At 44.8% G+C, this 563438-nt stretch overlaps 16 protein-coding genes and 3 long non-coding RNA genes across 51 annotated transcripts; 6 read left to right on the forward strand and 13 right to left on the reverse strand.

Moving 5' to 3' along the window:
• Positions 1-15484: 15484 nt before the first annotated feature.
• Positions 15485-180219, reverse strand: RBFOX2 (RNA binding fox-1 homolog 2). Of its 18 annotated transcripts, XR_008842284.1 has the most exons (15): positions 179735-180219; positions 143788-143838; positions 69874-70098; positions 59652-59798; positions 46720-46773; positions 37462-37554; positions 34647-34707; positions 32244-32297; positions 32017-32109; positions 30785-30917; positions 27181-27238; positions 25440-25479; positions 23073-23196; positions 22820-22862; positions 17872-17888 (listed from the first exon to the last, which is right to left on the reverse strand). XR_008842284.1 is itself a non-coding variant. In XM_056510452.1 (14 exons), exons 1-14 carry the CDS (start codon positions 179933-179935, stop codon positions 15682-15684), a joined length of 1362 nt encoding a protein of 453 aa, XP_056366427.1. In that variant the 5' UTR covers positions 179936-180219; the 3' UTR covers positions 15485-15681. The 18 variants fall into 18 exon arrangements, 15 of the variants coding, with proteins under 15 accessions (XP_056366427.1, XP_056366428.1, XP_056366430.1 ...); XM_056510452.1 differs by lacking the exons at positions 23073-23196; positions 25440-25479; positions 27181-27238 and adding exons at positions 15485-15726; positions 16830-16902 and having other exon boundaries at positions 17800-17888; XM_056510453.1 differs by lacking the exons at positions 22820-22862; positions 23073-23196; positions 27181-27238 and adding exons at positions 15485-15726; positions 16830-16902 and having other exon boundaries at positions 17800-17888.
• A 728-nt stretch (positions 180220-180947) lies between these two features.
• LOC130267042 (uncharacterized) lies at positions 180948-183522 on the reverse strand. The gene is made up of 3 exons (XR_008843057.1): positions 183142-183522; positions 182829-182981; positions 180948-181194 (listed from the first exon to the last, which is right to left on the reverse strand). It is a non-coding gene; the product is annotated as an uncharacterized LOC130267042 (long non-coding RNA).
• An 11265-nt stretch (positions 183523-194787) lies between these two features.
• On the reverse strand, positions 194788-264490 carry MYH9 (myosin heavy chain 9). Its single transcript, XM_056507967.1, has 41 exons — positions 264333-264490; positions 248717-249069; positions 243712-243868; positions 233687-233714; positions 232858-232951; positions 227852-227944; positions 227099-227162; positions 226461-226559; positions 225449-225592; positions 222434-222529; positions 221222-221340; positions 219983-220135; positions 218645-218818; positions 217698-217871; positions 217025-217139; positions 214475-214668; positions 214018-214139; positions 213587-213656; positions 212471-212631; positions 211649-211757; positions 210560-210691; positions 209718-209924; positions 209119-209256; positions 208493-208616; positions 207565-207736; positions 206780-206992; positions 206200-206344; positions 205513-205719; positions 204465-204569; positions 203056-203208; positions 202444-202692; positions 201738-201950; positions 200857-201069; positions 200341-200502; positions 199530-199658; positions 199097-199185; positions 198767-198890; positions 197477-197685; positions 196963-197071; positions 196494-196666; positions 194788-196348 (listed from the first exon to the last, which is right to left on the reverse strand). Exons 2-41 carry the CDS (start codon positions 249047-249049, stop codon positions 196228-196230), a joined length of 5886 nt encoding a protein of 1961 aa, XP_056363942.1. The 5' UTR covers positions 249050-249069; positions 264333-264490; the 3' UTR covers positions 194788-196227.
• A 22603-nt stretch (positions 264491-287093) lies between these two features.
• Positions 287094-294465, reverse strand: TXN2 (thioredoxin 2). Of its 3 annotated transcripts, none has more exons than XM_056514167.1 (4): positions 294399-294465; positions 293709-293893; positions 292594-292717; positions 287094-287851 (listed from the first exon to the last, which is right to left on the reverse strand). In XM_056514167.1, the coding sequence occupies exons 2-4, from the start codon at positions 293891-293893 to the stop codon at positions 287735-287737; spliced, it is 426 nt and encodes a 141-aa protein (XP_056370142.1). In that variant the 5' UTR covers positions 294399-294465; the 3' UTR covers positions 287094-287734. The 3 variants fall into 3 exon arrangements, with proteins under 3 accessions (XP_056370142.1, XP_056370151.1, XP_056370160.1); XM_056514176.1 differs by having other exon boundaries at positions 294227-294407; XM_056514185.1 differs by having other exon boundaries at positions 294197-294404.
• Positions 294466-295402: 937 nt separating this feature from the next.
• Positions 295403-304142, reverse strand: FOXRED2 (FAD dependent oxidoreductase domain containing 2). Its single transcript, XM_056482161.1, has 9 exons — positions 303974-304142; positions 302981-303526; positions 301320-301571; positions 300586-300855; positions 299723-299889; positions 298927-299092; positions 298180-298421; positions 297192-297362; positions 295403-296466 (listed from the first exon to the last, which is right to left on the reverse strand). Exons 2-9 carry the CDS (start codon positions 303502-303504, stop codon positions 296201-296203), a joined length of 2058 nt encoding a protein of 685 aa, XP_056338136.1. The 5' UTR covers positions 303505-303526; positions 303974-304142; the 3' UTR covers positions 295403-296200.
• A 159-nt stretch (positions 304143-304301) lies between these two features.
• Positions 304302-311647, reverse strand: EIF3D (eukaryotic translation initiation factor 3 subunit D). 2 transcript variants are annotated; one of them, XM_056508405.1, is made up of 15 exons: positions 311458-311647; positions 311025-311158; positions 310741-310786; positions 310221-310357; positions 310037-310122; positions 309492-309564; positions 309233-309345; positions 308989-309121; positions 308282-308429; positions 307927-308057; positions 307393-307478; positions 307036-307165; positions 306435-306577; positions 305417-305697; positions 304302-304459 (listed from the first exon to the last, which is right to left on the reverse strand). In XM_056508405.1, the coding sequence occupies exons 2-15, from the start codon at positions 311145-311147 to the stop codon at positions 304446-304448; spliced, it is 1644 nt and encodes a 547-aa protein (XP_056364380.1). In that variant the 5' UTR covers positions 311148-311158; positions 311458-311647; the 3' UTR covers positions 304302-304445. The 2 variants fall into 2 exon arrangements, with proteins under 2 accessions (XP_056364380.1, XP_056364371.1); XM_056508396.1 differs by having other exon boundaries at positions 309233-309348.
• An 11782-nt stretch (positions 311648-323429) lies between these two features.
• Positions 323430-377547, reverse strand: CACNG2 (calcium voltage-gated channel auxiliary subunit gamma 2). 2 transcript variants are annotated; one of them, XM_056514950.1, is made up of 5 exons: positions 377143-377547; positions 376459-376604; positions 330870-330953; positions 327066-327206; positions 323430-326633 (listed from the first exon to the last, which is right to left on the reverse strand). In XM_056514950.1, the coding sequence occupies exons 2-5, from the start codon at positions 376598-376600 to the stop codon at positions 326098-326100; spliced, it is 903 nt and encodes a 300-aa protein (XP_056370925.1). In that variant the 5' UTR covers positions 376601-376604; positions 377143-377547; the 3' UTR covers positions 323430-326097. The 2 variants fall into 2 exon arrangements, with proteins under 2 accessions (XP_056370925.1, XP_056370914.1); XM_056514939.1 differs by having other exon boundaries at positions 376459-377547.
• A 15873-nt stretch (positions 377548-393420) lies between these two features.
• On the reverse strand, positions 393421-402776 carry IFT27 (intraflagellar transport 27). The gene is made up of 8 exons (XM_056515046.1): positions 401583-402776; positions 397934-398013; positions 396821-396880; positions 396091-396150; positions 395028-395145; positions 394612-394721; positions 394304-394405; positions 393421-393693 (listed from the first exon to the last, which is right to left on the reverse strand). Exons 1-7 carry the CDS (start codon positions 401614-401616, stop codon positions 394307-394309), a joined length of 561 nt encoding a protein of 186 aa, XP_056371021.1. The 5' UTR covers positions 401617-402776; the 3' UTR covers positions 393421-393693; positions 394304-394306.
• A 17-nt stretch (positions 402777-402793) lies between these two features.
• On the forward strand, positions 402794-412109 carry LOC130265772 (uncharacterized). Its single transcript, XR_008842672.1, has 3 exons — positions 402794-404455; positions 409896-409984; positions 410377-412109. It is a non-coding gene; the product is annotated as an uncharacterized LOC130265772 (long non-coding RNA).
• Positions 412110-412697: 588 nt separating this feature from the next.
• PVALB (parvalbumin) lies at positions 412698-424385 on the reverse strand. 2 transcript variants are annotated; one of them, XM_056515069.1, is made up of 5 exons: positions 424279-424385; positions 420709-420776; positions 418651-418783; positions 418093-418202; positions 412698-412915 (listed from the first exon to the last, which is right to left on the reverse strand). In XM_056515069.1, the coding sequence occupies exons 2-5, from the start codon at positions 420767-420769 to the stop codon at positions 412887-412889; spliced, it is 333 nt and encodes a 110-aa protein (XP_056371044.1). In that variant the 5' UTR covers positions 420770-420776; positions 424279-424385; the 3' UTR covers positions 412698-412886. The 2 variants fall into 2 exon arrangements, with proteins under 2 accessions (XP_056371044.1, XP_056371033.1); XM_056515058.1 differs by lacking the exon at positions 424279-424385 and having other exon boundaries at positions 420709-420794.
• Positions 424386-432422: 8037 nt separating this feature from the next.
• Positions 432423-437614, forward strand: LOC130265468 (uncharacterized). Its single transcript, XR_008842611.1, has 3 exons — positions 432423-432627; positions 437048-437192; positions 437512-437614. It is a non-coding gene; the product is annotated as an uncharacterized LOC130265468 (long non-coding RNA).
• Positions 437615-445188: 7574 nt separating this feature from the next.
• On the forward strand, positions 445189-455963 carry NCF4 (neutrophil cytosolic factor 4). Its single transcript, XM_056514560.1, has 11 exons — positions 445189-445488; positions 447357-447441; positions 448596-448749; positions 449005-449075; positions 450366-450493; positions 451462-451519; positions 453081-453179; positions 453920-454050; positions 454144-454209; positions 454982-455197; positions 455553-455963. The coding sequence occupies exons 1-11, from the start codon at positions 445457-445459 to the stop codon at positions 455560-455562; spliced, it is 1050 nt and encodes a 349-aa protein (XP_056370535.1). The 5' UTR covers positions 445189-445456; the 3' UTR covers positions 455563-455963.
• A 1412-nt stretch (positions 455964-457375) lies between these two features.
• CSF2RB (colony stimulating factor 2 receptor subunit beta) lies at positions 457376-471077 on the forward strand. Of its 3 annotated transcripts, none has more exons than XM_056482079.1 (14): positions 457376-457614; positions 458316-458601; positions 460697-460826; positions 462772-462956; positions 463276-463424; positions 464247-464418; positions 464500-464632; positions 464732-464892; positions 465740-465885; positions 465986-466160; positions 467173-467263; positions 467403-467472; positions 468274-468377; positions 468680-471077. In XM_056482079.1, exons 2-14 carry the CDS (start codon positions 458532-458534, stop codon positions 469881-469883), a joined length of 2790 nt encoding a protein of 929 aa, XP_056338054.1. In that variant the 5' UTR covers positions 457376-457614; positions 458316-458531; the 3' UTR covers positions 469884-471077. The 3 variants fall into 3 exon arrangements, with proteins under 3 accessions (XP_056338054.1, XP_056338053.1, XP_056338055.1); XM_056482078.1 differs by having other exon boundaries at positions 458319-458601; XM_056482080.1 differs by having other exon boundaries at positions 458442-458601.
• Positions 471078-488506: 17429 nt separating this feature from the next.
• Positions 488507-492565, reverse strand: CIMIP4 (ciliary microtubule inner protein 4). The gene is made up of 4 exons (XM_056482528.1): positions 491841-492565; positions 490153-490300; positions 488879-488989; positions 488507-488669 (listed from the first exon to the last, which is right to left on the reverse strand). The coding sequence occupies exons 1-4, from the start codon at positions 492012-492014 to the stop codon at positions 488581-488583; spliced, it is 522 nt and encodes a 173-aa protein (XP_056338503.1). The 5' UTR covers positions 492015-492565; the 3' UTR covers positions 488507-488580.
• A 90-nt stretch (positions 492566-492655) lies between these two features.
• On the reverse strand, positions 492656-501392 carry TST (thiosulfate sulfurtransferase). Its single transcript, XM_056482527.1, has 2 exons — positions 500681-501392; positions 492656-493087 (listed from the first exon to the last, which is right to left on the reverse strand). The coding sequence occupies exons 1-2, from the start codon at positions 501264-501266 to the stop codon at positions 492789-492791; spliced, it is 885 nt and encodes a 294-aa protein (XP_056338502.1). The 5' UTR covers positions 501267-501392; the 3' UTR covers positions 492656-492788.
• LOC130248634 (3-mercaptopyruvate sulfurtransferase-like) lies at positions 499630-504076 on the forward strand. 3 transcript variants are annotated; one of them, XM_056482521.1, is made up of 5 exons: positions 499630-499718; positions 499988-500066; positions 500473-500546; positions 501854-502506; positions 503070-504076. In XM_056482521.1, the coding sequence occupies exons 3-5, from the start codon at positions 500506-500508 to the stop codon at positions 503366-503368; spliced, it is 993 nt and encodes a 330-aa protein (XP_056338496.1). In that variant the 5' UTR covers positions 499630-499718; positions 499988-500066; positions 500473-500505; the 3' UTR covers positions 503369-504076. The 3 variants fall into 3 exon arrangements, with proteins under 3 accessions (XP_056338496.1, XP_056338495.1, XP_056338494.1); XM_056482520.1 differs by having other exon boundaries at positions 499658-499873; XM_056482519.1 differs by having other exon boundaries at positions 499665-500066.
• A 772-nt stretch (positions 504077-504848) lies between these two features.
• KCTD17 (potassium channel tetramerization domain containing 17) lies at positions 504849-517306 on the forward strand. 4 transcript variants are annotated; one of them, XM_056482525.1, is made up of 8 exons: positions 504849-510307; positions 510910-511018; positions 512758-512849; positions 513750-513845; positions 514207-514332; positions 515040-515115; positions 515359-515575; positions 516566-517306. In XM_056482525.1, the coding sequence occupies exons 1-8, from the start codon at positions 510101-510103 to the stop codon at positions 516585-516587; spliced, it is 945 nt and encodes a 314-aa protein (XP_056338500.1). In that variant the 5' UTR covers positions 504849-510100; the 3' UTR covers positions 516588-517306. The 4 variants fall into 4 exon arrangements, with proteins under 4 accessions (XP_056338500.1, XP_056338498.1, XP_056338501.1 ...); XM_056482523.1 differs by having other exon boundaries at positions 513726-513845; positions 515359-517306; XM_056482526.1 differs by lacking the exon at positions 515359-515575 and having other exon boundaries at positions 515040-515181.
• Positions 517307-517705: 399 nt separating this feature from the next.
• Positions 517706-537294, reverse strand: TMPRSS6 (transmembrane serine protease 6). Of its 4 annotated transcripts, none has more exons than XM_056481986.1 (18): positions 536666-537294; positions 534917-535072; positions 534600-534742; positions 532867-532934; positions 531490-531674; positions 528796-528837; positions 527806-528010; positions 527377-527513; positions 527059-527171; positions 526468-526577; positions 525250-525395; positions 524272-524370; positions 522275-522388; positions 521873-521989; positions 520973-521141; positions 520327-520598; positions 519503-519639; positions 517706-518794 (listed from the first exon to the last, which is right to left on the reverse strand). In XM_056481986.1, exons 2-18 carry the CDS (start codon positions 535062-535064, stop codon positions 518636-518638), a joined length of 2364 nt encoding a protein of 787 aa, XP_056337961.1. In that variant the 5' UTR covers positions 535065-535072; positions 536666-537294; the 3' UTR covers positions 517706-518635. The 4 variants fall into 4 exon arrangements, with proteins under 4 accessions (XP_056337961.1, XP_056337962.1, XP_056337960.1 ...); XM_056481987.1 differs by having other exon boundaries at positions 537219-537290; XM_056481985.1 differs by lacking the exon at positions 536666-537294 and adding an exon at positions 536577-536660.
• A 1648-nt stretch (positions 537295-538942) lies between these two features.
• Positions 538943-553870, reverse strand: IL2RB (interleukin 2 receptor subunit beta). The gene is made up of 10 exons (XM_056482190.1): positions 553611-553870; positions 552283-552380; positions 551839-551965; positions 550640-550754; positions 549362-549473; positions 548674-548822; positions 548064-548241; positions 546303-546399; positions 544425-544509; positions 538943-543096 (listed from the first exon to the last, which is right to left on the reverse strand). The coding sequence occupies exons 2-10, from the start codon at positions 552362-552364 to the stop codon at positions 542260-542262; spliced, it is 1782 nt and encodes a 593-aa protein (XP_056338165.1). The 5' UTR covers positions 552365-552380; positions 553611-553870; the 3' UTR covers positions 538943-542259.
• Between the last annotated feature and the right edge of the window lie 9568 nt (positions 553871-563438).

Genomic DNA, 563438 nt, shown 5'->3' on the forward strand with positions numbered 1-563438 from the left:
TGCCCTGGTGCAGGGGAGCAGGATCCTGTGCTGCCCTCATGCAGGAGTTCAGAGGTAAACTAGGGATAGGAAGGAGATCTGCCTTGGCAATGGACCTTGGGAATGTTATGTTTTCATCTGAAAGCAAAATCAAACCATGTAGACCCCGATGCAACACAATGCCAGGGTGTCAGGAGGCTTTTGGCTTGCCAGGAACCTTAAAGAAATATTTTCAGTCTAAGTGAAGTTGACGTAAGTATTTTCTTTTTTTTTTTTTTTTTTCCTTCCCTCTGAACTCACAGGTGAACCAGAAGCCACGGGTTTGAGCATCTTGGAAATAAATTTACAACATCAGCAAATGCTTTTCAAGTGCCCCAGTGAAGTAAGAAATTAGCTCCTTCCTTTCTGTCTTCACCCACCTGTGACTGCATGAGCCCTCTGTCTCTGCCAGAGCACGACTTTTACTACTCTGGCAGCAGGAAAACATGAAACCACATTTGCCTCAGTTCTCCATCATTTTTCATCCCTGCACAGCACACACAGGGTGTGCCTTGGATGGAAGGCTGTGTCAGAGATGCCCCCAGCACTGCCACATCCCAACAACTGAGTTGCACCCACACTGGGAGGACCAAGACAGCATCCTGGGGGCATTGATGGCTCCAGGGATGAGAGCCCAGCTAGGGGCACCATCGAGGGGCACCAAGTGGGGACAGCACAGGCTGAAGACTTTTCCCTCACCTCCACACACACAGCTGCAGTATCCCCAGCATGTTCTGGCACAGAAACCAATAGAGCAGATTTTCCCAGTGAGGAACATGGGAGAAAAGAGAAACAGAGGGACATTTTGTGAAGGCTAAACACCCACACCAGCTTTGCAGAGGAGTTTTGCTTTCCACCTCCTTATTCCCATCCAGTTAGGCGACTTAATACTGACTTTTCATTCATACTTTTTTTAATAAAAGCATTTGAAACAAAACTATCTAATTACAGAGTAAATATTTAGCTTGAAATGAGCAGACGGATATTCAAAGCCATTTTCTGACATGACAGATGATCTGAAAGGAGCTGCGCTGCAGGCATTGTTTGCTGATCAAACCCAATTTAAAAATACAAGGCATAGAAGCAAAAATAGACATGACCCTAAGCACAAACATCCCCACACAGGCAAATGTCTCCTGTAAAATGCCACGGGTGATTTCATGGCAGCTGAGCCTGGCGGCACTGGAAGAGCATCCCCCACCTCTGAGAGTACTGCCATGGTAAACCTGTGTGAACAGCATTGAAGCAACACACACACATTGCCCTGGCAAGGCTTATCCAGTTTTGGGTCCCCAGCATGGGCCCATACATTTCCTGAAGACCTAAGGGAAATTCCTGTCCCCTTATGCACATGACCTAACTTCCAGTTCTTGGTATGCTGGGTGGAACCTAAATGACTCTTGCTACCTTTGCCACACCTAAATTATTGGGACATTCAGACAGGTGGGAGCCAGGTAATGTGGGAAAAATGACCTTTTCACCCTTCAATGCTGAGGAGCTCACAGCCAAGCCTTCAAACCCCAGATATGCTGAGGAGCAGAGAGATGCAGGAGGAGCTGCACCTGCTTAGCACCTCCAACTCCAAGCCCACAGAGCATGCTTGGAGATCAACCTTTTCCCAAAGCTTTGGCTCAAACCCTGATGCTCTTGAAGCAGCCCTGAGCTTGCAGCAGAAGTGGACAGAGACATAAGTCCAACTTTGGTAAGCAGGATTGGGAAACAGGAACTCTAGAGCCACACACCACCTGTACAATGGAAAAATCATCTCTGAATGGCAGAGCCTGTGCTGGGTCCCTACAGGAGTGAAGGGAGACGACCAGATGTGGGTATGGCTCCACATGGGAAATGCAGCTACAGGCAGGACTTGGGGCAGCCTAGAGAGGAAAGGTATGAGAGACCTCACTACCCACACTTCACATGCAGAAAACCAGCAGGGCATTTATGGGATTAGATGCAGAATGAAAATCCTCAAGGTAGTAGCTCTGGGACAGGAAAACATAAGTGAGGAAATTACACAGTATCTCTGTGTCACTGTGCCCACATCCTGGGGAATGCATTAGCTAAGGAAGGCAGGATCTCCACCAGGTCATCCTGATGTCTAATGACTCAGATGTTTTGAAATCAGAAACACAAGCAGCTGCAGCAATGGCAATGAAAACATGGACATCATGTGGCTCCTGGCAGAATTGTTCTCTAGCACACAAATACTAATGAAGACAGCTTCAAGTCTGGTTCTTCAAACTGAGGGCTGAGCAGAAGTCACCAAGTGGTCCTGTGGGCAGAAGGAGGTGATGCCCCTGCCCAGAGGACACAGCTCATCAGTCCTTCCACACCAGGCTCCAGCCTCTTCCCCTCAGCTGCCACTAAGGCAAACAGCCATCCCTGCTATCCTGTGCCTGAGGTTTGGGATGAAACTTCACAGAACCCTTTCCTCCTGTTCCCTCCAGGAAGCCCCAGTGCCAGGGCCACCCCATCACCCTTGCTAGGCTGTTGTAGTCCCTTCACCTTTTGGTCAACCCTTTGACCCAATTTTTAGCATTAGCACCATGCTGACAATCCTTTGGTCCTCCAGATTTCCCACCTAGGGGCTTGGCTTTTTTGCAGGAAGCAGCTGTAAAATCAGACCACTAGCAGGCCAGTTCTGAGACTGGGTTTTGTGTTTGCTGCTCTTCACCAGTCAGTGACACCTCTAAAGTAAAGAGAAGAGGCCAGTCCTGTTCCTGGTGTGGCCACAGACCCTCAGCACTGCAGCACAGCTCTGGCTCTGGAAATGGCCTTCCTGCACATGGAGAACAGGAGATAGCTGGGATATCACAGACCCAGGCACCTCAATGTGGCTTTGAGAGGTGAGGGCTGGTAACTCCCAAGCTCTGAAGCCTCTCCAGGTTGTTTGCAGAAACTACTGAAAGGAAAGAGGTATTAAAAAATTAATTGCAAAATGGAGTGGAATAATAACTGTCCTGGGTAGAGGAATCTCAGAAATGTCATGTTCTTGACTGCCCTGGAGGGTGAGACAGCTCTGGGTGTTCACAGCCCTGCAGTGTCCTACAATGAGTCCTGGGAAGCCAGCTAGACCTGGCTTTATTGGTCCTGGTTCTCCTTTTAATTTTATCCAGATGACCAGGCTACTAAAGTACCATTCACAATGTGCCTTTCTGCTTTTTCTGCCTTGCATCATCCTTTGTGCTCAAGCCCTGTTCTTCCCCTGGGTCATTCCTTTGGGCACATTCATGGCTCTTGGTTTCTCTGACTTAGACAATGAGATGGCAGCTTTTAAAAGCATTCGTATTTTCCTCAATGCCTGGAGTGAAACTGAGGCCAGAAATATTTCTAGGCATGAAACATGTCTCTGAGCATGTTAAGATTTTGTTCCATGTGGACTTCTTGGCTGCCAAAGGGCAGAAGCAAAGGATTTGGAAAAAGATAACTTCTGTTCTGCAGCACTCCCCGAGCAGCCACCTACCACCAAGCCAATCAGTCAGGGCAGCAGAGCAGAGCTCAAAGCTTGGGACCTGATTGTTTGCAAAGCAGAAAAGATGAGATTCATCAACTGCCTCTTCTCTCCTCCTGGCAACTCTCATTGTATTTTGGGCACAGATGCTCAGACTCAGTGCTGGTAACTGTTCTAGAAACATGTGGCCTCAGGAGACCAACAGAGCTGCAGCAGCAGGGAGGGAATGACGTGGATACACGTGGTGAGCAAAATCTCCAGGGGTCACATCAGAGATGTACTGTACCCAGACCCAGCTCTTTTTCAGGACACACTTCCTGCACATGCAGGATTGCTGAGATCTCAGCCTTGGCAGTGCCCCTAAGGATGCTCCCGTTCCTCTAGAGCCTCTCAGCTGTGAGGATCCCCTGCAAGGGGACAGGAAGTCATAAAAAGGCACAGGATGATCAATATTTCACATTTTCCCAAAGGAAACCAGAGTTAAAATCCACCTGCATCTGTGCAGCTCCAAGTAGAGCTGGACACTGCTACACCACAGGGACAAAGTGGCTCCTGGCTCTGCACCATGACCACACAGTACATGTCCCTGGTGCCATCAGTCACCAGCAGGGAGAGGGATGCTCAGCCAAGGTGTTTCTCAAAGGACCCCTTTGTTTTTGTCAAGATGTTTTATTTCTAGTGGAGGCCTTGGGGAAAGGCAGCTGCCAGGGACTTGCAAACTGGATGAGGGCATGCCAGAGACAGGCAAGACTCCAGAGTATTTCGTTTTTCTAAATGCACAGAACTCCCCAGTTCCCCCTGCTGTCCCAGGTCACACCTGGCCTGCAAATCACGGTGGGTTTGTGCAGCTGCTGGGATGTCCCTCCTGAGACACTCCCAGGGTGCTGTCATGGCTCTGAGAACCCCAGGCCATTGATGGGAGCTACTGGTGGTCACTGCTCCCACAACTGGAGCAGCTCTGGCCAGGCACAATTGTGTTCAGCCCCTGAAGGGAAATTTGGCTTCAGTTTCATTTTCTTGATTTGAGGGCACCATACCTCGGTGGAATGCAACATACTTGAGAGCTTCAAAGCTCCAGGATCAGCCAGAGGAAAATCAGGAGGTTGGGCATACCATCCCTGGGGTAGTTTATGACCCTTCTTGCTGCTAGGGATGCCTTATAGCTGCTGCCTGCATGCTGATCTTTGAGATGACAACCTCAAGATCCCTTGGCTCTGCTCAAGGAGTTTTTGCCCTGTTTTGGTGTGAGGAGGCCTTTCATGGTCCCCCACAGCTCATGGATAACGCTAGGAGCCAGTGACTTGCCAGCACAGGCCCCAGTACTTTCTCATGCTGCTGTTGACAGGTGACAAATCCATAGTGCAAGAGGTATTTGATGTAACTAATGAGCCTGGGGGAATGGGGTTTTCCCTCAACCCTGCAGTAACTCCAGGTATTTGCTCTTTTCAAGTCAAAGCTATCTGAGAGCCCAGGGCTGAAGAGATGTTTTGCAGAGCTGCTCAGTGACCTGAGTTGCTGAGCTGGGCCCTGCCTGGCCTCCCCTCCAGAGCTAATGGCCCTCTCAACCACGGCAGGACCTGGATCTCGACCAGGCTCCACCACAGCTGTCATCTCCAATGCTTCAAGGCTGTCTCACCCAGTCTGACCCCTTGAAGTGTGTCAGACTCACCTCTCCAGACCTCTGGATGCAGCTGCTCTCAGCTCAGTGCTGGTTACATCACACTGGTAGTGGGGAGCAAAGGGTCATTTCTGTTCCTTTACCACAAACCCCAGTGTGGGTGCCCCGAGAAGAAATAGTGTAATTCCTGTGTCACAGCTCTGCAGCCAGCTCAGCCCTCTCCCTCAAGGCCACTGTGCATGTTCAATACACACCAGCTTTTCCCCAACTCTGATTTTTTTCATTTTCTCCCCAAACTTTTTTATCAACCCTCCACAACCCAGAAGCTTTCCACCACCTGTGCAAAATTTGCAGAGATTCTCCCTTTTCCTTTCTCACCTTCCAGCCCTGTAGCCGGGTGGGACCAGCAGAGCAGGCAGCTCACCCACATTTGGGGTGAGCCCAAATCCCTCCCCAGCCCCTTGTGCTGTGGCCCGGGCATCTGCAGCCGCCGTGCGCTGGGCGGGAGCGTGGGCACCGCCGGCGGCACCGCGCCCGTGGAGCGAGCAGCTATTTCTGGAAGCAGCGGCAGGGCGCGGGAGCACTGACCGGAAAAGAAAAGCCCTGGTGTTTCGAAGGGGAGCGAGGTTTCCCAGCCTCCCGCCGGGAAGGACGGGCGACATCCTTGCACAAATAAGAGAGGACTGCAGCGCTCAGTGGCAGCAGGGCTCCAGAGGAGCTCAAAGGCTACTTCAGCAGGACCGTAAACACGCCAGATCTGCTGTTGTAGCAGAGCTCCGTGAAATCGGCGATGTCTGAGCGGAGTTCAGCTGGAGAGCGCTGGTGCTATAAAAAACAAAGTGACTTTGGGCTTTGACGCTTCCTCCTGACACACAAAAAGGTGATTTGTGATTCGAAAGACAGGGAATTTATCATCAAACGGAGCTGGGACAGAGCTCAGTGTTTACACTTGGAAGAACAAGACAGGCACCAAGAGCAGATATATTTATACTCATCCATTAATAAAAGAAGCCAAGTCAACCATACCTTTGTGCTAAAGTTAGAGCACAGCACTCTGCATGTCCTTAAAAAGGCAAGAAAGTTTCCACAAACTGGGACAGCTGCTCCCAGTGCCGGCTCTGTGCATCTCCTCCTTGGCACTCCGGCTGCGGTGCGCTGCAGCAGGAAAGGGGCCAAACACGGCAAGGCTTCTCCGAGTGGGAAGGCTGACTCCTAGAGTCTGGCCACAGGCTGGTGGCCACTGCATCTCAGGAGCCAAACAGTGCCTGCTGCACCATCAGAGACCTGCAGGACATGACTGCCTCTTGCCAGAAACAAAAATTCTCCAGTTTCAGCTGCAGTATTCTCATTCCTTCACACAAGGCAGGACCTTTCTCCTCTGCTGCAGGTGACATGGGGAATGCTGGGCTTGGCACTCTCGGGCTGGCCCTGTGGGCAAGGACCTGATTTGTGGGGCTGCCTCCACCAACCAGCAAAGGGAAGAGGAGCAGCACCCAAAGGTTCCAGGTCTGGGCTGAAGGGTCAGTGCAAGCCCAAAGTGAACAGAGAGCACCCAGGACGAGGATGGTCCATCTGCAGTGAGGGCTGGAGGGTGCAAATCACTGGAAGCTCCTGGATTAGTAGTTGGCACTCAGAAGTACTTTAGAAATCACTAATTGCAGCAAGTTCCTTAACCCACAGCTATGGCTGGAGTTGCCTGGCCTCACCTGCTGTGTGCTGGGGAACGTTATGCCAATTGGCAGGAAAGACAGGGAAAAGTCAGCTCTGTTCCTTGGGAGGTGCTTCTAGAAAGCAATCAATTATCCTTCCTGACAAATAACTGATGAGCTCTCACTGTTGTTTTCCTGTTTCCCTTCTCTTCCCCCTCCCAGTTCCAGCCCTCAAACCATGCTGGAAGCATCAGGAGCCAGCACTGGACATGCTATGCCAGAAATTATTGCTTTTCAGGCAAACTGAGAGCAATCACAAAAAATACATCTTGTCTAAATCAAAGTTAAGCACATGGCAGTTTTTCTTCTCCACACCTCAGTCAGTGAAACAGCTGCAAGCAACAACCAAGCCCAGCTGCACAGAGAAGGAAACAGCTGAGGGCACACAGCGGAGCAGGGGTCACCTCTCACCTCCCAGGACACGCTGAAGTTGTTGGCACTGCAGAATGCATTTCCCCTCTGAGCTCATGCTGAAGATGCTACAGTTCCATGAACTTGACTGACCTTTGAGCACTAGATGGCCTCCACACATCTCTTCCAACCCAAATTATTCAACAACTTTGCACTTTCTGCATAAAGACAGAAAGAGGGCATGCAAATAACTCTTCCTCCCACACCAGCTGCTAAGCTAAATTGTCCTTTCAAAGGGATGCTCAGGCTGCCATCTCTGAGCAGTACAGTCAATAGAAGTCCAGCAGCACAATCCTGACAAGAAGTCAGCTTTGCTACTGGCACAGGGATCAGGACTTCCTCCTGAGCTTTTGGGTCAAGTCTCCTGATGCAGCTTGTCAGTGCCAGCCTAAGATGCAGCCTTAGCAGTCACAAAAACCTCACCCTTGAGCTCTCCTGCAAACTCAGCTTGCATTCATAAATCATTTCAATGTGATCCAAATGCTTTCCAACAACCATTACCATTTGACTCCATCCCACCCTGCACAGGCAGGCACAGCCATGTGCACCAAGATTCTTGCTCAGCAGCCACTCTGGTGGACCCTGGGCTGACACCAGAGCCTGTGGCACGGAGCCCATGCCCAGGTTATTGCCAAACCCTCTCCCCAGGGCCCTCCTGATGACAGTGGCACTGTCACTCTCAGGTGATGCTATGCACACACATAGAAACAAGCACCATGGCTCGTGATCAGCTGTGACTAGTGTGATTTGTCTATTACTTATTGCAATTATTTACAGCTTATAGAAAGGGGGGATGTATTAAATCAGCCATGTGCTTCCTCAGCCAGCTTGCAGTGCATTCAGAGAACCTCTGCTTCCTTTGGGGGGCTCTACTTTGGATAAAGCACACTGAGCAATGCTGAGTAGTACAACACTTTTACTGACTAATTAGTGAATTCCAGGATGAGCCGTTTTACTGCTTTGCCTTGAAACGAGGGTAGGCTGGAAGACCTAGAGCTCCTTTGCTGTGCCCCTGGAGCTGCCTCTGCAATACCTTTCTCCCAGCACAGCAGAGCTTCTTTTCAAGACCTTTCGCAGTTCCACTGATGCAGAATCCCTTAACCAGCTTTTCTTCCACAATTATTCAGCCCTGATTTCCAAGCATCTAATTTTAGCAGTCACTGTTGAACATCCTCTTGAGTTATTGTTAGAATGAAATGAGGATCATCTGACAGGAACATATCCTTGGTAAATACTGGGAAGGAATGCTTAAGGAGCTAGCACACCTTCCTGCATCATAATCCACAATCCTACTGCCCAGGGACACAGCTTATCCCACCCTTTTTGTTCCTGGTACCTTGCCTTTCCAAAAGCAATTAAAGCATCAGCCTCAACTGTACTAGGCATATTTGGCTGTATCACTTTGCTCAGTTATTGTTTCAATAATCACTTCCAATTAGCCACAGGGATTTATTATTTGCTATTTTTAGGATCTGTTCTGTTTAAAAGGCACCTGATTACACAGATCTATATTTGCATGATATCTTTCACTGGAGGATTTGTAAGTACTACATAGAATGTGAATGAATTTCTGCCTGTCTGCAGCAATACTCCCTTTACAGGCAGGACAACAGGGGCAGTGATTAAAAGATGTGTCCAGTCTCCCAGAGGAAATTTACACTGACACAGGAACCTCAGCTTCCAGTTGTGTGTGTTAACTATTAAACCTGTGCTAACACAGATGGAGCAAGGGTGGCCACACAGGCACTAAAGGAAATGCTGATATGTAATTTCAAATGGTTGTCTCCTTCTACACTAACAGGCTCAAACACCAACAAGGCTTGGAGAGAAAAGAAAAAAAAAAAAAAACCAAAAAAAAAAAACCCCAAAAGGCTTCTTACCAATACCAAACAATTGGCCCTTTTCTGCTAATAAGCAGCAATGGGAAAGAAAGGCAGGAAAAGGTGTGGATTTTCTGAGAGGATGGTATAGGAACAGATGGGGCTGGGATTTTGTCAGCATGACTTGCCAAGGCTTCACCCTCTATCACTGTAAAGAAGATCCAATCTCCCAGCTCGTTCTTCACACCAGCTTCCTTTCTTTGTGTTTTACCTGCCAGGGTGATGCACCAGCGAAATTCATCCAGATGTGCTGAAAAACAGACAACACAGGGGAGCCAGCAGACTGGTGTTTCTCTCTTTTATTTAAAAACAGTGCTTCATTACCATTTGCAAAGGGTTAGGAAGGGTTTCCCCCCTTGCTTAGAGTTTATAAAAGCCAGCAACATGATCAATAATTTATACACATGGATAGTAATACAAAAAAAAGGAATAAAAGCTAAAGATCTAACTACTCCAACCTTCACAATTCCAGCTACTTGATAATAATAGGAATAACCCAATGAATACTGTATGGTCTGAAAGCTACTATACAATATGATACTTAACGAGGGAGGGCGGGAAGTTAAAGGCTGTCACAAAGCCCTGGGATGCAGATACTGCTTCTCCAGAGTCAGCAGGGAAATGGGACCCTGGGCAAGCGGCTCGGGCGTCCTAGGAAATGCTCCAGGGGAGGGGAGCGCGTCCCGCTCCCCGCGGTACCTGGCAACGGGAGGTGCTGGGGAGGCTGCGAGAAGGGGCAAGTCACTGCTGCCACTGGAGGTGCTGCGGCATCTCAGCCTCGCACTGGGAATCTCCAAGTCTCAGAATTTCGAGATCAGCCTGTGAGGTCAGTAAAATACTCCACCAGCTCCGTATCGCTCTACAGCCCTGGTTCTCGTTTGCTATCAGCCCCAGGTTTTAGCTCCAGCTATTTACAAGCAGGATTTATCATATTAAAAAAAAAAAAAACAAAAAACAAATCAAAAACCAAACAAAGCCTAACAAAACCCCCAAACAAGCAAAAAAAAATACCCAAGGAAAGAAAATAAAACCAAATCATATCCCCTGGGGTAAAAGAGGATGATTTCGTCACTTGATAATGCAGCCAAATTGAGCTGCCAAAACTACAACACTCGCACACACAAAATACTGTGAACAGAAAAAAAATAGAAAAGCATGACCAGAACTGAGACTACTAAAGTGGGAGGCCTGATTTCTGTAAGGAATTTACTTCTCAGGGAAGCAACAAGCCCCTCCACCAGCAGAGAACTGTGAATCTGGCAAGAGATTTATTGACCCACTTCAGAACATCAACAAAAATTTAAAAAGAAAAAACATTCTAAAATTAACGGGCATTTTGCTGACTCTGACTGCCAGCCAAATGACTCTCAGTGGACGGCTTTAGACACCAGCAATCTCCTGGTGAAATCAGGCAAGGTTTCTGGCTGATGCATTCCTGCTCTACCATGAGTTGAGAGGCAGCATGGTCTCCTGCACAAGCCTGGGCCAGCTGCAGCCTATGGCCCCAAGAGGACAAGCACAGGCAGCACTGGCAGCCCCAGCAAGAAGCTGTCTCCCAGGGTCAGCAGTGGCAACAGAGGTGGGACTTGGCCATCCCGAGTCCCGTTCAGGCTGCCATGGATGCAGGCACTGCAGAGGGACAGGGGCTCTCCTGACAACTCCTGGCTGGAGCGAAGCACACCAGGCAGAAACCCCACAGCCTCCTTGCAAAGGGCCCCATTTCACACTCTGGCTATCAGACTCCTGCTTGCCTTGTTGACTGGAGTTTTCATTGTAGAAGAGAAGTTTACTGGGGTTGGAGGGCAGAGAGGGCAATCAGTAAGGTGGGGATGGAGGGAATGGGCTTTTCAGACATTAACATCACCAAAAATAGTGTTTTATGCAACAAAGAATCAAGTCTCACTGGTGTATACTACAAAATGTTTGACATTATCCAAGAGCATGTCAAAATTAAAAACACAAAGAAGTTTACATTGGATGTTCATCTTGTTCACTAGGTTGGTTTCCCCCCCCTCCTATTTTAAAACAGTGCAAACAGGTAAAACACTTTAAAAATTACCCCTCTACACCAAGGACAGCATTCCCCCACCCTGCCAGGCTGGAGGGTCACAAGCAGCAGGCCCTCTGCCAGGCTGCCTGTGTGCTTTCCCTTTGGAGCTAGACTCAGCAAAAGCATCCCCCAGAGCTGTTGCTTGGGTTTCCCTTTATTAAATTCCTAAGTGCTCCCCAAACCTGTTTTCCACTTGCCTCCATCTTCGTGGCTAGGATGGGAAGATACAAACAGGGATGGGCTGGGGAAAAACATGGGTAGAACTGGGAGGCTCTGCTTTGTATTCCCCACTGATGGAGCTCTGCGTGCTGAAATTGAAAGCCCAGCAGCCAGTGTCTCTTTTCAGGCAGGGAAAAGGCTTCATTAACCATTCCACAACCAGCACCTGGGCCAGCTACTCAGAAAACCCTCCTCAGCTCTTGCTGTACACTTCACATCCATGGATCTCAAAACAGGTAAGAACAGGGGATAAACTTCAACTTCACTTTAGGGACGGGGAAGCGAAGTCTAAAGTAGCGACACGACTGCCCCAGAGGGACCCTTGAGGGGTCACTGACAGAGCCCTGTCTGAAACACAGGTCTCAGACTGCAGAGCCAGTGCTCCTCGCTGGGCAGGTCTGCTCCCTCTCAGGCACTGGAACAGCCAAGCCACAGCTATCTTTAAACATGGCTTTGTCTATCGGAACTCGTGACACAGGATCCACCTAACTGCTTAACCTGGGAAAAGCTGGCTACAGTAGGCTCATACCGAGCTCCCCATTGCCTCCAGGTCCTGTCATGGCTTTTCTTAGAAAAGCTAACCCACCTACAACAGTGCAGCCTCCCACTCATGGGGACCAGGACGACAGTTTGCTAACGTGCTGGGCATCAATACAACTTATTCCCAGTAGAGAATATGCCATACCAGCAAAAGTTACTTTATACCAGCACAACTGTAATTGCAAGGAAATACAGACCAGCACATTAAATAAACCAACTCTTCAAACCAAAATTTCATCAGTACATCATCATGTGCTGGGTGGACCTATTGCAAGACAGTACAAACAGCTACACTTAAAGATACATTTTTTTCTCTGCATCAAGAGGAATCCCAGATGCCACCAGACCAGAAGGTGACAAACAGCAAGCTATTTGCCAGGCTGCCTGTGCAGTTTCCCTCAGAAAGCCAAACCCTGCTTTGCAAGGGACCTGTGGCTGCAGACCCATCACACGGACAAGCACTAGCTGCCATCATTCTAATAAGCCAGGGCCCAGTTCAATTTATTAAACGTAATTAATTTTGCATAGGGAGATATAGGCTTTGTCCTCACTTCTTCAGAAGATGGATATAGCCACACCTTGGCTACTCTGAAAGCATCTCTAGCCAGTTCATAACACATCAGAGTGAAACTGGAGCTGTTGTTCGCCAACAGGGAAGAAAGGCTGAAGAGCTCTCCTGTCACGGCACAACACTCACTCAAGAAACCTTGCCATGCAAGTTTTTGGGAGGTCTGGCGCTTTGGACACCTGGAACCAGTGAGCTACCTCTGGTCCCCAGCCATGCAAGTGTCCTGGTGTCCCCTCTGCAGCTCAATGCTGGGAGCAGGCAGGCGGGCTATCAGCTCCCTCAGGGGATCTTGCAGCATCAGCTGTGGAGTCACAGGGACCCCGGCTGCTTAGTGCACCAGAGGAGCCCAGCAGGGAGGGACCAGAGCAGGCCAGGCTCGCATACAGGAGGAATCAGGCTGGTCTGAACAGGTATTACTCGGAGATGGGGGGACCACGGCCCCCCAAAGGTCGGGTGCTTCTGCACTAAACCCCTCACATTCCTAATATACTTGGGCGGGCTGAAGCTGCCATGCATAGACTCTGCCAGGAGGCAGAAGGGGGTTGGCCTCTCTGGGAGCAGGGAGGCCAAGTGGCAGGGAGGGGTTGCAGGTGGCACTGCCAGGGCAGGGGAGGGCACTCGGGGAGGGAGAACCTGGCTTTGGGGAGCTGCAGTCAGAACCAGCTGAACTGAATGTGGGAGAGGGGCAGGGGGGGAGCAGCTGCCCCAGCAGGGCTCTGCAGATGCTCCTGGGCTCACAGCCTGAGGAACTGCCTGTGGGAAGGGAAGGGACCACCTCGCTCAGGCCCTCCATCCACAGCAGGGAGAACAAGCCCACTAGAGGCTTTTGCTGCATCCCAGCTCCACAAGTCCCCTGGCTGCTCTGCAATGGAAACAACTCCCCTTGAACATAGGACTATCTCTACCACAAGTCCTCCCTCTTCTACCCCAACTCAGGCAGTAAAAGCCCCCAAACACCCCGGGTCTCCCTCATTTCCTAGATTTTGTGAAAGCCCCAACATCCTGTTCTCCCCCTCCTTATTTTCAAGCTAAAATATTTATATACAAACAACAAAAAAATTGTCATAACAGCAACAAACCAAACTTTGGCTTGGAAAAAAAAAAAAGAAAGTAAAAAAAAAACCAACAATAAAACCAGAAAAAAAAAGGTGGCCAACAGGCTGGCAGTTTGGTGTCCCCTTTATCTATCTATTCCTCCAGAAAATCAATAGCTTCAGGGTATCTAGCTTAACTAATGGTGTCCCCATTCTTTCCATTTGAGGTGCCTCCACTCTGCTGTGCACAGAGGCTCCATGTATCACTGGGGAAGAGCAAAAAATGTGTGGTTGTGTGTGGCTGGACCAGACACCTCCCCAGGAGCGGGACCTCTGCTTGCTGACGTTGCTTAGTGTTAAATGCAGGAATTTTCGTATTTGGTGCCAGCTGTGGATGGAAAAGCAGGTGTTCAACAGGAGATGGAGAGGCTCTGCCAACAAATCCATACTCTAAGCTGCCCTTCTGAGGGCAGTGGCTCACCCCAGCACCAATCCATGGAGTTGAGGCAGCCTGGTACAATTACACTTCTGCATCTCTCCAGCGTGTGGTTAGAGCCTGCCTCTGACCACTGGGATTACTGGGAGCACTCTAGGAGCCAGCAGCTGAACAGGGAGGTCTGGAGAGCAGCAACTCTGCATCACATCACAGCTCACAGTCTTTTAAGTGTGCTGTCTTTGAAACACAGCAAATTCTCTGTCTGTGAGAGCAGAAGAGAGATGGTTGTGGGAGTTGTGGAGCCCTCGGCTAAATAGTTTCTATCCTTCCAAGTCTTCTAATATGTAGTGTCTATATGGATTCAGCAGACCAGGTGCACAACTTTTTGTGAGAAGCTGGGTAAAGCAAACCCAGAGGCTCCAATGCAGCTATGGAAGGGCCTGAAATAGCTTGTGGAAGGAAGGTTCCTATGAATTCAGAGCTTGCACGAACTGCTTCTGCCAGATACAAAACTACTTCAGGATCACATTTAGATATAAAAGATCCTCTTCCCCCACACAAACCCACATGCTTGTCCCTCACCTCGAGCAGCTCATGCATGACTGGTTTTTCCTCACTGATGTTATTTGAAATAGATTACTTGCAGAAGAACCTAAGCAGCCCAGGATGAACAGGGGCAGAGCCCGTGCACGCTGCGCCTCAGAGCGTGTGCCATGCTCGACTCTTCTGCTCGCTTTCTTCCCCTGCAAGGCTGCAGGTGCTTCACCTCCTCAAGTTTAATCACTTGCTGTCCACAACTGAGGTACTCTGCATGATCCTGCTCTGCATCTGCACTCCTCGAGGAACGAAGGGGAGGAAAGGGACAGCAAGAGAGAAAGATCTTCAAAAGGAGGAATGAAAACTATGCCAATTACAGCCACCTGCAGCAGACAAAAATCAGCGAGTGAAAGTTCTGTGTGTGAGGAAAAAGATCCTCCTCATCCAAAACTCCTTTCAAAGTCTTGTCCCCTATAGAGCAGGTAGCAGCTGAAGTCTTTGGGCAGGTTGAGGGACTCCTCTCTTGCGAAGTCTAAAGTTCTGACACTGCAGAAACTGTCACAAACCTGTGCGTGTCAGATGGTGATAGAAACAAGGAGAGTCTCTGCATTTCCCCCATTTCCAAAGGTAAATGACTATTTCCCACCAGCATTCAGGTCCCAGCTACAGCCAAAGAGTGCTTCCTTCTGCCGACCAGAAACACGGCAGGTGGAGACTTCTCCCTCACGTCCTCCTGCCTCACAGGCACCAAGCACCAGACCCAGGGAAGTAACTCTGTCTGCGTGTTCCTGATTAATTGCATGATATCAGTTTCTAACAGCTTTCCTTATCACTAATCGCCTTTTCCGTGATTGGTAGGATAAGCTATGCACCAACATACAGACACGGAAATGCATTATTTTTACCACAGTTAAAAAAACCCCAAAAATAAAATCCAAAAAACAAACAAACAACAAAAAAAAAAGAAAAAAAAAAAAAAAAAAAAAAAAAGCACAATCTTTGGAACAAAAGAATTAAAGGCAGAAATTTAAAGGAAAAAAAATACATATTCAAAGAACATAGTGAGGTATAAAAAAGTATTTTCTCTTTTGTTTTTTTTTTTTGTTTTTCCTCCTCGACTTGCTATAGAGTTCCTCTACTAGTAAATATTGCAATAGCCAGGCCTCATGAACTGGGGGGGCTGTCCCACTTGCAGGGGGCTCACGTCACTTCAGTAGGGGGCAAATCGGCTGTAGCCACCTCGGTATAAACTCGCCTGTAGAAATGAAATGGGAGAAGAAAAGGTTGTTAGGAGGAGAACTGTGAAGAGATACCCAGGACAGCACCCAAATGCTTTCTGGAAGGACCTGTCCTGGCACTGACCCACCACCATCAGCACCTCTAAGAAGCAAGAGAGAACTCTGCCTGCAAAACCAAAGATGTGGCTCAGGAGGGCATGCTCATGGCCAGCCAGCTGGAGGTGAAGTTTGGCAAGTCTTGGTGGAAGGGAATTCAGTACCAGAGAGGGGACTCACCAGTCCTAATCTCAAGCCAGTTGTCCAGGCTGCCTTTATAGACTGCGGAGACCAGGACCTCTAGGATGCTCTTCACCTCACCTCAAGGTAAAGGTCTAAAATAGATATGATGACTGGGTATCCTAGAATTACCTGTTTTTCCCTCATTGACCCTAAAGAGAATCCACATAATGAGCTGAGGCTGAAATGGAGGTGCTACACTGCAGATATCTATTTTTAGGTGTCTTTTTCTCTGAGCACATTTGTATTCCAGCCTTTGCAACAACACAGATACTGAGCTGGCTAGCAGATGGGCAAGCATGTGTTTTCAGCAAGCTGCTCCACTCCCCTCTGATGCCAGCATACCTCATCCTGCCCTTGTGTAACTACTGCTGGCAAGCAGGACACCGCATCCTTCCACTAGTGCAGGAGGGAACCCAGTGAAGCAGCTTTGATGCAAGATGGCACAAGAACAACTTATTCCCTTGCTTCCTAGAACTGAAAATGGCAAAAAAGGGTACCCTGAATCTCTAACTATTGCTGATTTTTGCTCTATGTATCACTTCAATACAGTTCTACTGATTCAACAACAGTGTTCTGGCTCCTGGGAGTTCTGTTTGCTTTTCATTTTTCATTGTACTAGATGATGTGCAAGACCAAGTAATAACTGGTCTCCTACAGCCTGGTTCCTTTCTTAGTGCATACATAGATATGAATGGGGAACAACTGGGAACCCAGCACTGTGGCTAAAGACCTCCTCCCTCAACAAAGACATTTTTCTGGGTGAGGTTTCATTGCATGATACCCAGTGGCTGTTCCCCTTGCTGGAAATGAGAAACAGCACAAGAAAGAAAATCCCACTTACCACAGCGCCAACTCCGTAGCTAGCGGCAGGGGCAAGGGCATGGTAAGGATCTGCTGTGTACACCCTGCCATAACTAAAGAGAGGGAGAAAAGATATAAAAAGAAAAAAAAAAAAGAGTCACTTGAGTGGGGCAGAGAAACAGCTGTCTGACCACAGGTAATGGAAGCAGCAGCATGCCCTTGCACACACATGTATGCATCCATGCACACCAGGCAGCTCCTCTGCAGAGAGATCCTATGGGCATGCTGCCATGCATTGTATGAGATGGGCTAGAGAACGGCGTGCCAGGAGGAATGTGGCACAGACCATGAGCCTGACCTGCAGGGAAGAGGTCAGCATCTTTGAAATGTCAGCTAGTGCATCCCTTACCTTTGGGTGATTGCGTGATGCAATTAGGGCAGAGAGTGACTGCTGGCACTAGTGCTACTGGCACAGTAACAGCTGCTAAATGGAAAGCAGTGAGGGATTCTCCACTATGAGATGAGTATAAACTTTAATGTGCTAGGATTAAAACATGGCCTCATTGCACAGGCAATGAAAAATCTTAAGGCAAGCACTCCAATGGAAACAATCCTTTCTATCTATTCAGATGCATGTTAAGGCATCCTAGAGCACTGCATGAGCTGAGTCATTTTTACTTTACGATGGGGAAACAAACACACCCAGTGAGTAAGTAACCTGCCCAAAGCCAGATCTCTGACTCTGAGGCAGTAACCACGCTGCCTGCTTGGTGCAGAGGAGAATCACAAGGCTAGGGAAGAGGCCAGGATTTGTGCCAGCTCACACACTGAGGGCAATACCGTCCAGGAGCAGAGACAAACCGTGCATTCTTGCGTGTTGGGCGGTGCATGCACGCGCATGCGAGTGCGGGTAAGACAAAGAAAGAAGCAGAAGTTCTGTGATGGACCAATGCTCCTTGAATCCCTGGGCACAGCAAGCTAGCCCCCATGGACACCTCTCCCTTACATACCCATCGCTGTAAGCTGCTGCAGCGGCTGCAGCGGCCGTGGCTGCTGTTGCAGTAGCAGGCTGTGCATATCTGTAGGCTGCATATCCACCCTGCAGGAGAGAAGAGAACTGACTTTACAGATACCTGTCCACCCATGCAGAGCATAAAAAAAAAAAAAAAATTTAAAAAAGTCACACACATCACAAGGAGAGGAAGTGTTTCAAACTGCATCAGCTCCCATGTCATGTCTATTGCAACCATCACCCATTAAGTCATGTCCCTTTCCTTAGAGGGACCAGGGAGGCCCTTCATTACCCTCTTTAGCAAAAGGATTGCACTAAAGGAAGACTGAGTATTGTTACAACCCTACAGAAGATGCAATTTGGCATGGATGAAATGGAAACCATGAAAGACCTGGAATCTTTCATGTAAGGAAATTTTTATGGCACCTTCCTCTTAAAGAGGGGAATCAGAGGTGGACACTTTCTATGAAGTATTTTAGAAAGGGGACAATTCAGAGAAATTCCTACTTTTTTTTTTTTTTTTTTTTTAACCCTATCTCTTCTACAGCCAGGAAAACCCAAAGGGCTAGAATTTAATTGGATCCACAAGTGCAGAAGTATCAATAGCCAGAGAAAGTGAAAAGCAATCAGGAAAAGATTATCAGAGAAGACAGTCCCTGGTGGTTTCAGGGCTGTCAACAAGCAAACCAATATTGAGGCCAACCAGACTGTTCTCCCCTCCTCTCCATATGAGGAAACAGGTCAAGGGAAAGTATGCCAGAACAGTCTGTTCTGCTGCTGTATTTCTGCCCATGCTACACACCTGTAGCAAAGGTGATCAGAGGTAGTTACTAAAAATGTACTTAACAGCTGTGTTGTCAAAAAGTGAATTCTGACTCAGAGAAGACCTGTGAGCCTCCTCCTGGAACTCCCACAAGGAGCTCTTGGGGCAGAGCAAGGCCTGCAGTACTGGAAGACCAAGGCCAGGGACAAAGGTGGCACAGCAGGCAGCAAAGAGGGCTCTGAAGTCCTGGTTAGATCTTTATTGTATTTCTTAACACAATCTTTTTAAAAAGGGGGTGAAGGCTTGGTAAAGGAACCATAGTTTTGACTTTCTAGAAACACAATGAGCCATAAAAAAAATCAGAAAATTCCAGATTGCTTCTGGATTTTTAAATTTTTTTCCTTTTTCTTCCAATTGACATTTCAGGGTTTGAAGGACCAGAAGGCAGAGTTAGGCTCTTCACCTCCAGAATCAGTTCAACATACCTCTATCACTTCTTCCCTATTTATCTTTTGCATACGTGTAACTGAGAGTATAAGATCAGCTCCACTACAGAACTGTGTCTTTGCTCAACAGTGCTCAATCTGGACCTGGGTAGTTTTTAAATTCGAAGTAATAATTTTAAATTAATATTGGTTTCTTTTGTGTGGCCTGCATTAACCCTGTGAAGGCTAATGTGCTATCCAAAACATATTTGCAGACCCTTTCCTACTCCAGAGAAAAGAGTCCTGCAGCCTCTTCAATATTTTAGTTAACAGGAGAAAAAGCAACACAGATCTACATCTGTGAAAACATCACGACAGGGCCTGGAAATGTTACAGTTTAGCCCTTTTAACTTCACCTAGCTGTTTCAAATCCTGCATTTTGGACTGATGGTTTGGGGATGTTTAGCTTGGTTTTGCCATGCTATTATTGCACCATCGTGTAAAACATGACACAGGCAAGAGGAACGAGGTGCAGCCTTAATCCAAATCAAACCCTCATTAACCTCACCAAATCAAGATAAAACTTTGTATCAATGTGATTGCAGTATTCCCCTTGGGCTGTGAGCTTCCCAAACCCTTGGTCTGACACATGGGCACAGTGTAGGAGGCTTTTCTCCAGGCACTACCCTCCACAGGGATGGCCTCAGGATGCACTCTTGATTCCCACACTTCCACACTTGCCAGTCACATTTCAGACCAGAAGTTGCTTCAAACATGCCTGGCACATACTCTGAACATGACAGCAAGATGCAGTTTGAAACCAAAAATGCTTATCATATAATTCTCTTTTAACTCATGTCTCTCATAAAGGAAAACGAAACAGAACCAAAACAAACCAAAACAAACAAAAAAAAAAAAAAAAAAAAAAAAAAAGAAGAAGAAAAGAAGGGTTGGAATCAGGTGAGGGAGGGGGAATGGAGTAACATTTATTAATCAAAATTAAAAACTAAGCATGCTGACATCTGGAGCTAGAACAACCAGCAAAGTCACCACGTTCAGACTCATATTGGCTAGTTCTATCTATCCCAGCATTCTCTTGGGACAGCAGTTCGCCCTAGGCTCTACCACAAGCTCAGTGAAGTACACAGCCTCAAGTACTAGAGCGTGCAGCCACAACAACCTGCTATTACGGAAACAGTCAGTCACCACTGGAGTTAACATTCCAACCTTAACGAGTCCCGCAGCACCCGCCCTCGCCCCCCGGAATGGCTCCCACCCTAGCCCTGTCCCACACCACAATGTTAATAATTATAACAAGCAATAACCCATCTGTTATATCAGAGAAGGGAACAGAGACTCCACTGAGAGATTTAGAGCGGGATGTTAACATTTCTTCAGTCAACTGCACAACAAACAAAAAAAAACAAAACAAAACAAAACAAAAAAACAGGAGAAATAATTCATTGGAGAAATGAAGTTAAGAAATAGCTGACGTGTATTGCTTTTTAACCATGCACTGATGCAAAATTGAAGCTACTGGTTATTTTAAAAAGGAAAATTAAAAAATTAAAAATAAAATAAAAATCTCAGGGTAGAGGTACACACGTACAGGCAGACCTGCTCATTTCAAAGCAATCTGCAAAGCTTACTTATGTGTACTTCAAATAAAACCAAAAATGGGTATCATAATGGTCATGGTGCATTCCTGTCATAGGAGCAATGAGCGTGGACAGCTGGGAGATTTCTGAGACAGGGATGTATTTAGCATGACCAGCAGGTCCAAATACACCAAAACAGGGTGAAGGAAAGAAGAAGAACTGTTGCAGATACTTTGTTTTTTCATAAATCCTTTCACCAAGCTCTGGGATCATACAGAGCAGACACTGTATAGGTTGCCTTACCCAGCTGATGCTCCTGTTCTCCATAACCCAGGATCCACCTATATAATTCAATAAATGCATCTAAAGCCTGTTCAGTTTGTCCAATGCACCAGATATTTTCTCCTGATATTCCTGTTCACACAAAACTTTTAAGTGATATGCAGAGCTCATCCACAAGTTCAGTTGCAGGGTCCCTAGTGACTTCTGGTACCACCCACTTCAGGTAGTCCAGGAAATATAAATTATAACACCATAGAGCATCTGCAACCACAGCAACAAAGAGAAAAAAATGTGTTTCCAAATGAAGGAAATAATTTATTTAAAAAAAAAAAAAAAAAAAGAAAAAAGAAAAGAAAAAAAAAAAAAAGGCCCTGACCAGCTTCAACACATTCCTTCAGTGCCACAGCCAAACTGCAACAGAAGAAACCACTGAGTGGCATAGTGCCTGAAACTCAGGACAGCCATGCAAACTCCCACTCCACCTATTTGATTCCACAGGGACAGGTTACCCATACAGGTTCAGTTTTTTAAAATCTTTAGTCTCATTTCAAAAGAAGTAAATGTGGCTGAGCATCTTGCAAAGATGTTATGTCAGAGAGGTTTCTATCAATGGGGCAATTTAATTGCTGCCTCCATAAGGAAATGGGAACTAGTGAGAAGGTTTATGCATTTTTACTGGGCATTAAAAACAACCAAAAGAACTGTGTAAATCAAGATTAGGCATTTTTGGTACAGGCTTTTGAATTGTCTGGGGAGCACGTGAGAGAAATGAACACCAGCCTAAATGCTGCTTATCTTTCTTTTCTGTCTATCAGCCTTCCAGTCTTCCTGAGGCTATGCTGGATCCCTTTCCCCAGGTACTGCTTGAGCCTACAGACCTGAGCTGTCAAACAGCTGTATTGCTTGGGTTTGAACAAAAGCCCAAATTTAAAATTACTCTTCCGTGATGTTACTGTCCTTGGCTCATCAACAAAGCAATATTTTCTTTTAAATTCCTTCTTTAACATTAGATGACAGCTTTTTCAGTACTGTCTTATATTTTCTGAAATAAGACAAACATGGAAAAACAACACATACAGGAAGCCGCAATCCCTACTAAAGCAGCATTCCAATTACTGAGTGTGTTAATGAAAATAGATTAGCATTTTATAAAGTTCAGCTCAAGTACATCTTCGCCTCCATTCTTCAAGTCCATATCAGGTGGTCAATCCAACGAGCAAGAGTAAATCCAAAACTACAGCTTACTATGCCAGTGTGGTATAAACCTCCCTTTTCTTTTTCCCTTCCTGCCTTAGAAGGGCACACAAAGTATGTCACTGCCCTCTTTGCTCCAAAGAGCCTTTCTGCCCCTAGGACACAAGCGCGTCCAAAACCCCAGAAAAATGTGTAACTCATGGTACCAGTTAGGTACATTTTATTGCTTGCCAGGTTTAGGCAGCAAGCCCAATTTTAGGATCTTTTATTTGTTATCTCTCAGATGTGTCTTCTCCATCCCTATACTTCCATAAAACAGAAGTTAAGAAGCAGAAAGGGCTAGACCCGCTTCTGGTATTTCTGTATTAGAAGGGTGGCATATGTGCACCAGGAATGAGCATGAATGAATTAGAAAAGGTGACAGGACAACGGTGTCCATTGCAGCAGGTGCTTCTACATGGTAATGGGACAAGCATGACCTTGTTAACCCTTCCACTGAATTCAAGTTTTGTTGGTTTTTAGTTTTTTGTTGGTTTTTGTTTGGTTTTTTTATTTTGAGTGAAACGCCACTTGGTATGAAATCTGGACACACGCCACCCTGCTACAGCAGGGGCTTGGCTCACATGTGAGTCTGCGCTGCTCTAAAAAAGCCTCTGTTCCCATCTCTAATGTGGTGCTGGAATGGTTAGTATAATTCAGTTTTTTCCACTGCAATCCACAATCTGATTGGTTGGCAGGTCACACTGGCACTCCTACCTGAGGTATTTTAGCGCTAATGATTGGTTCCTGTAAGACTATTCTATAACAGAACACAGGAAGAGCAGTTCAAAAAAACACAGCTGTGGAAAGAAACAATCATACAAACAGCCCACAGCGGGGCTCACCAGCCTTTTCTTTCCAGTGGATGCAAGCACGCTTTTCACAGGCAGGAGCAGTCTTCGCACGGGTGGGTTTGTTTGGGTTTCCCCCCCCGCCACCCAGATTGACCCCATTGTAGAAGAAAGATAACCTTTCTTATGATCCGAAATGAAGCCCTCTGCATCCTGGGGCAGGTTGTTTTATCAATTCAGGTGTCTTGCCAGAGTGGGACGCATCCAACAACAGATGGAATGCCTTCTTCACAGAAGAAATGGCTAGCAGGATGGTTGCCCCAGGAAAGAAAAAAGGAGTGAGGAAAAGGAGGAGGAGGAAAATGAGAAATCGGTGCATAGCATATATGCAGAAAAAGCAGCCCAAACTTGGGACACTTCCCTTTCATCTCGCCTACCATTAACCACTCCCTGCCAGCTCAGCTCCTCTCCACAATCCTACAGACTCAGAAGTCTTAAGAGAACCTTGATTTAACTTCCCCCAGTCCTAACTGAAGTATCCTCTGCCATACCTTCCAGAATCTCGGTAAACCTATCACAGCAACCACAGGGATGGAAGCACTGCAGTGAAAAGCACAACAAATCACTGAGACACAGGGACACTAAAGTCATTCCACCCGTGCCAAGAAAATTATTTGGAAGGGCAACTTCAAGTTTGGATAATGGTAACCTTTTCCTGAGCTCCACTGGAAGGCTCTGGCCAGCAATAACATAGGAAAAAGCACCACCATCTACTTTGATGCAGTCCTCTCTTCTATCATCCTGCTTTCTGACAGTGACAGCGCTGCCACCAACAGCAAAGTCATCAGAAATCCACCTAAATGGCTCTAACCTGACCTGGGGGCTTGGCTTTGTGGGTACCGCTCTGCAGCACCAAGCAGTTACAGGTATCTTCAGTGCTGCAGTTTCTGTCCTTACTTGTTAAATAAGCCTCTCCTCCCCAACAAAAGCTCTGAAGGAGCTTTCTCAAAAAGAAATAGGGAGTAACCCTGGCCAGTCATCCCTTTCAACATGGCAGACTTTTATGTGCCACACTCTGTGGGAAGAGGCACTAAGCACCATTCATTTTCTTGATTACTTGCCACAGCCAAGTCAGCGTCTGCAAAGGTAATGTTTTAGGAGTTAGGCAGGAAAACCCTGAACCTTCTGTAGTCCTTGACACAGCTTTATAAAGAAACACTTGACTAGGCAGATCAATCTTTAAGGGACTGCACGCACGATAGTACATGGAAGAGTGGAAAAATGCATGCAGTTCTCTCTGTCTCAGAGAGCACATCTTCCAACTGCTGTACCTGGGCTGGAAAAAGCACCTGTCCAGAACTTGATCCTCCATAAAAGCCAACAAAATCCAAAAGCTAGTCCATCCATTATCCTGAGTCTAACCCCAGGGTCCTCTTTATAAATGTCAGGAATAGCACCTTCAAAGGAGCAGGAATGTGAAATTCATGCTGACAATTGTGCCACTACCCAAACTATACAAACCTTCCCAGCTCCAGAGAGCTATGACCTACAATACCACAACTGGCAACTCTGATAAAGCCAGGCAGGCCATGAGCTGCAGTGGCAGTTGTGGCCCTGAACATTTTTGCTTTGAAAGGCAAGTTCCTGCTCTGCAACAGCTCTCCCTTGGAGACGAGAGCACTTTTCTCGCTGGGCAGTTCAAATACCTCCATCCACAACCCACCTATGTAGACACAGACACCCTGGAGATTTGCAATACAGACTGACTGGGTAGGACAAAGACAATGACAGGACAAAGTCTCCCGTGGTATCACAGCTAATTCCCAAACAGGAGGAGGCTGCTGACTCTTCTAACCGAACATCTCCAAATATTTGTACTTTACAATTCCCTGAAGAGGGGAGAGAATCTAGCCTATTTAGGTGCCATTCCTACCAGCAAAATGAGATGTCAGATTTCACTCTAGCATCTCAGCCTCCATTTTTAATCAGTCCCAGTGTCTTCCCCAAAGGGATAATCTCCACATCCCAGTGGCACATGAACATTTTTAAACATACAACTTGTTCACTGTCGTGTGGGCTGCACAAATCAAACCTGAAAGGGCCCCAAGAGGGAAGAGAAAGGGGAGGGAAGAGGGGGAGAAGGAAAGGGAAGGTCTGAGGCTAAACCAGTCCTGTTATTTTTATATCCAAATTATGCAAATGAGAGAAGTGTTGAGAGAAATTTTAATTTGCTAATCATCTCTCAGGTTGATTAGTACCAGTGTGCATGTGGGGGACAGGACACCCAATAAACTGACCCTGGCAATGATCAGGAAACCCAAAGGCTTAGGTCTTGCACCCAGGGGCAAGCGCAGTGACAGAGAAGCATGCTTGCATTCCTAAATATATAAATATATATATCCACAAGGAAGAAGAAAATTAAAGTAAATGATATTTTAAAAACCAAACCAAACCAAACGAACAAACCAAAAGAAAAAGAAAAAAAAACAAAAAAAGGCTGGCTTGTCAGGGGTTGGGGACAAGAAGGCTCCGGTGTGTGTACTTACATAGAGGTCAGCACCGTAAAATCCGTCCTGGTAAACCACACTGCAGAAAATCCACACAAAAACAAAACAAAAAAACAAAACAAAAAAAAAAACAAACAAAAAACAAAAGAACAGAAAACACATTCCGGTTATTGAGGACGGCAGCATGCACATGCGTTTTACACAGGCAGGTGATGTATGAATCCACAACCTGGGCTTTTGGCAGGAGCAAATCAGCAAGAGAATGTGTGTGCGCACGCACGGCTCCAAGTCATCTTCCATGGCATGCAAAGGGGGAAGGGGTGGGCACAGGGGGAGACAGTATGCGAAGGAGAGAGGGAGGGGAGCCACCATCTTGTACAGTAAATATTGACTCAAAAAGATCTGACGTCCTGAAGAGAGACACAAGGGTTTAGAAACCTCCACTCTGGTTATTCTCCTGGAATGATTTTAGTTACCCCCTAAAACATATGGAAACATTGGCTTCATGATGTGGGCTTGTGAAATTGAGGAGCCCCTCACAGAAGGCATCCCAGGGGAGCTGGAGTCACCTTTGTCAGGAAGTGTGGTTCAGAGACTTGTGCCTGATTACATTTTTCAGGCTTTCCAGGGCTGCATGACTTTTGTTTCTGACATCCATACATCACCTGCTTTTACCCTGCACATTAGACATGCGATAAGATTTGGCTGATCACACAAGCATGCAAAGTATTATTATTCAGCATCTTAAAGAACCGATGCAACACCTCAGGAAAACAAGTCAATCAATTCTGATCAAAGTAAACACAGAGAAATGTAATTGAAAAGAAAAAACCAAAAATACCCACAATGCATTGCTTTCACAAGCAGAGATAATGAGCTAAAAAGGTTAGGTGACTGATCCAAGATCTGAAAATTGAAAGGTGCAGTGGGAGTCCCTGGTAGTAATGACATATTCCATAGCAGAGAGGAGCAACTGGAAGGGTTTCCATGGGATGGTGCTTTTTCTGCTTTGAGCCATAGTTTTGTTTCTCTCAGAACTTCAAGCACAGAAACTGTTAAACAGAGCCTGGGGTTCCCAAATAGCTGCTCTTACCAGAGTATTCACTAGTGTAAGACTACACAGCTCACTCTGGGGACAGGGATTGGGGAAGGATGAGGAAGGAAGAGAGGGGATGCCCCCCCACCCATTTGAGTTCAGCGTGTGCTTCACATACTGAGGAATTTCCTCCAGCTTTGTCCTCTGAAGAGCTCCACACAAACTTGCTCAAGGCTTTAACCCCACCATCTGTGACATTCATGGATCTGATGTGCATGACTTACCCATAGCATTAAGGAAAAAGAAGGTATGGAACACTAGCTATTCTTTTGACTATCATTTTTTACTCATCAGATGGAACGTAAAATGCTGCCAAGAGCCTGCCACCCTCAGACACCCACCTATTGTAAGGCACACACACACAAAAAAAGCCCAGCAGATCTTGCCAAAATTCTGCATGCTATTACTAAAAAAATAAAACAACAAAAAAAATCTTGCAGTGTTAGCTACTGCTTGGATAATTTAGTCTTGCTGCCTTCCCCAGGAAAAGTACACTCCATTCCCAATGGACAAAGTTACTGTAGTCTCCAAGAGCGCTGGGAGCAGGTATGAAGATAGAGACCCTTGTTAGAGGAAGAGGGGAGCCACTTCAGCAGGGAGAAGCAGGCCATAAGATCATGTTTGTTGAAGCTAAATTTTTACAACCACATAACAAAGAGTTTGGCTCCTGGGGCAGTGACTTACATTGCTGGGTTCTCTATCTAGGACCAGGAGTGTTTTAGCAGTGATACTCCACCTGCTCCTGCAGGAAAGGCAAATGCACGACAGAGGAAGTGACTTGGTTTATGAACAGGTTAGCAGTTTTAACAGTTATTCCAAACACAATCAGTTGGATGAACATAAGCATTACCACATTGGATCAGGCCACTATTTCTGTCAGCAAGAGATGCTAGCATCAGCTCTCCAGAGAAAACTGCAAGGAACACTAACAACAGATAAGAGTAAGACTTCCTGGATCCAAACACCCAAACACACGTGAATCCTGCATCTCTTCTTTAGTTATGATTTGACTGACATTAACTTCCAGGGCTGAAACTTAGCAAGGTTTATTTCTATGGTAGAATATCCATATTTGGGATTCTTAATGCTAGCAAAAGCTGAGAAAATTCCTTCATCTGAAAACCACATTCTGGTTATGTAGCTTGACCAGAAGTATAAAACAGTCTGGTAGCCAGTCAAATCTTGGTGCAATCTGTAAAAAGTCTACTAGCCAAGCTAAAACACATCCAAGGGAAAAAGAAATAGGCTTGTTTTGTAAAGTAGCCAGCATATCATTTAGGTGTACCAACAGCTGACTGTTGTAAAAGGAACAAAAAAATACTTCAAACCCTCAAAGCTCTCTGCTGCCCTGTATCTAGTCTATCTACTTTGGCTTCAAATCAGTGAATCTCATATATATTTACACTCCTAGATGAAATTATTCTTTACTATGGCAAGCCTATTCCTCACATTAAACCCTATTTAATGACCATGCACAAGTCAATGACTAACCTACAGTTTGAGAAATAAAATTTATCAAGCTTATTTTGCTTTGAGAGTTTTACAGTAGGTGAGTTTTTTTCAGACTGTCTAGATTTTTACAGCTTTTGGTCTGAAGTGTTATTTGTTACCACTTTCATTTAAAAGCTTGGCTGCTACAAATCAGGGCAATATTCCAGAACAGTTTTTACCCGTGCTATGTATCAGAGGTTATAATGTCTCCTTATTTCCACCAAGTGGCACCTCTGCTAAAACTGAAGGTTGCACTGTGTTCAATGTCAGGTTTAGGTGACTTATCTAACATAACCTCCAATAGTCTAATAGTTGCTTTCCAAGTTAACAAAAACCTTCTCTGGATAAATAACCATGGCCATACATAAGTATGGGCATTCCACATATGCATTAGCAAATCTTGAGTTCTTAAATAAGTATTAAAATTATTAAGAACTATGATTTCTTGCACCTTCCTCTGGTTTAGCACTTGACACTGTCAAAACTTATTCTAACCTGGATGGTGCTCAGGTCTGATCCAGTATGGCAATACCAATGAGCTTTTATTAATCTACATTCTGTATTTTTAAAATTCTGCTAAGCTCTCAAATGCAGTGATACCATTAAGTTTTGTAACTTAAAACTTAAACACGACTGAAGTTTGTGAAAACCAATTCCTTCTATCAGGTTTGAGTTAACCTGCAGCTTACTTTACTGTCTTCTTCCACATTACTCACTATGTCTTGGTCATTCATGTTGCTGACTGATCTTATGATGTCATCTTTCCACTGGCCAGGAAGAAAGTAACAGATGGAGGGGAAGGTGTCAGGAAGGTGTGCCTGTCCCTGATACCATGGAGATCAACAGTGCTCACATGGAGTGGCAGCTGTCCTAGAGGTTACTGCAACAGGAATTGAATAGCACATTTTGTATTATTCTACTAGGAATCAAATTTGTTCTACTAAGTATCTTGCAGAGACTCAGACTATGATGACAAAAAAACACCAGTAGCAGTTAATTACATCCCAGTGCTTGGGACTAGGGACAGTTCTGGGCCTCTGTGAATCTGCCTTGCTTACTGGTGCCCTCTAAATGTTTACTAGCTAGAATGCTGCCCATGAAGACATGGGATCAGTCAGCAGGGTCAGAAAAATTCAGTGTAATACCAGTAAACAGACATGAGATGGTATTTGGAAGGGCTGATCATTGGAGCCTGGCCCATATTTCAAATGAAAAGAAACCTTTTAGATGGGACTCAGGCTGGATTTAGATCAAAGACAAGGCCCTCCCAGTGCCCCACTTGTGACAGCCTCTGGTGAGGAATGCTGTTACTCCCAGGGATGAAAAGCACATTCCCCCTCCCTGGTGCAAATACTTAATGTTCTGCTAGACGGCAGCACTTAGCTCAGCTTTGCTGCCTTGTTTCACTGTGAGCACTCCCCAGTAAAACTGGACTGGGCCATTTTTAGAGCAATAGACAGACAAGTTGCAGGTCAGAGGCTATGGTTAGAGGATAGAGAATGTAAACTAGGAGTGGTGGCAAAAAACTGGATTTGGAAACCCAGAAGAAACACCCTGTTCGGAAGACCAGTGTTTAGACAAGAGGTTTCATTTAAAATCTTCTGGCGAATTAAATACAAACATTGCCAAAATTGCCAAAGAGCAAATCTGGACAGATACATGACCACTGCAACTTGCTTCCTGCAGCTCCACTTTAAATATCAGACTAGACTTTAAAAGGGTCACAGTAGTTCTCATCACTTAATCTGCTACAGAAGGTATTCTGAGCTTATCCAGCATACATCAGGCTAGCTCCCTGCACTGATATGTATGGATTCCACTTTCCTTTTCAATAAAAGATTCATGATTTTTTCTTCCCCTTTGGGCCTAGTGTAATGGAAAAGGGTCAGTCCACATCTCTGTGTTGGAGGATTCGTTTTTACTCCTGCTCTGAGAACACTGCCTGGAAAATATGGCAAGTAGAACTCCAGAGATAATACGATTAAAGCATCCTCAAAATCAAAAACGAAACAAAAAAAAGAAGACAGTTTGGAAGGGACTTGCTGATTTATCTGTCATTCCATCACATTTAAAGAAACCAACAAAAATCCAAAACAAAACTCAAATACAGACCTAGTTCCTTCTACTTTTAAACAGAGGAATACTCCTTTGTAACAGCATTTTTTGCACTGCATTACTAGTGAAAATCTGAGGGCAAAGAATGCTAAGGCCACACATTTGCCATTGCTTCATTGCATTATCATTCTCTCTACATCCCAAACTCTCCCAGCTTTAAATTAATGGACTTGATTAATCTTTGTTTTAAACCTTTTTAAACCGTCTCCAACAAAGAAAGCAAATCCATTGTGGGTAACTGGCTCTTCTGTGTCCTACTGCCAGATGGTGAGGCATGAAGGTAATGGATAATATTCCTCATTCCTGAATATGGAAACACAAATGGAGTACAAAGAGCAGAACCTTTTCAGGAATTTTAGATCTTCTCTTTGTGTCCTTCTCAGTAGCACTATAACATATTGGGTCAATGGATGACACATACCATATATAGACAAATTGAGAAATTATGAGAAGGAGCCCATCAGCACTTTAAGCTGTTGTGAGTAATGAAAATTATTTCAGTCAAGAACTTAACACAGAAAAATTTAGATTTGCCCCCACTGGATGCCATCACGTGCAGAATGCTCTGGCACTAGCACGATCTTGACTCTCACCATCCAGACAATTTTAGGGTTTTTTTGTTAACCGATTAGCTATTTGACACGGTTGTGCAGAGCACTGTGCTCCTGTGACCAGTGCTTACCCTGGGTAGGCAGGGATGGCCGTGGGAGGTACTGCCCGCACTGCCCCATACACCGTCCTTCCTCGGCCCCTCAGATGGGCGCCCCGAAATGCGGCGGCTGTGGTGGCTGCAGTTGGATAGGGGAAGCCTGGAACTATAAAGATAGATAAGGTGGAAGGTGAAAAGGATACAAGCTCCGACCCAGAGAACAGCCACCTGCTTCAAACAAAGTGACACAACAGCTCCACAGCGGTGGGACATTCGGCATCAATCCTGCAGAGGGACATGCTTATAACCCAGCAAGCATCCCATACATACTTCCTGCTACACCATGGCCTTTGGGGGAAGATAGGTTGCAGAGAGGTTTGGCATGCAAGAGGTTAATGTTTTGGCATGCCTTACCCACCCAAACAGGGCTCAAATCCCCCCACCTTTGGACACTGCCATGCAGTCCGGTTAGAGTCTGAGAAGCGCGGGGAGTTACTATCAATACAGCACGCAGTTCTTCCAAAACTGCAGAGGCTCTTTAAAATAATTTGTCAAGAGGCCCTTAAAGTCAACCAACTTACATCAGTCTCTTCCCTCCTTTCCCCTCCCACTCTTTGCCACCCAATCCTCTGTATGTTCATTTTAAAGCCTGAAAGACAAGATAGCCCATATAACAGCAGCAGCAATTTCCCATAAAGTGCCAGAGCCCACCTTCATTTAACAAGTGTGACCAACAACTGGCACCATATATAGGATGCCTCTATAATTACGCTTTAAACTGAAGTAAACTGGCTTGTGATCAAACTTTGTAAAACCTCAGAGGCATCTGTCACAAACAGACACTGAGCAGGAAGGAGTCCCAGGGCACAAACCCAACCCAGCATGCATCCAGGTGCATGCCACTAGGGGCCCTGCAGACCCGTGGTTTAGCAGCTTGTATAATATGTACTTTAGGGATTTGTCCATTTGGTTTCTTCAATTTCAGAACAGGGAGGGGGGCAAGGGAATGGCCTATTCCTCACACACACCCTCCCCTTGTTCTGTAGCCTCCTTGTCATTCAGAAAGACCCATTCAGCAGTACAGCAAGACACTGCAGATGAACAAGTTACAGCAGTTGCCCACTATACTTTAGCTCAAGGCAAACTCATTCCCAGCAAGACCCATCCTTTCAAGTATATATTATACAGACTGGAGAGAAGAAGTGTAACAGGTCATCATTAACTCAAGCACAGTGACAATACAGGGGCCATTTGGGGCTACTTACTGATTAAAGGAATGTAAGTGTTAATACCCCCCCTTCCTGACAGGGGCACTGCGGCGTCATTGCCCAGCGAGACATCTGCTTGAAAGCTGGATGCTAATTTAATTTTAAAAAGAATAAAAAACAAAAACAAAACCATAAAAAGGTTATAAAGAAACAGCAGATTAAGATCATAAACAAACACCACTGCAGTTAAATGGCAGAAGTGGAAGTGTCTACTTAAGCTCTACCTGCATATAACTCAGGGCCGTACACCGCTCCAACCACAGGACTCAACTTCCAACCTGAAACAACAAAGACTGCAGTGAATGCCAAAATCTACACCAAGAGAAGGAACGGGCAGCGTGGGTAGGGGGAATGGTCTCTTGCATGCGCCCCAGCTTCACATGCACAGCTCCTTCCAATTTCTGCTTTGCCTCAATCCCCCTTGGTGTAGATGGAGGCCAACTGCCTTTTCCTAATGTCAAGCTCTAGGTGCAGGTCGTTGTGTCAGAAGGAACAGAGGGAACAGCAAAACATCAGCTGATCCACAGCAGGCAGAGGCACTGCTGTGGGAATGCCAACTACCTTATATGCATATTTGCCATGAGCACCATGCAACCTGGCATTCCCTGCAGGAGCCTAGCTGCCAGCTCCTCCCTACTTTCACTGGGAACACTGCAGATCCAAGCCCTATCTAAAGCCACGGCCCAAACTGTCATCTCAGGCAAGTCCATCTACAGCCTTGAATTCTCAAAACACTCTTCTGTCTTGTCTGCTAGAGATCTGCTAAAAAGAAACAGTGTCTGCATTTTCTCATTAACTGCTCATAAAACCAAATCATTCTATTCATCTTACACTTTCTCTACCCTGTTATTTGAGTAATTCTTGTCTTCTTTATGCTGCTTTTCAGGTGAAAGCCTTCATAGAGAAATGATTTCAATATAATCTGGATAACTGGCAAAAACTGCAAATCATCAAGATAAAACCTAAAAGAGAATAGGGCTTAAAGAAGTATGAGTTGGTACATATATTCCCAGTCACATCTAGAAACCTATCTGTCTTTTCCCCCTCCATCTCTCTAATGGGGAAAAAAAGAGATATAAAGCTAACAATGTGATCTGGGTTGGCTTCCACAACGCATTCCTTTCAGGAAAGATCCCAGTTGTTCATCAGCTAGTAATCACAGAGGCATTTTTATTTAAATAAATCTATACGCTTCCTCTGTCTGGGAGCCCTGGTGCACTTGCTGAACTTTTAACACCTCTAACTACTCCAGAAGCCTTATCAACAACTATGTGAATTGCAGCCCATCAACACTATCCCTTCACCTGCTGACAGAGCAGGCTTCCTCTGCAAGTAGGCACACTGCTGCTGCACTGCTCACCTTGATGGCAAAACACTCCAGTGGTGGCAACGAGAGGTCTATCAACTCTCAAATTTAATAAAAGTCGTACAAACTTACTTGCCAGTATGCTTTAAGCCTGGTCTAATATTAAATTCTTTTGCATAGCTTTAAAACTGGCTTTAAACTGCTGGCTGCAAAACCAAAATATTGCTGTACATTATCACTTTCACAAGTAAGCTGAGTTTTGTTACCAGTCATATGCATGACATTTTATGCCCTTGTTTTCAGGACAATATACCATCAAAAACTCCTCGTTCTTTCCAGGTATTGTGACCCAGAATTCCTTTTGCTTTTTGCTTGGCTCTGTTTTGTCTGGCCTTTTGCTTGGCCCAGTTTCCCCAGTTCTGTACCCAAAGTAAGATTTACTTGCAGGGGGCCACTCAGTAAGTCAGCAGCAGAGCAACACAAAATATTTTTATCTTCTGAGTTTGGAGTCTTACTTTGTAATCAAAACAGATTCTCACACCAGAAACTCCCTGTATGCAGCTTTCTGCCATGATGAAACTGTTTGGGAACATTTTCACACCAAAAGGAACTTTGCTGTCTGTTTCAGGACAAGGACTTAGATTCAAAATCTTTATCAAAGCAGCATTCAGTTCTGCTGGGAGAATGACTTTTAATACTATATATGAAGTAAAATGACTGCACAGAGAATCACCAAGATATCCCAATGAAACAGGATTCTTCATTACCCAAACAACTTGGTCTTTCTCTGTTTAGGTTCACATGGAAAATTATTGAACACAGGCACAGTCTGAAACAAAAAGCAAGCAAACAAGCGGCGCAAAGGCTCTGCTTTGCTGGTTGCTTGGGGACAGCTGTACTTTTACAGAAAGAAGCTAAACAGAGCTATCTTAAGTTATTAAGATAATTATGCATCTTAAGTTATGTTTCTGCATTCATATTTAGGTATCTACCTAAATGGTGATGGCAGTGGGACACAGGCTTACTGCACATCCCACCATATAGAATCAGATTGCAGTAGGAGGCAGGCAACCCACTGGTCCTTGGCACCTTTACCCATTTTGGCTACACTGGCCATGTCCCTACTTCTCTCTGTCCACACTTCTTCATCTGGAAAATGGTATTTCCTCCACAAGAACTTTAGGGTTATACGGATGGTACAATGATACAAATTAGTTTGTGGGGTTTTATTGGTTTCTTTTGGTCCTGAGGAGAGGTCATGACTTTTCCCTTTTGTCTTTTTGCAAACGTTTCAGGTCATCATTAGTACAGTGTCTCTTACCATTTGCATAAGGTGTGACCATCTTCTTATTGGTCATCACTCTCGCAGTGGCATTGTTAACCTAAAAGCAAGAAAGGGGAGGGGGAGGAGAGGGAAGGAAGCACAGAAAGTTAGGGAAAATGGTGAAAAACTGTCAGATACCACACACACACACATACACACTATACTTCTCTGAGCAAAAAAAAAAAAATTAAACAGCTAATTTTACATGAATGCAATCTTTAAATTACTTTTAACAGTTGCCATTTAATTTAAAAAGTTACAGCTAAATGTGGCATTTTAAATTTATGCATTAAACAAAAGGCCAACGAGAGTAAAGTGCAGATTCTCCACCACCCTGCCATCCCTAGGCACAGGATTATTTACAGTCCAGTGATTGAAAGGGCAAAACCCTAGATGCTTTGCCAGGTTCTCTTTGAGAGGCAGGAATAATTTCTGCAGCCCAGGACAGGAGAGTTGAATCAGGTGATGCACAAGCTGACTTGTTTCTCAAGCTTACCACCGGAATTGGGGCCCAGCAGTTCACTGGCAGAACACCTGGGTAGAGAAAGGTAGCCTGGAGTCCCTCAGCATTAAACTTGAACTCCCAAGGCTTGAGGAAATCTCTGGAACATCACCAACTGTTTAGATGATCTACATTCACTGATTTACACCCACCATTTTCAGATCTTTTTCCAGGTTATTTTTTTCCTTGTCACAATTCTCATGGGACAAAAATAATATGTAGCATCAGACCTGGATTATTTTTGGGTTTACTGTGCCCTCCACCCTCTTTACAGAGCTCTGCATAGTTCCAAGTGGTTTGACTGCTCAAGCAAGTGGGGTGTTACTGCAGAGATGGTGCTGATAAAGAAAAGATGGGCCAGTCTGGAAGCCAAGTTACTGCAGCCCCGTGTCAGCCTCAAAGCTCTTGCAAGGAGTGTGAAGTCTTTATGTATCATCAATAATTTATCAAAACCCATGCCAAATGGGAATGGAGGCCGGGGTGAAGAAGAAAAAGAACGGATACAAAAATAGAAGCTGCCTGGGGTCCTTAAGATGTATGGATGGTGGGTGTACACAGGGTGGGGAGTCCAGAGCTACATTTTACTCTTGTTTCAGACCCAAAACAATAGAAATATTACACATTTAAAAAAGAAAGAATGGAAAACAACAATGATGAGACTGAGAGCATGCAGTTAAACACACACAGATAATAAAAAGAAAGAAAAAAAAACACACCACAATTGATTCAGAGGGTGGGGAGGGGAGGAGTGAGGGGATAGGGTCTCACAGACAATCATTAGATGGAGCGAGTGCCTGAAATCAGCTGCTACAGCAAAGTGCAACACAAGCACTTAAAGGAAAAATTGCCAGAACCAATCAGAAACCACCAATCAGCAAAGAGACCAACAGCTGCATTTAACTTAGTAAAGAAATAAACTGGGGAGGGGGCAGAAAGAAAAAGATAGAAAATAAACAGTAACAGCTACAAACAGGTCTCAGATAGAAAGAGCAGCAGAAAGAAGGGGCAGGAGAGAGAGAAGAGGAAATGGGTGCATTAATAAAAACCAGCCAAACTGGAGTTCAGTAACTCTGAGTAAGATGTGCAAGGGGAAATCACCATGAAGTCAGTAATCAAACAGCTCAGACTGCTACAAAACAATATGTACATCCAAAGTCCAGGCGGCATTACTCAACAGCATTGAAAATAAAAGGGGGAGAAGGGGAAGGAGGTGGGTGGGGACAACAAGTCAAATCACATTTCGTAGTGTTAATGTGAGATGGCAGATGGATTTTTTCTTTCTTAATTTTTTGTAATTTTAAGAAAAATTTAAAAAAAAAAAGAAAAAGAAAAAGCTTCTTCTCTAGCACTTTTGTTTCACTTACCGCCAACTCGTACCATCGCCAGCATTGTGTATAGTTACCATGGAAAGAGTGAGTCAAGTGAAGGGCCCTAAACGCTAAACCATCAGAAAGGGAAATAAAAAAAAACAAAACAAAACAGAAAAAAAAAAAAAAAAAAGGCAAAATATGCAGACATCTTACTCAAAAACGGCGGCTTTTTTGTTTCAATATTTGTACTTTTTGGTTTGTGTTTGTTTTTGTTTTTTTTTAAAGAAAGAAGGAGAGAGGGATGATGCCAGTTAGCCTTCAACACAGTGGAACACCAAAGTGGTCAACACCAGGCATGCCCAACATACGGCCATGATGGCCAGCCAACATTAACCCTTCCCTCCCCGGCGGCGAGAGCTAGCAAGCTTTTAGGATTAGCTTTCACCAAACCTATTCTTGACCATGGGAAGATCAAGAAACCAGCAGTGTGCATAGCACAGCCCACTCGGGGCTGCTGCCCCACGTGCCCCCACCCCTCCCACAGGCATCATCTCACACTTGCATGGAGGAGAACTGGCCTCAGAGGAAAGAGAGGATACTGGCTGGCCCCCTGCTTTCTTTTTTGGACACAGAGTTAGAAGTTGGAAAGTACTCTTTCAGTTAGTTTTGTTCAGGCCTGGTAACAGGAAATCGGAGCCTCTCAAACTGAAGCAAAGGAAAAATCAAGACAGCAGAAGGGCAAAAATTTGGAGTGGGTGGGAATAAAACTTAATAAAAGAAGAAAGAAAAGGAAAGAAAAAAATACCCAAAATAACAATAAAAATATTCTGTAAAGGGTGTAAACTTCTGTACATTTCAGTGCAGGGAGGTGAAGGACACAGACACAAACACACACGCACACACGAGACTGGGATCCAAATGTGAAATAAGTGAGGCAAGACACAAAAAGAAATCAAAAGAATAAATATAAAGAAGAAATTGAATTACTGAAGACATGCACCTCGATTTTACGGCCCTCTACCACGGTGCCGTGTAATTTCTCCCTGGCCCTGTCTGCATCAGCACTATTCTCGAAAGTTACGAACCCGAATCCCTGCATGCAGCGGGAGAAGGGGGGAAAACATGCACATCGTTATATATTGAAATACTGATCTCTAGGTAAATAGAGAAAAAATATCACAGTATGAAATCGACATCAGCACAACTCAGCAATAACCTCCTAGAGTCACATTGTTGGTTCATGCATGTTTCATAAATGAAAGAAATTAAAATCGATAAAAAAGGAACTGTAATCATAATAAGAATAATAAGAGTAATTAAAAAAAAAAGAAAACATAAAAGCAATTGAGGCCAGACCAAAAAAGAAGTACAAAGTTACTCGAGACAATTTTTCATTTCGTTTTGGTTTGATTTTTTGTTTAAAAACACTAAACCCTGCTCTGACATAGGCAAGCTGGGCAAGCCCAAGTTGAGCTTCTCTCCCCTCCTAATGAATACACAAATTTTGCAGGACCCCTGCCAACCCCAGACACAGTACAGGACATCAAAACTGAGCAGCACTTTGTTCTCTTGAGAAACTGCTATGAGAGTGAGCAGCAATCTGAGTTCATGCCTGGCACCAGGAATTCTGCAAAGCTTTGGGCAAATCAAATACTGAACCTTGCTTTTTCACCTGTAGAATGGAGACAATAATTACCTACCTTAGAACAGTGTTGAGAGGAAGGGCTCTTTGTAAAGCATCCCTTGTAAGCTCTTCAGGGCACAGATCATGTCTACTCCTAAGCCTGTAACTTCCCCAATGATACATGGGGCCCTGAAAGTAAGCAGGGCTTCTAGGTGGCACCATAAAATAAGCATAATTAATGTGAAGATTTAGAGTATCACATACTGTAGCTCCAAAATATTCTTATCTCTGAGTACTGTGATGGACTTGACTGTAAATCTGAACACCTAAATACTGATTCATTGGTCAAGGCAGGTTTTGTATGACACTACTGACCCTCTGCTACCTCGCCCTCCCACCCTGCTACCCACCTTTGTTCTGAGATGGCAACCTCTGTGCTGTGGATGGCAACACATCTCTGCCTAATTAGACCATGAAATTTCTAGAAAAATTTACATGCCTTGCTTGGAGCAACCACAAAAGCTCAAGGACTACCAAAACATCACTTTAGTTAGCCAAATTCAGGTTTAGCACTCCCACGAAGGAACAAGCAACACACGCCTGTCCTACACATGCTCATGTTGCTGCCAGCTCATGCAGTAGTGCAATGGGGCAGGGTAGGAGAGCATGCTTCCTTCCACAGAGATGAGTGCACTGACATTAAGAGAAAGCCAACATGACAAAGTGAATTAGGATTTTAACTAGAAGCAAATGGCATCTTAATACAGGCAACTGTGATGCGATACTGTTCATGCCATTAGAGAGAGCGGACCCAAACAGAAAGCATTGTTGCATTCTGCTTTCAGGATATCTTAACAACAGCAATAACTGGCTCCTGTGGCTTGGTATAAAGCAAATACTGCTTTAATGTACAGAGAGTAATCTCCACTGGCTCCAGTACCCCCAGGAGCAGAGCAACAAAGCTTACATTTGGTGCAGTGGGAACTCCCTCCTGATGTTAATGGAAGAGTGAGGTGATGAGAGTGATGTACAGCTATGGCCATTAGGGAAGGGGCATCTAGCCAGCAGCCTCCTTCATGCACCTTGGGGTCAGTATGTGCTTGGACTGGACAGCCCAAGAAACAGCACCTTGACTTCTAAGCATTGTTAGCAATGAGACACAAGCAAGCCATTATTCTTCAAATGCTTTTTAAAGGTCTTTACAATACTAATCTCAAACAGCCCAAGCTGTTTAAGTGACAAGCTGGCCTTTACCATCCACAGCTAGGTTTCCAGCACAAAACTGCTACAAATTTGTAAAACGCAGGGTGGTGGTTGTTGAGGGGGGAAAAGGTTTACTTGTTTTTTCTCCCCCCTGCCACACAGCAATAATAAAGGATCTTAGCCAAGCACTGCAGTGCTGAGATCAACGAAAGCACTCCTTTGGGCTCCAACCCAATAATGTAAAGCTTCAGATAATTTCATTTCTCCAGCTATAAATAAAGAGCTATATAAATAACTAACGGTTGCCTTTTTCAGGACTGCATAGAAGTTCCCTGTTTAAATGAATTAAAATCAGAGCTACAAGACATTGGGGCTAATAAAACAGCCCAACTGCATATAACTGTCAAATATGTTTCAGAGAACTGAGGGGGGTGCAGGGGGTGTAATAGCAAAGCTGACTATGAAGGAATAGGGTATTGTGTCTGCATCAAAGAGCCACTACAGAGAAAGGTAAGCCTGAGAAATACAGCAACACCCTTCCCTCTGGTTCTGTATAATGGGGAAAAAACATCCTTTAAAGGTTGGGGGAGGAGGGGAGGTAAGGACTACAACAAGAATCTCTATTTCCCTCTTCTCTTTTTGCATTAAAATTTGTTTGTTCTAGACAAGCCTGTGGTGACCAAATGAAATTTATGTCTTCAGTGATGATGTGAACTGAAAGCTGGAGTGCAGATGGAAAGTAATTTTTTAGACATTAATCTGTGCAGGCTAGAACCAAACTAAGACTATTTTAATTCACATCTGTTTGCAATTAGTAAAGTCTGTATGGGATTTGAAAAAACTACATTACCATTAAATATCCTTAAATTGAGTAGGAATTTTCAGTATTTTTATTAAGTTAACTCAGGGCAGCATACAATCCACATGCAGACTATATGAATATAATTAACAATGTGAATTAAACCAGAATTAATCTGATTCAGAACAACATAACTAATTAACCATATTTTATTGACAGATCAGCCCTCAGCTTGTGCAGCTTTAGTTGAGCACCATTTAACATCAATGCTGAATTAATGCTTTACATAGTTGACTATGGCAGTTAGTATTTGTGTCCTCCTGGTTTGTCATATTAATGCATCTCTTCGACATTCAAATTTTCATCAGGAAAAACAGGTGAGCCACACTTGACATTTTTGCTACTTCTAAGTTTAAAAACTAGTAATTAGATATATATTTACACACATTTTTAAGTGGGAAAGAAAAAAGAACATACATATATTTTTTATTCCTTCTCACAGATGACCTGTAAAGAATAGGGATTAATTTGTACCTAAATACATATGCAACAAACAGTTCTCAGTTTTCCCTCAGTAAGGTTGTCTTGACCTTGAAAGAAAAAAAAGAAACAAAGCAAGAAAAAAAAAAAAAAAAAAGCAAGATGGGGCAGGTATCCAATATTTACTAGCTTAGCTTTACAGCAGGTACTGGATTGCTCCATCATAATAGGTATGGAGCCAGAGGAAGGGAAGATCCTGGATGAAAAAAATACTTAGGTTTTCTAAAATTTAGATTATACACATAATTTGAGTTTAATAATGCTGTTATAATAACAAAGCTGAAATTTTCAACAATTCCTCCCCACCAGCAACTGTCATGAACTTCTCCCATGCAGAAAATAAGTTTAACCCAGCGAATAGTTAATCCCAACAAGCACTTTTAGGACTGGTGAGTAATTTGCAGTACCAGACTAACCCCTTTTTACCCAAAGGTTTATTGAAAGGGCCTGAAGAGACCGAGTAACTGTCACCCTTTTAGTCTGGCCTCAGATTCTGCAATAAATAACAAGCAACATGATGAGCAGTGAAAAAAAAATAATAAATGTATATATATATATAGTATTTGAACGTTTCCATCTCTGAAGAATGAGAAAGAAAATTTACCATGTAACCGTAAAGGGAGAAATCAAAACCAGACGGTTCTCCTGGGTGTGGCCAGAACACAGAAATTAAACAAAAAACAACAACAAAAATAAAATAAAGTAAAATAAAAAAAAAAATAAAACCAAAGAAAACTAAACAGAGCCCCTTGAAATCCATGCATTGTTAACCCTTTGTTGGTCATGGAGTTTAGACCAGTCACCTCAGCAGCGTCTTTGCCTTGTACCACTGGAGCACACAGCCAGCAACCAGCCTTGCTGTAATCTGCTGCTGTGCTTGTTTCTAACCAAGTTTTTTCTTTTTTTTCCCTTATTTCCATAATAAACTTTTAGAAGCCTGAAAAAATTGGCCCAGAGGCAGCATTTTAGGCCACCTGTTTCCAAGACATTTGGAAAGAGTAGGAGGGTTTCAGCTACAATCCACCTGAGATGAGCAGGACTGAATGCACCGACAGCAACACAGCACAGAACCCAGAAACAAGTTATTGGTCACACACACAAATGCACCATTCAGGTTGGTGAAAGTATCTGTATAAACCAAGCTGCCACCATTTCAGCAGCTCTCCCAGCTCCTCCCAGCCCTGTGCTGCGCTTTGCACTAAGGCACATAAACGTATAGAATCTGTCTGCGTGCCTGCGCAATCTCGGGAGTCAGATGTAGGAATTAACCTGACTAAAAAAAGTAAATGTAGGAGTATCTTCCAAAAAACCTGCAGGGCTATTTCTAAACTCTATCATTTCTCATATCTATCTAAGCTCTATCCACAATCCAGCCTGAGCTGCTCCACTGCCAATGCCTGCTGTGAAACAGCAGAGGGGGCAGAGGCCAGCAGTGAGGAGCAGGAGCCCAGCCTGCACTGCTGGGCTGTGAGAGCCTGGGGCTTCAGAGCAACTCCAGCCAGATCAGGACAGGGGCTTCATGGCCCCAGTCATCCCCAGGTGTGTGCTGCTCCTCCTCCCTTCTACTGATCCTGGATCTCACTGTGTGGTCTGTGAGTTCAACAGGCCAAAGTGGCTGAAGAAAAGCTCATTTCTCTCCCTGCTGCATCAGTACCTTACTAATTCAGCACCTAGATAGTGAAATGAGCAGTGCTGGAAAAGCACTCCCAAAGGAGCAGTAGAGGAGCTTATACTATGAAACCATAAGCCTCAGCCTGAAATTCAAGTTTAAATACATCAGTTCAGTGTACAGACTAATTGATCTCTTTAGCTCAGTACTGCAGATTTCAAGGCCTGAAACCACTGAACCAGGATAAAGCGACTGGCTATGTTTCCTTCAATGCCACTAGCATCCTAAAGAGATTTGTGTCCTGAGAAAGTGACACTGGTCACCAGTACTTAATTTGTTTTTAAACTTCATTATATTAATCACACTTTGTATTTCTGGCTTAACTGATGAAATCTGAACAAAAATTATAAAAATAGAATTTAAATAAAAACAAGATTTCTAATTCATTTTATGCAATAAGGCGCTTTCCACTTAGGGTGGAAACTAGGTCCAGAACAAGACTGGCTCAACTCACAGCACCTAATCCATTTTAAAAAGAAATAAAGGCACATGCAAACTTACAGTCTTTAAGGCATCATTATCAAAAACTATATTCACATTCTTATCTTAACCTACAGTTAACTGCAAACTTAAGAATCCACACAGCTTCCACACAAGTTTTTAGTTAGCATAGGTTTACTTACATAAATCCAAACACCAACAGATGCAATTTCTCTTGCAACCCACTATACAACCAATTTTTAAAATAAAGTACTTTTAGGCACTATAGACTTATACAAGAACTTGGAGATCTGAGTCTCCCAAGTGGAAATCAGTGAGAGACACAAACTTACAGTATCCTGAAATCATGAGCTCCTCTGCACTAATATGAACTCTTACCATTTGAAAAGCTACCCACAGAAACCCCTAAAAAACCGCTCCCTATTCAGCCAAGACTTTGCTGTGTGCTTACGTACTCCTGGTCTCTGAATGTCATTGAGGACACATCTTGGAATGGCACATGGTACACAGCTGGTGAGCAAAGAGCTTGGATTCCCTTCCCCTGCAGTTTTACAAATGCCACAGGGTACTCATTACACAGGCAGACTGCATTAATTCTGCAAATATGTCCACTTGTTCAAATCAGCACAATAGTGGCAAAATACGCATCTAGAGGATGCATCTCCACTAACAAAAGGAGCAGGAATCCTCTCGACTTCCTCTGGAGGTGTTTTATTCACGGTTCAGTGAAGTACATGGTAAACTGCAACCATGGGCAGAATGCTATTTAAAGGCACTTACACCAGTCAGAGCTAGAAATGTAATGGTAAACAGGATAAATGAAACAAACAGCTAGTTTCCTGGAAGCGAGCAAAAAAAGCTAAACACATCAAGGGAAGACTGACATAATTCTATTAAACAAGAAGAAAACAAAATGCAATTCAAGGCATGTTTAAAGTTTATCTTCTTTCTCACACACAGTAAAGCAGTATCAGTGTGAGGTCTACCAGGGCCAATATATTCCTACTAAATAGACTAAATCTGGGAAGAAAGCGAGTTATAAAACAGGAAGTTGCACTGCTTTGAGAGAAGAACAAGCAAAACTCATTAACTGCCTCCTACACTGCTGTGATAGAGAAAGTCAACAAATACCCTTTCTGAAAGAACCTGAGGTGAGAGGTGGCTGTGATGGACACACCCAGCTCTCTCTTTGGTCACCGAACTTCGTAAGCACACAGAGATCCTGAAGATGCAGCCTGTTTGATAGAGCTTCCCAAGGCTGTCGAAGAAAACTGCCTGGTCATCTCAGGTGGATTCAAAATGAAGAATGCTACCTGAATGCTCCCTCCAGTCCCTCCTACTGACCAGCCCTGGAGCGATCCCAGTAGAGTTCTGCCACCACAGCTCGGCAGGGACAAAGCGCTGCTCAACCCCGTCATACACTGGGTGGGGGCAAACCCAGGGCAGTTAGGGATTTACCACTGTACCTTTGAAATATTTACAAAACATATACACAAAACACTACAACCCTTAGGAACCCAGGGAAGGGAAGGGAGCATTGAGAACACAGCACAAGGCAGGCAGCAGGAGCATCTGCTTTCGGATTCCCAAGAGAGAGGAGGAGGAGAAGAAGAGAGAGAGGTTTCATATCATTAGATTAGAATGGAAACCACAGGGCAGGAAAATGCATTCAGATTTTTTCCTAAGGTGGAGGAAGAACCCAAGAGTGAGTGAGTGGCCTCCAGAAAGATCCATTTCCTTTGCTTCACCATCAGATCACCAAACTGTTGTTTTTCCATTATTATGTGAATACCAGGTGCTTCGTGCAGCTACGCCCCACTCAAACACTGGGGCCTCCCATTTTCATGCTAAGCAGGAAGAATCTTGCATTCCTTTTAGAACAGGAATTATTTTGGGTGAGAAGGATGCAAAGATACCATGAAACAACTCTTTGGCTGTTTTTTCATTCTGTTCAGATTCTGGACATCCCTCAGTAGAGTCTACCAGTTTTGTAACTGCTTTTTGCTACAAGATGGCAAAAAAAGCAGTAGAAAACTGCATGGTTAATAAAGACTAGAAGAACATCTCTGGTTTTTGGTTTTTTCAAATGTTTATTAAGGGTTCAGGGTAACATTCATCAAGGAACTCTTCAGCAATAATTTTTGTTTTAACTGAAAACCAGAAACCTTGGACTTTAGCAACAGCACAAGAAGGTACTTTTCACAGTCATAAATCTAGTCTTTACAGAAAAGCCTTCAATGCCAATGTTGCCTAGAAGGGAAAGGGCAGCCGTGGGCGTTTAATACACAGGGCTGTATGGATGGGAGAGAGAGAGTGAAGTTCATGTGTGAAGAGGAAAACACTGCTCTGGAAAGCACAGGCAGTGAGATATGAAGAACATTTTGCCAGGCCAGTTATTTTTGTTCTTTCTTTTGCAATTATATCTGAACAAGTAGGGATTTGATAGAGGCCAGAGGCTATTCTCAAAACCAAACAATAAGGACTAAAAATCAAGAGTAATTCACAGGTAGCTTTGGCCTATAAATATCAAAAGAACAGCAGAAAGCAGAATAAATATTTACAAATTCAGGACAGCTGATTGTTTTGGTAAAGCATATAGATTTTTAACCATGCAGGAAAGTAAAACTCTAACTAAACCATATTAGATATTTACATGTTCAGACAGTCTTGTTAAAAAACAAAACAAAAATAAAGTCATGGTATTAAGCAGAAACAGAGGATGAGGGGAAAGGGCTAAAATTCATATCTTTTGTATACAGATCAATGGCTTTCTGGTTTCCAGATAATACAAGACTGAAGAATTTCAGAATGCATCTTGGGCAACATGGGTGGAAATTTGCAGAGGGCTCTGAGCATGAACATATCCCAGAATATGTGTTGAAGCAAAGAGGCCACTGTAAAAACTGTGGACCTCAAATCCAAGCAAAAGGCATAGACTGTAAACCAAAACTGCTTAGCTGAATTGCAACTTCAAAACCTTTTGTGTGCATGCACACATGTGCACACACGTGTGTGTGAGGAGGAGGGAAATCTTGTTTTAATTGAAAATGGGAATCTTAGCATTGATTAAGTCAAGCAGAGTATAGACATGCACTGTGCAAGCTTCCCCCATAGAGCTTTGGCAATGCACCTCGCTCCTGACCTGCAAAACTCCCTGCTATTCCAGTGCTGAACCTCCTGGGCAGAGAGAGAATCACAGCAATTTGTCATTGTGGTGATACTGGTTACGTGATGAGAACCAATTGCCAATTAGGACAGAGATCACTGAATCTCTCTGCAGCTGACCTGAGTAACATTTGAAATCTCATCTCCAGAGATAGAAATTACCATAAACCCTGAACAAAACATGCCTCTTAATATATCTGTAGTAAGAACATAGGAGTGTGAATGCAAATTCTGCGGGGGAGGTCCACATGGGGCAGAGCAAGTGGAATGAGGATGCTTCTATTAAAGCATCAAATATCTCAAACATGAAAGGTCAGTATCTCAGCAGTGCCAAGTAAGTCTGCAACACAGTAAATAAAATCCTTTCACATATGAGATATGACAGTTTTTTTACTGAAGTATTTTAATGCAATGAAAATGGCAGGGATGGGGTGAGTTTAGCTTTTGTTCTTACAGTCTCCCATCACGCAAAGCTGTTTTACCTTAATCTGCCTTCCTCACAGGGCAGCCATTGCCAAAGCAATGGGAATGGGTTGGTGTGAAGGCTCAGCTGACTGAGTCCCTGTTTGTTCAAAAGGCTGGGGAACCTGATCCCACCGACAGACAGGAGTGTCTCTGAACATTTTTACATGCTGCCCAGAAATGACCAAGCTCAGAGTCTTGAGTCACAGGGAACAGGAGACAGTCCCCAAAATAGCTTTCCCTTCCCCCATCACACTAATTCCTGCTGATCTCTACAGAATATGTTCTCTAGGCAATGAACTGCCTTTTACTCTGCAATCAAAACAAGAGAAGCGAGTACAGAAACAGGACTTACCTTCGAGCCACGCTCATTAAAGATTATCTCTACATCAAGGATTTTGCCGAATTGCTGCAGAGACAAGGGAAAAGAAAAAAAAAGATTTATTTTTGGCAGTCCATTTTTCCTACCTTCTGCAGGAGCTGGCTTAGTGCAATGAGAAGGTGAGGATATTTCCATTTCTAGCATACAGGCAAAGGCATAAAATGCCAGTGATGTGACCCAATTCCCCTAGGTTAAGACATGCAGATCGTCTTGGTCACAAACTCCAGGTTTTCTCACAAAACTCCAAAGGAAGAAAAACAATCTCCAGGAGAGTTTTAGGGATTTGAGGAAGCTCATCTTTCCCCTGTTAATCTAAACAATTCTTCCTTCCCTCATTCTACTATTTCATCTAAGACATGGTTCTATGATTTCATCCCAGATAGTCAACAACATTTCTCACATACAGTTCAGCATTTCAGCTTCCTCCTGAAGTGGTTATCACAAAGAGAAACTTAACAGTGATGTTTCCCTGGAAGGGATAGTAACATAAGACTCCTAGCCTCAAGGATTTCAAACATTAAAGCTTCTCTCCTTCCCTTTATTTTCCAAAACTCCAAGCCTTCAAAAGAACTGATGGCAGATTGAGAAACCATGAAAATGGAAAATTCCCAACAGTTTGTTTTTCAGAAAAATATCATTCAACTTCAACCTGTGATATAGTAAGTGGTCAACAACCTATGCAAGCTTATTACATGTAATAGAATTCTGACATCTGCCTCAGCCTGGAGACCCCAAGCAGAGCTCTGCACTGAAGGTACTCCAAAGAGCTCTCTATTTACCACAGAAGGAGAGTTACCACCTCTGTGGAACCATGTATGGGTTACATCTTTCCCTGATAGAAACATATTAAAATATTTTACTGAAGCAGCCAGACTCAAAACAGTAGCCTAGAGGTAAAAGAATCACCACTTCAATGGAGGCCCACAGTTCTCTGTCCTCCAGAAGACAGTGCTCCATTTCCAAATTGGAGGTATGATCTCTAGAAAGACAGGTCCAGATGTTGTTTTTAGGAGTGTATATATGGGGCAGTCTTCATTCTAGAGACGTATACTCGTGTACTGCACTCAGACAAATGCCACATCAGTTTTTCCTACACCATTATTTAGGAAAGCTTCCATCAACACGGTTTTGATATAAGTTTGATAGCAAATGAAGGAAGGACCAACAAGAAAATAATGAATGGTTTCACAGTTAAAAAATATGATGAACACAGGGTCCAGGCACTGGGACACTCTCCCCTTTGCCCAGCGTTCTTAATATAGTATTTGCCTTTTTTTTTTATTTAACAGTTGCATTCAAAGTCAAATGGGTATAATACTCATGTTGTGGGTGCCCTTCTCGAGAGGCTTGTGGCCAGATTTGAAAACCTGGAACATTTACAGCAGACAGCCAGGATGGCTGAGGAGAGGTTCCAAATATGTTAAGCAATAAAAAGTTGCCGAGTCCCTTGAACAAATATTCCACAACTGTCTGCAAGCAAACAAAACACTTTCAACAATTTTAGCTATAGTTTCTGTCTGCTTGCCTTCTCCATTCTTAAAAAGGAGATCTTGGTTCACAGATGTTTTTACTGTTCTATTGTTCAAGGACAATACTTGATACTCTATTCATCCCAAGAACAATTGAATTCACAACATCCTACGTTACACAAGTTTGCATAATGCTAATGTAAACATGCATCTTCCTTGAAACCTCACATCTCAACAGCTTAGGCTTGATCCATGCTGGATCCTCTTTTGACCACTTCTCTACCAATCACAGCTAAAACACGTTTTCTATTTCTATCCCACACTTGGTGTGGGCTTGTCAATAAAGGAGATTAACCGTTGATTGCCTTTTGTTGTCTTTGTTGGATGCAGCTTTGGTACTGCCATGAAAGGAATCAGTCATGATTGTCATGATTGCTTTCTTGGTAGACTATCTCAGCATCATTACATGACTGGGGCTGAACCAATTTAGCAGCTTGCTGCTGCTGAAGGGCTGTCCCTGCTCCTTTGTCCTTCCTTGTCTGGTCTAACCAGCCTTCCAGAGGCGGCCTCAGTTTTCATTCTCACCTGCAGATAAACTGATACAGCTCAGCAATCCTGCAAACACCCAGCCCAAGAAAAGGAATACACACAAATATTCTGACAACGTACTGATCTGAAGTGGCTTGAAGGGTCAGTGAGCATTATGGCTTGAAGAAGCAAAAAGGAACAGAAAGCAGCACACCCTGCCTGAGAGCAGGATCTGTCCCCTGCCAGATCAGCTCAGCTGCCTAGCCCTGCCACAGTCCCTGAAACAGCCAGGCTCTCAATAAATGCAAAGGCCAAAATTATTTTCAGAATCTTCAAAGCCATCAGAAATCACTATTTTTTACCTCATCAGAATCACCTTGAAAGAGAACAAACCGCGCAGTTTCTGGCGCACATGACGCGGTGCCATCCTGCCCTTTCTGCACACGGCTGGGAATGGATCCTCAGGCATTGCTGCCGGTGCTGCCTGCCAGCCCACTGGGCTCAGCTCCCCGTGCAGGGCTTCCACACCAACAGGAAACCCTGTCCTGTGCGTTCAGCTTCTCGCGGCTGACAGGACGCTGGCAGTGACACAGTGCGAGAGGTCTGCCCTAGCTCTACGAGAGGCAGCATGGCTCTCCCTGCTAGGAGATGATGGAGGCACATTGCTTCCCAGATGACAGAATTAACAGCCTGTGGTCACAGCAAACACAGGCTTGGCATCTACTGCAATGGGCTACAGCCACCCAGGCAAACTGCCCCAATCTCTTCTCTGCCCAGGACTTGTGGGTGTTTGAAGAAGCAAGAGGGAAGGACCTCCTTGGGAGAGAAGAGCAGAGACAACAGGGGCTGCTGTTGAATGGAGGTTTGCTGGGGCGGGGTTTCCTGCTCCATGAAATTCCCTGAAAGAAAGCAGGGCTGTGAGGCAGAAGGATGTGTGCTGGGCTCCTCAAGGCTCTGCTGCAGCCATTATCACAGTTCCTAACGTGATGTCTCTTGTTGCCATTGCTGCAATGGTTACACAGCAGGTCCCAGCACTGGAAGGCACTTTTTTGGTAGCATGTCAGAATTTTCCTGAAGAATGAAAGCAGGAAAAAAAGAACTAGTTCATTTTAACAGTTTATAACTCCTTCAAAGCTGAATCTAATCTAGCGGAACCATAAAAAGGCACTTTGTTCTCCGATGGTCCTTCGCCTACCAAATGTCAACAGTCTACAGCAAACATTCGAAGTTTTAAGAGCTCCTTAGAGAAAGGTCACCATTTTTGTATGAGAAATGCTAGGCCATCTAAATACAAGGGTCAACACCAAGTGCCCTCATAATAATTTTTTTAAATCATGTATATACAGGCATGTTTGTATTTTTCAAGACATGCCAAACAAAACAAGCCCCATGTTTAAGTCAGCCATGAGGACTAACCCTCCAATCTCTAACCTTGAAGACACGAATCACTGTGCTCACAGACTCAATTGGCTCACTCAATAATTACCAAGAACTCCTATTAAGAACTCTGCACAACCTCTGGAGAAGGTATTGCAGGACTACCCATCTCCAATGTTCCCCACCATGATTTAGAAAGCTTACTGTGTGACCAAGAGGCCAGCAATACCTACCATGTCAGGTTGTGCAAGATGCCACCTCCATGAACTGCTCACACACATGCCATGTGATAGGAAAATACACACACACATGCTATTCCTGTCATGCCACGGCAAGGAGCTATAGAATCTTGTTTTATCTTAATGGTCTCTTCCCTGGAGTAAACTTGACAAGCTTTCAGGTATTTTTAGTACAGCAGGTAAATGAGAATCAGACCCTCTACAATGGTAGCAGGGAGTGTTGGAAATAAAGTTTTTAAGAGGCACAAAGATATGAACAGACAGGAGTTACAACCAGAAACTAATCTTGCTTGAACACAATCTACCTTATCATAGATTCAAGGGCATTGTGCAAGGAATGATATGCATGCTGTGTGTTTCTTTTCACACAGATGTCATGAAGGCAACAGATTTTTCCAGCTGAGCCCATAGCTACATTAAGCATAATAAATTTGAGAGATCTGGCACCAGAAAGCTTTTGTCTTCCAAGGCACTGACAATTTGGTAGGGCTCCTCCTATATGCTCTGTTCCAGCTGGCCCTGACTCCTGTCCCTGTCTAGAGCTTTCAAAATCAGCTCCAAAATGTGCCATACAAATAACTTAATCCTAAAGAATCAAACAACAGGGAGTACAAGGCAAATTCTCTAGAAATCATGGAACAACAAAGATAATAGGAGAAATCAAGTGACATCATCATCCCTACAAGAGAACTCCGTATGTCCAAGCAGTTTTGTTAGCCCTATAAAGTTCACTTACAGATGAGTCCAATGAGCTATCTAAACTTCAAAGGTGTCAAACAGTTCATTCTTATAGATGGTCAACATTCAAAACAGCCAAGAAACCGACATCATGAGGTATGTGAGCAAGAGCATTTTATAAGCAGGATAGATTCATGCTACAGAGAAAGTCCTTTCCCTAGGTCCCAGCTCCATGGGATATACTTTCAGCTGAGCACAACTGGCTCCATCATAGTGTGTATTAGTCAGTGCTTAGTTATGGCAGCATGGGGTCTGCCAGAACTACACTATCAGCACAGCAACTTCTTCACCCAAAGCTGAGTCACATCTCTCCAAGCAATGGGGCCAACCCTGGTCAGCCGAGCTACACTGCTATGCTTTGCTGACAGGAAGATGGAAGCACCAAGGATTTATAAACCAAAGCACTACCACAGTTTACCAAGTGAACAGATAATGAACAAGCACCAAGCAGCCCTTACTAGGGTTGAGCTGTTGCCCAACAAAACACACATTTTCTGAGAAACCAGACTGTAACAGGAAGCCACACACAGATTTCTAAAAGGATTTACAAACCACAGCCATCATTAAAAAAAAAAAAAACACCAAAAAACCAAAAAACAACAAAACATGATGACAAACATAGTTTCTCAGTCATTTGTTGTTCTCTAAATCCCAAATAAAAGATTTTCACATGAAACAGTGAGATGGAGATGAACATTACTGCAGGGCACCATCCTGAGAGACAGATCTTAACACCAGTCTAGCTTCCAGATCTACACTTCCAGCTCCTTGTTCCTGCTTTGTGCCGTTCCCCAGAGGCATGACTGCAGTGTAACCTGGTACTGATGCTGCAGGAAAGGTACTTGGACCCATGCCCACAAAAGCAGCATATATTCCAAAATCAATTTGAGAGTACTTAGCATGCAGACTGAATCCATATGAAACTGGGTCAATAAAAGACAACTCCATGTAATTTTACCCAGGCCTTTTATCCAATTAAAACCAGCTACAGCACAGCACTGTTTACTAAATAACATTCAGCACAGTCTTGCTGCAGACGCTCCTAGTAACTAAAAAAAAAAATCTAAAAAAGTCTTAGATAAATGCATGATCCAGTCATTGCTGCCTTCCAGCAGAGGGTCAGTACAGAAGTTGATAGCAGAGAGCTTCCTCAGAGCAAGACAGACAGTACAAGAGAAGCCGGCAGCTGCAGGGGCATAAGCACCCCCGCACACCATGGCCATGCAGAAAAAATACAATGTTCAAGCAGCACTGAGCACACAAGTCCTTTTGGAAAGGTGGTTTCAGAAAACGCCCAGGTTAAACACATCAATATAATCAGCAGAACCTCTTAAAACTCTAACCAACACCAGCAAGAACAAAGTCCCATCCTGTGACAAAGCTGGGGCTCACAATCATCAGAGGGAGAGCTCGGAAACAAGAAAAGCCGCAAAGCCACTTTGTGTCAGAATATTTGTTCTCCAATACTGGCACTATGCACATGTTACATGCAACTGGTGGCCAGTAGTACCAGCAGATGAAAAACCTAAAATACATCTTGATATCCAGAAGACAGAACCCCCTTCTTCAGGTGTCCAATCCACTCAGAAAGCAGAGTACCTTTAAGCAAGTGTGTTATTGCTCTACTTTGGGCCCAAATGCATCAACACCTGCAGGCCAGAGCTTCTTGTTCTATCGTATTATTACCTATATACCTTAACACTTAAAGATGTACTTCTTCCATTGCCAATACTTGTGGATTGCTAATTATTTCTGTGGTTAAGTTGCCAGTAAATTACTGGCAAATACAGACTTAAAATTCCACCAAATTCTTGCTGACAAAGAGCTGTAGTCTAATTTGTGTTTGCTTTAGCCTCAAACTATGGGCTTATGGAGGTGTTTTGCACTCTTGACACAAGAGTGAAGTTGGATGAGAAATTATATTCATCAGGATATTTTAGGAAGTGCAAAGTGACAAAATGTTTCCTCAGAGGCCAAGATTTGAAGGCTGCAAGAGCTTCCAAAACTATCTGAGTTTGCAAAACTCTGTTGTTTGGGTCTTACAAAGCAGTGGTCATCATAAAGAACCTTGCAGTAAAGATATGAATTATGCTTAGAGAAGGAAAAGGATAGCATTACCTGCCTTAATGTCAACCTTTTCCAATGTAAAAAAAAAAAAAAGAAAAAAAGCTACCATTCTGTCACCTGTAAAAAATGATACTATTAATAACTTCATTAACTGAAATTAATTAAATGGGACATAATAGTCATCTTTATAGAAAACACCTAGGGGTTTTTATTGTTGTAGCTGATAACATATAAAACCCCTTTATCAATTGAGCTGATTATGCTCCCCAGCAGAAAGAGCTAACAGTCTACAAGTAGTAGCTATGGATTGAGCAAGTTTTAAAAAAAAGCAGGGTCTCCATCTGAAGCCAGAGCCTGAAAAAATTCACAGCCTCTATCGTGCTAACTCACCTTCATCTGCAAACATCATCAACATAGTCCTTATTTTAATCTTACCTTTAACCAAATAGCATTTCATCACAGTAAATTCTGAGAAACATCAATTCTGACTCCTCATATTGTTGCTCTCACAACAGGTAAGAAAGATTTTGTGCAAGGACATCCATATGAACTATTAAAACAATCCCCTTTGCTTGTTTTTGTTGAGACAATTCAAAATTCAGCTTGGGAACAGAAGAATCTTCCTCTTTCAGGCTGTCCCACCCTGCCTCTATCTTCACCAGGAGACTCCAAAGTCCATCAGCCCAAATCCAGAAATGACCAGACTATCCCAGTAGATTTTATACTAGGAGGAGGACTGCTTCTTGAAGCACGAGAGGGAAGGGCTGAAGCTACCAACCATGAGGTGCAAGCACAGACACAATCACAGCACAAAGCTGAAAAGGACTAGAAATATGTTGAGGGGAAATATCAACTTTTCTTCTGCACAGACAGTTCAGTAAGGAAGGGAACATCCTACCACCATTGTACAACATGACTACCATCACATCAGAGTCCTTGCATACAATAGCCAAAGAAGGTCCCTCAGAAAATGGACAGTAAGATTTTGAAAAAAGAGTTGTTAATTTCTTTTTAACACTAATGGCAACTCTTCTTCTCCCTGGTAAGCTGTTCCATTGTTCAAATAAGCCTCAATGACTATGATTTTTTTTTTCTTATTTGAAGGGTAATTGTGTTAAATCTCAGCTTTCAACTGGAAAATCTTTTGACTATAAACAAGAGCTACACCCCTTTTTAGTAGGTATCACCCATATATAAGCATTTTTATAGAAATTACTTATCATCTCCTAATATCTCTTTCTAAAAAGCTGAGTAAATAATGTCCCGAATACCTTACCAAGTTAAAAAAAAAAAAATCACTCACCCTCCAAGTCCTAGTTTATTTCTTTTGCTCTTAAAATGATCTCAGAACTGAATTAAATAATGTAGTCACGGTCTTTTCAATTTGGAACATGAGCAAGATCACATCCCTCATTCAACCTGATACCTCTTTGAATTATTGAAGCAACTATCTTCAACAATCACTAGTATTCCCCCAAATCAGTGTTTTCCAAAGAAATCTTTCCATCTTAAGAGCACAGACCAGCTCCCACATACTTAGTACTCCGCAGTGAGCTGCATCAAACACGTTTTTGTTGGATTTATCATCAGTCAACCAGGCATTTCTACTCATTCTCTAACAGCAACCTTATCTGTCTCTTTCCTGCACCAAATAGTTTTTTAACTGCAAACCTTACTGGCAGGTTTTAATAGTACCATCTCCATGGGCTGATACTGATACCGAACAGGACAGCAGTGGAAACAGATCCCTGGGGAACCTGACAATAGAAACAGTCTTGATCACAGCTATCTCTCAAGTAGCTACTACTTTTTATTATCTATCATTAAAGAGGTTTTTAATCCCTCTAATGTGAGTTGTGCTTGAGATAAGTATTATTTTTCTTAAAAATTGGTCACTTGGACAAATTCAATTGGTTGAGCAATGTTTCACTGTATCAGTATTGCTTTGTACAACCTGTCAAAACAGACAAGAGAGCATTTGTCTGCAAAGGTGTATATTACAAAGTTCTGCTAAATAGATACTAACATATTTTTATCAGATTCTAATCGGCGTCTTTAAAATGTTCCAAATTTATTTTTATCTTGGATCAACATATAGGTTCTTAGCTCTTTGGTTCACCCCTTTGATGCTTTTTCAATACTGAATCTTGGTGGGCAGCATTCCACTCTTCTGCAACTCCTGTAGCTTACACGAATTGGCTAAAATTTACTACTAATGAATAATGGAGTTCTTTGCTTTGGCTGTTATCACTGGACAAATCTTATCTAGATCTACTGGGTTTTAAATATTAGTGAGCACTGTCTCATCCTCCTCTGTTATTAATTATGTAGAAAACCAGATGAGGTAAAAATACCCCCTCTTAAATTCTAAACAATCAGTTGGGGGATTGCTTTTTCCCTGTTTGATTTTTTGGTTTGCTATTGTCTGTGGGGTTTTTCCCCAAAAATACACAACTACCTCCAGTTTTTATACTGTACCCATACACAGACCTTTTATCTTTGCATGTAAAAAAAAAACTGATGGGCTCTCTACACTTGGGCCACCAGTATCTCCATGACCAGCATATCTTTTTCACTTGCTTCTTTGCTTAAGTTTGCACCTGTATTCACTGCTATTTACTTCCTCCTCCTTGCCTAAAGTGTGGAATACTTTGAGTTTTATTACCGTAGCTCCAGCGACTGCTGAATCATGCCTTCTTGGCCATCAGTATGATGCCATGGAATACTTTATGGCTTCCATTAATACTTCCCTTTTAAAGGTACCTTCCTGGGCAGTTATCTTCCCAATTGTTTAAACTCCAAGAAACAGACTCTTCCAAAGCTCCTTATAGTGCTGTCTGATGCCATATTCTGTTTGCACAAAGCAAATACAGACAAATAACAATCACCGGTACCTAGGCAACAGTGGGATTTCAGGTCAGCTATTAACTCTTCTTTATCTGCAAGAACAAGGTCAACTATTGATTTATTCCCCAGTGGGTGCATTAAAAAACAACCTACTCCTTCTAGAAGCTTTCTCGAAGTCTTTTCATTGGCCTCATGAAATGTAAAGTAAATATCACCTGTTTTAAGCAGGCCATATTATTTGCCTCTCTGTAAGATGCATATACACAAGGAAATTCTTGGTCTATTCCTGAGGATCTCTCAAGGACCTGTTAGAAACCCATTATAGCTGAGACATGGTCGGAACCCAAATAATTCAAATTTGTTAAGAAATCCTTATGTTTGCAGCTCTGCCAAATGGTGCAGGTTTAGGAAGCATTATGTAATATGTATTTAATCACACATGGGACAACATGTCTCAAGTCCACCTCTACTCAAGTCTGGACAAAAGCATTAGATATTTTCTGTGCCCCAGGACTGGGCTGACCTCTCGCATGCTGTTCCATCCTTAAGGGGAATTCTTTACTCCTCCCTACCATCACATTTATTTCTTCCTCCACGGCTCCACTGTCTACCCAATTTCTCTCTTTGTACAGTAGCCTGGGAAAATCACTCCAGGCTAGGATTTTGAGTCTCTCAGATATGACGCTGAGGAGATGTGACCTGACACACAGAAGGGAGAGGGAGAAGATGGGGGTTACAGGCTAGTCACAGCTGAAGACTCAGACAACCATGAGGCCCCTTTAGGAGAAAGGCTAGGTTTCAGTGAGTCACCCAAAGGAAAGCATCCTGATCCTGAAAAAGAAATAGAAACAAGCAGGATTCAGAGAGCATGCTCTCCTGCTTGAGGCTATGAGCATGCTGAGAGAAGCAACACTGAAATAGGAAGGAAGATGTGCGAGAATCATTCATTATTTCCTTGGCAAAGTATCAAAGTTCTCTATTACAGAAGAATGGCACATGGGGTGTTTCGTGTCCCAGAAGATGAACCCTCTTCTGGCAGGCATAACTCTCAGCAACCACAGAGCCAGGTGAACTACCAAAAGATTTTACAAGGAATATATTATTCACCCAGTTAAAAATCACATCAGTGTGCTGGGACTTGAGATTATGTTTAGAGGAAAAAAAAAACCAGAGGAACACCAGAAACCAATTCATATAGCATTATTCCCCGCCCCTAGCATTATTCCCGCCCCTCCTATGCACAAAAAGGGCACCATATAGGCCCAAAAATGGACAGGAAACCTTAAAGCAAGTAATTAGGGTATATTTTCATCAAGTCATTTCTTAGGACAGCAGCTCATTTAAACTGCCTGGGTGTCCCAACCTGCAAAGCATAGGTAAGAGTGACCAGGACAGGGATGTCCTTGTCATTTCCATGTCATCCATGTCTCCCACCCCAGGAGCACATGGCAGAAAAGCATCGAGGTGAGCAAGTGTGAAAAAGGCTAGTTGTCAACTAAGCACCAGTCCCAGGAGAAGGGACAGCAATGGGGATGACAATTTATGCAAGCGATGGAGCTCCCAGGAGAGGGGAACAGCTGTAGCACAGAGCAGAATGTGATAAATACAGATTGTAACAGGTGGTCCAAGAACTGGCTGTGATTTCAGCAACTATTTGTCCAAACTGGACAGAATTGCCTACTGCACAGCCCTGCAATAGCAAAAAAGCAAGCAAGGAAAAAGATCACAAAAGCAGAGCAGAAGATTTAGCAATCACAGATTGCCAGGAGATGAGTTTAATTCTGAAAACATTCCACAGACATCAAAAGTGTAACAATAATCTAAGATATGAACAACAGAATCACAGATTCATAGTTTTGGCTGGCAATTGACTCCAGAGGTCATTTAGTGCATCCCCTGCTCACAGCAGGTATAATGAGATCTTTTTGGCCAGGCTGTGTCCAGTCAAGACAGATACCTTCAAGGACGGAGGTTCCACAAACCATCTGGGCAACATGTTCCACTATTTAAGCATCATCACAAAAACCCTAAAATTTTCCAGGTATCTAATTGATAAATCAAAGGCAGAGAGGCCCTGTGAAGAGACCTAGAGAAATTAGAGGGCTGAGTAATCACCAACCATACGAAGTTTAACAAAGACAAGTGCCAGATTCTGCACCTGGAACCCTGGATGTATGGACAGATTGGAGAATGACATGCTGGAGAACAGTGCTGCAGAAAGGGACTGAGGGGCCTGGTTGACAGCAACTTGACTATGATGAAAGGCCTGAAATGCACTTTTATTGAGTATATTAACATTTCCCTAAGCTCATTTCTTCAGCCTGGCCAGGTACCTCTGAATAGCAGCCTTGCCTTTCTGCCTTTTAACCATTGTTTCTTTCCTTTTGTACTGTCCAAGCTACAGACAGATAAGCCAAATTCTTCTCTCATTTACAGTGTTCAAGTCCATGAATCAGACACATTTACAGTACTGCAACACTACTCTGCATGTGAGTGTATGCCTTTGTGTATGCATATACACCCACACAGATGGCTCAGGTAATGCAATAACTGAAATAGAAATACTGCAGAATTTGGAGGAGCAGCTGCTATAAGTGGGGACCAAGATATATATACTTCAGGCCTAAGGTAACAAGAGTTTTGGGCTTTCCTGACTTTGATTCTTTAAACTGCACCTTTTAAAGGCAGCAGCTGTTAACTTCATAAATAATAAGTATTTCTGAAGACTTTAAAACATGTCATCAACCAAGGATTATATCAACAAGTCAAATATTCCTGATGATGATGAGATGACATATAGATAACTTCACCTCAAGGTCAGGTCATGAGACATCTAGCTTGTTTATCTGTGTTCACATGGAATGAGACATCACATGTACTCAGAAACAAACTCTTCCTCAAAGACCTTATAAATCAAGAATCATGAATCCACGGATTAGGGAAGACAAACTATGTGGTCAAAAGAAACAGAAGGTATATCATATACAATGTAAAATACCATCTGACTTGCATTAGCTTTTCCACATGCAATCACTGGTTGGCAAATTGTTTGCAGCCATCTTTCATCACAGAAATGGATCACGAGGAAAAAAATACTTCAACATGTTTCTATGCAACTGAAAAACAGTGCTTTGCAAGAGATACATTAAGTCAGCGTTTAATCCTGGCCTTTACTCAGAAGTAAGGTGAGGTTTCATTTTGCTTTGGTTTTTTTCCCAAACCAATTGTTAGATTACACTGAATACTGTTGCTCAGAGAAGTTGTGGGTTGCCCAGAGCAGTTGTGTGTGCCCCATCTCTGGAGGTGTTCATAGCCAGGCTGGATTGAGTTCTAAGCAGACCTAGTGAAAGATGTACCAGCCCAGGGGTGCTTGAACTGGATGGTCTTTAAGGTCCCTTCCAAACCAAACTATTTTATGATTCTGTGAACATCTTAATAGGAAGAACACTGTTATAGTTCTCCTGTCTATTTACCAGCTAAGTTAAACACTACCAATTGTCCTAATCCTGCAAATATATTACAGTGTGCTGACTAAACTGAGTGAGGGGGGAGCTTTTCATTCACACAAATACACAGCAACAGGTATCCCACCTGTGGAGAAAGAGAAGCTGCCATGCCTGAAAAGGTGCTCATAACTTACCCCAAACATCTGCCGAAGGTCAGGATCTCGAAAGCGGAAGGGAATGTTAGACACATGAAGTCGTTTTGGAGTGGATTTGCTCTCAGTATTCTCACTGCTCTGTGTCTGTGATTGCTGTCCATCTGTCTGTGCCCCTCCTTCTGTCTGCTGAAATCAGAAAAGACAAAAGTGTGCGCATGAGTAGAAATCACACAAATTCCTTTCACGTGCCTTGTCTACTCCTTAGGTATTAGCACTGCACTTGCAATGGAGCTATCTAGCACTTGACAATTATTTTGATAAAGCCAGCAGCACTTAACAATTGATCTGTTGTTCTTCCCCTCCCTTTTCATGAGTAAACACTAATGAGAACTCAGTCTCCCTCCCCTCCTATCAACTTCCAGCTTACTAGATTTGTCTTTGGTTTTCTTAAATTGCTTCTCTCTTTTAGCCCATTCTTCCTCACTTCAGCTGCCACCATATGAAAGCTCTAATGAAGAGATGGATCTTTTATATCCTGGAGCTGGGAGGTAGTACTGCCACTCTAATCTCATGTGGCAGGATGTTCATGCAATCATCAAAATCCCACAGCTGAAGTGGCAGCTCTTCACCGGGCCAATACCAGAAGTGCATCCTGAGGCAAAATGGCATCTGCTCTGTCAAGCTCCCTTCAGAGAAATGCTACCCCAAAAGAAGATCTATAATTAAATGGTAAAATCCATATAGAAACAGCTTATGGATGTCTCTGATTAACTTTTCGCATACATTTAAGTGAGCCCAGGAACAGGAAACACTCATCACCACTGCAGGATTTATAAAAACTCCAAGTGCTGCTTTTTGCTACCAATTCCACAGCTAAGAAAGGCAATTTGTTCCACTGTTCTCAAGCGCTCACTGGCATCGCAAAGAGAGGTCAAGGGGTACACCAGGGGTATTTTTCACAGAAAAAGTACAAGAGGCAGGCAGAGGAATAAGGGAGATCTGTGTGCCAGATGAGAGTCCTAATGCCTGCACAGAGATTACTGGCAGAAGAAAAGTAAGGAATAGAACCTCAGCCGCTTGTGTGAGCTTAGACTGAAAAGTGCTAAAATTTGAGCACAGCACTAAATATAAAGGCAAGGCCCCTTTGCAAAATGGCTTGATGAGAAAATAGCATTTCTCGCACTTTAGTCAGAACGATGACCTCAAAACCTCAGAGCCACAGAACAAAGCAGACTACAATTTGGAAGGTTTTATTGCTCTTGTCCCTTTCCAAGTGCATTAACTGACAGGCCAAGGTATTCAAAGAGCACCCACCCACTCACTCTGTCTCCACTCACTCTTGCTTCAGACTGCCAGGAGTCAAGCTTTGACTACCCGTATGATGCACTTTTAAGTGTCATTTCAACTCTTTAGATGCCAACCTGAGTTCCTCCTTAATCCATCAAGTAAAAAGAAGTCCTATAAGAAGGCAAGGACTGCAACTACTAAGAGTCAGTCTTTTTAAGGCACTGTCAAGAAAATATGCAAACCTTAAAGATGTAAGAGTAGGGGTGAGGTTTTTGCTGGCTTGGGTTCTTTTTTTCTTCCTGTTTTAAATATACAATTTGTGTACCAAAGATGAAAGAAATCTGAGGGGAGTTGCCCACACCAATTCCCAACCACCGACTGGACTTGCTAAGCTGCTGTGCACATCATTTAATATAGAACACTTCACAAATATCTGGAAACATCTCTTCACAGATACTTTCTTGGTGTTGCCAATTGAGTTTATCTTCTGCCCAGAACTACCACTTAAAGATATGACCTTGAACTTGCGTATTGGTTACAAAGCAAGTGTATATACAAAGACAAGAGCAAGCAAGCAGTAAGCACTGGGGTCTTGCCATGCTGAGCAGAGCAATGGCAGCTTTCCATTTCATTTCAGTAGAGCTGGGCATGCAGAACAAAACATGTTTGATCTGGTTAACATAAATTATCTGTGATAGGAAGAGTGACAATACTGCCCTGGCAAGTATGTCTACTTCCCATAGCTGTGCAAGTCTCAGGAGAAGCTTAGTAGAATGAAGTATTTTTATTTGTCTAAGACCCATTCATCCCTCAAACACCAAATTTTTGAGGAAAAATTTCAGAAACTTTCTTTTGATATTATCCAAAAGCCGTCCCCTATATGTCCCCTCTCTTCTCCTTCCCTCACCTCTATGACAAAAAGGCTCTCCAAACTTAGAGAGTACACCCTACGGGAAGAATCAATGCAGCTGGCTTGCAATTAAATCACACCATGCTACTTAGTAGTTTTATTTTTATGCCTCCATCAGTGTCCTCTGCTCCTCAGGGCAAGTCTGTCCAAGAAGGACAAAACACAGGAGCAGCTTATCTATCACCACTGCATACAACACCTGCAAGTGAGTACTCCAAAGTAACTCCCAAAAATCACCAACATTCCTGCTAAAAGGGACAGCTACATTAAAATATAGGTTGCCCAAGACTAAATCTGCTGATTCCACAGGGGAGGAAGCCAGAATGTTGCTTGCACTCCTCTCCCATCCACGTGTTCCCAGGCAGAGGGCAGAACTCCTTTCTTACCAAGGGTGCAATGTATCATGTATAGTGGCCTGCTCAAAAGCACTCACAGCTGTTCCTGCATATGGCAGAGAGCTGCTGCCACACAGGAGTCATGCTGCAGCACGTGAGACAAATGCAAAAAGAGTAGAAAGGATAGAAGGAAAAAGGGATCTTCGCCTACTCTTACTTTCTTAACTGCACTGAGAGACTCTAGATGCTTTTCATGCTTTCACATAGCCTGATTTTTCAGTAGTAGTTTAACATTAAATACCTTCTTCTGCATGCTGTAGCTCCCTCATCTCTATCATCCATGGCCCTAAGGTAATATTTGAACTTTCCACCACTGTAACATTAGTTCAATACATTTGTCCACTGCCACACATTCAGCTACAACATAAATGAAAAAAACAGTCAGTCTCTTCAGATCTTTTCTTTTTCTCCCTTTTACAGTTATTCCTTGGCTCAATTCATTAGAAAGGAGATGAAAGGAAGGGCCTGAAGCCTGTTCTCAGGCAGCACATAACAGATCCTGGCAGCAGTGCTACCCTGACCAAGCCAGATGATGAAAGCCCTCATTTTACCAAGTGCCCACTCCCACCTTGACTCCTTCCCTACAAGGCATTCAAGCTCCTTCTGGCCTCGTGTCAGCACTTCCCAGTGAAGAGAGAGACCTCTCCCTTCTCCAGAGAATCAGCTAGGAAGGGCACTAACACACATTCCCTAGGTCCCAAGGCCTGTCATCAGGCAACACAGACATGCTGCAGCAAAGGTCTCACATTTAGGAACAGTACTGGATTCACTGCACCTCCTCAGCACAGCCTGTGTAACATACACTGATGCAGGTGATAATGCCATTCATGCCTGCACATGCAAGCTTTGAGCTCTGCTCAAGGTCACTGAGAGACACATCAGAGCCCGGGACAGCAAAGCATGTGCTTCACTTTTAACTCCTTGCTGCCTGTGCCCCCAGGTCAGCTCCTCCCTTACACGTGGCAGCAGCAAGGAAACCCTAAGAAAGAAGAGGCAGTTGCAAAGAGAAGCACAGATTATGCATGTACACATACACATGTAAAAGGGGAGGACACCCAGATACACAAGGGTGTTCCAAAAGGTTTGGGGGCAGCTCTACAACCACCTTCCCACCAGCTGAGTGATGCAGGTGATGAACAACCAATTACTGAGGATTTCCCCTCAGCAGTAGGGAGGCAGGGCTCCAGCACCACCTGAGTTCTGAGCAATCTCCATCTGAACGGTGAAACAGAGGGATGCCTCCCCAGTGAGCCAGACAAGCACCAGTGCAACAGACCGACACAGAGATTATTAATACCCAGCACATTCTGTTTCCATCTCCTACTTGCTTCTAGAACTGGAACTGCTTCAGATCCAAGTTCCAGACAAACAAAAAACAACCCCCCATTCTCTCCCCCAGGAAGCAGGCAGTCCAAAATGTTGTGAATCATACTGAGGAGGTTAAGAGCCATAAATCACTGCAAAGAAAATATTTACAAAATACGAACTGTAACCAATAACTATATTTAAAAGGGGATTTGGGTGGCTTACAAAATCTAGGAGACAGACTGTGCTCACTCCACTGCTCCTTGATCAGTCTTGAACCCAAAAAAAGCCAAGACCAAACACTCAACCTTGTTTGGATCAAGAGCTTGAAGAACTGTGGAGACAAGGACCAAAAGCTACAAATGAGAGAAGGCAATCTTCCCACCATGAAGCAGAGCACAGATAACGTGGAAAAATCTCTACAACTTCTAGTGAACAACCTGTGTCAAAACAACCAGTCACCCACCAACGAACAGATACCCACTGAGGAGGTTTCATGGAAAAACAAGTGAGTAATTAGGTCCTAGACACAAAATTCATCTCTTTCCCCACCACACTCCACTAAAGTAGGTTTGAGTCCCACACATCCAATAGCAAATGCCATGGGAACTTCAGCTGCTCAAACACTTGTTCAGCAGGCAGAAGACCTTAGGTTTAATTACCACTTTTCAACAGCAGTAAATATAATTTACAATTATATCCACATACTTGGTTTTTCAGAGATGCTAGCAGTGTTATATTAAAAAAAATGGGGGCTACTTACAGGCACAATTAACTATTATCCAAAATATTATTTCTGCTAAAAGAACAGACCGAAAAATTCTAAGAACATACCAATTAACTTCTACAAGACTTTTTACTATTTTCCATACAGTCAGGGTAATTTAGTGTATATTTTTTCTGATATAATTTTTTGTTAGCTACCTATTTTCAGACATACCCAAGCTTAAGTAATTTTATTCATTTTCCTCATTAAAGACATACCTCACAGAGCACAAATCTAACACAGGAAAGCACATAGGGAACTTTGCTACCTGTGCTGCACAGCACCTCTGATGTGTCCAGTACATTTTCAACCCAAATATGGGTATTTCTAACAGTATTCTTTAGTGCTTTTTTCTTTTTCTTTTCCCTCTCAATGAAGTGGTGAAATGGAGCCCCCTGAAAAGCCTGCTATGCTGGTCAGATTGTCAAACCTTTTGTGAGCAGTTCCAGCCTGTTCCTCACAAAACAGGGATGCCCTGACAAGGTGAAGGAGACAGCAAAATTTCCCAAGTTAGTGGTCACCCCCAGACCACTCTATTGACAGTGGCAGAACTGCCACACATTGATAGACTTAAGATCCATCCAGCCCATTATCTTCTTTCTAACAGTAGCCAAATATGTGGCATCTGTGGAAGGATGCAACAAGGCAAATTTTCTCCAGCAAACTAAGCCAGCTGATGCCTCAACTTGCAAAGCATCCCATGGACAAGAGCTGCAATGCTAATTTCTTCATTATATGGAAAAAATAAGTAGTAAACCCTGCCCTTTTGCTCATACATGGCACCCAATTATTTCTCACGTGCATCCTTGTAACTGAAAATGGGAAAGCTCCATATTTTAGTTGCCTTACCATCCAATCTTCTATGTACTTGTCATATACCTTTATTCCTGACAGCTCTTTCTGCAAGTGAAGATTTCAGTCCTTCCCATAAAGAACTGCTACATCCCTTTCATCATCACTTTTATCCTTCCCTGTACTTCTGCTAGATCTGCTACAACCTTCAAGAGATATGCAGAAGTACCACAGCTATATACTCCAATGTAATGACACTTGCTGACTTATTTCCCATTTCTCATTTTTAAATCTGCCTCACTAGACACAAGTCTGCTGGCAATCTGCTCATTTTCAAAGCAAACTCTTGATGTTACATGTCAGGGTTTGCAACCTCAGGACAGCAATTTCTAAGCCAAGGTGGCCAAACAATCAGCAGCAAACTATTTATTTGAAGCTAGTTCTTCCTCATGTCTACCTGCTCAGCAGTATCAGAAAATAACTGACGATATTCATTAAACATATTCTTCACCTGAAATACCTCACATGAGCAATTGCTTTAATTACTAAAGGGATGAAAAGTAATTACAGAGGAAAATTCTGCAAATTCAGTCTAGGCAAGAAATACCCAAGGGGAAGCCATCATTATAACACCGTCCATGTGTTGCAAAAGTCAATTGAGGAATCTTTGGTGTCATTGGCTCTCCTCTTTCTAAGCCCTTGCTAGACGTACAAGGCACAGCCAGGTGACCAAGCACCTTCCCTGTCTTGCTTCTGAACATGGCATAGATGGGCCCCCCACCATGAATGTGTCATCTTTGAGAATCTGAAAGTTAATATCCCTTTATGGCAGAGCGGATGAGTTAAATACGTTTCAGCACATCAAGAAGCAGAGACACGATGCTCTGTAATTAAATAAAGCTTTATACCAGTTCATGACAACGTAACACCAAGGTGACAGCACCTGCCATTTTCATGTGAAGTGATTTACATAAACTTACTCCTCTTCTTCTATACCTCCAGCTGCATTCCATAATTTATACAGACATACAAATTCTTCCCTCTGACATTAACAAGAGAAACAAGTTGAATAATCAGCTTCCAGTATTAAGTGCATTGCATTTACTACCAAGCAAGCTTTTTTAGTTCAGCAGATGATTAATCTTCCCTCTGCGGGTAGAGTACCAGGAGATGCAAAGAACTGACAATTGCTCTCGGCTTCTGGCCATGCTCTCCACATGCTTACCTTGCAACAACAGCATTTGCTGGATCCCTCCAAGAGCTGCTCTAATTCATTAACCCAGCAAAAGAACTGGACAGCTTTCTGCCAGGTCAGTGAATTAAAGTGGCTCGCATAAGGAATGCCAGAGACAGTAAATAGGAGTGGGAGTTTGCACTTGGAGCCAGATCTCTCCTTTCTGACAGCAGTGAATCTCTTAGATCAGCTCAGCCGCCAGAGGTACTGCAGCCTAATTAGCATCTCCCCTTGCAGCTAACTGTGCTGGGTGTTTCCATTAGGGATAAGAGCACTAAGGTAAACCAAGAAGGGGGATGGGGGAAGAAACAAGGCAACCCAGCACTCTTAGTGAAATGCTGAGTGTCAACTGTTTTAAGAGAAGGGCTGCAACAGGCAGACCAAGTAGCCCAAATATGGTCCTGTACCTCAGCCTATTTTTAATCCAGGTCTTTCAGCTGTGCTTTGGGACAGGATCAAGAGAAAGGACAGATGCTTGGACATGAAGACAGAGGTCTTCCTGTCACATGCCAGGCAAGAAACAAAGCCCCACAGATGAGACTTGATCCTAAAATAGAGATTCCAAAATATGAAGCTGTTTGTATTACACCAACTACTGTGCCAATTTCTTTTCCATGCCCCAATCCTGAGATCTCCAAATGCTTTCCACTACATTCAGACCTCCATAACCAAGTTCATCCTCAGCTCATGACACCAACCAGTCATTCCTCTTTGATCAGGGTTTTAGACTGCGTAGAAAGGCATGGACTTTGACTCTCAAAGTTTATTTTACGTAAGTTCATTCCTGATCTTTGACCTAAGGCTCCCAGACCACTGTCTATTAACTCAGACACCACTACTAATCTCAAGTCATTCTAGCTAACTAGCCAAGTTTCTATGAAAAGGTGCTCCCAGGTCTTAAGGACCCTGTTACAGACCACATTACATTGCTATCTAACATCCCACCACCAAGATTAAGCCCCCTTTCTGTGAGTGACCTTTAAGCTACCCCCATGTTCTTTGTTACTTTTGCAATTATCCCAAAGGCTATCAGCCTCAAAAGCAGGAAAGCCACGCCATCTGACCACACCTTTTGCTATCTCTTCTGTCCTGCCAACACAACCAATCACAAGCCTTGTTCTTAAAAGCAAGCAGGGAACTTATCTGACCGGCTGAAGGAATTTCTGAGTCATCCCATGGGAGCACAGGCTTAAGTCAGCAGCTAAAAAATCCACTGGCTGTTGAGTCTGGGGTATCACCTTCCCATACGTGACAGCAGCTGTGCTTGTCAGTCACACTAATGGAAGGATCATACCTCACCCATGATGGCTTTTTGCTCTATTAAAGTTAGCACTGCTGTTTCAGCAAAATGGTAAAATGGTTAAGGAGAAGATGCCTTAAAGCATAACAGTCTACATGGACTGAACATGTGTGTCAAACAAGTAATAGCCAGCACACAGGATGGACAAAAAGCTTAACATCAGTTGTAGACGTTTAAGATGAAAAACCAACCTGTTCTGCTGTATTTTAACAGCCTTTTTTAACTTGAGTAACTACTGAGCCTTCTTGTTTCCCCTAGGTCCTACATCATTAATCAGCATACTGAGAAGAAAAGTTACAAGGAATTACAACCTAAGGCAGCCCACAGAATCAAAATAACTTCTTAGAGGAGTCCTAGACAGAAATATAAAGAGACTTGGAAGATCCAGGATGCAGTGGATGTGAAAGTCTAGCATACAAAAAGCCTCTGGTTGAGGTACTTGTACCTCCCCACAGGTTTCTTCATGTGCCACCATCTGGGATCCTCTGGGTTTGATCAGTCCCAGCCATAGCAGCCACAGCAACGCCCTTGTGTGTGCCCTTACCCTTTCCCAGCCAGCTATGGCCGCAGAGCCTGACTCTGCATGCTCGGCTTGCACGTCTTTAACCACATCAAACGGTAACTCCAGACGTGCACACCTGCTTCCAACAGCCAGTACAAGTGCTGTGTGCTATTCAGCCTGTTTCTTGGATAACCCCCTGCCAGTCAGGCTCTCTCCACAGACTCCTGGCAACACCACTGCCTGCCAGCAGTCTCCCAGCAACACTCCCTCCCGCACAGATGGGCTCCCAGTCCCTCCTTACAGGCTAGCCACAGGCTGTGGGCTCCTTGGAGCCAGCATTAGTTGATGAAACACAGAGCTTGGCCCTGCAGAGCCACAGAGATGGCTCCTAATATGGAAGAGGAGCAGGAAGGCTGGCAAGAGCTTACATCCAAGGTCAAGGCTCACAGCATTTCCATTAAAAAGAAATGCTCTTAAGCTCTGGATGAGGATGGGAACAGCAAAAGCACACGGGGAAAGCCACTGCCCTGTTTTTTACTCCCTGTTTCCAGCTTCCTCATCCAACAGGCAGTGCCTGAGATAGTCATTTGCTGAAGATGGGCAACCCAAACCTTACACGTTGGAATGGTATTGGACAATCTGGTGCTGAAACAATGACTTGCATTTCTGCACACTGCATCAGCTCTAAGTTTTATCTCCTGCCTGCTCTTTCCTTATCTACTTTTTTTTTGCCAAGCAAGGCACCCTAAAAGTTCCTTTCACACACTACCAATGTGCCTCACAGAGTTTGTATTCTTTTACTCCTTTAAGATGCCAAAGCTGCAGCACTCCCAGGAAGAAATCAAAGATATCTTATCGAAGTCATGACCGGTGGCACCAGCCATGCAGCCACTGCCCACTGTGGAAGGAGCAGAAGCACATATCAGGAACCATGAACACTTGAGCTGGCACTATCAGTTCTCCCAACTATTGGCACTGAATTCATTCACTACTTACCAGGGGGAAAAAAAAATCCCTACAAGCCAAACACCAACTACAAGTAAAACTGAAAGCATTAACAGATTAAATCCGCCCCTGAGCGCTGAAGGCTCTCACCATAAGGCTCTTTATTAGGAAGTTAAGTCTTAACAAGTGGCTTAAGGGGTGGATAAAGCTTTTCCTGGGATAATCTGCCAGCATGTTGCCCAGTGCCAGTTCTAGGCCATGGAAAGAAGAAGAAAATACGTAAGATGATGAAAATCTTGGTTTGGCAAATGGACGACCAGTAGCTGAGAGCTCATCTCCTAACCTTGCTCCCTGAAGCTCCCTGCTGTCTTCAGAAAGTCAAAGAAAAGTAATTTTCTACTCTGTTAGCTTCCTGAAAACAAAACCACATTGGGATTACACCTAAAATGCATGTGCTCACCCTAATTCTTTGTACTGTCAACGCTCCAGAATCTGCCTCTACCACATCTATTTGAACCATTCATCAATTAACACAAAGTAATTAACACTTTTGTAAGAGACTGTCTTTGGTGACAACCCCACCATGGTAAAACCACCATGATCATGATTTCAAGTACCACTGCTCTCTGCAGGCACCAGTTTACAAGGGGAACATGCAAAAAGGGAAATCCAGTAATGGAAGGTCAGAAGCCACGTTTTGTTTGTAATTCTCTCCTTTCAAGTCTACTGCTGGTTTGCTGCACGCTTGAGAAACAGCAATCTAATCAGTGGCTGCTTTTCCCCACAGCATTGTGCTGTTCTGGCTGGGCACCCTCGTGCACTTACTGCAAGAGATCCGTTCTGCGTGCTGGCCGTGTTCGTGCTCTGCTCTCCGTGAGGCTGCGTGCTGCCGTAGAGTGTCAGATTGTGCTCGCTGGTCTGGCCTGCATAGTCCTGAGTGTGTGGCACCCCATACTCTGTGGGAATCCCATTCTGTGGGGGTGGCGGAAATGGGATTGTGGTGAATGGCTGCACCATTGCATCAGGAGTTGCTGACGGCTCCTGGTTACCCTTAAGAAAGGAAAAAGGAGAAAACAGCTTTATACTACAGAAGATAGCTCAAAACCTCAGCCTGAGAAACAACACACACGTTCACGTGAATATCCCACCCACCGTCACCATAGTATTCCACAGTCTTCTATTATCTCTCCTATCAAAAAGCACATGCCTTGCTCCTCTGAGCCATGACACTGCTTTCTTAATCTTTTCAGGGCAATTTTCTTGCTACTGGGTGGCATATAGCGAACAAATTACAGGGTTTGCAGATTGCATACCCCTGTGATCTCACACAAAGCTTTACACACAGTAAGGTGTTATTTCAGAGAGGGAAGACACACTCACACATTGGAACAGAGAAGGAAATACAGAAGAACAGGGTTTCTCAACATCCCTAGAAGTGCCATAACTGAGTCCATCTCCTCCAGCCCGACCCTCACTACTTACAAGCAAGCCCACAAGCAAGCACATTGTGTGGCTCAGAGAACACCTCTCTGCTATGTTACAGTGATAAAAAGTACAGTTTTTAAAACCCATCTGTGCAGAAGCCCCCTCCTTTGCCCTGGCAGCACTGCATACAGAGCACAGGATCTGTTGCTGGAATATCCCATTTGCTTCTTGCTGGCCATGCAGGAGACACCAGAGAGCTGTAGAGAAACAAGCTGAGATTGCAAGCCAGCCACACAGTCACTCTCTCCCAATCCTGAGCATCCCTACAATCACACAAGGCATTAATTACACACTCCTCCCTCAGCTTAGGGTATCCCACAGAGACTTCTTGCATAGTGGACTTTTTAGAAGCTTTTAGCACTGCTTTAGATGTAGCTAACACCAATCGGATGACTCAGAAACAAAGAATTCACCATGCAAAAGATATCCCCAGAAGACAATGAAAATGCTACCCCATCATATCAGAAAACCACAAGAAGGAAACAAAAAAGCATGCAGCCCTGCAGCCTCTGCACGGATCTCACCAAGGGGGGAGCTGCATTCAGGCACCCGGGGTGAAGGAGAACAGCCTTGACATTGAAGCCCAACCCTGGGAAGCCCAGGCTGCTGCACCGCTCCTACTGCTTTCACCGCCGCAGCAGAAAAAAAATCCACAGAAAAGATTTATGATAGGAGAGCTGTTTGATTTATGTGCATGTCAACAGACTAATCCTGATTTTAAATTTTGGCCGCTGTTCCAGCCCTGGGTTCTCCCCCACAAAGCCTGGAGGTGCTCGAGGCTATTCTGACACCAGCATGCTTAAATCAATGGAGTAAAAGCAAAAAAGACCTTATCCCGTGGATAGGAAAGGCAGAGTGGGAATTACCAAGCAGCCTTTCAGCAGAGAGCATGCAGGGGCTGACGGACCTCCAAAGAAGCCGGACAAACCTTTCAGCCCCTTTATCAGCCTACCTGCAGCTTTCCCTTCCAGGCGGAGGAAGCAATGATAAACGCAGTGCACCTCCAGCCAGCACCGGGTCATTCAGACACTGGCTGAATCCCAAATTTGCTCTGACATTAGTCTATCTGGTCTGCCTCCCCTGGGGGCCACGTGGCCACACGCTCCTGCAGCTGGGGAGAAGGAGAGGGAAGGGCATTCAATACCACTTAGCAGAGCCGAGCTGCAGCCTTGGCCCGTGCTGAAGAACGGACGGTTTCAAGTCCAGCCTTGCTGCCTGCAGGAAAGCAAACTCTGCAGCCTTATCTGAGAAAGAGAAATTCAGGAGAGCCTGCCAGCCGTGGCCAGTGCTCAGCTCCTGGCACGCACTCGCCCAAGCAGTTGCAGCCCTGCGTCGCGTGCTCGCAGCTCTGCAGAGGTTTTTTTCACGCACCGAGCACATTTTCAGAAAGCAGGACGGGATTTTTGTTTCCCCCTCAAAAAAGGAGGGCAGCTCCACCAGCCCTCCAGTTCTGCTCATTCCTTTGCTATTCACAGCCTCAAAGCAAGCCACTTCTGACTCGACCTAACCCATCATCAAGATCTGCAGAGCGAGTTCTAAAGCAGGAGGCAGGACAGGCAGAATGATGGCCATCCCACTGCAAACCAGGTATCAGTAATCCTACTGCTCACACTGCTTATCCCCTGACATGACAGCTCCATTCTGTCCACACACTGTCTCCTTTCCAAGCTCTTTTGTTTACAGTATTTTATTGTATTTGATTGTCTGTGTACTTCCGTACAACCCACATTGTCTGCCCCCCTTTCTTACGTTTCAAATAGGAAACTGACTTTTTCTTTTCAATGAAAAATTTTTCCACAGGAAAAAAGAGGAGCAGAAACTATTTCCAGTCTTCTCATAGCAAGCTAGATTTCCAAGCCAGCAGCATCCCAGGTCAGAGGAAGAGAATGCTGATTAGCCCCAAACAAAACCTATTCTGCCATCCTGTCAACAGTGCAGGGCTGCTCCCCAAAGGACATAGTCCAGCATTCGCTTCAACCTCACTCTCAGACTGTTTAAAATGCCAGCCCATGAACCTTATATAATCTTACTTTCAATGTTTTTACCCCTTAGTTAATACTATTTCTTCCAGTTTAAGTGCATTTTAACCTTATAATTGAAGAAGGGAGAGAAAATATTTATCTAGAAATGTTTAAAAGATGAAAAATGCTTATTCCCTCTCCTATGTTGCTTGTGGCATTCTGATAATACATATTTATTTTGAGTTTAATCACACCTCTCAAGCCAAAATATCTGGTAACGTTTTTTTATTACTTCTCTCTGACCTTACTAAGGTTTTTCAAAGAAGGAGGTCTGGTGCAGAATAAAATGTTTTTAATACCATTGTCACTCCCCCACTCCTCAAATCACACTAACATACAAAAATCATATCTTTTATTACAAATGCATCCTTCATTTAATGTCTCAGGTTATCTGGAGATCTATCATTATTATATTTGTCCAAGTTTCATCATCCCATGGAGTATCTCTATCTGAAATTATTTTTCTCTTGATATGATTACAGACATATTTCCCATCTGAATTTTTTTGTAATTTTAATTTCCTTTGATGCTTTAGAATTACTTTTTTCTGTTTCCACTAGCGTCAACAGAAAAGGACTCCTGATGAGATCTCTGCAGGTTTCACAGCATACTGATATCCTCCAAACCCAGAGAAGATTCTACCTCTTCTGTTATTCTACCAAATTTCAACATTTACACAACACTTCATATTTTCAAGAGCTAACACAGAACACACACAAAAAAGTTCCCATTAATCTTCAAACATAGAACCTGAATCTATTTCCCTACTTCTTAACCATCACATAAAATTCTGCAGTCAGGGGTGCTGCTTCTCATACTTCTAAGGAGGTACAGAGAGCATGGAGAAACCCTCAAATATCTGGGTAAAGGGAAGTATTTTGTCCATCCAATCTTGACATAACTCACTGCATTGCCAGTCCTTCCTGTTTTAGCTCACGAAGATGTCTTAAAAATTTACTGAAATGCAACAAGAAACCCAGATAGGCAGGTCCAAGAGCAGTCACCATCCCCAAGCTTGCACAAGGATGCCACCACAGGACCAGGAAAACCTGGGTGCAGCTCCCCACAAAAACTACTACCACCTTAAACTTCTGTGATGGTTTGAAGAAAATTCTAAACAATGTTCAGGAGCAAAGAGACACCTCTCTTGGCCACAGTGCATGAGGCTGGCAGTCTCCAGGAGGTCAATGTGAGGGACATTTGGTTGCAGGAATAATTTTGGCGGTTCCAGATTAACTGATTAGCTCTGCCAGTTTGTGCTGCCGTGCACCAACCATGATAGCTGCCATCCCATGCTCAAACTGGGAAAGGCTGTTCAGTGCAAGTGAAACAAGTGAAACAGTGTAATTAACACATACTCCTTAAAAAACAAAACAAAAACACTTTAGCATGATACATGTTAACCTATAGTTCAAAGAAAAGCAATAATTCCTCTGTTTTCTATTACTTCTGTTGCTCTGTTCCCACAGAAATAATTCATTCACATCAGGTAGGAATTCAATGCAGCTGCCCCCTTGCAAAATGTTGGTGTCTGATTCACAAGCACCCAAGCCCCATCTGGGCTCAGCTTTCAGACCACTATTCTGAGCCCTACAAAGGTTCAGGCACATCCTCACAGGTACCAACTTTCTTCCTTAAGTCAGGGGTTTGCCTACGCAGATCAGTACAAGCCTCTCCCACATTTTGTTTAAAAAACAAATTAGCCAAAGCAGTGAAAAATCCCTAATGGGGACGCATTTCTAAGAGCTTATGCAGCTTTAAGTTAATTAATGAACTTTGCAGCTCCAAGCTAGGCAGAGGAACGATGAGTAACCGATGAGTAACCGCACGTGGTGCTACCTTGCAGAAGGGTGGGAGCTGGGGACGACAACTCAACAAGGAGCAACATGGTTCAGCAAATGTGACACAGGATGAATTCTTTCAGCAGACAGCAGGTGGTGATCCAAGATCACGGCACTGGAGCGCCAAGAGCGAACACCAGAAATGCACACAAAGGCCTCCTGCTTCCATAAAACTGTCAAAGATCAGCCTGTTCTGTGAAGGAGGAGTTTTGTTTTCCTCATTAGAGAAATGGGTGTAAGTAGAGGATATGAAAGGAGCCTTATAACAATGCAGCTCCAGATCTCTTCTGTATTGCTATGCCATAATATGCAGAGATAGTAAAGCCTAACAAGACAAATAAAAATTATACTCCTGGTAAAGCAAAATTGGTACAATTTCTGTATAGATGTGGCAAACTGCCACAAGGTAACTGGTCTGTGCTATCCATAACCCTGCTGTGAGTCATCAGCATCTCAGAAAGGTTCAGGGAAATGGTACGGCATATAAGCATCAAACAATCTCTTAAAAATGCCTTTGAACTCTTCTAACCCCCAAATCACTGGGATAGATGTGAGTATAAGCCTATTAGTGGAATGGGGTTTCTAATACGTATGTCTTCACTGAACTAATTTTATGAATCCTTGAAGCAACTGACTTGCAGCTAACAGAGGCAATTAACCTGTTTGTGAAGACCAGAGTTCCAGGCTACAACTGTTTGCTCTCTGCACTAACCTAATCCCTTCTGTAAACAGCAAAAATGTTTGGAGCTGGGATATGAAGAGCCTGGCAGTAACCTGGAGCTGCTGCCCACCCTCAGCTCTCTGTAAGAAAGGGATCCTTCTGAGTGAGAGGAATGAGGGGACCGTGCTGTCCCTCCCTGAACCCAGGTCACAGGCTCCTGTCAGGGATGCAAACATCACACATGCAAAGCAAGCACTGCTCCCTGGCTGTACACAGACAAGAGAGAAAGGGCTTACCATACAAGGCTGCTGCTTAGGAGCATGAGAATAATTAATTAATAATGGGCAGTGTTTCCCCCCTTCTCACAGATCAACAAAAAAGCTGCTGTAGCAGGGTCTCTTTCCCAGCCCCTTCCAGCACAGCCTCCATTCCCAGTTCTCAGCTGCAGCTTCAGAGGGATCCTGGATGGAGCTGCCACCATCCCACTCCAGCTGTGCACTCCTGCCCTCTCTCCCCTGCCAGCCTGCCCACCACTGAGCCCTTTCAGCACATATCCCAGAGGGAAAAAAAAAAATTACTCACTTTTTATTGCCAGGTTAGTTTTGTTCCCACTTAAGAGCACTGAAACAGCTTGGCAAGGAGCTGGAGGAGAACCAGAGCCAGAAAGGACAGGGGGTGGAGAAGCTTGGGAGGGAAGGGCCATGGGCACCAGCACTTGGATGAGCTCAGGCTGCCAGGGAGCCGCAGTCTCCAGCATGCATTAACCCTCTCCACAGGCAATCCCACAATTTGCCGCTGATAACAAATGTATCAACAAACACTTTCTTCGCAAATGGGAATGGATACAAAGCACTGTGAATGATGCTCCCCACACCCACCAGGAACTCCAGCATTATCCCTTGCAGAAAAAAACCACAGGCTGGGGCGTTTATTATAGCAAAGATAAATTCCACCCTACACTGAGGGCTCTCACAGCACACAAAATCTATGTCTGGGTTTTTAAAACTGAGCTTTTGCTCCTAAGGGCCATGAAGATTCTCAAACATGAGACAAAGTGATGTACAGAGTGATGAAGTGATGTCTTTCCAATGCCCCAGACAGTGACTTGGCCGTGCCAATCTTGCAGGTGCCCACAAACATGATACAAGCTCTCTATCCCAAAATGCAGCAATAACACTTTCTCCACTGTGGCCATTTCATTACAAAATAACTTCTGAATGGGAAGAATGGATAAAATGCCTACAAAAAAGAAATCTGGGGCAGAAAAGGGTATATACAAAGGATATAACCATCTCATACCTTTCATCTTTGTACAAACCCATTCCTGGATTCAGAGGGGTATGTGACCCTAACCTGACACCCACTCTTCACACTAGAAAGGCATTTCTGTAACTCCAGAGAGCAAGACTGACATGCCTGTGTGTCTGGGACACAGACTGATAAAACCAACACACTTTCTTGGTGTGGGTTGATCATAAATGCACCTTGAAGAGAATCACAGTAATAAGGGGTTTTGTATTTAAACTGCACATCTGGAGCTTGATCTTCATTTGATCTATGACACACTGTGGTAATAGAAAAGGATGCTGGATTTCGACAGTACTGTCATGGCCACAAGAGCAATTCCTCCTGAATCCTCCCAAAGGCAAACTCTAAATCTAGGTAGTTCTGGAAACATCTGCTGGAATTTTGTAGTAGTGTTAACAGTAGTGTAGTTGTGTTAAAATAAAGGGAAGTTAAGTTCACAGGTACACTTTTTAAAATTTATATTGGATGTAATCATTCAGGAAATTCCTTTTGCACTGGGTGAAGGCTCAATAAGCTAATCTTGCACCAGGAAAAAAAAAAATCTAAAAAGAGATGCCTGGACTCACACATGCACCTAGCTAACCATTTAAAGGCATGTCTCCTTCAACTTCCTGGTGCAAGCTTGCACTAGATTATCTAATCTTGCCCTTCCTAGATATGAAAAGCAAGGGAAGAACAAGTTATCTTCTAATACACACTCTATCATTCCAGGCCACCAAAAAGTGTTCTGTAAAATAAAGCAGCTGGCCTTTTGATTTTTTTTAAATGCATTTAAGAACTTTATGGAAAAGAAGTTCAAGCCCCCCTTTTGTAGGAAAGGATGAAAGAAAATTATAGTCTTATCTTACTGTTATACACAGGAAGCACTCACTCATCCCCATGCTATCATCACTTCCAGTAATGGCCAACTTTTGCTCTAGCCCTATGCACAAACATGGGCTCTGGGTGCTGAATGCATGCACATTTGGTAAGGTGCCCTCGGGCAACCTGCAAAGAGGCTTCCTCTTGGATACAGCTAAAGCTTTAAAGTTACACAACATCAATAAGGCCCAGGGCCACATCTACTTACCAGCCTGAAACATACCTTTCAGATTTTAAAAAGCACTGATTTATGCTTCTGAAATCTACATTATGCCCCACTCAAAAAAAAAAAAAAAAAAAAAAAAGTTAAATGTTACTGGCACAAAGGCATCCCAACAAATGCTTTCAATTCATTCATGTTCTCTGGGGTTGATTAGAGAGAATTGTGCTTCGAGAGACATCAGGGTCTCAACATCTGTTTGCATTCCATATTAGGAATTAAGCTACCTCTGAGAATTACTGGGGAGAAGGGGCTATGGGTGGAGAACAAAGGAAAAAGTCACCAGGATGGATACATCCTCAGCAACAAAGTCTGCAATTAAGAGAAAAGCTCAGGCTACATTTTTTGGTCCAGATTGGTCCTTTAGCACCTACCCTGGCTATGTTCTTGACAGCTCTGCAAAATTCCAAGTGACTATTTTCCACTTAATATTCATAGTCAAACATTCTTGAGGAAAAAAAGATTTCCATAAGACGACTAGCTTTCAACAAATCAGCATGAAAATAATGTCTCAAAATACTACAAATCGAGCCCTCCGTTAATCCAGCGGGCACCCAGGGAGGCAGAAGCATGGCCCACACAAGGGAGATTACTCCTCTGCTAGGCAAAGACAGCTAAATTCCTTCTCTGGGACCAGAATTGAAATGAGTCACAGCTAAGAAACAGTGTGCTGCAGATGTGTCACGTATGTTTAATCCAAGCTAGCTGCCATCAGCTATTCAGCAGATTAGCAAACCAATCACACTCTCCATTGCATGACTGTGGATCCTCTCTCAGGGAAGCAGCAGAAACCAGAGGCCAGTGGTGGGGAAGGAATGGTAACTACTTTTCAGGAGAGGCCCATGGCTGGAGCAGGATATCTGTGATACTTTAGATGGCACAGAGGACCTGCCTGTGCTGATTCCCTGCCTTATTCCAGCCAGCTAAGCAGTGGTTCCTGGTGCTCCTTAGAAAAAGAAGGGCTACAGAAATGGAAAAACATGGACAATATAAGTGAACAAAATACCACCTGATCTCACGGTATCTCTTGACCAGGCTGGCAAGGTAGTGTCACAGATTTCTGCCTCCTCAGCTAATTCTGCAATCAGATTATTCATTTCAAATGGCTTTGTTTCAAGGGAGAGGGCAACTCTCCAGCTGACATACTTCAGAAAACCAGTATCTGCTTCTCCAACACCAATCAAGGACCTAGCTGGGCAGATAAGCTATTTTTCATCACGTCTCTGCTCTGTGAATGGTTTTATTGCTCTGCATCTCCAAGTATATCACCAAATCTCAGTGAGTGTGGAGAGTTATTCCTGCAACCTTAAGAATTCAGATGGCTTTCGTGAATGTTTAAATCCTCATGAAGCTCACTCAGCGCCTTAGAAAGATTTGTATCTATTTTAGCGACAAGGATTTCTCAAAGCCCTCGCTATGTGACACAACTATCTGCAACAGACTCTTCCAGATCTCTCTATATTTCCAGTGCTCTTCTAGGAAGGATTTTGAAGATCGCTTTTGGCATCAGGCTTTCCTGTCCTTCTCTCCCCTGCTGTGAAGGCAATGAGCTGAAGGAAGTAGTGAGCTGTGCAGAGGGGCTGCTCTGAGCAGGCTTGGCTCCTGCAGGAAGGACAAATCTCAAAGCCCTGTCAGGCAGCTCCACTTATACTGGCCCCTTCAATTCCCCAGATTTCAGCGGACAGCAGGGAAGCCTCCCCACCTGCCTGCACTAACTCCAGCACCACACAGGAAAAAAGCAGTCCTGCCTCTGCTGCCAGAGCAGGAGGAGGAAGAAGGGAGAAAGCGCCGGGAAGGAGAGAACACATCTGGAATCAATTGGAGAGCGCTGAATGCCTTGGAAAGAACTGCAGAGCTGGCAGAAACCATAGCGAGGAGCCGCGTGTTCGGACGTGACTCTGAAGCAAAGGTGGAGAACGAGACGTATGCAGCATATTTAAACACAAAACCAGAGCTCCTCTTGAGGCTCTGGGGTTTTTTCCATGCAAGCAGCTAAACGTCTCAGCCCTGTCATATTTTCACTGCCACTGGCCTATCATGGGGACGCTCAGAATTCAGCACAGAAGACAGGAGATGAGATGAGGCAAACGGGACCCATCTGTGACTCGAGTACCAGGACTCAGTCACGCAGCAACAACATTATATCAAGCTGCTCTCAGGGTGCAGGGCGGAGGAAGTCTGTGACTGACTTGGCACACGTTTCAGAACAGAAATTTGACGGTTTAAAAACACCGATTTCTTCCCACAGTTACTTTCCATTCCAGCATTCTCCTATCTCTTGCTAGTCATTTGTTCCAGGAGTAGTTTTCCATTTTCAAAGAAGCCTCCACTGAGCGTCCTGGAAAGCAGAGGCTTGGGAAAGGAGCAGAGAGTCACAGAGAAGCAAGTCAACAGTGTAGCAGCCTGGTACCGAGAGTGACTACAGCTTTCAGATTTATTACCAACCTGAGGGTGTGGGAAGCATTGCTACTTGGGTACATGGCCTTGGCCAGATGAAAAATAAGATATATGCTTCAATATGCAAATTTTTAAAATGGAATTAAAAAATTCAAAAGGGAACATGAAAGAGCTACAGAAATGACCCAAAGATTGGAAAAAGCCACATGGCTGCACAATAAAAACCTTGAAAAGCCAAATTTATTTTGTTTATCACTAAAAAAAAGGGGCTACTAATTATTTTATTAAAGTATATTAATTTTGAGGAAAATAAAGTAGATGCTAATAATATTGAATCTAATGAAAAAAGTAATCAAGAAAACCAATAGCCAAAAGCTGAGTCTGATAAATTCAGCTCTGGTAAAAGACACCATTTCATTTTGTTTACTGATTTCTAAATGACAGCCATTAAGTCAGCTGATGAGAAGGACTCAGTCTTTTCCATCTTTTCGTGTCTTTGTGCTGAAAACATTATGTCACCCAAAACAGAGGTACCTGAGTGAGATATAATGGCCGATACAATGCAGGTACAGACAATCTAAAGCCAGATCCATAGGATAATACCCTGGAAAGCTAACAAGAGCCGGTAGAAGTCAATGCACATAAATTAAAGGTGACTAAACTCAGCAGCATACACATTCCTCTCCTCACGGAGAGGAATAAGCTATTGAAAAGTAGAGGTGCAGTTTTGTGTACCACCTAATACGACAAACTACCAACCAGCCTCGGAATCAGGGGCTGCACTTCCCCTCCCCGGCTGCAGTGAGATCCAGTCACGCCACAGTCACTGCCAGAAAATTAATCCAAACAATAGTCATCTGTTTGGTCATAAACTCAACTGTCTCGCTTTCTGTCAGCTTAAGCACAATGCCCAAAGCGGTGAGGAGGCTGAGCATATGGCCAGGGCACAGAGACAAGGGGCACTGTTCTTCTCACAGCAGCCCACAGTTATGCTACATTAAGTGCAACTTTGAAATGCACCTGAAAGCCACTTCATCCCAGAACAAGAGGCTGCATGGACATTTAGCATATGCTATTGCCACTACTTGCCTCACTCGTACTTAACTTCCAGAGCATCCCTACGTAAGCCAGCATAAAGCTAGTTCGTGTACAGTGAATTTGTCAAGTATTTCAGGAAAGATTTTCCCATTGTTACAAAATCCTTTTAAAGCCTCTTTTCCCCAGGCCTTCCAGCTAATGTATGTTTACCACATTCCTGCTGTAACCATGAACTAGTCCAGACATCTCCCCGACACAGGCCACCTGCATAGCTCACAGGTAAAGCTCGAGGTCAGCAGCACATCTGACCACCTTTAAAATGCCTCTTCCTGGGCTGGGTATCACTAAAGCAGCTTCTGCCGCCCCCACACTCAGCAGCACCATTGGAAACATGCTGCTGCCCCTTGCCACCACCATGTCAATGCCCTGGGACACATAAAGCATGTGCTGGTTCAACAGCAGCAACATGAAAAATATTCACATTAAACTACTGCATATCACTAACAGTCCTGCTTTTAAACTGCTCTAATTTACTGAAGCTAAATCAATAAACCTTAAAAGCTAAATTGATATAAGAGCATCTCATGTCAGGGCATGTCTGTCAGCATCTGCAGCTCCCTTAATATATTACTACATGAGTTCCTCAAAAGTTTATTCCTTCATAATTCTCAGTAGATCCCCACCTTCCGCAGCCAAGTGCATTAAAGGTCTTTTTTCTCCCCCCTTCTTGCACACCTACAGAAAGACAAAAACACAGGCTATGCAGAACTTAAACCCTTTCAAGCCAGTCGGTTTGCCCTTCTGTACATCCCCTTTCACACTCACAGTGTCAGGCTAAACAAAGCCACTCACTCCAGGATACAGGCTTGGAAAAAAAAAGCATTAGCATCTGGCAACCAAGAGCAGCACCAAAGCTTATGAGCCAGAGAGCAAATACAAGTCTCTGCCACGAAGAGGAAACACTGGGACATACGCCTGAGTGCTCCTGTCAATCTTGCAGTGGGGGAATGCCCGATTCTTTTTTTTTTTAAATATATTTTTATCATATTATTGAAAGGAAATGCCAGGGACTGCTGTGGCCCCTGTCCCTTGAGGCTCCACTGCTGCCATCAGGCTGCACTGCCTTTGCAGCAATGAATATTTAAAAAGGGCAATAAATATTTCAGAGCACATTCATCCCAATAAGAAGTCTACTACCATAAGAGAGATGAGACAACCACACAGGGCCAGGGCCACTCCCTGTTCTGCCCCTCTGGCTCCCACACCACCTGCCCTTCCTTGGCCTTACTTCCCTCCAGCCCTCAACAGGCACCTGACAGCCTCAAATATTCATGAGCACAGCTCCAGTTACTTTCCAAACAAGCAAAAAACACCTGTGAAAAAAGTAACAAGGTGCTCTCTGCTTTCCACAGAGGTGCAGAACACAGCCAGCTCATGCTTTGCTTTCACCTCTCCTGGGGCTTCTGGTTTTTGGGTGCTCCTACTTGGGAAGAAAATAAATTTGCTTGAAGACCCTTCAGGGTCTTAAATCTATTAATATTGCAACTTAAAAGAGAAAAAAAAGCCTGAAATGACCAAACCCAAAGCTCAATCAGCACCTGGTCAAGAAACACCATGTGACAATGTCTTTACTCCTCCAACTCCATCCCTAATTTCAGCAGTGCATTTATTCAGGCATTTCTCAGGTGCAAGCAGCTCCACTGGCCTCTCAGTGGGATGCTAACAGATGTACACAGCTTGGGCCATCACTGGAACAAATAAAATCGGCTAGAAATCAAGTCTAGGATGCAACAGAGAACTCATTCATTTGCTCAGCTATCATCTGCTTGTCATCCATGTACCAGGGGCTATTTTGACTATGACAGTGATAAAAGCTTGGAGTTTGTAAGTAGGACCTTAGCTATGCTCTCACCACTAAACTTCTTGTTTTTTAAATATAATTTCAGGGAGTAACTAATATTCTGCAGAAAATCTAAATCTCATATAAAGACATTTATTCAGGATCAAATTTATAGGGCCATGAAACCTGCAGCCAGACTAAAAAATTATGTTTTGTAGCAGCTTCCACTGCATATCTACCTAGATTTAAAAGACCTAATATATTTGCTGCTCACACAGTATATGGATAAGGCTTCAGTGAACAAACACACCTACTCTGAGTGAAAGGAAGCCAAAAAGACAGCCTCACTAACAGCAGCCAAAGGGTTATCCTGAACAGCAGAGACAAGCTAGTCTGCCCTGGCTAGCTGAGCTGCACCATGGAATCTCCTTTCCAGGTAAAAGCTTTATTTAACAGTATATAGAAAGAGAGTAATCTCTGTCTTTACTGGCACCCACGGACCATCTTTGAAAAGACGCTGGTAACCCAACGGCAATCACAACATGTCACATGCTGCCAAAGGTGCCTCTGGGACTGTGCAAGAAGACACTCTTCATACCTGGATCCTGGCCCAGCTCAAGGTACAAGCTGGGCACCAAATGGCTCAGCCCTGTCATGGCTTGGGCGCAGCAGGGAGTGTGCAAGGGTATGCGACAACTCAGCAAGGTCTGCAGATGCAGTCTTGGGCTGAACTGCTAAATTCCCCTGCAGTCTCATCTCAGCTGCTTTCAGACCTTTGAAGGAGAACAGACGGGTCTCTGCTATGCGCAGGAAGGGCCCTGCAGCATACTCAGAGTGAGTTTTCTACCACAAGCCAGAGCTCCTGCTATTTCCTCCCTGGTGCTCACAGCCAAGGGAAGAGAGCAGGGCAGACCCCAAGTGCTGGACAGCCTTCTTGGGATGGCCAATTTCATATTAATGAAATTCTCTCTCATCCTCCTGCTCTGTGGCACGAAATGGCTCCAAAGTGAATTATTGGACTGTCAAACAGCAAAACCTCTTTCCAGACAGCATTTCAAGGAAGAGCACCTGCCTATTGAATAGATGGATCAATCGCCTGCCGCCACCCTCTGTCCCCCCTTCTGCTCCTGAAAGAGCAGCAGCATGCCCTGGTCAAGACTGGCCATCAGCCACACCACCAAAAAGATGCTGCTTACATTAAAAGCATAAAATAGCAGTCACAGTGGTGCAATTCAGAGACTGACAGCAACCCTGCTGCTTTGCCAGCGGTGAGTCCTGGGATTTTACATCTCTGCTTCTAACTACCACCCCAGCTGTCCTTCATATATCACTGAAACTAAAGGATCCAGTCAAAAGACAGATGCAACCTGGCCCAAAAAACACCTAGTACTTTCCTATCTTATTAAAAGACCTCATACACAGAAAAAGGAAAACATCTTGGAAGATGTGCAATTACGTCACCAAGTAATTTAGAGCAGGAGCCACCATTTTACAGCAGACATCAAAATAATGAGCACTCCTCTGCTGACTGTGCAGCTCTGTTTTATTCCCATGATGGGCTGCATACCCAGCAGCATGTTCACATGCTAAAAAACAGCATCTGATCCTAATCAAGAATAAAAAAAATACATTTTTGATACCATACATAAAGTGTTAGAAAGGAAAACAACATTTAATTCTGCAGCTCCTGAGGACCTCTCATGACTCAGAAAATAAATGCAAACAGATGAAAAAGTTAATTTGGATCATATCAGCTTCACTGGCATGCAAAGGGCAGAGCAGGCACCCTGGGGAGAGAGAGGGAAAGATTTGCTATAGATCAGGTTACCATCACTGACAGCTGACCTAAAACACCACAAGATTTGACCAGACTCTACCCTATCTTCCAATTTTCAAAGGTGCTACTGCGTCCTTCAAGAGATACAATGTGTGAAACATGTAATACTGAGGTCAGGGAGGAAGGAGATCCTGCAGCACAAGCACGTAAGTGGTCCAGATGATAATCCTCACCACATTAAGAACGAGCTCTATTAATTGAAGCAAGAAGAGAGTAGAAGTGAATTGTTCTTTAGAAGATGTAGAATTTTCAGTGCAAAACAATGAGGACAAAAGGAACCAGAATAATTTCTCCACAGTCAGAAGCTGCTGCATGGAACAGGCAGACAGGCAGTTGCTCTGTCCTAGGAAGATGCTCTTTGAAAACAGATGTCTGTCTGCAACCCAACACACTCAGCTCAGGAATTTAGAGACCCAGCTTGCTGTATGGGTGCCACAGTCATCCCCTATATGGGCCAGCACAGCCCACAGACATCATTGTCAAACGTGAGAAATGTTCTTCAGCATGAGCCCTCAACACTTGGTTTTAACTCTGCCTTGTTCAATGGGATCTGAACTGCCCATCATCACAAATGGAGCTTTACTTCAGTCCTATTAAATTTTTAGGAAGTGTTTATGTTCAAAACTGGCCAACAGCATGAGTAGTAGCCCACAACAGCTAGCATATTGTTAACAAAAGTGTCCTCGATTTGTCAGGCCTTCAACATCCACTAGATGATTCACAAGACTGATACATCTAAAAAACTTGTTTAAAATTCTTTACTATGAAAACTGCTGTTTTAGCTTCTTTAGCTAGGACATAAAGCCTTTTCAGCATCTCATTATTTGGCACCACAGGGCACAAGCACCACCTCCATTTTACAGAAAAGGTTGATCTCAGATGATCAGAAAGGAAAAGATTTTATGCTTTGCTTCTGCTGGGAGTATACTACCAACATCACATCTAATCAATAGACTCATCTCCATGCACTTCTGCAACAGCAGGTCTAACACAGCTGACCTCACATGAGGGCACAGGAGCAGCTCACATAGGCACAGTAATCCCCTGGCAGAAATTTGGAACAGACACAGCTGAAGGCAATCCCCAAACCACTTCACAGCTGAATTCTTGAAGATGTCCCTGCTCATTTCAGAGGGGTTGGACTAGATAACCTTTAAAGATCCCTTCCAACCCAAACTGTTCTATGATTTTAAGGCTTTATGATTGGCTACAGGAACACTCTTCTGCTAGGATTGTCTGAACAGTAGCCAGGAGGCTCATCACAACACTGCATTTAAATGATGTCAATCAAACGTGGGTCTTTCCTGCCACCAGATTCTTTTCTCCTAGATTTAGGCCATAGAGGATCTCAGAATAATTGTATACTGACACACAGAGCCTCACAGCTAACCTAGAGGCCTACTACACTTTTGAAAGACACTACAGCCCTCTACAAATACTCCAGAAGAATGAAATTTATCTTCCTCTATGCTTTTCCAAAACATTAGGAAATTCCTATTACTCAGTTCTAGCTATTCTTCTCTGTGTTACAAATAACACAGCTCAAAGTTTCCTACCCACCCACTGGAAAAAAAAAAAAAAGCCACTGGCTTTCTATACACTTCTGCTTTAAGTAGAGGTCTGGTTGGGAGATGTGCTCTTGGCCACATCAGCTGCCAAGCAGGACCCCAGCCACTCATCAGGTTTGGAGCTGGCAGGCAGGAGGGCCAGGCAGGCACAGATCTGAACAGAGAGCTCGGGTCTGCAGCCTTCAGCACAGCTTTCTCTTGATTTCTGTGCAAAACTTGCAGTTACTCCTGTAGCTCACTATCAAAACAAATTAAGAGTACTCCTAACAAAAACCAAAAAACATTCCTGAGAAATCACAGTTGAGCTGAAAGGGACAGTAAAGTCACTGCCTTTCTCACCTCCCCACAGCAGGGCTTGTTAGAAGACCTTCATTTTTTCTAGAGCTAAAGTTACCATCGAGCTGCTCAAAGCTACAGTTTCTAACTTGATGGAGAACACAGATCACGGATCTTTAATCTGCTTAAACCTGATTTAGATTCATCTCATTGAATAAGACAAAGTATTCAGAAGTCTTGGTTTCTGATGAAGCGCTGAGATCTCCACAGTATTTTTTCCACCCTTCAGAAGTCCATGTTCCCAGATAAATTCACGCTCACACTCCTTGCAGAATTTTGATCAAAAGAGGCTTTGAAGAGCTAGAGTCGCTCAGAAAAATTCTCTTAGGATGAAGGTTTGCAACTGGCTTTGGATGACCTAAATTCCTTCTTCCACCAAGAGAGTCAGCCCCTCCTTGACTACACCACCTCATCAGTCACACTTAGTGTATTCACAGTCTGTCACCCATGTCCCTGTGAAGGACACACGGAGCAAGGAACTGTCCAAAGTTCTCACCACAGCCTTCAGTCACCACCTTCCTCACTCCTCTATCTCACCACACTACACTCTTTGCCACAGACTGGCTCCATCACACAGTCCAACGTGATGCCGAGAAAGTATTAACACCTCCTCAACCAAACTCATGAAAGGGACTTCCAGAACTACTTTTCCTCCCCTTCCCACTGCTTCAAGATAGAATGCTTCACCCTGGAACAGGGTGGAAACAGACCTGAGAAAGGAGCTGCAAAGCAAATGTAGCAACACTAAATAGCATCACACACAAAGAAAAGCAAAATGGAAAGTTAAAGCAAATGAATCTGCATTAAATATTTGAGCACTAAGCAAAGTTAACATAGAACAATATTTTATAGTCAACCAACAGTCAACAAATTGACTAATTCACTAATTTCACCAAATTAACGTGCTGTTCCTCCTTTACCTCCTGATTCAGTCTGAAAGGATTATTTTTAAGTTTAGGCAGATTTAAAACTATGCCTGCTGAAACTGAAATCCTTTCCCTTGCTGCCCTATTTATTTCAACCACATTTTATAAAGCAGGAAGGGACACACACTGAAAAACAAAAGCCTTTCACACTCCTGCTCTCTAGCATTCCTAAGTACTTTGCATAATTGTTCAGTTTTGATAACCTCCTTTCATATGATGCCATAGCAAAAATGAGAAAAGCTACAAAGAACAACAAATCAAATTAATAGTTTCACTCTTCATGGAGGGTACAGTAGACAAAGGAGGACTAGTACTATCTAAGAAATCCAAACTCTTCTCCAAGGCATTTTTAAATCTATCTTTTAAAATAATTTAAAGCAGGTTTTGCTATTAAGACTGGAGGGAGAGCATAGGCCTAGATAAGGAGCTTCAGTGAGACCTGATAGGTGAATGATGGCCTATGCACTGTGTAGGTCAAACTCTGATTATCTACATCTTGGCTAATCAAAAGCAATTATCTGAAAGTCAAATATGCCCTCCAAGTCAGATAACTCAGGGAGACCAAGACTTATATACAGCACACAGAAATCCTAAACTCCACAGGACCACAACTGCAGACACTATGAATTTTAAGCAGGATAACCAGGAGGACAGTTCAGAGGGTTTTAACCATACTCAAGACTCCCAGCCTGAGGGCAGACTTCAGAAGCTAGAAAGATTACCCTTGCAATTACTCTGACATTTTTGGTGTATCCATGCACCCTCAGATTACAGGCTACTTGGAGTGCAATTTCAGTTAGGTATTTAGAGACTACTTGGGGTAAAAATCTCCATTACAGGCAGGGCTGCTAGACCCAGACTGGCTACTTCCCATTGTAGCACCCAGTTTTCAGTTGATAAAATTCTAAGATACTATTCAAATTGAAATTTTTTTTTCATGCTATCTGTAAGTCATTTTGGAGTTGGTGACTTCTTCTGTTACTTAACCCATAGCAATCTAACCCGAGAAAAAAGTAGGTGGCCTATTTTGTCTTGTTTATGATTAAGGGAGGAGGAAACCACCATACACACTTTGAAAAGTCTGATAACTTATTTAACAGAAAAATTTGCATTTCAGGAATCTATACTAGCCACCAAGATCTGACCAACATTATAACGAAAGCATGGAAAATTAAAGCACCTGTCTTATATTTAATCAACTAAATCTCCCAGTAAAGCCAAATGCAATGGTCAAAAAAGACTAAAAGATAAAAAAGAAATAACAGTATGCAAAACCTGACAAAATGGAAAGAAATTATCCATTCTTTATATTCCTCACAGAAAAAAAAACCAAATGGTGGCAACAAGCTTTATGTTAGATACTAGGAAAGACTTAGCAATGCTCAGAAAGGTCAGCAGTGGCATTGCAAATGCTTTTAAAGCAGGAATGGTTTACATACTGTTTATTCTAACAAGAAACAAAGATGCTCTTAAGGATGGCTGGCAGTGCCACTAGCACCCCATTTTCTGTTATTTCATGCTCTCATCTGGAGATCATCCACAGCTTCACATGAGATACTGGCCATGTCAGATCTAGGTCTGGAGATCACTGACAGCAGGAAAATGATCCATTTCCAGTACTTTGCACCATCTCCTTTGCAGGGATGATGTAACATCAAGGAGCAGTTACCCACCTCAAATTCAAAAAAACCGAGAAACAGACCTGTAAGTACAGCAGGAGAAAATTAAATTGAGACAAGAAGCCTGAGCACTATCAGCACAGGCAGCGACAGGGAGCAAAGAGATAGAACAGACAAGTATGACTGCAGTAGGAGCAGAAAAGGCAAACTAAATGAGGAATGAAGGGAGTGGGTGGAGAGTTAAAAAAGCCTATGACAAGGAAACTGTAGTGAGGACAGGGAGGAGAAGAAGGAAGAGAAGCAAAGAATAACCATGTCTAAAAATCAGCTAAGAAGGAACTAAAGTGATCAAGGTAAAGTAGTAGTCTGCCAAAACAGGAGGGCACGTAACTGGAGAGAAATGGAGACTGGGAGAGTATGGATACAGTATGGCTTGTATGGGACAAGCTACTGACCAGGGATCATGGGGAGAGAGCTAGAGGAAGAAGTAGTATCCATCCATCCCCCAGTGATGGAGGGCAGAGGTCACACAGGGATGGAAGGGAGGTGAAAATGTGCATACTAGTGTACAGCCTCAAAGCCTAAACCAGAACCTAATACTGCAAAACGTAACCATTTGCTGTCAGCAAATATACAGAACCAACTGGCAAACACTGATCAAACTGGCCTGCACAGAAAATGACAGCTAATTACACAGTCAGTCAAAGTGGCAGAAGTCTGTGGGTTGTATCTGGGATGGCCAACCCTGCCACTGATAACTTGCAGGGGTCATCATGGTGCCACATACACTGGAGCTGATGGGGATGGTTAGAGGGTTGTCTGTTTTTTCTTTTCTTTCTCGTGGAAAAAAATAGCATACAAACATGTGATTAAAGAGCATCATAAATAGCCACAGAAATAAAGAGAACAAATGAAGGTTTCTTTCCCAACTTAAAATACAGAAATGCCCTGGAATTGAAATGCCTCCCCACTGCCATCTTGATCACTCTCAATTCAGTTTAAGAATAATATTGCTTAATGAACAGTTTTGTAAAGAAAAAAAAGATCAGGTATTAAGCAAAGCACACTATTGAACAGCACTTGTCCTATTTTCTTTATGCAGGCAAAACACACTATTTTTTCCAAAAGCTTCCAGTTGAGCATTAATTGCTCTGGCTTCTATGAACCCTACAAAACCAGCCCATACATGTCCTGCCTTCACTGGTCACAGCAGAGTGTCCAACAGCCCAGCAAAAAACCATTCTACACAGCAGAGGATCATAAGTGACTCTACAGGAGCATATCAAAATATTCTGGTAGGAGGATTAACATTTCTCTGCTCTGATTCCAGGGAACATGTCTGATAGATAGAATACCGACTACATCCTTTTAAATAGTATTTGTGAGAAGACTGAGGCAAATTAACCATTTCCTCCCTGATACTCAGACCTCCAAGGAATGCCTGTTAGTGGAGTCTATGACTCAGAGTCAGGCAGCTGGGAGGTAAGTACATTAAGGAATTCATTGCAAACGGGCATTTGCTGGAAATGGGTCTAAAACAGGAACATGGAGCATTTTACCCAAAGCAGTCAGTAAGACCAGAACCCATGTCCAAAAAACATCACACACAGAGACACTTTTGCACTGGTGTTAGAATTTTATAGTAGAAGGCTGGTCAATACTAATTAAATGCAATGAAGCCATCATGAATTAATAACCTGGAGGGAAAGATGTTGCTGGTTTTAAGGGCCTCCCTACTTTGCAACCTTGAACTTCTGTAATTTTTGGTAGCTCACTACAACCTCTACACTGATCCAGATATCTCATAAATTAACATTTCTTAAAATAGCATTAAAACTGTATGTTAAATTTACACAGCCCTGGCAATCAAATATCACAGTAAACTTAGGCATCCTCATTTCTCAATTCCCGGGGATAACACCTAGTCACCTGCAGAAGAAATGCACTAGGGAGCAGCGAGGTTATTTCTAGGACAGGGACTCAAGGAAATGGCAGTGCTGTATCAAATTGCTTTTCTCCATCCTGCCTAGGAAACATTGAATACAGCTTCTGCCATCCCAAGGCAGCTCTACAAGCACCTGCAGTGGTTCACTTATACTCTAATGCACCTCAAAGTGCTAAGCACAGGGGCAAGGAGAAAATGTCTAAAAAACAATCACCAGGTTCTGACAGGCCCCACTGATTTTTAGGCCCTTAAGAGTATGATCTTCTCAACCAGCAGTTAAATCTCTAAGTGTAACAACAGTTACAGACACAACCCATAGCCCCACCTCAAGCAAGTATGTCCTAATATCAGGGAAAGTGAGATGCAGATTAATCTTTGCATTCCCAGGGGATAGCCTGCTGGAAAAGTGACTGGACAGGATTTCTTTCACACAAACCTCTGATGCTGACATGGTGTCTTGCAGCACTAAGGAGAAGTTCTATGACATACAGTAGAAGGGAATGAAAAACTAGAGGATAGGTATAGGCACTGAGTCAGACTCCATGTAAACAAGCACTATTTCTTGAACAGCAAAGAAAAGGGAAGAGCAGAAGTCCATGGACAGAGAAGAGAGCAATTCCCTTCAGACAGCTCATGCAAGTTTTCAAGGTAACACCAAAGCAAGGAGCAAGCAGAAAGGACAACTGGACTGAAAGGAAAGAGACATGCAATCCTCAAAGCAGGGAAAAGAGACAGGGAAATAATGGTAGCTTCTAAGAGAAATCAAACAGGAAAAAAGGGAGCCTTCTACCACACACAGATAAAGGTTTTCTTTCTTAATTCTTTCTTTTAAGGGAGCAGGGGAATCCTGTAGCATCCAGCTTGCCTGGAGGGGAACAGAACCTAAAGCAGCTGTAAGGGGACAGGAGGGGGAGGCTGTTCTGGGACTCAGTCTCTCTTGCAGACAGTTCAAACAAAGGAGGACAGTCTCCTGTAACGGGATGCATTGTACATTTTTAGCTAGCACAAGGTGGCTGTCGTGACAGGGCTACCCATCTCCTGTCTCCCCCCTCCAACTACACACCCCTGCATGATCCCAACATGGAACACAAAGATCTGTTTTATCACACCATTACTGTAATGGGAGGTAGAGAAAGACAGGGAAAGGGAATGAGGCAGAGGAACAAAAAGGAGACAGAGCGGCCTTTAATGAGTCAGCCTGATTTAAATAAGATCTCCATTTAAGGAGCACTGCAATTGTTGGGTTTTCTTAATTTAAAAAAACAAATCACTGACTGAGCAAGCAACTTTTGGCTGCACAAGTTGTCTCACAGCTACACGAAGGGTCTGGGAGGGAAAGGGTTATAAGAAGGGGGAAGGGAAAGGGAAGAAAACCTCTGGAAAAAATGAGACTGCTTGCTGGTTCATTTTAACAAGGACATAAATTAGTCTCAAAGCCACAAACGCCATCACCTCCCTGAGCCCTGGGCAGAGTGTAGCAAGTCAAACACGTGCCAAGATAAACGGCACTGGCTGGAGCCTCCAAGGGGTGCTGGGGGGGACAAGAGGGGGCATGCTGGCAGGCAGGGCAGCAAAGATGCCTCAAATGGTGCCACAAAATGGAGACTGGTGATCCTACAGCTGCACAAAAGCAGACCTTCTGATGTTTCTGCTTACACCCACATCAAAAGCTGGGAACTCAAGACAGATAAAGAAGGAAAATGGGGTGCTGAGGTCAGAAAATTGCAGTTCTCCAAGGTCTGGCTCTAATTACCACAAGCAGCCCTTCCTCCTCCTATCTTGGAAGAAGGCCCGCCAGCGGGCAGCAGCCCAGGTGAAAGGTTCCATTGCCGAGAGCAGGGAGGGGAGCAGACAATGGCAGGGGGATTCATTACAAAGGCACACACACACACTCAGCACTGCCGGCTGCCACATGGGCTGGGGGGACCCCTTAAGGAGGCGGCAGCTCCCTCCCCACTCTCTGAGATGCTGACACCTTCCCCCTCTCCCAGCCCTGATGGGAAACAGATTTGGAGGAAAACGCCAGCAAGGCACTGGGCTGTCCAAGAAAGGGAGGGCTTTGTGCTCCACACAAGCCAGCAACCTCACCACGCACCATACAGAGAAAAAAGCCTTTTAGCATATAATTCCCATCCACAGAAGGCTCTCTCTTTTATCTGCAATTAGTACATAATGTACTGGGCCTCGTTTAACACTCATTTTCACTGATTTAGGATTAAGGGGGATAAGGCTAAGGTACTTTCTGTTAATGAATCTGAGCTCTTACTCTCATTAGCAATTTTTGTTTCCTCTTTTTCAAGCATCTTTCTATCTTCCAGCATTTCCCATTTCTTACCATCACTACAATCATTTACTCTGTTCTATCAGCCTGTCATGCCTATACAGAAGCTCATCTCCCAGATCTCCAAGGAAGACAGAAAGCTTGCTGCCTACAATACAAGAGAACTCAGACCAGGTAGACAGTGTTTTCTGGAGACTGAACTAAACAGAGCAAGACTGTAGAAATGCTGAATTCAGTGGCAATTACCAGCTTAACATACCAACAATATTTCCTTTTCATAAATGAGACAGAGCCCAAAGGAAGGAAGTTTACAGGTAAAAGTAATGGCACTCCACTGCTTCAAACAACACTGCAGAATAAGAATAATGTGGCTGGGGATATTGTCTTGAATGTGCCACACTCCTTCAGCCCCACACTTAGCCAAATCTGCAATGAAGTACTGCTAAGGACCAGCAGCCAAATGATGCCCCTGAGAGAAGGCAGCACTGTGCTAGAGCTGAATTCACCTGAGCTGTCTTCCTCAACTCTGCATACAAGAGCTATCCATCGTTCATCTGGATCCCCAATTGGCACGCAGTCCGAGTTCTCCTCTCCTACTGTTTTTTTAATATGTGTCTTCTTCAGCATCTCAGCATGTAAATACACAAGGCAAATCCTGAAAACCTATACTAAATAGTGCATACTCTTTAGACAATTGTAATTCAAGGTCAAATGACACAATAATGCACAGCCTTGATGGCTCCTTCCTCACGCCAATAAATTAAGAGTTTCTGTGGAAGACAGATTACCCTGGAGTCTTTTAGGATATCCTAAACCTTCAAATGAGTTTATATCCTCCCCTGTTTCAGACAGTGCTCCAGCAGAATCCCATCCTTTCCAGCTGTGCACATCCCCAAGCCAACAGGCTCATGCTCCAGGGTGCTTGGTTCCAGACACACATAGTACCCACACACTTGGTCCTGGTGACCCAGGCATCTTTGAGCGTGATGGCTGTGGCTGGGAGCACATTGCAACACAAGGCTGTGCAGAACAACGCTCCGAAATGTGCACACATCAACCTGCAGCTTAGGGGCACACACCTCCATCCGGCCAGGAACACTGAGCACACAGCAAAACACAAATGGACCCTGACTGTAGAGACACAGCTTTAAAGCATCACTTGCTAAACTAAATATAGGTACAGAAAGCCCCACGAGATTTCTGCAGAGCTCTTCTGTCTCAAAGCTGAAAGCCTTGGTCCAGATAAAAATGAATCTGTAATGGAAGCAGAAGGTGGGGCTTGAGAGCCTGGGAAGATACCTTTAGAGTGGACAGAGACCTATTTTTCAGCCACTGACAATCAATGCAAGATGAGAGAGAAAGGGTCAAAGTGGGTGTCACTTCTCGCAGCAGATTCATTCTGAGTTATGCACCAAGGAAAGAGCTGCCCCTTGCAGTGGGACATGCAGGATCCTAACAGCAGCTAGAGAAAGGAGCTTCAGCCAGAGCTAAGGAAAGCCAAAAAGGCAATATGCATCTACTCTATAGACCTGCAAAGCTCTACAAAAAAAAAAGCACTTGTGAAACCCAGATTTGAAGAAAAGTTCCTTCTGAGAGTCCTTCCCCCTCCAGCCCCTTTGGGAATACCCCCCAAAGGTTTCCAGCTCTGCAAGGCACTGCGGGGACATTATATAATGCCTAACTCCAAAGGATTCCAGCTCCACGATGCCGCTCTCCTACTCCTCCCTCCCTTTGCCCGCTCCCTCCGGTGGCGAGTTGCATATGCCATGCCAGGAGAAAAAAAAAAAAAAAAAAAAAAAAAAAAATTTGAAAATCCAAAAGCACACAGTAGCCTTAAAAGGCGAGCACTGTCCGACGAAAACCCCTTGCGGTGGATGCGCGATGGCCCTGGCAGCTGGGCGCGCTCCTCAGGAAACGTCAGCCGCTTTCCCCCGGGAAGCCACGGGCAGCCCCACGCCTACAGCTACCTACAAGGGCTTCCCGGCCGCCGCGGTGACCGGCAGCCGGATGGAGAAGCGGCGGGGAAGACGTCTACCTTCGGGATCGGCCGTTCAAAGGCGGGTTTAGCCTAACTCGGAGCAGGGGCAACCCGCGCAGCGCTCTCTCTAGAGGGCACTGCGAGGTTGCTCCGGGCAGGGGGACGGCAGGAACCCCTTCCCCGAAGCTCCCACCGCGGTGCCCGGCGGGGCGGGCTCCCTCCCGCACCGCTCCGGGCGCCCCGCTCCCCGCCCAGACAAAGCCGGGCGGGCAGCCGCTGCAGCCCGGCCCGCCCGCCACCCTTACCTGAGTTACCATTTTCTTTTTCTCCATAAACCAAAATGGGGGAGGCCGGCCGCACGGGAGAGGGAAAATTTAAAAAAGAGAAAAAAAATAAAACGAAATAAAAAAGCAGCAGCCCCGTGGAGGCGGGCGGCGGCGGCGGGTGCCTGCGCTGCGCTGCCTCGCCGGCGCGGTGCTCCCCGAGCCCTTTTTCCTCTCTTTCTTCTCCCGTGTTCCTCCCCTTCTTCCCCCTCCCTCCCCCCCTGCCGCCCCCCCGGCTCAGCCAGATGGCTGCGGGAAGCGCCGCCCCGAATGCCGAAGGTAATTAATGCGAGCCGGGGCCGCCCCCGCCGCGCCCCGCCTCGCTCCGCCCGCCCGGGCTCGGCACGGCACGGCCAGCCCCCGCCCCAGCCAGGCGCTCCCTCGCCTGCCCGCCGGGACTCCCCACTGCTCCCCGGGAACCAGGAGGCTCGCCGAAGGCGCAAACGTGAGCTGGAAACAAAAGCGAAGGTGGCCCCGTGCAGCGCCGGTCCCGGCCGGCAGAACCTCATGGCCGGTCCGAGCTCCTCCGCACCTACCATTCCCAGCGCCCCAGGCTCCCCCGCCGGGACCTCAGCAGGCGGGAGAGAGCATCTCCCAGCTGAAGGATGCTGGAGAGATAGCTGTCAGCTTTGCACAGACCTCCCTCCTGCCACAAAAGGGAGAACGCGTGGGTTACACGGTGTGTTGGCTGAACCGGAAGCAGTATCCGTGCCAGGATCTGCATTTCTATCATCATAAAACCTGGAGACTGCTGGACTCCTTCCCAGCTTGCTTTTTTCCCTCCCATTTATCTTCAGCAAGCATCAGGCCCTGAGCACCTGAGCACGCCACGGTTGACAGCATCTGTTCTCTCAGCGACCCTGTAAAACAGAGTGATACGCTGCTACCCATTTGCCAGACGGGATCTGAGATGCTCTGATTGATTTTTCCCAACACTGCACCCATGGAAACCCACGGACAGGGCTGAACGCAAGTCTGCCAATCCCACAGTTAGACAAGAAGACTGCACTGATGCTCCAGTGCTCATGATCCAGAGATAAAACCAGCTCAGGCAAGTTGTGCTTCTGATGTATCTCTTCTTGACACCTGGCACTCAAGAGACTCCCCAGGCTTTAGCAGCAAAGAAGCCAAATTACGGTGCAGTAACACCTTGCATCCCCATGTGTGCTTTGCATGAATATGCCCAGTTATAATTTACATTTTTAAAAACAAGCCTAGACTTCATGTGCTTCTGCTACAGCACTGCTCTCCAGTCAGCCCATGCTGACCCATCATGCTCTTTAGTTTTCCAATTTCACTCACTGCAAACTGACCTCTGGCTCCCTCCCTCCTTCCTTTCCTTCCCCTGCCCTTTCTCTCCTCATTCAGCAGGCCAGCAGGAGCACGTGTCACAAGTCAGTCCCTCCTCTTTTGGGAAAAGCAGGAGACCAAGACACCAGAAGCCCATAGATGCCACCAGTGCATGGAGGCAGAGAGCCATGGCCCAGCAGCCCAACACAACCAAACCGTGGTGTGGGATCCTCTGGGAGGGAGCCAGCCTCCATGGCTGCAGCCCACAGGCCTCTGAGTCAGCGACCACGTTTTTCTGGGTTATCTCATCCTTTCTGGTAACTTGCAAGTTACAATACTACATATTTACATGCAATGTTGCAAAAACAGGGAAAGTAGTGGATTTGGTTTTTCCCCCCCATTACCAACCTGAGACTCCGGAGCACAGTTCTAGGTCAAGTGTAAATTCCATTTAAGAGCAGCAAAAAACACAGTGACCTCCTTAAACCTTTGACATGACAAAGCACCAGGTTTCAGCACTGTGCATCTCATCCACCAGACCTCAGGATAATCTCCTTATTCTCTCCATTTAAGTACTTTAACTGTTCTGTTCACTCAGTCTTGTCTGTGCCATGAGGTAGCACCTTCTTGTCCCAGGTCTAGGGCTGTAGCACAGACCTTCTGGACATCATCCCACTACTGTCAAGCACTATTTCTTCTCCATTTTGGCCTCACCTGAGGAACCTCCAGAAATACTAGCCATAAGAAAGAGTCTTTTAAGGAAAATGAGGTGTCCAGCCATGCACTGAATGTCCCCTTGCACTGCCTCCCACCACCCAGTTGGTACATCTGCTTTCCTCATGAGCCAGGAGAGTGGGGATTCCTTCAGTGTGATCTACTGCTGGTCTCCCTCTTTCATCTCCATTGTGAGACAGAAAGCATCTCCTCCCCCATGCCTGGAATATATCCACCTTTGCTCCTGTTCAGCAAGAGAAAATACCCAATTTTCAGTGGATGTGCTCAGGCAACAAGAAACGCAAGTCTGCAAGAGTTCCCCCTGCTGCAAAACCAGCTGAAATGAACATCTGATACAGAGTTTCAAAAGCTTAAAACATACCATGTAAAACACGGCCAGTGGCAACACTTAAGATCTTTGTTGTCATTGTTCTACCCAGAGCCCAGGAGCAACATATGATAATGAATGAGGCCTAAAAAAATTGGTGAATCTGTGGAACTCATCCTCCCTCACTGAGGGATAGGGTGTTCAGATGTTGTGTCATGGCCATGCAGAATAACGTGATGGACCTCCACTTAGCTTCTCCAAAATGAGAATCATGAACAACTCTTGAATTTGCCATCACAGTTTTCCACTCTCAACTAAGCAAAACCAAACACAAACTGAGGATGTTGCTGCTGAAAAGAACAGAGAAGCACGAGCAGAGCTGAAGGCTGGAAGCCTGAAGAACACATAGCTCAGAGCCACAAGATCACCCCTTCCTACTTACTGCATTTATTCGAAAAGCAATGTATTCAGAACAGCTCTAGATGCCAATACTTACAAGTTCTTACGGTTTCTCATATATCACCAGCACATATGCATCAAAACTTTGTTACTGTGCTGTAGAAGTAGCATTTTAAAATAACTATGGGCAAATTTAACTAGCCTGTCTCTGCAGTGCCAGGGCTGATCCTCATCATGCCAGGCAAAGCTCCTTGCTCCCACCTGAGTGTGTCTGTGACACTTTTATATTCTCTTCTGTGTTCACACAGATGTACATGATGGTTTCTGGTGAGCTCCTACCATTCAAATCCTAATGGAAAAGAAGCTGGAGAAGGATGTTTATGCAGCTGGCCAAAGGACAAGGCCAATGAAATCCCACTGATGAGAGCATATATGAAGAACCAGCCTCTAGATTGACTAAATAGTCTACATGTACACTCTTAAATGTTTGGGTTAGTTTAACACTCATAGAAATCATGGAACTAGGAAGAGGAGGAGTTCACAAACACTCAGCTTTCAGGAAGTTTCAGGATATGTTTTCCTTTTTTTTTTGTTTTTTGTTTTTTAAGCAAGCACAGCCTTCAATTTTAACATCCCATTACCTGCATTTCTGTGCTGGCTCAAGTTTAGATGGAGCAAACCTGCCAGCTGGACCAAGGCCAGAGGGAAGAAAAAAAGGAGTTTCAAGTGCAAAGAACCAATTTATCAGGAACAAATCTTAACAACCAAAAGACACACTTCTGCTGGTGGATTCTATTCATGTGTGTAATAAAACCCCCAATACAAGGTAACCTAACAAAATACTATTTAGTGGCTATCTGATGTATCTCACCGTAGATAATCTTGAACCACTAGTCTACCTTTCACATTTTCTGGATAAACTTGGTGCCTGTAAGGACATGGAGTGCTGACACTGAATAGCCAATGACTGCCTAGAGAACATCATCTTTCACTTGGCTCCAAAAGTATTTGTGCCTGACCCACACAGCCTCTGTGTTCTCCAGGACTCCACACACTGGGCCAGCAAATCTCACGTGTGCTCCAAATATAGCCCCCTCCCCCAGCAGAGACTGCAATACAGGCTTTGCCCAGCCCCAAGCGCTGCTCTCGAACCCACCCGTTCCCTTTGCCCTACACATCCTCTCTGGACCTCCAAAAGCGAAAACATGACAAATGAGATTTTGTCAGAGGTTTTGTGGGTGATTTTGGAGGAGGGAGGAAGAGAATAGGTGAGGAGCTGTTCTGGGTGGCTCAGCATCCCTGGGGGACAGGCTGCAGTCACACATACAAGCCACATGTGCCACAACAACGCAGCAAGACACATTAGTTTGCAGAGCACAGCACTGCTGTCAGTTCAACACCCCCCCTACAAATAAACTATAAAAGAAAAAGGCCAAAAAATGCAAACCAAAATACCCAAGTCTCAAATGAGACAAATCTTGGAGTTAAAAAAGTATCAAATGGCACTGCTCTGGTTCAGGAGCTTCAAAGCCCTCTGCAGAGTCTCTGGGCAGAGGTCTGGGGCAGTGTCCTTCTACAAAACCAGCATGTAAGCTCCAAACAACATAGAGAGCAAAACTCTTTAAAGTCGCCACTGTCCTTTTGCTTACCTGGACAACTGGGTATTGGTAATCCATACAATACACACCATACATAGCCAAAGATCCTCCAGCTAAAGGCCAAATGGACACAGGACTGGAAGCTTCAAATCCGAGTCTCCGTCTTTCAGCCTTGTGGGAAGGACTCTGGCAGCCCTGCGCAGTGCTTGGCTTGGGCCTCTGGGGCCACTCAGGTTGACACTAGCTCAGCTGAAAATAAAAAGGAGCTGCCTGGCTCGGCACAGCTCAGCCCCTCTCTTCTGGGATCCAGCAAGGCAGCGCTCAACCATAGGCAGCAGAGGCTCCTAAAATTAGAAATCCTCTACTGAAAACAGCCCTGCAAGCCTCGACTGAGGAGTGTCCTGCGATTCCCGGGCAGCAAACAGAGCAACTGCCAGGAAGAGGGGGACACAGGATCTTCGCAGCCACTGCTGCCAGGGATGGGAGGAAGCAAACAGCATTTAGGATCTGAAAAGAGCATATGTTCTGGTCTCTAGGTGCGTCAGAGGGAACACTCCCAATCCAGGACAGGGAAAAACATATGGGACTGTTCCTCCCCCACCACCATACCCTTCTTGCTGTCCTCTGCAGGGACAGGTGCTGGGATTAGCATAGTAAAACCCTTTGGTGTCAGGGAAGGAGGGAGGGAGAGGGGAGAAGCCATACTGATATCTCAAACTGAAGGATCTCTTTCACAGGGGAGTGTGTGCCCATATCGTTTAACACTTCTCCCTCCCTCCCCAGCAAGCAGGGACAGCTGCTGGAAGCGGGGCTGGCAGGGGGAGCTGGGCCGTGGAATGGCCCCACTGCCCCAGCCCTGGGCCGCTGGGCTGTCCCCCTCAGCTGTTCCAGTCAAGCTGCGGGTGGCGAGGGGGATTAACTCTGTCACACGGGATGGCGAGCAGCAGGGAGAAGGGGGCAGCGCTGGGCAGGGCCAGTTGTTGTGCCCATTTTAGGAAGCCCATCCTCCTCATTCCCAGGGAGGAATCTGCTCCCTGACCGACAGGGACAGATGGGGAGCCACTCGACCAGCAGGCTCACCCCAGCAGCCTCACATGCGGCCACGTTACCAGACATCCGAGAGCCTGCTGCTGATTCTTAAAAGATACACCATGGGCAGGGGGTGCACCAAGGGGGCCTGACCTCCCACAACAAACTGCATGAGGTTTCACTCTTCACGACAAAAAACCACACCAGGCTGTCACTGGACCAAACCTGCGTTCTCAAAGAGTTAACCACAAAAGATTCCCACCTGCCTCCAAAGGATAGCAGGGATAAAACCCCTCCCTCCGGGGTTTCAAAAATAAACATGCTACAGTGATCAAACCCAAGAAGGGCTAGCCAAATTTCCACCCCCCACACCATTTAAAATGCATAAAGTCAGGGGGATTTTGCATTTCTAATCTTTAACTTTTCTGTAGTGCTGCTGTGCACCTCCAAACAGCTCCCTCACCCTAGCTCTAGGACAGCTGCCCTCTTCTATCATCACTCATAATTTCCTCCCCTCAGAAAGTGTTAAACTTGAGATTTACTTTCTTCAGGAGGTTAAATATGTGGATCGTTATCTAGCACAATTTGCATGAGCAAACCTTTGTCACTCAGGTAAGGGGTGCCTAATACAGCCCTCTGACCCACTCAGCCCAGCAGGACAGCTTTTGGCTCATCCTCTGCTCCCACTGTCCTTTCTTTCTGAGAGCCTTGGAAAAGGACAGCTATGAGCTGGGTGAGTGGTTATAGCAGCTGTCGCCCACTCTCATCATCTTTCCTAGGGCCACAGGGCCACTCCTTCCTTACAAAAGGAGCATGACCAATTTGGGGAGTATAAAGCATGACATTTTCTAAATGACTACCTAAAATAAATAAATAAATAGAAGTTTCTATAGCCGTTGTTTCTGTGTGAAGATTTGCACAGACAAAGAAATTGGCTGTCCATAAATGGGAAAGCATTTATGGATCTAGATCTCCTCACTGGGGAAAAAGGATGAGGCTCCCTCAATGAACTTCCATCTCATTCTGCCTTTGTCAAACTTACTTCACTCCAAATAGACCCAAAACAGCTTTCTGGAGCTTACCATTATGTTCCTTCCTCCTCACCATTATGCTCCCACCTCCTCACCACAGGGCTTTTTGGCGACCTCTCAGCACTCCCTGCATGCCCTGCCTGGGGGCACAGATAGAATCTGGTTTCCTCTGGACGACCAATACTTTTTTATTTCCTTCTCTTTTCTGTAACTACATGTTCAAAAGGTGCCTGCCCTTCATTCTTTTGCATAGCTCATTACTATGCACTCAAGCAATTTAGTATCTCCAATAAAACCTTTTTATGAAAAGGCATTAATTTATATAAACCCAAAGTCTTTTCCACAGCCTGTTTTGGTACTTCATATTACTGCCCCAGGTTTTAAAACCAAATCCCTAACTAAGTTAAAAACCTTACATTTATTTCACAATCCAATTCTTGTCATTTCCAACCAGGCCTCAGGGGAATAAAACATTTCCAAATCCTAGTGCAGATATCTTCCTATCTATAAATACCCATCAAATGGACAAAACAAAACAAGGAAGGGAAGCATCACCTAAGCTCCTCTGCTGTTTTAAATACAGTTCAAATAAAACTGCCTTGCTTTAAAGTTTTTGATGAAAATTAAAATACTTGACTTAACCAGCATTAAGATATTTGGGTGATACTTGGGTAATAAAGCATTGCACTTCCTGTGTCTTTCAGGTAATCAAATGACAACGCTAGTTTTGGACACAGCAGGACTTTAATGACCAGTAATAAACCACTGAATTTTCTGCAAGACTGCCCCAAGGGCTGGCTTACTACTGCATATTGACTTGCAACAAATATTAGTCAAGTATAAGATGGCGCTGCACTCCATAATTCTGTTTTGAGATAATAGTCAAACTACATTACCATGCAACAGACTATGCCCATGCATTTCCAGTAACACAAGTTAGGTGACTGTCATGAAATCATAGCCTTGTTCCTGCAGATGCTTGCATATATCAAATAATTTTAAATTTACAGACATATGAAGACTGTAAAAGATCTTCCGACACACAGAATCAGATCAACTGCTATCATACAACATCATCTTAACTTTTCATAAAATTTATCACACTGTATCTTAGAGCTGGATTTTACAGCTACACTGCCCCAGTCAAAAGGCTGCTCTAGAATATCTGGGATCTGTGTTCTCCAGCTTAATGCTATTCCTGAGCAATTTCTGTCTTTCCTTTGTTCTTGTGCCAGCACTGTCCTATAGCATAGCCATATTTTCTCTTTCCCTTACAATTAACCTTCCTCATGCACTCCCTCTGTAACTATCCAAACAAGCAGCTGTTCCAGTCTTCTGTCACATGACAGGTTGGCGATCCCCCAACCTCTAGATGCATGTTCTTGCACCTGATCTAGCTTGTGCTCATCTTTATTTTTAAAGACATCACCCAGAACAACATCAGCTCTGTTTCACAATTCCAGCACTAAACTGCATCTTCTCTAGTCTCATTAGTACTTTCCTCTGTAGCACCACATCAGATGCTGTAGAACCTGTCTATAGTAAGAAACGTCATCCCATTATGTAAAACACACATCATCAAGGTAAGAAAATTGGTTATCTTAAAAACAGGCTGATAAGGCACAACCCGGTTTTAATGTATCTGTGTTGCCTTTTACCACATTTTTTATTTGTATCCAAGCCTTTAATTAATATTTGTGTGTTAGCATGCAGCTGAGGTTAGGTCTGTATTTACTCAGATCATTCCCCACCAGCAATAGGTCTATTTCACTTCCTGTTCTCTAAACATGTGACAGCTCTCCTATTTGATAGATTAAAACTTCTATCAGATCTGCAACTGCATGAACCAGTTCTTTCACTCTCAGGAACAGGCATCCCCCTTCCCCCTGCTTCCCAGCCCAGCCTACCTGCACTAACTAGGATCTTTGAAATGTCCAGTGTGGCTGCTTCTACAGTGGGTTCATGCCCATTACCAATATTGCCCTTGCTCCCAAGACCAACTCTACTTAAAACAACAAAGATTTGCTCAATTCTGTGACCACAAGAGCATCCTCATTAACTACCCTGTCCTCAACACTTAGTGGCCCCACCTCCTCCCATCTCTCTAATTGTATTTTGAGAAACTGTCACCCATTTCCTTAGCAACATTTTTAAGGTTTAATTCAGCCTGATTTTTGGCAGTTCTTATTTCATCCCTACTGATTTTAAAGGCACAGCAATCTCTGATGATAAATTCTCTTCTGTAAATTTGCTTCTTTTTTCACCTAACAGCCTTTATAAGGTTAGGCTAAAGTTTCTTCTTAGAGAATTTTGCCCTTTACATATGCCTTCACTAATTTGTATCCAAAGTGCCTCTAAAAAACAAATTTAAAAACAAATCCCAACCAATCAAAAAAAGCCCACCAACCCTAAACCACATCATTCTACATTCAAGGCTGCACTGACTTCATTAAATATATTGCTTCATGTATCAAAGCTTATATCATGATCATCCTATCCAAAGGTGGGGAGATGGAGGCTCCTAAACAACTTGTTTTCCTGTAACAATCATAGCACCAATAATCTACACACTGTGTCAACAACAGGTGATGATGCTACAACGACAAAATCTTTTGATCTGATTATTATTAGCAGCATTGGCTCTCCAAGCTGTATCTGAGAAATTAAAGTTTCTCATACTAATATTTATCTCTCTAATAGTACTGGGAATAGTATAATTTTCGAGTCTCAAGTTTCTATCGGAATCCAATGCTATGAGGGATTACAACAGACTCACAGTACTTCCCCTGGGACCTCTCTTACCATTCTTCCCCACATCAATTTGACCAGAAACAAATTCTACATTATCAGTATTATTCTGCTTTCTTCCTTACAGTCTACTGCATACAATACAGCCTATCACCTTTTACATCTACCCTATCTGAACCCACATAATCTTGAATGCATGTTAAAGCCATGATTACTATTCTTACAGATTGATATTATCCCTATAATATCCAGTTTCATGTTCTGCACCAGCAGCTCTGGTTCCTTTATTTGTTATTTTGAATGCCAGGAGTCTGAAGAAAGATGTCTGTGCATTTATCTATCATACAGCTCCCAACTCTCTCAACTATCATCCATCCAGTTACTGCTGAACTTTATTATTCTTTTAATAACATTTAATTTTGTTTATTCCAGCTCCTACCTACCCATCACTCTTTCTAGAGATATTGTTTTACATGCCACTGTAGCAGCATTTACCTAATTTTCCCCTTTCTGTGTACTAAGCAAGGCATGGAGATTATACAAGTTTTTCCCTGTGTTCTTAAAACTCAGTACTTTGCTTCACATGCACTGCTCTCTTTGATGTCCGGAGACAGAGGAACATTTTTGGGAAATGCCAAGACCACAGCCCTGGGGTTTGCTTTGCCTGCTTTTTCAGACTGTTTATAGCAAGCATGCTAAGTCACAATTACAAGTACAGCGATAAGAACATAATATAGCCATAGTCTCATGATGCTTGAAGTGCAGCCATGGCAGTCCCAGACATTTACCACATAAATTTTCTTTAAATTGCTAAAAACTGTGGTACTGTGGGGACACAGCAACACAGCATGGAATCTGAGATATTTCTATGATATATAGCCATTACCCTACATTGATCTTTACTAAGGAACTACACCAACAGTTTCATTTTATGAACTGCATTTATAAATCTTTTGCATAATTTTCTGTTCTCCAGACAAATTAATCCAAGCCTTATCTAGTTACTCCCACTAAAGAGCTCTTACCTCCGCTGAATCTAACTCTTCATCGCTAGAAGCCTGGCTGATGCTCTTCCTCTCACCCACCAAAAATGGCATCTTTAACAATTAGCCAATCACTACATCTGCTAAACTGGGTCATCAGGGATCTGATGAGCAGCTTACAATATGTCTCTGCTTTTTAAAGACTGATGTAAATGTAGGAAACATGCCAGCAAGCAAGGATGCATTTTCTGGCTGGGTATGTACTGATTTCCATAGCAGCTAAATAGATCAAGCAGCTCAGCCAGTTCATACTAGTGTTAGACAAACAGCACCAAGATTACATCTACAGAGCTGCAAGAGATTCTCATTTTGCACCAAGGCATGTCCCATGCCCTGTGCACAAAAGTGGCTTTTGCTCACTCCAGGTAAGAATTTATAGTGGAAAATCCCCATTCCTCTCTCTAGGGCTACATTTACTGCTTGTTTGCTGGAATGCATACAACACTTTTTAAAGAGCTGTGTGATTTTCCTTTTTCTTCACAGATTTAATATCACCAACGACTAGAAAACTTACTTATGGTCTAGGTGTTTTGACCCTGAAATCATTAGAGATTCAAGTGGAGAGGACATAAATGAAAGCAGAGCACGCACAAGAAAGCTCAATTTTCCAAAATGGCACGCAGAAGCAAACAGGACAACACATGGATGACTGCAGAAACTAGATTTTTCTCATGTTTCAGAAACCTGTCAGTTTTACATAGAAGTCCTGATCTGAAGAGCAAGAAGATTTGGTGGTGGATCAGCTATGCAGGTGAGTGAATAACTCAGCACCCAGCCAGTGCCTTCTTTGCAAGCAAAACATGTTAAGCAGGCAAATGTCGCAGATCAGGAACTAGCTGCATTAAAGCAGAAATGAAACCAGCAGTTCTGGGGGATATGGAGTAGCAGCAAACCAGAGTGTGTTGGATTAGCATAATAAGGACATCACAGGAAAGAATTTGAATGGGTTGGTAAAGCCATAGGAGCCATTACTTGCCTGAAACTCTGTCTAATTAGTTAGTGCTACTGAATCTTCGTGTTCATTAGGATTAATAGTCCAAAAACACATTAGCACAAATGAAATTACCAAAAATACACTTTGAATCCAAGGAAAGTAGAAGCCCCCTGGCAAAAGGCCCAAGGAACCCAAAGCTAAAGAAAGCAGCAAAAACGTAAAGCAGCAAAGATTGCCCCATCATACTCACTGCTTCTGCCAAGGAAATACCTCAGGCAGACAGTGAAACTTCAGTCATTACACATACGGTTTTCATAGAGAAAATGCACAATTTAAAATAAAATAAAATAAAAAAAAAGGAGAGACAGAAATTCCAAAGATAGCACGTAATAAAACTGGAGCTCTGAAATAGCTCCTGGTCATGTCTTTTCTTCTCCAAGTGCTGGAGATCTCCCTATTCTATCTTTTTCTGCAACACATTCTCCATTTGCAAGGCAATTTACTTAAGAGTGATAGAGTTTGTTTTCATGGGCCACTACCATGCTAAGCACTCTCCAACCAAGCTCTGTAGTCCTGAAACCCATCTAAAGTGGTTTAACAGCAGGCACCATGCACACTCTAAAGTGTGGACATAAGATACCTGCATCCTATTACTGCCCTTAGGTCTTCACTGCATCATCTACACAGAGCTGTTAAATATTAATGGTTTGTCTAGACTGGAAAACTAGAACAGTTTTAAAAAACAATTACAAATACACAACATAAGAGGAGAACAGGTCAGAATTAGAAGTTGTTACCTCTTAACTACCTGTTATTTTCAAAGCCTCAACAAACTCTGCTTTAGGGAAGGACATGGAAAAAAGAGGTGGAACAATAATGCAAAGTCAGTCTGCTAAAGGAGCAGGTTGCAAGACCCCTGTCTGCTGGGAAATTGGCATTTTTAGTTTTGTTTTGTTTAGCTTTCTTACAGCCATCCACTAGAATGGTAACATCAGCAAACTCCAGAAATCTATATACCAAAGTGGACTCATGAAATCACAAGCCTGGATCTTCCTAAACCAGAAACCAAGCTCTTCCAATACCCAACCTATACTGTCATGGCTGTCAAGAAAGACAAACACTCTCAATCCTAAAGTAAAGATTTTTGTAGGCAGAGTCTTCCTTAAAGTGGAAGTACAGATCCTGCCCAGACAATTTCAGCTGCCAGACAAGGCCTCAAGTTAATTCAAGCAAAACATAGATTGCCCAAAGTCTACCTCTTAAATTACTACAAAGGGAAAGTGTAAGGCAGTGATGAACACTCATCTGAAATTTGAAAAATCCCCTGTCAAAGACTGTGTTCCCAGAACTGAGGTTTTATTCATAACACTAACGAACTGGCTCCCAGCAAGGCAGCTTTAACAGAACAATAACTCACAAGAATCTGTTAGAGATTAAGTTGCAAAATAAACCTGCCAGTAGCCTTGATACACCAGCAGCATATAGAAGACACTATTTCAGCTTTCATTTCTGCCCCAATCCATTGTTTTACATGCATTACAGAACAGGTTTTAATTATACAACTTTGAGACAACTCCAGAACACCTGAACATAACACGCAGCAAGTCCAACAGAAGCTGCTAAAACCAAACAGGTTCCATCGCCTTAGTTACTACCAAAGGCACAGTACAAAAGGGGGAAAGAAAGTATACACAGATTTTCCAGAAAAAAATTATTTGTGTCTGGGCCTTCATTCAAGGAGAACTCTAAATACTTGGCCGTGCTTCAGGAAGCAAATAAGTACACTTCTGGGCTAAGACACTTGATAATGAAGGTGATTGTATCACAGATTTCTTTTGGGACCACTTACATAAGCACTGATCTTGGTAATGCTACATGTCCATCAAAATACTTTTTGCTCGTTACATGAGAAACAAAAAGGTGTCCAGATGCAGAATTTCAACATCAAAGAAGACAAGGAGTTTTCTCTTGGTAGTTTAGACATTACATGACAGCCACACTGCCTTTGTATATTCCTTTGCGAGCAGTGGACAAAGAGGAAGCAAAAAGAATAGAGTGGAGGCAGTTTTCCTTCACTTCAGAGGCTGTTCCAGAACCTCAATCAGAGAAAAAGCTTTGCCCATTCTGTCTCTCACTGTCCCACTTGGTTTTTCACTTAACAAGTGGCAGCAGTTCAATTAGCTGATCCTTAAGGGGACAACAGGGAGATCCAAAAAAGAAAGATTTGACTCTTCTAGAAATAGAACATCTTAAGTCTGAGCATTTCTTCAGATCTATGCTAAGCCTACAAAAATTAAGGTTAATTCCTTAATTAAAGAACCACCTTCCTAAGAATAAATATTATTAAAAGTCACCAGATGGTAGTATCAGACATACTCTCACCAAGTATTTTTAATTGAATGAATCACAAATGGGCTGGACCACACTGACGATTCCTTTAGTGTAAGTACAGTTCTGCCATTACCTTAGACCCACCAGCATACAGCCACGTGGGGCTGCTGGAAATGCCACATGCACTCCCAATCTATCCCAGCAAATGGCTCATAGCATAAACCATTTTCAACAAGGGTTTGAGCCAACATGCTCCACCCCACCTTCGCCTGGGGTGAAGGGAGAATATGATCAACCATTGCAGAACATTTCAGAACGTGGCTGTGTGTCTTACTCATCTAGAGCACTTGCATCCTAACAGAGAGAGTTTTGGTATGGACTTTCCTCCCCACCTCGCCTCCCAGCTTATCAAATTGCCTCCACATGACAAACTAAAATAGAATAAGGTACTTGTTCCAAGTTCACGAGTGGCCACACAATAAATTATGCTATTATGAACTTAAATTTATCCCTACTTTAGAGTAGTATGGCTTCCTAGCTACACAAACAAAAGCAGAATTTGGGGGAAAGGTTTTCTGGGACAGCATTCTGACACAGGAGCAAAAGCACTCCCTGCCCAGCTTGGTGCTATCAGAATAGCAGAGCACCTGCCCACACCCTGTAACTATGTAAGCAACAGGCAAAACACATCAAAAATACTAAACAAAATTCTTAATTGTATGAAAGTAAGAGATAAATAAACAGGCAGCAGTGTCTATGTGTGATAGCTGGGTTTGAGACTATTACTGGCAGGAACTGAGGAATTGGAGAACATCATGCAGGCTAAAGGTCTTCCTTTTGCTGCCACAACAGCAGGTCGCCAAATAAATCTCAGGAAGTCATCTGGAAACAGTTCCAGCACAGAAATATACAAAATATGACACTTTCAGCATAAATCTACAAAGATAATTTCATTATACAGTTACATCTGTCCATTAATTTCTGCAGGCCTCAGATCAAAATCTTGCCCACCTGCTCAGCTTTAGATGATAAATCCTGGTTTTCCCCCATTCCCATAAAAAAAAATAAAACTAAAAATCCCACAGTCAGACAACTCTAAAGAGATTCAAGAGCAAAATTCCAGAAGTGCTGCGGTTAAGAGTTTGGTGCATTTGCTGAGTGCACAGAAAGGATCTAGAAATAGCATGTAAAGCTGAGGTTTGACAAAAATGATGCAGTTTACCCTGAAAGAAGAGAGTCAAGACAGGCTAAATGAATGGTGACAGCAGCAAGTCATGCTTTAAAGTAGGGGGGGACCCCAGGGACTACTTGTCTGGAGGCAGAGGTGCTAGTTATTGCTGTGTCCCTTCTCCAGTGGTTTAAGTGGAAAAGTATAAGGCTGTGGTGAACACAAAGATGTATGTTAAGACTATGCTAGCTCAGTGGCAGTCTTCACATCACTTTCTGCCTCATACTAGGACAAAAATAGTAAAGGGCAGCAAACATCTAGATTTTGACTGTTATTTTTGAAACCCATCTAGTTTTGAAAAAGCAGGACAGAGAAAAAGTCTGGAAATCTTTTTATTCTCACACAGAGTCCCAGGACATGGGCACAGAGGTCTGCCATGGGCACATAAGGTAATTGCCACTCACACTTCTCCCCAAAAGTCAGAACAACAGAGTAAAGGCCAACATGGCTCAGTCCAAATCCCTTTCCTGCAGGCTAGTTTCAACGCCCAGTGAGTTCTAAAGCAAGCCACAGCAGCTGAAATCCCTGGACAACAAACCACTGAGGGCTTTCTCTGGTTCCACTATCTGCACTATCAAGATACCTGCTCTTTCATCAGCTTTCTATGACCTCTACAAAAAATTCATGTTCATTCATCCTAATCTGCCACACTATCTGCATTCTCTGTCCCATTAAACCATGATGCCATAAAGATGGTTTCCTGGCTCCTATGAAAACTCTTATCCTCTGCTTCCTCTCGCTATCAAGAAATCTCCACCAAAGACTTGGCTCATGTTCTCTGCTCAACTCTCCAGTTACTCTGCAGTGGGACTATTCAGACTTGGTGGTAACAGGACTGCTAAGGCAAAAATTAACTGCAACTTCTCTGCATTATCAGCTGGGATATCAGCAGCACTCAAACTTCAGCCTCTGTGGCTTTACAGGTCTCTTAGCATGAATTTAAAAGAACCACTCATCTCAAGCTAGAGATTCATACGTAGGCCAGAGTTAAAGTAGGGCAATACTTAAGCTGCATCTCAAGCTCACATTGTAATGAAGCAAAAACTGCAACTTCAAGCTCTGAAGGGGCACAGCAGGCACACTCCTGCAACTGCTCTGAACTAGACAGCTTCTGAGAAACTTGTGGGAATCTTAAAAATCTAATACAGCTCAACAGTGTGCAAAAGCTGTTTTAGCAGGCAGATCCAGCTGCAGCATCATCTTTCACATACATTACCAGGTTCTCTGTACAGTGCTGAGAATGAGACCCTATTCTGCAGCATAAGAATGTAGTAGATGTGCAAACACTGTAGGAAGCAAATTTCAGGATGGCAGATTGCCAACACCTCTGGGCAAAATTAAGAAAAAGCATCCCTGCCACCCAACTGCCCCAAGACTGTCAGCAAGAGAACAGGAGAAAACGCAACCGCCATCAAGACAAAAAAGATAAAATTACAGTCACTTTTCAAAAGGAAAAAAACCCCATATTTTCTTCACATTCTCTTCCTGGCTTACCCTCTTTGCAATTATAGCACAAAGGTAATAGCAGCCACCGAAAGTCCAGCTGTCACATTTTGATAATTCAGTGATTGCCCACATAGATCTAATTACCTCAGTCAGTCTGCATGCCTGAGACCTCATATGGGCATGGCCATACCTCAGCCTTGCCCTGACAGAGGTTTGGAGAGTGGAAGCAAAAGCAATGCTAGGACGATCAGATGTTTTTTAGAGTGACCAAGGTTAAAGTATAGGGACAAGTAGAAGGGAAACAGCTGCTCTAGACCTAGAGACAAGAGAATGCTTAAAACCTAGAAAAATAATTAAACGAACTAATGAGCCATAGTTGGCAAAGGAACCACAGGTCAAGGCTGATACAATTCCTCAGCTGGGGGAGAGGTGAAGAAGGGGAGAAGCCCTCACATACTGGGACAGAGAGTAACCAAGCTAGCAGCTCCACAGCAGAGCTGTGCCAAGGTGGGTAGAAAAAAGGGATATATCAAGACAAGAGGTGATTTATTCTTAAGTTTCAGGGTTGGAATAAGCAGCAGATGATGAACAAAAGGAAATGTCTGTAGTGGCTCCGAACAGGAGACAGAAGTAGAATGGCAATGCCACACGGTTTGTTTTGTTACTGGGTTTGTTTGTTTTAAAAGGAAGCTAATAGAAAAACACCAGCAGCTTAAAATGCTCCAAGCATACAGCCCACCACTCCTCCTAGGTTATAACAAAAATTCCTGCCTTGTAATGAGAAGGCTTCTTGGGATGCAGCAGCCCTCCGACTCTTCGCCCCCAGCTGGGGGCCGAGGGGGTTCCCGTATCAGCGGCTCGGCAGCGCGGAGCTCCCCACGCTGGCACCGGCCGCCTGCCCAGTGCAGACCTGTAATCTGCCTCGACTTTGATTTAATGCAGCAATTACTGGTAATGTGGTTTGAAGGAGATAAATGCCCAGTACAGGGCTGGCTGGCACTGACGCTCATTTCGCTCATGATGCAAGAACAGTTTTAATTAAAATCCCCTTTATGATAAAGGAGCTGCTTGACTGGATGTTTCTGTGCTGCCCTGATACGGAGCCTCCTCCAAAGCGGATTAGAAATCAAAGTTTCCCTCTTCTCGCTACTGGCAACACACAAAAATAGGGAACACTGTCACTATGTCACCCCTCTACAATTTGCTTAACCCTAGAACTGCTGGGAAAATGCCCACATTTCCTTAAAAGCAATTGTTACTTCCTTGTCATGGCTCTAAGTGTTTTCCAAAATCTAAGCACAAGGGCTGCTTTAACTGGAATAAACACATCCATAGAGCTCATCCTCTGTGATCCAAACCTGGTTTCCCCTCTATCTGGCTTAAAAAGAAACCACCTTGGCTACTTCTATGGCAGAACCATATCTACAGCCTGCATTCTGGCAAGGAGAGATATCAGCCCCATGGTGTTCTGGCGAGGCGGTGGGAAATCAGAATTTGGTTGAAAGGCTGGAAATGTGGAACCTTCTGCTGGGTGAGGCAGAGCTGCGTGGACAGGGGAGAGAAAAGGAGCAGCACTGCAAGATAAAGGCATAAAATTTGGCAGAGCAGCCAAGATCCCAGCGCAGACATGTTCCAGAAATGAACTGCCAGCTCTTGATCGGGTTACAGCAAATGTAGGTGCAATTTTGGGTTAGTTTTCTTCTTTACACTATAGGAAATAACAGAGATGAATATATTAAGCACTGCTAGTTTCTATTGCGAGTGCCAGGAGCAGATTGTCACAGTGAGAAATTGGCCTTGTGCATTACACAGAAAAGGCAGCACTGGGTTTGGAGGCCTGCAGACAGTGCAATGTGAAGATAAAGCGCCTCAAGTCTGAATGTGCATTATTCCTCTCCTCAAGCCAACCAAACACACATAAACATAAAAAGGTTGATTTAAGCAGCTGAATTCCTCTGTGACCTTCAGAATGCATCTGTGGGCCACGGGACTACCCAGGCCCAGTCTTCTCAGAGCATGTGCCTCATCATCCGAGCAGTGCTCCATATTCCTTGATATTGTCTTCTCCAATGATAGGATTCTGCTCCAAAAATCCTTTTTCTTTAACATAAGAAAGCAATTTCAAAGTGGCTGTCATGTTCCATGATTCCCCACCCTCTTCAGACAGCACAGTATCAAACAACAGATGAAAAACAAGAAAACTCCTGACAGAACCAGGAGGGATTCAGCACAACAGCATAACCAGATGACTTCATAGGAGTCTGAAGCAGCAGACACCAGACCTCAAAATGCACGGCTATGAATGATGAAACCAGTCTTCAGGAGAACCTTGCTCCTCAACAGGGTGAACAAAGGGTAAAAACACCAGGTCAGAGACAGCAACACGAAGATTTAGTGTGGTTTTGCTGGTCCACAAGGGAAAAAAATGAAACCAAAAAAGGCCTGGTATAATTAACAAGATTAAAGGGGGATTTAGGATCAGGACAGAAAAGCAATGGGCCAGATTGATCCTTACAGGATTAAAGCTGGAATCCTACTAAGAGTCCAGTGGTTGAGAGATCAACACAGTGTAATGGGATTAAATCAACATCAGCTTTTGTTTTTACACAACTGAACCCCTAGTGCCTGTACTTCTACCGCTTCAGATAAGTGGCAGAAAAGTTGACTGGTACCCACAAACAACCAGGGCACAGGCAGCCAAGCACTGCCCTTTGGCCCTCTCAGGCAGAAGAGCAATAGGTAATGCCACTTCCAGAAACAAAGAACAAAAAAAAAGTGGTTTATTACAAATTGTCCAAAAAGCCAAGAAAGCTGAGGATTTACCAAATCCTGTGTTATGACCAGACCTAAATTAACTGGTATCAAGCGTGATGGGATCACCCCAGGCCTGATGGATGGGGAAGGCAGGAGGACAGTCCCAGCTGCAATCAGACATGCTGCCAAGGGGCAATTGGATTTTGATATTGTCTCTTGCTGACAAGGAACAAAGGACCCAGTATACTCTGCGGAACATATCAGCAAACACATTTAAGACAAATTGTCGCATGTACCCATTGCACAACAATATCCAAGAATTACAAAAGTGAGAAAAGCCTCTTTCAGCATGTATCATTTGCATTACAGCTGGTGCAACACATGCAGGCCAGCTGCACCTCTGTTCCCCTGCCCCGAAATTTCCAAAGCTTGTCGGTAATTTGAGTTGGTAGCAAGGGGGAGGGGAAGAGGGAAACAAGACAAGGCTAGATATTCTTTCTAGATATGTAGGCTATTTTTAAAGTTTTTAATTCTTGTAGGAGAGAAAGTCATGCATGTTTAAATGAGAGGGTATCCATCACCACCACACTTGGTTGCAAAGGGAAGGGGTGTTTATTGCACACCTGTTTGCAACAGCTAAACAGCTGCATTGAAGAGCAACATTCCTTACACAGGGAAAAAGCATTAAAGGAGGTCGTATTTCTACAGCATTTCTCAGTCCAAAAGGTGTTTAAAAACAGCAGTTACACACACACTGCATACACTCCACCCAAATTTCTTAAACAGAAGAAAATTTTCCCAACACTAAAATTTAAAAATGGCAATACCACCCATTTCTTAAAAGATGTCACAGTCAGTAGCCTCACCTATGCTGAATGGGCTTCTCCTTTTCAGCTGGTTTCACTGCTCCTCCTCATTCAATCAGCAGCCAAAATCACAGTGAAATAAATCAGGGAGGAGGAGAAATAGGTGGAAAAACTGGTGGATCCAACAGGCCTCAGTGCAAACCAGCTCTGCAGTGCCACTGAGGTGGTCCCCATGGAGATATGTACCCCACTTATGCTGTACCTTCCTGAGGGATCCTTTGCCTACACTCACAAGGTCTTCTCCATCCAAAAGGTGTGTCATGGATGCAAGCAGGCATCACCATCATGATTGAGGGTAGAATGAAAAAGGCCATTACAACAAAAATGAAAAGTGAAAAAATAGCAACAGGCAGTTCACACTGCACATTTTCCATTTTCTAGCCACGTATACATATTTGAATTCCAGCATTTTTCTGCATTTAAACTTTGTTTCAACACTAGATGATTTATAAATTATAAAAAAATGTACAGAGGAGTTTTTTGGTATCATTTCATTCCAGCTCCTTAAATATCATGAATAATAATCCCTAAGAATATCTTAAAGAATTGTCATCTGGTCAAAATATTTTCAGTTCATTATTGTCTTATGTCCAAGATTCAATCAGAGCATTGTGTGGGGGACAGCATCTTTCATTTGAGGCAGGAGAAAAACTAACTGCCTTCGCCCTGGATTCAGCTACAGACCCAAGAACCATCTGGTAAAAAATCAGCCAGCGCATTGTGCAGGCAGTATATTAGTCATGAGACACAGGACTCTGAGAACAATGAAACCTAAATTTAAGGGACAGACGAAGGAAACTTAATTACTCGTTTAAGCTTCTTCACAGCTTTGAGGAATCTTTAACATTTTTAGCAAAAGAATTTAGCACTGGAGGGCACAAAGCACATCCTCAATGGATTTCTTAATTTTCTGCAAGCCTGTTTTCATTTCCAGCGTGGAACTATCTGCACTGGTCCACAAGCACAGCTTGCCTCTCCAGTGCATGGCTGCAGGGTGAATCACATTGCCTTGGGCAAGGAGTACCATCCACAGCTGCAGTACTGCAGATACAGACTGCAGTTCCTTCTCCAAACGGACAACTCCATACAGAGAATGTTTTTTCTCACCCCTCTACATCACTCAAGCTCCTGCTCTATCCAGTAGCCCTTGCTGAACTGTGAAGGGACGCTTTCCAGCTAATTGCATAAGCTGTCCAATCATACTTTTGGTTAAGCATGCACACATACACAGTTGCTACCCTAGTGACTGCTTAGAGCTGTGGCAAAAAAGCCACCCCAGCTCAGGTCCACTCAGAGACTTTTCCTACACCACTGCCATTACCTTGTGGGTCAGGACAGCTCTGATAGGCTGTAAAGTTGGATGGAGAGAAACCTAATGGGCCTCAACAAGGGCAAGTGTAGGGTCTTCCACCTGGGGAGGAATAATCCCAAGTACCATTATAGGACCTACTAGAGACCAGTTCTGCAGGGAAAGACCTGGGACTCTTGGTGGATGAATGACAGCCACAACTTAATGATGAGCCAGCAGTGTGCCCTCACAGCCAGGAGGGCCATTGGTATCCTGAGGTGCATTGGAAAAACTGTGACCAGCAGGTCAGGGGAGCTGATCCTCCCCCTCCTACCTGGCCCTAATGAGGTCACAGCTGGAGTGCTGTGCCCAGTTCTGGGCTCCACATTTCAAGAAAGACAAAGAGATACCACAGAGGGTTCAGTAGATACCACAGAGATTATGAGGGGTACGGACCATCTCAGATGAGGAGAGACTGCAGGAGCTGTGCCTGTTTAGTCTGGAGAAGAGACAACTGAGAGAGGATCCCATTAATGCATTTAAATATCTCAAAGGCACGTGCCAAGAGGTTGCTGCCAGACTCTTTTTAGTGGTGCCCAGCAACAGGATGAGGAGCAATAGCCATAAACTAAAACACAAGAAGTTCCACCTCAGGGTGAACAAGAACTTCTTTACATTAAGAGTGGCAGTACATTGGAACAGGCTGCCCAGGGTGGTTATGGAATCTTCCTCTCTGGAGACATTCAAAATCATCTGGACATGTTCCTATGTCACCTACTTTAAATGATTCTGCATTGGCAGGGGGATTGGACTAGATGATCTCCAGAGGTCCTTTCCAAGCCGAAGAATTCTCAGATTCTGTGAAAACGATGAAGTTCTGTCACTAATGGAATTAAGATTAGCAAATAAGCACCATGGGAAGTGCAGGAAACACAGATGTTCAGTCTCAAATTGCTATTATCTGCACTCTTCCTCGAGCTTTCAGCTGGAAATCATGAAGGCTGAGGTTTATTCTCTCCTTATTCTCTTACGGTTTATTCTCTTCCTTCCAAGATAAACAGGTTGTTTTGTGAAAAACTAACTTAAACAGGATCCAGCCCCTGTCCGTCTTCCAAGACTCGGACAGGCTTACAGCAAAGAGTCCCCTGTGCTCACCACTGTTTGGACAGGTGGGAATACAGCAGTCAGGCAGAAGAGTCACTGGAGAAATACACCAACTGAGCAAGCCTACATCCCCCCCTAATTCTCTTGTTTAGACTCATCAGAGAAGGGAATTCATGAACATGATGGCAATGTGCTGTAAAACTGATTTACACAAAACTAGATAAAAATCACTGTAGCCTATAGAAGAGAGCATCCTGATCCTAAATCTTCATCTTCTGAAGCCAGCACCTTAATTTGAAATGGCTTCTCTTTTTGACCTGCACTGGGCTTTCTTGTCTCAGTAGTGACCTTGGCACCTTCCACGATTACAGGCTTGCAGGAACACAGAATTGGAAAAGATCACCTGGATTATCAACTCTAGTTCTCTAATAACACAGGCAGTCACATTATATAATCTCTTTCATACACTCTTCTTTCTCTGTTTCCCAATCTTCAAAGCCTGTATAAAACCCTAGATGCAAATAGATGCAAGTTGCTTTGTCACACAAAGCTCCAGAGGAACGCAATGCAGACATCCCCAACCCAGCTGTGCACAGAGCAGCTCGAGTGTGGAAGCAGTACAACCATGTTCATGAGGTGCTGCACCAAAGCTAATAAACCTTATCGAGCAGCAGAACTCATTATCTCAGCTGCAGTGCTGGACAAACATAACTATATTACTTCTGGATTCAAGCTGCTCCGTATGCATGCCACAGCATGGCACCACAGGGACTTGCAAGCTGGGGAATCAGCTTACAGGCTACTAGCTCGAGGATTTTCGCATGAGCTCCATTTTATGATTTTCCAGGGCTTTTCTGCTCCAGAGCAAGATTCCAAAAATCAGTGTTTGTATTAGCACAAAATGTCTTTTAACATACTCACAGAAACTCACCCAGACCTGACCTCTAGCATTCATTCAAGAAAACCTTTCTACATTCTCACAGCCACAGTGTCCCAGAGGCAACCCCATCACCACCTCTCTCAGCACTGACCAAGCCACATGCGCACTTTTCACACGGAAGCAGCACCTCTCCCTCCTGTCAGAGTGATGGCTGGCATCCATTAGCCATGCCTACCAAACAGGTTACAGCCAAAGACCTAGAGGAACAGCTAGACTTCCCCAGCAAGAGCTGCCCCAGGCTTCGTAACAGAACAGAGCAGGGAGGCAGTTTTCCCTGGATAGCCACTTGTTTTGCTGCTATCAAATGCATGCTTTGAAAACCATGCTGTAATGTCCATACTTTTCACTGGCAGTAGCTACCTCTCATGAAAAAAGACCAAACAAATAATAGAAAGACCTGGCATGAGGAAGAGCTCGTTGCTAAGACTCAAGTTTGGCAGCAGACTTGGGTTTCCAATCCCTTGGTGGTAAAGCTGATGAGCTCGGAGCCTAGAGGGAAAAATTATTCCAGTGAATGCAAAGAGAGACTTTTAAGTGACAAAAAGGCAAGTAAAAGACAGGTCAGGAAGAAAATCAACCAAAAAAAAATTCAAAATGAGCTTGGCAAGCTTGCTAGCACTATTCTTGCTGTACGGTAATTAGTGGGTCCAGGTAAGATCTTCACTTTCATAGGGCTCTGGAGAAAGAAATAATTTCTCATTGCAATAGGCAGCCACCCCTCTGACAACCACTCAGCATGTACTCTGTACGTGGCTGTGAGAAATGAGGAAATTATCCATACCCACTATAAACAGAGCGATGAATCCAGTGCTTTCCTACCAGAAGCCTAGCAACAGCATGGACCTCCCTTACCTTGGTCCCTCCTGCCTTTGATAGTTTCAGCTGTCTTTGAGCACAGGAGAAGGATGATTGATAAATTGCTTCATAGGGCTGCTGCCCCTTCCTTTCAACCTTTCTTGTAACGACAGACCTCCAACAAGGCAACATTCATACATGCAACTCTCAGAACACATCATGCTCTTTAGAAAATACTTGGAATGAAATGACTCTAGATTATATCTCATGACTCACAGTACACAAAGATTCATCTGCTCATAAATGAAAAAAAAATCAGTCTTTCTTATCCAGTAAAGGGTTGAATGCTTTTACCAGCTTCAAACCACTCTGCTCCTGGCTGTCACCAGCACAACACCTGCCCCCATGTTGTCATTCCTGATCGCCCTCAGCACAAAGACCTTCTTGATTTCATAGTCCAAATTACCCATGTCCCATTTAGAGAACTGATGACTAGGAGCTCTCTTGAGCAATTCAAGAGCCCAGACAGCTGCACACAAATGGGGATGAGTGTGAGAAGAGACAAAACTAGAGTTAGATGGTCCCACACAAACAAAACACTTGCCTGCAAAAACAGAACTCCTATATCCGCCTCCGATACATAAGGCAAATACCTACCTTGAGTTGCAACACTGACAATACACTCAAACGGTTTGCAACATCAGAGAGACTATCATACCATCTCTGCCTCAGAAAGACTTTATACAACTGCATCCTACACAACGAAAGTGTTAAGATAAACAGTCTTTCTTGATATTTAATGGCACAGATAGTCTGCTGCCTTCACTCTGCTCACAATGCCAAGCATTAGGTCATCATAACAGATATTTTAAGTTTCCTACTCTCCAGCTCTCCACAGCCCACAATATCCTGCAGTCTACAAGGCTCTCAAATATTTAAGAGGATCCTGCAACAAGTTTCACCCGAGGGAATACAGTTCAGCAAGCAGGAATGTCAGACTGAACCAAGCTACACCACCACTTCATTCCAGAGACAGCATTATAATCAGGGACTGTGATGTTGCAGGTAGCCTGTATGTCTGGGTTCAGTATCCATGCCACACCACAACTGCAGAGGAAGGTGCATTCTCCCTTTTATTTTACTATTTGTCAAAGCTGACAGCACTCAATATTGCACAACCTCTTCAAAGAAGATAATTCTGTAACATGCACCCCTGGGGGGTGGGGGGCTGGGGGAGAAACATTACGGTTGCTGTGGGAATCTTAATTCTGGATTTCAGGACTTGCATATTTAAAACCTCAAATTTAACATTGCATTAATGTAGCTTCATGCATTGAATTAAGGAATGACTCAGTACAAATCTCTGTGCATCTATTGAAGTCCTGACATTCCAAGGACAAGAGGCACAGAACAGAAAAAAAGATAGCACAGGCAACAAGAAGAGAGGCAGAGGAGAACCTGTGAGCAGGGAAGCAAGAAACTGGCACAGCCAAGGTACAACAAACCCCACACCAAACCAGATCTGTCAGTTGAGGCTCCTTGTTCTCACCGCTAAAGGTTATGTAGCCTGTCAGGATAAAAAGAGCTTAAAGCAGAAACATAAATGGGCATGGAGGAAAAGGTCCCTGAAAGGTCCAAGGAAAAGATTCCCCAAAAAAGTAAAAGTATAACCTGTACTGAGAAGGTAAAGATCATATCTAGATACCAAAAATTTACTAATTTTTTTAATTATCATGGCAGAGTGCCCAGATGATGCCTTTAAAATCCCTTCAGCTATTCAAGCATTTAATATTTATTTTCCCCACTTCTCTGAAGTTAAACTGCAATGCAAACACAGCAGTAGTGCTGCCTGAAGTTCAGGGTGCAAGATGAAGCAGCAGCCCATGGGGTTCATCCATTGGCAAGCATCCCAAAACTCAACCCTTTTAAGAAACCAGGTCAGTGCTTCATGTTTTGAGCCAAAGCTGGTCTTTAGGCAGGCTAACACCTCTATTTTATACTAGAGTGCTCACACACCCCACAGCACAGGAGGTGAGACAGCAGAGCAACCCTCCTCTGCTCCCACACTCGTCCTCCCCACTTCAGCAGAGTGAGGAACATCTCCATTGTTTATTCCTTATCTAAGATCAGCAGCAGCATTGGCTGAATTACTTACACTCACCCCACCCACCAAACCAAGCACAAATCTCAGCTGAGCCATGGGTCCTGCCCAGCCTTTCTCCCTAAAAACCAGCACCCCACATGGGGGTCCCAGGCACCAGGCTGTGGCAAGGGGCTGAGCAGAGGAGGTGGACGTGCCTGCCAGCAGGGCCTGCTGGACAAAACCAGGCAAGTGTGCATACCCCTGTGCAGAATCAGGTTACCCTGCAACAAAGATAGTGTGTGTATGTGCAAAGGAGGGAAGTCAAATCCTTCTGCCTGGGTTCCAAGGCTTGCTTTGTTGCTAAAATAAACCAGTGTTTGTTCCTGGGAATGATGGGGAGCTGGACTCGAAGCAGGCAGAGGCAGAGAGAGCCCTCTCATTCTGAGTTACAAACAAGGGTTTTTTTTAAAAAAAAAAAAAAACTAAATCAAACCAAAAGCTTGGGTCCCAAGTATTCTTTACCTCAAATGTCTGGGTAAGGAAACCCAAGGGCAAACTGCTGATCTCAAGGGTGCCCAGGAGCAGAGATAACTACCCAGTTGATGACTGAGCAGTCTAAAAGCTGACTGCTCCAGTGGAAATTCCAGTCTTGCTCAAAGGCTGAAAATACATATGCCTTTGTATAACCTATTCCTTTGCTTGCTGGATCTATGTAACACTTTACACATGTTTTTTTTCCTGACATTATTTTCCATACTCCACCAGAAACTTGAGTAACTGTGCCACTTCTGGAAAAACAACCTTGCATCCAGCTTTTCTAGAAATAGTTTCTCCCCCCATTCTCAAAGTCCCAAACTGCAAAGCTATCTAACCCCTTCCTGCTCCTCTCCTAGCCTTTGGAGACTTACGGATCCCTTTCAGCAACACTTCTTCACTACCTGGGATGTCTCTCAGTAACACGAAAAATCCCATAAAGCAGAGGCACATGGGAACAGCTTTATGCATAAAAAATATATATATAATATACACACACACAGGTCTCTCAGTTGGCAGACAGCGAGCAGCATTATACCAAAAATTTTGTCTCCAAGGCACCTGCCCAAAACTGCTCTCTCCAGAGGCACTTATAACCACAGGAAAAGCCTGCTTGATACCCAGCTAATAGTACTTGCTTGAAATATTATTTCTCAAAAGGGAAAACTAGCCCACAGTGAGTAGAGGCTGCAGAGAGCTAAGTCCAAGAGTGAAGGCCGCTCACGTTAGTGCAGAGTCCTTCAGCTTTCCATTCCTTATATGTGCAAAGTGTGCAAGCCCTCACACACGCTTCCTACTCACCCAGAGGTACATCATGTTAGCCTGGGTCCTTCTAACCCAGCAGTGAGATGATCCGGCAACACAACAGGCACTTCACTTCGAGACCGAGGTTGGTCGAGGGTGTTTTTTGGTGTTTTTTTTTTTTCTTAAAGAAAAAAAAATCCGAACGGCTCAGTTTGAGGCTTAGAAAGCGTCTCGCCTCCTCCACCCCCCTCCTCCAGCTCTGGCTGCTCTGTGCTCTTCTCTCGCACTTAATCTCTCCCTGGGAGTTCCCAGCCCCGTGTGTCTGTACTGGCGTGCACAGCACACACTCTGCATTCGCCTCCAGGGAATTTCTCTCTGTCATTCTGCTTCTAAAAACACAATCTCGGCCTCACAAGATTCTTGCAAGAGGCAGGGATGGGTGGGGTTAGTAATAAATGCAGCCCGGCTCCCAGTGCTGGAGAGCGCTCACTTTAGAAAAGGGAACTGCAGCCGTGAATGAAGCCGAGCAAAACCTTGTCCTCCAAGGTCACTGGCGGTGAGGACCCATTCCCCCCCACCCACTAATTGCTCCTCCAGGAATCATCCACAGATGCAGGAGCCACAAGCAGGTTCTGAACATCTTCATCCACCCCCTTAGTCAGCACCCCAAATTCGGCCACAATTCACAAGCTGTATTTAATCATTAACCACTGACAGGCATCAAGGAGCATAACTACGGGGATCCTGAAGCTAAGGAGAAAATCCGTGTGTGCCAGCCCTGGAGCTCCCTCAGGAAGAACAACCACTGTCGGCGTGAGCTGGGGAGAAGACGCGACACAGATAAAGGGGTTAATCTGCTTTCGCAGGTGGCTCCGCATGAGCATTTTACAGACTTGCATATTGCTACAGGGAAAGCAGCAGCTGGCTCCGGTTCCTCAGAGTGTATCGGGTTCCCACTTGCCTGGAGGCAGCTTCCCCCCAAGTCTGACTGGGGCAAGTGCCCTCGCAGCCTTGCGCTCCCAGCCTGCTCCAATTTCAGGACGCCAAGCTCTGCCGGTGGGGCGGCAGCCCCAGGAAAGGCACGCCGAGCAAAGACACTCGCCCCAGCTCCCTCGACAAGCACCAGCAAGCCCTTCCCCGCACCAGCAAATCCTCGTCCCATCCCCCGTGCCCGATGCCACAGGATGAGTGTCACTTCGCATCTCATTAATCAGTTAAACCGCTCTTCCAAACTAGGAAAACGGGTTTCTCGCCCCTTCCCTTCCCGCCTCGAAATGAAGAATTGACTTCCCTTGCCGGGCTCCAAATGCTAAGTTAAATATGGCCTCATCTCAAACGACAGGGAGGGAAAAAAAAGAAATTTAAAAGAAAAAAAAAAAAAAAAAAAAAAAAGGGAAAAAAAAAAAAAAAGAAACAAGGAAAAAAAATGTTTTCATTGAGGCACTGGTCTCCTTGGAAATGAGTTTTGAAGAAATATTTTTATCTCAGCTAAAGATATAGAAATGGTGCTATTCCACATATCAACTCTGCTTCCTTTACTTACAGATTACTTAAATGCAATCCAGAGGGCTTGGAACAAAGCACATGTTGGGCTCCACATGAGTCAGGCCCTGTCTATATGGGGTGACAAATGTGTGTGCCTCCTGTCACATACAGCCCAGACACCCCAGATATGCTCTGCACTCTCCAGGCCTTCAGCAAGCCACAGACACACCCCAGGGCTTGTCCCAGGAGCAGGCATGAGCACATGGGATGCTGCTGGGCTCTAGGGAAACAAACACATGACTGTCACTGCAGTCCCACAGAGAAACCTGGAGAAAAGACTTATTCCCATTACCAGGATACAGGAGTCATAGGGAACTGCTAGCTGAAGATAAGCAAGACTACACTCGACTTTCCAGCCCAGAAAACCCGAGCCCTGCTGCTCAGGGAAAAGAGCAAGCACTCCTCCAGAAAGCTGGGATTGCACAGGGTTGTTCCATAACGGCATTGCTCAGGTCTCCCATCTGCTCTCACCTTTTTGCACAATGGGTCAGGCTGAGAGGGTGAAAAGCAACGCTCCTAAAAATCACTTACTGCACCAAAGCCTATGCACCACAGTCTCCTAAGAGTGAAGCATGTGATCCACAAACCTGTTCTCAAAGGCTCTGAGAGGAGTGAAACAGCAGCAATGCTGACATTTGCATCACGATTAGACACTTCTGTTAACATCTCTGAAGCAGGGTCACACCAGCAGCAGCGACTAGTTCAGCCAGCCTGCAGACTGAAGCAGACATTTCTGCACCAGATAACCTTGATGGCATTTTCAAGGTTTTCTTCTGATCTAGAATCACAATTCAAAAATGATCCTATGGTCATTTTAATGAAAGCTGAGATTCCTTGTGTGCGGGGGAAAAAGTGGGAAGACACATGGACCAGGTAAGCAAACCCAAATAAATCCTATTTCATATGTATCCCTACAAAAGACTTGAAAAGGATGAGTTTTGAAATTAAGCTGAAGTGTTATTAAAAACTTCCCTAATTAAAAATATAGGAAAATCAAAAACAGGAAGAAAATTCTTCCCCTTCTTCCCCAGGCTCTCATCCTTTAGGCCACTTTTAGGGAAAGAAAATAAAAACTTTCAGAAGAAGCCTATTTGTTTATTTCAACAGCTGAGATTTGTTACAAATTATCCCAGCAATTCCATATTGTGCAGGTAGCATTCAACCTCCAAATCAAAACATGACCCATGAACCCTCCTTGAATCATCTAAAGACTACCTTATTTGCCACTGTTGCTACAAGGCCACCATCTCCATGGAAGGCACACGGGAAGATTATGGAGAGCAGCAGACTTCTGGTGATGTAATACCTTTGTCCTGGAGCAGGAGCCCTGTTTGATGAAGTGCAAGAGCAGGTTTCTCAACACCCAATGCTCTCAAGCAGTGAGAGGAGCACCCAGCGGGTCAGGAAATGAGGCCGTGGGAGGACTTGAGAGGCACCACCACCTTGCTTCAAGAGAGCTGCTGCTGCTGCCCAGAGGTTCAGAACAATGACATGATTTAGGTCTTAATTTTGCTTTTTTTTTTTTTTTTTTTTTTTTCATATTTTTCAACTACATTAGCTGGTACATAAAAAGTATCCATACAAGACATTTCTTTCTGAAAAATTTCTTCTAAAAAACCACAAAATATTCTCTAAAGAGCAAGAGGACAATAATATGTCAATGCATCTTAATCCAGAAAAACAAAGACAGACATGACTAAGACAGGCTTCTAATACAGGCAGCTAGGATCCCCTGCAAATGCTTTACCATAATCCTAACAGCAGTAGTTTACAGGAAATGTGTCAGGGAGCTTGTAAAGGCTGCTGTGTGTGGAAACACACATTATCTCTTAGGGATCTTTCATGTCTCAAAAAGGATTAAAAGTAGAAAGAAAAAGATTTCAAAATTAATATATACCAAGCTATGAGAAAAATGTTCAGAGAGCTGTAGCCTAGTGAAACATTGGTCCCTCTTCTCTGATGGGAGGCTGTTGTGTAAATCAAAGTGAAAGGGGAAGAAAGCAGTCTGCAAAGACTTTCATGCTTGTTAGAGAAGGAAACTCTTAGCAAATAACAAAAGAGGAAAGAGAAAAAAGGGAGCAAGTAACCACCTATTTAATATTGTAAAAAGGTATTTGGAAAAATAAGAGACACTGGGAAAAATGAAAAAAAAATCTACCTGTTTCTACCAGTACCAAAAGCCTTAATTACATAGAAGAATTATTGTGACTACTCAGCTATATGCATAAACTCAACCCAAATATACTGCAGGTATATCAAATACTTTCAAATAAGACAAATGCTTAAAAAATAATTTACAGAAAGTTCTAGCCTATTTAGGAAAGATCTGAGTGGGCAAACAGGGAATGGGCACGGCACAGTTTCAAACAGACGTTATCTGTTTCTAGCTGATTGTGTCTCAGAGGCATATGATTTCAAATGCTCACGGATTAACATTCTAGCAGATAAAGCTCAAGACAGGGTACAAGCTGGTGAGTCTACTATACTCCACTGAAATCATATTAGATAGCACACAGGATGAGTGGCTAGATGAGCACCTCTTCATAACAGAGGGAAAATCCCATCTGATCATCTGGAATTTCTAATGCAACAACACTCTCAGGAGGCATAGGGGGCTGGTGTCAAAGAACACCCTCCAGATCACTAAATTAGAGAAAACAATTTCTTAGTTCAAGGAGTGTTACATTGAAAATGAGTAAGTCCATATTAGATTCCATCTTGACAGAAAAGAGCAATCAATTGTAAAAATATAAATTAGCGGTAGCTTAGTTAAAATGATTGTGCCAATTGCATCTGGATATGTGTAAGGAGAACAGAGACCAAACCAATGCACCTACGTACATACTCAGCACTTGAGTGGGACCAGAGGTACAGTGGCATATTTTTCCTAGACAGACAGATTGCTTATTGGGCTTCCCTGTCACATCCCCGCACTTGAACACTTGTATATATTCTAGCAAGTGGAGAAAAAAAAAAGAAAAAAAAAAAAAAAAAAGCTGAGAGAAGAAAATAGAAAGGAAATTAGAAAGGGAAAAAATAAAATTTACAAGGGAATCCTAGTGACAGGAGGTAAAATCCATAGTCAGAGCTGGAAGATGATAATGTGTTATTAAACCTTCTCAAGAATAGAAACCCCAGCAACTGCATTGATTTGCTACTATGAGAAAAAGGTAGAAACATTCCCAATACTGAAGAAAGAGCCAAAGCATTCAATATGTATTTCTGTTCTATATTTGGAGAAAAGTCAGCTGTTGCAGTCTGTGATAACAAAATGCCTTCCATTCCAGCAGTAACTAAGGAAGATGTTCCAATAGCTACCCAACAAACAGCTCTGTGGCTCTCTTATCTAGTTCGAGCCTGCAAACAAAAGGGATGCAACCAGATAGCAAGTGGGTTTTAACCGTGCTACAGCTGTGAACATACTTAAGTGTGGATGCTCAGGAAAGTCTGCAGTCTGCTTTGAACTGCATCACCTGCACTTGGAGCTCTACTAAAGCCTAACTACAGCACTAGCATTAAACCTGCTATAAGGCTCAAAGTACAACTGTGACACAATGGCAACTGCAAATACAGGTGCTTCTCGCAGCCCATTATTATTAAAGACTTGGTGCTGCTCACCAAGTTTGACCAGCCTCTGTCATCCCAGAAAACTGAATTAGGAAAGCACTACACTACACCTGAAGGCTCGAGATTGCAGCAGGTTGAAGAGACAAATTTCATTTCCAACTGAAGGAAAGCAGTTCCTCACAGCCAAAAGCCACACTGAGTGTCCACATTTTATGCAGAAGCTGGATTCAGACTGAGGATGAAGACTCAATCACTGTCCTACCATGGCAAACATTTCAAGAACCATCTACAAAAGGTCTGACTGGAGATTGGAACAGCAACACGCTCTACAGCACCCAGAGGGAAGTTTCTCCAATTCAGAAAGCAGTGGCTGCTTTCCATGGCTTATCTGACTCCAGCAGAAGGTCCCAGGAAAAGAACAGGGGAATCAGACCTCTGCTGTTCGTGGGTTTGGGCATGCCTTGTGTCTTGGGGGGGGTTTTACTTGGTTTGATTGGTTGATTTTTATTTGGGGTTGTTTTGGATTTTTCAAAGAAGATTAGAGATGGGGCTGGAAGCTATCTGGGGAGAGGCACAGAAGGCAGCCCTGGGCACACATGCAGTTCCTATGGAGATAAGAGGATCGTCTTGGAGGTTGGTTTGCTCCTTTGGGTGCCGCTGGAGACTACCCTGGCGGCAGAGTACTGCTCATTTGTGAGACTGCCTCTGCCCAGGATCCTGGATTATCTCTGATTATCAGAATTTCTGAGCCACAAGGTAGATTTCCTCTCAGCACCCGAAAGGACTACAGGAAGCCTCACTCTGCATTATCCTGTTTATGAAAGGAAGCAAGAATACAAAGTGCATACAATAAATCATCCAGAAAAATACCGCAATTCCTCTTAGATGTTTTGCCAAGCAAATAAGCCAAACATTGGCATATCACAAGAAAAAAACAAAACAAAACAAAACAAAACACATTTTGTTATAGAACAACCCATTTCATTACTGGAAAACTGGATTCCCCGTTTTCTTTTCTACATGTACAGTGTGAGGCTTCAGAAAAGAGACTACTTATTTAAAAACAACCTATCAAGGGCCAGTTTATCTTCCACAAAAAACAGAAAGCCTGAAACAATTAAACACCCTGACATGCAAACAAACCAAATGATTTTTAAGGACTGTCCTGCTACTAACTTATCACAGTAATTAAATTTAAGTCCTTAAATAAACTTCAGGAGATCTCAATTCATAGGCTTATCATTCAAGTACATAAGGGGAAAAAAAAAATTGAAATGTATACCAAGAAAAGCTTTTTTGACTTTGTTTGGGATTTTCCTCTCCTCACAACTATGCTCAAGAGCACTATTCTGGAAGGCACTGTCAATTCTTCAAGAGAAAAAAGCTCAGTAACTAGGAAAGGTATTCCACTAAAACATGTTCCCAAAAATACACTTTTAAATTAAAACCAAGAACACCCACATGAACAAAACTAAATTGTGAGGCCAGAGAATTAAAAGTTAAACACTGAAGAGCATGCAAGCATTTAGATGTAAGGAATTCTCACAGCTCCAGTTTGGGCATTCATCTGCAGAAACAGAATGACTATGCAGCCACTCCCAGGATATAGCAAACATGAGTTTGGGCAGCCAAGGGGAATTTCCATTAATTATACCTGTCAGCCTCACTGTGGTGGACAGGAGGACAGGAGTGAAGTCTGCAATCCTCCAATACCTTCTGAGGAGAATCTAGAAAGCTGAACATCTACAGAAGAAAAAGCTTCTCCACTGTTGTGTTGACACCCTAGGCTTCATTTTCAGGCTCTGTCTTCTGCATTGTCACACATGGATCTTCTAGTCTGAAGTCCACAATGAACTGGCATATAGCAAATATATTTAGATACTTGTAAGAGGGAAAAAGAGTAAGCTCCAACCCTGGTATTTAAATATATCTTTTTTAAAGTTTGGTTAGCTAATAACTGCCTTGATACCTTCATAAAGGGAAAAAAACGTTTGATCTCCCTTCAGTTTTTATATGAAGTAGCAGAAAGCTATTATTACACAGCATCAAATTCCAACAAAAGTTATTTTTAGTGTCAAATCAGGAGTACAATATCCAGTTGAACTGATAAAGGGCAAAAAGATTCTCTGTGCCCTCGGCTTGTCAGTGCTAAATAGGGTACTTTTTTGGCTGTGGATTCTGAAGAGGAAGTCATAAATAAAAATATCAACTCAGCTCCTACATCAACAACTCATCTCTTCACAGTCCACAAAGGAAGCTATACCAAAAGATGATGAACTGATGGCATCCAATTCGAGGCGTGAGACTTCAGGAAGCAAGAAGGAAACTTCTTCCAAAACCTCATCAATCGAGCTGCAGCATCATTACACCTTTTTGTTGGCCCTGTGTTTACCATGTCAAGTGGCTGTACTGCAGCAGCGATTCATCAGCACAGCAACACCCCAGAAATTAGAAAAGGGTATGAAGGTACAAGAAATGGTGGGGAAAGGGTAAGACAGGCCGTAGCTCTCTTGCCTGGACCGCAGAGATATTCATCAATATGCTGAAACTTCATTTTAGGTCTGTTGATGATAAAGGGGAATACAGATGGAGAGCAATATCATCCTGCAGAAAGGGACTCCTCCTGGCTTGTTTGTGCAAAGGAAGGTTAACAATGTTAGTGAGTTATTCAGGAAGTAATGGATACCTTCTTGCCCTGAGCAAATTCCTTTTCAATAACAGTAGTATTTTTTTAGGCAATCCAACTATATCAAGGTATAATGGCTACTATATTTATCTACAGAGGCCCTGTACTTCTGGGATCTAATTTACTACAGCTTAGAAAGCAGTTTACAAATCCTGGGATAGTGAAGTTGCTAGAGAGAATAAAACTCTATCCTTTATTGCTTGGGTTGAAAACTGGGTTTTAATGTCACTTTTTAAGGGTGTAAAATACATTCTCTTAAATTAGAGAGACTCAAAGACTAATAAACCTCCAAAGTAAACTATAAATACACCTATGAGAGGGAAGAAATCAGCTAGCAAATACTACATTCTGCCTATTTTTTTAAATCCTTACTTGTCACGGATGCTTTATTTCTTCTTTTATTCAAACAACATTCTTTCATTTGACCCTCTGAGAAGAAAAATAATCCATTACTTTACCTAGCAGCCTTATGTACCTAAAGAAGACAAAATAGCTGAATGCCTGAAATACAGTGTGGGAAATGGCACATGGATATAATCAGCAAAGAAAAAAGGAATGACTGCAGCTAATGAAGAGGTAACACAAATAAACACTGAATGACATCTACTGAAAAACAACAAAACCTAATTGCTAAAAAACTTTGATGGAAACACAGCATCAACCTGTGATAAGAATGGGTGGGTGTAAAGAGACCAAACACACGTGTCAGGGACTGCAGATACTTCCATTACATAACAGGAGCAAGAAAACCCAGGCAAAATCACCATTAGCAGAACTAAAAGCAAAATATTTCAACAAGGCTATTGGCAGTTGTCAAGCCACATAAAGGAACAGCAGACAGTTCAAATGTAAAAGGCATTAATAAAGCATAAGAAAAGAGGTATAAATAGATATAAAACAGAGGAAGATTTCGAGATGACAGAAACGCTACTGGAAAATTTTAGTTATAGAATATAATATCCCCAACTTCAATTCACAATGATCAACAAAGGTCAGTTGTCAGAAATACAATTCTGTTTCTGATCTCATTCTGAGCAAAGCACTCTTTAACTATACCTGTGCCACCACCATCTAGCTGGATTACTCTCATAGCTGCAGCAAGCAGCTTCTTCCATCTGACTGGTCCCTTGGAGAATTATGGGCATAAGACAATTTAGAAAAGTGTGTATCTGTAAAGACTAACTGCACTACTGGTCTCCCACTCTATTTATAAAAGAGAATCCATTCTTCAAAGTCTTTTTAGTGTATATGCTTAGTATGGGGCTTCCAAGAGGCATACAGATAGATACCTACAAATATATTTTAACAGATCTCACACACACATTGAGTACTGAAAACACCCACAGTTTGCAACATGGGATGTCCCAACAAACTAGGATTTGTGTCAGTGATTGTGCTTGAATCAGGAGGATTTTGGCTCTCATAGGAGCAGACCAGCTATAGATCTGATCTTCAGCATCACTGCAGTCTGTGGGGTCACATACTGTGACCTTCAAACACCTCCAGCTGAGCTCACAATAAGGCTCATCCACCTCCCCTTCTTTCTCTGACAGGCAGCCTGATAAATAAACAAACAAAAAAACCCTACTACTGTGAATTCCATTCTGTTGCATTTTCTGATCAAACCCTGGCAAAATTAGACTTTTCCATTAAGTATTAATTGCAACCTCCTTACTCTTACAATCCTTTCCTAAGACAAACTGAATGAGCAGCACTCACACTTGGTTTAGATAAGATGAATGGTTTGAAGTAACTACAGCTAGTCAACACTTGCATTTCTTGTGTCCTATGCAATAGAGTCTCAATTTATCTGAATCCAAATTTAAGCTCTGAAGTGTAAGCACACCATCTGATAAGTATTGTAACTGTTAGAGAAGCTACTCATTTGGACAACAAAGCAACAATATATTAAATTGTTCCCTGTTCCCAAATTTTCAGAAAGCAACAGTGACCAGAACAATCTTTCTTCATCCTTCTGACCTGAAGAATGCAGGTTTCTTTTCAGTTAAAGGCCTTGCTATGGTTATCTAATGTTAATGTCACTACAAACTGGATTAGAGACGCCCAGAAACCTCAAAATTTGTACACAGATAGTCAGCTGTATCCAAAGTCAAGTCTGAAGGAAATCAAATGCTCCAGATTGTGCTTAATGTAGTTAACTTTGCCCTTTAGGTAGGATAAACCAGTAAGAACATATTACACAGTGATTAGATTAATTCTTGAGTGAAATTCAGATGGCTGGCTCTATCTGTCTATTTCAAATTATTTCAGAGACGATCACTTTTCCCATACGCTGCTCCACAGCAGCAGCTGCTCAAGAAAAACAGCAGTTCTCTGTCTGGGGTGAAGTTGACAGCAACTGGGGACAACACTGCTGTCAGAGTTCAGCTCCCAGTTCTGAAATGCCATTCTACTGGAAATACCAAGGAGCCTAAATCCGGCTACATACACCACGGGATGTAAAATATCTCTATCTCAGCTTTCAACAGAAAGCTCAAGTCTCATGACATTTACTCCTTTGGCCCCTGTCAGTCTTCGTCCAGACCCCGCAAGGGATCGGAGCGAGCTGCCATAAATGGTTGGAAAACAAGATGTTGTTCTCCAAGCACTTGGAAATGAGCAGCACTGTTTTAGCTTAGAGAGACCATGGCAAGGAGCCAGGGTGACAGGTGCCCCAGAAATAAAGATGAGGATCGAACTGTGGCCAATGTTAGCCACTGCTGTCCTCCTGACCTGTAAGAAAGAGCAGCCCATGCTCTCCAGGTGTAACAGGAACAATGGACCAGAAAACGTGAAGATGTGTTTGCTGGTAGTACCTGAAGTGTCTTCTCAACAAAATCCAGCTGCAAAGGAATTTCAGTGTGTCTCATTAGATGCAATCCTACTGCTAAACCTTTACTGGGCCTGGCAGCAAGCCAACTTGCTGCTGCTGTGACATCAGAGTGCAGCTCTTTGAAATCCACAGGCACCAAGAGTTAAAAACACAGATTCCTCCTAAAAACGAGCTACAAACCTCTTGTGTGGGCAGCAGCAGCTACAAAAATCCACTTCCCAACAATTGGCTGGTCTTTGGAAACAGAGGTGGGAAGAGATAGGTCATGGGGGACTGCCCACCCTCACCCCCAAGTAAACAGTAGCACAGCATCTGCCGAGGTTTTCAGTTAAAATCCATGAGACAGTTCTCATCATTTTATCGACAGCCTCTGGAGACAGCAGCCTCTGACCTTTATCAGGAAGAGCACCCTTGTCCTCTAATCACAGACTTCCTGGAAAACGCAATCTAGCTGGCAATTAATACAGAATGGAAGGGAGAAAAAAAAGCCTCCTAACATCAAATTACCACTGCAAGATTTTTTAAATACATCCCCACCAAAATGCAGAATTCAAGCCGATTCTCACAACCTATTTCAATCCCACAAGCATTATTTAACAGTTTCTACTAAAACGATTTTTATCACCTCTCCCTCCACAAAAAAAAACCTGCCTCCCCCCCTCCCAGTCTTGCTTTGCAGATGCTGCCTGCAGCAGCACAGTGTCTTGCTGTGAAAGCTTCAACACAGGGGTGCAGAGCGTGACCTGGGCAGAATTACATGTGCCATTTCCACTGGGAAATCTAAGAGACTTATTAAGCCAGGACAGTGCCGATTAATCTACTAATGGAATGAATCAAAAGTGTGTTCCTGGCCCCTTCCCTTTCACATCCCAAAACCTCAGGGGAGCTGAAACCATCTGGCAAATGCCTGCTCTGAGCAACATTATGCTACCGCTGGAAATACCTCTCCCTTAATACTCAGAAGAATGAAACCATCTTCCATCCACCAGGTACTCTCAGAGGCATCTGCATAGCTCGCTGAGGTAGGCTGCTTGCACACAGCATCCTTCCCCAGCCAATGCAGAGCTGCTCACTCACCATGCAGGAGAAGCCAGCAGAACAGAAAGCGATCCCATTCATTTACTCGGGGTCCCGCTGAAGCGGCCGGCACGGGCAGGGGGCAGAGGCAGCTGTTCTGCTTGGGGTAAGGCACACAGGCTGCTTCTCCACAGCAGATCCCAGCCACAGGCAGGCAGAATCACACTCCCTGCCCAGCCAGAGGAAATGCTCCTCCTGAATCCTCTCAGTCCTTTCTTCGTGCAGGTAGGGTAACAAAGACGGGTTTGTTTATGATAATTCAAGAAAAAAAAAATAATAATCTCTCTTCTAAACACATTCGTAATGGAAATCTGACCAGAGAGCTTAAAGGGAAATCAAAACATCAGACCAATCCAAGGTTCGTACATAGTAGATATTATTACTGAGACAGAGCAAAGGACTGAGTCAGAGATGCTGAATACCCTGCACCATTTGAGTAACAAGCAAGCTCAGGAAGAAACAGAGCTGAGGCAGTTGTCACAAAGAAAGACTCTTGGGCACTTTTAAGATCATATAGGAGCAGAGGAACCTCCCATCTTACAATTCAGACACACATCAAAAAAAAAAAAAAAAAAAAACCAAAAAAGCCCAGAGAAAGAGCAGTCATATGCTTTGGAATAATGACAGTGGTAACAACTGGCTTTTGACTGTCACAAAATAATACAAGCACAGGGCAGAGGAGACAAGAGGTCCTCCATGCTCAGACACAGCACAGAGCATGTTTAGACAAACATCCATCAGGAATTGCCTAACTTGTTATTACAGACTCCTAGAAACTGGAACTCTGATCCCCTAAATTACCCTTCCACTACTTCACTACATTGAATCAGAAAATGTTAGTTTACTCCACAATATTCAATTTAAGCCTTTCTTGATACCCATTAAGCTGTCTTCAATGGACATAGTAAGATCCAGACCCTCCATATTTTTTATTCTATCTTTTTTAAAAGAAGGAACAAGCTTGGTATTTTCCTACTATGTCAGGCTCTCTGAGCCTCCTTTACTTGTTCTTCCCTAGACATTTTCCAGATTTCACCTGTGTACATCCCGAAGTGTCTAAAAGTAGGTACAGTGCTCCACTTGCCATACTAAGCTGCAAAGAATAACTGTCTTCTCCAGTTACATGACACACCTGGAAATGCATTCCAGGTTTTCAAGATCACAAAAACCAGCACCACTCACACAGTTTGTTATCTCCTATTACCCCAGATCTTTCCTTGGATATTAGTGCTTAGCCAGTTAGTCTCCATTTTATATTGCATATATAGTTCCTTTTGTTAATACAGCTTGGTTTCGTTTAATTTCACACTGTTGGATTTCAGGGCATTCCTGCAACTTACTGCAATCTTTCCAACTTCTAATCCTACTTTCCAAAGGCTGTCAGCCCCTGCACATACATATGTTCAGTTACTGTTTTATTACCCTCAATTTTGATGAGCAGTAGAGAAAGCAGAACAGCCAAGCCAGACCACATTAAGATTCCACATCAGATACATGCACAAAGAAAAGCATGATATAATTGCTCCACATACGGTTTTCCAATGAGTTATTCAGACCCTTCTTAATTTCACCTTTCATTTGTCTAGTTTATGTAAAGGTCATGAGGGACTATGACCAAAGCCAGTAGCTTTCTCTGTCTGCCAGGCCTGCTGCCATGTCAAACGAAAAAACTAAATTGATCTGACATGATTAGCCCTTAAAAATTAGCAATGTATGTCTGCTGTTGGCTTAATTTCCTTTAGCAAAGGATCTGACCATAAGCATCTGATCTTTTTCAGCATCTTTCCACATTCTTGTAACCACACTGACCAATTGAATTTCTTGGGCTCTCCAGCCGCCTTTTAGAACAATTCAGAGTGTGTGGCTGCCGCGGGGTGTGCGGCGCGGGGCAGCCGAGGCGGCGGGATGCGGGATGCGGGATGCGGGCGGGGCGCGGAGCGCTGGCCGTGCGCCGGCTGCCCTCTCCCGGCAGCGCGGCGGCAGCGCGGCTCGGCTCGGCACCGGTACCGGCCACGGCATCGGTACCGAGCCGAGGCTCCCAAGAGCACGGGCTGTCCCTCAGCAACGCGCTCTGGCATCTCTGGGTACCTAGAAATAACAGCTGCACAGGCATTATTCAAGGGGCTTTAAAAAAATCATTTTATCTCTCTCTCTCTAGATATCTATGCTGAGGACTCCCAGCTGCCTCACCCAAGAGCTTTAAAGACACCTCAGTTTCAATTTAGTGATGTACGGAAGAACTTTTCCTCTCAAAGGAACTTGTTGCCACAGGATGCTGTGGATGCCAAAGGTTTAGACAGGCTCTGAAGCCACTTAAAGAAATCCAATAAAGAAAAAAAAAAATCTATCACAGGTGACTTTAAAAAAGAATAAAAATCTATAGCCAGGAAATCCCAAAGCCACAGGATTGCTTCAAGAGCACAGCAAAGGGGAAGTATCACCGAATCTTGGCGCTGCTCCCTCTGTTTTAAGTACTTGCTATTAGACACTGTCAAAGCCAGAACACTGGAATGCAGAGACCTTCTGTCTGACCCGGAATAGCTGCTTTCATGCCCTCAATAGGATATCATAGCTATCAACAGGCCATTTTCTCTGCACCATTTGGTTTTAGTCCTACAACTGATCCAGACTATTTCTAACACACATGCCACACTCTGGCACAATCACTCAGAAGGGAAAATCTAAACAAGATGCTGTCCCTCTTGCCAAAGGAATGGAGGAGCTTGGGAATCTCCTAGACATGGAGTAACACTCATATGGTCATCACAGGAGAAAAAGTGGTCTCCCAGTACTCTCCCAAAGATGACTTACATCTCCTCTCCTTAACCCCTAAGGAGAGATGAGAAATTGCTTGAATGAGAGGACTCAAACATGAAAGGAATTTGTATTACATCATCCAAACCCATTTCCTGCCAACGCCTCACAACCCCAGAGCCTTGGCCGGACTATTCATCAGCAAGGTATTTGTTACTTCCCTTGAGAAGCTGTTTATAGGACTTAAGGAGCTTACTTCGAGGAAGTCCTCCTCGGATCTGAATTAGGTGCACTCATTAACTATTTCTTCTCTTACAACTTTTTTCCACATGGGTACTTACTATCTTTTGTTATTGATTACAAGAAAGGCATGGATTGGCATAGAGTTTGCTGGATATGTTTATGGAAGGTATCCAGGGCTCTGTAAGGAAAGGATTCCCTGCCTTGTATTCAGAGATTAGAAAGGCAGCAGACAGAGGGAAGAGGGGAATAAAAATACAGCCAGAGTGATCTATTTGAAAGACTCATGTCAACTGCAAGACATCATGCTTCCTCTATTATTTAACAGGGTTGATGCCAGGAAATCAGCTAAACAAAGGAAAGGAGAGATTTGGGGGATGTGGCCAATATAAGCACACAGACTTGGTTCAGAGTGAAATTTCAGAAAGATGGTTTATAACAAGCTAAACTATTTGGTAGTTTAGGTCTTACAACTTTCTTTAATCCCATTTATTGTATCTTTCCTGCAGCTTCTTAGGGATATAGTCTGGGCATCAGAAAACAAGGAACCACTTCTTCATGCTTCAAGTGATCTAGTAAGTGCCTGACCAAGACAGATCTGGATTCAGGGGACCTGTATCACCAGATTAGTCTCAGTGGATCTTGCTTTTCCAACTTATCCTTAATTGTTTAATCTTCAATCTGTAACCAACTCCTCCTTCAGGTTTTAGCTAAACATTCTGTTCTCTCTTTTCCTTCTCACACATCACAATTTATATTGTTTTACCTTAACTCTCTTCACCCTTTCAACACGTTTTTACCTTCTGAATGTACTGGGAGTTTTTAGTAGTGTGGATGTAATCTGGTAAAGGACTTCTCAAGTTCCTTCCCTCCTGCAGTGTTAAATGGCTTTCCATAAGCACATCTGAGTTGGCCCAAACTCTTCATAACTTCGTGAAGCAGTAACATCCCAACAGCTCTCCCACTACACACTCTTGAACCCCTTTGTGTGCAGCTGCCTCACAGATGCTTCTCACCTCCTGAACACATTGGATATTTTTGCTCAGACTACATTCTCTGAAATGAAGCTCATTATTTTCTATGGGAAACTACAGCTAGGTCAGAAATAGAATATCACTTCAGTCCTGTCTAGTATGGTGTGGAAACATTTCATTGCTTGCCTGAAGAAAGGTTGTAGGAGCCAGGATGCAGCAGATTTGGCAGGCTTATCCTAATCCACCTAATTTTAAACATAAGGAAAGCGCTTAGAGCAGTTTCCCCTCATTAGCTTGGTCCCATCCCAAATTTTGGGTTGATTGCTTTCAAGTCAAGAGGGACTTCTTGAAAGTATGGAATACCAAGCCTGGTCTTCTCCATTTTATATGGAGGATCTCAGAAGCTTCCTGATCTTTACCCTAGCTATTTACTCACAGAGTAAGGTGTTAAAACTTTATTTGAGCCTCTCTAGAACCTCTTTCTGCCCCCGAGTTTCAGAATTTGTATTAAATACACCTTTCAAATGAAGAGTGTAAGCAACAAACAATCCAAAACCACACAAATCATGCTCCTTTCTAGCTCCTGTATAACAACACTTCCACTGCCACCACCTCATGGGTTACAGAGCCACATAACATACACACTAGAGGTTTTATTTTCATGGTCAGTTACTAGGAGGAAAACAAATTAAAAACTTAAATTTTCAGGAAGACTACTTAGATCTGAACTTTGAGACAAGGAGTCTTTGTTACAAAACTGACCAAGCAGGGTACTAGAGAGACTGAGGTTGGTATTATCATGGTACAAGTGAAAACAAACAAGTGACCAAATTATTTTCCTCCGAGATGACATTTTTATTTGCTTCATGGCAAGAGTATCTCAAGTCTGCTAGTACTAAATTAAGAGATTTTTTGGGTGGATATCTTAATCAATGCTGGGCCACTTAGCTGCTAATCAAGTTGTGGCAATATTCCCAAATCACACTTCAACCACATAATGGAGAAAAGGTAGATAGGTGAAGGAGTCTCAAGCACACAGATGAAAGAAGTTCTCCTTCCGAACTGTGTGTTGAGATCCCTGCTGTTTGCTGCCAAGAGACCACCAATGAGCACCAGTGCCTCTGTGCAGTCAGCTCCAACAGGAAGCCCAGTGACCTGCTGTCCTGCCTCCCCATGGGAGCTCTCACACACCCTTCACATCTCAGGATAAAGGTCTTCCTTGCCAAACTCCTCACATCAGAAGGGACTGGGCAAAGAAAACAATTAGGGAGGAAAAAAGCAACAGGGAGGCTTCCTGTTCTCACAGGCTGCCACCACTGGTGCTCAGTTTCCCCTCACCAGCCTGTGGCCCCAGGGAAGGCAGCGCACACATCCGCCTCGAGCCTTCGATGCCCTGTCAGATATTCCAGTGCAGCAAGTGAGTAAAGACCCAGGGGGAAAGGCTGACAATTGGAGAGGATTTAACAGCATTTCACCCTAAGCTTGAACTCAAAACTGAGAGGATACTGATAAAGCTATTCCTAGCAGTTGCCATAAGCACCCACTACCTTGGGCTGCTGCCTCATCTACATACAGCAGAACAACAGGTCAGGCCTGATGAGTGCTCAGATGGAAAACCAGCCACTGAAATTAAGCTGTTGAAGGAAATGTCGCTTGTGATAGGTAACAATGCTTCCACCACATTAGTACCAAGCCAATGGCCCAGCTTGATTTAAGAATTGTACTCAGGGAAGTACAAGCTTTTAAAACAGGCTTCAAACCAATATCCTAACCCGTTGTGATAGCTGAGGATCACTTTCCATAACAGAAGAGGTATAATAGCTCTAACATTCTGACCCAGTTCTGGTGTGTGCAATTACCTCCTGCTTCCATAAACTCTCTGTCCTCCTCTCTCCCCTTCAGTGGCAGCTAAACAAGGTGTTCTTACTCATTTTGCTTCCTGTTGGGAAACAAAATTATTCTGTGGAGCTGCCAAATTCTGCCACAGAAGTGCCAGTATTCAGCATTCTAACAAATCTCAGATATCATGCCTAATACGTTTGGACATGAAAAGCACTAGAGCAGTATGATATTGGCCTTGGCTATATAAAAAATGAGCTGGCACAGTCAGCATGGAACAGCCTTCTGGAAGAAGAATATGTATTCTTGATGAGTTTGTCTGTATGTAAAAGCTGTATCAGTATAGCTGTACCAGTCATTTTCCATGTTGAGACCAATTCAAAGTACCTCAGAGCTGTTTGTCACAGCTTGGGAATTGAAGCAAGGAAGTCTTGGTTCACTGCATTTTAGGCAGGTGCTTGCATTACAAAAAAAGAAATACCATTTTGTTGGCAGACCTAACAGAGGGATGAAAAACTGAATAGTCCCCAGGGATAAGCTCTCATCACCAAAAGACCTGGTTCTCATGTCAGCTAGCAATGTTACACTATGTTACACCAATGTTCCCTCACTGTCCCTTTACCACCTGCTTTGTCCCTACCATCAGCCTAGCTCTGGGAAAAGGGAGGGTATCCTGCCATTCCTGAATGCGCATTAGGCATCCACAAAGCAAACTTTGAATTCTGAGAACAATCCCAGAGAGCTCTCCAGCTCCTTACAGGACTGTCACATAGATCCAGTACTGCAACACTTCAGCATCAGAAAGCCTCTTTTTAGGCAAACCTATACAATAATGATTTAGCACCCATGCTCCCCAGGTCCTATCACCACAAAAAGTCCAGCAAGGCAGCACGCTGGCAGGGCAGCTGAGAAACAAGGGGGCTGCACAACCTCCCAGAGCTTTGGGTAAAGCAATCACACAAGACTAGGATTCTGAGAGAAAGAGCCTCAACATGAACCCCATCTCATTTTTTTTCAATACTGCTGCCCATGCATGATGGCAACAGAATGCTTAAATGCTTGAGAAAAAATACAAAATAAACTCTGTTCTGGAGACCTAAGCATTCCCAAATGGCCAAAGTGAGGATGCAAACAAATCACAGATTTCCACTGGCAGGAACAAAAACTCCAATAGTCTGGAACATCTGGGTATGATTTAACCACTAGAGGGTGTAAAAACAGCACAGTGAAAGGTTTGCAGCCAGCAATTAACAGCATTCAGAGCCTGAAGCAAGGAAAAAGGCATTCAAACAAGTAAAGGAGAAGTAGGATGCTGCATAAAGTGAAAGAAAGGGCAGAATTTGACCACTGTGGATGAAAAGCCAAAAAAAAAAGAAAGCTCTGTTTTGCTACTTCTCCTAAAGAAAACAGTGTGAGAAAAAAAAAGCTCAGTACAAGTACTTACAGTAAATAAGTGCAGTGGGGAAGAGCACAATACACTCACTGACTTACCCTCACCAGGTCAAATCCAGCTCCTAATTTGAAGAAATCCAACACAATTGCTCCTGTATCTCATAAAAACTTTGTTACAGGGTGAGGACCCCTACATATATTCCCACACCACTTCCTCCCTTCCCAGTGCATAAAAGCAGGTGATGAATCAGCCATTGCTGATTCTCCCACACCAGCCCCAGCCTGTGGCAACAGAAGACTTTTTTTTTTCCTGCTGCTATCAAGTTAGAGGCTGCAATCAGATTAGCTAAAAGCCTTGAAACCTCATTAGTGAAAATCAGATCTGAATTTAAGCTGCTTCAGGGACACAAGCAAGACTGAAGGACAAATGCTACAGATCAAAATGTTGTAGAGAGCAGGAAGAACAAAACAAAACCAAAAAACAGACAAAAAATATTTTTACAAGCATTTGCTAAATGAAAACACACAAGTTAAATTGCAGCTGTTTGTCCTCCAAGAAAATTCCATAAAGCTATCTGCCATCTGAAATACATCCACACACTTGCTAACATTCATTGCTCCCTGTGCTCACCCATATAGAGCACCCCAGGGCTGCCCAGGCTGTAAGTCTCATTTCACATCCTGGCTGTAGTACAGCTTCCCATGCCCATCTATGCTGATCTGGCAAACTGCCAGCAATGGCAGTTCTGGACTCTCAATTCAGAAGAGTTCTTGTGGGATGAGAAAAATGAAACCTGTATGTACTGGTAGGTACCAAAACACCCTAAAACACCCCTAAATGGATAGGTAAAGTGAAGCACCAAAATAGGGTGCAGAAGGTGCTACTGGAATGGGAAAGTCAAAAGCAGATATGAACCACTTTAATGACCTGACAGGCTCTGCCTCCCAGCCTAGCTTACCTCATTTAGTCTGGACAGAGCAGGAACTCAACTCTCAGCATCCCAGTGTGTAGTATTTATTTGTGCTAGTTAGCAGTTTAATATACCCCAGAAGACATTCTGAATAATTTCCTCCCATAAACTCATACATACATACCAAGCACCAAAGATTTAAGCTCTCCTGTTGCTGAGGTTGCACTATGCTGCACTTCCTTCATAAAAAACATCTCCCATTAAGCTATTATTACATATACCCAGACCTCATCAAGAGATGATGAAAATCACTTTCTTTATATAGCAGTACCTGAGAGTATTAAAGAATTTGATTTTGGTTTTGTTATTTGCTCATTACTGAAATGTGCTGCATTATTGATTTTCCGTGCATATTAATTTCCTGCTGCACTGGTTGATACTCTGCTTTGCAGCAGCACTGCAGAACACTGAAAAAAACCTTGGTTCTAAGAAGGGAGATTTAATGTGTGACAGTTCTATCTTACAACCATTAAATTTCATTTGTTCCAAAGCATCTCCTCCTTCTATCGTGCAAATTCATCAACTGGGATTTCCCTGTCTTCTGTCAGGAGGCAAGAGAATGCTTACACATGCAGTGCACTGAACAGTGTAATTTTTACTGCTGTAGGAGAGCATACTGAATAAGAGCAAGGGGCAGGAGCCTTGCAGGACTCAAAAGGAATGCAAGACAAGTTCACAAATATTAGATACAACCCAACAGGACATGTAATTCCCTACTCGCCAGCAAAGCGGATTCTCACAAAAACTCAGTGTTGCTTTGCTCTCCAGATCCAGAATTACAGCAATAAGATCCAGCAGTAAGTATAAAACAGGACCAAACATGTACTGGCACTGAACATTCATTAACACTGAAGAGACAGAGTGGGAGCTTAGGACAGGGATTCTAAGCTTTGACATTTTTAAGCATCAAGAATTTCCTGAGCTGTTGGTAGTGTGGATGATATTTAACCCCTTACCAGGCACCTTGCCACATACTGCTGGAAGCCATAAAAATCCATTCAATTAATCACACATGTCTCCACAAACAATCCACAATAGAACAAAACTATTTCTACTCCATAACATGACAGCCAGGAAGCTGTCAGGCAAAACACCCCTAAGTGTACAGAGATGCACAGACACATGCATTTACTGCAATCAGACACTTACTTGATTGTCTCTTGCTGGATATCCATGATAACCTGAAGTCAGAGGCTCGTTCTGCAAGACAAGAAAACAAAGAGTGAATGTAGGGGTTACAAGGAATAGAAAGCAAGGAAATATAGGCCTGTCTTAACTCAGCCAAAGACAAGAATCTGCATGAAAATGGGGTAAGAATGAGCTAAAGTATTCTGCCAACTTCCTTTTTTCTATGTAAGCCAATGCACCTAAATTTTATTTTCAACTGCATATGCCAAATTGTGTAGAAGAAAAAAAAAATAAAAACCATAAAAAGCATAAACTAATCCCACTCTACCCTCTGTAATATCAGTAATTGTATCATTTTGGTCACTTTTCAAAAAATTCTGATATGCAAGTACATTTACTATCATGAAAACTGAACAAAACAGAACATAAAATTACAGAAGCTATTGTGCACCTCACCCAGTCTTGAAGAAATGTTTCCCTAAACATTAACTGTAAATGGCACATTTTGTTTCCTTTTCAAAACTGTATTAATAGTTTAATATGAACTTAAAAAGCAGTCAATGTAACTTCAAACTCGCCAGTAAGACTGTGCAATACCTCAGCACTCCCAACAGGAAATCAATCCTCTAGGCCTTATTTCTTCAGCCCAGAAGGGACTCTGAGCCTACACATTTTGTGATATTAGCAGCTCCATTATCCTGTTCTGCAGGAATATATGAGCCTCCAACACTTGGAATTTCTCCACTAAATACCAAGACCCATCTTTATTTTAGCAGTGCAGTAGGGATTAAGATAACATAATACTTCCTAAATGTTTATTTCTGTTTCTTAATTTATTTTTGATTCCTCTCCCCCCAACACATCCTCTCTGGAATGGGGAAAGGGCACTCACATGCCTCAGGCATGCATCTTTCTGTCTGGGCAGAGGATAAACTAAACTAGACAGTCTCTATCAGTTCCACCCTGGTACCCCTGTGCATTCACAAGCAACTCCCAGCAGAATGCTAGGAGGAGGAGGGAAGGAAACAGCCACCCTCCACAATCACTTTTTAAGTCTATCTCCTGTTATGACTTGCGAGGAGGAACTCCTCAGTCAGCCCTGCACTTTCTCCAGCAACTCTTGGGGTAGGAGAGGAGGGAGAGAGAGGCCCTGACCAAACACAGTAAAACAATCTCAAATTGTCAAAAGCAAATACTTTACGGGCATGAAGCTGACTGAGATGTACAACCACCATCAGGAAAGAGTTTTTGTTGAGATGTTTTAGGTTTTGTGAAAGGCCAGCTCCTACCAGAGAGAGGTGTACACTACCCTACACGTGGCCACTGGCACGATTTCACAGTTTGAACAAAATGCTTGAACACAATTCCTGCTGAAAAGCAAGGTGCTAATATTTCAGTGCAGAGACTAGCAATGCTATTTAAAGTTTGTATCCATGCTCCCTCTCTCCCTCTTTACCTCAAGCCTGCCCAGGGGATTCTCTGGGGAAACCTGCCAGGAAACATTCACCCTCTCCTCACACTCTCATGCTACAGTAGCACGCACAGTATGAAAGCTTCAAGGACAACAAAACTTTTGGCAGCCAATTTTTGGGGATTAACAGTAATTAATTAGGCTGGCCACCGTGTGAGTACATTCTTCTCAAATACTAACAGCCAGAAAGCAGGTTAAGCACAAAGCTCCACAAATGATTCAGAAACAGAAGGAAAGACACAGAAGTTGGAAGAAGCAAATGCAGACCATCAACTACACCACCACTCAAAGCTTTTGGAATTAAACTATGAACTTAAGTAAGAACAAACAATACCACAATGAAAACACAGCCTTTTTCTCCCCCAACGTAAGTATACCTTATAAGCATTGTGATTGTTTATCCCACAAACTACAGTTTACCAGCATATGTCTAAATACCATAAACATCCACCCTGTATCAGGAGAGATGGTCTTCCCTGAAAAGACTATTCCAGGCATGCTTTTAACAGTACTTATAAACACACCTGCAAGGTGTGTTTATAATCTCAGACAAGTTCCTGTGCAAGTCTCTCTCAACACCCTGAAAACCAGAAAGATTTCCACACAGAGAATAAGGAATTGATGGACAAGTTGCTCCTACAGATACTAAAAATAAGGGCAGTGAATGCAAGTAATACAGAAAGGAATACAAGATTTTTATTTTCAGGAGGATGTTCTTCACATAAGGGACTAATAAGAGGGACTGTCATCACGAGGCTGTGACAGAAGAGACAGAACTGAACTTTGTGGGATTTCCTGAAATCAAAGAACCTGGATGCCAAGAAACCACGTCTAGAAACAGAACAGTTTCAAAAGTAGAAGCAAATAACAAAAGCATGAAGAGAAAGATGATTGCAGAGATCTGAGGGCAGTCCACAATATGTAAGAAGCCAGAAAGAAACAACAAAAATTGAATGGAGGGTGAAATGCCATACATCCCACAATCTCCACTTTGTTTTGTGGAAGACAAACCTCACAGAATGCAGACTAAAAATGTCTGAGGGATATGGCTGCACCAGGGGGTAAAAGAAGAGGTGAAAGAGGGTTACATTAGTGAGAGTTCTGAGATAGCAGAGGTTAGAAAGAGGGCAGCAGCTGGAGCATTAAGGTCACAAAAAGGCCAAAGATATCTCTTTGCCTTTCATACAGCAATGCTACCACCAAGTACTGGACTCTTTGCAAAATCCCCGCTGTGCGTATCATTGCTCTAATTGAACTTAACTCTCCAAGAGAAGGCAGGAAGCGCCTAGGGAAACCGTCTCCTGCCAATAATCTCCAGTGCTGCCAATTTTACAGGTCACTAATGGTGAATCTGGGGCCTGCTGCATGATTATTCCATACGGAGTTTGCTTTTGTTGAAAACTAAACAGAGCAAGAAGTGAAAGCGTTAAACTCCTGCAACTGGAACAGCACAGTCCAGCAACATCCAGACAGAAAACCCCTGCTAGTAGGCAATCTAAGGCAGCAGAGACTGGGGATACAGCTCAATCTCCTCCTCTGACTGCACAGGAACAAAACTAATCTCACGAAATGGAAGTGAGAAAGAGAGAGGGAAGGTTTGACACAGATAAGTACCCACCACAAATAGAGGGACCCTGCCTTCTGGCAGCAGCCTGATGGGACAGGGAATCCCCAGATAACTCCATCTCTTTTGCACAGCTCCCTCCTGCCAATTACATTCTTTTTCGATGCCAACATGCAACCAGACATTCATAAAGAAATTGAGTTAGGTAGCACTAGCCTGCAAAATCAAATCAAATTGCCACTGGGATGTTTCATTACTTTGTTTACCACTGAAAGGTATTTCTCAGGCACTTGCAATTTGCTTTAGAGTAGGGAGAATAAAACTGGAAGCTAATACCATAAATCAGCTTTCTGCAACACAAATTGGGATTTTATTTAAACCATATGGATGAACTCACACATGGGCTTCCACACTTCCATAGGATGTGTGACCATTGTGGCTGTACCCCAGACAGCCTCTGTGCAGGCCAATTAGATTTGACAGGATAAAAGTCACAACTCAGTCAAATCCACTAAGTCTTTACCACCCCTTTATTTCAAAGTTTTCCCATTCTTTCATTTCCCAGCCTTGCTAACACAAGACCTTTTCCACTGGCACTTGCAACAGTAAGGTCTGCAACAAACTGCAAGCCACAGGTACTGCCTCAGGTCAGAAGATAAACTCAGCACAGCTGTTTGCAGATGACTGAAGCTCAAAGTAGATGCTCCTGCAGAGCAGAACAGCCAGGCTTCGGAGTTTTTGATACCTCTCAACTCAAAAAATTCTAATAGCTGCTGAATTAGACACATCTTAAAAACATAAGGAATTGTCAATAAACCAAGGTGCCATTAAGAAGTGATCATATCTGCAGGTGGCAGTAACTTAGGAAAGGCCTCAAAGGACTGGAATAAAGTCATTAGTCTAGGGAAAATGGCACAGCTCTAACACATAATGGAAGGTCTGAAAGTCCTTCTACCCTTTTCTTAAAATTAGAACTAAATTTTAGCTTGAAAATAATCCTATTTTTGGACTAACCTGACCCCAGAATGAATCAATTTTACATCACAACCTGCCATTTTGCCAGATGCAACAATCACTGGGGCCTGATCAGCAACTGTTTCCTGACAGCCGAATTAAATGTAAAATCTGCAGATTAAAACTTTGCTCATAGGAACTGTTAGCTTAGCAAGTTCATCCACATTTCCCCCAGCCGGAAAATCAATTCCTGCTGAATCCAAGCTTCAGCTTGAAGTGCTGAGTCCTTTCCATTGCAAAGATAATCTCAGAAACATGACCGAGCAATCTCTTCCCTGGATCTGCAGCATTCCTGCTTTCGTGACAGTGCCAGGATAAGTGGAGTGAAGTTAATGTAGTCCTTCCAAGTTCCATAACCACCTGCTGGGTTCTGAACACCAGCAGCAAAACTCAAGGGAACAGCTCATCTGTCTCTGCTCTGGCTGCACCCAAGAGCTACGGGTGGTGCAGCAGCCTGGTGGCTTGGAAAGAAGTGACAAGGGAGAGTCCCTGCACCAGAAAGCCAAAACCAGAAAGCAAAAAACACAGCAATGAAAAAAAAAACACAACAAGAAATTACTTGTTCCTCCTGAAAGCAAAATGGGATTTTGAAGTGATGAGATAGCACAAGCTACACATTTATCAGAGACTCGTACTAGACAAACAGAAGCCGCTTTTTTAGTGCACAGTGAATAAGATGTTCACAATAAGAAAAAAAAAAAAGAAGGCTGAAAACACTGGCTATGAAGCTATTAATCTGAAAGTGACAGTTGCAAAAAAGTAAAGATCACGAGCCAGACAGAAATCCCAGTGCTGTTCATCACAGCCCAGTGGTTTCACCATCTTTTTTGTTTTACTTCTTGCATACAGGAAAGACAGAAACCCTGTGCTGGGGAAAAGGCAGGGTGGGTGGGGGGATTGTCTTGAAAAAGTCTTTTTAGTATTTAACTGTGGCAGAAAAGTGCTAAAACTGTAAATGCCTAGATCTTATTATCAGTTGCTAAGAAAATAGGCAATTCTTTAGCAGACCCTTACTTGCATAAATTAGTGCATATAAACAAAAATGAAATAACCATTTCTTTGTCCAAGTGTATCTGATGCATTCAGCCTGCCTTCTCAATTGTGTGTGCTGTCTCCTACCCCAAATTGCCTTTGTATAAAATTAATGGGGAAAGCAGCATCTAAGGGTGAATTACCAATTATTAATGAAAAACTGAACTAAGTAGTTTTTAAATGCAGCTTAATGTCACCCTTCTCTCTCAATACTTACCCTAATTTGATACACAGCTCTTGCTAATCACTCTGCAGCACCAATAACTGTGTCTATAGTATGAGACGCTTCCCTTCAGCTGTCTTCACTTTCAATTAAACTTGCTTCATGGCTTTGGCTGTTTTCCACATGTGCAGACATCATCTAGCAAAGACCTTCCACTTATTTACTTTCTTATTAGTGCCCTGACACCAACAACCTGTACAATTTGCTGGATGCAAGCAGCAGGACTTACATTTTACTTTTCACCCACTTCTCACCCATCCATCCCCCTAGTCCCCCTTTTTCTAAGTATATTTGGGGACTACAAGCTTGAAATTTCGCTAAAAGCCACCACACCACGCACACTGCACATGGCTGGCCAGCAAAGCCCTGGTTTCTGACATGCACCCCAAAGACTGAGGGCACTTCTTGAGGCAGGGAAGAGCAGGGTGCAGCTCCCAGAGCCCGATGCTGGTGGCCGTGCCCATGGCAGCAGAGAAGCGCCCACGAGCTTCCCGCTCTGCGGCCCAGCAGAGGCCAGGACAGAGGCTCATCCGGCCCCTCTTCCTTCCTGGAATTCTGGCCCTGTTGCTGCAGCGACAGCAGCCTCCGGCCTAGCCCCCCCCACCCCGCTCCAGGCTTCCCCATATCCTAAAAACACCGGGTTTTCCACAGGAGCCAGCACGATGCAGGACAGATGGGGCAGGAGAGCTCCCGTGCTGCCATGTCCCTGGTGCTCAGAGGGCTCCAGGGAATGCAGCTCTCACCCACTCCAGCCCCACAGCGTAAGGGGGTCCCTGTCCTGGGTGCCCACTGCAGCCTGACAGCTCCACAAAGCTGGACTCAGAGCTCTGTAGCAGGGACATGGCATCCACAGAGCCCACAGCCCACTGCGGGACCGCAGGTCTTCTGCCCTGGGAAGGGAAGGGGCAGGACCCCGGCACAGCCCAGCTGGAGGGAGGCCAGGCCTGCCACAGGCTCCCCGGGCGGGAAGCCCAGTGACACAGTAAAGGCAAGAAAGGAAAGTGATGTCAGATTAATAAAAATAGTCTCCTGCCCTATCCAGAGTTTGAATAGAGTCTGGAGCAGTCGGCTAGTGAAGCCCACAAGGTGGTCAGACAGAACACAACAACTTTGGGATGGCTGCATCCCTGTTGAATAGAGCCCCATGATGCCACCCAAATGTGTCAGTGCAATTTTTGGTATTTTGAAATATGTATTTTCTTAGCTCCAATCTCCTGGCACTTCTTTTCTGTGAAACCATATGTATACAATAGGAAGAATAACTGATTGGCATAGCAGAGGCTGCAGAATGGAATATAGACAAATACACATCTGACCAAACCACACAGAAAAATTTAAATACTTTCAGGTCTGTTAAAATATTCATGATGCAACAAGTGTACAAATGCATACTGACAGTGTCCATATGGAGTTTCAGTACAGATGTCTAATGCTGCAGAGAAGGGGGATTTTCATACACAAAAAGTACTTCCACAGCTAAAATTGAAATATTTTACACATACTCTTTATAATAATTCTGATTCTTCCCTGACTTTTTTTTTCCCAAATAATGGAAGTAGCTCTCTGGTCAGAAGCAGCCTTTCCCCCAGTTACGTTTTTCATTTTCCAGATCAGCCAATGAATGTTTTCAGCTACTCAAACAGATAAAATTTCATTAATTTAGTGTAATTTAAATGTGCAAAACATACACTTTCTATGGACTACAGACGGTAGCATCCTCATACTGCTCCAGGCATAAAGAAAATACAGTCTGACTCTGCTGGTCCATGACCTAGAGTGGCAACAATAGATCCAGTGCAAGTTAAAGCCCCTGGGAATACTGTGCCCTGTGTGACGTCTGTGATCCTGCAAATACAAGGACACTCTGCATGCACAGAAGTCAATAGCACAAAATATTGATTTCCCTCCTCTTTTACTAAGCAGAAGCATTTTAAAATGGCAGTTCATCTTCATTTATACTCTTACTCAACAGAAATAGGACAAGGCTCATAACAAAGCTCTAAAATCCAGCACTAGGGGCACCTCTGGATGCCATAATTGCTACAGGAGGCTGAGGAAGCATTTCACACGTAATTCACACTATGCCAACTCATTACAGGGCAGCATGCTCATGGCATGAAAATCTGGCTTGCTCAAACATGATGACTGCAAGCTTTCACAAGGTGAAAGGTGAAGAGGACTACAGAGTTTTGCCATAGTAGACGGCTTCACTGTTCTGTTTTCTTTAAAAAAGGGATGGAGAACACAGGAAAGAACAGAACGAGGGAGATGACACCATGGATCCAGAAGGGAAGTTGGTTCATCACAAGCTGCTTGGCTGATTTTACAAATATTCACAGGCTGTTGCTCAAAGGCTAAAAAGAAACAACAGTACTCCTACTTTGCAAATGAAATTATAATTGTCATATTACCTTCAGAAGAAAAAGCTGAAGCTAATTTGTCAGCTGGGTGTGAAGAGACTGTGATATAAAATTAAATCTGCCTTGCTCTAAGGGAAATTGGCACAAAAAAAGAGATAGAAGCTCAACAGCACACAACTCTGACAAAATCATACTAAGTGCTGCAGGCAAATAGGTGTAAGAGAAATTTTCTGTGCCCTGGACACACTGGCCTGATTGCATAAGCTGCCCTACATAGTTACAGAAATTATTTTCCCAGTCTCACATCACAAACCATCTTCCTTTTCCCCAAAGACATAAATTGTTCAAGCAGTCTAGCCAAATGCAGTTTCGTCTCTGGAACACTGCAAGTGCCCACAGCCAGCTTGAGAAAGGAGAGAAGTGAGGTGGGCAGGCTGATGGGCTGGAGCTGTAATGGCAAGGGGTTAAAAAGCCTGGGGGAGGGAGACAGCAGAGAGCTTGGGGCAGCCCGCCTCAGCGGCCAGGACTGTTTCTGATTAAGCCTGCAGGATTGTGGAGCTGCACAGGAAGCGCTGGGGGGCTGGGGGTCTCAGAGCCGCCATCCCAAATACACTAGAAATCTTTGTGTTCCAGCAGCACCATCTGGAAACTGTTAGAGAGAAACAACTCCCAGGCCTTCCTTCACAAAATAGAAAAAAAAATAATAAATCCACTCTTAAGACCATTAAGTCTGGCCTCTTCATTCCCCCTCCTGGAAAGCTCCCCTCCCTGCAACAGGAGGGAACAAAAGGGCACCACTAAAAGGGAATGAACCCCCTCTCATGCTGCTTGCACAGCATGGCAGCTCCCTCTGCTTATGAGGGACACCCCAAAGTGCATCCCAAAGAGCATCCAAGGTACTAATTGCACCTAATATGATCAGTTTGGGGAAAAGATGGACAGCAAGTCATTCTGCAGCTAGAATATCCCCAAATGGGAGCTGTACACATAACCTGAATTCCAGTCCTTGCAATCTCCCATTTCTCTGCCATAAATCAGCACATGGATTTGAGAGAAAACACTCCAGCAGAGAAAAATATTCCAGACCCAGACGAAATATTTAATTCTCTTCTTAGGAGGACAGAAGGACCATGATGCAAAGCACATCATCGTGGTGATGGCTCCCCTACTGCCTCCGAGGTACCAAGGATCAGAAGGGCAGCAGAGACTGATGCAGCCATTTCAACCCCTGACAGGCTCCTTCTGATCAGGGAACAGCCTCTTAGTGCCTCAGCACATGTCCTGAAGACAAAGAGAGTGTCTGTCTCCAAAGTGCCATTCACTAGCATTTTAAAAGGGAAAAGTAGGGGTCATGACTGTTGAATTTTACCAGAATAAATCCTCATGTAACAGTTTATTAGAGGGTTACTCCCCTTGCAAGGGTTGCTATCTCCACAAAGAAATAAAGCCTGCTTTTACCCTTCCCTCTTTGCTTTACCTTTATTCATCTCTCCCACACGCATCAGTAATTTTCAGGGTTTTTCTTCTAATTAGACACCAGAGTGCTACACATTTACCTACAAAAATGTAGAGAAGTATCAAAACAAAATCAAAGCTGACCTTTCAACATCCCAATTAAGCAATTCCATATGAAAAGTAATGGGTGATTCCTGGTACAACACAATGCTATTCTACTACAGAAAACACATCTTTGCCTTTCTTTTTACATCCACCCTGTAGCTGACTGCCACTTTCTTATGGGCCACAGACAGGCAGAATGGGATGTGGCCACATGCCAAAGCTCTCTACAACCAGAGTGCAATTTATAAAAATAATAATAAAGTCTTAAAATAACAGGTTTTCTAAGCCATTAACCAAGGACTCCTTGGAATCCACTTGTGTTATACAAACCTCCTCACTGCTCATGCAAAGCTTTTGCTAAACATGATTGCACTGAGATACCTGCATGGTAGCTTTGGTTACACCTCTCTACTGCAAAGCATATGAAAAAAGAGAAATCCTGCCTAAGCTACCAGAAATACCCAGCCTAGACAAACTGCACAGGATGGCAGGCTACAGCTGATGTTCCAGCCTAGGCAAATAACTTATGCAGGAGGGATGAAGGATTCCCATGTGAGCAATGGTCACAGCTAGAACACTGTTAAAACAGGGAGAAAAAGAACACTTATCAAAGGATCTTCTTCCCTCACAGAGGAGAAACACCTCCTCTCTGGAATAGTTTTGAGTTTAAGCACATGCTTTGTTTCAAAAACTTTAGAAAAAGGAACAAAAAGTTGGGAGATTGCTCTGCAAAGAGAGGAAGATACAAAACAAAACACCATCCATCTGCCATGGGGACCAAAGCAGACATTTGCAGTAAGTCACTGTTTCCATTTCACTGCAGAGAAACAAGGCAGGCCTCTCTAAAGACTTTTCTAAGAAAGATCATGCTACTATGGAGAGCAAAATTAACCAGAGGTACATGCAAGTGGTCTGAATTCTTCAGTCTAGTCCAGATGGGAATGCTAGCTCTGCTTACAAGGGAATAGCTGCCGCTGCTTGTATTCTACCCAGAAGGGACAAGAACTTTATGCATGAATGGAAAAATGAAGTGAGAGACTTCCAGCAGTCTCAGGTTTTGGATATTCTTATACATCCTGTAAATACAGCCATCAACAACAAAAATAAGATTGCAATTAAACAGCTCACAGGAAGAAACTGGGCCTGTGAAAGGTCAAGACAGGTTCCCAGAGAACCTTGTGGTGACTGCAGTAATAAAGCCCCAGGCTGCTGCACCCCAAGAGCCTGGGAGACTGCAAGATTTGGGTCTGTCAAGCAGGCAGGAGAAAGACACAGTTCTTCCCTGCAGCATCCTACATGCCTCCAATGCATTTCTCTCTTTGTACGAGCTTTAGGTTTAGTTAAAGCCCAGGAAGTCCTCAGGAACAGCATACAAACTCCTCACAGAGCCTCAGTTCCACACTATTGTCTTTATGGATAGTCTGAAGCCACTGGAAAAAGACCCACGCCCCCCTCCCGGAGGTCTCAAAACCCTCGGATTGCACATTCCTGCCAGCACCACACAAAAGCATCAAAGCCCCCTCCCTTCCCTGCCTGCAAAACAATGGAATAAACAAGGCGGTGGAACCAACCCAAACTAGTTCCTCACGGATTTGTACCCTCTGCCCCCTGTTTCCCATTCCAGCCTCCTGCAGCTATAACCACAGCCCCCCTCACCATGTCCCCTGCCATGGTCCCTCCGGGCAAAAGGGAGCAAACACCATGGCATGGCCGGACCAATCATCCAGCTGCTCCACATGGAGTGCATAATCCACAAGTCCTGACTGCCTTGCCTTCTGTGGGGCATTTGTGTGCATCTCTCTCCCACCCCATCACCATTCTCCACAAAGCTTTTAGGAAGGCAATAGCATTACAGTTCCTCCAACTTGAAAATGGAATTGAAATTACCGCTTGGTTTGTAAGTATGCATGTGTGGGCAGGGATTGTCACAGCACATTCACCTAAAGCTTGTTTCCTTCACAATTTAGTCTAAAAACCTCTCCTGTGTGCAATCCCTGGAGACTTCTTTGCATTAAGAAGTAACATTTTCATCCCAGAGCCTACAGATGAAATGCAGAACAAAAGAGATGTAAAAGCATTGGGCTTCTGAAATCACAGATTCATGTATCTTCCTATGCAGCACATTTAGATGAAGAAAACAAAAAGGGAGCCACCCTCCCACTGAACATACTAAACGTCTTGAATTAGGTACAGAGAAACTGGCAGTGTAGCAAACCTCTGAGCTGAAGCAGACCTAAGGCACTGTGGCAAATAGCAGAGGAGAGGGCCAGACAAATCTTAAAACACTGCCAAAGCACCATTTGGTTTTTTGTTTTATTTCTCAAGGTTCCTTTGTAAATATGGCCAACATTTTTAGTCAAAGCTCTAGACTGTTGCAGTCCTACAAATTCAGTTCTACTTGTTCCTTCCTTCTGCACATTGCTCGGCCCAAGTATAAAGGGATTAAACCTCAAACTCCCTTGAGCTAGACAGTGATACAAATCTTTTAAGAGTATGGGTTTTACAGCCAGATTAAGCCAACCTCAAAAATCACTGTACCAACAAAGTAAATCACTCTGGTTTTTTTTCCTCTCTGGTTCCCAAGTGTGCATCCCTACTTCACCTCTTGCCTGCACAGTAGGGATCACAGAAGAAAACTGCAAGCTTGCTGATCCTCCTGGAAACTAATCCCCCAAAAAGGAGAAGTATTAGATTCATGAACAATGGTGGTGGCTACAGGCCACGTAATCCCTAACACCTGTACGTGGGAGTGTGCATGACCACATGGTTGGAGTCAGGGAGAAAGCAGGGCTTCTCTTTCAATGAAAGCATAGTTTCCCATCAGCTTAAACCAACTGCAGCAGTGAGAACTTTGCTGACAAGGCTCCTCCTTAGAAACTACCAGTCCTTAACCTCCATGCATTTCAGAGCCTTTTACACAGGCATCTAAAACAATGCTTTAGGATTCAGAATTTTCACTCCTTTGAAGAACTGACCATCAGAAACATCAACCAATAATCTGAAGCAGCAGAAGAAAGTCATGGTGTCATCACATTCCATGGCTTCCCTTCCTCATGCCAAAACATGTCCAGTACTGTATGGCCTAACCAGATTCAGGTGATGTTTCTTCCCTTCTCCCTCAGGAGCAAGGCAAGTCTGCTGCTGCTTTACCAGAGAGTGGAGCTGCTTAAGTGAGTTTTCATGAGAAAAGTGATGGTCTAAGGACAGTAATAATAAGTACTCAAAACCAAGCTGTCATGCTTAGTCCATTAATTATGTCCAGAGCTGTGAGAATCCAGGAGGGAAAAGGCATTTTCATAAATTAAATCTATCCACACTTGGTAGCTTATTTTTCAGATCAGAAGTTAGAGAAGACCTACAAAAACAAACACCAATACATTTTTCCCCAGGTTTTCCCATTGCAAAAGCATTGCTCTTAGCTACAGGCCCATCCACCACTGTCACAAACAGATGTCACAGATTTGACGTGACCAAACTGATTTTGGGGAGAATGTTGATGGTACAATGAAGCATGTAGAAGACTTCACTAGTAGGCATACTAAAAGTATGCATAACTTTTCTTTCACATTAGGAATGTGGACAAAAGAATCTTGAAAAAGTATATATTGCTTTCCCTCACAGGGATAAGAAAGAACAAAACAAATTTCATATAGTAGTCACATTGCTTAACACATTACAAGAAAGCACAGAAGATAAGGTTGTGTGTACATAAAACACGTATTTTTGCATCTATATTATACATAGTTATAGATGAACCTGACCAAAACTGAAACATAACAGACCTCTAAACTTTCTAGGCAACTACTGATACCAATGGAGATTTTGCAGCTCTAAAAATGACACAAAAAGGAAGAAAGGTCTAGGAGAATTTCTGAATTTGCAGTGTATATTCCTAGTGCCAAAAACAAAGTCCTGAGGCACCAACACTACCACCTGTAGTGTAAAAATGTTTGTATCAAGATGAAGCTTGTAATCCTCCTGGGGTGAAAAACTGCACTTCCCAAATCCCATCCCATGAGAAGACAGCATTGCGTCAGTCAGAGTCTATTGAAAGATAGCACTGGTGCCTGGAGGATTATTTGCAGCTTTGAAGCAGCAGCGGAGAAAGAAAAAGGGAAAAAAATAAAGGATACTGTAATTTCACATAGATGTAAGTGCTGCATGAGAAAGCTGTTATCAGCTGCACAGAAAGACATTGTACAGATTTGGGACAGAAGGATTGAACACATGCAAATCACAGATTGAATTCTGTCCCCCACTGCTCTTCAATCAGATCAGGAAGATGAGAGAAAAAACCAAAATCTGCTTCCTTCAAAAAACAGTCAAAAATCTCCTGGGGGAAGAAAAAAGGAAGGAAGAAAAAGTTTTCTGTTTCTCCTGCTGCCATTACTGAAGCCAAAATGGCTACGAATGAGAATCTCCAAAACTTAGAATCTCTACTACACAAAGAGAACATAAAAGCACAGAGTCCCACACTTTGACCACAGGCAATTTTGGCTCTCCTGCATCTTAAAGCCACGTATTACAACCAGGCTTAGCTTCCCAACTGACTACACATAGGCCTCACCATTTTTTTAGGGTCTGCCACCCTTTGCATTTACTACAGGAGGGGCTGGATGGTTTTGCCACAGAAAAAACACATTTGCAAGCCCTGTGTGCTAATCAGGAAGTGCAGTCCTAGACTTTATCTGAGTTGCTGCAAGAAGGCTTCACACCATTGCAACTTCGTATTTCCCACTCATCCAACTTTAAATGCAATAGGAGGAAGCTTGCTTCAGACATTTCCCTCTCTTCTACTAACAGGGAATAGTAAACCTCTTCTCCATTCCTACCTGTGTGAAGGACAAAACAGATTACTTTGTCCTTTGTTCCCTTCCTTCTAGCCTTTTTGATTCAACAGCCAGCCAATGCTCATGCAGTTTGTGATTTAGGCTTTCCTGGGGTTGTTTTGCCCCTCTTTCTCCACTGAATTCTTCCTCTGCTCCGTGCTGCAGAGAAGCCACAGCATGCCATACTGTAGCCACCACTTCAGAGGTAACAGCACACTGCATTGCTCCAGGCATAAGCGCCAACGTGGGGAAAAGCAGGACAGCACATCGTTCCTCCCACATTACCCAACACAGCCACGCACTGCAAACGCGGCCAGCGACTCTCAAAGACTTTGCCTGTGGCTGAGGGGACAGCACTCAGCAAGAAAAGCTTTCCATGGCCCAGGAGAAAGGTGCACCACTCCGGCATCCGGCTTCTCTCCGGAAGGGAGCTCTGTTTTCCCCAGCATCTGTCAGACCCTGGGGACCCTTTAGCACTTTATCAAATACTAGTCCCAGAGGGCTGTAACAGTGCAGGATTTAAAATAAAAAAGCCCTTGTTACTTTGTACTCCAACATTTACATATTGCCTCTACTACAGAAATCAGTTTTTGAGGAAAATTATTGGTCACAATTCTGATTATTACACCTATTTTGCTCATCAGTTACACCAGTTTTCAAAAGCAGTGTAATTACTGAAGGAAAAGTCAATCCATTGTCAAGGTTTATTTATTGGTCAAAATCCAGGAGATTCTGGACAAAGAGGACCAGACAAAGAAAGAGCTGATTTACATGATCCAATTAGAGGTGAAAAAACACTCCTCTGTGCAGCCAGGAGGAGGACCTGAATCTCCATCCACCCCTGTCAACTGAGACCAGAGAGCACTCAAAGGAAGCTTCCCCAAAGACCAGCCACCTGCTGTAATTGCTCAAAAAAGAAAATACAGAGCAACAAAGCAGAGGATCAACACAATGACAATGGTACCAAATATACATCCAGCAGTTCTTGTTAAGAGAAGCAATAACCTCCTTCCAAAAGTAAAAAATGTGTCTTCAACAGCTTTTATGAGTTGTGATAATGTGAACAGTAGAGATCTTTTAAATGTTTAACAAAAAAATTACTTGGATCACTAAGAATACCATCAAAGACAAAAGGGAAATGGTTTCTATAAGAACAATTTAAAAAAATTTCCTCTCAGAAATTGTGAAACGTGATTTTATTCTAATACAATCACAATCAAAGCTCAGGATACAGAAGTATGGAAAACCTCAAATGGTGTGTGAAACATCAGGATGTGTTTTGCAGAGAAATCCACTCCAGCAAGACGAAATACAGATAGGGTGCAATACCTGATACCGCACGTGGAGAGCTGGGACAGGAAGATCAGGATCAGGGAGCTCAGGCAGGCTTCAGCACAGGGGCAAGGCAGAGACAGATAAAAACACACACAAACCTGCCAACAACCCTTCGAGCAGCAAAGGGGCCAGAGCCCACCCACACTGCAGAGGGAAGGGCTTCAGGGCAAGCCAGGCTCACCGACCTGCAGCTACACAACTCCAGGGCTTCAGGGAGAGCCAGACTCACCAAACTCCAGGGCAAGCCAGGCTCACCCACCTGCAGCTACACAACCCCAGGGCTTCAGGGCAAGCCAGGCTCACCCACCTGCAGCTACACAACCCCAGGGCTTCAGGGCAAGCCAGGCTCACCCACCTGCAGCTACACAACCCCAGGGCTTCAGGGCAAGCCAGGCTCACCGACCTGCAGCTACACAACCCCAGGGCAAGCCAGCTCACCGACCTGCAGCTACACAACTCCAGGGCAAGCCAGGCTCACCCACCTGCAGCTACACAACTCCAGGGCAAGCCAGGCTCACCCACCTGCAGCTACACAACTCCAGGGCAAGCCAGGCTCACCCACCTGCAGCTACACAACCCCAGGGCTTCAGGGCAAGCCAGGCTCACCGACCTGCAGCTACACAACCCCAGGGCAAGCCAGGCTCACCGACCTGCAGCTACACAACTCCAGGGCAAGCCAGGCTCACCGACCTGCAGCTACACAACTCCAGGGCAAGCCAGGCTCACCCACCTGCAGCTACACAACTCCAGGGCAAGCCAGGCTCACCGACCTGCAGCTACACAACTCCAGGGCAAGCCAGGCTCACCCACCTGCAGCTACACAACTCCAGGGCAAGCCAGGCTCACCGACCTGCAGCTACACAACTCCAGGGCAAGCCAGGCTCACCCACCTGCAGCTACACAACTCCAGGGCTTCAGGGCAAGCCAGGCTCACCGACCTGCAGCTACACAACTCCAGGGCTTCAGGGCAAGCCAGGCTCACCGACCTGCAGCTACACAACTCCAGGGCTTCAGGGCAAGCCAGGCTCACCCAGCTGCAGCTACACAACCCCAGGGCTTCAGGGCAAGCCAGGCTCACCGACCTGCAGCTACACAACTCCAGGGCTTCAGGGCAAGCCAGGCTCACTGACCTGCAGCTACACAACTCCAGGGCAAGCCAGGCTCACCGACCTGCAGCTACACAACTCCAGGGCAAGCCAGGCTCACCGACCTGCAGCTACACAACTCCAGGGCAAGCCAGGCTCACCCACCTGCAGCTACACAACTCCAGGGCTTCAGGGTAAGCCAGGCTCACCCACCTGCAGCTACACAACCCCAGGGCTTCAGGGCAAGCCAGGCTCGCTGACCTGCAGCTACACAACTCCAGGGCAAGCCAGGCTCACCCACCTGCAGCTACACAACTCCAGGGCTTCAGGGCAAGCCAGGCTCGCTGACCTGCAGCTACACAACTCCAGGGCAAGCCAGGCTCACCCACCTGCAGCTACACAACTCCAGGGCTTCAGGGCGAGCCAGGCTCCCTGACCTGCAGCTACACAAGTCCAGGGCGAGCCCAGGCGGCCGCTCCCGCACCCCCCAGCCCCGAACACACAGGGTGCCCCTGGGGCAGGCGCAGCAATGAATTCATCAGCGGGTGCTGGCAGGGTGCCTCGACACGGGAATTCAATAGGAGCAGCAGGCCGAGGGGAGTGAATAATTCAGGCGCTCCGCTCGCTCCCGCCGTGCCGAGGAAAGATGAAGCCTGCCCGCACCGCCCTGAGCCGCTGCCCTCCCGCCCGGGCTCGGCACCCAGGGCGCGGCGCCAGCGGCACCCGGCCGGACGGGCCCGGCGAGCCGTGCCACGCTGGCAGCAGCCCGGCCTGCCCTCGCCACCAGCGGGAGCGGAGCGCCGACACACTACACAGCACAGCTTGTTCCCCTCGCACACACAGCTCCCTGTGTCCCGCCGGCAAGGAAAAGCCACCGGCAGCGTCATGTGCTCTCCACCAGCCCGGCTCCCAAAGCTTAAAGCACAAGAGGTTGAAGGCTATTCTCTCGCAGCGACTGCTCTGTCCCTGGATATGTCCCTTTCCTATGAAAAATAGGAAAAGCTGCGGGGAGGGAAAAGAGGGATAAGGCAAGACAATATACAAGTGTTTGGGATATGAAAAATGTTAACTTTCAAAGCAATAGGGTTACAACACTGCATCATACAGCAGAGGAAACAGCTTTTGGAAAAAAATCTTTTGAGCCGGTCAGTCCATATCAGGGCATGTCTAATGATGACCTGGAGCACACAGAGACTTTGGGGACAATTTTCATTTACTCTCTGCAGACTGAGAACAGACAATGATTACAACTCAACCAGCAGAACAGGAAAACGTCAAGAAGGGCAGAAAGTATCTCTGGATTTCTTTCCTCCCCATTCCACAAAGAGACACCTAATGCTGAAACTGTTCTGCCAGACCTCGAGCCTTGATGCCAGAACAGACCTGACAGGCCAGGCCAAAGCTCTAGCTGCTCTCATTTTTCAATCATGCATCTCCCAGCACATGCTGCAACACGGCAAAAACGCCGCCAGCACCACTGAGCATATTCCTTCCTCCTCCAGCCCAGCAGCCAGTTTTGCCCCAAGACAAGGTAGCCCACATTATCCTACTGGCCAGGACAAAAGCATTCCAGATCGGCCAGGGCATGAACAAACAGCAGCTACTGCAGCCGACTGCAAGACGCGGAGCCTCACCGCTGCTGCTAGCAGCACGGAATCAGTCTTCACCATAAGGAGTTCTCCCCATCATTTCTGTTCTCAAGGACTTTCCAACCAATCCAGGATCGTACATTTCACAATGTGGCCAGCAGTACCAGCTGTACTTCCCAGCAAGCTGTACTTCCTAGAGAGCTGTACTTCCTAGGAATCACACTACAGCTCACGGACACGCACAGGCAAACAGTGTCTCCAATGGCACTCTACAGGGCTAAGCAGATGGAAGTAGATTGGGTCCACTGTGCTCAGTAGGAGCCCAGAGGGGGAAAAAAAAGAGAAAAAAAAAAAAAATCTCATTTGATACATTCCTTTTCCTGCACAGCAGACCAACAGGGCAAGGCATCTTAATCAGAGATGTCTGTCCCATTACAGATCTCCCTAGGGCCTGCCAGGACTTAGACTGTAGTTCAGCAAACAAAGAATCCCAGAGAGAACATGAAGCCTGGGCTCTAGAAGCAGCTTCTTTATCTTTACTGCATTTTTTATATTTTTAATTTTTTTTTGGCACTCTGCTGATTGTCACAAAGGTAATGCTTGGAATGTACAAATCTGCGCCAAGAACTGTGCAGAGAAAAAACCTTAACAACAGTATATTAGCTGAATGCAAACTCAGCTCACAGTGTATTTAGATTGAGCCTTGTGACCTTCAGATCTTACTGTACAAATACCTGCAAACCAGTAGCTCTCTTCCTTTGAAAAAACAGAGGTGGGATGAGAGAGAGATAGGAGAAGAGCATGAAGTCTGTCTCAGTCTAAATCCCTCAATCCTTTTAACAAACAGGAATTACTGCATCATTAGATTTAGTGGCAGTACTTAAAACCAAATCAGATTTGGTGAGAGGAAAATAAAGCTATTGACTCCTGACATTTGCAACTTCAAGTATATTAGACCAGCTCCTCCATTTATATTTAGTACACCAGTAAAGAAAGCAGCAGTCTCTAATTAAACCGACACAGCATAATCTTCGCTGAGGGATCAAACGCACCAGAAACCTTCCCTTTCCTGGTGCCACGGCTCCCTGGGAAGCCAGGCTCTCACACGCTGCTGCGGAAACGATCCCGGGTGAGTCACCACAGCCATCCCCCAACGGGCAGGATCCAGAGGGCCTCTGGAAACAGCTGCTGGGAGATCAGCCCAAAGAGAGAATTTGAGACAAAATCCCAATTTTGCCTTCTCCAAGAGGATTGTTTTAGAAATCTCCTTCATGCCTCCAGGGAATTGTTTCCGTATTGAAGGGGGATGACACCCATCGTTTTAGCTTTATTGACGCTATCATGAATTCTATAAGCCAGAAGAAGCTTATATGATGTGCCTCCTAATGAACAAAGAGAGCCTCCTGGAACAGCTCCTGTGCAGCAAGGTCTCAGGCCATTGCTTAGCACAAGGGAAAACAGAACAAACTGGAGAGGACAGAGGGCTTCAGTTTGGGAGTACAGTGCTTTAACACTGCCAAAGCAGTTTTTGATATCCCCAAGATCTACAGCTCTCACCTACTTCCCCAATTCAAATCTTTCAAGGAATATACTGATTTCCTACAAGCTCTGTACTGTAAAACAATCCCAGTTCTTTCCATGTACTTAGCACAAAAAGTGCTGGCATTGCTTGGACATATGCTGCCCAAATTCAGAGAATAAAGATGAAGGATGCAATTTCCCTGTAGCTTTAAATTCATTATAAGAAGCACTTTCCTTAAGTGATCCTACTCACTCCAAGAAAATCTGATCTATTTTATATCATGACATTCAACCTACAGGAAACAGCAAAGTAAGAACTGAAGAGGAATATTCACAGAGAGGAAACAGCAGGAAAGGGACTAGATGAGTATCTCCAACACACAAAGTTTTCCAGCTCCGTTTCACTTCCTGGGCCAGCTGAGAGTCACTGAGCAGCACTGTGCTTTATCCAGCTGAAAACGTGAAACTCAACCCTGAGATTCCCCCTGACAATCAAAGGAAGGGTGGGAATCTCTCAATGAGCCTGCCCAGGAGATGGAATACTGGCCAAACCTCATTACAAGGTAGCTCCTGTCTTTCTCTCCTCTGCTGCTCACTCACTGTAACATCCAAGCTATCAGTCACACAACTCATCAGCATGCAGTCGCCTGTACCCCCCTGCCCACAGGCTCCCCGTACACTCCCCAGCATGCAGCAGTAATTGCCTTTCCTATTAGCCCACAGCGACAACAGCTGCCATGGCAACCAGCAATGATTTTAATAAGTTTGGTCTGTTTTCAAGGGCAGCACACGCGTGCCGGCACATGAGCACGTTGCAGACACGCGCCGAGGGGAAGGAGGACCTGCCATCAAACACAAAGGCAGAGCTGAAAACACACTTGGATCAGAGAAACTGTGGATGAGCAAACATTTACCCCCTCCTCTGCAGGAGGAGCAGATGTCCATTCCTACTAAAGCAATGTGGATGGGAGAGAGGTTGACAGTGGCGTGGTGGTAGTAAACATGCAAAGGACTCTCCTTGCGGAGCTACAGACACTACCAGGTGACACAAGTGACATGCAGCAGCATTGTGGGTATGTTGTGACACATCACCCTCATACTGCTGAGATGGACACAGCCAGCACTGGACACCAGATTGCCTCTCAAAAGGCCAGCAGAGGAAACACATCTACCATAGTGGAGTCAGCTGGATTTAGAGAGAAATTCTTCTCTTTGGCACTACTTATTTTCTATGAGATGATGAAAAAGAAACTCTGAGCCAAATGGAGTGCAGAGAGACAGGATCGCTTCTTTCAGAACCTATTTAGCCCCAGCTTAGCCTCGAGGTATGATTTCACACCATGCACCCCAACACAGAGACTGTGCCCACTGTAAATACCCCACAAACACAAGGATTTGTGGCCTGGAGCAAAGGGGTGTTATCCATCAGACCAGCCTACACACGAGGCGCTCTAAAGCTGTCTAACCCAGTAGTACTGATACAACATTTGCAAATCATAAATTTAATACTACTGGGGTTTCTTCAAAAGCTTTTTGAAGGTTTCGCTTAATCAGCTGTCCATCATCCACTCACCAGCTGCTACAAAGGGACAATTTCTGCTAGGCAAACTGCACCAGTATCTGTAAATTCTACATAAAAGACCTGGAGGAAACAGACAAGAGAAGCAAACATGACACGATAAAGCCCAGAATTCCAAACTGGCTGCAAAAGCTAAGCATATAGTATCATCCCAGTCTCACAAGCTATGCAGACTCATGGGAGAAGGGTGTAAAAAAAATAAGATAAATTTGTACCACCTTTTCCATGATATCATGTATTTTGCACAAGCCTAAAGAAAATATGAAACATCTAACCACAGGATGCAGATCCATACATGTAATTAATTTGAATTTTGGGCTAGGGAAAGATGTTATAAAATACTGCAAACTACCTTCTGCTAACATAGCAAGCTGATGCAGACTAAGGCAAGAGCAGTGTGCAGTTCACCGTGCGTTCCAAAGAGCCTCCAAGGACCACCCTGTAGATGGAGGGGGCAGCAATAAAGGAGGCCACCTAGTTCAAACAAGGGGAGGAAGGATGGCCCACTGAACCCAATGCTCTGAGATTTCTGCTCCTCTGCAGGTGACCCGGGGGACTTGTTTCATTTCTCTGTGCATCACCTCACACCACCTTTCTTCCTAACATGAATACTATGCAATTAGGATTTAAGAAGGGCTCAAATCCAGGATAACTGAGGCTAGGCTAAAGAATACAGGGATATTTAACTGCTAAAAACAAAGGATTAAATCAATGAACAGGAACCAAGAGTTCTGTTTTGATTCCTGTAATGCTATCTGCCTTGAATAAACTCTGTGGATACACTAGTCTTTGGCTAGCCCATACATGACAGAAAAAACCTCCTACTACCTACTGACTGAGCCACACGGGAAGCAGTGGACAAAAAAGACTTCTGGGAACCTACACTGCTCTCTTCATCTGCCACCTGAGCTGTGACTGTGAACCCCTCCCCCAAGCAGTAACGCTACTTCATTTCCCTGTGCATTCTCCCTTTCCAAGCAGCACATGAAAATGATGCTCCATCCTTGCCAGATTCACTGCTGCCCAGGGGTTTAAATACAGCAGCAATGAATTGACTGGTCTTGTTAATTTAATTCAGCTACATGGGAAATCTGTAAACAGAAGCACAAACATGACAATTCTATCAGAGGGATCTGAACACAGATCTGAAAAATTTGCTTTTGGTTATCACTGTCAACCATGGAAGGAAGAAGAAATTTTCCCACTGGATATTTTACATTTTTAGTGTTTAAGCTCTTGCAGGTAATAAGAAAGTTTCCTACAGGCAACACTGTTTTCTACCCTGCCAATTAGCTTCACATTTGAATTAGCATTTGACTAGACACACTTCCAGCAAACTCGAATCCAGGGCTAATTTAACAGATGTGACAGTACCCCTAGAGTCACCAGGAAAGGCAGGACCACCTGCCCTGGCTCCACTGGGACAGAGCAGCCTATGGGAGATGATTGATAACCACATCCTATCCTCCCTTCCCAATGCAATCTTATTTTCACAGTGCACCTGTTAAATGCAGCCTGTACAAATGCAACAGTAATTTTTTTCAAGCAACTTCATGATGATAGCTGCCTCTATGAGGAGCACTATGCAATAACTGTCTGTGTATAAGCACATTGTTCAGAGAGCAAAGTTAACCATCCAACAGAGTCTGCATCCCAGGAAAATCCATATAAGACACAAAAATATTTACCTGCAAAGTAAAGTTGGGAAGTGACCTATTAAGAAGCACTCCTCTACTTAATGTGACTGATATTCATTAACAAAAATCCTGCCCAGGAAGTCAGAGGTAGAGAGAGCCCTACAATGGTAGGAATTCACCCCGGGAAGAGGAACAATGCGACATGTTGACTCCTGCCCAAGGGGTCCAGAGATTTAGGGACAGTCTTTAAAATCCTGTCCTAAAAACAAAAGTAAAAACTGCCAATCCCAGAACCAAGCAGACAGATCTACAGACTTCAGAATCTTTAACTGCGAAGTTACAACATTTCAGACATCAAGAAATTGGTAATACAGTATAAGAAATTGCTTAAGAGAATGTACATAAAATTTATATTTCAGACTAACCCTGAGGATCAGGTCAACTACACAAGCCAAAGAAAGCACTTGATAGTACTGTGCCAGCAGGGCTGGTCAGTTTGTCCACTGTAGTGCACCTTTTCCAGACTACAGGCATCATTTCCTTATCAAGCAGCAAATCCAAGAGAGCCAACTTCACAGAATACCTTACAACAGATATGAGAGCCCAAGCACGGAGATTTTATGTTTAGCTAAACACAAATCTCATAAAAGAGCTTGCTTGTCAGCAACAGTGACTAGCTGACACCAGTCATCTTGGAAGATTTCAGTGCACAGGAGAGTCAAGCACATCCATCTCCTGCTACCCTTTCCAAGGATGGTCAGGGACAAGCACTACTTCAGGCAGACTGTCAACACATTCAAGTCACAGCCAGAGAGTTCCTCCTTCTGAGGTAACAGGACCATTCTTTCCAATTTGCCTGCACATTCCATGCATCTACTGAAACTCAACAGAAACAAGAACATAGGATGATCCAGACCTACTGAATGAAGGAATCCATTCCTCATCCACATATTAAAACATGCAGACTGACTAGTCTTTTTCTGCACATAGAGATGCCTCAGAGTTTTGGATGCCAGAAAGGATAAGAAAGGAGAACAAGGCCACCAAAGATGAAAAATAGTGGCTGCTACAGAAAGGATGAAACAAATGCTATATCAAATGCCACACTGCAAAGCAAGCCAATACCCCTACCAAAACTTCAATGGAGCTGCCAAACTCTGCCCCATGAAACTACCAAGCCTATGAGCTACTCCTATGGTAAATGTCTGCAGCAATTGTGAGGTCCAAAAATGAAACAAAAACATGCTGGGGGGAAAAAAAAGCAAAAGTTATCTTCCTGTTTTCACTAGAAAGGTCATGCCTATTTAAGGAAACCTTCCCAAGAATTATGGACATACTCCATCACATCCATCAACTAAGAGCCCAGAGTTAAGTGTAATCACTCCAAAGAATTCCTAGTCCTTAAAGGGGTCGTGGTTGAAGCAAACCCAACTTAAGCTACTCCTGGCATGCAAAGCAGCCACAAATACCTGATACTGCCCAAGATGAAAACATCAACCCACTGACCAGAAAACAAGGAATTCTTACTTAACCCTTTAAGCAGTGAGTAACAGGAGGAAAACACACACACAAGAAATCTCATAGCACCTCCAGCTATTCAAGTCAACACATTCCCCATGGGAAACAAACATTCCCAGAAGAACCTATACATTGGTCTGGCTTAAAGAGAGAGATACACTCAGATATGTTATCAGACCTATAGACAGAGAGGTTTCAAGACAGAGCATGAAGCATGAAGAATTCTTAGTGGTGCTAATTTGTGATTTATTAACAGATAAAACTTATTTTTCTGAAACACTAGCATTTGGCACTGACCACATGATATTCCTGTTGAAAGGCAGAAGAGATCAGGCAAGATGGTGAAATACAGCAAGCTTTTTCTGGAAGGATCTAATTAGGGGACAGAGACAAACACAAAAACCAGATCTAATTATGAGCATAATTTCAATTTCCTGGCAAAGTCACACACAGACACACACACATATATACGTATATATAGACAAGTATCAGGTGGCCAGACAATATATACTCAAATACCAGTCTTAGCCTCATTGACCACATCCACATCCATCACAACAGCACTGATGGGTCACAAGCGGGCACCGAGAGAAGGCGTGGACAGATTGTATGCTGGTTTTGACTTTCATAGAGCTGATTTTCTTCACAGTAGCTGTTATAGGGCTATGATTTGGATTTGTGCTGAAAGACAAGTGCTGATAATTCAGGGATATTTTAGGCACTTCTGAGCAGTCCTTACACAGAGTCAAGGCCTTTTCTACTTCACCCCACCAGTGAGGAAGCTGGGGGTGCACAAGAAGTTGGGAGGGGACACAGCAAGGACAGTTGACCCCAACTGACCCAAGGGATATTCCATATCACATGGCACCATGCTCAGCATATAAAGCTGAGAGAAGAAAGAGAGAGGGGAGACATTCAGAGTGAAGTCTTCCCAGATCACCATTACACATGATGAAGTCCCACTTTCCCTGGGGATGTCTGAATGCCTGCCTGCCCATGGGATGCAGTGACTGAATTCCTTGCTTTCCTTTGCTTGCATGTGTGGCTTTTGCTTTACCTGTTAAAGTGCCTTTATCTCAACCCACAAGTTTTTTTACTTTTAGTCTTCTGATTCTCTCCACCATCACAGCAAGAAGGAGTGAGCAGCTGTGTGGGGCTTAGTTGCCAGCTAAGATTAAACCACAACAGATGGAAACACTACAGAGTGAAGTTCCACTGTAACCCTCTCTATCTGACAATCAAAATCCACAGTTGGTCCATTTCCTTTTACCTTGTCCTTCTCTTCTCTGAAGTGTTCTCTGGCCCATGGTTGATATCTAACCATCACACAGACAGCACTGTTCCCAAATGCCACTATCACCTCCTGCTGAGTCCATCCCACCATCCCAAATGATGGCCTTGTTTCCTCAGTCTGTGACATCTCAGCTCAGTTCTCACAACATGAGCACTCGGCATGCAGACCACCACTCCTAGGGAAATGTAACCAGCCCAGGAAGTCAGACTTTTCCAAGAAGTGCTTAGGTATAAAGGTCAGATAGGGAAAAACCTGCTAGGTCCAGCTGGTGACACTAGATGCCAGGTCTCCACCATATTCATGTGAGCTTTGGAGAGGACACCAGCTTCATCTTCTCCCCTCACTTCAAGGCAATGGGAATTCCATAACATGTGCAGAGGCACAAAGAAGCCATTGCCAGGTTGGTCTTTATCTCCTCTTTCCAAAAAGCAGTGTGATGGGGTGTTTATTCCTCCCCTACAGCTTTATACTACTTCCAGTGCTGTAGTCTGACAATCCTAGCAGTGAGATCAGGCATCCAGCCCAAAACTAGGCTTGTTGTCTGGGGCTCTCTGAAGATGACAGAACCCCCACCCTATAACACAATTCTGCTCCCCCTTTACTTAAGGAGAACAAAACTGAACACCCATGTAGAAGCAAGAAAAAGCAGGCACTGACAGGATGCGTGAAGGACTCATTATTCAGCAAACAAAAAGGAGATATCAAGTCCATGATCAACCACATATTTTTCATCTGAGACACCTGTATCCCAAGTGGCAGGATTCCTTTGCAGCCCTAATGTAGCACAAAGCCTCCTCAGCAAACATCCCTCTGTCCTCCTTGCTGATCCCACAAGGAGCCACGCTGAGATCTGTGTTCCGAGGAAAGGGGGAGAGCTGCCAGACCCCATTGGGAGCCAACACAGGGATCAGGTCAGGAGCCAGTTCCTGCCTTTGCTGTCTACACAGAGCTCTTTGCTTCTTAACAGACCAAAACATGTTTTTTAACTCAAAAGGCAGTGTAGCTACATTCTCTCCTAAAATAGCAACTGCAAAAGTCAAGGGCTGCAGATTAAAAAATAGCAACTATCCATGCAACTTCCAGTGTTTCCTCATGTGCAGGGATGTTACAATAAATCAGGATTATGAGCTACTTTTTGCTAATTCCTGCTTTATTCAAGCCTAAGAAGTGCTGTGCTCTGAGCAGTATAAACAGCTGCAGAAACCAAAAGGTAGATGGTTTCATAATTTAAGACAAACAGCATCCATTCTACTTAAAAAGTTATCTAGATTTCAAACCTTATCTTCCAAGTAAAATTTCACTATGATACTGACCAATCTCCTTAGTTCAAGCTATTCTGCTGGGTTTTAAGATAAAGACAATATCACTGCAGATTTGCCCAACATGACACACTTAAGGATCAGTCTGTGGAAGCAGTAGGCATCACATATATATATAGTGGAAATTGTAGAGCACTGTAGATCAAGGATTAAAACATCACCAAAACCCAACCTCAATAAAAAAGCCCCAGCTACAATCAAAAATACACATAAAAATAAATTAGATTGTAAGTGTCAAACTTTTTTTAGCAAAACTGCTCTTTTTACCAGGCACTTCAATCCCCCACTTCCACAGTAAGACACAGTATGTTTTCTACCTCTCAGGAAACTAAAAAATAAAATCATTAGTGCCTGTGAAGCACCCACACTACAGTGGTGAGTACTGTAGAAGAGACCATTAAAAATTAATAGGTCTGTATTCAGTGCAAGGTTTAGATTATCTGCAGTATATTCAGTTTGGGGTCATACATGAGATGAAAGAGAAGAAATGGAATATTGGATAGTCCAAAACCTGACCTTACATTCATTTTAACTGGTTACAAAACTCCCATTAAGTTTAATAGCGCCTCAGTGAGCACCATCCATTTGCTGCACTTGCAGAGATGAAGTCATCTCTAAAAACATAAAAGGTATGACCACATAAGTATGACCTCACATGATGCCTTCTTGCCACACTCTCCTGCTGGGCAGTTACTGGCTATGAGTTCCAGCTCCTTCAATCCAGATGCACCATGAATTAAAGTCTCCCTGGCTGCAGCGTGCTGTGCACAGGTTCTCACCCGGGCACATTCTCTGTCTGTCTCCTCAACCCTCTGCATGGAGGAGACAGCACCTGCAGTTCCAGACTGCAGGACAAACACAACTCCAGCACCACTGCAAAGCTGCATACCACTTCCTAGAACTAGAGCACTGAGAGTGTTCTGCATTTCCACACAATTCAATTTCCAGTACTAGACAAAACAAATAACAGGATGGGCAGGTGCTTCAGAAGCCAGCTGGATTCTCCTGCAGGCTGTCCAAAAGACATTCAGATCTGCTGCTGCAAATCAGCAGCAGTGCTGCATACACTTCATTGCCTCAGTTTCCTCCATAATTCAAATAATTCCTGAGTCCTCTATAACACAAATGCCTGTGTCCCACTCTCATACATGCCACCAGCCCCAGGACATCTGCCTGTACCATGCTCCCAGCCTCCACTTCCTTTGGTATGCCCCACAGTTCCATCTGCTGCAGCAGCACAGCCTAGGTTTCCTTCCCTGAATCAACCTTTTGGATCTCCCCAGGCTGTGTGGCTGGTCCTACCCAGTGGTGCAGAAGCAGTACCACTCAGGTCTTTAATCCTAGGAACCAACCCAGGTTACCCCAAAGCTGAGCTTCAAGAACTAGTGCCTACAGGCAAGGAAAAGCACCTACAAAATCTACTCCATCCTGGTCCAGCTTTTCTGCAAAGCTGCATGGGGCTTTTAACATGAAATCTGGGTAGGAAAGAGGCCTCTAATGGACCTGCTTTCCAGGACAGCAGAGTACAAAGGGTAATGAAGAAGCCACTGCTTGCACTTCTCCTCATTTCTTCTTCCCACGAAAGGGAAGCAAAAACAAAATAGAATAAAATCAAAGAGCCAAACAGAGATGGCTCAGAAGCACAATGTCTCACAGGAGCTGCTCAGAGAGACATGCTTGGCTACTCCACCTGCAGATCCAGGGACCCAGAAGAAGGTGCCCAGCCCTGCAGCTGGGCAGAGCCTGGCCTTCCCCCCACCTCTCTGCCCGAGGTCAGTGAGCAGGCTGGAGGCAAGGCGACCTTCCCACCCCTATCCGGGCAGGAGAACAGTAACCACAAGCAGCAAATTATAGCATCAGGATCCCAGATAGAGCCTCCCCTTCAGCCCACACAGCACTAAATCAAGGCTTTTTAGTGGTGCCTTGGTGGGATTTTCTTCCTGGGCATAACCCTCAACAGTGACAACCACCCCAAATGTCTGCAAGAATCTCCTACAGAAATAGCAGTGGGAAAGCTGTGCAGAAAACCTCAGTTAAAAGTGCACAATGCTCCAGTCCCTTGAAGAAACCTGAGCCAGATCCAGATCCCAGGCCTCAAAGGCCTCTGGGGAGCATATTTTGTGACACACGGAAAAGCCACATAAGGTTGATTCTTTAGCCTCCCTATTAAAAGAAATATAGCTATGCACAGTCCGAGGGAAAGAGTGCTGACATTACGAGGGTTTGTTCCCCCATAAATGGTGCTGCTTCTTCCTGATCTCTATGCTAATACATGCATTATTGCTGAGGCAATTATGAGCAGATAAAACCCAATAAAGTCATGCAAGAAAGGCAACAAGTGCTTTTATTCCATGCTCTTTGAAGCAAGCATCCAATCTTTCTGCACCACAAAGTCTCCTAGACAAACATAAGCAACAGCTCCAGTAACACACAGCCACTTCAAAAACATGCCAGCCTGAATCCCACTGTCCTATCCAAGTAGAAGATCTCATTACCCCTTTTCTAATCAGTGTGAACCACAAGTACCCTCTGCCCACACTCCAAAGGTTAGGAGCTGGTACAATGGCATAGCTGACTGAACACCAGTGTTGCACCAAGTGAGCTGACAGAAACTGCCCAAGTTCCCTGGTCTGCCCAAGCAGATGCTGGACCCAGCTCTAGTTCAGCTGATGCTGCTCATTAAACAAGGGGGCTTTTGTACACAACCTTCCTTTCTTTGTGGCCACTAAATACCTCATATCACTGCTAAGGAGTTGGAGTCCCATTTCCTTTGGTCCAGCAAGAGAGCTGATGGGGTGGTTTAGACAGATGCCGTATGTACATGTGACAAGCCAAATGAGAGACAGACTGGAATAGTTCACAAACACCCTGGAAATCTTCCAGAACCCAGAACACAGGTTAGAAATCTAGAAAACTATGTGGTCTTTCTCAGCAAAGCTTTCCTGCAGGAAAGGTAGCCAGGCACAGCTCAGTGGGACAGCTTGGCAGGCAGGGAACAGTGCAGGGTCAGGATGGTGGGGACTGATTCATCCAGTCCCTGCCATCACTGGATTTGGCTCCTACAAATATCTCTAATTCAACATGTAAAAAATGAGATGCATGCAAGAAAGTGAAGCAGAGGGAGGGGGAAGCATGCTGGGAAAAATATACACATCTTGCAAACTGAATTTACAAAAGATTGCTAGCAAAATTAAATTTACTGGAGAGCAAAGGGAGTTAAGGCCCGAAATGCAGCCAAGCAGCTCTAATCCTTAAACATCAGGATTATCTCATGACAGTTACACTTGGGTGTCCACTCAATACCACTGTAAAATGTAGATCAACAGAATGCTCCAATGAACTGGAACTCGTTACCTCTAATTGCTTCTCTCACTTCTCTTCTGGATGTTCCTCTGATCCCTCAGCCACCGCATTTCAACAGCAAACACACACACAAAAGGTCAAGTAATATCAGAGTTGGACAAATTAAATAAAAGATTTCCAGACAACCAAAACATCTGCCCTTCTTTTTCACTTCATACAAAAACTGAGGTTTGCTGTGTGCCACAAGTCAGCAGCATAGAGTGACAGGTTTTAAAACATCTTCAACTAATGTGATACCTAACATTTTCCAAAGGGGCAGAGGTTTCTGTGCAACCAACCAAACACTGCTAACGACAGGCTTTATTTTTGTAAGCTAACAGGGGTATGTCCTTCAGCAGCAGTTTCCAGGGGGCCACAGACCACCCACAGAATCCTGTTCAGATCCATCTCAACTTTAGTTTGGCTTCCCTACCTCTAGTGCAAACGAAGCAGTTGATTTATTTTATTTTATTTTACTGCTGCCTCCTTTGCATCTCATGTGTTCTGGTACTCCTGCTGCCACGAGCCTCACTGCAGCAGAGGCTGGAAGAGGAGTCATAGTAAAGCACAAAGCCAGCACAGAACACAGCTGCTAAACCTTCAGTGACCAGCACATCTTTGAGACAACCTTGAACGTAGAAGTGCAAACCCCCAGTGCAGAAGGGCAAGGCAGGAGCCCTGCTTGCTGCATCACTGGGAGAAACAGCCGACAGAGGGTATTGCACAGGATGTGCCTGGGAGCTGCTCCAAACTCAGCTAGGTGGGCAACCTTTCCAACAAGCAAGAGACCAGGCCTCCTGCAAAATACCAGAGCACTTGTGTTTCTAAACAGGAATTCTGAAAAGAAAAATAAAAAGCTTATGTCTACAGCTGGTACACATACGCAGAAGGAAACCATCTCCAGTAGAGCCAGACCTCTGTTTGGCTTCCAACCTCACAAACGTGGCCATCACCTTTGAACACAGACCTCTGGAATCTACAGAGAAATACTGAGAGAGCCGGGAGGAATGCTAAAGCATGCAGAATACTTCACTTGGGCTTTCCATTTTCCTGAATATGGCAAGAAAAGAGCCAACATTAAAGCACTCTTAGCAACTCTAAAATCCCAACTTTCAGTCTGTTTGCCAAAGGTTTTCTTTGAACTGGAGATTTTCTAAGTGTTCCCAGACTGTGTCAAGTCTAACTCATAACATTCAAATATTTAAAAATACAAAGGGCAAAAGCAAACAGAGAAACAACAACAAACTTGGAGGTGATTCACTATGTCTCATCACATCAGCAGTACTCTGTCAAAACATCCTAGCATCCTAGGAAATCTCATTCTGGATCCAAGGCAGGAGTCGAATGACTCTGTACTCTTTTACTGTATCTTGTATCCTCTGCATTGCTCTGCATCTCTTTACAAAGACAGCCATGCCATGAAAAATAAGAGGGAGGAAAAAGCTAACCTGATTACACAGCTTTTCCACAATTTACTGGAACTAGATGTTCTCTTCTGTAAGATTTAAAAATACAGACATCCAAAGGGTCCCTCACAGCATAAAAGCTGTTATTCACTGGCCCCTTCTCGATTACAATCCCAGTCTCAACCCTCCTACTTATAAACCCAAAGGTATCTAGAAATTATCAGCAGACTGATTTCTTGCCATCCTCTGGAGCACCACAAATAGGCCACAGCTTGAACAAGGACACTGGCTGTCGTGAAGCACCAGTCATGTCCCCACTCTCCCCTTTCTGTGGCACCCTGCAGTTCAAGGTTTCCAGTCATTGTGCTGGAAAGAAGTCAGGCTGGTAGGGGGTGTCACAGGCCATCTTCTGGCTCACGGTAGGACGAGAAACCGCAGACTTTCTTTTGGAGCAAAGACTTATCGTCTATTACATCATCTTTTAGTCACAGGAGACTGATCTCAACACCACTAGTCATCTTTATGAACCCTGTGCTGACATGGCTGAATGACAACACAAAGTCACCACTCATTGCTGCCACTAAAGGTTCATGTGGACGGGGCAAGGCACAGACCACAGCTGCATTAAGTGTCTGTCCTGACCACTGGCCATGCTCACGGTTGCAAGAAGAGTAACTGTCCCAAATACTCAGGGGTTCTGAGCACACACGTCATTAATGAAAGATGAACAAGGATCAGCTCTGTTCACACCTTGCATCTAATTCCACCCATGTATTACCACCAGGTATGATTTTAATTTACTAACCAGCCTAGACCCCATAAAAAAGTTAAATCAAAATTCAGTTTGGGGACTAAATGAGGAGTTAACTCATTCAACCCCATGTAAAGCAAGGGGAAGATATTTTAGTAACTTTTTCAGCAGTGTTAACTGTCTGGTACACCTCTAGCATTTGGAAGGGGAAGACAAAAAGAGCACCCTGGAATTACACCCTTGTCTGCAGTTTGAAAGAGAAAGGGACACTTCCCAGCTAGTCACAACATTTCTCATCTTTCATCACACAAGGAACAGAGGAGGAGAGAGATTGTTGCAAGGATACTTTCTCTTCCATCTGTGCAGCAGTCAGTATTTTCTGACAAGAAGCAAATACAGCTGCATCAACAATTGATTTCAGTGCAGTTTCACAAGTGACTTAAGCTAATATAACTTTCCTTTTTTGTCTTCTCCCCTGTGTTAGGCATTATTTTTACCCATGTCAGCAAGCTGATCCAAATGATTCAACCATCCAAGTCAGCAAACAGAGCATGAGGTAGTTCCTTACTAGTATCTATAAAGTTAAAAAGCAGCACTACCTCTGGGGCCCTTTACTTCCAAAGCTTACAAACCCATCCAAATACTTCCAGGTGACATTCCTGGCCAGTAGCATTTGACTTTTGCCGTTTATGGAACTGAGGGAGCTACAAACCAGCAGCTCCTGGTAGGATTTTTTCCTCCCACGCCACGATTAACTGAAATATGTCCCAGAAGCAGATAGCAGCCATGATCCGATTTGTCCCAATCCCAACCCAAGCAGCTTTACACCACCCTCCTAACAAGATCAGCACTGGCCAAACACCATTTATCCTGCCTGATCAAAGATGGATTAGATAATGAAACCCTAACGGCATAAGCTGTCTGAGCATGCTGGCCTGAGACAGCAGAAAACAAGAAGCCAAATAAATTTAAGGGCTACCTGAAGCTTTTAGGCACCTTCAGCCCCAAGGTCCTAATAACTAGCTACTGTCTTATCTTCCTACAGCCTAGTTTTGATATTTCATGCCAAAAGACTCACAAAAAATCTGTTAGTTTTACAGCTACATTAGTAATTTCTACATATTACATATTTATTTCAGGATTACGCTCTGTGTTTATATCCTGAGCCGCTGGTAGGTACAGGTTATGCAAAGAAGAAATGGTGGTGGGCAGAGCATTCTGTGATTCCTTGCTATCAGCCCAGAGACACGAGGTCACCAAGTTTACACAGCAACAGCCCATGGCTCTGGAACAGGAAGCAGAAAATTGACAAGATCTCCAGGAAAAACAAGGTACAAAAAAGCGAAAGCCTCTAGTGCATATGAGAGGGAGAAAAAAAAAAAAATCAAAGAATAGGCTCTTTATTCCTCTTGTAAGCATTACATACAGTTAAACATAGAAGATTTACTAAAAAGAAGCCGTTATTCTAAAATAAGGTACTTCAAAAGAAGGCACTATCTGAACAGAAAACCTTGTGAAGGGCAATCTTGTGTTTTGTCTTTTAAGTAAAAATACACCGAGCTTCCCAAACATTAAAGAACACATTTTTCCTAGCTCTGATATTATTGGCAAGTTTGGCTTCAAATTTGGTACTTCTTGCTTGAAAACAGGAGAAGATTCTCCAAATGTATAAACTACAGTTTATAAAACTAAAAAAAAAGTCAAGGGAAACTTCTGGATGTAGAGTCATAGAATGGTTTGGGTTAGAACAGACCTTAAAGATCACCTAGTTCAAAATAATGGTACATATTTGTACATATAAACATACACACATACATGTGTTTACTTTCATCTTTTATAATAAAAGGATCAAAAAAATCTTTTCCATATATATACATATGGAAAGATTAAAATTACACTAAGAATGCCAAATAAGTACAATATGGGGGTCCTAGTCTGAAGAACAGCTACACTGACTGACTACAGACACACTTAAAAATTGGGCTCTACTAGTTGCATTTCACCTAATTTCTCCACTATTTGGTACAGAAAAAAGCCCCAGCTTTCTGCTAATTCCACAATCAATCTTTAGTATCATGACCCCCAGCATTACACACTGCTTCACATACACACAGTTAAAGCCCCATGCCTGAATGCTGCAATCTTATTATCTTGCATTATTCCTTGAACAACAACAAGACACTTTTCAATCTAAATACAGGGGGGAGTATTTTATCTGTAGAGAAAATGTACTCATTTGCAATTAAAAAAAAAAAAAACAAAAACAAAACATCAGACACTTTTTAAACCAACCTAAGTCCCTTCCTGGGCAATTTTCAGTTGATTTATCCAGATTTATATCAACAACCAGTTAAACCACTATATGCAGGGTAAACTGGTGCATCTCTTGTAACTACACAGGATCTTTGCCTCAGTTCAACTCTGCAGAGCTGGAAGAACTTCATGTCACCATGCTTGTGCACTCATTCACAAACTCCTAGCAAGACACACTGTACAAACACTCCTTCGATGCTGAGCATCTTTCTTCTTGCAATTGTACACACTGCCTGAGTCATACCTGACACCTACGTGTGGGAGAACACACTACTTCAAGGGATAAAAGAGCACAGCATGATTTTCACTGGCCCTTGGGAAAGCACAAGCAGCAGCACTTGGGTACAAAGCTCCAGCAAGCACTCAGGCCACGCCATCACACTTGGGAAAACACGATGCTGTGGGGTGGAGAGACCACCGTGAAAGGCTGAACATCAGACAGAGCCACAAATAAAACCCTCCTGCTCCAAGCTGTTTAAAAAAATAAATCATTCTTGAGCATGAAAACTGGGGACAGCCTGGGAAATAAAAAGGGAAGAATGTTGGTCAGCATTTGGTATCTTGTTGAGAAGCACCACGGAGAGAACAGGATGCTCTCTTTGGAAAGCTAGGAAGAATTGCTTACCAACCCCAGAAAAGGTGAGAGGAGAAACAAGTTCAGATGAATAAATCACGCTGCTTCCAAAGAGCTCTGATACACTCATCACGAGAGACAGAAGCAGTGAAACTGCCACAATAAAACAACCCTCCACAACACCCAGACAAAGGGAGGCAGAAACACCTTGGCGGCATCACCCCACAAACACAAAGGCCAATGCACCTGAAACGAGCGATGTTTTGGGTGACGATCAAACCGCGCTGGCAGGAGACGGCAGAAACGTGGGAATCCGAACCAGCCTAGAAGCCGTCCCAGCACCCCGCTTCTCCCCGCTGCCAGGCAGCACCTGGGATTTCTCCCGGCGCTGTACAAGCCCCCAGCGCCGCGGGCAATCCCCACCGGCCCCGGGGCGCCGCCGGTGCCCGCACCCGGCCCGACCCCGCGGCCTCCCCGGGCGCTGCCCCGGGCCCCGCGCCGCCGCCCGAGCGCTGGGCTGCGCCCCCGGAGCCGCCCGGCTCGGCCCGGGGGAGCCCCGCTCGCCGAACCCCGCAAACCGAAATCAAGCGCGGCCCGGCCCGGCCGAGCCGCGGGGAGGGAGAGCCGGGGACGGCCCGGCCCTGCCCGCTACCTGCATGCCGCCGCCGTCGGCCTCCGCCTCCGTCCGCAGCCGCTTGCTGTGGCCGCCCTCCGCGCCGTCCCCGCCGGGCATGGGCTGCTCCAGCTCCGGCTCCCGCTTCACGCCGCGGGCGGACGCCGCGCCGCCGCCGGCCAGGAGCTGCGGCTGTGGCTGCTGCTGCTGCTGCTGCGGGGGCTGGCCGCCCTCCGCCATCCGCGCCGCCGGAGCCCCGGCCGCCCCCCGCCGCGATCGCCCCGCTCTGTCACCGCGGCGCCCGGCGCTGCCGGAGGAGCGGGAGCCGCAGGAGGAGAAGGAGGAGGGCGGGGAGCCCCGCGCTGCGACCGGAGCAGCAGCGGGCGCGCCGGGCTCCGACCCACCGGAGCGCCTCGGTCACGGGCTCGGCGGCGGCTGGGGAGGGGCCGGAGCCCCTCGGCAATCTCCGGAAACGCCGCCGGAGCAGCGCGACCCCCGCTCGGAAACCTTCGGCGCCGGGCGGGGCGGGGCGGGGCGGGGCGCGGGCGGAGCGCGGGGCGGGGCGGGGCGGGGCCGGCGCGGGGCTGCGGGCGCCGCGGAGCCGCGCGGGGCGGCGGGAAATGGCCGCTCGGCCGGGCCGGGCCGGGCCGGGCCGCGCTCGGCACCGGGGTGCACCCAGCCCGCCGTGGGCCGGGCCGCCCAGCCCTGTGGAGACCCGCGGTGGGTGCGGGGCTACGGTCCCGATGGCCGTAGCAGTGCGGGGCACCCCGCCCTCGGGCAGAGCCGGGTCCCCCCTCACGGGCCGGCTTGATCCCGGCCCCGCTGGCGCAGCGCTGCCTTTCGGAGTGAGCTTCCCGCAGCGCTTCCCTGAGGAGCTGAGGCGAATCTGGTGTGGTGGGTACTGACCCCCCCGCTCTAGAGAACCCAGCAGCAGGGTTGTGCTGCCCGGTTCCGTAGCCCCGCATCCCTGCCCAGCGCTACCTCGCACCGCTCAGTGCATTGTGTTCTTCCCGGCCTTTCCCAGGCCGCCTCCCTGCACCTCCCTCCAGGGCTCACCTCGCAGCCCCAGAGCACATCTGATTGCTCGAGAAAGGGGCTGCGCTGGTTTCCTGTCCCTAATGGCTTTCTTCTGCATTTATATTCATATATACATATATATATCTCCTCATTTTTCTTGATACATATGATTTCCAACCGATTGGAGACGCCAGGGTGCGAGAACCCAAAGCCTGTTCATCAGCCCCTTTGTGTGTCTCCATGTTTTTTATCTTGAGGAAGAAATTTGGGATCCTCAGCCAAAACATAAAGGTGATTTTATTACACAGCTGCTATCTGGTAGCACTAAGGACAATGACTGCTCTAGAATGAGGAAGGCATAGGTAGAGTGTATTGTCCTGGATGTAGTCTGGAAGCCATGGCAACTTGATGGAGAGCTAATCCTCGGATCTTAATACAAATCTGCAATTGGCTTGACTGTGGGATGGGAATGACACTCCTGCCTGCCAGCAATTTGGAGAAAAAGGAAAAACGTGAAAATGGAGTTGGTCGGTGTGAGGAAGCCTTTCTTGACTTCTCAAATATCACCATGTGTAACAAAGCCTGGGGACTGGTTAGATTATCTTAGTGTTCCGTATTCCCTGTTCGTGCTACATCTGTTGATCTTCATGAAATTATAGAGCCTTTGGTTTTGAGTGACAGTTACCATACATGACTCCAGTCTTCCCTTACACCACATTTTTCCTCATCCAAAAATAGTTTTCAAGGCCACGTTGAAAGCTATTTTAAGTGGTATGTTTTCTGCTGAGGTGCCAGCTTGTCTTCTCCAGTGACGGGGGAAATCTCTTTTTCTCAAAATGATTACAAATCCCCATGGAGTGGCAGGCACCCAGAAGACAATTACATGCAGCTTTTGTCTGCTCACCCACCAAGGGTAAACACGTCTCATTCATCTTGACTGGGTTTGATAAAATGAGCCAGACTGTCAAACAACACTGAAGAAACGTGTTCGGTCCACTCTTGGCTTGGAAAGAAGCTGAAATTCTCATGACTGGGGTGCTGTTCATACAGAGAAAAGCAGTGTTTCTGTATTTCTCTTTCCCCCCTAATTTTGATGAGAGGTTCTACATGAAGGGTCCAGGTTAAGGTATTGCCTGTGAGGACCTGCAGAAGGCTTCAACCTTCAGACAAGTTAGGAATAAACAATTTGGAGAGAAATCTTGGGAGCACTCCTCTCACTGGTTAACCGAGCATCTGTCTGACACTTCCCTTGGGGATATCAAAGAAAGGAGTTGCCTTATGGGTGCCCAGCCTCCATTTTTCTCTTCTTCTAACCCCATTTCCACCATCTCCTGCCATGCAGGTGTCAAAGCTGCTGCCAGCTCTCCCTTGCATCCTGTGTGCACATGGTCTGTGCTGCAGAGCAGCTCCTGGCAGAGCTGGCAGTGCCACAGGCACATCCCTTGCTGAGACATTTTCAGCTGGCTGTGGTGTGCAGCCTGCCAGGGGAGGAGCACAGAGCACCCTGAGCTATGGTGCAGGTGAAAAGAGCTGAGGGGGTACTGTGCCCTCCTGCCAAAGTGACCTGCAGCTGCCACCGCCGTGCTCTGTGCCACTGTGAGCTCTCTGACATTACTGCCATGTTACTACGTATTATCATTTATCCAGATCTTCCCATTTCCTCTTAAAATAAGATTAATTAATTTATCTTCATGGTATGTTTGTGGGATAGGTATTATCTCCATTTAAGAGATGGGATATGAGGCATTCCTGAAGTCACAAAAAAGCTTTTGAGCTGAGACACAATCTTAATCCGTTGATTTCCTTTCACACAACCCAGCTGCCTTTTAGGTATTTGTATGTGACATCTGAGACATACTAAACAGACAGCTGACTCTGTTAACCCTTCCACTGCTGCACAGCACTCTTGCCAAGGGCTCCTATATGCTGTGATTTCATGGACGAGTTTGCAGAGTGCTCGCCAGTGCTTTGCTTTGACAGATCAAAGAGAGGCAATCCTAGGACGTGTTATCCTTGCAAAGAACTCCCAAAAGCTGGCATGAAGAATGTATCTTTCTGAACAGATTCATATAATTTTAGAATAAAATTGTGGTGGTTTCCTCCCCCAGAAGGATACCTTCTGAAGAGATTCCTTGGAGAAGCATGTGCTGGTGCTCCCACTGGGCTGGAGGTGGCATCAGGATGCCGAGTGGGAAACATGTCTGGAAGTACAAAGGGCTGGGTCTCAGAAGGTGCTTGAATGGTGCAGAGGCAGTGACTCATGAAGGTTCTAAGGCACAGGCATGAAGAGAGGCACAAACTCAGTTATTAGCCTTTGGCTCAAAGGCATAGAAATCATTCAGAGACACTTCAAAGCAAATGCCTCCGCTCCACCACCACAACTGAGGGCTGTTCCTTGCAGCTTCCATCATCTACACACCGTGTCTCACCCGCTGACCAGCTCCCTCTTGTCCTTTCAGCCTCCAGCAGCTTCGTTCCTCTCCTTCACGGAGGATGTTGTCTCTCTGCTAAGTGGGTCAGCTGGGGTCTATCACCTCGCCCAACCCTGTTCATTCCTGTTTCTGTTCAGTCAGACAAATCTGAAGCCAAATGCTCTTCCTCCTCACAGCAGTTCTCCCACAGGTGCTGAAGTGCCGCCAAGGTAAAGTTGCAGCCTGGACTTTGGTCCTGGTTTCACAGGAAGTGGCGATGGAGCTTTCAGTAGTAACTGGTGTGGGTAAATGTTTCTTCTTCCTCATCTCAGGCCAATAATTTGCTACAAAAGTTTACCAACAGAAGCTGCCTTTTCTTGTAACCAATTAGCACACAGCTAAAAATACATAACCTAATTCAGTAAAATCCAAAGACCTTGTCACCTGGCCCAAACCATGTGGTTTGGGCACCATGTGGTGCCCAAGCCTGGCAGGATGCCAGTATCAATAGGTCACTGTGATGCAAAGGTGCTGGCAAGCTGTCAGTCACTGGGCCAGCACCCACAATGCACCCGCTCTTTTCCCAGTGCCACCTCTTGCCATGAGGACACCTTGCTTCAGAAAATGCCTCCAAGCACCTCAGCGCTCCAGCAAGGCAGCAGTGTCAGCAGCTGGGAATCCACCAGAGAGCTCAGAGCAAAACTTTCCTGACTCATTTTCCTGCAGACATCACTGCAGCTCATTTATCGTTGCTGTTTGCATGGTCCATGGTTCCGTGGGACATCAGGCTGTACAGCAGGTGTTGCATTTCAGGTGTCCTGATGCTGCTAAAGCAGGATGGCACCTGCAGCACAGATGCAGTTACCTGCATGGATGCAATTAGCATAAAAATGCCATCTGCCTGCACCGCTTATGCCTGGGGGAATGGGGAATAAAGTAGGTCCTTCAGCACATCTGACATGAAAGGGCATCCCTCTATATCCCAAAAACAGATAATAGCAGAAAGGTATGTGAAGAGCATATCTGTGAGACGAAAGGTCTCTTATTTTCCTCTTGAGATGGCAGGGCTGACTGGATAAATAAGACCAAGATAATGAGCAAGATGAACAGTGTGAGCCACAGAGGTACCACAGGGTATCTCCCTTCATGGGGACACAGACCAGAAGGAAAAAAACCTCATTGGCTCTCCCCTACCTGCTGGATGCCGGAGATCCAGTACTTGGGAAATACCTGGCACTTACTCCCCTCAGCTGCCTGTCACGAGTGAAGCAGAGGTTGCTGAAGGCTGCAGTCCACATCAATGGGCCAGCAGTGGCTGCTGTTGATGCAGTTCTCCAGTGGCCTGGATGCACATCTCTGTGTCTGTGAAGCACCTCAGGACTGTGCCACCCTCTCCTCTCTCAGACAGGAGTCTGTAACAGCCTGACACTATTTAGCTCACATGGGCACACAGACAATGAGAGAGTTCCAATCATTATTTGCAACTGCACATTTCCAAATAGGCTGGAGGCCACACAGCTTGAGAAGGGCAAATGCCCCACTGGAGGCAATGTTCATTCCTGGTGTAACTGGCAGATAGAGCAAAGGACAAAGCAAAACATTCTCTGTGGTGGCTGGGCACATCATAGGATGGAACAGGGGTTATCACATAACTCCTGTTCATTTTCAATGGAGCACCCTGTTTATTAGGACGCTTTAGCTTCAACTCAAGTTACTACATGGCTGATCTCTGGAGCTGAGGCTGATTCTTCCTCCCTAATTGGTTTATTGAAAAACTTCTGAAAGTGCATTCTTACACACAAAATGCCAAACTAAGCTGGTCCTTAACAGGACTCACCATGCAAGAGGGGCCATCTCCCAGTGCAGAGAATAACTTGCAGATATTTTCTGCAGCGATCTTGGTATCATCTTTCACTTCTGTGACTGATTCAGGGATAAAGAAAGGGTGTGTGGTTGAAGCTGGCCCACACCCTGATGTTTCCCAGCTGTTCAAGCCTTCCCCTGAGACATCCGCCATCTGTGCAAATTACAACAGCATGAATTACGCCTCGGGATCCAAGCCACAGAAGTGTTTCCAGGATTGCTCCAGCTTTTCACTATTCCAAACATTTTGCAGGTCCCTCCTCTGCTGCTGCTAAAGTTTTAGCTCTTTGTATCTGCCACGCTCACAGTTTTCCAGTTCCATTCCTTATATTTTCCTTGGTCTCATCTTCCAACTTAAATTTCCACGTGTCCCGTCCTGTACTTGCTCAACTTTCCAGACCACAGCACATCCATTATAGACGACTCCACCTGCTGGCTATCCAGCAGTGCAGCATTCACATCACAGGGACTGTGAGACACAACTTACATAAACACGACTCCAAAATCGTGCCCTGAGACTGTACATTTGCAGTAAAAGATGATCGATTTTCCTTCGTGCAGAAAAGTGCTCTGTGAATTTATGATAACATTGTACCAATAAGCACTTGCAATCTGATTTTACCCTTTCACAATGCTATTTGCTGCTGATACAGGACAGATTTCAAATAAGATTTGAAAACATACTTTTTTTTTTCTGCAATGTGATTTCTCCACTCTAAAAATAGTTATTGCTTCTTTAGCTTCAGATCTAAATTAGAAAATAGTGGTAAAGCACAATAAATACTCTGTATATGAGCCAGGAGGATATTTTCAAACTAAGACAACCTCTTGTTTGAAAATAAAATCCCCCATGTATGCTACATGTGCATAAATACCAAAATTTCAGATAAACTCCTGACGTGTGCGGGTACACAGAGCCAGCTGGGTCAAGAGGACTGACTCTGGGGAGCGCAAAGAAATCCTTCACTGGTGATTCAGTGTGACATTCAGGCACTTGCTTAACTTTCAGCATGAGAAATATCATTGCAATCAATGAGGTTATTGATGTGCTTGTGGACAAGGCGAGAATTCTGGTGCCTGTGCCTTGCACACGGGGCTGGGGCAGCTCTGCAAGTTGCAGGCAGGGAAGCTGCCTACATCTGTCTCGAAACACATCCATCTGCTGATTGCCAGTGCTCTCCAAGAAGACGAAATTATTTCAAATGCAATTTGTAGCCTGCCCCACCCTGCCCCCCCCCAGAAAAAAAAAAAAAAAAAAGCTAAGCCTCTCGCCTGGAATCATCCAAAATCCAGACAACACATAATCCACTACAGGAAATATAAACGCCTAATGCAATTTTATAGGCAGCTGGAGGGTGCCAAGTTTGCTAACCCACACAATAGGTTGCAGATTTCGCTTTGAAAAAAAAAAGCCAAAAAAAAAGAAGAAAAAAGAAATAAAAAAAGGCAGGGAGAGGACTGAGCTGTAGCTCCCCTCAGTGATCCTCAAATCTTGGGAACTTCAGCTGTGGCTGCTGGCAAGAAGGGGCCGCTAATCCTGCAGTCTGCAGCAACCAGAAACACAGCCATATTTAGTCATGTTTTCCAGCCCCTTCTCCTATTCCTGCCTGCTGAACAGCCATTTGACCAGAGCTAGAGATTCAAATCAAAATGAAATGTTACCAGCCCATGCACAATTCAGAAAGGGATAGCCACAGCCCTACAAAGCTGATGATAAAACCGTGGTGGAAATCCCTGCCTGAGTGACAGTGGAGCTGGCTGGAGATCCCAGCCCTGTGCTGTAGGGCCTGGCTGACCCAGAAATCGGCTGTGTGACTCAGGATTACCATCTCATGCTGGCCACTCCCTCCAGAGACTTGCCTCTGACTTTATTATTACCATTTTTTTTCACACAGCTTGCATTCAGATGGAGTTTAGGCGGTTTGGGTGACATGGGTTAAATATGGAATGGGGAAATCACCATAGTCTCCCAAGTAAGTGCTATAAATTCCAGCAATTTATGACAGAGGGGAGAGCTGGAAGCAGTCTGAGTGCATTCTTCAGCAGTGAGAATGCACAGGTAGGGTACCCAAATAAATGTAATTGTGGTACAAGGCTATAACCATGTCATTCTAGAGAAGTCACTGCAGTTTTATCTCCTGGACCTGCTTACACTGATTTTAAAAGCCTTTTTCTCCCTTTAATATCCATTTTCCACTGTCCCTGCTGCCACTCCCTCAGCAGCATTCCTGAGTCTGCTCCAGCAGGCCGGCCCCTTGGAGCTGCATCCCTGCCCAGCGTCCCCCAGACCTCTGCTTTTGTGATTTGTCTTTTCTTCCCCTTTACTGCAGCAGGAATTTTCCCTTGAGAGACATTAGTAGGGGAAGGGAGACGAAGAGAAATGAGAGCCAGAGGTTCAGATTGTGAGCAGGAACAAACTCACCCCTCCACTGCCAAAATCTCATTGAAGGCTCCCAGAACTACCAGGAGTGTGAGCCTACAAACCAAGGGCTCACTGCTCTGCCTCTGCTCAGCCCTCCTCTTCCCCACAACCCACTGAGGTCTCTGCAGTTACTCCAAATCCCTCTGCAGCACCCCAAAATCCCTGCTCCTGTTGCCCATGGCTGTCCCGTGTCACTGAGCCCAGAAATCTGCTAGCACAGACATCACAACAGCTAATCCCGTTCCTAAATTTCTCGAGCTCTAAAACCACTGTTAAAGCAGTTTCCAGCTCCTCCAGGCTGTGGGGCAGCTGCTTTAGAGTTAGTTTAGAGCAAAGCTCTCCTTTCATGTGAAGCTATTACCAAGCTGTTGCTTTGTTCCGAAGAGATCACCTCTCACTATCAGCTCTGTGCTGTGACCGAGTGCCAGCTTAGGTGTCGTGGCACCAAACCAGTCAGAATCAGGCCAAAAAAATAAACTTCCTCAAGTGCTTTAGCACTCATAGGATACCCGAGAGGTGTGGGATCCCCAGCCCCCAGAAACAAGCCCCTGCTGCAGCGTGCAGCCAGTAATCACGTTTCATCCTGGCACAGACAAATTCCTTTTGCACTTCCTCCGTGCCGCCGAGCGCAGCACGCTCGCCCCGGAGAGCGAATTATAATCAGGCTCAGCGGGGCTCGTAATCAACACAGGTAAGTACACATCGGGTCTCGCTGTGCTTCGGAAACAAATAAGGCAGCCCCTTTCACCTGCTGCATCCTTGATAATTCATCTCTTTCCTCCAGCTTTCAACCCTCGAGAAATTTCTTCAGCTGAAACCATTCTTCATTAGTTCTCTGAGGTACTTGATTTTTAAACGCATCCCAGTCCATCAGTCACAGCTTGTATTCTCCATCCACACTTTCCACGTCATCCTCTAAGGCAGTAATTTAGCAGCAGCATCCTACCAGATCCTCAGGTCCCCAAATTTTTTTTTTTTTTTTTTAGAGGACAGAAGTTTTAATTGCAGGGGAAGGAATTGCCACGAGCACTTACTTTATGTGAAATGTTGTGCTGTGACTGATTCTGTTTGCTAGGGAGGAGGAGAGGAGAGGAGAGGAGAGGAGAGGAGAGGAGAGGAGAGGAGAGGAGAGGAGAGGAGAGGAGAGGAGAGGAGAGGAGAGGAGAGGAGAGGAGAGGGAGAGGGAGAGGGAGAGGGAGAGGGAGAGGGAGAGGGAGAGGGAGAGGGAGAGGGAGAGGGAGAGGGAGAGGGAGAGGGAGAGGGAGAGGGAGAGGGAGAGGGAGAGGGAGAGGGAGAGGGAGAGGAGAATAGAAAAGACAGTAAATATTTTATCTATTCACTGCTTGAGAAACCCGGAAAGCAGTAGCATCAAAACCATGTAGGAGCAATCCCTGTCCTGGCACAGTAACTGCCCAGGTTAGCAAGAAGGGCTTTGCCAGTTGCAACAGAAAAAGAAAAGGCAGAATCCAAAAGCTAAGCAGGTAAAGGGAACAAATTACGTCAGAGCAAAATATTGCTGCATGTGCAGCCCATCTCCATCTCTGCTGCTTGGTTTGCTCTGACCCAGCAACTCAAACAGGACAGGTCAGCCCTGCACACACCAGATGCGTCCCCAGTTTCAGCAGTGTGAGGACACTGGGCTGGAAGAACTGGGACTGGGTGTCTGATCCTCCCCAGCAAAGGGACCTGGGCAGTGCAATCGATTTACCCCCAGCTAAACAGGAGCCTAAGGGCTTCTTTTTTAGCAGCAGTCGTGGGATTACCTGCCTGCATAGAGGCAGGGTCCCTGATGAGCAGGCAGGAGTGTTGCTGGGATCAGCTGGAGGATTCTCAGGGTATATCTGACCTGTGCTGGGGGAAATTGAGTGTAGAAGGGACCTGTGGGCTTTTCTGGCTGGCCTGGGGGGGATAAAAGTCCAACTAGCCCGCTGCAATTCACAGGGAGCGCTCTCTGCCTCTGTGGAATGTTCCAGCAAGTGGCACTGTGACCAAGAGGTGCCTCATGGCTCCCACCCAAGCACTGTTACCCCTCTGCAGCACAGCCAAGGCTGTGCCGTGGCCAGGAGCAGAGCACTGGCTTTTCCAGACCCAGCTCTTCCCACCACGGCGCCTGCTGGGAGGTGTTTGCTTATTCCACCCTGGTGGCCAGGAAAAGGCTTTGTTTGACAGGGGAAAACAGAGCCAGCTGCCCACAGCAGTGCTGCTGCCCCCACACACCTTGCCACTAGAGAAATTAGTCTGGGGAGCTTCCCACCAGCACTGCCTGAGCCCTCCCAACTTCATGGCAGCTTCAAACACAGATTAACTTTCCTGGGAAATGACAGAATCCAGCTCATGCTTTCTGTTTGGAGTGAATATCCCATGACAGTTTATTTTAATCAACTTGCTGCTTTTAATAGTTCGTGGCAGTGTCATGAGGCAGCCTCTCCTGCTGGGCAAGCCATAGGTACTGTGGCCCCATGGAGAGCAGGCATCCTCTAGCACAGCTCATAGAGGTGCCAGGGGAATGCAGAGGGAAGATTGTGGGGAACGGATCTGCCAGATCCTGGACAGCAGAGGTGGGAACTGCTGCTCCACCCAGGGGATTGGGACCTTGAAATCCTGCTTTGAAGAGAAGTTGTTTTGAAATGATAATCCTGGGCACAGCTCTGGCCCTGCCATGCCCCATGTCCATGGAATGGGTGCCCACTTCCTCTCTCCATCACCTATCTCTTTGCTCCCAGTTTATGGGAGAGGAGCCACAGAAAAGCTGCTGTCTGGTCTCCCTCTGTGATTTTTTTCCCTTTTCTCTCTCTGCCCAAAGCAAACATGTCAGGTCCCTTCATGGGTATGTGTTGTAGGCTTGGCTCACCCCCAGTGTCCCTCTGGAGCTATGCTGTATTTAGGGCTGTGCTATACCCAGTGAGAGGACCAGTCCTGTAGGGCACTTGCTGACACATCCTGGGCCGTTGGAATGCTAGTCCCACCCTTGTCCTGACACTTCCACTGCTGGCAGTGGAGCTGCCTGCCCTGCACCAGTCAGCCCCACAAATGCAGGTTCTGGGCCCCAGCCCCACTGGCTTTTCTGTTCAAGCAATTCTGGTTTTCTCCCCTGCCCAGGGAAGCAGCACCAGCAAATGACCTCTGATACAGGCAGGGCTTTATTCCCAGAGTAATTTCCTGCTATGCTGCAGAGATACTCTGTGCTATCCTCTAGTGCAGCAGGGCTGCCAGCTGTGCTGGCCATCCCTACTCTGAACCAAATTCCCTGGCTGCAGCACTGAGGTGAGCACTTCCCTTAGCAAAGGTGTTGGGATGCAGATAAATCCCCTCCAGCCTCAGAGCAGGGGCCTGAACAAACACAGCACAAAACTGGCCCCTTTCCTGCTGTGGGGTCCTGCTGCAATTTAACACAGACCCATGCTGGGGCATAAGCCATGTCCTTGAAGTTGCCTCCCAGAAACTTCACAGGTGAGAGGGAAATGGTGAGCTGAGCTTCAAGCAAAAGCTGATAATGAGCTTTATCTGTGCCTTACCCACAAGGACACATCAGGGCAAGGCAGCCGGTGCCTCGTGCTTCCGAAAGTGATGAGCTGGTGAGCTGTGAGCTGCACAAGCACAGCGACAGCCCACAGGATCAAAAGCCTGCACAGCAAATTACCTCATTAAAACCTGTTTTGGCTGTGCCCATAACCTCAGCTTCAAAGCCTGCTGCAGTTGCTAGCGCCAACATGAATACTTAGGCAAGCAGAGAGCCTCACCTGAGGCTGGAGCCAATCTCTCCTCCAGAGCTGAGCTCCTTGCACCTGCACCAGCTTTGGGAGGCAGAAATGGGGTGTGAAAGAGCCAGCTCTGATCCAGGATGGACTTGGCAGCACACACAGGATGCATGCAGCCCCCATGCCCTTCTCAGCTCCCATGGGGAAGTGCTGAGAAGGAAACGAAACAAGTTTTCAACACATGCCCGCTGGCCATGGGGCAGCCTGGGCAGGCTGCATCCACCCAGCAGCAGGCAGGGAGTTCTGCCAGGGTCCTCTCAAATCCCAGGGACAGCTCAGGACTGAGTAAAGCATTCTGGAAGGGAAGAGCCTGGGCTAGGAGAAAGGATGCTTCCCTTGCTGCTGCACCAGGGGTGCCTCAGTGCCAGGAGTTTGGGGGAGGAAAAGTGAGAGGTGGGCTCAGCTCTTGTGCGATGCTGTTTCTTTATAAGGCAACACAGGGGATGTTTCCCTGGATACAGTGGGAATGAAAAGCAGGAAGTTCCTTTGATCACAGCTCCAAGGGTTTGTTGTATTTTTTTCCTTTTTCTTTCCTCCACAAAGTCATTGCTTCACCCACAAAGCTGGTGGAGGCTGCCCCACATCTCTTGGCTGTACAGTGCAGCATCCCTGCACTTCTAGGCAAATCTCTCCACTGGCACCACCACTCTGCCACCAGAACTTCACATCTACTGAGACTTCCTCTTGCCACAGAGCCCTCCTTCAAGCTCAATCTTAAATGATCTCCGGGATTGGAGCAATGGCTCTTTCCTAAAAATGAGCCTAAGGAAGGGATCTATTTGTCCGGAGTGATACACCCTGCCACAACACCCGCTTCCATGAGATTCTGCATAAATTCCATCAGAAGTCAATTAGGGCTGTAGTGAATGAAGCCATTCACAGTGCAATTCCCACTTAATTAGCAGCAAGCAACCACATTATGAGTAACACGGCATTGTGAGGCCAACCACTCCATCATCATCAGTCCTCCATTTCCTCCCTCGCTCTTCCTTAGGGCTGGAGAGCTGAGCAGTAGGGAAACCAGCATGGCAGGATCTCCTGCAGGGTACGTGTCCCACGGCCTCTGCTGCCTGCGCGGACCCTCAGCTCTGCAGGTGAGTGGAGAAAGGGGCCATCAATGCTCCTCCTGCACAACCACGCCCAGCCCAAAGAGTGGCCGTACTTTTACCTAACTGGCTTCTCAGTGTCCTTCTGTGTATGTTTCATCCAAATTCAAATTTAAAGTCTCAGAGAGGGAGGCTGCCCCAGCGCAGGGACCTGGCTCCCTGCACCTCCCCTCTTGTGCCAGACCATCATTGCTCAAGACATTTCACATTTTGCTTGAAGTGCTAGCAAGAATGGGAGTCACAAATTTAGGACAAAAAAGGTTTCGGTTTAGTTTTTTTTTGCTATCCTTTTCCTTCTGCTTTTGCTTCCACTGCTAGAACATCAGGGAAAAAACAAAATTAAATCTAAACAGCAGTTATCCACTAGCACTAGCTCTCTGTCCTGAAACTGGGAATATTGTTTCCAGCATCTCCAGAACAGGCTGAGCTGCCTGAGCTCTAGTTGGGCTGCAGCAGTCTGCATTTTATTTTCAGATTACTCAAACCACTGCTCTGAGACCTCCCTCACACCCCAGCCTGGCAAAGCTGCAATTTCCACCTTAGCTCCCCCACTCCAGTGCCTGTCACTGAGGAATCCCACTCCACAGCCATTGAATATGCACCCTCATTCTACATTTACATCAAGTGGTACTTGAATCAATTTGTGGAAGGAATGGAAGAGAGCTAAATCCTAAGTTTTGCAGGTCAGTGCTGCTGTGCCAGGAGCTCAGCTGGAACTGCCCTGGGGGAAGCTGCAGCAGGAACAAGCAGAGCACTCGGCTGCTCCCCAGGAAAGAAGGCTCTTTGCACAGGGCACTGCTGCAGGGCTGGTGATTTACCCCCATTTCCCAGAGGCTGGGCTGGCTGCTCTGCCCCTCGGTTCTGCTGTGGTCACAGCCGTGAGGGCCACACTCAAACCTGCAACAATTTAACCTTTTCTTAAGCCGGTTTATTACCCATAATGATCTGGTTGCCAATGCTTTGTCCCAGCAGAACGGCCCAGTGCAGGGACAGGAACGTTTGTAATCAATCCATCATCTTTTACAATCTCACAATCTCTCTATGCCCTTCCCTCTAATCTAGACCTCTTTCAGCACCTGCTGGGATCAGCCCTGAGGCAGGATGGGGCAGACAACAAACAGAGCTCCAGCAACAACTTCCAGAAACTATTTTTTTTGTAGGTCCCATAGAAAAAATCGCAGCTCAATCTCTTTTCCAACTTATTAACGTTGCAACTGTTCACCTACTCAGACCATCCCCAAAATCCCAGGCAAAACCACTGTGAAGCATTTAGCAGCTCTGGAGAGCCACAGAAGAGCATCTAACCTGAAGCCATGAGAATCTCCTAGCTTGAGGCTGCAAACAGTGAATAGGAAACTTAATTTTGTCCTTTTCATGCGGATCCACAAAAAAGTGGAAAGCTGAAGAAAAATACTGTGCCAGTTAAAACAAACAAACAAACAAACAAAAAAGACACAAGCCTCTTTCCATCTTGCACAGGACAGAACAGCAGCCAAGCAGTGCTCTGGCTCACACAGAGCAAGCCTAAGGGCACAAAAAGCAGCCTGAGCTTAAAAGGGTCATCACAGCACCAGCACACAGGTTCTGCTCTGGATCACTGCCTGGCCACTGGTGCCATTTCAGGTTGATCCTATGATGGGAAAGCAATTTCTATGCAATTTAAAGGGCACACTGGTTTCAGAGATGCCCTGCAAGTTTCTGCAAAACACTTTGGAAAGACTGAAGCAGCTGAGCCAGTAAGCTCCCAGCCGACACCAAGTCCCATCCTGTTTTTACCAGCCCATATGCAGGACATCAGCACAGCAGTGCCTGGATTCCACACATCATGAACCCATATCCAGCCCCTCATGCCTTAATCCCTACCCAGACTTCCAAAAATTGCAGCCAAAGTTCCACAACTTCTAAAGCAGCTCCTTCTCAACTGACCCTGTATAGTGGGACTGCACATGGTTAACTGTGCCTGCTCCTTCTACACTCCCCCTTGGCTTTTTTAACTTCTTTTTTAACTTACACTGAAGTTTCTTAATGAGAAGACGTTTCCCCTCCCAACATCTGGTTAGCAGAAACGCCGCCCTTTGGGGCGGCAGCCACGTGTGCTCCCCAGGGAAGGAGTTTCCTGTAAGCTGCCCCCTCCTCCCTGCTCGTTTGCCAGACCGGCCCTGGCAGCAGCCCCTGCGGGGCCAGCGCCTCCCTCCCCCCGGCTGCCCAAAGCCCGGCCCAGCCCCGCCCGCAGCTCCCAGCTCACACTGTCCCAGCAAGGTCTAAATCTGCCAGCACAGCACGGGAGGGACGAGCTCCGAGTCAGGAGATGCTGGTGCTGCACTGCAGCTCCTCCTGCCCTGGCTGTAGGACCAGAGCAAACTTATGGCACTTCAAGGGGCCAGAAAGAACTGAAGATGGGCACAAGTTTCTTATTCAATTTCTGGCAAAAATGTAACAAAAAGCAGAGTTTCCGTGGTGCACAGGGTCTTCACTACACCGAGGGAAGGAGGGAAGGGCAACAAACGCACACGACTGCAGCACATGGATAATCTTTATTGGTAACATCAGTGGAGCACCAGTAACCATTACTGACTGTAGTGGTGACACACAGCTGAGGCACATGCTAAGGCACTTTTATTATATAAAAAAATTTAGTTAAATTCTTCTGTGACAGCAATTGGGACAGGAGGTTCCTGCATTAGGGCGCTTCAGGCATACAGTATGGTGCTTCATATTTAAATCTTACTTTGCTCATAAGTAGGTCTAAATGCAGCATATACAATATGGTTAAGAATACAGGTAAATCCAGCAACCAGTGTATGGTGTAGAAAAGTAAAGACTATCTATATATAACCATGGTCCCAAGAGAAAGGCAGTGATAAAGACCTTTATTTTTTTTCTTAATTACTTATTACAAGAAATACAAAGGTCTTACATATATCTGTGCAGATTAAAGGGTTTTTAATATACTCTTAGTCAATGGTGCACAATAACTAATCCCAACCCCTGGTTACAGAGCAGGTGCAAGAGGCTTGGACATGTCAATAAGAGGAATTTCCCTCCCCTTATCCCCACCCTCTGCCCACTACCCTATTAAATTCCTCTAGATTCTGTCTATTACCATTAAATATATTTGGTCCCCCAGAGATTCTCAGACAAGCACAAGGACATTGCTCTGCTCCCCCAGCCTGTCATTAACTACTTAGATGAAACCGCTCAGAGGCAGAGACGCAAACAGGACATCATTGCACTTCAGAGATCTGTCCAGACAGCAAAAAAGTGAGGAAGGGAGGAAAAAAGAAAAAAAAGGAGGGGTGGGGGTGGAGAAAAAAAAGACAAGGGAAAAAAAGAAAAAAAAAAAAGACAACTTTGGCAAGTCCCCCAGGTAAGCGGTCCCAAGAGGAGTTTCCCTCTTCAGCCCTCCCTGGAAACATATGAAGGAAGAAAGGGCAAATTGTCATGGCCAAAGCACACCGTTTTTCCTGAAACTGCTCCCAAACCACATGGGTGGGCAGATTAAAAGAGGCAGAAGTCTGAGGTCACTGAACATGATTGCCGAAAGCAAACAAAGAGGGAGGGGAAAGAATACAGGAAGCAGCTTCCCTGCAGCTAGAATTGAAGACAAAAGAAGATTTACAGCAAAAATAATCTTTCCCTAACCCCACTCCCTCCAAACTGTGTAAGGATTTACCAGCAGACATGGCACAGACAGTTCTATAGGCCTTTGCAGTGGCCAAACCGCTGGTCAAATTTCAGAGCCCTGACTCTTTGGCATTAAATACAAAGAGGATTAGGAAATTGGAAAGAGGAGAAAACTAGGAACACAGATGCCCAATGGCCCCAGATACACAGACCTGGGCTTTCTCTGCAGATCCCCAGCCAATTTAGGAGGAGAGGGTTTGCTGAAAGTCCAATGGAAGAGGGGAGGGTAGATGGGTCACTCCCTCGTGTAACCTGGGTCAAATGGGAGGACTTATTCAGTAGCTTTGGCATCACCAGCATCTGGCTTGCCATCCACTTCCTCGTCGGACACCGACTCTCCTGTTCCCTTCCGGACCATGCGGCGTGTCATGACGAACGGCAGGTCCCCACGCCTAGGGAAGGACACACGGCACCTCAGCCACATTCCACAGAACTCACAGGCAGGGCAGGCTCTGGGAGCAGCTGAGGCAGCACCTGGCCCCGCTGTGCTCATGCTGCACTGGCTGCCAAGGCGTGGCACAAAATGCTCCTCCTTACCTGAGTTTGCTCTTCAGGGAGCTGACTTCTCTATTCATGGCATCTGCTGTTTCGGTGGCATCCTCCAGCTCCCGCTGCAGCTTCCTACGGGATGCATTGGCTCGCTGGGCCTCCTCCTCTGCTTCCTCCAGCTGCCGCTTCAGCTGCTTCAAGCGCATGTTTGCCTTGTCCGCCTGAGCATGTATGGGACAAAAAATAGTAAGAACTCAGTGATGCCCCAGAGCTGCAGCACAGCAATTAGAGCAGCAAAAAGCAGAGTCCCCAAAGCCCCCTCTCCCCTTTCTGAAAGGAATTGCATAGGACTTGAGAGGTCCTAGTTTTTCTTCAAAAGAATCACATTTTTACCTGTCTAATCTTGTAATTGTTACAGTGACAGAAGAGAAATCCATAGGATGGTGAATGGCTTGGTCATAGAAAGGAAAGCCTGTCCCCCAGAAGACTCTCAGATACTGCAGGTCACTGTACCCACCTGATCTTTGAATTGCTCAGCATTACGCCTCTCATCATCCACCTGCAGCAGGATGTCTTTCAGCTTCTTCTCGGCACGGCGCACCTGCTTGCTGGCAGCCTGGCGCTCCCTGAACACAAACACAGGAGGCTCAGACAACAGCTTATCTCCCACTGTCCCCAACAAGATCACCTGACCTGGGCAAGTTAGAAGGGAGGAAGACAGCTTAACTTAGGAAGAAAAATAGATGGGAAGCAACGTTCCCAGATATGGCCAAAAGGCTGATGTCACATGGATAAAAAAGAGCTACACAGGGGCAACAAGTGTACCACAGCTACAGTTTTAGGAGTGGTTGAATTCAGAAGCAGCTGTATGTGACTACTGTGAAAAACAAAGTGTGCCTAGATCTTACTCCTGTACTAGCATGCATACCTAGGATGAAGCTCTCACTCAGACAAATCAGAATTAAGAAGAGCTTGAAATCCCAAAAGGGGTGGAAGCCTGTGAAGCAGACAGACTTTTTCCTAGTACATACTTTGTCTCCATGTCCAACTGCTCCTCCAGCTGTGCTATCTTTGCTTCCAAGGCTGTGATGTTAGCCTTGTACTTGGACTTGACGGCGCTCTCCATCTCCTGCAGTTTGAGCTTGAGCTCCTTGTTCTGGCGCTCCATCTGCTGGCGAGCGTTCTCGTTCTTCTGCGCGTTGCTGCGCTCCGCGTTCAGGTCTGCGTTCATCTGATCGATCTGCACCGAGAGAGAGAGAGAGAGAGAGAGAGAGAGAGAGAGATAAGGACTCCTCAGCACAGCCAGTGCTCCTGCCTGAAAGGCTCGTTTATTTCTCAGACTCAAAAAGAACAAGGACCCTGAGGGTGAGCTGAATACTTGGAATAACTCCGATGCAGAGGGAGCTGTCTGTAGGCAGGACACTTCTCAAAGTATCTTAGTTTACCCAGATTTTCAAAGTAATTCCTTGAATAACAGGTTTATCAACCTCCTCTTAGGGCTAACTAAACTTGCCAATTACATTCACTGCCCTCTGGCACTAAGGCCATAGTCTGGCACTTAACACAGTAATTATCAGTCCCTGAATTACAAAAATCCTGAGGCACTGGATCCAATATGTGTGCTTTACTAATTTAATATTTTTGGTCTACTTCCACTACAAAGCAGCAGCTTAAAGACACTGACTTTCAGAGGTAAAAGGGTGAGAATTTGTCCACTTCCAAGCCAGGGCTCTGGCTGATAGCCAACCAAATAGAGAACTACACTCTCATCCATCAGAATGAATAAGCTATTTGGAAAACCATCAGCCCAGCTCCTTGGCTTTGGAGTGGTAAGAAAACAACACGATTGACTCTCAAAGCTGGGCAGACAAAATATAGCAGATCAAGATCATAGTTTCTATAGCAGCCTAACAAATGTCATATGTTCAGTCCATTTGAAACAACATAGAATTGGCAGGAAAGTAATTTTCCAAACATATCGTTGCACTCTTCAGCATGTCAAGTTGGAGCAGGATGCCACAGATCATCTTTCTCAATATCCCTTAATACATAGAAAAAGAGACTGGGAGGGTGTTGGTTTGGTCTAAAATAAATTTGGGAGATTGTTCCAGCTACCCAATGATTTTAAACAGTCAAAGCCAGTGAGGTAATATCAATTTTGGCTGCTATTTTCTGTTGTAGTATTCAGCTGTTTCATCTTGCTCACACCTATGGCCTTCTGAGGGCCTGCACTGTGCAGCTGCTGGCATTACTCAGAGCACAGTTTGACAACTCACAGACACCAGAGAATCCCCACAGGCTGCTGCAGCCTGAACAGGTACCTGAAGATTTGCCTTCTTGAGCCGGTCGTTGATTATCTCCGTGTTGCCCTGCTCTTCTTCTAACTCCTCCTCCAGCTGAGCTATCCGTGCCTCCAGGCGCCTCTTCTCCTCCATGGCCAGTGCTCTGCAGGACACAGAGTCATGAAAGCATTAAAGCAGCACTGATGGCATCAATGCCTTGGGGAAAACTCACCACTTGTACACAAAATTAGCTCAGCCTTTAGAGACCAGAGGGGATACAGTGTGTGCTGCAGTCTACATAAAAATAACAGGCTAAGAAGTGTTTTCTCAGAGCAGCTCCTCCTTTCTCAAACTGGGAGCATTACTCACCCTTTACCACTGTTGTTGGCAATCTCATCAGCCAGCTCATCCCTCTCTTGCTGGGCCTGGCGCTTGGCACGCTCAGCAGCTGCAAGCTCCTGGAATGAAAACGAGACGGACAGTGATCCAATAGGAAGCTACCAATTAATGCAGCATAGAAAAAAGGAGTTACTGGTAATGGCTGGTATGGTCTCTAGCAAAATCCAAAGCTAATTATATGACATGGCCTGTTCCCTGTCCATGCCACAGCCTCCTTAGTTTTGCACACTCCTATCACAGCTGTCAGGAAAAGTCCAAATTCTGCACTTTGAATTGGACCTCATATTTGAGCAGAGCAAAAAGTACAAAAGAAAGAAAATAAACACTCCAGCTTAGACTGCTGCATATAGTTCTTGGCCAAAAAATACAAACCAACCCTTGACTTTCATGGATATTCCATTACCTCCTGCAATTGGATCATCTCTGCCTCCATGCTTTTCAGCTTCTTCTCATTTTCTTTGGCCTGTGCCAAGATCTCTTCTCTTGAAGTACGTGTGTCCTCCAGTTCCCGCATGTAATCCTTCATTTGTGCCTGAAAACGGAGAATAGAAAGGGATGAATTTCAGAGCATTCATATTAACAGATGTGTTTTGTTTATCTTATGGGAAACATGGATGGAAAACAGAAATAAGGATTCATTACTCTTCAGCAACCACAAAGGCTGCTGTAAAAACAAAAGGAATCATCCTTTTTGCATTTCACAAGCAACATGTAAAAATATAAATGGAAGCAAACGGGATTGCTTATTTGTAGAAAAAAAGTTTTGTCAGACAAATGGAGAGGGGAAGCAAAGGTACAAGAAGCTTTCCAGTGAAGCAATGGAATGAAGTCTAGGAAAGATTTCATTTTTCCTAAGAACAGGTCAGACAACTTCTTGCAGGAATTTAAAAAGCACAGAGACATCTTGGGGTAGGAGTAGGCCTAAATGTTATTTAAGGTCCTCTAGCCGTGCAGCTCTGTAATCCTTTCCAAAAACAGACCTTGAAGCAAGTGCTAGAGTGGATTTTGCCTACAGCTTGTCTCCCAGGGAGTTAAACAGGCAGATTGGGATTAGAAGGATGCTTGAAATGCCAAAAAGTCTTTCACAGTGAACTGCTGCAAGATTCTGCTGCTCTTGTGACACTGATGCATTGTTTTGGCAAGGTGAAATCTTGCATCCTGTTTTCCTGGGTAAGAACTCTGCCCTGACAGCTCAAACAGCTGCAATGTTTCACCTGCAGTTTGCGCAGCTGCTTGATGGCTTCTTCACGGTTCTTGTTAGCAGTGTCTATGTGGCTTTCCAAATCCTTCAGGTCCATCTCGAGCTTCTTCCTGGCAGCCACAGCCATGGAGCGCTGCTTGCGCTCATCCTCCAGCTCCGCCTCCATCTCCCGAACCTGTGTGGAGCAGCAGAGGCATCAGCATTTCAGCTCCTTTGTTTCCCAGCACCCACTTTTCATTTTCCCCTTTCAAAGGCTTGTAAGTGCAAGCATGTGACTTGTCTTCATTCTCCCTGGCAAGGGGATGGGGCTGACATTCCTCACTAATAAAGCCCCACAGGTTCCTGTAATAGACAAAGACTATTGGAACAATCACACACACAAGGGAGGAAGTCTCTCACAGCTTTGCAATATTGCATGGAGCATTGACATTAACAACAATCTTTGGATTGGCATTGTCTGTCTGATCATCTTTGGACACAAGTGCCTTTGTGTACAGAATGCATTGAGGATTTACAGAGCAGCTCTTACTTGTCTGATCAGCTGTTTCTTCTTCTCTTCATTCTGTTCATCACGCCCCTGGAGGTCCCGGTCAAACTGTGCCTTCATCGCCTGTTGGTTCACTTCTAGCCGCAGTTTGGCATCCTCTGTGGCCTGCAGCTCATCCTCCAGCTCTTCCAGCTGTGTCTTCATCTCCTCCACCTGCTGCTCCAGGGCTCGCTTAGCTTTCTCCAGCTCATGGACCTACAACACAGCACCACACGTGAGGTTTCCACAAAGAGTGCAGACAATTTAATCTACCCTAACAGGAAAAAAGGCTAAGAACAGCCACTCACATCAGACAGGATACAAGAACACCGCACCTGTCCTTGTATTAGGGCAGATGCACACTGCCAGTCTGAACCACAATTACTGTTAGTTCTGGCTCTGTGTGTGTGGTGGTGGGGAGAAAGAGAGAAACAATTGTCAGCCCAGTCCTGACTTAGTGAAGACTTATCGAGCTGGACACCTCTGGTTCTGACAAAATTCAAGAAAATATTTCTTAGCCTCTCAAATTATTCTTTTCCTTTATTAATGTAACACTTTTTTTTTTTTTTTTTTTTTTAAATACTGGAGATAATGTCTTGCACTGTCTGGTTAATTGCTGTATTACACATATCAGGTTCACACCATACCTTCATCCACATGGATACAGGTAATTTTCAGCTTTGCCACTGCCTCATTGGGTCATTTCCAACCCACCCGTACCACTTACTGATGTAATACACACATAACATTCGAAACTCACAATGTATCCAGTCCTCTCTACAACGTTCCTCTGTGTTACCACTGGCATCAGCTTTTTGCAGGGCAAAAGTAACAGTATCGACAGTGTGACATTTCCTGCTGGGACACTTCAACTGAGTACTTACACTTTTCCCAACATCATCCTTGGAGCTCATGAGATCTTCCATCTCCGCACGGAACTGCTTATTGACCCGTTCCAGCTCAGCCTTCTGCTCTATGGCTTCTTCCAGGGCTCTGGCCAGGGACAGGGCCTTGGTCTCCTTCTCCCGGGCCTCTGCCTCGGCACGGTCCCGTTCCTCTGCATACTTGGCAGAGATGGTCTTCTCCTCTGCCAGCAGCTGCAAGAGCACAGCATCAGTATTCTGACAAATTACTGACCATTTGCTAACAAGGTAAACGTGCATCTTTTCATCAGGGCCTTCTTAACAGTGTTCTTCCATGGATAGAAGGAATCAAGGATATGCAGCTTCAGACAATGAAGCGCGCCACCCCATCACTAACAACTGTGCTGACCCCAAGTAAACAAACCCCTGACTTCCTAGGCCTCCAACCTACTCTTTTCAACCTTCTCTGAGATGATTTGCAAACAACACTTCAAACTCAATCTTGGTTTTGATATAAATGTTATCCCTTTGGGAAAAGGAACATTACTTAACTCCCTATTCATAGAACAAAATTAATTTACTTCTATTAAAGCTTTTTTCTCCACTCTACGTGCTCTGCCTTAGTTCAGAAATAAATATGCATTCTCCAAGCAGTATTGCTTAGGCATTCTTAAAGCAGACCTATCAGTAAGATGTACCTACTGAATGCTTATGACTGAAGTCATACCTGATCAAACTTCTTCTGCTTCTTCTCTAGGTTGGAGACGATCTGCCGCTGATGGTCCAAGTCCACAGCGATGTCATCCAGCTCTTGCTGCAGGCGGGTCTTTGTTTTCTCCAGCTTGTCATATGCAGCTATCTTCTCTTCATATCGCTGGCTCAAGCCCTCCAAGTCCTTCTGCAGCTTCTTCCTGGCTTCCTCTGATGACTCAAGGCAGCCCAGACCATCATCCATCTTCTTCTTGGCATCTATTGCCTAAAGGACCAAGATTGCACATGAAGCCACAGAAAATGTTCTGTGCAGTTTACCAGCACCAGAAGTTTAGGACTTTCAAGTAAGAGTCTGCTCATTTCTGAAGGTACTACTCCCCACTCAGATAATACTGTATGGCTGAATTCCCAAAGGAATTTCTGGACAGAAATCTACGAGCAGCTCATGTGATTATCAACAGAGACCTCCTCATGTCTTCTCTCACTCAAATCAGCAAAATCACCCTTGCCCAGGAAAGGTTGTGTTACTAGAAATCAATTCTGCATTAAAATCTTACTTCTCTCAAGACAGGCCTGTATTTATACCTCCTCTCAAAAGTCACTGGTTTACGGGATGCAGACTCCGTACCTGTTGCTGAAGAATAGAGATCTGTTTCTCCATGTTTCTCTTTGCCTCCTCCTCTTCTTCCAGTTGCTCCTTGAGAGCATTCTTCTCATCCTCCATTTGCTTCAGCTTAGTGCTGAGGCTCAGTTTGAGGCGAGTCTCCTCCTGCAGGAGCTCCTATAAAACAAACACCCCAGTGGAATTTAGTACCACTCGTTGGATTTAAAGGCTCGCAATCCTCACCCACTCTCTCCAGGAGTGCTTCTGAAGTTGAGTTTAAGCATGCAACTAATTTCACAGATAAGACAACTGAAGACAGAATTTAAATAACTGCCTTTCAGTAAGCCAGTATAGAAACAAAATATTCAGAAGGGTCCTATTCTCTTCTACACTCTAATCATTAAAGTACACTCCTTGCCAGACAAGCCTTTCTCAAGGCCTTACCACACAAGCTTTTCCACAGTCCTTTCTCAAGTCCTCCAAGTAGCACAGAAAGTATTCAGACCTTTCCCAACAATAACATGACTCTACTCTGCTAAGTGTATCTCTCTCTCATACTCTGGTACCAAAGAAACACACAATAGACCCAAGTGCTCTTGCATGGTTAAAAACAGTGTTGGTCCCAGAAGAACAGCACTGGTCATTTACTAGTTTAGGGCACAACAGCACTGAATCACTTATGCTGCCAGTGCTTGAGCTGAAGGATCTGTAAAGATTAATCTTAAACTAGTGCAGAACTTTTGTACTGTGCTCTGTCTTTGAGTCTGTTTTTTAAAGAGTACTAAGTAGACAGAACATCAATGCCTGTTCAAGGCTACTTATTAGTGATGTGCCCTTCCTTTCCCTTCCAACTTCCTTAGCACTCCATGCTTGACTTTGAGTCATATTCTGCTAACTGTAAATGCTTGTTTTTCTCAAAGTGCAAGACTAAGGATGATTTATTTCCTGAAAAAATACTAAATTATTTTAATCTGTCACCTATCACCTCCCCAATATCCACTGGGAAATAAAACTTCCTGCTTAATTTGACAAATTTTCTGGAAATCACACACATGTGCATACACACAGAAACTCTGTCATACACTTGATTATAAAGATCTCAAACAAGAACTTCAAACAAGCATTCCAGTCAGTTGAAGCACTACAGTGTTCTCAAGTGGAAAGGTGATAGAGCAGGACTTCTAAGCCCAAGACAGGGAAAGTCACATATGTTCCACAGGCAGAGGAAGCAGAAGGAAGATAACCAACTTGTTTCTGTAGAAATGCTCTCAATAGCATGCAGTACAAATCCCTGAGGGGAGAAAAAAAAAAAGCCCAGACCCAATCCTTTGAATTGTTGTATAATCAGTATTTAATGGTATTTCAAAGAAGAGATTTCTCCCTTTACTAATTTATAACAGATACACATTTGCCTTGGTTTCCAAAGCTCTCACCTGTGTATCCTGAAGCTGTGATTCCAGGGCAGAGAAATCCTTTGCTAATTTAATTGATTTACTGTCAGACTGGTTCAGAAGACCTGTAACATTGTCCAACTCAACCTGAAGGAGAGATCAGAGTATCAGTTACTGAACACACCAGCAAAAACAAAGGAGGAAGTGAGCAGCTATGAGACCTAAAACTGAAAATGGAGGCACCTCTCAACAGGAGGGCATAAGATTAATCTTTCAAGAAATGAACACATTTCTACAGTCCCAGGAATTAAATATGAGAAGCTGAAAAGAGATTTTTATTTCAGTTCATCTGAATTGCAACAGCCTTCTGATTTTGGTTGGTTTGGGTTTTTTAAGGCCTATATGAGATTTCAGACAGCCTGGTAAGCAATTGTAAAATTTTTGACTAAATCAACTTTCTTCTATTTTATACTGTCTGTTTCAGGATTATATCTACAGTCTCAAAATTACATTTTCACACTTCAAAAGATTGTGCATATGCTGGTAATGCTCGACTTTTAAAGATGACCCTCCATGAAGGAGAAAGCAAAAGACAATGTTTCATGTCACTCTAAGGGATTTGCTGCTCCTTTGAAGAAAGGAGGAGAAACCTGTAAATTCCCACATCATCCTTCTTGAGCCACCAGCCATGTGACAAAACTTTCAGACACCATCTTCCACATAAGTTACACAACCAGTCTGTGTGTGCCATTCCAGGAGCTCCAGCAGCTGAATGCTCATAGAGCTGTGCAAACCACTGCCTGCCTACAGGGGGCACTGACTCCTTGAGTTTTACAAAACTCAAACAGCAATTGGTTATTTCACCTTCCCAGGGCTGCTGGAAATAAGTGACATCATTCCAAATACCCTGATCTGGCAATGAGTTGAGGAGTTTGCATAGTCCTTAGGAAGCAAATTATGCATTTGCTGTTTGTAGGAACATTATCCTCAGGACTCAAGAGAATTTTTGAAATAGCCATGGGGAGACACTACCCTACAACCTTTTCTCTTGAGCCCTGGGCTGAAGCTAAGCAAAACCCATGACACTCACCTGCAGTTTGTTAACCCTCTCAGCCAGTTCAGTCTTCACTCTTTCACCTTCTGTAAATTTCACCTGCAGTTCCTGGAGCTGAGCATCCACTTTTTTCCGCTTGTGCTCAGCATCCCCTTTGCCCTGCAGAAGAGCTTTCACCTCGTTGGACAGTTCAACCTTCTCACTTTCCAGAGCTTGTTTTGCTTTTTCAAGATTTGCTTTCACCTGGAGAGGCAAAGAAAAGGGAGTAAAACCTCTCAGACTTTAGATATGGCTGGATCCAGCGAGTACATGTTTTTCCAACAAGCAAGTTAATGCTGTATGTTTAGCAGTTAAGTTGCAGATTGCTTACTCAGAAAAAAACAAGATGAACAGCCTGTCACTGATTATCAGGAGACAGTCTAACAATCATAGAAGACAACAACACAGAAAGAAGTCTTGCACCATCAGATTTCCAAATCAAAAGTTGTACAAGCAAACAAGTGCTAGAAGTAAGAATGTCTTGACTGTGCAGTATAACATGCCTAACAGGAGAAAAAAGAATGAATGCCACTATTTAAAACAGCTTTATATATGCTTCATGGAGAAAATGATCTAGCAAGAGAAGAAGAACACATGTATGAATATCGTGAACACTTTGTGACCCTCTGCACTGTCATTTCAGGGAGGTTGAGTGCTTTGGCCCTGTGTTTCTGTTCCACATACCCGTTTGGTTTGCTCTAACTGCTCTGCCAGCTCTTCAATAGCTTGTGAATGTTTCTGCCTCATCTCTTGGATTTGAGCCTCATGAGTCTTTGCCTCATCTTCAAGGGTCTTCTTCAAAACCGTTACTTCTTGTTCTCTCTTGGACCTGCAAAATTCACAAACTCCATTTAGATGCCAAGCAGGGAATCAAACAGAGGTGTATATCCACCAACAGTGTCTCTAATGCAGAAAAATGCCAAGGTCTGTTTAGGCTATAAAGATACTTTTCAAAGGTAGAACTTAGCACTACATCCTTCTTAAGTGCAAGCTGGCAGCAGTATTTCTGCCTAAAAAGTAACAGCCTGAAAGTACCAATGTTTCAGGGGTAACACTAATACTTTGGCTGGGAAGCAAATCAACTTTCTGACAGCAGGTGAGGTAATGCAGTCTTGACAAGGGCTTGACTCCTTCTGTAGTCACTGAGGCTGCTAACCAGTGATAAAGGCAGACTTGCTATGGCAAGAGACTGAATACAGCAGAATTATTAAAAACAGCCAAAACAAAACCCAAATAAAGATAACACAGCCCATGTTGGAGTTACCTCAGCTCCTGCTGAGCAGCTGTAGAATCTAGTGTGTCTTCCAGCTCTGTTTTCAATGCTTCCAGCTCTTCTCCCAGATCCCTCTTCTGTTTTTCAGCTTTATTCCTGAATGCTCTCTCTGACTCCAGGTCTTCCTGCAGCTCAGTGATCTGGGATTCAAGTTCCCTGATCTTCTTCAGGGCCATGTTCTTCTGAGCTGCCTCTTCTTCCACTCTGTGTTCAACATAAGGTTCTGGTCAGAGCCAGACTTAAACCATATACAAATTAAGACAACTTGTCCTACCAAAAATAATCAAGAAAAGCTGGTACTGGGCAGCTCTACAATGTTATATTTAGACTTAGATCCACAGACAATCTACAAATTCTAAGCTCTATCATCCAATACTTGAGACAGCACAATTACCTTAAAGAAAGAGACAGAGAGACTGAAAACAGAAGAAAGCAGAAGAGAAAGCACCATTTTACATTGGAAATTGGACACTTTACTGAGTAGATGAATACAGCAACTACCAGAGGGACAGTGTGCTGCAACTACTTTTTAATCCCAGCTTAAGGATTGTTACTCCAGTCAAATGCATGCAGTGCCTATTGCATCCATAGTCTAGTTCTGTACAGAGAATGTAGCAGTGAAAAGCAGCTGTCAAATGCCAAGGACATGGATCTTAAATAGTCCACAGGCTAAAATACAACATCCACAGATTGCATTGATCCCTATTCATCCTATTCCAAGTGACCACAAGACCAGAAAGACTTTCCAACCTGAACCCAGCAGGTCAGGTTCTCACCTAGCTAAGGCTGCCTGCAGCTCCTCTTCCTTCTTGGCCAGCTGCATTTTGAGCTCTGTAATCTGAGCCTGCAGCTCAGCAATCTGGTCATGCAGATCAGTGGAGTCCCCTTCGAGCTTCCGACGAGTCTTTTCCAACTCCTGCCTCTGCTTTTCTTCGCGTCGCAGGCGCTCTAACGGAGATGGGGACACGTTAAGTTACACAGAAGGCACATGCTCAGAACATTGTACAAGCACAGAAAAATAGCTCTTGAAGCAATACTTTCTTTCCTGGTAACTGTCCAAACTGTAGCTGGATTGCATTATTTTGTCAACCTATACAGGCATCTACTCCATACTTTGCCCTCAAAATATATCTAGGTAATTTCCCTTCCCCTCACCTTACAGCCAAACCTCCTTTTCCCACTTTCACTGTAACAATGCAAACACAATACCTCGCAGGCATAAGCACCCATTTAGTGATGCTGCAAGGTCTGCTCTCCCTTTGCTGAAACTATACAGGCAATCTCCAGAAGAATATCCTTCTAGAACTCTGAAGAACTTTGCAAACAGGCTATTAGAAACAGCACTAACCCTGACAGATTGATGCTGCTGGAAGTAGAAAAGTGGAGACACTTCCACAGCAGGAGATGAAAGAGAGCCAGCCTCTCTTCTCCATTGGCCTGGCTGCTTTGGAGAGGATTTTTATTTAGATCAAGGGCTCAGCTGACAAGGCACATAACCTTCACCCACACAGAACACAGCTCTATCAAACTGATCAATAGCTTACACACTATAGAACAATTTTTAACCCTTCAGAAACTTGGGAGGACTAGAATTCTTTCAGAAACGAAACTGAAGTTTAACAAATTTTAACAAGAAACCACCTAAAACTAATTAGGACAACATCTTTACAGGATCTATCTCAAAAAAAAAAAAAACAAAATCACCTTCAAGGTCTGTGATCATGGCCTCATGCTTATTCTTCAGTTTGGCTAAACTCTTAGATTTTTCCTCTTCCTCTGTCAGGTTTGTTGTAAATTCAGACATTCTGTCTTCCAAGAGTTTCTTTTCCTGCAGAATTGAGAAGGCAGAGTCAAAAGAGTTGCTGGAATTACAGGGTATTTTTCGAGATCTGACAGCTTAGAAATGTCAATGTCATGAGTGCCTACTCCTGCTACAAGGAAATTCAGAAAGAAAGGAATCCTTTCAGGATCACAAACAAAATTATAATAAATTTAAAGTTAAATTTAAATGAAAGATTTGTATACAATAGCCCTTTCAAAACTGAAAGAGAAGTCTGTTTATAAAATAACTTGATAATGTTTGGCATAACAATGCATCAGAAAATGTTTCCTCATGGATCATTACTTAGTGAAGGTTATTTAAATACCATACAATACTGACTGTTGAGAATACAGGCAGGCTTTCAAAAACTCAGGTCAGAATTCAGAAGACAAGACTGAATTAATTAGTAAGTTTTCCTGGAAAAGGAAAAAGGTCAGCCTGTAGTGGTTTTCTCCAAGAGAAACATTGGTGCATCTTTAGCTAGTAGAAGATGATGCAGGAGTCTTACCTTAGCCAGTTTGAGATTCTGATCTTCCAAAACTAGCACATCTTCTTCCAATTTCTTCAATTTGGCCTCTGTGGTCACTTTTTCTAGCTGCAGCTTCTGCCTTGCACTTTCCTCTTCCTCAAGCTGCTCCTCTAGCTCCTTCACAATATCCAAAAAAAAAAGCAAAGTATCTGTCAGTGCTGCTGCTCACCAATCCATGGAACAGCACAGTAGCAATAGTAGAATGGAAGGTTTCTTCACCCTTCCTTCAAGGTATTATCAGGGGTCCTAGACTGACATCTCTGCCATGACTTAATGCAACATACTGCATGCTAATCAACACATTTTCGAGCAGAATAAACAATGCTATTTTCCAAAGAATACTACCATTCCTAACACAAAGCAAAGACTTGTCTAATTATTGGAGAAGTGGCCATCACCTTCAGGAATGGAACAGCTCATTCCAGACAACTGACTGAATGCCTCAGCTCAGCACCAGAACTGCTGGTTCTATTGCTGTTTCCACAGATGGATTTTCCCACGCCTCTTTCCCCCCAAGCTGAGGCTCTAACCCTTACTATCCTCTTTACTGACAGGAAAAAACGTTCTTAAGGCATTACCTGGATGTTCTGCTGCATTTTCTTCTTTTCAGCCTGAAGATGTTGACACCTTTCTTCCTCTTCCTCCACCCTTGCTTCCAGGTCATGACATATCTCCTCCAGTTCTTGTTTCTTGGCTGTCAGGCGAGCTCTTATCTCCTCAGCTTCAGCACACAGTTCGGTTTCTGCTTGCAACTGTTCCTGCAGCTGCATCTTCTCTGCCATTAGCTACATTGGATGCAAAGCCAGAAATAAGACAAGCTCCAATTGACCAAAGCACTTAGCAATGAGTGTTAAGTGAAGTTCTGTGCTCCTCTGTTCCACAGTCACAGTTTTAAACATCACAGCAGTCTCCTGCTGTTAACTGAAAGCTAAATATCAAAAAAGTTTTAAGTGCATGTTCTCCTTCACAAATCAGGTGCTGCAAGTGCAAATTATTCACAAATTTCTCAAGACCATATCCATTTGAAACACGGATATTGTCTATTTCCCCTTACAAAAGTAACAATAATTATCAGCCCTACAGAAAAAAAAACAAAACCCTGCTCCCACCTTCTGTGCTCCAAACAAAAAGGATTCCATAAATGACAAGACTGAATTTAACCAGCTTTCTGTAACTCTCAGACAAAGGAGACTTTTTTCCTATAACGGCTACAGAAGGGCAACAGGTAGTCACTGTACAAAAAGACCTGCTGCAGGAAATGAGCTGCAAGAAGGGCAAAGGAAAGTGAAGCCAAGTCATGTTCCAGCAAGTTGGAATCTTGCAGTTTGTCCACCAGATCAAGGAATCAAAGGGGGTGCTCTCAAGCAGTTGGACAGGTGGAGAGAAAGCAATTTCTACACATTAGATTTGCAGAACTTACCTGGGCCTGGAAGGTCTCCATCTCACTCAGTCTATTTTCTGCAGCCAGCTGCTTCTCCCTGACCTTTATTAGTTCTTCTTCCTTGGCCATCATCTCCTCCTCCTGTCTGCTCACTTGCAGAAGGGGCTTCACCTGAAAGGGAAACCAAGGGAATGAGATGTGTATAAGGAATAACAAAAACATGAAAAAATGCTCTCGTACTCAAGATAAGCGTTGAATAAAACATTTCAGGTAAGTGTCTTATTTGAAGGACTGATGAACTGTTTTGTGGTGAACACTGAAGGAATCATACAGGACTAGATATCACCTACTCTGCCAACAGCACACTTTCTGCCAGACCATTTATTCTCCTCCAGGATGCGATGCCAGGAAAGGGTTTAGTAAATTCCACACCCTCAAGTGTTAAGTAGTAATAGTGAGAGAATAAAAAAGTTGCCATATAATGGGGAAATTCCCAGGTAAGTCAATGTCATATAGGTGGACTTCTGTAAGGTCTTCAGCATGATACCCCACAAGATCTTTCTCTCTAAACTGAAAAAAGATGGATTTGATGGGTGGAGTGTTTGGTGATTGAGGAACTGGCTGGGTTGAATCCAGAGGTGAGACCCCACCTGGAGTGTTGCATTCAAGTCTGGGGTCGTTAGCCCAAGAAAGATATGAACTTGTTGGAGTGTGTCCAGAGGGTCACAAAAATGATCAGAAGGCTGGAGCACCTCTACTATGCAGACAGGCTGAGAAAATTAGGGCTGTTCAGCCTGGAGAAGAGAAGGCTCCAGGAAGACCTCAGAGCACCTGCCAGTACCTAAAAGGGAGTTCACAAAATAGAGGAGGCTAAACTTGTTAGGAAGGCTTGTTGTGACAAAAGGGTAATGGTTTTAAGCTAATAAATAATAAATTCAGACTAGATACAAGGAAGAAATTTTTTACAATGAGGATGGTGAAACACTAGAACAGGTTTTCCAGAGGTGGTGGATGGATGCCCAATCCCTGAAACCATTCAAGGTCAGGTCAGATGGGGCTCTGAGCATGCTGATCTAGTTGAAGATGTCTTTGCTCACTGCAGAGGGATTGCAAAGGCAGAATTATTACCTTGGTGAACAGCCTCCACCACTGCCAGTTGCGCAGTTTCAGATAGGCAGCACAGTTTCTCTGAAGCACTTTCATCGCTGTCAGCTGCTGCTGGCGCTTGGCAAAGGCTCTGCAAAGCAAGTGGAGATAAGGCAAAGGAACCCAGAGCTGCACACAATTCACACCATCAAGCCCTTTGTTAGATACTTCTGTGGTTTTTATTTAGAAGGTTCTCTCCCAAAACCCCAGCAGTTTCCAGTAAACTTTCTCTTCATTTTAATTTTTTTTTCTGCTCAGGTAAGAGTGGCTATTTTTTCCTTAATCCAATTTCCTATTTTAACAAAATTTCGCTCGTGTCTCCTACTCTGAAAAGCTTTACTATCTTCGCTTCCAAAAAGGGAGATCTGAAGCAGAGGTGTGTTTTCCCACCAAACTTACAGGTACTTCTTTTCATCTTAGAACTGTACCAATTGCAGCCTTACCTGATAGCTTAAGAGAAACCCTACAGCTCCTGCATCAGTACTGTACTAAGACTTTTCCATCTGCACCTTCAGAGCACTTCTGACAAAAACCTGATCTGTTGCATAGCATTCTTACAAAAAGGAACAGACTTTACTGCTCAGGTAGGTTCTGGGATACAGCACACAGATTCTTACAGGTGCCAGTAGTCTGGCATTACAGGGATGAGAAAACCCTAAAAGAACATCAACTGTTATACACAAATAAATCATGACCTTCTGACAAAAAATAATTTTTAGACAAAATGATTTCCTTTTTTTGAAGATAAACTTGAATGGGAGAAATATACATTTATGAGGTATTTTAAAAAATCAAGGTACTTACTTTCTGGCCAGGTAGCCTCTGCAACATGCTTGAAATCCAATAATGACATCTGTGATCTTCAGGTCTCTCTCTTCTTCAAGATGAGCAAGGACTCCAGCTCTGAAAAACACTTTACTCTGTCCAATTCTGTAAAGGTTGGAATCCAGCTCCAATGCTTTGATCTAAAAAGAGAGAGAGATAGAAGAATTCATGTCCTGCAAAGACTGTTTTGTGTGAAACATCACAAAACATATTTGTGGCTTGTGGCTCTAAGACAGCCCTTCTCTACAATGAGCCACTCAGGCAAACCAAAGTTGCCAACTCCCAATAAATTCCTGGCCTATCCCAATTAGACAAGCCAGAGCTCAGCCAAGCACAGCATCAAATGGAGGTAATCAGAGATAATAAATACGACAGAAAGCATCATTTAATACAGTATCATCTCAAGTACTCAGAATACAAGGATGCTGTGAGGAATGTATGTCTAGTCCTTAGTGCCCTCTTCCTTTTCTAACATATCTGTTGTGCCTTCCCATTTAGTTTTTCTCAGTCCTATCTTTGTGAAAAAAAAGACAACCCAGCCCAACCTTCCTTCCAAGGATTTGCTGCCAATGCTTATATTAGCTAAGCTAAGAAGAATCAGCTATACTCCTGTAAGACAGAAAAAAGGGAATCCCTTACAGCCAAGTTCAATTCAAGTCTAGTCATCAAGCTAGAGCCAAAGCTTTCTCTTTGAAGCAGGCAATTCTACAGAAACTAATTGGAGTCCTTGCTGAAAGCACTTGTCAGCAGCAGGCCATTACAAAAAGTTTACTGAAGCTCATACTTTAAGCATGTGCTAAAGATAGCATTAAAGCTTTAAACATTTAGATTCTATGAATACTGCTGGCATCTTAAAGTATGCATCTGTGGAAACAGAAAGGTCCTCTCTGCCTAGGATTACTGAATCTCATGCTAGACAAAAGCCTCCATCCAGGAAGCCAAGAGGAAGCTTTCTGTACCCTTCTCTCAGACGAAACATTTGACTTTGGAATTTCGGTCTGTGAGTACAAGTTATATTTAGCATGCACAACTCCAACTTTTAAACCACACCCATAACGTTTATTCTATTCAAGTAGAGTTTCTGGGATGTTTTACCATCAGCACGCAAGCCTGCTTTCCGTCCATAAATCCTTTGGGAATTGCATTTGGAGTTAAGATTTCATATCTGAAAACAAGAAAGCATTGGACTAGTCACACAAGTGTATTTGAAAACAACAAAACAAAAGGAATCGGTATACATTTCTATGCCATTATGAGTTCAACAGTTTTTCAACAAATGCTGCACCTCTAGACAGCAGAGAATGAAGCAGCATCCTTAAAAAGGGTTCCCTATGCCTCACCTTAACTACATTCTTATTGGAGAAATCAAAAATGTTTTTCAGAGACTTTGTGCTAGGAAATGCCAGTTTTTCAAAGACAGCACATCTACCTTGGTAATCTAGTTGCAATAAAAGACTTGAATTTCTGTACTTATGTCTTAACTTTGCCAGGCTGAAGACTGCTTCAGATTCTTTCCTAGGGCTCACCTTTGTCTGAATTCCTGGAATACAACTCTGTTGGGGAAACCTTGACGGCAAATACGGATTCCCTCCAGCACTCCATTACAGCGAAGCTGGTCAAGGACCAAGTGGGGATCCAGTTTTCCAGCCTAGTGAGGAAAATGTATATCTTATGAATACCACCAAAGCTTTTACAAAACGGCTTAACCCCTTGCCTCTCCCCCTTCCTTTCTGTAAAGCAAACAGTTTTCTCTTTTTCAGTCAGAAGCAATGGAAAGCTTTTATGCTACCTTAAGAACTGCAAAGATGAATCTCCAAAATTTCAATAAGCATACAGTTATCTAGGATGACGTTAAAAATACTCTGAGAAAAGAGGGCCTCTTCCAGATCTCTCATAAAACCTGACAAAAGCCATCAAACCAGCCACATGCCCCAGGAGGCCCATGTAAGAATGCATGGGCTGTGATGTTAGAGCTGTCTTTACCTTTTTCTCGTGGTTGGGGATAATGCAACGGACGAAGTTGGGGTTGGTATTCCTCAAGGTAGCCATCAGTTTAGCCAGCTGCTCTTTGTAGAGCTGTCCCACTGTCCTGAACATTCCCTTCCTGGTTTTAAAGGCCCCTGGCAATGCTGTGTCTGACATACCAGCTACCTGATCCAGCCCAACAATACGGTCCACTAGAGAGAGCACAGGAAAGAGCATTAAAATTCTCCCACAAACAAAGGAAGCATTGAGACATACAAAGAACATCTGGGTAGAACAGGATAAATGAGAGGAGCTGCAGGATCCTTTTTGCTTCATCTCTACACAGATGTCGACTCCTGTACAAAATTTGTGCAGGGATAGGAGCAGGAAGGAAAAGAAAGCATCAGCTCACTACAGGAAGTTTGAGTGATGGAGTCAAACTTAATCCCAAACATGTTCTACTGATGCCCTGGATGGCAGCACTGGAAGAGCAATCTAGAAGTGAGTTTCAGATGCTTCTACTTGCTTGGCTTAGAATGAAAAACAACAAGAGTTCTAGCTGCTGGCCCAGCAGAATCAACTGTTAGTTAACTCTGATCCAGAAGGGGCCATAGATAGTGAAAAAGCCCAGCTTCACTCTTGCATTACAGGCAGGACTGTCATAACTTATGATCAGAAAAGTTGTATCTACTTGTAAACTGAACAAGCACAGTAAAAGGCACGACAAAACCCAAACCTCAGGATACCACTGCTTGAGTTGTTTTTGGAGCACAAGTATTCTGTGACACAGACATGAACAGCAGCACCAGGAGAAAGTCAGAACTCCCTGCCCCAAGTTTCTCCATTATGCCACAGTGACACCCAAGCATTGATGAAGCTATCACCTTGATGGATGGACACCACAGATTTATTTTTTCCTCAACAGAAGTCAGCCAGATTTGGTAGCAGCAGGGGCAGGAAGAAAGGAAAGTTTTACTTTTTACCACTGCTTTTTTATGTGGAGATAAAAATTCACCCATTCAACAAAACCCTACTGTATTGCTATAAGTGCCCACACTCCAATATACTTTTATTAAGGGCTTCAAGCTACTCTTCACCATCTTTAGTGGTTGGCTGACACCTACACTCAGGCTGCCGATCTTCACTTCAGAAAATACACCAGCATGTGTTCAAATTTCTTCTGATAAAAAAAAAAAAAAAAAAAATGCAGCTGCTAAGAGACACCTCTACAAAAGAACAAACTAGAAAGAATATTCTCATTTACAGCTAATATTAGCTGAAAACTGTTCACTTCTAGAGCAGCTGCTGGAATAGGGTCAAGGTTGTCTTATCAGAAAGAAAAGAAGGTTATGTTACTAGATGACATCACAGGGAAATCCACAGAAATGCATCCCAGACTGTGGCTGTGCCAATCCTCTTATTCTTGAGCCCTGCAATCTACTTCAAGATAGTGAAAAGAACAGTCACTTGCAACAGAAGATCCAGCTAAGAACAATAAATGAAAACTGATAAGCTGTGGTCAGTTGACATTTCAAGCCCAAAAGTAGTCTCACACAGCAGAGGCCTTGTTAGGCACAACTTGCTGGTGCCATTTTTCACCCAGGACAAGTTCCTTTGCCAAACTTTCTTTTAAATGATCAGCTGCTGAAGTTAAATCCCAGAACTAAAACTAATGTTAAACTAGATTTCCGTTTCTATGCAGTCTCAGAAATCTTCCTTCTATATCTGCAAGAAACACACCTGTGCTAGCTGTGCATTCAAACAGTTGACAGGAATTTGTTCCTATCCAAGTTGTGCAAGAGCAACTTTTAGCACCTAAATGTGTTTGTATTTTTGTATCCACTTTCAAGGTGACTTTTACTTTTGTTTCAAAGTCCATGAGGAGCTACTAGCAAAAAGCAGAGGAAATGAACAAGAAAGACAGGCAGGTATGACAAAGGGACAAAGAGAAGTTAACGGAAGCATTTCTTGCATGGCTCTAGGATGCATCACACACATGACACGACAGCTGGGTTTCTCAGTCACCTGGTTCTAGATGAAGAATAGGAAAGTGTTGATAGAAATAGGCTCTCTGAACCTTCTGCATCTCTGCAACAGACAGAGACGTCAAAGAAAACCTACCACAGAAAGTGACAGTAACAGTAAGACTCAAAAGCAGAAAAAACCCAGAGAAGATAGAGTAAAATACTGAACACTGCAGAAAGGGCACACTCAGTTGCAGGACTGAAAACAGATTCCACCTCAGATCTTAAGTATTGCAGCTATGCAAGCTGCTGGCTCATAATGGAGCATTCATATTTTATCCCAGTATTCCTCATTTTGAGACAGAATTGCTATATATGCATCAAGCTTAAGAGAAGTTGATGCAAATGAACCTTTCTCTTGAGCTGCAGTGAACTTTTAATGAAATACCATGATCTAAGCAAAGGATGTTCCAGATAATGCTCATCTTGGTGGCTTAGTCTTCAAGGGAAAAAAGAAAAACAGCTCATTACAGGCTTTTGATGCTCAAGCTCTTTGACACAAAAAAAAAAGAGGAAACAAATGAAATAAAGTTTAATTACATACCATCTTTCCACAGCTCAGACACAAACTTATCCGATGACTGGTGGAGAAGAGTAGCGATGTTATCATTCAGCGGATCCATGTTCTTCATCAGCCATTCATCTGCCTTGTAATCCACCTGGAGAAGATAAACACATCAAGAAGCTTGGGGGAGAGCGATTTTCTGCAGCCCAAAATCCATCTGGCATAGTCTAGAAATCCATCACCAAGGCTTGCACAACAACAGATTACCTAACCATTCTTGGGTTTGCCATCTAAGTAAGCACACTTAAAAATTTCCAACCCTTACAAAAAGCTGCATCTTCTGTCAGTAAAGGGAATGGATTTACAATGCTAGTTTGTACCATCCAGAGTGTGAAAAAAAAAAAAAAAGCTGCTACAGCATTTTTGGTGATGAAGTCTTGATGCAGGTTTCTGAGCAATACATCCACTCTCACCAAGTCACACAAGAACAAATTTAAATTGCTGTCAGTTTGACGTGTTATGAACTATAAATATAGATATAACTTGCAGGCAAACATCCTTAGGCCCTATAAGCTCCTCTGCAATGGAACACTTTCATGAAATCTTCTGATGGTTTTTCATAGGCAACCATTTTGGTAAGCAGCCATTTCTGAGAAGCAGTGGTTATGAATTAAACATTCCAACCTTCATATTTTAGTTATTAATTCTTTACCTTGCCAGCATAATGAATGATACAGAAGTCAGCTTTGTCTTTCAGCTGTTTTGGCTTCTGAAATTTGGGGTGGGTGCCTTGCTCCTGAACAACTTTTTCCACAAAGCTTTTGTCTGTTGCTTTTGGGAACCAGCACTCTTCATCCAGCAGGGCCAGTATACCAGGAGGCCCAGCCTTAAAGAAAGGAAACATCAAAACATCATGAACTACATGACTACAACCATAATTAACACCTTTAGATGGCTAAAGGAGAAAAAAAAAGAAAACCTAAGCCTGATCATATCACATTCACCTCTTGTGTGGTATCAGTTGAACTACTTCCATTGTAACATAAATTGTAAATAGTTCTTCAATACCCTCATCTGAATTCTGACCATTTTTACGAGAAAGTCTCTTCTGCAACACTTGTCTAGGTTGATTTTTTGGGAAAAGATTTTTTAACAGAAGAAATATTATTATACAATTCTCTAAATATATTCAGGTGTCTGAATGCAAGAGGCTATAGCAGAAAGTTCGACAAATTAGTCCTTACTATTGGAACATCTACTATGAAATTTGTAAATTCTCAAGTTTTGTTAGAGCAGAATGAAAACAGAGTTCACAGCTTCTCATCACACCTGTAATTAAGGAAGTTCACACTACTTATGGCAAGCTACACATACATCTAGCACGATGTAGACCTACACAAGTGAGGACAATAGAGTAGAGGAGTAAGTGGCCAATTAGATCAATTTTCAGGCAGTATTTCCTACAGAACTGATACTAACAGCCTTACATACTTTCAGACAAAGAAGAAACTGTTCACTCCTGCTTTTAATCACATCACAGGATCAGTACAGGATCACAAAAACTACAGGCCCATTTCCAATCTAGGGGCAGAGATGATGTCCTCAATGACAAAAATCACTTTGGCCACTTCCTGCTCAACAGTGAAACAACAAACTTACCGGCTTCTCTATGAGGTCAATGCAGGGCTGCAGGTCCAGGCCAAAGTCAATGAAATTCCACTCAATGCCCTCCCTCTGGTACTCCTCTTGCTCCAGAATGAACATTGTGTGGTTAAAGAGCTGCTGCAACTTTTCATTTGTGTAGTTAATGCACAGCTGCTCAAAGGAGTTCAGCTAATGAAGAAAAAGGTAGAAAGATTTGAGCAATCACTTGAGAAGACACACCTAGCATCCTCTTAGCACAAAAGATCTTATCTGTGGTTCAGGAATCTAAGCTAGAGTGGGGCAGACAGTCCACTGTCAATAACCCCTTTGGATATGAACTGCCTGTTCTGTCACGTGCCACTGCACACTGCTGCAATCCCTAGGGAAGTTCATACACATTGGTTCTCAGACTTTGCAAAAGAATGTTCAGCTGTAAACAGCAGAAGATTACTGCTGCTACTTAACCCAGGAACAGAAAGGACTCTGGTTTTCTCACAAATGCAGAGGCAGCAAGTCCTCTTCATAGGAAGAAGCAGCAACAGAAGCCTGAAGATAAATTCCTAAAAGCGTGTGGACTGGAAAGTCCCTTTTTAATCCTTATAAAAAATCAGAGCAAGGAAAGTGAGGAAAATTTCTTTAAAATTCCCAGATTTCTTCAAACAGAAGGATAACATTAATAACCAACAGTGCATTTTTTTGTTTGACCACACAAACTATAATGCAGCTTCTAAAGAAAGTGGAACTGTTCTAATTCCTCCATATTTATTAATTCCTATTTTTCCTTTCATGAGATTCCTCAACTGTGAAGTCAAAGGTATACCAATAAGAGGGGGAAGGAAACAAAAATACCCCCCAAAACACAATCAACAAACGAAAAAAAAAAAAACAAAAAACCAACAACCACAAAAACAACCCCAACTTGTCTGTGTCTCAGAATAAGTTGGCCCAATTCATTTCCCAGCTGTTCACAAGCTAGGTCCACGTAACATAACAACAGGAGGTGCCTTGCTGGGATAATGGCAGCTTTTGATGGCAATCTGTGGCAGCTTCTGATTATAAAGCAAACTACATCCTAAAATTATTTCATAGAATCCCATAACAGTTTGGCCTAACAGTTGACTGTCATCTAGAGAAAGAGCTCCCATTTCCCCTCTCTCCCATCTCTCCCTCAATTTTCCTTCAGCTCTTCCTTTCCTACACTTATCTTGCACGAGATTCGATGTCAATCCCCCTTTTTGTGGGCTTCACATCCTTTCCAAGAGTGTGTCATTTTCCAGTTGTAAAGCTATTTCCTTCTGCGGCCTTTGCTCCATATTAAACTGTGCTGAGTGCAAGGACCTGACATCTCCTTACCTCAAAAATCTCAAAGCCAGCGATGTCAAGGATTCCAATGAAGGATGCACCCTGTCTCTTGGTCTTATCCAAAGCCTTGTTGATGCGCATAACCAGCCACCGGAACATCCGTTCGTAAGTGGCTTTGGCCAGTGCTTCAATGGCAAAGTCAGCCTAAACAACAAACAGAAAAACATCAGAAGCTGCATTACAAGCCAAAGAAAAGTACAGATTACACTGTTTCAGGATCTAGCAGCACAAAACTGTAGTGTGACATTTTTATCTCCACCAGGAAATCCACTGAACAAGGCTTATTTCAGTTTATTCCAAATGAGAAGTAGATGGCACAGTGATATTCCACACACAAGAGCAAAGAATTTGTCTCTAAATTAGTGTGTCATAACCAAATTTCAGGATCCTGCCTGGAGCAAACATGAGCTGATATTAAAGAGAGAGAAACTATGCTCGGTCACTTCCAAAGACTGTAGTAACATGGAGTATTTCATAGGCCCATGGAAATGAACTTAAATTCTTTTGTAACTTTAGATTTATGAAGAGCAATCCTCCCCTGTCACTACCCTACCTGTGTTTGACACAAATACTACATGTAGTAAGAAATTAAACATCAAAAGAGACAGGCAGCATGGAAAGGCAACCTGTGACTCTTTCCAGATTTCAGTCTCTTGCCAATCCCTTCCAGGTTACAGGGCCATGCTCCTTTATTCAGAGGATAATGCTGTGTTCATAAACAAGCCAGGCAATGAGGAAGCACAGGGGTTTACTCCATTCAAGCAGGCCAGGAGTTCCAAGGTCAGGTTTTATTTACAACACAACCAGTCAAGAGTGTTAAAAATTTCCAATCAATTTCAAGGGTGAGCAGCAACTTCTTATATCTTTGTAGCTGACCTACTCAAAACCTGCGCTTTCTGTATTCACCAACTTGAAAATGTCATCCTTACATATTGCATTGAAACTACTAACTCCCCAAGGACAGCCAGTCACCAAAATTAGGAGACTTATATTCTCTTACTTTTTTGTTTTTCAGATAAGCCAAAAGTGCTAAGGGACAGGGTGAATTCTATCTTTATAGAGATTACATGAGCAAGCCATATATTACGATAAAATGTTCAAGTGTGCTTGCCATGCATTGCAATCATAAAGCTTGTTAGTAAACACTACAGAAACCTCTGATACATTCATTAGCTGTGCAGCAGTAAGATTAGAGACCAAAGTACTCAATCATTTTTTGAGAATGCCTACCTGCTCTTTGGTCTGAGCTTTCTGGACATAATCTCGTCCAACTTTGATGCGAGGAGTCAGGATACCTCTAGTGAAATCTGTCACGTTGATACCCAAAAGGTGAGACACCTTCTGGGCAGCTAAAGATGGTAAGAGGAAACAAAAAGATTCATATTATTCTGTTTTCCTCACAGAAAGCAAGAGAAAAAGAAAATAATTCCACCAAGTGACTTCAGAAAAGTCACAAAACAGCTTACAAAAAACATTCAATGAAGAACAGGTTGCTGAAATAAAATACCTTCCTAACAAAAAAAAAACCCCAAAATAACAAACTCCAAAAAAACCCTCTTGCAACCCATACTACAGTTTACTGAGTGTCTCCAGAAGTCACTACAGTACATTTGAAGTAATAGCTTCATACTACTAAATTATAACACAGAAGCTTTAGAAAGCTCATTGTCTGTAATCAATTCAAAAATACATCAGATAATGGATTTCTTAATCAAGCTAATTGTTCTATCTTCATCTACTGATTAGTCTTTGACACAATGCTGTATTTCAGATTCAAGATCCAAAACCCAGTTTACTCTCCTCCTTAAAAGTACATTTAGAGCATATTTTAAATAATAACAGCCAAAACCACTCCACTTAGTGATAAATTAGCAACACTTGCACTTCTGCAGTATATCTACAACGAAGGTCTAAGAGTTAAGTCTTCCAAAAAATAGTCTTCTACCATGTGAAACATGACACTATTTACATTCAACAATGGGCAGTGCAATTAAAATATGTACACATTTTTATACCCACCATAAAACTACCCACCACCTTACTCTTACAGTTACCAGACTACCTACAAAGGCAGCAGAAAACATTCCTTAAAACCTGATAATATAGGCTTGAAGGAGCAATTACTGCAGCTCGTTTAAAGCACACACTCCACATATTCCAGTAGAGTAATCCTTTTCATCTGTTCATCACGTGCACTTCCTGCCTAGCCCTGACACAAGCACAGTGCCACATTCCTGCCCATGGGTGGCTGCAAACACACGCCTGGCAGAACACTGTGTATTTGTATGCAGCACGCCAGCTCCTCTGACAAATAATTCACCCTGTGGAAAAAACAGGGCTCCAGCATTCCATACATACTGCAATACATTCTCCCACTTGCAATAACTTCCTGTAGGCTTTTTTGCTGCACTTTTCTTTGGTGTGTGGGAGGAGAGTGGTTACCTGTATTGTCTGGCATAGAGGCTTGGTCTGTATTACGCTCCTTTTTGAAGACTATGTTGCCAAGTTGAAGAACTCCTGAGATAACCTTCAGCAGACCTTTTAAAATAGTAATAATAACAACAGCTTAATTCAGACATCGCCAAAAGCCTTGATATGACCCAGTTATCTTTGCTAACATGATTAAGAGGCCCATCTCAGCATCCCAAAAAATCTGAAATTTAGGAAAAAGCACTACAGGTTACTCCTCTAAATGACTCCCATTCATTGCCTTGTCCTTCCTACGCAAGACTACACAGCCTAGACATTTACCTATTCTCAACATCTCTACAGACAGTGAGAGAGAGGACTGAGGGTAAAGTGCCACCTACAATTATCTGCATTTTTTAATAAAACACTTTTTCTCTGCTTGAGAGTCAAAACTCATGCAATGAATTCAATACTCAATTTTCCTCAACAGTTACTGCTGAACAAAGGAAAGAGACAGTTAAGAGTACACCCCAATTACAATTTTGTTTCTTTAAGCCTGTAACACTTTCAGTTCCCTGACCAAGACGAGCAGGCCTTACAGACATGTAGGGAAGGCAGCAGGATGTGGGCGAAAGTGTCTGTACCGTAACTATTACTAATTATGTGCTGAAGCACCCCACCCCATTGCTGACGATATATTCATACTCTTCAAATGATGCATATCATAAAAAGCCAAACCATCAGATGCCAAGACAGCAAAGATGGTGTCAATTCAATTTTCACCACGTATCAGTCAAAGCTCATTGCATAATAGCTTCCAGTTGCCTTGAGCAAAGTAAACTGCCAGTCACTTGAAGGGGATCTTGTAACAAAGGTATTTTTTGTCCCCCAGTATCTACTTGTTTTTGCTGACTTTGGCTGGGGTAGAACTAACCTTCTTCAGAGTAGCTATTATGGGGTTGTGTTCTTGGTTTGTGCTGAAAGTGTTGATAACTCAGGGATGTTTTTAGGCACTGCTGAGCAGTGCTTACACAGAGTCAAGATCTTTTCTGCCTCACCCCACCAGTGAGGAGGCTGGGGGTGCACAAGAAGATGGGAAAGGATAGAGCCAGGATAGCTGACCCCAACTGACCCAAGGGATATTCTATAGCACATGGCATCATGCTCAGCATATAAAGCTGAGAGAAGAAGGAAGGGGAGGATGCTGGGAGTGATGTTTGTCTTCCCAAGTCAGTGTGACGGAGCCCTGCTTTCCAGGGGATGGCTGAACACCTGCCTGCCCCGGGAAGTGGTGAGCGAATTCTTCATCTTGCTTTGCTTCATGTGCAGCTTTTGCTATACCTGTTAAACTGTCTTTATCTTGATCCATGAGTTTTCTCACTTTTAGTATCTCAGCTCTCTCTCCCATCCTACTGGGCAGGAGAGAGCAGCCATGTAGGGCTTAGTTGTCAACTGGAGTTAAACCACAACACTATCACAAAAAGATTTGTTTTAAGAAAACATTCTTTTCACAAGAGAGTGAGCAAAGGTTCCATATATGCTATATTAGGAGTAACAGAACAGAAATATGTATTTGTGATTGTCCCACTCCGCTCTGCACTGGTGCAGAGCCTCACCTCAAGTCCTGGGTGTAGTTTTGGGTGCCACAATATCAGAAAGATATAAAGCTACTAGGGAGTGTCCAAAGGATGGCTATGAAGACAATGATGGGTCAAGAGAAAGCCACAGGAGGAGCGACTGAGGTTACTTGGTTGTTCAGTCTGGAGAAGAGGAGACTGAGGGGGGGATATAACAGCAGCCTACAGCTTCCTCACAAGGGCAAGTGGAGAGCCAGTCACCATCTCTCTGGTGACCAATGACAGGATCCAAGCGAACAGCATAAAGCTGTGTCAGGGGAGGGTTAGGCTGGATCTTGGGAAAAGGGCATTGGAACAGGCTCCTCAGCAAGTGTAAAATATTAAAGCTATTTTTGCTGTAGTGCCTGGAACCAGTAACTCATCTACATGACAGCAAAGGCACCCTAGAGCATACAATAAAAACTACTCAAAAAACTGAGCATAGCAGGACACCCTGACAATGAATTACACTACCATTTCTTTTATTTGGTTTAGGCAAATTTCTCTTCACTTCCATACAGAAGTTTCAGTCTCAGATGATTCAGGATATCAAGAAATGTATTAAACTGTCGATAACAGCACAGATTTTAACAGCTGGACTGTAAAGAGCAGAAGGCACAGGTAAATAAATGTTCCCTACAGCCACAAGAGCTGCAGTCTCCAGCAGAAGAGATGGTGACCTCAAACCACAACTGATGCTTGCTTACTTCAGTGCAGAGAGTAGCAGTCCTAGCTTTAGAAGACCATATATATTTTGAAAGTGAGACACTGCAGAACACTGATTGCCAATCAGTGGAGCAGATCATGAATGAGAGAGCAGAGAGCTCTGGTGAATATGTATCACCGCGCTTTGTGCTGGCTGCAAGCAATTCTATTTTCACTGTCATGCTACTGAGCTCCCAGAATCAGACAATATTAATTTCTGATCAGCAGTTCAGTGTTAAGCTGGAAAGAAAGGCACTATGACCAGCCCATTCTCAAAGGGCTAATCCAGCAGTGGTTGGATCAGGTACTTTAGAGCCACTGCTAAGGGATGGGGGGGAGCACACAAGCCATGCACTGCATAAGAGAATGAGGGGATTCTTGTATCTTGGATGTGTTTTTCATATGTTGGGTATACAAACCTCAGACTAGGAACAAAAACAGTAAGCAATAGCATGCTTTCATTAGCTGCTTGTTCTAAAGTTAACTGCATAACCTGGAACTGTGCTGGTAGATCCTGAGGTGGGTCACTCCACGGCCACTAAATTTTTTTACTTGCATACTATTCACTCAGGGCAGGGGGAGCAGGAATGGACACAAGCAAAACAAAACCAACAAAATCCCTACACAAAAAGCTAACAAATAAATCCAAAACAGAAAAAAGTACATCAGAACAAAAAAAGCCTCGAGACATGGCCTGTTCCCTCTTTTATTCCTTGCATATTCATACCTATCTGCTCTTCATCTGGGATGCCCATGATCTTCATGGCCTCCATGGTCTCCTGAAACATGTCTTTGTCTTGCTGACCCGGGATGGTAACATGCCCATTGGAAAGGAAGCGGTATTTGTTGTAAGGCTCCAGTAGCAGATCATCTTAGGAAAGAATTGAGAAAGAAGTTGCTATGGATTTTTTTTTTTTTTTCAAACAGACAACAAGCTACCACCAATATCAAATTTCTGACTTGTATTCACTACCAGCTCCTGGATGAATCTAGGATTAAACCCAGTTTTACTTCAGGCTGAACATTTAATGCGTTTTAGATAAATACAAGAGTTTTTCTGTGTTATTTCTTGCTACTCCTTCCTCTGACTACTCCACCAAAGCACTCATCATTAGGTCCTAAATCTGTAAAAAGCAGGGATTAACTTGAAGGTACATTTGCCTTTAATTTCAGACACCTCATTTATTTCAACTCATATAAAAATTAATATATTAAGTCTTGAAACAGTAGCAGGTATGAGAAAGTCCTCTCCTTGTGTCATTCCTGCAGATCCATTTGCAGCTCTTGCACAACACAGACCCAGATTACCAGGCTGAGGTATTAGAACAAGGTGTGCTGGGATCCCAGACTGCTAGAGCTGCTTAGAGGCTTGCAGATTCACTCCACTCAGTTGCACAGTGAGTGCATCACAGCAGGACCATTCCTGCACCAGAAAGGTTTACATCATGCAAGACTAGACTAAACATGGGACAGTGATTTAGATAAGGAAGGGCGTAGAGTCATTGCTGGCAGGGAGACAAGTGCAGGAAGGAACCAGAGAAGCAAGTTTTCAGGAACTGAGAAGTGCAAGGGGCGGGCAGATGGATGTATGAGTGCATGAAAGAAGTGAAGGAGAACTGACCATATCCAAAAGGCAGAGAAGAAGTAATGGTGAAGGAACAGGTTCTTGCCCACAAGCGCTCTGAGCCCTCTGTTGTTATAGTTCTGTGATTCTCTCATCACAACACAACCATACTTACTCTTCAAATGCTCCCCTGCTCCAGAGAGCAGGTAGTAAAAGATGTGGAAGGTTCTCTCGTCTTTGGCCTGGCGAATTGCACGTGACTTCTCCAGCAGATCTTCGGAAAGTCAAGGCACATGACAGTTCCTAGTCTGGTAGAAGAAAAAACTACCTGATGTTCCCCTCATACCAACTGACAAGGGTATAGACTTAGTAATCATTATCAGTCAACAACCCATTGAGCTTCTGGTCTCAGTTCTGACAGGCTCTGAATGGCAACTATGGTAAGAGAGACTTAACGCTGGTAAGAAAACTTAACCATGGTAAGAAAAAAAAATAGTGGTCATCAATCCCTACCTGCCTTGGACAGAAGTAAGAATGACTTAGGAAATTCCACACCTATTCATACTGCTGCAGTTTATGCTTGCATTTCAATCTTTAATCTTAAAATTCTTTCTTTCATTCAAAAAAGATCTGCACCATGATCGCAAAAGTTACTATTGAGAAAACAGGAGACTATAACAGTGATCTTGACAAGCAGAAATTTAGAGTGCTTTAGACTGCTTTCTCAACCTAAGCCAGCTGTGAAGAGACTGCTAGGTACCACTCCTGACACCTTTGGAGCCTTGAACCTCGCAAGGGTTACAGAAAGGATACAGGTCTCGATGTTGGCTCCAACAATGTAGCCGTTGACATCAAAGTTGATTCTGATAAATTTGCCCTAAGAGGAAGACAATAGCATTTAAATTAGTATTCTTTGTGTTTGGTAACAACAGTAAACAACAGAGGTAAATCTTCTCTTTTTAATCCAGGAAAGGAAACTCCAAACAGGTCAGGCAGGTTTAGGCAAAGTATAAGGTCAGCCAATAGGCAAAGCCTCCTGATCACAACAGCAACTGAACAAAAAAAGACACCAAGCACCTCCAGACACTTCTGTCATTGTAACAGCCTTCAATTCACACTCACTATGTTTCAACCTAGACTTCCCACAAACAGGATCCCTTCAATTTCGTGTTACACTACCTTGACTGTTCCACCTCTTTTAGTGTTAGCTTCCATTTTCATTTTGCTCCAGCTCCCCCACCTGCCTCTCAGATGCTGTCCATTGCTCTCCAGAGCAAGCAAAATAAGGACGAGTATTTGCTCTCTTGGATAAAACTGACTGTAATGATTACAACAAAAATCAGCATAGATTATCCTGGCATAGGGTCTGGTTTATTCATCCTAGAGACCTAAATGATCTATTCTGGATAATTCAATGAATGAAATCAATTTCCCAGATTAATTTAAAGGAAGTCACTCAGTTACTCTATCCCTGACAGCAACTCACCCAAAAGCAGAACACTCTGGAAAGTGTAAAATACATTTTGATGCACTTTTTCAATACATTCATGACATAATAATACTCACAAATCTTGAGGAGTTGTCATTCTTTACTGTCTTGGCATTTCCAAAGGCCTCCAGGATGGGATTAGCCTGGAGCAACTGTCTCTCCAGTTCTCCCTACAGAGAAATCCAAAATTAATAAAGTAGATAGAGGTTCACTGCATTAACCTTGGGTCAAACCAGCGCTGCAGTTTCAATTCACACTAGTTTGGCATCTGTTGCAGAGAAGCCATATTAAACTTCAGGAGATGATCACTTAAACCTTCAAAGGAGACTCATTAGTTACCTGGGTTAAACAGAAACATTCATAAATAAACCTTATTCCCTTCCTCCCAGTGTGTCTTTCTGTCAGCAAGAAACCCTTCAAAGTCCCTTGGCTGCAACATCCCGCAGACTTCCCAGGGACAAAGTGAAAACCATACCACCATCCAAGACAGGCCCTCATCCCAAAAATGGACTGCCACAGAGACTGCAAGAATGAGGTAAATCCTATATTGCTACTTAAAGCCAGCTCTGAACACTGCTACCAGTAGGTTAAGAAGTTAGTCTGGAAAGGTCTAATGTTTTATAAAAACCAAACACAAAAAGCTTGCACTTTTAATTTTAAGAGTCTACATCTTACAAAGTACAAACAAGCAAAAATCTCCTTTGTAAGGAGGAACACACAAAAAAGAGAATTAGTGGTATCCCACAAACTGCATGATTGCTCACTTCTGCTGCCATATTCACACACTCCTCCCCTCAAGGAACAAAAAATGCTGGAATTGTAGAAAAAGAAATTGAGAACTTTTATCTCTGCCCAGTAACAGACCATTGCAGCATATACACCTTTCCCTGCAGACTCTACATGTATCCCTAGCTCTTTTGAAAAATTACTTGTCCTCTGTGCTAAAAGCATGGCGTTCTCTATATTTCAAGATCAACTAAAAAGCTTCTGGAGACACAAAATTACAGTTTAGATTAATGTTTCTCTTTTTAGCAGTTCTCAGTAAGTACTCAAGACTGCCTGCGCATAACAAATGGAAATGAAGTTTGATTTGAGAGAACTGGAATTTATGGGGAAACTATTTAAGGTTACTTCTAAAGGAAAATTGTTCCCATTTGTTCTCAAAGACAGATTAGTTCTTAGTGTCTCTAAAAATACAGGCAACAAAAAAAGAGAAAGATATATAAGAAACTATACAATGAACTACAAGTCTTTATTTTTAATTCCACGATCACTTCATGCTTGCAAAGTGCAATGCCAGGCAAGACCCCTAGGCCTGGTGGAACTGCACATACATAGAAGGGGCAGCTGCTGCAAACACTGTTATCCTTCCTTCATTCACTGCCAAGTATTTGTAACAAGGGGCATCATCTATCCCACAACAGACCCAGCATCCAGCATTGCAAGGAAAAAGACTTTGAAGCTAGGGTTCAGTCCTTGAAACTGTGTGGTAGTCACATTTCCCCTTCTATTCTGCCACATGTACTGAATTTGGAATGCTCTTCCCTCACACCATTCCTCTTCCTCATCCTGCAGTGAAGTCCCAGGCCTCTGTTTCTGACTGCAATTTTTTACTATTCAGGTGAGACATGACAGCAACACAACACTTAAACCCAACTATGGAGCAAGGAGGGAAGAGAAATCAGGCTTTGACATCAAATCTATTTTAATTATTTGGCTAAAAATAAAACTGAGGCCATACTTAGCTACACAAAGACCGGAAGTTTATGCAAATCTACATATAATAGACTCTACTGTTACTTAGTACCTCAGGAAAAAGTGTCATTAGTTTCCCACAGGTGTTGGTAAATTGTAGTTTAGAGGTGATTGGGTCTCTCCAAACACCAAGGTACCAATGTGCATAGAAAATGCCAGCTCAGCCTCACAAAAATATGAAGCTCTGGGGAAAGGAAAATGCTCAAGAGTTGGTCAAATCACCAAGCTCTCCTAATTTGCTTCGAAAATCCAAGTTTTCAGCATACCACAGTAACAGCACATAACACTAAAAGTCTGCAATTACTGCACCTGTTCCTCACTGCATGCTGTCTTTGTTTAAAAGGCAATTCCATTATGTTTAAAATTTTTAATAAGATTTTGGATGGAGCTTGCTGGGGATTTTTTACCTTAAATTTTGATAGCCACTATTCACTGATGGGAGATACTTCATTATTTTTACACAATTGGTAATTTTGCAAAGCAAAACCATTACAAGGCAGAGCTGTCCACCACAAGCTCTCTCAAAATCCTAAGGTTCCTATCATTAGGATGCTGCCAATTTCTTGGCACCTCTAATTGCCATTCCTTGACCTGAAACAAATTTGTTTAACACTTGGCATGCATTTGAAGTATGTGCAATATTCCTCATGAAAACAGAAGTAGAAAAAGCTACTGGGTCTGTTAGCCTGTGGCTGCCAGTTCCCAACACTCTTCAGTATGCTCTCTTTCAAATGCACTGAACTTACAATACCAATTTAAAGCAACTAAAATCCTTGACATCGACCTTGTACTCAATTTATTTGCATCTCATACACTTATTGGGATGTTTTCTAAGCAAGATAGCAGTTCTTCCAGCTATTTATTCTTCAGAAAGCATGGAGAAAGGCATCCAGAAATCACATCCACCTTTAACAGCATGCAATTAAAAAAATATGGGGGAGGGTGTTTGGGTTGTTTGTTTGGTTTGCTGGAGTTTGTTGTTTTGTTTTTTACACTTCAGGGATTTGCTTTTGTATTCTTCTCTGCAGTCATGTGAGAGATTATCAAATAACTAAATCCCAACACCAGTGGCTGGACGGGGAAGGAGAAAGATCATCTCTAACAGAAATTTTGTTACAAATATTTAAGTATTAGCTACCATTACCCACGAATTTCCGATTAGCTGCAAACACTCACATCTTGGAAAATCATTACATGATTTAAGAAGACACTAGAGAAGCTAAGATTAAACATGGGAAAACATTGATTTCAACTTCCATAAATAGAAGTTTCAAGAAATGAAAAAAATGTTTCTATAATTAGATTCAGTACACCCCCCAAAAAGAGCCTTAATGTGCTTAGAAGTCACACCATGCAGCTAGAAGCTAATTTAGCTGAATGTACTAATGCACTGGGAATGGTGGAATGTACCACTACCTGCAAAACAAGTGAGCTAAAGAATATATTTTATAAAACTGATTTTGCCCTGATACTTGGATAAACACTGGTTTACATCCAAAAGTTCATGGTAAAGAAAGTACCACTACTTTCTATAACATTCTTCGTTAAGTTCTGTGACTAAAGACAAAAATCTTCCACGACCAGTATACCTGAGATCCTAAAAAAATTAAACTTACTCATCTTCATAAATCCTTATATTCTGATTCCAAGTTTGCTCTGTAAAGAAGTGTTGCATGAGCACTCACTGCTGATTAACAAAGGCTTCAGCTCTAAATGCCCTCTGGTAAGGTCAGTTTAGTCACAAAATGTGGGCAGCAGGACCTCTTGAAAAAAAAAATAAATCAAAACTTAGGAAAAAAACTAAATATCAAGCTTGGGCAAATCACCAATCAGTCCAACTTAGGACTGTTTTATTCTCCTAAGCAGATTGCCTGTCCTGCTTTAGTGGTTCAACTTTTACTCACAGACAAGCAGTGGAAGAATACTTAACTAAACCCCATGATTCTATTTTCCACACTTAAAAAAAAAAAAGAAAAAAAGAAGAATGTTTCTAAATACAGCTACTGACAGACCATGGAAAAAGCCTTCATATGTCTGAAATTTTGGCACATAGAACATTGGTTTTTTTTTCCTTTGGTAGAATTCCAGAAGTTAGTTACTACTATGTACATGCACACACACAGTGTGCCTGCATGCAAAAATGCTTCCTTATTTATACACTCTACATGTATTAGCCTGCACATTAAGCTACTATAGGAAAACTCTTATGTAGAGATGCAGTGGACAGACCTGGCAGTTGGCTTTCATTAATGAACATTCCAAAGTGTTCAGATCTGGCTAACAAGCCCACAGGCCTAAAACAACCTTGCTAAACACTTAACTACATCAATCTTACTAGGAACACCACACATACTATATGTTTAAGATTCTAGGAAAGCCTTGTCCAGTCCTATTGTCCTGGAGGAATGCTTCTAAAATGGGAAAATCCTGCAAGAAAAACCTTAAAGGCAAACTAATATTGAGCACAGAGCACAAGTATTCTTGATATCACTAGTCTCCAACTGAACACCCTTACAAAAAGATTACTGTGCACCACACAAAAAAAAATAAATTGTGAATTGTCTATGGATTTGCTTTAGCTGCAGAAAGTGATATTGGTGTGGAGTGAAAAGCTGCTCAAAAAAAATCACACAATGGGACAGAAAATGCATTCCTGGTGCAGAACGTGCAGTAAACGTGCAGCTCACCTACGAGGATACAACTGAAGAGTTCGGCAATAGTCCATCGGGGGAGAGGGAGGGGAAAAAAATATAAGTGAGACATCTTTAAAGTCCTCCCACCATCATCACCACCCTCCTCTCATGTGCTGCTAACACTTGGCTGTTTTCCCCCCTTTTAATGTCCTCCTACAATTTCTAAGTCTTCAGCTGATGTCCACTAGCCTATCACTGTATTCTCCAGTTTTGAGATGGTACATGTAATGGCCAGACCTGATCTATACTAGTACAGAAGAAAGGAGACAACTCCTCCACAGAAGGATCGGTTTTAAACTGTCTAGACTGGTTGTAAGCTGTACATCCACATGAAAAGATCAGTACAGGTGATGCATCTATAGCAGCTCTTGTCCATGAATCCAAGGGCTTGTGGATGAGTTTATGCCCACTGCAGATCCACCGAATTCAAAGGAGTAAGGACTTGGAGCAGTGTTCCCTGACTTGAAATTTTTGACAGACTTATTGTTTCATAGTTCACTGACCTCCTCAATCTCCTGACAGATGTTAACATCTAAGCTTCTACTGAACAGTATGTCTTTTACCAACATCAGCCAGTATATACTTAGTGTCCAAAGTCAGCAGAGCGATAGAGCATCACTAAACCTAGGTCTTACCTGGTCTTTTTTGGACTTGTGCGAAGAAGCAACATGAGCCAGATACTGAATGACCTTCTTGGTGTTCTCTGTTTTACCAGCTCCTGATTCTCCTCTGTAAAGAAAAGCTGCAAGTTATCCACAAACAAAATGCAAGGGGACATTATCATATTTCTAATCCCAAAAGCGCTACCGACATCCTTAACTACATTCTGGCCATTGCAGCACCTCCATTAAAACCAAGGAAAAAAAAGTTGGGCTGCAGCTGGACTGCAATATGGAAAGCAATAAAGAACTATGCTTTCTAGTCACTTGGATACAAAGACTGTCAAGTAGCTGAGGAATAGCTTGGAGGCTGCTGTAGAGGCTGGGGTGAAAGGTAATGAAGTAAATCTTTCAAATGGAAGTCTCCTGACTGCACAAGAAACATACCAATTCCTTAAGCATGGCTGAGAACCCATCAATTTTACTGTGTCTAGAAGACAAACTGCTGCATCAAGAGTATCTATTATTCACTCTATCAGCCTCATCAGTATGCATGTACTTAAACATAACAGCTGTATCAAATCTCAAGGATCACTCCAAGCCTTTCCACTGACAAAGCTGCATTTCTTTAGTAGTTTGAGTAAAGAGGCTGTTTCAAAGCTTCCCTTCCTCCATTTATTACAAAAATTATTTTGCAGTAGGAATTATATATTGGAGGAACTGTAGTGAAACTTTGCTTCACTCTCCATTATTACCTGATTCTGTAAGTCCACTACCAGCACCTAAAATTAAGACAGTCCTTCCACCAAGAAAGCAAAAACACAAACTTTGACATGCAGACAAACTGACAATTGGAGATACTCACGTGCAAAGGATGGACTGATCCTCTCGATCTAGAAAACAATTTTAAAAGAGTAGTCAGAGTAGAATTCTAAAAGTAAATTTCTCTGACACAACAAAATCAACCCCAAAGACACCAGGAACTAGTAAACACTGACAAGTACCTTCAGAAACACAGCCAAGTAACCCCTTCTCTAGCAAGACACCCACCTCCTACCGTATGCCAAAGTATAATGGCACCACAGCAATTTAGTTTTCTTCATCCAGAAAAAATATTATTTGCATTACAATTTTTTTTACAAACACTACAAACACTACTGAATGTTTCTTTACCACACAGCTACAGTGCTATGTGCATCTACTTGTTCTTCAGCCCCTATTACAGTGGGCCCATACTGATTTACGAAAGTTATCAGTAGAGCAGTGAAAATGGAAGAGGTAGGGATAAGGCGGGACAGCAACTGTTACAAATCCCCAAGTGCCAAAGATTTGCATCAGAGGCTTTCAGACCAAAACGAACACTGGAGACTCAGTGACAAAATACTTGTTACTTTCTGTGCAGCCTGGACCCAAAAACCAAAATACTGAGCAACAGCCTACATCCTATACTGCTGATTGCTTGTGGCAACATTCCCTAGTGCATTAACACAGCAGTTGGTAACAACAGAAACCTTTTCTTTTCCATGCTGATATACCAGCAAACATACTAATGCCTGTGTTCACTTCCCAGCTGTGGAGATCTTTCCAGCTACAGAACTTAATTCACTCAGCCCATTCACCACTATCTTTTCCCACATCTTTAACCTCCTCTCAGCATTCACCTGTGATTCCACTTCATTATGCACAGTCCTGACCAGTCCTTCCACCATGCCTTCATCCCACAGCTCCCACACACACTCCACCAATTCTGCCCTGTTTCAGTTTCATCCCTGCCCTCTACCTTGTGCCCACCTACCCCCATTCCTTCACACCACCAGGAATGAGTTGGGAGCATTAGGAACACTGTGCCTACACCAGAACAGCTCAGTAGCTTGTAGCCATCACACGGATGGTGAAACATGGAACGGGTGGGCACAAAAGCCATTGGTGCACTTAGAACACAGCGTGCTACCAAACTCAAAATTCCCATTAGGCTGGGGAGTTCTCTGGTTTGATGTTAAGTGTTTGTTTTTAAATCAAGACCAGAGGACTCCCAGATTACTCAGTCTGAGAAGCTCAGTAACGTAGCAGCAGTCAGATTTCAGACAGGCATTGACACTTTCCTTTTTCTACTCATTGCATTGGACTAGCATCTACTCTCTGAAGAGGGAGAAAGCAAGCCTCAAACATTAGAGTATGCAATTCACTGGATCTCTCCAATACATTTTTTCAGTAATTGGTGACATCCAACAGTATGTTTATGTGACTGTCTCCACATTTTAGCTATTGGTCCTTTCTATTTCTTTTCCTCATAGCTTAGAGAAACCAAGTACACCCAGTATTCTAACCACCAGACAGTCCCTAGATTATATAATTAAGTCACCATTCAGGTTGTTTTGTGCAAGATAAAGAGATTGAGCTGTAATTAGGAAAGGCTTTCTAGTCTGATAGATTTCAAGTACCTGAAACCTCTTTCTATACCCTCAAACACTGCTGCTGCGAGTGCATTTTGCATTTCAGCACTAATGTCACGAACGCACATTCATCAAGAAAAATCTCCAGTACACCCAGTCTAAAATGAGAGGAGTGTATCTAGCCTTTCCACATATTTTTGTGGAATAAGGAAAGCTGGCAAACCTAACAGGTTTGAGATTCCATCTTAAAATATTCTGAAGCCAATAATGGAAGCATTAGGTCCACATGCTACATATACACAAATCCTGCTCTTTAGCATCTTTACTGGAAACTGATTGTATGTAGATGAGCACAAAAAATGAGAGGAAAATAATCTGCTTTTTTCCTGTTAAAACCCAGAGTATCGCCTGTCATTACCCTGCTATACTATTCTCAGAAAGAGCTGATCAGTCCCAAGCCTAAAAGAATGCAAGTAGAAAAATCAGTCGGTTTCTTTCAAGGCAAATCTTAAGCCTTCCAAACTAGACACTGCAGCTTTACTTAAATTGCATATTCATTTTCTCAACTGCTGAATTTATTCACTGCCTTTGAGATATACACTCCTTTTGCTGAAGGCCAGGCCAAGAATAGATGTTAGCCAGCTCCAAAGGCCTCACACATTTAAGGTTCCCAGTGGGTCAAGGGCTCAGCAAGCACATGCCAGCCCTCTGCATGACTGGGCACTTTGAGGGTGGATCAGGGGAATAACTAATGACTCATTTATGGATTGCCTAAGGAAATGTATTCTTCAGTAGTACAACACCTGAATACAATTCTGCACCACAAAACAGCTAAGGACAAGACTGCCTCTGAATAACATCTGACTTTCAAAAGCTTGAATAAAAACAAACAGTTCACTTGTCCAGAAAAGAATATGCTTGCATTCAGGTACTATACAGAATCTTTTAAGAAGTGAATGTGAGAGAAAGAAAGAAAAAAATTAAAAAGATAACTCTAAATAAGGTGCTCCTTATTGCTAGTAACCAGCTGTGATCTTGGAATTACGAGCTGGGGCTCCTCAAATAGGCAGTGGAGCCCTAGGCACTTGAATAGCACCCGCCTTCCCATCTCCATCCTAGAGATGATCCAGCAAAAAAATATCAGTAAGCAGTAAACTGACTGCCCAACAGACAAAGAGATGATCAACATCAGATAGTAATACCAAGCAGCTCTTTGGCACTGAACACTTCTTGATCATGCCAAGTTCTCATACTTGATTGAGAAGTTCTTTCCAGCCTTGTTCCAGTAAGGCAACATAACCACAGCACCCCGGATCGACCCTAAGGAGTCCCAAAGGGGCAAGCACAGGACTTTTCCCCACCTTAACAAAGAGCAAGGTATTGAAAGGTGGTCAGGCAGGAAAAGTCACAGACAGTGTTCAAACCCCTCTGGCACAAAGCCTTCCTCCCCCAATATACTTTCCTGGTGGCCCACTGCAGCTGCCTTAGTCACCTCTGCTTTAAGTCAGCAGGAACGTACCTGCGAGTGCAGGCAAGTCTCCGGGAGCACGCACACACTGCCATAAAAGGCAACATTCCTGTTTGCAATCCGGGGGAAATTCTTTCCCAGGACTGCAAAGCAGCAGTCATTGGGATAGCTGGAATTCTTCTAATTGTGTATAGACAGACAACTCAAATAATGTGTTGAGCAACAGGAAACTGGAGCCGAGCAAAGGGGCAAAGAGCTAACACACATAAAGCATAACTCTTAGATACTCTTCAAATTAAGAACAGTTTTAAATGCCAATATTCGTTCTCCATATGATACTGACTTGTACCATCATGAATCAGAATTCAGTTGTCCAGGCAAGAGGCTACCTCCACCCCATTTTTTTTCTTTCAAAGGATCATTCAACACGGGCGTTCTGCACTACTTCAGTCAGCACTTGCCTTTACTTCATTGTCAGTTGTGCAAGCAACCTACTCAGCAAAAGAGAATGTGCTGGGTACCATAAACTCAGTTGCTTATAATAACACAATCAAGAAACGCCTGATTAAAAGAAATCTGCACCTGCTTTTCAATCCTAAACAGAGTCACTTATTAAAAACAATCCAGAATAACAACTCATTAGTTAATTATAGCAACAGTTCAGCTGACAAGGAAAGCTTTTTATCTAGGCTCTTCTTCAGCTCTCATCACCATAGTATTCAAGTGATCACAAGATACAGCAGCCTCAAACATCAGGAAATTCAGGAAGTAAAATATCCTTCAAATTTAAACTATCCAGCAGTATGGTATAATAAGATCAGTAGATTAATTTTACCATATAAAAATCCCCATAATACATAACTTATTATTGACTTTCTTTAGTCCAAGAATAAAAGACTGCATTTTAGACTGCTGATTGCTTCAGCACACATTAATAATTAAATTAAACCAAAATTTGTTTTCACAAAAGAGGCATCTTTGTACATAGAAAGTACTCAACCAAATATACTACTGCAAAACAACAAATGTGAATGAATGCTGAGCTGCTGTGGTCAAATACGTTGGCATAATTGATAAATTAATACAGCTCCAAAGTCTTGAATTTTGTTTTTAAATGTCTTGGGACGGGAGAAGAAAAAGGTTAGGAAGCTAGAAGAGAATGTGCAATTTAAGCACCACATCTCAGTTACAGAACATCCTAGCAGGCCTTTATCACCCACTTCCTCTGCATGAGTGACTCCCGTTTCAAGCCTGTTCATCTCCATAAAAGGAGAAGTAATATAGCATTCACACAACGGTGACATCACCTCTGCAGCTAAGAGGAAGTGGAGCTGAAAGGCAAAGGCTTGGCTTGCAGTCCCCTGCCTATAGCTGACTCATTAAGGCTGAAAGCTCACCCATAGCTCATGGTACCACCCACTCCTAACCACAGCGTCTGGCAGGCTGGAGCAGCCCAGCCCTCTACATTCCCGTTATTACTGCACTGCTGCCCAGCACTGCTCAATGCCTGCAGCCCAGCCTGGGCTGGCCAGCCAAGCTACAGGGCTGGCCTAAAGCAAGAGTTACTCGTAAATGCATCTAAGTGCTTCAACCACACAGCAGTTTCAGCTCCTTACTGCCTCCTCAAACTTCTTTCAACATCAACATAATTTTACATCCCATGTCCTTTCCTCAGGGCTCTTAACACAGGAGGGGCCCCAGGGACCTGGCACGCTGTGCTACACAGAACAACCCCACTGGCATCAGACCTAATCAAGCACGTTCACTGTGGTGCTTTAACCTACATGCTGGCTTGAATGGGATCAAAAACACTCCAGGGGAACACCAGAACAGAGCTTGAGAACCTGTTTTTGCACTGGCATTTAAAGAACTTATTATAGAGAAGTTTCAAAATGCTAACAACTACCATCGAGAACAAAAAGAAAGAGAAAAGAGAAATCAAATTAGAGAAACATAGCATATCCAAGACAGCTCTCAGCAACAGAGCTTCAAGATGCTTAAAAAAAAAAAAAAAAAAAGAAAAAAAAAATCACTTGATTTGGCAGGAATACTGCAGTGCCAAGATTCAGCTCTGCATTAGCTGAACAGCCACAAGGAGAAACCTAAGTTTCATTTTTCAAAATGAAATATATCCTGTGGGGTCAAATGCAAATATTTATTCCCCAAGACATTTTTGGACTAGAGCCTGTATCTCTCCCCTTCTCTAGCACTCCTTAACTGAACCTGGAGATAGCAGAAAACAAGTTGTAAGCTGTAATATTAAGTTATGCAAATGTTTATGAAGTTCTGACAGAAAAGAAAAACTAGTATGCAGCCTGCAAAAAGCTTAGGCAGCTCATGGTACTAAAACAGTGAACTGCAGGGAGACTGACAGCAGAGGCTGACCCATTACATAAACGACTGCCAAAGAACTCCTGCTCTGGTTTACAGGAATGAAGCAAAAAGGGTGTGGTAACTACTAAAAAACAAGTGGGCAACCGGACTCTTTTTTAGCTCCCTGTTCTATGAAAACCGCATCTCAAGACACAGATTTTTAGAGCTGCATTTAGAAATCTCAAGTAATTCAAAGCATGTAAAACCTTTCTTAAGGAAATTAGAAACAATGTACATATTTTCTTGCCTTTTGCATTAAAACAAGTGTTCTCCCTAACCAGAATCCAAATTTTTGGACAAATCTGGAAAACACACTTGTGAAACCATATATTCTTTTGGGTTTTAGTGGAAATAGAACTTGACCTTTACATGCAACTTGAAATGTGCCTCTGAGGAGGTCTCAATTGAGAAGCTGACAGAATATTATATAGAAAACAAAGATACACTTTGGGGTAGTGCATTATACAGTGCAGCACAGCTGCCCAATACTAAGAAGCAAGCTGAGAAATGACTTGGCAACAAGCAAGTTCAAACAGAAGTGTTCTGCTAGCTAGGTAACTTAGAGAAATATGCAAACATTTAAGAATTACAAACAAAACACTTGAAGGTCTATATTTTACAGAAGCAGATCTAGAGGACTGTCTTTTGTGAAAACCACAAGTGGACCCAAGGTGTATGTGAGGATCTACAAATCAAGTGATTTGTCTTACAACACCTAACACTGTCTTTCCTCCCTTAATGTAACAAGGTCATAAAAATATCATGAAGTTACTAGTCTTCAGAATTTTTTCTTTTGAACACCAAACCCAGAGACTACTTAACACCCAAGTGAACACCAGCAGTCCTGGCTGCACAGGTTCCTTTGCAGACTAATCCATCAAGGTCAAGGAGGGTTTAATCATTGCTCAATGATTTTCAGAGTTTTGTTAGGTGAAACATTAGGAGCCCTCCAATAATGTAGAGAAAAGTGGATTAAAAAAAAGATGGAATACATTCATTAGTTTTGTGCTGTCTGTTTTCTCTCCTACCTATCTTAGTTGAACAGGTCTAAGCTTTGTGGACCAGAATAACCATACTGACCTAACCTACTGCAGAAGTTTCAGATCCTTTTCAGGGCATTAAAACAGATGCTCCAGATACCAATGAAATGTCTATCTTCTACCACTATCTGACACAGAAAATTCTCTATGTGTGTTCTAAATAGACAAACAAGTGCTGTTTAACAGCTTTAAAATGTGTTTTTCTAAAGACCCTAGAGGCTGTGAATTGAGGTAAAGAATGTACCTCTTCAGTATACATCTGCTGCATTAGAATAATGATTTGTTTGCTCAAGACACCACTCCACTTGCAGGCACTGTGTTTCAATCATTAGTACCAGAAGAATAATTCTTCTGAAAGCAGATCTGAGGCCTCTGGCATCCAGGTTACCCAGGGAACAGAAACATTAAGATAAATGGTTGTTTTCTCTAAAAGCAAAAATGTTACACTTTTTTGAGAGTTTTGTTCTTGAAGCACAGGAAGCCTCTCCAGGTAACACGTAGCAAAATAATGTTATCATGTCATTTCTGAGAGTCACAGTCTTGGGTCTGAAAAACAGGGAACAAAACCCCAATAACAATAAACAACCCACTCTAAATACTTCCTTCACCACTTTATTTCTTCAAGAAAGTACTTCTGGTGAAAATTAACAAAAAGTAATATAATCTCTTGGAATATCCTAAGTGCCCTGACACTTCTGTCAACAGAGTAACCAGAAGATACAAAAAGAAGACCAAGCTCACCCACAGTGCATCAGCACAGTTGCCTGAAAAGGGTTAAATAGTTTGTGGATTAGCAGAGGTTGGAACAAAATTCTCATCTTCCTCTCCCTTCCTGATGAACCATCCCTTTGAAAGGCCTGCTTATTCGAATACCATAAATTGTAAAAAAACCAACCAAAAAAAAAAACTGAGTCCAAATCAATTAACACGCAAAGCTTTTCCACACTGTCAGCTTAAGAGATAACTATACCCTGTGCTGACAGAAGTCAGAGTCAATCCAGCTTGCTATCCTTCTCCAGGCCATGAAGGATTCCCAGTCTTCAGGGCTCTGAAAGTAACCTAGGGAAGGCAGCCTAATCCTAAATGCCTCTGGCTCATGTGGAGCACCCGACCCTTTCATCTTCTATTCTCTGTACGGATTCCTGCCATACCACTGGCTGCTGCACCAAACCTCCCCCACCGCTGAGCAAAACCCAGAAAGTGGAATAGGAATGTTGCTTTCCATTCCCCTCGAGGCTAGCCAGGACTAGAGACACTGCAACAACCTACTATTCACCCTCACTCCCAGTAGCAGGCATTGGAATGCTACTGCTAACCTTTGAAACAAGGAAATAAGGCAATAAATAACCATAAAACAATCTCTAGAGGTCTTGTAGCACACACAGGTACTTGTGAAACCACACAAAAAAAAAAAAATCTTTCTAAACCTAGTTAAACAGATCAAGGCAGGCTAGTTCAAAAGCTAACTGGGAAAGATACTCCTATCAATAAGCATTCCAAAAAGTCAGCAACAAGGTATCCTAAACTAGGCAAAGAAGAGCTGGGGTAAGCCTCTAGACTGTCAATAGTGCTACAAATACAGCATAGCTAGAATTGTTCTGGGAAAGGTAAACACTCCAGCAGACCTCATAGCAACTTTCCCATGCTTGGAAAAGAGAGGCAGGGCTGTTGTATGGTTTTGTACAACAAAGCAAGGCAAGTCTGGGATTTCCGAGTTGTAGACATCATCCAAGTGGTGGTCTGATAGACATCACCTCTTTTCATCAGGAAAGGAAATACCCACATAGATTAATCACTACCTCTGAACCACCATCAGACCAAGGAAGGTCACCTGTCCCCTGATGCAGAACTGCAGCTGTTTGGTTATCTTGTGTCACATACCGATACACCTGGCAGGGATGAAGGACAAGATGCAGCCACATGCACCTGGGAAAAGGACTTTTTCCGTCTCCTCACAGCACAGCCAAAGAAACTGTTTCTGATTCTATGTAGACAAGATTTCTTTCTAGGGAACAGTAACTTTGGCACAGTTAAGCCAATAGTTTGTTTAGCAAAAATACAAATTAGTCTTGAGCTAACAAGAAGTGAGCAATGAAGAGAAGGAAGTAATAAAAGAAGCAGAAGTGTAATGAGGTTTATGGACAACATTATGCCATGTATAATATAGGTGGAGTATCTGTTCTTGACCATCATGGCAGATACAGTCTCTCTCTAAGAGAAGGGAGATCCTTTAGAGGTCCAGGTTCACAGGTTTTTATCTTCTGGATACAGCATTCATTTCAGAGTTACACACCAGCAGTATGGCTGTACTTCTTCAAGACCTGCCACACCTTCAGCAAATTGCCACCAACACCCTGCCACCAGTCCACTTCAGCATGTCTGTGTGCTCAACCCCCCTCCATCCCAGGCTTTTATAAATACAGATTAACTGGTCCATCACATTAGCTCAGCCCTTTGCTCTGCATGGCACTACACTTTAGGAACCTTTATCAGCTTTCTCCATACCAAGTTTGTTGGAAGCCACTAACACAGGTCAGTGGATAAAGATTTTATTTCTTTCCACTCTGGGAACCTATATCAATATAGCCTTCCTATGCTTGGAGGTGCAAGTGGTAGTAAGGGCAGGTGAAAAGCAGAACTCAAACTGAGACTAATGAGAATGTTAAAGCATGATTTTATTATATCTGGACTTTGTTCAAAAATGTGAGGCAAGTGGCAAGATCTAGGAGAAGCAAACACCTTAATCACTTCTAGGCATCAAAAAATAAAGGAGTAGTAACATTCATACAGGCATGCCAAATCAAATTGTCCATTACACCCTCCTAATAAAACTCATGTACAAACAGGAAGAAAAGCACACAATACCTCCTCACCTGAACCTCTCCAAGCATCTCACACCCCACCACTGACTCTGTGGAAAACCTCCTCTCAGAACCAGGGATATGTGGAGGACATTCACAGTTCCATATTTAGAAGTCCTCAAGGGATAAACAGGTAGCAGATAATATCCACAATTCTCTGATTTTCAGTTGTATAATATGGACTGAAATAGGTCTTTCCACTTGCTTTCTTTTATCCCATGAAAAGGCAAAGATACTTAATATTCCTGAGACTGAGTTCTATTAACAAAGTAAGAATATAACCAAACAAGTAAAGTTACCACTAACCATCACAGTTTAAAATATAGGTTATACTGAGCTTGTTCCCCCCAACCAGATTGTGCAACTGGATTTTAAGCTGGCTTTTGTTAAAAGCCTCTATCAAACAATACACATACCTGCCCACCTACAGCTATCTCAATTCACAGTTTCATCACTGAGATGGAAAATTTGCTACCTCAGTTCTCCCTGTTTGCTTCTCTGAACCCCATGCATTCACACCAGCCTGTTCTTTATGTCAAGTTTAGGTCTCACCAGACTTTTTGTAAGGTTCTTCAATCCACTAGAGCAGGAGAAAACTATTCACCTGAACACAAAAGCTGGTACCAAGTAGTGTACCAAGTGGTACCAAGGACAATAATACCTTTTGACAGCAGTGAGTTGTTGTTCTCCTACAGTGTTTTGACTGCAACCTTGATTTGTGATTTCAACAAGTCATTATCTCAGTCAGCACTCACCTTGCATCATACTCCTGTAGGCTGTGTCTGTGATGGCATAGATATGAGGGGGCATTTCATGTCTCTTTTTGCCTTTGTACATCTCCACTATTTCTTCTGAGTATATGGGCAGGTTCTTGTAAGGATTGATTACCACGCAGAACAGGCCTGAGTAGGTCTGGAAAGAAAACACCCCAGCAAATAGAGACAAATTTAAAATGTTGCATACTTGCATATTTTAACAGTACATTACTTGGAAAAACAAACAAACCAAACAGCACTTTTCTAAGCATTACTTCCAATAATGCCATGTGGGATGCTTCCCACCAAGCAATATTAGAATCTGAGGAACAGCTAAAGTTCTATCACCTTGACCAGTACTCAACTTTTCCACGTGTGCACTGATCATCAACTGACCCATTAGTCAGATATCATTGATCTGTTCCTCAGCCAATTAACAGTCCACTAGGACTGGCTCTGCCCCCTTCCTAAGCTCCTATATTCAAAGTCAAGAGCCATTTCATTACATAATATAGGTGCTTAGCTCCAAAATGCACACATTTTCTGTTCTGCCTCATGCTTGATATGGATTTAGCTAGTAAATGATCACTCAACAAAATAATATCTCAAGACAAAATAGTTACTAAAAGAAAAATAAGACCAGTGGACTCCTGAGAGGTTTTGAAGACCACTGAACTATGCCTGAGGCAGTGCTATCCTGTTCTGAATGGGAAGCTGGATTAGATGGCTTCCTGAAGACCTTCAAACCTGAACACTTTCGTGATTTATAATGTAGAGAGTATGACTAGCACTAGATTCAAATTGTAAGGTCAGCAATATATAGTATGTTCAGTATGTATGTTTAGAATGCTCAGTACTGTTCTGAACCAGTCAAAATAGAACACAACTATAAAGTAGTCCATGCTAAAAGAATCAGCAATATATATGCCAAAGTTTAATTCCTCTCAAATGGTTAATTCATTATCTATAACAGCAAACTTCAATTTCCCAATTGGTTTCCACTGGCTTAAATTGCATGTTTCTAATGGAATACAACTGTCAAAATACTTCAAGTGAAAATATTATGCTGCTTTAAAAAAAACCCAAAAAAACACAAACCCAAACTTAGAGATCTGAGTTCCTTAAAAAAAAAAAAAAAAAAAAAGAAAAAAAGCCCAACAAATATTTTACTTGCAAAGGGGAATAAGAAGAGCAGACGCTTCTTAGATACCTTGTAGATATTCTAAGAATAGCATTCCAAGCCCTGCTCCTGGAGCTTAGAGCTATCCTAGTTCCCTGTCAACTTTAGAAGCAGCTGTTTGGAGATGAGCAGCTCTCTACAGTAACAGCAGTGCTACCAGAAGACAGGACATTTGGCACTTTTTATTTCTATTGCCAAGATCTCTTCTACTGTTTGCTCAATGAAGAATGAGTGCTATGGAGTGGTAAAGAGTTCTCCACAAGGAGCACAGAGAGTACTTAATCAGATTTAGCTCTTTAGCTAGATAAAGGTAAGGATTAGACTTCAGTGATCAGAAGGGTGAAAATAGCATCCACTACACAGTTTGTGGTCTTATATCCAAACTTTCTACATGCTGGCTTAACACTAAGTAACAAGTCCACTCTTATATGCAGCAGATTCAGACAGATGTCCTCCAGGAAGCAAATTTCATAGATATTTAAGGTTTCTTTTCCACATTTCAGTATAAACAATCAAGATATGTTTCCAGACCTACTCTCTTTTTTCCCCACTCATTTCTTTAAAATATTTGAGGAATATTTGAATGGCTTAGAGAAAATGCTAAATGTCTTTCCAAAGTGGAAAACTATGAAAGTTGGCTAAAAACCTTTTGGCAGAGTACTTCTAAAGTTCCAGGAAGCTAAGCTTCCATGAGAAATTTTAGTCAGGTTAGGATTCAGGTAGCACTTGAAGGGAACAGTCTAAGGAGTTTACAGCAACTAAGCCAGCAATGTCAGCTCCTTTTCCTTTGGAGCTTTAGATCTCCATCAAGTCTAACACACTTGCACTGCACAGAATAAAAGCAGAAAGTCTGGGTGCTGCTTTCCTGACCTTTGACTACACTAGTGGAAGACACAGTAGGACAAAGAGACAGAAATGAGTCAATGCAAGAGAAGCATGTTCACAGAGCACACAAGTCTACAATGAACAGAGTTTTCTTAGTTGTGTATGTGTGACTCTTCATAGCTGCGACTGCTGATAAATTAGAATGGTTGCTTTTCAAACAAATTAAGTGCATGATTAAAGCAACCCTATGAATGACAGCAGCAATTTAGAAAAGGGAACACATTAATTTTTCTTAGAGTGAACTTAAGCTATGAAGCAAATATGCAAAAAGAAGCCACCACCTTCCTCCAGCATTCTGCTTGCCAGGAGAAATACCTAAGGGAAGTTTCCATGCAGTAGAATGACCTCAGCTGTGTGAAGGGATATTTTTGTCTCATAAAGAGGGGCAACTAATTATGGCTGGGATAAGCATCTGAGTAAGACCACCATGTCACAACTGCTGGTCAAGCCCACTGACACTTTAATATAGGAAACAAGTTGAGTTATATTAATAAGCAGAAGCTGCCAGCCCTACCACAGAGAAGACAAGAGTTATCTTAATCTTATTGAAGTACAAATAAAGACTTATATGCATAAATCCCTGAATTGAACCCAAGGTTCCAACTGAAAGGCTCATCTATTATAAGCACAGCTGGCTTGGAAATCTGTGCTTTGTCTCAGACATTACTATCTCAAAATAGAATTCTGGCATTACCTTTCACTAACTATTTCAAGTGACACACACGCCAAACTGGAACTAGTTTTATTTTTCTAACTGCTAAACTAGTTCTGAAGAGTTGAAAGGACCATCTGCAGCATGGTACAAAGCTGACAGCATCAGAAAATTTATTTTCCAGTAACAGTTAACTTCAATAAAATAACTGGAACATGGAAGACTGAGTTTTGAGTTTCACACTGAATTCAAACCGAGCAGTTCAGGTGAGCAAAAAATCATTCACAAAAGCTGAAAATGATCTTTTGATAAAGTACTCCAAATAGGAAGGGTTAAAATGAAAGCCAGTCTATTAGCAAGTCACCTCAGTGCAGAACCAATCCACACATGGAAACAGCAAATTGGTGTTTGGAGTCAAGCTCTTAGTTCTTGAATTGCTTGACACTCCTCACTCAAAATTTGCCTGCACCAGCAATATGATTTCCCCCCTTCATAATACAGAATGGAAAGACGGAAAAATAAAAATAGAAAAAATAAAAAGGAAAAAGGAAGGTAATCTATAAAAACACACAGCCCTGCTGCCAAATAAGAAGGAAAGGAGAACAGAACTAAACTGTGCTTGTGATCTTTGCAGAGATATTTATGCTGGAGATGAATTGCGTGTACTCCCTTTCTTCAAGCGGATTAATGATCAACTAAGAGCCACTCCAATAAAAGTATTTTAAGCCCTCCCATTTATCTCCTGACTTGCTGAGAACTGCTGACAGGTGAGATCAGTCCATTTCACAAGTGCACAGGAACATAGTTTTGGCAAGACTAAGATTCTGTAATAGAGAAATACTATGCAAGGTTTGCTTGGGTGAAGGGTGTGGGGATTTTTCACACACACACAAAAAAAAAAAAAAAAAAAAAAAAAAAAAAAAAAAAAAAAAAAAAAAAAAAAAATCTAAGTCTTCTTACATTCCAACTAGAAGAACTCAATTTATTAGTCACAGACCATGTCTGAAACTTCAGATGGTATCTTGCAAGATGTGCAACAATGCATGCAACAGACCTTGAGACACTGCTGAATTATTTTCAGTAATTATTATATAAATTAGCAGTGCTTTCTATTCCAAAAATGTTACACACAGATCTTGCATATCCCATTTCACCTGAACACCAAGATTTTTCCATCTGAGAATAGATTTTGACCAATAGTAGAAGGAGTTGCTAACTACAAGAAGAATAAACTATGCCAACCTCCAATCCCACTAGATCTCAATTTTTTACTGCAGAAGTAAACTAAAGACTGTGGAAGTCAAACTAAATTTGTATCAGCCTTGCATCCTTCAGATATTCTCTGATAATTTCTCCTAAAGTTGTTTGTATGCCTTCATGCCACTCCAGAAGAGCAGACACAGTACTAGTAAGTCGTGAGCTTCTCCCTTGTGTTTTCCCTAGTCCTGTTTTAATCAGCCACTGCACACAAATTGTACATTACCACTGAGTAGTAATGAGTTTAATAACTCATTCTATAACTGCAGAGTATTAATAACACAGAAGCTAGTGTGACCAACATCTGCTTGCTAAACATAGGCAACATGAAGAGGAAAATCAGAAGGGAACTGAAGAACCAGGTCAAGGTTCCAAAGTCTCCTTCCCCACCTTTCCCTCTTTATTGCCTTTGTTATTCGGTGAAGTGGTTGCTCCCTGCTTCATTGGGTATGACCCTTGGCCCCACAAATGGTATCTGTTATTTACAGCAATAAGAAGCAGGAATCTCTGCTCTTGTCCATTTGGGGATGGAAAGAAAACGAACATTTCCTATCGGCCAGTACATGCAGGCAGACATGTTCCCTCTCTAGTAAGATGCTCTGAGATCCATACAAAAAGCTTGGCACTAGCATTCTTTCCACTGAAGCTCCAGACATGGAAAACACATTTCAGATGCTGGGTGGATTAGGACTGTGTTTTTATTATTATTTGGTTCGGTTCAGATCAGACTCCCTCTTTACCACTACCCAACTGCTCTTGTGTCTTCCTAAGAGAAAGTTAAAAGGCATTCAAAACATCCTGCAAACAAAGACATTAAAATCAGATTTACCATAGCATTCCTTGAAAGCTTCAACATTAACTAGTGGGGATTGGCATAGTTCAGTGAAAAAATTTTAAGTAGAGGGAAGAAGGTAAGTCATATGGTGTGTATTGGGGCAATGAAAGGTTAGCATACACATTTAGGAGCAATTACATTGAAGTTCACACACTATGTAATCAGAACTCCCACTCCAATAGACAAGATTACTTACATAGATCAGTCCCGAGTAGTATCTCTCCTTCAAGTTGTGAAGCACAGAAGCCTCATTCAGGCAAGTCAGCTCTGCCATATCTTCTACTTTAGAGAATTTGGGGGGGTTCATCTTCTGGATGTCATCCTTATTTACTTTCACTTTCTTCCCATTCTCTGCCAGTTCCACGATGGCTTCATCTCCTACTTCTTCCTTCAGGCTAGCTGCCTCAAACCCATTCTTCTCTGAGGGAACCCATACCAGCTTCTTAGCTGCCCAGTCAGCCTGAGTCAGGGGGTTATTAATGATGTTTTTGTCCACATAAAGGTACTTATCTGCGTCTCTTTGCGCCATGGTGGTTTACAAATGGGGACCTGTGAAGAGAGGGGGAAACAAAGAAAAAGGTTATTTTTAAAGCCTCAAATTGCCTTGCAAATTCCTAGAGGCAAACAGACACGTGCTAAGTACTCTGAATCCCTGGTCATCAGAGCATGCCTCTCCCTCCTTTAATTTCACGTTAGTAAGCACTGCTAAAGTTGCAACAAGGCCAAGGTTTTGCTTGCCAAGAGTACGAAAAAAGCCAAACTAGCAAGCAGTTTTAAAAAAAACTCCAAAATCTACAACAAAACACTGACCATTAAGCATTTAGAAGCCATTATTTGGCAGAAAAGAGGAAGCACAATAAAGTGGCAAGCATCAAACAATTTGTGCCAATCCTCATAGCATCAGACACTATGTCAGTAACATTCAGGTCAAGATTAACCCTTCACTGTTCTACTTGATAGAGATATTGGCTCAGAAATAAAATCACAAATGTGCAACCAACACTTTTACTTTGTATCTCCTTATTCTGATAAACTATAAAGCAAAAACCACAGCTTCCCAGAAATCTCAACTACCAGATTAGAATGTGCAATGCATTTTTTCTAAAAGATAGCAGTAATTTGTGGACACCAGTTAAGACTGATATTAGATACTTTCCATCACCAGCTTAATAGTAACACTCAGCCTATGAGTTTATATCTCTTTTTTTTTCTAGATAATGTTCAGCAGCAAAATATCTCCAAGATAGTAACAGAATTAATCAGGAAGTTTTACAGCTAAATATCTTCTACTAACATCCTTCTATGAGGCTGTGGTAAGATAGAGGAGAGAGTTTCATCCCTACAAAAAGGAGACTTAGGCTGCATAGTTGAAAAATGGCACCCTAGATTTAGTGTTTCATCAAAACCAGAACACTAATGCCAGGGATTTTCCAGTTTATAAGGCAGCAATTTTATTAGTGCCATTCAAAAGTCCTTTCAATCAGAAAAGGGCTGCATGCGTCAAGGCTCATTAACCATGTAACAGCAGCCTCTTTACAAGATCGCATAAACATTACTTCTCAAATCCTTCCTCACAAAGATACCAGTGTCCTCAATATATGTTTTTCATAGCTTGAATAGAAACTAGAGCTCTTTACCACCCAAAGAACAGGAAATGAAAATGTCCTAGAAGGTTATATTATATATTACACTATCAGGAGCTACATGGATAACTTTTTTTACAGAATTCATATTGACAAACCAGCAGGCAAATCAAGTAAGTGAAGTCTGAGTAAACACATTGCAGACAAAAAAGTATTGAAAGCAGGACAGAAGCAGCTCAATTCCCAAAACATGCATGAGAGCAACAATAGATGTAGAGTCCCAGCGTTAGCAAACAGTGAACGAAGCCAGAAAAACATCAGCCGTAATAATGATGGGCACAAATGCCCACACCAGTCATTTGTAAGCATGTAGGGAAATTCCTTTCAACAAATGTATCACTGTAAGTGGTATGTAACTTTGTGCCAGAGATTGTATGGAAAGCTGTAGATTCACAGTAAAAAATTCTTCAGCAAACAAAGAAAATGACTCTATAAATAATCACTTCCTTTAGCTTGAGTTTAAAATCTTTGTTTTAAGCCTTACAGGATATGCCAAGCAGCTATTCCACAATTGACCTCATCTTTCCTTCCCCACAGGGTCACTGACACTTCCACCTCAACTACAATGGTGATTCTCAAAGCAGCTTCTCCCTGGCTTTTCACATTATTCCTGAAAATGAGATTTCAATGGATACATGACAGAGAGATTTGTTGTAGAGATAAGATGCAGCAATCTGGAGGCTGCCATAAAAATTTTGAGCTGTCAAGACAGTTCCAAGACTATCCTATAACAGCAAGTCTGACAGAGTATATAGCAAATAAAGATGATCAACAATTCAACAGAAGATATTAGGATTTCATGACACTGCACAGTATCATCCGCAGGCTGTAATCAGGGGTTAAAATAAGGGAGTGGAAGGAAAGAGGGGGAAAAAGGAAAAAAAAATAAATATTCAATTGTATTCAGAGTTGTATCAGGTTTGGCAAGGCAACAGCTGTGCTCTACCCTCCATTACACAGCTTCCTGCCTATGCAACTCCCAGAATGTAACCAGTTGCCTTTTTTGGCTATAATCAGGCAGGACACAGAGGCACTATGCTTCAGCTAAATTCAGTTTCATCATTTCCTGAGGAATCCGAAGTAACCAGCCATCTGAAGTGTCCTACATTACACTGAAACACAGTCCCCACTCCCTCACTGCTGGAGTACATACATGCATTCAGTACACCTTAAGACACATTCTAGGATAAAGACTAATTCTTTTTGGCTAAGAAACAGGTAAGACCACAAGAAACCTTTCAAAGGGTATCCCCAGACAGTCACAGATCTGAAAAGAACTAAGGAAAGAAGATAGTTACAGAGAGGTTAATCAAATTCCTTGAAAGAGAAAAACCCCAAATTATCTCACATACTACAAGAGGGCATTCTTCAGCCAGTAAGAGATTGTTCTAGAGCATCTTTTTATTTTCAGGGCTGAAAACAACTTTCATAGTAAGAGAAGAAATAGCCTAACACAGCTATTCTAAAATCTCACCAAACACTAAGTTTAAGATATTTTTAATATATTAAGTATGTATTAATATAGTATAATATATTGCATATATAAATATATATATTCAATATAAGTTTTAACATTTTAAGTACTACCAAATAGTAGTCTGCACCCTTTTTGACTTGAAAATTCCCCTACTGCATGACAGCAGCAGTCTTCTTATCATCACCTTAAAGTTGCTCTCCTATACTCCAGAACAGAATCCTCAATAATAGAAGTAAAAGAAGACTAGAAGCTCAAGCTAAGATAACATGGCATTAGAGCTATTCTCAAGGCTGACTTTGAACCCACAGGGCGTCTAAACTAGAAATACCACAAACCAACCATTAATTTGTCTTCTCCACAAGAACAGTACCAGAGGAATCAGATTCAGCAAGTTCCATCTCATGGACTCCTAAACTTATCTTCCTAGCTTATGCTGAATTTCACTGGGCATTTCTAAAAACCCCTTAAAGTGGTCAAGGAAGGAAGTAAGCCCAGTAAGCTCTTACAGCAACTCACAATGAATGTAAATCACTGCTGTTTTAGGAACAAATTAGGAAGCAATTTGTTTGCCTGGTAGTTTGCATTTGGGGTGTAGATAATTATGTAGGACAAGGACATTTATCTTTACATAGCTATTGTGCAACTGCCAGATGAGAATACCGTTAACAATATTGGTTTTGATGCCAGTCTATGGGCAAGACAACCAAAGAATACAGAAGGAAGACAGACCATCCTTGTTTTGAGTTTAAATGCCTCCTTCCTAGTATTGTTTCCAAAAATGACATACTACAGTCACTTCCCCGTTAACCCAGTGTGTTCCCTTACTGTGGTTCATAGCAGTATGGGGAAGAGGTTGGCCAAACTTTGCTTGTTTCCCATTATTTCAGGGTCCAAAAGACATTCTCTGCCATTTAACAAACTACATAACTGTCAGATGCCATACAGTCAGAGACAAAACAATCTCTACAGTCATGAATATGATGGGACCATGACATCAGTATATAGTGCAACCTTAAAAAATAATACCAACTGCCCTGTTGACATACATATTTCCCAGCAGACAGATCCTTCTGAGAGGAACAAGTCAAACACTGGATTTAACTTAAGATGGCATGCACTCCCTTTGAATTAGGCAGAATTACTCCAAACCTTCACTGAAAGACAGACATATGGACAGATGTTTGTCTTAGTGTCCTGCAATTTCACAGCCTTAAGACTTGAATTATAAGACACTTCACACACTCTCTACTTAAACCATCAAGTGCTTCCCATAAACCTGGGAACAAACACTTTATCTAGCTTGAAAAGGTCTAAAAGCTACCTCTGATGCAAGGTCCCTTTCTTTCAATTACTAGTATTGTGCAACTGCTAAAAGCACAGAACATTACCGATTTAATTTTCAGTAACTATTTGTATTACATCTCCCATTCGCCCCAGACACTCTGTCAGCAGCCACAGAACTGTTCCTGGGAGTGAGCCACTGCTCAATAAGGTAAGCTTGGGCTTTACTAAACTATGGAGCTGAAGTAGAAATAGAACTCATAAGAATTCTATTCTTATTTCATAAGAGCATGAATGCATGGGTTAAAGTATCACACAAGTATTAGAGCACTGGCTAGGCAAGGAAACACCTCCAGTCTGAGTTACCTAAACCATCATTAAAGTAGGGATCCTCACATGATCCTTCTTGGCTTCAGCCTCTTTCCTAGCAAAGATGTATTACTACACTGGAATAGACAGTTGAATTCACACACCATTTCGTTTCCCTGCTTTAATGAACTGTGAGAAGTTTATGAAATACTGTGCTACAGAGGATGCAAAATAGCCATATACATGCACCAAATCTTTGGCAATTCAGATCACCACTTCAGAACTTTGCTGTAAGGCTGAGCCTGTGTGAAAAGGGACGTAAGTGGATAATTACTGGAAGTTTTCTTCAGGTTCATATCCACCAGTAAGACAGTGTTACAAATTTTCTGTGATTTCATATTAAACAATCCTCCCACATGTGGCCTTTCTACTTGCAGTGCAAGAGGAACTATCCTAAAGGGTGACAAAAAGGATGAACAATAAATAGCAAACATATTTAGACTACAAGTTAATTTCCCATTCTTTAAAGAGTTCACCTTTTAAAAGCAGTTCAGGAATATAACTCTCCTACCACTTTCCACATTGTCTGACTTCTTGCAGGTTGTCAGAAGGTGCAATACAATACAAATTTCACAGAATAAAAGGAATTACATTATTTCCATAGGCAAGACAAGACTTTTGCACTAGAAAATTATAGCACTACTGGCTACTTATGGCCCTATTTCAGGTACAACTAAGTAGCACTCAGTGAAGAATGTATTATTTATTAATACATAGCATTTAAATAATAATCTGACTTTGAGAAGCTGCTAATGATTCAAACTAAGTGTGGTCAGTAACATTCATATGATGGGAATCCTTGCTAAGCATATGATCTGAACAGCTAATACTTGCATTATTCCTGCAACTCAACTATTTTGTTTTCCCCAGCCAGCAGAATACAGTTCATCAAATCAGATTTAAGAGCAGCTAGAAAGCTAGACTAACTAGTCTAAAATAGACTTTAGAGGCCAGGCTAGCTACAGTGACCATGAGCTGACAATATAAAACCCCTAACCCACCAATAAAAAATTTCCTATAGTTCTCTTGTATTCACTAAGAAACTGTTCAGATCTCATTTGTTTAGGTTAGAGTGACACTTCACAGCACCAAGTGCCAGTACGTTTATGGAAAAGAAAACTGTAAAGCTTGTTAGCCCAAACTGCTCCAATTTGTAAGTAACACTTACATAAAAAACAGAGTTTAAATCACTAAGGGTGAGAAATGAATCACAAGGAGGAGGTGGAGAGGAAAGGAAAGGGAAAAGCTGGCAGGAAGTTGAATTGATGGACAGGTTATATCTGTTTATTTCTCAAGTTCAGTATATTGAGACACGCCAGTGCTTGATGCTTCAGGCTGAATGCAAGAATCACGAATTTCAGTTATCCCACAAGAGAATACACCATCAGCCAAGTACCTGAGTTTGCAATTAACACCCCCTCACAGACAGCCCCCCAAGCTAAAGGCACCAGCTGCACTTACCCTCTGCATTCAGAATGCTGCCATGCACTCATTTCTTCTATTTCAGCTTTATTTGGGATTCATAATGACTGCTATTAGGCTTACAGTAGTTCACTGCTTTCCTCTCTAGTCACAGTCTGACGCACACAATACATTGTTGAGAGATTTATTTCACAACTGGAATGCAGTTTGCTGGCAATTATTGTTGCATATTCAGTTTGACTGTAGTGCTGCCCAGACTTGCCAGTTACTCTGTTTATTACTGTAAATTAAACTCAAGGTAGAGCACTAAAATGCCCTCTCTGTATGTGGGGCTCTAAGAACCAAGAAGGAGGAATCTAATTATCTAATGCATAAGTGATGCTTCTACTGCACAGAAGTGACCTACTGGCCAGACTACAGATACAACTAAAGAACCTGAAGGAAATTCTGCATCTTCCAAGTGGCCTAAAGGTACCTAACACACATCCTTAGAACAGTGAACATGGAATAAATGTTTCTCTGTGTCCAGCCCTCTTCATCAGCTGCCGAGCACCTTCTGGTATATGTGAAGCAGCACTTGCATATATTTTACTGTAAGAGCTGACAGAGGGGGTTTGCTCTGGCAGCTGGGACCTCCCATGGCAAAGTGCAAAGACCACAAACAAGCAAGGCACCTACACCACTTAACAGTCACCTTTTCTCTCCACTGGGTTAAAATACAGTAGGACTGTGAGAACAGTCCTACAAGCACAGCACATGTACATTTAACAAATATTAATGCCCATCTGAAGAGGCTACTTTTGGGTGCCAATGCTTGGAAACAGGATAGAGCAGGCTTCACCACGGGCTACAGAAGCACAGGAACGATCTTGGGCAACCACACTGCATGCAGTAATTAACCACTGTAGGTTATAGGCAAATAAAGCCAGGCATAGCTTCCCTAAGTTAATGCTAGGGAGGGTATGCTTGCCTCTATTTTAATTGCACCTTATGAGTTCAGGGAGACATAAAGACACACTACCATGTAGATGGCACCAGTACAGTTAATCAGCTCTGTGAAGCCTGTGCATGCTGTTTGAACACACCGAACACTGATTTAGGGAGGGGGAGGGTAGCCTTCTGTTGATTTCAAGTCCAGTCTTTAGCATGACAAAGCTAGGCTGGCTGCCACCCAACCCATTCACTTTGAATAAATATTCAAAGTTTACAATCCTGCATAATACACTTTCTGCAACTGTTGTTTCTCATTAGTGGAGTACAGTACATGCCTTCTCAGCAGAGGAGAGAATTCCTCTTACAGAGACAGTGTGCCCACAAGGAAAACATTTCAGGGGGAGAACACATTCTTCGTGACCACTCAGCAAAGTAATCCCACTTAAGGAGACAGCTGTAGTTCAGAAAATTGCAGCCCATCCCTGCTGTTCAAGCTGTTTTGCTGGAAGACTTGTTTTCAGGAGGCATAATGGCCTGCATAAGTTCTGATCAGGCATGCAGAGTTCCCTAGGGACATTGCATGAGACAGGAGAGAGCTTAGAAACTTTTAACCTTTGTTACCTCAGGGTCACTTTTCATGCCTTCCCTAATATTCTGATTTAAGGCTAAAAATGTATCTGCCAAGAACTCTGAGGCACTCTGTAAGGCAGCTCTACGTTCATCAATTAGCATTCCCTGTCATCTTTGTCAATGCCAGGTTTCAATTCACTGCAAGAGGGAACAAAGAATAAAGCAGTTACACCTAAATATGGAGACAAAAAATATGGTTCTGGTTCACCCTTTTAGATGCAAATATTTAGCATGTATGCAGCCATAATCAGTCATCTTACAGGAACAATTACTCTTGCTAACGTTAACTGACAAATTGCTTTGATCTCAGCATCAATACTACTAATCATCCTCCAGCTCATAATGAGAATATCAGTGTGAATATGTCTGGTAAATCATTGTTTAAAGTATTACTTTTACTTTACAGCAGTAGTTTCTCTGGACACTTTCAGCTCAACCTACTGTGCCAAACTAGGACTGTGTACAAACAGCCTTCAGCTACCTCTCGTTTTTGTTTCAAATAATTCTGCTGCACATTAACAGCAGATATGAGGATAGCAGGGAAAAATCCTGGCACAGAGAAGTCTACGGCATCTACAGGGTCCAAGTTTGATTTTCAATCAATACATAACAGTTCAATAAGAGAATCCACATCTCAGTTTATGACAGTGATCTCTGAGGTAGAGGTCTGGGGAAGAATGACTTCTTCTGGACACGAAAACACAGCAACTCCTATACAAAGAAGAAAAAGCTATATAGCCTTTATGTTCCAGGATGCGTAAGGACGGCAGGTTGAAAATATTTCTTGTTTTTTAAATTTTTATTATTTTTGTTTTATAACTTATGCTCATAAATAACATGTTCAAAATAGCCTGAAAATCCAGATTGCAACATTTCCCTATTGCATTCAAGGTCTGGCACAGCTTCTTAGCCATCCATTATAAGCACTGTTCTACAGAAAGCTCCTGATGCAGCAGAGCACACAAGGAACACTGGTCTGATCTGTACACCTCACTCTCAAGTTTGTCTTCTGGTTAGCTAGCTCCCTCCCTCACCTGTGCTTTCTCCTCTCATTGGCAAATATATCAGTCTTAAAAAGGAACAGCATTAGGCATCGCTAATTTTAGAACTCACCCAACCATGCCCTCCTGTCTGGATCTCCTCAAACACTGGTTTTTGTGTTAGAGGAGAAGAAAAGACTCATCTTTCAATCTCAAATGAGTAAAAGCAAGGGCATTTGAAGTAGAAACTTAGCCTGGACTATTACAATCATGGCTATATGGCATATAAAATTTTCTCTAATCTGGCAATACAAGAAAACACTTTTTTTTTTGAGAAAAAAAGAAGTCCCATGGTGCCCATATGAGGAAACAAACGCAATTTGAAAGTTTCCAATAAAGTTTGCTTTCTGTCCTAAAAGGATAAAAAACAGCATAAGGAAGCACTGACCATAGAGTAGCCAAACAGTTTTGTGTGTTTCCACCATAGTTAACAATACTGTCCACAGCAATACACATGGCAGTGCTGAGGTGGTGAGGCACTGGAACAGGCTGCTCAGAGGAGCTGTGGATGCCTCATCCACAGTATCAGGCTGGATGGGGCTTGGAGCAACCTGGCATAGTGAAAGGTTTCCCTCATGAAAAGGGATTGGAACAAAATGATCTTTAAGGTCCCTTCCAACCCAAACAATCCCATGAGTCTCTGATATTGCTCTCCTTATCTACATGGGGAAGAGCTGAACCACTACTGCAGCTGCACTTTCTCCTGACAGAATTAGCAATAACACAACATGGTGATATTTATCAGTTAAGTCCGCATCAAGTTTTTCGAGCACAAAAGAATTTAAATTTATTTATATTGTTTTACCCATTAGGAAAAAAATTAGGATGTGCCACATAAAAGATTACCTCCCACCATGTGGAAGAAGATAAACTGACTGTGCACATGTATATGTCACTGCTACACGGACACTGTAGATAGTTTTTAGAAGTTACATTAATTTGCCTAATAAATTGGCAATCCTTCTTTTATGACTAATACATCTTTCTCATCACATTTGGGTGTTCTCATTTTACTTTTCCCATCATATACTGCATTAAACTTGGAAAGGGCCATTAAACCAATTCACAATAATTTACTGTGTAATGAAATGTCACAGACTTTAGTGTCTGCTATAAAGATCCACACTGGAACATAAACCAGTTCGCTTAGCTTTTATTGTCTGGGTTAAGTCACAAATCCTAAGTCACAGTTTAAAGGGTTTTTGTGCTTATAGAGAAATCTTATTTGGTATTTATGCTCCTCGAAGAAAGAAAATTTACTTGGTCAGTATGCAGACACATCCACTTGAAACACAGCAATTTCAAGTATCCAATTACTTAACTATTTTAGGTAGTCTACTATATCTGCATCCATACTTCCAATTATTTAAACACGTCTGAGAAGTCTGAATACATTCTACTTGATGTCAGAAAGGGATAAAAAACATTTCTACCTCTGAACAATGGAAAGAAAAGCGATGTCTGAACCATAACTATGATGAATAATATATAATTAAGTGGCATTCTGCTAAAAAAATTGAAATTCCACTAACACAAAAGAAATATTTCTTGGACTACTTCATACGCATTTGCAAGCAAAAAGTAAAGTTTTCTAAATAATTATCTCAGTGAGGAAATTATTAATTAAATTGCAGTTTCCGGTTATCTTCATCTTCAGACCTGTTCCACTAACTGTTAACCACATAGCTATCCATTCTCACAATCACCCCAAAACCCCAAAGCAAAATGCCAATACCTTCCTCTATGTTTTAAACTATGAGTGATATAGCCAAAACAGAAGCCTGAGAGTATTTTTCTTGATCTACATTAAAAAAAGAGGTGCAAAAATCAATTTACCTTATAAACCAACTAGTTTCAAGTGCTCAGCCAGGAACTTTCTAATCCCGTTCACTGATTTTATTTCAGATTTCCATTCAGTATTTCTTGTGAAGTTCTTTCATCTGAACATCCTATGTCTGTTCAAATAAATCCTAAGATAAGGTTTCTTTTCCTTAAATTGATAGCGCATCAATTAAAATGACTTTGTTCACACATTTCAAAATATTTGATTTTATCAATTCTGGCACAGAAAGCTTGGAATCTCTTGCACTAAATGGCAAGTACACCTACATGTAACAGTCCCTGTCAAAAAGAGCTTACTCACTAACAATTGACCTACAAACTGAAACTACAGTTCTGTTAAGTCAGTCACATTTGGAAAAAAAAACAACTCTGTTATTAAAATTAACTGGGTTGGTTGTTGGCCATAACCAACTTTAACCAAAGTCAAATCTACTGCACTTCCAAGATTGATTAAAAAAACCTAAATTCAAATGAACTGGTCAAATCTTGAGCTTAAAAGAAAAACACAGGTGAATGTACTCTTATCATTACAAACAATAAAAAGAGAAGTAAACTATTACAAGAGCATGCTTTAAGTCTTAGATTTTCAACAGGAAGCTGCCCAGCAGGGAAAAAAAAAAAGCCCTCTGACTGCACACAACTGACAAAATAGAGCTGTAAAATTTCTCTAAACCTTTTTTCTTACAAGTCTGAATGCCCACTTTGCTTACACGCAAATCAGAACTAAAGTTCTGTGCAGAGACATATATCACAATGGATTTCCTGCTGAGACCCATTAAAATGGTAGCTCTTGATGAATGAAAGTATTCATCAGTTAAGAAGAATTTATGATACAGATTTCAAAGTTAAGTTTCCCTTAATGTATTAATTATTAGCCTGAGCTTACTGAAGTCACTCATCCATGTGGTTTTATTTACTGCTCTCAGTAAAATCAGCATACATGCATCAGGAGAAATTTAAATTTCTAGTCATGAAGACAAAGCAGAATCCAAACCCTCTGTGCAAAACTCTAGAGGCATAAATTTCATAAATAGGTCATGGAATCAAGACACAGCATACAGCAAGCATTGCATTTCATTATGCCTCTCTGCAACCAGCAGCAACACATTTGTAATACTTCTACAAGAAATAATTCACAGTAGACAGAGTATGTCAGATCAATTTTCCAGTTTCCCTTCCGCTATGGTTAAAAAGGACATGATTTAGCAGTATTAGCTCCAGAAGTATCACACAATGCAATCAATCACAGCCCCATCACCAGAAAACTGTAGACACTACTATCCCTCCAGACTCTTTAGGATGCTCAGAAAGGCAAGATATTGTGATGAACAGTAACAGGCCAAAGGGCCATTAATTGAAAATGGGGACTAACCCATTATGCTGAACACAACTGGGCTGGAGTGAGGTCAGAAGCTGTTAAACCACTACAGTGGCCTAGGACTACAAGACAAATGGGTGTTGAGATTATTACTTCAAGTACTCCGAACAAGTTCTCACAGCCACTGAAGAAAAAAGCGAAGCGGATAAACCATAATTAAGAAGAACTTGTAAATTGATGCATTTCATTTAGTTGGACAACACCCATTTGCATTAGCTTCCAGGGCAGAAGTTGCATTTGTGTTTTTGCCTCAGCATACTCTATTAAAATCAGGTTGCTAGTTTCCATCTCTTTCTACACTAGAAAACTCAATTAGAACCATGGTGTGGTTAAACTGAAAAGAAATTTAAGGTACAAGGTCACCGAGCCACCATTAAGTTAGAACAACTGCCAGCAAAAACAATGCTGCTGTAGGCAATCCTCTGCTATTATAGTTTTGTTCCAACCCACAGAAGACTTAATGTCAGGCACACAATTTCTCTACTTAACATGCAAACAGCTCTGCCTCAATTATAAACTAAGAAAGCAAAGAGTAACGAGATATTTATACAAGAAATCAAAGAAAAAAAATTTATGTTAGAGGGCACTGAGTGCACTATTAAGTCAAACCAACAAAAATACATTAAATCATACACTGAGGATTAAGGTTTTGGATACCTTTTAGTAGACGTGCACACTAATTCTGAGCCTCTAACATGCACTCTAGTCCTCAGTTAGTTTCAGCATGTTACCCAATAACCCAAAGCTACCACACAAAAAAGTAGATGTGCTGTGGGGGAATAACACAACCTTAGCTTTGACTTCCCCTTTCAGTAAACCTTGCATTAACTAGATGAGTTCCTGCAACTCCCATGGGTCCACTTATAATCTCACCCTATTACAGTCACACTAATCCATAAGCGACATCAGTCTGGGCAAGACACAGACCCAGGGGTGGGGTGGGAGCGGAAGACTGAGCAGAATCAGCTCAGAAATCACAATACCTCTGACACGTGCCTGGCCTCCTTTGTTCTGGAAATTAACAGAACCAAATCTGAAATCTGAGCACAGACAGACTAATCTCCCAGTACAACTGAAGGGTATTTTCACAAAGCTAGTAGTAGCTGATATGCATACACTCCATCATACCCACATGTGAATAGCCTGACACGTGACTAACCTGTGAATTATTAAATTAAAACAATCAGTACATTATTTTTAAAGACTTTCCAAGATAACAACGGTTCGGGTTTTCAAGATAGTTTGTTGAAGTGGTAAATGCAAGTCTCGTATTTATAGAAGATACATTTGCACTGCCAAGTAATGTTGCAAAGAGACTCAAGCACCTGTGGCATCCAACTGCAAAGCAGCTTTCAACTTGAAGACGAGTGAATATAAGAGCTACCATCAGTTTCACAGCTTGAACACTCTCCAACATTTTGCATAATACCTAAATAATGTGCTGGACAATAAAAATTATTTCAGCTTCCTAACTGAGAGATTTTTCTAATCTCTTTCCTATGATTTTACAGGACAAGGTTGGGGGTTTTTTTTTAATTATTATTATCATCATTACTTTTTCATTAGATTAATTTAAAAGATTATGGTGTAGCTTTCACAAGCTGTCTTCTTAAAACATTCTGAAGCACACAAAAATCTACCAAGAGGAAATAATGAAAAAATTCTTATTCTTCATCTCTTGAGATGAAATTATCATGCGGCAACTTTTCAAACAAACCAAAAAACAACCAAAAACCAACCCAGGACCACGGCAGAAATATCCTAACAATCTATACAAAGGCCAATAACAGGACTTCAGTTTCTCCACTCATTCTTTTGGGGCAGACAGAACCTGACTATTAAGTCTTCCTGTTTATACAAAAACAGACACAGACTACTCAGCCATGCAAACACTTCTCCAGAGGTCTCAGACTCTTCTCCAGAGATCTTCCAAAATCAGACCTTGGCTACACAAGTCAAGCATCCGAGAGATGACACCAGACTCCAAAAAGAACCACATCACTCACCAGCTTGGCACCAATCACACTCACTTTGACGTTTCAAGTCAGTAAAGAAGTTCAGATCCCCATTTCTACCCACTACTTCCAATGTTACTTCTACTTTAGAGTTACAGAAAATTTTGCCTGTCCACCTCTATAAAGACAGTGCACACACTATGAATAAGTGCAATAAAGCTATCATGAAGTGGAACACGTCAATTTCAGCAGCTCCACCTGATATGGAACATCACAGAACTGTTCCATGATTTCCTTGTAGTTATTTTCACAAGGTCAGATTAGCATAAAGTCTTGTGTTTATACAGTTTAGGAAATTGTGATTAACAACTTCAAAACCCTTCTGTGCCACTTACATTTATTAATTGCCTTCCCTTCATTACAGCTCTCTAGTTAATAAAAATATTTGTTTATCTCACTGAAACCTTGTGAGAGCACTACAGATCCAGACAGTGCATCTATGAGTCAATACATATCTGCACCAGGATTTGCCATTTTTGCTGGAATGCTATCGATATCTGAACTAAGTCACATTGTGACCTAATGACTAATTTCAAAGGCATTTTACACAGGCAGTAACTGATTAGAGGGCTGTTACTTTGGAGTTAAAACTTTACCATACCTAGCCTTACCAACAGGAGATGTATACAAGAGTCAAGAATGTGTAATTTAATCTTTCAATCCATGGTTCAACAGCCTTCATGTAAGCTACCTTTTATTTCCTTACAGCAGACAAATTATAAATGGACCTTGGCCTGCAGACTACCACGGTACCTTTACAAGTTTGAAGCATAACTTTTTATGCACTATTTGAGAGACTCCTCTGTTTTGGAAGACTTGCCCAGTTATAAAAAAGCTCAAGTTCTTAGTGCACTCTGATGGGAGTGTGGATTAGGACACCATGACATAGGAAAACCTAGAGAAGAGGAAAGATCAAGAGCACAGAGTGCTTCAAGAGGAAAAAAAAAGAAGGAAAGGAATTGTAAGGAGCAAAAGAAAGTGGAATAAAACAGTCACTGCATGCAGAGTTTGCTGACCAAAGAAGTTTGCTTCTGAAAAATCCCCCTTTATTACCAGAAGCGTGTTATTCTTTTAAAACTCATTTCACCCTGTGTTAAGGAAAATTAGGAGCAATCCCCATTAGACTCTCCGGGCAGGCACCATGCTCGGGGGCTATGAAACTTGTTACTTTCCACAGCTACCGAGGACAAGCTGGTAAAGATACCGCTCAAAGTCGGACAACTTTTACTACTCGGTTGGAGGTGATGCCTGAAAGCACAAGCTATCTGCAAGAGCTCTCGGTGCAAGCTTCATCTTGCCCTGTCACTCCCTCCTCCCTCCCTCCCTCTCTCCTGGCCCAAACCGAACGAGGAAGTGGAGCCGGGCGGGCGGAAGCCAAGCCCATGGCGGTGTCGGCAGGAGGGCTGTCAGCCCGTGACTCAGGCTGCAGCCCTGACAGCCCCCGCGGGCCGGGCACCGCAGGGAAGGAGGGAGGGGAGGGGAAGGAGCTGGCTCCGGCGGGAAGCAGCGCCAAGCACCCACCCCACCTGCGGGAGGCCGGTCCGCGGGGCGTGCGGGGAGCGGAGCGGACACTCCGCGGGCACAGCGGGGACACGGGGAGCGCCCCGGCACGGCAGCTCCCGCGGGGACGCAGCGGCGGAGCGGCGGGACAGCGGAGCCTCCTCGCCCGGCCGGACAAAGAGGCGCCAAACCCGGCGAGGGAGGGAGGGAGAAGGGGAGCGCGGCGCCAGGGGGGACAAACCGGAGCCACCCGCGCCCACCGCCCCGCCCGAGCGGCTTCACCTGAGCCCGGCTACGGTGGAGGGAAGGAAACGCCGCGGCGGCGGCTGCGCTCCTCACGGCAAGAGTGCGGCGTCCTCCGGCTGCGGCTCCTCCCGCGGCACCGCGACCGCCGCTCGCTCACCGGCTCTGCTGAGCCGCCCGCCCGCCCGGGCGGGGCCGCCCCGCCCCCCGCGCCGCCGCCCGCCAATGGCGCAGCCGCTCCGGGAGATTGACGGCCAGACTGACCAATCAGAGCGCCGAGGTGTGCGGAGGCTGAGGAAGCCGTTGAGCCGTTAGCAACGCCCGTGCGCCCCGCCCGGCCCCGCCCAGCTCAGCCCAGCCCAGCCCAGCCCAGCCCGCCCCGCGTCCGCTCGGGCGGGGAGCGGCGGGGCCGCGGGGTTCGGGGGTGCTGAGGGCTGCACACCGCCGGCTGTGGGGTCGGGCTGGGCTCCCCCGCTCCGATCCGCCGGGATGGAGCCCGGCCGAGCCGCCCCTACAATGCCCCACGCCGCGCCAGCCCCACAATGCCTCGCGCCGGCCTGCGGTGCTCCTGAGGGCACCGGGTGCGGCCGGGGCCGGGAGCGGGAATGGGGCTGAGCGGGGCACGGGCTGCGGGCCCTCCGCCGGGGCCCGGGCCTGAAGTGCTCCGGGATGGGAGCTGTGGGTGAAGGGTGTCCCGGTCAAGAGGTTCCCACTCATCCTTGTTGTAGTGAAAAATACCTGCGACAGGAAGATGCCAGTCAAAATTTTGTTTCACGGGGTCAGTTAGGTTGGAAAAGATCTTTGAGATCACGGAGTCCACACTGTGACCGAACACCACGGCAAGCAGACCACGGCACTGAGTGCCACATCCAGTCTTTGCTTAAACACCTCCCTGCGAGGTGTTAAAGATTACCCCACCACCTCCCTGGGCAGCCCATCCCAGTGTCTAATCACTTTCTTGGAAGAATGTCCTACGTGGCTCAGCTTGAGGCCATGATCTCACGCTGTCACTGGTTGCCTGGGAGAGGAGACTGATCCCTACCTGGCTACTACCCCCTCCTTTCAGGCAGTTGTAAAGAGTGGTCAAGTCTCCTCTGAGCCTTCCTTTCTCTAGGCTCAACAACTGCAGGTTCCTCTGCTTCTCATAAGACTTTTCCTCCAGATCCTTCACCCAGCTTTGTTTCCTTTCACTGGACTTGAAGGAACAAAACTGAGGCAGGCAGAAGCATGAGTGTAAGCAGTCCCTGATGCTGCTGAGGTGTTTGAACAGGCAGTGCACGTGCTCACGGAGGCCTGAAATGTATTTTCAAAAGGATTACTGAAACACTGAGGTGTGAAAAGACAAAGCTGGTGTAATTCTGCCTCCTTATATCAAGTGGAACTTCAGGATGAGCTAAAGGAGGAAGCAATAGCCTGGATGCAAGACCAAAGTCCTTCTCAAAGCAGTACAGCATATATGTCAGATCCAGAAAAGCAGATAAGATTTATTGCACATTTTATGAGCATATAGAAATACAAGGCTCCTTCCCTTTATGACTTCCTACTTTGTACAAGGAGGGTACATTTGCAGATCTAGGTGCCAGTGAGAAAATGCAAGGCAAGATTTACTGATGGCTGTATCAAAGCTACAAGCAGAAGAGGCAAATGAAGTTAAAGAGGCTTGAATAAAGAGGGAAGTTAGTGGAGAAGTATCTAAAGTAAGCATTTCTTGTCTGAGTGAAACACTTCAGGCTTAGAAAGGTTCACTGCAACAGTTTGGAAACAATCCTAAACATTTTTATCTCAAGACACAGAAGACAGTAGGAGAAATCACTGAAAGGTTGTGCAGTGAGTATCACGGACACAGAGGTGTCACTGTCAGAGGCAGAGGTGAAAAATGTAAATACAGATGCAAAATATAAACGAGAATTTAATTTGGCAGTGAGAAGGTAGTAGGTCTTTGCTAGTAGGTCTTTGCTAGTACTTCAAGACAGAAAATGAAAGGAAGCTGGAATTGTGACAGACAGCTACCTACATAACCAGATACCTTTGGAGCTACCATGAGAATGATGAATCACTTGCAGAGGTTGCCCAAAGAAATTGTAGATGCCCCATCCCTGGAAGTGTTCAAGGACAGAGTGGATGGAGTTCTGAGCAACCTGGTTTAGGGAAAGGTATCCCTGCCCATGTCAGGGGAGTTGAAACTGCCTGATCTTTAATGTCCCTTCCAGCCCAAACCATTCCATGATTCTATGGTCAAACAATCCAGTGGCTCACATTGAGCCATGAAAAAAAGTGACCAACATATGGAACAGATATTTACTGGCTGAACAAGAGGGTTTTATGTTCTTCCACAAAAAATGAAGCAGAATGAAAATAGTGGAGGTAAACAAATATGTGAAAAGCTTCTTAACAACATGAGAAGCTTCATCATTGGCCAAGTGGCTGAGAAAAGAAAGTAGTCTAGTCAGTATCAAGTCTAAACAGAGCTTTTAAAGGAGGAAAAGTAACAGATCTTAGCTAGGAAAGCACGTACAAAAGGCAACATGAACTGACAGCAGAAGTTATTTTGGAAATAGAAGATAATGACTGGGAGCATGAAATGCAGACATGAAAAGGCTGTCGCAAAGTTAATGTTGAAGAGTGTATAATATTGGTAATTTTTTATTCTTCTCTGACTCTCACACTTGCATATGTTCTCTACCTAATGCTCAGATGAAGGTTAAAGTCAGACTGGACTGCCTTCTTAAGGTTTGACACTTTTTTCTTTTCTTTTTTTTTTAATATAAATCTAAGAACTTGGCCCAATTCCTGTTTAATTGAGAACAAAACTTTCTTGATGGCTTCATCAGTAAAGCATCAAAACTGAGTTCAGAACAAAGATTGGTGCAGGTTTACACCATGCTTCCCCTTCACAGAAAGTGTACCCCACCTTTATAGAAAACTGTGCTTCCCTCATGGTCTGATTTGTAGATGTGCCATACTTGAGGCAAGTCAGATTTTAAATGTCATTTTCTGTAGCTTGATTACCTTGAAAACAAGTGCAATAGGTTTTTGTTGGCAGGAAGTTACCCAGGAAAGGGGACACACCTCTGAGAAAAACAAGAATGACTAAAAGAACTATCAGACTGATTTTATATATCTGTTACTTTCTACAAATTCACAGGATGTTTATGTGGATCTTTCTGATCAACTTCACTCACATCTTCCATCAGTGTTTGCAAGCCAGCATCATTTGGAAGAATGAACCTGTAATGGCACTGCCTTCTGGAAAACATCTCAACAGCAAACAGATTTACCAGTTTGATGGGAATAAATTAATGGCATTGTTGTATTTCCAGAGGGAAACAAATCTATGAGGCAGTGAGCATCCAGAGACACTTCTTCAATTTGCCAGTTTTTACACACCAGACAAAGGACCATCTTGCTGGACTACAGCGTTTTCCCCTACACTGGTCTCAAGTTTATTGCAAACAAACTTTGTTTAAATTTGTTGGCAAACAGCAAGCCCTGGGAGAAGCCTGCACTTCATTGATCAGCATTAAATGTAGGGAAATTTGATTTTTTTGTATTTGACAAATAAATAAAAGTGGCCAAATTAATTTTGGTTAATAATTCTTAACACTTTAGGAGACAGTAGAAAAAAAACTCTTCCAAAACTAGTTTCTTACTGATGGGCTGGAGAGAGTGAAACAAGAATGACAGAGACAAAAAGGTGTTTACTCCATCGAAGGAGTCACATTGCTAAACTCTAACCGCAGTGGCTTTAGACAGAAACCGCACATGTACAGATCTGGAGAATGTCACAATCTGGTGTTGCTAAGAAGCCTGAGCTCTGCTTTTGCAAAACTTGCAACCTTGGTTTCAGTGCAGATTCATAATTAGAATTTCTTTAGAGAAGCAGCTCTGAAGTGGCTTTAATAGCTACAGCCATACAAAGTAGCAGCTATAAATGCAGATGAGAACTTGAAGCATTTTCAGGTATTGTAGCAAAAGGAAGTGGCTCTTTGGAGGCGGTTCTGTAGAAGAAAGACACGTATGTCTGCGGACTTTGTGCCTCTGAGCAACCTGAAATTTGTATGCAATTTAAGCACCATGTATTAGCACATAACTTCCTTTTCCCTTTATACCAATTCTTTATTGTTCTGCTCCCAAACCAAATGCCACATCCAAACTGTGAGAGTGTGAAAGGTGGAAAGCCATCTTAAGAGATGTGGAAGGAGTGAAAGCAAGTGATATTTCCCCTGAGGGGTGGGAGGGGTGTGTGTGTCAGAGAACGAGTGCGTGAAATGTGTCTCGGGTAACCTGTCTCAGAAGCAGCCAGGAGCAGATGTTAGGAGGAGAGTTGTCTTTTTCTAACAGAATGATGTTACCCTTAGCAGAACTACCAAGCTTCTGGCATGGCTGTAGAAAAAGTAAGGCTTAATTGGCTCACTTTCATATGTCAAGGTGCAATTCCATCATGCCTTCTTCATCAGCAAAACTGGTTTAAGATGTTGTCTAGTCTCTCACTAGACATTTGGTTTTAGTGCTGTGACATAGCTTGCTGCTGCTCCAGCAGTGGTGGTGAAGATATTTAAAAAGTCATATTGTACACTGGATCACTGAAGAACAGCTAAAAAAAGGAGGTCAAGAAAAAAAGATCAGTTCACTGATCTAGTTTATTGGCCCTCAGAGAGATGCATCAGCACAACTGAGAGATTAAATGGAGGCACTGTGATGGGAGTCTTTTAAATTGACTTTGCTGATGGAGAAAATTTAAGAAGGAAATATATGTGCACCCCAAGACAGGGGAGGAAGGGAGGAGCTGTACCTGGCATACTCTAGCATTTAAAACAGTTATTCTATTTTTCACTTCTCCCTAAGCCTCCACCCCCACAGTTCCACGTGAACAACCTGCTGAACTCCTGCTCTCTCATTGTAGTTCTTGCTTCAACTTTAGTAAAAGAGGAACATGTCTTTACCTTCTCAATACATTAATGACAAGATGTGCTGCTGAAAAACAAACCATTTGCATGCAGCATCTCTGGTCTCTTGGGATACCATTCAGAGGCACACTTCTCTACCACTGTACTGCAGTAAGTATATTTATCACATGCCAGATTCCCTTCCTTCAATAAAATGCGAATGACACCATCCTGTAGAAAGGACCCTGTTTGGGAAGCAGGTTATCAAACAGCTGTGCTCTGGCTGAAGCCATGAAATATCCTCAGAAACACACCTAGATGAAAACTTTTATCTGAGGCAAAGGAGAGTCTTCTTGGAGCCTGAGAGTTCCTCTGGTCCCTGAGATAATATTACAGCACTTGGTATGGATACAGACACCACATTCCTGATTTGACATACTAAGAATAATGGCCCAGAGCTCTTTACATCCAACAGGTACCTCTGCCATTTAAATGGAACCACAGTGCTAAGCAACAGACATTTTTTAGTTCATGATATCCTCTACCAATCTGTTTCCTCTAGCCCTATTCTCTTGCTGCTCACTATGTTCTACTCAGCTTTAAATTAAAAAAATCTGGCATTCAACACCAGTATACAAAATGGACAACACGATTACAAGCTATCCAGCTAAAGAATCTTTATCCCAAAACTCAGATTTGGAATCTGAGTTCCTGACTTGGGCCTACCCAGACTTGTCTAAAATGCTGACAGAAAACATCCTCTTACCTGCCTTTAAAAAAGCATAGCAACTGTTGGTTTTCTTTGTGGATTTTTTGGGGGGGATTTTTTTTGGATTTGTTTTTGGGGTTTTTTTGGGGTAGGGGGGAGGTTGTTGAGGTTTTGGTTTTGTTTGGGTTTTGTTGTTGGTTTTTTTTTGGTTTGTTTTTTTTTTTTCTGAAGAAAACAATCATTTTCATACCATCTGTTACACCTTAGCTCCTTCAGCGATAATTCAGCAAGTACAAAATTTTAGGCTTGTCTGCCTTGGCCTCACAGCTCCCTGGTTCAACAATTGTTAAGGAGCCTTTATTAACATCTCAAATACCTCCTTTTCCTTCTCTCTTTCTCAGAGGGGGTAAGAAATGCTTCAGATTCCTGAGTTCAGAAGGGCTTGGGGGCATTCCTCTTAGCAGAGGATAAATTGAAAGGAGAATATCATCCTTCCCCTTCCCCTCTGTCACCCTGCACCTGTCATGCTTATGACAAGCCAGGCTTGGGTGAGGTATTGATAAGGAAAATACACTTTAAAGAGACTGACAAATCCATCTAAACATTGTTTAATTCACTCTGATAAGGTAGGGCTGTGGAGAGCTTTCTGCCACCTTTGCTTCTATTTTCCTTCTGTAGGTCTCAGGCTGAGCCATGTTTTCACAGAACCAAGAATTCAGTAGCAGAGTGATTGTGCTATAACAAAAACAGGACTTGGTTCAGAGAACACATAAGAGTGTATTTAACTACTTCACAAAATGTATTATTGTTTTAATTGCTTTTCAGCATCAGTCACCTTTAACGGACCTCTAAACAAAAGGCATCTAGCTGAATGTTCACTTCCCTCTTCCTCTACCAGGATGAAATTAGTTCCCCTTTTTATTTAACACTCTCATTACAAAAAGCCAAGAAAGCACCCCGACTTTCAGCTTTTTGCTGCCTTTCCTGAGGTTACTGTGTAAGATTCTTTTCCACTAATGGTGCCTCTCAGTTTATCCCATGTCCGCTGTTTGTTTTTGGGCTCAGCCTGCTACAGTAATCAAGGCCAAATATTTGCTCAAATGAAGTGGCCCTGTGGTTCTCATTTCAGGAAGCTGGCTGAGGACAAAGTGAAACTAGCTTGAAATTCTCTAGTATGCCCAAGAGATGTTAAGAGCAAGGGATTTTTCCAGTGCTGTAGAAAGTCATCCAGATTCCCACTGTAGCTTTGTTGTGGGAACTGCAGGGGAACTAACTTGTTTATAGCCTGCCTCAATTAAAGACACCACTTTTGTCTGACACAACCAAAGTCGGTCCAGTCAAAACCAAACTTTGGGATCATTCTGTCAGGCTACAACCAGAAAGAAGACCCAATGTGAAGTTACTGGAACATTCATTCTCCCTCTTCTGCAAGGCTGAAGCCCACATTTTTTTGATAAGAGGAGGCTACATCCTTTGTGCTTGCAAGTCAGTGGCAGGTCTTATAAACACACCCACAGATTCTCAGCATAACATATTGCAAGCTCTGTGCATCTGGAGCTAGTGCATGCTTTGCTCAACAACCCCCCTTTCATTTCTGCCAAGATTCCTCCCACATTTAGGACTTTTTTCCTGCTCTCTTGAGAGCCTTCTCAATTCTCCCAGCTCCTCCAGCTTCCTACTGTCAGCATGGACTGTTCTGTATGGCTGTGCTGGTCTGCTCTGCCTTTGGGAACATATGGACCAGTGCAGGAAGCTGGGCACAAAGATTTGTGCATTTCCCCTATTCTCAGCCCCGTGTTTGGGCCAGGGGGATGAACCAGAAGAGTGAACTGACAGTGCTGACACAGAAAGCAGAAAATTCACCAGGACTTCCTGAGGCATTAGCTTTGTAGGATGTGAGAAATTGCCAACACAGATACATGAGGTGCCATCACTGTGGGAAGCCTCCTTTCAGATGAGGTGAAGATGAGCTCCATTTAACACTGTCACCCTTCTCTCCCATTTATCAGATCATCGTTTCCTGGGATTACTCTTGAACAAAGAAAGCAACTCACTGGGCATCCTGGGTGTTTTTATAACACACCGATTCTGGTCAAAAATCAGTAACTTACTGAGGAGTAGCAGGTTTCTGAGCTGCCCAGTCTAGCACCTGCTCTGCAATTTCTCAGCTACCAAGAGACAGGAAAGTGTTAGAGGAATCAAACCACAGGACAGAGGTGCTCAGGGACTTCTTGGAGTTCCTTCACGTGAGGCAGCAACTCGTGTTAGGCCAAGATGTAAGGAGTCCTGCAAGCACTGGTGCCTTCTTGCACTGGTCCCAGAGGGAAAAAAAAAAAAAAAAAAAAAAAAAAGAGGTTGAAAGGTTTTTCTGTGGAAGAGAATATTGTGAATAATATTTGGACTTTGACTTATAAACCCAAGCATGACACAGACCTAAAGCACAAAATAAGCACTGCTCTCTTCTACCAAATGTGGCAATTCATTCAAACTGAGGTAAATCCTGTCCTCTCCCTCCTTGACTTTTCTGTTTGTACATAAAATTGAAGCATCCTTAAGCCTCTTACTGCTCTACCACTCTCCTGATTACAGCTGCATCTGACATGGAACCTGAAACACATACCTATACCTAAGTTTGCAGCTAATTGTGAGATACTGCAGAGGCCTGTAATTCTTTGACTCTTTATAGAGGAATGTACATGTATAAAAGCCTTTTAAATTTTCATAAGCTGCCCCTTAGATGTGGGATAGCAAAATAAAAAAAGATGAAAACAAGATGCTCATCCGATGATTCAGCTTTCCTGCAAAGTTTCTTCAACCAGCCATCATAACCCTGAAAATAATCACCCCAGCCCATTTTTCCTGTGGGCTAAAAACACATCAGCAATGAGGATCATAATTTAAGGTTTTTTTGTTTCTACTAGGAACTAATGAGAAAGAGCTTTAGTTTGCATGGAGAAAAAGAATCATATGCAGAAAAAGAAAGAGGGTATGAGTATGTTTGGTATTGTTTGGTTTTGGTTTTTGATTTTTATTTTTTTTTTTTTACGTTAAGGAATGCTAAATTTGCTAGGGGACATACCAGTTGTCTCCAAGCTCTTTTTATGATGATCTCTCTTGTACCTTAATTGAGAAAGCAGGGCGTGGAAGTTTCAACAAAGACTCCCCTTTGTAGTGTGCTAATTAAGCACAGGAGTTAACAAAACCCCTCAGTTATAAACAATTACCTTTCCCCAGGCTTACTTTCATTTTCCTGCTATTGCATTTTTACTAATTTTCTATTAGGTTTCCAGAGTGGACAAGACTAATTTCTAAAATTAGTCTTCTAATTAGCAAGGAAAAAAAAAAAAAAAACAAAAAAACCAACCCAAACCAAACCCAACCGGGAAAATAAGTGAAGCACGAGGAAAAATACCACTATAATTAGAAGCACTTAAAGATGCATTTTTCAAATGTGCTTCTTCAGGATACAGGAGACCAAGGTATTTTAAGTTCAATGTAAAGTCCTCTCTAAAACTAAAAATCTAGATTATGGTCCCCTGGAAATGACTTTGGGTGTAAATGCCTGGGGATGTAAAATAATGTGATCAGGATTTGTGTGCCCTAAAATGGTTGCTACCTTGCAGAAGGAGGAAAGAGAGGAAGGTGAGAATGGCTGCAGCTTCTCCGGACATCTCCTTGCCTGCCAGTCCTGGCTGGCTGCTCAGCATGTGCTCAGACGGGACGCACAGCAGCTGGGAAGGGAGCTGGTGGCAGTGCCCTCCTCCCTGATGGCAGTGACCTCACCCCTCGGCACCGAGCTGTCCCGGGGCAGCACAGCCTCTAGGCTGGGACCCTCCTCCTCCTCCCTCTGCCTCCTGCCAAGGGAAGGAGCAAAGCCCAGGGGTCAGGGCTGTCCTGCCTCAAAGAGACACAATCCCGATGATGGAAAACTGTACTATAAGGATGGCTGCCATCTTAACACCAAACATTTTCCATTCCGTGTTAGCATGAAACCTTTCATGCTGCTGCTTCTAATCTTGTTTTCTGCTTAATTTCTGAAGAAAGATCGAGCAAAGCACATGAATCCATGGTATTGGGAGAAGCATGTTATGATTCAGTCTCTGGTCAGCGTCACACTTCTCTGCTGCCTCTGATAGTGCTGTTTGCCCAACACCTTTACAACACAGAAGGCACCAGATATTCAAAGTTGCTTTTGTGTCCAAGGAGCTGCCCGGAAAGCAGGGGAGTAACATTTATGTGGGACTGGGGAAATTGTAGCTCAAGCTACATTCCCAATGGGGGCTGTGTATCCCATCCTGCCAGCAGACCTGGAAAAGACTGTCTAGGGGAAAACTCGTCATTCTTAGTGGCAGCTTCCCAAGCACAGCAGTTCTTATTGGGAACTTGCCTCTCCTCTCTGGAAGAGACTGCAGATAGCCTAGCAAAGATAGGCATTCCAACCTTTATTGCTGCACATCAAACCAGTCTTCCTTTCTCTCTGTTGCAGTAGCACAGACTGATTCTGAAGCCAAGATCAGCTCCTGCTGCTTTCCCCAAAGAGCTTTCAAGCTCAGACAGACCAGGAAAACTCAGTGTGAGAGCATGATCAGAAGTGAAGAAAGGCTGAGAGTGGCCTCAATGCCTGCAGCAGGAAGTGTGTACAGGTACTACCCTGACTGACCAGGCAGTCAGGGAGCTGAAGACCCCATGGCAGCACAGAGCTACTGCACGTACGATGGAAAATGTTTAAACTGCTCTCGTTGGGGCCCACAGGAAACCTTTGGGAAGCGTGTGCTGGGTCTAAGACAGGCACCAAGAGAGTCAGTGTTTAAAATATGCACTGACAATGAATTGCTTCATTACTTAGAGAAAAATTGAGAAGGGGGAAGGGGTAAAACTCAACCACATTAGGAAACAAGCAAATAATTGTCTGATGGATACACCAGGTCTCCTGATTGCTGGTCTAAGACTTTGCTGCTGCTCAGCCCATAGTGTCCTACTCATCATGATCTCCTTCCAGGAGATATCAAGGTCTTCTCTGCATTTAGGTATGGATCTCAAATGCTGGAAAAGAAGCAAACAGAAACATAGGGCTGCTTGCCGTTTTTGTTAAATTTCTTATTTTGCCCTGATTTACTGTTTTGCATTCTCCTCCAACACCTTACCCTGTTCATACACCTAAAATTGAAGAATGAAAGTGACACCCTTCAAACCAAGGAAACTCTTGACTCATGAGCTGCTGAAGAAAGACACACAGATGGGTGGACCACAGCCCCTCTCCTGCAGCATTTTGTAAAGCAATTGAACAGTCCCAGGCAGGAGGCTTTCTGCAGAGGCCAAGGCAAGGAGTCGTGCAGGGCACAGCACCTGGAGAAACTGGACCTCATGACCTGGACTTGCACATCCACATGCACAGACATGGGAAGCACTGCCTTTCTGGAGCCGGAGAGGGGAGGGGAGCTCTGGAAGCTGCAGGCAGGAAGAGCCTGACTCGGGAAGAGCAAAGCAGGTAACAATCACACAACTATTTATGGCTCTTTTTCCTTGTGACAACCGCAGCCTTATAAGGGCAAGAGCCGGGGCAGAGCTGCGGAGGTGGAGCCTCCAGGGGCACTCCTGATGTTTGCTCCCAGGCTATCTGCCTTCCCAAGCCGCTGACCTCCTTCCCGGGAAAAACCCTGGGAACCCTTGCTGATTCCAGCTGTTCAAATTTCAAACTACAAAACGCCTCGGCTCCCCCCCTCCCCACCCTCCTTCTCTCCAAACCTCCTACGAGCTGGAGCTGTGGTGAAGCAGAGATGTCTGCTTTTGTAATGTTGTGGGTATCAGGGAGCACTGGGTTGGAGAGTGCCCCCACAGCTGACGTGGGAAACATGTTCTCCTCTGGTTGTGACAGTACTGAGAACCGGAAGAAAAAAGAAAGAAAGAAAAAACAAACAACCCTCCCCATGGCCCCCCCAGCGTTGCTTGTTGGACACAAGCGAGTGTGTGAAAGGCTGCAGCTGGAAAATCTGGTGCACAAACTCAGTTGCAGATCCTTTTGCCCATGGATGTGCTTCAGAGCCCCCCAGTAACCCTGGCTGAGCTTCCAGTATGTGTGTTGGGTTCTTACACTTTTCAGCCCTGTCCAATCCACCCAGCTGAACTATGCTGGAAACGGTTTGCAAATAAAACTGAACATAAACATGCTAAAAATGTCACTGTCATCAGATAAGGTTGCTATGCACATGAAATTCCTGACACGAGTTCATTAAACCAAGGACATGAAAAGTTAAACCACAAGCATATGTTGCCTAGGATGGGGAGGAGAGTATGGTGAATGGGGATTCAGGCTGGAACTTTATGTTTTTTAGCCTTCTACTAGCCCATAGCCATCACTCTAGTGTGATTCAATTTCTCCCAACAGGAGGGGAAAAAGAAAATATATAAAATGTTACAGCACCCACCTCCCTCTGTGAATACTAATGTGATTTGGGAAGGAGCAGGAGGTAAGGGTTAGCCATGCCACTTGTGAGCTGTGGAAGGCTAGTTTTCCAGAGGGAAAAGGAGGCCTCAGCAGCCTTCACCAAAACAAGTCGTATTTAGCACTGCAGGGGGCTAATACAGTTATCTCTGTATTATGAGAGGAAACAGGCACTAAGAGCTTCCTCTATGATACACTTCTCATAATTGGGGCTGTATCTGACTTGCAGAAATGCCTGGGCTAGATGCTCCTACATGGACTTACCAGTTCTCAGACACCCCAGTTTGCAGAAGTGCTACATGTAATGACCTTCCCTACCACCTACTGAGTTGTTATAGATCCCACACCACATATTTTAAGAGAGGGGCAGAAGCTGTGAGAGTGGTCTACTGATGGGAGTGGTTTCAGGAGCCACCTTTTATCTGCTTTCTCTTTCTCAAGAAAGGAGCTATGCACCCTTTGCCCTGGGATGAGCAACATGGATTAGATTAACCTGCAATAGTGGAACATCATGTTCTCCTCATGGGTCAGGGTTGGGGTTTCATGACTATGTGAAGCCAACCCAAGTCTGAGCAGTCCCTGAAGGAGGATTGTTCCTCTCCCTCCTCTAATCTTCACACTCCCACTGCCAGTCTCAGATGACAGCCAGCTGATTCAGCTGGAAACAACCCTGAATCAAAAGAAAAACAGATGTTTCCAGTTTGATAATTTCCTTGGTACATTTGACTACATGCCTGCAACAGAGGTGCTGAAAATGCACTGTCATGAGCAGCCAGACCCACAAGCTGCTCAGAAACTATGAGGGAATTGAAGTTCAGTAGAGGCCAGAAAGCCTCCTTTTCAGGGCTATTGTGAATGAATTGAATTCAGTTGTGTGGCTGGTCACAGGTGCTCTTATAGCATCCCACATGCAAGTGGTTGCAATCAGTATCTGAATTAAAGAATGTCTACTATCAAATATGTGCCATTTCCAAAATCACAGCATCATTTGACATAACTTTGGAGGTGTCCAGGTAAACCATCTGCTTGGAGCAGCACCAGACTTAAAGTTAGATTAGGATGTTTAGGCCCATATCCAACTGGGATTTGAAAAACTCAGAGGATGGCAAATCCACCATCTTTTCCCTCTTGTCCTTCCACTGAGCACATCTGGCAATGTGGCTTTACCTTCCACAAAGCCCCCATTTGGGTAGTAGAAGTCAGTGGTTAGATAGTTCCCCTCATGAGCTTTCTTGTCCTTTTGCAAACCAGCCCAGCTCCCTCAGACCCTGCCGTGTGTCAGATGGTCCAGTTCCCTTGGGCAGCTTCATACTTCTGCCCTGGAGTTGCTCCAGTTTGTCCCTCTTGCAAATGTGAAGGGCCATCCTGAAGCAGCCTGAGGAGGGAGAGCAGGTGTCTCTGCCTGCTTGTAGAAGCTGGAGTCTGTGAGTGTGAGTGTTGGGGTGTGCTTGCACAGCACCAGAATTTGTCCATGTGTGCACACAGTGTCACAGGGCAGCTGCGCATCCGCCTCTCAGGTAAATATTGACTCAGAAGTTTAGGTCATAAAAATGGGTGCAAACTCACTCAAGGCCCTGGAGCTGTGCTGGTTTTTGTAAGCAGAGCTCTCCTGCAGGTGTGCTTTGTGAATGCCATCCATGCTGAGTCCCAGGGATGTCTGTGTATGGTCCTCTTGCAGCAGCTCTGCGTATTAGCAGGCACAGCTCCTCCTTCCCATTATTGTGGAAGAAGATGTTTACAGTCAGGTTTAAACCTGGTCAGGTAGCTTCTTGATTACTCACTTCTCAGCTATTACTCTGCTTCAGTAACCCTGAAGCTCAGGGAGACAGGATGTACCAGGCAGTAGCCAGGTATGGAAGACAACAGAAATAATTTTCTGCTCTGGTGGTGTTGCCAGAGGGCAACACATCACTGCTATGATGTCACTAGCATGAGGCACAGCCTTCAGAGCATAAAAAAGAACACCCATTACTCAGGGGGCCAACAGGTGTTTTTAAAGGAGTCAAGTGAAATGGGACACCTCAGAACTTTTACCTGCTTGCTGTCTTGGGGATGTGGTAGGAAAAACGTTGGGTGACTGTGAATCAGTCAGTGCCTTTTGGAATATTGTGATTGTGGCTTAATGAGCAATCCCTCTGGTGTCTTCATAAGTGTTGGTTACTGTGGTGTTGGTGGACTGGGCAGGGTAGAGCCAAGGCTGGGCCAGTGACTGCCCCAAGCTACAAAGGCAGCAGCAGCAGAAGAAAGCCCTGAGGTGATGGTTCTCAGCTGGCCACATCCACTCTACGTTTTACTGCAAGAGCTGCATCAAGCCTCTGTCATAAGGAGCTTTGGTGCTGCAGCTTAGGGTGCTTGGATGCCTGACACAGAAGGAAAAGGGGTGTTGGGTAGAGACCTCCTTGGTGTTAATCTCCAAGCTGGAGCTGTAGTCTTGAAAAGAAGAGGAAGCAAAGCAGTGTAGTTTGCTATGGGGAATGGAGATGTAAATCTGGGTTAACATAGGGTGAGGTGCTCAAAGGTCTGACCCAATCAGACTTAGGCAAAGTTTGTTGCCCAGCTATAGAAAATTATTACAGAAATGCAATAAAACAAGGTTTTACTACAAGTCAAGGGCAAGAATCGCCAGCTGTTTATGTCACCCAGCTCCCTTTATTCTGAAACAATTTAGGTGCCACTGCTTAGGTGGTATGAGGAAAAGATATTCAGGTCAGGTTTGAAAGGCAGAATTTGTTCCAGGGTTCAACATCTCCTTTTGAGACCCTTTTGTAAATCCAGATAGCAAGACAGAGAGGGGACATACAAACTCAGCTGATCTACCCTATCAGCTCCACATCTGGATCCACAGGACGCAGCTGGGATTCCCTGGGTTGTGTTGAGACAAGAAGCTGTGTCTGCACCAACACCCCTGTTGGATATAGGTTAGAAGGCCCAAAATACGTGCACAGCCACCATGAGCCATGGGACCTTGCTCTCTGCCCAGGGCAGGGAGGCCAGTCCCGCCCAGCTTGGCAGCCTGCAGAACCTCACCAAGGCTTATCTGGTTCTGTGCCCTCCTCCCTCCCAGATGTACCCCCAAGGCCAGGTTTTCCTGCTTCACCCCAAAGGCTTATTTTTCTTATTTTAAAACAAACAGAGTTGTGTCTGTTTTGGTTTCTAGAAGAAGGTTAGAGGGAGGTCAGAGCTGACATCTGGGCTGGAGATAACATTCCCGTCTAATTAGCAAGTCCTGGATAATGAGGGCCTTCCTGTCCCATCCCCCTGCCCTGATGTGAGAAAGGACAGCCAGCAAAGGCTGGTGCAGAAGTGGGGCAAGAGAACACCCCGTAGGGCAGCATTTCATCTTCTAGTGTCCCCAGCCCAAGCTCATGGGCTGCTGATAGGTGCCCATGGGCGATGGCTGGAGGCTGCTCCTCCTCCATCTTTATGAGGACACCATCTGCAGGTGCTCAGCCTCTGCAGACTCTTTCCAAGGCATTGGCCATGGCTTTCCAAAGTGCCAGTGGTGCTGCCATTCACCCTCTCTGCAAAGCAGGGTTTAGGGATTTAGACACTCTGGGTGCTACCTGTGCTGCTGTGTGTGGCAAGAGAAGACACCAGGAGACACAATATTGGTGGGAGGCAGATGAGATGAGGACAGTGAGGCTTGCGAAGCGTGGCTGGGCTGTCTGCTGCCTTCCCGTCAGCCTAGGGAGCTGTGCACTGGCAGTTCAGTTCTGTCCCTGCTCTCGGGAACTGGGTCATTTATCAGGGCACTGCAGCCCGCCGGGCTGACACGGTGCAGCTGTTTGTGCACAGCAGTCCCGCAAAGAGGAAGCGGCCACGGCCGGAGCCAGCTTTGGCTGGGATGCTGGGCTGGGGGGGCAAAGTGGCAAAGTGCTGGGGAGAGGAGACCCAGTTTGTGAGGCTCTGCAAGAGACACAGACATATTGTAGACACAGCCCGCTGCAGCAGGACAGGGAGATGCTGGAATAAGGCCTGACTCAGCTGGGACAGAGGCTCCCTGGCTGAATCACCCCAGCGCTGTGCATTCCCTGCAGCTCCCCCACTGTAGGCTGCCGGCGCTTTTGCAAAACCCTGGGAGATTACAGGCACAGGCAAGCGTGGCCAGGGGCTGAACTGCAGCCAGGCACTCTCCAGGTGAGATTACGCCAGCGGGTGCATCCAGTCCATGGAAAACCCCGGCTGACACCCCTTAGCAGAGCCAGTGACACACCAGCCTCCGTGCCTCGTCAGCTCCATGGCAGAGGGATTTGCTGCCAGCAGCCTCAGATTCCACCCTCAACGGAAATGCCACAGCCTGTTGATTCCTTGGAGGGGACGTGACCATCATTCCTGGCCGCAGTATAAAACCCCAGGGAGGGACAGAAAAAGGAGGCAGGAAAACAGGGCTTGGGATTTAACAGTGGCAGAACTTAGCCATTGTGACCCCAGCTGCAAGCTGGAGAAACGAAGCTGGGAACAGTGCCCTTGGGTCAATCATGTGCTGCTGGCCACGACTGGCTGGACACAATGTCACAGGGAGGCACAACACTGTGGGGGAGCAGCAGAACAGGGAGATGACAGCAGCCTAAGGAGTCTTCTTGCAGACATGGCCACATGCTGCCAGTTTCTGTGCCACAGACTCCAGTGAGACCAGCAGTGATGGGTCCCTTGTGTTCCTGCATCCTTTCATCTCAAGGATGCTGCTCTGCCTTCATGCCAGACAGATTAAGAAAACCCCAAACGTGCTTCCTCCTGCAAGTTGCCAAAAAACTGAGAACAGAACTTGATCCCAAGGCCAGGGAAAGGGGAACAAGAACTAAATAGGGTTCAGACAGGTACAAGGGGGTTAGGGTGTGGGCAACCGCACAGTTTAGCATGAGAAATGCAGCGGTAGGTGCGACAGCAGCAACATTTAATCTTGCCTGAGCTCTATGAAAAGTTTCTGTGCTCCTGCCAGGATTTTAGGATGAAGCCCATGGGACCTGGCCTGGCTGGGAAGGGGAAGCTGGATCTCCTCAGGTAGTGAGCTAAGCTGAAATAGCTAGGCTGAAGGATCTGCCCCCTGAGAGCAGACCTGGCAAGCAAGAAGGAAGAATGCAGGGGCTTTGTCTTGTAGCTTCCTGCCAAGAACTGGCATAGCTGTAAACACGAGTGCTGAACAATAAGGTCTCCTGTCCCAGCAGCTGCTAAAGCTGTCACCTGGGAAGCTTCCTGCAATCAGCCAGTGGCAGGACAAAAAGAGGAGCTCCCACATGCTTTCCTGCAATTTGTCATATGTCTGATCTCTGTTCTGCTCAGTGCCCGTCATCCTCCCTTCCTCCAGAGCCATCTCACGCTCCAACAGGAGGATGTGATTATGAAGACCAACCTCTGGTGCAGAGCAGGCTCATTGTTCAGCCTTGCTTCTCCAAGCAGCAAGAAGTGCTTCTCTCTATGACTTCTGAGTCACCCTGTAGCCTCTCCTCAGAAAGTATTTCCCTTGGGCTGGTTCTGTGGGCACTGGGTGGATTTCCCCAGTGCCTCAGCCCTCTGCAGATCCTCTCTGCCTGCCACGTGTTGAAGCTCCAGGGCTTACAGTGACCAGAGTTGGCAGGACACTGCCACTGGCTTCTTTTTCAGACCACTGCACCTTTCCAAGGCGTTAATCTCTGGGTCTGAACAGTGCCCTGCTGGATCTCTCCTCACGGGTAAGTATTTTTAGAAAGTTTGAGCTCAGACTATGCAGTCACTTCTGAGCTATGCCAGGACGAAAAGAAAACAACCACTTCTGCCTGAACAATACCAGCACAGAACAAAAAGCCACTGTAAATGAGGTTTTTCGGCATTGCTCAAAACTAGCCAAGCTTTGAAAGACGAAACTCGCAGTCAAAAAAAAAAAAAAAAAAAAAAAAAGAAAAAGGTTCCTAGTGAACAAGTGAACAGAAAGGGCTTTGACAGTTTACTTAAAAAGCTGGATTAAAACAAAACGATGATATATAAATACCAGCGGGCATGCTGGAGCTTGCATCACTCCATCTCCATCCCGGGTGCTGTGACAGCCAGACCCAGGGCTGGGTTTGTTACCTGCTGCTGCCTGTGCCACAGCCCTGCAGGTAAAGGCACCTGCAGGGAAAGAAGCTGTGCACTCCCTGCGGGGAAGTGTTACTGCCTCTGGGTGGAGCAGCCCCGGGGGATGCAGCTCCTCTCCTTCCCGAGGCCTCCGGGACAAACACGCTCTCACTGACAACAGCATGGAGGAGCTGCAGCCAGCGGATGACCAGAGGTCACCACCTCTGGAAAACACCAAAATCCCTGGTGCATGTTGTACCCCCTGAATGACTTGAAGTCAGTATTTCTGAGGACTCTCACTGCAAAAATTTCCTGTTTTTCAGGAAATTGCTCAACCACTTGTCCACTTTTAAGAGAGATGGAGCCAGGGTGCCTTTAGCAGCAGAGCGAAAAGAAGTGTGGAGAGGCTGAGAAGGGTACAGGGAGCTCAGCCTTGCCTTGGGTGGGAGAGCCAGCAGGATGGCTCCTGTCCTTTTCTGTCAACAGATGCAGCTGCTGGGGACATCTGTGGGTCACAGAAACTCCTGGCACTCTCCAGATCAGAGAACAAAAGTATGGGAATAGATAAACACATATATATATATATATATACATATACACCTGCAGGGACCTTATTTCACAGGCCTTATTCCATACAGGCCATGGAGAAAACCTATCAATTTTAGTGCATTTTTATTGTGACTTTTGGATCACAAGAACCTAGGAAGTCAATGTGAGGTGGGAAGTTAGGTGCTGCCCTGTTGCATGCAGCTTCCAGTGTCCTCCACCCTCAGGACATGAGCAGCTCCAGTGTCTCCCTCTGGCCTCTCCTTGTAGGATGTTTCCCTGTCTCACTGCCCACCCTTGGGCAAGGGACCCCTTACCATCAGGAAGGGAGCCATAGGGTTTCTCCTCACTCCATTCCCACTGGGATGTGGGCAGATGCATTTTCAATCTCTCCCTGTAGGCCTCTTGTTTTCACCCATTTGGCTCCTCTGGTCTAAGAAATTTGGGGTTTCCCCTGCTGCTCCTGCCCCCATCCTTCCCTGGCTGGTAGAATGCAGAGACAAAAAGCAACCAGGCACAGCTCAGCACAGCAGCCCCCTCCAAACCACATCCAGCCTGTGGCTATCACTCTCCTGAGAGTTGCAGTCCTTGGTTTTTGCCTGTGAAAGGTTTTATCGAGAAAAGTGTTGCTGCAGAGGAGATAAACCACAAAGCTCACAAGGGCACCCCACATCCTTGAAAAGAGCAGCAAGACATGGCAGAACACCACACCTTGTGTGGTGATGGAGGGTGTCCTGGTTTTGACTGGGACAGAGTTAATTGTCTTTCTAGTAGCCAGTGCAGTGCTGTACGTTGGATATAGTATGAGAATAATGCTAACATACTAATGCTCTACTTCTTTCTAAGCAGTGCTTACTTTAAATCAAGGACTTTTCAGTTCCCTATGCTCTGCCACTGAGGAGCTACACAAGAAGATGGGGAGGAGCGTGGCCAGTAGAGCTGATCCAAAATGGCCAAAGGGATATTCCATGTCATGGGACATCATGCCCAGTACATAAACTGGTGGAGTTACCTGGAAGGAGCCAATCACTGCTTAGAGACAGACTGGGCATCAATCAGCCAAATGGTGAGAAATTATATTTTGCATCACTTGTTTTTCTTGTGTTTTCTTTCTTTTTGTAGTTTCCCTTTTCATTCTTATATTTATTCAAATTCTTAAACTATTCTTGTCTCAACCTATGGTTTTGCATTTTTTTCCCCCTGATTTTCCTCCCCATCCCACCAGGAGAGGAGTGAGTGAGTAGCTGCCTGATATTCAGTTGTCAACTGGGCTTAAACCCAGCTTGGGTGTGTTACAGGGGCAGGTGAGGAGGACAAGAGACTGTGTAACAGGTGATCTAGTCTGGTTTTGGTTTGGAAATCAAGCCTATGGTAGTTTTATCTTATCTTTTTATTGACTAGACTATTGCAGTTGCTGTTACTCTTTAACTTGCAGGAAACCCACAGCAAACACTTGCCACCGTTTAGCAGTAGTTTTGAACAAGACTGAGCTTAACATTGCTGCTAACAGCCTTGCAGGGCTGGAGAATTTAAGGGCTGATTCTGTCTGAATCCTGTAATTACTTGGATGAGAAAAAGGAGGTGTGTGAGGGGAAGCTCAAAGTGATTAACAAACTGTTTGGGCCAACAGCCTGGCTGGGCTGGTGAAAGGCCCTGCCTTAGGCAGTGGGGGCCATTTCCCTGCTGACATGGAGCTGGTCTTTGTTTTCTTCTTTGCACAGGAGGAATCATATTTGTTGATAAAGCAAAGGATTTACTGGCCAGGCTGCCAGGGTCAGACCTCACTGGAAACAAACTGGCCCAAACTATCCTGTTCAAAGGACCACATATACACAGCCCAAGCCAAGCAACCTGAGTTTTCCATCCTCTACCTTGAAGCTGCTCCTGGCATAGCACCTCTGGTAGAAAAGACAGCAAAGCTCTCCCTCCCTCTTTGCAGATACTCACTAAGAGCCAGAGCAGCTGGAGATTAACTCAGAAGTTCAGCAGGCAGGCAGGCAGGCAGGCACAAACATCTTGGGGAAAGGAGCAGCTGTGTTAGGGCTTGATGCAAGTGCAAAGCCAAGAGAAAGGAATGGAAAACCTCTGCTTGCCTGGAATCAGGCAACTTGGACAAGACTGTAAGGACAGAGGCACTGTGCCTGACCCTTGGGGGAACCTTGGCATGGGGTTCAAAACATGCATGGGGAAGAGAAGTGGGCTTAGCTGAACATTGCTCCCCTTGGGAAGGCACTGGCTGCCATGTCCTCTTAAAATAGAAACAAGGAACATTAAGGGCCGAGAAAGCCACTGTAATAGACAGGCTTGGGTAGGAGAGAGCAAATGCTGGACACATCAGAGGAGGATTCAATGTGCTTAACTCCAAAAGGGAAAACAAACTGTATCCTCACTAGAGAGAGGAAACATCTTCCCAGCTGACATGGAAAAAACAGCTACTGCTGAGGAGTTACCCACTGCTTCAGCTCTCTTCAGTCAGGAAAGACTAACATCACATTCAGGTGGCATGAAAACTGCTGTGCAACCCCTCTTTAACCACTACATAAATACACTGCTGGCACTGCTTCCTGCTTGCACCTCCTGTTATTAACACCACTGTGGGAATCCCTGAAGCCTTCCCCAGCAGTTGGCCAACAGGGAGCTGACTTAAAAACCTGGCACAGAAAATATCCTTTTGCTCTGAGTCCTGTCCTGGGGTGGAAACCTTGCAAAGCGCTTGAGGAATCTCAAGCTGTCTCCAAATCCCGTCCTACTGTCCACCTGTTACACTGTTCTGAAGGATACACACAGGGCCTGTGGGTCTTCAGGATTTATCTCAAAGAAACAGTTGTGGCTTTCACACAATGCACCCTAAAATGTGCTGGCACTTTAACAGCTGAGTGACACTTTAACTCTGCTTTTCCTTAAAAGGAAGCAATAAAATAACCATTTTATACTGCCCCTTAATTACACAATGCAAAGTCACTGTGTTTTTTCCTGTTCTGTAGGATGGTAAGGCAAGAAAGCTGATTATTGTCGGGTATGTGACGCTGTTCCCCGACTTTTCCTGCTTGTGCAGGAAAATGGAGAGTCTTTACTAGAAGTGTTTACTGAGCAGGAACACTGGAGCTGCAGGGGAAATTGCCCACCCTGAAACCCGAGGAGGCAGGAGCAGCACAGCCTCTGTGATCTCTGGAATGGAACGAAACGCGGTTTTTATTGATCGTAACTGACCAGCAGTCCTCGCCAGATTACATCCAAGTGACATCACCTCCAGCAGCGTGCCAGCGGTGAGATCAGCCCAGCCCAAATGGGAGGCACCCACCTCAGGGGACCAGTACCACCTTGTGCTGCAGCCCAGGCTCCAGGGTGACAGAAGCAGGTGGGAGCAGTGATGTCAGCCAGCAGCACTGCAGTTACAGCAGGACTTGGATCACCACTCCCCTGGCTCCTTCAAAGGTCATAAATTGTTATGCAGAGGTGCAGAAAAAAAAGAATTACCTGGCTGCTTATATGCCAGGGAGGTGAAATGGAGCAAAGCCAAAGCAGATTTAGGAGTGACTGAAGGAAACAGAAGCTGTGGCAAATAAAAAAAAAAAAAAAAAAAAAAGCAGCTTGTACATGGTTATTAAGCACTTACAATGTTCTCATGCATCTTAGATAAGCAAGCTGGAATTAAACAGTACAGTAGTCATCAGCAAGCATAGGAAGAGGCTGCTGGGAGCAGTCAGAAGCCAGGTTGACAGGAAACAGGTGTATGTGAGGAGGAGAAGGAGGAGGAAGAGGTTGGAAGGTCTGAAGACTGCTCAGATAGAAGCCCACAACTGCCACCCTTAGTCCAAAGGTCAGGGCAATTTAAGTTAAAAGGCATGGCTCACCTGTGTGAGCACATTTAATTATTCACAACAGAGAGAGGGAGGCTCCCAGGCTCCACAAACAGGGGAGAGGTGACAAAAGCACAGTGGAGAGTGAGCACAGTTCAGGTTCCTTGTGTGCAATGAGCAGCTGCTCATCTGTGCATGAGAGATGAGTGCTCCCTCTGGCCCTCTGGATCCAGCAGCACACAAAAGGGGTTCTAAAGGCAGCATTGAAAGCCCCATGGAAGGAACTCCCTGTTTTGTTTTTCAGCACATTACCTTTTAGTAGGGATCAAGTCATAACCTGTACTTTCCCAGCCTATCATTAGAAACTGTGCTGCTCACCTCTCTGGACAGATTTGTAAGAATCAAGTTTTATTCTCCTGGCTAGACAGCAGTGACTGATAAAAGTTCTCTACTGCAGACATAAAAAAGGAGATCCATAAAATATTTCTCCCTATTTTCTCTTATAAAATTATGATGGGATCCCATGGATTTGTGGAGGAGCTGTACCTGTCCAAGTAACACAAGGACAGGAAGAAAGAGACAGGTTTCACATACAAGGCAGAGGCATTCTCAGCTTTAAACAAACCCACCCAGGGCAGGTATGTACCATCATCTTGCAGGGAGAAGCTGCCCTCTGCTCTGGGCTATCAGATGTGAGGCAAAGACAAAAACATTCCTCCTCTTAGTTCAGCAGCAGCAGTAGCAGCTCTGCACGTCAGCTCTTGGCTGATAAATACAGGCTCCTAATTCCAGCCACATTCCCCGTTTTGAGAATAAGCAGCCCTGCTCCTCAGCGCCCTTTACAACTACTGCTGCTCATGAGAAGGGGGAGGAGGGAAGGGTTACATTTTCCATCTCCTAAAAACACCAAAACAGAAGAAACCCCCGGGTTGTACAGGGCAGGCAATTGACCTGCCCTCAGCTCTCCCAGGCAAGGAATGCACAAACATGGACGTGTCCAGAGGCAGAGGTACAGCCACCCTTTTACTTCAGGCTCCAATGAGTTTCTTGAGGAATGCCTCCAGCTGATCCTCGTCCTTTACGCCCACAAATTTATCCACAACGTCTCCATTCTTCATAGCCAGCACAGTTGGCACTGCTGACACCTGGGGCAAGAGAAACAGGGAGACAGGTGAGCAAAGCCTGCAGGAAGCCACCTGCACCTGGCTCCCCAATGGAAGTCTTAAGTGGCTTCGAGGGAGCTGAGCATGCACTGCTCTAGGGTAAGATGTCCACTCACAAAACAGGCCAGCTGAGCTCCTGGTTCCCCCTCTCTGAACTGACTTACACCACCCTGCTCAAGTAAAGGCTGAGCTGCTTCTTGAGATTAAATAAGACCCAGATTTTTAAAGAGAAAACCACAGCCAATACAAAAACCATCTCCAGTACAAATACTTCTTCTCCTTTCCTTTTGTCCTATCATAAATGAATACATCTAGGAGACATCTCAGGCATCATGACCTTTGGACATTTTATGGCCAGAACAGCATCAGACTTGAACTTGTATTTTTCTCCAGACAGGACTGGAGCTCTAACCCTAACCCACCCTACCATTGCAAAGGCAAATTTCCTGCTCCATCATATTATGGCAATGCCAATACCCTCCAAGCCTTCTTCCTTTCCCACTTCTGTTTTCAGTGGTTTGGTCACAAACCAGTGGTCGTTCACTGCAGATGCCTGACAATTAGGTAAGAAGTGAAAAAGTCCCTCTGACCAGAGCTAGCAGGCAGCTGTGCTGTTCTGGACTCTGCTTTTTTAGCTCAGAACAAAGTTTTCTGGGAATTATCCAAGAGAACAGTGTTGGAAATGACAATATTCCCCATGGACTTGCTGGCTGACTGGTGACAGCAGAGACCCCAGGGACATGACTGAAAGAAGGAACAACCAGAGCCTGGAGACCTGCAGCAATGGAAGATCTGATCACATTTCTGACCCCACAGCTTTGATGCCCTTATCTCTGCAAAGTCTCTCCCAAAAAACACATCCTGTCCTTATCTCGCCCACTGACTCTCCTCCAGCCTGCAGGACCTTCCTGTGTGCACTGCCAGCCCTGCTGCCAACAAAGATCTGCAAATCCCTCTGGAAACCCACCAGAGGGCTGGCTTTTCTCCCACTGGGAGCCTGAGATGAAAGAGACATTTTGTCTTCCCTTCCCACCCGGGTCCCAGCCGGGCAGCCTGTGTGGCTCCCCACAGAGTCCTTCAGGGCTCTGCAGTCTCATCTGAAGGGGTGGGAGTGTCGGGGCTGCTCAAGGCACAATCTTCAGCTCCTCCTAGTGACTGCAGGGAGCAGATCCAGAGGGCCTGGGCCCCAGCACCGCTGGTGGTGCCAACACATTCCCTTGTGATTTTAGGAGAGAGAAAGGATGCACTGCATTCAGCTGCTCCCTCCCCGAGAAGGGCAAACCTCCACTGAGCCTCCCTCTGGTTTGCATAGTGGGTTAATATTGAACAGAGTTGCTCCAGTCCCATCCAAAAACAACAAGAGCTGCTCCTATTAGGGACAGTGTAAGGAACAGGCAACTCTTGGAAGCTCTACAGAGAAGCAGCCAACATTATGCTGCCAGGCCCTGCAGGCTGACCAGCACACCCATGAGCTTCACAGGCTTGATTCTTCTGTCTCTTTCCCTCTTCATGCTGATGAGCAAATCTCAAGAAGGAGTGGAAAGTCTGGGGCTGGTGCTGCAGAGCCAGATGAGAACTGGGGGCACAGAGCAACTTTCCTTTGCTCAGAAAACACAATGTTTTTGTCAGCTTCCTTCCTGCCAGCTGCAGCAAGGGCAGCCTGTTAATGGAGCACATACTTTGTTTTGCTGGTTGAGAAGCAAATGTCATGGGAATTTCTAGAATGCAAAGTTGAGGGCACTTTTTCTTTTTTTGGGTCCCATCTGCACTGAACCTAAACAAACTTTCCTTGTCTCTGAAGAGCATTTCTGCAGAAAAAATCAGTCTGCTTTTGATTAGTGTTGACCACACATATAAATAAACATGGCCATCCAGGTTATTCCTGGCAACACCCATACCAAGGGAATTCTCCCATCTGAAACTTTTATACAAGCTCAGATGCCACACAACAGAGCAGAGGGAAGGATTTCACCCAGGCCTCTGAGTGAGGAGGTAACAAGAAGGAGCTCCATTGATGAATGACCATCTCTGTACCAGCAGCTCTCCAGAGCTGCCCACCCACAGTGTCCAGAGAAGGGGCTGCCCTTTCCTGGTCACCACACACAGACGCAATTGGCAAAGGCAAGAGATGAATCTAAAGAATTTTAAGAGACTGCAGATAAACAAAAGTATTTCTTCTCCCTTTCTGCTCTTGAGACGAGAGGTCAGGAGCTGGCTGGAGCAGTGGAGAAAGGCCACAACCAGAGATGAAAGGTATTAGGTAAAATGGGGAGTCCCCAGAGAAAGCACTTTTGTGCTGGGCATAACAGGACAGGGAAGGGCACTGGGGACATTCCCAGTTGCAGGAAATGCATCCGTGCTTTGTGCTAAGCTGGGATGGCTGAGAGCCAAGGGAAGACAGTCGCTTGTATAAAGGAATGCGCCAGCATTCCTCAGCTCTTCCAGGGGGTCTCCCCCTCCCTTGGCCTCCCCCTGTGCCAAGGAGGCTGCTGAAGAGGACATTGTGCAAGCAGGCAGCAAGCTGGGGGCTGTGTGTGCGTGGGCAGGGGAATAAACACGGATGGAGTGACACTTCCTGGCAGCTAACGAAGGAGTTGTGGGGGTGGCATGGACACTAAAAACCCCCAAACAAAGGCTTCCTCAGCGTGCAGACATCTGATCCCCAGTGGAATGGCTTTAAAACAAATCTTTTCCACTTCCACCTCTGGTTCTCCTGATCTCTCACAAACACCCTATTTGGTCCCTCTTTGATCTCAACTTGGTGCCTTCCCATCAGCCCTAACATTTCTCCTTACATGGCAACTTCCCAGAAGATGAAGGAAAACCAAGCACATGCTGAGCACATGAACGAAAAGTCTGCCTCAGAAAGGATGCTCCAAACTACAAGGATCTGAGCAAAAAATTCTCCTATCCTCCTACCTGTATGCAGCTATGGTACTTGCAGACTGTCTAGGGATGGTGTTTGAGCCACAGGGGCCAAGACAAGACACACACATCACTCCAAAAACGGAGGAGGGCTCTTGCAAAACAAAAACTTTGTCATATTTGTTTATAAGATTCCAGAATGAACTGCTAGAAGCTGACCCTTCCCTGCAGCCTCAGTCCCACCTGCACACAAACACACACAGCAGGCAGTGCTCCCTCAGCACCCGTGGGGAGAGGACACGCAGCACGTCGTCAAACCTGCACAACTCAGGACTTTCAGCCTCTTTTTCACAGACCTTTCTCTGCATGCACATGCCCTGCTTGTCGTTTTCCACTCATCTGAGATTATCCTCTTGTAATCCCAGCTAATTCTATCTACTGGAAGGCTTGGAACAATGCGTGAGTTGAGCTAATAATCTCTATTCTCTTCTCCTTAGCGTGGCTGCTACCAGAGCTTTCCCTGCATCTATAAGGATTTACACACTTTTATATCATCACTAAAACCACCACATACTCTTCAACTTCTCACCAGCACCCTCTGAGTTTTGCAGCCTTTCTGGCTTGCAGCAGCCAGCCCTGCTCAGGAGCCAGCAGCCATCTTCCTTGGCCTGGGGTGTATCTGCCACACGCCTCCACCCTGGGGAGCGCCGGAGAATCTCATGCTGAGCTTGTGGGAGCTGCAAGTCATGACTGTGGCCACCAGCTGTGTGGGCACGCCACCACAGCACAGGCAGAAAGGTCTCCCTGGGGAAAGAGAGGGAGGGAACAAACTGCTTCCATTTCCGTCTCCTTCTGGCTCGGCAGGGTATGGGAATGGAACACAGCATCTTCTCCAGGCTCAACAAAATGACAGCTTGCTCAGGAGATGGTTTACACTTTTCAGGGCAGCTTGAAGAGCCTGCTGTGCTAGTTGTCACCCTGGGAGCAGGACTTCATCTGCAGAGGGGAGCAGATCCATCTGCGTGATACCCAAGTGAAAATGAAGCATTTTTTTCCCTGTAAAACATAACAGCAGGATGCCCCAACTCCATGGGCAGAGTGGTTGTTTACAAGGAGAGACAACAGAGGCAATCATGGCCCTCAGAGGAGCTTTTGTGTTTCTTAAACACTACCTAATCACTGACAGAGGGGACAAATGAATGAATCATGAACTAAAGCCATGGCCTTCTCTAGTAATTTCTCTCCTTCCAGGGAGAAAGTCAGCACAGGGAACACACCCAGCAGTAAAGTCACACACCAATGTAAGCACCAAGGTCCTCTCCTTTCAAGAGCAGGACACAAGCTCCTGTTGTTTACATGTTTTTTCTGACCTGGCTTCTGCCTGTCCAAACAAAATTCACTGTGTCTCCTTGTGCTGCAACTTAGGGATGGGGACATTATGACTCAGCTAGTGATCCTGAACAAGGAAGGAAAAGAGGCAGGCTGGTTGCACAAAGAACCATGTACCACAGAAGAGTAACTTCATGTTCTTGCCCTGCACCTGAGCAACCCCAGCTGGCAATGAAATGCTGTGTGGTCCAGGCTCCCCAAGGTCAGGGAATGTTTACACTGACAGACACCTGCAAGGCCTAGAGGACACCTCCCTGCAGAAATAGAGCTGGGGATGCTGGGCATGACAGCAGAGCTGCAGCAGAGCAGCAGCAAAATCCACCTACTGACAAGTGACCCAATGGATCAGGCACATGTAGGCTCTGGGCTTCCCCTCCCCTCCAACACTGCTGCTGTGCAGGCCCAGCTCTCCTCAGGGAGGCACCTCTGCACTGCCAGCTACAGAAAGTCTGTGCTCGTCCACCTCCTACCTCGTACTCAATAGCAAGGTCTGTGTGATCGTCAATGTCCACTTTGGCCATCAGCACCTTCCCCTCCAGTTTGGCCACCAGCTTCTCTAGCCTGGGGCCTAGGATCTTGCAGGGACCACACCACCTGATGGAGCAAGAAAAGAAAGGGGAGATTAGAAGAGGCAGGAACAGCCATGGAAGACATCCTGGTACACCAGTGCCTTTACCACCACTGCTGTTCCTCTCAAGAGCCAGCCTGGAAATACAATTCCAGAACCATGGCTCAGAAAAACACTTCTCTCACAAAGGAGCTGTCAAAGGTTAAGGAAGCTCTGTATCTGGTTTCAGGCTTCAATTAATATCCCTCTCCTCCATGGATGATCCCAGCTAATGCTCACTTTGGTTTGTCAGTTGGTTTATTTATAGCAGAAGATTTTTGGCTATTTTGTGTTCTGTTTGCCCCAAATCAGCTATAACAGGCTCACACAACAGTAGTGGAGGACTATGAAAAACCCAAAGATAATCAGTACTGTTAATAGAGCAGATAACATCTAGGAATATTTTTACTGGCAGGTGGATGACAGCATTTTTATTGATGACAATTGCTGTCATTTGTGTCACATGGTGTTATTAACACATAATTTGCTATAAACAGCCTCAAAACCACACAGCTTTAAGAAACTGTGAATGATACACCATAACAACGGTGAGGCATAGCAAGTGCAGAACTCTCCATGGCTGTTAACAAACTTTAATGTTTCTAAGACAACATTTCATCTATGAAGCCAAATAGGGCAGATATCAGAGCTTTTTCCTGAGGCATCTTTTGTAGGATGATGCAACACTGGGGCTGGGGTGGCACCTGAGCACCTGGAAGGTGCAGCTGTGCCACCCTGAAGAATGCTTTCCTGGCACTCCTGTTTGACACTGCTGCAGGGTGTGGCTGTGAGGGGAATCTTCACGGATTGAGCCTGACAGGCAGAAGCATCTTTCAACACCAGACTCCACAGCTTGGGAAGCCCTCAGGCATGTTCCTCCATGGTGTGCCAGGAGCACCACTACATCAGGGAAGCCACAGGGACACACCTGCACGGGTGATGGTGGAGAGGGGAGCAAGAGCCACGGGTGGAACTTACTGCGCGTGGAAGTCCACCACAACGGGCTTGGGGCTCTTCACCACCCGGTCCTGGAAGTCGCTGCCATCCTGCACGTTGAAAGTGCTCCTGCGGCCAGCCGAGGTGCCCAAGGCCCTGCCGTGGGGTGCCAGCAGCCCCCGCGTGGGGAGGGACAGCAGCCGCTGGAGCGCCAGCCTCTGGGCCATCTGCGGGGAGAGCGGTGGGTGGGCTGGGTGCACCCCACGGCTGCTCCCACGGCAGCAGCGCCCCGATGCGAGCCCCCTCGGCAGGACAGCCCCCAGGCGCCCAGGAGAGAAGCTTATGGGGTATGACACGGGTGTGCTTCCCGCCCCGTGCCCTCCTCTGCAGCTCCAGCCCCACAGCCACGGGCCCTCCAGCCGGACCCCGCCTCCGGCCGTTCACAGGAGACAGCTCCAGGCACAGGGTCCCCGTTCCCCTCAGCCCTGCAGAGCAGAGCTGTCCCCCCCGCCCCGTTCCTCCCCACCCACAGGGCCGCGGGACTCCCGCTGCTCCGATACCGCGGGGCTCCTTCAGCTCATGTCCCAACAGGTGGCACAGGGCCCCCGGTCCCCAGCCCTGTGGGGGAGAACAGCCCCAGACGCCGGCGCCCCGCTGCTCCCCGAGCCCGAGGGCAGCAGGCACAGCCGGGAGGGCCCCACTCCACCCGCCGGGCCCGCGCCCCGCCCGCACCTTCCCGGCACCGAGGTGACCGCACACACCGAACTTCCGCTCGCCGTCCCGCCCACCTGCGCCGATTGGCCGCCGCCGCCGGAAGGCTGCTACAAACGGGCCGGCCGCCCTCCCAGCCCATTGGCAGCCGCCCCGAGCGCCGAGCACCTCTGATTGGCTGCAGTACCTGTCATTTATGCCATTTTGCCCCGCCCCGGAGGGAGGTGCGAGGCGTCACGTGGGGCAAACCCTGGCTGCTGATTGGCGGCGGAGCCCTCCAATGGGCGCAGCACGAGCCGTGGCGCGGGCCCGGCGGCCCCGGTGCTGCTCCCGGTGTCTCCGGCCGGCAGCTCTCTTCAGCTTGAGGCTAGACAAAGGCTTGCCTGGTTCACCCGCTTCTTTAAGCTCTCCTGGAAGCGCACAGCTCTACAATCCTCCGGACAGCAATTAACCCCGTTCCACACGGTGCCCGCCTGGGCAGGGCACCGGGAGCTACCTGCATCCCTACCCTCAGCGGTGACACGAACCAGCATGGCCCATGCCACCCTCCCCAGCTGCATGTGAACAGGCACTGCCTTCCAACAGCAGCACTGCTTGCATAGCCCTGTATTCTCAAAGAGAGCAAGAACACCCCTCTCACATCCTTGACCTCTTCTGCTCCCCAGCCTCTGCAAGGAACTGGGGTTTTACTGAAACAGCAGCTGAATTCAAAGGATTGAGAGAGCTTTAGGTACATGTAAGGTACTCAGTTTGGAAGCAACAGTGTGTATTTTTCAAGAAGCTAAAGGGCTGGAAAACGTGTGGAGATAAAAGCCTGTTCCCTGTCACCCCTCCTCTATTTCCGAGAAATCACAGGGACATCACGAGATCAAGCTCAAAACTCTTGCTTTGCAACTCCAGGCCCATGGAAGAAGTCCACAGGGAAGTGACAGGCAAGCATATGTGGCTCACAGAGGGAGCAGTAAAGTGCAGACAGCCTCCCTGTCAGTCCCTTTAGGAGCAGAATAAAACAGAGACATTTAAAGGAGCATTTTAACAACATCAAACTTTCTTGATGGGACATAGTGCAAATAGGAGAAATATTTGTCATGCTTTATAAAAGACAGGCTAACCTTCCAGGCTGCTTGGTGTGGGAGAAGAAAAACATGAGGACAGCAGAGCCAAACTCAGTGTAAGTCTCTGTGTCCCAGGCATTCCAAGCAAGCTACTCATCCGTTCTGGAGGTAAGTCCCTTGTAGTGTTCTCTGGGAAATTATAAATTACCTGACCTATAGAGTAACTAAGAAAACCATCTTTCCTCACTCCAGCTACACAATTGCCCTAACTCAAACGCAGGAAAAATACCAGGAAGTTTGCCTGAAGTACCACTTCAGCACTGAACGCAGAAACAAGTCTTCAAGTATACACAGCGTACGGCATCCAGGGACCAGAGAAGTGGCACTGGGTGTGAGCAGGTCACCTCTGACGGGGGACATGACATCTGAAGCTTCCCAGGCATTCCTGCGCTCACTTCTGTGGCCTCTGTACGTCACTGCAGAGATTGGTCAGTGAGATAAACAAACACCATCTTCAGGCAACTCTGAACTCTGCAAGGACAACATGGGAACCTCAGCATCACTGGATTTTGGTCCCTCACCCAATCCTTCAGAGCATGTTGGTCCTTTTTGTAACAGGCAAGATCTGAGCAGGTCTTTGGCAACTCATGATCAGTGGGAGGCACGGGGATGGAAAAGGAACAGTGGAAAGGGCAGAATCCTGCTGTGGATCTCTGTTACAGTACTGTCACAAGAGCACCTATGGATCTCAGTGTGGAGCAAGAAAGGTTAAAGCTCATCCTTGGCATTAACAAGATGCTGCAGAGGACGAACCGGTATCCCTTGATCTCTCATCAACTGCTCCTGTGACCCATCATGGCTGTCAGGAGGTCTGTCACCCAAAAAGTCTGTGTGAGTGTAATCCTGGAGCAGCCCAGCCTGTACCGCGTGGTGCCGGAGCTCCTGGCTCCCCATCAGTCCCTGCATTCTCACGTAGCCCTGCTGGCAGGAGGGAGGCAGCTTCAGACGGGTGAAGGCAAACAGGAAACATGACTCTGCAGGGGAAAGGATCAAAAATTAGAGTCAGCAGAGATACCCTGTAGGAAAATGCTCCCAGAAACTATCAGGGACTTGTTCAAAACAAAAGGCAGAGAGGATGAGACAAGATGACTTTCCCACCCAGTACCCTGCCCTGGGTGGCAGCACAGAAATTGACTTAGTTCTGCAGAGCTCAGGAGATGCAGAGAGGGATCCCCAGTCTGCACACTGAGAGAAAAAGGAGCTGGATTTGAGCTTGTATCCATCTGGCATCTTCTGTGTGATACAAGGTGGCTTCCCTCTGTGTGCTACATGGGCTTCCTGCAGGAGGGTCCCACACCAGTCTTAAGACAAGGAAGGGAGACAGCAGAGGCTCTTGACTTCTGACACCCCCATTTCCCATGGGAAAGCAATCCAATCACCAGTACAAAGAATGTTAATGAAGAAGAAAGGAATGCAGCTAGAAAAAGGATTGAACCCAACCTTATATGCCTTCCTCTAAATCCTGGCATGCCTGGGCCAGTCTTTTTCTAATGGTGAACAAGAGCAAGTACTCTGGGAACATACACACAGAACAGCACTTTGTACCATCTGGTGAGTGCATTGAGGAGGTGTGACTGACAGTGAGACAAGCAGCACACCACAGGGAGATCTCAGCTATTTGCAGAGGAGATCACTCCTGTCACTTGTTCCTCACATTCCTCCTCCTCTTCCTGCCACTTTGACCCTGAGCACAAATTACCTGCGAAGAAATTGCGCAGGTCGGTGCTGAGGCAGTTCTCCAAAAAGCGCCTCAGCGGCAGGATGTGAGCGTTTGGGGCTGTCCAGTCTGTCAGAAAGTCCTCCACGATGTGATGGATGGCATCTGGCCGGGGCAGAGGCCAGTCTGGGGGACGGATTCTCATCTCACGCTCTGCCAAGTGAACATTAAGGGAGTCTCTTAGAAGCAAAATGGCATTAAAAAGAGTTGGGGAGTGGAGAGCAGCTGTGACAGCTGTTTCTGCTTTTGTTCTGACCTTTTAATCCATTACTTTCATTTGCAATCCCCTCTGCTAGCTCTGTCCTCAACAGCCCTGCCACTGCACAGCTGCCCTCTGTCTCTGCCCATAGCATTCCTGTCATTTCACTCCTGTTTTCCCTGAGCAGAGACTGCCAGATGGGCTAAGCTGCACTTAATGCTGCTACCCATCATGCTTATTTCCGTGAAGGCGAGCTGGACCCTGACCTTCAATTTCTGAAGATGAAGATTTCAACACACTCATTTCCCAAGGAAGTCTACTCTGAGCCTGTTTGCTGCTGGATAAGAACACTCCTCTTGAAACCCTTGCCTTTGGCTGCCTCTATGTCTGTGTGACCTCTCAGACCTGGGCCTGCCAGAGAGCAGCTTTCTCTCGGCAGCAAGATGGCCAAACAACAGCCTCATCTGTCAGGCTCTGCAAAATACACATAGGGTGCCAGCCAAAGGGAAGAACTGTTCCTTTTTTTGGCCATGGGGAAATTTCCAGCATCCCTGTTTGTTCCTATTTTCAAATATAAGGTCTCTGGTACAACCCCCCCAACCCCTATATAGGTCTTACCAATGGAACTTTCTTGCCAACTCTCAGCTTCCTATCCAGCTCATACAGTGGTGGGGGGTGTCTCACAGGAAGGGGGAATAGTGATTTCAGGTACCACCCCCACTTTATCCCTCTTTGTTTTGCTTGTGCCACATAATTAGCAGGAAAGCTTACCTGTTGGGAGGCGTTTGTAATAGTAAATAACAGGGTGTAAAAAATTGGACTGCCAGGCATGCTGCGCCTCTCCCACAGCACGGTTGTAGTAGAAGACATCCTTATCAGCCCCAGAGAAATTCCTCCCATACTCCATGATGATGACAAAGAGCCCACTGCAAGCCTTTCTTCCTGTTTGCATTTCCAGCTCGGCCAGGATTCCAGTAGGGTACTCTTCCAGGTATTCAAATGCTGTGCCATTCCTGTGAATTGTAAACACACCATCAGAATTTTCCACCAGAGAAAGCCAGCTGGGATCCAACCCACCCTCAGCTGGCCAAGGCTAAAGCCAAAATGTCATCAGATAGTAATTTTGTTTGGTCATTACAGATCTGAGCTAGACTTGATGCAGAGCTTATAAAGACTGCAGACACTGTTACAAGACACCGTTGTTTTCCTCAATTATGGGATTGTCTCTACAGTAGCACTGCTCAACAATGTTTTTCCCTGGGGTCAGTAAAAAGTACTACACCTCTGAGCCTAGAGGGAAGGTCTGGACCATTTCAGCTCTTTAAGAGGGAGAAACAGTCTGCACAACAGGGCACCAGTTGCAGTAGTGGTAGAGGTTTGGGGTGGCTGCCTATGGGATGGTAACATCTTTAGGCAAGAACAGTGCAATCCGTGTGGTGGCAACACAGGAAGCAATGGCAAAGAGAAAGAAATGAAATTATGGAACACAATGCTGGGAGTAATTACTCACTCACTCACTCTCTCAGCAGTATGATGTCAGCCAGGACACCAAACATCTGGTAGAGGCCTGAGGCCTCGTTCACCCTCTTGATGATGGAATTGGTCAGCTGTGTAATAGGGTGGACTGTGGATGGCCAGGGGACACCATGGTGACGGTTTTCCAATAGGCGATGGACTGCCCGAGCTAAGACAGGGAGAGAAACAAAGGCAGCTTATTTAACAACCCAAGCTTATGCTTTAGGAAATCCAATCCCTGTGCTGCAGCAGGACTCAATAAACAACCTTTGCAGCTCCTCCGTGCTCAGGATGTCCCACCCCAACCGCTAGTAACCGCAGTAGAGATGCCCTCGGAAAGCTGATGGGATGCTAAGTGGTGGGGGAGGGGGCAGGGGGGTCCTTGGGGATATTTCATTACTTCTCAGCAGTCCTTTAATGATAAGGATGGGCACACACACATAAAGAAGGAGATTCTCTGCCCACAGCTGCTAGGTTTTAACTCCACAGCACAGACCTCTCACCCACAGCCTGTCACGAGGCAGAGCGTCTGGCAGGAAGAAATCTATTGTTACATAAATAACAGACAGCAGGGAAGAGAGACACAAGACAAAACAAAGACAGACAACCAAAAACTTCATATGTGACCCCAAGTCACTTCTCCTCCACTTCAGATGATGCAGCTGCAGCTGTGTTTTGTCCTTTTTATTGCCAGAACAAGACTAAGGGCAATCTCTTTCCAGCAGTAAGCTATGGATTGTTCCTTTGAAGGGAGGAACAATTTTTCACCTCTGCCCTTTCTGTACACCCCAGTACTCACTTGTATACCGGAATCCATGGATAAAGCCCCCAGCAGATTTCCTGAAGTCAACTGAATGGCTAGCAGTGCCAAGAACAAAGAGCCCCCGAGTGCCTCTGGACTCGTAGCTGGGTTTGATTTGAGGATACTTCTTAATATTCCCTTTTCCTGGCATCATTCTCAGGGATCTGATATGCAAAGGAGAAGAGCAGGCTATCAGGAAGTACAGGAGTAGAAAAATAAAAAGGGTTTCTGATACACATTATAGTGCAGCCATTGCAAGGTTGTGTTTCATACCCCTGCTGCCTTTCAGTGGCATTGACTACTAAAATGAGGATCTTTGGAAGATAAGGCTGTTCATCTCAAGATAGCCCTGGACAAGATCTAATCCTCAGCTGAGCCATTAACTATGAATTTTGAAAGGCAGTATCATTTTCAACTGCAGGATGTACCAAGGTGGAATGAAGGTTGCATCCTCAGGGATTTTTTTTTCCCAGACAAAACCTTTTCATAGCAATCTGAACCTTTATCATCCTCATTTCAAAAAAAAACAAAACAAAACCCCAAACACTGCTAGCCTTGTCCATATGATCTAGCAGGTCAGGATGTTAAATTATAAAGGTACAATCTTTTCTGTGTCACTCAAGCCTCATTGCTGCCATCTGCAGAGCCTTAGAGCCTGTTGGTCAGAGGGCAGTGACACACATTCCCACTGGGAAACAGCCTTACCTGCAGGATAAACAAAGGACTGTGCAGCACTAAGCAGCTCAGAGCATGAAGGGCCAAACAATGCTGCCAGGAAAAGACCTGCTCTTCCCTTTCCTCCCTAGTCAGGCCCTTCAGCCAAAACACCTTCTTTCATGGAGATCCTGGTTCTCCCTCACCTATTATAGATAGAGAAGTCAAACTTCCAGCCCAGGCAGCGGATGACACGGTCGTAAGGTGCACGGGTGGCAAAATTGTCCAGTTCATCCTGAGGGAGTGTGATGGAGTCGATGCCTGCACTGATGTTCCTGTTCTCCAAGTAGAACCGCAGTGTGATGTGCAGTTTTCCCTTTTTGTCCTTAACAATGGCCAGATCTTCTAGGTCACCCTCCAGAAGCCCATCCAGAGATTTCAGCTGGTAGGTGTCCAGCAGACCGTTGTTAATTGCTCTATGGAAAATACAAGTATGTAAAGATGGGAGGTTCTGTCTTAGCTGCTGAAAATGGGATAATTTATCAGGCATCCCAACTCCTCTTCAGTGCAAGGTTTATCCCCAGAGCCTGAGGGCTCACAGGAACAGCACAGGTAACACACGCTATCCCTGCAGCATGTAGCCAACCTCTTAACTTTTCTTTGTGACTGGAAGCAAGAGAATAACTTGAAAGCCAGTACATTTTAAAGATTTCCAAGTCGATATGTTTCTATTTCACACAGATCCTAAAAAGCTCTCACCAAGCCTCTGTGTTCAGCAGCTGCAACCTGGATTGCTTTAAACCAAGGAATTATAGAAGGCCCTGTATTTCCCCTGTGGCCCCCATGACCACAGCACCAATCAGCCTGTCGCCTGGGAAAGAAGTGATTCTCCCTGTTTGTATTCCAGCTGGTTAGAAACAGGAATAGGAGTGGTTCTTACCTCAGATCCCCGACGTAGTGGGTGGCCCACGAGAGGCGCACGCGGGACCGGCTCACCATGTGGATGAAATTCGTGACACCCAGGATGTTCTCTGCTGTCTCAAAGGCCGAGTTCCCTCGGCCCAAGATCAACACAGTCTGGCCAGCAAAGTCCTCTGGGTTGATGGACACAGTCTCGTAACCCTCAACGTACTCTGAGCCAGGAAAGTTTACTACATTGGGAACCCACGTCCCAGCAGCAACCAACAAACAGCTGCAAAAAGAGGGACAGCATTGGAAATGCAGGAATTTCAGGAAAGGGGCTCAATCTCTTTATTCCTTCCTCCTCCCACTGTGGAAGATGGCTGCAATGTGACCCCCACAGTGACACTGGACCATCTGCACAGGCTATGATTTCAAAAGAAACCTCTATCTAGCTTCAACTGATGACCTGCTCCTCTACTCCCTATCCTCAGGGCAACTAGGAACGCTTATATATAGCAACAGTCAGTGTGGGTGCTCTACATATGCATCTCCCTTGCCTATTCATGAAAGCAACTTCTACTCATATGAACTCATTGACAGTATCTATAATATAGCTTCATAGGCTGATTACACATTGAATAAAAATGACTTAAATTTAAAATTTGAGTTGACATTTGGTAGAGCAAAAGTCATTTTTAAGACAGACAGGAAATTGTTTTGATATTTTGAAATGTAACCCCCAGTCATAAAATCATGTTAGCAACATCACTAATTGTTAACACCAAAAATAACTGCAGTTATCTTTTTATATCACTCCATAAGAGCTTTTACTTGATTCTTGAGGAAGTTCTGGTGACTTAGATGGAAACACCAGGCAGCTGAGGCAAGCAGCACTGCCTGCTGTCCCAGCCTTGCTTACACAGCATCCCGAGAGCAAGTCGCTCACGGTACGTGGGTGTCCGGGATTGCCTTCTGTCCCCTCGGAGCCTGCCAGCAGCACACCGGCAAGTGACAGCCAGCACGACCTGCTGTCGTAGAGCTGAGGTTTCAGGAGAGGTGAGAAATACACTCCGTATGTTCCTACGAGTAACTTCGAGGTTTTTAGGAACGGTGCTCAGTGGCAGTACAGGATACACACACGTAAATAGGATGAGTGGAAGGGGAATTTAGCGACCAGCAGACTTGAGGGTTATTTCTCACAGTCCTTGAACCTCCCCCCAAAAAGCCTCACTTTTCCTTGCTTCCCCGTGTTCCAGCTCTGTGCCAGCCAAGGGCTTCACTTGTCTGGGACACATCCCTGAGCACATGTGGGAAAACGGGAACGAGATGTCATCACACTGACTCAATCCAGTTTGTACTAATGGCAGTGCTGGCTGTGAGTAACAACTGAGTTACTTTTTTCACAGACAGTAATTATCTAGTGATAAAACAAAAGCGATTTCGAGCATACCTATCAAGGACAGACGCTGCAGTGACGGCCGTCACAGCCAATTTGTGTCTGCGCTCCTGAATTCCTCAGCTGCCCAAAGCCAAACACTGCTTGCGAAAGGCAATGCCTTCCCAGGAGCAGTTATTCCACCCATCCACCTGCCAATCCCTAAAAAATGTTTTCTCTGATGGTGATTAAGGCTCTAACAGGCTGTGAAATCTCCGTGCCTCAACAAGGCAAAGCTCGGAGCTGTGTGTCAAGCCCATTACCTGCACTTGTAGTTCTTCCTGTCCTGGTCGGTCAGGATAAAATAATGGCCGTTCCAGGCCTGCTCATTCTTCTCCAAAGTCACATGGATGATGGCCGTGTTGTACTGAACCTGCAGCTTCAGCAGGGAAGCAAAGTCCTCCAGGTAGCGCACCATGGCGTCAGCGTTGGGGAAGAAGTCGCGAGAGTAGCGTCGGAAGAGCAGGCGCCGGTCGTGGCTGAGGAGCGAATTCCAGTCGTGCCGCAGGTTGAACTCGCTGTTGGACTTGCCCGTGTACTGCTTGTTGATGCTGATGAGTTTGCGGTGCCGAGGGTAGAGCGCGAAGAAGCTGCCGGGAGCATGGCTCCGCTCGAAGACGATGTAGTCGCGGCCGGCTCTCTGGAGGAAATAGGCCGCCTGCAAGCCCGCGGGGCCGGCCCCGATCACACAGTAGTCGTGGTAGAGGAACGTGGCACCACCCACGGCGCACAGGCTGCCGGCGTACAGGGCCAGCCCCAGGAGCGTCCCGCAGACCGCCGGGGCCATGGCGGGGCTGGCACAGCCGGCCCTGAAGGGAAGAGGGCCGGGAGGCGTCACCCCAGGGGCTGCAGCCTCCCCACAGGAGCCCGCCAACCCCACCAGTCCTCGCCCGCTGCCGCCCAGACCCGGCCGCCATGACGGCCCCACAGAGAGCGGGGTGTTGGGGCGGGGCCCTGCTTCCTGCCAGCCAATAACAGCAGGGGTCCCGGGCCTTCCAGCCAATGGGCGCACAGCGCTCCCCGCCCATAGCACACAGGTGGCAAGGTGGGGCAGCACCTGTGGACTCGGGCGCCCCACCAGCCAATGGGGACGGCTGGCGCAAGCCCCCCAGCCAATGGGAGATGGGGTGCCCCGCGCTGCCCTCGCTCCCCCGCCAATACGGTCCCGGCCCCGATGCCCCCGCCCCCGCCCAACGGCGCACGAGGCGCGGCGCACGTGACGCGCGGGGCCGCCGCCGGCCGCCCGGAACCCGCACCTGCAGCATGGAGCTCCCGCAGCGCAGCTCCGCTCCTCCCGCTCCGGGCTCCTCCCGCTCCGGGTTCTTCCCGCTCCGCTCCCCCTCCTTCCCGCGCCGCTCGGGCAGGGCGGGGCGGGCACGGCGCTGCCTCCCGCCCGCTGCGGGGGTGAGCGAGGGGGGGGGCGGCGCGCTCCCCGCGTCACGTGACGCCGCCACCGCCGCGGGCACCATGGCGGCGTGCGCACCACGTGTCCGGGGGCGGGCGGCGCTTAAAGGGGCAGGCGCGGGACGGAGCCGTGACCGCGGGGGGCACCCGAACCAGGCACGCACACACAGACAGCGCCGGCACTCGCCAAAATCAACTTTATTCCGCTTTCCCCCCATTTATGATCGATGTACAGCACAGCCGGGCCGAAGGTGCAGCCACAGCCCGTCCCCCGGGAACCGAGACTGCCCAGGCACTGCAGCCTGTTGGTGCTGGTTGCAGGGTTCAGCTCTCTTCCTCTGAAAAGAGAAACAGAAATGAAGTGAATGCCGCTGGGGAAAGAAAACCCCAAAATTAAACCCTCGCTGTCAAGGAAATGCCACAAGGAACACAAAAAACCAAGGCTGACACTTCGAGAGATTTATCCCACCTCCAACTGTCTCCTCGCCTCCCCCCAGCTTCCCAACAAACCTGCCCATGAGCCAAGACCACACACTCCTCATACACAATTTACATTCCTGAGCAAATTACGCAGCAACCCAACTAACATTTCCATAATAAAATCCAGAGCAGTCAGGCTAAGCTTACAGCCTAAAAATAAGCTGGGAGATATTTTTTCTCACAGAAGCAAGAGTCTAGGATAAATGGTTTCCCACTGTCAGCAGAGCACACAGATGTCAGGGATAAAGATGGTTTTAGGCAGCAAAGGGAAGGCAGCATTTGTCCACTGGGCACCACGGATCCTCCAAAACTCGCATTCTGACCAGCCAGCTTCAAGAGTCACTTCAGAAAAGCCTTCACCACGTTCCCTCAATTGCACTCCATCACCACACGTTTCAAATGTATCAGCTTGTAGTCACTGCAATTTCTAAAACTGCACTCAAAAAAAATCCCAGTACCAACAGAAATCAGCACCCACTCACTCCTGCAGACCTTGGAGCCACTGAATGAAAGGCTTCTCGGCAGGCTTTGTTCTGCTAGACAGTGGTCTAGACCTGGGACCTTCCCCCAATCCGCTAAAATCAGTCCTCCTCAAGTATCTGTACAGAGGCAAAACATCTGCATTTCCAACTCTGCGCTGCTTTTCTTCCAGCTGAGTACTCCCAATGTCACCTTTCCAACAGAGTCCCATCCTTGGGACCACACATTCTCCAGCCTCATTCCTCTCCTGCCATTGCACTGACCCTTTACATCAACTATTTTCATCCAGACTAGCACATCTCTTAAAAGCATAAACCACTGAGTATGCCACAAACCTTCCTCTTCCTCTTCTTCCTCCTCATCCTCCTCATCTTCATCAGAGCTGAAGGTGCCATCAGGCAAACTGTAGATGCGGATCACCTGCTTGTTGGGGTCCTTGAGGATGAGGTACTTGCCCTCATCCAGCTTCATGCAGATATCAATGACGCACCGCAGGATGCCCCAGGCGTTCTCTATGCTCAGATTAATCTGGCTGGCAAACTCATTTGGCTTGAACTGCTGCGTGCCCAGGATCACATGGCGGGCAGAGTCCTTCACGTGGTAACGGGACACGTACCTAGGGGGGCAAGAAGTAACCAGAGGGGCATCAGGAGATTATGCCCAGACAGCAAAACACCAGCAAGATGAGCTGCTGATCATCTTGTTTTTGTTTTCTGGGCTGGAAAATTCTAATACTCCAACACTGAAAGCTAAGAGGATCTCCTGGCTACAAACTGTCAATCTGCAAGGCACCTGGAAATCCCCAAATTGGATGGAGAGGTACAAAAGATAAAGAATTAGCCCCACAGATAAATTAAGCAATAGCACGATTTGCTGGGAGTTTGGAATGAAAAAGACAGAAGAGTATCAGTTCCATGTCTGTGAATGGAACTGAGGGTTGCAGAACCACTAGAACTTATTTAGCAAAAGCCTCTTGCTCATTACCTACAGTATGCAACTGATTTTAAGCTGACAGTTTAAAAAATGCAGGGGCTGTATCTCCCCCCACCACCTAATTCCTCAGTAACAGGGCAGTGAGGATCTCAGGCAGATTCCTGACAGGCACCACAGTCACTGTATTTATTTCCTTTGGTGGTGATCACAGCAAAGAGCCCACTTGTCTCTCATGTGTGGGTCAGTCACAGCTGGATGCTGAGGGGAAGCAGCTTACACCCAAGCTGGTGCACTCACCACAAGCTTTCCTTTCTTGGCACTCAAACACCAGGAGATTTTAGGATTACTTAAATGACTATAGGAAGTTTAAGAATGCAAAATGCACCTGGAAGATATGCAGTGTGAGCCACCCGCCCTTACCCGAGTTTAAGATACTCTGATCCAGCCAGCAGCGCGCAGCATGTCCAGCGGGCCAGTTTGTAGCTGTTGTTCTTCAGCTCCGTGGCAATGACAGCCCCTCTCTGAGAGTCCAGCTTCTGGCGCCAGTCCACCCCATTGCAATACTGACAGGAGAATCAGAACCAGGGTCAGCCTGACAAGCCAGCAGCAGCCATCTCTTCAGCCATCTTTTCATCACACAGGGAAACTGTCTACCCTATGGCACCACGTGAGGGAATGTGAACTGCAGCCCACAGGGCAAACTCTTGCACCAGGAAGGGAGAAATGCAAACAGTTGGGATTGCTCAACGTTTGTGGCACTGTTTAGAAAGAATTCTTCCCTCACAAATTACCCTAAAGAGAACCATAAGACTGGCTAGCATGCTGAACTCAGAGACAAGAGGGTTCAAGCCAGCTACAACATTTATGAAATCCCATCAGCACTGCTCGTCCACCCAAGTTATACTCCTTAGTGGAATGTAACACCCGGGGGACACCGCCAGATGTTTGTCTCATCTTCCCTGCTGTACCTGGCATGTCAGGCAGCAGTTAGAGCTAGCTTGGGGATCCTGCTCTTCCTCACCCTCGAATCCCACTCGTTCAGTGTTTTGATGTTGATGAATGACACTTCTCCATTAGCTCCTGTCATCACTCCATCATGTTCACAGCGGACAATGAGATCTATATCATCTCCCAGCTTCCACCTTCGGTATCTGCCAATAAAACAATTCAGCTGGTTATTTCTGACCTTTGTTCTCTTCCAGATCCATGTAAGCATTCAGCAAAATCCCTTCCTCCTCTATCTTTTCACTGTGAGGTCATCCATGAATCCCTCTCAAGGTAAAGCTTCTATCAATAACACTCCCAACCAGTTTTGCCTCCCTGTCACATTGACATCCTGCCCCCTTGCCAAACCTGGGCATCAGAAATATCAACTTACCTGTATGCAACAGAAGCTACTTCATTTTTATCCATGTCATCCTCCACAAAGGGGTTTGGATTGGGAAACTTGTATTTCTCCTTTCCCTGCAGATGACAACAGCAAAGCACGTTAGGAGACAGATTTCCTCTAATGGAAAAATATTCTTTTACAGCAACAGTAGCTGATTTCCCTTATGTATAGAAACACCAAAACATTAAGACAGCTGATGAAAGCCTCATGCCCACATTAGTCACAGCACTATAAGCAGTACTTGTACTGGCACTTAAGCTTCATTAAGTGTACTGAGAAGCCTGTCTGCATCATCAATGGGAGTAGGATGACTTCTCTATGAAATCAGGGTGAAGACCTTTCTACAACAAAGTCACACTGCTCACCAGAAACAATCCCATCTCTTTCAAAACTGAAAGACCACTGGTATAACAGGACTGTCAATTAAAATGCTACTGTGCTGTATTAAAGCAGCCTTAATGAAGCCTCTTCTTGAGACTCTCTGAAACACAGACCCCAGTACCCATTACTGTTCCACCTTACCATCCTCAGACACTGCTGGGAGAAGTTATGATTGATGTAGGTAGCTTCCATGGCCAGGTTGCGTGGAGAATTAAAGGAGTTGCCCTCTTCCTGTGGTGGTTCATTGGCTGTTTCACTCACTGTCAGGAGGTCTGGGAAGAAAACCAGATCAAAGTGGTTATACCTAGGGGAGTAACTATGTCAGCTTTAGTGAGTTTCTAGCCCCACATCAGAGCAGATCAATACTGAAATTCCCCACACAGCTATCACATGTACTGCTTGTTCAGGGGGCTCAGTGTGGACACCCAAACAAGCATGAAGAAAATTAGACCCTTTAGCTACTGCAACAGGAATTCCTTTCAGGACTCTTCCTCACCAAAATCTGAGTTGTCCCTCTTGTCAAAGAAAAGCTTGGATCCAACTCTCTGGACAATGATGTCCCAGGAATAGACAGAGCGAGTGCAGCTCATCAGTGTGGCCAGGATGGCATCCGTGGCAAACACATTCCCTTGTGTCTTAGCCAGCTGTGAATACAGGAAGAGGAGAAAACTGTTTCAGCAATAAAAACAGACATCCCTTCCCTAGGCAGGATGAGAAGTGCTAGCAAACCAGATCACTGATTTCTTCTGCTGTTCTGAGAAAGCTGAACTGGTAACTACCACATCTACTGTCAGACAAAGCATAAGGTACTATCCAGCAATCCTGGCCCACCCCCACCCACACAAGGTGAAAGTAAGAAACTACTACAAAATGTTAACTCTCTCGAAAAATGCATGGTTTCTTATTGCCAATCAGGCCACAAGAGAGAAATATTTGAGCCTTCCTCACCTCCAAAAGCAAGGCCCCAAGGATCAGGTCTCTGACATAAGTTTTCTTCCTAACACAGCTTAAGTACTGATCTCCCTGCCCTTCCAGAATTACAGCTTTCCCTTGGCCATCGTTCCTAACTCTACATTAATTTAGCTCTGCCTTCCACAGAAAAATACTGGTAAACCAGCAAATGCTTCTTGCTTTTGCCCTTAGGTCTAAAGGTGACAGCTGGTCTCCAACAGCACACACTGAGTTTCACAAACTGGTGGATACCTTTCGGATAACTGGGTCATCCGTAGTGGTGACGGTGTGGAAGATGCGCTTGATGCTCCTCAGGAGCTTCTCGTTCCTTGTGGTAATGCGGTCGAAGGCTTTGTCATAGTACTCGAGGGCTCCACAGCACTCTCTGCAAAGGTAAGAGAACATCTAGATACCTGGTTTTGGTATTCCCGTGAGAAAACTGGCACCAGGCAGGAGACCCTTGAGCTCCTGATTTCCAAAAACTTTAGGAACTCACATGTCCTGTGGCTCTGACACCTCCAGATAGCGCATTTTCATCAGCCGAGGGAAATCCATCTCCTCCTTCACCTCCCAATCGCTGCGGACTTCAACAGAGGAGTCACGAGGTTTCTGCTGCGCGGCCAGAGGTGGGACAGGTACAGAGAGAAACAGAGACACATCAGGACTTGTGCAAGAGGAGCTGCCCTCTGAGTGCAGCCAGAGAAACCCCAGAGGGGTTTCATCAGAGGGGGCACAATGCTCATCAGCTTGTCTACCTGTGATTTCTGGTCCCATTTCTGCCTCACTCCAAACTGCTTCTGGAACTTCTTTTGTAGGCGCAAACGATCTCTAAAATGACAAATGTGAGAAAAGCCATGAAGAGAAGTTCTTGATTTCCATGTGCCACAACCATTCCCCCACTTCCAAACTACTAGAGAGGAGCAGTGTCTCAGGCACTGAGCTGCTAAAACATTTGCAGAGCCATCTGTTGATCAAGATGTCTGAGGCATGTTCTTTGATCTGAGCAACTCTTTATATAGTTTTACCTGAAAACTGAAATGCAGTTTTCGGAGAGGATATTACATTTTGAATGCCACTTTCACTTTCTAAATACAATTTTAAAATTCTCCTAAATTATTAGGTAGCCACTTGAAATCCATGCTTTTAAGTACTACTGACACCAGCAGAACATTGGACTTGAAACATCCTGAAATTCTTTGCTGCTTGCTCCAGCAGATTCTGTTACTGTAAGTTTATAAATTCATCAACAGTATGTTCACACTCCAACGCGAGCTCGGTGCGCTCGTCTCTGCAGCCTCACCTCTCCTTTTGCTTGGCACTCTTTGGCAGCGTCTGCATGCTGAACTGCAGCATGTTCCGACGGTCCTTGTCTCTCCGAAGGTTCCTCTGCAGAAATGATGGAAAGAAAAATGAAGGCATTTTAGTTGGGAAAGAATCCTGTGCTGCTGAAGCTCCCCTCTGAGCCTGTCTCCCGAACACGTTACCTGTGCAAACCTCATGCGGTTCCTCTGGTACGCTGTTTTCTGCGTCCGGGCCGTGTCCACCAGCTGGAAGCTGGTCTCATCCTCCTCGTGGAAATAGGCATATTGGCTTCCACCACCAAACTGTGATGAGTACTTATCTGGAAATAAAACAAAGCATCTCAGCACCAAGGGGCTAAGAAAAAAACCCTGATGCTTTGCCCCTTTCTCTCCCCAGCTCCCTTCACCTAAGTCTGATGTGTAAACTGGGACTCCTGCCTTACACCTGCATGTCTTGTCCCCCTTCAAACCCCCCTTATGAGCCCAGGCAGTAAGGCAGTACAAAAAAACCCAGAGACAGCCCCAAGGACAGGGAGAGCCCCACAGAGCTCTCCCAAGGGCAAAGCACCTTTCCTAAAGTAAGCTGCCTGTCTTGCTGAGGTGTGCAGGTAATTACAGGGTGGGGGTGAGACATGAAAGCAGGAATGACGCTTGGAAGAAAACTTTGCAGAAAATAAACCCCAGGAACAGCCAGCACACGTACTTGTGTATCTTTTATCCTGATATGTGGCTCCTGTCCAATCGGCCACCTAAAAGTGAGCATAAAGTCAAAAGTAAGTAACACAACATTTCCCCCCCACACCTCTAGCTGCACATGCAGGACTCCCAGCAGCAGAAACAAACACTGCCATATGCTCCGGGTCTGATCCTTTTGCCTCCCACCTCTGCCCGCCAGGTGTTCGGTTCACAAAAGCGAACACGGGAGGCAGAGTGCGGGGGGAGGCCCGCAATGCACCCCGCGCTCCGGGCCCAGCACGGCACAGGTACCTTGCCCAGGCGGTCTCCCTTGCTGAAGGGCTGGTAAGGCATGTCCTTGAACTGCTCGGGCACAGCACACGGACCCCAGCCGGACGGGTTGTCCTGGATCACGGGAGCCACAAACTTCGCCATTTTTTAATTTTCTAAAGGTGAAAAAATGAAATAAAAACACTAAACCCTCAGCTGCCGCACGGTGTGGCACCGAGACCTAAGGCCTTGCTCAGCACAGGCCACTGCGAAGGGAAAGCGCCTCCGCCAAGCAGGCCCGGGAGGAAGGAAGGAAGGGTCCCGGTGGGCGCTGCGTGCGCCGGGGAGGGGCGGGGACGCGGCCCCACCGGAACCGGCCGGAGCGGCGGGGCGGGGCCGGGGGGGTCTCGGTACCCGCGGGAGGGGCCGGCGCGGCAGGAGAGCGGCTCTGGAGCGGCCCCAGCTCTTTCCTGACCTGCGCGGCCCAGGCGCGGCCCCGATGGCGGCGGATCCGGCGGCGGATCCCGGAGCGGCTCCGGCGGCGGCGGCGGCGGGCGGTGAAAGGGCCGCGCGCAGCCCCGGCGCGCCCTTCCCGCGTCAGCGGCGCGCGACGGCAGCGCCCTGTCGTAAAAGCGCAGAGCCGCCAACCCCCGGAAAAGCGACCCGCCAGCGCCGCCGCCGTAAAGCGGCACCGTTGTCGCAAAATGTCAACTATTAAAAAAAATCCTTAAGAAAGGATATTCTTTGCTGTTTGGTCTTTGCGTGCTTTTAAGTCTAATCAACAAGAAAAGGGGTTTAATCTGTGAAACAGCAGCTTACAAACAAGCTCCAAATGATGTCCAGGTGTTAGAAAGAAATTGCTCGACAGTAGAATTGCCTTGTTAAGGTTTAGGGATCAATGTTCTTCAGTGACCTCAGGGGAGGTTAACAAAGCTTGAGAAGAAGGATGTACCACAGATAGGGAGTGCAAAGAATGCAAAATTTACAGGCCACAGAGACATTTGGCAGAACCCCTACGATAAGGAAGAAACTAGTAAAGATAGTAAAGAGAGCAACTGTGCTGCATCAGCTCCAATGGAGTAAAAGGTAATTCTGGCAGGGGGAGATGATGGCCACTGACCCAAGAAACCACCGACTCAAAAGGAGAGAAAGACTGAGCGTGCAGATTAATTAGCATGAGCAGTGTGAGGATCATTAACCAATAGAAAAGAGAATACTAATTAAAAAGAGAATTAGGTAACTTGTAGCCAAGGGTCATCAATGCCTTCTTTTGCCGAAATATATAAAGAGTGAAAAGTTTTGGTAGTAGTTGTGCTGGCTTTGTGGATTTGCCAGCCAGCACCTCTTTCTATGCAGAATTGTAAATAAATCAAATATCTGGATTATGTGTGTGGATTGTCCTCTTGCAGACCAGGTGAAAGAACCTATTTTGGGACAACACTGTCATTTACTGAAATTTTGTTCCTGCATAATCACCACTTAATAAGGAAAAATATGCAGGAGTGGAAGGGGAGTGATGTTAAGAATAGTATAAATTTGCCCTTAAAATGCTTGAATTTGGCTTCTAAGTGTAAAAGCCAGCAGTGGTGTGTGACAAAACCCATTCACTTTGTAACAGATGTCATAAAGGGGAAGAAAACTTGGCTGTATGTGGTGAAGGCTCAGCAGAGCACAGCAGCTCAGACAATGGTAAGGTCAGAGACATCTCCAGTGCTAATGGAGGCTAAATTTCCTGCAACTGGGGAACTTCTCTTGGCAGAATTATTCAGCCCCATGGTAGGCAAATGCATATTGGGAATGGCTTTGGTGTAAGTGACTTGCCTTTTTTTTTTTTTTCTTTAGAAAAACATGCATTCAACTTCTTTTACAAACCATGTATTGGAAGAATATTGTTCCTTAGCTTAGTGAAATATAGATTTGAACTATTAATGTGCAGTTCCCATCTGGTAAAGTTTGCTTTACAGATATGTGAGGGAATTACTCTGATGTCTGATTGGTAAATTCCCGTTTTCCCAGATGAAAACTGAGATAGAGATTAAGAGATGACTCTGATAGAGATCAGACTTACAGGACTCTGGACAAGAAATATGTCAATAAAGTCACTAGGACTGGAAACATGACTAGTAGTGTGCCTCTTCACTTTCTCTCACACAGTTTCTTAAAATAAAAATATATTCAAAACTCTGCAATGATTCTGTGGAAAATCAGGTACTTTTCAGGCTGTAGTTGTATGATCATTCAACCAACTTTTTGTTTTTAAAGGGTGTTACAAAAACCACTTGACTTTGAGAGTTAAAGATGTGTGAAGAATGGGAATTGCAGTTGCCCTTGCTGTGTTCACAGTGTGATATTCAAGCTTTCCCATCATCCCTGATGGCTTCCCTGGACCTGCTGGAAGGCAGACCTAGGGTTGGAAGCTGGATTCAGCCCTACAGCCTCTCTAGGAGACCATGAACCAGTGATTTAATACAGCAGTGCCTCAGGTCCCTGTCTCTGTAATTGGGATAGTATTTCTTCTCAGGGAGTGAGGGCAATAAATCATTAAATCCCAAATGTTCTCATGCCAGAGTGATTGAAATTTTCTCTACCCCTAAAAAGAGCAGGATCTGGTTTACAAATCTCTTCAGCTCGCTGGCTAAAACACTCTTTAGAGAATTTTACTGAGTATCTTTTACCTAGGAAGAGTCTGGATCAATATTTTCCAGGCAGAGAGGTTGTGCATTTTCTTCTTTATTTTCCACTTGTGATTCCTCCTCGAGAAAGAACCGAAGCTGCAGCGGCCTTTGCTTTGACAAGACACCCTGCCATTAATCAGAAGTGGGATTATTAAAGTGCCTCTTCCCGCCAGCAAAAAAAAAAAAAAATCCACTTACAGAAATACAGTTTATAAAATACAATTTGTAACTGTCTCACCTAAACAGCCTTTTTGGAGACAAACATCATTAGTGCTGGAGCTGCCTCGCTGCTCGCTTGCAGTGGCTCAGTTGGATCCCCAGAGTGCCTGTCCCTCATCCCTCCAGGCTGGGACAATGGGATCTATGTGCTCAGAGGGACTCACAGCTTAGGAAAAGAGGAGGAAGTTCTGAAAAGAGAGATAGACTTAGGAATGAATTAATGAACGAAGATAAATAGACTGATAAAACAAAATGCCGTGCTTTCTGCAGTTTCCTCTTCACTCCTGAGCCTGTGTGAGGTGCATGCAAGAGAATGTAGTGCTGCTGCTGTCTAGCAGAGATGCCAGATCATGTGCAGCTTGGTCTGAGCCCATCAGATTTCCTTTTCTGGTGACACATTTGGGTGTAGGTGTGGGCTGGAGGAGATGGCATGCATAGGGAGTGGCTGGTGTGGGATAAATGCTCCCCTGGGCATGGATCTAACCTTCCATTTTCTTAGCAAGGAGAAGAAGAGTTCTATGAGAAAAAATCCAGTGTTGAGTAGGAGAGATTTTCTGTCACATTTAGAATCACAGAGTATTAAGGGTTGGGAGGAGCCTTAAAGATCCTCTAGTCCCAACCACCCCTGCCATGGGCAGGGACACCTCCCACTAGACCAGGTTGCCCAAGGCCTTATCCAGCCTGGCCTTGAACCCTGCCAGGGCTGAGACATCCACAAGTTCCCTGGGCAACCTGTTCCAGTGTCTTGTCACCCTCACATTAAAGAATTTCTTCCTAAAATCCAGCCTAAATTTCCCTCTTTCAACTTGTAGCTAGTAGTCTTTGTTCTATCAGTGCAGTTCCTGATGTAGAGTCCTTCTTTGGCTTCCTGGTAGTCCCCCTTCAGATGCTGGAAGGTTGCTCTGAGATCTCCATGAGACTTTCTCTTCTCCAGGATGAACAGACCCAACTTTCTCAGCCTGTCTCAGGTCAGATTTCCTAGGAGAGGGAGCAGGTCTGTCTTGCCTCCCACTTCACACTAGGCACTGCAGCTCCTGTGTCCTGCTGGGCCCCCACAGCTCCATGTGCCTTCTGCTGACCCCAAACTCTGCTGCTTCTGCAAACAGTTCCCCTCCTGGCCTCAGGTTTTCATGAAAGGCACGTGAAATATGTGGCTTCCTGGAAAAGTACTCTGAATACACTTGCCTTGCAATCATTTGATCCTTCATCCATAATTTCAGTTCATCAGTTAATTAATCATTTAATCAGTTAATAAGACTAATGACTCTTCCCTGGAAGATGCTCATGAGAACAGCCAGGATAAATTGCTCCCATCTGTTTCTCTGTTCTTGCCTCCCACTTCTCTGGCTTTGGGCTCTGTGCTGGTGTTAGCAGACCCATGAAAGAGAGGCTCATTTCAGATGTTCCAGTCCAAAACCTTCTCTGCCATCCATCTCCTCTGTGGTTTGGGGCTCGCTGGAGAGCTGTTTCCCCATGAGTTGGCTCTGTGCTGAGCAGTCTCCTCCTGCTGAGAGAGGATGATGCACAGCTCAGCAGTGCTACCAGGGCTTTGCCAGGTTTAAGTGAAGGAGAGCAAGTCCAAGCACCTAACCCATTAGGGACCTTTCCTAGAAAACAGATGACCTCTGCCTTGAAAAAACTTTGGAAAGCCTTAAAATGGGTTGTTTTCCAGCTTGTATGATGGTGCTTCCAATCAAAGAGGCAGCTGGGGATTGGAAGACTAATGTTCGCATTAAAACACTATTTTCCAGTAGTTCCTTTTCTCATTCTTACAAGAAATGCAACAAAAATAGACAGTTGGGTTCCTTTTCCCCACTGAAGACCAAACACACCGTATGCCTGTGCCATATGCTTAGTCTCCAGTGCCCTGTGCTTCTTGACAAACCCAGAAACCAAGGGGAGTAGTCTTCAGCCTTCACACCTTCCCACTGCGGGGAGCCCTGATGTTCACACACACCTCCTCGGGTCAGATGCCTCTGCTGCAGTCATTGTCATCATCTTTAGGCAGCAAAACTTATTGCTGGCTCCAGGGATTTTGTTGTAACCAGCCTTGGCCATGTGTGAACTAGCTCATGCCCCAGACCCATGTTCACAGGCTGGGAAGCTCCCTGTCCTTCCCTGGCCCTCCTCTTTGCATCCCATATTTTCCGTGGCACTTTCATCTGCCTCCTCAGTCTGCTGTTCTCTCAGGCCAGGTGATTTGCTGCAATGCTTGCCCTCCTTTCCAAGAGCTTAATTTCTCTTGCTGTTGTCCTGGTTGCTGAACTGTAAACCTGTCCTCTTGAGTGGTGGTTGCTCACCAGCTTTGTCAGGGAAGTTCTTGGTTGGATTTCCAGGAAAATTCTTGATTGGATTTTCAGGATACCTGGAAAAATGGCCATAAAACAGTGTTGCTGTTATGCTCAGTGAATCTGATTTTTATTTTGCTGCCTGTGCAATCTAGTGGGGCTGGGAGCAGGTGGCACCTGGCTGATTTGCTGTGTGTTTTCAGACCATCCTTGCCTGTCCAGAAAAGTCCACACACGGAATGTGCTGAGTTCATTATTCTTGGTAGCAGATAGTGTTTTCATTGTGAAGCTTTTCCCGTCTTCCTCCTCCTGCTGTGCTGAACTCTCCCTGGCTGCTGGGCTAGACTGTCTTGTCCTCACAGACAGATAGCAACTGAGCAAGGGCAGACCTACCCTTCTTAAACCACACTGCTTCTGTAGGCTGGGCTCAGAGCCTGACCTTGCACTGTCTGCTCCTTCCATGCTACCAGGGAAAGCCGCAAACTTTTGGTGTATCCAAAAATTGTCTTTCTCTGAATTAGTGCTGTCTCTTGCCTGGTTTTGACTATTTTTGCCACCAGTGTCAGAACTCCCTCAAGGCTTCTGTAGCTTTGACCACCAGGGTCTGGACCACATGAATTGCTGAAGAGGCAGCGTGTGTGTCATGCTGCATCCTCACCCTTGGCTGCTGAGCACTGCCCTTTCCAGAGCTGCAGAAGGAGCCCAGGTCCTGCTGCCTCCCCTCAAACTGTCAGCAAGATTGTGTCCTTTGATCTGCACTCAGTGTTGGATTTTATCCCAGCAGCCAACAGGCTAATTCCACAAGTTTATTCTACAAAGCTCAATTAGAGCAGCTGGCGCCAGCAGCGTCCCTGCTGGCTCCAAGCCTGCATCAGGAGAGGAAGGCTGGTGCAGTGGCTGGGCTATGAGCTTGGGAGTCCACAGGCTCAGCTGCAAATCCCTGCTCTGTGGCTGTTTTCTAGGCCACACCAGTGATCTTCTGCAGTAGGAGCTTGTCACTTCCATGCTGTGCAGGGAGGACAACACTCCCTGCCTGACTGGAGGAGATACAAGCTATGGTGATAGGGAACTGTGTCAACAGAGGCTACTGGTTCTGGGAAATGCTGCTCAGATCCAGCCAGATCTACAGCAGGGAAGAGGATGGGGCCCTGGGTGGTGGAAGGTGCAAGGCTCACGGTGCCTTCTCACCACTGAGTTGCAGTTTGCTTTCAGCTGCTGGAGCCCTGCTCTGTGCCCTGCGATTATCCAGTCTGAGTTGTATGCAGCACTGCTCTCAGAAGGATCTCAGTGTGAGCGGGGCTATGAGCAACATGGGTTTTCTTACAAGGGCCCTTGCCCAGCACAGAAGCATCCATGGTTATTTCCTTCAACATCATCAGTGTTAGAGTAACTTCTGTGAAATATCAGAATCTTCTGGGGCTAAACATGCTGTGAAAATGCTCTTGCCTGGCTGGTCTCTTCTCTGGAAGGCTTAATGTTTATGCCAGCCAGGAAAAGAGGTCTAAGCAGAATATCAGGAGCCAGAAAAAGAGTGCAAGCAATTTCTGCTAGGAAACACAGTTGAACCCTATTTGCACAAGACCTAGTTTCAAGGCAGTAAGGAGCCAAAAGCAGATGCTACCTATGTGTAACATACTGTTCCCTTCCCAGGGACTGTCAGGAAGGTCCCCACAAAAGAGAACAGCAGCAAGGGATAAGCAGCAGCCCAGCAAGTCCATGGCTGCCATTCCCTTCTCTGCTCCTTGGTAAGTCAGAGGCAGGGCTGGCCGACACGCTTGGCCGCGGACAAATGTGCCTCTTGGGGTACAGGGAGTGCGGAGGGTACAGGGAGTACAGAGCCTCGGGGCCATTCCTTCCTCTCCTCTTGAGCAGATTTCAGTGCCATCTGCTCTCCTCTCTCTTTGGAGGAGTCAGCCGGGTGCTTTTGTCCCTTCTGGCAAAGCTGTGTTGCGTATGTCCCCCATCGGGCGGCAGGTACCCCGAGGCAGCTGGGACGGATGCGCACTCTCAGCCTTGCTCCAGAAAGCTCCCACTGCAGCAGTCCAAGGTCTTTCTTTCTCTCCTTTTCCATCTCTGCAGCCTGTTCCTTTGGATCAGGCACTTCCCAAGGTCACAGCTGATTCCCAAGGTCAGGCTTTGCGTTGGCCCCTGCTGTAGGGGTTGGGAAGGAGTTTGGGCTGGGAAGGAACCTTCTCTTCACCCCTTTGTCCCCAGAGGACCCACACGCAGCACCAGGTACTCGAGGGAGAGTAGCAAGGGCAGGAGGAGACATGCAGCAGCCATGAGGCTCCCTGACTTTGGAAATGCTTTGTGGAATTACTCTTTTCTCTACATGCATGAAGTATTATCCCACTAAATGATCCCTGGCCAGGCACCAGTCAGAGCTGCAGATTTTAGAGCAGGGGAGGCGGGGGTACTTGCTGATGATAGGCAGCTTCCTGGGACATTCTGCCTCCATCCTCAGGGCCGCACTGAGCTCAAAGTAAGAGCTTTGTTGTCTGCCCTCCCCTCCTAAAATAGCACTTGTCCCTATTCTGGCTGGAGCCTGTCATAGGGGGACTAAGCCGAACCCCCAGGTAAATTATGTCCTTGCGTCCCCTCTGGGCTGGAGAGGGGGAATGAGGGAAAGCAGGTAGTGAGGAGCCCTGGCAGGGTGGGAATGTCCGCTGGCCACCGCTGTGCCCCAGGGGGACACCGGGCGGGGGTCCCAGCGCTTCCCTTTCCCGGGGAGCTGGGGCTGCTCCGCTGCCGCACCGCGCGGCTCCGCTGCTGTCCCAGCCCGTCCCACGGGATGGCACTGCCTGCTCAGCAACAGCCAGCCCGGCCGGCGCTCCTGGCAGCCACAAATGCAGCAAATTAAACGGTGCTGGCAGATTCTGATTGACGGGTCCCTAGAGAGCAAAGTCCCTTGTTTTTTCCATCCCCGAGGGGATCAGGAGCAGCAGGAGGAGCAGCAGCAGAGAAAACCCTTTGCCGAGCCCGGTACTTTGCCCTTGTGGATGCTCCTGGGACTCAGCCCGCAGCCGCGTCTCTCGCCCCCTTTGCTGGGGTATGGCCGGCTCCACTGCAGTGTCAGGCTGCAGAGGATGCCGAGCCCCGATTCTTGCTGTGGCCAGGAGCCCTGGCACCCTTGTCGCTGCGAGCCCAGGGTGCAAGGCCTGGGGGTTCCAGTAAAGGGCAAGCGAAATGAGGCCAGCGGGCTTTGGCGTCATTCGCACGTTCCTCCTCTCCACGGTGTCAAACTGGCACAAGTGACAACACTCTGCCAGAATGGTTCACGTCTGTGTTGGCTCTGCCAGAGCCAGGTCAAAGCTGGGATTTGCAGCCAGGAAGATGGAGGCAGTCACCCAGTTTTTGCTGCTGCAGTTGCGGGAAGCAGCATGGCCCACTGGGCTCCTGGATCTTCTCTCAGGTCCTCAGTGCAGCTCCATGTCCGGCAGGTCCTCAGCACCCCTCAACCAGCCAGTGGTTGATGGATTTAGCAAGGTGCAGCCACCATAGACACTGGGACAGCACACATGTCCTCCCTACCCTTGTGGGCACAGATCCCCAGCTAAAGGTCTTTTTATGAGCACGTCCAGGTGACAGGGCCTGTCCCCTCTCTCAGGCTGGGGGGAATTTCTCATCTCCATGGGGCATCTTGGTTGCACAGCTACTCTGGAGCTCTCTGGAGCCAGCAAACTGTGGTGCTGGTCAGGAGTTCTGTAAATGCCCTGCCTGGGTGAGGAGCTGCATACTGCACAGCAGCCCATGTGTGGCCCAGCTCCATGTCTCAGCTTAGCCTGAGGGGTGACTTGTTCCCAGCCTGGTGGCATTTAATTCATGTCTGCATAATCTGCATAGGTCCTGCTCATCCTCCATCTGCCACTCTTTGCTACCAAAACTGTTGCCTCTTCTTTCTTTCTTTCCAGAAAGTGTCCAGAAAAGTCTGGGGAGATGAGAGGAGAAGGTCCCAGCAGCTGGAAGGCACCTGGGAAGGAGATGCCAAGATGTCTGGACCCACCTCTACCTTTGGGGAAACTTCCAGGACCTTCAGGTAGCCTGTCCTTTGCCATCCTTGCTCGCCTGTGCTGACTGTACCTCTTCACAGACCCTCCTGCTCCATCAGCTCTCCATCTCAAAGCTCTCTGTGCCCTTGGCCTCGGTGCCTGGCTTTTGGAAGGCGAGCTGTGTGGCTGCCTCCTTCCCCCGTGGCAATCCTCACACACGAGCAAGACAGCAGGCTTGCGTGTCTGAGGCTTGGCCTCTCTCTGTAGTCATCTGGCACTAAAAATTATCTGCAGAGAAAAATACTGGGCTCCATACCTGGGTCTTAATATCCTCCCTCACCAAACCATAATTACTAATTACCACTCCTGGGTGTTTAAAGCATTTCGATGATGTGTTTAAATGCCCGACGTTAATTTAATAGCCGAGTATCTGGGTTTCCCCACATGAGGAGCTCTCAGAGCGTCTCCCACTGAAGCAGAATGCAGCCAGCTCTGGCTGTGGTCCATATGAGAGAGGCAGCAGAGGAGCAGCAAGCACATGTTGACAGCAGACCCACACACGTGAGGGCCAGGGCATTACTCAGTAGCAGGTGCTCCCTTGCCCCACACCACCCCCAAAGGCAGCCCCTCTCCAGCCAGGCTGTGCCTCCATGGGATGGAAGACCTGGCACCACTGCCAGCTCAGGCCAGCATCCCCTGGGCAGTGCAGGTCCTCTGGAGCTCAGATCCTTTGCCAGAGGCATCCTTGTGGATTGCTCTGTTTGAGTAGGGCAGCACTCTCTCTGGCAGATGCCCTGCCTGCCTTCTGCCCATGCCTGGCCAGCATTTGAGAGCGTGTCCTCAGGTTTAGAGGGGTGCTGTCCAAAATCAGCCCCATGCAGGGCCAGACATTGCATTCCTCTGGCACCTGAAAGCAGGGAATGACCATTGGCCCCAAAGAGGTCATGATGCTGGGGCATGGCAGGGACCTGGCTGAAGGCATTGGACCAGACTGTGCCTGTTCCATCTCCACTCTGGCTGTGTTGTGAGAGGCCTGCTCTCTCTCCTTCCCCATTGCTGAGGCTTGGGACTGGGGCAGGAGCTTTTCCAACCCAAATATTTTTACTGACCTCTCAGTCATAAGTCTTCAGCTTCCCTGAGGCCTCAGTAGCTCAGTGTTGTGAGGAGAGGACTCTGGTGCCCTGCTCAGCCCTGGCATGCTCAGGGCACACAGTCAGCAGTGGCATGGGGAGCACTGAGAACTAGGAGGGGTGCAGGAAAACGTTGGGGTCTCTCACCTACCTAAGTGTTAATGTGCCTGTGGAGAGACAGGGAATGAGAGCTTCTGCCCACGCACGAGTCGTTTGCTTTCGATGCTGCCCCTCTAAGACATCACTTAATATGACATTAATTAGTTAATGTTTGCAAAGTGCTTTGAACATGAAAAGTGCTGTATAAGTGCTGAATATTAGTACTAATTATTATGGCATGGAGGCTGGTGCTGTCTGAGGAGCATTCCCCACACCTGATTTCAGGCTGGTGTCGCTTCGCTGCTTCATCCTGTGAATTCCAGACAGAGAAGGGGAGAAGCATCTGCACCCTGAAAGGAGGAGCCTCTGATGGGGTTGTGTGGAGGGGGTGAGCCATGCACCCCCTTCATTCCTGGCAGGACATTGTGTGGAAGTGTAGCCACATCTCCCCAGTGCCTCGCTGGCACGGGTGAGGATGAGAGAGCTCACTCTTACCCGAGCTCTGCAGCAGGCCAGGGCTGGAAACATCACAGGGTGATGGAGGAAATGCAGGGGAGTTCCTTCAGCTTATCCCACCATGCCTGAGTGGGAGCACTCAGCACTGGTGGAGACTGCAGGCAAGGAGATGAGGAGGAGGTGAGAAGGTTTTGGGGTCTGTGCACTAGATGGAGTGGGAAAGCAGCACCTCCTAGGTGTGCATGTGGCAGGGCCAGGAGCTCCCTGGTGTCCCCCAGACAGGCTCCTGGCCTGCTTTGCTGCCTCTCCCCTCCCTGTGCCCTCCTTCTTGGCGAGGCTGCTGCTGGAAGGGTCCCTGGAGGAGGAGCAGAAATGGGTCGGCGGGTGCCCCCAATTACCTTGGCAGTGAAGTGTCCTGCCAGCTGGAATGCTGGGGAGGGGGTAGGTGCTGCCAGGGGCCCAAAGAGGAGGGATGAGCTGTAGGGGGTGCAGTGAGGGCCAGAGTGGGGACCCACTGGTGCTGGCCAGGGGATATGGATGCTGAGCATCAACAGGTGAGAGGTGCACAGGGAGAACTGCAGTGCTGTGATCACACTGTGACCCACCAGTGTGTGCTGGGACTCCTGGAGCCAGCTGTGCCTTCCTTGCTGCTGCCAGATTAACTCCCACCTGCTCATTCAGCTCGAGGCCTCGCTTGCCTGCTGTGGGTCACACACAGAGGAGCTTTGTCACTCAGGTGGCTGTCCTTCCATGTCATCCCTCCGAGCTCGTGGTGACCATGGGAATTCTGGTCTGCCTGAGAAGGCCATGGAGGGTCTCACGGGAAGTGAGAGCCCAGTACAGGGTGAAGGGAAGCTCATTGGTGACACCCTTGCTGCCAGTGGTGAGTGGGAGTGAGGGGACGTGCCAGGAGCCCAGTCCCCTTTGTGGGGATCTCACCTCCCTGCTCTGCTGCCACCTTACCTGTTTCTGGGTCTGCATCTCCAGCTGTAAGTTGTTCCCCTGCTCCAAGCTCCTGCACTGAGCATTTCCACCAGGTACCCACTGCTAACCCATCAACTGAGGAAATTGCCATTAGTGCTGAAAAAAAACCCCAAAAAGTGCTGGGATCACTTTCTTTTTCCTCTTTGAGCCCTCCAGTGTATAAGAATTCTGACCTTGCTGGCAATTCTTGGCTTGCTACGAAAGCCACTGTTCCAGTGGGAATTGGAGCATCAGCCTTTAGGTATCTTCACCCCAGGAAGAATGGAGGGGAGGTGCTGGATGCTAAAAAGAGGCTGGAGCAGATGTTTTGGAGGGCAGTAGAGAAAGCCCACTTATGACTTGAGTTTACCCACACTTACTTAAAATAAAAAGTTGTGGCAAACCCTTCTCCTCTTGCCTCATCCGTTCCTGTGTCTCGAAGACCATCTTGAAGCAAGACCATCTTCTGAATTTTCAGGGAGTACAAAACTGTCCACAGCAGTAGATTCTCTTGCTGGGTTTTGAGGTACTTTTCTGGCACTACAAATCCCCCCTCAATAAATCCACATAAACGAGGACCAAGTTATATAAAAAAAAAAATCTTTATTTCATGTACCAGGATTTTTTTTTTTTTTGTAATTTTCTCTTTTTAAAATTTTTTTCTTTTTAACAGTCTGAAAAAAACCCACGAAATAAAGAAAATGGAGGTTGGTTTCTTGGACTGGTTTGAGCTGGACATGAGCAACACCCTGGGGAAAAAGCTTCCCCTCCAGCCCTTGCCTCCTGCACACGCTGTCCCGGCGCCCGCCCGCACTCTCCCCTTCCCGCCCGGCCCCGGGCGAGCTCAGCCCTGTGAATGCTCCCAGCTCCGAGCAGTGTGGGTGGGGATGGAAACCCCAGCGCCACCTTCCCTCTACGCTGGGCTCTGGGGAACTGGCTTTACCTTATTCCTCGGGGGGCACTGGAGGGGGTGGATGTCCCCTGTGGATCGTTCTGGAAGGGGCTGGGGGCCACGGGAGCACTGTCAGCAGTGGGGTGGGGTTTGAACACGCAGCCAAGGCGTTCGCATCCACCTCTTGCCCTGCGATGCCGTTTTTGGGGGTGACCCCGTCCCTCTGCTGCCCCCCGCCCTACCCCAGAGCGGGGAAGGGGGGATGGAGTAGCAGTGGGTCGAGGGGAGCGGGGAGGATCTGGCTGCTTTAAAGCAGAATCCCCGCTGGGACCTGGAGCGAGGACTGCGCAGCTCCTAAAACTGGAGCAGCAGGAACGGGGACGGAAAAAAAGTCGAAAAGTGGGTCTGAGCTGCCGAAAGGCTCAGCGGCCCCATCCTGCAAACTCGCGGCTTTGTGCCTGCCCCAGGCGCTCCTCCTTTCGGGGGGGCAGCCCCACGGGGGTCCCGTCCTCGCCCCGGTGTCTGTGGGTGTCACCCCATCACCCCTGCATCACCGCAGCGGCTCTCGGGGAGGGAGCGGCACCAAAAGGCGGCACCCGGTGCCCCTTTCCCCGGGAAGAGAGGGAGCGAGGGAGGGGGCGCAGCCAGGGGATGGGGGACCCAGCCTTGCCCTGCTGCACGGCAGCCGGGGGACCCCGGGACAGGGTGGGGACCGGGACAGAAGGCGGCGGGCATGGGGACACCCCTGGCTTGGCGCCTGTCCCCGGGGGCTCTCTGGGATGGGGGCTGCACGGATCAGCGCCTGTGGCCGGCTCTGGGTCGGGGTGTGCTCTCTGCGCCCAGGCGAGGATGGGAGCGATTTCAGGGGGCGGCGGGGTGGCCTCACCGTGCCCCTGCATGGCTGCAGCCCCACTGATGTGAGCCAAGGGGGACCTGGGCGGATTTGAGGGGTGCGTGGCCACCCTGGGGAGCCTCTGGAGCATTCACAGGAGAGCGTGAGCCCAGCAGGGCACGAGTGTGTGAGCATGGGCACACCTGTGCGTGAGTGCTGTCCCCCCCACAGCATCCCGTGTGTGTCCCCCCCACAGCATCATCACCCTAAAAGGATGGGAGCCCCAGCTGCCCTCCACCAGCCCCCCCACCCTCTACCTGTGCCTCCCACACAGCTCCCTGCTGCCTCTTTTCCTTTCTTTTTTTCACAGTTTAAAGCTGAAGAAAACAAAAATTAAAAGAAAAAAATACTATCTGTTCTTCTTGCGAGTAAATCCACTTATTATATTTACATTTATTTATAGCTGTTGTTTTATTAAAAAATTGCCACTTTATTTTTTTAAGAAACCTCTTTTGTCCTTTTTTTTTTTTTTTTTTTTTTTTTTTCTTTTTTTCTCTGCGTGTGTCTTTATTCACTGTATCTGTTTGTTTTTTGCACTGTCACCGTTAACCCCAGGGTCCCCAGGGCTGGGGGAAATGGGCACCCCCCTGGGGACTCTGTGGAGGGGTGACTCAGCATCAGCTCCTGCACTCCCTAGGGTCACTTTAAACCTCTCTGGACCTGTGGAGGACGAGCAGATCCCCACGGATCCCAGGGGAATGGAGTGGATCCCCGTGGGTCTCGGGGGAACAGAGTGGGTCGTGGCTAACTCCGGCACCCAGGATCCTCCATAACTGGCCCAAGGACACCAAAGTCACTGGCAGCCGAGCCCCCATCCCCTGTTCCCCAAGAAGCCTGTGCTGGGTTAAAGGTTAGTGGGAAACAAACCACAAAATAAAAGAATAAAACCTCCTGAAATTAAAAAAGCTGCCTCCTCCTCCTCTTCCTCCCACTTGATTTATTGTCATTTGTTATTTCTTGGTTCCCTTTTATTTTTTTATTCTGTTTTTATTAAATGTTAAAATAATGGTACATGGGAAATCATGCATTTTCTTTTAAATTTATTTCTATTTTTTAAATCTCTTTCTCTCAGTTTTAAGGTTTTTCTTTTTTTTCTTTTTTCTTTTGCTTTTTTTTTTAAAGAATTTTTTTCACTGATGTCTCTTTCCTCTTGTTTCCTTTTCGTTTGTTTGGTTTTTTTTTTTTTGTTCACTCGCTTGTTTGTCTGCTTATCTGCTTGTTCCTTGGTTGTTTTTTTTTTGTTTTTTTTTTTGTTTTTGTTTTTGTTTTTGTTTTTGTTTTTTTTGTCAGTTTTTTTGTTTGCTTTTGTTGGTTTTTTTGTGGATTTTTTTTTTTTTTTTTTTTTTTTTTTTTTTGCATTGGGAAGGTCCCCACTCCACCAAGGGGCGGTTCCACCTCCTCCTCCCCCACCCCCCTCGCTGCCCCCTGCCCCCTTCCACCCTCCCCACCCTGCAGCCCACCCCCGCCTCCTCCTGCCCGATCCTGCCCCATTTTCAGCTCCTGGCGACGGCTTCATACCGGGGTGGTCCGGCGGTTGGCTGTGTTGGTGTGGATAGAGTCCTTGTTCTCTTTCTGGATACAGTTGTGAACCTGGAGGAAACTGTTATCCCTGTCGGAGTTGTAGGTGGCGGTGGGGGTGGTGCTTGCCTTCAGCGGGTCCCTGGTCAGGGTGTACATCGAGATCTCTGTTGATGGGAGGGTGTTGAACCCTTTGATCCCGACGGGAGAGGCATCCCTGGAGTGTGAAGGCTCGGTGGAGCGGGAGCTGGAGCGACTGCGTCTCTGATAGCGGTACCGGTAGCTGGGGATGCGGGTGATGGCGGAGGACTGGAGGTAGTCCGTGGCACGGGCGTTGGCACGCAGCTGTTTGTGCCGGTCTATGAACATGTGGACGGCCAGCACTCCCACCATCTCGGCTATAATGAAGGACAGGGCCCCGAAATAGAAGGACCAGCCGTAGGAGTAGCTGTTCTTCTTGGAGTCACTCTTGGAGGGGTCTCCAGCGTTGGCTGATATGTATACGATGATGCCAATTATATTACTCAGACCTGCGAGCCGTCCGGCGGGGGAGAGAGAAGGAAATGTCAGGGAGGTCACGCGTGGCAGTGGTGGGGGATGTGGGGTGGAATCCTTGCCTGCATGGGCAGTTTTCCTCGGGAAACTCAGGCAAAACCCTCCCCGTGTGCCTGCCCCTTCCCTGGACTGCACTCCCGGTCCCGGAGAGATGTCAGACGCTAGGGAAACTCCCTCCGTCAGCTCCCAAGCAGGAGGAAAGCCCCTGCCTGCCTGCCTCTGCTGGGCCAGCAGGCAGGATGGAGAGTCATCCTTGTGACGCTGCTTTCAGCCCGAATAAGACTCATCAGGGCTGGGAAATGTACACATTCCTGCCTAGGCAGCTGCGCCCTGCAGACACCCTGGCTGGGCAGTTCCCCATCCCTGGAGCCCAGCCCCGGGGCGTCAGGCCCTGCGAATCCCTTTACCTGCAGACACGAAGAAGATGCCGGCACTAAGGATGATGTTGTGTCGGGTTTTGTAGAACTCGCTGGCTGCAATGCAGAGTCCACCCATGAAAAGCAGAATCACGCTCAGGATCGGGAAAATACTAGAGGCTCGAACAGCCCCTGCAGAGGAGAGAGGGAGGGCGGGGCAGAAAGAATAACACAGGTGTGAGAGATAGGAAACAGGGGCATGGAAATGGCACCGGGGTGGGGGACGGGGGCATGCGAGCACGTTTTGTGGGTGCGGGTGAAGGGGAGAGACAGAGGGCAGTGTGCCGTAAGGGAGTAATTTAAGGAGAGATAAAGGCATTGGGGGATGGAGGGAGGGAAGGAGGGAGAGAGAAACAAAGTGTGTCAGAAAAAGAGAGTGGTCCAAAGCAACTCTCCCAAGCCCTGGCCACTGCTGCTGCCACGAAGCTGGTGGTTCAGCACGGGGAGGCAGAGTGGGCTGTGGGGCTGGTGGCTGAGCTGGGAGCCTGCCTGCATTGTCTGTGCCTCTCTCACACTGTCTTTTCCTCTGTTTTTGGGGACACTGTGGGCTGGAGGGGGAGCCCAGGCACCATTCAGCTCTCCTTCTGCGGGGCTCTGCTGCTCAAGCCTGCACTTCAAAGAACAGCAACCCAAATGCTTCCTGCAGAGCTGCTCAATCTCGAATCCTCCCAAAAGGGCATGAGCATCTCAAGGAGATTTTTTTTTTTTTTTTAGGGCTGAGAAGGAGCTTGTGGTGCCGTGCACTGCTCTGCAGCTGCAGTGAGGACTGAGAAGAAAAAGTCCCAGCCCTGTGTGCTGAAATGCTGGGCTTATCCTAGTGATTAAATGACTGGGCTCCTTCCAGAGAGCAGTGATGGGTTTGGATGTGCCAGCTCCCACACACGCACACTCTCCATCGGTCGATATGGGAAGAGCTCAGCCAGCAGAGGGCAATGGCATAGATGCACAGATGCACGTATAGGCTCATATGTGCATGCAAAACATACCCCAAAAGCTTCTGGGGGGCCTGACTCGTGTTCACACCGCGAAAGGCCAAGCCTGTGTGTACGCACACCCCCGCACACAGGCACGCACGCACACACCGCTCGTGGGCGGCTCACTGGGAGCCAGCCCTCTGCCTCAGTCTGCTTGCAGAATATTCCTATTTTTTTTTTTTTCTAACTAGGAAGGCCTTCTCTCCTCCCTTCACAAGAGAAAATAAGCTGTTAAAGTGTGAAATGAAGCCTTGCTTGATAAAGAAAGGTATCAGACGGGCTGGTGCAATTCTGCTTGTGGAGCAAAGATCTGGAAGGGGGGATGAAAGCTAATCCTTCCTTGCCTGCAAGAATGAACCCAATGAAGCAAATGCAGGACTTTTTCCTAAGTGAGCAGAGACCCTGCTTCAAAGACCTTGTTGGCCTCTGGATCCTGCTAGGCACAAGCAATCAGCTCTTTGAGGGCCTGTGCATGGGGAATGCAGAAGGCAGGGAGAAACCTCCCTTGCTTGCTTTCCAGCTCTGCCTGGCTGTGTTTCAGGGAACAGGATAACAGTAATAACCATCTTAATAGCTTCTGGAAAAGAAGGTGGCATTTGACGATGGGAGGCTTAAATGGCAGGAAGAAAACGTCAAGCAGACACCCATTGTTGAGAGGGTTTCTAGGGGGATGCTTGGTCAGTCCTGCAGCCTGACAGCATCAGTTTTATCTGTGTTAATTCTGAAATTCACGTCTGTTGGGAGAAAACAAAGTTGCTGACTGACACAGGAAGCTGCAGGTGTCATGGATGGAGAAGGACAAAAGCCTTCCTCAGCCTTTCAGGAGGACCATGCCAGCAAGAGAGGGGGAGAATATCATCCAGTCTTCCTGGCTCTGCAGCCTGTGGCCTAAAGAAAAGGGGAGGTGGTGTATGCTCCCTAAACTCATCTGTGTCTGCTAGTAAGGAAACACAGGAATACTTCTGCTTCCTTTCTGGTGTCAGGCATTTGATTTCAAAAATCCTAAGACACCTTATGTGGATAGCTGGCAGAAATAATGGCTAAGCCATTCTAACCAGGCCATGGACACTGCCCCATCACTGTCCTGGTCCCCCAGGGCATGAGGGAATTGTCTACTTTGATACTGATAAACAACTTTCCTGGCTGTTCCTGATGGTACCACCAGGCATTGCCCATGCAGAGCACCCAGGGACTCTGGTTTGACAGAAATTCTGAAAAGAAGCTTTTCTATGGGGTCCCTCTCCAGGCAGGTCTAGGCCAGCAGAAATCTCAATTCCCTCAGGAATGACCCTTTATTGACTTGCCAAATCCCTCTTTGAACCTGGTTCTTTCTTAAAAAGGGCTCTGCCCTGGGGACACTGTCAGGTCCTGACATTGGGCCAATTTTTGTCTTCAGATCTTGTTCCCTCTGAAGGAACAAACCCGTCCTTTTTGAGATGTTTGGCCCCTTCCCCCAACTCTTTTTTCTGAAGTGCAATTGATGCTGCAAACAGCTTCCTTGCTCCCAAGCAGCTCTGCAAGGGCTGATTTACCCTCGGAGGCAGCCTGCAAACCTTTGGCATCCCTGTGAAAAACCGGATCAAACCCCTTTCAGCTCTGCTGTTCAGGGACCATGCAGCAATTAAGAGACCGGTGCTGCAGAAAGGCAGCTGGAATAAGCAATCTCTCCCGGTTATTTACAATTTACTGTGGATGAAGGACTGTTTGAGAAACCAAGAGGAAGCAGCATAAGATCTGCCTCTTTTCACATACAAATGAGCCTCACAGATCCTAAATTATCTCTCTCATCCCTGCCGCAGGGCTGGGTCTCCACATCTGGCTTGGAGCACACCCGGATGACAACGAGCTATTCTGAAAGACTCCCGGTCTTTGGAAGCCTCTGATGATTAACCTTGGAAGGTCAAAAGCACTTATCTCAGATTTCTGTTGGGAGAAGATCTCATGATGTCAAAAGACATTGGGCTTGCGGAGGCAGGGCAGGATAGCAAGGTGGGGACCTAAAAGGAGGTGTGTTCCCTGTTCAGCTGTGCTAAAGGAAGAGTAAGCTCCTGCTTCTGGGGTGGGTGGAAATGCTGGCTGGGGAGGACAACCAGGCAGGGCAATGCATGATGTGGATCTGTCCTGCTGGCCAGAGTGCTGCTGCACAAAGTGATGTGAGCTTCACTCACACATCTCAGGCTGGACTTGGAGCTGGGGCTAGATTTCATTGCAGACATGCCACATGCCTTGGGTCCAGCACCTCTCCTAGGGGCTCTGGGTGAGCACCAGGTCTTTCCTTCAAAGGGAAGGACTGTCTTTATTCCTGCTTCCTGCTCCCATCACTGAAACCAGGAAAGACCACATCTGCAGCCTCTGTAGGGAAGCGGTGTTTGGTTAAGGGTGCAGACAGACAAAATCCAGCCAATTTCTTAAGTTTGGTGCCTCTGGAGTATCAGATAAGGAAATAAAAATTTCCTCTGCTTTAGGAGGACATGTACACACACACACACACACACACATACACACACTGCCCCAGCTCAGCCAGTCTGACCTCAGGCCCAGTCAGCATTTTTTCAGTGGATTTGAATTAAGACTGATTTTATATCATAATTAATTCCTGCTAATAAAAAAAAAGCCATGGGTTGGTACTGTGAGTTCGAATTTGCATTTCTCATGGGCAGGGCCCCTGGGAGGTGAGAGTGGAGTCATTTTTAGGGGGTGGCAAGGCTCTGGGATTTCCACTGAGCCTCACAGGTCTCCACCTCTCAGCCTGTGTTCAGAAAGCAAAAGGCGCCCGACGCTCGAACCTACGAGCCGTTGCAAAAAGAGCCTGCGGACTTACGGAGGAAATATTCTGCTGTATCGGCTTCATAATCTGCATCCTCAGGGAAGTGATCGATTTGCTTACACAGACCTTTAAAATTCCCTAGGGAACAAGAGAAAAAAAGAACAAATGAGAACACCAAAACCTGCCTTGCAGGAACAGCTGCCCTCTGCATCACCTTTTGTGCCCGCCTGCCTTCCTCCCAGGCAGTGTGCCCACTGGTGTGTGCATGCCCGGGAGATGCCCGGGGCCTCTCCTTGCACACTCTCACATGTACCTCCCTCATATTTGCTCAGGAATGTGGGGTTTGCTGCCAGGATCCAGCCTGGTGCCCAGCACTCTGCAGAGGAGAGCAGCAGGAGCTCTGTGACTCCTGCTGCAGACAGGAGGGAGAGCACTGCCCTGGGAATGGGAGCCAGATACTCAAAGCAAAGTACAGGTGTCAGGGTCCCCTCCCTGAGTGACATTATCAGACCCCAGTGCTTCCCTTGGTGTGGCCCCCAGCAGTGAGAGCATCAGGGCAGGATGATTAGGTGAGGGTTGCCAAAGTATGTGTTTCTCTCAGCTGTGAATTTGCTGCCCTCTCATTTCATGGGTAGGATACATCCCTTTGTTCTGGTTTGGTGTGAGAACAAAAACCCTTCATCTTTCTCCATATGACTGCTTATTTTTGCATATCTTTGTCAGGCCTCTCACATACTGAGGCTACAAGAAGCTCAGTGCAAGTGTGTGTGTGCAGCTGAACAGCAAAACACCCTTGTGCTGGGGGAGCAAAATCTTCCACCATAAATGAGGGAAGCTGGGCTGGACACAGTTCCATCAGGCTGGTATATGTACAGGGCCTTCTGCTAGTTTGAGTCATCAGGGCACCTTTTTTCACACACTCTATGACCAACAGGGCCATCCCAGCACGGGGCCAGTGACATCTGCCAGGTCTTTTGTTAGCTGGGATGTCTACCAGATTCTTATTTTCATCACTCATATCTCCTCTTGACATCAGGAATACCACTCAAGCCACATCATAATTTTCACCATAACCATTGATTAATTAGTATCTCAAATAATCAGTTTGTCCATTCTTGTACAGGGCTGTCCACATGGAAGACAATTTCATTGTATCTCTTGGGCGTCCTACAGATTTTTTTCTCCTACCCTCCATTCCATTTCCCAATGGGCCCTTGCACTGACTGGCCATTAACACAGAACTGATGGACATAGACTGTCCAGAAAGGAGAAGTGCATTGTCTGCATGAGGTGCATAGTAGGCATGGTGATCCTGAGGCCCTCCTCACCAGAGGTCAGCCAACACAGTGGCTCAGGCTCACTGATCCCTCAGCAGAAGCATTTGGAGCCCAAGTCTGAAGAGTAACAAATGCTGTGGCAACTTGGGTAAGCCTCCTGCCACCTTGACCCTGAGCCCAGCTTCTGGACCAGCTGGGTGTGCAGGGCAAGGGGAAGATGGAGCCAGCACACTTGAGGCTGTTTCCTCTGGGAAGAGCAACAAACTCTTCCAGGCTGAGACCTGCAGTCACCATGTCAGGTCCCCAAGTCATGTGTTGGTCTATTCCACACTGATTTGAATGACCTTTCAGATATTTGTGAACAGATGGAAGAATGACCACGCTCAAAGGATTCTCCCTGAGTTTCTTCTTGAGGCCAAGCCTTGATGGATTCATGTTTGGGATGCTTTGGGAGGCAGTCCTGAGTAAATAGCTGAGAAAATGGAAGGCAGGTAGGTGGGTTCCTTCAGGTCAAGCCCCAAGTTTGGCTTCTTCTGCATCCATCTGTTTCATGTCTGATGTCTCCAAGCTACCTATTGCAATTAGCTACTAATTTGAAAAGCTTGCATGAAGAGACTAGATACAGAAGAGAGGAGTGTGTGTGTGTGCAGTAAGAGGTAAGTAACAGGAGAAGAAAGTAGGAACAAAGCCTCTCTGTGTAGCTCTGACATACTATTCCCACACTGTAACTGTGGGTTATGAAAGATTATTAATCACCCATCCCCAATCCAGTTACCCTGTTCAAAAAGTATCTGCTTCTGAGCCATGGCTCTTCTGGAAGGAAAGCTTCATAGCCAAGTAAATTGCCTTGGCACACTTCCACCCTGCTGCTTGCCCACTAAAATCCCTATGAGGCAGGCAAATACAGCATGAAGGGGGTCCTTTCCCTTGCTTGCCCCTCACTGCCTGAGGCCATCTGCCTGTGACAGATGAGCAGCTCCTCATCCTGGTCCTTTGGCTGCTGTCACTGCTGTACAGTGCATGTGAACACTGGCACACTCCAGGGCACTGGGGAGGTCTCCAGCTTCAGATTTCAGTTCCTTGCCCAGCAGATCCTGAACACTGAGTTCCTCCTGCCTGTACATGCTGGGGGAGCAGGCAGAACCTGCATACACCTCCCAGGTGATGTTCCTGGCACACAGCCAGAGCCTCTCAGTTGGAATCAGCCAGGGAGGGAAGATGCAGTGCATCTGGAAACCCCCTCACTGTGTGACATCCTTTCCTTGCTTCCTTTTTTTTCCCTCTCCCCCGCTCTGTTTCTTGCTGAATTTGAGACTGATTAATTCCTATGTAAAGAATTGAGCTGCTTGGGGAAGATGCTGCATCTGGTGCAGGCTGTCTTTTATATGGACTTGCGTGGGATAGCTGGTTAGAGGTTCAGTTGCATGCAGGCAGGCTGAGGGGATACACAGGCTCTTTGAAAATCTGCTCCTGGTGCTCAGTGTCCCAAAGGCTTTGCTGACCTGGCCCAGCAGGGTACTTGGCCATTGGAGTGTCCAGCCTTGGCTTGCTTAAAATGCTGTGACATTGTGGAGCTGCCCTTCTCCACAGGCTGATATGCTGTGCCACGTTGATTCTCCTCCCTGGATCAACCCTACTGGGGTTCATGGGGTAGCCTTGGTCCCACTTTAGCCCCTGCTTTGTCTGTGCTCAGCACAGTGCTGTGGGTTTGGATGCTGACTGTTTGCCTGTGCTACCACACCCTCTCCTCCAATGCCTCCTAGCTCCTCTGGGCGACGGATGGGGAAAGGATGCAGAATTTAGGTCATTAATGCGCTAACTGGGAATATAAGAGAACAAGATTCAGTTTTTGCTCTGCCACGGGCGTGCTGTTAAAACCACTTCTCCCTGCCTCAGAGTCCCACCCTGTAAAATGGGGGTGACAGCACTCTTCTGCCTGGTGCCGTACGGGGACGTGTTAAGCAGGGCATGGTGTGGGTGTGCTGGTGCCAGCAGCTCCCAAAGTGCATGGAGTAGGTGAGTGATAGATGGCAGCGGTTCAGAAACCTGCTTGGTGTGGGGAAGGCCTCGATGTCACTGCTTGTGCCAAGGTCACTCAGCTCTCTGACGGACATCTGTGGCCTGCTGAGATGGTGCAGCAGCTTCCCTGGCACCTGTGCTGGTGGAAGCACAGAGGGGGATGGAGCAGCTCAGCAGTGCTGCTGAGGTCTGACACAACAGCCTCTTCTTGTGCTGTATGTGTGGTCTGCGGAGCCAGGGATGGTGAGAGCCGTGTGCCACCCTGGAGTTAATACTCCTGAACGCCTGAGCAAGATCAAATCATCATGTGGGAGGGCATGTAGGGCTCTGAGAATCCCCCCAAGGAAGTAAGAGCAACATCTCCTCTCTACTTGAGTCCCTTTGCCCTTCCCATTCTTCCCAACTCCAGGTATTTCATGCTGTGAGCCTTGAAACAGGGCATGTGCCTCTGTCTTCTCCCATACGCCTCTCTGAGAAACTTAAACCACATGCTTCCACCTCCTCTTTGTAGCTCTCCCAGCCCAGTTTGGGCTCTCCCCCATCCTTGCTCATGTTCACCCATCAGATCTTTCTCCTGTTTCTCAGTCCCTCTCACTCATGACAGCCACCCCCTCTCTCTGGCTTGTGGGCATCCTCCAAACTGCCTGCTTTGGGGTGTGCAGGCTGCAAAGAAGGCGGGGATGAGCATCAGCCTGTCTCAGAACAGGAAGGCTGCAGATGCCCAGGTTCATGGAAAATCACAGAGCAGTCCTCACATCCCTTGTGTGTTACTGGGAGTCTTTAGGCAAGATCACCACCGTTTGCTTGTTGCCTGCTCCTGCTTTGGAAAATGCAGTTTAGAAGAGCCAGGATTGGTGCAGTAGGCACCCCTCCAGTGCCTGGCCAAGGACAGAAGTTGCCCAGTTGGGTCATTAGGAGCAGAGACAGTCTCTCACACTGCCAAGAGGGACTAAATGTCTAAGATGCATTAAATTCAGTGTCAACTGTGTGTTCATCTCTGAGAGAGACCTCCTCCAGTGTGTCAGGATCATTGTTTGGGTATAAGCTGTCTATCCAGGACAGCTGGCAGCCACCAGCCCTGCTGCAGCAACACTCAGACTCAGCTACCCCCGATGAGAACCCAGCTCAGTATTGTTGATGATACAGTTTATTTTTATGCCACTTTGTGCAGCCCTGTCTCTTTCAGAAGTCTTGCTTGCCTGCAGAGTACAAGCCATTGCAAAATAGTAAGTTCCAAAGAATGAAAAGCTACTCCCTTCCTGCGAGGTAAGAACACTTTTAAATGGTCAGGACCATACATCTGAAAACTGCAAGCCAGAGGCAGAGGAAAAGACATCCAAAAGGAGAGAAGCAGACAAAGAGGGAAGAGAACAGAAAGACCTGTTTTCCCAGAATGATTTGTGGTTATTTCCATTTATGGAGAAAAGCAATTCACTGAAAGCTTTTCTTCAGTCTCACTCTCTAATTTAGCAGAGGTTTTGGCATGATGGCTTCTAGAGAAATAAATAAAGGGGGCTGGATATAGCTGTCGTCTCTAAAAGCTGAGAATGATGGCTTGGTGTTGGCCAAGGATTCAGTATCCCTTTCTGCCACACGCTCCCTGTATCATTTTAGGCAAGCCACTTACCCCTTCCCCCAACGCCTTCACTCAGAATGGGAATAATGGTATTTCCCTGCCTCAGGAGAGTAGGCTCAGGACATTTGTATTAAAAATATGAAAGTGATCAGACACTTGATCATTTGGGCCAGATAATTCTTCCCACCATTTGGTTCAAATGTAACATGCTCATTTTCCATGTGACCTTCTGTGCATGAAGGCTGTGCAAACATGACAGATCTCAGAATTTCCCACTTGTGCTGCCTGCCCTAGGTGCAGGTTAAACTGTTTGCTATCTGTTTGTCCATGAAGGGGATACAAGGAATGGCAGGTAGTCAGGCACAAACACAAACGTTCCTGCTCCAGGGCTCTGTTTCTGAGCAGTGTCCCCTTGGTACCAGGTGGTGAAGTGGGGCTCAGAGCCAGCCTCTGGGCTATGAAGACAAATTCTACAGCTACATGGCAAACTGCTGGCATGCCTTTCTTGCACACAAAAGGCTTCCAAACCAGGAGAGGAGGTTTGTGATCCCTGTCAAAAATTGACACTGGTGACACTGAGTTGTTAATGCCCAACCTGACATGACTGCAAGAGGAAGGAGTAAGGTTTCATGAAGTGACAAAGAGTACAGGAAAAGCCTTTTGAAGGCATTTTGATTGCTCTCCTCCCTTCCAAGAATGAAGCACTTGAGAGCACACATAATTTTGGGGGATTTGGAGCTGATGAAAAGCACAGTGGCAGGGAGCACAGACAGTGCTTGTGGGTATCTGCTTTTACCCACCTGTGCTGTCACTCCCAAAAGAAAGACTGGCCCTTCAAAAGGGCTCATTATCCATCTCTGGGAATCTCTCCATAGATAGCACCTTATAAAAATTAGACCATCTTTTCACCTGCCTCAGTACACAGGTTACAGGGTGTAGGGTTAAACCAGCAAATAGAGCACAAGGGATGGTTGTTCTAGGGCTGGAGCAGGTGCTGCTCTTGCAGCTCTGACCTTGCACAGTGGCAGGGGATGCTGTGCTAGGGTCATACCTTTTGACCCAGCTGGGTGATTTTAAGACTGAAGAGTGCTCAGCTGCCATTAAGGACAAAGGATTTTCCACTACAAGGTGAAGGTCAGTGGGGCAGTAAACGTGATCTGCAGAGTTGAGCCTGTGACAACAGCAGAGATCCCATGGGAACTACAGGCCATCAAAAATCTTGCCACCTTTCTGTCCAAATACAATGCACCTGCTTTGGTGTGGTCTTCTTCAATGCAAATATGCAGCAATGCATATGTTAAAAATCCCCAAAAACCCCCTAGCACCATAACCAGTACGTTGCATACATAATTCTCTCCCTGGGGAGAGGATAAAAGAACAAACCACATGTGACTGATATCAAGCTCCATCACTTAATGTGCCACTGGAATTCATTCAGATATTGTGCAGAAGAAGCCTGTAAAAGAACTGGTGCAAAATAGAAATTGATCTTACAGTTATGAAAGAATATCTACCCCTGCCTATAAGGTAGAATCATTATACCAATTCTCCTCACCTTATTATTAATAATCATGTTTATTACAGCTGTTGCCAAGGATCAGATAATAAAGGGAGTTGCAGTAAAAATGTTACAAACACTGTCTTACTGCCTTGATGAGCATGGAGGAAGAGGTGTATCACAGCACATTAACAATGGCCAAAGCTACAGCAGTAAAATGGCCTGAACATACTGGTTCTGGGGGGATTAATTTATTCAGGAGATGGCTGATAAATAGGAAAAGAAATGCAGACATAGATGGGAGAACTAAGTGGCAGAAGCCAGTATGGAGTAACATTGAGGAGGAGATGATGAGGTGGAAGGAGAGGGGTATAGAGAGCTGCCAGTGAGCAGCAGGGAGATTAGTCCAATCCAAGCCACTACCAGGCTCCTGTTCTGCCTTTTTCAGCTCTTCTTCTCACTTAGTGTCTGCAGCCATCCCTGACAATCACCTGGCAAAGGAGAGGGCGCTAATGACAGAAGGATCATAGAATCATTTAATTTGGAAAAGATATCCAAGATCATCGAGTCCATCCTTTGACTGAACACCATCGTGCCAACTTAACCAAAGCACTAAGCGCCATGTCCAGTTGTTTCATGAACTCTTCCAAGGATGGTGACTCCACCACCTCCCTGGGCAGCCCTTCCCAATGCTTAACCACCCTTTCAGTGCAATGACCACACATGTGCTGCTGGAGGTGACTCAGGTCCCTCCTGTGGAGCCCCAGTGGTGTGGCAGTGCAGGAGAGCCCATCCCAGCCGGCGTTGCCCGGATGGTGCCTTGCAGAGCTCTGCTGCGGCAGCCAAGGGGGCCCACGCTGTGCTAGGGCTGGACTCTGCACTGCTGTCAGCCTGGAACAGCTTTGCATTTTTCCTTGGAGGTGGCAGCCTCTCCTCCTTCCCACCCTGCTCAAGGCTGCTGCTAAGTAGCCCATAGACTCTGCCTCAGAGATGGCTCCAGCTATTCATGTACGTGGGTGGAGATGCAGTGGTAGCAAAACCTATTATTAAGATTATATGAAGATTTCCATTTATAAACACCCTCTTTTTACAGGGTTGTAACTTTCAAAAATATCCTGGCTGTGGTTTGAAATTTCCCGTGCTTTGTCACAGGCAGAGAAGTGAGATTGGCTGGAAAAATTGGGCAAAGGCTCTTGAATGCGTTTTGGTGCAAAAGCAAATCCAGCATGTTTGAGCTTTACAAACTGAAATGTTGCAGGTGGCTGGATTTCAAGGGCTGCTAGACATCTGTCCAAGTCACAAATGAAAAATCTCAACACAGCAATAATAAAAATAATTTTTAAAATAATTTTTTGCAGACACCCAGTACAAACGTCTCCCACAGTTAACAAATGTCTCTGTTTTCTAGACTTTGCCAGAATCAGACCTGGATTGAATTTCTTCTGAAAATAGTACTTAACACAAAAATGCATTAGGCTCATCAAAATCATGGAAAGCTGTGGATAACTGTGCTCCTTCTAATGTTCCATTTCTCACACTTGCCTTCTGCACTGACATTGCAAATAATTTGGTATATATGTATGTAACAAATGCGTGATTTCATTTATATCTCAATGAAATAATTTGGTTTTTACAATGATATTTTCTTGTGTGATTCAGTGGATGAATAAAGCATGAACAATATCTACGGTTCCTCAGCATAGAGATCAGAAACTTTTTCTGCTGTTGTTAGAGGGACTATATGAACTTTTTCAAGCCCTGTATCAGTTTTCAGGTATATTAGCTGAGTTACCAGAAGTGCTGCCTTTGCCTTGCCAGAAGAGATAGAACTAGATTTGAAGTGAGCTGGGAACCAGAAATAGAATTGAGAAAAGGGTTTTAAGTGGTTGTGCTCAGATGTGGTAGCATGATGTTGGGTTTCAAATTTGAAGAACCTAAGTTCTGGACCTGCTGTGGTGGAGGATGGAGAAATAAAGGCAGAAGTTGATCAGAACATGGAGAAAAGTCCAAGCAAAACAGGAAGGGCAAGTGAAAGAAATAAAAAATTACAGATGATTAAAAAATTCAATCAATTTGTAGCAAAACCATTTATATGTGTGTGTAATGAGCCAAATGTGACACTACAACTGTGAGCCGAGTGACAGGAAGGGTGATGCAATTATCTGCAGTGAGAGAGAAGTGATGTGCATAAGGTGTGGGAGGAGAGGAGATGCTCCATAACTACCACAGGCAATCCCAATCCACAGCTGCACGTCCAAATGTGAGAGGAAGGAGGACACTAAAGTAAACCTGGATGGAAAGGGGTGAATGGGATGGAGGAAGTATTTAAGAGCTGGTTCTCCTGTTGTCTTTTTTTTTTTTTTTCCTTTTCCCTATCACGGCAACAATACTGTAACTAGGACAGTTTTTGCATATAGGGTTATAACATCAAACTCTCAGAAATCAAAGCATGTAAACAACATCCTAGCTGGATGAGGACATAAGGACTGAACCATCTCGAATTTGGACTCAAAGACCCACAGCTCAAATGGATTAATCTTTCCCCAGAAGTATGGAGAGGAAAACCACAGGCTAGAAAATTTCTGATTCAGTTCATCCTATCATGTTGCATTTTTCTGCTCAGATGTAACTGTGTTGCTGATCTGAGTGTGCATCAGAGGACAGAGCCAGGCTCACCTTGTACTGTAGGTCACGGTTTAGATCAGTGATGAGGCTGTAACTCTAGTGGTCACTGGAAGTAACTGTGCACAAACATGGATTTAACAGGCAAGAAAAGAGGGCAAAACAGCCCTCTGTACATGGTGAAAAGTGTCCTGCACAGCCTGGGACGAGCCACAAGCTATGCATGCCTTGGTACAGATATGAACTCAGCAGGAACCAGGGCCTGGAAATTCCCAAACTCCAATTCCTGAATCTTGCAATTGTAATGCTGTGTTCACAAGGCTTTTTGAATACAATTTCCTTAGTCATTTTTAAATTATGAAGGAGGAGAAAAGGCACTTCAAACCTTTCATCTTCAACTCCACATTGCATTTGTCTCTGACATATCCAGCTGGATCTATAGGGAGACGCTGTCCTCAGTTAAACTGGTGTAAATCTAGTGTGACTCTGAGCTTCTCCTTCAGCAGTTAGGGCCACAACCAAGAGAGGAATCAGGCTTGCAGCTGTTAATTAGCTTATGAAGTATGTGGTGTGCTTTAGGGTCCTTCAGGATGCAAAGCGTTATATAGAAATTATTGTTAGTTATTAATAACAAAAATACCCGAGAACCCCAGGGAAATAATCCAGAGAATGGAGCAAGTCAATGACAGAGGCAGCTTTTAATCCATCCTCCCTCTTCTGCACCACTTAAGCTTTCCTCCCCCTTCCCCTCCGAGGCTCAGACACATGGAGGAAGGGAGAGCCCACCATCACATGTGCTGAGCAATTTGGCAGTCTCAGAGAGTCTCCTGTGTTCTCCCACACAACATCATCAGCCTGCAGTAGGAACTGTGAAATCTGTAGCAGAATTGACACTCAGCAGTAGAAATTTTGGGGAATAACATTGTGTGGGAATTCCTCAGCTTGCCTCTCATGGAAAATTGCAACCCTGCCCAGTGGTCTTCAGGGCTTTTCATTTATTTGCTCTCCCTTGCTCTGGGGAAATGACTGAGAAGGTGGGCACTGCTTGCTTTCTTTGAAGGTCTCTAGATGAGAACTGGGGACCTGTTTGCTGCTGCCTGAGTTGGAATGAGTGGCTCCACTGAAAATTCACAACCTGTTCTGGCCATTCCAGCCCAGGAGATGAGTGTGAAGTCTATTTCAGGCGAGGAACTAGAACAAGGGAAGGACTGGACTTTCTCTAGTATTTTTGACCCCAGGGAACCCGAAGCCCTTCATGCAACACTGGCAGAGGTCCCCCAGCGTGGCAGCTCTGCAGATGAGTGTGGCAGCCATCACACGCTCACTGAGCGCACACACTTGCCCTTGGAGAGCGGAGGCGGCTTTGCCCAGGCAGGGAATATTGGTTATCTCTTAGTCTGCTCAGGAAGTGTGCTGGGATTTTTGCTGTCCCTTCAGGCAGCCCACTAGAGATGGCCAGGAGGGAACTGGGGGTAGGATTTCCTTGGCAGATAGCCCTGCTGACTGCAGTGCTTCAGGTTGAGCTGCAACGTGCAGGGCCATGCACTCACAGAGCTTTTCTGCCCTGTGTCCTTTATGCCCTGGAATGCACCACCTACAAATTAGAAAATGAAAGCCCTGAGGAAGAGGTCAGGACTTTCCAATTTTGCAATTTCCTCTGGCAGTCACTGTGTCTCACCCTCCAGCACTGGTGTTTTGGGAGAAGCCTGACCCAGAAGAGACACCCTGCTGTGCTCTGGAGAACACACTGAGATGAAGGGAATGTGAATGTGCTGAAGTTCTTCAGGATGCTCACTCCTGGTGAATCCAGTCCTGACCTGGACCTCACTCACAAAAGTATCCAAAGCCTCCCAAATGTTCCTAAATCAACAAGGAATAAGAAAAATGCAGGCAAACAGGGTAGGAATAGCAGAGGGCTGATCTGATGTATTGCAAGTCCCTTCCTAGCAACAGCTGAGGAAGCCACTGGCCCTGAGCTAGCCACTTGCAGACGGGGTTAGTCACTGCCAAATCCCTGACTTGACAATGTCTTCAGGATGGGGACAGCCTCCATTGCAGTCCCTTCCCAATCAGCCTGAATGCTGAATCCAAACATGGCTTAATATTGTTTCTTGCATTTCCCAGCTATGGATTCTGGATTTGAAGAGTTGTATGGATTGCATGTATGGGTTCCAAAATATTTTAGGCTCATACCCCCCCATGCTTATTTAGGTGCAACTGCTGGCAAGTATCCAGAGCAACAACCAGACTGGTCTGCAATAGTTGTAGGAAAGCACTGCCCTCTGTGCTGAAAGAGCCAGGACACAGAGTTTGCTTTGTTACACACATTATGCTTATTTTTCACTTGGGTCACTGGAGTTCAGAAAATGTTTGTAAATACAGCTTATACCCCACAGGGCCATGCAGGGTAGCTGTGACTCTGATCAAATTGCCTTAGCACAGCTATGCTGAGGCTCCCAATGTCTCCAAACAAGCTACTGCTGTTCTAGCTTGCTGCTTTACTCATAATCCACATCAAACACTGGGTGTTAAAGTAGATATTGTACAGATTTTATTTTAGGCCCCTTTCTATGCAGCTGAGAAAAAAAACAAATGCCAAGCCTTGTGAGTGTTGTTAGCTTTTAAAGGCTGCTATTAGAACATTAATTATTTTATTATTGTTATTTCCTCAGGGTTGCAGATACCCCAGTGATTTACAAGAAAACAAAGTGATTTGGCCCTCTCCTGAAGCTCTTACAACAAAAGTTAGACTTAAGCACAGCACTGGGCTTATTTAACAAGCAAAGAGTGCCAGCAGGGTGTTTGGAAAAGGGAGGTTTATAGCAGCGCAGGATCATGAGACATTTACGATTGTGTGCATGTGTATATCCTGTTAGTTTATGCTGGCTTTTAAAAAGAAAACCGTAGAGGGGAAAGGTGTGCTAGATTTAGGGATGATGCCTGCAAGAAGAATGAGCAGAGGTCAGCGAGGGAAGGATGATTTGGAAAGGGGAGGCTGAAGGGAAAGCTGCAAAGGAGTGTGGCACAGCCAGGGAAGGCATATGGGGGAGCAGGTACTGCTGCTCAGTCATAATAACCATTTGAAGCTTGACTGCAAGCCGTGCTGCTCCACCAATATTTTTTCATCCACTGAGCACATTAATTTATTGCAGAAGAGTCTGTAGGTGTGAGCTATGTGCTAAGGCTAATCTCTGAAGCGTTTTGAGCTACTCTACATGTAACATTACTCTTGCATCCCTGGGAGGAGGCTATTCATAATGGAATAAAATTTACTCACAATACTAGACTGGGGAATTATTTCTAATGTGATCTGGTCCAGTTACACTCAGTTAGAAGCCTGAAAGACCATTTCAGGGTTTTGAATCATGTCCAAGCAGGTACCAAGCCACCTTCTATGTCCTGGATTGTACTACCTGGAGACATATCCATCAGAGCTTCTTGTACCAAACTGTACCTCTATATTCCCCACCTACACCACACATGGAATAATGTAGGTCTCAGAACTGAAACTTCCCTGCTGTAGAGCCTTTATCACGAGAACTTGTCTCCTAAGACTGCCAAAACCCAAATCCCCTTCATATTTGCCCACTTTTCCTTGGAAAATATGACCAGTTCTCCAATGGAATCACTGGTCTGAAGTACCAGCCCCTTTCTCAGTTTCTAATTTACTGCTATAGCTGCAGCAGTCTGTGAAGTAACAACAAAAGTTGTGCTGCATCTTAGATCTTAACCTCATTCTTTTACCTTTGAACTCAGTTGCCAGACAAGAAAAGTGCCAAGATCAAAGAACAGCAGCATCTCAGCCTCACTGTGTGTTTGTCTCTCCATGAGTAAATCCTTTTTTTTTTGTCACAGCCACTGCTGAAAGGCTTTCTTTCTTGAAGCTGGTCAGCATTTTTCAATGAAAATTTCTCAGAGGGGTGCAAGGATTTTGACCTTGTCACCTGAATCCCAGGGGAATAAAGTAAGTACCTGAACTATTGGCTTAATGACAATTTCAGTGCATCTAACTTATGGTTTTGGTTTAAACAAAACAAGGCATAAAAAATGATCTTTTTTTCCACTCCAATGCAGAACAGGGAGTTTTATAAATCCAGAGCTTTGTGGGGTGGGAAAGTAGCTGTCCATGTTTTTCCAGCCTGCTCTCTGCATCTGCTTGACTTCATGTCAGCTACCACACACCTTACTCAGCATGTTTGCAGCTTCTCTTTGGGTCCTGCTGGGACAGCTGTGGTTGCTGAAGACACAGCTGGCCAGCTGTTCCTAGGGCACCACTTGGCCACTTTACTGACAGTTGCCATACCTTGGTCTGCTCCTTCAAAACTGACCTCTGAAATCCATTGTGCATCAAGACATCTTGATTGGCATAACCTTGGAAGGTGCTGGCCTTGGTTTTGCTGAGCCAACACTACAGTCATGTAAACCTCAAACACAGAATTCAGTCTGTGCATTAGTCTCTGGCCCAAACTGTCTCTTGTGGAGCCTCTTTTATTGAATGTCTAAATGAGTTTTGACCAAGCTGGAACGAAAACTGTGCAGGTTTTCCTCTTGTTTCCTCTGTGACCTGACATAACAAATGGATTGTGAAAATGCCTCTTGAGAGTTGCCCTGCACTCCTCCTGAAGGACTCCTCTTTTTCTGTAGTGCACTTCACGGAGCTGAGGCGATTGATACGTCAAAGAGAGAATGGATGGCTTTGCCTAACCCCAGGGTCCTGCAACAACCCCAGCACTGGAGATTCCCCTGCAGGGGCTGGGAGGGGTGGGGGTGTGGAGAGAGCATTTCCTGACAAGCTGGAAGCCTTGTGTATAGAATACCTGTGGAGACTGGCAGGGAAAGCAAGCAAGCTGGGACTGGATGCCTTCCAAGCATCAGAGCAAAACTGAGTCTCTCAGTGGAGGATGCTAAATTTTGACAACGGGAAAGAAACAGACAAGGGGTGAGTGGGAGGGGAAAGCCTTTCCCTGATAATGCTGTCTGCTTGTAGCTTTAAGCATTATAATGTATTTCCACATGCCATCGTGTACCAACATTTCACTGGCAGCTAAGCAGGCAGAATTTTGTCCCCAGGATTTTGCAATACAAAGAGCCCAGCATGTGGGGCACTTGCAAGTGAGGACACCCAGCTCTTCAGAAGAGGCTCTCAGCAGCCATTAGGCAGCATCTACAAGGGCTGGATCCTGCTCCTGGTGAGGTCAGTGGGAAACAGTGGGGACAAGATTAGGCCTGAGACTTGCAGGATGGAATGAGGGAAGGAAGTTCCTGAGAAAGGTCACAGGCTGAGTTACAGCATGTTCATATCTGTTTGCTCCTGGCTTTAGCTGGGTATCTGTGAATCATTCCTCATTCCAAAGATGTAACATAGTAAACAAAGTTAATAGTCAGAAGGGGCAAATCTTGCCAAGGGCATAGGAGAAGTGGAAGTCATTAACGCAGGGAGACTAACTGCAGTAAATGAGTCCTGAGGGCAGGCACCAGGGAGGTGAATAAGGTTGTGCAGTGGAAGGAGAGAAGAGGACAGCAGGAGAGGAGGAGCAGAGTCATTGCTGCAGGGCAATGAGGGGGGCTGGGGAGGGGCAGATGTGCTGAGTGAGCACTGAGTAGCATGGGAGAGGAGACAGGGAGCGAGCTCCAAGAGAGCCACGTGAGGCCTGGAAGATGAAATGAGAACTGAACTTTGATGTAGAAGGAGTCTGGGTGTCAGCACAGGGATTCAAGAAGAGGAAATGACACAAGTGGAACAGCAGGTAAGGAAAAGATAATGTAACTGCTTCGTGCTGGGTGTTTTAGTGTGAGTATTAAGCCTCCCCTACAGTCCTGCTGGGCCTCTCTGGCTCTGAGAATTGAGCGGGTTTGTGCTTTCGTGATCTGGTCTAAACAGCTGGGTAAAACATTTCCCCTATATTGCTTTTGCCTAATCAATCATCTGCCCATTAGGAGTGTTAATTTGTAAGGGGAGGCAGTGGCAGGGAGAGGGCTGTCTGTGAGTGGTGGGATGGGTGCCACCAGAGCAGCAGAACAGTGTCACTCAGGGGCTGAGGATCTCCCATCACAGCCTACAAGATGTAGGGTGTAGAGCATTTCTGCAGAGAGAAAGGTTGGAGGATTTCCTCCCAATCTCATGACTTCCCCAAAAGCTGATCAAGGGGATAATCCATCAGTAGAGCATTTCCCACACTCTGTGGGTTCCAATGAAGATCAATACCACTGTCTCTGCTGTTTATTGCATCTTTCCTAGGTCATGTCTTGGGTGTTTAGGTCATGTCCTGTCAAGGGAGTTTTGTGCAGGACAGAACTGCCAGAATAAGAAATAAACATTCCTGTTCCTGTGGCTTCTTATGGGAGAAGCTTCATGTCTCATCTCTGAAACCCTGAGTAGATTCTATCTATTTTTTTTTTAAACAGCTCATCCATTCAATTTTGAAACTATTTTCTACACATGAATTTCTTCTATTTTCTAGCCTTCCATGATCTTTTCTTAGTTCTTAGCTTATTGTTACAACTCTGGAGACTTTCTTCCTGCTGCCCCTTCTTCTTTCTTCTCCTTCTTTCTCAACTGTTGGAATCCATTTTCTCAACTTCAGTTTCCTGATCTCTGGGACTCAGTCCTGGTAAGACCAACTTTTCCTGCCCCACCCAATTCTGCCTAGCTTAATTTGCACCAATCCCTGTTGTGTCCTAATCTCAGAATTGCACTAAATATTTGATTCCCTTCAAGCATTTTCCTCATATGCCTGTTAGTGCTCATCTGCAGTTTGACTGGCTCCCTCCTTTCATCTCTCTGTCCGTTATGGCAATACCTGCAGGGTTGAGTTAATCTCCATTTCAGTTCAACACCATTTGCATTAAAAACCAAACCCAAATCTAAACCTAAAATCTATTACCTCAAAATCTTATTCAGGATGCTTTATCAAGTCTCTGATGGTCAAATGTTTGGGTTATACTTTCAGGAACAGCTGTGTGAATCCGTCCTTCATGTCTACCAGGAGACTTAGGCCAGCTTATCAAGGATAATCTTGCTATTCCTTCTCTGTTTCTCAAGATTAGCCCTTCCTCCCTGTTCCTCTGACACCACTATTATTCCCAGCACACCCATGTTGTCTTCACCTCTTGGCTCTTCTCCAGACAATATACTTTTTCATCTTTCAATCACAGATTTCTCTGATTTGTATTGTTTAGACTAAACAGCTCCCTTTCCTGATCCTTTCTCATGCCTTTCCTCCTACTCTCTTTGCAGCCCTGGAAATATCTGACATAATTCAGTCGCTCAAGAAAACAACTACTTCTCTTGACCCTGGTACCTCTCATCATTTAGGCCTATCTCCTTACTCCGTCTTTTTACTTTACTCCTGTTTCCAGTAATTCCATAGCTTCTGGTACTCTGCTCAGCTCTTTGAAAAGAAGCCATTATCTGCTGTGTCCTCAGGCTCCTCCATCGACACCGTCGTTCCACTTAACAAGCACCCAGAGCCTCCTTATTCTTCATAGAGCACTTAAGAGAGTCACTCCCTGCTATCTCTCCTACATGACTGTCCTCATCCATTTTCACTCTAGCTCCATGCAGACCACAGTGCAGGAATCTAATGATCTCCTCTCTGCTAATGATGCCTGGTCCCATTTCTTTTTTTACCTCGTGGCAGCCTTGTGAAATGGTTGCCCACTCCATCCGTCTCGAGGTATTCATTGTGATGAAGGTACTGTCGTTTCTTAGCAACTGCTCAACTTTCAAGTGCTTCTTCGGATGGGGATGCCTCTTCTGTGCTGGGATCCCTTCCCCAGGGATAAATGATGCTTTTAATCTTTTCTTTTTCTTATAAAAATTGTAATCATACCTAACGTTCGTACTACTTTTCACTTGTGAAGCTCAAAGTATTTTGCAAAATCAGTAAGCATTGTTTTCTCCATTGTAGAGGCAGAAAAGCTGAGTCACAGAGAGACACTAGGGCCAATATTTTCATGTGTTCATTCATTTTATGCATCTTCATTTCTGGGAACCCAGTCTGAAATAACTTAACCTAATTGCTTTTCTGTAGGACATGAAAGGGAGCAGTAGGTCTTGAGCACCTTTGAAAAATACAGAATAGAACAGTAGGTGCAAAATATCTCAGATGAGGCACAGAGAACTGAGTACCTATGAAAATGTAGTTGTATACCATCTGATCAGGACCACAAAGAGCTTCCTTACTTCTGACATCAGAGCCAGAGACCTCCATTCATGAGTCTACTGCTGCTTCAGGGTCTTCTTTCTGCCTTAAGTGGTGGAGAGACGTGATGGTGCAAAGCATCAGGGTATTTTAGAAGTTTCAGAGTAACTCTTCATACCATGACATATCCATACCTCCTCAGTTGTTTTTTTTCTGTGAGGAAGGTAGAAAACAACAATGTCCTAGAAGAATTGGTGGACTAGTAGCTAGTAGTTAATATTGAAATGGTGGAAACTGGTTCAAAATTCTTATCACCCAGGAAAGATTTCACCCTGGACTTCTTGTATTCTGGATAAGAACTCATTAAAGATTTGGTTCTTCTGACTGCCTCTTCTGGCCAGTGAGTCCATCTCAGATCTAAGCAACCTTTTCCACTGAGACTAGGAAGTATGTTCCTGCAGAGTGTCAGCTTCAACAAACTGCCATTCACAGACAAAAAATGTGTTTCAGTAAAAAAGTTCTGTGAGCTCTATGGGCCATGTTAATGTCAATAGTACTCAAACACACACAGTTTTATAACTGCATTGGCTTGTCCCTGCTTACGTGCAGCCTCTCTCGCCTAAGAAAGTTTCTGGATTTATATCAGTTTTTCTCAGTTAACTTTTTAATGGGTAGAATAGTTTCTCTTAATCTAAAGTGCTTCAAATAATCAATATCACTTTTCTGTCCCTGTTTGAAACCCATCCTGCTTATGTTGTGTGATGGCTGATGAACAACTCAACATGAGCCATCAGTGTATGCTCTCAGCATAGAAAGCCAAAGGAATCCTGGGCTGCATCAACAGGAATGTGGCCAGCAGGGCAAGGGAGGAATTCTCCCCCTCTACTCTGCTCTCATGACCCCCCCTACCTGGAGTGCTGTGTACAGTTCTTGTGTCCCCAGCACAGGAAGAACATGTTGGAGCAAGTCCAGAAGGGGCCATGAAGTTGGTAAGAGGACTGGAGCACTTCTACAGAGACAGGCTGAGGAAGTTCAGGCTGTTTAGCCTGGAGAAGAGAAGGCTGTGTGGAGACCTCATTCACTTTTTCAAATCCTGCTCCTTTATTTCCAATCTGGTTTGTTCCAGTCTGTGCCATTTTTGCCTGGACTAACATTTCTCTCTGCTTTTTGAACTCAATCTCTCTCTCTCTCTCCCTCTCTCTCTCTGTCTTGATTTCAATTGATAACAGATTTTGTTTTTCAGTTTTTTTTTTTTTTATACTTTAGTCCTGGGTTTTTCCACTGTGAAGCCAAGCCAACCTGTGTTTTTCTAGCACTCAGTACAAATGTTACAAAATACAGGATTGGTAAGTAATATAAAACTGCAATTCCATGCATGATCAACAGAAAGCCCTTATTTCTTCTGAAGAGCCTGGGAGATACCCACTTCCTCAAAACCATTAACAGTCTTGTGTTTTCAAATAATTCTTGAAGGAACATAATAGCTTCCCTTAATTTGTTTGTTGAATGACTCTTTTTTTTGTCAGCACAAGGGCAATTCAACCACTGACTTGTTTGTTAATCCGTTTCTGCCAGCATGGCTTCAAGTATATGAGATGTGAATTTCAGTTATTTCCTAACTGGAGACATGCACTCAATGACTTTTATCCTATGCCATCAACTGAAAATGGAAAATATTTGGGTTTTCAGTCCCACCACAAAAGAAGGAATGTAACAAAAATATGCCCAAAACCCCAGATACTTTTGCAGCTTTTCCCTCAGACAAAAATTTCCAGTAACAATTTGGTAGTTCTTTTAACTCAGTAGTAGTAGTATCTCATCAGAGTGAATACTTTTTGGGTTATAGAATCAACACTTGCTTTTTACAAACATGTTCACGTAAATGTTGCTATTTGAGGGAAAATCCATGCCAGTAAACATGTTTCTGGAACAGTCACAGAAGGCAGACAAATGGAGTGGGAGCACAATTGAAGTTAATTTGTTTGAAGTCAACTGAATGATCATACACAAATATTTTGTGTGATATTTACTAAAACCTATGTTTTTTGCCCATCTGATGACAGCTGTGTAATTTCTGCAAAGTAAAACAGGTGCATGAGAGCCTAACCTGTCTCTTCAAATGGTAGGAGTTAACCAACACTGGGAGATGTACCATGCTGAGTTTTGTTTGAAGGGTAGTCTTAGAGGTTAGTCTTAAAATGCAGGTCACACACCCTTTTTGCTCCAAATGCCAGTATACACTCAGCCAAAGTTTGACTGCATCCACAGAATCCTTCTTTGATGAAGAAAATGTGACTGCAGAATCAATACTTTAAGGTTAATGACAGGTAGAGGGTATGAATAGCTCCCTTCTTTTGGTGGAAATATATCAGCTGTCTCAATTATTGGTCTGTCCAGCTATGTTTCTCTCCTTGGCTGCCACAGGGATGCTACTGTTATAACACAGGATAATGTTATAGGTGCTACTAAGGAGCACCACATCTCGATCCTGCTTATTGGACAGAAAGTGGCAAGTGTGGAGGAGTCCAGCAGTAGTTAAGGTGGTTTAAGCTGTGTGAATTACATGCTAGCAGGACAGGAAAAAGCCACATTACAGCAGCTCACACTGCTTTGGATTCATTCAGTTCAAGCTGTGAACATAACCAAATATATACATTTTGCTGGCATTTTTATCAGTTATAGACTTCCATCTTTTCCGTCCAAGCCAGTGAAACAGATAGTGCAGCTTGCTGTGTTAAAAGCCTTTGCTCTTCAGTGGGGAAGTCCTGGAATTATATCTCTGTTGTTTTGCAGTGAAATGGCTGCACAAAGTAATGGCTGTGGATAAATAAAGCTGGTATTGGAAATGTATGTTGCAAACATCTGATATTCAAAAAAGAGATGACAGAGATGACAGTGTTGTCACATCTAGCTCTGGATCAATCATGCCACTCTACACCATTGCATTCCTAACATATAGATTATAAACCAGCTAAGAACTGATGAGCAGCTCTGGGAATCACACATATTCCAAAAGGAGCAAACCACCGAGTGCTTGTCATGGTGCATACTGGTGAATGTGAGCAAACAAATCTGGGCCTTTTTGCAGAGCCATATCACCAGGTTCCTCTGCTACACAGCATTAGGGTTGGAATACAGCATCTCTAACATAGCCTTATTCCTAGCTGGCCTGAGAAGCCAGCTCCAGGCAAGTGGGATTAACAACACACTGCTACACACACGTGCAAGGAATTAATGGAGGTGACAGTAAAGAGGAGATGCCTTTGACCAATGAAGCCACTGCTATGCCAAAGAGGAAAGCTTCTGATCATACAAGAGGCCCAAGCTGTTATTAGGGATCTGCACAAAGCTGTTTGCAGCTTCATGTCTGCAGCATCACCGTGCAGTACTCAGAGGTGCAGCTTCCCCGGGAGCTCAGCTCCTCTGGCTGCAGATTTGACTGTCCTAACCAGGCTGATCCAGTGGGCAGCCTAAAGCCTGTTTTGTGTGTTTGTCTAACACATATCACAGTAGGAGGTACTGCTGTATGAAATACAGATTCTAATTGCAGCCCAGGGTTTGCCAGACCAGCGACATTGGCTGACAGACGTTCACGTGGTCCCAGATTGCCTTTTACTGTGCTTCTCATCCTCTCATTTATCCAATAGACCATTGAACTATTGAGCAGCTCTGGCTGACACATTTTTGCAGCTCTGAGACCTACAGCACATCATCCTCAGTATATAGTGGCTATGATCTCTTGTCACATTAAGGGAAAAAAAGAGTAGTTTTTGTCTGAAAACAGCTGAATTGGTTGGTGTTGCTGCTAAAACTTTCTGTCTACTTGGCATTGCATGATGAGAATCCTTGAGCTGTTGTGCAATTTCCCGAGTAAGGAGCCAAATAAATGGGATTTCAGAGGAATATTTTTTCTTTGTTTTTCCTGACAAGACATTATACCTCTGTAGAGGAGTTCAAATCTGGTAGCATCCATGCTGACCAGAGGCAACTTCACTGCCCCTTCTCCAGGACTCTGAGAATGGGCTATGATACTGTGATTTATCCAGCCTAACCCTTTGCCAACAGTAAGCAGTAAGTTCCTGTTTCATGCACAGAAGCCTGTAGGAGTTAGCTCACAAAGACAAGTCCACCCATCCCCAGGACAGAGGGGAGCCCCCTGTGCATTTGACTTCAGGGACTAGAAACAGTGTGCGTGGGATTTCACCAGCCGGTGCACAGAGGCATCAGACATGTTCCCATGGGTTCAGAGCCTTCAATTTGCACCCAGCGAGCTCCCAAGCAGTTTGATTCTGCAGAGCACATTTTCCTACATCTCTTATTCTCTGGCTATTCTCTTGTCACTGTGATAAGGCAAATGAAACACTGCTGTCTCTTTTCTTGTGTGCATAACCTAGGAAAAGCCATACAAGGTGCTTCCTTTGGCTTTCTTACAAGCATGTGGCCCAAGCAGGGCTTACAGCTTGTATTGATTTGAGATCCAAGATGGGCTATTTTCAGTTCTTGATTGGTACCCACTGAGGACTGCCAGAGTGAGGAGATGGGATAAGTCTCAAAAATGTGATGCACGAACCACTAAGACGGAAGTATAAATTTTTAAAAACCCATATGTCTCTGGAACTTTGGGCATAGCTGTTCTTCATGATATACCACATTCAGTCAGAGTTCTGCTGGGATGTGATATCCATGAAACATGGCCACAGCTGAGTAAAGCCCTGAGCAAACCAGCCTGGCCTCACAGCTGACCCTGCCTTTGAGCAGTAGCTTGGACTAGAGAATTCGTGAGGTTCCTTCCCACCTGAATGTTTGGGTTATCCTGTGATTCAAACTCAAATACCACAAACACAAATGTCTGACCAACTTTTCTGATACCCCTTGTGCTGTGTCAAGAGGGTGTATATAAACAAACACAACTGGAGGCGAAAGTCACTGCTATGCCATTGCAAAGCCTGGAAATAGAGTGATTCAATACATATACAACATGGCAGTGACCAGACTATAAATACATATGGAGCAACTCTAAAATTTCATTCTACCACAGGATCCAGCTGCTGAAATTTGTGTTATAACTAGAATTTGCAAGGAGAAAAGAAATCAGATTGAAAAAAATATAAAGGGAAAAACAGACTTTCTCAAATTGGCAACGTGTTGACAGATTTCTGTCAGTGCAACATATATTAAAGTAAAGGAAGATTCCATGCTAGTCTAAACATAGGAAATGGATGAGTGCTCCAGCACATCCACCCATTGGCTGGTTGTGATGTTCTTCAGAACTGGTTAAGTTTCTGAGAACATTCTGGGATGGAAGCCCAGGTTTCACCCAAGGTTTATGATGCATTAGTATTATTATCATTTCCAACTTGCCAATGAAACCGAATCAGAGTAAAAAACAACTGAAACTGAATTTTAACTCAGGCTAGGGATGTTTTACCACATTTGAGAAGTGCAGGAAAATTGGAATCCCAGAATCCCAGTGAAACAATCTCAATGGCCAAAAAACAATGCACTTCACTGCACGTTGCTGCACTCTGATGGGAAGTAAAAAAACCAGCTTGCACTTTGCATGAAAGTGCAGCAAGAATCCAAAATCTATCGACTTCTAAAACCACCAGTAAGCTCCAGTTCTTCACCTATTCAGCCTGGGGCATAAACTTCCCTCAGAGTCATATTTCTGTGCATGAACTTACTGTAGAAGACAGAATTGGGATTATCAGTTTTGTCCCTTCTCCAGTGGGGCTTATACAAGTTCATTCCATTACTGCACTGATGACACTGGTGCAGGCAATGAGGCCATGACTGCAGTTACCTTGGACCTTCGAGGGTCTCTGGGGAATCATAGCCCTTTTCTCTAGGAATGCAGCTGCACGCTTTCAACCTGCATTTATCTTACAAAGCAGTATGTCTCGATTTGAAGTTCTGCACAACAGGATTCCTCATAATGGACTTGACAAATCTGGGGCAGTGCACAGAAAATCTCCCTTCAAGGGAACAGGTTCAGGTGCACCGACACTGATTTTCACTCTTCAGCAGATGGAAGGCTATTTAGAGGTGGAACACTGAAGATGGCATTATTTGCCAAGAGTTGTGTTCCAGAGTTTAAAGGAAAGGATCTGTGAAAGAGAGAGGTTATGCTGGTAAGAAACTCCCAGACCACCCCAACTCCATAGCATTGGGAGGACTGAATTTTCAGTGACCTTGAGTAAATACTTCTCTAATAGGGGTAGAGGCCATCAGGAATACTTTTTGTACCTGTGGAATGTGTCCAAGGAGAGATATGAGGTGTGTCTAAGGAAAGAATCTAAGACTAAACAAGAAAGTGTACAGCCATCCAAGCACCTGGAAAGGGGTAGCAGTGGCTGACCTGACAGACTTGTTTGTATGTGCATGGTGAAGCCTGAAGATGAGCTGCCAGGGATGGATGAGCACATTCTCTCCCTGAGGATTTCTGGATGGGATTCTCAGACTGGGATCTATCTCCCTGTGAACTCACTGAAGCATGCACAAGTTCCAGACTGTGTTGCCATGCTTGTGGGAGAGGAATAGTATAAAGACAGTCTTGCCACACTGGACTTAAGAGCATATTAGGAGAAGTGGGGTTTTGTCAGGATCTTCACTTGGAGCCTCTGCTGCAATGAGGGAAATATCCCAGGCAGGAATAGAGTCCTAGGGACAGAAGTGTATGACAAACAGAATAAAGCTAAGATGCTAAGATGACCATACTTCAACTTCTGATGAATGGCAAGAGGAGAAGGATGAACAGTCTCTTCCTTTTTATGTCCTATCCTGCTGTTGTACTCTAAGGCTTCTGTGGTACTGCTAACTCACTGTGTTAGAATATGCTTGTTAACTCTCCATGGAGTTAACAAGAGGAGTGAGAGTGCATTTGGGAAAAGGTAGAAAGAGAGAGTATGGAAAATATCTTGGAAAGAAAGCCAAGGACAAGCAGATACACTCATGATGCTTTGGCTGGGACGAATATTGAATAATACTTCCGAGTTGCCCATAAAGTCAAGATTCTGGCAGAGGGTGGATCTGGATGCTAACTCAGCATTTGTATGCTATGAAGAGAATACCATGGGGACTCAGTCCATTTTCCTCATTGAAATGATCAACTCAAGTGAATTAACTTGGTTTCCAACTCATCCAACCTTAATCATTCTCCTTTGAAGTTTTCCTTCCTCATTCATTCTGTAATTGTGCCCTATATAAAAAATCCAACGTGTCTCAAAGGCAGCTGGAGTACAAACCACAGAAGGGACATGAAGGTCTTTTATTCAAGACAGACCCACACTGAAAATTAATCCTGGTTTTGGACACAGTAATAGCTCTCAGATTAGAGAGACAGAAGAAGGTAGCATGGCAGGACTGCTAACTATGCCTCTGCTTGCTGCCCTTGAAAGGGACTGATTCAGAGGACTTTGTTCACCCAGACTAAAATACTTGTTGAGTTAGAGAAAGGTGGAGAACCTTGTTCTGATGTTACATAAGCACATCATGTAACTTAAACTGAGGGATCAGTTCAACTCTGTAACTCTGAGCAAGCATAACTGTAGTGAAATAAAATTGTTACAAGAAGGAGTGAGAAGGGGTTTAGAGACTGACTTTTCTGTCATATCTCTCGGGAAGAAAATCTCAATGAAAGCCACCAGTATTAATGAAAGCCAATTGGAACTTGATAGGAATTATTTTGCTATTTTGTCAGCGTTGGTTGGAACACAGGGATTTAGGAAGATTTCCTTTGTAGCAGCACATCTAGGAACACTGTGCTGTCTCCTCTGAGCTGTGAGATGCATCAGCCTTTGGGAATTTGTATTTCTCTCAGGATCTGGTTTGTTTGCAGCTTTTCAGATTTTCATGGAAGACCAACAAACCCACATTACTGGCATCTGTTAACTGAATGAGAACACACAAGCCCAGACCCAAATCCTACCTACCTATGTGCCATGAAGGAACTAGAAGGATAGAAAGGAAATTCAGGTTGCCTGGAATCGCTGTTCCTCTTCTAAAAATTGTCCCCATAAACAAATACCTTATCACAGTGGGTAAACTGCCAAATCCCAAGGAATGGGCTTTGAGAAAGTCCTTCTCAGGTTATTAAACAAAGAAGAAGAAATGGCAAATATCAAAGAAATGGCAAACGTGAAAATGGCCTTTGTTTCCCACAGTCATGATGGGTCTGGGGACTGGAGTGGTAAGTGAGGACTAGCAAAACACGTAGGGGTCCCAGAAAATTGGGAGTGCTACAGTTGAATCATTTCCTAACTGCATTTGCTGGTATTGCACTTGGCTCTGACCAGAGCATTTCATTGCTTTTTATTGGAAGCACACAAACATTCTCTCCCATTTGAAAGGAAGGAGAGGGAAGAGCTCAGCTGCAGTGAAGAATAGAGAAATCAGAGTGTGAGGGAGGGAGCTGTGAAGAAAAGAGCAGGTATAGTGCATGTCCGATGAGGTCCATCTGTTCCTCATTAACCAGATGTCTCCCACCCACCTCCTGAAGTGCCATTGACTGCATATTGTCAGGACAAGAAGGGGATAACAATGCCACCATGGTGCAGACATTCATACACCAACAGGAGTCCTGCCATGCAGCCATCCCTCCCTCTACTATCCTTCCAGACTGGATGCCAAGTCCCTCTTTTTCATAATCAGCTTTTAAACAGTTACATCCTCATAAAGCTTTTTGCATTACAATTGCCATGTGTTTCATCCTGCTCTGAAAATGGCAAGTTATTTCAGCCCACTTTACCAGAATCAGACCTTACTTCCTGTAAGTGTGTCATGACTTCCTGCAGCATTTAAAAGAGAGAGAAGTGAATCTCTGCTTTAAAAAGTGACTTCTGCTTGCCAAACTTCATCATTTTAAGAGTCAGAGAGTCCTTGGATTCACACCTGTATCCAAAGTACTGCAGTAGATTTATGGACAATTCAACCTACTAAAGATTATTTAGAAATGCAGGAGGAAGAATAAATTACTTTCTCTATGTTGTTAGCCAAGGATCATTTATAATAAGAGCCCATCAAATCATCCTTACTCCAAGGGTGATCTGTGCAGAGGTCCATGTGTGGGCATGTCAGCCCACACAGGAAAACTCTGCCTTATTCTCTAAGCTGTATTCACAGCCCATTCATGGCAAGTCTTCCTTTACCTCCATATCCCTGACGAAAGCAAAGCACTGTCCTCAGCCCTGTAAATCATTCCACAGCACAGCTCATAAACTGTAGTGTGCAAATGGAGCATTTGCTGAGCTGCAGCCACAGATAATGTGATGCTTCCCCCTATTTTCCTTCGTGAAAGCATGCAGGCTATGCTGTGCACTGGGACCCTGGCTCATGTAACAGCTAGAAAATAGCCCGTGTCTTAATCTTTTCATTTTACTCCAAGCTCCTGCACACTGAACTTGAATGGCTGGAGGAGATCTGGGTGGGCATGTGTCCTCCAACAACAGCAGCTCTGAGCAATTGCCAGATGAGCAGCTGAAGGCCTCAAGAGCTTGTTGAGATAAATATCTGTAGCTCTTTCAGAGTCATTGTACTTAGTGAGCCTGACACGCTGCTAGATTAGCACCAGGTTTAAATGCCTGTTGAACAGCTGGTGCTGAGCCTCATGTTGATGTGAGACCTCTGCATGAGCTGCACACTCTCCTTGATGTCACGGTGCTGTTACATTGCTGTAACTGTGAGTAACTCCAGTGAGGATTCCTGCTCGCTGTGAGGCACAAGAGTCCTTCACACATCAACAGCAGTTGGTCCTTGAACCCTGGTGACTGATGACTGAGGCTGCATGCAGGGGTGGTGGGATTGCTGAGCCCTGTGCATGTTGCAAAAAGCTGAACAAAGCCAGGTAAGGATGGAAAAGAATAAAGGAAGACTTGGTTGAGCAACAAAACAGGAAACTTCATCAAGAGACAAGAGAGAATGGATGGCAGAGAGAGGAGTGAATGGTTTTTTAAAGAGAAAAGGCTAATTTGGTGAGGGAATAACCACAAGCAGAAAAGACAAATTATGGCATCAAAGGCAGGAGATCTCCCATTGAGTTAAAAGGAGAGGGAGCAGTTGGGGGGACATCGTGTTTATTGTTTTTTCATTATCTGTTTTTCCTTAGAGGTGATGGGTTCAGACATTATATGCAAATTTCGTCTTTATCACAGATATGTTACATCTGGCAGCGACTAAAAGTGAAAGTGTAAGCTCATGATAGGTTTCTGTGAAAGGCTTTACTTAAGCTACCTGGGGAAGTTGTGTGAGCCTGCAGGGAGAGGCAACTGCAGTAGGAGGTCAGGTTCTCAAGAAGGAATGGTCGATAGAGCTCTGTGCCCCTCCAGCATCCCTGGAGATGCCCAGTCAGGTGTAGTGCTTTTGTCTCTCTTTATGTTCCAGAGGCTGAAAGCATGCTGGAAGCTCAGCAGCTGGATTCTGCTGCAGCAATCTGATTAGTGTCCAACAAATGGCTCCTAGCCAGGTTTGTGACAACCTGATCAATCAAATTCAGAAAATCCCTTTTTAGCTTCACAGCTGACATTGGGAAAGATCTGGGAACATGTTTGGGAATTGAAGGCACCTGCTGAACATGAATGAGAAAGAAAAAAGCCCCACAGACGGGTGGGTGGAGAAAGAAATGAATGGAAGGTGGTGTGATGATTCCATGTGCTGGTGTCTGGAAGAAAGCAAGCCATCTTAGACACCAAATTGTGTCCTTGCCTGTATCTCATGGCAAACATGAGATTACACTGTGATGGCAATTTAATGTGGATACATTTCCATGTCTTGGTTTTGCAGTAGGAAAACACACCTGAAAGTGTCTCCAGGTGAGTTACAACTGACATAGCCTGAGGAAAAAGCTGGGATCCAGCAAGACATGGGAAAACATACCCAGAGTGCCTGTTGTTGCTATTAAACATCATCTGTCAAGGACCTACACAGGAGTTCAGTATTGGATTCTTCTTACTTCACAAAAACTAAATGAAATAATCTGCATCTTAGCCTCACAAACATCATTGATGAACACAAGAATTAGTAGTTCATGCTTACTTGTAGAAGTCATGGATTTGGCCCAATATGTCACTTCATGCCTTATTTTCCTGACACTACCCAAGACTTAAACAGCATGGATTTTATTTTTCTTTTTCCCCCTTGCTGTTTTCTTCTCACTCAAAGCATTGTAGAATTGATTTGTTTTTTTAATAAAACCTTTTTTAGGTGCCAAGTAAGCCTGCAGCTGCAGCAAGAACAATACCCCAGTGTTCTCTCTCTCTCCTTTGGTTCTAACAACCTCTGAGTATCAATCAGGCATTGCTTTGCAGAGAAAAAAAAAAGATAATAATGAATGACTTAACATATCTTTGCTGAGAAAAATATGAGTTTGATTTCATTTTCAGAGGAAATAACTTTTTTTTCCTGGCTCACTCACTGACTCTAATAGAAGACCAGCAAAATCTGATGTGGCTCCAGCAGAGACCTCCTATGTTCCAAGGATCTGGGAGCTTGCAAGAAGTACCATCGAGTTTGAATTGGCTGTAATATGTTACTGATTGCTATCCATGACATTTCCCTGGAGTTTAGAGAACATCTGTGTGCTTCACACTTGGAAAGCAGTCAATATCCTTCTGTGGTGTGTTAGGCAGTGGGGCCCAGTAAACAGCACTTTGGAAGGAAGGTGGAAAGATCTGATATGGGCTTATGGCTTGGTGAAAAGTGAGTTCAGCTCTGCTGCAGTCTTTCTATATACTTGGCTAACCACCTAACCTTCCCATGTCTGAAATTTCCACAAATAGAATGGGCATGGGAGCATTTTCTTGCACTCCAGGGACACTGGGTGACAGAAAGCATTGAGGGGTGAAAAACCATGCACTACCAGAATGGCTTCTATTGCTCTGAGCAGAGGACAGCCATTGCATGCATAGAAAGCACAAGTTGAAACCTCACCCAGCAGCTCTGGTTTTGCTGTTGAAAACTGTGACATTGCCTTCAGTACTTCATCTGTTGGCCTTTGTTTACCTGATCAGTGATGGCACTGGTGGGTTTGGAACTTCATTTTGATTGGCACCAGTAAAACTTTCATACCATGATCTGCCACTCTCTGTTCTAGAGGGGCCACGTGTGTCATGGAAAATAAATTTATTTTGGGGGGTTTGAAAATGTTACTGAGACTATTCTTCCATTCCTATTCTGCAAAAGTAAGCATCAGTTACTGCTCAACTAACGACACAGACCTCACAGAAGGCCATAATAGTCCTTTAAAAATCCTTAATCTCTATGCATAAAAATGTCAACATTGCAAACTCATGCCATTCAAAATGACTTCTGGAGGGAAGCTGTGAGTTTCCAGCTTTTTCCAGTGGTGTCTGAAGCAGGATGGTTGGTGTGAGGGTTAAAGGTGGCTTTGTGCTGCATTTGTGTTTTTCTGATCACCAGACCAGAAGAGATTGGCTTAGTCTCTGATACAAGCTGGAGTACCTCAAGGCTGTTGTAACATATACCTGACCAAATCCTAGCTGAAAACAAGGGACCACTGTAGCAGGGGACTCCTGGAAGGTGATGTCTTGTACTGTTCATCCTTTGGCCACATCCTGTCACTGAGGGAAAGCTTATGCATTTCTTGGCTATGTGGGAGTTCCTGATAACAGGAATTTAAACCACCAATGTGCAGCAATGTTAGCACAGGGCAGGATCTGACTCCATGGAGTCAGGCAGTGATAGAATTAACTGAAATAGCATGATGCTTTCTGTCTGAAAAAAAAAGAAGCCACTGCCTCAAGACTAGATCTTATTTGTTTTGGGCCTTGGGCAGGTGTTGTTTTGGAAGGCAAAATCACAAATGTCACAGTGTCTGCTTAAACTAATAAATGAGAAAAATGCACATTTTCCAGGGAAGAGATACTTCAGCCATGAGAAATAGCCTTAACACAGTGCAGCAGAAGACTACACAGCAAACCCTTCTCATCATTCCCCTGATGCACTCCAACAGGGCTCCCAGTGAGTTCAAGAGATGGTATCTGAAGGACCCAGCATGACCTCGAAAAAACCCTGTATGACACAGCAGTACCTGATAGAACCAGTGCAAAATCCCCATGATAACCTAGCCTGACCCACAAGACTGACCCTGTGACAGCATCTGATTTATGGCAGATGACATGGATTTAATCACTCACTGGAGAATGCTGGATGACGCAGCACAGCGCTGCTCGCTGTGGCTCTGCTGAACTGGCACGCTCCGATTGGCTTTGGGAACACACCCATTGGGTGATTCATACAATTAAAGAGCTGCCAATCCTCCCAACACTAATGAAATGCATCTCTGTTTTACTGGTAGCACTTTCTAGCAACCCATTTAGGCTTTTCTGCTGCTCTCATCACCCTAAGGTATGAGACAACACAACTGATGGACAGCTGGTTTGCAGTTGAGGTTAAAAGAAAAATCTGGTTCCAAATAGGATTGAATTGAGTAATTAATGAGTTTATAAGCAGAGTACAAATATTTAGTCAGATAATTAATTGCTATACTGACTTAGCATGGGTTGGATGATGTACCCCCAACTTGGGAGTGGGACACATTAATCTAGGAGTGCTCAGAACTGTGTGTTCTAAGTAAGCTAGGGTTACAAAATTGTTGCAGTGTATAAACTATATCTCAAATGTGGTTTGAGATTTCCTGCAATCCGTGAGCTAGACACTGTGGTTCTTCACTGGAAGGAAAATTAAAGATAGCTTCAAGGTGCACAGCAAGCTGCCTACTAAGATCACTGATGTATGAGCATGCATCAGCCAGAGCAGGTGTACAGGGCTCAGTTCTCAAATTCATTCCAGTTGATTCAGCCCATTTAATAGCACAAAACAACAAATATTTTTGCTTACATTCCAGATGAAGGCATTCTGTATATAGGGGAAATATTGGATGACATTAATTAAGGGACATGTGGACTCTGCTTAAGACTCTTTTCTCTTCCTCTGTCATTCTGGACCTAGTATGACCCAGACATGCTGGAAGATTTAGTCTAGTCTATCTAGGACAGGCAGTAGGGTCTGTTGTGAACTAAACTAGTTCAATAGTATTCTGTCAAATCTCATAACAGACCTAAATTTCCTATTAGAGCCTCAGTTTCCCTTATTTCCTTTGGTCTAACACCCATGAGGATCCAGCTCACTTCCTTCCCTGCATGAAAATGAAATCTTCCCTTTCCATAGGGTCTATGCTGATTCCCCACTCATTTTTTGCTGCTGTGCAATTAAAAATCAGATTCTCCCTCACTCACTCTCCCCATCTTCCTAATCTAATGCCCTGGTGTTATCCTGATAACAGCATGTAGAGATGTGAACTGATGTGCCTCCCATCTTGTCATCTTCTCTCACATATCCGACCCAGTTCCCAGGGTCTGATTTTGTACAACTATGAACATTTAGTCTTGAAAATTGATCACTGGCCCAGAGGCTAGATGTTTGTTACCCGGAAAAAAAAAAGATGACGTTACAGTTATTCTTATTTAGGTCCTGAAAAGGGCAGGAAGTCCTACTACATTAGCAGTGAAAGGATCAAGAGTGGCTCAAGAGGGTCTTGGCAGGTTCATAAAGTCACAACATTTGAAAGCATAGTCCACATTTGATCACCTATCAACAATTTATCAATAGCTCAGTGATTAAAAACAAAGCTCTTTCACTTCATTAAACACATTCAGTGCCATTTGCTCTACATTCCAAATGGCTGAACTGATGTTCCAGTGCAGCCTATTTTTAGTCTTTCTGATTAGTTCATTATTTAGGAAAAGCTACTGACTGTGTATCTGTTGCAGAGATCTAATTCTTCATGTGAATCCCAAGGAAGAGAAGAGCTTCATGTAGGTCTTAAGAATTTATTGGAATGTGGGTTTGACAACTGTCCCTGCTGTGCTGCAGCTCAGTGAAGTGATGAGCATGGACCTTCCTTTCCTTGAGTCTTTTCCTTGATTTTCGTTACAGGAAGAAGCCCTGTAATATATTTTACTTCTTTTTTTACCCCGAGAAAACTAAGATGTAGATTGACAAAACTAGCAGTCTCAGTGAGAATTAAACAAGATACTCAAAATAAGTGATCTCTTGGGTGTCTGAGTAAATCACCACCTCCAGATCAGATTTTATTTATTTTGAGAACAAACTATTTCTTTGCTGGTAAATCCTGCAGTTTTGTCATGAATCCAATGAATTTTCACTGGTAAGTGACAGCCCTAGAGACAGAAGTGGCCGTGAATCCCCAGGGCAGATACCACATGGGCAAAAGCATTCCAGCATTGCCTCTTCAGCAAGCTTCATCCCTCATGTGAAAGGACAGGATCTGCAGGTCACATGGAGATTAGTCTCTGTGTCCTTCAACCCTGCCTGCTAAAACTGCAAAGGAGAAATCCAGCTGTGATGGCATCTTCTGGCTCATGATTTCTCAAGCACTTGAACACATGTCTGAGTCAAGCTCCATTTCAGAATCCCAAATAATACAATGCCCATCCAATAGGAACAGAATGATATGGGATTATTCATTTATTTCAGACCACCTGTGGTTACCAAGCATGGGGGAAAACCCCTCCAGCCACTTAGGCATGCCACTTTGGGGATACAGGAATTAGATTTGGGCTGAGAACTGAGAGAGGCTCTTACTACAAGTCCCCATGGCACAATGGAATGTGACCTTGCACGGGTTTTGGAACCTGCACACCTGAGTAAGTGCTGCATCCTGACAGCTCTCAGATGCACAGCTAATTTGCCTGTGCAGGGCACCATGCTTGAGTAGCCATTAGAACTTGAAATACCTAAGCTAGCTTGCTTAGAGTTATTTGGGAATGTCCTCCTGGCACTGCCTGGTGCTGGGCAGGTGGGCCCTGTTCTGCATTCTGCTCTGCCTGGAGAAGGAGGTGAAGTCAGTTCTAGGTGTAATACCCTCTTAGTGATGTCAAAACAACAACACAGAAACAGGTTCTACACATTTGCTGTCTTCTGCTTTGCTGCCTTTCATATGTCATTTGTCATCTTAGAGTGTCACTTCTTTCATGTAGGGACAACACTTTTGTGTATGCACAGTGTCTAGCATAAAGGTGTTTTCACCCTATGTGAAGCATTTTTTGTGCAGCTGCAATGGCATAATGGCAAGAAAAGGTAAAATTCTCAGAAAATCTCCACCGAAGAACAGCAGCCAGAGAGGAGCATTAAGTGTTGGTTCCTCTGCTTTACCAAAGATAATCTAGCTGAGCCACGGGTTCTTTGCCATGAAAACTGTACCCAAAGACTCCAGAAGGAGGACAAATTCATGTGCTTCCAGCTGTGAGACCAGCAGAAAGCCTCAATGTATGAGGTGGCCATGTGTGTCTTTTTTTGTATCACCAAGTCAAGTCTAAAATTTCATGCTCCAACTAGTTTGTTTCTTCTTTCTTTCCTGTTTCAAACTTTACTGCATGGAGCCAATATTGCTGGTCACACTTTTCACTTTCCACTTTCCTCCATTTGCTGGAGGTCCAAGGCTGGTTGGTCTATGTGATTAATCCTTCCCAGTCTTTCTATGTCTGAACCCTTCTTTCTCCCAGGGGCTGGGGCAGGAAGGAGTGAGAGGGAGGGCTGTTAGTGATGGCAGACGTTGACATCAGCAGGTAAAAATCCATTCCATCCACAATTCAGAGAAAATGGATGAGGAGGTCTGTCTCTCCATCCACCAGCTCTAGCTGATACTCCTGCTTCTCTCAGCAATTCAAACCTCTCCTACCTCTGAGTCCCAAGATTTCTTCTGACTCATCTTCCTCTTTCAGACCATGCATCTCAATTATCTCCTTCCAGTACTCACACTGCATTCCTATTACCACCTTCCCTTGTCGTGCTGTGGCCAAGTCCTGGGTCCTCTCTTGCCTAATGTTTCCTTCTGGACAGCTGTGCTTTCCAGCTGTCATAGACCCTTCCAGCCCCAAATATCCCTCTGTTTCTAGCATGTAGAGATGCTTTCCTCCACAGCTGAGTCAGTTTATTCCCAGAAACAACCCATCCCTTCAGTTTCTGCAGAAGAATAAAAGTCCTCCCTGGTCCTGGTGCCTTTATATCATCACAATGCTCTTTCTCACAGTCTTGCTTTGCTTTGAATGCTTCCCCCCTCACTGTTCCTGTAAATGTGGGCCAAGCTGTAATGATGCAGCACACAGAAAAACACATTTCTCCTGTGATCTTAGACAGCCCCTGGAATTAATTCCTGGAAAGTCATTCTTGGCCTTTCTGAGTTATGCTTTCCTGTGAACAGATGGACAAAATGATGGATGAAGAGGGGAAGAACAGAACAATGATTGAGAAAGAGTTGAGCAATGATTAGGTGCTCACCTAAAATTTAGAAAAATTGTCAGTCCCATGCATTTTCCTGTGCTGTGCTGCTGTTTGCATTGCAGTTCACTCGTCAGGGTAGGCATATTATTTTCTCTTTTGCTCCTTTTCCCAACAGCAAAGCAGCTGCACTGCTCTGCTCTTGGCAGTTGTTTCCTTTGAGACTATTGAGTACAGTTCCAATGGAATCCTCAGCTGAAGGACACTGGGCAATGTTGAGCTCCAAGTATCTCCAGCAGCAAGCCTGTTCATAGCTGCTCTGTTGCCCCAAACCCTTGCACTTCATGAGAGATCCTATCATCCTCTCAGGCTTCCTCCCAAATCCTCCTATTGAACTTTTTTGTGTATTTTCTCTTCCTTAAAAGAAATACATGACTCCTACTTTTGGAGACAAAAGGGCAGCAGTAGACAACTTCATGTCTGGAAGACTTAGAGGTCTAGCCCATTGTGCCATCCCTCCAAGCCTGGAAGATATGAAGGAACCTAAGCCTGGTTATTTCTTGAGGGAGCAGCTACATGTCTCCACTTCTGTTATTTCACAGGTCAACTTAAAATTTCTCTCTGTGCTGCATACACTGAGATCATAGGGCTCCAGGCAGGCATTTTGAGGAATATCTGGGACAGAATCTTCTACACCAAACTGTAGCATTCCCATACTGAAAGCATGCACTGCAGTAGTGCTCTGAAACAATGGGAGGAGAAAGGAGCCTGAAGATAGCTATTCCAGAACCTTTCCTCACTCCTGCCCAACCACATTTCCTCAGTGCATTGGAGATCTCAGTCTCTCACTCAGTTCTTTCCACTGGACACCAGCCCCTCCTGCTATCCCCAAAATACACTAAACCATCTCTTCACCCTGCTTACAATGTTCCTACTGTCTGTGGCCAATTAGGAACTCCCAAACACAGGGAAACCATCTGTCCTGTGGTTGTGAAATTCAGTAAAACTTCATAGCAGCTCCAACCTATTCCCTGTATTTGGTTTCTTAGTCTCTGAATATTTGATTTCCATCTCCCTCCCCCCTGCCTTCAGGCAGGATGACATTCTTTTCTGCTCAAGTCCTTTCAGGCGCTACTGATCTTGAAGCTCCCCAATTACAACCACTTTTCTTGCAATGGTGACACCTTAAGAGACAACAGCAGCTGCCTATAAAGGGCCTCTGCCATCTGTTTCCTCTGCCACTTCTTTGAGACAGCTCTAGTTATATACAGAAAAATATTTATCACAGTTCATTCACTCCTCACTCAAAAATGAGCAAGAGAAAAATGTCTTCTTTCATGATTCTGCCACTGCCCTTCAAAAACCCATGACCCTCAGCCTAAGGAAAAGGGCAATGCTTGAATCTAAAATGAAACAGCAGAAATTCTTGACGATTGGTCCCTTGAGACCCTGTATTCTGAAGGCAATTCTGGGGGGCATCTACATTTGGGAATGACTCCTTATGGCTGTCTAAAAGGCAAAAGTCAAAATCAAACCACTTCATCTCAACCAGCAACCTTTCATACCAATTGTATCTGAAAGGAGATGCACATGTGCACATGAGCACATATGCACATTTGAACAGACTTAGTTATGAGTCCTTTTCCATCACCTCTCCAAAGAGGCTGAAAGGGATGGGATTAAAGGGTCTAGCTGCTACCCAGGAGGACTATGGGCTAGAAATGTAAAGGGAAGAGCAGAAATATCATCAGGGGTTAGGACTGTGGGAGAAAAATGCAGACATGAGAGATGATGTCCAGTAAAAGGGAAGAGAAGAAGAAACAGTGAATTCTGAAGAAGAGAATAAAGAAAAATGAAAACCAATGGTGAAAAAAAATTGAACTAAGAAAGACAAATATTATGCAACATCCTCAGGAGGAGATAAAGCTCCAGGAACAGGTTCTCAGAAATTTACTCTTTACAATGGACAGGTCACAGTAAGGTTGCAGAAGTTAGCAAATGGGGTTGGATGAAAAGTCCTTTGATTCACAGTGATCTGTAATACTGAATGAACACAACCATAAACCTGGGAAATATTCAGTGTTCAAGCATGATCCATCTCACTGCAGCTACACTGGTGATATAAACAAGACCTGAAGAAAGAGAGAAATTTTCTGAGTGATAGCAAATTTAAGAATGAAATACTGTTATGAAGGAGTGGGAGGAGAAAAATAAAACCAGCACTAAAAAAAATTTCGTGTTCAGAAGGAGAATGAAAACTGAGAAATAGGAAGAGAAAAATCAGAAAGGGAAAGAAAATCCAAGGAACGGAGGTGGATAGTGTTATTCTTTATTTGACAGAATGTATTCTTTATAAAACAAGCTAAATCAGAAATTTATAGGTGTTTGCTTCTAGCAAAAACACAGATCAGAAAAATCCCTACCCATGAATAGGATGACATTGCATTCTCAAGTTTTTGTATACCATCCTCATTTTCTGTTTTTCACAGCTAGAAGATAGGAGTATATGCTCTGGGGGGAATAGGAAGTGCAGAATAAAGTCCATATGCTTCTCAGGGGAGTTATAGATTTGATAGGAAGCTAGTATAACTACTTTAGTTGCCTGTGCCACAGAAACAGAAGTGGATTTCACCTATCCTGCAGGGCTTAGTATGAAAACTCTGATTGAGTAGTTTTGAATTTTATGGGAGAGCTTTTCTGTAACACAAGGAGAACAAATGGGTCTGGGAGACAGCTGTCAAAAAAGAGAGGATCAGATGAAGATAGAAATGCAGGAAGAAGAGAAAGAGAAAGGTGAATGCCAGCAAGTTCATGGTCACCTCTGCCATTTTACGCACTCACCCATCCAAGGTGAGGAATCCGTATGAGAATTTTTGCCCCACAGGAAGAACAGCCAAGTTCAATTTTTCTGAGGGTGAAAGATGATGAAAATGGGAATAGTTAAAAAAGGAACTGCTGGACTGGGTGAACAGCTGGCATAAAAAAATGCAGAATCTCATTACCTTTGGGGCTGTCGCACCCACTCACACTAGAAGTGAATTTAGCCCCTGGATTGCTGGAATGTCGCCGGCGGAGCGGGGACACGCAGTGACCTTGGGGGCATGGATGTTTAAAGCACGCACAGCCCTTCCTCAGCCTGGCTCTCCCCTTGCCTACACAGGCAGCGTAAGCTCCGTCCGAGTCACTGAGGTTACATCAGAGCAAACGAGGGGAGAACTGGGCCTCCATCTCCTGTGCACAGAAACACTACAGTATTGTACGTCATCAGATGCCAGTGCAGTAATCATTTCCACAGATACAAGAGAGAAGAGACAACCTCGTTTCTAATTTAGTCGTGATAGCATCAAAGAGACCTAGAGCCTATTGCTTTCTGGGAAGCAGGGACTTCAACAATAATAATTCTTTGCACATATATAGCACCTTCATTGCCAACTACTTACTTTATACCCTGGGGTGTGAAGAAAAAGGACTCCACTTAATTCCATATGCTCTTAATTGCTCTCTATCCCAGATCCTTCCTAGCAAAATATGATAGAAATTCTTAAACTCACTGTTAATTTGTCAAATTAGGGCAGTCATTGACACCAGCAGAAATGCAGGCCTACTTTGCATCTTACATTGCAACTGCATAGCATAGCATCTAGAAACAAAAGAAATGCCAGACTATGTAAATCTGAGCTCTGTTTAATCCTTGACAAATGTTTCAGGGAAGAGGCAAGAACCACATGGCAGTCAGATAGGGGATAGACTGCCCTTGTGAAATGTTATCCTAGTTTTTATGGCGACTGGCTTAATTGCTGAATTACAAAACACCCAAAATGCTGTTCACATCCATTAGGAGGATGCTTAATTTTCGTGAACTCTGTCGTAAATGCCCACTTGCTTACTAAATGTTGTTAAAATCTTGGCCATGAGAGCTCCAGTGGCAGAGAGCTCCACAGCCCTGATATGCATCAAATGAGAAAGCTTTAACTGGGTCTCCCATGACTCATGTCAGGTCCTCTTGTCTGTGTGTTACAAAATGGGGAAATCAAGAGCTACTGATCCACCTTTCTAGCCCATTCATTATTCAGCACAATCCAATCACTTTCCCTCTCATTCACCTCCTTTTCCCGGCAAATGTGCCCAGCCTTCACACACAGCCTTTTCTACTCTTCCTTGTCTCTGTCCCCCTTTTATGAACACTATTCTGACTTTGCAACACCTTGGATGGTCCTTGCTTCTGCACTCTCTGCTATCCCCTTGCTTTACTCCTTGTGCTTGGGGACTTGCTGGTGGTGGGTTTTCTGTCTGCAGCCATGTGCTGCATTAGACCATTAACAGCAGTGTCCCCGTTTCTGGCACCCAGTGAGTCACCATGGTTCATGTAGAGCCCTGCATGGTACACAATCCCCCTTTCCTCACCAGCCAGTGATACCCTCTGCTCCTTTTCACTGAGGTTCATTCAGGCAACCATGGGGCTTGGAGCCCCCAGCCCCATTCACCTCCCCATCTCAGGTATTCCTGAGAATCTCAGAGGAAATAATTTCCCTAAAAACAGTAGATAAAGAATGACTGCTCACTGAGACTCTTTTTCCTGACAACCAGAGATCCTTCACTGTAGTGCACAACAACTGCCCCAGGGTTATGGCTTGAGAGACCCTTATTTTCCATTTGGATCCCAGCCTGATCCATGTCTGAGGTTTGCCAGGGAGGGCATTTAGGGCTGCCATGAGCTCCTTCCAGTCCAGTTGCTGGCTGCACGCAGATGAGCCAGCTCATCAGCTGAGCTGCCAGTGAGCCCTCCGGCCATGGGAGGTTGGAGGCAGCAAAGTGGAGGGAGGTTGGCTTGACCACAGGCAGTGAGCAATGAGGGGAGCAGAGGGAGGGGCTCAGGTCTCACCCCCCTCAGAGGTACCTGGGCTGCTGGTAAGGAGACAGCAACTGGTGTCATACACTGTTTTGAGGAGGGGGCACTGGCTGGAGAAAGAAGGAGGGGGACAGCCAGAAAGAAGTAGGAAAAGTGTTTATTTAGAGCATACAGGCAGCACAGCTCCAAAAGAATGGGGTCCTTTAGCTGGAGGGAATGACTATATATAAGATAGGGTAAAGGCAGGGGGAAATGATGGCCGGGAGAAGAGGAAAGAGGATAGAGAAATGCAACAGCAGGAGCAAAGAGGACAGAGAGGAGCAAGGACAAGATAATATAACAGAGGATAGAGCAGGGGGGATGGGCCTCAGAGAACTTGGAGACAAACAGGGAGAAATAATGAAGGAGAAGATGCTTTTGAGAGAAAGCACAGAAGAGACATAAAGATGAAAGGGAAAAACAAAGAGGGAAAACAGGGGAGGGAAACAAGAACAAATTAAAATGGAGATGGATAGAATGAGTCAAAGATGGAGGGTGAGGAAAAAGCTGGGGTCATACAGCCAAGGAAAAAAAACAACTTTTAGATGTATTGTATTTAGATTACGTTCTGCATATGCCTGACCAGTTCTGCGCTCTGTGTTTCCCCTGCTGGGTGGCTGCTGCCTTGGGCTGGGGGCTGAGTGGGGAAGGACATGGAGCAGGAGCCCTGCTGTAACCATTCCCCCAACAGCAGCCCCCTTCCCTCCTTGAGAGCCCCCTGCAAGGGGGAAGGTTTCGTGCCCGTGAAAGGAAGGCAGCAGAACATCCCCTGACAACGGGTGCGATATGGAAGAGAGAAGCAGCGCAGAACGGAGCAGCGAGGGCTCCCCCTGGGATAAACCGGGTATGCTTGATTGGGAATCTGCTCTTAAAACAGGGGCAGAGGGCAGAGCCATCTGAGAGCCTGAAATGTTCCCTGCTCCCCCCGGCAACCTCCTCGCTACTGCTTTTACATTAAATAAATGTGGAGATTCTGCTGTCAAACCTTAGTGGTTCTCCTCCCCCCAAAACTCTTGCTTAGATCATACCAAACTGCAACCAAGTGAGACGGGGACTCAGAGGGCTGCATGGGGAAAGGAATGGGTTAAAAGGGAAACATTAGATAGGAATAGCTCCTGGTCTCCCTGGCAAAGAGACATTTGTTCTATCTCTGTGTAATTTCTTTATACATTACTGCTGCCACACTGCACCTCCATGTCCCTCCCACTGCATTTCACTCTCACTCTTTTCAGCAAGGCAATTTCTGGTGCATTTCAGGACAGTATTAACCCATTCCTCTTTCTTGTCAGCAGGAAGATTCATAATTTAAAAGCAATTTAGAAGTCTGTTCTAGCAACTCACTGGTGAAGAACAGCATTTCCTTGTCAAATCTTACAAAGGAGCTGAGCTTGCAGGTCTCAGCCCCTCAAATCCCTGCCTTCTCTGTGACTTCAGTCAGGTGTGAATTTAAGATGAGAGGAGAACCAAACCCACCCAAATCTTGGATCCTGAGTAATTCTTCCTCACCATCTGCCACCCCACTTTTTAAAATCCTTTGTCTTCTTCTTCACCCAAGGCCTGTCCAGCTCTGAATTCTTTTTTTTCCTGGCAGATGCAATGCTAGCAACAATCAGCTCTGTGCCTGGTCATCTCCTCCTGCTGCATCTTACGACTGGGCTGGGATGCTCCTGGTCCTGAACTGTGAAGACATGGAGCCCCTGATTTAATCTACTGCTACACCCACTGAATTTTCAGAAAAGGCTCTGGATTCGGTCAGCAAGGATGAAAGGAAAGGACCCTTTGTAGATTTGTGGATCCTTGGAAGTAGGACGGGAGGCAATTCTGCAGGGCAAAACTAGGGACACTGACAGAAACAACAGCTGAAAGAAATAAAATCATGAAAGGTAAGAGGAAAAACAGAAAAAAACTACACATAAAATGCTTGTGAAAAGAAAGAGGTGCACTAGGAGCAAACAGCAGTGGGAGAAGGCAGTGAGAGGAAGCGACGCAGTGCCAGAATCGTCTGGCTGAAGCTTGTCCACTGCCTGTGCCCTGCCTCACTTTGCTGTCAGCTCTTCATTTTTTGCAAACACTGAATCTGCACTTAGCTCTCATGCACTGTTCAGATATAACAAGCTGGAAAGGGAACAGATCAGCTCATTAATTCTCCTTGGGAAGGGTCTCTAGGCAGGAATTATTTTCTCCACCAACATCCATTCAATTACTTGCCTTCACACCAGTCAGATCTACAGGGATGTCTAACCCCATGTGCATCACTCATGCCTGCCTGCCCTGGACTCTTCTCTCCCGCCTTCTCAGTATAAAAGCCTCCCAGACCTATCCATTTCTTAATAATAATGACAACATGACAAAACCAATAACCTACGGATATAAAATACATTTCATTTGCTCGCTTCATAAGACCCTGATAAGGCTCACTTTTTGAGATCCTGTAGGAGATCTACAGGAGCTAATGAAAGAATCAGGCAAGGCATCACTCACAATAAAAAGTGGTTTTAAAACATCCAGTGCCAAGAAGGAATTAGGCTGGAAGATCCGCAGCCATTTCGAAGTTGTAAGAGGTGCAGCATCCATGTGGGGCATGAGCTTGCAGAGCTCAATTGTTCAGTGTTCAAATGTGTTTTGTGCCTAAAGAGCTGAGAAAAAAACATTTTTCTTGAAGGGCAGAGACTTTTGAATGGCCCAGAGACATATTTCGGCAACCCCAAAGTCTGAGAGAGAATCATCTGGAGGAAGATTAGGGAAAAAATCAGAAGCATGATCTGGAGTAATGTGAACTGACACCATCTGTCTGCTTGAGTTCCCACCGTGGAGCAGGGGCTTTCTGTAGGGCTCACAAGAAAGGGGGGAAAGAAATCCCAATAGAGGAGGAACTTCCCAAAATTGCACTCATCTTTGAAGCAATACAAAAATCTGAAAATGCTGACTGAAAGTCCATTGTAGGGAATAGAATGACTGGAGAAAGGGAAACCCAAAAATTGGAAGTCTTAGGACCAAATTCTCCAAGAGGAGGTTGCAATTCTGACCACAACATATCTGTGCATACAGCCCAAGATGAGTGCTCACATCCATTTCTACTACTGGATCTCTTGGCCAAGAGGAGAAAAGACAATTTAGCATGATAACAGGAACATGAGGTGTCCACCATCTCTGACAGCTACAGTGTTGACTAATGCCAGTGTTCTTCCATGTTTCCAGAAATGAAGGCAACATTATCAGAGGCTTCCTACCAGTAGTAAATGGCAGTTTGAACTCCTTCTTTGATTATTTTCTCGTTACAAAACCTCCTGCCCTCTTCTTCACTACCTCCCCTCACCCTATAGACCTGCCCTGACATCTACCCCAGGTAGAAGAGTGTCTGTCCCACATCCTTTGTCAGGTGCCTCTGCCACACCGCGGTCAGGCTGTATACAGATCCAAGGTTTTTTGTCCTTACAGCCTTCTGGGACCAAGCCCTTCCTTCCACAAATCTACCCACTCTAAGTATCATGGGGTAGAGGAGCCTTTGCTGCATCCTCCTCTCTCCTGTTCACCAGCAGGAAGCTTTCACCAGGGAGAGGGAATCAGCCAGGGACACCGTTCTGATTCCTTTTGACAAGAAAGAAGATAACCCCCCACTAAGTTGATCAGACATGACAGTAAGATCCCTGCCATCCAAGGGCTGGTGGGGATATTTGGCTGTGCTGTCCTGGGACCAAGGAAGTGCTAGCCATCACCCCATGCAGGCTGTGGGGCTGTGGGAAGCCAAGCAGAGGCATGCCAGCAGTGGCAGTGCCAAACCTATGCTGTGCCACCTCATGAGGCAAACCCATGGTCAGGCCCTGCCCACAGGGATGGTTTTGCCTTCTGCTGTGATGCTCTTGCAACCAAGTCTTTATCCAAGTTTTAGTGCAACCTGTGCCCTCAGGCGAGGGACTCAGAGCTGGGCTCTGCTCCCCTCTGGTGCATTGCACCCTCCTACCCCACTTGCTGCTGCTGCCCAGCATTTGGGGGCTGGGGGATTGGGCCAGCCCACCCCTCAGCGTGTGGGGTGAGTGAGAGCACCCTGCCAGGGCCATGCAGTTGTGCTCAGGCTGAATTTCACACCGTTCATGCAGGGCTATGGTTTTAGCCCACCGGAAAGCACCAGCAGGGAGGGCAGGGGACTTGGGCTGGCAGCGCAGCATTGTGGGGGCTGGGGGCACTTCAAAGCTTTTAATTGGAAGCATCCTGGCACATTCTTTTGCCATGCAAGCCACTTCTAAACAGTGCCTGTGGGGTCCTGTCAGATGTAAAGGAGAAGGAGCCCCGAGCTCCTCCAATCTGACAAACCTCACCCGCCCCTTCCTCCTCCCCCTCAGACCGCGTCCCTCTGGGTATGGCTCTGTGGGCAGATAGACATGATCTGAATTCACTGCCTCTCCTGGCTGGGGTCCTCATACCTTCTACCTCCACCCCAGCCTCCCTCCGCCCTCCAGCTTGGGGACATGGCTCAGGAAGGGAGTTCATCCCCGCAGCCTCTCTTCCCTGCATGGCTTTGCATTCGAGCTTTTTTTTTTTTTTTTTTTTTTTTTTTCCCTTCTCTCTCTCATTAATTTTTAATTAAGGAGATGTCTCCTTCCCTGGTTGTAATGAATATCTGTGTGAAAGGCTTTTCATTTTTTATTAATATATACCTCTATGTATTTATCAATTTGCAGGAAATTTGTGCGTGTGTGTGAGCAAGTGTGTTTAAAACATCCCCCATTAATTTACTGCTATTGATTTTCTGGCGTGGATACAGCATATAGTATTCAGCATAGAGCTCCTCTGCAGGATATGTTAAAAGGCAGCAGTTTGGGTTGACAAAGGGCACTAAATGCAGTATGCGTCAAATAGACCATCGCTCAATGAAGTCACTTAGCTATTCAAAACATGTCCAGCCATCACTCAACCATTTGCACCAAGAACGGGGGGGGGAAATTCACGCTTCTTCCTGGACACAACCATTTCCAAACAGCAGCTTTAGCTTTCTTTGGTGAGAGACATCAAAACATACATAGTTTATTTTCCCCTTCCCCCGCCTTCCATCTCCCAGTGCCGGGTTAAGAAAATCAGTTCTGCGGTACCCACTTGCCGTTCTCTCCCGACAGGGAGCTCCAGGCACACCCAGCTCTGGTGGACACGGCAGACACCGATCTTATCCCTGGATGTCCACGAAGCCCCGGCAGCCCACCGTCCAGCTGGGAGCTGATTCACAAACAGGGCTTTCACAATGGGCTGTAATGTGCGCTCCTGTTCTCTCACTCCCTCCTCACTACGTGTGTAACATAAACCATGCATTTACATCGGTTGCCCCTCTCTCTCCAGCACAGGCTGAAGACCACCTCCCCAGCCCACACGTACGCCAATAGCAGTACTCAGCAACACATATTTAAAAGCGAATCACCGGCCCCTCTTTTCTTTCCCCCTCCCTTTAGAACGTCTGATTCCAGAAGTTAGCTGCAGTGGTGTCTCTTCTGTCATCAGACATGTCCCTGAGTTGCTGTTCAGTTTCACCACATCAGACTTCAGCTGATTTCTCCATTCAGAGACTTGTTTATTTTAAGTCTTTACCATAAACCTTAAAAATAAAAAAATCAAACCCCCAAACAAAACCCCCCCTCCCAGCAACAAACAAACTGGGGAAAAATGCCAGCCCCAAACCAAACCAATCAGTGGCCAACTCAACCCCTCTGCATCCAGCCCAGTGAGATGTGGTGCCTACAGACATTACAAAATGCTCTGAACTCTGTTTGAGATGACTGGTATCGTTCTGTACGAGACATTTTGGCTATAACCCGGTTGCTTCCCTTCCTCTCTTTTTCCTTCCTAAAGTGAGCTAAATTGCATCCAAAGTGCTTTGCAATCACCTCCTTCCCACATTGCCCCTCACTCACGGTCTTGTCTTTGCAAATAAGGCATTTGCAAAGAGAGCAATTATTTCACTCTCTGGTTGCAGCCGGAGCACAGCAATAACACAGCATTTTGGCATTGCTTACCCAGGCAATACAAACAAGCTGAAGACAGGCAGACTGCACAGTTGCTTTTTGAAAGGATCTCTCGGTGGTTTTGTAACACACACACATTATTCCAGTTGGAGGGAGGAAGTGATTTTTTGGGGAAGGTGGGAGGGGGGAGGATGGGAAAGAAGAAGGGAAAAGGGAACAGAACAGTGAATGTTTTGCCTGTCTTCTTGCCTCTGTGCTCTGAGTAACTGAGCCCACCGCTCTCAATCCACCACGAAAGGAACGAAGTGAGAAAATGGTGGAATGTGGAGGGATTTATTGGGGGGAGGAGGGAGAAACGTGGGGTGGTGGGAGAGGAAGGGGTGGGGGGGGGGGGGTGTGGAGGTCCAGAATCAAATACCTTCCAGGCAGCAGGTTCTCCATAATCCAGAATGGGTCATGACTTCCTCGTTCTTTTTGCTGGTTTCGTTCTCACTGACAGTTTTAGTCTTGCAAACCCCTCTGGAGTAAAGCCAGTAGTCGGTCCCCACAGCTATGGTCATCAGGCTGAAGGCAGCGAAAGCACCAACGGTGGTTAAAAGCATCTGAACACCTCTGTCAAAGAGCCCCATAATTCTTCATTATACAAATACCCAACCGCCTTCTGATTCTTGGGGTGTGTGTGTTTAATAAAATAAAAGAATAATAATTCCGACTAATAATATAATGGGTATAGAGAGATAGATATCAAAAAAGGGAGGTAAGAAAGCCCACGGAAAAGAGTGTAAATTAGAAAGACCACACGGGAAGAGGCTTGCCTTTTAAATCGGAAACGTTCTGGTTGAAATATAAAAAAAGGAAAAAGGAAAAAGAAAAAAAAAAGAGAGAAAAGAACCAAGAAAAACCAAAGAAATAAAGAGAGAACCCCCCCCAAAATGAGACGCCTTAATCCCTTTTTCTAAAATTCTGGTCTCCAGTTTCCATATGTAATGGCTAATTTGGAGATGGCTTCCACAGTGAACAGGGGAGCAGCAGCAGCATCCTCAACACAATCTCTCATTATCTGGACCTAGACAGTTAGAGACTGTAAGAGCAGAGATGCAACCTTCAGTCTTCTTGCTTAGCTCTGCAGCCTGCGCCATGAAAATCCTTTTCCTTCCCAGTTATCTTCCTTGGGTTTTTATTTTTTTTTTTTTTTTCCCGGCAGCGGCAGTCGCTCCAATCCTCTCTCACTTTTTCTTGCTTGCTTCTCCTTCCTTTTGCTCGCTCCTACCACCAAGCCAGAGTGCCCAGTATACTGTAAGCCCTTGATTTCAGCTGAACAGGTGCCGAGGTCTTGCCTCCCATGGCTTTTCCGCACAGCCGCGGCGCTCGCTCCCGGCGGAGGTGGGCGAGGAGAGAGGGGGGCTCCTGGAGGGGGGGGTTGGGGAGGGGGAGGAGGGGGACAGGCGCGGCGGCCCTCCCGGGCTGGGGGCGCGGAGCAGAGCCCGGCTGCGGCACCCCCTGCCCCGCGGCGGCCCCCGGCGACACCCGGGCCCCGCTACTGCATCAAGCCGGCGTCGGCGGCGTTGGCGGCGCGGCGCTGGACGGCTCCCCCGCGGCGGCGGCGGCGGCGGCGTTGGTGTCGGTGTCGGTGTCGGCGCTGGCCGGCGGTGCTGCAGGACAGCTCCCCGGGCGGCGGGGCGGGCGGAGCGCTCCCGGGCCGCCGGTGCTGCAGGACAGCTCCCCGGGCGGCGGTGCGGGCGGAGCGCTCCGCGGCCCGCGGTGCTGAAGGACAGCTCCCTGCCCGCGCCGCCCGCCCTGCCCGCGCCGCCCGCGCCCCAGCATCCGCGGGCGGCAGCCGCCCTCCTCCTCCGCCCCGCTCCGCTCTGCGCGGGCAGGCACAGGCAGCAGGCAGGCAGCGAGGGGCGGGGGGGCAGCCTGCCCCCGCCCTGCGCCTCGCCCGCCGCTGCCGCCACCGGCGAGGGTCGCTCCTCCGGGGCCGCCGCCGCGGAGCCCAGGGGAAGAAGACGGCGCTGGGGCTCTCCCTCGCTTACCGCCTTTCCCCCCACACCGCCGCCCCCCAGCTCAGCCTCCTTCGCATCCCCGCCGTAGGTGCCCGGAGCTGCGAGTGCGACCCGCACACCGCAGTTAGACCCGCACAAAACTTCAGTCAGCCGTTTCTCTCCCCAGGAGGCGGGTGAAATGTAACGTGGAAGGGTAATTTAAAAATAAGCATGTATTTCTGCTCTTATTGCTGTTGTTATGATTTATAAGTGCTTGCTCTTCACTCTTCTCGGGTTTGCTGCAAGTTGCATATGTCTTGGTGTTGCTCGTTTTCTGTCCCTCTGTCTCCCCCCTGACCAGTGGTGCGTGGATCCCTGTGTTCTTACTTTGTCTTTAGGGATCTTAGTGAAATCCCAATGCCTGCTCCAAGAAGCAGACATTTTGGGAAGATTCTTCATGAGAAAGGACGATTTATGATAATTAGTATCATTTTGTTAAGGAAAGGAACCACCAAAATTGAATACGTCCACCCCCTCAACCCTGGGAAAGCAATCCACCTTTCACATCCTCATTTTACACAGAAAGATGCATGAGTTGAATGGATGCAGACTGAAATCTATCACTGCTTAAGTTCTGTGTCAGACACAACCTGATAGTACAGGGAACACATATAAAATTGTGCAATACTGACATCTAAGTATGTCATAATCCTCTCTCTTTTCCTCAGCAGTATCATTACACCAGGTTAATTACATTAGTCACCTCCTGGTTCTATACATGTAGCTGCTCATTAATGCAACAATCATGAAGAAAAGAAATAATCTAATTCTTGATGCTACCGATTTTGTTTCTCTCTGATCAGATTCATTGTTCAGTGAAAAATGAGACCAGAAGATCTGCTTTAGGTTCACTGCTGTTCTATGCGGGGGAGCAGCGCTGGGGGAAGGGGGAAGTTGAACCAGTTGGAGGGCTTCAGCCATGCTGCAATTTCATAGCTCCAGTAATCTCTTCTCCCTACTCCCTCTCTGGGTGCAGGCTGGACCTGCCCTTCCAGGACAATCTGTCCCAGGACTCATGGAGATGAAGGGCTCTATAGCAAGCAGCCAGGGGGCCACTGGCTGCCCTACAGATTCTTGATCATTTCCCCCATTTGGAGGGCACAATCCAGGCTGCCCTCACAGGTGAGACTGAGGTAGAGGTGTTTATCAGCAAGCACTCATGGTGTCTGGCTTCAGCCATATGCAAATCACCACCAGCAGGCAGAAAAGGCCCCGGGGAAGGCAGAAAAAGGGAGAGGTGGTAGGAGACAGTGCAGGTTGAGACCACTGAAAAAAATTTTTGTGGACAAATGAAGTACCTAGTTCATCTGGGAGAATCCTAGCTTTGCCCTCTGCCATTGGAGCTGGGGGATGGGGGGTGTCTTTCTGTACCCTCGGAGCTGCTGAACAGCTGGGGATGAACAAGGGGGCAGGTGCATATTGTACTCTGCATTTTTAGTACTCTGAGTATAGGCTGCTGCAAGAATGTGGAGGATGGTTGTTTGTGGACATGCTGTCTGAACTGTTGTCCTTGGTGAAAAGGAATTTGAGAGGCAGAGAGATGTGGAAAACACCCCTAAATTGGTGGGAGATTATGGCTTTACAGGGATGGCCTGTATTGAGGAGGCTGCATGAGGCTCTTAGCTGGGAAAGCTAAGGAAGATAACCCAAGGACCTCCCTTTATATTTCGCCTGAAAGAAGGAAGGGGCCTTGAAGAGGAAGGCATAAGGGAAGAATAAATAATTCATGGGACTCTGAGCATATTCTTTTTGTGTTAGTTGTTGCTCCTTTCCAACCCCACCCCAATATTAAAATCTTTTAATTATTCAAAGAAAGATAGAAAGTCTGAGCCAGAAGTCTAAAAGATTCTGACGAAGAAAAATCTTCATTTGGCTATTCTTGTATTTAAATCCATCAGGCACAAACGTCTCATGTGTGAACCTTAATATCACTCTGGAAATCTGGACCTCATTCTTCCAAGGAGGGTTTTCTCCTCAGTTACTCTGTACTCTCAAATAGTGTATTACAGCAACAAGAGAAGGGCATGTTCTCCCCAGAGAAATTGCCAGTGTAAGAAGGCCACACTTCCAGGGTGGCAATTTCTATAATCTCTGGCTAAGAGGAGTCAGACCTTTGAGAGATCAGCACATCTCAGGATCAGAACTAAACATGGCTTCCTGCCTCACACTTCCCAATTTCCAGAAATAATTCTTTTCCTGCTACCCTACTTATATACTCTTAGACCATTCACAATAATCCCTCTACAGTTCTAAATGCCACAGGAGAAGAATGGAACAAAGACAATGCAAATGCCAGACTGTCCTGTGTGACTGCTTGTGCTGTGGTTAGATGCTGTGCTGAGATTTTGTCTTTCCTACAAAGAATCATTAAAAATGATAATACAAAACAAGAATACAGAATAAAACCACAGTGGCAGATTTTTACAAGTCGCATCTTCTGAATAGCGCAACACAGAATGACATCTATAGAAGAGTAAGGAGAGAGAAATTAATAGTCTGGAGGAAATAGAGAGATTTTAAATTACATTTTAAATTACTTGAAATGAGAAGCTGATGAGACAGGGAGCCACAGGAAGTCTGCTTCCAATGGCAAACCAAGAGTGCTGCTATTTGTGGAGAGAAGGGGCAGTGCTGTAGGAAAAAAAGGGGCATGAGAAAGATGCAGGAAGCGAGATGAAGGGCACAAAGTCGGAAGCAACTCCATGGGATGGTAATGAGACTGAATAGTGTTTGCAGATTGAGTGCTGCAGTGGAGCTCTTTGGCACATAGGATAAAATCAAACAGCGATAGTGTATAAAAATTGGATCTAGGAATCTTCATCCTGGGGAGGCCAGCTGAGAAGGAGCTGTTGTAATGAGATGTAAAAGAGATAGAGTTGATGCAGCTGCATTTGCAGGCAGAGCAGAGGTGTTAATAGGAAAATGCACCAGTAGAGATGTTAGGAAAAACAAACTGGGGTTAGGGTGATAATCATAGAACTGGAAGCCAATGGGGCAGAGAAGAGAGAAAGGAGATATGGTATATAAAGAGAATTAAAATGTAAGGTATTTCACTGGAGAAGAAAAAAGTCACACATCTGTACTGTTAGAAAAGCAGATGGGGTGATCAGAGCAGTCATCACTCACATCCAGAGCTGAGGGTCCCAAAGCACTTAAGAAACATTCACCTCATATCGGCATGCTGGTGGTTTTCTTAGACCAGCTCAACAAACTAGCAAGCCATGGAAAGAAGATTTATGGGTTTTGCCATAGAATCACAGGTGAAGGAGCTAGAGATGGAGATGATAGACATAGGAAGATAAATGCAGATGGAAAAAGCCTCTCTGGTCCTCTCTTCTTATCTTCAGGTTCATGTAACTTCAAGATCAACAACATAGTTTAAACATCAGATATTCAATACTACAGCAAAGTTATGTCTAGTGTAACCCTGTGACCAATGGAGATCTATCAATTAAAATGAATAGATTTCCATGCAAAACAGGTGTGGGTGCTGCCCTGAGAGTGCCTAAAAAAACCTCTTGTGATAGACAGGAGTGGACTCTGGCAGGCATCAAGCATGATGTTCTAATGCTGTCATACAGAAGTTCCTCAGTTTCTCACTCATGTCATCTTCCAAGCTAAATCTTGTACAAATGATTCATTTAGTCTCACAACACTCCTACAAAGTAATATGTTCATTAGTTTGCAGAGGCACTGAGGCACTAAAAAATCCAGAATGTATTCACAAAGCACATAAAAGTTAAAGTGTTTATGCTGATTTTAGTGGGATCTGGGTACTGTTATGAATGAATTGGGTACCCACAGGTACCCAAGATAACTGTTTCAGATTGAATCTTGAAGCTACAACTCCCCTGCTTTCCATGTGAGACTCCTTTTTCCCTTTTTCTTACACAACCTTTTCTTCCATTGAATGGTGTGTTTGAAGATGGCTGGGAAACAAAAAGTGTTCTCTCATGAGCCCTGAGGGTTGTATTCTGCAAAAAAGGAATGCATTCCTTCTCTACTCAGAAGAGATAGTTGGAGAAGACTGAGATACCCAGGATAAATTTTCCGCCATGATGAGTTGCTGGGATGTGGACTGTTTTGCCTCCCTTTCTCTTTCCATGCTATGCTAAGGTTTGTATGTACAGCAGCCTCCTAATCAATATAAATAGAAAAAAATCAATACCTGCAACCCATTAGCTCTAACAGAAGGCAGGCTGCTAACAAGTAATTCTAGCTGGAATTCTAGTATTTGATAAAGCACTCTCAGTGAGGATATATGCATATGTAAATATATATACATATATATATGTATATACACAAACCAAGTATGACTAGCAGAGAATATAACTTGTGAGAACATTCCCCCTCCCACCAGCACGTCTATCCCTTTGTATTTACATAAGTATGCTAAACTAAAGACACTCTTTCCCACTCAGATGCTGTGCCTCATACTTATCCTCTCCAGAACACACATTTTTCTACACTTAATCTATAATCCCAGGGTACTTTCATGTTGGACTATCTTGTGTATAAATAAATACACGCCTCTACACACCCTTACCCCTGCATTAACCACACACCATATAAATCCAGCTTGAGACTCACTTATTCACAAGCATACAGCCATTGTTTCTCTTTGCTGTATCCCCAGATCCTTCATGGAAATTCTCTTTTTAGTTCATGTTCATATCCAAAGCCAGGCACAGACAGTTCCCACTGACATCTACATGCATCCAACCCTGAAAGCATATTCCAGGCAACAAAAAGTTGATGAAAAGTTTTTGGCACAGGTTTTATAGTCAGAATCTGCTCTAAGGCACAGGGAAGAGTCTCCAGAACGGATCAGAGAGGCAATGGATCTCACTGCCCATTGTGCCTGAAATATGGGCACCAATAACTGTGTTGCCCCCAGTAAAGCCTTTGTGCATTTATCCACTGACTGCAACTAGATTAGACCATCACTCCTGATTTGTCTCTCATGGGAGGGGTGGTTTCTCCTGGTCAATTTCAGAAAATCCAAATTCAAAGCAGTCATCATTTCTTGACAAACAGTTTTATGAAACTCTACTGAGGAAATGTACATGGGCTGTGGTTTGGTTCTTACAGAAAAAATAAAGCCCGTTTCCATGTAAACATAGTAATCAGAGAATTGGAAAGAATAAGTCAAAAAAGAAAAAGGCATTACTTTTTTCTAAAGACTTTTAGAATCTTGTTGGAAGCATCAGTGCAATGATAAATGCTGAGGTAAAGGTGAGGTGTACAGTGAAGATGGTTTGTGTTGACACTGATCGATATCCTGTGGTATCAGTCTTCCTTTCAGTATAAAGGGCACAGATGGGGACAGACAAGAGGATCCTGTGCAGACAGATCTATTCAGTATCATCATTTAAAACCACAATCTGGCCCTAATATGAGCTTTTGCCACGTAGATCTCTGCAGCCACAGAGGTATCACTGGGGCTTCCTCTACGGACAGACTTGCTCTCCTAGGTCTGGTGGTACTGACACAGACAGTACTGCAAGACAGCTATGCAAACTTTCATCTTTAGGATATCCTGAGCTTTTCTTCTGTCAGATAGTTTAGGGTATTTGGGCAGGAATATTAGACATTTAACTCCTCTGATGCTCAGTAGTATATCAGGGTTAAAAGGATTCTTGAAGGAACATCTCAAGAAAAGCAAGAGAAATGGTTAGTCTAGGATAGGCTATTCCATCCCTATGAATTTTTGGAGGGACAAATCAAGAACAGCACGTATCACAGAACCTATTCATGAGTTCAGTGAGTTGGCAGAAACAGGCTACCAATTTTATTGTGAGAAGGATTTACTTCTGTAGTTCCACATAGTCAGGGAGGCATCCCATGAGGTGTAAAAGTACCTAAAACACTGTTTCAGAGCAAGTTAGCTGATACATCATGACCACAGAGCTCTTGTATTGTATGAATTCCTAGGATTTGTTTTCACATTACCATTGTAATGGTTTTGGATCCCCCAAGTGAATTCCTAGAGAGGAAGTAGGTTAAACACATCAGATTAAGCCAGTCAGATGCCAGACTGGAGCATTATGGTGATGCATAGAAGAGTACTCCATGGATAGAAATTGTCAAGAGGTGGTATTCTCTGCCTTGGGAATAAAGGCCTACTTTAAAAAAGGAAGCAAAACACATAAGTCTATTTAGGCTTCTAACTCCATGTTTAGACAGTGAGGAACTGTCCTGATTTTCAGTTGTGCTAAGAAGTCAGCATCTCTCATCGAATTCAGAGAGATGTAGGGGCTCCAAACACCTCTGAATATCTAGATTTCTGTTTTGATGTTTTAATGTCATTTAACAGAGTAGCTTTGATTTCATAAACCAATGAATTTCTTAACAGAAGTTAAATAGAAAACCCCAAGGCCAAATGGTGGGTTCATCAGTATTTGACACTTTCAGTCATTCTCTGCAGCTACTGATCACTTTTGAAAATTTCTGGGAATGATCAGAAAGCAGTTATTTACTTATATGGTGGGAAATCATGGGACATGAAGAGCCTACTGCAGAGCAAAACAATTCCCAGCACTGCACTTGGCTCATACAGCTCCACCAGACCACGCTCAGGGCCATGATGATGCCTCCCTGCCACCATGTGGGTCTCTTTGGCAGCTGACCCCAGCAGAGGCTGACCAAGCACTTCAGCCCATCCTCCAAGAGTGTGGGATTATGGTTCTCCTTTGTGCTTCTCTAATTTGTTTGCTCAGTTGTTGTCCTCTTTGACACAGTGAGCAAGCCAGGCAGAGGATACAGAGAAGCATCTCTCAGCTATGCTCTGCAGTCCATAGCAGAGACATGGGAACATACACAGGAGTAGGCAGCTCAGAGCAGCAGAAAAGCAGTTTTTTCCCTGGGTTACGAGGATGGCTGGGAGATGAGCAATACCCTGTGCAGAGCTGGTCCTCCTCCCATGATCATCACTACTGCATTCTCTGACAGAACCCTTTTCCTGTGTCTGTTAGATAAAACTATTAATTTACCATATTTTCACTAGCCAGTCAGAAATGACAAAACACTTCTCTATTTCACAGACCATTGGGACTCTTCTCTGCAACTGACCTATATTGGTTATAAGCTTCATTTGTTCTGGCCTGCACTCCTCTCTCTTCTCCCACATGGAGCACATGCACTGCTCCTCCCCCTCAAACAAACACCTTTACACATCCAAGGACATTGTAAAAATAAAATGATCACAACCTGGCCCTCTGGGAACCTCGGTTTTACAGTTTGTCCCACTCTGATGCCAACAGAATTCACAACCCAGTTCAAGAGAGACAGACAGTGAGTGAGAGAAAGCAGGCAGACAGGCACAGACAGAAGGAGATGAAGGAATCAGGGAGAGAGAAAAGGAGCAGAAGGAAAGAAATGGGGCTCCTAGTTTAGAACACAATGGAGAAAGGGGGATGGAGTTATAGGGACAACAAAAATCTTAAAATTATAGAAAATTGAAGGAAGAGAGAAAGAAATAGATGGAAAAAACCCCAGGAAAGTATAGAAGAGAAAATAAATGGTCAAAGGGAAGAGGGAGAGGTCAAGTCAGGGAGCAATGCAAAGTAGTGTCTGTGAAACAAGGCAGAAGAAATAAGAAGGTGATTGTGAATGTGGGCACTACTTTTTCATGTCTCCTTTTCTACTGTGAGTACACTGTGAGGAAAAGGATAAGAGGAAAGGAAAAGGAGGAGAAATAAATACCTGAGCTGCCATCTTACACAGCTTCTAATAGTCAAGCAGATATACTTGAAATAGGCAGTGCACAAGTTGCAAACAGTCAGGTACAAATTGCAGTGCAGCAGGTAGGAAACAGTTTGCACTAGCAGAGTGGCATTTACATTCCTGGGTCCACTGGGTCTCTCTGTGCACTGGCAGCAAGCCCTGAATGCATAAAAATGCTTCTGTTTAGTACAGGGGAATTGTGCTCTGATGGATGCTCTGCATCCTCTCTCAGGTTCCAATAAGAAAATCTTAGCCCCAAACACACAAGTGCAGCTAGTCTCCCTTCTTTTCATTCAAATCCCTTCCTCCCCACTGCCTGATGCCAGCTCTCGTCTGCATTCCAAGGGTTCACCTCTATCTAGCCTTGTTCTTTTGCTGCTCTGCCTTCTCTCTCCTCTTTCCTTTTGGCTCCCCTTCCTCACTCCCATTCATTCAGCTCAGCCTTACACAGGCCTATATAAACATACACACAGAGAATTTATCTCCACCTCTGTAGTTATGCACTTATCTATGAGTGCAGTACCTGACTGGCACACTTCTCTCTCACAGACAATCCACTGATTTCCACACCACAAATCTGCCTCTCTTTCCTTCCTTCACTGCCTTTCTCTTGCTTCCCCCCCCCAGCCGGTCTGTTTCCTTGTCTCTCCCTGCACAGTTCTTTATGTTTTTCCCTCTCTTCAATCCATTCTTCTTCCTTCTCCCCAACTCTGCCCATCTGTCTGTCTGTCTGTCCCCCTCCTTCCCACAGCTCTCTCCAGTTGAGACACACGTACCCCAGTGTCTCTCTCCCCTTCTCCCCCTGCCACATTTAATTTCTTTGTGTTTCCTACACACCCAGGCCCACACTGGCTCTCTCCCATACTGAGAGGAGGCAGCAGCAAAGAATTTGCTGCTGACCGCTGCATTGCTAGGAGGCAAACACATGGCTGGCCTTGTGCAGGCCAGTTTCTGCCTGAGTGCCCCAAGTCACATATCCCCAGCATCATCTCCAGCACTGGGAAAACAGATGGTAGAATAAATGAGCGCAGTCTGATAAAAGGAGGAAAGGGTGCCTGCCTTGGATGTTCCTCACCCACACAGAGACACACATCCAACATGGGCACAGCCCTCTCACTCCTACACCAGTCCAGCTTTGTGCCAGAGCTAGCCAGCTGAACAGGGCACAAGCTCTTCCCTAGCACCATATGGAAAAGAGAGGGGTAGGAGAGGGTGGTAGTGGATAGAATCACCAGTGGCTATTTTTCTGACTACAGCTTCAAATCCTGGAAAGCAAAGTACATGGGAGGAAACAAGCAGTCTTAAGGTCATGGGAGGGCTGGTATCATGGGAGGTGTAGCAGAATTGTGGGACCTCCACAAGCAGAGATAGGAGGAAAATAGCAAGAGGCATGGACAGGTAAGAGGAATCGTGTATCAAAATAGCTGTGGACCAAGATGGCATTCAGGGATCACTTCTATCTCAGTGAAGAGGGAAAGCCAACCTACTGGCAATCTTAGCTATGAGTGCCATCAAGAGCAATGACATACTCTGCTAAAGGGAATAGCCCCATACCTCAAAAGGGACAGAAACCAGAGCGCAGGGCTTGCATTATTCTGCTTTTGCTCATACCAGAACCATCTTTCTGCTCTTATCCAGTTCCATGACATTGTCCAAGAACGCACCTTTACCTCTTCCACTACCTCCCCAGATACCTCTATCCAGAGACTTGCAGCATCCTCTCCTCTGCATTTACCTGTTAGAAGAAACCCATACTTGTTATCCTTTACAAACCTAACAGAATTCCTTTTCCATCTAACATTTTCACTGCAGCCTCTCTTTGCTGACAACAGCACTGAAAAGCATTACCTTAACCCTGCAAGACATCTTTCCTAGATGCTCTGTTCTGCTGTGCCTACCAGCTGATTTCATGCCTGATGTTTCAACTATAACCTGAATCTCAACACTTCCAGTTTTGCAGTCCTCAAACTGAAGACACCTAACATCACAGAAACAAAGTCCTAGATATGGCACACAATGCCCACACATAACTGTTAGACTAAGAGAGAGCAATACTTAACAGGACTCAAAATTGATTAGCAAAAGCACAGAAGGGAAACCAACACAGAAAATATTCCTTCCATCCCTTCTGCTGCATGAACTGATTGTGAAGTTTCTGTTGTGAGAGATCAATGCTCAAGCTGTACTGGGTATTTCTGCCTGGTCAGGAGGAGGGGCAGGTTCTCTTTCCATTTCCTGAATGTATTCATGATGCACCATCTGAATTAGGAATAAACGCATTTGTTGCTGCCCACTCTCCCCCTCCCCAACACCCCTCTTCCTCAGAGGAAAAAAAAAACGTTTAAGCAGTAAAGTCATGATAATTTCTGGCAAAGGAAAATAGAGATAGTGGAGATAGCACTGGAATTAATTTGTGTTTTAAATGTTTTTATGAAGATATGTGGGCACCAATTGTAGATATCTATTTCTCTCCACTCAGAAATTCCCTCAGAAGAGCTGTACTGAAAATGAATTTCCAACATCTCTTCACAGTCTTCCACCCTGATAGTCTGATAGTGCCCTCAGCATACCTATTCTATTTTTTCTGGTCTCACCTGGATATGCTGTCTCCAGCCACTGCTACTCACAGCATTACAGCTTGCTGTTCTTATCTCCTCACACTATTCCTAGGTTTATCATTCTGGATTCTTGCTACTGCCCTTTCAAATTCCAGTGTCAACCCTATCAACACAGACTTTAACTCTTCCTGCCTTGTTCTAATGCAGGCCCTCCATCTTCAACCTAAACTGATGGCTACCAGTGACCTTCCTCATCATGGCTCTGAATCCCCCTGTCTGCCCTTGGCCCGGAAAATCTCCTTTCAGTTATTTATTCTTACAACTTGCCCTTCCACCTGCAAGGTCATCCAGCTCTACCCTGTATCCTCATTTTCCCTCAGTGGCTCATGCAAAAATTACTTATCCTCCCACTTTATTTCCATTCAGCATTCTAAAAGACAAGAAAAGCCTTAGATTTTCCCATCCCTAAATCCTACCCTCCCAGTCTGCCTCAGCAAATCCTTTGGGCTCTTCATGAAGGAATACAGATCTACATATTTCCTACTTCCTACTTCCCATTCCCTTACTGCTCCTGCAGATTTCCCCTGACTGGGACACAAAAGTCGATCACTTCCACCTTTTATATCCTTTTCCTCACAGTTCCTAACTTGCAGCCCTCATATTGGCTATTTTTCTACTACTTGTGCAGAAAGATTACAGGCTCCATATAACTCAAATTGATGTATATCTGGGTGGAGGGAAACTCATCTAACTGACCCCATCCCTGACCCCAGCTTGATATGTAGGGTCTGTCACATTTCCCTTTTAAACATTCCCAGGTTATATCTCAGAGACTAGGAAAGGGAGCAATTCTAAGCTTCTTTTAACAAACAGCTCTATGGGAGGAAATATATGAAACTGTGACAGAAAAACAAAAGACCTCCAAGGAGTAAAAAAACCCTACCAAAAATTCCCACCAAAACCCCAGGTTAGGAGGAGAACAGCCAGTGTCTGACAAATTTACACTGCAGCAAGCTCTGAGGAGCTGAGATGAGACTGCCAGGACTAAGGTGGTCTCCTGCCAGGAAATTACACCCTAGACTGAGCAATATCCCCATCTCTCAGGTGATTTCGACAGGGAGTCACAACAGCTAAAGAGCCCTGAAAAGACTCAAGACTGAGTAGCTCTCTTCTCCCTCCCTCCCCCAAGCATTGTTGTTCCGGGTCAGCAGAGCCAAGGGCAACTGGTACAGAAGACATTGCTCTCCAGGCAAAGTGACAGCAGGAGGAGGAAATAGGACACAAGAAGTAGAGAGATGATGTGCCCTTAGGCTGAAAGAGATGTGGGGGCCAACATGGCCCTTGAAGTGCTCCTGCTCTGACTCCACCTTTGCTGCAGAAGGTCTGAGAAATCCCTCAGCCCTAGGTTCCATATATACCATCTACAAGATGGAGAAATTACTTGTTAAGAGCAAGCAGAGGTGGATATTGTTCAGCGAGGAGCAGACAGGAAAAGAACTGAGAATGCATGGGGAGAGAGGGGTCCCATCACGCAGGTGTCAATAATAGGGATGTCTTCCTGCCACCAGCAAATAATCTGCCATAATGCTGCTGACCTTGTGCAGGCAGATGAGACCACAACTGCAAGCAACTGCCACCTGAACATCATAGACACAGCAATTATTAAAAAAAGAGCACAGCCTTGAGTTGCTTAAGGACCCCCACAGATCTGCATAAGCACCAGCAGAAAGCAGTTCCTGCCACCAGAACAGAAATGCAGTGTTTTCCCTGCTGTCAGCACCTGCATCAGGCTCCCAGTTTCTCTTGAGATACAGCTCTTAATTGGGATAGATTGTACGTTTTCTGCTGCAGCCCAGCCCAGCTCCCAGTTTAATTGCTAGTTTATGACTTAGCCTGTTTTGTGCTTTCCACACTACTTCTTTCCTCACTTAATCTAATAGAATTATAGAAAGTATTGCTGGGAGGACCTCAGGAGGCCACACAGTTTATCCTTCTGCCCCAAGGCAGTATTTCATTTTCAACAACATCATGTGTCTTTTGCTATCAGGTCAGATCAGTCCAAGATGTATAGTGGGTAAAGAAATGAAGCTTACCCAGGGGAGTCAATTGGCATAAAAGACTAAATCCAGCTCTTTAAGCCACTGAAGTTATATCAGAAATAACCCTGGTCCAAATGGTGTCATTTATCAGATCAGTCTTTTAAAAGATGTCCTTTCTTAAGTTTAAAGTCTTTAAAATGAACAAATCTCCAGAAGAAACTGTTTTGACAGCTCCATTTCAGTATATTTAATGCTTCATTATGAACAGCAGTGACCACTCCATTGTTAAGACTCAACAGATCTTATCACAGTGTGATCAGCTTTGAAACTCCTATTAATTCCCACAATAAAACCTGAACTTTCTGGAATTTTACATCCTGAATTTCACTACACAGTAGACTATGTCTGGCAAGACAAAACAAAACCATTAAAACATCTTTAATACGACAACTTTACATAAACAAATTTTCAGTAAAATTTCAGAATGTCAGACAGCTTCTTAAGGCTTTTTCTTCCAAGACAATTTGACTAAAAATTCCACTTTTGTTTCCTTTTGTCTATTAATCTAAAAAGAAATGCCTTGCAGCCTTGGGAATAGATAATGCAGAAATTAGAATGATAAAAAAATCAGCTGGTGATGTATCAAGCTAAGTAAAGCAGGTCGTAAGTGTAACAGAGATTCTGTGCAGACCCATGAGGACCAAAGGAAAGGTAAGGAGGGATTCCAGGGAGGAAAGAAATTATTTTGTCTAATCAAACAAGCAAGCAGGAAAAAGGACTACATATCCATTAAAACCGGGTAAAGGCTTGTTTGTTTCCTTCCCCTTCTTTTGAAATCTCCGTTCTGGTTGAGCTGGATCTTTTCTGTGTTCTAACACTCATGCTGAGCACCTGCAGCACTGCACAGCTGGACAAAGCAGGAGAGCTGTAAGAAGACAACAAGCTTCCTGGTCAGCAGACAGGCTTTCTGCCTTCCTCCCACTGCTCTCCACAGCATCTGTAATTCAGACTGATGCTAAGCCTATAAGCAGCAAACACACATCCTCACTCTACAGATGTGACTGCCACAGTTAGCAAACAGGTAGGAGAAACTTAATAATAGCTCCAGACTCTTACTCATCTTGCTGGTCCAGCTCACTGACTTACCACCCTGAACTCCTTCCCACAGAAACAGAACTATTTCCCACAATCTTCCCATGTTTGGCTCTCATGTTGTCTACCCCCTCTTCACTCCCAACCTCTACAACCAAGGTCACAATTAAACCAGGAAAATAGCAACAACCACCACTTGCATCAGGCTGATATTGTACAGCACATTAGCCAGGAAGGGCAATACATTATGCTGTTAAAATGCATTTGAAAGGGTTGAGATTGTTATTGTCAAACACACTGTTTTGAAGGACATTAAACTGTGTCCACATTAGTGCTTGGAACAGTCCTGTAAAAAGCAAGTTGGACAACATGCTTTAGACATGACTTCTTTTCTAATTGTAGTTGTGGCCTCTGGAAGAGGGAAAGGGGCAGTGGGTGAATCCCTACTGTTAGCTAATTATATCATACACTTCCTCTCTCAGGCAATACATCTTTCCCTGCACAGGCTGCATTTTTTTTCACTAACTTCTCAAAAGCAGCTTCCCTATAAATCACAAATCACCACTGCAAGCATTCCCTTAATGAGCTGCTCCAGCTTTTGCATTTATTTTATAAAACAGCATTCACCAATCTTCATCTTACTGGTGCATTTAGAGTGTTTATTTGAAGTTATGGTAGGTCCTTCAGGTGCAGAGAGATGGACTCCCTGGTTAAAGATTGCACAGAATTCATATTATTACCTATTTCAAAGGCATTCATTCCCCCTAGATACACCATGTCACAGGTGACATACACATCTGGTATGTTATTTTCAATATGAAAAAATACGTGTATTGTTTTGTGATGACATCATCAATAGATCCAGGGGGAAATTAGATACCAAATAAAACCAAACCTTCTTTAGTTCTTTAACTAGATCAGCACAGAATCCAAAATAGCTTTTATTCTTACTAGTCAGAGACACCAGCATCTGCACACCTGCAAGCAAGTCTATACAGCCTATGTAAATCAACAGAAAACACCCAGAATTAACAAGACAGCCCATGTAAAATACAAATGCCAAAAATGATAATCCAATTCAAAAAGTGAGTCTTCTAGTTACCCTAAGTTCATGGAGGACCTGTTCCTTCTCTGAAGAAAGCAGGAGCTTTCTCAGCTTATTCTGTAATTTTTAAGTTGGGTTCTAGTAAAAGAATCTCTTGTTTTCACTTCTTGTAGATTGAGGTCCTATTCATCCTCCCTAGCAAGTTCCCAGCATCAACACACTGTTGGATGAGGCCAGAGAAATGAGGCCAGTCCTTCTCCAGATTCTTGAAGTGCTTCATATACTCTGCTACAACATCTGCAGCCATATTTCTTACGTTCCATTTAATGTACTTTTCTCAGCACTGGGCATAAAAATGATTATAAACCACATGTATAAAAGTCTTGAAACACAGATTCCTGAAAAGACTGCCTGAAAAATCACTCAGTGCTTAGTCTCTACAAAACTCAGCTTCCTTTGCCCAAGGGAGTCTACCATAATCTGAAAGATAATGGTTAAATTTTTGAAACTCTTGGTGTTAGGCTCAGTTACAAGGTAGCACCTTACCACAGATGCTTTTGCATACTGCACTAGCAAAGACTCTTACACATGCTCCACACAAAAGAGCAACTCTCTCTAGGCTTTTACCTTTTCTAATATGAAACTTCTAGCCAGACACAGCTGAGTCAGAGTAACTTAGCCAGGCTTTCTTTCATTTCCTTAGTCCTGTTTCCACTAGCAACATCAGAACTGTGGTCTTTTATCTGAAATTCAATGACAAGCAGAGAGACTTTAATAAGAGGACTCTGATTTTGAGATTGAGAACTGAACCTAATCAGAACGTTATTGCCAAATTCAGCTGACAAAAATAACACAACAATACGTAAGATGATAAAGACATGAAGAAGAAAAGGTAATTTTTTATAAGTTTTAGATTTATCTTTAGAATAGAAAAGGTATTCTTGCAATTTGACTCCATTTTGCAGTTAAGCCAATTTGGATGTGGCCGCAGGAAGCTCTTCCTGCTCACTTCAAGGGAGGTGGCAGCCTCTGGAGAACTCCTGTGACCTGGGACCAGCAGAGGGCACTGCGTCACCAAGTGACAGCGGTTGGACGCCACACAGCTCCCACCAGGCAGGGACAGCGAGCCACGCCGAAAGAAAGAAACAGATTCTGGAAATTAGAAACATGCATTAGTCACCACCGTATCAATCCCGCAACTGATAAAGGCAACACTGTTAAAATTGGTCTCCAACTCCAGAAACACACCTAAATCAAGCTCTGCCTCCACACATCTCAGTCACCAGGTGTTGATTATAGGGCAATAAGCCTCCTCCTGAAAATGCTTTTCAAGGGATAGGGCCAAATCGGTCCTGCCCCGCAGCGTATGTATCAAGGCTGGCTGAAGTCAAAAACATCCTGCCAGCTTCCTCTCTCCTTTCCCAAACCTCTAAATCCTTGCTTGTAGCAGCAGAAAGTCTGTTCAGACAAAAAGATACCAAAGCAAAGAGCTGGCAATTTCCATTCTGTCCTCCCCTTTTACTCTCCACCTCCTCCAACCTAGCAGACTTTCAATGAGCTGAGAACCAAGTTAGAGGACATGAAAGGAATGCTGAGGTAGCAGCTTCAGAAGAGTGTCTTTCTACTTGCTTATTTCTAGTTTATTTTGAATTACCAGAGGATGACCATGAAGTAGCAAATAGCTCATGTTTTTTTTCCCTCTGTATTCATTCCAACAGGATACTCAGTACTAGGAGAAGCTTAGAGGAAAAATAAATCATACCAGTCAGGCTAGTGAGTGAAAAGTTTCCACTTTCTCTTTGTACAGTTGGTGGAATAACTTTGCCAGGATGTGAAAAGGGGCCTCAAAATCTTTCATTTCCTTCTGTAAAGAAATAAGAGAGTTGTGAATTGCAGATGGAATAAGCATTTGACTATTTCTGCTCTGTCTCACCAAAGAAGGATGAAAACCGAGTTAGATGACAAACAAGAAGAAGAGAGTCCCCAGTTATCTTTCTCTGCCTGAAAGAGAAGATAACTTTACAAACATCCCCTTGCACAGATGGTGAAAAGATACTCACAGATACTCACCACTGACATTTCACAGTATTCCAGGCCATGTTTCTCAGCCCACTCCTGTGCTTGTTCCTGATCCACAACTCGACGATCAGCTAGGTCTGTTTTATTCCCCACTAAGACACCTACAGAAAAAAAGACATGAAACAAAAGAAAAAAAAAAACAAACAGCTCATCAATGCGGACTTGTAAGCCATAAATACTGGAACATTTGTAGAAGTAGCTGAAAAAATTGGAGGTGTAGAGAATAGTTTGTAACTACCTAAAAAAGATTGCAAAAAGGAAACATATTCAAGTCTTATCTGCTTTTTGATAAAAGCAAATGAGTTGGAGGAAGCCATGTCTGCCCCTGACTGTATTCCACAGCTCAACAGAAACAACTGCTGTCATACAGGAGGGGAGCAGATAACAAGAATCACACCCATTCTTACCTGGAACATGCACCCCAACTGCTTGAGCTCTAACCTTCTCCAACCATTTGTTACAGTTGTTGAAGGATTGCTCATTAGTGACATCATACACAAGGCACACGACGTTGGGTTGCTCCCACTGCACAGCAAGAAAGGAACACTGTCAGCTCGAATGAAACTGATGTGGTCAACAGCCAGGCTGTAAACGTGGCAAACACAGCTGCTAAGATGAAAAAAAAAAAGCCTAACACCCAGGAATCCTATGCCTTGGCTGAGGTTTCACATTTCAGTTGACCCAACTAAATCACTGACATTGAGAGAGGTGGTCTTGCTTTCCTCCCTAGTCCTGTCTGTGCAGTCCTGCCCCTTTACTTGTATCAGCTCACTCATCTGATCCCCGGGCAAGCTGATTTTTCATGCTGAATCAGCACAAAATTAATCCTAGAAAAAAAAGTAGAAAGGCTTTCTCCCAGTTTGAGAAGCTGAGCCAGCTTCTAGAGAAGTCCCTTGCAAACCACATCTAGTGTAAGTGCAAAAGTGGAATTGTTCTCGTAGACAATGAACCATTAGGTTGACTTAACCATCTTATGAAAGCTCACATCAATTCACGGATTCTGCTTCTTAAAATGAGATAACACAGTAGAGAACTATACAGAGAAGGTCACAAATACGTGAAGGAAAAAACCCAAGGGCAGGATTATGCTCAAGGACAAGAATGAATCCTGCTGGATCAAACACATCACTGTAATACAAAAAAACCCTCTCCCACTGTTGAAGTTGCAGCAAAACAGATGTTTTCCTAAGAAATAAAAATAACTTTAAACAACAGTACACAAAAATTTTCACTTAATAATCCCTAATTCTTTTGTAAGAATACTGCCTATTTGCTTTCCTTTCTCTGGAAAGTATTTCTTCTAGTACTTATACAAGTTTTAGAGAGGTAGAACAGGATGCGTTGGCAACTGAGGTAATTGCTCCCATTTACACTAAAGACAAAGTTTGCTACATCTGCCAGACTGGGGAGCTCAGATCTTCAAAGCAAAAGCACTTCTTTGGAAGAAGAGGACTGTTACATAAGACTTACCAGTTTCTCCAGCATTTCAGAAAATAGATCTTTTCCTGCAGAGTCAAAAATGAAGAATTCCTGAAAGCGGAAACAGAAAGGAGGCTCTTGCCAAGAAAAATGCAGTGTAGGGAAAGGTTTTGGAAGTAAATACTGCAACTTGTAACTCCAACATTTTATTCAGTACAGCACAGTCATGTCCCTAAGGGACAAATATCCCGCACTGAGAAAACTCCAGATAGTATGAGAAAATAAATAGCCATTTTTCAAGTATAAGCAGTAAGAGTTACTTCCAAGGCCCCAGGTCTAGTTTCCATCCCTACTGGAAACAGAAGAGTGGGACAGTAACCTCTACTATTTATAAAAAAAAAATTTTATAAAAAAATTACATACATTCCATTAATGGGAGTATAGGACATTAAGGAAAAAATAACAGATAAGCTTTGGCTTCTGTAGTTACAAGAATCACAAACTAAACTTTAGTGCCCTAAAGGACAAAACAGAATCTCAATAAAGCTAGCAATAACTTTGGTATAAAATGTTGTGTTGGATACAATTATATAAAAATTACATTTTTAACACTAAACTAACCCTGGAGTATCAGCAATTATACATGATCAGCCTCATTTCCTTAATGCAACTTAATTGTCCTATGAATATGCAGAGTGATCTTCCACCAGAATGAGACACATGTGAGGCTTGAGCTCTGGATGTCTCTTTCTGACCCAATTTATGTCACAGAAAAACTCACCACACTATCACTTGTCTCTGGAACTGATACAGCCTTCACCAATAGTTCTATTCCCGCTGTCTGTCAAGAAGAATCAGGAAAATGAGGATCAGGAGAGTTTTTAAGAGTCTGTCCAACTGTATACCAACCATGCATTGGATTGAGGCAATTCTTGTGAATCATTACAATTCCATCAAACACAGACCGCTGGAAACTCAGCAATACTCCTCCCAGCTCTGGTAACCTAATCTCACCAATATGTCAAAGACTCCTAGATTTGCTCAGCTGGGGGAAAAAGGAGGAGAACCAAAGAGATTTGCTTATATACAGCTCAGAGTATTAGCTGAAGTCTGCAGGTCTATGTTCACTCTCACACTGTGCTCTAACGCACGCCTTAGAACGTTTTGCACTAACCATGTGATGAGCTAACATATGGGACCGAGATTATTTGTGCTTCTTCCACCTTTTATCTCATCCTGCTTTGTAGCTCATTTGCTTGTTCTATTTCTATCCTTAAATTCTGGTTTCCATCTTTATTTCAATGAATAAACATACTTTAGGGTTTTTTCCTCCACACTCATATTTTCCTTTTTTTACTTTACTTATATTTACTTTTATTTTTATCCTGCTTCTGATTAGTCATCACCATTGATTCTTACACTGAAAGACTGCAAACTGTATCCTCTTCATCTGGGAACAGTTTCTGTAGATTATAATTATCTTGGGGCTATGCAGCACATCTTGGTGTTTGCACAGTGATAAGCACACTGTCCACACGCACATTTAATAGTTGGAATTAAAAGCTTTCTCCTTCAGCAGTGCTTTTTCATAGAGTAGTCCCTAAAGGGGGGAGCTCTCTAACACCACAAAACCTTATGAAAACATTGGTTCAGCAGGAAAATCACAAGATTAACTGTATTATTCTGCCTTAAGTTTCAACATCAGCACGTACATAATGGAGACTTAGAGAACATTAGATGTTTTCAGAATCTACGGTGTAAGAAAGAAAATCCTCTAAGATCCCATCTGGAATGACTCAACTTAAAATCACATTTATTTTGTTCTAGGCTGCTCAGTTTTCCCATTCATCTTAGAAAAAATTTAGACAGCAGTCTGAGCCTGTTGTATGCTTACCAGTGTGTAGTTCTTCTGAAAATGAGCCCCATCACTGCGAAACATCTGGGCTAAAGCACTCTTACCCACAGCTGGATCTCCTGCAAAACCAAAACCATAAAATATTTTTGTTTCATACTAGAGCATCTCATTTTTCCTCAGTTCTGTTCCTATCACACGTTGTAAGAGCCTGGATGCTCTAACTCTGAATAGAGGCAATTTAACTGTCTCATGAAGCACAAAACCATCTAAAAGGTAATACCCACACAAGGAAATGAATATTGCCACTATGCATACTGGTGGCTGATATCTGATTTCTGATCTATGCACAACAGCAAAGGACTGCCAGATCAGGGTGGAACTGCTGTTTGCTCTAAAATTCATGCCTACTCCACGGCCCTTACCTAGGAATGAAAATTTCACAGATATGTTATCATGTAGAGAAAATTGCAATGTGATAAGGGACTGGGATTCCTAGGAGGCTATTTCCTCTCCTTAGGTTACCCATTCCTTCAGACTCAAATCCTTGTTATATACTGAGACAAATCTGCTTAACCTGGTAACATTTCTCAATGAACTCTTCTTGCTGACCCTGCTAAGAGAGCAACCCCTGCTGACTCAATACTGCTGGTGGCTCATTAGTTGCATCCTGGGCATAACAGAAGCAAACGTCAAAAAGAAAGCACATGGCTGGAGAGAAGAGCCTGCTGATTCATCCCTGTATGGAAGGAAAAGCAAGGTGCTTTAGTTTTTGCTCTTCTAGAGCCAAGCCTTTCTGATATGGCTTGCACAACACTTCAGGCAAACCTGGCAGCTGCCTGCTTTGGCTGGCTCCCACAGAACTCTGTGAGATCCAAAGCAATCACAGGATCACAGAATAAGCTGAGTTGGAAGGGACCCACAAGGATCACTGGGTCCAGCTCCTGGCCCTGCACAGGACCATCCCCAAGAGTCACACCATGTGACCAAGAGTATTGCACAAATGCTTCTTGAACTCTGTCAGGCTTGGTGCTGTGACCACTTCCCTGGGGAGCTGTTACAGAGCCCAGTCCCCTCTGGGTGAAGAACCTTTTCCTGATATCCAACCTAAACCTCCTCTGACACAACTTCAAACCATTTCCTCAGGCTCTGCAGAACTCATATATGCCCACATTACTACATTAAAAAGATCATAAATCATAACCCTTTCTAAACAAAGACTTAATGCTTCCAAAGAGCTTATAATTTCTCCACATAATGTCTTGCTAGCCTGGATAGTTAAAAGGACAGGAGCCAGTAATTAAATACCTCAGTGGTTGAAGCTCTACCCTTAAAGACACACTCATAACAGCCAAGCCTGGAACAGTCTTTCACATTACATTGTTAATAAATAAAGCCAGAAAGGAAGTATTTTACATTATGTTGTTAACGAATAAACCAAGAAAGGGCTGTATTTTTGACTCCATTACAGCTTCCTAATGGTGTTTTGAAGGAAATTGGTAAAGATCTCTGCTCACATACTATTACTGAGGTGGAAGGGTGTTTTGGAGAGTGACAATTGCCCCTAGATGCATTAACCAAATGTAGTTCTTGTTTAAAACATTTTTAGCATGCTTGCTTACTTTGAGCTGAGTTGGGCTCATAATATTTAGACAGCAAAATCTGGTAAGTCAGCTTGTTTGTTCTCTGATCAGTTCAAGCTTGTGCGGAAGACAACACTCTGTTCTGAGTGGAAGCTATTCTGTATTTCAATAGACAATTAGATCTGTCTTTGTAAAATGAGATAGAGAGGCACACATTGCTCCAAACTGTGCAGGCATCAGCCAGCACAAATTCTTAACTAATGTGTTGCCTTTTTTTCACTTGACAGCCCCAGGTGTTCTTTCCCTCTTTTTATTCTTTGCCAACCTCTTTAGTCCATCACACCAGTACACTTCCTCAAAGTAAGTTTCCTTGCCCTTTTCAGTTTAGTCTCATGTGCCAGCAGTGCATTGCACAGTATATATTCCATCCATATTTCTGTTACTCTGCCAGATTCTGTAGGGTCTTTCTAAAATGCCTGCTACTGCCAGCTGTATTGCTACAATGAAAACCTTTGTGCACTGTCTCCATGGCTAACTCAGACAACAGATTTTTTTACTTTGTGTCTGTAAATGACATTTAAGGTAATACAGGAATCGTCTTCTATTGTCAATTTAATAGTCCCTGTTTTGCTAACAAGAGCCCTTTTCTCCCGTTCTCTTTGACCTTGGTGTAGCTCCCAATTCTGGCTCTTCATAGAAACCATTTCCTTAGGTCCACAAGAGCTCCCAGTTCCATTTCTAATGGGTTTGCTCCTATCTGTGTAATTGCATTTTCTTGTTCCCTTTAGGTTCTTGTGGTTACTCATACCTTAGGTTCCTTTCACTAGAGTGTGTTCTTCTGCAATACAGAATCTATTTTGCCTGGTCTGCTTCATTAACTTATTATTTTAAATAATACATGGATATTATTGTAGCACATAAGAGAATGACATATGGCATAGGACATTCCTGTTCTTTGTACAAGAGAATTGGAAAGGCAGCTCCAGACACAATTACGATTAAGGACATTAACAGGTCATCCAAAGAGAACTCATGTGATTTTAAAATGGTCATGGAATTGGCCTGTAGTAACACTAAACAACAAAACTGGATAGAGTTCAGCAAAGCCAGTATACTGGGAGCAGGAAACTTCCACATTGGAAACGATGCCTATGTTTCAAGTGCAGAAGATGGACAAGATATTCATGCTGTTCACAGCAGTAGAGCCACAAGGGAGATTAACTCTTTTGCCTTTGCCAAAGACCACATCTGGCTTTGTGTGAGTAGATGGTCAGCTGCTTCTGAGGTTAAAAAAGGCAAACATTTTATTCTGGATGAAATAATTTGGAACAAAGAGTTAAACCTGGGAGTTGACTGCACACAAACGATTTGTGCTTTTGGCTGAGGCTGCACAGAGCTTCAATGCAAAGGGAGGGGACAAAATAAAGTTTTTTTCACAAAGTGGTAACAGCCAGCTGTAACTTACTTTCAACACTTCCATAATCCATCCTGACTAAATAAGCTGGTGTCTTCACCTCATTTTTTTCTCAGGTTAGCCTCCAAATTGTTTTGGGGGAAAAGATGCCACTGTAAAGTGCTCATTCTCCATCCTTCTACTCTTTGTTTAGGCTTTACCTTTCTATCATACTCTCAGAATCACCCTAATTTCTGCCATGAAATTTTCACATCAGCCCAAAGCAAGGCTCACAAATGAGGCAGACTCAGCTGCCTACCCTGCTCCCTTCAAGCTTTCTCCAATGTCTGCGCCCACCTTTCCACATCGCAGAAATACTCTTTTTGGTTTGGGCTTGGGATATTTGCCCCTCTTTTTCTGACCCTGTCCTTGGATTTCAGCCGCTCCAACTACACCTCACACCCTCCCTGGGCACAGCCCGACTCCACGTGGTAGGCGGGGCCGGGTACGAGTGGTAACAACACACACGACTTCCAGTGTTCCCATTCCCAGGCAGCCGAGCTCCTCACTTCTCTCCCGTCGCCTCTTTCCCCACCTCTTCTCCGGCGGGCCGGCCCCTCCACGAGGGGCTGTGGCCGGCCTCGCCGCACCCCACAGCGCCCGCTCTAGCCCCCTGTGGCCAGCGGGGCGGATGGAACGGGCGGGCCGGACTCACCTGCCAGCAGGCACTTGGCAGCGAGCTTCACCATGGCGCCGGCCCGGGGCAGGGGCGGCGGCGGGCCCGGACGGCGGCAGCGGGATCGCCACCGCGCCGAGCCGCGGCCTTGGCAACCGCGAGGCCCTGGCAACCGAGCGACCTCCCGCCCGTCCCCATTGGCTGCGGGCCCTGCTCATCAAGGCCGCTCAGAGTCATTATTGGTTCGCTCGTTTCTCCCCGCCCACTAGCGGTGCTGTCAATCAAATCAAACGCTCCGCCGGTCCCTGTGGGCGCCGCGGCGATGCGGGAGGCGCGAAGGGAAATTCTGCCCGGCAACTAACGACGTCATCGAAGACCAGCTTGTTATTGGGTAGAAAACAGAAGGCCTGCAGCACGGAGCTGAAATGACCCTCTGAGGGCACGGCAGAAAATGACAGAAGTTACGGGCAGGCAGCTGCGGCAGCCCCAAGGCTGGAGAGGCAGGCGCGGGGAGAAGCCTCCCCTTCCTGCCTGCGAGCCCGCGGAGCGCGATGTCCGTGCGGAAGCGCCCTGGCTCCGTGCGCCGTGCTGCGCATGCGCGCGGCGGGAGCTGGGCCTGCCCCGGCCTGAGCGTCCCTGGCGCCCGCGGCCGGCATTTGGGTCAGGCTGCTCTGAGGGCTCGGGGCGGCAGCGGGCTGCGAGCCGTGCTCGGCAGCCTCAGAGTCACCGAGCCGCGCCGGCATCGGAACAGCGTGTGCGAGGCCGCTGTGACCCTCTGCGAGTGGGGCTGCGCCTCTTCCCTGGCCGGCCCGGCAGCTGATCCGCTCCCCTTTCCTCCAGTGCACCCTTTTCCTTGTGCTTGGCCGTGTTAATGTACTCACGGACAAAGTTCTCTTGCTTGCTGATTTCTTAGCTGCGTTCTCCTTTTTTTCCCCCCTTCGTTATTTTTTTTAGCCTTTCACGCTGCACTAGGTTAATTTCTTTATTTGTTTCTTCTTATTTTGAAAATATTTTTACTAAACTCTCCTTCAGCTACTATTGAACTATTTATATGCCCTATTTTTATTCTTTGGACTGATTTTCTGTCTTCCTTAAGCTGTCCAGATGAGTGGGAGCCGAAAAAGGGGACCAGGAAGCTTCTTGGGTTTTCCACTCCTTGCAATATCTTTGAAAGATCTGTGCCATCAGAAAGCATGCCATTAATAACAATCTTAATTAAAAAACACCTTTTTTAGGATATAAACTTGGATTGTTTATTCTCGAACACAGAATGTGCTTTCTGTGGAAAGCAGTGCGTATCTTGAGAAGAACAGAATAATCAGTAATACATCTGTATTTGGGTTATGATTTCGACCATTGCACATTCCAAGGGTATAAAAAAAAAGTTTTCCAAGTGTTATTTTAATATCAACACTTTATTTTAATGTAACTGCTTCAAAGGCAGCTCTTTTACTTTTCCTGGGATAAATTACCTGTTACATATCCAGCCAGGCAAGCAAATAACATAAAATTAATGAGAACGTATAGTTGAATCAAAGGAGTCTTCTATATGCACATAAAATAATATTGTTTCTGTGATATATACATGAAGGGGAGGTCACTAGCCTGAGTGGGCAGACTTGAATTGTTGATAATGACTTGCAGTAAAATACAGTGATGGAGTCACTACTGTTCCTTTAAAAGGGACAAGAGAAATTAATGAAAGATTTCATTATTACTTTCCCTGTTTTCCATCCCCAAATCCTCCATCACATAAAACAGATGTGAGTTATTGATGTTCTCCATCACTTATGTCTAAATAGCTTACCTCCTCTTTCATCTTTTCTGCCTTCCACTCCATCCTCCAAGAAATTCACTTGTCTCTGCCTTGTTCCATTTTTGCAATCTTTGCATTATCCTTTGTTGTCTATTTGTAATATTGCCCCAGTTTACTGACAGGTCTCCAAGAGAAGGCTTTGAGGCTCCATTATGATGTACTTGAGGTTTATTGATCGTGGCTGCAGTGTGGTGGTATCCACCAGCATTTGCTGAGGTCACGAACATCCCCGGGATTTTACACTGGGATCGCAGCAACAGAAGCCATAGATTATGTTGGAAGTGAGATTTTCATTGCTGCTGAAAATTTCTGCTTGGAATCTGCATATCTCTTTCCTGCTTGCTGCTTTAATATTAACACCCTCTTCCTTTATCCCATTCCCTCATTTCCTACCTCTGCATGCATGTGTGCACAGAACTCTTAATGGACTTGTATCCTCTCTGTTGCTTTTACCCCACTATATATATATTTTTTTTACTCAATCTATCTTTTCTTCTGCCTGACTTCTCACAGGTATAAGTTGTTCCCCTACCAGCATTGACAGTGATAGATTAAGAATGGAATGACTTATCTGCACCTTGTAATCCAAACAGAATCACAGTCTGCTGTTAGCAGTCCACAGGGGTTGCTGCTGAATAAATTGGAATGCTGGTAGCTGTGCTCGCTGAAGCTTCTCTCATCTTGAATACGTGAGAAAGAGGGGAAGAGGAACCCTGTGGATTTAAACAAAAAAGAAAACAAAACACCAACAACAGAGGATGATGCCCTTACCCTAGAGAAGTATTTATGAGGTTAAATCCTGTATTTAGCAGCTAAGGAGGAATAGTGCACTCTTTTCATTCACACATTCAATTTTTCCCTCAAATGAAACAAGGTTATTTTGATGGGAGGTGCCCCTTCTCTCAGGTGGGCAGGAAAAGTTTCCCTGACTGCCACAAGGCCCTGAAATTGGAAGTCACGTTCCCTTAGGCAGCGGTCACAAACCAGCAGTCAAACTGCACGTGTGTCTCGTGTGGCTCGCATTTCATCCGGCTGCAGAAGGCAGAATGGTGGAACTGCTTCTCCAGCAGGAGAGGCAAGGAATTTCAGACACCAGGTAAGGCTTTACAATGGGGATTAAACTGAGGTCGTGCAGTCTTTTAGACTGAGGAATAATTGGTGCTCCAGATTCTGTCAGGCACTGCACAGGTCACTTCATTATTTTCTTCAAAGAGCATACCTGTTAAAAAATTATTTTTTCTGAGGCAAGATTCACTAATATTACTAGGACTTGTTTTCACAGTTGTTGATCTATCAGTGCAAACATTCTGGATATGTTCAGAACAGAGCAGGTTACAACCTGTAACTTGAACCTGCTGCCTGATAAAAGCTACTGAGGAAGAACTGTAGCTTTCTTTGGAGTAAGCAGTGCTTCTCAGGAGAGCATTAATGTTGAGGAAAGGGAATTAGTCGGTCTTTCTGTAAGAAATCTCTTAAATACAAAGTATTTTATCAGTTCTTTTTTAAATCTTATGTTACTAAAAGGAAACAGTGTGACAAAACGGCATCAGAAGTATCTTGTGAATGAATATTCAGAGTTCATGCAGCTTTTTAAATCAGCATAGATTCTTATAGGATTGACTACGAATATTTACTGGTATGTCTGGAGAGCTGTGAAAACTGCAAGAAAGGATGTGTAAATGTTATTGTAGATTTCCATTCTTTACACTTCCCCCAAGCAGTGGAATAAATAGATACTTCATCTATTTTGAGGGCTACTTCATTTGGCATCCCCCAAAACCAGCTTTTATTTCTCTTCAGAGTGGAGCTATTAGCACAGAAGTGAGAATTTGGATGCTTTCTCTAGCTCTGTTGATAACACCATTATAGTTCAGGTCTTCAGATTTTGGTCTTTTGTGGTGGGGGCTGAGACACAGATCTGAAGGCTTTTTGGCTGAGAGTCGGTGCACTGAAATGTAAGATGATTACAAAATGGTTGAATCAGCCAAAGGATTTGTTGGCAGTTTCAATAGCCCTTCTGACTGATCTGGCTTATCTGCCATTTGTTTCTGATCTATTCCATTGGAAGAGTGGAAGATAGAAATGGATGGCAGTTGTGGCATCAATGGAAAGTGGTAAATTACTAAATGTAGGTAGGTACCTCAGCAAGATGTAAACTTGTTTTGAGTATGCTAATTTTAACTGTTATATCCTCTCTTCTGATGAATATGAAAAGAGGGAAAGATTTCTCAAGGATGCATTCATATCCACAAGGATGAAGATAATTTCCAGAGAGTAATTATTCTGTGTATATCTGGAAAAATTCCAGCTCAAATCTTTATTTTCTTGCTCATGCACATGGAAGCCTGAAAGAGCGCTGGGAAGATACCCTGAGATCTTTATTTAATTTTTAATAATACTCCTCAATGCAGTAGAGAGCAGGTTGTTGAGGGAGCTGGAATGTCACCCAGAAAGGTGTCTGGATCTCTCCCTGGGGGAGTGTCTGTGGCAGACTGAGGGCTCACTGTGTGTGGCCTGAGCCTTCTGAGCAGCGAGTGCAGTTATTGGAGCGATCTGCTCTCCTGCACAGGGGATCGGGTGATGCTGGGGAGGGAGGACTGAGTGTGCTCTGCATCCCAGGGAAGGGGTTAATCTGTCAAACAAGGAGTACATGAATATGTGACAGCTTTAAATGAGCTACCCACAATTCCAGCATGCCAGTCATTATGTGCTGATGATGACTCTGATAGCAGCTGGGGATCTTTTTTTGGATCTCTAGCTGCTGTCTGCTTAGAAGGCAGATGCTAGGCTTTCACTAATGCTTTATCTTGTGTTAAAAACTGCAAGACAGATTATATTCAAATAATGAGATTTATTAAAAAATAGAAGTTAATGTTTGGGTTTATATCCTATTTTTTTTAGGCTTTGAATGTTCAAAGCTTTCTCTGAAGGCATGACAGCTAGAATTTTTTCCCTTGGCTGAAAACTAAGATTCAACCATGTTACTCCATGACTTGGAGGTTTAATGGAGGAAGGGCTAGAGAAATATTTGAGACTCCTAATAAAATTTTCAAAAGTTTACAACACTCTGTTTTCTATTCTCTTCCCTTTTAGACCAGGCTAAATTTTTCACCTTCATAATGTCCTTTCTTTTCAAGGTCAATTTATTACAATGGATTTATATTATAATAAAATATCTTCTGCTCCAGGCCTTTCAAATCCTCACTCTAATCATCTCAGTACTTCCTACTCTGGATTTCCTTTTCCTCAGACCCTGAATTTCAATGTTGTTCACCCTCTGGCCTCTGTCTCAGAGCCCTCTGTCCATTTACTTCCTGCTTCAGAAGCAAGGCTCCTGCTCCTGCCTCCCCAGTAGCTGCTCACACCAGCTACTTTCTTCCCATTTGTGGCTGAGCCTTGCTGGTCAAAGTCTTTGTGGCTTTCTTCCTACAGATGTAGGGTCTTGATTCCTTCTTCTGATGAAGCCTTAAACTTCTGGTCTATGCAGTGAACTGATAAAAATTCTGAGGGAGAAGGATTCAGAGCTTGTAAAAATAGGATAAAAAGTTACGTGGGAGCCCTTCATTGTTACTTGTTCGATGCTTTGTATTCAACAGACTAGATGGAATTTCAGGTTAATTTTGACCTATCAGACCTTCACTGGGAGATAATTTAAGTTCTATTGTACCAGTTACCTTTTGAGCATTCAAAATGAAGATGCATTTGAACACTAGGGTTCTCAACAGTCCAGAAAAGATAGGGATTCATGAAGTCTGTGGGTAAATATCTCTTAAGACTCTGCTTTGCTAAGAAGGCTCTCACATGTGAACAAGGAAGTTAATGTATGCACAGAGAACAGAAAAACACTGGCTCTAGTAATGGAGGTTGTTACAGAACATAATTGAACACTGACTGCAGCAAAGCTAAAAGGAGACTTGCATTACAATGACAAAAAAATCTTTATTTTTTCCCCTAACCTCTGATTTCAGCTGTCTGACTAAGAGCAGGTGCTGGGCAATAGCTCAATTTCAACAACCCATTGCAGCTGAAAGAGTAGATGCAATTGTGCTGCATCCAGCAAAATTGAAAATTGCTTTAAAGGAGAGGAATGCAAATGTTTTTAAGACAGAAAATCTTCATTCATCTGCAGAACGAAGCATAAAATTAGCACAGCCTCATAATTTTTATTCCTCTTTATAAAGCAGTAATAACTGTGAGATAATTTGCTATTCCTTATATATTTTAGTATCTTTCTAGTGATACATTTTTAAACTCCATTGCATTGTGAATACACAGGGAGTAGAATTTGTTAACAATTAAAACCTTATAATTTTAAAATCCCTCCAGACAATGTCTACAAAACCTGAAAATGTCTCTGAACCATTTAGGTTTTCAGCAATTCTTGGACCTTGGTTAAGCCTTTGACCTCTGGTCTTGCACCCCTCATGACTCATCTGGAGTCATAGAGTGGTTTGTGCAATGAGGGACCTTAAAGATTATCCCATTCCAGCCCCAATGCCACTAGAGCAGGTTGCTCCAAGCCCCATCCAACCTGGCCTTGAACACTTGCAGGGATGGCACATCCACAGCTTCTCTGGGCAACCTGTGTCAGTAAAGAATTTTTTCCCAATGTCTGGTCTAAATGCACATTAATAGAGAATTACCATGTTCTTACCACATGAAGGCCTAAGTTATTTCCAGTGTTGTGCTACTCTAATACCAGTGAAACCAACTGTATTTCTGTACATAAACCTTACAATGAATCTTCTGGAGTTAAAAACTGTTGTGGCAATATGAGTTGAACAAGATTCAGGCACTGACAAGATCCTTTATTTTAGATTTTCCTAGGTGGGAGACTGAATAAATTTATGAAAGAAATATCTTTTCTAGCTGCATGTTCCATAGGCTTATTAGCCTAGGCCTTCCTATTTGTTCCATAGGTCTTTCAGTATTTATATTTGGATCATCTGATCCATTTACTGTTGTAGCTCATGCAGTTCCTTCTATTTTTCTGGTGGTTGGAGAAGGGACTCTAGTATTTGTATTTATATATTAACTTTGGTCTTTAAAGGTGTTGAGCTTTGCTGCTTATTGACCAGAAGAACACAAAGCAGAAATGTGCTTCCTCCCTTGTGAAGTAATTATCCCATATCAGGGGATCCTACAGTCTGAAAAGTTTTGACAATTGATCTGTCATGCAGATAGCTAACCCTGTTTAGACACATTTGGCTTCACTTTCCTGTGTTTAGGAGAAATGGAATTTTAAATATCTGAGCCCTAGAGGGTGTTGGGATTTTACAGGGTGTGTCTCTTTGGAAAAGGGAATCAGCTAAAATGCTTGCTCAGAATGAAGAAGCAGGAGCTCAGGTTCAAGCCCATGTCAGCAATGAGAGAGTCCAGGACTTAGAGGAGGTATTTAATCACCAGCCTGTACTAAAGCCAGTGCTCTTCTCTCTGTGTTACTCATGGCTCCTGAGTGGGGTTAGAACAAGAGTGTCAGCATGTAATTTAACCACAGCTGGATTTTGGTGTGCTTTGCATGCCTTATAATTTCTCTTTCATTTGAAGTTGCTTTACAAATAAAAGAATGGGTTGTCTATCAGCCAGCCATTTAAATCTCAACCTAGGATTTTAGAGTCAAATTAAGTTATTTTGTACATTATGCTCATTAATAAAAAAATTTTGGGGCTCATTTGTGACTTCAGTGAACCTTTAGGCACAATTTTTGATGTTATTTTGTTAAGGCAATACTTGTTGCAAATATTGTGCAATGCTGCATTTTGTAATTCCATAACAATATTAACTCTGTTTTGAACAGAATGTTGTTAATGTTTAGCTACTATAGCACAGAGGGTCTGCTAAAACTGTGTGTGTGTTGCAGGAAAGGGAAACATGAACTGCATTACTAGTCTTCAAAAATATTTAGTTTCATTAGAAAAGGCAAAAGAAGCAAACAAACAACCTTTGCACTGATAAAATGAAGGAAAAGTGGAGGCAGTTGAAGGACATTAGGCAGTGTTGATCTCAGGGGTTGGTGGATAGACTGTAAATATAAATCCTTGCTCAGCTTCTGCAAGGTGAACAGGTGTTATGGCCTCCAGTCCATTGATTCCCAAAATAAGACATGTGGAAAATTGCTGATCCATGAAACTCCATTAAGAGCTTGGCAGGACCCTTAAAGCATAAGCAATTATGCATTTGTTGGTTAAGGATTAAGTAATGGTAAATGGTGATTGGAGAAATATTAAGAGTTGGTGACAGTCTGCTAATGCAATCTCTTTCTGTTAAATGCTAATGTCATTTGTCAATAAGTGATGGTTCAGCTATGATTTGAGGATTTGGCTCTTCTTCTTCTTGAATTGTAGTTCAGAGCAAGCAATTTCTTTTCTAGCAATACAGAACACCAATATGAACAAGTAATGCCTATTTTTTTTATTTGTCATTCAATTGTGTCGCATTGTAAACCATTGGATATGAATCTAAATAAAGGATATGTACTGATTATTTAAAAATTTGTCTTCAATAGAATGGCTGAAGTTTGCTTTTTTCTTTCATAGCTTCTACTCTATTACCACAGGGAAGAAAATTATGGAACATGTACTGTTTAGGGCAAAGAAGATGTAAGACAGCAATTAAGAAATTTAAGGTAAATGTTTCTTGGAGAAATATAATTTTTCTCCTTTGCTTATGCATCTGAAAATTAAAACATCTTTCTTCATGAAACAATAAATTGCAGGGTAGTGTGGATTTTTTGTATTTGTCAAGCATACTGTAATCCACACTGAGCAGAAAACCTGATTAAATTTTGTAGCAAATATTGCTTTCTTCAGGCTTTACAGTGGTTTCTGTGACAGTCTCAAAGACATTAAAGCAAGAGCAATATGAGAATGAATAATTTAATTTTTTTTATATGAAGTGTTTTGTTTTATATTTTATTGTAAATTTCAAATTTTGCATTTGTTTGCTGTATTTTGTTTAATGTCTAAATAACATCCAACTAAAAAGAAAATAATGAATTTATTTTTTTACATTTGAAAGGAAACAACTGAAGATTTAGAGAAGATTTGGAAGAAATTTGTGGGGGAAAAATAAGAGTCTAAGAGAAACATTGAAGATCCAGCAGTGAAAGGAAAGTAGTAGCTTGATGGTAATTGATAAAACAGTAATTTTATCTCTGGGCAGACATTTACTTATATTACACTTGTATTTGAATTTTTCTTTTCTTCAGCGATGGATGCATATTGAGATTTGAAATTTTAATTTAAAATGCAGTGGGGGGAAAAAAGTGTTTTTAAATAGGGTTTTGAGAATTCTGAGTATGAGATCTCAGAATACAGGATCTGAGTATACCAGTTGAGTAAACTGACCAAATGCAGGTTTAGAATATCTTATACTGTCAGCATGAAAAGTAAATATGGTATTTTGGAGGTCTCTCTACCTACTGTAGCTTTTTCAGTTTGAAAGTAAAGGGTGTTTTTTTTTTCACCTTCTTAATTATTCTATTGTTGAAAATTTTCAGGCCAGATTAGGCACTTAGTGTTGCTTGTTCCAGAGTGATTGAGGCAACAACATGAAGAAAGACTGAAGCAGGGATCATTGGGGTATTCAGACTTTTATGCTGGTGAAATATCGCAACTGATGTTGCTGTAACTTGATTTATTTCACGTAATCTTCTATAATAATTTTTTAGACTCATTAGTGGCTTTATTTATTTTTTTTAACTTTTCTTTTCCCTGGATAAAATCTCAGCTTTCATGCCATCCCGTGAAGCATTAAAATACCAACCCTGCCAGCTTCAGAGAACAGAAAGAGACTATAAAGGGCTTTGTTTATACAGTGGCTTTTATGTCGCTGCTCGGATTCCCTGGATCTTCATTCTCTCTGCTGCAGTAGCGGGGTGCCCGATGCCTTTTTGGTAGCCCTGTGCGCTCCTGTAATGAGGCTCTATTGCCACGCGAGGTCAGCAGCTGCCGAGAAAAAGCAGGAAATAACTCACTCCACCGCAATCCGTTTTCATTTGCTTTATTTAGAATACTTAAAAATCAATACATCCTTCAGAACCGTATATACAGTGTGCAAAACCAAAGGATTTCTTTTGAACGCTCAGCATCTTCAGCAAAGAGTCTTCCTTGCGAGTTACTACAGAGGGAGGATCTAGAATGGCTTTAGGGAACATTTATTGGCTTCCCGAGTAGCATGAGATAATTGCTGTGGCAGAGGATGGTATTCTGTACAGTGTGATGATGACAGGGTTTCAGCCTTATCTTTTTGTCTCTACTAAATTGGTGATACTAAATCAAAAATGAATAAGGTGTTATTGCTGCAGGAAATAATTTGGAATACAGAAATGGAAAATACCCTTCCTTTTTACTGCAGTAATAATCACTGTTCTGTCAAGATAAGGGGGAGATGTCACCTGAGAGGATTTCCCCCCTGCTTTAGTCTTTGCTTTGAAAGCAAAACACCCCCCACTAACACAGGTGAAAAGCTTGGTGCCAAAGTTTCTGAACAGCATTTGAGAATAAGTATTGAGTTCTGTTATAGGCTTACTATTGGCTAATCATTTCCTTAGCATAAGTCTCATTTCCCACATATAACTCCAAAGAAGATATTCACTTCTCTGGTAAAGTTTTAGAATAAATTCTTTTGGATGGGATTTTCTGATTTACTGTTTAAACAGTGGGATTACCAACTGCAGTGTCACACCTGAATCTTAGTGTTCCTTTTCCTGAAATTCATATTGTTATTTCTGTGAGTATGCCCTTCTTCCTGTCCTAGATAGTTGTATAACATTGCTAGTAAACATTCCCTGTGTTTCAGAAGTGACTGCATTTTAATAGTTTACGAAGTTATCTTCATGCATGATTGGCACAGATATTCCTGTCAAACCTTTTATCCAAAAATCCCCCTACAGCAGGCAAATTTAACAAATGATACATATGACTATCAATTTACTGATCACCGAAATGCAGCAGGGGAGATGCAGTTTAAATATTAGGAAATACTTTTTAGCTATAACACTGATTAAGTTGAAAGAACGAACTGCCAAATGAAGTTGGGTAATTGCCATCACTAGAGATTTGCCATCACTAGAGGTTTTCCAGGCTATGAGTGTGCATCCGTTTAGCAAGGATGGCTTAAAAATAATGCAGTCAGTTTTGCCACAGTTCAGGACTTGGACTGAATGACTCATTATATGCATGTTTTATCCCAAATAATTTAAAAAATTTCTTCCTACTTTTACCCTAGCTAGGGATAAAGCAGCAGGGATGTCAGCAAAAATACCAGTAACATTTTCTCTCAGCGTGTGCCAAGCCTACATGAAATAAGAAACAAGTTGTAGTGAGAGAGAAGAAAGCCCAGATTGATGTGACCTTTATTATTTTAACAGTGTCTTTCAGCACAATTACAGAGTTGCAGGATTGCAGAGAACAGAGCTGGAGTATAAAATAACATAAATAAATAGAACAGGAGCCAAAGCAGTCAGCAGGAGGTGGTTGGAATTGGGCAGTGGAGGATGGGTGAAGGGTTTGCATTGGTCAAAGCCTTTATGATTCAGCCACCATAGTTGCAAATTCTGGAGAAAGGAAAGAATTTTAAAAAAATATTTAAAAAACCAAAATTTAAAGAAGGAGGAAGCATATTACAATGAATACAGAGTCACTGGGGTTGCAGAAACATCACAATAACAGAAGAGCAAAGAAATCCAAGTTAATTAAAGGGAAAATAAGATTTGGGAAATCTTACAGTGAAATTAAAGGATTTTTTGAGAATAAGGGAGAAATGCTACACATGCCAGACTGTAAGACTTCCACCGCTATTCATCTGAAGAACTTGATTAGTTCTCGGTTATTTCTTTGTAAATCTCAATGGGATGAAGGCAAGAAGTAGAAATTTAATCTTGCAGTGAGATAAATTTCTTTTATATCAGAGTTTGGCAAAGAGAATCATTAATGAGTCTCTCAAAGTATTCATGTCCCATATTATAATTATAATTATATTGCTTTTAAACTCAATTTTGTATTTGTAAACTGAGTGAAAATGACAGATTACAAAAACAGAAGGCTGATACCAACCTATGTAGCAATTTTGACCATGTTGTAAGAATGAGAAAAATTCCTGTGGTGCCAGAGAGCTAGGATTTTACCCTGTGGCTCTTATTAGTGGTACATCCATAATATTTACATAAACATATCTATCTGCAGTTTGGGGTTATTTTATGCTTTAGTGTATATAAAGCCTTTCAGCAGGGAGATAAAGCATGGAGAAGGCACATTTGTATCCTGGTGAATAGCTGCCTGGTTATAATTCCTAACTCCATCTAACCTTGGAAGAGTTACACATGAGAATACCTTGCACAGTTTTATGTGCCTTGGAGCACTGAAAATGACAGACTGGAGGGAATCCCAAGAAGGGCAACAAAGACGATAAAGGGATTAGTGGGTATGCAGAGAGGGTTTAACATAATCAGCTGAGAGGAAAATGACAAATAGGGGAGGCAGTCATCTGTAAAGGCTCAAGAAAAAATGACTGAAGTTTGACATAATGAAGAATAAATTCTGGCAACTAAAAAAAGTTAGAAGATGAAAATTAGACACTTTAAAGGATATTCTAGTGTTCAGTTGAAAAATGCTAAACTCTAAACAAGTGAGATCTTAATTGACTGTTGTGAGCAAACAGATCACACTTTTGATGGCATGTCCAAAAAACATGTTGCCAAATGCAGACAGACCAGACTGAGAAATAAAAAATGTCAGAGGGTTTAAATTAATTCCATGTTTACCCATCGTTTTGAAAGATGGAAATCCAAATTAGGATTAGTGATGCAGATTACTTAACACAAAACATGTATAAATCCTGTATGGTGGGGACATAGATTGAAAGTGTTGCAAACTGAATTTAAGAGATAACATAAAGTGCTTGTGATAAAAACCCCATTCTGGGCAGAAAAGAAGAAAGGCTATGATTATTAAATCTCTGTGTGAATAAATCCTGCAAAGAGAAACATGAACTGCAATGGATCAGTCCTTTCCGAAAAGGACTGTTAAAATAAGTTAAATTAAATACCTTTTATAATAATTTGTGCCTGCAGAATATATTTGGAAAAGGTTATTCAGACTTGCAGCCAAATATTTTCTATAATACGTTTTGAAAGTGCTATTATCACTTAATAGCAGTATATTTCACAGGTACTTTCTGATAGCCAGCAAACCATAAAATACTCCTTGGATAATTGCAACAATTTCACTTTTCCCAGGATTTTCAATGTATTTTAAATATTTCAAAGATGTTCCAGTTGAATAATCTTCTAAATTAGTTCACTACTCATTTTTGTATGAAGGTTAGTGCAAACAGGTGGCTTGTAGAAGCATTGTTACAAAGTGTACTCATGTATGCAAACCCTTTGAGATAAGGCACGGTATATCAGTCCCTTGTAAATGGTTATTGCCTCTGACTGGCCTGTTAGGGAATCCTTGTGACTTACTACATCCTTATTTCCAGTTGTAGTTACCCTTCCAAACAAAATGATGTCTTTGCACAAATAGTGGCTTTAAATTGCAAAGATTTAGACCATTTTGTCATGTAAAATAATTTACTAGCTATTTTGTGTGAAAGGTCTGACTTAAAAGGAGAGGATTGTTTCACTGTGTTCAGTACAGTTTAGTACTATATATCAGCCTAATGCATGCCCTCTAGTATTTTACTAAAATGACAGACATGATTCCAGAGGACGTGTTGTAGGCTCGTGATTTCTCTCATCAGATTGTGTTTTTCACATTTTCTTTACAACAGCAAATCTGTTTAAGAACATTTATGAGTAATGACTTACACCTAATTTATTTTAGAAGATAGAAGAGCACAAAGCAGGTTATGAAAAGAAGGAATTCCAAATTTTTTTTTTTTGTTTTGTTTTGGTTTTTTTTTCTTATGGCTTTAACCTGACAAGGTCAAGACTTTATAGTTGTAATTTTGCATGATTAATGTCACATTTTTACAATATTCTGATTTACAGGGATAAAAATTTGGATTTGTGCTGCCCACAAAGCATGGTCTTTGAAAGTTCTCTATGTACTTTCTCAAGTCTATTAATATCAAGAAACTAAGAGGCATGATGTGCATGTCCAATTCCAATGCACAAAATACATTTAAAACAATATTATGACTAGAAATTGTCATCTTTTTTTCTCCTCTTACTTGCGTACAAATATTTTCCTGAAGCTAGTAGAGGTGCTTCAGCATCATTTTTCAGCTCAACCTGGAAGCTAAGGTTGCTTGTGCTATGAGGGAAACTGGCCTTGACCTGCAATTTTTTTTCAGATTCATCATCTTCTGACCGCTTTGGTGAAATATGAAGGGGGTTTGACATTTGGCACAGAAGATGATTGTGTCTTACACAACTGGATGCAAGTTTTCAGCTCTTTGAAATTGCTTCATGAGTCACAAGTTCAAACCGTGATCAGACAAGAGATAAACTGCTGAAACTATTTCAGAGCTGAATGGTCTTGCAGGAATGAGGAAAGGTTTAGAGCAAGAGACCTAAGGAAAGTTTGTAATGTGAGACCCCAGCTAGTAGAAGGCTGATTAGGTTGGGATTAATGTTTGTGATGATACAAGTTGTCTCTGTGGTGTTAAAAATCCCTAAAGATCAGTTCTTACAACTGCTGTAGGCTCCCAAGGGACAGCATTCAAAGGCCATCAGGAGAATTAACATTAACCCCTGTGAAAGGCTGCTTGTTTGCAATCATTTAGTGATTTAGAAAGCTGATGTTTGAAACAAGGGGTAGAAGTGATGCCTGATAGTTCAGCTGCAGGAAAACAAAATTGGTTTGCAACAGAAATACAGCATTGCAATACTGAATATGAAATGTGATGTATATTTGTGACTTTACATTTTGTTTACATATGCAGTTATATTCTTGAATTGGATTTATGGGCCAAAGGAAAAGCTGGGAAGTATCTGTCCTCCTGGTCCTTTGGTCACAGTCCCAGCTGTTAACTTTTGTATGTATTTCAAGCCTTTCTGGTATAAAAATTGGCTGTTAAAGTAAAATTTAAGAAATGGAAAAGGAACTGGTAGTATTGTACAGCAGGGATATGGTCAGAAGAATCAAAAGAAAAAAGCACATCATTCTCTTCTCATTATCAAGTGTAAACACAGAGTAATTTCATTTCAAAGTTAGGGAAAAGTAAAAGTGCAGAAGAAAGAGATAAGAAGAGGCATTTCATATTGCTTTATTACAATGTACTGGGTTTCAGGCATTATTTAAGAAAAAAGTTATGGTAGTCTTAAATATAAAGGTTAATGCTGTATTTTCTTGTACAAACCAAAATCATTCTGCAATATTGTTCTTTTATTCCAATTAAGACTAGTTTTGATTTGCAGCCTTCTGGAATAGCTGAAAATTTATCTGATATGAGACTAGTGGATCAGCTGTAAGCTTACTTACCTGAATTAAGTTTTCTTTTGAAAAATTGCCCTGTGATTTTAGTACTACTATCACTAATTTTAGTGTGTATAAAGAAGATCCATATAATCAAGATAGGAAGTTTCAAGAAAAGACACCCACACTGTATTCAGCAGCACTGCTGAAGTTTTGCAGGAGCTTTGCCTAAACCATAATATGATCATGATTGGAAAAACTAAGAAGCTTTGGTCTATGAACATGGCCATAGTTACTGATATGCCAGTGTGCATCACACGACTGATATGTCAGTGGCTGGTTTTGTGTGTTATCTTCTAAGCTGGGAGACTGTGTTAGTTAACTGCTTTTTATTTCTCTTCTAATTGACTTTTTTTGTTTTTTTTTGAGATAACATTTTTTAAAAATCACAAAGATTAGCTAACAGAGAGGTATGAGGGGGTTTATGTATTTTTTAGATTTCAACTTATGATATTGCTTATCAATAAGTCAAACTCCTAGCAATTGCCTGCTCTCTAGGTGATTTAGTAGTCTGGCCACAAACTTCTGTCTCCTGCAATGAGGAAAGCTTTAGTTTAGAATTGCATCTCTTCTTGTCTCCTTCAGTGTGTTTCATTCACTCTCACCTCCAAAAAAGAGGAAAAAAGGAGGAATTTTCTATGTGGGCTAAGCTGATTCATCCCAAGGGGGAATAGAAAACAGCATTAGCTTTTTAAGCAATGCTGTGAGAGGAAAAGTTGTTCTGTTCTTGTATTTCTCATATTGAGTAAAAGGGAGTGACAAGCTTTCTTAAGTGTGAAGACCCACGTAAACACTAGCATAAGCTGGATAGACTGTTATTTTATGGAAATCCTGTAGCAAAATGGGTGTACTTTGAATTTTAAGAGCATTGCTTTGCTAAGCTATGCACTACTTCCCTGCTAACTAAACATTAAGCAGAAATGCTGGCGCTCAGCTTTTATTCTTTCCAAACCTTATAGTCAACTCTCCATCTCCTTGAACTCGCAATGTCCTGATCCTCACTCCACTGATATCAACAAATTACAGTAACTGAAGTAGAGTTTGGCTGGGTACTTAGTCCTGCGCTGCGGAGTGCCCGACCCACAGCCGGGTTCTGTGAGCTCCTGCCCCCTCTAGTGTCACAACTCGGCTCCTCTTCCTCAACGCCTCCAAGCAAGGTATGGCAAACACAGCAGGACTTGGTATTTCATTAAACCCGAATTGTGTCCTTCAGAAGGTCACAGCCCCCAGTGATTCCTAGGTTTTCTCAGTTCTTTTGTGTAAGGGTAGTATTCGGCTGTTAGTGTCAAAGTTTACTCCTCTAATTACATACCATCAGCGCCGATTTTACCATCACCGTCCTTATCTCCAGCAGCCAGAAGAGCCTTCGTTTCTTTGTCTGATAGGTCTCTTCCTTCTGGGGTAAAGCCCTTCAGGACAAACCTAACGAGCAGGAATAGAAAAAGAAAGAATGTTGGTTTGGGGGTTTTTTGTTAATTTTTGTTTTGGGTTTGTGTTTTTTTTCTGCAGAACAATTACATCTCATTTATTTGTACTCTGATTTGAGACACAAGCTGGAATCCAGCCTTGTGTCTTCTGTTGTTGACCTTCTTTAACATTCCAAAGCGCTTTACTCTGAAGCTGCATTTGGCTGAAGAACTACCTGTAAGGTATTGACCATTCATGTGTTTCAGGGATCCTGCAATCCAAGTGACACAAAGCTGTCTCCAACACTCTTTAAACTGTGTGCTCAGCAAACAACTGGCATAACACACAAATATTAGTCAAGAGTTTGAGCAGTGTGTTACTACCTAGGGTCTTGTAAAAAGAACCCACAAAAAATTAGACTCTTGATGCAAGGATATTTGAGAGAGGATGTAACTTTACTTACTTCAATTCTTCCTCTTCAATGAAGCCACTCTGATCTTTATCAAGAATATGGAAAACCTTCTTCACATCTTCTGGGCTCTTCTTTTTCAATCCTACCATCTCGAAAAACTTTTTGTAGTTGAAAGATTCAGCCGCTATAGGAGATGAAAAAACCAGAAAACTGCTTAGAAAAGTCATTGAAACACGCACACCAACACATACCCATGGTTTTCTTCCATGGTGCTGTTTTTCCTGCCCTGGGGGAGCAGTGGAGGCCAGCTGTGGTAGGAGCTGGGTGTACTCACTATAATCGTCCGTGCTTCACAGGTGCTAATGGAAATAAACAAAGGGGCAGGGGGCCAATGTCTCTGTTTTGCAGATGAAGAGCTGAGTCTCAGAAGGATGAGACTTGCCCAAGGTCACACAAGAAGTCTGTTATAGACTTGGGAGCTTTGGGATCTGAGGTCTAACGTGCTTGGTCTCATTTCAGTGCCTTAAACTTGTTTTTTTCCCCCCCTAAGTTTTACACTAGAAAACAGACGTCTGAGACTGGACTCTGACTACTAGATATCTGTCACTTTTTGACATTTCCACTCATAAAACTACCAAAAATGCCCTTGCTCAAGCATTGTCGAGAAGTATTTCAGAGCGCTGTTTGGTTTTTTTCCTGGAGGCTTACTAGAAATCAGTGTTGCGTGTCACCCGCTGAAGGAATGTGCAATCGTGGTGTGTGAGCTCAGACACTGCAAGGGAGCGCTGCACGGCGCGCTGCCTGCAAGACCTTGTGAGGAGCTGTCTCCGGGGAGGAAAAAAACAAACAACCCAGAGCCCTTGAAATCGGAGCCGAGTTTACCTGCTCCACCTCTATTGTCCTTTAACCGCACCCGCTTTTCTCCCACCCAGGTAGCCTTACAACTGTGATGTGGATTGGAAATACCATAGTGACCTCCAAAACGTGCGGTGGACTTTTTTTTTTTTTTTTTTTCCCCATGCGTTTTTATTCCCGCCGCATTAAATGTTCCCATTACATAAAATTAAGGAGGCTCAGTCTTCCGTGATCTGCCTAAGATCTTCCTGATCTGTCGTTAGTTGCTGCTAATTGCATCTGCTCCGGGACTTGGAGATGGCCGTAGAACAATGGAAGCTAATGAGTAAAACAGCTGCTGGATCCAGCAAAGCAATTTGTCGCTCGCTCTGACTCTCCGGCTTCTGATCTGAGCCGGGCTCAGCGGGTCTTGCGCTCCTGTCTGTTCGGGAAGGTCATCGCACAGAGCAGGACAGACAGAGGCGGCTCCCCGGGATGGTGCGGTCAGCCAGGTAGTTTGGGGGAGGGGGGATAGCGTGCATCCCGGAGCACGATTGCTGGCTTTCTTTGAGAGCAGCCTTAACTGCCTGAATCTCTGCAAACACGAGGAGGGTTTGCTGTCAGTTTGGGGGTCGCGGTGAATGAGAGGGGTAGGGAGCATCTGATACCCGGAGGAGTCTGAGAGGGAAGTGTGAACCACTGCAGCCATTCGACCTGCAGGGAGCCCTGCAGTCGAGCAGTGCACCCACTTGCTCTACTGTTGCCGTCTGTCCATCCCGAAAAGCAAAGCCCACCCGGGGATTCTGCATAGGAAGTACGAGAGTGGTTTCTTATATCCTTGAAACGGGAAACAGCAGTTCTGTAACATCCGAAACTAAATTTCAGGAATGAGTGGGAAGCTGCCTGCATCCACTGCTGACTTCTCTATCCCACACCAAGATATAATGCAGCTTGGTTTGCCAAGGGGTTTGTTCCCTTTGAAAGTATTCTCTCGGTAGAAGCAAAGTCTGTCTGCAGTTACTGCTTACTTTCCTTTAAAATAAATATTTTACCTCTGTAATGTGCAGGACAACTTTGCTGAGAATGCAGCCTTGTACTTCATAAACCTGTCAGAGGCATTCCTTGAACATCTGAAAACACGTCCTCATTTGAAATTTTGTCTAGCTAGTGCCTCTAATTTTCCCATAGCTAAAATAAATGCACAGCTGTCCTAACCTGAAGAGATGAAAGGAGGAAAAGAGAGAAGAGGAAAAAAAAGGAAAAAAAACCACTCACCTGCAAAGGCTCCCACAGCCTTCTTGATATCCTCAGCGCTGAGCAAGTCAGTCATAGCCATCCTGCAACTGTTTGAACAGGGAAGCAAGTGCGAAAAGATTAAAAAGTGCTTTTCTCATCATTTCTGCTCATATGACCAAAGCTGCAGTGCTGTGTGGGGATGGCACACCGGGAAAGGCTGGACCCGTGCCAGCTCTATAGCTCTGCGTGGATAAGTGCTGTGGGCTGTCGATCTCCAGTTCGCAGAGCCCCATGTAGTCCACAGCCGCGAGGGCTCAGCTAAAGAGAGGGCACGGGGATGCCTTTGTGGGGACCGGGGTGGGGGAGGACGCGGGTGGGGGTCGCTCCCTGGGAGGCTGGAGCCTGAGCCTTACTGGAGCAGCGCCAGAGTCTGCTGTGATACCGGCTGGAGAAAGAGTTTTGCCAAGGTCAAGTCCTCGGGTGCAGTGGACAAACTAGTGGTGCAGAGCAGAGCCTTTTCCTTTAGTAAGTCGGGATGAGCTTTACCAGTTATATTCGGTGATGTGTAAGGAACTGCAGCATATGCCAAGCTTCAAGCTGTTTTTGAGGTCGGGAAGCAAATGTAGCTTTTGAACATTTGCCTTGTCGTTCAACCACTTTAAACATTCTCCCCCTTTTCCCTTCCCCCTCCCCTTCACACAATATTCCTTTTAGACCTTGTTTCTTTCGGGCCAGTCCATATTAAGCATCATCCTCACTGAATTAATTATCACATCCCAGCGAATCCTACAGATCCCGTTTGTAATGCACAATATGCTGCAGAATCTTCTGCGATAGGGTATGGCAAAACGAGATGTGAGGTGACAACACACTCGTGAGGAGCTCCTGTGCGGTAGTGGGTTTCTCAGGCAGGACCGGGCACTTCCCATTAGCATCAAAAAAAGAAAGCGTTTAGGATCTGTAATGTGTTTTCTAGGGTTATTTTTTTTCTCCAAGAATTTCTGCCCGTTTTTAACATAAAATATGGCAAGTAGTCCAACTTGCTCTCAGAGTTTGGGCAGGAGCCATTAGACGGAGGTAGCCAAGGTTAGGGCCCAGTAGTAGGGCAGATCTCTGCAGGAGAATTGGCAACGCTGCTCCAAGAGAGACGGGGGAGGACAGAGCGGTGGCAGCGAGATCCCCGGGCGGGATCGACGGGTACGGCCCGGTCCCGCTGCCGCAATCACACCTCTCCTCTGAATGGGGCCGCCGGAGAGCAGCCTCGAAAAGGGGGCGGCTGGTGCAGAACCTCGGGCTGTGCTGTCAATAATTGCTCGGTGCTTTTAAAAGTACGAGCCCCATCCATTTTTTTTTTTTTTTTTTTTTTTTTTAACTGAGAAAGAGATGACATTTTTTTTTTTTTCTTCTCTTTTTCTTTCCTAAAGGTCGAATCTTCATTGTGGACAGGACTGCTATTTTTCTCTAGTTGGAACTTCGCCTCCTGGCCTCCCTTTTCCATGTATTTCCCGAGATGCAAGAGATGCTTAGTTTTCTCCAAGGACAAACAAGGAGATGGATGGTGGAGCCAAGTCCCTCTCCCTAGGCTGAACGCATCCTTCCCTGCTTTACAGGGAAAGAAGAGCTGAGCGCTGGGATGCTGAACTGAGATAAACAGCAGAAGAGCTCTGCGCACCTTCCTGCACGGGTCGTTCTCACTCAGCGTCCCCCTTTGTTTTGGAGCTGGGAGGGTGCAGTAAAGACAGCACCTGGCTACTGGGATCTCTTGCTTTAGAGGAGTTCAGGGTTAGAACCCTATTGTTAGCCCGTTTTAAACGTAGGATAAGCGCAGACCCATCAATACGCAGCTGTTTGCCAGAGATCAATGTGCTGTATCTTATGAAATTGACGTCCCTTTACCTTTCCTCAACTGAGGGAGGAGAGGACAATCTTCTCTTGCTCCCAGTGCAGGCACCGCCAGCCCAGTGCTACATCGCCCTCTGCTTTCCCTGCTTTGCTGCGTGCGGTCTGAACAGGAGCTGGGCCTCAATCTCCTCAGGCTTTTCCCCTTTCTTACGAATCTTTTGCAAACCCCTCGTTGTGCCGCAGAGCTTCCTTTTAGGTCCCTCCGAACGGGAACGCACCTGCCCACCCGCCAGTGAAGATGCTCTCCCGGCGGGTGACTCGTGTTTCGGTGTTAACCCCGCTCTGCTGACGAGGCAGAGCACATTTGGAGGGCTGCCCTCGGGGTAACCCGAGCCCGTGGCTGGCAGAGGCGACACGCAGAGCTGCCTGCTGTGCTGGCAGACGCCGATCAGGTTAACTAGCCTCATGCCAAGCCAACCGGCCAGAGGCGCATTCCCTGTCTGCGTCCTGGGGATGGGAGCCCGGCGGCTCCCTCCGCATCCCTAACGATGCGCGAACTGCCCCGCTTTCCCTCCGTCATCGGATCTGTCAGCCCTCTACGGCCTAATCATGCTGTGGAGGCGAAAAGTGAGAGGTGTCAGAAAAATGAGGCTTCAGATCAGGTGGAGCCATCTGTAGAGCGTAAATAACATTTCCCCCAGCTCAGAAGCCGTGTGTACCCTCCGCAGCCAGACAGGTGAAAGCAGCGACACAGGGTTTGCAAACCGGACAGCTGGGATCTGACATGGAGGAGCGGCTGGGGCCCAGCTCCAGCCTCAGCAGTGTCTCTCTTTAAGCACAGCTAGCAAATTTCCCGAAGCTTTTAACCTCCAACCTGTAGTCAAAACTGTTATTCTAATAAAAAAGGCGTTTCACGAATTGACAGTTTCTCACTCGACCCTTCATCTTTTTCTCATCATCCCTGCGAGATGAATGACGCGTTTTCCTTTATCTCTGAGACTTTGCCAATTTTTCTGCCCGAACTATCTGCAAAATCCACACGGTGGATTTCCAAGTTGTCTGCACCAAAACTTTTGTGTAGATCAACTCCCCCTTCCAACAGCTCCAAAATGATATCGTTACTAAGTAAAGGACCAAATAAATTAAGAAGAAATCAGCCCACCCTTGCCGAAAGCAAATCGTTCAGGAAGAATTTCCTGAACAGCACGAAGCCCTCACACCAAGAATTGAAGCAGAAAGACGGCGGTCCTTTGCAAAAAGGGTGACACATTTCCTTTAGCTTCCTGGTGACCACACCAAAGAGATCAGCTTCATCCCATCACTTGCAATCATCTGTGCAGAAAGAGAGGTGCCATTTCTAGACTTGTTGAGGTTGTTGTATGTTTTTTGTCTTCGGTTTACAGCTGGCTATTTCAGTGAAATCTCTTCGCGAGCCCTTGTTCATTTTCTCGTTCACTTTCTTCCCTCCCTTTCCCAGTTTTGTCATTTCCACCTTCTCCCCTGCTTTTCTTCTCATTCCCCCTCAGTGAGATCACCTATTTACTCCTTTTAATGGTCTAGTCTTCTCATTTGGAGTCTTCTCTGCTGGAAGCCATTCCTCGGTGTTTGAGAGATTTGCATCTCTTTGTTTCCGGGCTTTTGTTTATGGAAAGGGGGATGAGGCCGGAATGATGGAAGATACTCTGATCTGCGAAGGTCCTGCTTCTTTGCCCGGAGCTGGTGAATCCACGTTTGCTGTGGAAATTTGAGCATTTTCTTGCTACTTACCTCTTGGATCTCTCCTAAGCACGCTTGAAAAGGTGTTAGATAGGGAGGTGGTCAAAAAGAGTTGGAACTCGAGGTAGGAACCCCATTTATATAATCTCTTTCACTCATTCTATTTTCGGCAGGTGATACCCACTCCTCACTGGTATCAGATATTCAGGGGTTTTGTTGGTGGTGTCACATTTATCTTTCCCTTAACTAATAGAGGAACGCTATTAATAATCCTTGGCTCTTACCTTCCCCTGGCTGTGAACACCCATAACATTGGCAAAGTGATGGTCCACATGAAACTCGAATGTTAAGGGGAGAGGCAAGCAGTACAAGTGAGCTGTTAAGGGACAAATAGGCAAATAACAACCATAAAAATGCCATTGAGACCTATTTTCCATTGTGTAATCCATCTAGGGACACTTTTCCTGCTATTTAATGTTTTCCTGGCAAGGGAAAACATTTTGCAAAGGGCCATAAATCATACATCAGAGGAAAGTGGCATTGGGGAGATCATGATGCATTAGGAGGTTCAGTTCAAGAGATGGGACTCTGCTCACAGAGGGAAGACATAGCCCCCTCATCAGTGTGAGGGAAAGCAAAGATAGGCTCCAGAGTTTGCCCTTTTCTTTCTTTAGCTTTGACAGATACTACTTGTAACAAAATAGAACAGGTCTAAACTGCCTCCTGCACCTGAAGCTACAATGTTCAACTTTATCTCTTGGTCTTGAGGAAATCAGAAATATTTATTTTTTTTCCCTGCAGGCAACAGCAAACTCAGTTGTGTAATTCTGATTGCTTATACTTACAGAGGCATGCAAAACCTGCATTCAGGGCCCCAGCGGGGAAAGTGCTGTAGAAGTCTAGAAAATTTACAACCTGAGCTTTCTTGGGAGAGACAGAGAATTGTAAATGAAGAGATCCTACATATACAGCCATAATACATCGACTGTAACCTTTTCAGCATATAAATTCTCTTTATGCTGAGTTGTTTATTCCAGGGAAAGACACGTTTCAAGACACTTCTATTTTTACTCTGTCAGGCAATAATAACAACAATAAAAATGGCTGTGAAAGGTATTTGCCATTCTGTAATCCATTTATGGACATGTTTCCTGATATTTAATGTTTTTCTGGTAAGGGAAAACATTTTATAAAGGATTATGAACTGCATTTATCTGTAGCAGATTTATGAGTTAAAAAGGGGCTTTTGTTTTTTTCTGTTTCAGCACTCAAACCCAACATGTCTTAGGTTAAAAAGCAACCAAGGTTATGTGATACAATGGAAATTATCTTTTGGGAAAGGCAAGTACTGCAAATGCGAGCTCTGATTTTTCCAGCTTGATTAATTGATCCTAGAAGTGAGGAAAGATAATTGAGGTATGTATGGGGTAGGAATATTTAAAAATATTTCTCTACTGCCTGTATAATTTAGATGCTGAGTTCTATGATAAATAGGAAATACTCCAGCAGCTTTAGATAATTTCTAAAGAGGGAGCTTTATTGAATCAAACATGACAAAGGGTAATCCAATCATTTGTATTCTCTCTCTGATTTTTTTCTATTACACTTCCTGTAGTGGTTTTTGAGTTTACAGTGTGCTACTGTAAGCTCAAAAAAACCCTGTGCCACCATACTACGGTGTGTGTAGTATAGGAAGTAATACTACTTTTCAGCAACATTCTTAATTTCTCACAAACATTGTGCCCACACCGTAGCTCAGAGCAGGTGAGAATTACAGTGTGAGGTAGCTTGTGGGTCCAGATGTTTCAATCAAATGGTGCATTTCCTTTGGAACAATATAAGTCATCTGTCCTCATTTGGAGGAAAGATGTCTGCTAAATAAAACAGGAACCTCTCATTGAAATGGAGAATGTAAACCTCTTCCCTCCAAATTATTATAATTATGACATTAAGGGGGTCTCAGGAAAAGATATGGGAAGTAGGAATAACAGTTCATTACTAGGAAAAATAAAATAGAAATACAGTATTAGAAAGAACAACCCCAAAACACTGACAGAGTCAGAATACAACCTGACACCCTGTCAGTCAGGGTGTTGGTAGCAGTCCCATTAAATGGTGGCTACAGACCTCCTGGACTGACAGATGTGGTTCAGCTGAAGCAGTGCTCCTGTAGAAGGTGCAGTTTTCTTCAGAAGGTCCAGAGATGATGTAGAAAGGTCTGGTTTTCCTCTGGAATCCAGTGGAAAGAAGATACCTTGGTGCCCAAAATTCTCAGTTTTTATCTAGGTAGGAAAGGCTTGGCTCGTCCCCCTGGCTGGAGCATCTCCCAATGGGATGATGTGATTTTATCAGTCATACAGTGGGACTGAATGTCCCTTTAGCAGACAAGGGGCAGAGGGGAATGTAGTTTTATCAGTCATACAGTAGGACTCAATGTCCCTTTAGCAGACAGGGGGTGGGAGGGAATGTAGTTTTATCAGTCATACAGTGGGACTCAATGTCCACTTAGCAGACAGGGGAAGGAGGAAGGATGGGTTGTGAAAAAGATAAAGAACATTGCCCCACCTGATTTCAACAGGTGGCCTATTGCCAGATAGTATGTCCCAAGGAGATAAGGATCACTGCCCCACCTGGTTCCAATAGATGGTGATAGAATACATACTTTTGGTCACATCCTGTATTGCAACCTAAGATGTCATCATATACTGTTTGCTAAATTCAGTCATGTGGGGCTTGCATTGCACTTTGCTATGTTATAAACCCTTGGTGTAGTACCAAGCCTAGATTCTGTGGTATTTCTAAACCACTATCTCATGGTTGTTAGCTGCATGCTTCATTTCCTTTTGGTAGCTGGCAGAACAACTTTTCTCTTTTACCTTCCTTTGGCAGCTTAGAGAGGATAAGGATTGTAGGACAGTCTTTTTGGCTAATGGACTGTGCCTTCCATTTCTGTCTGTTCCACTGGAATGACTGCATTTGTCCACTGGTGAAAGGAGAGCAAATGCAGGGCCAGGCATTGTGATTCTTCTCTGTAAAAGCAATCCTGATTAGTGGAAATCCTTTCTTATTCTTTTAGTTAGTTCCTACTAAGGCTTATTTACAAAGACAGAAACAGATTTATGACCACATTTGGCATATAGTGAGGTCTTTGTTACATGTCAACTATTTAATTAATTTAAAAGGGTTTTATTGTTGGGATTTGTTTTTGGGTAAGAAGAATACAATCAAAATCTGACACATCCAGGTTATTTGTACAAATCTTCCTGAAGCTGGAAGGTGTGGAGAGTTGTGGCAATCTCAGGCTCACTGAGATTCTGAGATTTCACTTACGTGAAATGGTAGAATTTAGGGGGGAAGTTTGTGTTACTGCACTTGTCAGTTTTGGTAATGTGGTTGCATACTTACTATCATCTCAATCAGGCTCATTCACAAAGAGATTAGGGTTGGGTTCCCCCTTTAAGAGGCATATACCTTGCAGAGCTGGGGATGCTCATCCATAATTTCTTTTTCTCTTTCCCACCACATATAAGTAACTGTAACCCAAACAATAAAGTGCTCCAGGTCCCTATCAGCCAATGTATCCAACAATTTGGGATGGTATCATCACAGCACTAGCATAGCACCTTAGAACAGGAAGCTTGCCTTGCTGCTACATCCTATGCCTGCTGTGTGTTGTGACAAGCAATTTTCCTGTTTTGTTAAAGATGTAATAGAATCACAGAAACATTAAAATTGGAAAAGACCTCCAAGATCAACAAGTCCAAACTAGCTCTAAGTGCTACATCCCGTCATTTCTTGAGCACTTCTTGGGTTGGTTAGTCCCCCACTTCCCTGAGCAGCCCATTCCAATGCTTAACTACCCTTTCAGGGAAGAAATTCTTCCAGATGACCAGCCTGAACCTTTAGTCTGTCGAGGATGTTGTGATGATGAGTTGGAGAGGAAAGTGGATAAATTACTGGAAGAGAGATCCACTGAAAGTTATCAAACTCCTACAGGCCACATCCAGCTTGTGAAGTTCCTGAGCCAAAATGGTTGTGATTTGGGACAGGATTAGGGGAAGGTGTCATAATCTGACTGTCTTGCAATTGCACCCCACCAAACATTTTTATCTCTGCCCACTGTCACTGTTTACACTACTGAAAATATCCTTTGTTTTGTATGTACTAATTATAATTTCCTCTGCCATGACTTGTTATTAGCTTTGCCTGAGGGAAGCCTGTATTCCTAGGATCAAAGCTCAGTGGTTCCATTTTTACTGATTTTTCCATTCCTCTGATAATTGTCTCAAAAGCTGAAGATAGCAAATAGCTGGAGGTACCCCAGAGGTAAGAAATAGGTCACTACTAGTCCATGCTACCTGTGGGCTTTGGGGACTCCCCAGCTTGTGTTGCAAATGGTGTGGAAAAGAAAGCGAAATGTCTCACCCAAAGGGGATAATACGAATAAAAAACAGAGATAGGTGTAAACCCCTGGTGTGAGTTAGGCTCAAATTACCAAACAAGAAAAAAACAAGTGCTGAAAGAGTAGGTCTGTGTATCATAACACCTCCTAGCAACTTCAAATGGATATTTACAGCAGGAAAAAAAGCTGTTAGTCCCAGTGGGAAACCCTGACCCCAAGGTTAAGAGAATGGAAACAGTTGGTTTTCTTTACAACAGACACTTGTGGGTATCAGACATTTGTCATAATTGACACTCTGGTGGTGTTCACACTGGGATGGATAAGCCCCATGTAATTATTACCACAGGGGTTATATTCCAGAAAAACTAGCACAGCAGAAAGATGGTTTCATTACTTATTCCTATTTATACTAGGCTGGTATTTATACTACTGGTAGGAGAACAGTCAAAGTATTTAGATCAGGGTAAACAGCTTTTGGGGAAATTGGACTTTAGTTTTAGCAGCTGGAATCCTATGGCAACCAAAATTTTGATAGTAATTCCTTAATTAATCTGTTGGCATTTTTTCTTTATTTTTTTTTCTTTGTCTTTTTTTTTTCTTTTCTAAAAATTTTTTAAGCACTTATAATTCATTTCAGAGATGTTAACACCCAGTGAGAAGGATTTAAAAGTCAAAGGTTTGTAAAGGAGTCATATCTTTCTGGGTTAACCACAAGTGGGAAGAATTTTATAGCTAAAAAATGGCAAGCTGAGGCTTTGCTGCCCACATCCCAAGTGGAAATTATTAGATAAGGAAGTCTATAACCATTACCAGAACAGGAGTACTGTTATATCAGCTGCTTATTTAGTGTCAATATTTCATTAGAAAGCAGTTCTTCCATTTACACAATTGGTAAATTAGATGTCTTCTCAAGTTTAAGTGATGATTTGAATACAGCTAAGGAGAATAACAATAAATAAAAGTCATTAATGTGTAGTGTTGTTTCAGTCACCCTGATGAAATGAGTTGAACAGCATCAGCCCAGTTGTTAATAAACAAATACACACAAAATGATCTTATTTGCACTAAAAGAATATCTCCATGTTGTTCATGGCCTGAATCTGACCCAAACACTGAATTCTCCCATGCTTTCACTTCTCTTTAGGTTGCCTAAATGGAAGACAACTGAAAGGAAATCTCTGCTCTTGCTACCTGTTCTAAACTTCTTAAGAGAATGGACAGACACTCAAGTCTTAGCTTGTCCAGCAGTTTTCACCTGGGATCCCCTCAGGTAAATGTCAAGTTGAAAATTTGAGTTTATCTCTTGTAACCTCCTTATCCTCTGTGTTCAGGAGAAAAAAATATTAAAGAAAGACTCACAGGCATATTCCTAAGGAGACTGTATTTTTTATACCATTTCCACTGTATCTCAGCTTCTTCTTACACTGTCCTTTTAGATATTCCTTCTGATAATCATCACATTATAAATTATATATAAATTATATATATATATATATATATATATATATATATAAACTTTATGTGTGGGGATTTCTTTATTTTCCCATGAAAGTGAAAAAGTTTTTTCCTATTTAAAAATTATTTGCAAAAAGGAAATAGTTATATTGCACTAACCATTTTTATAGAAACTTACATTATAGTTGTTATATTTTGCACATCTGAATTGATCCTCATTATGGGCATACTTGTTTTGCTTGGGTATTTGTATTGTTTCTCCTTCCCCAAAAGGTTCATGGTGGCAATCTCTTGCCAAAATCACCCTATTGCAGGGCCTTTTTGAATTCCTGCTTTCAAAATCTTGTATATATTCTTTGTGTAGGTAAAAAGCAGTGTTGTAATCTAGAATTAGAGCATCAATGCATCTGGTAGAGATGCATCAGCACTTTAGGCACAGGCTTTGGTATTTTGATGGTTGTTAAGAGGCAATAGCCTCCCAAGCCTTTTGAGTTTTGATCTCACTGGGACACAGAAGAACACTGAGATACTTCAGAAAATTAATCATTAATAACTTGCTTATGGATGATGCAGAGACTCACAAGACACAAGTGATGTGCTGGTTGGCATTTTACCCCTGAAATTTATAATCTCAGTTATTTTTCTGCACTTCTGTTGACAATTGTGCTCTGTAATTTGCAAAGGAAATATCAGGGCATACTAAGAACCTTGTTGATCTCTGAGACAGTGTACTTCCATGTCTTCTGTTACTATCATCTGGCTGCCTAGGGAACTTATTTTTCCAACACTTTCTCCTGTTAAAGGGCAGACAACTAAAACACCAACAAATCAACTGTTTGCATGAGACCACACAGTGTAGTGGCACAAGAAATTGCAGGTTGCATCCTGTCATGGGGTGGTATCCTCCAAAATGGGCTATCCTTTTCTTTTTTGTTGCTCTAGGTCTTGATGGTGAGAAGTATAGCTGGTGATAGCAGTTTCACTTGGGTGGAGCAAAGTGAAGCAAAGAGATCATTCCTTTCACAGAGAGGATTTATTTGTTACTTGACCTCTTCTTTACTACCATATTTACCCTGTTTATTGCACAGAATGTGTCTTTTCAGATGGGCTTCTTTTACCCTTTCTTAATAGATTTGTTCCAATTATTATTATTATTATTATCCATAAGCCTGTATTCACAAGCATATTGTAAAAATGCTTAAAGCTGTGCTCACAGGAGACAGGGGGAGGAGTGGAGCTCTTCCTTCTCCCAGGAGAGGGAAAGTTTGCTAATGCCCTGTGAGGGAATGACAGATGATTTCTCTCTCAGGTTATACATGCTCTAAATCCTCGCCACCATTCTTCTCCAGCAATGAGGAGACAGATGCTACTGTAACAGCACAGAACTTGCACAAATCCCTTACAAAGACCTTGATCACTGCTCTAAGTAAAAACAAGTGACTTGCTTAACCTTTCATCCTATTTTTAGATGAGCTTACGTTTCTGAAGGATGTATTTGATTGCCTTCCATGGTTTTGGCTAGTTTTCTGTTGATTTTTTTTTTTTTCTTTTAGTGTGATATGGGAGGATGAAGGTGTGAGAAAGTGTCTATTTCTCTGAGCTGTTGTGTTGGTATTTGTTAACCTGACATTTTGTGTGATGTGCCCAGTTCCCTTTCTAGCAGTTTCTAGTAGCCATGGGAATTAAGACAGCAGAAATCACACTTTTCACACGCAATTTCTCTCCTGAAAAAAACCAAAACAAAACTAGTGGAAGGGATAGACAAATGATTTTGTGAACAAATCTTTGATTTGGCCTCAGGGTAGATGCTATGAAGTCTTGGGAGAGAAGGTTTGGTTTTATTTCACCAGTTTAGAGTAGTAACCTGGTTTTCAAGAATTGCTTTTATATCCAGAGAGCTGCAGTTTCCACTTGGTTGTCTTTTGAGGGTCTGAGGCATCTTCCACAGTTGTCATTGAGACTCTTGTGGTGTATTTAATGGAGATTTCAGTATGATCCTCTTCTAGAGCTTTTCTCAGGAACTGCAGTTATGGGGATCAAATGGTACCACTGAATAATTACTTTGTAGAGAGAATGCCAGTTGGTTAGGAGTTTCATTGAGACTGTAAATCCTTGTGGGTACTCATATCTTGAGAGATATCAGTGACTGTTGAAAACTACTGATGTTTTAGATTGTAATCTAAAGGCAGAAAAAACAGGTAAAAGATTAATCACTCATGCTGTTTCTTCATAAGCATCCATATTTTATGTGTGTGCTTTTTTTTTTTTTTTGTGAGAAAGAGTACATACTGGACAATCGTATTATGTTTTGTTTTTGTGGGTTTTTTTGAGGGTTTGTTGTTGTTGTGGTGTTTTGTTTTTGTGTGTCCATGTAGGGATACATAATTGTCCATCTTCTGGCATAGAAGAACCACAGAAGTCCACAGTTCTGGAGTGAGGAATTATCATATATTGTCACCAAAACTAACCAAGTATTGACAGACAAAGTTTTAAAACACCATGTATTTTATTACTCACTGAGACTGGCAGGAATATCTGTTCTGGTAAGTACTTATGACTGCGTGAGAGAAGCAAACAAGGGGGTGATTGATTGTGTGAGGATGAAGACTGGGGAACAGATACACACATGCTGAGAGAGAGAGATGTAGATAAATACCTTTTCACTGTGGGTGTCAGCTGGAACAGATGCCTCAAGCATGCATGGAGCCTTAACCTAAGTGTGTGTGTGTGTTTTCCTCCTCCCTACATAATCTACACCTGTAGAGGAAAGCATGTACCTATGTGAAAAAAGGAAGTACATACCTGGTGTAGAGTTAAATGAAAAGTTGTTTCAATAGCTGAATTCCTGCTCTTATAAAATCAGGGAAGTTGTCATTATCTTGAAAAATATGTGGAAGTTTTGAGAAGCCTGCAGAAAAAAAACACATAGTTCTACTACATTTTGGTAAGTGGAACATTTGGAACTTTCTGCTCCCCTACCAGAAGTGCATCTGATACACTGTACAGGGTTTTCAAAGTTTAATTTAGCTTAACTCTTGGCTGCAAACAACTGCTGATAAATTTAGTTGGGGGATTAGGGAAGACTAATAGCTCCTTAAAAGGAGCCTGAAGATGAGACAGCAAAACAAAAACATCTGCTAGACTCTCCCTTAGAATGGTAGCACACCATACAGACATATACAGACATATTTTAGAGAAGTAAATAGGTTGGTTTTGGATAAGAAGTGATTTTTGTAGATATAGGCACTTGGGGAAAGAAAGCCAAATGTGTGTTTAAGGGAGTTGTTCCCTTTCCAAACTGAAGGAGGGGGTATCTTGACTGGAATCAGTAGTGTATAGCAAACACCCTTCTCCTGTGCTTCTACACAGTTTGCTAGCCCTTCAAAAATTTTCACAATTTTTTAAAAATAGATCATCATGTTTATATAGTCTTTGGATTTCTTTGGCAGAATTAATCCAAGTGTACATTCTTAAGCAAGGCTACCACATCTTCTTAAATTTCTCTGTGGTTCATAAAGTAGTATTAAGCAGTATTTAATATATATGGTCAAAATGGAGACTCAAACCAAATCAGTGCAAGGAACTCAGTCAGGTATTTATTTGGAAAATAGACTTACTGGAAATTACTAAAAGTTTCACTTCCTAGATGTTTCTTTCTCACTTGTTTTATACTGCATCAAATTTTCTAGATCCAACTGTAACTGGGGCCTTTTAAAAGTATTGATATATATAGTTGTCTCATAGCAAGAAACTATTCTTATGCCAAAGGCACTGTGATCTTGCACAGTCTTCTTTATCCTTAACTTTGGACTATGAATAGTCCCTCTGAAGATAGATTTGGAACTTAAATGAGAATGAAGTAACTATTTAATGCCTTTTTTCCTGCCTTCACATAGCCTTTTGCTATCCCACAGTTAAATTTTTAGTTTTTCTATTGCCTGAGGGCCCCAGAGAGAACTTACATGAGAAAAGGTTAAAAAGAAAAAAGCATTTGAATAATTATTATTCAAACTAAGAGGGAGTAATCATTTGATAACATTTCAATCTACTTAAAAAGAAATTCCCTTTCATAGACTGTTTAATTATCTTGTGGGTTTAGCAGCTGGATGGCTATTATTTCAGCAAAGAGTTTATTGAGATTTGCAGAAGGATTAAATGTAAAAGCAGAGTGTCTGTTGTTAGCCTAGATAAATCTGATAGACTGTGAACTCATAAGACAGTCATCTGTAAGAATGTGATCTGTATTGCCAAGTCAAGCAAGTGTGTTTAGTTTTCAAACTTTTTTTTCTTTGCAACAACAGTTGAAAAGAAAGTATTCAGATCAGAAATATAGATCTGCTCTGATGAATCAAAATATGGATTCAAGAGTGAAAGGAACTAAGAATTTTTCTAGTAAAAAAAATCCTGTTATGTTGATAAACTCTTTGTATATTCACATGATGATGTAGGTGGACTGGTAAGCCCCATGTCTTGCATTCAAAATACGTGAACAGTAACTTTTCTGTAACTGAGAGCAAAATGCCACTGACTTTTCAAGTTATATCTCTAAAATACCAGTTGGAGTTATGTAGTTATGTGATGAAAGTGTTATTTTCTGTGATTCTTGTACTCTGAATTAGGGCTATTTATAAAACTCTGCAGCCTTTCTGACTGCTCACTAGTTGACAGCCTAAAGAGCTCAATTTCAAGTTTTGTAGATGTTTCTTCATCCTTTGTTTCACTGTGTCAGCATGCCAGGCATGGTGAATATTATAACTGTTTTATTTCTTGATGTCTAAAGGCCACAGCATTAGCAAGAATAAAGAGACTGAGAGTTATGGGAGGCAAATTACTAAGGTAAAAGAAAACCCAAAGAAATTTATTAATTGCTAATAAAATTAGTGAAGGTCTAGTGCTTGTGTGGTGCATAATTTTAGTCTCTCTATTCATTTTCATGACAGACATATTTCCCTCCTCCCTCCCTTTGAAGGACTGAATATTGATGTGTCAGGCAATATTTGAGGAAGGCTGCTCAAAGGTACTTTACACATCAGGATCTCTTGATTATTTTACAATCTCATTAATGCAGACCAGGTTTTTCCTGAGATTACCAGTTCTTGGTAATTCCAAAGCTTCTCCACACACTTGATAGACTTGATGACAAGAGAGCTGACAAAGCAGGAGCAGGCCCAAAGCCAAATAATTAGCTGCTACTTGGGGGAGGTGCCTTGAAGAATTATTTTCCAGCTCAGAGGTCCAAGACTAGAAGAACAAAGGTTGAGATCAATAAAGGAAATAAAAAGTTATGTGAAGAGAAAATAGGTTGAGGGGGAAGATGGGATTAGTGGGGGATGAGTGCCACCAGGGGAAAATGGTGATGAAGGTTAAGTTGGTGATCAAAGAGAAAATAATTTGCAGATGAATAAGAAGTATAAGCAAGGCATGGAGACCAGTTGATTTCTTCTTTCTGCCAATCCAATTTGAGAATATGCATAAATGTATTTTATTATGATGTTATTAAAGGTAATGATTTTAGAAGTGTTGATTTTAGGGGAACTTGGATTTAATCCCCTTCCTTTTTTTTTTTTTTTTTTTTAATACAAGAAATTTAATTGTATTGCACCATATCATAGACTGTTTGAAATGCTCATGGTTGCCAAATGCGTGTAAGATTTTAATTTAGGTCGAGCAGATTGTCTCAGCAGACCAGTAACTCTGATGGAGACTTTGGTTGTCTGAAGATAGCATCTGGTATCTGAACATAGTATAAGTAAGGTTAGAAGGGGCCACCAGATGCCATATGTGCAGTGAATAGCTCAAAGATGACCTAATATAAGGATAGGTTAAACTTGTGTAGTCAAAGTTTGCACATTTCCCATAACAGAGATCCCATAGTCTTTTAGGCCCTTGTTCCAGTGTCTTGTTGAATTATTTTTTCTTATCTGCACTCAAATTTTTTTCGCTTGTGCAACTCTGTCTCCTGTCCTTCCATTGTCCACCTAGGAGAAGAGTCTAGCTGTGTCTGCTCTTTAATCTCACTTTGTTTAGTTGGGGTAACAATTAGATCTCCCTCCCAGTCTTTTCCTTTTTAAACTAAACAAAGTAATTTACTTCAGCCTTTCCTTGAATATCATGTGCTCAAGCCTTATTTGTCCTTGGTTGAGCTCTATCAGACTCTCACTATTTGTCTGGTTTTTGAGTGATAGTATTCCAGATACAGCCCCATGAGCAGTTAGTTACTAGACAAGAAAAATAATTACTCTTGACCTCCTGGCTACTGTTTTGCTACTGTAAAAAAAAAAAAAAACAAAAACCCAACAAATTGAAGTGGAAGTATATAGTGAGAAATACAGAAGATCTATGAAAGAAGAGAAAAAAGCAAGGATTTTAGCAAAGTTTGGTCAGCAAAATTGCAAATGTTGTGGACCTGAGCTGTAGCTGTGCTAGGCAGCCACGCTGTCAGACAGTGGAGGAATGGCTCTCCTCTATTACCTTTTATGCTGCAGAGGTCTTGGCAAGGAATATTACTACCTTAGGGCATCTGCAGACTTTCAGGTACCAACAGAGTATGTTCCAGGCAGTTCCACAGAGGGTAAGGTCAAGATTCACCAGTTTTCCCTTCCTATCTCCTAATGTAAATCATATTGGCATATCTAAGAGATATAATTTATAGCCAGCCTTCTGGGTGGTCAGCTTCACATCTCATAAATTAGATAGCCAGACACATGTGGGTCAAGTTTGGAAATGCACTGCATTTCTCTAGAGAAAGAATAGATTCTTCCCAGTTCTTCCTCTACATTTGATTGTTTCCACACATCCCTCTTTTTACTTTTTATGTTACTCTTTTCGTCAGCTGTGTATTGTCCCTACTTTTTCTCTCATTCTGGTTTTTTTCTTCAGTGAAGCATGTTAGTGGTTGTAATAGATTAGTATATGAAGTTACCTGACTTTTATGTGTAATCTTTTGTTTATCTGACTTCCTAGGTATAGAATAAAGGACTATGTTCCTCTTCCCAGCCTTCCCTCCCTTGTTCTCTCTACAGAGGCACACATTCCACAATGAGATGAACTGCAGAGAAAGTTCAAAGAAAGTTCTCTGGATGTCAAAGATCATGATGCTCTCTTGCAGGTGAACAGCAGAAGATGTCCCAGCTCTTCTTAAATTCTAAAGAAAGATTTAAATTAGTCTCAGATGAGTCTGTGGATTATCATAGCACTCGCTGTACAGCAGGGCCTGAGATCCCTTTTTTCCAGACAGGTTTGTGCTTGGTACTGCTGGTCAAAATAATTATCAAAGAAGAAGCATTAGTGAGAATGACACTGTGCCATCCAAAGAAATCTTTAGGCAGTGCAGATTATTTTGTTCTGACATAGTGTTTACAGTAGAAGAAGTTCTTAATATAATTCTGTTATCAATATTATTTTGATTTTTTTTTCTTTTTATCCAGCAGTCCCTTTGCTGTCTGTTTTTGATACAGTCAAGAGAAAGAAAATTGGAGTGGAGAGGATAGAGTGGTGTGGGGTGTTCTCCTTCTGGCAATATCAGCACCAAGGAAGGGGTAAGTAGTATTGAAAATGGATCCAATTCAATCCTGTGGAAAATGATAGTTCCACTAAAAGGCACTGGAAGCAAAGAGGGGAGTCTGTTTTTTCCTGGTTAGTTAATGGGAATACATCCAGTTCAATCCCCTACTGACTACATCAGCCCATGTCTTGAAGGTTACTTGGCCATTCTCTTTTAAGGAGAATGTATTACAGTGCAGACTATCTCTGTGAGTGAGATGCAGAGATGTTAAGCAAGGTGGGGAGGAAGACAAAACAGATTCTCTTTCAAATGCTAAATTATAATATTGCAGAAATCAGTTTTTATACTATCTCAGCAGGATAGTACTAAAAGATCCTTGTGGCCATCAGCCTGGTTTAGTTTTGGATCAGCTGGACAGAATCTAACACAGGAAAAAGTTGGGAAGAGTGTGTTTCTTAAGTTGACTGAGTCTTTGCAATTGCTGGCAAATCCACTGGATGGATCTTCTGACAAACTGGACAGGGCAAGCTGGAGATAGATCCTTAGTAAATCTAAGAGCCAACAATTGGCTAAACATCTTGGACAAGTTTGGAAGCTTGTTTCTTGTTTCTTGTTTGGCTCATTTCCTTGTCCCATCCCCCTTTCTCTGCAGCAGAAGCAGTGTTGAAGGGTGTGCACTCCGTCTACCAGGCTGCTGGAGGAGTCTCTGGCCTCAAATTACACAGCATGAGAACTCTGTGCACAAAATTAGCAGCAGAGTTCTGTGTATTAGGTGCCAGGGAAAAATGTCACATTCAGCAGAACTCAAGAGGCGAGATGTGGAACAGAAAGAACTGGAACAGGACATCAATTCCCCTCTAGCTTTTACTCTTTCTCAGCAGACATATCTGAAAGTGCCATAACCACCTTGTCTGGACTATGAATTTTTTGGGTAGTAAATAGATTTTTTTTGTATGTCTTAGTCACAGGCATGTTTGGTTTTTACTCCCCCTCCCCCTTCACTTCCTCCTTTTCCTTTATTTTGAAGTTTTCTTTTAGCCTTTTCACAAGGAAAACACTTTTCAATCATGAAAAAGTGCTGCTGACATACGGTTTTCTGCCCTCTTTTCCACCTACCTGTGTTATGATTCCTGATGAGAAACCCACTGTTATGGCACTGCATTCACATCGTGCAACAGCTTGTACAAGTTGTTTGTAGTGTAATCTGGAAAAATGAATAAATTGGTGGCAAATAAATAAAGTGATGGCAAACAGGGCAAAAGCACTAAAAAGGAGAGAGGACCAGCTACTCAAGAACTGTGTTCTATAGATGCTACCTCTCTACCTGCTGTCTCATTCAGAAAAGCTATTACAGCAAAGGTCATGGTTTGGAGATGTGTTTTGGCTTCTTCCATACATCATAAAAGTGGTAAAATTCTTGCCACACCACTGTTAGATTGCCCTGAAGCATATGTGTGAAAGAGGCTGCATCAGTATCTGCATGTGGAGATGGATTGTCAGGAGACAAAGTGAATTATTTGGGGCTGTACGTGTACACACATATACTTACTGTGTTGTCAGACCAGACTGCTTTTGTAAGACAAAGTTATCAGGCAGTGCTTGCTTAATGTATTCCTCCCCATTCATTCTCCTCATCATCTTGATGTCTGTGCTGTGAGCTGGGCTGGGAAATTGATCTGTGGTTTTAAAAAAGTGTTTTTACAGCTGGCTTAGTTAGCTGATGTATTTTGCAGCATAGCCTCAGATGTGCCATCCTGTGAGGCAGGAAAAAAGAAAGAGTATGTGAAGACAGGGAATTTCCTAGGCTGTTACCATTACCATATACTCATTTATTGAAATCCCAACTTCAAAGTTCTCCAGTACCTTTGTTAAGCTCAGATTATTGAGGCAATCCACTAGCACGACGATGTATTCCAAAATTAAATATCACTCTGGGCAGAAAGTTATCCTTCATTTCCTTTCCTTGTTCTTTTCTGCAGTAGCACAGGCTTGTTGGCTACTGCTGTTTAACATATGTGATAATTTAGCCAGTCTTTTCTGAGGGTTTGGGAATCTGTTCTAAGGCCTGGCATCAGAGCATTACTGGCACATTTTAAAAGAGCAACCTTTTTATATTTTCTGTTTGCACTGCAGGTGATTTTGAGAGCAGGTGGGTTGCAAAGGATAATGGTTGTAATTTCTCACTTTTTACCTGATTTTCCCTAAGAATCATACCTCTACTGAGCATTTTTCCTTCTCACCTCCCCCCTCATGAGACAAATCTTAGTCAGCCCTACTTTACAGATGGCAAAGCTAAGGCAGAAGGAATTACACACAGCAAGCCAGTGGCTGAACTTGCTATGGCAATTAATTAAGAAGTCTCTTGTTCAGACCCAGTTTCACATAATGAGGCAGCCTTCTGCCTATTGGGGTATGGCAGACATAAACTCCAGCCTTCCACACTTGAAATGGACAGTCCAGCCACTGATTTGGGACTGAATTGCTTGTTGAAATGTTAATTGGTGCATTAATTCCACAGGTTTATCTTTCAGGGAATGAAGGCTGAGGCAATAAAGGCTGGTAGGTGAGGCAGGCTGAAAGTATACACTGTGAGGAATAGACAGAACACAACTTTGAAAATCACAGGACTTTGCTATTTATTGCCTCTATATTTGCCACTTGCCTGCCTATCCTAATCTCTAGCTCCCTTGCCCCCTGATTTTATTAAGGAATATTGTCCCAATTTATGAACCATTAGAAAATGAGCCATAAACTCTCTAAAAGGAGCAAACTGGATATTTCTGCACCAGAAAATTGTGCTTCTTTGACTATATCAGTGTATCTTAAGTAGTACAAGTCCCCTAGGGTAAAGACAATTATACCAGTGTAAAAGTGCATATCCAAATATAGCTGAGTCCCAAATGAGGAGGTACCTTTGTACCAGTAATAACTAGGTCCACAGTAAGGGGCAGATTTATTACCTTACCTTTAGAAACCTGAGGTGACAAAACTGGGAATATAACCATTTCATAATTCCTGTGTATTCCTAGGAGACAGATAAAACCTTCATAGGGAGAATTGGCCCACTTGAGGTCCTATTTACTGGTCAGTGCTGCCTGTCTCTCTTCACTTTTCAGAAAACTTCACTTACCTACAGACACTTATCTAAAGTTTCTAAATAAGGTAAAAGCAATTTGGTCACAGGATTTCTTCAAATTAATGGGGAAATTAAACTGTTAGGAACAGTGTAGGTTGATTTGAATGCATCACCACAAATTTTTAGCAAATCCCAACCCTGCTCTGCCATTTGGGGAAGTTCAATAAATTTTTTTTGAGTAATTTTAACAGGTCTTTTAACTTGTGAAAGAGTAGTAATAACTCTGCCAGATTTTTGATTCTCAAGATGTTTAGGAGACTTAAAGCACAAAAACCCTCCTGCCACAAAGGTGCACTGCTGCTGTGTACTAAAACTAGGTTTTAAATTTCTGGAGGGATGGTTGCAGGCATAGCTCTTTCAGGAGTGCTTGAATGGAACTTTCCTGCTTCTTTGTCTGCAATGGCCAGCTATCAGATTTTGACATTGGTGAAGTTGACTGGAGCACAGGGCTCCACCTCCAGCCCACATCTGTCATGCACAATAGCAGTGACAAGCTCTGCCCTATTTCTTCCTGATTTGCCTCTTTTTTCCAGGAAGTGATATGTCATCTGAATGAAAAAATGTCCTCTTGTTGTTTCTGAGCTTCCATTTTTCTCACTTAGTCTAGTCCTGGATATCAAATATCCATCTGAGTTCTGCAAGAATAAAAAGCTCCATTGCTCATGAAGAAGTTCTTTCTAACTCTTCCAATCTGAGTGATGCTATTCTATCAGGAAGAAATCCTGTATATTTTAGAAGATTTTTGAAGGAAGCAGGTTTATTTCAAAAGAAGAATTGTTTTCCACTGAGAGGAAGATCATAATACTGCTTGAGATATTGCTTTGCATAAGAAAAGCTGGTGAGATCTGCCTATTGAATCTTGAACAGTGAAACCTCAGAATGGTACTGGTGGTTTCATATTTCCAAAATACTGATAATGTCAAAAGAAAAACCCCAATTTTGGGGTGGTTTTACTTTTTTCCCTGCAATACTTATTCCTTATTTTGCTCAAGCAGTAGAGGTGAAAAAGCCAAGATTCAGGTATATGATTTAGTTTGATGTTCTGAGAAGAATGTAATTTAAAAAAATGCTGCTCTTTCTTTAACATTTGGTTCCTTAAATCTCTTCCATGTTGAGTAATAATTTATTCTGGAAATGACACCATTCAATTCACTGTTAGGAACAGTGGTAGATGCTGACCTTTAAATTTCTTCAGTCCAAGATGGATTATTTTGTTGTGTTTATATCAGCAGGGCATGAAAAGAGTCTTTTTCTGCAAATACCTACTAGCTACTTTTCATCCTAAAAAAGCAATCATAGAAACTGTGTCCAGATTTAATTCAAAGAACATTTCCAAATTCTATCAATCCATACTCCTGTGGCTTTTATAATCCTGACACAATGCATGACAGGGAGAATATCCATACATTCAGACACTATGAATTGAGCCATTATCAAATGAAGAATGCAAAAGCAATTAGCTCGACTCTCAACTTATGCCCCCTATTTTTTTTAAATTTTGTTTTGTTTTGTTTTGTTTGTTTTTTTTTTCCCAACTGTCCTGAAAGCATATAGTAAAGACATGCTCTTTTTACTTATCATTGTGCCAACTGCTTCCTAAGGATTTTGTAGCACTATCTGCAAAAGAGCTCCAAAGATTGCAGGACAGACATGAATAGCTTATCTAATGTAACTTTTGTCCAGAAATTTACAGAACTGCAATTAATTATTCATGTTCTATAATAAAAATAATAGCTGGTTTATACATGGCTGTATTTGAAAATAAATATTGTAAAAGTCTATTTAAGCATTTTGTAAAGCTGGTGGTCTGTACAAATATTATTAAAGGAAAATGGAAAAGATCTCCAAACACTTCCTAAATCAGTGTTATTACAGCTGCAGCTCAGTCTCAAGCAACCACAGGAGTCAAGGAATCCAACTGCTAATGATGTGTATGGTACAGAAACAAATATTCCAAATATCCTTAGAAAACAATAGGTTGAATGAAAGTACCTTGCAAACCAGCTCTGCTCTATGTGCTTCTATTTGATGTTCAGTTTCCTTGCAGTGATGGCTAAATGTTATTTCCTTTGCAGATCAGTCTGGGATGAGATCAGGCATCTTTTAACAGTATTATTCTTGTTCACTTTCTCCTATCTCTTAAAAGATTTATTCTATAGCTGGTGATTGAGCCTAACTGCACAGCACTTTTGTAAGGTCAGGTGCATTAGAGAGAAGCCATTATTCTGTAGAGACATGCAAAGGATACAGAAGCTGCTGCCCTAGCAGATGTGGCATGTAGTGCTGTATTTCTGCTACATTTTTTGGTTTAACCTTTTATTAGTGGTTCATGTATCTCTAGTGATTTGGGACTACATTCCTATTTTTCATTAAAATTCCTCACGCTCTTTGGTTGTTTGGTTCTGGCTGATTCTGTCAGATTTCCAGGGTGCAATGTATCCTTTTATGTGTGTTTTCTAACAACAGGTGCATTGGACAGAAGGCCACAGTTTCACAGCCCACAGGCATGTCCAAAATAATAGAGTAGATTGTGAATTGTGAAGAGGCATATAGTGGTGGCAGCATATGGTCATGATTCAGTCATCTGAGGATTCTCTTAGTGGTCTCCTTTAATGAACCACTTTTTGTTTTGTATTCCTTGCACTTGGATGAATTCCTGCTTCCTCTTGCACATGTATTTGGGGTGGTGCATAGCACCACAATGACCATGCCAGCCATAGTGAATGAATGGGTTTTCTCAAAACTGAGAGCTGACCGATGAAATTGGGAACTTTCCTAGTGCAGGCATATCTCTTGACATAGGTACTGTTATTAGGATGTCAGTTTTGTAATGGTTATTTACTTCATTCATAAAATAATAATTTGAACAGAGAAAAGATGTGTATTTGGTTAGAGACAGCTTATTCTCTCAGCCCGAATAATAGAAATTGTAATTTCTACTATAGTAAAAAAATACTAGAAATGGGAAGAAAACATGTGGTAGTTGAGGATCTGATTTGGCACAGAAGAACATGTCAAAGCAGTGTTTCCAATCTTAGTCTCACAGCCTTGGTGATCCCTCTAACCAATCAGCTATTCACTTTTCTGAGGTAGAAATCTGCCTTTTGTCAGAAAAGCAAGCCTTCTTTCTGGTTGGGATCAGAACAAGAAAATACTGCAGAGTCATAAACATTCTTAGTAGGTTTAACATTATTCTCTCATGTTAGTATCATTACTAGCTGTAATCTCTAGTAGAGAGTGAAATTAAGCTGCTTTCAGCTTGTTTTACTCATCTTACAGCAAAGCAGTTGCATAGAAAATTTGTCTGAGAGTTTCTGTCAATTTGTTTTCAAAAAGCCACGTCCCCTGATAAACAATGAACATGTATTTTTGCATTGTGTCATACCCTCTGTCTATTAAAAGATGTACTTGCATTGTATCTAGATTATCTTTCAGGACATCTGAAAAAATTAGGATACCTTTCCAATGATTTTCTTGTCAAAGCTATATAGCAGATTACTCAGAAAATACAGCTCAGAATTTTGTTCTCCTGATCCCTTCTAATCAAGAGACACTAGATCCCCTCTCAAATTCTATCATGGTGCCTATAGTTATCCATGGAAAGGAGATGGGTGAAGGATTCACTTCATTAAAATGCAATGCAATGCAGTTACTCTCAAGGCTGATGATTACAGTTGTAAATAGAGATTTATTTTGAAGGATGCTGGTTGATTTTTGCTCCATTCATTTGGGAATTTTTGTTCTTGGCAGCGGAAGGAGGAGAAGGAGGCAAATATGTATTGAACACGGAAATGGAAGGGAGTCAAACACTGAAATGGAGAGGCAAGGATGCACATAACAGCTTTTGACTAAGGCAGATAAGCTGTGTTACAACTTAGCCATAATGTTAAGAAATCATGATTTCCTCATCATTTTCTTCCTTTTATTTTCTTCTTGAAAGATCGTCAACTGATGTTCTGTAAATGCTTTGTCACTACAGTTTGAGCACAAGCCAGGGCGAGCCATTACCTTGTCTTTGTGTGTGGCAAATGTGGGTTGTTTTGGGCACATGAAACTGAAAAGATCTCTGGCCTTTAAAGAACTCCTGCCTCACTTTCATTGATCCATCCTTCAAAGCTCATTCCCTGTGCCCAATGCCCTGGTGCTTGACAAGGCTGATTTTTCTGATGATGCATTCTGCTCCCATTTTAAAATTTATTCTTTAGCTCCACCTCCTGGCTCTTAGTCTGTGAAAAGGAGGATCCTTGGGAACCACAGAGCCTCAAGAAGGGATCAGAAGTATTTATCCTAGTTTACAAATATTAATGTAGAGGTGTATATGGGGACTTTTTCGCTGAGGCAAAGCAGACTTTGCTGAGCCCACTCATAGTAGCTTTCAACAGAAGCAAATGTTTCTGTGGAGGGTGGGCAATGGAATATGTGCTTCATAGTTTCTGCTTTTTCTTGGGCTTTCAGTTTCTCAATTGTGGCAGTTTTGAGACATGACAGACATCAGAGAACAGTCTCTCTTTATTACTGTTTTCCCCCTGGTACTTCCTCAAACCCGTGGGGGTGGGGAGGTACAGCAGAAATCGTCTGGCACTGAAACAGTGAAAAAAGATCTCTGAGGCCTTGCAAAGGAGTCTTGTTTCATGTAGGGAGAATTACTTTGGCTCTGTGTTCATCCTATTGAACCAGGAACTGCCCAAGAAGAAGAGGAATAGATCTTAGTCATCTGGGTTTAAGGAGAACCATGTCTCTTCCCCGACAGCTGCGAGAAAAGAGGTAATGTGTCTCTCCCTGCTCCTGCCTCCCCACGAGCCCCATGTAACTCATGTGATGTTTGGTTAATTTGGATGCAAGCATCTTTGGTGATTCTAAAAGGCTTCTTCTTGTCATAGCTTCCACACTATTAGGCTGCTTATGGTCGAGCTGACCATTTCTTATGCTGGAGTGGACTTTCTTCTTTTTGTGGGGAATATTCACCACCTAGCACATAGTGGGTCATTGTCCTCTTTATGGCTGCAAAACAGTTTCCCTTTTACTGGATATGACTAATTATATCTCTTGGTCTCCATAACCACATCCCTCTTCACAGTAAGGGGTAGTATTTACAGTATTGTGGGTGGTGCTGATTCACGGCATTCTCCTGGTACAGCAAACTATTGCTGGGTGTTGCATCATTGCTCCAGCATTTCAGATGGGCTACACCTTCTGGAAGTCCCTGCCTGGGATATTCTCCTAGAGAATAAACTGAGACAACTACTGCTTTTTTTTTTTTTTTTTTTTTGTATTATCAGAATGTTTCACATTCTGTCAGCTTGGCATTTCTTAGATGTTCCTTTTAAAAGACTCTCTTTATCTCATTTGTTATCCTTTTTTTCTCATTCTAGATGCTTTTTACTCAGGTGTTAATATAAATACCCCTCTAACAACACTGAGATTGAGGCAAAGATGAGGCAAAGTCTGCTGCTTGCCAAAGCTGTTGCACCAAGGAGAAGGTCACAGAGGAAAAAACACCTGCCAATCCATGCTTTTTTTGTTGTGTGGACAGTACAGACCAGTGACTAGGGCTGTGTGGTCATATGGCTGCTCATTAGGTGCTCCTGCAGGGATTCTTCCTTCTAACTTCAAATCCAACTCTTTCTAGGATCTACAAAGCTTATTCTAACCTTGCCTACTACCATGTGTTCCTTCACACATTTTTGACATTTTCAAACAAGTATCTTTGTGCTTGCTTCAGGTTATCTGCTGTGACTGGGAGATAAAAGCCAAGGTCATAGGTTTGACCCCATTCATTTAAGAGTTGGACTGAATGATATTTGTTGGTTCCTTCCAGCTCCAGATATTCTGTGATTCTGTGTTGAATGTTACCTGCTGTGGCTGGGAGGTCTCTCTCCAAATATTTAATAGCCTACTCTTTTTTATCCAAGCCTCTTTAAGGGTTTGCTTTATTGTGATGTTTAGAAGAAACCTTGACAACATTTTGACAGCTGGTGTAGGCACTGCTAGTTTTGATATAAAACAATACTATGCTTTTGTTTCTCTGTTCTTTTTCTATTACTGCTTATCCTATTGTTTCTTTTCTTATATGTATGTAGTACATTTTACACATCCTGCACTGAGTATCAAGTTTTTAGGACTTAGCTTTGTGCTGTCAGTTTCTACAGCACCTTGCATAACAGGCTCTTCTCTCAGAACAGTTTCCTATTCCCTACAGTAATGCAGTAATAATAGCAGCATCAATAATGATATATAATGATCTCCTTAGAATAAGATCTACTGATGCAGAGTTCTTATTGCAAATCTCCTAGATTAAGGAAGGATTAAGAATGCATCCACAGCTGATCACATTTCTCAGGAAAAGCTTAGCAGTTCAAGTGTTTGTTTTGTAGTCCTGTTCCTCGAGCAAGCCTAGGAGTGAGAGGGGAATTTTTCAGGCATGATGACTCTTCACAATGGTCACTGACTTGTGCTGAACTTATTGAAACTTGACATCTCAAGATCAGAACTCCAGAGGAAAAGAATGACACCATGAGTTCCTAATGCCTTGATGTGGGACTAGAAAATGTGATATTGCCTATATTTGCTCTGTGTGGCTCAAAGGCTTTTACCAGTATGAGTGACCTAAATCTTCTCTTCTTGCTTCACAGTGATTTTGACCAGCTTCCAGATGATGTACCTGTTTCAGCTAATATTGCAGATATTGAAGAGAAGAAAGGTTTTACTAATTACTATGTAAGAAGGGAGATTTATCCTGCCTCTCTATGCCTTCACCTGTGACTGGTTTGGTTGTGGGAAGCAAAATGCAGTTAATCTGGTGTCATTGCTTTTTGGCATGAGTAGTTCCATGTGGAAGACTTCTCAGTACTTTATTTTTCTGGAATGGAGTATAGTTATCCCAGATTCAGTCTAAAAATTAATTTTCTGAGTGAAATGTGGGGGATACCCTCTAACATCATAATTGTTTCCTTATATCTGATTTGTTTCCTCTTGGAATGCTGTACTTTAAAAGATAGTGGGAAAGTAATTCAGAGGGTAGAAAGGCAAAGTCTTGCTTCATTATTCCATGGTACTGGCGAGTTAGGATGCTCCCATCTTCACAGGAGGTTGACAAGAAAGACCACATAGGAAGGGAATAGTAGGGAAAGGCACTAAGATTTTCTGAAGATTTGAATATGACCAGCTCAGTCTGACTTCTGCTGGAGACATTGCTCATGAAAACTTTGCCACTGCAGTATTCAGGTTTTACTCTGGAATAAAGTGATGTTTGGTTGCTCTGCCTTTATGTTTGTTGGAAGATCTGGCTGCCATGTGACTCAGAGGTCAGTGCATGGAAATTTTGGGTTCCTTTAGAACAAAGAAATATTGTCAAGACATAAATAAAATAGTTATTGAAGGAGGTCAGAGCATAATTTCTGCAATTGTGTACATTAAAGTCAAAAAGAAGTACGAATGCCTTCAATTCTGAAAATCAATTCATTTAGATGTCTGTCTCTAGATTTAGCTGTCCAAGGCATCTTATTGTAAAATATTTGTATTTGTCTACTTAATGTATTTTGTTTGTTACTGAGGAAAAGTGTGTAAGCATAAAGTTGAATCTAGTTATTTCATGTTTCCCTTTAAGATTATATAATATAAAGCAGCTACAGGGACATGCTTCATACATAAGCTGGACCCACACAAATACCACACTGGGGCTGCCTTGTTATCTCCTAGTTCCTGAATTTGGAGATGCTTAACTGAAGCCCTGCTTTCCTCTCCTCTCTGCTCCTAAGAGAATATTCCCACTAATGGAGCACTTATCCTATGTTCCTATTTTATTCCTCACATTCATTTGGTGAGTATTTATAAGTATGAACATCAGCCTGAATCCCTCTTCTCTGTTTCAGATGTTTGTCATTGAAGTAAAGCTTAAAGGGGGTGGCAGATACCTGATTTTCCGGCGCTATCGAGAGTTCTATGCCCTTCACACCAAACTGGAGGAGAGATATGGGCCAGAGAGCAGTAACAGCCCATTCACCTGCACACTCCCTGTGCTGCCAGGTGAGCTGTCAGTACATAATTAGCAGCTTTCTCAGCTCCTGGCTATCCTAAAGAGGAATGCAGTGAGTGAAGCAGTTGTGACAAGGAACTAATTCCTGGCTGTGGATGCCAGAGAACTCATGTTCCATTGACAGTCCCATAATTTCTGGTAAAGTTCATCTAGAAACCTAAAATTCTTTAGCAAAGATGAATTATTTTTTTTGGCTTTTTTTTTTTTGTTTCTTCAATAACTGTCACAGGTTTTATATTTTCCAGGAAAAGTTTTTGTTGGTGCCAAAAGGGAAATTGCTGAGAGCAGGATTCCTATCCTAAATGTCTACATAAAGGTAAAATTTAATTTTAAACTAAAGAATGCACTGATCACTGCAGATACTTAGCCACTGAAATCAGCTAAGACAGACAGTACTGTTAGAGTTCTAAGCATCTGCTTCTCTCTGTACTGTTTTTGAAGACACAGTGCCCACACTGTGGTAAAACCTGAACTCCTCTTCCCCACATTGTTCAGACTGTAGGATCTGCAGTTCACAAAGGCTGTCTTTATATACAGCAGATATCCTTACCAGAACCCCCCAAGATGTATGAGGAAATGGTGAATCTCCAGGTGTGTGCATCCAAGGGAATAGGAATGGGTGTGTGGGTTGTGCTTTAACCCCACCCACCATCTAAGTGCCACAGAGTGGGGAGGACAATTGGGAAATGGTAAACCCCATGAGATAAGAGCAGTTTAATAGTTGAAATAAAGTAAAATATTATCCTAGTAAATGATTGTAATTAGAAGGAAGGTAACAAAAAAGACGGAGAGAAATAAAACTAAAGAAAACAAACGATGCACAATCCAAAAAAAATTACCTGCTGACTGATGCCCAGCCAGTCCACTGAGCAGTGAGCAGTGGCTCCTGGGCAACTCCCTCCAGTTACATACTGGACATGATGTCCTATGGCATGGAATATCCCTTTGGCTAGTTTGGAGCAGCTGTCCTGGCCATGCTCCCTCCTGACTTCTTGAGCAGCTCCTCACTGGCAGGACTTGGGAGACAGAAAAGCCCTTGGCTTACACTAAGCAAGCCACTAGTTAGTTATCAACATTATTCTCGTGCTAAATCCAACACACAGCACTGTACCAGCCACTAAGAAGAGAACTGAGCTCTCTCACACCCAGAATCAGGACAACTGGGCTTCTGAGAGTACTTGAATTACAGTGAAGATGCAGCATACATCAAGGAGAGATATCCTTTGTGTGCAGGTTAACTGAAGGCCTGAACTTCAAATCAGTAAAAGTCTGAAGCACTGGCCAAGACTTCCACCACATAAGATTGCCTTCTTTTCACTGTTATTCATGTTCTGAAGAGAAACACAAAAAGCAATTTACTCCTGCAGTAAATCAGGTACAAAAAGAGGGAAGCAATACATTGGCCAACTCCAGGAGTAAAGAGGAGAGACTGTCAGCTGTTCAGCTGTGTCCTGCTGAGTGAGGAGGGAGAGGAGGGAGATTTCTGGCAGTAATGAATATCCTCTGTGATCCCGTGGGTCAGAGAAGCATATTTGTTACATGTAAATAAATAGAGGATTGGTCTCTCCCACTGTTACACTCTGCTTCCTGCTCGCTCTTGGCACAGAACCTGCTCTGCCTCCCTGCCTGGGTGTTGATGGATGAGGATGTTCGGCTGTTCTTCTACCACTCAACCTTTGATGGTGAGCAGGTGCCTCACAGGCTGAGACGGCTTCGCCCACGGACGCGCCGAGTGTGAGTGATTGACGTGGCTTTTTCAGCATTGCTTGATGTAAGAGGTGCTGTCCAGTCTTGGGGGGAGAGAGATGAGGATCACCACTAAATCTTCCAAGTGAATCCATGAATCCCTAATTTGTGGTGGAGGGAACACAAAGTATTTCTTGTTTTCAGTAATCGCAGATTTTTAAGTGGATGTGGTACTTGCATTAAAGGAAAATTCCGAAATTAGAGTATACCATGCTTTTTAAAAATACTGTCCAGCTCTATCTGCCTATATTTCTTTAATGGTAATCTCTCTTATAATGTGCAGAGTATACACAGGCCAAGCTTAAGGACATAGGCTTGCACCACTGAAGTCAATGTGAGTTTAGGCACTAAATTCAGTGAGATCTGGTTTAGACACTAAATGAAACTGAATACTTAATTTGTTCCTGTTCATTGCCTAAACAGGTGCCTGTCCTACATAGCAGCATTGACACCCCTTTGGAGAACTGCTAACTAGGCATCATTCTTCATTATCCTTCAGATAAATTAATTCTCCTTTCAGCATCCCCAAGATGGACTCATTTCCTTTTCCCCTACCTCAAACAGTGCAAAAACTGCACGTGTGTATGATGGCAGAGTTTTAATTAAATGCCATAAATGCTAGAAACAATGATGCCCAGAAGGCAGAGTAGGGGGACTGAGCACTGCTGTGGAAGAAGGTCCAGCATACTGACTGTATTGAAAATTCCATCTGTTCTCAGCAGCAGACACCATCAGATTGCTGCTGCTCTGCACTGAAACTGAGAGAACTAGGACAGTGCTGCTGCATCCATATTTATTTACTTCAGTGCTGCACAGATTCTCATGCAGTTTCTCCAGTGATCTATGGCTTACATGCCCCTTCAATAGTAAAAACACAGACACTGCACTACTGACTGTGTGGCATTTTTAAAGACTTAGGAGGATGTTTACCTCCCTGCTGTCCCATTTCTTTGCAGTAAGAGCATTTCAGATCCAGCGCCTGTTTTGGACCGCACCGCAGCCCCGCGGGCTGAGGTGAGTACTCTGCACAACCTGTCACAGGACAGGAGATTAAACTCTGCTTTACTTTGCTACCTCATCCATCAAGTTGCCTTTTTCAATTAGAGCATGGGGGAAGAAAGTGAAATCAACAGAGAAAAACAATTGATTTTAACAAGAGGGAGTGAAACAAAGGAGAGAAAGAGGCTCTCTGTTCCTCATCACTTGAGTAATAAGAAGGTGAAATCAGATATTCAGAACTGAGACATGTACAGCTTACTGCCAAATGGTCCACATTTGCATAGTGCTAGCCATAAGTTAAATCTAAAACAAGCATAAGCTTCAGCTTCATTGACTTCAGCACATGTTTAAAAGCTTTGCAGGTGAGGCATCTCAGTATTTTCTGTAAAATAAGTGTTCTACTGAAAAATGCCCATACTCTTGTCTTTTGTGGCATATTTTCTCAGTTTTAAGCACATGAGACTTCTTTGTAACCAGTATTTGTCTGAGCAGAGTCTTGCTTCCTGAAACATGTAACTTTGCCATGTAAGATTAAAAACCCCATGCATCTGCTTTGAGGTTTGTTGGTTTTGTTCTTTACACAGAGAATGACAGGTCTTGGAAGAGTCATGTCTCTTGGGTTTAATCTATTAATTTCTTAATATTTAATTTATCTACCAGAACTTTTCAATAGGTGAAAAAAGGCCTTTGAAAGAGCTATTAAGCAGAATATGAACCAAAAGCACAAGAGTAGCCATTGTTTTGTTTGGTTTTTTATATTAAGAGAACTCTTGGCATTAACAAGACTAAAAGAACCATTGCAACACAGAATAAAGAACACCTTTTCAATTTTGCTCCTCTAAAAGCACTTAAATGGGTACCATTTTCTCTAAGGACAATGGGGGAGATGTACATTTTTCATAATTCAGCCTCTTCAACTATCCAACCTTTTGTTAGGGTGGTAACATGTATTTGTCTCCTTTTTTATTTTTTCCTCTGAAGGGGGCATCTAAGTTCCATTTTAACAGCACATCAATTTCCCAGGCTTTCCCAAATCTCCCAGTTCAGCATACAGACCTGAAAGCTGGATATTAAAGCAACAGTTAGTTACCCTTAAATTAAGACACAACATTTCTGCAGTTTTAAAAGGCTCTTTGCAATATTTTGCAGCAAATCTAAAAGCTGTAAAGCTGCAATGAGAAATAATATTTTTTTTCAATTCTCAGGATTTCAAGCTGTGTTTTGGCTTCAGCTCTGTTGTCTTACTTGCTCTTAAGTGCTTTCAGCTTAGGTATATTTATTTCTCTAGTGCTCAGTGTTCTGCCACTTTAAGAATCTTTGTGTGTAGCTCTCTCAGGGCCATGTTTATCCTAGTGCTTTCACTGCTTCTTCAAAGCAGTTTTGTGTGTGCTGAATAGGAGAAGAGATTGTGAGAAGTGCAGACTACGGTCAAATATGTGTGACCTTACCCAGAAATACATATGCCATGACAAAGTGCACACTGTCTTGCTGCTTTATGCTTTCTTTTCAAGAACACAACAGGAAGATTTGCTTTTGTAATTCTGTGATTTAATTTCGAGGTTATTACTTTCCACAGGCACTGTTTGATTTTCCTGGAACCAATAAACTGGAACTCAGCTTCAAGAAGGGAGATTTGATCTATCTCCTCAGCAAAGTAAACAAAGACTGGTTGGAGGTAAGGCTGCAATAGCAGTACTGAATTATTAGCATACCTTGAAATATATGAGTGGAAAGGGCTCTCCTGATCCTTGTGACCTGCCTCTTCTTTTCAGGGAGGAACTGTATCATAATCAGGTCTTACTGTCAGGAATAAACCCTAGATTCCAAATCAGTAATTGTTTGGTTCCTTGATGGTTTTTAGCTTACAAATTTTCTGCCCTCCAGACTTCAGTTTTTATTTGAGTTTGCTTCTGCTGGAATGTTTTTAAGTTCTTTGGAAGTGATTAGAACACAGAAAGGCCACAGAAAGGAGATGGAAACTCCATTTCAGCGATTAATTGTTTTCTTGCCTCAGGCTGAGTTGATGTATGCTTCATGCTTCATACCACAACACACGTCAGCCTGATTAGAGAGAACTTGGGTAATGCAGCAGTGCTCTGAAAAAAGGATGAGGGGAACATACTGTGTGTTTGCTGATATGATATCTCTGCTTGCTCAAACACCACAGCCTTCCCTGCTAACCATCTGACTTTAATTTTTTACACACTGCTTCACTCCCCTGCCTGGTATTTGACCATGTAATTGTATAATCTTTCTGTATGGATGCCATCAGGTCACTTCCACAGAATCTATTTTCTTGATTATAGTGGAAAAATCTTACTGTTGTTTCTATGTAAATTAATTTAATTCCAGAACCTAATGCATATGGCCAAAATGGCATGGATTTCTTGATTCTAACATTTCCTATCATTCCAGGGGACTGCTGATGGTGCCACTGGGATTTTCCCATGTGCTTTTGTGAAGATCATAAAAGATTTACCACAGCAGGAAGACACAATTAATAAAATTCGCTGTTATTACTATGATGAGACCATGAGCACTATTAGGTAGTAACAAAACAGACTTCCAGTTTACTGCTGAAGAAACACCAGCAATTCTCTTGTCATGATATGTAATGGTTAGATGTGTTGTATATACAGGGATATCTCAGTGGAAGAGGATCTGAGCAGCATTCCATCATTCAAAGACCTGATGGAATTGATGAGGTACAATGCAAGCACTTGGTTGTTGTACATTTGATACTTAAACATTTGTCAAGGTCATTCCAGCTGGAGATTTTCCACATTCTACTTGGTCATCACCATGTTTTGGTGAAAACTATGAAATACTTTTCAAGTGTCTTGAAGAAGTTGCACTTTGACTGGCCCAGGGCCATCTGTGTAGACACTAGTCCTTCTTGGGATTGCCAGTGAGTAAGGAATGACACACACTTCTGACTCAGTTGAGATGGATAGAAATTCCAGTTTCTTGTACTAAGAGAAGAGTCATACCCCCATAAAAACATCTTTTGGCTAGTACATTTCTTCAGGATGTAAGATATGGCCTTCTAACACATGTTAAACTAGTGTTAAACTAGATTAATCTGGTGTTGAACATCAACAATTTAGAACATTAAATATAAGAAAATATTGGTAATAGAACACCTGTTCTAATATTTTTGCACTCCTCAGAAAAAGCAAAAATAAGTAGGCAAAAGTGGGTAGTAAACCTAAACCTATCAAACACACAGATTAATTGTGCCATTTATGTGGTGTTACTGGAAATGGTTCTTGGTTCTGACAGATCTCTTATCTTAAACACAACACAGAATGAATGTGGCTATATGATTTCCAGTACCAGCTCTGTCAAGAAAGCCAAGACACCCAAGGCTTTGTGTGGCTTTTATCCAAATTAATTAGAGTGTCAGTATATTGTTCATCATGCAGCACTCCCAGGCGTTCCTTGATTTCTGGGGATCAATCCATTTTTTTCTCCCAGGCAGGAGTTTAGCCGAGATGACATTGCTCTGAATTACCGGGACCCTGATGGGGATCTGATCCGCTTGCTCTCTGACCAGGATGTTGAACTCATGGTGTCTCAGAGCAGAAGAAGCCCCTCTCAGAAGCACTTTTTCCCTTGGAAGTTGCACATCACTCACAAAGATGACTTGGGTGTCTACAACACTAGTCCAGGAACACGTGCTACTCAAACAATGTAAGTGTTATACAGACATCCCTCTCTGCAGGCAGTTTCCTTCAATGTGTCTTTGAGGTGTCCTTGAAATGAGTAATTTTTAATAAATATCACCTTTTGGTGTAAAATCTGTACTTAGTTAATTCTTCTGCTTTTTACCATTCATCTGCAATAGAGACATCTACATAGAGACCAGAGAAGGTGAGAAATAGAGAAATAAAATTATGGGCCATGTTCACAAAGCAAGCCAGTGTCAGCCTGCAATAGAGGTGTCCTGAGCCCCCAGACCTGCTCTAGTCTCTGTTCTCACTCCCAAGGCTAATTATTTGTTCAAAATGTCTTAATAAGCTTTTTTTTTTTTTTTTTTTTTTCCTAGACTCCCATAAATTTATCTTCATTTGCTGATCTGAAGGTTTGTGTGCCAGTGTGTAATTATTTCTCTCATGTTGGAGTTTGGGTATTCAAAGTTTGTCCTAGGAGCATCAAGAAAAACTTTCCTGGATTTCAGTGAAGAAACTGCAACCCATCTTAACTTTCTTCTTTTCCACTGACCAGTGGAAAATATTGAATTCTGTGAATCAAACCTAATACATCTGTGGTGTTCCTTATAGATCTTTGTAATTGTACAGTCTACTTATTTTCATGTTCTGGGAAAATGTGTAGGATATCTACTCAAACAGCAATTTCTTCTCTATCTTCAGCTTTCTGAAACTGCATTTCAAAGTAGAACTAACAAGAAATCACTGTATCAGATTCATCAACAAATAAAGTTAAATATTAGTTCATCAATTTTTATTTAAAAGTGGTTTGTTTTTTATTTTGGGAGGAGGACTTGTTGACATTGTTTTGCTAAAATATTACAAAATGTAACTTTCTGCTTCAGAGGCATTGTAGCAATGCAGTTTAGAAAGGATATGGAGTAATATCAGTGATTGTGTCAGTGATATTACATGTTGTGATGCATAAGAGAATGCACTGGAAGTTTGAAAGCTAATGGCATGTATGGCCTGCAAAGCTTCTGGTGTTCAGGATTCCTTGTTACTTGTTCCTGCAGTTCAACAAGCAAGTAGCTCTCAGAGATTTTCACTGACAGCTAGATCCTGTGATAAAACCAGCAACTCAGCATGTGTCTCCCAAAATGGAGAAACATTTTCAACGGGAAAGGAAAGGGAGGGAAAATGTTTGCTGGGAAGCAGCTGTCCTCTCTTGTAAGGGTGCTGGAAGAGCATAAACACACTGGCCTTTGAAAATCAGAGCAGGATGATCCCCCTCTGCCTTTAAACTGCAATGCAAAATAAATTCTTCCCATCCAACCAAGTTACATATTCCCCTAACTCTCTGCAGGTTTTATATGGACACCTTCTGACACACAGTTTCCCCAGATATTCTCCATATTCTTTGTCTTGCTTTGCATGTTTCCCTTATTCACATGATACTTTTTTTTTTTCTTGCTTTTTGATGCAGTTCTGATAAGAGAATAACTCTGCCAATTGTGGTTTGGTCAGTACCATGGGGATTGAGAGGAGGAGCAGCAGTGCAGGACAGACAGACTCTGGCTGTTATATTTTGTATCTGGGGACTCATCCAAGCCCCCATAGTTTATCCCTGAGAACACAAACCTGAGCATGTCTCTTCCTTATGCTGCCTAACTTTCCTAAGGTTTATTTTTGAAGGTTACTGGGCTAAGTTTTATGGTTGGATTAAAAGACCAGGCTGCCTTGGATGTAGGATAACTTCAACTACTCTCACCAGTTTTCTTTTATTTACTCTATGTACTATAGTTCTTATAATTTATTATTAATTGTTGTTGAAATGGTTAAAAACTTCAAAATATTACTCGAAGAGTTACAGAGATAAAGGTAGCTCGCTCTCCCCCATTATGGATGTACAAATGAAAGTCCAGAGGGATCCCTGCCATGAAAATTGTCTAGTCTAGAGTAAGACAAGAAACAGCACTAGGGTGAAAAACAGAAAATTCTTTCTTCATCTTTCTTACTTCTGCTGCAGTCAGTCTTTTCTCTTTCTTAAAATATATAAGTCTCATGATCTGGTAATTGCTAACACACAGATTGGCAATGACAAACTTCCTTTCCCTCCCTTCACAGTTAACCCAACAGTCCCATCTAAGTGCGTGCTTTGGGGGCTAAATTAGGAAGTGCAGACTTCCTATTTTGTGCAATTGCACAGGCTTTCCTTGAAAGGGGGGTGTCAGCTTCTCTGAAAGTGGCATTTGAGGTTCACAAAAGATGTAGCAGTTATTTTGGAGACTTACTTGCCAAGAAAGTCCTGTGGTTGGTTTTTACTTCTGTCTCCAGTTCTAGGCAAGTGTGGGTTTGCTGATTTCTGCATCAGAGGGTTCTGGTGCTGCAGGGGGAGGCTGGACAAGGAGAGTCACCCATGAGGTTGAGTCATCTGCCTCACAGACAGCCCTGGATCAGGTAAGGCAATGGCTTCCTTGCTGGGGGAAGCATAATGGCAGAGTCTCATACAAGGACTTGTGACTTACTGGGGGATTCCTTAGCTGCAGTGATTGTTCAAAGGCTCAGCCAGCTGTTTCTGGTCCAAGTGGCATTTGGGAATCTAAAAATCAATAGGAATTTAAAAGGAGTTTTTCCATGTTCTCCTAAAGCAGAAAAAGTCTCAGATCTGTAACTTACTTAAGTAGGTGAATTATGATTTTGAGAGAGCAATGAGAGGTGGCCAAAAGGATTTAAATTCCAGTATTGAACAATGTGGTCCATGGTCCCACATGCTCAATCTACTTTCACGCTCTACAATCACAAAAAAAAATTAATTTCTTTTGTACTGTGTCTTCAATTTGCAACTTGTTTGGGGGGACACCTAGAAAAGCAGTATGTTGAAGGAAAATCTCAAAGTGAATGAATATGGAAATCAAACCACTACAGCTCCTAGGAACTGTGTGGTTGAGATCATGTTTTTAAGGAAATTAACCAGTGCTGTGGTTCATTAGGAAGGCTTTAAGCATAAAGAGCAGAAGAAAGAAATGAATTTTAAGGATGAGTTCTCATTACAAATTAGGATTTTTTCTTGTTACTACTCAACTGACTGAATCCTTGCACTTCCTTGGGAATGTATATTTACTTCATCCTTTGCTTGCATTGCAACAACACACCACAAGAAGACGTGAATTTTGTCCTACAAGAAATGCTTGGCAGAAGTTCTTCCTGAATGTCACTTCAACATGATCTTAGAGAACTTCCCTTATTCAGTTTTACTTCTCTTTATGTGAAACGAAAACAAACAGCTCCACAGTAAGCAGGGCAAGAGAGTAGCCAGTGGGCAATGAAAACTCTGAAATTCTGAGTTAGGATCAAGCCTGTGTGCAGAGGACAATATGAACATGAAAGGGATTTTCATCCTGCTGCTGGATCTGCATATGGCCTTCTGTGCCCAAGCCATTCGAGGTGAGATTCAAATTTATATTATTTTTTATCCTTCCATTGTTGCCTTTCATTTTATATCTGTCTCCTTCTTTCAGCTAATGCTCTTCCTCCTTTTCTGCTTGCTTTTCTGCTTCCTTCTCTTGTTTTCTAAGCTGTAAGAGAACAGACATCCTGATCAAAACCATGTGCAGCCAAATGGGTTGTATGTGGGTGGTATGGACAGGTGAAATACTGTTTAAATGGATAAGATGAACAAGCTGATTGGATAATGAGTGAATGAAAGGAGGGACAGACCCTGATAATTAGTGAAAACATAGGAAAATAAAGGGCTGCATAATTCAGATGGGAGTGCACAGGAGGAGAGACACGTGGCCAGGCACAAGACAATGTGGTGGGGGATACCAAGAGCAAAATCCAGATGACCTGATTTTCTTCTTGTGGAATAGCTGACAGATAAAGACACCATCTGCCATATCCATTGCTTGAGTTTCATTTCTTACAAAATGAGAGCTTATTCCTCTCCTCTCCTCTCCTCTCCTCTCCTCTCCTCTCCTCTCCTCTCCTCTCCTCTCCTCTCCTCTCCTCTCCTCTCCTCTCCTCTCCTCTCCTCTCCTCTCCTCTCCTCTCCTCTCCTCTCCTCTCCTCTCCTCTCCTCTCCTCTCCTCTCCTCTCCTCTCCTCTCCTCTCCTCTCCTCTCCTCTCCTCTCCTCTCCTCTCCTCTCCTCTCCTCTCCTCTCCTCTCCTCTCCTCTCCTCTCCTCTCCTCTCCTCTCCTCTCCTCTCCTCTCCTCTCCTCTCCTCCTCTCTAATTTGGTTTAACACACCTGGGAATAGAAGGTACACCATACCTGCCACAAGACTAGGCTCATGGCCATCCTAAAGACAGCAGAAAAAGAGTGTTGTCAGGAGTTATGCCCCCTGGACATCTACCTTTTCTAATGCAGATGCCTCATGTCTGCAGTAGCTGGAGGAGTTATGCTGCCTGACCCAGCATCAGTTACAGGATATCTTCCTTTGAGGTCTCTGGGGGAAAATGGATTACTGTGTAGGTCAGACTGGGTTCTTGGCATTCTGAGCCTTAGCCCCACATTCAGACTCTCATTTTCTATGTAGGATGCTCCATTTTCTGGTTATGCAAGGAATGCTGTAGAACTTAGCTTGTCCTGGTTTTCAATAGAAGATCAAAGTAAGGTCCTTCTTATGCCTGCTAAGACAGCATCATTCTGTTCTGATGGGTTTTGCCTGTAAAAAGCCCTTCAAACAAGCTGATTATAGCTCTCATCAGGAAGTATTATTTGAGAGAGCACACTCACATCTTTGTCATCTGAAGGTGCAATATCCCAATAGTGAAGGATGGATATTGCCTTCAGAGAAAATAAGGAAGGATTAGAAAGCAGCTGGCTACACAGTGCATGTGCCAGAAGCAGTCTGTATTTTTCACCTTCACAGTTGTGAACTTTAGAAAAAAAATATCCTTGATGAGAGATCTGGCCATCTCTGGATCACAAATCTAGTTCCAACAAATTAGTTTGGACATTCTTCTGAGTCATATCAAGGCTATTCCCAGAGCATCTCACCTCACTTTTAAATAGACCTTTCTAGCATTATAAACTTTACTAGGAAGTTAGTAGCAAAGAAGTTGTAGTAGTAACACATAAGGAGGAAATGATCACCATATGTCTGCTGACCATGGTATCTATTAATCCTTGGAAATACTCAGTGCTTGAAAAGTGATACCTTGGCTGGAACTGTATGCCTCACAGGCACAAAGATTTCACTTAATTGTTGTTAGCTGTAGCTTGGTCTGGACACTTGTGTGTTGTGGAGAGGTGCAGAATGGTCACAACTCCACACATTTTTATGAAGTCATGCCCCATCCCTGGAGATATTCAGGGCCAGATTGAATGGGGCTCTGAGCAAAGTGGTGCAGTGGAAGGTGCCCATGCCCATGATCTTTGAGGTCCCTTCTAACCCAAACATTTCTATGAGTCTGTGATTTTCTGGGTCCAAGAGGAGAGTACTGTTATCAGTCCCATACCCATTCTGTACCTCCTGCTACCTCTCACCATTTATACTTTTAATCACTACAACTTTTTTTGCCTGAATTCCTTTCCCAGAGAGCATCCCAATGAAAAGCTTGAAGTGCTACAATGACTACAGCTCACAGGTGACCTGCACATGGATGGAACATTCAGAGGCTCATGACCTCCTTGGTATGGTTCTTTACCAAAGGGATGATATTAATATGTAAGTACCTGAAATGTGCTGAGCTACATAAAAGTCCAAAGGGAAATTTGCCATACCTTGGAATCCTGGGGACAAGCAGTCAAGTGTTTAGAAAGCACATCCACCTTTCTTTTTGAATTAAGCAAAAGTTATTCCTGCTTCTGTGGTCCTATCTAGGAAGAAAGGAATAAATAGGCTATGCCAGGAGAGTTGTTTTTATCACCTTGACAATTATTTTCCATGATTTTGTTGTAGGATCATAGATATGAAATAAGATGGGGCATATAGGCTGCTAATAATCAGCATGAGGGGAGAAGGAGGTATCAGAACAAGTGTGGGTATTGTTTGCAAACTCTACAGGGAGGAGGCATTTCCCCTGTCATTTTGCTCATTTAGGAGCATGACTGAGAGTGTGGTTTTGATAACTTTTGAGAAATATGTGTAGACTGTATATTTATGAGATAGAGAGGACTGGTAAGTCCTCTATCTGTGCCATCAGCTTTCCTCCCAGAGATATTGGTGTGTTTATGACAGTATCTCTCTGTTACATTTGTTTCCTTTTCAAATGGGAACCAAATCACCAGACTGGATTGTTGGTGAGGATAAGAAAGAACAGAAATGGAGGAACAGTTAAGGGAGAGAGGAAGGCAAAGATGGATAGCTGAGAACAAAATTATTTAGAGTCTGGGGATACAGGAAGAAAAGGAAAGAGGAAGAACTCTTGATTTTATTGCAAACAAGAGGGAATTAATAGACCTAAAAACAGATAAAAACAGTGGAAGAACAAGGAAAAGATGATATAAAGTTCCTTGGACTAGTGGAGGATTCTCTGAAACTTAAAGTGATAAAGTGTGTCCATCATGAGGTGAGCTGAGGTGAGCTAATCAGACAAGCAGGAATTAAACATGGACACTCACAGCTGAAATCAAAATGGCCAACAATTAAACAGAATCAGCTCATGGATGAAGAATAGTTGACTAAACCCCAAACAGTAAGGTAATGCTGGTGAATAGATAGGGCTTCACACCTTTTGGGCTGACTCTTTAATTGAGGCTACAGACATACTGCAGTGTCCAATCCATACTTCAGCAATATCCCTGGTTATCCTTGCTAATGCCCACCTTATAAAAATAGCAATACTGCTGAATAATGCTTGCTGACATATAGTTGGCTAGAAGACTCCATCCTATCCTGGAAGAGAGTATTTGGCCTTAAATATTCACAACTTAATATTTCTCATCTGAGCTGGAACAAGATAATATACTGGGCTTGAAGCCATAAGCACAAACAAAATTCCATAGGGTATATAAAGAAGCAAGACATCTCTCCAGCTGCTAAGGCTACTGCAACCTCACAAAGATTATCCTCTCCTGCCTAGTTTAAAAAATTGTTTCTAATTTTCATGATGCTCCTTGGCCTGGAGAAAGGCCATCTGAAAGAATGATTTACATTGTGGATGAAATCTTTAATGAATACTTAAGATCCCTTGGCAGAACAGAACTACTAAGGATACAAAAAACCAAAAAACATTTTGGTTGAGAATTTTTTCTAAGTGTTTTTTTGGTACTGCAAAATGAAAGTCTTCAAGCAGCTTAGGATCATGAGAAATGTTATTGTCTTTAACTCTGAGTAAAAGGTGTATTTACATGACATTAATTTTCATCATACTATTTCTCACCTCAAAATATGAGATTACATAGAGCTAGGCTAAAAAGTTAGGAAAATGAACAGGTACTGTAACATTCTGCTGCACAACTTTGAAATGGAGATGCAAAATTCTGGTGTTAAAAATGTTTCTCACTTTAACTGATGCAAACCAGGACTAATAGGAACAGAGAGAAGAGGACATAAGTGCCTTTGTGAATTATAATAACAGGATGGGATGAAATTGGTTTCAGGAGTTCAATTTTATACTAACTGCAGGTCTTCAGATCAGATCTTCATAGCTCACTTTCTCTGCACACAGGGAGGACAAGGACATGTTTTGCAAACGCCAGACAGAAAATGACTCACTTGAAACTCCAGATGTGTATGTGCACTGGGTCTGCCACAGGACTACAGCCTATTTTGGAATAGGGGTAGAAGATTTTTATGGCTTCAGACCTAAAAAGGAGCTTCAAACAGAACTGGATGTTAATCTTTTCCAAAATGGTAAGGCTTAAGTACCAAATTCTCATTTCCCAATGAATTTGAATGATTTTTGAGAATGTATTTGGTGTTCATCTGGAATTGAATTCCATTGTAAAAATTACCAAAGAGTTCCACATTGAGAGGGGTGGGCAGGGAGAGAAGGCAAATTTCTGAGAGCAGCTGGACCTGGTATCATCTCAGGAGCTAGTCAAGCAGGAGGTACTTGGTCTGTCAAGGATAAAATACTCTGGAAATGGGGAAGCTTACCTAGATGTTTTCTTCCCCTGTTTGTGTCATTTCCTCATTATCTCCTCTCATGCATTGTACCTTCACCTTCCAGTTCAGCCCCTCCCACCTCAAAACCTCTCAGTCAGCTCAATGACATCAGGAGACTTCTTGCTGACCTGGAAAGCAGCTGAAGGAAACCAAGGGCTGGGCAATGCACTGGACTATGAAGTCGCTTACAAGCGAGAGTGGGAGTCCTGGGAGGTAAGAGCAGAGGAGCTGAGCTGTCCTGCTTCAGGCTGCTCCGTTCTGGGCATTCTTGAAAATCTGTGGTAGAAGTTGTGCAAATGGATGGTCTTTCCATTCTCAGGGACTGTGAAGAGATACAAGTGGTTTTTGGGTCAGGTGGAACGGGCTCTCTCTCTGTTAGCAAGAGACTTGTCCAGTGAAATGCCATTTTTCCTGAACTGAATGCTGAACTGAAAGCAAAGATCCCTCATTCATTCAAAGAAACCCTCAACCATTGTACCTGGATTTGAGTTGGAGTTGAATCCCTCTTAAACTGAATTAAATCACGTTCCAATAGGAGGCTATGAGTCAGTGTGAGGAAACATGAAGTTGCTCCCCCTTTGAGACAGATATGTTTTGGGTTATTTTGTTTAGTTTTTTGTTTGGGAGTCCATATCCTTTGCCCTATCATTTCCCTAGATCTGCATATATTTCTGTTCTGTACCTGTCAGCCTGATTTTTAGATTTTAAGGGAATTATCTTGGCCAGATTCCCACGCAATTCTGCGCTGAGCAGTGCTATGAACACGTGTAGCTGGAGCTGGGGACAGACTGGGCTTTGCAAACTGCAGGAGTTTGCTACTTGTTGTGGGGAGAGATTGTGCCAAGCCTCACCTCCTGGATTGAGCTGCAGCACACACTGGAGCCCCTCTTGTGTGGCAGGGAGGAAGCACCACGTGTGCATGGACCATCACACTTGTGGGGCTGTTGAGATGCAGCCTGGCAGTCCCTCCTCCTCTCACTCTCTCCCTGTCTTCCCTCCACTCCCCAATGTCCCAATGTCCTCTCCCCACCACAGGAGGCTGCCTGGCTCTGGCTGTCCCACAGCACACACTGCAGTCTGAGCCATGAGCACCTGGTCCCAGGCAGCAGCTACGTGGCCCGTGTGCGAGCCAGGCCGGGCCAGGGCAGCAGCTGGTCTGGGCAGTTCAGCCCGTGGAGCCTGGAGGTGTCCTGGAAGACCCCTGAAGGTACATGGGATGGAGTGCAGGGTTGGAAAGTGAGAAGCCAGGACTTTGCTGTCACTAACCTTGCCCCTGTGCTCTCTGGAGGTGGCCTCCAGCCCAGGAACCTTCGCTGCCTCTTCAATGGTGGAGATGGTCTGACGTGCAGCTGGGAAGTGAAGAAAGTGATCACCACCTCTGTCCTCTTTGGCTTGTTCTTCAGGGCCACCCCAGCATCAGAGTATGTGCTCTGCCCATGGCAGTGTGTCTGTGCCTCTCCCATGGGGCTTCTGCCTGCCCAGTTCCCCTGATTTCCATTCATCCTCTTTCCTCCCCTCAGAGAAGAGGAGTGCTCTCCTGTGCATGAGAAGATTTTGCCCCACACCTCATATGTGGTCCAGAGCTGTGAGATCCCTGTTAAAAATTCCAGCAACCAGAGCCAGTACCGTGTGTCTGTCCGGGCCAAGACAGAGGAGAAGTTGATTGAAGCCCACAGAAACAGTGAGTTTCTGTTGTTTCTTGTTTCTCCTTGTTTCTTGGAGAGATGCGTGTCTGAGCAAGTGTGGTGATGAGGAAAAGTGAGTGGGAAATGGAAGAAACAATCACTGGTGAAGAAAGGGATTATATGAGGTCAGCTCTGGGGTGTAGGTGTGGAGTTCCTCAGTGGCACTTGTTACTCTGAGGAAGGTGACAGTGATGGAAACTGTTGTGCAGAAATCCAGGTTGTGACCTGGAGCTTCTCAGTGAGCCACCCTGCTGACTTCTCTGTGATTCACATTCATGAGTGTGCCAGGTGACAGGGGACTGTGGAGAGAGGTGTTTGGGGCAAGTAGGAGTGTGTCACTATGTGATTCCTCAAGAAGCCAGTGGGTTTGTGCAATGGTCCCTGGAACACTGGATCAGGTAGGAATCCTCTGCCCAGCCAGGTGCACCAGGTAGTCCATCTCTGCCCACATGTGTCTGAAGGTATTTTGGTGACTTTTCAAACTCTAAAACTGGGGCAGTTCCTGCAGTGGATGAAAATATCAGGAGGTAGCTCCAAGAGAACTGAAACTTTATTGAAATATGGTGGACAAGTACAGATACCTCAATTATTGCTTTGCTGCTTTTCTGTACACAGGGAGTGCTATCAGTATTCACAGGTATGGATTTTCTGTTATTTGGTAGTCTACTGTTGTATTTGACTAGAAAATGAAGATGCAGAGAGTTAAGAGGTGTTAAAAAGCTGAGCCATTATACATGGCACAAAACAACTTTGTTTCCAGTCCCTGGAAATGTTTCACAACGTGGAAAGAGAGCACTGGACCAGTAGGTTGGTAAGTGCTCTGAGACATTCATTGTGTTCCAGTTCAGGTGCTGCCGCCTGCAAATGTGACAGTGACAGCAACAGAGAACCAAGAGTATGAACTAAAGTGGATAAAACACCGTTTGAATTATGGCTTCATAACACAGAGATACCAAGTCAAGTACTGGGAAAACAACCGATATGAAGAGGTAATTTACAAAGTGCAAGAGTCGTGGATATTCCTTTGCTGGTCAAATGGAAAGACAGTTCTTCTCACCTCTGTCATTTGTGCTCTTCCCCTCTCCCCAGACTCTCCAGGAGTTAAATATCAGCAATGATAAACCTCCCTTCATCTTCACCCTGCAAATGCTGGCAGCATCTACAGAATACAGGGGGAAAATGCGTGCAAGGGTGAATGAGCCGCCGACATACGAGGGACCTTGGAGTGAATGGAGCCAGGAGTTCAGCTGGAAGACTGAGAGTGGTACTTTTCATGTATCTGCTTCTGTCAGGGCTTGGTGGACTGTTAATGGTTGGAATGGCTCTGTAGGATAACACATTCCCTCAGCTGGGGTTAGAGTGAGCTGCAGCCATGGCCCAGCTGGAGTCACTTACCAGGGCAGCTGCCCTGCCTGCATCCTTGCAGTACAGCAACACTAGGGAAGGAAGTGAATGACCTTTCCAGCTTCTTTCTTACTTGCCTTTATGGGGTGGGTATATCTAACCATAAAGCTTTCCATGTGGAGGATGAATCAAAGACATCCTGCCCAAAAGATTATCATTATTTCCTGATTCCAGCAGTCCATTCTGCTGCCAGTGACTAAAGAGCCTGATACTTTAGGAAGATAGGACACAAGCCATCAGCTTTTTATATCTGCAGAGTGACTATAAGGTTGTGTAAAACTCACAGTGGAGTCTGCTGGAGATAAAATCTTTTCATTTTTTTGCTGTTTATGGACTCTGAGGCAGAATGTCTGACATCATACAATTTTTTGCCCAAAGTAACATGATCTTGCCTGGTTTGTCCTGAAGAAAGTTGTAGTGGTTATACTGTGGGCAAATTTTGATGTATTGTGTGTATTTGTGTATTCAGGGAGAAATTAGTGTGCTGTTGTGGCTGTTAGCAGGGGGAGCTCTTAGAAAATCTCTGAGACCTCATTTCCTCTGAGCCCTACAGAGTCAGGCAGACTGGAGATGTCTGAAGTCATGCCTGCTGTTCATGGTGGAGTAAGGTTCATAACCATCTTTTTTTTAGCTTAAAATGTCTAATTCTGATGTCAGTAAAAGCTAAGAAGTGAATCAGTAAATGAAACAATGAGCTCCTTTTGTCAGTATGCTGTTCAGGTCACATTTGGAGGATATTCCAATATTTTGAAGGCATTATGATCCTGTTCCTCCATCTATCAAATTCCCAACATAGTGGCCAGAGTGAAAAACCTTTTGAAGGAAACAGCCACTCTGCAGGTGCATACCTTTTTCTCTTTTCTTGGTTTCAGTCCTGTCACCTGTGATTCTCCCCGTGACGCTCCCAGCTCTCATCATCGCTCTGCTGATGGTTGCTTACTGCAGCTATAAGTATTTCCTCAGGTAGGCTTGCACTGCAACCTGGAGACTCAGCAGCCCATGTGGGTGGCATAAAGTCTGAGGCACTTCTTGTCCCCCAGGAGTCAGCCTTTTCTGGTAGCAGCAACACTGAGAAATATTGAAAACTCTGTTCTTGCTGCAGGAAGAAGAAAATGTGGGAGGAAAAGATTCCGAACCCCAGCAAGAGTCTCCTGATCCAGAGCTACCTGGGGGTAGGAGGGAACTGTGCCTTCAAGGATTCATTATTGCTCTTTCTTTTTTAGGACTTCCAATAATCTTAAGTGCTCTTCTTGTTTTCTAGTCCACAATGAACAGATATCTTCATTTATCAATTAGTGGTTTTTAGGAGTTCTGGTCCTACTCAACATAACAGGGCTCTTATATTTAACAGACCTCTTTGTGCTGTGCTTGTCAGCACAACTGTGATTTAAAATCAGTGTAGAAAAATTTTCAGAACTTTAAGATTTCCTGCTCCTGTGCTTTTAAAAGGGAGTTCTTAAACTCTGCCCAGCACTTGTGGACTCACCAGCTCTCAAAAGCAGGTTCCTAGTAGACACTGCCAAATAGCTCCCTGAACAGTTTGAAGTTTGCTCTCTTGAAGTCCAGAGTAGCAAGTCTACTGTTCCTTTTTCTTTTTTCCCATTACTTTCAAAATTTTAAACTCAACCATTTCACGATCACTGTGGCCAAGGCAACCACCTACTATCAAATTCCTCAAGTCCTCTATTCACAAATAACAAGTTTAGGAGGGCATCTTTCCTAGTTGGCTCACTGACTACTTGTAGTTAGGTCAGTGGTAAGGCAATAAAGATTTGAAGAAACCATCTTCTGGAGAGGAGAACATACCTTTGAGTTGTATTAGTGAAGTTGCATCCCTGTTACCAGGTGCTATACCTATACCAGGTGCTATAGTCTCTCCTATTTGTTTCCTTTGTCCACAAGGAATGTACAATTCCTGATTCTACTGCCAGTGAGATACTGCTCTTTGGTCATGTCTGCTTTTCCATTTCCAGAAAGGACATTTGGGAAGTTGGCCAACAAGCAACCAACTGGACTTCAACAAATACAACCTCTCAGAGAAGATGGAGCAGGCTAGCTTCCTGCAAGTTGTGGACAGGTGAGTGAACAGCACACAGTACTGACACTGTGGATGGTCTCTAAGACCTCTCTGCATCACAGCAGAATACAATCAAATGTTCTGTCACTAAAAATCCTTTACAAGTTGCTTTTGAGGAGAAGATTCAATTCTTTACTACAGGGGAAGCTGCATCTGCAAGAAATTTTTTCTAAGCCTCTGTGTAGCTACGTGTGTTTTTAACTAAGATTGGTTTATGCTCTGTGTTTAAAACAATAATCTGTCTCATTGTGTTTAAAACAATAATCTCTCTCACGAGCAACTTTTACCTTTCCCACATTCAGGCAGGCAAAGGCTTTGGCAGAGTGCCTTGAAGGGCAGACCAGGAAGACAGATGCTTTCCCTGTTACACCAGACCTACAGAACTCATACCAAGCTTTAAATGAGTCAGAGCACGCCCCAGTTGCCTGCTCCAGTCAGAGCACTGGTCGTTCCTTTCCCATTTCAAGGAGAAACAGTGCTGATGCAAGAATTGCTTCCCACTCAGCAATCCCTTGCTTTGCTTTCAATGGTCCTTACTTGTACAGCCCAGTGGTGTCCTCTCACTCTGATATACATCAGACCCTGGAAATGGACCCTGTGGGACTCAGTAAGAAATCAGCTTCCCTGCAGTATGTGATTCTCCCAAGGGAAGAGTCTCCCCAGGCCCCACAGAGGCAAGAACAGCCAGGAGCAGCTTCTCCAAAGGACATGCTCCCAGATCAGAAGGAAATGATGCAGCACCTCAGTGACAAGGAAGAAGTCTCACAGGCCCCACCAGGCTGTGGGGAAGGCACCAGCAAGGGAGCAGAGGAGCAGAACTCTCCGAAGGCTCTCAGCTGTTCCACTCCTCCTCAGCAGTGTCCCTTGGAGTACATCACCACAGACAGCTCACTGCTGCCATCAGCCAGCCCCTCCACCCACCCTCCACTGCTCACATCTCAGGAGTCACCCTGTGGCTCACAGGAGCCCCAGCATCCCAGTGATGACTCTTACCATGAGTTATCTCAGGGGAAAACTGGTGCCATGATCCCAGCTTCAGGCCAAGCACCAGCCTCATCTCCTGAATTGCACCAGGATACGTTTGGCGACTATCTTACTGTGCCTGGAGGTCTCCAGGAACATTCAAACCCCACAAAGATTTCTTTGCCTGTCTTACAAGAGGAGAATGGTATTCCTAGAAAGCAGCCTTTGTCAGAAGGGAACTTGGTGGTGTTAAACCCTGACAGCACTGAGCCAGTCTTCCTTTGCCAGGTTGGTGACTATTGCTTCCACAGCATAAAATCCATTGTGAAGATGGATAACAGCCAGGAAGAGCACCAAGTCAAGAAACTTTCTGAAGGTGAGACAACACTTGGGCAGCCTGTATGTGATGATGAATCCATCACAGGCAAGGAAAAGGATGCATGGAAGAGAGAAAAAATAGAGGCCATTCAGCTTTTCAAAAACCTGAAATCAGATGATTACTTTTCCTGGCAGCAATCTTTGAGGATCAAAGAAATCTGTTAAATGGATAAATATTAATGAATATGAAAGAGACAGGTAACTGAAAGAAGTCGCAACTATCTGGTGAAAATGAACCCTCAAACCTAGGAACAAATAAACACCAGTTCCATTTTCAAGCTTCCAACATGTTAAAAAACTCGAAGTAGCTCAATATCATTCTCGGTGGTCTTTGCAGATTTGGCATGAAAAACAGCATAAATATTGCCCTTCAGTGTTTTTCAAACTTTTTGGCTTATCCATGATGAACAGTTTATCCTCCTCATGATCCTGTAATACATCACAATCATCTTGCAATTATATCAGATTGCCTGGCAAAACTGGTGGCAAGAAATGCAGACTTAACAGCTTGAAAGGCTATCAGAAGAAGACAAACTTGGAAACCTTGGAAAGAAAAGTTCTATCCTTAAAAGCAATTTTGCTTAATTTCTGTGCACTTGTAAAATAGCTCTAAAAGTCACTAAGGAACTTCTGTATCTCTGCCTTTCCACTATGGCATGAAATAGATATTGTTTAAGGTGGAAAACCCCAGACAGTTATAGAAGCACAAATAAAAAATAGGGAAAAAGTGGTTAAAATCCAGGAAAACTTTCTTAATGGTAAAGTGCAGTATATCACAGTGGATTCAAAGGATAAGAAAGAAACATTGCTGGGATACATAAATCAAGTTGTAGAGAACCATTTGGAAGAAGAAATGTTGCTGGAAGAAAACCCAAGGGCTCCTAAGGTTCAGTGAGAGGGGTGGGGCAGATAACAGAAAATGGCAGGTAAGAGATGCTGGGAAGGTGCACAAGCCTGTAACTGCTGGGGTTCTTCTATTTCTAAGTGTTGAAGCACCATATGATTTTCTTTCAGGTTTATTGACTGTTTATGCACTATATACGTCATCCTAACAAGTAATTGATTCTTTGTTTGTTTTTTTTTTTCCCTTAAATAATGAGAGTTGAGAAAGAGGAGTTTTTTCCTAGTTTTGCTGTATAGAAAGTGGTGCAAGGTAAGAGCACTTGTTCAGAGCTGCTACTCTGTTATCAGTGGAAAGGTTTTGGTTTCAGACCTGAAGGTGGACTTGATTTCCAAAAAAACCATATTTTTTTTTTTCAAATGTAAAATCTGTATTAATAAATGTATCATTTCTTCCTGTAAGTATTTAATTTCATATGTTAAAAACATTGTGTTTGCAATAAAATTACTATTAGCTCATTTGCTCAAGTCTGAAAATTTCTCTGGGTTCAGCTATGCCATATGTGAGGTAGGACATTTTCTCCTGACTTTGCTGTATTACTTGACAGAGAAAATTAGTTCTGTGTTTGTGCCACCCAATTCCTCCTGCTGGGTTAATGGGACAGTGCTGATTCAGAAATTAGAGTGAAACTATTTGGATTTTTGAGAATTTAATCCTTGTAAATACCATTTTAAATCTAAAGGCTGTGCAAATTGAACCTGGTGCTCTTCACAGCAGAAGGCAGGCAGTTGCAGCCTCTGATAGAGAATAGTGATGAGCACTTTAGGAGATTTGCAATTTAGACCTTTTGCAATCAATGGATTTTTTTGTTAATCTCTTCTTTGGCCTTTTATAAGTGGCACAATTAATTTCTTCCAGGATGTATAATTGTGCTCTATCAAAGCATGTCCTAAAAGGAGATGTTCAAATTCATATGCAAATGTTGTATCTGAATGAATATCTTAGATATGCATCACTTTGCTGGGGTTTAATAATCAAGAAGAATAATGAGTTGGAGAAGATTTGTTCAACTCTGTGGTTTTTGGATAAAGCCCATTTGCATTGTGATCAGTACTCTGACAGCTCTCTGTTCCTTCTGTTCCTCTGCACTTCACTGGGCATTTGCAGAGGCTGATTTTGGAGACAAGATTTACAGATAAAAGCAGATTTTTCCCACAGAGACAATATTATCATCTGAAGGAGCCTGTAATTTGCAGAGTAACATGCCACTGTCAGGAGAGGGGAGCTGCACAGTGGTTTGCTTGCCAACTGTAACAATTCATTTAGAGCAGAATGAGCTTCTGCTCTAGGGACTCTTTCTTCAATATCCACCTAAGTATCCTTAAATAAAATATGTAATGAGCATTGGAAACAGAGCTCATAATCCATGGCTCCTCTCTGCCAGAGGAATACACTTCTTACTGGAATCAAAACTTTTATAAACTTAACCCGTTGCTGATCCTATGGATTTTCCATTCTCTTCTCATGAAATCCAGATGCAGTGAGGGTGGTAAAAAGCATTTTACAACCCTGTAGCCTGGTGATTCGAAACTTAGAAGCAGTCATGAGTCCCAAATCTTCAACTTCCTGATCATTAGCTTGAGCTATAAAGTTACTGTGCAAGGCAAGTTGCTGCTCCCTTCCCCAGTGCTAGGTTCTGATATGCAGGAGTGGAATCACCATTCTGATGATTCAGGAGCCAATTATTACATGCTCCTCTCTGTAGGGCTCCTCACTAAGTAGTTCCAGCCCCTCAGCCTCTATATCTGCATGATGAGTCACCAGTGTTTCCTATACAGTAAAAAAAAAAGAGCTATGAGGTGATTGCAACCCTTTGTGCATGCTCAAACATAAAAGATTGTGCCCATGTTTCAACAGCAGGCATTTTTCCTTGCTCTGAAGTAATCACTTTATCATAATCTTCACCAAACAGAAACACATTACTTGAATTTGCATGAGACTAGGGTAGGAAGTTTGTGACCTCAGTAGTTCTAATTAAGGGCAATGGTGAACTGGTCTGTCGCTGTATTTCTGTAGACTTGGGGGTTGTTTCATGTAAGGAAGGAAAATGGGGCTGAATGGTTTGCTAGAAAAAGAAATCTGTGGTGGAAAACCCTCCAAGACCTCAAGGAACAATAGCTGGAGAATTTCAGAGAATCCTCTGCTGGGTAATGGAAAACAAACCAACCCATCCTGCAGTCCCTGCCTGGTTTCTTGTTCACACAATCTTATTCCCACAGAACTCCACTCTACCTCTTCTTCTCACTCCCCACATGCTCCCTCTGCTCTCACTATGGAGATGAAATTTCCATGAAAAGAAACTCCAGATGTCACATTCTGTACAAGGGGAGCAAATAACACCATGACTTGATGCCTCTTTTTGCCCTTTAGAAATCCTTTCAAGTGTGTGCCAGGATTCCATATGCTCCAACCCTGACCCTAGCAGCTCCTCCTACTACACAGTGGATGTTCCACCACAGGATTCAGTGGGTGAACTCAAACTCCTCTACAAATTTGTACAACAACAACCAAATTTAGGTCAAAACATTTGCAGGTTGGTTGGGAACCAAGCAGTCCTTGTTTCTGAAGGAGGATTTGTTTGTCTAGAGAAGTAGTTGTAAAGCTATCTGAAACACTGGACAGCTTTTCCTATTCTCTTTTTAAAAAAAATTCCAGCTCCTTGCTTGCAGTGTGCACACACATTGCAAAGGTTTAGGATGAGTACTTTTTAATCTTCTAAGCTGTTTGCACTTCTGCAGCACTCAAAGTTACATAAGACATTGACACACATTTTTGAGTTTATTTAATTCACTGCAGATTAAACCCTTGAATTCCACGACTTGTCTCTTTGTTTAACTTTCCTCCCTGATTTTGGGATTTCAATGGGAATAATTTTGGCAAGTTTCAGTCTTTTCAGTGCACCTCTTTTCACCTCAGCCTATGCAGTGTAACCCCAACCCTAGGCAGAGCAGTAAAAGCAACCTTGGGCTGAGCTGGTGTCATGTTGTTTCAGCCCTGTGCTCCCCTTGGCCTTTTCTAGGTGTGGTGTGCTGAAATCAGGGAAGAAAAGGGAACAAACACTCTGGAGGAGAGATATGATCAAATATATTGTAATTGGAAAAAAAAAAAGAAATTTGGAAATTGAGTGACTGTAGCCAGTTACATGGAGGTGAAAAGTGGTTCAGTGGAAAAGACTAAAGCTTGCCAAAATTATTCCCATTGAAATCTCCAAATCAGGGAGGAAAGCTAAACAAAGAGACAGGACAAGAAACTGAAGAAATTCCATGCTTAAATGAATAAGAGGCAATTCTGAAACAAAGTGAAAACCATAAAAGCAAATGGGATGACATGAAGTGCAGGGAAATGGACCAAAGCTTGCCTAATTGATTCTCATTGGAATTGCAAGGTTTCATTCCTGTAGTGACAGGACAACTGGCAGCAGTTTTAAACTGAAATAAGGCAGATTTGGATTGGACATAAGGAAGAAGTTTTTACAATGATGCTGGCAAGACAAAGAAACTGGCAGCTCAGAGAAGTTGTGGATGTTTATTCCTTAGAAGGTTCAAGGCCAGGCTGGATGTGGCTTTCACCAGCCTGATCTATTGGAAGGTGTCCTTGCCCAGGGCAGGTGCTTTGGATCTTTCCAACCCAAACCATTCTGTGAATCTCTGTGAGGTTCTGTGATTCTATTCTCATATCCTATTTATACCTAATAGCTTAGTGTTTTCTCCATCACCATTAGGTTGGAGTACCCCAGAAAAAATGTTGCCTTACTCAGTCACACAGATCTCTTAGGTAAAAGATCTCTCACCACTTGGTCTGCCAGATAATTAAAAACCATGTTGAAAATTATAATTTTCCTGGGAGAAACCACTAAAATCCTTTCTCCAATATGGAAACTAACCATTAATTTTTCTCATTTGTTTCCCATCTTTAAATTACTTCAATCTACATGACATCCTTCCTTTTATCTTTTAGTTTCTTGGAAATGCATTTTTGAGTGTCTTCAAGTTCTTTAGGCACCAAGGTAAAAGTAAATCTATTTTATTAAACAGTAACATTTAGTTGGAAAAGATAATTCTAAGTTATCATTTTTCTCTACATGTCTTGCCTCATTTACTTTCTCAGAACATTAAGGCTACAATAACTCTACCTTTATAGCATGGCTAGACTTTCAAAAGGCCTAAGTTCACTTTTTAAATTTGTATATGACTCTTTAATCATCTTCTTTGTCCATTAAAAACATTTCATCCTTTAACAGCTTCTTAGCCTTATTTTTGCCAGTTTTTCCTTAAAACATTATTATGACTTTCATTGTTTCAACTTGTACTATGTCCTGTATATTTTTCAGGATTAAATCTGTTTGTTTTCTTGTGAGTGATTCCACAAATAACTCCAAGAAGCAATCATTTACAGTGGCTAAAAAATAGGCTTTGTGGCTAGATTCATACTAGTAAATAAAGTAAAATAAAACAAAGCATTTGTCTTGATTTGATTGCATAGTCTTATATGCTCTGCTTATCCAGTTTATTGTTTTTCCCTGTGTTTTTCTTACCTTCTATCCTATCCCTTTTTCTAAGTCACAGGCTTTCTGTGATTTCAGACCACACAAATAGATCAATCCAAACAATTTATTTTCCACATCTGGCATCATTGCCTTGGTTTTCATTTTAAAATTGCCTCGTAGTGTCTTTAATCTTAAATGTCAGCAGCACTGATTCTGTTTTGATTAGGTAGAATCCATCTTATATAAACTTAATCTGCTTCAAAATGCTACCAGATACTAATAAATATAATCCCCTTTTCCCCACAGGGTTTAATAAATCATGCAGTGAGACTCTTATCTTACAGTGTATAAAAGCAGGGCCATTGAAGAATGCTACTATGTAGGACTATTTTTTTCAGCCTCCTGGTTTAAACTCTGCTTTCAGAACCTCTCACCTGCTGTTTCTTTGTTGTTGGGCCACAACCATGGGGGTTTTTCTTGGCATATACTGAGAGAATGTCCAGGTACCTTGGGATCTGCCATCTTTTCTACTGCATGTGCCTTTTCTACTAAAACATTTGCCCATTTTTGTATTTACTTGGTCATGAGAAATGAAGGGGATGTTTTTCTTTTTTCTGTCCTTCTTAAGAAGACACCTTTCAGCCTTTGCTGCACATGGCACCTGTTGAATAATTCCTGGTGCAGTGTTGGTGGTGTTCATGGAACTCCAGATCTCCCTTCTTGGAGCTGGAGAAAGATCCAGCAGGTGGGACATCACATGCCTGGCAAAGCTTCCACTGTGTCCAAGAGAGGCTGTGGATGGTCTGTACAGATATGGCAACACCCACATGGTGTCTAAACAATGATTTGGCTTCATCCTTGTGTCCTGTCTTGGAGTTAAAGGGGTTGACTTGTCTACCTGCTCAGTCAGGTTTTGTCCCACGTTGGGATTGAAGTTTTAACTGCTTTACAGATGGCCTTTTGGTGTCCTGTCAGCTCAGGATTCTGTGTTTCCTGAAAGGATTTATTAAAGTATTTCTGGTTAAAGAGCCCATCCCAGTAGCCCTGAAGAGATTAGCAATGAATTTATGGCAATCTGCCCACTGTTTTTCATATACACCCATGAAAGTTGCTTTCACTAAGGCTCAGCAAATAGAGAAGGAGAAATTCTGGGATTTAGACTGATCTCTCCTGCTTGCTGTTTGTATCAGAAGAGTTTTCTCAAACCTCTACCCTAAGCTGAAGGCTCTAACTGGATTTCACGTTAAACAGGGAATTAAATCACCAGTTAACTCCCTTGGTGTGACCCTGAAGAAGACAGACACCACTTCACAGCCTGGCTCTGCCTTTCAACCTTCCAAGCCAGAGCTGTCAGTGCTTTAGCACAGGTATGTCCTGGCTGTGTCTCAGTGCATGAGGTGACTGGGGCTGCCAGACTCTGCCATGGGACCAGCTTGGTGAATTTGCTGCCCCTGGTCCTGTCACATTCCAGGCCAGCACAAGGTGCCACAGCTTTGCTGAGCAGAGGTGCCTCAGCTCCACCCTAGGGAGCTTTAATCTCATGTTCACCAAGCATTGCTCTGCTGCAGAAACACTCCATCTGATAGGCAGATCCTTGGTGTCTAGGGATGCCAGAACTTAATTGGGGTAAATTAAGTGAGAGGAGTAACAAAGCATTGCTTGGAATCACACACAGTGCCACTGTGTTCAACAAGCATGAAAGAAAGAAAAGGCAATTATTTATGAATGACTGAAGTTTCAAGAGACATAGTGCATGGGTATTCACTACCAGTCCTCATCTTTCTCCACTGAGGTCTCTTCATCTCAGTGGGAAAATCCTTCTGCCTGTTGAGAAGAAACTAAAAGGATAAGTTTACACATATCTCTCTCTCTCTCTCTTTTCTTTTTTTTTTTTTTTTTTTCTTAAATTATGGGAAAGGAGCATGAAGAGAGGAGTGTACATGTGTGCCCTTTGGGAAATGTGAAGATGAAAAGTCTCCATTGTCAAGTTCATGTTCATACACTGTGCACAAAGTTCATTTTTACAGTATACTCTGAAAATTATTGTCAAGTAGCTTTCCCTTCTTCTTCTGCTCCTTGACTTACTCTTTTGTTCTTTTAGCTTTTAAATTTTTTTTACTTCTGATGCACCTTCAGCTGCCACTGATTCCTAAGAAACTGTGGCAGATGTAATCCAAAATAGCCTGAGCTCTGGTACTTTCAGTTGCTGAAGGTACATACTGTCCAAACCTGCAGAACTCTCTTCACAGAGGCTGCAGTCCAGGTTAGGGAAAACAGTAAGAGATTTCATCACCTCTCACTTCTTTAGATGCCACCAGCCCTTTCCTTTTTCCCCCAAAGATTAAGAAGATAAATATATGTTAAATTACACTGTCTCTATTTGAGTGTATTTGCCTCACTTCTATTGATGCAGAGTGGTGTTATCACTTAAATTAAAATATGTAATCAGAGTGTGGCTTGAATTTTAATCCCTCAGCTGTGTGGGTTTGGTTAAAGCAGAATCCATATTTAGGAGTGCTACTGTGAAATATTCAATAGTGCCAATACATACTCAGCAGTGCTACTATTTGAATGGAGACAGTTTTGTACACATCAGACTTGGCAGCAACAACGTGCCTTTAAGACAGAATTCACTATGTGAACCAATATTTTGTTGGATGACTGTTTAAATTTATGGAAATTAATTTTCCTTTCAGAAAGTGTTGCACACCAGGAGAATGGTGATTTAAAGGACAGGTTCTGAGTGCAGATTAACAGAAAAGGGAACAAGCAGCAAAGTTCAGCCTCTGTTAAGAGATCATTACATCTCACTGGCAGAAAAATATCACAGTTCTGGGAAACTGGTTAAGCAAAATGTAACAGTGAAAATACTTACTTCCCTATTCTTAATTTTATGGCATCTAATCAGGAACCTCCTTGCTGGACCTGTGCTAAAGTCAAGATTTAGTTAATAACAGAGCTGGCAGAGCAGAGGCACAGCAGCTGTGTGAGTGAGGAACTCAGCCATTACTCATAAGTGTTGGAGCCTCTGGGGTGCTCAATAGAAGGTGTTGAAACAAAAGGTGATGGAAGTGTTTGTGGCTTTATTTCCAGCTGGCAGCTAACTACCACTCAGTGCCTCTTGGTGGGATGAGAAAAAGAATGGGAAAGGGAAGAGTAAAAGTGAGAAAACCTGTGGGTTGAGGTAAAGACAGTTTAATAGGGAAAGCAAATTCTGTTCAAAGAAGCAAAACAAAACAGGGAATGCATTCACCACTTCCTATGGGAAGGCAAGAGTTCTGCCATCCCCAGGAATGCAGGGCTCCATTCTTTACATGTTATGGTGACTTTGGAAGAAGAATGCCATGACTTCAAACATCCCCTTCCTTCCTGAGCATGGTGCCATGTGATATGGAATATCCCTTGGGTCAGTTGGGGTCAGCTGTCCTTGCTGTGTCCCCTCCCAACTTCTTGTGCACCCCCAGCTTCCTCACTGGTGGGGTGAAGTAGAAAAGGCCTTGACTCTGTGTAAGGACTGCTTAGCAGTGCCTAAAATATCCCTGAATTATCAACACTTCCAGCACAAATCCAAATCACAGCCCCATGACAGCTACTGTGAAGAAAATTAACTCCATCCAAGCCAGAACCAGCACATCATTGCACACTGATCTTTCCAGGAATAAACACATACTGGGAAGATTATAATCCCCTGCCTGGCATGTGAGTCATGGTACTGAATGCCATGGACTCTGTGGTCTCTCAAGCAGTAACTCTACAATGGCTGAAATAACCTGGTCTTGGCAGCCTGCTTCACTTTTTGGACCTGACAGTGACTTGGCTCAGGCACAGGTGTTTCTTGCAAGGTTAGGCTGCCCTTGGGCTGCCCAGAAAAGCAAAATCATTCATTGACATCTTTTGGCTGCTGTTTCTAAAAAACAGAGCACTCAACCAAGCTGATCCTTGTAGTTTTCATGACAGCAGAGACAACTTCAGCTCCTGTTCTTGGAGTCTGAATTCTCAGGGAAGGGCACATTCATTTTCCCTGGTTAACAGTGACCTTTCCCCAAGACACACTCAGCTCCCTCTTGCATAGAGGTTCTTCACAAAAGAAAAAAGGAAAAGCAGGATCTCTGCAAATGCACCTATGAGGTGTGTTTGTTTACTGATAGAGGCACACGAGTTGTTCAGCTGCTGTGTTTCTGAAATAGTTTTCTTTGCCAGGAAACCTTCTCCTTTCTGTGACTTTGTAGCTAAACAGAGTGGGTGTCTCTCACTTTTGCATATGACTTCCTAGAGGCAGAACTCCTGCTAAGGCAAGTGGGCTTATTTGGTGGGCATGGCAATGTATTCACCAAATGAAAACAACCCACAAAGGCAAAGTGGAATGTCTTGCTTAATGAGGCATCTAGTTTTCTGCCTTAAACAATAAATCACTCACTCATACCTTGCCCTTACTGACTTTTCACTGAGATCTCTCTTGTCTGCTAGAAGAGCAGTGGATTGCTGAGAACGTTTGTTTGGCTTTTACAAAATCTGTTGTTATGTTCTTAGAAGTTGTTTTTCTAAATATCTGCCACATTCTTTCTCTTGTTAAGGGGTACAAAAGTCAACACTACACTGCTTAGGTCCTGAGGGTCCTCTCATTCAGCTGAGACCCTTGCTCATTGCAAAAATATGCAGAGAGTTACCAGGATTCAGAATTCTGCTTGTGCTAGGACACTGATACTGATGTGAGTGCTCAGCTAAATAAATTCCCATTCAGCATTACCCAGCTGGTGTTGGTGCTCTCATTTCCTCCAACAACAGGCTTCTCACTGGGAAGATCTGCTCTTTTAGGCTTTCTATGTGTTTCTATGGTCACTCTTGCTTGACCAGCCTTCCATCTGTGTTGGGGTTTCATCAGACCTCTGCAGCTCAGGAAGAGAAACAAAGGTACCATCACAAGTCTTAGATGATAGTTCACTGTGTCAGAATGGCTGTGATTCCTTTTGGGGGGTGGGAAAGAGAAAGATGCAGTTCCAGCCAGTGCTATGAGGCCCTTTTGATCCAAAGGCATGAAGTCTAATGAGGCTTAAAAAATCCAGCTTTAGAACTATCTTTTGAATTAGAATATTTATTGAAAATTAATTTAACTCTTAGAAAACAATTCCAACTTTTCTGCACAGGTTGTAGACCAGAGTCTTACTTTTCTTGCATGACCATTTTGATTTACAAATGAGCAAAGAGTTGGGACTTTTTCAGTTCTAAGACTCATAATAAAATTCTGGTAAAAGGCAGAGAGTCCAGCCCATTCTAAGAGCAGCAACTGATGTTGAAGACTTCTTGCCACTTTCCTGTGAACAGCCAGTTTTGACTAATGAAATAAATGCAGAACAATACCCTGGATATTCCCAGCAGTTCTCATCACCCAGCACCTCACTTCTCTGTCTCTGCTTTCTCCAGTCCAGTAACTTGTGTTCATCTAACCATTTCCCACTGTTTTCTTCAGCCTGATCCATTTTCTATTCAGAAAGCCTCCCAGAGAAGATCCTACAGTGACTACAGTGTGACCCTACAATGACTGTATCTCTTACAGCTTGCACATGGGTGGAGTGTTCTGAGGCTCATCAAATCATGAATGTGACTCCAAGCTCAACAACTGCTGCAAAAACAAAGTTCCTGGCTGGTGTCCTGTGAAGGGTCTGAAGAGGCTTGGTTGATGAACCTAAGAGATGGAGCTGGGCAAAAAGATATTGACTGGTCTTCCAGCTTGCAGACACCAATGTTATGTCCAGAGTAGGGAGGAAGGTTCTGTGCAGGATGAGGAAGAACAGGAAGCTGAACATGCTAATCCATCTGGTTTCATTAGCTTTTCAATGACTGTCCCCTGCTTTTGCTGTGAGAGCACACAGACACATTACAGCAGGACTTGTGAATAATTGCACTTGAGTGGAGAATAATGTGTTACACTAGAGGCAGTGGTGATAATAACTAATCAGATTGGCCAAGAAGGCTGGTTCTCCTTATGACAGCAAGAGCATAGCCATGTTGAAATTATTTCTGCAAAACAAAAACTGTGAGAAAAAAAGAAGTTGTATGTGTTTGACTTGTGTTTCCTCTCAGATATACTAGATACGTCTTGCACTATCATGTTGCTACTTCTGCTTCCTTTCAGGAAGAAAAGAGAACAGTCAGACTGGAAAGTATGAGAGAGAGGAAGGAACAGAGAATAAAGAAGAGATAGGGAAAAAACTATAATAGTGGATGCTGGAAATGGAGGAATAAATAGCAAAGAGATTGGAGGCAGGGAAGAAAACACATGAAATAAGAATAGGAAGAAAGTACCTTGGTTTTAATTTTGAGAAAGAGCTGTAGGATTCATTCATGAATTGACTTGACAGCTGTGAAGCCAATAGAGAAAGTGGCTCTTACAATCTCTAGAGTACTGAATCACATTCTAAAAGCTAGCAATTTGCTGTGGGTTGAAGTCTCAAACCACAGAAGTGTTCCTGTGGCACAAAGGACTTCAAAGTCTGCATGGAAACAGTTTTCTGTTTGCAGGAGCTCTGCAGTCCCACAGTCCTCACAAGACCTGTGTCCCAGCTGCTGATTGCATTTCTCTGATGTCACTTCTTTGATGCTCTGTGTAAGCAAGCACAAGAGATGTGTGTACACATGTAAAATGCCAAGCCTGCTGCTGTGAAGTCACAAGCTTTGCTTGCTGAGAAGGTGAGCTGGGGGCTGAGGCTGACAGCAAAGCACTGACCTCAATGACAGTGGTGCAATTCCACAGTAACAAGAAACGCAGAACAGTGGGAGTGACCAGAATCAGCCATCAATCCAGACCCCACAGGAAGTCCCTCTCCAGTAACCAGACTGATGACAAGCTAGGAAGCCAATCCCATGGACCACAATCAGCAATGTGCATCACTGGGCACAGATGTGGCTGTGCCATAGCTCAGGCAAGGGCCTGAATTTACAAACACCTTGGAGTGAAGGAGGGGAGACCATCAGCCAGGATGATTCCAGTTTAGTCAGCCTTGAGCATGGGCAGCCAAACCCCTTTTGGGGAAAGACACAAAAAGTTATGCTCAGGGCTCAGACACATGAAATGATTACTGTGAGTGCATCTTCCTTTGAAGAAAGAGAGTAAAGCACAAGTGTTTGATATTAGAGAATTTATTGATTTCACTTAATGAATTACAGGAGTATGCCAGCATAATGTAATATTGATTTAGAAACAAAATAAAATATATGTAGGGAAGGTTTCAGAAACCACAGGTAGGGCTGTGCAGCAGCATCCTATTGAGATAGTCATGCTTTTTTCCTTCTGATTAAGCAGGAACAAGGAAATAGTTCTGAACAAAGAAATGGACCTGAAGGTGCCACAAAGGTCTAGAACACCCTGACTGCCAGAACTTCACAATACCCAGGGTGTGTCACATCCATGGATATGATCAAGAAAACCACAGCTTCAAATTTGACTTGATAGTGGAGGCTGAGATAAATATCTACTTGTTTCAGAATGATAAAGGTGAACCACTAAGTCTTGTCTCTAGTCTTGAGTATTTAAATCATTCTCAGATTATAGTATTGAATATCTAATCCTAAAATTCCTTACTAGCCATAGGGTAAGAGCAGGCTGCAATGGGGAGGACAAAGCATTTTCACCCATTTATCTCTTGTGCCACCTTCCAAACATCTCTGGAAATTGTAAGGAATTACTGCATCTGCAGACCTTAACCTCCCTGGATGGAAGTCTGAGGATAGAAAGCTGCTTCCTTTCTTCTGCATTTCTTTTGGAAATAGGTTTCAATATAAGGCAGTGGAAACCTTGCTGGCTGAATTCCTCCCAGTTTGCCTCAACACAACTTCACACATATTCCCTTTCCTCCTCATCCTTTAGAAATGACATACTTTCTTCTCCTTGAAGCAAAGTCTGACTTTGAAAGTGGAATGTAAACAAAGAAGAGTTGCATTGGTCCCAGCCAGTGTGGCTGATCAGAAATAGCTCCAAATTGTCCATAATGCCTCTAATTTATATCATGTCTTGAAAGACAGAGTGGGAAGGTCACCAGAACACTCTCTTTGGGAAAATATCCTAGGCTGCAGAGCAGCCAGGGAAGCTGATACAAATTAAATTGACTCCTGGGTCTCATGATAATTATCTGGCTCTTAGGAGTGAGGGTCAGGTCTTTTTAATTTGTACTTTTCTAAGTCATGTGAAGGAAAGATGGGTTTGTTTGCAGCTTCTTGGAAACTGTTGTCTTCTCTCTTTGTCTAGTTTCACACTCAGTGCTTGTAAGGAACAAGGACTCTTTATCTTGAAAAAACTGACTGCAAAATATCCCTGAAAGCTTCATAAATGCTGATGCCAGCAGTCACACTGCCTGAGTTATTAGTGCCAAATAAATCAGGGCCAAGATGTAGTATCACACACTGCCTTGCAACTGCTTGAACCATTTTGTTGTCAGCATTCCCCCTGCCATGGCTTTGCCTGTGCCAACCAGTTCCTTTCTGTTTTCTCTCCAAGATAACAGCCTGGCACCATCTGGGAGACAGCACAGGGTAGCAACAATTCCCACTGGGCAGCAGGGACACAGCTGGACCGTGTGAGGCTGCACCCAGTGTGCTCCAGCAGCATTCCAGCAGGCTTTGACACAGGCTGTGCAGAGCACATCCTTTTCACTCTGCTGTAGCACAGGGTGTCGTGCCCTTTGAACTGAATAAAAGAGACACAGAACTCTAGCTGTGGTTTGGACTGCAGAGGCTCCGTGGGAGACCAAGGAGATCAGCAAGTCTGCAGATGCAGCCAGTCTGTGCCATTTTACCAGAGAGTCAGAGAGTGGCCCCTGCCCTCGCTTCACTGACAGGAAAAGCACGGATTTTTCTCAGAAGCTGAATTGTGCTCTCATACCTTGGAACTGGGACACTTGTAGTTGGCAGTAAACTGTTGACCTCTTCCTGCGTCACAGAAAAGTCTGAGGCTTGCAGCTTCTGAGGAAGGTACAGGAGATGTGGCCAGAGGTTCCTTCTGGCTTCCTGGAAGACAGTGTCCCCCATCAGGTCATCTCCTGCCTGCATGCCAGCTGGAGAGCTCTCAGCAGCAGCCAAGTCCTGTGCTTTCTTTCATCTGCCAGTGGCAAGCAAGACAATGCAAGGGTCTCCAGAAACCTAAAGAAAGCTGTTGGAAAAGAAAAGTAGCCAGCCTTGGGATTCAGAAGAGCTGGAGTTGCAAGGGTATTAGATAATCAAAAATTCAAAATATAACACCATTATTATCCCATTTTCTTTCAAAAAAATGCTACATCTCCTCTCCAGCTTCTAGTCCAACATGGTGAAAGATCTCAAACAACCCCACCCCTTTCTTAGTTATATTAATATATTCTGTAAAAGGGACAGGCCATAATTCCTAGGCACCTGCATTTAGATTGTCTTGTTTTGCACTCCCCTGATAGGTGTGATTGGCAGGGGAAGAAGTCAGATTTAGCTAGAGCTTCTTTCTAAAAATAGTTAATCAATTTCAGTTCAAGGCTCTTGGGTTATAGGAAAAGATGATTTCACTTGGGCACGTAATGAGCTCAGATAATCAGTTTTCCTGCTCAGAAGCAATGAATCCAAGGGTTTGAAAAAAAAAAGGAATGTTATTAAGAGGAATAAAACAACAACTCAGCATAAAAATTGGTAGGCCTGTTCACTAAAATCAGCAGAAGAACCTTCTTGTAGATTTTTCAGTGCAGCCCTCACCCTTGTTTTGCCCAAAGCTGAGAGAGCCTATTCTCCATCCCTAAGGAGTTGCTCTTAAACCCCTTGTACTGTTTCCAAGAGCAGTGATCCCACCCCTGACACTGGGTCACTTCTCTTCCAGCTTCAATCCATGAAGCCTTGGCTCTGTCAGAGAGGAGTCTGTGGCAAGGAAAACACAAGGTGAACCCTGAGGAACACACCATTTGAGTTTTGGGTTTGTTTTATACCTTTCTTGCTCATTTGCTCCACCACTATCAAGTGGAGCACCACAGGTAATTCCTAACCCTCAAATCACTGTTCTATCTTGATGAATAAGAGTTTTCAATACCCTCAGATGTAAGACAGAATTGTATTTTAAACTCAGTGCCTGGGAGTGAAATCCACTGAAGTTAATTCACCTGCTCCCTTTTTGTTGTGATCTCTTGGCACTTCAAGCAGTGCTGGATTTCTCTTTTATCCCATTATAGGCAGGATCAGCAGTAAGTACTAATTCTTTTAGGAATACTGGGCTTACCTCAGGATAGATGTAGCTCTGAATTTAGGTTTTACTTCCGTGCAAGCTTTACAGCATAAAGGATTGAATCAAATAGTTGGCTGAAGACTCTAGTAAGAGTCTTTGCAGTGTCTGTCTTCTGTTCCTACAGTTGTTACCATCTCTTTATATGAGCCTTTCAAAGTCATTCACAGTGGAGACAGATTGGAGAGATTGGATTCACTTTGGAATCATTCAGAACAGCATGAGATAGGCAGAGGTCAGAGGGTTAAATGAAAAGAAAAATGAAATATTGTTTGGAGAATAGGAAATACTTATTAAAAGGGATATCCTGAAAGATGACCTGTGCTTCAGCTGCAGTGATGCATACACCTGAACTAGGAAGTGGCCATTACTGCTAGAAAAATTTGTGAGGAGAGTGCTGCAGAAGCTGGGGTGAAACTGGTTTATTCTACTTCAAATCCTTGTAGTCTGATTATATTTCAAGTGCACTGGCTGTTTAGAGGTGACACAAACAGTTCTTAAATAGCAATTTCAGTGAATGATTTAGCTACACCAGAGAAGAACACAGTTTTTTTTTTCCAATTTTTGACTTGTCAGATAAAAACACTGGCTCAGAGCTGCCACCCAATGATCAGACCCTGCAAAATCACTTAAATACAGGCTACCTGTGTTGCAAAGCACTATGTTCTCTGAGACCACACAGTGCAGGCAAACTAATTCCTTGCTGCACAAAAAAGGCAGTGAAAGGCCATTTCCACCTCCACTCTTCTACTCCTCTTTCCCAACATCTGCATATACTATCACTCATTGCCTTGTCTGCATCAAGGTCCTTTGCTCAGAAATTTTAATTGGCTATCCTGCTAACTTTTGTTTTGTTTTGTTTTGTTTTTTTCCTTCTGTATTGATTTTCTGCTGGTTTATCAATTTGACTCAGTTCAGAGCGTGGGCAGGGAAGTGCCAACACCAGCACAAAACAAGCAAGAAGGCATGAAAGAATGGATAGAAGAGAGATTTCAGCTGCAGTGACCATGAGCACTTACTTCAGCTCTGTTCTTGTCTAACTGCACATGACATGGTACCTGCAGATTCCAAGCTGGCTTTCCATACATGTGTTTGGATACCCAAAGCACTCTACAGCAAAAAGTGCCACACAGGAAAATGCTCCTTGCCAAGGTTGTGGCTAAATGAGTCTGTTCAGCACTCAAAGACTTCAGGTATTGATTGACCCAGTGGCTGTGCTGCCTCACTGAAAGCTATAATCTCAGTTATCTCTGCAGCTTTCATGTGTCACCTGTCTGAAAGTGTTTGTTCCTGGCTGAGCTGTACCGTTTGGCAAAGCAAAGATGATGAAGGGGGATTGACACAGGTATGTTCATTTGTCATCAAACAGCTGTCACCCTCTTGAGTGCATGATACAACACCAAGTATTTTATACTATTTAAGTGCTTATAAAATATTTTCATTTGTAAAAGGTGCACTCAGTGACTTCATTTCACTGCAAGAAACAAACACCCCATTTTGTGCCCAGTGGTGCACCAACAGGGCCTTTCAGTCTATTTCTCTTCTGATCTACTTTCTTAATGAGCCCTCCATGAAAAACAAAAGGGCATTTGCTTCCAGCTGAAGCATAATCCTGCAGTCTGCCTGATTGCCCTAGTGTCTATTTCTAATGGCTAATAGGCATTTTTAATGTCCAGCAGAAACACATTTGTACATCTAGGTGTGGATTCATCCCACGTTATGTGTTCCCTATTAGCTGACTGTGCCCTGAACTGCCTGCTTCCAGTGTGCCAAACAACATCAGTAGAATTCTGTTCAGCTCCATGTTTCCTGGATTAGGACCTGCTGTGGTCTCAGAAGACAGGGCTCATTATGAACCTGGAGTTATGTTGGCCATCAGTGCTGGATGCAAAACAGAAAAGTGGCTGCTCCTGCAGAGCTGTGCTGTTCAGGGGAGGTGAGAGAGGTGTGTGCTCAGACAGCAGTCACTCAGTACTGATGTACAAAGCAAACCCACAGGGAGGTTTCTACAAGCTGCAATTTGGCCATTCTCCTTAATTTGAAAGACTTGGACATCTGCCTGGAAATATCTGGCTAATTACTGGTGGTGGGAAATGATTATCACTTGATTATCATATTGGTTAAATTTTAGCCTCTTTCACTGCTTTAACAAGGTTAGCATACTGCTATTTAATCACCAGCCAATGGTGAAGTAACAATCCTAATTCTGTTCCAAAACAGTTCATATTATTGAGAAAAGCATCAATCTTCTACAATGGTGAGAGCTTAGGACCTGATAGGGAAGAACAGGGCATCTGTATTCCCAGAAATGTACTTTGGGATTGCTGCACCAAATGGCTACACTTTGGAGCTGGAAGGCAGAGTCCTGAAATAAAGGCCATTAGATCTGTGAGGAAAACACATCAGGAAGCACTAAAGACCCTGCATATCCTGCATCACTCAAGCCTTGGGTGGTCCTCACTGCCCAGACACACCCCCAAACTCCAGGTTGTACAGACTGGATGCTGGATGTGTGTGCTTCTGTCTGAGAGTCACGTCTGAGCTAGGGAAAGGGCTGCCAGGGGCAACTGGGGCTTTTGGGAGCTTCAGTAAGGGTACATGCACCTTGTGGGGTGATCTGTGCATTGGAGGAGTCCTGAGGCTCTTGCAGCTTTCCTCTTCCCTTTAGGTGGAATAAGCTGTTGTTTCCTCAGTTTTATTTTTGTTGGCCTGGCCTGTAAATACTGAGCTTTCACAAACAGCCTGATGTCTCCTCAGGTGAATTTCCATTTGCTTTAGCACATTTCTGCTGCTGGGATAACCCTGGTTGGTTCCCAGTGCATCCTCTGTTCTCTCTGGAGTGCTGGGGCAGCTGTCAAAGTGTCATGAATCTTCTGGCAAACATGAGTTTGCTCTCACACACCCCTTCCATCACTGCCCTCTTACACCACTCACAGGTCCTGCTCCACCTTACATGCTGAGCAGGTGAATTTCTGTGTGGGCTCCTCTCTACACCACATCCTTCTGCAAGGCTATGGGCCTCACACACACTAATCCTTCCCACTGCACCAATGACCAACAAAGAGATTTTTTTTTTTGGTTTGCATATTCAGACTTATCTCACACTGCTCTCTCCAGAGACACTTTAATAGAGAGGGGAGAAAGCACCAGGAACAAATCTGCTGCTGACAGCTAGCAGGTTCAGGTTTTACAGGCAGGTTTATTAGGTAGCAGAAGACTCATTGAAAGCAGTCCAATCTTCAATCTCCATCTTCTAGAAACTGCCTTTTTTACCCTCTCCATATTTCTCCTTCATGGCTTTCTGCACGTTAACATCTAGGAAATGCTTCTCATACCATTTCCCTGGAAAGAAGGGAGATCATAGTTCAGTCACAACTTCCCTCCTAGTGCTATCATACCCCAAGGATTATTCTAGCTGTAGAGTTTCTCTCCTGTTAAAATGCCAATTTCTAGTCCCTTTGTCCCTCTGCCCAAATCCATCCTTTGTCCTTGGCAAAAGTAGCACCCATCTCAGGAATTCAGCAATGTACTTTTCCTGGCGGAAGTCATACCTAGATCATGGATTTTTTTCCCATGCCAATGTTTGGGATCCCTGGTTGCCTTCTGAAATACATCAGGGGTGTAGGAATCTTTCATCAAGCTTTGGCTCTTCAATGGGCCACCTGCAAGGAACAGCAAATATGGAATTATATGAAGAAATCACCCTATTGCAGTACCTTTGATCAGGTTAGAGGCTGGGTGCTGAACAACACTTCATCATCACCACCCAGGAGGTGTGTTTGCCAGCTTATCTGCTTTTCACCCTCAAATATGATACACACAGAGGGTGCTGCAAGGTATCATCTTTATTTGTATCCCAGTGCCCTTTCTTCAGTCAAGTGCCCACCTACCTCCTGTTGAATCTCCTCATCCATGTGAGTAGTTTCCTAGCAGCTACTAGCAGTACAACTCCACAAAACCCCCACCATCTTACCACTCCGCCTTCTCAATCTCATTTTCTTCCACAATACTTAATGAAGAGTTGCCAGCTGTGACAACAGTTTTTATCTTTTTATCCCCTCTTTACTTCTAGCCATGAGGGGGCTTTATTTTAATCTGTAATCCTTTCCTCTTCACCTTCCTTTTAATCACACCTTTGTCCTGACAATAATGATTTTGGGCTCCCTGAGGAAAGATATCCTCCTTTTCTGTGTGACCACACAAACCCAGGACAGTGCAGTCCTCAATATCCAGCAAGGTCTGGTCATGGAATGTACTCTATAAGGAAAAGGAATCTGCCTTATGCTGGTACATGAAAAACTAGAACCAGGGACAATTATTTCAGAGTTTCTTGGATGAATGCTCAGTTTCTAATATTTGCTTAGATAGAGGGATCCTGGGCAACCTTGGAAACAGAGGTTTGGGAAAGATATTTCAGAGCTCCACATCTCTAAAGGTCTGGAAGAGAAATGATGTTGGCACTGGAACTGGAGGTATCTAGCAACTGGAAATGACAGGGAACATTGAATTGCAAATGGTGTCCATTAGGACAGCTCTGGACAGGACGACAGGGGTTATGATTCACATTCACTTTTCACACTGTGGGAAGGAAAAAAAAGTGAAAGAAAAGAAAGAGACAGAATACATAAAATGAGAGTGTCTAAATTCCAGTTCCTTAGGTATCACAGTCTGGAAAAGAAGTGACTTGGGATAGAAGGAATAAGAGGGGAAAGTGAGTATTACCTATGGTCAGATCTCTATCCACAGCAATGTGGCTGCCTGAGCCCTGGCAAAGCATAGATGGAACCAGCTCTGAAGATCAGGGGTAGGTAGTATGTCCCCTCACCTTGGAAGAGATTTAGTCCTAAACTGTAACCCAGCTGGTGGTAATCTGAAAGAGATGCCAAGGCTGAGGAGCTTTTTGTCATTTCAGTACCGTCGTTGGGTCTTTTCTGTCTTGTTCCTAATGCTGCATTGTCCTGAGCCCGACAGCTCTGGAGATACAAACAACAGGGAAACTCTGTTAATCCACATTCCCAAAGTGCAGCGAACTCCTGGCATTTCCACCCCTGCACAGCTCTTTGAACTATGACTAATCCCTGGGACCTGGCTCTGTCCTTGAGTCTCCCTTAGCAGCTTTGCAGGCATTGCATTTGCATGGGACAACTAGGACGAGAAGTGCCTTTCCTGCAGAGGGAATGTCTGTATAACCCTCTGTCAAGTCCTGCTTGTTGGATATGCTCCTCATCCCAGGGAGACTTGACAGGTTTAGCCCATGCAAAGGCTGTGACAAGTTAAAACCAAAGCCCTGGCCCATAGTGGTGAAATATAGTAATTGTCAGCCTGCTGGCACTAGCAGCAGGACAAATGGGATCTGGATCAGGTAGGAATGTACCTACCTATGTTTGGATTTGTCAGATTAGCTCAGGACATGACACAGGGTTTACCTTCTGCTCTTGGGGCAGTTGTGGGAATGAAGGTGCCAGCCCAAGGGGTAGGAAGCCTAGTGCTCCACCAGGGCTGACTTGAATCAGCAGCAGCTTGGGTTTTACACTGAGACAGGTCTTTGCAGCACCAAGCCTTACACAGCATTCAGGGATCCTGAAGCTGAGGTTACTGTATCAGCCAGACTCCAGGAGTCAGTGCTGCATGCTCTGCAGAACCTCTCCCACAAAAAGAACAGGGCCACAAGACACGAGGAGAGGAAGCCAGTCCTGACTCACAGGGAATGATCTGCTTCTTTTCTCTATCACTCTTCTTTCTTTTTAAAGCAGAGCCATACACTCACACATGATCAAAGTGCAGGAAGCTGCTGCTAAATAAACTGCTGTGCTAACTCCCACCTCCTACTTAAAACAAAAACATGCCTGTTTGTTATTATTACTATATTCAGTAGGAAGAACTTTCCAGTCTGCTGATGTAGAAATTTCTCCTCTCCCATTTCTTCCAACAAAGCAGAATTTCTGTGTGATGAGGCAATGCCCTCATTTCCCAAATCCCTTTCATCAATAATTTCCCCAGTTCCTCCTGGACAAAATGACACCAAAGCCTGTAACTGTTCCTACTTTCTAGTTTATAACTGTATATGATGTTGTCACTGTTATAAAAACACTGCAACTGCATGCAATTGTTATTTTTCGGGTTTTTTTCCGACTCTGAAGGCTCAAAGCACTGTTCAGAGTCCCACATCTTGAGGCCAAGAAGGACTTTAAGGCCATTTTACCATCCTCCTGGATAACAGAAACCACAGAAGCATGTCTGCTTACTGCTTTGCTAAACCAATTATGTAAGGACAACAGGCAACCAATCAGAAAAGATACATCTTGATCAAAGAGCTACAAAAGATTAAATGTGACCTTTCTTTCTGAACAAAACATTTAGCATGGCCTAACATTGTGACTTTCCTGCCATGCAGCCTTTGAGGAAAGAGGGAGCTGTTCCTTCTTCTCTATCTTTTTTTTTTTTAGCTTTAAAAAGTCCAAATATCTATGATTTACTAAGAGGCAAAGCCGCTTCCAAAACTACGTCTGTCACCTGGTCCATGATCACTGGTGTGGTGACTGGTGGCTGGTACAAGCAGGCAGGTCCTGTTGAAGTCCAGGTATGGAGGTGGGATGAAGGCTGCAGAGTGGAGGTGGTTGCTAGGGAACAATGCTCCCTCCCTCTATGAGCTGTGGGCTCCAGTTCCACGGGAAACAGAACCCACATGGTGTAAGAAAGGCCTATCCTCGCTGATTGGAAAAGCACACAAGGAGCAGAGTAAAAGCCTCATGTCTCATGAAATATCTGAGCCCAAAAGTTTTCAGCACACATACAGGATTTCTTGAAGACATTCCTAACATAGTCATGATAATAAAAAAGACTGTATCCCAGCAGAAATGGATCTTTTAGCATCTCCAAATGCTTCACATGAGCTCTCCGACCTCAGCCTTCTTGTTGGGACTTTGTTGCTGCCTCCATGGAACACCAGTAGAGGGTAATAATCAGTGGGCCATACCAGTTGATACCATATATTTCTTTTTGGTCCCTTACCTGGACCCCAGGGAAGCAACACACCTCCTGTAGGTTGGGTCCAGTTGCTATATGGAAGGTACCCCCATTTTCCACATTCCAAATGGGAAGATAGTAGGCTGGCAGGAAGTCTTCCATAGAGTCAATGACAGAACCACAGCTTGTCCAGTACACAGTGGTGTATTTTAGCACTGGACTTTGCACTCATTCTGCTCCTGATTTTCACCAGGCCACTGGAATTTCTGCAAGTCTTCAGGCACAGAGTGTAACTCTCTATCATGCTGCAGAGCTGTTTGTCCCACCCAGCACAAGCAAGTCACAGACAGGAGAACTAGAAATACTGACAGATGCATCATACAAGATTTTATTAATTGTCAAAAATCAAAAAGTCCAACAGAAACCTAACGATAATTCTTTAAAATTTGGCAGAAGGTAAATCTGATTTTTTCCCTTTATTCCACCTCCTCCCTCCTAGGCCTTGCCACGCTTTGCCTCGGAGACCTTGTAGTGGGGCGGGGCGTGGTGGAACCACTCGGACCAGGAGCCGTCGTACACGGCCACGTCGCGCTTGCCGCACAGGAAGGCGGCCAGCGCGATCTGACACGCCGTCACGCCCTTGCGGCACGTGGCCGCCAGCGGCTTCGACAGATCCACCTTCTTGGCACGGAATATCTCCTGGATCTCCTCAATGCTCCTCTCGTGCCCCGTTTCTGATAGGAACGAGCTGAAGGGTATGTTCACAGCGCCAGGGATGTGGCCAGATTCCAATCCTGCAAGGGTGAAACAGAACAGGAAACGTGAGCAAGGACACATTAACATAGGTGATGAAAGACACCCACAGAGACATTAGAGACATTGCTGCAGATAGTCTCACTCCCTCCAAAAGTCTCATTTGCTCCACTTGATGATGAAGATGCAAAGTGGTATTGAACTAAAGAGGACAAATATTATTCAGCTTTGCTGAAGTCAAGACTTCCAGAATATTCAGCAAACTATTTCCTCACTGAAATCAATGAGATGTGGAAATCTGAAGAAGCCCTAGACATGGCAGGAATAAAAGAAGCTCTATAGAAAATGCCTTAACAAAGGTATTAAGGGCCCCTGTGGTAATAGGAATAAAGCAATGCATTTCCAACCCTCCCCAGTTATGCCAACAGTGTGTAGTGACAAAGAGTTTTCAGAAGCAGGAAATGTGGCCTGTATGTGGAATTTGTCAAAGTCCTTATCTGTTCGCAGTTTATTCCTGCATCACCTTAAAATCATATTTCAGAAAAATAAATAAGAAATCTTTAAGTCAGCCACTTCACTGCTGATGCAGCTATCCTGGGACAATGACATCAGAGAAGTCAGAATTTAAATTCTGTATCACTTCTTATCTACTCCATCAAGGAAATCAGCACAGTTCTGTTTTTCTGCTGCTGTATCTGACCACTTTAGGCGAGTTCAAAGCTGCATGTCAAAACAAGGTCTTCAGAGAGTAGCAGATATAGAAATACGATGGACAAGGTTGGCATCACACCCTTGAAACTCAGACTCTAAGGCTTAATAATGGAAGCTTTTCCAATCATTTTGAGAGGCTTTGGGTCAAGCCTCATTGGAGCCAAAAACATTATGCATTACACTGAAAATGTGTTTCAGGGAATGGTTCCTTGCTAGGTTTGAACTTCTAATGGGACAAATCTGAAAAAATCACATGAATAGTAATCTGTTTCACTGGCAGCTTTCCACTTGCCCAAATCATTGGGATAACTGGTCTTGGGAGATGGGAGAGATTGGGGCAGTTTAGTAATTTGATTTTGTTACAGTCAAATGATTAAACTATACCTAGACAGAGATTGACATAAAACGTAATGACACTGCAGTTTCATCACTATGCAGAGTGGTAACATGACATGGTGAGATATAAGGGGAAAACAGCTTTGGCACGAAATTGAAGGGAATTTTTGCTCTGCTGGACAAAGACAGAGCCTAAAGACAATCAAAGCTGCCCTGAGTCAGCTTCACAAGTTCTCTTCCTGTTCCAGATGGACCCTCTTTGTCTCTTGATTTATCCTCCCCAAGTACATTAAAAATACGGCACAGTTGTCTAGGAGTCACCTCATGCATACTTCAGAAATATTTAGCATTTCTGAGAGAAGTTGAGAGAAAAACTGCTGACTTCTGCAGGGACTAACATTTAAAAAGGAAAAGCAAAAATAAAAGAGGCAGCATTTTGGACTGATGCTTTCACCACATTTTTTCCAGCTCCAGAAGACAACAGTTCATCACTTCAGCACAGAGTACAGATTCACTGCAAAATTCACTCATCAATATATATCTGTATGACAGAGAGGAAATAAAAAATGAAGCAAAAAACTGATAAAACCTTGTATATAGTTGTATATAGTTCTCAGACTGCAAAGCTGCTTACTGGAGCCTCTTACATGGCTGGGTTAGGCTACCACTTTCCCACAGAGTAAATAGGAAAGGATCCACTCAGCAAAGGATTTCTGCAAGGCTCAGCTGCAGTACTGGTGATCATCCCAATACAGACAAGTCTGAGAGCCACCCTAGGGCACTGAGAAGTGTACTGAGATCAGTAAATCCTGGAGAAGGAACTAGAAGGGAACTCTTACTCAAAGAAGCTGGCTGAGCTATCGATTCACTTCCTAGGTGTCCCAGGCACCACGATCACTATTGCTTCTCTGGACTGTTCACACACCTTAAAATAGGCTTGTACTCCTCTCTTATTGGAGACTGACAATTCACCACCCTTAAACAACTCCTCAGGAAGGAGCTGAGCAGATCTGAAAAAAACACTCATTTTAGAGTAGTTTTGATCTACAGGGAGACTTTCTTGCTCCAGAGATTTAAGTCTGTTGGAGTCAGAGATCAGTGCTTGCACTCTGTGGGTGAAAGATGGGGAATTCTGTAGAAGCTGCATTTATTCACATATGTGGGTGTTCAGCTGAGAGAAAGAGCTGAAACTGCACAACCACAATCCCTTGGACTGCCTAAGAAGTGCTCTCAAGTGGCTAAGGAAGCTTTATAATCTCTCTCTGCTAGGTCAAGAGCAGAGGAACATAGGACTGGAAGGCAAGGTTGGATTCAGTTGGAATCTGAACAGGGGAGTGGATACATCTGCTCCTGTCCCATATGAAACAGAGTATACTCCACACCAGATTCATGTAGTTACTGCCAGAAACTCCAGGAAAGAACCCTAGGACTACAGAGCCTGGGCCCCAGCTACCAGTAATCATTTTATAAGCTGCCTTTCAAAAAAGCATCCATCTCAGAAACAGTTTGAATTCTTGTCATGAAACTTCCCACTGAAGCACCTCCTGGCTCATGTGAAGAGGAATGTTAATTTCCAGTGTTCAGATCATCACAGTCAGTCCATACAGCATTTATTCTTGAGCTAACACTGCCCTATGGCTCTAACAGTTTTTCTACCCTTCTGCTATTGCTCCAACAGACTTATGGCAAACCCTCAGCACCCCCAACAACCTCATGCCCTTAACCTAAACCCAGTAAGAGCCCATTGGATACACTCTCCTCTGTCTTGGCCACCCTAGAAACAGCTCTAGGTGTCCAGCAGGCTTCTGGATAAAGAAGTGGCATTTCCTACCATCACAGTTGGTTGACAGGAGCTGCCAAGGCTGTTGCCAAGGCTAAATCACATGTGATGTTCCTGCACCCAACTCATTCAAGTCTTACCCTCTTCCATTGCTTCCAAATGTGGGTCATTGGCTTGTAAGAGAAACACAAGAGAAACAAAACAGTGTTTTGGATACTAAGCATTCAAGTTTGCTCTCTGTAGTGTCATACTTCCTGTCACTTGTACATCTGCAGGTGACACCTCACACAATACTCCCCATGTGATCATTTAGACCTTCCCATGGCTGTGCCAGCAGCACATTTCAGTAACAACTCCCTATTTTCAATGCCTCGATGATTCAGGAAAGTACAAAACAAAACACAGAAGCTTAATGATGGGACCATGCTGGCAACTTCCCACCCCACAGATCTTTCAGTACATGCTGTTCTTGTCTCACTTATCTCCTTTCCAGTAATTTTTTTTTTTAATCTAACAGTACTTCTGCTATTTGCCCTCTCCTCATATTGAGCTAAAAAATGCCCCTCTAATGTTATGCACAAAGGAAATAATGAAGTCCAAATGGCCCAACTCTACCTTGCAGATGCTTCCAATGGCTGGAAAAAAAAAAATCAGACATAACTTCCAGACACGTATGTTCCCAATTCTCTTATCTGGCCAACGAATTCTGTTGGCAAGGAAATAAAGCCCTTGACTGCAGTGCAAGTCTACCAACATATTTTACTCAATTTTGCCTTCATTTAACATATTTTTCTTGAAGTGTTTTGAAAGCCTCCCAGTCTATTCATGTTAAAAGAATAGCAGCTGCCTAAGTTGTGCTGTACCCCCTATTCTAAATATGAAGTTCACAATTGTTTCTGTCCCACAGAACCATGCTTTGAATAAATGTATCAAATTCTTGCCTCATGAAGTTGCAATCTCACATGACTGATTTTTGATACATATTTGGGATCGAGATCATCTGCCTCACTGATTTGAGCACGGGGATATCTTTTGGTTAGCCCTCTCCTCACTCTGCAGAATTATTCTTAGGAGAGAAGAAAGTATGGCAGCACAGACTCAGGGCTCATATAATGCTGTGACCACACACAAACAATCTTCCACCTGGAACCCCTGCTAACTGCACAGCAACTTCATTTATTCTTCCTCTTCTTGTACTGTTTTGTTCACTCTGTTCCAGAAGTTTTTGTTATTTAATTCCTTTTGCCAAGTCTCACTCAGCTTGGTGTCTGGCAATCCTTCCTCACAATTTATAACCTATAATATGTTATCTTCTTTACTGCTTAATCCCCTTTTCCACATCTGTTAGATTCTCTGCTTACATATTGTTTTTGTTGTTGGCTATTTATCTAAGACCATAGTCCCTCCTCTCTAGCCTTCCCTTTGCGACAAAACCCCCACATGGAATTTCTTAATGTCAAAAAGATAAAAGATTTGCTCTGTCCATATTTGACTCCCTGTGGCTTTGCAGTGTGCTGGCTGCAGATAGTTCTTTTCCAAATGCCTCCTCTGTTGCCTCCCTGTTTATCTCTCTCTTCCATTCAAATGGTCTATCTTAGAAGGGACAATTACTGATCTCGTCTAACCTACTGTGAACACATTTAAGAAACATTTTAGGCTTGGTCCTGGCCATGTCCCTGAAAGTCCTTGTAGGTTCCTGTGGGTTGAAACAGACTTTGATAAAGTCTCTCACTCTCCATTGCTGTGCTCCATGTATTACTACAGGATCAAAGCAAAGCCAGTCCACTCCCAGCTGCAGAATCCTCTTGGAGGACAGTGGGGAAGAAAAATGTACATTTCATTCTCATTCCCACTGAACACTCAAGATGAGCAAAAGCTTTATGTTGGAGGCAGGCAGGATGGAGAGCTGGGAAAATGGGCAAAATCTGAAGAGTTCTATATCCAGAAAGGAGACTATTTCAGGGCTGTGAATGAGAAGAATAAATACCTGTAAGTTCATTAAATGATTTTGTGTTTGCTCTCTTTTTTCAGATGATAGAGTTCTTGCCAGGCAACTTTCCCCTCTTTTCTCAGATGTCTGCAAAAGAATTCAGCAATTCACAACTCTTCTGTATGAACTTGGTTAACTATAATTCTGGTTCATCAGTTTTCAGTGCCCAACTGAAGTCAGAGAGGGTCAGCACTGGAAACCATCATGTAATTATTTTTATCATTAGCCCTGGACAGCTAGTTCCTGCAGAAACACAGTACTGTGCAGGGACACCCCAAACTACTTGGTGCATAGGTCAGGGCTGCACATCTGTCAGGCTTATGCTGCACACTCTGCATGAACATCCATGCTTTTCATCCAAAGCAATACCTGCATTTAAAACCTATGAGACCTGGCCTATAGAGATGTCTATTTTTCTCCACTCTGGCAACTTTGGTGAACCTCTCCCAGCAAATAAAAAAATATCCTATATTATGGCTTATCTTAACCAGTACAGAGGTCTAAATCCCAGAAAGGATAAAAATAAAACAGGGACAATTAATTCTTACCACAAAGAACTGAAAAACTAAAGAGGCAAAAGAGTCAGCTGCAATTAGCCTCTTCTAGAAATGAGGTTCACAGAACAGGAGAGATTAATTGACTTAATTAGGAAGTCAAGAACTGAAGCAATAATTAAACTGAAATCACCTGAGAAGGCAGCAAGTTCCTTAACCATTAGTCTTCTCTAAATTGCATCCCCCCTGATTGGATGACCCCAGCAATTAATCAGCATTGATTTCAAATTGCTCTTTTAGGTGTAAGCACTGTCTTTTACCCACTGCTGGCTGATGTGCTGCTACTGGCTAGCTTGGTTCAGAGAGCTGTCAAGCTCCTGTGGAATGAGCAGCTGCAGCTGGAGTGCTTATGCTGCTGGATCTGCTGTGGGAAGCAAAACTAGACCACCACAAATAAGCTGTTCCATGCTGACTCATTTCAAAGGAAAAATCTGTTTTGAAGATGCTGTTGGGGCTGCGGTATTTGTCATCTGGTGATAACTCTCACCTTGGGAAAGAAGGCAAAATCTACCAGCTCCCACCAAGGGGCATTTTAGTCACATCTTGAGGTTTAAATTCAACCTTCACTTTGATGGGCTGTGGTAGAAGAAGAAATAGAATGAGTGATAAGCCTAACTTTCCCTTTCCCCTGCCATAGTCTCCTCCATTGCTCCCATTACTTCTCCCACCTTCCATATTGTCTTTGTGCAGGTCAGATGTGTTGGGGGGCTCCCCGTAGACACCTGGGCCACCCATGTGTACAGAATCATTTACAGCCAAGCACTTCCTGAAGTTTGGATGCAGGAATGTAGTTCAGAACATGTTATTACACTAACTGGCTGTACAGCAGCACACATAAACATGAACAGCCAGAATGGCAACAATCCGTGGGGCAGTAGGGCAGCACAGCCTGGGGACCACAGAAAATCAATGCACATTCTGGCACTGTGGGCTCTGCTCAGACCCAACAACTGCTGCTGAGCTTTTCTGTGCTTTCTTCTGGAAACTCTTTCTCTTCCAATCATTTCTGTGATTCCCTTGTTGAGGAGCATATTCAGTGCAGGTAGCTTGGTGTGCAGCTGCAGGTTGGGCTCTGGGTGGTGAGAGCCCCAGGCAAGAGGCCAGGAGCTGGCACTGACCCTTTGCACAACAAAGAGCACAGGACCTGTGGCACAGCCAGGTGACTGGACACAGACACAGCAAGAGCCAAGGACTCGGCTGGAGAGCCAGGACTTTGTCACTCACAGATTGGGAGGGTATAAAAGTTCCGTGTTTGCTTTGTACTTTTGAGGCTCTGCTAAGGAAAACCCCGGCTCCAGACGGTAAAGAAACCTGGTCTGAGTGTGTGTGGGGGGTTGTAGGAAGTCAAGTGGGGTACCCATCAGTTCAGTGGACCTGCCTGCTGAGAAGGGGCTTTGGTTCCAGCAGTCAAAGTCTCTGCTGGTGGGAGTATGATTGCCAGAGTGCCTCCTGAATGGTCAGTCAGGAAAGTTTCCTTTACACTCTTTCAGAGGGGAGGTTATTCTGGGATATACCAAGGCTTAAATTACACAGCAAGGGCCTCTTTTAACCAACTTCAATTTCATTCCAGGCACACTGCTGTACCTGCTGTCCCCACTGCAAAGGACTTCTCTCACCCCTGCTGCTTGTGTGTCCAGTGTTTCACCGAGGTAACAAAACCAGTTTTTGTTCCTGTAACTTGGGGCACCTAAAAGAGAGAGGCTGACATCCCATACATTTGCTAAAGGCTTCAGAGTTTTCTTACATAAGCGAAAGGACAAAGATCAGCTCAAGCAAATTCTCTGTTTGCTGGGAGTCAGAGCGATAAGGAGAATGTCCCTTGGGTTACTGTATTACCTAAAACCTTGGCTTTTGCTAGTGCACTCATTATGGTGAGAGGTGCCTGCACGAATACTGATAGTTTGTACGTGTCTGCTGGTTTTAGATAGGTCCCTGAACAAACTCCTGGGAGCTCTCACCTCCTGTATTTGCATTTTGATAAACTTCTGCAGGGTGTGGGATGGGAGATCCTGGAACCAAATGACTGCATCCCTTTTCTGCTATTTCCTCCTGCAGCTTCACAGCCAACTGCAACAAAAGCATTCAGTGATGGCACTGGGGTCTGAACGTGCAACTGTGGATCCCTTAAGGTAATCAGTGAGTCGGGCTGAGGCACGCCTGTGCATTAGGAAAATCTCTGTGACGGCTGCCAGGAGCTGTTACTCCCAGTCTAGTATTGACATTCACCCCGTTCTGGGGCAGGTGCCAGTCCCACCACCATTACCTTGGTCCAGCTCTGTCCCCCGAAACCGGCCCTCGGGGCGGGAATCCACCACCTGGAACTTTAGGGACGACACGTTCTGCACCATCTCGTCAAAAGTCTTCACCAGGGCCCTGTTCAGCCTGGCCTTAAAGACAGCCGGGGTGGGCTGGGTGACCTCGGCCGTGACAGGGTGCCCCTCCTTCAGCCAATTCTTGAAGCCCCCGTCCAGCACGGAGACCTCCTTGTGCCCGAAGGCGCGGAACATCCACCAGGCGCGGGGCGCGTAGAAGGTGCCCACCTGGTCCCCGTCGTACACCACCACATGGGTGTCATTGCTGACCCCCAGCCCCCCCACGTAGTCGGCGAACTGCGACTCGCTGGGCAGCATGAAGTCGTAGGGGGACGACTTGTCCCGGCACTCCTCGATGTCGAAGAACGACGCCCCGGGGATGTGCCTCTCCTTGAACTCCTGCCGGGCGTTCCGCTCCTTGGGGGGGTACCAGGAGGCGTCCAGCACCCGCAGGCCGGCGCCCACGCGGCCGGCCCGCACCGCCTCGGCCAGCCAGGAGGCCGTGACCAGCGCCCGGCTCAGGCCCTGCCGCGCCATCTCGGGGGAGCGCTGGGGCGCCGCGGGACGCGCTGCCCTCACACACGGAGCGCGGCGCGGCCCCACACGCGCGAAATGGCGGCGGGAGGCGCGGCCCGAGGGCGGCACGGAGGCGGCCGCACGGCCGGGACCGGCCCGCTGGGAGCGCTCCCGCCCTCCGGCGGCGGCCGTGGCTGGCGGGCACCGGGGCCCAGCGCGGAGGTACGGGGCGAAGCGGCGGCAATGGCGGCCCCGCCGGGCCGGGGGGCTCGCAGCGAGCGGGCGGGCGGGCGGCGGGGCCCCGGCTGCAGAGGTGTGGGGCCGTGCCTCGCCGCCGAGCGCTCGGTCCTTGGGCTCCGCTCTGGCTGCTGTCAGCGCTGGCTGGGCTCCCTGGATGGGGCCGGGGGAGCGGCGTGGGGCTGAGTGCAGGGCAGGGCTGCCGTGGCTGTGCCGCTCGGGGCGTTGTTTGGGATGAGCTCTGGGAAACTACTTTCAAGCCCCTCGTTGTAGGCTTAGCCAGCACCTCAGTGCAAACACAGGCACCAAAATGCATCTTTGTCCAGTTGCTTTTTGAAGGCTGGTGTCTAATTTGTCTCTACCTTCTGCAGTCAGGTGGACTCAGGCAGAATCCAGAAATCGGCTAATCTCAGTCAGGACTCGGGAGCGATGTCGCAACAACTCCTCTACCGAGCTCTGGTGTCTGCAAAATGGCTTTCAGAAGCCATCAAGTCCCAGCAAGCTGGCCTGGCCTTGAGAATCGTGGATGCATCCTGGTATTTGCCGAAGATGAAGCGTGATCCGAAGCGGGAGTTTGAGGAGCGCCACATCCCCGGTGCGGTTTTCTTCGACATTGACCAGTGCAGCGACCGAACCTCGCCTTACGATCACATGCTGCCCAAGGCTAATGACTTTGCCGAGTATGTGGGCAAGCTGGGTGTGAGGAATGATTCCCATGTTGTGGTGTATGATGGCAGCGACCAAGGTCTCTTCTCAGCACCCCGGGTATGGTGGATGTTCCGGGTCTTTGGACACGAAGCTGTCTCCCTTCTGGATGGTGGCCTGAAGAACTGGCAGCGAGAGGGCAATGCACTTAGCTCTGGGAAAACCCAGGTAGCTCCATCGGAGTTCCATGCCTCCTTGGACAAGTCCCTGGTGAAAACATATGAGGATGTCTTAGATAACCTGGATTCCCATCGCTTCCAGCTAGTGGATGCCCGTGCTGCAGGACGGTTCCGGGGAGTAGAGCCAGAGCCCCGAGATGGTAATGTGCCTTCTGAGACAGTGGCATTATAAAGAGGGGCTTGATTTAAGGTGCCCATTGCTTTGACTCCTGTAGAGGTAATGCTAGGAAATAATGGCTGTCTTTTATGGGGTGGGACTTCAGGCAGTGTTTCCACCTGTCCACCTTTCCTTTTGACTAGCAGTGCTACTCTTTGAAAATTCAGCAGTGGGGAAACCATGTATCTTTTTTTTCCTCATGAGGGACTGGGGTGAGGAACATAGCTTTCAATACACCTCATTCTCATTGGTCTCTTCAAGTACTGGAGTTACTCTTCCCCTCAGAATGGTCTGTGGAGGTGCTTCATCAGTGCTGGGGAGAAAGATATGGAGGGAACTAGGGGAAAGAATGGAATTTGACAGGCTTGTGCCCATGTGGTAACATGAAGCTGAATAATCAGTAATCTAGTAAAGTGTAACAAAAATAAATGTACTTGTTTTAAGAAAAGGCAATGAATACTCCTCTCAGTGAAATAGAAGAGGCTTTGCAGTAGACTTGTCCCAGACAATAGAGGTTGATTCCTATCTGTTTTGTTTTTTCTCTAGGAATTGAGCCTGGTCATGTCCCTGGGTCGACGAGCATCCCCTTCACTGATTTCCTCACAGAGTCTGGCTTAGAGAAGACCCCTGAGCAGATCCGTGCTCTGTTCCAGGAGAAGAAGGTGGACCTCCTAAAGCCAGTGGTAGCCACGTGTGGCTCTGGGGTCACTGCCTGCCACGTGGCTCTGGGGGCCTACCTCTGTGGCAAGCCAGATGTCGCGGTGTACGACGGGGCCTGGGTGGAATGGTACATGCGGGCACAGCCTGAAAATATTATTTCTGAGGGAAAGGGGAAAACAGTGTAATAAGCTCCATTGTTTCCCAGCTGTGCACGTAGCTTGCCTTGAAACAGGATTTGGAAAAGATGGGTTTAGCATTCCTGGTTAAGTATCTCGAGATGAAGGCGTTGGATAACAATTATGCGCACATGGTGCTTTGGCACTTTCTCCTTACCCTGCTGCTGCTAAGGAGGATGAAGATGACAGCAGTTCTGAGCAGCCAGCTCTAGGTGACCCTGCTTGAGCAAATAAGGTGGAGCAAATGTCCTCCCAAGGTTACTTCCAACCTCAGTCATTCTGTGATTCTGTGACCATTTCAGTGTACCAGATGGATGGCAGGGAGTGCTGCTGCCAGCATGGGGAATTAATTGAGTTAAGCCATGTTTAACTTTTGTGACTCAAAACATTCACTCACGTTCATTCATGGGATGGTCATACTTATATAACTGTGCCTCATAATCCTGCTCTCTGCCTCTGTCCCACCCATGCACGTTATGGCCCATTTGAGTGCAAAACTTTGTGGAAAGAGTTGGCTGTTAAAGGAGCAGATATGGCAATCAGGTTGGCACTTAGGCTAGAGACTTGATTTGTGTTTCTTCTTATACTTGGACTCTAGCTACGGTGTGTACTTAGCCAGCCTTGTAGCCCGATGGTCCAAAATCCCCCTTGAGGAAAAGAAAAGGTTCTGGGGTCTGAACAATGTAAATAAACATGTTTCAAGGTCTTTCTGCTGAATGGAGCTTATGCGAGTGTTGCTTGGGTGAATCCTTTTCAGGAATTCTGTTTTTATGGAATCGCTTTGTCCACAGTGAGATTCAAATGAGATATTTCCTTCTCTCTGAGAGTAGAACCACACCTCTTATCCTCAACAAGCTCTTTGACCCAGGAAAGACAATGGTATGCCTCTCTCTTGGGTCTCTGCACCATCTTCCTGCTTTCTGTCCTTGTGCATTTGCTTATTTGCCCTGAAGTCCACACTTGTCAATTACAGCTCTGTTCTTGAAATGCTGGATGTCAGTTTACATGGTGGAAAATGGACTGCATAGGTATTTTCATTCTTACCATGTAACCTTCCCCTAAAAACTTAGCAGAACTAGACCTATAGAGGAATAGCCTGCAATGGCACCTGGTTTTTCCCAAGACCTTTTTCTTTTATGTCTAAAAGTTGAAAGCACACCACGTATCCCTGATAACATTCAAGAATTTGTTCTCTCTGGGATTTTCTCCTCTACAAAAAAATGCCCAAAACTAAACAAAAAGCCCCACAGAAACCTCCTACCAAAAAAAAGCAAAAAAAAAAAAAAAAAGCCTGTATCTCTTCTGGCCTACTGATAACTTGAAAGTTAATGAGACAGTTTCTTCTTTTGTGCTTGCAGCAACAGGTACCTGTGGACATCTATGGATTATAGTGTTGCTCTTTCTAGGGAATGCAGTGGAAGCTTATTGTCACAGGTTTGACTGTAAGGATGGGATTCTTCCCTATTGCTGAGTGTTTATTCTTTGGAGTTTCACTGTCCAGTTTACTTCTTCCTCTGTCCTTCCAACTCACACATACATTCTGACCACTCAGTGAGTGACATCCTGCGATTTCCCTGCTTGCATCCAGACTGTCAACCCAGCTCTTCGAGGACATTGCAGCAAATGCTGAGTTTACAGAGTGCACAGGAGTCTGGAACAAGTGATCCTTTAGTACACAGAGAGGCTGATTTTGTGATTATGTGGCCAGATGAGTGCTCTGCCTGCTCTGTTTCTCCAGGAAAATTTAGTTATTAGGAAAATTGACATATTGTTTCAGACTTTTTTGCAATAGGTGCTAGGAACTGGTTTTTGTGCATCCTTCCAGGATATTTTTTGGTGCATTTTAAGCACTGTGCTTCTTTCTTGCCACTGACCAGCAGTCCTTGGGGTCAGTGGGAACCTCTCAGTTTCCTCTTGAGACTGAGATGCTTTTTTCTCTGTCCTCTGTGTTGCAGGGAGGTATGTGGCACAGCCCAGCCACCCACCTGGAGGTTGCAAATTAAGTGGAAAACTTCCCCCTCCCCTTGCTCTACATTTCACCCCTGTGGCTCGGTGATGACATCTCACAGGGCCCTTCCCCCTCTCTGGCATTTATGCCAAGCTTGGCAGAACTCAACTGCCCTTCCCAGGCTGAATTTTGCACTCCAAAATCTCAGTGGTTCTTCACAGCTTTTGGCAAATCTTTTCGCAGATGCTTAACTTTGCCTTGATTTCTCCATAGAGGAGAAACTGAGATCTTCTTTCCCACAGCAAGATACTTTGTTTTTCTGGGGTATTCCCTCTTATGTCATGTATCAAAAATCTATCCAAGAGTATCTTCTGATGTTTCCCCTCCTTGTAGTTGAGATCTGTTCTGGTGATGCAGGAAAGCGCTGAGAACCTTGTGAAGACTGAGACAATGTTTTCAAAGCCTGGAGACTGTAAAAACCTATTTTGAGCTATAACAGATGCTACTGGACATATGGAACAGCTGAGGGGACTTACACCAGGACTATAAATGTTCTGCAGATCTTTATGTCCCTGACTCAGTGGGTGGGTTTCCTATAGGAACCAAAAGCTGGGGAGAAGTGGATGTAATGCAAATCACTAATGTTCATTACTTTCCTGTGGAAAATTTGCCACAGGGAATTGGGAATAGCATATCTTTGATGGAATAGGGCTCATGGTAGCCAAAAAGGTAGCCTAAGCAACAGCCCTGATGTGGAAGGAAGGTCACATTGACCTGTGGCTAGCTTGAGACTAGGTGTTTTTACAGCTCTCTATATAAATTTGAGAATCCCAGGTCAGCATGTAAACTCTTTCTTTGTTTATTGGTATATTTTACTATCTGCAATACTTTTAGCAGTTTGGATTCCGTGAAAACAGTTTCATCTAGTCAAAAGTAATCCCATGGTCCCATCTTCTTCACTTTTCTTCTTTGTCACCTGCTTCCTCTTCCTTCCATACTGCTCCCTAGCAGTCAGGTTGCACTATTTCACACTTCATTTCCCAGCAAACTTTTTGTTCCTCTGCCAATTTATCCATAATTCTAAAGCAGCCCTTCTACCAGCATCACTGGCCCAAGCACTGCATGAGCCTTGGTAAATGGGTGTTTGCAGGGACATTTAATATTCCTCCCATCTCTCCTGGTCCCAGCTTACAACCAGGTGCTGCACAACCATTCTGTGTCCTTCTCCCAGCAGTCTTCCAGCAAAGGTGCTGCATGATGCACGTCCACACACAAGCTTTGCACGCTGCTTTGAATGCAGGTACATTGCTCACAGACCTCATGCAGCACAAGCAGCTGGAGGGAGATTAGCTTGCCTGTGTGCCATGGGGCCTTTCTGTTCATGCTCCAATATGTCTGGCTCAGCTAGCAGTCAAGCTGGACTCTATTACTCAACTGTGTCCACTCCCAAGTCCAGTGTAGGGAATTTTATTTGCCCGATTCACTATTGGCTTGCTGGCAAAATGTCAGAGCATCACTTGTATTCCCCTCTCCACTTCCTGCAGAAAAGAGAGTGGCACTGATTCCTACATGGACATGCCAACTAGTTCTTCCTGATGTCTTCTCTGGTGCCTCCTGCCATGTTATCCCCAATATGTGCTCCCAGCCTGTCAGAGAGGTGACACTGTCTGTGCCAACATATGGTGATCCCTGCTCCCACTGCTGTTCCACAACTGAACAGTTCCATAAGAGCAGCTCTACAACACCAGAGATGCATTGTATGCCACATATCAAGGTGCAGAGCTCTGCAGTGTGTGTAGCCTTCTGCAGGATTGCATTGCAAGGCTTGACTTCTGTACCAGGACACTTCTAGTTTACCCCTTGCCCTGCTCTCCTCAGCTCTAGTTCAACCCAGTATCCAGTGGCTGTCAAGTTTTTCCTGCTCCCAGTCCATCTGTGCAATGGTCCCCATGATTTCACTGGGCATTCTGCAAAGCTGGATGGTCTTATATCATCACACAGCCCTGTGTAAGCTCTTGCTTGCTCTTCCCTCTGTTTCTGTGCATGTATTTTATATATGAAGGCAGGAGGAACAAGCCATAGAATCATAAAACATTAAGGTTGGGAAAGAACTGATATCATTGATTCCAACCTTTGACCAAACACCATTGATTGTTTAAACTTATTTCTCCTGTGTCCTATTGCTTGATTTCAGGGGACCTTAGAAAGGCCACATTAATTGCATCTCAGAACTACGTCTGGTGATAGTGTGCAATCAAATCTGTATTTAGCCAAAGCAACCAAGTCATCAGAACATTTCATTTGGCAACTCACCCCCACACTGGCTTCTTCCTAAAGACGATTTTAAGATACTGTGGGGAAATCCCTGGCCTGGTGCATTTTCAAGGATTTTATTTTGCTGTATGTTGCAGAAAAAAAGGCTTTGATATTGGAAGTGTCTTCCTTGACATCTTTCCTTGCTCACAATATACCTTTTTAGATTTAGCAATTAACTTTTCACCCCATGGGGTGAGCAAGACTTGAGGTTCCAGCCACAAGTGGAGACTGATATTGATGGAAGAAAGTATGCCTTGAATATAGACCATCCTGGACTCATGAGCAGCGTTGTCAGGGGCAAGGTTGGAAAAGAAGGTGTTGAGAACAAGAGATGGACCCTAAAAAGGAGAAAGAGACTGAGGGGCTGTGAGAGGAGGAAAAGAAGAGGGTGAACCCTTGGGAAGTGAAGACAGGGCAGATTTCTTGGAGGGGGAGATAAGAGGCTATAGGCTGCCACCCAACTGCTGCATTCATATCGGAGAGCCACAGTCCTCACCCCAGCTCTATGCTGGAGTTGCAGCCAGTACAGACAGGATCCTGCAGTCCTCACACACCAGAGTGGAGGGCAGAGGTCTCCAGTTTGCTGTGGTTTGACTCAGAGCCAGAATTAGGACAGCAGTCTGACAGCCCAAAGCTGTGTTGCACTGTGTGACGCTTCAGCCTGGGTCAGTGTTAGTCTGAGCATCTTTGATGCAAGTTACTGCTCAATGGAGACTGGTCCCAGGGCTCGCAGTAATTTTGGCCAGAGTCTGCTCCATGTAGGTACACAAAAATATTTTTTCATGCTCTGTTAATGGTCACTCTAGTGCTGGTTCAAAATTATTTGAATTTACATCCTGGAGCAGCTGAATTGCTCCTGCACTTAAATTAGCTGAAGGTCAGCAATCTTGAAACCTCTTCCGTGTTACTCGCTCTTCCTCTCCTCCCCTTGGCACTCCTCCAGAGAAGGAGCAAAGTACACATGCCTTCATTGTGAAGGAAATCCCGGGTGATTTGGGGGAAGGGCGATACTGCCTTCTTCTGTAGTGATAGAGGGAGTGATTTGCAAGTAAAATAAGAAGGAAGGACAAGAAGAAAAGGAATGTTAGAGTAAAACAAAATGTTTCTTTTTACCCAGTCTCTTCACTCAATTATACCCCACCTCAAAAGGCACTATAATCTAAACGCAAGAAAAAGAAAGTGTTGTGTGTCTGCAGTGCTGCGTTGCCCTGTCAAGGAAAAGCCAGGAAGTTGCTTAGGTGGAGGAAGGTTTTTAGCCAGAGTAGGGTGAAACACCAGCCTTTCCTTTCCATTCTTAATGTGCTCGAGCTGCTGGCAGGCACAGCTGTGCTTCGGTGGGAGTGGGAAAAGCAGAGCTGTTGGAGAGAACTTGTTCAGGTTGTGTCCGTGCCAAGGAGTGTGTTTGAGCAGAGTCCCCTGGGGCATGAACTGCTGAGCACCAGGCTCGGCCTGGCAGGAGCGAGTGGCAGAGGCAGGACTAGATTCCATGACACAGGATTGGCACATCAGCCTCGGCGGGTGATACATGCCTGGGGCAGAGGTAAAACTCCACACAGAGCTCTTACAGTCTGAGCTCTCTGTTGCTCAGACACAAACAGGGATGGCAGGAGCCCAGGGGAAGGACATGGGGGGTTTGCTCTGGTAGAGCAGCACAGCAGGGGGAGTTTGCTGAGTCAGCAGCTCCTCTGAGCTGGAAGAGAAATTATTCCTGCCCCCTGCCAGCACTTCATGCAGATCCAGATTACAGTTCCCAGAACTATCCCTATGTTAGCAAGAAGGCAGCTGTCTGCCTATTTTGCTGCAAGAATGTATGGCAAGTTATGGGGCACTGAGTGGTGAGCCCGGAGTGAGCCTGTCCTGGAGGGAATGCTGTGAAGTACAGCGCCGACGGGCTTAACCTGCCGGCTGCCAGGGAGCAGACTGTGCTTGCTGTCTCCGAGAGAGCTTGCAGACAAGATCCAGGACTGGAAGCAGGCAGAGCACCAGCCGCAGGGCTGGGGTCGTGTGGTGCAGTGCCCTTCCTTACAGAGTCCTTATTGCAGGAACAGCGGGCTGGGAAAACTACAGTTCCCATCACCCTTTTGTGCACGTCCCTGCGAAACTACAGTTCCCAGAAGCTTTTAATGAGCCAGACAGGATGTCTATGGAAATAAATGCCGACGATTTTTGCATAACACCCTGCACCTCCGGAGTGCTGAGTGGCCCGTGGTCTGTGAAAACGGGAACGGGGGAAAAGCCGGGGAGTGTCAGCGCTGTGGAGCTGTGGCTTGGCCCATCCCAATAGCCGCAGTGATAACCTCCAGCACCGAGCAACCTTCCTCCTCTCAGGACTCCCTTGGTAGTCACAGGGGAGATCCTGGCCCCCGGGAAACACGGCTGCTGCGGAGGGAGAGGCAGATAAACTACAGATCCCGGCATTCCCCGACAGGCAGCACCTGCGGCAGTCCCTGCACGCCGTGGGGGAGGTGGGGGTGAGGATGAGGATGGAGGGCAGGGAGGAGATGCAGGGCGCCGTGGGGCTGCGCTGCACCTGGGACATCCCGCCACCCGCTGGCACCCAGGCCAAGTGGGTGAGGCTCAATGTTGGGGGCACCGTCTTCCTCACCACCAGACAGACCCTGTGTCGGGAGCAGAAATCTTTCCTGTGTCGCTTGTGCCAGGGCGAGGAGCTGCAGTCGGACCGGGTAAGGCAGCTGGGTTGCCTCCCGCACCTTGCCCCACCGAGCATGGGGAGGGCTGGAGGGATGCAGGGATGGAGCCGGACCCCGGCAGCTGCAGGAGCAACTGAGTGAGAAATGCCTGCTCTTTCCCCCGCTTCTCCCGGGAAGGGTTTCCCCATACCAGATTCCACCTTATTGTAGCCTGGCACCTGCCTTCCCGAGCTGGGGAGAAGAGAGGCCATCTCCCCTCTGCTCCTGCCCTCCTTCCTCTTTGTCACCCCACATCCTAGGTCTGCTTCCCAGCTATGTCTGCCTGACTCAGCCGTGTTCCTGTAAGGGGATCTCTGCTCTCTCATACCAGGCCTGGATGCACAGTTGCACAAAGAGACTGAGGCCTATTTTGTGGGCTTTTTCAGCTGGGTTGATTCATGCTGAGCAGACCAATACAGGAGTTAAAATCCAAGCTGGACTGAGTTGGCTAGGGACTTTCAGGATCCATGGTTTCCAAAGAATCTTAGAAATATTGAACATTTTCGCTTAGGTTTATCTTTTATTTTAGGGCATTTGCAGGTTGGTTACAAGTTTTCCTTAGGTTTTTTCTCCTTGTGATCTATCTCTGTTGCTAGGATGAAACTGGTGCATACCTAATAGATCGGGACCCCACATACTTTGGACCAATTCTGAATTTCCTCCGTCATGGAAAGCTGGTCCTGGATAAAGATATGGCTGAAGAGGGTGAGTTGTGGAGCTCAGAAAAATCCCACTTACCATAATCAGGAAAAATAGCACTTGTGGTCAACTTTGTTGTCTCTTGTTCTCCTTTTGGTTGTTGATGTGGGGGGATTTCAGAGAGCTATCTCTGCAAAGCATGACAATGTCTCCTTTACTAAAGGGGTTTGGAGTGGGCGAGGAAGGTGTCCTTGCAGGTGTTGTGGCATATCAACTGTGCAGCAGAGATGTCACCAAGACAGAAGCAGGCAAGATCTCAGAACCTCAATAAGCCATTTTTTTACTTGTTCCTGATCCACTTTTAACCAGGCTCTGTGAGTGAGTTTTCTATTAATGTCTGTTTCTAATTAGGAATGAAAGCCCAGTAGACCAAACAAAACTGAGCTCATCTCTTCTACTGACTGTAATAAAGACCATCATTAATCAGTGATATGCACTGTATGCTGCTTGTGCTCTCATGGGTTGTGGGCTGCAGAAATTCCAGTGGAGCAAGTGTGTCAAACCAATCCCTCATTTGAGGTTGACAGTAGGTCCAATAGGATGGCTTGGTGACATCACTGTGTTATCAGCCAGCAGTCCACAGTGCCTTGTCATTTTTTTAATGCTAGGGTCTAATAAGGAGCCAATTCCAAGTACAGGCTGTGTTGTCCAGCGCTTGCCAAGCACAATTTCTGCATGGTCATTAGTCTTCTTGCCTTTCTTACACATTTTTGCCTAAAGCATTTTTACCTGTTTCTTCAGAACAGTCTTATCAGTTATAATTCCAAAAATGTACCAAATGAATGGTGCAGGATTGTAATAAACACAATTTTAAGATGTTTACTACATGACATTTCTTGTAATCCTAAGATCAGACAGAATTCATCAGCAGGTTTTAATATCAAATCTGAAGCATAAACAGGAGTCCAGTTCATTTGCATTGACTCTTTTTTTATTTCCTGCTGCAAACATTCAGGCTGGTGTAAAAATAACCCATTAGACAATTCACTGCTGAATGAGAGACACAGAAGAGGTCTGAGTGTGCCAGGTAGTGAAGGATCAATCTCCCCATCTATATTTTCTTTGTACTGCCCTGGGGACATGTGAGTGTTGGCTTCCAGCCACCTTTCACTCACTGACCCTCTGGGAACCACCTCTCTTTTCCTGAAGGCCTGTTAACAAACAAGTGAGTCTCAGGAGAGGTAATGGATGCAGATGCCATAGAGAAAAAAACCCAAAAAACATTTCTGTTTACTTGCTTTGAGTCGAAGCACAGGGAAGAGAGCCAAAGATCATATAAAGTCATATGGGGCTACAACTCCAAGTGGTCCTGGAGGTAAGTTAGGCTTTTCTAGCTCTTTTGGTGACTTGTCAGAGCTGCTAGTTGTGGTTCTCTGCCTTAATAAGAGTCTGAGCAAGGTGATAACAAGTGGTCATTGAGAGAGACTGGAGCCTACAGCTGTTCTCCTTGGCCAGGTATCTGGGAAAGATATTAGCAGTCCTCTGAGCACAAGCCTTCACTGGCAGTGCCTGTTTCTGTTGCAGCAGGCAGCATAAAGAAGTTGGGATGAGCATTAGAAACAAGATGCAGAGAGCCAAGTTTCAATTCTCTTCAGCAAGAGTTTCAAGCCTGTTAAAAAGTAAGGCAGTAATAGAATTTCTCCCTGTGGACCTTGTGAAGCTCAGAATTGATCTTTTGCAAGTCGAAAAATAAAGGTGGGCTGCTAACTTTCCGTCTTTGTGGTCCTCCTGTCTGTCTTTCTCAGGGATCCTTGAAGAAGCTGAGTTCTATAACATTGGTCCTTTGATCCGAATAATCAAGGATCGAATGGAGGAGAAGGACTACACAGTAACACAGGTATGGCAAGATAGAGTGGGGTGGGGAAAGCAGGTGTGTAAAAAGGGGGAGAAGAGTTGAGAGAAGCAGCAAGGAATGGGAAGAAGCAACTAATTAAAGGTTATGTGCTAATCCCTATGCAGCAAAATCATGCAGGGGACAAGCTACCACCAATTCAGTTACAATAAACAAGTTGCAGGCTTGCTTTGCATCCCAGAAGTAATGTTGGATATAGCTACTGAAACTAAGTGAGCTCCTCTAGCTTTTGGAAGAAGGCAGCTGGCTGCTGTGGGATATAGAGGAATATTTGTGAGGAGAGCAAAGGTGTCATGGAGACGAGGACTGGTGTGGGGAGTCCTGGGAGTGTGATCACAATGAAGAGCATGGTAATACCTGCAAAGAAACCTGGAGGAAACAGGTGAATAGATGGATATGGAAGAGTTAAATGCAGACAAGGAATCAATCCTGTGGCACAATCACACCCTGCCTTGGCCAGCAACCTTTGAAAATCTTTCTTAGAGGGAGGATTGTCTGCTATCTCACTTTTCATCTTGTCTGCCTCAGGTTGTAAGCCTCTAGCAGCACAGTCACTTTGTGCTGCAAAGCCCCATCAGCATTTGTTACATTTGCAGAAGTGATTTTGTAATGACAAGTGCAAATTCCCCATCAAAAGAGGGCAGTATCTTCTGGGGACAATGCAGGCAGCACTGAGCTCAGTCACTGCTCTCCAGAAGAGACAGTGTTCTGACCTCCAATGACAGCACAGGAGAAAGCTGGATTGTGGTTTCCACTCCCCTTTCACCTGGGGCATGGAGAAGAGGACAGGTCTGTCAAGGAGGGGTATTACCACTTCATTCTGCAGGAGGGGAACAGCTTTTAACATGTGACTGCTGTCAGTGTGCTCTGCAATTTTGCTCTCAGGTGCCTCCTAAGCATGTGTACCGTGTGCTGCAGTGCCAGGAAGAGGAGCTCACTCAGATGGTTTCCACTATGTCAGATGGATGGCGCTTTGAGCAGGTATGGCTAGGGCAGAGCAGGGGGGAAGGAGTTGTCTTTTGGGGAAAAGATACCATACAGCTGCCTAGCAAGGCTCTTTCTGCTCTGAGAATACTGGGTAAGTCACTGATTGAGCCATCATGCTGGCTCTTTCTTGACCCTTTCTGGAGGTTTAGAGGATATTGTGTGAGGCCAGTCTTTGCATCCTGGCTAACTTCTCTCCTGGTTCTCTGTGTTGTCTCCTCAGCTTAGTTATGAGGCCTTTCCACTGGGATTACAGATTGGACTCAGTGCTGCATGGTGGGCTTTCTGCCTTGCTCCTCAGGTGAAGTGGGTGTTTTCAGGAATATGTGCTTGTGATTCTTGCCCTCATCTTTTCTAGCTTGTGAACATTGGCTCATCCTATAATTATGGGAATGAGGATCAGACAGAATTCCTGTGTGTGGTCTCCAAGGAGTTGTACAACTCCCCCAATGGCCTGAGCTCTGAGCCCAGCCACAAAGTCAAGGTGAGATTAACTTTGCTGTGGCCCTTCTCCCATTGCCTATGAGATCCTTTGCTCCTTCTCTCTTTTCTCTCTCCCTTGCAGCAGTGGGGCACTTCAGTGGTGAAATACAGGGGCCTGTCCTGGTGTTCAGCACCGTGGCATTACACCCATTGCCCAAAAGGAGGAGTGTGTGTGTTGGAGGGGTGGTGTGTGGCTGTGTGTGGCAAATGGCTTTAGCAAGTCACCCTGGCACCTCTCATGCTACTCTAACATCCCCCTCATGCCTCCTCATGCCCATTCTGTGTGTGTCACTGCCCATAGGGCTTTATTTCCCTGAAGGTTTTGCAGCATTCTCTTTCCTTTTTCTCAGTCTGAGCCTGAGGGGCAGATATCTCCTGCTCCCCTTTTGAGGGAAGGACAGAAACCTTATGGCAGTGCATGACATCTTACAGACACACAGGATGCAGGAAGGAACACTAGCAACTGATGGCAGTTGTTAGACAGTGGGGTCACAGTACTTGTAAGTGGGTTAGATACCCTGATGTGATACTCCAGAGGAAAACAAGCCTCTCTGTTCCCTGACCTAGAATTATCTTGGCCATGGGGAAAGGTCCCTTTTTATTCCAGTGGTATGACAATTGCTTTGTTCCATTGTGTGTTGGAAAGAACTGCCATGGCTCATCTTGCAAGTATCTCCACTCTTTCTTCCTTTTGTCCCTGGGCCACAGAACACAGAGGAGGACCTGGAGGAGGAAGAGCAGGAGGTGGAGGAGGCAGAGGCAGAAGCAGAAGCAGAGGAGAAAGGTGCAGCAAATCCCTGAGGAAAATGATAAAAATAACCCCCCAGGCATAGACTCGTCCACCTTTCTGGTGAGAGCTCACAGCTAGCAGCAGGGAAGCACTAGAGCAGGTGTGGGGTGTGGGGGCTATCCTCTCCAGGAGCTGGAGTCTTTCTGGAGATAAAGCTGATAGGGGAGAGCTGTTACCATGGCTGCTGCTTTGTGTTTTAAACTGTTTGGTTTATCTTGGTTTTATTTTCATTTGCAGACTGTCCATCTATTCAGGATTGTGCTAAACTCTCTTCCTGCGGACCCTCCCTCCTGCTCCCTTCCGTGTCCATCCCAGCACTGTCATCTACCTCCCACATTGCCCCACTCGCCAGCCTCCAGCATCCTTCCCTCTGCTCTCTTTGTCCCTCAGGGCTCAGAGTGGTCTCTGCCCAGGGCCCTGTCTCTCTCTGCTCCTCACTTTTCCTCCTCTGCAGGTATGTTACCTGTCTGCACTCCCAGCTCCTGCCAGCCTGAGCTCTGCATGAGTGACTCACTTCCCTCTTGTGGGTATGGCCCTGGTTTGTAGAGCTTGGGGAGGGGAAGGAGGGAGGTGTGAGGTTGACTCATCCCTAAGGTGGCTTTACATATTCCCATCCTTTGCGTGCCTTTACCTGCCAAGCAGATCCTATGGCTGTGGACCAGAGGCTCTGGCAGCAGAAAGGAGAGTGCAGCTGGGAGAGGGGTGGAAATGAATGCAAAGCAGGCAGGGGTGGTTGGGAGAAGGGGTGGAATTTTGCCACGTGTCTGCGTGACACGCATGCCGGATCACTTCTCCAGACTGCCGTCCGCAGCTCCTTTGCCTGCCAGCCCGGGCACTTTGCAGAAGGCAGCCTGTTAGCTTTCCTTCCCTGCTCTCACTTCCCTGGCCTTTCCCCCCACTAGCTCTGCCAGGGTGACAGCGCAGTGGGAACGGTGGCAAAGGCAGAGCAGAAGCAGCTGGACCCCATTGCAGATGTTCTCACAGCTGTGTGCAAAATGAGCCTCTCTGCTCTGCCTCCTGCTTAGGAAGGCAGGCTGGTTGACATGCTTGGGGCTGGGTATGGAAAGTGTTAGAAAGAGGATTCCTCTCCATACTGCAAAACTGTGAGGCTCTTGTTAAACTGGAGATGTTCAGTGTCAATCTCCACGAGTCCTGATGAAGGGCTCTTGTTAGCTGGCTGGCATTTCTCTCTCCCTCTGTTTGAAAGCCTCCTTGTCTATTGCTGTGGGACCTGAGTGTTATTATCTTAAGCCTCAGTGTATGTTAATTACATAGAATTTTTCTTCCTTCTATTCTGTTTTCCCACCCTCATTTATTTTCCTTTTCTTCTGTTTGTGTTTCTTCTGTAAATTCCCTTTTCTTGTTTTTCACACTCCCCTCCATGCTCACTTGCTTTTTTTTTTCCTACCATTGATTGTATTTCTCTTTCTCTCTCCTTCTCTAGCTGTTACAAGCCAGAGATCTGAGGATGTGATCTGAACACTCCACTCCAGCCTGTTCTTTTCTTGTTTATATCTTTATTTTTTTACTGCGGTGTATAGCAGCCCCTTGTCCCACAGTGACACCCCCAGCCCCCTTCACTCTTCACATGCAGCCATGTTTTTTTTTTTAACAAACTCACCTCGGAGGCCTGAGCTTCCAGCCCTGGAGGAGGGCAGATGCTCCATGGAGCCCCTGAGCTGCTGTAGGAGCGGGAGCCCACGGCCCCCTCCTCTGCCTGGCAGTCTGGCTTTCTGTAATGTCACAGTGGCCCCTGGTGGGGACATCAGCGATCAGCCTCTGCAGCCTGTGGTCCCTTCCTGAGCACCCTGGATGCAAAAGGGGACCGAGGTGGTGGCAGCTGTGGAAAGACCAGCCCTTGCCCTTTCACTGTTGCAGGCAACTAGTGTGGGCTTGTGGCCTGGGGACAAATGCAGAGCCACTGTCCTTTTCTGGGCCACCCGTATCGCTCAGAGGTGTCCCTGTGCTGGGTATCACATTCCTTGGTGCCTCCCTCCCTGTCCCCCAAAGCAGCCCTGTGCCAGCAGTGTGAGAAGGAGAATGGTGTGCTGCCTGGGTACCAAGAACATGCTGGTACCTGGTATTGTGTCAGCCAGCACCGAGCAGATCCCAGTTTTGGGGAGCGGGGTGTTTGCTTCACTGCTGTGTCTGAAGAATCCTGAATAAAATTCACAGTCTGTTCCTCCTTGCTGCCTCTCATTTCAAGTGGCAAGGATTCATTCCTGCTGTAAGGGGGTGGGAGTTGCAGAAAAGGAGTTTGGATTCACCACCTGGAGCCACCAGAAGCTGCTTGTGCTGTGCCTGTCTTCTGGGGGCTGGAGGTGCTTCCCACTGTGTCTGTGCTGCATCCCCACTGCAGGCAGCTGGGCTAAAGAGCAGGTTTGCTTATTGGTATCTGCACCTCTAAATCATAACAATAAGTGAGGACCACCTGTCTAGCAAACATATCAACCCCAGGGACCTCTGGGGTTGGGGAGTGGGCAGGAGTGTTGCTGGTTGCCAGTGCCAGGAGTGGAGCTTGGTCAAAAACATACAAAACTCAAGATAATTTTTAGCAGAGTGAGGCAAACTAGAGCCAAAAAAATCCTCAAATTAATTTTATTTCTAATTCCAGAGAGTGGCCAATTATGTACACACACACAGACACACATGCTCACACACACACACACATTTAGTTAAAAAAACCAAACCCGCAGCAGTTGCAGTTTAAACCCTGTGCCCTGAAGGCCTCTCCTTCACCTTCTGGATTACCTGAGATAGGAGATGGAAGAGGTTGAGGGCATTTAGAAGGGCTGAGGGAAGGGATGGGAGTCTGCTCAGGCATTTTCACTGGGGGAAGTGCAGCAGTGGAGGCTGGGTGCTGCTCCAGCGGGAGGCAGGACACGTGCTTGGGGGTGCGATGCTGGACTCATGCCTGGGAGTCAGTGAGACGTGAAGAGTTGCCTGGCTGAGCTGAACAGCACACTGAGCAGCACACGCCAGCTAAGAAAAGAAGCAATTAGGGAGATGGAAGAGGAGGAGTGATGGGAGGGGAAGGGGGATGAAGGATAAGCAGCAGGAAGGAAGAGGGAGGCAGATTGATTTCACAGTTACTGGAATCTCTAACTACATCAGTCACATTTTCTTTCAGCAAATGTTCCAGCATAAGACTGTGGCTGAATCACATGGTTCATGGAAAGTTCAACTCCCCTTATCCCTCTTCTCAGAAACCATCAGCTTGGGACTATTGCTGTGTGTCATGTCATGCCCCCAACTCCCCCACCTGCCTCCCTTCTCCCTGCTTTTGGATGGGTAGTCTAAAAACCCCTTGGGATGCTCCCTGGGAAGCACTAATGGGGAAGAGGGTCTGCCTGCTTTTCTCTACAATCCCTGCAGCAGCCTTTTTTTACCCTGTTCAGAAGAGCATCCTGGGTCTGACAACATCCCACACTCTCTGGGAGGCAAGTGAGCAAGATCAGGAATGAGTGCCATGTGAGTGTAGGTGTGATGGGGAGAAGACAGAGATGCACTTTTCTCAGCTCATGGTTTGGTTCATCCAGCCCAGCACTTGAGTGATCCTGGTGTATACTCCATAGTGATTTGCACGTGCACATCCCATTCCCCAGCTGACCAAACCAGCCAGAAACCATCTGCCACTGGGTTCTTTGCAGGCCAGTGGTCCTCCAGAATCACCCTAGAAAAAAGAAAAGTAGAATGAAGTGATGGTGATCCACGAGCTTCTGCTGCTGCCTGATTATGCTGTCTTTGAGCCCCTGTGTATACAGATTCCTGTATCCCCTCATCTCATGCCTGGGACATCTGCAACCTTCCTTGTACCTTAGGCAGATGTCAAAAATAATCTCCAGTGCAAACATCTGACTCAGTTATTCCTTCATCATGCAAATTCTTCCCCCTTAGGCAAGTCCCAAAAAGCTGATTGTTCTACTGATTCCTCCTGGTCTGTATGGCATTTCCAAATATGTGGCAAGCAAAGAAGCTTGTTGGAATTTTAGTGGATTCTGTGAGGGATGGCAGAGAGGAATTCCTTGAGATTGATAGTAGTGAAGGAACAGACAGGTTACTGTGTATGACAGGTGCTAAAGAGGCTGAGGGTGTAAGAGACTGATGTAGTCACCTGACTTGAAAGTGGGAGGTAGAGTAGAGAATGGGCTGAAATGAGAGAAGGGTAATTTAACTGTATTTGGGTCCTGTCTAAGGCAAGGATGCTGGGAAGAAATGGTCACGAGAGCTGTTGTTGGCCACTTAGATCAGAGGAAGTGCTGGGAAAGTGCCTTTCTCCCTAATTTCAGGCTGTGGATTGCATTTGTGGGACATATATGCACACATATGGGACACATGCCACCTCTGGTAGTCAACCCTGACCCCACAGCTCTTCTGTCACCTGGCAGGCATCCTTCTTGCCCTCGTAGTACCCAGCACACAGCATCCTGGGAGTAATCATGTAGTGATAAGCCTCACTGCAGATGTTCTGCTGGATGAGCTGCACATCCACCTTCTGCAGAACATTGCTGATGTGCCCTGAAAAGTAGAACACCAAAAGTAGCACAGGTGAGCTATAGTGGAACTTCCCCTAGCCCATGCCTACCTCACTGCATGCTGAAACCTGCCATTGAAATTTCTGTTCTGCTCTCCACTGGTATCACAGTCTCTGACTTGCAGCAGAGCACTTTTTTCTGCATGAAAGGCATAAAATTCCCCTTCTTTCCTTTCCCTACAGGGATATGTTGTGGGCATTTCAGCTTTTGGGACAAGGAGTGTTCTGCTTTGGGGAAACCTCTGGGTTGTCAACAACCCCTCCTGGGTTTGTTTCTCACTGAAATGGATTTTAAGCTCTTCTATCTAAGAGTACAAACCAGGAGTGTCCAGCTCTGTATAGTCTCCTGAGTGTTTACAATTAGGAAGCAGCTGGAACCAGACTGTGAGTGGGTGAAAGCACTAAGCTGACCTGAAGGGCTATTCTAATTTTTGGATGAAGAAACACATGCTGTCCCCATACAGATTACCAGACTGCCACGCCTGTCTCTCCACATGAGGTTTCAGGGCACTCAACAGATAACTTTGGTCAAGCTATTACCCAAAATCAGAAGGAGTGAAGGAGGCACAGTGTTTTGGGATGGACAGAAGCTGTTCTGTCTATATCACACCTGAACCTGTGTGTCTGTCTCAGCACTGCTGCAGTAGGCCACCAAGAGAGCTTGAACCTACCACCTTCCTTGAGGGCTCCCCAGCCAGTGATCCAGCAATGAAGGCCAGGCTCAAAGATGTGAGAAGGAGCAGGCAAGCAGATGGGCTGGATTAAGGGTGAGATGATCACAGGATGATCCAGCTGGAGCAGGGCCACATCATAATCATGGCTGTCCTCCTCATAGTAAGGGTGGAGGAAGAGATGGATGACCTTGAAGGACACCTCTGTATGGCCAGTAGCATTTTGCAAGTATTTGCCCAAGTAAACGGTCCAGATGGAGGGGGAGGCCAGCCTGTAGGATGCAGCAGAGGAGCATGGGACCCAGAGGGCACACTTTGCAGGTAATGCTGTCCCCATCCTAGCACAAGCTGGCATCTCCATTGTTGTGACAGTGTGGGGACAGCACAGAGCCAAAACAAAGGTGGAGCTGTGCAGCATCATTGCCCCTCAAAGCTGCTCTGTGAATCCCAGCATTGCCCCTTTTTCCCTGCACACACCCCCAGATAATACTGCATGTGTCCATACCCCTTTCTTCAGTTCCAAGCCATGGAGAAGCATGGAGGGGTGCAGCCGCCCCATGACATTTTCATCAGTCAGGAGAGCCTCCAACCATGCATGATGTGGATAGCAATGCCAATCCTTCTATCCAGCACCTCCCCTGTTTACCTCTCATCCTGGAAGCAGTGTGCGGCTGAGACCACCCAGCGGTCAGCAATGAGCGTTCCCCCACAGATGTGGAGCCCCCGAACTTGCAGGCTGGCCTGCCATGGCCATTCCCCTTCCACAGAATTCATACCACCCACAATCCTGCTGAGAGGGGCTTGCATCCCACAGTCTGAGGAGGAGACACAGCAGGTACTTCAGGGAAGGAAGGGAACATGATATGTTCCTTTCCTTCTCTTCCTTTCCTACTTAGTTGACTGAGGAGTTTGACCTCTAACTGCTTGTCTTACCCAGCTGGCACATGCTTTATGTACCAGCCAGGACAGGTCTAGTGAACACTCCCTCCCAGCATTCCCAACCTCCAGCTGCAGCCTGGGGATGCCTTTGGGGCAGCATGCTGACTGTGCTAACTGCTGCGCTGTCAGGAAACCCTCCTGGTCATTCCCTTTCGCTGCCTACCCAGGCTCCAGAAAAATACAAGTAGGGAAATCAAAACATAAACTCTCTCCCTGCCAGTGGCCATGCAGACACGGGTGATTTTCCTGGCTGGAGCTTTGTACAATGGCATATAAGCTGACACAGTGGTCAAACAGGCAGCCTGTGGTTGAACCTGGCCTGTGAGACATGTCCGACTGGCTTGGTGCCTCTTCCTGAAGGAGGCAGGGAGCAGCTGCCCAAAGAGCAAGGGCCTGCTCACACTCAGCATAGAGCTGGCTTGTTGCTGCTATCCCTGCCACTGCAGGATGGACAGGGACACTGGTACTGTGGGACTGAGGTGGGGAGAAGGTGGTGGAACAAGAAAGGGTGGGTGCTTCTTCTGGGTGGTGGGAGAAAACAGGGCAACTTGCAGCTACATGTCATCCTGAACCTGCCTGGCTGGCTTGTGGCTGATCATTTCCTCACCACAGTGGCTCTCATCAGACAGGTCCTTGCAGTCTGCAGTGGTGTCACACAGGGGGTTAGGTTTCTTCACACAGGTCCCATCTCCACAGCGGTAGGTGAAGGGACCACAGGGGACTCCTGCAAAAAGGAAGGGAAGCCAAGGCTGAGAAAGGGCAGCTGGTTGTAGATGCAGCCTGAAGTCCTTTAAATGAGGAGAAAGGGCAGCAGAGAGCTTGGGGGAACTCCAGAAATGATGACAGGGAATTTCCTGAACAAACAAACAGCTCACAAACATTGTGAGGAGGCTGGGCGAGTTAAGTCCCAGATGGTGCCCTTATGTCACATGTGGGAAGTACTCTACAGGCAGCCTTGGTTGGGACACAGGGGCTGGCATTTGTCACCCCAGCACTGTGCCCTCCCTACCTCCACTGCAGTGCTCCTCATCACTCCCGTTGACACAGTCCAGCTGCTGGTTGCAGACGCTGCTGAACTCGATGCAAGTGCTGTCCTCACGGCACTGGAACTTTGCAGGGCACACTGCACAGGGGTTGGGAATGAGGCATGTGAGACAAGGTGTGAGGTGAGGGTCATAAGCCCTGCAGTCTGTTCAGCCTCTTCCCCCACCTGTGCAGCTTTTGCCTGATCTGCACTGTAGGTGTGCCTGCACCCTGTCTTGTACTTTGCTGTTGCTGACTTAACTTTTCTTGTTTTGGCCTCAGACCTGTGGCAATGCTGTGTACGTGCCTTGAGGTCCATGGACTCCTCAGTGAGCACCACCACTCCCGGTCTGCTTGCCTTGTTAGGGGTTTGTGGGACTGCATCCTGTCTGGTGAGGTCACTGTTCCTCCTGCCTTGCTGTCAACCCCAGCTCATGGGTCACTGTTTCATACAGACCAGCACTTCCCCTTGCAGCAGAGTCCTGCACAACAAAGGACCCACAATATCTATGAGTTCTGGTGGACACTGGAGGATGGAGATGGGTCTAAGCTGCCTGCCCACCACAGAGTTTGACTTCTGTTCACAGCTTTCCATAGCAGGAACTTGTTCTGTTTGTGTGTACCATTTTCTTACTGCAGTGACTATAATTTCTTCATTAATAGCATGAAGCTTCTAGGTGACTAAAGGCATGTGAAGGTCTGAGACAACTTGAACTTTGATTTTAAAGACAGTGATTGTTCCAAACCAACATGGAGTGAATAATCAGAGATGCACTAGTGGCAAGAGTATAAGAAAAGGATGGAAACCATAATGTTTCTATTTTACTTTTCAAATATAAAGCAATGTTGGAAAACACTGGGAAAGTGTGCGGCTTCTGTCAGTCTTGGTCTGTGTCAACCTGTGGAACTGAATGACATGATAAAACCCTGGGGCCAAAGAGATACTGGGATTCAATAAAGGATTAGATATTCATAAGGATGCAAATGTATCCATGTCTACAGGAGGGAAGCATGCAAACCCTGATGTGAGGCACCTGGATGATGGGACAGAGCACATTGTCAGCAACACTGCAGACAATACAAAACCCAACTTGTGTGAGCTCTCACATTTCTAGCACTGAATTAAAGCTTTCTTAGAAAGATTTCTCCTTCCTTTGGCTTTAGACTTTTCCTACACCTTCATCTGAATCTTTCAAAAACTGGCCATTCTCTAGTGGTTCAGGGCTCTTTTTCTGTGAACAAAACATCTGTAGGAAACAACTGATGAAAAGTTAGTGGTGGCAGCAATATGATGAGCCCCCCCATCACACCAGAGATGAGAGAATAGATGAATTAGGTGCCATGTCTAAGAATGAATTGCTATTCCTATGAGAATGGGGCTCTGCAGGAGTTCTGAGATGCTAAGGATGGAGCCTGCACCAACTGTTTTGGCATGAAGAACTGGTTGAGGCTGGTCAAGGACTTTGATGCTCCCAAACTGGGGCAAAATATGTGAGTGAGGATCTGTACAGATGAAGCATCACAAATGGCCTGAGGGGAAAGAGGAGAGAGAAGGGCAGCACGTGGGCTTGGGGAAGTGTGAGCAGGGAGGGGGATGCCGAGTGGTGTTACAGCAGAGGGGGCTGTAGGCCAGGGCTGAGCTTGGTTGTAGAGGATGGGTGGGAGGAAAGCAGGACAAGGTGGGGGACAGCTGGGGTAGGGGGCCTCTTTCAGTCTGCCTGGTGCTCTTGGCTACTAGGGGACTCCCCTGGGAAGGCTGTGCTGTGACAGGAGCCAGAAGCATTACTGTTCTTTCCAGAGCAGACTAAAAGCCATTCAGCCGTGGGATGAGACTTTTAAGGGTGCAGAGGTTTAAGCTCCTGAAGTTGAGGTACAAGGCTGTGCCTTGGCCAACTAAATCCTCACTATCTCTCCCTACTTCAGAGGAGCAAGGGGCTGTGTCTTGCTGAGAATGGAGACCAGCAGGGAGAAGAAATGACTCACCACAGTTTCTCTCATCCAGCCCATTGGGGCAATCTTTGATCCCATCACAGGCTGGGACACACAAACCGTTCACCGAACACAGAAACTCCCCAGGACAGGCTGTGAAACCAAGAGAGAGTAATCAGTCCCCAGTGACTGGAAACCTCCTGGCAGCAAAGCACCATGCCTTGAAATGGTGGAACTGCACACCCTCCTGACCACAGAAGCGCTGGCAGTGCTCACTACACTCCCCAAAATCTGCACTTAACAGGGCACATGGAGCCAGGGAAAAGAGATCTTTCCCTGTTTTGCCTTGTACAGTGGGCAATATCCAGGGCAGCCACCTGTCTGGCACACCATACGTTGGGATCTCTGCTGTTTCATGTCTCCTGAATGCCATGGGAAAGCTGAAACAGGCTCTTTGGAATTCTCATCAAAACCTACGTGGGACCTTGAAGGGGTTGTTGTTAGACACGTTGACAGGTGCACATATTCAGGGACTGGTGTGCTTTACTGGCACCCTTTAGGAGGGAGATGGTGAAACCTTGGGAAGACAGACTGTGGGTGGCATTTGCATATGTGTGTATTTGCGTGCGGTTTTATTTATGTCGTGTTTGCACGGATTCCAAGGTGAGCAGGAAGCAGCTCTAAGAGATCTTGTAATCAAAACAAATGTTGCTTCGAGCAGGGGTGCTGTCTCATTGAATTCCTGAGGCTAGTCTGTGATGTTGACACGAGGGTAAGATTTTGGGCAATTTTGTAACCTTGGGTTTTGTTGCGTGGATGCTCTGGCCACAAGAGGCAGGGCCACATGTGCGGAAGCAGCTTGGCACAAAATTGCCTTTTCTTTTTGGTGCATCACTGATTTCTGAGCATCTTCCTCAAGGGTGGATGGCACCCAGGGCTCCCAGGCTGTGCCTGCTGTTTCTCCCAGCCCAAGCCGAGTGCAGAGGGGCTGCTGGTTCCCCCACCAAGGAGCAGGGAAGTGCCAAAGCTTACGGTCAGACTGCTTGTAGAGGCTGTAAGCTGCCTGTACACCAGGGCCAGTTAAGGAGATCTGAGAGGTGAAGGTGATGGTGATGTCAGCAGAAGATGTGGCTGGGATCCTCTCAGCATAGGCTTGCAGGGTCCTCAGGCCACACAGCCTAGGGGCAAGCACAGGAGAGGAGGATTGGACAGGGAGGCAGGAGACAAGGCAGGGCAAGGGGGCTCTCTGGGGCTGGGGTGGGAAGGGGGTCACACAGTCTGGGTGCTCTGGGTGAACCAGGATTACAAAATGCCTTCTGTGTGCATGAGATACAGAGTCCAGAGGGACCCTCCTATGTCTGGAATTTTCCACTTTCTGGCAGGCACTGAGATCAGGCCATGCAAAGCAGTTCAGTTCTTATAGTGTAAGAAGATTCTCCTTCATCATCTCCCTGGAAAAACCATGCTGTAGAAACTGTGGCACTGACTGCTTTAGATAGGAAGGCAGGGAGAGAAAAAGTAGAAATTCTATGCTAGAGTAGCACAACTTCTGGATCAGATATTTCATAGGAAGACAAGTTATCTCTGCAGGAACCATGGAGAAGGCACTAATGAGGTGGGTTGGGGGAGGTTTTGGAGGGAAATAGGCAAATTTGCAATAAGTGGGAGGAAAACCAAAAGCTGTAGGTCCATCTATCTCAGAGCCTGCTTTGAGGAGATGGGAGCACAACAGGTCTCCATCCTTCACACCTGGGCAGTGGTGAGCAATAGCCCCAGCTACAAACAGATGGTAATTGTGAGGAGTCCTGCAGGGGAAGTGGCTGAAGTCAAAGCAGGAGGATATGGAGCTAAGGGGAAGATCTGTATGGAGGTGGATGCAAGGCAATGGCACACACAGATAATATTGCAGAGGTGGTGACAGGCAGATTTGCAAACACAGGAGACGTGGGAGGACACCAAGGTTACACACACAGGAGAAAGCTAAGAAGCCTGATGCAAACAGCAAGACAGAGAAAGCAGGTTGGTAGCTCGAAGCAAATCTGTGAGAAATGTGTTCACTGGGGAGAGAGTGAACAAGACAAGCAGAAAAGGAGGAGGCAGCAGCACAAAGAGTGGTCACTGAGTGTAGCTCAGTGTGTGGCTCCTTCCTCAGCTATGGTGGCTGAAGTGAGCAGGGAACCTGCAGAGGTTTAATCCCAGTTTTATCCCAGGTGGGAAGTGAGAGACAGAAACCAGGACCCCACCACACACCTTCTGTTTTGGATTATCCACTGGCCTTGGGTGCAGGGCAGGTCGTGCTTCTGCCTGCTGAGTGCATAGGCATCAAACCAGAGGGTGACCCCGTAGTCGAGGGATGGGACCTGCAGACAAGGGGGTGCAGAGCAGAGGGCAGATGGCTCCTGGGAGTGCTACAGCACACTCCATAAGCCAGAAATGAGCAGAGCAACTGTGAAGGCCAGACATGTCAGGCCACACTGCAGGTGAGAAGGCAGCACCCCCTAAACTGGAGCCATGCCACAGCCTAGGGTGTCAAAACCTGGAAACTTTCATCAATTCCTATCAATCTGGTTCTGTGTTGAAGAACTCCTCTGAAAATCAGATTTCAGATTCCACCTCAACTATGGCATCTCTGTCTCAGTATGCAATATTAGACTTCTTCCCCTTCAGGAACACTCCTTATGTGGAGGCTGGGCAGGCTGTCACCCTCTTCTTGCTTCTCCTGATGATCTGACTAAGAGCCCTGGCTGTGTGTCTACACAGCCACACAGTGTGTGTCTAGAACCTGGGAGTGCTGCCCAGGTTTTGAGGACAGGGTGGCTGCTCCTTGGAGCTGGCTCTTACCATCATGTGCCAGGTGCACTGCGTGTTGGGCGAGTAGTAGCTGGGGTAGTGTGGGGTGCCGATCTTCCCCTGCAGCTCCAGGCTCTCCTGCAGGGTTATGTTCACCTCACAAGCTGTAAATACAGACATTCAGAGCCCTGCCCTCTGTCAGCTCAGCCTCAGCCCGGGGAGGCCACGGAACCTGCATTTTACTGACCACCTTTGCAATCAGAATGAATTCTGTTCCTAACAGGGATGCAGGACCTCTAGGAGCTGTGATGCTGTAGGAGAAAACCCATCTCCCTGTGACTATAGCCACTCTCCTCCAGCCTTCCTCACCTTCAAGGGCCACTGCCTGTGCTGAAAGGATGAAGGGGTCATAGTAGCTGTACATGGCTTTCTTCCACACAATGGACATGACAGGGCCAGATGAAAGGATTTCCACAATGGGCTCCTGCCGGCTGCAGCCGTAGATCCTCAAGGGAAAGAGATAAAAGGATTGAAGCAAGCAATGAGCAAATGAAGGAGAAGAATGAGAGAGACAATGGATGTCAGTGTCATCCACACACAGCAGTTGTAAGGCACCAACTGAACCAAACAAGAGCGACAGCTCCTGCAGCATGGTGGTGTGAGACACACGCACACCAGTGACTTGGCAGCTTGTACACCAAGGAGAACCCCCTCTGATGGCACCTTCCCCTGCTGTGGTGTGTGCTGCCATCCTGCCTGTCCTCCCCACCGTGCTGTCCCTGCTCAGGAGCTACCTACGAGGTGATGAGGTGTTTCTCCAGGGGCCCGGCTGCGTCGTACATGGCCAGGCGGTCCCTGCAGTCAGGCAGAGTCCACTCCAGCCTCAGCTTGATCATGTAGCCCTTGAGGCCATGCAGGTGCCAGAGACAGCTGGAGGCCAGGTAGTCAGGGCCCTCCAGCCTTAGGATGTCATCCTCCTGGACGTAGCTGTACCTGTAGCAACCTGAAACAGACGTGGTGGTAAGAGAATTTAAGACATGGCATTGTCACTTTTTCAGCCCTTTTTCAGGGTAAGGCTGACTCATCCCAATGGTCTCAGTTTACTTTTACGTATGTTGTGGTGGCACTGATCCTTTTGTACCATTGCCCCAGTTTCTCTGAGCAGCACAGCACAGTTATCTTCCACTAGCTTTATTTACTTTTTCACCTCTTTCTCCTCCCAGCCCCATATTCTTCCTGGTTTTAGATCTCCCTCATCTGAATTCCAGGTTTCAGAAGACTTTCACACCAGGATTTTTGAGTAAATATCAGCTTAAAGGTGAGCTTCTAATAGCATACCTAATGCAAGCTGCCAGACAGAGAACTTACAAAACTGCCTGAAATTACTGAAAGCATCTTCAAACATTGCCAAGACAACAGACTCCTAAATGAGGCACATCCAGTGCAGAGCCACACAGGAAACCCCCACCCTAGCCAGCAGCATTGCATGGGGTGTGGAATCAGCACTGTGGTACCAGTACACCCAGCTATTTCACAGTTCCCATCAGGACCAGGACAAGCCTGAGGTGGCTGCATTGCCCCTGGCAGCTGGAATCTCTGCCCAGAGCCATTCCAGTACATAGAGTCATGTAGTTTGGATCTGGCCAAGCAGCAGCACCGCTGCTCCCTGGTTCCTACTCTCCCCTTCCCAGGATTTACAACTCCAGGAGGCCAACAAGATTTCTGTTCCCAGTGAAAATCCCTCCCCATAAAGTCATGAACTCAAAAGGAAAGGAGAATGTAGCCTACCCAAAGTGGATTTCAGCACTACTATGTCTTTCACAGTGGATTCTGTTAGAAAGAAAATATATAAAGGAACATAAACAAAAATATAAAGTGGATTTGAAAAAAAAGATAATCTGATAACCTATGATAGGTGAGGACTCCCTTCCTTCCTTGTGTAACTAGCTCACACCTTCAGCATGGAGCATGAGCACGGTACCTCTCTGTCTGCTCTCAGGGGCATGTTTCAGTCATGCATTCCCCAACCCATCTCTCCGGGAAATTTCTCTGCCCCTGACCCAAATCCAACAGCCCTAATTCCTGCTTTCTATCCTCCCAGAGACTTCTCTTCTTTTTTTTCCTTGCCATTTTGGTGTACCTGTCCAGGACCTCTTCCCAGCCCCACTTCCCAGAGCCTTCACCAGCTGCTGTCCCATTTTAAAGAATACCCAATCAAGCATATGAGAGTCACTGAGGGTGGAGAAGGAGTTCTCTTTTGATGACCACTGTGCAATGAGCTACTCAACATCCTTACAGAGAAGGGAGTTGCAGAGAAAGTGACCAGCAGGGGATACAAATCTGTGCAAAACAGTCACAGGGTGGATAACACTTTAAGAGAGCTGGGCTTTTCTCCAGCCTCCCAGCTGAACTGGAATCAACCAGGGATCAGGTGCTACTGGGAAAAATTGCCAAAATAAAAGGCACTGTGAGGTCAGCTGGGTGTGAGGATTGTTATTGCCTAGGTCAGGGCTTTGGTTTTCTGTGGCTTCTAAGCAAATCTGTGGGGAGAGATGAGTGGTTTTGTCATGGCAAAAGCAGTTGTTGTGGAAAACAGGATCCTGCAGGCATAAGGCAGGCTCCTAGCTGAGCTCCTGTCCTGTAGGGAATAGTCTGTGCAGAGCTGGTAGTAAGCACTCTTTTATCTGAAGGTAATAAAACCGAGTTCCTGCAGGGAACAGGAAGTCCTAAAAGATTTTTTGGGAAGGGGGAAGGTGGTGTACTGGGTGAGTGTGGCTGATAGCAAAAATAAAGCACTGGAGAGGTTGGAGATGTTCCTGTACTGGTCTGGAACTGCTGCTGGTTTGCAGCTCTGTGTGTCAAGGCAGAGGGAACCTTTAGAGATGGTAAGAGTCTGTCAGAAAGCAATGAATGCTAATGACCTGCTGTTAGCTGGCTGTTTTTACACTCTAACTCTGCAGGGCCAATGAATCCAGAGGTTAAGTCACTTGGCTCAGCAGTGTAAGAAATTTCTGGCTTTTATCTCAGTTATCAGTTATTCTGACTGGAGAGGGAAAGGACTAGGGAAAGCAGAAGGAGATGGATAAACTACAAATGGTGTGTTAAGTCCAAAACAGAAAGAAGTGTGGTCTGCTGAAATGAATAAGACAGTGAAAAAGATGCAAAGCAAATAAGAGGGAACTGGGAACAGCTAAAATTATGGCACCATCATTTTAATCTGTTTATGAATTGCATTATGAAGTGAGCAAATAAAAGGAGAATACTAGATGGGCTGGCTTGGAAGGATTTGGCATATTTCCTTGTGATGTCTTTGCTAAGAAAGTTCATTTAAATTGGCTTAGCATAGGATGTGGTATGCTGGAAACAAACCATAAGTAGAAGTAAGGAACTAATAGTAACTGTGGGAGGGGATGTCTTGATGAGATGCTAATGCAGCTTCTGACTAAGACCTTAGAATGATGGTCTGGGTGAGGGAGTGAAAGTCATTTAGAGGAAATCGAATTTTCTTTACAGGCACCAAAAAATGACCGACAAAACAGCTGGGATGTGGGGGTAAAAGTTAAAGAAAGTATGGGTAGGATATGATAAAAGAAGCTTCATACTAAAATAATGCAAGATAGCATGCCTGGGGAAAAAAAACCCAACAAAACCAAACCAAAACAACAACAACAAAAAAAACCAAACCAAAAAACCAAAAACCAAAGAAACGACTTGGAGATTTAACATCTCATGGGAAGAAGAAACTTGGAAATAGGAATCCCAAGAGGAAAGAAAAAACACAATGTATTTTAAAATCTGTGAGATTTGGAACTCTGTAAGAGGGATCAGACTAGGCTGACAAGTTAAGCCTCATTGCAAAGATCAAACATAAATTCAATAAGACTTGTATGCATTGACTATATACACATCACTATTCCCTTTCCTAACATCTACTCTGGAGCAGTTTTATATGGGTGGCTTTTTAAACAGCCTGTGACCTTCACTGTGAGCAACAATAAATAATCCTTAAAATCACTGAGGTGACAATGATGCTTTGTCTCAGAGGAAGACTTAGTGGTGACTCAGATATGTTGGTTTTGTTGTCTCTATCAAATAGTCTGGAATAATCTCCCAAAGGAATGTAGGAAACCTAAATGCTTGGTATTTTCAAGCTGAGCTGATCAAAGTCATGACCTGTCGAAGATGTTGCTCTACAGAAGCCAAAGTTGATGGGTGAGGAAAGAATCACCTATCTGATTGTGGTCAGGTACATCCCCAATAATTTTAATCCTTCAAATGAAAGGATTTTTTTTATTAATCAAACTTCAGTTCTTCTCTATCAGGAAAAAATATGCATAATAGTATATCCTGATCCTTACTATTTCCCTCATCCTCTTCAGGTTTCCTCTGTCTGCTTCAATAGACTCCTGGCCTTTTCTCCCAGCCTTCCACATTGTGGAGCATTTCTGACTGCCCAGCCACAGCTGAGCAGCTGGTACTCACCCAGGAGAACCAGAGAGTCTGGGTTGACCCTGTACTCTCTCTGGTAGGACAGGCTGCCCGAGCTGTTGAAGCTGGTGGAGAGCTCCTGGTGCAGCACCGTGTTTACCCTCTCAGCAGTTGCCTCCTTCTGCTGACTCTCAGGGATTTGGAGGGTGAACCAGAAGAAGAAGGTCAGAGCTCCCTCCCTAACAGAGAAATAGCATGTAAAATATTCTTGCTCTTCATCACCAGAATTGCTGGAGAGACAAACCCTGGAGAATCACCCTCCCCACTATTTTTCCACAAATCAGATGTATCTCTGTAGATTTTCCAGCTCTGCTGCTGTAACCCAGAGAAACCTCTCTGAGTGGGGCAGGAGAGCTGCATTATCCATGGTGTGAGTCAGTGCTTTGTGGGAAGAAGCCTTTCCATGCCATCTGGCTTTAGTGAAGACCATATGAGCTCAAATTAATGCGATAATTAATCAAGACTAGTCTAATGAGTAGTTTCATTTCAGGTAGAAATGACCTTTGGGTACTACTGACCAGGAGTTGAGAAGAGGAGCTCAAGACTTCACTGTCTCATCTCTCAGTGGTGACAAGTAGATGATTTATGACCAAGTACCTTCCACAACCCATTAATGCTGGGCAGGCTAAAGCTGCAGGAGACAGTGCCTGGGAAAGTTCTGTTCAACCAGCTGGCAGAGAAAATTGGCTGGGGGAGGGCAAGGAGATTTTGAAACACATCTTTGTTCAGTAAAAGGCTAGAGGAAGATGTGCAAGTGAAGCTTTTCTTTCCCCAGTTAAAAATGGAATTGCATCGAAGTTGGAATGTTCCTTAGGTGAAGGACAAATGTAGGGGTGAGGTTTTCCATAGAAAAAAGATCAGAAACAAATGACCATTCAGTCATTATTTCTGAAATTATTCAGAAATTATTTCTGCTGTCCTGTTCTGAATTTATGACCTGCAAAGCTGCAGTCCCACATCTGTCCCATCCCACTGCTATCCTGCTCCCAGGTGGTCCAGGCTTCTTGGCGGGAATAACTTTTCCATGCTGCATTCTGGCCTCTCCCTTCTGGTGCCTAGAGTCAGGCCATAAAATAACTTTCTCAAATTAGAAAAATTAATTTCCAGCTGCCTAGTTTCTAATGACAATGCCAAGACATATTTTTTTTTTTTTACTCTCTTGAACTTTTGCCTCTCTGAAAAATTCCTCAGTTTTGGCTTTTTATTATGACCTGAGATGAACAGAAACATCAAAATATCCCCAGCTCAGTTATGCTGGAACCATTCTGAACCTGAACTGTCCTGAAGTTTGTCATGGGCAGATTTCAGTGAAACCAGAGTACAATTTAGCTTTACACAGGAATAAGCAAATATGCTGCTGGTGCTACTCACCCAAAGGCATACACCGTGCTGGAGTTGTAGTACCGACCCAGCTCTGTGGCATGAATCAGCTCCTTCAGCTGCAATGAGAGCATTGTCTGATAACTGCAGTGCAATGTTACTGTGCCTGATCCCACCTCTCATCCCACTCGCTGTACAGTCCCACCAAGCCTTCCTTGGATGGGGGTGCCTGACCATCCTCATTCTGCTCCCTGAGCAGCCTCGGGGCTGGCTCTGCCCATGGGGCTGCCCTCACCATGCCCATGGGGCTGCCCTCACCATGCTCTGGAGCTGCCCTCACCATGCCCATGGGGCTGCCCTCACCATGCTCATGGAGCTGCCCTCACCATGCTCTGGAGCTGCCCTCACCATGCCCATGGGGCTGCCCTCACCATGCTCATGGAGCTGCCCTCACCATGCTCATGGGGCTGCCCTCTCCATGGCCATGGTGCTGCCCTCACCATGCTCATGGAGCTGCCATCTCCATGCTCATGGGGCTGCCCTCTCCATGCTCATGGGGCTGCCCTCACCATGCTCATGGGGCTGCCCTCTCCATGCTCATGGGGCTGCCCTCTCCATGCCCATAGAGATGCCCTCACCATGCTCGTGGGGCTGCCCTCACCATGCCCATGGGGCTGCCCTCACCATGCTCATAGGGCTGCCCTCACCATGCTCTGGAGCTGCCCTCACCATGCCCATGGGGCTGCCCTCACCATGCTCATAGGGCTGCCCTCACCATGCTCTGGAGCTGCCCTCACCATGCTCATGGAGCTGCCCTCACCATGCTCATGGGGCTGCCCTCACCATGCTCATGGAGCTGCCCTCTCCATGCTCATGGAGCTGCCCTCACCATGCCCATAGAGCTGCCCTCACCATGCTCATGGGGCTGCTCTCACCATGCTCATGGAGCTGCCCTCTCCATAGCCATGGGGCTGCCCTCACCATGCTCATGGAGCTGCCCTCTCCATAGCCATGGGGCTGCCCTCACCATGCTCAAAGAGCTGCCCTCATCATGCTCATGGAGCTGCCCTCACCATGCTCATGGAGCTGCCCTCTCCATGCTCATGGAGCTGCCCTCACCATGCTCATGGGGCTGCCCTCACCATGCTCGTGGGGCTGCTCTCTCCATGCTCGTGGGGCTGCTCTCACCATGCTCATGGAGCTGCCCTCACCATGCTCATGGGGCTGCCCTCACCATGCTCTGGAGCTGCCCTCACCATGCTCATGGAGCTGCCCTCTCCATGGCCATGGAGCTGCCCTCACCATGCCCATGGAGCTGCCCTCTCCATGCTCATGGGGCTGCCCTCTCCATGCTCATGGAGCTGCCCTCACCATGCCCATGGGGCTGCCCTCTCCATGCTCATGGGGCTGCCCTCACCATGCCCATGGGGCTGCCCTCACCATGCTCATGGGGCTGCCCTCACCATGCTCATAGGGCTGCCCTCACCATGCTCATGGAGCTGCCCTCACCATGCTCATGGAGCTGCCCTCACCATGCCCATGGGGCTGCCCTCACCATGCTCATGGTTCTGCCCTCACCATGCCCATGGGGCTGCCCTCACCATGCTCATGGTTCTGCCCTCACCATGCCCATGGGGCTGCCCTCTCCATGCTCTGGAGCTGCCCTCACCATGCCCATGGGGCTGCCCTCACCATGCCCATGGGGCTGCCCTCACCATGCTCATGGGGCTGCCCTCACCATGCTCATGGAGCTGCCCTCTCCATGCTCATGGGGCTGCCCTCACCATGCTCTGGAGCTTGGCTGACTCCACCCAGAAGGCTCTGGACTCCACGTGCCCCAGGTCCGGGGAGTACCGGCGGTTCAGGACCTGCAGGCTGCCACAGTAAAACTGCAGGATGGATGGCTCCAGGTGCCATGGTCTGTAGTCTGCCAAAGAAAAGACACCCCTGGGTTACCTCAGTGATAGTAGGAAAGAGGGGCTTACCCCTGTGTGGCTGCCTAAAGACCACCCAGAGTCACAGATGTGCTTTGGGCTGGGCATTGCTTTGACTACCCCCCCCTCCACCTCCTGCTGGGGGGAACAAACAAGTAAATTTTTACCTAGGAAATACCAGGTTGCTGCAGCAGCTCCAGCCAGCACAAGAAAGGCTATCCCAAGGGGCAGGTAGCGGAGGCAGCGACGTGAGTTAGTCTCTGATTTGTCGTTTGAGAGGGAGCTGGAGTCTTCCTCCTGTTCCTCGGCCTCCATCAGGGTGTCTGGTGACACAGCATGCCAGGGTCAGGCTGGTTTTTCTGTTTCCCTTTACACCCTCTCTGAAGGTGTTATGGCAAATCTGTCCTCCTCTCCCAGGATCTATGGCCCCAAGAGATTACTGTGCAAATCATCAAAGACTTTGCTCAAAGCAAATGTGGATAAAACTGCTGAATCAGTGGGAGACAGGCTTCCAGGACACTGTCCTGTCTACATCTCTGGTAATCCCTTGGTTTTCAAAGGCATTCCCTGGGTTTTGCTTCTGTAAAAACTGCAAATCAGCACAATAATGAGTTTATCTGAATATAAAAGTGTTGTCCTCTCAGGCTGGGAATTGTTTCAAAACCGGTATTTCATTGATCTAGAAATCAATGCAGAAGAAAATCGGTGACCTGAAATGTGAGCAGAAGTTGCACAAAGCAGCCACTGCCTGGGAACCTGAGGTTACACTTTGCCTGCTGTGCCATTTTTATCTCGATCCCTAAAAGTAAGCAAACATTGCCATTCCCACCAGGCCGTGTGCTCCCAGGCAAAGCCAGTGCTGGCACTGGCTCAATAGCTGAGCTAATGAGAAGAGAGCACCTGAGTAATGCTCAGCCCTTCACCACCACCTGCTTGTGCCAAGACTCCTTCTGTCTTCCTTTGCCCCTCATCTCCCCCAAGCTGCTCCTTTTGCTTCTTCCTGGCTGCTTCCCTTCTGTCAGCCCCACGCTCTGAGGGTAAGAACCATCACCCCAGAGAGCCACATTAACACTGGCTTTGTCCCTCTCTTTCCTCCTGCTTTCCTCTGCCACCACGTAGTGCATGCCTGCCCACAAAGCTTTTCTATGTTTCTGCAGCTGGAGAAGAAAGGGATGTGAATGCATCTGCATGGCAGAGCACAGAGGACCTGTGGAATGCTTGTGTCCTGTCTGTGAGATGTCTCTGTTCCCAGTGGTGTGTGTGAACATGGACCTGTGCATGGGAGGGACTTGCTGCAGCTGAGGGAAGAGGTGGCTGTGGCCTCATGCACATTTTAGCCCATGTGGGTGCCACTGGGCACCACTGATAAGGGTGAGTGGGTTTTTCAGCCTCTTCCCCCCAGCCAGAGAGCCTCAAGCCCTCCAGGCTGCCTCCCAACACATTTGTAGAATGCAAGCACCAGGCCACTCACTCCAGAGCATTAAACCCAGCCTGGTGGGCATCCCCACTGGGACAAGCAGTCACACATCCTCTGCTCCAACACACCCTTCCAGAGAGGCAGGCCCAGCACAGACTGCCCTCCCTGGCTCCTTGTGGGGCACCTTTCGGTGCAATCCCTGGGAAGGATCTCCCCAAGGAGCCACGCTGGGTAGTACAGGAGAGCAAGGGTGCTTCTCCATTCCTACAGCATCCCCACAGAAACAGCAGGCATAAGCACACAGCCACAGATGGAGGGGCAGAGAGGGAGGGCAGGAAGCAGCAGAAGAGCCTCTTTGTTAGTAGATTTGATGGCAGGCACTGGGGTTTCCCCCAGAGCTGCAGACCTACCTCTAGAGCCTGCTGCTGCCTGTGAGACCTGGCCCACACCCCAACTCACACCTGCAGGGAGCGGGGCAGGAAGCAGGACATCTATTTACCCAGCTCAAGGTCTCCTCAGTGATCGATAGCCTGATGCCATGTCCCTCCAGCTCGGCCTTTGTCCTGCACCATCCTGCTGCAGCGGGTCGGCGCACCCCGCACAACCCTCTTAGATGGCGGGTTTGGAGGCTCAAAGCAGGAGATCTGCAGGCTGAGCAGGGGAAATCCAGAAAAAGTGAGGGTGGGAGGATGTCCAGCTGTGCAGAGAAGAGCAGTCCAGGAGGCTGGTGCAGACTGCTTAGGCTGTCTGCCTCGGGGGACAGGGAGTTGCTGAGCGACTGCTGCGTTTCTCAGGCACCCTCCTTGGTCCCACTGCTCCCCGGCACAGGGATGGAGCAGATGCTGGCTGGCAGGGGTGGATGGCTGGAAGGAGGGAAGGCAGCAGCAGAGAGCAGGTCTGGTTCCCGCAGTGCTCATGCAGATGAAAGCAGAGTTCCTCTCAGTGCCAGCCTCAGAGACTCCCTCTTGTCTTCTTGCACTTCTCGCTGCCCGGTCTCCTGACACTGGGCTCCCCAGCTCAGCTGCACCACCCCTCACACCTCCCTGCAGCACCTGCTGCTCTTCCAGCCCCAGGTCCTCCTCAGCCACTTTTCCTACACAACCTTCTGCTTACAGTCCTGCAGGTCTGTATGTGCCCCTCTGCAGCTAGAGCAGAGTAAACAGAGTTTTTCTGTCAATAAATGGGTGACTCCTGACCCAGGGCTGAGCTCCAGCCAGTGACATCGACATGGGGTTGAGCTTATTTGGGCCAGGGCTTACTTGGGCTCATTTTGGCAGCTGGGCAGGGGTAGATATTTTTTGTCTCTGTCGCTGGACCAGGTTTAGTCTGGGACTGCATAAAGACCAAAAGCCATTGCTGTAGTTGTCTCATGGTGGATTCTAGTAGATAAACATTAAATGTATATAGAAAGCTGTAGTGTTTGACTGGGAATGCTTTCAGAACTGCTCAAGAGATTTGAGACCTGATTTAACTTTTAAAAGTTACTTTGAACCAGAATTTCCACAGATAATGAGGGATAAGCTGCATTTTTAGGCACGTATGTATTAATATATTGGTTTCTGAGTTTACACTATGACAGTGGGTCAGAACCTATCTGAGGGTATTTCTCAGTGCCAAAGACCTTACTTTTTTAAATTAAATTTTCCTGGAAAGAAGAATCTTCATTCTCTGGTGTTTTCAGCAGAACAAAAAATGTAGAATCTCAATCTGATCTATCTAAGCAAGCATACCACATCTGTCACCACAGGCTTTTGAATCAACCAAGGACCCAAACCCTTGATCAGATCTGACTTCAGAGGAAATTTTTTACTGCAAGTACCCCTTGCTTTCAGTTTCTCCATGGTAAAAAAAAAAAAAAAAAAAAAGGAAGAGATGTGGGAGGAGGCTGAGAGTGATATCTATTTATGAACAAGGTATCTTGGAAAGGAGATGAGAGATGTGACAGCTATCTTTGCTGCCTCTAGGCTTGAGATAGAGAAAGGACTCATGCCTGTGGCTTTCAGCTCGATATTTTCCACACCAACACTTTCCACAGAGTGCTGTTGCTCAGCTGTGGTTGGCCTCTGGTACGATGGTCACAGCGTGTTTCTGTGGGTTTGCGAGCACAGCCGTGTTCTCACGGGCTCGAAACGGGACCCGCTGCTCCCCGAGTGACATTTCCAAAGGGCTGCTGGGAACCCAGCACAGAAAGGCCCCAGATGGCCCAAAGTGTTGTGGCTCTGGCATTCACAACCTGTGTTACTCACGTACAAGAGCACATGATCTCGCCTTCCTGGAAGCAAGGTCCGGTTATTGCCAGATCTGACACCGAGCGCTTCCTGCCGCCGTGTGTCACACATTCACACCCAGCATGGCTGCGAGAGCAGCCTGCCAGCTCCACAGCTGTCAACATCTCACCAAAAAGCACGGGGTGGAAAAATACTGAGCCAGCAGGACAGGCCTCGGGAGCTTGCAGGATCATCTCTAACTCCGCTTTCTTTTTTAGCTGTCTGAGCCCCTCGGGGCAGGGAGTAGAAGCACAGCTAAAGGTATATGAGTCCTGCAAAGCTTTACCTAGTTCCCTGTTTAGAAAAGTTGTTAATCATTTCCCCTCACCCCAAAGGACAGAAAAAACACAGTAGGTTACTTAATATTTTGTCTATTTACAAAGAAGCAAACCTGGGTTTTTTTGTACTCAGCAGCAAGATGTACTCAGTAAGAGTACAGATACACAGTTTGGTCATGCAAAGAGAAAATTAGAAAGTCCAGCTAGAACTCAGTCTAGCTACCATCATAAAAAATAACATATACATTAATAAAAAAAAAAAGAGGGTTAAGGAGAATATCCATCCTTTATTTGACTTGGCAGGGAAATATTGACATCAAGGATGAGGCTGAGCTACTTAATGCCTTCTTTGCCTCAGTCTCAAACAGAAAGACCAGATGTCCACAGGGTACTCACTGCCCTGAGTTAGAAGACAAAGACAGGGAGCAGAATAAACTCCTTATAATCCAGGAGGAAGTAGTTAGTGACCAGCTGTGCCACTGAGACACTCCCAGGTCTGTGGGGCTGAATGTGATCCACTCAAGAGCTCACCAAGCCACTCTCCATCATTTATCAGCAGTCCTGGCTAGCCAGGAGGTCCCAGGCGACTGGAGGTTAGCCAGAGTGACACCCATCTACAAAAAGGGCTGGAAGGATTATCTGGGGAGGTACAGCCCTGTCAGCCTGACCTTGGTGGCACAGAAGGTGTTGGCACAGGTCACCTTGAGCACCATCACATGGCAGGTGTAGAACAACGAAGGGATCACGCTCAGCCAGCATGGGTTTAGGAAAGGCTGGTCCTGCTGGACCAGCCTGATCTCCTTCTATGACAGGGTGACCACTTAGTGGATGAGGGAAAGGCTGTGGATGTTGTCTACCTAACCCTTAATAAAACATTTTACACTATCTATCACAGCATTGTCCTGCAGAAACTGGCAACCCATGGCGTGGATGTGAGTACTCTTTGCTGCTAAAACACTGGCTGGATGGCCAAGCCAGAAGAGTTGTGGTGATTGGAGTTAAATCCATTTGGCAGCCAGTCACCAGTGGTGCTCCACAAGGCTCAGTATAGGGCCAGATCAGTTTAATATCTGTTCATAATCTAGATGAGGGAATCAAGGGCTCCCCTTTAGTCAGCTTGCAGATGACACCACGCTGGGCAGAAGTGTTGATCTGCTGCAGGGTAGCAAGGCTCTGCAGAGGGGTCTGGACAGGTTGGATTGAGGAGCCAAGGCCAGTGGTACGACGTTCAACCAGGTGCCAGGTCCTGTTGGCAGCAGGGCTGCAGCAGCCCCATAGAGTTCTGCAGACTGGGGGAAGAGTGGCTGCAAAGCTGCCCAATGGGAAAGGACCTGGGGTGCTGGTTGACAGTGGCTGAACCTGAGCTAGGTGTGCCCAGGTGGCCAAGAAGGCCAGTGGCATCCTGGCTTGTATCAGGAATCGTGTGGCCAGGAGGGCTGGGAAAAGGATCATCCCCCTGTACACAGCACTGGCATTCAAATCCTCATTCAGTTCAAATCCTCAGAGTTCAAATCTTGTATTCAGTTTTGGAGTGCTCAATACAAGAAGCACATCGAGGTGCTGGAGCATGTCCAGAGAAAAACTTCTTCACTGAAAGAGTGGTTAAACATTGGAGCAGGCTCCCCAGGGAAGTGGTGGATTGACCATCTTTGGAAGGGTTCAGAAAATGTAGATGTGGCACTTTGCAGTATAGTTTAGCAGCCATGGTAGTATTTGGATTAGATAATCTTGAAGGTCTTTTCCAACCTTAATGATTCTATGAAGGAAAATAGAAAAGCCTAAGAAAGTCTACGTGGGCACAGTGCAGCTTGGATCCATGGCCCATGTAACATAGCAAACTCCCCATCAGAGGCAAGGGAGTCAGTGTCTATTCTCAAAATCCATCAGGGAAGATTCTCAAAGTACAGGAAACAGCTGGGAAAGCCTTGTGCTTCCTTATCTGAGAATCTGTGAGGGTCTTCTTCTCCTGTTTTCTCCTGGACACAATGGAGCAGTCCATGACTTGAGACAGATGGTGAAGGAACTGATAAGAGGAGAGGAATAGTTCCTGAAGCCCTCCCACCTACAAGTGGGCTCAACTCCTCTGAGCAGCTCTTTTGAGGTGAAATCCAAGTGGGTGACCCTGCACCTGGGACTCATAGTGACATTCAGGATGCATACTGCAAGGTCAGGCAACAGTGTAGGAGCAGGCATCTCAATGCTTGGACAGACAGAGATCGGAAAGAATGAGTTCTAGTTGACACTCACAGTTGTGACAGAAGCACTAACAAGTTCAATATCCTTGAGCTTTTTGGTATAAATTCTCTTAGAAGAGTTTTTTAAGAGATAAGAAGAACTCTTAGCACATGGCTGGTATTTTCCCACTGCTGAAAAATCCAGAAGCATCAATGGACAGATAGTACAAATGGTGAATACAGGGGATCTTCCTCTGCCTTACCTCTTTTCTTCTGTGGCTTCTTCTTAACCCAGACGGGGCATGTAGAGGAAGAAGAAAAAAGAAGTCTGTGCTATCCCCATTCTTTGCAAGTGGATTGAGGTTTTCTTTTCAGTAAAGGTGCTGATTCGTGGGTTAGTTTTCTGGGCTCATTCACCACATCTTTGCTGCTAGTTAGGCAATGGTTTCTCTTAAGCAGTGGAAGGAATGGGCAGCGCTGCTGTGATGTTTTCCACTTATACAGGATGTGGGATGAACTATTCTGCAATCAGCTTATCATAGTCAAATAACTGTAGTTTGCCAGCAGGGCAGAAAGGCTTTCGATTTCATGAAAAATATTGTAGCAAGAATGGGAAACTGTGTGAGTTCTTTTCTCTGCCACCACCAGAGCTGGAGGAAAGAACGAAAGGGAGGGGATTTCCCCAGTATTTTAAGCTCAGTAATGGGGATTTCTTTTTTACACTGCACTGCTTAGACAGCTGACGCAATTGTGGCTCTGAGCCGACCTTAGAGACTATAAGGTCTAGACTCTAAAGTCTAAAGCTGGAGCAAGCAGCTTAGAATGTCATCTCTAATTAAAACCTAAAGTGGGGACATCATAGAAAAACATCACACCCTGGGTCAATCAGGAGGAGATGTCTTCACCCATTTCATCATCCACCTCAGCACTGACTGGCAGTGCTGTTGTCCCCTGTACAAAACCCCATATCCACATCTTCAGGCATTTCTCCATGCCATTAGAGATTTTTAGGCCAGTATGAGGCATATGCCTGCTCAGCCTCAGACTGAGTGTTTTACACCAAAATGCAGAGCATGGAAGTGCTGGCACAGTCTCCTACTGGGAGCTGGGAAGGGAAAAACGTGTTGGTGAGGTTTGGAATGTCACTTGAGAAGTGTGAGTCGTTTCTATGCCATCAGAGCCGGTATTAACAGAAAAACAGAGTTGGTCATCAAGGCAAGTCCTTGCTGGCCTGTGTTTTCCAGCCTCATTAGTGAGCAGTCCCAATGGGATTGATGCTGAAGGCATACTCATGTCCTGAGGAGAGAAACTGTCCCTCCAGCCTTCCCTGCAGAGGTGGCCTTTCCCAGGCTGTGGGTCTCCTCCAGGCAGACCTTAGACAGAGCAATGGCTGCTGTACTGGCTCTGCAGGTCCCTCAGAGAAAAGTAGGCACCAGTGTTTGGCCCCTGGCTGGAGAAGGCTGTGTGGCACGGATCCTCATCCTGTCTTAGAGATGGAGGCTGGGAGCAGGGAGAGGTAGCATTTGCTGCTGGTGTGCAGGGGTCAGTGGGAGGGCTCCCCTTCCCACTCCCCTTCCCACTCCCCTCCCTTACACTGACAGAATTGCTGTCCTGCAGCTCCAGAGGGTCAGGAAAGCCAGTGTCCAGCTGGCACACGGCCTCAGCAGGCTGTGAAACTGCTTTGTCCATCACCTTCTCATCCTGTTCCAGCGCTGGTGTTGGTGAGGTGCCTTCACTCGACTGGAGAGCCCCAGGAGCAGCCGTGGCCTGCAGGGCTTCGCCTGCTGTCTCTTCCAGGAGGGAGCTGTTTGGGAAGCCCTGGGTTGCCTCCACACAGTGAAAGAAGCTGCTGGGCAGCCCATCCATGTCCTCTGCCAGTGTGCAGAGGTCTGGGGAGGGGAGAGCCTGGTAACACTCGCCGTCCTTGCTGCCACTGCCCTCCTGGGTGAAAGGCTCGTAGGTGAAGTACACCTGACAGGGCTCGATCTCAAAGGAGTTGGAAAGGTGGAAGAAGAAGTAGCCTTGGTTGGTGAAGCAGCTGGATCCAGAGTGCACACTGGTTTCTGTGGGAGGATCAGGAATCAGGGTTCCCTTGGAAAGCAGAAACTGGGATTCCTGGTCGTTCTTCTGCATCACCTCAAGCACGGAGATCTCTGGGGTTGTGCTGTTCACACACAAGGAAGATGTGGAGAATGGGGAGGAGAGCCATTTCTGGTGGGGAAGAAACACAAGAGAGAGACTATGACTGCCAAAGTAAAGCACTCAGGGAGCAGCCAAAGGTTTCTTCTACTGGCCACAGCAATAAAGTGACTTCTTCTCTGTCCAAGCAGAGGTGGTGGGGAGGGAAATTCCCATTCATGATGTCTCATCTGCAGGATTTTCAGAGAGAGTATGTCATCCTGTCACTTTAAAGTTAAGAGAGGATCTTGATCTGTGTTTTGAGATTTCTGGAGCAGGGGATTTAAGATGGAGAATTTAAGTGAAACAAAGGGAATAAAAAAGGTAGGAAAAACCCTTACAAAACCACAAGATGAAGTCAAGCATGAAAAACAGTATTGAGGTGCATCTCATGCAGTTTATTCCTTGGTGCTGAACAAGCTTCTGATATATCCACATGGCCATATGCAGATTTCTTGTCTAAAGTGCTCTTCCAGGCCCCTTGTGCCTAATTTTCACATTCATCATCCTGCAACATCCTGCAGTGCATCATTATCCTTAAAAATAAACTGGTTTTGATGGCACCCAAATCCATTGCCTTTATGGCTTGTAAAGCAAATTTTTCAAGTTCTTTCTGCCCTGATAAAATGTCTTGAGTGCCTGCTGCACAGCCCTATCCCCCTACTCTGCACCTTCCCTGTAGTTTAAGCTTTCTAAGCCTTTTTACACCTTGGCTTTTCCAAGCATGGCTGTTTCTGAACCCTCTGCAGTTTGTTTCCATCCTTCTTGAAGCAAGATGCCCCTTGGGATCACCTCCCACGTCTTGCATCTGACACTCCCTTTAATGCTGCACAGAATGGTAATTGTCTCCTTGCAGCTGCCCATACTCACAGAGAGCCTGGGGGAAGGGGAATAGTGGAGTGGGAAAAGAAGGGAAGCAGACAAGAATGCAAGGAATAGCTAAGTGCTCTCCAGTGATGGCAATTCACATCAGGAGCAGAGGAGAAGCTCTCAGTGGGAGATTTGGGAAGAGCTGGGCAGCTTAGGGCAGGTAGGGAGGCACTGAAGTGGGAGGGAAGGGGATGCTGAGAGGCCAAGCTCCCTCCTGCAGGTCCCTTGTTGCCTCTCAGCCTGCCAATTATGGGAGCAGGGTGCTGTGTTTTGTGTGGTTTGCCATTTCTCCCTTCTGTGATTAGAGATGCCTTAGCTGAGCATCAGGTTTTAGAAGGTCAGAAAACAGAACTTTTGCAGAGAACCCACAGCTGGGGCTAGAGGTTCATATATCATGTGTGCACATGCAGGTCTATCTGCCCTGGGCATGTGCAGCTGGATGCTCCTTTCCCTCATTTCTCCCCCCTGTGGTCCCATCCCCAGTCCAATACCTGAATGTCACCTCCGTGAACTGAAACAAGTGGGGGAAAAAACTTCTCGGGGTCTGGGATGTGAATCTTCAGGATCTTCTTAAACCTTGAGGAAAGAGAATGAGAAGGACAAATGAAGCAGGGCCTGATCCTGATTGCTGGCACTGTGGTGGGGGTGAAAGAGTGCACTGCAATTCACAGGTACTGTGCTGGAAATGGGGAGAGGTAAAATAAGGTCGAGCCTGAGGGCTGTCCTTGCTCTTGAGGGGTCTGAGAAGCACCAGCTGAGCTTCAAGATGTACAGAGATGAGAATGATAAACCAGGCACTGGAAAATACACTTCCCTCAGCCTTTTCCCTGGGTTGGGACAATCCCTGGTTTTAATGGCTTCATCCCTGCCTTACCTTAACCTCTTAACCTCTCCACCTGCCCCCTTCTGCCCCTGTCCTGATGGCCAGCTGAGCAGGCCTCCCTTTTCTCCAAGCTCCTACTGCTGTGAGCTGTCCCTTCTTGTTTGCTGCCACCACAATGACTCAGGACAATGTAGCCTGAGCAGGGCCATCACTGGGAAAGCTCTGCCACAGCCCCCTGCCCTCCCAGGAGGATGCTGCATGGCACAGCTGGGGAACACTGGCTGTGCAAGCCATCTGAGTGAGCGAGACTTGCATTGTCCAGAGGCCTCTCCTTCCCTGGAACCAGTGAATTGTCATCCTGAAGTGATCTACTCTGCTCCTCAGTTTCTCAGAGTGGTTGGATCATCTTGTCATCCCTCTGCTGAAGCTTTGCTACAGGATGTTCCAAGGAAAAACCCTCCTGACCTCTGGAGGCAATCGGTGTACTCTCTGAAGCATCAGAACTTGCTAGCTCTTGCATATAAACTACCTTACATCATTGCAGATGCTATTTTTATTCATGCATGTCTAATCCTTCCTTGCATCTTACCTCAGCATTATTCTGCACTCAATTCCCCCAGGTTAATTATACTTTGTGGAGAAAGGAGGCCTTTTTAACTCCCTCTGTGCTGTACCTCTAGCACTTCCTCAACTTTGTGCTGTGACTCAGGGTAAAATAGTGACCAGTGACTTTCTCAGCATCCATTTTCCTTCAGCATGATTCTCTGTCTTCCCTTACAGACAAACCATCCAGCCTCTGCTACTTCATCCCTGAGAATGTTTGTCCCTGCTCCCTGCCATGAGTATCAGCACCCTGCTTCTTTACCCCTGACCTGAGATGAGAAAACCTGTGGCTGTTTCTAACCTTGCCAAGCTGAGAGGTCACAGTTCCTATTGTTGTGTCAAGTAACCTTGTGAGACATTTTTGGTGCTTAATAAAAGTGGTGTCTGGGTGTCTTGAAGCATCATATAGGTTTTATCAGTGTATGAGGACTTCACAGACCAGGGAGAACAAGAACTGTACTTCTCACTCAGGAGTTTTGCCTGCAGACCCAATGTCACCCCATCCTGCCTGAGCTTTTGCTGGAATATTTAAATGAGAACTAGAGGTGACCAGGCTTGCTTGGTCCTTGCTACAGCGAGAGTTCTCAACCCAGTGACCTGCTTTTGCAGAGGCAATTTAGATGCATCCCTGCCAGGAAACACCACTCTAATTCCTGGGCAACAGATATGCTGAGGCAGCTGTTTTAAATTTAGCCAGGGCATGGCACCAGGGCGTGGCAACAGGTCACAGGAGCATGGCACAGTATGACAGTGCTGGCAAAACCACATCATCTTGGGTGCTGTTATTTCTCCATCAGTCTCAGAAGGTTGGGCTCTAAACCATAAATTGACTGGCTTAAAGCCATCTCTATCCTGAGTAAGACCAGGTGAAAAAGAATCTGAGTTTTGAGAATACACACAAGATACAGGGAGGAACAGAGATGTAACCTTAATTCTCAGTTACCATTTCAGGGTCCGTGGGTTAATGAGGAAGGCAGTCCCAATGATCACGAAGACCAAAGTGCTCACTATCAGGACTGGCAGGACTGGCTGGGATGTTCCTGCAAGATGAGAAAGAATGAGGAAATGGCTGTTAAAATCTAACCAGGATTCTATAGGTAGAAGCTGCAGTCCTGTCATGGCTGTTCAAGGTGATCAAAGTGGGCCCTTGCTATACTTAAATATAATATTATAATCTTATCTAGAATTATAATATACAGGTCAGAGTATATGTGAGTTCTGCTGTGTTGTGTAGGATGCCTTTGAGCTGATAAGGGTTTCAGAGTCTAAGCACTGCTTAACAAATAATTTGTGCTGAACAGCTTAAAATTCCTGGTCATAACAGCACCACAGCTAGGGGTTGTCACAGATGAGGTGGCACAGTCTGCTGGCTGAATTGTCCACCATCCTGTCTGTTTCATTGCCAAGGAAGGCAGGGACTCCTAAAACCAGCTAAAGTGTTTGAAACGGCATCAATGACCAGTGGGAGAGAGGGAGTCCTGGGGTTCACAGATGTCTGAGAGGGCAAGAGGATAAGGTTAGAGAAGGTTAAGGATCAAGGGACTGGCTTCTTTCACTGGAGAGGTGTAGGGAAGCATCAGGAGGCTAGGAAGGTTACAGCTTTACACCATATTGTAGTACTTGGATTGTAGGGTTAGGACAAAGGCACTGGGTTCCCACAGTGCCAGGGCTGCCAGCACTCCTCAGGCTTGTTTGGCATCATCTCAAACATTCCTTAATCTGCCTCTTTCACACTTATCTCCCCAGTGCACCTTTGCTTGGTCTTGCTATTCTGTGCCTGTTTCCTGTGCCTGCCCTCCTCTCCTCCCATCCCTCGTGTCCCTTGTTCTGCTCATGCAGAGAATCTCTGGAGCAGTTGGGAGAGAACAGAGAAAAAGAAAAGACAGGGGAGACATTTTTAGCACGTTCTCTCTTTCCCTGTCCTTGAGATGCTGCTCAGATCACTTTGTCTCCTCTGCCTCTGGTACCCTGGTTATCTTTGGGTCTTGGTTGCTATGACAACTGGTTGCGGCTGTATCCCATTCACTGACATCACACACTGTCAAAATTTGATCGCCACAGCAACACAGTGCCCTTTCTAAACATAGCTCCTCTGTTTATACCAACACCAGAAACAGCAGGGAGGGGTTGAGCAGAGGCAGGATGGGGGCAACATGAGAAGGAATAACCTCTACCCGCTTATTTTTTGGAAAAAAAATGGCAGAGGCCAGAGCCACTGACTCATGAAAATCTCAGCAGACCTTTTTTGAAAGGGTCTTATCATGCAGGTAAGTCTCTCCCAGTTTCCATGAGACTTTTCTTCCCAGGCTCAGGTGTTTTTCAGCTCAGGAGCTGAGAGCTGCATTTCACTGATCAATACCCCCACTGAACTTGGCATTTTAGGAGGCCAGAAGAATGTTCCCAGCATCTGGGAAAATGCCAGTCCTGGCCGCTGCTTCTGCTGGTGTGACATCTGCCCTTACTGCTCTGGGGAAGCAGTCCCTGATTTGTCCCTTGTGGCTTCTGGAAGTCAGAGAGGTTTTGCTGGGGTGAGGGGTCTTTGCCCTTAAGCTGTGATGCTGAGATGATCTCACGTAACTGATCAGGAGGGACAGTTCTCAACCTTTCTATTACTCTTTGGTCAGCTTCTCACCCTCTTTTGGCCATTCTTCCTTGTTTGCCCTGAGTCCCTGTTTTCCCCTGGAGGTCAGGCTCCCTGACTTACCCTTGTGGTCAGGGTGTGTCCTCCACAGGACTGGCTTGCTCCAGTCGCTCCACACGCCTTTGTATCTGCTCCTGGCACTCGGCCTTGCACGGACAGCTGCCTCGTATTTCGAGTTGGGTGAGAGTCCCTCAAAATTTACCCACATCTGGTCCTGCTCAATGGGAAAGTTTGCAGCCTCCTGGGAGTAGGGAAAATTTAGAACATCATCAACACCCTGGTTTACAGCCCCATGTAATCCATCTTCTCCGAGGCCCTCAGAGAAGACCCGTCCCAAGTCTGTACACCTTGTGCATGGCTTGTTCACCCTGAAGGAAAATGCTTCTTTGTTTTGCTTTTCTCATCCCTTTCAAGTCTGTCCTGGAACTGTCTGAACTTTTTTTGTGACAGCACTAAGTAAAACAGGATCCCCATCTGCCTCTTTGTCATCACCAAACACTGGCAGCAAGTGACACAGATAAAAGAACAGGGGCTGTCATCGTCTCTCCAGCTTCACCAAAGCTGGTTACATCCTGAGAGGAGTCTCAGAAGAAGTCTTGGGGGGCATAGAGAAGACCAGGGTTCATCCAGGACTCATGTGGTGACACATCCCAGTTTGCCCCTCTGCACTCACCTCCCAGGACTGACTCACGTGTCGGTACCGCACTTGGTACTCCCGCACCCCGTCCAAATAGTGAGAGGAAATGTTCAGGCTCCACGTTAGGTTGGAGGTGTTTTCAGTTATGTTAGCCAGCTGAAGGTTTCCTGGAGGCCTCAGCTTTACTGGAAAGAGAGAAGAAGCAGGGCTGGTATCCCCATACTCTGTCCATAACAGGACTGCACATCAAGCCCCTCAGCAGCAGGACATCTCCTTGAGACAGGTAAACTCACACAGCCAGAAAAACAATGTCCTAAGCAGATGTTTTTCTTCTGAATTAGTGAACTGAATCCTTCCAGCAAAGACTAAGACATGCCAAAGCTGTCCTAGAGAAGGGTGGAAGCACATAACTAGAGGGGGGCAGAGGAACTGCAGCAAGACTTTCCATCCTTCTTGGATGCAGCACATATTTTTCTGGAGGGCAGCTGAGCTATCATTACCTGTTTGAAGCCAGATATGGGACAGGACAGCATGTGTCTGGCATGACACTGCATGACAGAGGACCAAGTGGCAGGAGACAAAATTGTGCTCATTGTAGCAGGGGACAAGAAAAGACAAAGGCCTAAAATCAGCTGTGGGTGTTGCATAGGAGCAGATGAGGAAGGAAAATTATCTATCCTCTCATGGGGAAGCTTCAGAGAACAGAAGGCAGATGAGTACTCACTATTTTCAAATGGACTGAAGTCTTTTATTTGCACAGGTATTTTGGTTTTTTTCTCTCCAGTGTGGCAATGGACAGAAAAGCTAAGACTGTCTGAAACGGTGAAGCACTGATTCTGCAAGGAAAATTAACCATTAGTGACAATGAAACCTTGTGAATAAGGGTTCAGTTTCTATGCATTGCTTATGCATAAAATGATTAGACATCCTTGGCAATAAATACGGAAGGTATTTGTAGCAGAAGGGCATAAATCTCATTGGTGAGTGAGGAACCAAAAATTTGTATTTTATGTGGTTGGATTTTTTTGTTTGTTTGTTGGCCAGAAGGGCACAAAATATTTTGTTTCTTGGGATTCCTGTATGTACTGACTAAGCACATAAAAAAAATTACCCTCTGTGAGAGACATTTTTGAGAAATTTTATTTTTACCAGAATTTTTATGTTCTCTGGTAAGACTGGAACCATATTGGTATTAAACATGACACTTGAAATGCAGTGGTGCTGAAGGGCCACGTACATCATGCAGTACTGAATAAGCAACAGAGAAATTAGCTTGATTAGAAAGAGAAGATTTTGGAGCTATATGCCAACCCTGCAATTTGTCTTTGCACGTGATATGCAAATGTATGAAAGCCTGTCTGTCATTAGGACTGGTTGTGACTTTACCAATAAAAATATTATCTCAAGTTTGGGTGGGTGTTGTATGAAAACATGGGGACTGCAGTGACTCTGGATGTGACTGAAGGAAGTGCATAATGGATCTAAAATATGACTGATTTAAATAAAGAATAATAGTTAGAAGATTTGCATCACCATTAGCTCCAATGATGTGTTGCTGCCTGCTGCATCTTCCACCAGACACATCTAACCACACTTCACAGCAGCTAATGATCTGGAAAATGGTATTGATATTTTCTGGGAAAATAAGCTCAAGAGGTGACCTCAGAGCTGGTGGTGATGCCCATCCCTCCTCAGGGGAAGGGATTAGGGCCAAACACAGGTGACTGAGACACAGGACACTGCATATGATCTGTCTGCCCTGCAGCTCTTCTGCATGCACTGACTGCCTGGCCCAGCTCACAATGAAGCCATCCCTCCTTCCTTCCTTTGACCCCACAGGAGGAATGTATATCAACAACACACAACACCAAGCCCAATCTCAGATCCAGAGTCAGGGATTAGATTTGGGCTTTTCACACTACCCCTCTTTGTACACCCAAAATGCATATATAAATCCTTTCCACTTTGTTGTTAGCCAGGACATCCCAGATGGATTACTCACATTAACATTTTGGTGGAAGGTTTTGATGCATCTCCTCAGTCCTGTCATATACTCTGCCTTGGGTAATTTGCAGTGCTTCTTTTGTTTTTCAGGTGGGGGATATGGCTCTGGTAAGCTGGGAAGTTATAGTTTTGTAGTCAAATATTATGTAACACTAAAGGTCTTTCAAAGCATTTTACATCCTACTGTATTTGCTGAACAGGTTACAGCAAAAATTTAATCCTACTTTCTCTCCCCATTGTATCACTCAGACAAATTTCATGTGATGGCTCATGGAAGTCAATGCACCCCAGTTATTTCAAGGCAAATATAACAGCAGATTTCCATTTTCAAAGACTTCACAAACACCTCTTCCTATCTTCTCTGCTTCCTGTTGATATCAGAAGGCATACAGAACCCAAACTCTACAGCAACATGGCACAGTTCCACATCCAGCCCCAGTTCCAGCCACAGTCTCTGATTCACACCCATGGAGCACCATAAATGTTTTAGCTTTCTGGATCCATGCAGCAGCCCCAAAACATATTTGCCAATAACCCAATTGGAGGTGTCTCTATGACAGCGACAAGCAACCCACCCAATGACAGAATCACACTGAGCCTCTCCTTATGTCAGGCACCCAGGGCAGTCCTGGGGTTGGCTGGTAAGCCTCTTGGCTGCAGAAGTCCTGTTTGGAGATGGCAGAGACTCTGCCAGCCCCCACTGCAGTGCTGGCCAAACACTTCCCCTCTGCCGGGAGGCGTATGGGAGAGGAAAACATCATGAACTGGAAGAGCCAGGGGAGAGAAGGGGGACAGTATTTTTCTTCATTCGTTGTTACTCAGGGTGAAACATCTCAGCTCACCCTGGCAGTTGCCAAATGGCCTCTGTATAACTTCAATTCCACCCTTCTCCAGCCCCATCTCTATAAATCCTCATCTTCGATTGAAAATGCCTTTCAGTCCCCAGGGAGTCTGCCAAGGAAGAGGGATTTTTTGAAAAGTGATGTTCAGATAGAGCCATGGAGCTGGAAGATGGGTTGTGCTAGACAGTTTGGGACTGTCAGATGGCAAACACTGAGCAGTGGCTGCCAGCATCTCTGCCCACATGGAGGTAAGGACAGAGCTCAAGACAAAACACCTCATCTCTGTGACTCCTGCATTGAAGCCTGCATTTTTGTAAGGTGGCATTGTTTCTCCTCAGTCTCTCCAGTCACCCACCTGTCACAAAAGCCCTTCTCTGATAAAATCTCCAGCTGGCACGGTGCTTCAGCCAGGTCCCTGCCCGGGTCCCAGTCGCAGAAGAGAGCCGCCCGTGAGTCGTACCAACAAGTGAGGCTGGAGGTGCCTGCCAGCAGAGGAGAGATGGACAGCAATGTGGCTCAGTTAGCAATGATACTGGCATTAATCATCCCCCCAGACAATGCTGCCCCTTCTTAGACTACTGACTGACTCCTCTGCTGGGAAACTCCAAGAAAGAAAGGCAGTGCCACTCATTTCTCTATATCCTTGGAGGCTGATGCGCTCATCAGAGACCTGTAATACTGCAACCTCCTCTGCCTGTGTGTTACAACACAAACATTGCACAGCCACATACAGTGGTGCCCACACTGCTCTGGCTGCCTCCCCTCCCAGCTCACCCAGGTGAAAGGAGTCGCTTCTTACCTTGTGCCGAGTATGATGCCCGCGAGGGAGGCATGAGGCTGAGCAGGCAGAGGTGAGACAGAAGCAGCAATGAGGGCTTCATCAGTGCTGGTGACACGCTGGAAGAGAGAAGACACCCCCACAAGACAGCTCAGCAATGGAACTTATGAAGATGTCGAGATGTCATCACACAGGAGGCACCCTCTGCCCTAGGATGCAGGGCCAGTCTTCTGGGTTCAGAAACTCATATCCCTTCCACTCCAGAGCCTGCACTTCTCCCTCAGCACCTCACTGCTCTGCTGGCTCGGGTGCTTTTCTCAGCAGTGAGGCTGCTCACAAGGCAGCACGGAGGCTCTTTGCAGGAGTCATGTCCCCTGAAAACGCGTGAGTGAGCGCACAGCAGTCTGTGCTGCCTGCTGACTCAGGTAGAGAGTGCTGCCTCGGCTGCACACAGCTCGTGCTTTGAAGAGCTCCTGTTTTTGGTAAACCCTAGGGCTGAAATAACTAGGTGCTCGCTGAGTAAGAGGGTCCCTGGATGTAGCTGCCAGAAGTTAGCTGCAGAGCTGATGGCTTAGGAGGCAGATTTTGAATAGCATGTTTGGGACAAGCAGGGGAATCAGGGAGAGGAAAGTGTTTACCAGGTTCTAGAAAGTCAAGGCTTTACCATATCAAAAAATACTACATAGCGGTGCACAAACTAGGCAACTTCCCCTTCAAGTTGACCCTTGCTCTGCCTTGGAAGGACTCATGATTTTAGGCATATCAGAAAATTTGAGCTATGTAATTAGGAAACTCAGCAGCAGCCCTCATCCAGCCCAGGCACTCAGGAGCCTCCTTGTTTTACAGAGCCTGTACAGTCATGTTCCATATTAGACAGACTGGCATCCAAGCCTCTCTCTGTCCCCATCCACCCAGGCACCTCTACCCTGAGATCTGCCTTTGCCCACAGGAGAAAGAGCTGCCCTCACCTCTCATCAACCCACTGGAGCTCGGGCAGACCTGAGGAAAACGAGATGGAAGCACCACTGGACCTTGCTGGGACTGCCAGAGGAGTGTGAAGAGAGGGCTGGTCTAGCTTCATACCAATTCCCGTTGTGATAAAAGATTAGGTTCAGAGGAAGAAAAACATGATGACACCACATTAGCAGAGAGAGGAGAGCAAGAGAAAGCGGGCAGCGTGGTTGTGAGATGCGGGGTGAGATTTGAGAGGATTGTGGAGAGACAGAGAGATAAATACGCTCTCAGCCCTTCCCAACGGCGAGATGCAGTGTGTCAGACTGAAACTCCCTCTGAGATGCTTTCAGATCAGCCACCCCCATGCGGGAGAGAGCTGGCATTGCTCCCTTTACCTTCCAGCTGCGGGCACTGAGCAGTCCAGACGGAGTCCCTGGGGTGGTGAGGCTAGATGGCAGCAGGTGCTGAGTGCCAGACAGAGGGGAGGGTGAGGGGGAGGAGGGAGAGGGATGAAGGCAGATATCCTGGCTCAGTGCGTGCCCACCAGAGAAGAGTGCCTGCAGCCCAGCAGTTCTGCTCCAAAGCTGTTCCTCTCATGAGTGCGTGGTCTCTCTCTGTCTTCTCCCTCTCACCTGTGCACAGGAAGCTGCTGCTTGCTTGCCCTGTCAGACTGAGACAAGGCCCCACGGCATCGAAAAGGCTAGTAAGGCCAAGAATTAAAAAAAAAAAACCAAACTCAAACCACACTAACTTCCTGCCGATAGAGCAGTGAGTGCAGTAAACCAGGTTAGAGGGGTCAGGTATTAAACATCCTGGGATCAGTTTCAAACCCTTGCAGGGAGCAAAAGGGACCTCTTGGGATACTGGCAAGACCCATAGCTTCCTCTTTTAGACACCCAAATGGATCACTCATATTGCTCTCAGGGTCTGCACAAGTTTACTTTGAAATTGGGGACAGGAGTCTGTCTACAGTAGAAATACCATGAACCACTTTGTGAAAAATAGCTGGAGTTGATGACCTGGGCAACACCTGAATGAAACCAGACGTCGCTGCCCCAGTTTAGAGGATCCATGCTGGGTTGCAGTGGCAGTGGAACCGGGTCAATGCTCTGTGTGAACAAGTTGGAGGCACACCCTCACACTTACAGATGGTGTGACACCACAAGAACACCCATCCCACTGCCTCCCTACCCAGCCAAACACCCTGCTCACTCCACAGAAGGGAGAACCACCCCCTCTGGCCCGAGCCTTGCAGCTAGTCCAGCCAGGCAATTCTGCCCTACAGTGCCTGTTTGGCATGGCTTGTCCATTCAACAGGCCAGACAAACATGTAAAAAATATTTCCACCTTCTTCCAAAGCTTCCTATGCCCTCATTTTGCAGACAGATAGCCCCTTTCTTTGCCTTCACATCCCAATCCAAGGCAGATGTACAAATGCCAATCCACAGCCTGATGGTTGCCTGGTTCACAGATAGACACGGATCTGCAAGTGTGTCCACACACCCCTCTCTCTTTTCCATACAGAAGTAGAATTCTCTGAAGTGCAGCACATCACGTTTCCTGTCTGGTCTGGACTGCACAGTGATGGCCACTGGTGTGAGGCCAGATGATGAGAGTGTCCTTTACATGTGCAGTGGCCACCACACTCGGTGCTCCTCATCTTTCTCTCCTCGAGCAGCTCAAGGCCCAAGCTCAGCTTTGGCAAGAAGGTTTTGCTGACCAAAAGTTGCCAGAGGCTAATCACAAGTCCCCAGGCAGTTCCTGTTTGAGGACTCTCTAAACCTGGAGGATAGGACCTAGTTTAACAACAAAGGGGTCTTGGATTCAGGTAGTGGGAAAAGGGTGTAGGAGGAGGTTGGGTTCTTAGTCACAGAAAGCCCAACCCAGAGACTGGATCTCAGAAGATACTAGACCTCAAAAAGAAATAGTGTTGGAGCAAAACAGTAGTTTGAAGGCAGAGCCATTTTGCAGAAGGCTGCAATAGTCAATCCTCATGGCCATTTCTGGGAAAGCATTGCAGCTGATCCAGAACCAAGCACTCACTTAGCCAGCAGTAGCAGAGTGCAGCACCTCTTTCTTCACCACACACAACAAGGACCAGGAGTCTTGAGAGCTGTCACTTCAATACATCTGAAAACTCTTGGCATGGCCAGGCTTGGGGAGGACAACCAGGGAATCCAAACCAGCCAGCCTCTGCTGATGAGGAGCAGGGGAGAGGATGGGCTGTGTGCTCTCCTGCTCTGGTAGCTGCTGGCTGTGTGTGCTGCACCTTAGAGGCTCCCATTGGGATGGAGATGTAATGGCACGGATCATCAGGCCACAGAACACCTTTCCCAGGAGCTCTGAAAATGAGTGTAGCTTACTCTGGCACAGAAATCCTCATCTGAAGCAATCCTCAGCTCACAAAAATCCTCTGTGAGCAAGCTCTTGGTGTCCCCAGCGTTGCAGCTGCAATGGAGCATTCATGTCAACCATAACTTTTCCTGTTTGTTCTTCAGGCTAGAGAAACCTATGCCTTCCTCAAGACCAGAGATCACTTTGGGAAAGCAAGTGCACAAAGTACAGGTTTTTAATTTTTCAGCCTATCAAGGAAAAAACTCCACTAATTTCCTTTTTTTCCCCCTATATTTTTCTTTTTTTCTTTTTTTTTTTTTTTTTTCCTTAATGCATAAAAATCATATGAAGTTGATTGTGCACTATGGTTCCTGAAATATTGGAAGAGGAAACTTAACATTCAGTCAGCCCCTATAGGAGATGGGTGGCTGATGCAGTTGGAAATAAGGATTTGTGTGATCAGCTGCCTCTCTGGAGACCCTTTTTTTTTAGATGTGTTTCTCTACAATAGATTCTTGTGCAGATTTTTGGCCATCTAGTAAGGACTGATGACACATTGAAGACTTTCCCATGGAAAGTCCCAGTGGAAAACAAGCACTCCTCTATCAAGATGCCCTTGCTCTATAAGGAATATCCCTCTTTGTCAAGGGCAACTGGAATTGATTGAGTTCCAAAACAGTGAAGGGAGGGGAAATGATCCGATGGATCATCTACAGACATCCAAAACTCCATGTGTGGAGACACAAACTCCCTCAGCATATTTTCCTTGGAAACACAGCTTTAAATGTATTGAAGCAACAACTGTGTGGCATAAATAAGAGCAGGTTTCCTCCAGAGACATGATAATGGCATTATGTCCAGACCCCACCTGGCACGTGCAAATTACACTTGCTGTCAGCACAATTTTTGAACTTGATTGCCCAGCATGTTTTGCTACTGAGAATGTTGCACTTTTTATCTCCTTCACACTGATGATGTTAGGAATTGTGCCATTTGTAGTGTGAGAAGCCAAACAAAACCACATTGTCAGCAACACATGCGAGGTGTTCTTGTCTTTACCTTCCTGTCCCATAATGGCTGAGATGGGTAAACTCTGCAGCCAGTGCTGTTGTTCAGTGTTAAAGTGGCAGGTAAAAGTGTGATGATGGAGGTTTGGTTAAAGGTGTTGTTTGGTCCAGACTCATTTCAGGGGCAGCATGAGTTTAAAAAGTACTCAAGACTGAGGCATGCACTTACGCACAAGGCTTTTTCCCCTCACGCTGCTTTTCATTAGAGAAGTTCTGCTGAAGCTGCTCATTTTCAGTTGTGTGTCCACTGAGAGTCTCTGCAAAATGGCAAAGGTGAACAGGGGAACAGACACAGAGAAGAAGCGTGAAGGGCAAAAGTGTTTTTGAAAGTGCCCCAAGATTCGTCAGCTCATTGTGTTCATTGGGCTGGCTCTCAGTGGGACCAGAGTGCCAGGCTAACTGGGGTGCCTTGCAAACTGCCCAGCCCACTGGGGTGAGCTCAGTGAGGGCTCAGCAGATCCATCTCCGTGTCTTGTCCCCACTGCCCTCTGGAATGGAGCAGTGGGAAGGGCACAGAGCCAGCAGGAGGTGAAGGGATGAGGGCAGAGAGGCCCTGATGGCTGCTAAAGTTCGCTTTAGGATACACTGTGAAGGATACACAGGATACACTGTGAAGGTCTCTAGAAGCTCTGCAAGCTATTTCTGGTACTTTCCAAATAATGTTGTTTTAACTCTAACCTTTGCATTGAATTTCCTGCCAATTGTATGCGTGCACTTCTCAAAACTGCGCTGTTGTTCTACATCTGCAGTCATTTTCCCCTTAAACTGTGGCTCTACTCCGAAAAATGTCTGCAAAAGCGGCCTTGTGGGAAACCACTGCTCAGTGTGTAAGTGAGGTCTTTATTGAATTTGTTCACATTACAAGCCTATAAAAGGCTTTACTTTGTGTCAAAACAGCAAACTTGGGTTGATGTGAGAGGGAGGTTTTTTCCCTCCTGCTCCATCATTCCTAGAGGTATTGCTGCTACAGGCTAAACACTGCCCTCAGGTTAATCTCCATCACTGTGTTTAAGTGGAGAGGCACTAATGGAGTTTAAGATCTGGAACTGGGTACCACAATGGAGTAACAATGCTGGGCAGCAGGTACTAAGCCTACCTGCAGAGCAGACAATATGCCTGCATTTCTTTCCTTCCAAATTCTGCCCTACAGAGTGTCCGCATAGACATGCCCTGATAAAGGCAGCAGACGTCAAATATACCCATGAATACACAAAATATTCAGAAGTAGGGATTCCCTAGCCCTGTAGGCTACAGAACATGGACAGCAGTAGGAGGTTGAGGCATTCACAAGCACTTTCACTCGAGACAAGTCAGAGACCAGAGGTGGGAGGTGATGGAGGAGGTGTTCATTTTCACTCCTTGACAGTGATGGTCACAGCCCCAGGGAAGTGGGGGAAAAGGGTGGGAGGGAGAGCATGCTACTTTCAAGCACTTTCACTCTTAGCCTGCCTGACTTTGAACACTCAGCTATGATCTCATGAGGAGGAGCACGGGACAATCATGAGATGCCCCTGCTTGGGACCTGAGCCCTGGCTCCTCATTATGTTTGGGCTGAACTAGACAGTGCCAGGGCTTTGGCTGGAAGGGCTGGAGCCCAACAGCAGAGTCAAGTTTTGAGAGCACTCCTAGGAGAGGATGCCTGTCTGCCTGATGAGTGCTCATGGTGCTAAAAGGGATGTTCAGACCCAGAGTCCCTCCCTAGAGACCCTTGAGGAAGACCTGGGCTGTCACCCTGGGCCTGGCTCAGCAGCATGAAGGAAGGCCACTGCCTCCACCCTTGTCTGAGCCTGTGGGCATGGTGTCTGAGGTCCAGCAGGCATTTGAGCCACAGCAGTGTGGCAAGGGATCTCTGTCAGCTTGATCGTGGTGCCTGTGTATGCAGATGGTCTTGTTCTGGCACCCTGCAGTGGAAAACTCAGCAGTGGGAACTGGAAGGAAGGTACATACCCACGGGACTATCAGCGTGTTTGTACAGCTCTCACATCCTCTCTGAGTCTCAATTTCCACAGCACAGCAAGGGACTTAAAGGACACCTTCCCATCTTCTTCAAAAACAGATTCACAGAGCAGGCTCTGGGTCTTGCACCACACCCACGTGTCCACTGCCCAGGTCTGTAGGGCCATTATTGATTTCTAATACTTAAACCTGCCTCTGCAAGTCGCTGAGGGTTATCCTGGCATTGAACACTGAGGATACATGGCCAGGCTGCCTACAGAATTTGCTCACAGATCTATATTGAAGATGGATTGCTTGTGCAAGTGATGTGTTCTACAAGAAGGCAGCACTGGACTCAGAGAACAGCCTTACATCAACTCTATGCCCATGCAAGGTAATGAGCTGAATGCTGGCTGATTTGCTATTCAACATCAGTGGCTGCTCCTGTCCTTGGGGGAAATCATTACCTTATTACCTGGGCAGTCTTGGAGAGATAAAGCCCTGCTCTGCTTTTCAGCCTGTCAATGTGTTACATCTCTCTCTGTTTGAAGTTAGGGGGTACAAATGCTTGACAAGCCTAATATGAAGCAATGACAGCTTCCAGACCTAATAAATTGAGAAGAATTTAAGGATTTATTGTACATTTAAAATTGCTTGAAGGCAAGACACAATACTGTAAGGAGATTTTTGAGAATAAACCCTCAGGTATTTTGATTATCAAGGCTTGCTTCCAGTTTAATCACATTTCCCTTCCTTCTCTAGAGGAAAAAAATCATTACAGCCACCACCCCCATTCTGCTCAGAGCTCTCCTTGCTCCTCCATTTCCTTCATCTCTGCCTGAGCAGCTTCTAGAAAGGGAGTTAATTAGATTGTTGATTTTGTTTTCAAATGTGGTTGGTGATGTCATGTTTATCCAAGGGCCAGCCCCCTACTCCCCCTTAAGCCCTTCGGGGGTTACTGATTTGTGACTGCAGCAATTATTAACTTTCATGTCATTAAAATGCCTGAACAGAAATTACTTGTTTGGAGGCAGCTTCCTGTCTCCTTACAGCTCACTGCTCAGGAGCTGCATTCCTGTTTCTCCCCTTGGGCTCAGCCTGAAGAGCTGTTTTCCCTCTGCTCTGTGGTTTCCTGGGTTCAGCTCTCCCCCCCTCTGCCCTCCAATGCTGCTGCTCCCCACCTTGGGAGGCAGAAGGTCTGATGAGAAAGGTCACAGCCAGTGCACTTGGGTGCAGGGAATGGAAGGGAAGGGTGGTGTCCATGTGGAGCACCTGACCCAAGGACTTGAGGGCACTTCACTCCCTCGAGGGCTGTCCCACTACCTTGTGAAACAGCTCAGAACAAAGAGCTCCCCAGCCCTCCTGAGAGCACACCTCTGCCAGGGATTTAGCTCTGGGATTGCTCCTCTGAGGATTTCCCTCCTATGGAGCCCTCCTCTGAGGTGAGCTGCCTGTAGCAGAGCGGCTCTGTGGCTTGATGGGGCTGCACACAATTGAAAAGACACTTGTGGCTGTGGGTAGGTTATTGGAGACTGCTAACAAGATCCTGGTGAGCACTGCAAGACCACCACTTGGAGGAAAAACAAGCACTGTGGACACGACTGTTTTCCTCACTGTGGTCTCTGTAGATGCTCCTTGAGAGATGCAACACACAGCCCTGTCTGTACCCGTCAAGTTCTTTGCCAAAACACAAAGCCCAGGCTGCAGCTCACCTCACCTGCTCCATAGGCTGGGAAATGGGATGTACATGTCTCAGGGAAAATGGGACTTGGTTCACTGCAAGAAAATGACACAGGATTGAACTTTCCTCCTCTTCTCTTCCTGACTGACACACATGGGCAGGGGGAAATGTCGTTTTTCGTGTCACCTTTCCCTGCTGCTCTGGTAGCTCCCACATGAGAGGCAGGAAAGGGCACAGAGCACTGAAGCAGCCCATAATTCCACCTCCCTCTCCCTGCAGCAGCAGGGAGCAGTTGCCCAGGGCTGGGAGGGCTATTCTGGGTGCTGTGCCCTGCAGTTGGGGCAGGCTGCAGGGAAGGTCCGTGGGGGCACTGCCCTGTGCTTGCACCTGAGCACACATTCGTGCACACAAACACACACACAGAGCACAGTTCAGGCCCAGTGGGGAAGCACGGGGGCATCAAGCACTTGGCTGCACTGGAATGCTTACCCTGGAAGCAGGCCAAGGACAGCACGTGTCTGCAGGCACCAGGGTCCCTTCTCTTAGCCATCATCTACTTAGGTGAGGCTTTAATTCTAATAGGAAACACAGACTTTGCTTTAATGTTTCAAGGATGAGAATGCCACCACATTTCTCCAGTGCTGACCTTCTGTGCAGCACAAAGTATCCCCCCCCTTCCTTGCTGTTTTCCCCACCCTCTTTGCAGGCAGCAGGTCCCTTCATCAGAGATGCTCAGTGCTCAGATGCAAGGTGGCTGGTGAAAAGGGGCTGCTCTGCGTTTTTATCCTTGGAAATGAGGCTGGTGCAGGACCTCTCCCTCCTTCCCCCTCGCTGGCTGAGCCCCCATGGCTGGGGGGAAGAGTGTGGGCGGTGGAAGGAGCTGTGGTCCCCAGATGTGTGAATTGCTGCCGAGCAGCAGCAGCAGCACGGACAAACCGCAGCTCAGCCGAGAGCCATGGCTGGGGGCTGTCGTCACTGACCTTTTCCTGTCCCTTCTCAGTCCTCACCTGCCCTCCCACTGCTGCCCCTGCACTTTGTACTCCCCTTGCACAGGGCTCTGGAATGCTGAGGAGGACTGGCATGGGAATGTAGGGGAGGAGGGGGGAGTGGAAAAAAAAAAAGAAGACCTGCAGCAAAGAGAAGGCTGTGCATTCATCCTCTCTCCATGTCCTCCTGAAATGCCCAGGCTGCCATCCTGCAGGACAATTGAATCGTGGGCTGAGCCAACTCACCTCTCTCCCTGCCTGGTCAAAACATTGAACTGAGGGCTCAGATGTTCTGCCTCCACAGCTGGCAGGATTGGGGATGAAAAAGGAGAAGGAAGCTGTCTGAGGGTCAGGGGAGTGCTTCAGTGTCTGCCATATAATGAACAAATAGAATTTTTAAAAAAAAAAGTAATTTCAAATCATGTGGTATATCTGTAAAAGCATGCATAATTCTCTTAGACTAAAACAATGCCACCAGCACAGCACACAGAAAAGTGGGAGTTGGGGCAAAGCAAGGGCTTGAGAGGTGTTTTGGATTGTGTATGTAATAGCAATCCTGTGGACCCTTGGCCCTGAAGATCTGCTGAACTGCTGGCTGTGGCTGCAGGTGACAACTTCATTGCCTGGAACATCCTTTCTAGGGATCTGTCCTATTCCACTATTTCAGGGGAAGAATTAAGGACATGTGGGGAGAAAAGAAGTGTCTGTAGGGGTGAATGTGAGAATGCCACAAGCCCAGAAAAGCATGTGTGGAGCAAACAGAATGCAGTGACCATCATGCACCCCATGGAAGGTGCTTCCCCTAGGGCATTGTTGTGTCAAACACCTGGAAGGTGATCAGGGCTCCAGAGCAGGGGACCAGAACAGTGAAAATGATGCCTGCAGGATGTATGCCAGTTAGACAAGAGACCTATTGTCCTTCTTCTCCCTGGACCATTTCTTCCTCTGGCTGCTTTGAAGCCTTGCATCTGCCCTCAGCAGCCCCTGTGAGGCTGCACACCTGCCCCCTCAGGGGTGCACTGCAGCTCACAGCCTCAGTGGAGGCACCTCTGCACTGCTCCATCCTCACCCACACTGCCAAAGGGTGTTAAAACAAGCCAAGATGAAACACAGACTCCTGCCTCCCACCCACCCAGGGCTCTATTTACAGCCTTCCCAGGTAGATGGGGAGTTCCCTGCTCCTTAGCTTCTCCAAGCCAAGACCTCTGCATCCTGCTCCCATTTTAACTGTTGCAAACAGACTGGGAATAGTGGGAAGTTTTGCATTTTGTGAGTTAAGTGGCACAAACTCAAGAGGCTGGGTGGTCTGTGGAACGAGAACCTGTCAGAAGCCTTTGATTTAAACCTTCTGCCCTGGCCCTCACTGTGGTGTAACTGCAAGGCAAGAGATCACAGAGAGCTCGTGGGTGAAGGAGAAGGTGTTTCATTAGATGAGGGAGCTGTGCCTGTACCAAAGAGCCCCAGCACCCTCTGCCCACCTCCTGATAGCATCAGCAGAGCGAGCCAGGCATGCAGAGGGCGGCAGTTTCCGCTGGCAGGAAGGTGAGAGATGTCCAAGTGAGCTTGGTGTGCGTGGGCAAAGGTGTGTGGGTGCCACAGCAGAGCACTGAGCTGGCCTCTGAAGCCTGGCAGTGCCTGCTTGGCCACTGTGGTCAGAATTGCCACACCACACGAGGCAGTGGAACAATTGCCCTCAAATGCAGCTGTGCACCCACACAGCCATGAGCAGGGTCCACATCCAGCCCTTCAAGTCCTGTGGCAGCTCCCAGCCAGCAGAGGCAAAGGGAAGCTGAGGAAAAGGAGATCTGGCTGCCATGGGCTAGATGGAGAGAGGGGGCAGCTCTGCTTGTGGCACTGGGTGATGCTGGCTGGGGTGCTGCATCCCCCTCTCCCTCTCTGGATTCTGGGATGTGAAGAAGGCTGAGATGTGAGTGAAGCAGGTTGTCTGGGTGCTTTGGGAGAGGAGGAAGGACAGCAGGCTGCAGCACAGGGGAAACCTGCCACAGTACAGAGTGGCAGCCCCTGAATAGGGCACTGATGTGGGGCAGACCTTGCACCACAGCTGGCAGACTCCTTGTGACTGCCCCTGCTGTGACAAAGGCTCTGAGGGGATGTGGAGCCAGCTCCTTTCTTGTGTCCCTGCTCTCCCTGGTGCTTTGGGTGCAGGCACATCCACCTGTGCCCACCTGCAGGGCCAAAGGTCTCCTCCATACTCTTCTT

Source organism: Oenanthe melanoleuca, chromosome 1A (genome assembly GCF_029582105.1).
Source record: "Oenanthe melanoleuca isolate GR-GAL-2019-014 chromosome 1A, OMel1.0, whole genome shotgun sequence".
Taxonomy (NCBI): Eukaryota; Metazoa; Chordata; class Aves; order Passeriformes; family Muscicapidae; genus Oenanthe; species Oenanthe melanoleuca.

What these genes read in the sequence shown, in the direction of transcription:
- RBFOX2 (XM_056510452.1), bottom strand. Translation starts at nt 179,935, where the DNA reads ATGGCGGAGGGCGGCCAGCCCCCGCAGCAGCAGCAGCAGCAGCCACAG. An exon ending in ATCCAGCAAGAGACAATCAA is followed by an intron (nt 70,099 to 143,787) that starts GTAAGTGTCTGA and finishes TCCTTTCTTAAG; the next exon opens with GGTAACCAGGAGCCGTCAGC. An exon ending in CGCAGAACGGATCTCTTGCA is followed by an intron (nt 59,799 to 69,873) that starts GTAAGTGCACGA and finishes TTCTGATTTCAG; the next exon opens with CAGACAGAAGGAGGGGCACA.
- MYH9 (XM_056507967.1), bottom strand. Translation starts at nt 249,049, where the DNA reads ATGGCGCAAAGAGACGCAGATAAGTACCTTTATGTGGACAAAAACATC. An exon ending in ACAAGTCCAAAAAAGACCAG is followed by an intron (nt 227,945 to 232,857) that starts GTAAGACCTAGG and finishes ATTTCTCTGTAG; the next exon opens with GGAGAACTGGAGAGACAGTT. An exon ending in CTGCAGGCAGCCTTAGCTAG is followed by an intron (nt 206,993 to 207,564) that starts GTGAGAACCTGA and finishes TGTTGAACACAG; the next exon opens with AGTGGAAGAAGAGGCAGCTC.
- TXN2 (XM_056514167.1), bottom strand. Translation starts at nt 293,893, where the DNA reads ATGGCCCAGAGGCTGGCGCTCCAGCGGCTGCTGTCCCTCCCCACGCGG. An exon ending in GTGGTGGACTTCCACGCGCA is followed by an intron (nt 292,718 to 293,708) that starts GTAAGTTCCACC and finishes TTGCTCCATCAG; the next exon opens with GTGGTGTGGTCCCTGCAAGA. An exon ending in ACCTTGCTATTGAGTACGAG is followed by an intron (nt 287,852 to 292,593) that starts GTAGGAGGTGGA and finishes CTCTTGCCCCAG; the next exon opens with GTGTCAGCAGTGCCAACTGT.
- FOXRED2 (XM_056482161.1), bottom strand. Translation starts at nt 303,504, where the DNA reads ATGGCCCCGGCGGTCTGCGGGACGCTCCTGGGGCTGGCCCTGTACGCC. An exon ending in CCATGGATTCCGGTATACAA is followed by an intron (nt 299,093 to 299,722) that starts GTGAGTACTGGG and finishes TCCCTGTCTTAG; the next exon opens with CTCGGGCAGTCCATCGCCTA. An exon ending in GACATCATACTGCTGAGAGA is followed by an intron (nt 298,422 to 298,926) that starts GTGAGTGAGTGA and finishes TACAATTCACAG; the next exon opens with GAATGGCACAGCATTTGAAT.
- EIF3D (XM_056508396.1), bottom strand. Translation starts at nt 311,147, where the DNA reads ATGGCGAAGTTTGTGGCTCCCGTGATCCAGGACAACCCGTCCGGCTGG. An exon ending in AGGGAGACCGCCTGGGCAAG is followed by an intron (nt 310,787 to 311,024) that starts GTACCTGTGCCG and finishes GCTCACTTTTAG; the next exon opens with GTGGCCGATTGGACAGGAGC. An exon ending in GTGTCAGAGCCACAGGACAT is followed by an intron (nt 309,122 to 309,232) that starts GTGAGTTCCTAA and finishes TTACCTTTGCAG; the next exon opens with AGAGTGCTGTGGAGCCCTCG.
- CACNG2 (XM_056514939.1), bottom strand. Translation starts at nt 376,669, where the DNA reads ATGGGGCTCTTTGACAGAGGTGTTCAGATGCTTTTAACCACCGTTGGT. An exon ending in GAGAACCTGCTGCCTGGAAG is followed by an intron (nt 330,954 to 376,458) that starts GTATTTGATTCT and finishes CTTGTTCCCTAG; the next exon opens with GGAATTTTAAAGGTCTGTGT. An exon ending in CATCTTCTTCGTGTCTGCAG is followed by an intron (nt 326,634 to 327,065) that starts GTAAAGGGATTC and finishes GACGGCTCGCAG; the next exon opens with GTCTGAGTAATATAATTGGC.
- IFT27 (XM_056515046.1), bottom strand. Translation starts at nt 401,616, where the DNA reads ATGGTGAAGCTCGCTGCCAAGTGCCTGCTGGCAG. An exon ending in TGCCAAGTGCCTGCTGGCAG is followed by an intron (nt 398,014 to 401,582) that starts GTGAGTCCGGCC and finishes TTGGTTTTGCAG; the next exon opens with GAGATCCAGCTGTGGGTAAG. An exon ending in CTGAAATGCTGGAGAAACTG is followed by an intron (nt 395,146 to 396,090) that starts GTAAGTCTTATG and finishes CTTGCTGTGCAG; the next exon opens with TGGGAGCAACCCAACGTCGT.
- PVALB (XM_056515069.1), bottom strand. Translation starts at nt 420,769, where the DNA reads ATGGCTATGACTGACTTGCTCAGCGCTGAGGATATCAAGAAGGCTGTG. An exon ending in ATTGAAGAGGAAGAATTGAA is followed by an intron (nt 418,203 to 418,650) that starts GTAAGTAAAGTT and finishes CCTGCTCGTTAG; the next exon opens with GTTTGTCCTGAAGGGCTTTA. An exon ending in TGGTAAAATCGGCGCTGATG is followed by an intron (nt 412,916 to 418,092) that starts GTATGTAATTAG and finishes TCCTTTCTCCAG; the next exon opens with AATTTGCAACTATGGTGGCT.
- NCF4 (XM_056514560.1), top strand. Translation starts at nt 445,457, where the DNA reads ATGTCTCTTCCCCGACAGCTGCGAGAAAAGAG. An exon ending in AAGGTTTTACTAATTACTAT is followed by an intron (nt 447,442 to 448,595) that starts GTAAGAAGGGAG and finishes TCTCTGTTTCAG; the next exon opens with ATGTTTGTCATTGAAGTAAA. An exon ending in TCCTAAATGTCTACATAAAG is followed by an intron (nt 449,076 to 450,365) that starts GTAAAATTTAAT and finishes CTCTTGGCACAG; the next exon opens with AACCTGCTCTGCCTCCCTGC.
- CSF2RB (XM_056482079.1), top strand. Translation starts at nt 458,532, where the DNA reads ATGAACATGAAAGGGATTTTCATCCTGCTGCTGGATCTGCATATGGCC. An exon ending in CTGTGCCCAAGCCATTCGAG is followed by an intron (nt 458,602 to 460,696) that starts GTGAGATTCAAA and finishes TTCCTTTCCCAG; the next exon opens with AGAGCATCCCAATGAAAAGC. An exon ending in TGTTAATCTTTTCCAAAATG is followed by an intron (nt 462,957 to 463,275) that starts GTAAGGCTTAAG and finishes TTCACCTTCCAG; the next exon opens with TTCAGCCCCTCCCACCTCAA.
- CIMIP4 (XM_056482528.1), bottom strand. Translation starts at nt 492,014, where the DNA reads ATGTGGGTTCTGTTTCCCGTGGAACTGGAGCCCACAGCTCATAGAGGG. An exon ending in CACCAGTGATCATGGACCAG is followed by an intron (nt 490,301 to 491,840) that starts GTGACAGACGTA and finishes TTGTATCTCCAG; the next exon opens with AGCTGTCGGGCTCAGGACAA. An exon ending in AGGACTAAATCTCTTCCAAG is followed by an intron (nt 488,990 to 490,152) that starts GTGAGGGGACAT and finishes TGTTCCTTGCAG; the next exon opens with GTGGCCCATTGAAGAGCCAA.
- LOC130248634 (XM_056482519.1), top strand. Translation starts at nt 499,848, where the DNA reads ATGATTGCCAGAGTGCCTCCTGAATGGTCAGTCAGGAAAGTTTCCTTT. An exon ending in GTGTCCAGTGTTTCACCGAG is followed by an intron (nt 500,067 to 500,472) that starts GTAACAAAACCA and finishes TTCCTCCTGCAG; the next exon opens with CTTCACAGCCAACTGCAACA. An exon ending in GCAACTGTGGATCCCTTAAG is followed by an intron (nt 500,547 to 501,853) that starts GTAATCAGTGAG and finishes TACCTTCTGCAG; the next exon opens with TCAGGTGGACTCAGGCAGAA.
- TST (XM_056482527.1), bottom strand. Translation starts at nt 501,266, where the DNA reads ATGGCGCGGCAGGGCCTGAGCCGGGCGCTGGTCACGGCCTCCTGGCTG. An exon ending in GGGGACAGAGCTGGACCAAG is followed by an intron (nt 493,088 to 500,680) that starts GTAATGGTGGTG and finishes TCACCCTTGCAG; the next exon opens with GATTGGAATCTGGCCACATC.
- KCTD17 (XM_056482523.1), top strand. Translation starts at nt 510,101, where the DNA reads ATGAGGATGGAGGGCAGGGAGGAGATGCAGGGCGCCGTGGGGCTGCGC. An exon ending in AGGAGCTGCAGTCGGACCGG is followed by an intron (nt 510,308 to 510,909) that starts GTAAGGCAGCTG and finishes CTCTGTTGCTAG; the next exon opens with GATGAAACTGGTGCATACCT. An exon ending in AGCAGAAGCAGAGGAGAAAG is followed by an intron (nt 515,116 to 515,358) that starts GTGCAGCAAATC and finishes TTTCATTTGCAG; the next exon opens with ACTGTCCATCTATTCAGGAT.
- TMPRSS6 (XM_056481986.1), bottom strand. Translation starts at nt 535,064, where the DNA reads ATGGAGGCCGAGGAACAGGAGGAAGACTCCAGCTCCCTCTCAAACGAC. An exon ending in AGACTCTCTGGTTCTCCTGG is followed by an intron (nt 528,838 to 531,489) that starts GTGAGTACCAGC and finishes TCTTTCTAACAG; the next exon opens with AATCCACTGTGAAAGACATA. An exon ending in AGTGCACCTGGCACATGATG is followed by an intron (nt 526,578 to 527,058) that starts GTAAGAGCCAGC and finishes CCTTGTCTGCAG; the next exon opens with GTCCCATCCCTCGACTACGG.
- IL2RB (XM_056482190.1), bottom strand. Translation starts at nt 552,364, where the DNA reads ATGAAGCCCTCATTGCTGCTTCTGTCTCACCTCTGCCTGCTCAGCCTC. An exon ending in GAGAAGGGCTTTTGTGACAG is followed by an intron (nt 550,755 to 551,838) that starts GTGGGTGACTGG and finishes ATAACTTCCCAG; the next exon opens with CTTACCAGAGCCATATCCCC. An exon ending in GACACACCCTGACCACAAGG is followed by an intron (nt 546,400 to 548,063) that starts GTAAGTCAGGGA and finishes CTCATCTTGCAG; the next exon opens with GAACATCCCAGCCAGTCCTG.